This window comes from Mustela nivalis, assembly GCF_964662115.1.
Source record: "Mustela nivalis genome assembly, chromosome: 6".
Classification (NCBI taxonomy): Eukaryota; Metazoa; Chordata; class Mammalia; order Carnivora; family Mustelidae; genus Mustela; species Mustela nivalis.
Window position 1 is genome coordinate 20727366 of NC_139025.1, and position 447180 is coordinate 21174545.

The 447180-nt window shown below is 36.5% G+C and overlaps 1 protein-coding gene and 4 long non-coding RNA genes across 47 annotated transcripts; 4 read left to right on the forward strand and 1 right to left on the reverse strand.

Annotated features, from left to right (window-relative positions):
- The first annotated feature begins 10009 nt into the window (after positions 1–10009).
- On the forward strand, positions 10010–21653 carry LOC309867492. The gene is made up of 3 exons (XR_014313203.1): positions 10010–10107; positions 12084–12252; positions 20972–21653. It is a non-coding gene; the product is annotated as an uncharacterized lncRNA (long non-coding RNA).
- Positions 21654–24072: 2419 nt separating this feature from the next.
- Positions 24073–36912, forward strand: LOC309867494. Its single transcript, XR_014313205.1, has 3 exons — positions 24073–24171; positions 28232–28322; positions 36849–36912. It is a non-coding gene; the product is annotated as an uncharacterized lncRNA (long non-coding RNA).
- A 115-nt stretch (positions 36913–37027) lies between these two features.
- On the reverse strand, positions 37028–444816 carry CEP128 (centrosomal protein 128). Of its 41 annotated transcripts, none has more exons than XM_082736385.1 (29): positions 444645–444811; positions 442108–442268; positions 435302–435450; positions 429277–429424; positions 424164–424324; positions 422168–422254; positions 406359–406485; positions 405227–405345; positions 402549–402640; positions 400448–400520; positions 381362–381478; positions 357938–358024; positions 355309–355383; positions 353623–353755; positions 345675–345826; positions 316973–317323; positions 309006–309656; positions 303826–303990; positions 287926–288102; positions 283287–283346; positions 269558–269750; positions 110330–110379; positions 97863–97952; positions 89835–89858; positions 67737–67829; positions 60739–60816; positions 57101–57211; positions 45216–45324; positions 37028–38153 (listed from the first exon to the last, which is right to left on the reverse strand). In XM_082736385.1, the coding sequence occupies exons 5-29, from the start codon at positions 424308–424310 to the stop codon at positions 38026–38028; spliced, it is 3489 nt and encodes a 1162-aa protein (XP_082592511.1). In that variant the 5' UTR covers positions 424311–424324; positions 429277–429424; positions 435302–435450; positions 442108–442268; positions 444645–444811; the 3' UTR covers positions 37028–38025. The 41 variants fall into 41 exon arrangements, 40 of the variants coding, with proteins under 40 accessions (XP_082592511.1, XP_082592496.1, XP_082592507.1 ...); XM_082736370.1 differs by having other exon boundaries at positions 444548–444811; XM_082736381.1 differs by having other exon boundaries at positions 442104–442268; positions 444548–444811.
- Positions 38146–57105, forward strand: LOC309867491. 3 transcript variants are annotated; one of them, XR_014313200.1, is made up of 7 exons: positions 38146–38218; positions 40971–41086; positions 41824–42382; positions 53006–53116; positions 53774–53929; positions 54111–54376; positions 57028–57105. It is a non-coding gene; the product is annotated as an uncharacterized lncRNA (long non-coding RNA). The 3 variants fall into 3 exon arrangements; XR_014313201.1 differs by having other exon boundaries at positions 53777–53929; XR_014313202.1 differs by having other exon boundaries at positions 38165–38218; positions 40998–41086; positions 53777–53929.
- On the forward strand, positions 59493–65287 carry LOC309867493. The gene is made up of 3 exons (XR_014313204.1): positions 59493–59576; positions 61828–61914; positions 65201–65287. It is a non-coding gene; the product is annotated as an uncharacterized lncRNA (long non-coding RNA).
- Positions 444817–447180: the final 2364 nt, after the last annotated feature.

Consider the following 447180-nt stretch of genomic DNA (forward strand, 5'->3'; position numbering starts at 1 on the left):
TCTTGGATAAACAGATAATATGGAAAAAGGAATTAAAGGAAATAGAGAAAAACATTCAAAATAAATCTTTATAGGGACATTAAAATGAAAAAAAGTACAAAAAGTAACATGCAATGCAAAACAAATGTCTTTGAATACTAAAGGCTAGAGATCTAACTCTGAGAGAAGAAAAATCAATGGATGTTGCTCTTGTATGACAATAAATCTGAAGATGAAGAGGAAGACATGGTGCCTAGATCCCAAAAGAGGTAAGCCTCACCAGCCCAGGAAGTCAAAAGGACCCAAAAGCTAAATTAGAAGACCTCTCAGATATAAATTTAATTGTGGCTGGTCAAAACAAGAAGTTTGGAATTGTATATTCCCTTCCTTCTGGGGAAAAACTATGAAAAATTGGAAAGAGATATGAGCTTTGTCTCTAGGAAACTGCTAAAAATTTGGAGAAGTATGAAAACATAGGAGGGGTCCAACCTTTTAAAAGTACCTCTTTAAATAGTATTAGGATGACATGCTTTTTGGAATACACATAGAAAAAGTTAGTGGATCAGGAAAATGAAGGATATACAAGGAAAGAGGTGGAGCTTTCAAAAAGCTTTCTTTTCTGTTCACACAACCAAGAGGCTGAACTCATGTCTTCCAAACCTTAGCAATTAGTTTAAAAGAGTGAAAAAAAAAAATGTCAGCTACACTAGCAAGAAGTCAAAAAAGGCTGGAAGGAAAGAGTAAGACAGGAGCACTTTGTAACATATATTTAAAATATGTATGAAGAAGGTGTCAGTGAAGAGGTAAGTTTAAGAGCTTTAAAACAGAGATTTCCATCCACATAAGCCATTGGAAAGAGAGAAGAAAAGAAGTTAAAATTTTCATGAACTTAAAGTAATACAGAAAAAGTAAAGTGGTTTTAAAAAATTCATAATAGTCTTTTTGAAAAGTTGAGTCCCTGACCAGTTTATGAGCTATGACTCCATTGTTATGTAAAAGCTTACCATTAAGTGAAAGACAGCAGTGTGATTATAAACGAATTGAGGAAAAAGTGTATTAACAAGAGTAGTCTTCAAAAACAAACTGAGGGGGGCACCTGGGTGACTCAGTGGGTTGCCTTCAGCTCAGCTCATGATCTCAGGGTCCTGGGATCAAGTCCTGCATCGGGCTCTCTGCTCAGCAGGGAGCCTGCTTCCCTCTCACTCTCTCTGCCTACTTGTGATCTCTTTCTGTCAAATAAATAAATAAAATCTTAAAAAAAAAAAAAAAAAAAAACAGAGGGGAGAAACAAGATGGCAGAGGAGAAGGAGACCTACATATCATCAGGTCCCAGGAGTTCAGTTAGATAGTTATCAAGCCTTTCTGAATACCTAAAAACTCAACAGGAGATGGAAGAGAAGAAGAGCAGCAATTCTAGTGACCACTGACCGCTTTCTGGAGGGTAGGATGGGTGGAGAGGTTAATCTGAGGCACTATATGGAAAGACAGACCTCAGGGGAAGGAGCCAGCTCCCGGCAAAACCAAGCTGATTGCTGAGCCTGAGCCTGGCCCCTGGCAAGGGTGGTGCAATTCTGCCTCAGGCAAAGACATCTGAAAATCACGGCAACAGTCCCCTCCCCCAGAATATTAGCAAGAACATCCAGCCAAGACCAAGTTCACAAATCAGTGAGAACTATGGAATTCCAGAGCTAGGGGGAAAGAAACACACAGAATTCATGGCTTTTCCCCCCATGATTCTTTAGTCTTTCAAAGTTAAATTTTTAAGTTTTATTTTTTTCTTATTCTATTTTTTAATTTTTCCTTTTTCCTACTTTAAAGTTTAATAATTTTATTTTATCAATTCCTTTTTTAAAAACTCTTTTAATTTTCATTGTTATATTCTATCTCTTCATTATATTTAACCTTATTTTTTGTATATATATATACATTTTTCTTTCTTTAAAATTTTGGGATAGTTTCTTCTAACAGATCAAAATACACCATAAATCTAGCACATGGTTTTGTTCCAGTCTCCAGCCTGATCACATTCTAACCTCTTTTATTTCTTTTTTCAACCAACTTCTTATCAATTCCTTTTTTAGAAACTTTTTAAAATTTTCATCTTTATAATAATTTTCCATCCCTTCATCATGTTTACCCTCATTTTGTGTGTGTGTATATGTATGTGTGTGTGTGTGTGTGTGTGTGTGTGTATAGATCTATATAGATAGAGATCTCTATAGATATATCTATCTATATATATATTTCTTTAAAATTCTGGAAGGCAGTTTCTTCTAATAGACAAAATACACCCCAAATCAAGTGTGTAGCTCTGTTCTATTTACCAGTCCAATACATATAATATATATATTATATATTATATAAATATATTATATATATATATATATATATATATATATATATATATATATTTTTTTTTTTCTATTTTCTCCCCCTGATTTCAGTTCTCATCCAATTTGGTTAGTGTATGCTTCTGGGATCATTGCTACCTTTTAGTATTTTGTTCTCTTATTCATCTATTCTTATCAGGATAAAATGACAAGGCAGAAAACTCACTTCAAAAAAAAAAAAAGAACAAGAGGGAGTATCAGTGGCTAGGGACCTCATCAATATGGACATTAGTAACATGTCAGAACTAGAGTTCAGAATGATGATTATCAAGGTGCTAGCTGAGCTTGAAAAAGGCATGGAAGATACCAGAGAATCCCTTTCTGAAGAAATAAAGTCCCTTTCTAGAGAAAAAAGAACTAAAATCTAATCAAGTTGAAATCAAAAGAGCTATTAATTAGGTACAGTAAAAAAACAGAGGCTCTTACTGCTAGGATTAATGAGGAAGAAGAGAGAATTAGTGATATAGAAGATCAAATGACGGAGAATAAAGAAGCTGAGAAAAAGAGAGATAAACAAGTACTAGACCATGAGGGGACAATTTGAGAGATAAGTGATATCATAAGATGAAACAATATTGGAATAATTTGGAGTCCAGAAGAAGACAGAGAGAGAGGGGCAGAAGGTACATTGGCGCAAATTATAGCACAGAATTTCCCTAATTTGGCCAAGAGAACAAGCATCAGAATCCAGGAGACACAGAGATTCCCACCTCAAAATCAAACAAAAACTTAAAAGAATTTGCAAACACCAAACCAGCCCTCTAGGAAGTATTGGAAAGGGTCCTCTAGCAAAGAGAGAGCCTAAAAGTAACAGAACAGAAAGAAACAGAGACAATATACAATAATAGTCACCTTACAGGCTATACAATGGCACTAAATTCATATCTTTCAATAGTTTCCCTGAATTGTAAATGGGCTAAATGCCCCAATCAAAAGAAGCAGGGTATCAGAATGGATTAAAAAAGAAGATACACTGATATGCTGTCTGCAAGAAATTTATTTTAGACCCAAAGACACCTCCAGATTTAAAGTGAGGGAGTGGAAAACCAGTTATCATGCTAATAGACATAAAATTATATAAGTTTATATATAAGGTATATAAAAGATATATAAGCTTATATAAGTATATATAAAAGAATCCTTATAACAAATAAATTAGATTTCAAGACAAAGACTATAGTAAGAGATGAAGAATGACACTATATCATATTTAAAAGGTCTGTCCAACAAGAAAATCTAACAGTTTTAAATATCTATGCCCCTAACATGGGAGCAGCCCATTAAATAAGCCAATTAATAACAAAATTAAAGAAACACATTGACAAGAATACAACAATAGTAGGGGACTTTAATACCCCCTCACTGAAATGGACAGGTCATCTAAGCAAAATATCAACAAGGAAATAAAAGCTTTAAATGACACACTGGATGAGGTGGACATCACAGATAAATTCAGGACATTCCATCCCAAAGCAACAGAATACACATTCTTCTCTAGTGCACATGGAACATTCTCCAGAATAGATCACATCCTGGGTCACAAATCAAGTCTCAACTGGTACCAAAAGACTGGGGTCATTCCCTGCATATTTGCAGAGCACTATGCTTCGAAGCTAGAACTCAGTCACAAGAGGAAAATTGGAAAGAACTCAAATAGATGGAGGTTAAAAAGCATCCTACTGAAGAATGAATGGATCAACCAGAAAACTAAAGAAGAATTTTAAAAATTAATAGAAACAAATGAAAATGAAAACCTAACCTTTCAAAATCTTTGGGATGCAGCAAAGGTGGTCCTGAGAGGAAGTTATGTAACAATATAAACCTTTCTCAAGAAACAAGAAAGGTCTCAAGTACACAACCTAACCCCACACTTAAAGGAGCTGGAGAAAGAACAGCAAAAAAAAAAAAAAAAAAAAAAAAAAAGCCTAAACCCAGCAGGAGAAGAGAAATAATAACAATCAGAGCAGAAATTAGTGAAATAGAAACCAAAAAGACAATACAATCAATCAATGAAACTAGGAGCCAGATCTTTGAAAGAATTATTAAGATTGATAAACTCCTGGCCAGACTTATCAAAAAGAAAAGAGAAAGGACCCAAATTAATAAAATCATAAATGAAAGAGGAGAGATCACAACCAACACCAAAGAAATACAAGCAATTATAAGAACATATTGTAAGCAACTATACACCAGCAAGTTTGATAATCTGGAAGAAATGGATGCATTCCTAGAGACATGTAAACTACCAAAACGTAACCAGGAAGAAATAGATAACTTGAACAGACCCATAACGAGTAAAGTGATTGAAGCAGTCACCAAAAATCTCCCAACAAACAAGAGCCCAGGGCCAGACGGCTTCCCAGGGAAATTCTACCAAACATTTTTTTTTAAGATTTTATTTATTTATTTGACAGACAGAGATCACAAGTAGGCAGAGAGGTAGGCAGAGAGAGAGGAGGAAGCAGGCTCCCTGCTGAGCAGAGAGCCCGACATGGGGTTCAATCCCAGGACCCTGAGATCATGACCTGAGCCGAAGGCAGAGGAACATGGATGCAAAAATTCTCACCAAAATACTCACCAATAGGATCCAACAGTGCATTTAAAGGATTATTCACCATGACCAAGTGGGATTTATTCCTGGGCTGCAAGGTTGGTTCCACATCTTCAAATCAATCAATGTGATATAATTAATTAATAAAAGAAGCAACAAGAACCCTATGATACTCTCAATAGATGCTAAAAAAGAATTTGACAAAGTACAGCATCCTTTCTTGATCAAAACTCTTCAAAGTGTAGGGCTTAGGGTACATACCTCAACATCGTCAAAGCCAGCTATGAAAAACCCACAGCGTATGTTATTCTCAGGGTGGAAAACTGAGAGGTTTTTCCCTAAGGTCAGGAACACAGCAGAGCTCTCCAATATGACCACTGCTATTCAACATAGTACTAGAAGTCCTAGCCTCAGCAATCAGACAACAAAAAGAAATAAAATGTATCTGAATAGGCAAAGAAGAAGTCAAACTCTCACTCTTTGCAAATGATATGATATTTTATGCAGAAAACCCAAAAGACTCAACTCCCAAACTGCTAGAACTCATACAGGAATTCAGTAAAATGTCAGGATATAAAATCAATGCACAGAAATCAGTCGCATTTTTATATACCGACAGCAAGAGAGAAGAAAGAGAAATTAAGGAGTAAATGCCATTTACAATTGCACCCCAAAGCCATATGATACCTAGGAATAAACCCAACCAACGAGGCAAAGAATCTGTACTCAGAAAACTATAAAGTACTCATCAAAGAAATTGAGGAAGAAAAAAAAAAAGGAAGAAGAAATTGAGGAAGACACAAAGAAATGGAAAAATATTCCATGTTCACAGATTGAATGAACAAATATTGTGAAAATGTCTATGCTACTTAGAACAATCTACAGATTTAATGCAATCCCTATCAAAATACTATCAACTCTTTTCAAAGAAATGGAACTCGTAATGCTAAGAATCATATGGAACCAGAAAAGACCCCGAATAGCCAGAGGAATGTTGAAAAGGAAAAGCAAATTTGATGGCATCACAATTCCAGACTTCAAGCTCTATTACAAAGCTGTAATCATCAGGACAGTATGGTACTGGCACATAAACAGACACATAGATCAATGGAACAGAATAGAGAGCCCCAAAATGGACCCTCAGCTCTATAGTCAACTAAGCTTTGCCAAAGCAGGAATGTCCAATAGAAAAAAGATAGTCTCTTCAACAAATGGTGTTGGGAAAATTGGACAGCCACATGCAGAAGAATGAAACTGGACCATTTCCTTATACCACAGACAAAAATAGATTCAAAATGGATGAAAGACCTCAGTGTGAGACAGGAATCCATCAATATCCTTGAGGAGAATATAGGCATCAACCTCTTCGACCTCAGTCACAGCAACTTCTTCCTAGAAACATCACCAAAGATGAGGGAATCAAGGGCAAAAATGAACTACTGGATTTCATCAAGCTCAAAAGCTTTTGCACAGCAAAAGAAACAGTCAACAAAACCAAAAGACAACTGGAGGAATGGGAGAAGATATTTGCAAATGACATATGAGATACAGGGCTAGTATCCAAAATGTCTAAAGAACTTATCAAACTGAACACCCAAAGAAGAAATAATCCAATCAAGAAGTGGGCAGAGGACATGAACAGACACTTCTGCAAGGATGATATCCAGATAGCCAACAGACACATGAAAAAGTACTCCACATCACTTGGCATTAGGGAAATACAAATCAAAACCACAACGAGATACCACCTCACACCAGTCAGAATGGCTAAAATTAACAAGTCAGGAAATGACAGATGCTGGTGGGGATGTGGAGAAAGGGTAAGCCTCTTACACTGTTGGTGGGAATGCAAGCTGGTGCAACCACTCTGGGAAACAGCATGGAGGTCCCTCAAAAAACTGAAAATAGAGCTACCCTATGACCCAGCAATTGCACTACTGGGTATTTACCCTAACGATACAAATGTAGGGATCCAAAGGGGCACATGCAACTGAATTTTTATAGTAGCAATGTTCACAATAGCCAAACTATGGAAAGAGCTTAGATGTCCATCAACAGATGAATGGATAAAGCGATGTGGTTTATATTTACAATGGAATACTATGCAATCAAAAAAAAACCCTGAAATCTTGGCATTTGCAACAACGTGGATGGAACTAGAGGGTATTACACTAAGTGAAATAAGTCAGTCAGAGAAAGACCATTATCATATGATCTCTCTGATATGAGGAATTTGAGAGGCAGGGCAGGGGGTCGTGGGGGAAAGGAAGGGAAAAAATGAAACTAGATGGGACCTGGGAGAGAGACAAACCATAAGAAGTTCTTAATCTAGGGAAACAAACTCAAGTTTACTGGGGGTTGGAGAGGGAGGATAGGGTGGCTGGGTGATGGACACTGGGAAGGGTATGTGCTATGGTGAGTGCTGTGAATTGCGTAAGACTGATGATTCACTGACCTGTACCCCTGAAGCCAATAATACATTATATGTTAACAAACAAAAGAAAAGAAAAGAAAAACAAATACAAAAACCCTTAGAGAAGTAATGTTTACCTGGTAGACATAAGAAAAGAAGAAAATAAAAAAGTCATCTGTGCGGACCAAAGGACCCTTAACTCAATCGCTTTAAGCAGGGGTTCTGGTTACTGCAGTGCACTACAGGGCTGAGACTGAATTGTAAAAGAAGGATAAGGTGAGCACTGCTAAAGATTGTGCAGTCTTGAAAAATTCAAATCTCTTTCTACCACGTAAGATGCCTGATGTTATTTTTAATAAAATAGTAGTAATAGCTAACATTTTAAAAATATTTGCTGACTACTCGATACTCGTTCTAAGCATTTTATACATAGGATCTCATCTCTCATAACAGCACTACAAACTAGGTTCTCCTCCTCTCCATTTTATGAAGAGGAAAAGAACTCATCTCTGACATCACAGTGTCTGGAAAATGATAAACCCCAAAATAGACATTGAAACCATAAATTAGGGAATGAGTGAAAAGGATTGGAAGGAAGAAAAGAAAGGAGGAATCAGAGATAGCCGCAGAGCAAGAGAGAGAAAAGATTCTGGAAAAACTGGCAATAACAAAGATCAAACAACATTAAGACAAACCAAAAGACCACAAACAGTAGAGGAAGATGAAGGACTGAAATGATCTTCAGTATAATAACAAAATTAGAGCAGGAATAATTGCATAAAATGCATCAGAAATTCAAGTGGCTGTAAAAACATCAAACACACCAGACAGGATGTAAAAACACACATGTCTCACCATTTGGGGCCATGCTGCATGTACCTTGGGCATAGTTTAGACAAACAAGAGAAGTAGTCTTACCAGAGAAGATGGACATTGTTTCCTCCAAGGTACAAGAAATACAAAAAAAAAAAAAAAAAAAAAAAAAAAAAAAAAATGGGAGAGAGAGAGAAAGAAAGGGAAGGAAAAAAGGAGAATGGTAGGAAGAGAAGAAGGAACAGAGGAAGAAAGACTAACATCCTCATTGTATTTATGCTGATTCTTGGCACCCAGATATTACACACTATAAAATTCTTCCCCGAAGAAAGTGTCAAAAATAAACATACAGTTCAACATTCTGAGGCATGCCTTTCTCTACCCCCCAAATTTGTATGAAAATCAACAAGAAATATAGTCCATTGCATGATGCTTGTTCTGGAAGAAAAGACCACCATCCTTAATAGGACCTTAGTCTAAAGAAGCAACTCTATTGCAAGAGCAGGAAGGCTAAAATGCAGGATATGCCCCAGTGGTACATAGGAAGATAGCACAAAAAGTGAAATAAGCTCCTAATCTGGACAAAAAGGTACAGAAGAATAGCCTGGGACAGACCCTGGGAACTTAGTAATGTGTTGAAAAAGACAGTTTTTAAGGCCATGAAGAAAGAGTTTAGAGTAGTACAGAGACTACAAGATACATCAAGAAAGTTGTCAGAGATGGATGAATTGATGCTTGCCACTCCGTGCACTGGCTTCACCCACTTGAAACCAGGATTGGCCTGAATGTCACACAGCAGGGAAAAATACCACTCACCTTTGACATGCCTATTGTCTAATACCATTTCTACTACCAACTAGTTGGGCAACTTACACCACCTCTCTGGGATTCTGCTTTCTCATTTGTAGGAAGCAAAAATTTATATTGATCAGAGAGATTGTTTCTAATTTAGTAAGCAATTCTCTGGAGGCCTCCAGTAAGAACGGAAACAGGGACCACTGTAAGGAGGATCATGCAACAGCAAATAGGGAAAGTCTTCGTTAAAAAAAAAAAGTCACCTGCTGTTGGAAGAAAATGGACAACTTCAATGTAGGAATCTCTGCATTACATGGTACTCCTTTGCAAAAGTGACAATTTCAGAAATTTCTAAACTCTTACAATATGAAAATCATGGTCGTCTTTTGAATGTCTGTGAATTTTAAGTTTTTAATGGTTTTAAGAGTTATCCTTCCACCTGACCCTTGGAATCATTTTCCCTCAAAAACTTCCTCTGTCTCAGATTGACCCAAGTCTTTCTTCAGTGCCTGTAGTTCCATCTCATCTTCAAAAGCACCTATCAAGAGTATGATATTTCCTTTGTCTCTAGATATTGTCATGCTATTTATTTTTGAAAACTATTAATTCTTCTTTCAACAAAGATTTTTTTTGAACACCTACCATGTGAACAATGATAGGAGCAAGGAATAACAGTGATGAAAACAGAAGCCATCTTCAAGGACGTTATGGTCTGATGGAAACAACATAGTAACAATTAAGAGGGGACAGGAATGCTCTAATTTCTAAAACATCAATCTTAGATATGTAATTAAATTTTACAGTAGGGCAAAGAGTGAAGGGCAAGGATTATTTTTTATTTCTTCATTCCATTAGAGTACCAAGCTACAGAGCTTTTGTAGAGTAAGTCTTCAATAAACACTTGATTGTTTTGTTGTTACATGGCCACTGTGTCATAACTGCCTTTGTGCTCTGTGTAGCAACGGAGTCTTTCACCCACTGTTCCCAATTAAACATTTGCTGAATGGCTATTATGTGCCAGTCAGTGTGCAATGCCCAGGTGGTCCTGGCTGTTAAGGAGAAAGTAGTCTGGATTAGGAGGCATGTTTACACATAATTAGAGTACCACTGAAGATACACCAGAGTACTATGGGAGCAAAGAAGTGTAACCAACTTCATTTGGGGAAGTAACTATAATTTTATATTCTAATAGGATCCTTAAAGTGCAAAAGTTTTACAGGCAAAGGAAAGTGGGAGAGGCTATTCTAGGTCATAAGAACATCATGTACAGAGGCATGAAAAAGCAGATGGGTTTGGAGATTAGCAAAGCATTAAGTATGGATAGAATTGAGGTGGGTGGGAGCTGACCGATGAGAGATGAGGCCACAGCTGAACTGAGAAGAGCTTTGTATGCCAAAGTGATGAACCAAGATATTATTCTATGGAGATCAAAGAACAAATGGAACATTTTAAGAATCGAAGAATTGTGATTTGATGCCTTTATTTATTTGGGAGGGATCACACCATGACAATGTGGAGACCAGTATATGTAAGGATAGCTTGTAGAGAGATAGAAGGGTGGTTAGGAGGGGGTACCGGGTGGCTCAGTGTGTTAAGTGACCGACTCTTGATTTTGGCTCAGGTCAAGATCTTAGGACTGTGAGATTCAGTCCCGCTATGGGCTCCACACTGGGTATGCAGCCTGCTTAAGATTCCATCTTTCCTTCTTCCTCTGCTCCTCTCTTTTTCTCCCTCTTAAAAAAAAAAAAAAAAAAAAATTAAATTAAATTTAAAGAAGGCTGGTTAGGAAAGAGTTCCAAGCCCAAAATGATAAAGTCCCAGCTAGGCTGGAGGGTGTATTGGAGATGTATCCACAACAGGATATGCTGAGTCAGTGGATGGGAAATACAGAGTGGGAGGTAAATCAAGTCTGCATTGTCTCTAAATTGGGAGCCCAGTGGGAGCTGTGATGTCATAAAATGGGAATAAAGGCAAAGTCTGAGTAAACAGGCCACTACTGTAGATTTAAATCCTGTCTGTTGTACTTATTGTTCTGCAATTCAGGTAAGGCAATTCACTTTGCTGAGCCACAGCTGCATCATCTACAAAATGGAAAAATATTATCTACTTCATGGGATCATTAAAGTTAAACATGTAGCTTACTGCCTGGACAGAGAAGTTGCTTGATAAATATTTGTTGAATGAAGAAAACTGTCAGAAATAGAATAAACAGCAGAGACTATGTATGGATATGGATATAAAACTAGGCTTTGTTGTGTGACCTTGAGCATGTTACCTAACCTCCTTCACATGTGAAATAGGGAAAATCTATCCTATCTCACTGGCTAGTTGGGAGGATTGAATTGGAAACCCTATGCAGTGCCTGAGCTGGCACATAATTAGGGTTAAATAAATATGCATTGAATAAAAGTATAGATTAGCTCAACTGTGGTCAGTACATCTTTTTTACAGAGGTAGAAAATGACCTCAGTTTACTAAATATTACATACACGCTCACATACTCACAAAAGAGAACACTGAGTCTGTTTCACGTTAGAATTTAAAATTGTAAGATTCTATTGTTTGAAAAGTTAACTTGCGTAGAAAAGTTTATTTTTCAATGTCAAGAAAAGTCACGCCTATTTGTGTTTTATAAAAATTAGAAAATACCTTCATATCGTCCCATTAAAAAACAAAACAAAATAGCTAAATCTTTGTGCAGAGTATAGATGACCTGCATAACTTTTGTTCTATAGAAAGGATACTGAGAAAACAATTATTTTTAAATAACCCAAGTACAACCAGCATTATTACTTCATTTTTTATTTGTTTGAATGCCTTTGATGATTTATTTGGATTCCTGCTTGGATAAATGCATTTCACTTTGTGTATTGTGGCTGTGACAGATAATGCTCAATACACCTCAACTTTCTTCTAATAGAGTAACTAACCCCTCCAACCTCTGACCTTTCTCCACCCCATTTTTTAGAAAGATGGCCTCCCAACTGTGGACTACATTTCCCAGCATCTCTAGAAGCTAGATAAGTTCGTGTAAAACTTCCGGGCAATAGAAGAGGAGTGAAATCGATATCTTTAATTTCTGGGTCATCTCCTTAAACATTTGTCCTGTACTCTCTCCTGTCCCTTCTTCTGTGGGCCATAGGACAGATGTGGTAGAGACCAAGGTCCTGTAACACTGAAGAACATGACCTCAGGGAATGGTAATGCAGCATAAAGGAAGGCACTTGTGTCCTCTAATGACCTAGAGGAGTCAGTCTACTTCACCACCTGGACCCGCGGGACTGTAATGTGAGAAATGCATTTCTATCTATGTAAGCCACTACATTTTTTTTAAATCGTTGTTATTATAGCATCTCAATGTTTATCCCATGTATTCCAGGGTTTGACCTTATTTTTCAAGAAAAAAATGATTTCAATTGTGAAAGTTGCCTCTAGGACCTTATGGGACAAATAGATTTTTAAAGAGAAAGGTCTGATGTGTCAGGCTGAACTCTGAATATTCATTACCACACTAAGGTTATTACCAAGGGTTTTCTATCACTCCTTATCTAATAACAGTATTTTGAGTTTTAATGGAGAATGCTTAATTGTCAATTTAGTTGGTTTTGATTATGCTTATGCTGTTGTCATGAAGTAATATTTTTTTTATTTCTTTTACCATCTTCTGCCAGTCAATATTATTTGAATAAACTACAGACCTTTCAATTAGACATAACCACAAATTAGATTAAAAACTGGGGGTCTCAAAAGAGAATGTCCAAAAAAATGGTTCACTAAATTTTAACCATGAAATAATAGTGTCATTTTGTATGATACAACCACTAACTTCCTTTAAGACATTTTTTCTTTAAACTAATGACCAGTCAGCATCAGAAATAGAATTCTATTATATTGTTTTACCACTCTTGTGGCAAATGAGGTAAAATATGATTCAAGATTCTAGTTTTGCATACCTTCAGCATAGGGTATTTGCATCAGTATTTTTATTACTAGTGTAATGAATAGCTATGCAATGGCTTAGTTGTCAAAAAGTTAAGTCATAAAAAAGATAGGTAAGAAAATAATTAGAGCATCAGGTGATGGTGGAATGTAGCATAATATAGACAGAACATATTACAGTTATCATATATGGTCACCTATACAACCTAACCAATCACACATAGGATTGTCTTGGATCAACTGATTTGGAAAACAACTGTACTGATACTTCAGTCACTTTCAGTAATTCTCAACTTCAAAAAAGCCAAATCAGTTTCTTCCCCTCGTCTTCCAAGTAACCAGTGACAGCTGCTGTAAGTGGAAAGAACTCTTGGCTAGGAATCAGGAAACTTCATTGCTACGCTTGGCTTTCCCGCTTAGGAAGTGTGAATTTGGGCAGGTCATTTAACCTTTGTGCAGGGTGATTATGAAGCTCAGAATAGGATCATCTATAAGAAGTGTTTCGGAAAATAAAAAGCTTTATACAAATATGAAATAGTATGTGTGTGTATATGTGTGTGTGTGCATGTAAGGAAAACTAACATCATCAATAGTAGAAAGCCACCTATAAATGTATTTGTTCATATATATGTATGAACACACATACATAGATATATACATGTGTATACATAAAGAAACACACACACGTATTTACTAAATTAAAAACATTTACTACCTAGGATTTATGTCCTGGTTACTTCTGAAATGAATCAAGGTAGTTACAGATTAACACACAATGCCAAGGTGCAATGAAAAGCTTTAAAAAAAATATAAAGTCCATGTAGATGACATTTAAAAAGTATTCTCCGGTGGAGTCCCTTGGCTCTTCATTGATGGTTGACAGCAAAGAAGAAGAGGGGATAATAAAGACAGGTTACCAATAATTTACTGAACACCTGTGAATTATTCCACCCCAAAGGAAAGTTAGAATCTTAACGATGACCTACATCTAATGAAAAGGTTTCACCCATATCCTATTCCTTTGTCTCCCCTCTCTGGGTGATAAAGTTAATAGATCACCTCTGCCAGAGTTTTCAGGAAGTAACATCTGGGAAGTGTCAAGTTCCCATAGTGAATACAAGGCAAACATTAAGCTTGTACCCTAAAGTCAGTAGGACTACTACTATAACCATCTTTTAAATTTTTCTCTTCGTGATCATCTAAGATTAAGGAACAAAATGGCAATCCTGAGAACAACTAATCTTTACCTATTCCCACACCACCTGATAATTGTTGAAGACCCAATAATCTCTTCTTCTAAAATAATTTTAAGTGAGCTACATTCCTTTTTATATAAATATAAATAAATTAGGGATGAATTTCATTGTGAGGCAGAGAATAATACAAACACCTTTGATTTGTGAGCTCAGACAATGCTATTCTATTTTGAAACCATCCATCAGTACCCTTTGATCTTTATTTTAAAACAACTAAGAGGAAAGCACTGGATTTTATGGTCTCAGTCCTCATTGTGAACTACAAATATATTATACTGTATTTTTATTGGACAGAGTAACATTGATGGTCATCTACCTCAATTGAAACTCACAGATTAAGCACCAGATTAATGAGGATAGGCCAAAAAAATGGCATTGGATGTTTTTCCCCACCTCTCCCACTCCCAGCCTTTAAAAAAAAATGATAATATGTAAAATGGCTTCGAAATCTCTGCATAGAAGGCAAGAAAAGAGAGAGCAAGAGCTGATCATTACCAAACATTCTGTACTTTGTTCTACTGCAGTGGTTAGATTGCCTTATCACCAACCAAAGGAATCACTTCAGGAGCATCTCAAGGCATTAAAAAAGTTCACAACTATGACATTTGTCTTTCAGAAGTTGGAATTTCTTCTCCAGATTAATATTTCTATTTTCTGATACTCACAAAAAACAGTTCCTAAGGAAGAATTCTGCAGCAATATAGTCAAAACTTGTCACCTTAGAGCCATAATGTGCCTTTTTTTTAAAGGAGACCACCAAAAGCAGTGTCTCATTTAGTATTACAGTGTCCTTGCCAAAGAGGCTGCAGAGAACACCAGCTCTGTTTTACAAATGGAGGCCTGAGTGTCATCCTAGCCTCTCTTCATACAGAGAGAATGAGAGGAAGCAGTGACAGCCACATATTCTACTCATTTCTTGAATGTGCATTTGTGAACTCACATGGCAATGACAGACTCCTTAAGCAGGTGCAGAATAAACAAACAGAATACATCGGGAATGCTGGTCCTTGTGATTAGAATTTAATCTGTCTCAGGAAGCAACTGCAAAGGGACAAAATGTATACAAGTAAACATAGTTTAAGTGATTCAGGACTCACCTGACCCCTCTTGTCCTCTTGGAGCTGTAAATATCTGCCCAGATTGGCAGAGTCAGCTAGAACAGACAGTGGAGAGAGAGAGAGAGAGAGAGAGAGAGACCCCGAGACCTTAGTCTTTATAGGCAACCCCCTCTCTCTTCAAACATCTTCTTCATTCTGATTGGCTTCTGGTTCTTTCACTGCTCCTTGCCTTTGAATTGTTCTCCACTCAGCAGCTTGCAGGGTTAATATCTCCAACTTCCCCCAAAGCATCTACGCATGTCCTGGGCACGTATGTGTATTTCCAGTGACCCAAAGTGACAGTCAGTGGGAGGTATCTTCTTGTAACTCCTTTTCCTGGAGACTTGTCTCTCCCTTGCATGGCTTGTCTTGGCTCTTCTAAAAGGCTAAAGGAGGTTATCCACTCTCTTCACCCACAGGTTGCAAACCATAATGTGGCTCTGTTTTAGAAGGATGGCGTGCATGACTTGCATATCACTGCCAGAAAGAAAACTCAGGTTCTATATTTGAACCCCTACCTTGTCCAAATCAAGCACCTCCAAAAATTATGAGCTTATTATTGCCTTTCTATTTGATATCTTCCTACCCAGGTTAACAGTATTTCTGTTCTTAATCTGATTTTCAGCCCTTTTTTCTTCTTTATAAAGTTTTCTTTATAAAGTTTCTTCTGACACAGGTGAAGTTATGGGTTGTTTTCTGAAGAAAAAGAAAGAAAGAAAGAAAGAAAGAAAGAAAGAAAGAAAGAAAGAAAGAAAGAAAGAAAAGAAAAAAGTTCTTTTGTTCCTAGCTTCCCATACCATCTTACAGAATGAACATATGTGATTTTCAAGGAATAATAACTGGAATAATTTTGTCATTTTATCTTAATTTCCTGATTACACAAATGAAAGTTCAGGTCAAATTCTGCCATAAGACAAGGGAGTTTCCAAGTTCCTTTCTTGGGGTAAAACATGATTATACACATTATTGAGTGAAAGCAAAAGAGAAGCTTAAGAATAATTCAGCTCAGGGCACCTGGGTGGCTCAGTTGGTTAAGTGTTTCTGACTCTTGATTTCAGCTCAAGTCGTGATTTCAGTTTCATGAGATAGAGTGACAGGCTGGGTTCCGCACTGAGCATGGAGCCTGTTTAAGATTCTCTCTCTCTCTTTCTGCTCCCTGACACCTCTCTCTCTTTAAAAAAAAAAAAAAAAAAACAGATATGCATAGACTTTTTATATTATAATGATATTTGTTGAATTGGCAAATATCCAATATACTGTTTTTGAATTTTACCATGACTAGTTCTGATAACCAGAATGTAATAACATGATTACCTACAAGAAACTTGAATTTTACAGCCCTAGTCTATACAGAGACTGGAAAAATATCTTCTTAAAATCATGTTCAATTGAATTTAACTGATTTCTGCCAAAGAGATAAATGTCATCTTTCCCTACAGTCTTTTATTCCAGTGAAATTCAAATAGTAATGAGATTCAGCATTTTCAACAACATGTTTAATCTAAGTTTAGTCTTTTGAAGTCTTGAAACAGATAATGTACCCCCTTCTTCCCAATATTCTCTGGGATGGAGATGTACTGAATGTCCTTTCAGAATTCTCGAATGTTGAGTTATTTTTGATTCAGAACATTTCCACTGGTTGTCCTTGGGTAGACATGCCATATTATCACATTACCTTTGGAATCTTTTTAAACTGTGACCCACATTCTTAGTAAGGCAACGAGATATGAACACCTTCCTTCCCACCAACTTTTTTTTTTTTAATGACATCTCCCTTGAGTACCTGGTCACCTTGCAGGGTCTCAATTCATTAAGCTGAGTACACATGATACATATTCCTATGAATTATAGGGGCTTTTTGTTTTCCTTAACTTGGAAGCACCAAGAACTTTAATATTGTCCCACATATTTGAATTGTACTGTTTAGAATATTGTCATAGAGAATTTTATTCCTCAGTTTTTCTCATACTTTCTTTACACCCTGTACACCAATTACACATGTGTGTACACTCATATATTCACAGTTAAAAACTTAAGTTTTAGGTTAAGTCCCACCTATCTAATTCACAATTCAGAACTTTAGGTAAAAGAAAATTGTCATTACTCTTTTAACATTCATTATTGCTTTCTGTGGATACTGATCAGGGTATGCTATCTTTCACAATAATCTTTTCACATGGTCTGTTTGAAAAAATCTTGTGAAGTTCTTGTCTCCTTGTCTTCACCTCTCCACTCCAGGAGCCCAATCCAGTCTTCAGAAGTGTGTTTAGCTAACACAGGCTTCTCTCTACTCCCCAGATATCTTGATTTTAATTAAGAATGAATTTTAGGAACTCCTGGGTGGCTCAGTCGTTAAGCGGCTGCCTTCGACTCAGGTCATGATCCCAGCGTCCTGGGATCGAGTCCCACATCGGGCTCCTTGCTCAGCAGGTAGCCTGCTTCTCCCTCTGCCTCTGCCTGCCACTCTGTCTGCCTGTGCTCACTCTCTCTGACAAATAAATTTTTAAAAATCTTTAAAAAAGTGAGTTTTAATGAATTTCTAAATTGCATGTTTTCAGATACCCTTAAAGGGGGATAAGGGAACTGGGAGTAGAAACATTGCCAGTGCTTTGAAAGGAAGATACCAAAAAGAAAAGTGGCAAAATCCATAGCTTGCAATTTTAATGAACGAAGTTGTACCAATTGATCATTGTATTTCCTCTAACATTTACCCTGCAGAGTAAGTATTATTCTTATTAACCCCATGTTTGCAAATAAAAAAGCTGAAGGTCCCAGTTGTTTTGTGATTTGCCCAGGGTTAGAGAGCAGTGAAGTGGCCCAGCCAGGATTTAAATCAGTTCTATGGATGCCTGTGCCCACTTACCTAGACTTTGGGGAAGGGAAAGAGCTCAAAATATCCAACTGTCAGCTCCAAGTAATTTGGAATTTGTTCAGACCAAAAGATACATATGGAGAATCTAAAATTGCTCTTCCTTCCATCTCTTTAAATCCAAGGAAGGTATAAGAGTAAAACATAAAACATGGACTTAGAAGTCAGAAAACACCAGGTCAAATTCTGTTTCTGACAGTTATTATACTGGTTCTTACCCTGGGTGAAGTTAGTTGTTTGGAGCCAGGTTCTTCTATATAACAATGAATGTAACAATACCAACTCCACTGGTCTACTGTGAGGATGCAATGAACATAACTTACATGAAAATTTCAATGTGAGTGCCCCACTACTAGTAGGATCTCAATGGTTTTTTTTTTTTAAGATTTTATTTATTTATTTGACAGAAAGATAGAGAGGACAAGTAGTCAGAGTGGCAGGCAGAGGGAGATGCAGGCTCTCCACGGAGCAGGAAGCCTGATGCGGGGCTTGATCCCAGGACCCTGGGATCATGACCTGAGCCAATGACAGATGCTTAACCCACTGAGTCACTCAGGCACCCCTTATTTATAACCTTTAAATAGTTGCAAAGGAAGTTGTTTCTCAAGTCTGTGACAACTTATTCTTAAATGATCAACAGGCAGTAGCTACATCACCGTGGCTAAGAGTATAAATTCTAACTCCTAACTGCCGGTTTAAATCCTGGCTCTACTCTTAAAAAGCTGTCTGTCTTACTATATTTGCTCAATGCTTCTGGCCCTCAGTTTCCTTATCTATAAAATAGGAATAATAATAATAATAGCACTTACCTGGTGAGGTTTTGTAAGATTTAAATTCATTAATATAAGTGATTAGTACAGTGACTGGCACTTGGTAAGTGCTTTATACATGTTTGCTATTGGGGTGCCTGGTAGCTCAGTGGATTGGGCATCTGCCTTCAGCTCAGGTCATGGTTCTGGGGTCCTGGGATCGAGTCCCATATAGGGCTCCTTGCTCAGTGGGGAGCCTGCTTCTCCCTCTCACTCTGCTCCTTCCACCCTACTCGCTCATACCCTCTCTCCCTCTCTCTCAAATAAATAAAATCTTTTTTAAAAAAATGCTAGCTATTATTACTAACCAAGCAAAGAATATAGCTAGAATAGTAATTCTCAGCCAGGGGTGATTGGGCCCCCCAGGGGACATTTAGCAATGTCTAGAGACATTTTTGATTGATACAACTCAGTGAGGGGATGACATTTAGAGGGCAAAGACCAGGGATGCTATTAAACATTCTAAAATGCATAAGATAGCACCTACAACAAAGAAATATCTAGTCCAAATGTCAATAGTGCCAAAGTTTAGAAATACTGAGCTGAGAAAAACCATTGCTGGTCAACAGAGATCCTGAGCTACTTTCCCAGGGGGTATAAGAATTCACTAACCAAATATTGCTGGAAAATCAAATAGGTGTATAGAAACTGTACCTTATTCAATGTCAAGTAAGCTAATATTAGAAAAAGTCAAATGGTTATTGGATATATGGGACTATAACATTTCAGTATGTCTTAGATTTATGTTAAAATGTTCCTTTAAAAGAGTAATATTTATTTCTTGTAAGATCGTTATTCTAAAATCCATTGAGTAAGAATTTGGAGAGTGGATAAGCAAGGATATGCAAGGGCTTAAGAGCCTGCAGGCCCCACAAAAGCTAATGCTTGCCAATTTATTCGGATTTCTTCCCCCAGACCAGAGAAGATGGTCTGCGTATCATGGACACTGTGTAGGAAAGAAAGTGGGCATGAATTTTCATGCTCCTTTATATCTTCGCCCTCCTCAACCTTACTTACTTTGTGGGCAGTGGGATTATTTAAAGAAAGCTAGATATGAAATGATCAAAGTATCTCTTTTCTCACAGTCTCGAGGTCTCACGTGATTTTAGCAGGGTCTTGTACTGGGAGGACACCTTATCAATCCTGTGACTTTCTCTAGATGTCCTCTAGCTTGGGTTGAAGAGGACATGTTGGCACCTCTAATCAAAATTAAGTAAGCCCAGGGGAAGGCCTTTCCTTAAGGCCTTTCCTTATGAATAGGCTTCCAACTCTTAGGAGGAAAGTAGGAAGCTGTCTATCAGGAGCACACTAGGTCTTAACTTTTGTTATCTGGGACCTGATGGTTGATACTCAGGGAATTAGAAAGATAAAGTGAGGCCTCTTCTTTCCCAGTCCTTGGCAGGGAGATACTTCTCAAACACAAAACACTGTTCCAATGAACAGAAGAAACATGAAGAGGTAGGACTCCTATTTAATGTTTGCAGGTAAGATCCACCAGACAGGTTCGTATGAGTTGAGGATGGACTCAGTATTGTCTGCCATATAAAAAGAGGACTCTGTGTCATTCTGATTGCAGTGGGTTGAATAATAGTCCATAAATATATCAGATCCTGATCCCCAGAACCTGGGGATGTTGCCTTATTTGGAAAAAAGCTTTCTGGAGATCTGACTAAACTAAGACTCTTGAGATATGGAGATTATCTTGGATTATCTGGATAGGCCTTAAAGGTAATCAGGAGTATTCTTGTGAAAGGGAGGTGGAGAAAGACCCAACACACAGAGAAGAGGAAGCCATGTGACCATGGAGGCAGAGACTAGAGGGACACAGTCACCAGAAGTTGGAAGGCGCAAGGAATGGACTCTCCCCTACAGCCTCTGAAATAAGTGCAGCTCTGCCAATACTTTGATTTCTGTCCAGTGAACATCATTTTGGACTTTTGGCCTCCAGACTTGTGAGAAAATACATTTCTACTGTTTTAAGTCACCAGGTTGTGGTGATTTGTTTTAGCAGCTACAGGACACTGATACAGTTGTCATGACTGTGGCTTCTCTTCTCACAGGCATCCATAACCTGAACTTAAGTGGGAAAAAGGAAGTGGAGGAAGAGGAAGAAGAATGGGAAAACAAGCAAACAAACAAACAAACAAACAAAAAACAACACCTAAAGGCAGGCAGGAGGTAGAAGATTGAACAGGAGCAGGAAGAAAAGAAGAAGAAACAGAAAAAAGTGGTAGAGAAGAAATAATTCACTGAATGGTACAGGTCACGTGTGAATCATGTTGGGGAGAAGTACAGAGAGTCCCTAAATTCCCCTCTTATCTACAGAGCAGACACTGAGGTTATGTCTTAGGCTTGAGTCACAAGACTTTAAAACATCTTTAAAACATCTTCATGATTCATCCAATGGTTATATGTAGCACACTAAAGGTTTTCTCATCAAGGTTACCAATGACCTCCCTTCAGGCAAAAGACAGTAACCTTTTAGTCATCAACCTCTTTAACTTGACTTGCCAACACTAAACATCGGTCAAGATTCTGCTCATAACCCACTTCTTCCATAAAATTTCCCTTGATCTTTGTTTCTATTTTCTGATTTCCTATGACACTCTTAGGAAATGTGGCTTTTCTTTCTACTCTTCTAAAAAGAGGCCAGGGAGGCTGCTAAGCATCTTAAAACGCACAACACAACTCCCTACAACAAAGAATTATATTTTTATACCCCTCCAGCACTTGGCACAGGGCTGGTGTGGAATAGAGTCCTGTGGTGACTGACTACCTATTACTCTGTTCAGCAATACAGATGGTCTCATCTCCTTCATTTTCTACCTATTTATCATATTTTACAATGATGATTGATAATGAGAATTATGTCCCTGAGGCATGCTAGGCCTAAATCATAAAAAATAAACTGACAAAATTCATTCACTCTCTTGCTGGTTAAAAAGAAAAAAAAAAAATTTACTCGTACATTTTAGAAAGATTTCCAACTGGGAGAGTTGTGGCCAGAAAGCATTACTCATTCAACCTAATTTAACTCCAAGATGCAATTAACAGCAACTCCTCAAGTCCCAAATATTCACAGCATCTGAAGATTTACTTATGACCGGGAGAGTTACAGGTCTGTCCTAAAATATACCTGAAGGTATCAGCTTTCTGTTATTTATTTCCCAATACATAGCAACTCTTAGTATAAAAGTAAGTTTATTTTAAAATTGATTATATGTCCTGGCTTAAAATTTCCCAAAGGACATTCTGCATTTGGGTGGGCTGTTCCTATGTTTCAAAGTGCTCATTTGCATCCAGTATAATTGAAATTTAAGTCCAGGTCAACAAATAGTTCCACAATAAGTGATCAGATAACTGCTCACATGCAAACCATTATGGGCAAACATAGCCGAAGAATCTAGTCAAGGACGTAACAAGTGTTTGTGAGCATCCCTAGGATTTCACGTTTTAATGTTTATTATTTTTTGGTTTTGAAGCATAAAAAGACCTAAGGGATATTGTGGCATTCCCATCATGTAAGAGCAGTTTATAAAAAACACATTACAAATTAAGAATCACAAACACACGGAGAATGGAATAAGTTAAATAAAACAAGGGAACTAATTAACACACTTCCAAAACAGAAAACCAAGACTTAAAATATTGCACACCTTAATGAAATAGCAGCTGCTCTTATTAAAGACCATATATTCCATTTATATAGTATTTTGTAATTTATTGCCTTTCCCACCTTGGGAAAATTATGTTAGTTATATGGCCCCATATTAACAGTTTTTTGGCCTTTTATAAGTAACAGCTTTGAAACTGGACATTTAGCTATCCATTAAGTCAGTTGCTTGAGAAAAGCTTTCCTTTTTTTTTTTTTTTTTTTCTGGCTCTTTAGAATGCTTTAAAAGAATGATTCAGGGAAATCATAAAAGGATTAATTCAAAATGATGAACTGATGAAATTATAAAATGGAAATGCACCCCTCCACACACACACCCACTCTGTTATCTATGTCTCTAAAGCATGGTGCCCTCACATTACTCATATATGCCACAGATTTCTATTTTGATGACATTAATTAGTCCAGAATAATGACTGAGGTCAAAAGTCCTACACACCATGAAAAGCCGGGTTTTATGTAGAGAAAAGGGTACTTGATGAGGCTACTATTACCAGGCTTCTTTTCTCCACTTTCCAAAGAGAATCCGATGGGTTGTAGCCTGTTTTCCTATCTGTTAATGATAAAATGCCTCATATTCTACTAGCACTTTCTGAAACTCAAACTTCACTGTCTTCCTGAGACGAGTCTGCCCTGAAGGGAAAAATAGTTTTCTTCACCCAGCGCCTTTTCCCTTGTATTAATATTAATATCCCATGAGAATATTAGCTCTGGAGGAAAGAATTTGGTGGCAAAATTTTATATTTACTCATGAAATCCACCCCCAACTTCCACTCACAGATTTTAACAGGACGGTCAAAGGAAAAGCTCCCATGCTTACCGCCCTCTCTTCATGCTTCCCTCAGCTTCTTATGACACCCACTCTGGGTTTATTTTCTGTTGATTTTTTTTTTTTTTTTTTTTTGGAGTTCTTCCTGCTGAACCAAAAGCCACTTTTACTAGCAGAGGCTCTTTTTTAGAGAATACTTTGTATTTATTAGGGCAGAAAAGTATTAGAAAAGTATTTAAGTTAAAAAAAAAAATGACTTCCTTGGCCCTGGCTGAGGGTGAAGACAGAAAATGGTGTGCATTCAGTCCTCTGGCTCTATCCCTGCCCACCTATTCTCCCCGTGCCTGGCCCTGCCTCACGGGTTGCAAGAAGTATGTATCGAAGCCTCATGCATCAAATCTCAGTAAGATTTAAGCAATGCAGTGGGGTTGACAGAAATTGCCTGTCCTTCTTTTCCTAGGAATGCTGTTCAGAATTCTTGCTGAAGGAAACTCCTTGGTGCTACTTAATCTTTAAAATGATTTTTAGGGGCGCCTGGGTGGCTCAGTGGATTAAGCCGCTGCCTTCGGCTCAGGTCATGATCTCAGGGTCCTGGGATCGGGTCCCGCATCGAGCTCTCTGCTCAGCGGGGAGCTTGCTTCCCTCTCTCTCTCTCTGGCTGCCTCTCTGTCTACTTGTGATTTCTCTCTGTCAAATAAATCTTTAAAAAAAAAAAAATGATTTTTAAATGGCTATTTACATATGTGACTGAGTGACAAAGCGCGTGAACTGTGGAGTGGCTCTCTGCATTTACATGTGGGCTCCATACTCGGCCTTGAGTAAGTTACTCTACCTCTCTGTGCCTCAATTTCCTGGTTTGAGGTACAAGTTGTTGTGAGGATTAAATAAGTTAAAATAAGCAAAGTGCTTCAGAATAGTGTTGCCATGTGGTACACAGTCTGTTACAGATGAAGTATCTATGTCTGTTTCTCAAACATGAAGATTTGAAGACATGCTTGTATGTCAATAGAGTATTTTAAACTCTGAACAACAGTTGACCTTGGAACAATGTGGGGGTTCAGGGCCCTGACCTTAAGCTCAGTCAAAAATCTTCATGTAACTATTGACTTCTCCAAAACTCAAATACTAATAGCCTACTGTTGTCCATAAGCCTGATAATATGAATAGTCGATTAACACATGCTTTGTATGTTACATAATTTATTAAAAATATTCTTAGTGTCTTCTTACAGTAAGGTAAGCTGGAAGAAAGAAAATGTTATTAAAAAAATCATAAAGAAGAAAAAAAATACATTAGTACCGTACTATATTTGTTTTAAAAATCCAAGGTAAGTAGATCTGTGTGTTCAAAGTCGTGTTGTTCAAGGGTCAACTGTGTCATGTATGTGTATATATATATGTATACTGTATACTGTATACATAATATATATAAAATATATACTTACAAACTTATGTATATAATGTATTTTATATACATATACATATACATATATATATATATATAAAATTTGGGACTTGGCAAATAGTTGGTGAATTAATACCATCTAACAGAATAAATGTTTATCTAGAGTATAATTAGCTTTGTCACTGTTCAATATTTGAGGTGATCCATTGCTGCTAACCAATAGAGACAAGCATCACAGGGTTCAAAGTAGACTTATATGGATGAAGGGGCTCAGGCCTAGATAATAAAGAAAGAAACATGTACAGGGAACCACCACGAGTCATGTTCTGAGCTTGGCACTTTTCATGTGCCATTTCTTGTAAGTCTTAACAGCTCTTTTAAAGTAAATGTACTAAGTTGTATTGTGCAGATGAGGTCAATGAGCTCAGAACTGTTCAGTAAATTACTCCAAATCACACAGCTAGTAAGGTCATGGTGGAGGTCGGATTCTAATTCTATACCACTTTTTAGCACAAAACATAACATGAGAAAAGGACCAAGATAGGTTATGCAAAGGAAGTGATTTTACGAAGGGGTCATTATGAATAGATCATTGACAAACAAGGTTTATAATTCAAAGGTGGTTTGGTCTATCTTAGACTCAGCCTTGAGGTAGATATTCAAACCACATACAATCCACTTTTAATCCTGTGAACAAAGCCATTATACATTTCAACTGTAGACTCAAACATGGTCAGGAATGGAAAGTCTTAGAAGACCGTTTAGTTCAACTTCCTCAGTCAACAGCTAAGACTTCCGAGGTGAGATGAGCGCTTCAGTGTCACACAGGCAGTTAGCAGCAGAAGCAGCCAGGCTTCTCCCAGACCCAATACTCCTACCCTCACAGCATGTAGCAGAGCCAACCGGGACACCCCAGTTTTATATCCATCTGTTTAGATGCATGTACATCCTGGTTCATTTTAAATATTCCAATTTCTACTTTAGCATCTAAACCTAAAAAGAATATTAAGGAGATTCTAAAAGTTCTTTGGGAAGATGTAACAAATAATAATATTTTCTGGTAGAAAATAGAATTTATCTCTAGGAGCTTCTATTTTTAAAACTTGGCCAAAATTCTGGTATTGCTATATGGTGTCCGATGAGAGCAAAATCTACCCAGTGTCTGGGGAGGGGGGAAAACAGCCTTTTAAAAAGAAGGTGGTGCTTTTCTTCATGCAGAGAGGAATTAAAGGGATTTTTAACTTTTTTTGTGTGTGTTAGATTACATTCATTCAACAAATATTTAGAGTACCAAATAACAATAACAGCAGGACTCCTACTCTCCTTGCATATTTTGTAGCACTCATTAGTGAGCTGGGTTTTTGATAGTCATTGATTGTGCTTTCCTGTGTTCAGTATAGTAGATGGCTCCAGGACAAGAATCAGTGAGATTATGTCAGCTACCACTGATGGCCTTCTGTGGTGGTAGAAGGCGATGGCTCTCGACTATTCCAATGTTTGTGTTGTTTAGAACCAGGCCACATAATATGCACTTTCTTAGTTATATCAACATCAGTAATATGAAGTCTAAAGGCTTACAATTTCTTGCATTGTGTGTGCACCAGAAATTTATCATTAATAGCAGTAATTCTTATCGGGCTGCCAAGTTTGAGGTAGTATTAAAAAAAAAAAAAAAAAAAAAAAGAAAGAAAAAAAGGAAAGAAAGAAAAAGCTGTACCATCTAGCTATACCATAGTACGATCCTATATCATGGAGCCTAGGAGGCTTTATTAATGTGAGTTATAAAAGACAGTTATAAGGTGAAAAAGCATATTATCTACTGCTTCAGAAATACTGCATTATTTTTATAAAAGATTTTATTTATTTGAGAGAGAGAGGGAAGGAGAGAGCACAAGCAGGGGGGAGAGGAAAAGGAAGAGGGGGAATCAGACTGCCTACTGAGCAGGGAACCCAACTCTGAGCTTGATCCCAGGAGCCAGAGATCATGACCCGGGCTGAAGGCAGACACTTAACTGACTGAACCATCCATGCTCCCCAGAAATATTGCATTATTATAAACAGAACAGCTAAAGATGCTAGATCTTGGGAATCTCAAACTTTTCTACCTAATCTTCAAAATGTGCCAAACATCATCTTGGTAGAAAGGGTTGCGATGGTAATGTGGAAAGGAAGGAGGTAACAGCGTAAAGATAAAGACAAAGAAGGAGGGAAGTACACAATTCTAAGTGATTTTTATAGCAGACACTTAGTCTAAGTCAGCAAATAAATTGCCAACTGACAAGAAACTGGCATACGAACTAAGCAAGTTTCTCAGGCCAAACGTCCAGAAATAAAGGAACGCTGGTGGGACTGAATAGGAAGGGAAACCACAATAAGCCACAAGTTAGTTGGATATTGTCAGACCGAAAAGGTCCAGCAAAGATTTCCTTGCCATATAGTATAGGGGGTAAAGCCCCACTTCCTGAAGACGATATTGAAAGTCAACAATGATGGAGCGACTGATGTTCATTCATCATATGGGTCTATTTCCATAAAATTCTATGTTATAAAATCAATTTGGGGTTTAAGGGACCAGCATCACAATCTTAGGGATTTTTGTTCCTTATAAACCATCTGGTGGAAAAGTCCTGGTGAACTATGTGGTGATGACAGGAATCTCTATAAAAATCCACAAATATGATGGCCAACACATACTCAGTCCTCAACAGTATGCTTACACAAACACAAGGGAGATGGTGCACACAATGATAACATGGATACTTTACTGATATCCATTATGGAAAATCAGCACATTTCATGCTCAGTAAATTGGTCACTAATATTGGTGACATACAGATGTTATCTGATCAGTGTGGTTTTCATGCCATTCAAAGCACTGAAGGCAGGGTTGAAACCCTTAGGCAGAAATTCCAAGAACAACACTGCGATTTGAATTTTCATGAATACAATCAGGCAACTGGTCTGTTAAGTGCTGAAAGACATTGCAAATCTGGCTATGGAGATGTTAATAAACACCTTTTGCTTAGTATAGAGAGATGATGGAGAGTGTAGTGTGGTTAGTTCAGTTAGTGAATACATTTTGAACCCTTACACTATGTTTAGCTCCTGTGGTAGGCAAAACACAGTGCCTTTTTCCAAAGAGCTTACTATCTAGTAAGGCATCTTGCAATTCAGAAATATAATTATATTGATAGCATTTATAAATACTACCTAAAATACAGATGCTTTCTCATATCACTGGTTGGTCAGACCATTTTCTATGTAGCTTTCGAAGAATCTTATTCTGGATCCATATTGATTTAAAGAATCAGGAAGATGTTCAATCTATGATGATATCAAAATAACATGAAACTAAATCTTGAATCCAACCACATACATATTTTTTTTTGTATTCTAGACAGACCTTTGGTTAATAATTAGAAAAATGAACTGCCAATATTAAATTGGTGACTTATTTTGGTCTGACCTTCCCAGATCCTACCTGGATTCCAAACATTTCCCAATGGCTCTTCCCGCAAATGGTGGGTAACTTGGGAATTCACTCTCCTTCTGGCACCAGCAAAAGGTAAGTAATTATTCTCTTGGTAGAAGACAATGTTGCTTTTGTAAAATCGATCAAACATTTGTATAAATTTGTGGTGTTGAGATGAGTATCAAAATAGCATGGATTTCATTCGGGTAGTTGCCACTTTGATGAGTTTCAGTTAAGGTAATGTTAGGAAAGTTGGTAAGTTTCAGATGTGTTGACTGCACATGCAGAAGGACAAAACAAGATTCCTTTTGCAACCACTCTTTCAACCTATAACTCGGGGTCAGCGGGGAGGGCAGGGCAGCCATTAGAGACTCTGGGAGATATAACTTACTCTCCTGTATGTGACTATTTTGTTTACAGTTCACTTGTAATCACTTTCTGAGAAGAGCAGTAAACACTAAATATTTAAGGGTAATGAAAATTTAGGCTGAATATCTACTTGTATCATGGGAAAGTTTTTCTCTAGCTGCTCTGTGGTACCAGTGTCTGTGACTGTACGTCCCACTGAGAAATATAAAGAGTTCCAAAGGGTAAAATTAAGGGTAGAGAACATCTGACCTCAATCATGGGCGTCAGGATAAGAAATGCATAACACATGCTCATAGCTCAAAAGCAGTGATCTCGAGGTTACTGGAGACAGATGGCAGCTGTTCAGTTGGACATCTGGATCTCAGTGGCTCCAGAATGGGATTGTTCTCACATGAGATCTGTCTAGGAGAAGCTCAGCCCATCTTCAGTAACGGCTGTGAGAATCTGATTTCATCTTCACGTAGCACCCAACAAATAGTAAATTTTTACATATACACAAGATCCTTGTTTCTGGAAAGTAAAGGTTGCCCCAAAGCAAAATATTAAAACAAGAAGGATCATTCTGGGGTTGTATGGCTCTGTCCAAATTCAGGCTTCATCATTAGTGCCTACACTCAAAAGCAATGAAGGGTACTGTTAAGGGTCTTGGCTGTCTTCCAGTATTATTTGACATCATCTAAATACATATAACATTTTACCTACTTTTTAAAAGTTCAGTTTCGTTCCCTCTTCTGAGAAGAGTATAAACAGCAAAATGCTGATGGGTAATAAAGTTCAGCATATGCAAGGTTGGGTTAGTATATAAGTTTAGTTGTCATTAATTTCAAATGGTATTATATAACTATTATAATTGGTAACTAGGAATTATGAAGTATTTATATATTTAAATATATACATTCAGCTAATCAAATTTATCAGTGTACCAAATAAAGGAATTATATTTAAATTCTTAAAAATTACAAGGTTAAGACTGGTAAAACATAGATAAGACTTTGGGATAGACATTTGAATGAATGGAAACAACTTCTTGGATGCAGGCCACCAGTGCAAAGTAACTTATGAATGTAAGTATGTTGTTGGCATAGTCCTTGTTCAACAGTGGAAATTTTTCCTATAGCAGATCATAAAAGGTGTCATAAACTACATTTGTATACTTATGTAGACTGTTTTGTTTTGTTTTGTTTGTTTCTAAACTTTTATATAACTACTTGGTACAAATCCCAAACCATAAAATAACTGAGGTTATTTTAAAAACAGTTTGAAGGGATAAGTTTTTGCTCAATTTACTTGTTATTGCTATTTATGTAAGAATTGTACATTTTAATTGCTGTAATTGGCTGCAATTGGCTGGGACAGGGGCTTAGCAAAGACTCTGGAGTCTATCTCATTACTGCATTTGCTCAATAAATAAGCACCTTTCTAGAAAATACACTTTCTTTAATGTGTGACATAGTGTAATATTTCAATCAACTCTTCAGAAATTGAGAGAAGTTCTTGAAAAGACTGAGTTAAGATTCTTTAGAAATGGAATTCGGTGTAGATTTCAATTTAGTCCATTCTTAAACAAATGAGAAGGTGAAACAACTTAATTTCAAAGTATCAGTCATATGTAATGGGGGGAGAGGTACAACACGTAAGATAAAAGGCCAAGACCAATTATATATGTCCATTAATCATCATTCTTCCAAGGACAAAGAGACGGAATGATCCCATAAATCCTTGATCGCAGTTGGAGACAGTGAGGGAAAGTTGGGTGCAACTTAACTGTTCAGGGGTCATCAAACCAAAATCTTTTTTTAAGCCGACAATGTTAGAGTCTGGAGATGTTACTCTGAAGCAGAGTGTGGATGACTGTGGGCTGCTGGTACAGACAGAACAAAATGAAACTACATGTGAAATGATCACATAGAACCAATGTCCCAAATCTGGCTGCTTCCAAGCACGTGGGAGGAAGGAAAAACAGGATGGGAACTCAGTCCTAAAGAAGTTCATATCATTTTTGGGGCACCTGGGTGGATCAGTGGGTTAAGCCTCTGCTTTCGGCTCAGGTCATGATCTCAAGGTCCTGGGATCGAGCCCCACATCGGGCTCTCTGCCCAGTGGGGAGCCTGCTTCCTCCTCTCTCTCTGCCTGCCTCTCTGCCTGCTTGTGATCTTTGTCAAATAAATAAATAAAATCTTTAAAAAGAAAAAAAAAAGAAGTTCATATCATTTTGATAATAAAATACCTGTTATACACTCCAAACCAGACAGAGGAGTACACCTACAGGTCCTGATGATCCTGATAAATGGGGAAGAGTTCTGGTTAATAGAAATAAGCCAGGCAGAGCTGGTGGGGAAGTAACCTTGAGGGGTAAATCAAGCATCTTTGGAAGCTGCTTTTAAGTCTTCCACCTGTGACCAAGGGGACTGGAGTCATAGCTTGGACATCTGGGAGGATATATAATACTGGAAACCAAATTTTAAAGGGGTACCCTTGTACCTCCAGTGGAAAGGAAACCACATTCTCGTTTTGTTTGGGGATAGGACATAAAGCTCAAAGACAGATAATCAAATGAATCTTTAAGGCATGGCTCTTGAACTTGAGCATTCATCAGAATCCCCTGGAAGACTTTTTACAACACATAGCTGGTCCTGCCCCCAGAGTTTCTGAATCAGTAGATCTAGGGGTGACCTGAGAATTTGTAGTTAACCAGCTCTCAGGTGCTGCTACTGCTGCTGGTTTGGGAACCACATTTTGAGCACCGGGAGTTTAAGGAATACTGGACAAAAGGATATGTACCTTACAGAAAATTAGGATTTGTTCTCAGTGTCTCAGTGGAATCTAATCAGTAAGTTTACATGCAGTTAAAATTAAAAAATGAGCAATGACCACCACTACTAATTTGCAACAGTCAACCTAACCTCACAAAAGACTCCTCCAATGGAAAAAATGGGAAACTCTTTCCACGGTACACATTGGCTTTATTGGCTGTGGTCTTAGTCAAAGCACAGAATGAACCTTGGCCAGCAGCATGAGGTCTCTCAAGCTTGCAGCTGTTGGGAGGAGGCTGCTCTGCCAGTGACTCTGGGCAGGAAGTGCCTCATTAGAACCGGTGCATCTATTTTATTCAACTCAGAATAAAGTTAAAAAAAAAAAAAAAAAAGGGCAAAACTCCCTAGGTTTCTCCAAACTTCTCCTATACAGCCCAACCTCCCCAAAGCCACCATATCAGATAGCTTTACTGCGATGACTGCCTGACTTCTGGTAACTGGCAGCTTGAGGTTCAGAATGATGGGAAGTTTTCAAAATGCAAAGCCATAAATCAAGCCTGTATCTTCACTCACGGTGGGCTTAATGATAGCATAAATAAAATGGAAATCCAAAATGACAGACAAGCACAGGGCATTCAGACTGAAAACCTATCTGAAAGGAGGCCACTTTCCACCCAGATCCAGACTGCCAGGAAGCAGTCCACAGAGAACATTAAAGACCAGTGCGACGTGCATCAGTGCGCAAGTTCACGGCACTTCTCACCGCGCCGCTTTCCAGGACCCTACATCAGATAAAGGGCGTAGTGCTACCGCGGTTTTGTTTTGTTTTTCTTTCAAGTAAACAGTTTAAAATGTGTGTTGTTGAAGGCAACCCAGCTTCCTCTGTGCTCAGATCATTTTACAGAACTCCTGCCATTCTTCATTGCCTTCTCCAGCTAAGTGCTCAGCAATAATGGACAAACAAAATCTAAACTAGCATTACCACTACCCTAGGGATAACACGGAATACGAGTTATGCAGTATGATCTGATAATAGCTGGCTTCAAGAGCTGGGGAAAAAGAAAAAAAACCAACCACCTTGTACAGGGGATATATTCGAAACTTAGAGTTTAAATCCTATGTGCAACGTGACACACGTTTTGGGAATTGCTCTTTCGGCTTTCAGGTAAAAAAGATGACATAAATAGGTTCTCCTGATAGATGAAGTACGTGTAAATATGCTCTAAAAAAGAGCTATGCATCATCCCACCAGGGTGAAGAGAAGCAATTTTGTTTTACCAAAAGGAGCATTTCACCCCTGGTGAACAGACCAGCCTACGTCACTAGAAAAAAATATATATATATCAGTTAATTACTAATATCACTAGCTCTTTATTTTTTTTTTTAAAGATTTTATTTATTTGACAGACAGAGATCACAAGTAGGCAGAGAGGCAGGCAGAGAGAGAGGAGGAAGCAGGCTCCCCGCTGAGCAGAGAGCCCAATGCGGGGCTCAATCCCAGGACCCTGGGATCATGACCTGAAGGCAGAGGCTTTAACCCACTGAGCCACCCAGGGGCCCCCTCACTAGCTCTTTATGGTTGCCATTTATTCTGATGTCTTGAAATGTAGGCACAGTGCAAGCAGGCATGACTCTAGTCCCTGGGCCGGCCCAAGTAAAGGGCATAAATGTGCTTCCAAAGATCCTTGAGGAAATGACTATGAAACCTAGAGAAAGAAATGAGAGAGAGAGATAGACAAACATACATTTGGAGGAAATATTTCCAATTGGAATAGAGTATTTCAAGAACAAAGGGAGATGCACTATCTCAAAGCACATATTTTCACCTTGTTGGCCAAGTGTTTTAAAAGCCATTTGAACCTCCTGGTAGCTTCAAAAATACACCTGACTCTAAATTAAAAATTTGTAAGAAAAACAAAAACAAAATGAAACTGTAATTTGATAGAAAACCTGATACTACAACATTTAGACTTGTCCCTTAAAAAAAAAAAACCTATTAAGAAAATATTAAATCAGAATAAAAGGGAACCGTCAATTAGTGACTAATGAGCATATAATATAATCCTCCCTTCCCTCAAAATAAGATCTTTTCTTACTTTTAAATGTAAACTGTTTAATATCCATCAATTTTGTTTTAAAAAAATATTGCTTCAAACCATTATTCTGATCTTTTACTTCCCATCAAGTATCAGCTAAAATGACACAGAGCTCTAATACTTAAGTGTAAATTGTACCTTTTTAAAAAAATTAAATAATGCCAGTCAAAATGCTTTACGAAAGAATACTGTAGGAGAGGAAGTCAAGTCGTGGTGATGTACGGAGTGATGACAGAAGACAGTGTGGGCATGAATGTCCAACACCTGCCAGTCTGAGAAAGACACGGCATTCATTCTGGAATAGCAACTGTGTGACTTCAGTGCCTTAAAACATAGCAAGTTATTGTTAGAATTACAGGCAAGGAGTGTGGTATGGCACTTTTTTGAGTATGGTAGCCTTTTTGTTTTTTCATGTTCCCACCTCTGTGCTCCCTGGTACAAGACTCTACCTTTTGAAAGGTGGAGGTCATTGGATTATATATTGTTTTGACTATCCTCCTGAAAGGAAACTAACATGGTGCTATGTTTAGAAATCTAGTATTTTCCTGCAGAAAGCGAGGCAACAAGTTCTCATCCACAACTGGTCACATGGCTTTGTACCATGTCAGAGTCAAGCTGTGTTACGGAAGATACCCAGCCACAGAAATACTCCTCGGCTTTCAGCCAGGGGCACTCAGACTCACTGGTCATTTAGATCCTTTTGCAATTGGCTGGTCCTGAAAGACAGGCAGGTGCTACAAACCTCTGACAGTCTGCCCCCTCATTGTGGGTCGCAGTTATGAGACTTCAGAGGTCAACAGTGGGGGCTGATCTGGTGGGACTCTTTTCGTGACCTGAGTGGGGTTTGGATCTAGGGAGGATGTGGGCCTAGATGTAGATACAGCAGGAGAGGCTAAGCTGGGGGCAGATGAGGTTAGAACTTGAAGGTCTGCCTGGTCTCACCAGAGCAGAAAAATTGGTTTACTTTGTTACTAATCAAAAGCAAGGAGACTTCTCTGAAATCTGTTTGGGGGCTTGGACTCTGAAGTCCTGTTTCTAGATGTAAGCATTTCTCCTAGCCTTAAATTAGATGTGTCGTGTTTTGTACGGAAATGGAACTAAATGGAATCTTTCATGGTTTAAATTTCTTTTCTCAAATAGGGATAAGCTGATGTTTTTATTGCTAAACATTTGAGAACTTAAAAGTTGAAAGATGTAACTATTTTTATATCATACTTTGGTACATGAAATGCCTTTAATATACAAACTTTCCCAAATTTACTTTCCAGCTTACGGTTCATGGTTTAGTTTTGATCCAAGAAAACCAGATGCCTTCGAGAGGGCAGCTTCCTCATTTGAAGGCCATGAAAATCACAGATTTTCTTTCTTTCTTCTTAAAATTAAATTGAGAGGAAATACTGGGATAGTTTGAGGAGAGGGTGTAAGAATCTTAGAAAAGGAATAATTTACTCAATGATCATTCCTATTCTTAGCTATTATATGATGTAGAGTTGGGTTTATAGTACAAATCCTGAGGAGAACAATTTGAGATTCCTAACTCCTTGCTAAAAAAAGTTTTGCTAAGTAAATATACCATCTAATTATATGTAAGAATCTGGTCCCATTAAAAAAAAATTGCTATTTAACTATAAGATTAAATATAGATTAAAGAAAATATAACAATTACTGTGACTTGAAATACAATTTACATACCATTGACCAGAGCCTCAAAATGGAAAATGCATTTACCTCACTTGAAGGGATAAAAATGAAAAAAAAAAAAAATTGGCTTGTTTTCTTAGCTAAGTAGGTAGGCACTTTTAACCCACATAACCTTTAAGTCCAAATGCCTTATGTGTATTGTTTTGTTAAGCTATAGATCTTATCTCTTTTATTAGTGCAAATATGTAAACTATAAGAAAAGCTGGTGATTCTGGGAAACTGTATGCATAAGCTGTTATATAACCAACTGGTTTTCAACCTTTAAATCAGACACTAGTAAAGGAAGTAATAATAACGTTAGCCAATGGGAAAAACATCCAGCCAGATTTCTCCCAGCTGTGTTTCTCCCCTCTGTGGCCTTCAGTAACTTCAGTGGAAGTTCAGTGTGTTTAGGGAGAAAGATGGCCAGAAGAATCAAAATTATTAAACCAAAAAGGTCAATCTTCAAATTAAGTCTTGGACCAGGCTCAGTGCAAGAATAAGGTTAATCCCTTCCAGTGTCCCAGTATTGTAAGCAATATGGCTGATCGGCCACAACTCAAATGGGGCTGATATCAGGAGTTATCCTGCCCAAGGGGTGAATGAAGGAAAAATAGTTGTTGGCTTTGAAATGTACAAATCAAGCTATTAGTGTTTCCTTAGCATTCCTTTTGATTTCCAACTCGAGCTTACGGTGACTGCAAGAGATAGGAAAAATCCTCAGAAAAGACAGGTCCTTGGATTGAATTCCATATAAACAGAGGGCCAAGGAATTTTGACAAAATTGTTGCTCACAAAAAGTTGACTTTGCCTTTGAAGTTCTTGTGTGTTCCATATTTACCGTCAGACACCTTCATTCATCCAACAGTAGCACAGGGTGTTCAATAATATGATATAATAGCTTTATTTTTTTTCAGATTAAAAAAGGTCTTTCATAAGATCCTTCTCCATTCTGTTATAAAATCATCAGCTAATATGTTTTCAAGGATTTGCCAGCTAAATAATCTGTGCTACCTTCAACTTTCAGGTCTAACTGGCCTGATGTAATTTTTTTCCTTTTTTTAATGGCCACAGATGTGTGAATAGTGGTTTAAACCAGTTCCTACTAAAAAGAATGGACTGCCTGGAGTTCCTCCTGACACATTAAGGGAAAAGCTATTTAACTTAAATCCACAGGACTTTTTAATTAAATCCATAGAATTTAAATAAAACGTGTTCATATTCTCCCTTATTTTCTCCCCAGTAAGTCATTTCGATCCAAGGAGAGAAAATATTATAGTGTTGTTCAAAACATCAATGAAAATACTGACATAATTTCTCTCTACCCCCAATATTGCTCTGGTGTGATATAGGTTCTGAGAAGCACCAGGACTGAGAGCCACTCTTTCCAAAAGGGCTACTCCCACCGAACCTTACTGTGCTCATCAGCCCATTAACAGCTGGAAGTCCTGAGGTTAGAGAAAACAAAACAAAACCTGTTCAATTTTGTCTAATGCAGAATTTCTCCAGCTAGTCTGAACACATCACTCCTTTTTTCATGGAATCCCTAATGCCAAACAAACTGTACATCATGCACAGCTGGTTTTGTGTTTCCGTTTTCCTTCCTAGCACAATGACTGGCCCCTACTAGGAGCTCAACAGATTTCCGTAATGGATAAATAATAAAATGCATGGCTGTCCTTCCCGAGGTCATGTAGATTGCATTATGTAATTTTTTTCAGATCAAAGATCTCTGTCTTCTGCAGTAACCACTGGTACTCAAGTTCAGAGACGAAGAGTACCGTTTCTTCTGGACATTTAACTATAGTAAGTTTGTAAAACATAGGGTCGTGGAAATAGAAGCATCTTTACAACATGTGAGAAACTTAACAAGCAAGTATACTTTAACAACCACAAAAGGTTATTAGGAAGGTATTGCTTTATTGCCCTTGTCCCTCTGAAGAACATTCCATCATGGCCCAGTGGGATTCAGTTCGTGGATGTTTTACTCTTGGTTAGCATTTAATCTTTCTCCACTGGTAGATTAGCACATAGAGAGCAGAAGTTCTTAAAAACACTTTGATGTTGAGAAAGGCTGAGATGCTGAAAGTATATAGCGCCAGATTATAAGAGAACTCTCGCAGAGCAAATCTCATGACAAGGAGTCTGGCAATGGTGCATTTGGTCAGAGTAAACTGAAAGACAGTCCAGAATATGACTGAAGTGATCGCAGGGAGATATTTGGCCACAAAAAGATAAATAAATAAATTGTGCTATGAATTCTTTACAGTGTTCTACAATTCAGGTATCACTTGTAAATTCTTTATTGCTATTAAAAATGGATGATTGGAAATAAAATTTTAAGGGACTGCATGTAGTAACAGACTGCTGAGATGATGGATGTAACAATCCTGAGCGTTTATAAAACGGACTGTCTAATATTATATATGCATATCTCCATGACATGTCATAACACGTGAAAATTTATTAGGGAGAAAGCATTTTTTTAAAAAATCAATTGTATATAAACACTCCCTGAATCTAAAGTGCTGGCCACTTCTGCCTCAAGAGGAACTTGTTTCCCTGCTTTTTAGCCAGTCATTTAAAAAAAAAAAATCCCAATTATAAATCCAAATTTTGTTTGGAAAAATGTGACTGACCACACCTGAAGAATGAAAATGCAATTTCTCTGCTGGTATCAAGTTGCCAGTAAGTTAGCTGTACGTCATTCATGACCTGCTATTACTTGGATTGATTTAACTTCTATCCTTCCCAAAGACCAAATGTATTGTTGTTTCAGTCAGTGCTTGGCAATGCTGAAGAGCAGAAGCTGCGGATATGTCTGCTAGACAATCTGGGCCAAACTGCGACAGGGACAGATACGCTGTCATTGGTCAAATACTCATGTAAAGCAACGAATTACATTTTGCTTTTTTTGCTTTCATAGTCCTCCTTCTTAGACTGTGGACTTGTTCCATCCATTGGTAAACTTGTGGCATCTTCCTTGATTGAAGGTGAATCTGGAGTAACTGTTCTTTTGGTAAACGCTGGCAAGGTGAGAGAAAAGACAAAAATAAACCCAGATGAAGAGAACCCCCGGGCTGACAAAATTGTAAGTAATAACTGTGCCTGACCTAGTTTCCTGTAAACTTTACATGGTATAGACCTTAACAGACCTCCCATGTAGGAATAAATGTAGGGCAGTTACTGTATTTTGGAAAACATCTATTCATAGGATTTAATTTTGGCGGGATTTGAAGAGTATCTCAGAACAAGAGATGTGCATTTGGTCAATATACACTGATACAAATCACACACACAATTTGGAGGGAGGAACCTTCACTGCCTTCTTTTCATGGAATCTTCCGTGTGCCACAAACTGAGACTAGATCTGGAATCTAGGCTTACTATCTTTCTACAACCACTTACCTCTCTTCTGAGCTCTAGATGGGCAAGTCACACCACCTACAGGAAGTCCGCCTGTCTGATACCAATCTCTGATGCTTGCCCACCCCTTACTTTCTCCATCTTAGAAAGTGACACACTCATCACCCCAGCCCGGGTTTCTCAAACTTTTGTTCCCTCCTCCTTTTGTCCTGTCTGCTCCACTCATCCTATTTAAGAGTAAATTCTGAAGATTTTACCTCCCAAATTCACCCCAGGCCTCGGGCTCCCTACCTTCTCCATTTTTATTGCCTCAGCCCAAGCACCATTTTCTTTCTATTTTCACTAGTCCCCTTCTCTAAACCACAACCAGGATTATCTTTCCAAAAGGTACATATCATTATGTCACTTTCCTCCAGTGGCCTCCCAGGAAACTCCGAATAAAATCCAAACATCTGACTGTGGTTGAAAAGGCTCCTGTGGATCTTCACCCCTGCTCTCCCTCTCTCTCTCTCTCTCATCCCTCCTTTCCCGCTCAATCAGAGCTCCATCTCTCTGGAAGACCATATCCAATTATTTTTTGTAGCCTTTATACTTACTGTTCCCTCTTTCAGGAGAACTCTTCCCACTCAATTTTAACTCAGCTGATTCTTGCCCTTCAGGCTTCAGTTCGTTGTAACCTCCTCAGAAAGGAATCTCCTGATCACTAATCTAAAGTAGTCTATTCCACGTGCTTTCTACTATTTTATCTTCAAGCACCAAACACCATTTAAAATGATCTATTACTGTTTACTGCCTCATTCTTCTATGGGATGAGGTGATGTTTTCTGTCTTGTTCTCTTACTGTACCCTCCCTGAGGTCAGAGAGCCTCCTGCATAACCTTTTAGTAAATATTGTTTGAAGAAGTGAATATACTTATGGGATTTTTAAGAGATAGTGAATTGGGGATTTTCAGGCTGCCTTCTAGACAGTATCTGCAGAGTACCTTGTGAATCGAAATAATCAGAACTCAGTTATTTAAAAATATCTGACACCTAACTGGTCAGTGAAAAGATTGTCACATACACAAAAGTCACTCTCACAAGAACTGAACCTATAAAATGGAGAGACAAATGTTGTGTTTCCATGAAATAAATAAATCCTTAATGGACAAGAAACATTTTTTTTTAACCTTTATCATTACCCCTAACATTTTGATTGCCATAAATCTTTGGCATTTTATTCTGCAAGTCTGAGGACAGACTACCTATGAAGCAGTTCAGTTAGCCAGTGGATCCTGAGGTACAGCATAGAAAAGAGTCTATACTGTTCTTGCTGCAGAGAAATTATTTTTCATCAGAGAGACTTAAACATTCCACTTTTAAAAAAAATTTTATTTATTTATTTGACAGACAGAGATCACAAGTAGGCAGAGAGGCAGGCAGAAAGAGAGGAGGAAGCAGGCTCCCTGCTGAGCAGAGACCCCGATGTGGGTCTCGATCCCAGGACCCTGGGATCAGGACCTGAGCCAGAGGCAGAGGCTTTAACCCACTGAGCCACCCAGGTGCACCTTAAACACCCCACTTAAAGGCACCTCAAAATACACACTGAGAACAATAACTTTTCTTTTCATAGCAAGTAAACAGAGGTAAGAAAGCAAAAGAAAGTTCCTTTTAGTAACTTTCATTGACTTGCTTTTTAAAGAATATCAAGTTAAATTCATATGTAAGATTCACAATATGTAAGATTCATTAATATGTAAGATTCACATAATAATCTGAAGATAAAATCCCCCCCCTTGAAAAAAATCATAGTCCTTTATTTTGGGGTTTATTTTAATAAACATTACTGAATAGTTTTAGAACCACAGAAAGTTTGAAATCTGCATTTATTTTAAAAATTTAGCTTAGAGATACCAACTCCATAGATATTAGGCATTTTAATCTTAAAGGACTCAAGATTTGGAGAAGTCATCAGATTACTACAGCCCTCTCTCAAATCCAGTCTGCTCCTGGCCCCAAGAGTGAGGGCCCTGTCCTAGGAGTCATGTTCCTTTAGCCTAAAAGAAGCTATACATGGAGACTAGTGGTCAGTCACTACTTATAAAAAGTAAAAATGACAGTTTCAAAAGCTGGCATTATAAGTCTCTCCTTGTAAGCCCCCACTGTCTAGAGGCTGAAGGTAATGGAATCCAAGCCTTCTAAAAGAGTATCCTGAATCACGGCCATCACTTCTAGCCAGCCAGGATAAATTTGGTAGTAATCATGGCTCTAAATAATGGATTTCTGTGTTCCTATTTCCAGTGGTAATATAAACTTACAATTTATACATTTCTTCCCTTCTTCCTGGCAGAAGGAATCTACCTTTTCTTGAATTGACCTGAACTACACAAAGCTGACATAAATTACTACTTAAAACAAACTTTCATTAATGCTGGATCATTTCAGAGACCACAAATTATGCAGTATTTTCCCATTTCCTTTGTTTTTTCCATGGTCAGTGATTCTACGCTTTCGTTTGGTCACAGTTTGACAGGGCGCCTACGTCAGCAGAATGAAAGCCTTAGCATCTACGGCACAGACAGAAGGGCCTCGTCCTGTACAAATCCCAACTTGAGTGAGTAGGAGCCTGTTCTGTGGGCTCATAAACTTGCGTCTGCCTCAGCACCTATGGTTATGCACTCCTCACACCTCCGTACAGGTCTAAACTGCTCTAAACTCCAACCCTCAGCTTTCATGTTCCATTCACAAGGCAATGAGAAAATCGAATACTTGCTAGTCAGACATAAAAGCAGGGGTGTTCTTAATAGTATTTTATTTTTACAAAATGCCTTTCCACCCAAAGTGTACATACAACCTGTCAAAGAGCAACAAAGGGCTACATAGAAAGGCAGTAGCTTCTTACCTCATCCCACCCAGTCCCCCAATCCTGCACCCCAGGGTCAACCACAATCAACCCTTTTAACTTTCTTGTCTGCATTTATTTCAATTTTGTAAGAAAAAAAGCTTATATGTCTATTTTCTGACTTATCATTTATAAATGTATTCATACCCATCCATCTCCCCTCATTCCATCCTCCTTATATAGTTACATTTGAACTAGTTGTGTTGGTAGTGAATATTTATAATATTATGTAAATATAGCTCACATAAACCTAGTAAGTATACTATGACAACGTTTCTTTTCTTACCAATTTTTCCCTTAGAGTTATTAATTGACCCATGTTTTTATTTTTGTTTTTTTATTTGCTCTTACTCTGTGACTATCCTTAATTATTTTAATAGCTCAATGAGATCTGCCAGATTCTAAGTGCTCACCTGAATCAAATAACCTAACATCGTTATTTTCTAAAGATTTTCCTAATGGAATCTTCACTTTCTTCTATCAAGTTGAGAGAACTAAACACGGAGTCTCCAGATTTTTAAAGTGCCCGCCCATCAGATGGTTAGAAAAGCAAATAAAGTAAGGCCTCCAGGGAGGTAAATCATCACAAAATTTGCTGGAGTTCAAGAGAAGATCCTAAAAGGTCCCAGCACTGGGGGTTGAGGCATTATGTGGTGGAGAAGATCACTTCAAAGGAGTGGAGGTCAACACAAAACGACATAAGGTTTTTCAATAGCAACATTAGATTTTGGAAGAGAATAGTGCAATGACTGCAGAAGCAAAGTCACTTTCAACATAGATTTTTATAGCCAGCCAAAGTCTCGTCAAGTGTGAGTGGTGGAAGAAATCTATTTTCGGAAATACAATGACTGAAAGCATTTACCTCCTTTTTTTGATGTGCTCCCACAAAAGAAAGAACTGAGACAACAAAGGAAGGGAGGAACAAAGGAAGGCATGTGTTCTGAGAAACTTGGGCACCAGCACAGGATGGGGGTGAAGGAAAATCTCAGGATATCAGCCATGCTATAGGTACGGGTTGGGGGGGGGCCCTTCTAACCTGCCCACTCCTGGCTTTTGTTCTCTCCTCTCAAGACTCACTAATCAGGTACTGTTCCTCTTGAAGGGATTTTCTAAATATCTTTTCTCTCCTATTATCCCATTCTTTTTCTTCTAGTTTCTTTATGGTTTTTGCAACTTTGCCTCCCACCTTTCTAGTTTTTCATATTTTAAATTTCTGAGACCTCTTATACTGTGGTCCTTTTTCATAGTGTCTTGTCCTTATTTTTAATGGGTAAAATGTTTTCTACCTCTGAGGACATTAATGATATTTAAAAAGACATATTCTGTTCCCTGTGTGATCCCTTTACTGTAGCTTGGTTTTTCTCTTTGTTGGCTTTAACATTTCTCCTTAATTTTGGATATTTAAAAGGAGGTTAGAGAAAAATTACAGGATAGTTTCTGTAACTAAGCTCAAATTTTTTATGCTACAAAAATGAAGCAGTATTCAGGGTGATCCTGATCCACTTTTAAAATACTATATTATGAAAAAAACATATAGAAAATTCAAGGATTGGGCACCTGGGTGGCTCGGTCATTAAGCATCTGCCTTCAGCTCAGGTCATGATCCCAGGGTCCTGGGATCCAGCCCCGCATCGGCTCCCTGCTCAGTGGGAAGCCTGCTTCTCCCTCTCCCTCTGCTTGTGTTCCCTCTCTCTCTGTCAAATAAATAAAATCTTAAAAAGAAATTCAAGGTTTATCAGAAAAGTAAATAAGAATAACTATGATCTCTAAAAATAAGTTTAATTCAATCACTTAAAATGACTAACAATAAGGTACCAATGATTAAATTTTTAAAAGTATCCTTGAAAGCATGGAAGTAGGTATGGAGGAAAATCATTAAACAGACTTATCAAAAGAGGAACAGTAAAATGTAAAGCTATGAATTAATAAATTAATTAATAATTTAATAAAACGTTAATGAGGAGGTTTAGTCTTTATGCTGAATTTTTCAGTCAGATTTTACAATGTAGACTATAATAGGTACTTTCATATCCAAGTTATGTTCTCAATATTTTTTCCTATTCTTACTTAACTTTGCTTCCTTTTGAGCCAGTATTTATATAGAAACCAATGGCTTCCTGTGAGGAACACATCTTAGAGAGATGACCACAGGTGGTCATGAAATGCTACTGAGTGTAAAGCTGGATGTCCTTTCTTTCACTGCCTGTTATAATAGTAATAATAATAATAATAAATTCTAAAAACCCTGGTGTTTTCCCTCTAATGTCTCCTAACCACTACTTCCTAGGTGCCTTTAATAGCATAATAGCAAAAGGAAATAGCAGGAGAACAATGACATCTATGTCCATATCATGGTGCTATTTATACCTCAGGCTCCTGAATGTCTTATTAGGTAGGATACTATGATGTTTGATGGTGTTTTATCCTTACCCTCTGCCTACATGTTCACATGCATCCAACAGACCTGAGGAAAATTTTCCATTTCTTCATATGAAACACAAAACATTTGTGTATGTGTATATCAGATTCTGAGGTACCATAATCTATCTATTTGAGATACAATTTACATTGAAGGGCAGCTGCCAGATTAGAATAGCAGGGGTTTTATGCAGACATATAAAATCACTTAGTAAAATGGTTACGACAGGAAAGAGAAAATGCTCAGCTTTTGGAGTAAAATAATCATGATATAATGAAAACCAAACCATTTTATCAGAAACTGATAAATATTTATTCAATGAATCCATGAATATAAATCAGCAAAAATGAGAGTTATCACTTTTGGATCTGACCTACTTGTTTGTGGCTTATTTTGATATTTTATTTTATAGTAACCTACATTTTTTAAATGACAGAATTGTCAGATTTAATATATAAACTCTATGTCCATGGTAAATTGAGGAGTTAAATGATTACTTCAATAAGAATCCATTAAATAACATTTAAGATCCAATGATTTGGATAAAAGTGGACTTAAACTCATATTCTCATTCATCTAATATTAATTGAGCATTTACTACATTCCAAGTACTATGTGGGATGCTGAGGAAACAATCGTGAACAAAACAGACATTGCTCCTTTCATCACAAAGTTCACTCTTTAGTGAAGAGTATAATCACTAAACAAAAAGTCCATCAAATAAAAAAATAACTCCGTAATTTTTCTAAGAAGGGTTTTAAAGGAAAATTATAATGTGTTATGGGGACTCATAACAGACACCATATTTAAAACCATAGGTTTCAAAGACTTCTTTAAGGATTTTACATACAAACTGAGACTTGAAATACAGTAAGGAAGAAAAGAGGTGAATGGTGGGGAAGGGTAGCCTAGGTCAACAAACTCACACCTTGTTCACACTGGTAACATTTTATCAACATTTAAAGTACATTCACAGGATGAAATCTAGCCACTAACAGTATTGGTGACCTTATTCTTTGCACAAGATGATATATAGAAATATATATATCACAGTTCTGTGAAAAGATTTGCTACTTTTTGATGACTTAAATTGTATAATATCCTCTAACTGCCTTTACCCACTCATCCACAATTACCAGCAACCTCCATACAAAAAATTTGCTTAATTAAGATTATTACCTTGAGTAATTCCTTTTGTTTTTCTGAGAAGTGTAAGGTCTACAAAGAAGGGATCCCATACACTTTTTAGTAAATTGGGTAACATAAATGAATCTGGGAGGCGTTATCTGTAGGATTCATAATAACAATTTCTTCAAACTCCTAACACAACTATTACTACCAGGCACTTTACGTTTTAATCCATCTATGAGTTGCAGTTCCTTAAATCCAATTTAAAAACTGGTACAGGGCTTCATTACTTACGATTCAAGTGTGACAATCGTGGACTAGACAGGAAGCGACTGCGATCATGCCAAGAGAATGAGTTCTCTAACCCATGAGCAAGGGAACTTTCTGGAAAGATTCTGTCATCCTAAAACAAAGAATACAGCACTTCAGTGATTACAAAATGGAAGGACCAGGACTCATTTAAATGTGCTGAAAATGAAATTGAACCTCAAATATATGAGTCATGTTATACAACAATTTAATTATTTAAAAAATACATGCATGCTAAAATAAATAAAAAAAAAATATATATATATATATATAATACAATATAAAAGGGAGAGAGAGAAGGATACACCCATGGCCACAACAGCATGACATATTTCTTTCTAGTCTTTTTTTCCCCGTGGATTGGTTTTGTAAATGTTGTTATAAAACTGTGTTCTTCATTTATTTATACTAATACTCTGAACACTTTTGAAGTCACTATATTATCTTAACCTTTAGTTTATGTGTTACTCACATACTATCTAGTGGATAAACTATGCTTTCCTCAGTTATTACTTTATTGGGCGTTTAGGTGGTTTTCAATGTTTTTCTCCTATAAATAACACTGTGAAAATATCTTTAAACATATAACCTTTTCTATATTTAGGACTATTCCTTATGACAAATTCTTAGGTGGAAATACTGGGTCAAAAAAACCCAATTTGATATTTTTAAATACACTTAGCTATACTACATTCCATAATGATTACACCAATCCTCTTACTCATTCAACAAATATTTAATACATAAACAAAAATGAACACAGAAAAAGGCCCTCTCCTCATGGACTGTATGAATGTGTTCTTGTACCCAAATCTTAGCCAAAAATGGGAATTTTAACTACAAATAACTTATTACATTAAAAACAAATGCTTTAATATATTTTTCTATAATAGTGAAATTGCAGTTTTTTTTCTCTTAGATATGTTCTAGTTATTTACACTACCCTTTATTTTTTTGTTTCAATTCATGCAATAATAATTTATTGGGCACTAAGTATGTGCTGGTTGAAGAGCAAACAAAACATTGAGGCCTACAGAAGAGAAAGAAAACAAAACTTTCAGGCCTACAGAAGAGAAAGATAAATAAATTATGCAACATATAATGAAAAATTACAATGAGTGCTATAAGAAGAATAGGAAATAGTTAAATTTAGATGAGAGGTCCAGAAGAGGCCCCTTAGGGACATGATATTTAAAGCAATATTTGAATGTTGAGTACGAATCAGCCAGGCAGAAGCTTATAGGTGGAGGATGAGGAGGTGGGAGCAAGGGGGAGCAGGAGATGGTGGCTGGGCAATGATGTTCCAGATGTGTGTGAGGGACTGAGGTGAGAAAGTCTGGTGTGTTTGAAGAACTGAAGGAAGGCCCCTTGGCTGTGGCACACTAAACTAGGGAAAGTGGTTACAGTGAGATCCAGGGGCGAGATAGGGATTAGGGATTTTTTTTTCTTAAGTACCATCGGAAGGCAATCAAAGGTTTAAAGAAGATTTCTATTTAAACTTTAAGGAGATTTAGGGGCCCCTGGGTGGCTCAGTCAGTTAAGCGTCTGCCTTTGGCTGAGGTCATCATCCCAGGGTCCTGGGATCGAGTTCCGCATCAGGCTCCCTGCTCGGTGGGGAGCCTGCTTCTCTCTCTCCCACTCCCCCTGCTGGTGTTCTCCTGTCCTCTCTGTCGAATGAATGAATAAATCTTTGGAAAAAACACATAAACTTTAAGGAGATTTAAATTTATATTTCTCAAAGATACTCTGGTCGTTATGTGGAGACCAGACAGAAATAGCATAAGTGCTGAAGTGGGAACACCAATTTAAAAACTGTAATTTGAGGATGGCCGTGGGGTCAAGGGAGAGGAGGGATCAAGAATGCTACCAGAGTCTTGATAAGACACCTGCAGTTGGGTGGACCCATGGATCCCTGCAAATGTCACCCCACAGAACAGGGCCTCATGGCACAGGACCATTTGCTGAATTAATCGTCATTCTCTGTATCAAGTACATTTTAATTGTCTGTCACATAAGTATGTATGCAAATGCAAAAGAAAGGCCAAAAAGACCAAGTTGATGTATAATGGTAAAAGGCCCATTTATTCTGAGCTAAAAGCATGGACATAATCTTCAGATCACTCAAGGTCATTAGCCTTCCTGTACCAAAAGGGCGTTCAGGTGAAGATCGTTTAAAATGAAGGCCCTGAGATTTTTAACCATATGATTTACAGTTTTTACTAATTATGGGGATTTCATAAGAAACTAGAGGTCATTCACTGTAGGATCTCTGGAAAGAAAAGGATATACATTGTGTCCCCAGTGCAATCCAGTAATTACTTCAAATAAGCTGACATGGGGCAGCTGGAGGCAGGGGCAACAGAGCTAGCTTACCAAAGTTAAGGCCAGGATGGAGTTGGAAGTTGCACAAATGCAAAAGAGAGTTATGTCTTCCCACAGTGCTAAAGATCTCCATTTAAGTGTGGTTTCACGAAGCATGAAAGAGAAAAGTATAGTAATGGCTCCGCACTACCAGATGCTTCAATCATTATGCGCCAATAAGAAAAAGAAAACACAAGGGATGCAAACACACACACTTTTTGCCCGTTGACAGCTGGATTGAAAAGACAGGGGGAGAACAGGAGGGAAGCTGGAGGTCCGAGCATCTCGCTGAATGAAAGACGGTACAAAGACAGACTCGAAATGGGCCTACCAGAGGAAGGATAAAGTACCGGAAGACATCCAAATCCTATTCATCCTTCCCAAAAGGCATGGTTTTAAATTTTCAAAACAAAATCAACTGGCATCAAGACACGAGTTATATGTTTTCTGTTTACAGAAAAAGAGTAATTTATATTTTCAATGACAAAACCACCTTATTGGCATATGACAATTAAAATATGGCCCTGACATATTTCACTCTTAGCAAATCTGGAAAATACAGAAGAAACTGAGAAGAAAATAATGTGATAAATTAAAAAGTAGTCTATTAGCCTAATTGAAGGGTATGTTTTCTGATTCTTCTTTACAAATATCTTTTTGTATTGAGTTTACCATTTGTTGACATTGTTATTTCTTACTTTTTCATGCAGGGTTATACATGGGAATTTATTTTTCCATCATCATGATCATCAGTATGTTTATAAGATAGTTTATTCGACTAATCTGCCATTGTTAGAAATGCATTTCAGGTTTTTTTCCTATTATAATTTGATAAATATCTTGGTATGCAGAGCTTGGTCAATATTTTAAATTTATTAACAGATTTTTAGAAGTAGAATTATGAGGTAACACATTTTAAGGGTGCTTTTTAATATCCATTTCATCTAAATTGTCAAATTTGTTGCCAGTATGCTGATACTCACAACATTTCCTAAATATCCTTTTAGTGTCTATGAGAGTTCTAGAAATATTCGTCTTTCATTCTTAATATTGGCAATTTGTATGTTCTCTCCTTTTTCCTAATCAATGTGGGTAGGCTTTTAAAAAATTTATTGATCTTTTCTTTCTTTTTTTTTTTTTGTGCAAGCCTCTTATTGATCTTTTCAAAAAACTCAGTTTTGTTTCCATTCCCCTTCCCCATTTTCCTGCTTTCTATTTCATTGATTTCTACTCTTATCTTTATTATTATCTTCCTTTTACTTAATTTAGGTCTGTTATTCATTTTTTTTTCAAGCTATGATTATCTATTATCAACTTTTCTTCTTTCATAATATACACATTTAATGTTATAATTTTCTCTCCAAGCACAATCTTAATTGAGTCCCACAAATTCTGATAAATTGTACTTTTATTTTTATGCACTTAAAATATTTTCTAATTTTCCTTTTGAACCCCCAATGGGTTATTTAGAAATATGTTGCTTGTTTTCCATCTAGGAATCTTCCAAATATCTGTTATTGATTTCTAGCTTCATTCCATTGTGGTTAGATGACATACTTCACATAGTTTCAATCATCTTAAATTTACTGAGATTTGTTTTATTGCCCAGAGTATAGTCTATTTTGGAGAATGTTAGATGTGCACTTGAAAATTACATGTAGTCAGCTGTTGTTAGGTGGAGTATCCTATAAATGTCAGTTAGGTCTTGTTGGCTGATAGTGTTGCTCAAGCTTTCTGTATCTTTACTGATTTCTGCCTACTGTTTCATCAATTACTGAGAGAGGGATGTTGAAATCTTCAACACTAATTATAGTTTGTCTATTTTTTCCTTATGATTCTATCACGTTTTGCTTCATGTATTTTGACACTCTGTTAATAGGTACATACCATTTAGGAATGTTTTCCTTTCCCTTTAAAACAGTTGACTTTTTCAAACCACTCATGTCTGTTTTTCATGTATAGAAATGAGGAAGCTTAACTCCAAACAGGTTTAAGTTGCAACATTTTATAGGTCTTCAAAAGACTGTCAGACTCCTTCATATTACCCTGAAATATAACTAATGAAATGAATAAAAGAATATCCCCAAAGAAAAATACCTCACAATCCCTTTGGATAATCAACATACAAGAATTAGGAAAAACCAACCAACCAACCCTCCATTTTCCCCAATTTTATATTGATATTTAATTTGTGGAATTTCCAAAGAACTAAATTTTACAAGGTAACCTTAAGATGAATGTTTCTTTAGAATTCTTATCCATCTTTCAATCAAATACTTAAATATTTAAATGGAAATACTGGTTGAAAAAGGAAGATTCGGTGCAATTTTAGGAATTCTACCTTTTGCCTTTTACCAATTCTTAAATCCTTAGCACAAGGACTTATTTTTATTGCTGTCTTAAGTCTCAACAAGCTAGTTAGCCAGAATTCCCTGCAAAAATTCCACTGGGTGAAGGGACTTGCATTTTCTAATATTTTCCCTGGGTTTCTTCCACTTCTCTTTCATAACCCACATTGTAATTGGTTTCTTAAAAGCTGTTCCAACCTGACTAAATCTCTTTGCTAAACTGATCTCTAATGATTAATATTTAATGACGCCCACCAAGTATTTTTCTCTCAGGAATATTATAAGTTCAAAGTTTAGAAGACAGATGATACATGTGATTTTTTTTTTTTAAATTTTAATTTATACAACCCTTACCCTGGAGAGAAGGAAAAAAACACTTATGTGTTTCTGAATCTGTGGCAGCAATGTTTTCCTGAATCTGTCTCTTGCCTCACAATGTACCATACCTCCATCTCTTCCCCACTCTTAATTCCCAATTCTCCATCAGTGCTCAAAAAAGCTTAACCTCTTCTTCAGTAAATTTTATTCCTATTTGGAAGTTCGACCAGGCAGATAGTTTACTTAAAGCCTGTCTTCTCCATCTCAATCTGCGTGGCTGCAATTTTAATTTATTTTTTTAAATATTTTATTTATTTATTTATTTGTTTGTTAGAGAGAGAGAGTGAGCACAGGCAGACAGAGTGGTAGGCAGGGGAAGAGGGAGAAGCAGGCTCCCAGCCAAGCAAGGAGCCCGATATGGGACTTGATCCCAGGACCCTGAGCCGAAGATCAGCCACTTAACCAACTGAGCCACCCAGGCATCCCTGCAATTTTAGCTTTAACCTCAATGAGGGTGAGGCTTTCCCTGTCTCGATCCTTCCATCTACCCATCCCAATAGTCCAGAATTTAGCACAGTGCCATTTGTGTTAAGGAACTCAAACATAGTAATATATGCTCACTTCTTGGCCAAAGTGAAGAAATTCAAGTTTGCTATGGCTGAAGCTGGGAAACAGGAGACTGCCACTTTCACATTCTAGTTTCCTCATGTCCAAAAATGAAGACCCTGGAACAGATCATGTTTAAGTCCTCTGGGCACTAACACTTGAGGATGCTAATCCATCTGAACAGAACCATTGAAGAACCAGTACTCTAACTATGCAAATGATCTTTATCACAGAAAATGCAAATTTATATAACAGTACCATAAACCCAAAGCCACACTTGTCCACAGACTGAAGAGACTCACAAAAATACTGTGCCAGATCAGGCCATTTGATTAATTTACCTTTAGTCAATTGATATTTTATTATGTATCATTTAATATTCCTGGTGACTCAAAAATAAAAAAGATTGCACTTATTTTCTTTAACATACTTTAGATTTGGACCCATATGACTTTCATTCATTTTCAGAAACCAAATCTATTCACTGTGGATAAAAATTTGCCATAAATACAGATACTCAAGAGAATATGCCACTGACTTATAAAACAAGGGAAGGAATCAAAGATGTTTTAATCACGGTGTTTCATTGCAATCAGTGCTGCTTCTCTTAATGTAACTGTTGTAAAGGAAACAATGATTGTTTGGATAAATATGTTATAACATTTTTAATTAATTAATTTAATTTAATTTAATCAGTATTCCTTGTGTTTTTTAGCATCTAGAATTTTGGATATTTAAGGTGCTTAAAAGTGAATTTCTCCACAATCTTCTTAATGTTCTTGTTGATAAATTATTCGGAAAGGTGAAAATATGGTGCTTATCAAGGAAACTAAGTATAGTAGGGGAGGGCTCTAGTAGGTTAAGAAATTAATATGCTCATCTAAGTACCCATGTCGATTCCTCAATAAGCATCTTTAACTCATTGCTATTTTCAAATTTTACAACAAAGAAAAACTCCAATTCATTAGGCAATCTTTTGTTTAGCTTTTAAAGAGCTAGATGAAATCAACTAGTTAAATATTATGGCTGGCAAGTTAGTATTAATCACTTCAAAAGAATGAAAATCTCTTTAGACTTAAGCATGATTTGTTTGCCTACAGAGTTTCAGACTTGCCATCTAAGCATTCCTGAAAAAACAGCATTTAACATTTTTGTTAGAATTCCAGAAAAGCTGAAGAAGAAAAAAACAAAAAACAAAAACAAAAAAACAACAACCTCATCACCAATTTAGCATGTATAGGATGCTCATTGTGTACTCTGGAGTTAAAGATGAGGCAGACAGTATCCTCAAAAGTCATATAATCCAGTAGGACGGCATTTCCTAAACTTCAGTAATCACCTATCGTTTTACTAATTTTTTTTAGTGTTAACCTAAAGATTAGCCTTGAACCCTAAATCGCTATATAGGAGAGGCTTAAAGGTTGGGAGACTGGTTAAAGCTCCTCAAATTCTCCCATAGTTGCTGCTATTGTTTCTAAGGAACATCTGTAAAATTACCTCAATAATAATGGTGATATATTTTAATAGTTATTCAATAAACGTCACCTCTAATCTTGAATTGCACCAGGAGTTATGCATAGCATGCAGCAGCTACTATTGGAGAGGTTTTAAGCTATGTCCAGAAAAAGCTGACCTGAGAGGAAGTGCTAACAGCCATTAACTGCTATGAGCAAAGTATAAACAAATCATCAAGAGATTCGAGGAGGAAGAAACAGCTTCCAGGAGTAAAGCATGTACTTATATCATACACACGCTTACATTGAACAAATAGGACAAAGGGCTTTGGCAGACTCTGCCTGCATAAACTGTGCCGAAAACCATTGTCAACACTTCCTCACCTACCTCATCTTATCCTGCAAAACATCTGCTTCTTTAAAAGACGTTATGTACTAAGTCTTCAGCTAGAAATGGAAAATCATGATTTTCCTTCCAGGAGAAGGAAGGAAAGGGGGCAGGGAATCATGCCTTCTGTGATTTTACTATAAAATCCTCTGCTACTTAAAACTATATATTTAGTATGGGTAGAGAGCACAAAAGGGCAGGCAGCAAATGGGGATTTTTTGGGACAAAACCATGCTCCTCTGTGAATTCAGATTAGGAATGCTATGTTGACTTTCGAACATTCTGTTCTATTCGAAACAGCTGGGATGGCAAGGAAGACTGTATGTTCGACAGAAACCCAGTTTGATGAAAGAGAGGCCATGAAATGCTTCTGTTGTCTACACACAGAGAGAAATGTCATGTCAGATTCAGGTCTGAATTGCATTCTAAACATAAACTTTTAGATCCGGTTTTGTCCAGTTAACTTGGACAGCTTAGTACAATATGATTATGCTTAGTACAATATGATTATGCTCTCAGAAACTGTGGACATTGAAAATCTTGAAAGGTTTGTAGAAATCTGATTTTTGTTCTGTTTTGTTTTAATTTGAATTCCAGTTAGTTAGCATACAGTATAACATTAGTTTCGGGGGTAAACTACAGTGGTTCAACACCCCCATATGTCACCCCATGGGGATCCTGGCAAGTGCCCTTCTTAAACCCCAGTCACCAGAGAAGGAAGCAGCAGGAGGTTGCTATAGCCTAGACAGAAAGAGCCCCTGGCTTGTCCCCTTCCTGCTCACGGCTCTCTCCACCAGCAGCAGTGTGGTTAGGCTGCATGTCTCACTGCCTTCCTACAACATTAACAAATTGAGAGAAACCTGTGGCCAATACCGTTCTGCTATTCCAACAGCTTGTCGTCTGTCAAGAGTAACACAGGGTTCTGTACGTGTAATGCTAATAGCGATCCTCTTCCAAACAAACGTGCATCAAACACTTTGTCTTTTGTGCTACAGATTGTGTGAAGGCTTTGCATTCCTAAGGGTTGGTGATGATTTTTCTTCTTCTGCCATTCTCTCCCGCCCCCAGCAGAGTGCCTATATGTTGCAGAAACTCAAGTTCTCGTTGAATGTTGTACTTAAACAAAAACAAGCACCTGTGTTGCAGCAATTAGAACGGAAGCTCCAGAGAGGCAGCGGGCTTCTTCTGTTTTGTTGACGGATGTGAGTGGCAAGCACCTCCCTAGTAAGTTCCTGGCACATAACGGACACTGAGTGACTATTTGTTGGATGCATGGATAAGGACGGTGACTTTCCAAAGAGCCTGGGAAGTACTTATTTGATTGGTAAATCAAGCAGAGGACACACTGTCTGAATGTGCACAGAAAGAAAGACGAGGTTGGTAATTTTTCCTTTCTTCCAACCAGGGGCTGGCAAATGCTTTTCTTTCGAGGGCCAGATCCTACAGAGCGTAGGCTTTTGGAGCCATTCACTCTCTGCCCTACCTACTCGACTCTTGCTGCTGTGTGTGAAGGTTGCCACAGATGATATGTGAATAAATGCGTGGCTGAACCTCAATAAAATGTTACTGAAAGAAGCAGTCAGCAGGCAGCACTTACCTCACGGGAGGTAGTGTGTGGACTCCTGCTCTAACCTAACAGGCGAGAACGAAGCTATTCAAGAAGACAAACAGGTAACTATTCCCTCCACGAGGACCACACCTTGGGCATCCCTCACCTGGGTTAGGTCATACAGGGCTTTGCAGGGTGGTGGCAGCTCAGTATGTTTGTCGAATTTTAAACTGAATCCTACTATAACTGATTTCCCGGAACCACAGGTGTCGGGAGAACCAACAAATTCAAGTCACTGCAAAGTGCCTTTTCTTTGAAGTCTCCTAGCAAAACATGTGGGCAGTTAATAGCTATGGAAATAATATCAAATAAAACTAGGGCAGCACCTTCTCTCTTGATAGAGGACCAATGCCTCTTACTTGAAGCCTAGCCTTCAGGATGTCAACAATTAACCGGAGGTAGCTCTTCTGATTATCTGTGAGGCTAAGAAACAATGAACAAATGTCTCATTGCTCATCTGAGCTCCTGCTTCTTTTGAAATATTTTCAGTGAATTGTTTTCATAAAGGGTACAGAAGCAAATCATTGTTGGTATCACAACTGGCCAAACTGTGCTTCCACATTTTCTTCTCCAAAATATGATGTACTCATGGGCGCTGAGTTAGATTATGCATTATTTCAGGCCAGACATCTGTTACAAATGGTGAGAGTCTACATATTCATTACTGGAATGGATCAATGTTTTAAAATGTTTAAGTAATATTAATGTGGAACAAATGACATCTTAAAATGTGCTTTGTGGCCTTTCCTAATACTCACACTACTTATTTGCAAAATTTTCAACTTATTTCTTGTTTTACTAAGTGTTGGCCTCCCTTACAAACCAGGCCTGATTTCTTCTTCAGCTGCAAATGTAATTTTAAAGAGAACTCCAACAAGATTACTTGCTGAACACGTTAAACATTCATAGCTTTGCCATATGCTGTTATGGAAATTACACTGATTTAAAGCAATCTGGGTGTCACTAGGTAGTACTGATTCACCTGATACCAAATCTAACCACAGTGAGAAATAATGTTTTAAAGGTGGCATTTGCATCTGGATCTCTGTTGAACTAAGAGGCATGTACTGGGTTTATTTTTGGAGGCAATGGATTTTCATATTAAAAATATGGTTCTACATCTGGTGATTTCTAGAAAAATTAAGGTTATAGGAGGCCCAAATTTACACTATTATAGCTTAGCAGTCAAGGATATAGATTCGTGAAGCCAGGCAGATCTGTCTTAATCCTGGCTCAACCATTTAATAGTTCTATAACCTTCAATGGTAAGAGATGGCAAATAATGGTGCCGACCTGCCAGGTTTGCTGCAAGGATTAAACGAGCTAATGCATGTAAAGCATGTGACAGCTGTGAACAGAGCACCTTCATGTGGTTGGCTCAACAATGAGTCAGTAGTATTATGGGCTATGGCCGCCTAACCTTTGTACTTCTGTTGAAGGTTAGCAGCATCCCATATTAAGTGGTGGAGAAATGCTTGAGTATATGGGGTCTGATGGGGATGTTGGAAGATGATTTAGTGAAATTAGGATCTGCTATACAAGACAATGAGGTCATTGTTACAGTCAATAATCTCCAACTATAAAAAACCAAAGGGAAAAAGGCATAGTCGTAGGACACCCTTTGCACAGTTACAGCATCAATAGTGTGGCATAACTATGTTGTTTTTATTTGGGATGAGGAAAGCGGAGAGCTCATTTTAAGCATGCTAGGGAAAGACTTATGGAAATGAACACTGTCTTTAGATCCACTGAGCATCTATCCAATTACATTCAGAAGACAGAAGAAGGTTCTTAGAAATAATTACATTTGGCTGTAATAAGTGGATATATACGGTGTAATGAATATTCATACATATTGAAGTCTGTGAGAATATAAAAAAGATAGAAGAATCTTTAATTTTTGTTTGTATGTTTCCCTAAATTGACTTGGGCATGTACATTTGAAAATAGATGGATTCTCTCTAGGTCAGTATTCTGAATGGGGGACGGTTTTGCTCTCTATGGGGTGTTTAGCAAGTAAGTGTCTAGAGACATGTTTTGATGCCACAACTTGCGATGGAGGACGCCACTGGCATCTGGTGAGTAGAACCTCAGGCTACTGCTGAATGTTCTATAATATGTAAGGTAGCCTTCACAACAAAGAATTATCTGGTCCAAATGTTAATCCCAAGGCTAAGAAATGCTGCTCTAAGCTAGTAACTGTTCAGGGCCCAACAGGTTTAAAACCACCCACATCCCAGGTGGATCTTGGGGAGACTCTAGAGGATGGTAGGCTTTTTTGTCAATATGGTCAACTTCCCAGTCTCCTGTGTTGATTCCACACTAATGAACCATAAGCTGAAGTCATTGTATGGAGTTCATATCCTCAGGAAAATAATGATTATAAACACCAAGATTAGAGTTCACAAAGTACTATGTGTTACTTGACCTTCTGGAGACTTCAGCTCTGAGAGTAGCTGGACTTACTATGCTCAGAGGAGGGCTACCACCTATGCGGAGCCTCTGACTGACCAAGAGACCAAGGGCCTCCTGGCATATGATTTCTTAAACAACATCAATACCAAGAGATAAATAACAGGTTAAGCAACAATGGCATAAAATGAAAGATAATTCCCAAGTAAAAAGTTATAGGTACAATCTCTGGAAATTTTATTTTCTAGTCCCCCAAAACTGAAGATTAAGGAGTATCTTTTCTTTTACGTGAACCCTGCAGGGGCAGCTTAGAAGGCTGTAGCCACAAACATGGATAATGCTCAAAGACTGAAAATGTATATAAAGGACATTACTTTGAAGCCTCTGACTCTGTACTTGGTGTCATCACAGCGCTGAAGAGACTCTCTGTGAACGCCGTATCTAGAATATCTCCCATCAATTCTTTCAGAAAAACTGCGGGAATCCTGAAAAAAAAAAAAACAACAATGTCAAAACGGGCAGATGAAAGGAAAGTCGGTATTTGAAATAAGAAAAAGAAAGTCCTGATAGGTGTTTAGAAAGATATGGGGGAAACAGAGGTCACACCAAGGAGAAAGAAGGAAAGGGTTGCTTTGGATGCTATCTTAAAAATAAAAACAGAGTCCCACTTTGGTTACGTGTATTCTTTTCACAACTAGTCCTTCGTCAGTCTGAAATGACTGACACTTTTAGTTGAAGGGAACAAGGTTCCAGTAAAAGTGAGTTGTCTAAAGATTAATGACATTAATGACACCATGTCACTTTTGAATGCTGCATTTTCTCTCTTGGAGTAGGACCTGACATCAGAATATTCTGTGTTTAAAAAAAAAAAAAATGTTACTGGGGTGCCTGGGTGGCTCAGTCACTAAAGCAACTAACTCTTGGTTTCAGCTCAGGTCATGATCTTATGGTCGTGGGATTGAGCCCGGTGTGGGGCAGGCTCTGTGCTCAGTGTGGAGTCTGCTCTACTCCCTCCCTCTCCCTCTGCCCATCCCCCTCTCCCAACACATGCATGCTCTCTCTCCCTCAAATAAATACATAAAATCTTTAAAAAAATGTTACCTTTAAAACTAGAGTCCTCTTTCATCATTAATTCTTTAACATTCTACCCTGTCAACCAATATATCACATAGATTTTTAAATTGAAGGATACTTCATTTGCTCTCAAAAGCATAGAGATTCAGGTAGTAAAGAAATTAAGAAAGAAAAATGTCAGAGTCATTCAATCATTCATTCATTCTTCTCTTCCCCTTCTCTCCTCCCCTTCTTCCCTTCCTCCATTGTTTGGAGAGAGGATGGAACATAGTGGTCATGATACCTAGTTATTTAGACATTTCTATTATGAATTAGGAAGAAATTAGAATAAAAGAAGAGCAACAGATTTGCATATTTAAGAAAAATTATCTACAGGATTTAGTTCCCCAAAGAGTCCCAAGGAACTTACTGAGTGTTCAAGCTGGAAGGGGTATTAAAATTACAATTTTTTTTTTTATTATAGATAAAATGTTATACCCTAGTGGAAGTTAAAAATGATTTGCCCAAGACTAGGCAATTTGTGACAGATTGGGCTTGGAGCCCAAAGCTATTTCTTTTCTACCATACCAAGTATATAAGGTTTAAATGTGGAATTGTAGAGCTGAACCACTTCTTTCAAAACAAGGTTAAAGAAAATAAGAGGGCCTATGACATGTTTAAAGGAAAAGAAAAGACTAAATAGGATGAGATTTGCATTTACTATAGCTTATACTTACGTAGCCATAGACTGTAGTATTACCAAGAAATACATATGTGAAATATATCTTACAGAGATGCTAGCAACGCCAGCGTGAGTAGGAACTAGAGATAATGCTGCTCAAGCCCCTCATTCTAGGGATGAGGAAATGCCAAATTTACTAAGTAGTTTTGTAACTACTTAGTAAAAGCTCAGATTGGAGCTTACGTCTTTGGGCTCTTGTTGATAGCATCTTGATTTTTAGAAAGTTTTAGAAGTTTGAAAAACATAATCTCATAATCTAAAGGCTTTATTCATTTTTATTTAAGGGCAGGTCTAGTTGTTTTCATTAAGTTGACTAAATAAGCTCTTTTTATTATAAAGGGGACTTTAGAGTACATAGAGAGTAGGTTTCAAGCTAGAGGCAGTAAAGGCAAAGAAAATGGGCTTGTAGTTAATACCTAGAACTAGATCCCAGTTCCAAACACTTTACATACTCTAAGCTTCCGTTTCTTTGGCTTTAACAATGGGAAAAATAGTGCCCATGAGTAGGGGGTCAGAGGATTTGAAAATAAATAATACAGGTTAGAACGTAGCTACTGCCCGCTGCATGCTAGTGCGGAACACTTGCTGATGGACTCCTTTCCTTATAAGCTAAAGGTTTCAATGTTAATGACTAATATTGGAAAGCACGATTATGAACTTTGAAAACTACTCTCCCTAAAAACACCACTAAACAGGCATCTTCATATGTGTGTATATATAAGCTAGACTTGTAGGCAATCACTTAGCCCATATGATAAAAAAAAAAAAGTAAAACTTTTGGTAATAGCAGAGAACTTATAAATTGCACTTATGAATATTCTGTTCAGTGTAGACCCCTGGAGAAAAAAAGTGATCTGTCACTGGAGGTTAAATTTTTTTCTGTTTTATGCTGGTATAAGAGAGACATCTGTTTTTCAGTAGCAAATACCACCTGTTTCCAACACCTTCTCTTATCTGCCCTTCCTTCCCTTAGATGACTTGTTAGCTACAGAGAAAAATGTGGAAGGGATATGGGAGTAACATACTGCCTGCTATCCACATTGGGAAATAGAAGGGTGAGTTAAAATCACATCTCTTTGGACACTGGTTTCATAATCCTTTGATAGGGATTTAGACTGCAAATATGTAATCAAATCTTGAGAAAGAATCGAAACTTTAGCAAAATGTACTAGAAACACTTTGTTTATTCCATCTGCGATAGCCTCGATTTCTGGATGTGTCAGCTCCACCCTGGATCCTGTTCAATAATGTTTAGTAACCGAACTATCAAAATATGCTTAGTGGGAGGTGACTTTAAGATAGCATAGATCTTGAGAGCCACATTCTGTCAGTGCCTCTAATAAGCAATATGGCATAATCAGGCTATATTTCCAACTCATTAGATTCTCAAATAATATGTTAGACTTAAACAAAACCTAAATGTAACACAAGTTATATTTTAAAGCCAATATGAAATAAGGGGTTCATGATTTTCAAAGTATACTCTCACCATTGCTAGGTTCAGCCACAGGGGACCAAGGTGTAATAAATCACTACAACTGCCCATTATCTATGCATCCCTAAAGGGATATGCAAGGTATTCTCTGGCCTGAACCTTGTCTGGCAGGACTGGAGGCAGAATTATTTGTTTTATATGTCTCTTCTACGAGAACTTCAAGAAGTTACAGTAGTTATGTCCACACATGTAATTAATTTCCTTCATAATGAAATGATTTGTGGATTCGGTTCTATCGATAAATGGCATGGGATATAAAATCTAAAACTCTGTGGATTTGAATTCAAATATCATAGTATAGAGATAACCTGTGTACTATCATATCTCTAAAACAGTACTCTGAAAGTTTGCAATTAAAGAAAAAAGACAGCCCATAAATTAAAATTGCTTGTCAAAAAAGTTATCTACTGTCAATATAATGTGTAACTTCTTTTAAATCTAAGGTGTTTCTAAATTAAAGTTAAAGCTTTAGGAAGCCAAATGAGCTTCTAGTGGGAGGATAAAAGTCTCCAATTTCCTCTATTGTGGTAATACGTAAGTTCCAGTATTTTCAATCCTGACTTAACAAAGGTCAATAAACTCTGATAAGATAGAATATTAAGAACCTCCAATATTTTTTTAGTTCTTCCTCCCTCCCTACAACCTTCTTTGCACATCAGGAAGATGTCAAGTGTTCTCACTCAAATAGGAATACTGAAAGAGACAAGCCAACTTTTTCTCACTCTCAGGTCTTTGAAATCTTCTAGTAAGCTCAGTTTCTCAGGCACAGACTCCAGATGGTCCAAGGCCACGCGGGTACTCTGAAAAAGAAAACATACGGCAGCCAAACATTATAAAAAATTGATCAATACTCTCAGAATCCAAGTACTAAAAATCACTTGTACCATGGTTAGAAGCAGTTCAATCTATAGACAGTAAAATAAGAACAGATATCATAGTATTTCTGAGATAAATACATATTTTTTAAATCAGGAGAATTATTTCCTTTCATAGAGCTTCTGAGATGCATTTGTAAAACTGCCTCAGATATAAAAACTCTTCCTGGATAATTACTTTCAATTGATATGCTATGAAAGTTTCTATAGAGCATTTCATATTAATATTAATTTACAAACCTGCTTCAGTGAATATCAGAAATAAAGCACAAATATATTGAGAAACAGATGAATTTGAAGTTACTTCTCTATGGAATATATTAGAGATCTTCCCAAGTTGCCATTATACAGAATAAAAGAGTTCCCAACCATTATTTTACTTTAAAAAGAAGAGGTTCTCATAAAATTTGGGAGAAACATCTGAAATTAAATATTTATAAGAGGGACACAAAATCCTATTGATTGTAAATAAAAAATTTAGTCTTTAATTAGCTTTGATTATACCCACCAATATAAACCTTAACAGGGAATGATCTAAACATTATTTTAAAGGCAATATGAACCCAGAAGTGGTAGAATAGCCTTGAGACCAGAGAATATATCCTAGGCATCTCCGTATTCTTAGTCCTGTCACAGGCCCAGCACATCAATGTATTCTTAGTCAAAAGATATTAGCTTTAAAATTTAAAACAAATTGCAATTATTCAATGAAATAAACCACAACCCCTGTGGGAAGAAAGTGAAGTGTCTTGTGATAACTCGGACCTATGTTTGCACAGTGTTGCTGAGAAGTTAGTGGCCACCCAATAGTCCATATGCTGCTCCCCTACATCCCCCATGTGAATGGTTCTGAACAACACCTAATGAGTACAAGTGATAGGTCTCACTTATAAGCTTAGTCAGTTAAGACCCTATGTGTTCCCACTTCCATCCCAGCCCCTGCTATGAGGACCTTGGAGACCACGTGCTTCAGATGGCAGAGCTACAAGAGAGAGGAGAGCTGTCGGCCATATTGCGCTTCATGTGAGTGAGACATCAAACCTGTATTGTGTTTAGCCATGAGATCTCAGGGTTTATTAGTTATTACACAGAATAAATGCCTTAATTATTAAAAATAATGCCAGAGAATTACACAAATTATAGGTTAATCTTTTTTTTTTTTTTTTTTTTGGTGGGAGGAGACTCCAAATTATGAGTACATGAGCATTTTTTTCTCAGAGGAAGTTCAGTTTTTCTGGAACCAGACAGGGTTAGGAACTGATGTTACCTCATTTGGTATGTCCACTTACACTTAATCTTCCTATTTTAAATCCTCTGTCTCACTCTAGTGTTGTGGTCTACCTTCACTTCCAATCCAGAACTTCTCCAGAACACACATGTATGTCTCTGCAGGGTTTGTGTTGGGGTGGGGACGGAGACAGAGAGTTGAGGGTCTAACTCCTCCTTGCAGACATTTTCAATATACTCATTTCCGCCCTCTCCTTCTGGAGTAAATGGTACATCCAATTCAAAAACCTCTCTCAAAGTCTGCAGGGTGAAAGATATTTGCTCTCCGTTGGTATCCCTTTGACAGATGCTTGCGTTTTTCCTTCTCTGCTTTGAATCATTTTACCATTTCTCTAACAGGATTCTCCAACATGGGAGTTATACATGTCTTCTAGTTGTCAATGCATAAATCAGTGTTTCTCTTTCTTCATATTCTTTTCTAATGTGATTTTTAAGAAAGCAGAAACACTCTAACTTCACCATTTTGAAACTGGAAGTCATATGTCCTATTTCTTCAAGTTCATAAAAATCTTCCTTTTCTAGTTCCATTTAAAGGCTTTAGTATTTTCTTCCTTCTGTTTAACATTTATATGCTTGTTAGTTTTTTCTTTTTGCCGCATGTGCTCACTTAAACACCCATGCATTTTAAATGGCTTCATTTAATTTTTTCATGTGTAGGAAAGATTTATCAAAATGACAAGTTTCTTAATATAGGCTCCAACATGTAGGTTTAGGAGAGCAAGTAATTTTAGCCACCATGTGTGCTATATTCATCAATAGTAAAATTAATAGATCTCCTCAATAATTATATTGGCCCTTTAACAATAAAATACAAATCCATGCTGTGGTGATTTTAAAGCAAATTTTTTTTTGTATCAAAAAATACCCTCATAAACAATGATTCAAATAGACTTGCAATTTGGAAACTATTTCCCTTTTTTTAGTCCCATAAATTTTCTCATTCAGAAGTGACCCTCTGAACTAGGGAGAGGTATGTTAAACTCATTTTGTTCTTAAAATAAGCACATGATTTCTTTCCCTACTATAAAATTCAGCATGTTATGCAAATATTTTTGTTTAAAATTTTCAATCAACCAGGTGACTGCATGAAGAAATTTTTTTCTTGCATATTTTCACATACTAGTTTATTTTGACTATTTGATAGTTTTTGGATGCATATTCAAAATGGCTATATATATATTTTTTGCGTGAACCTTAAGAAACTCCTTGGCTCTTTCTTAAGTACAGCTATTTTTCCTACTCTCCGCTCCCACCCCCTACGTCTCCATTAATATCTTTAAACTTTTTCATCATCTATTTTGGTTGTGGCTTACTTTGTATTCCTTTTATGTGTTGTTTCTAAGCATCTTCCTTAATATCAGAAATAGTTTCTGGTTCACATGACTTTCCTTTCATCCTTACAGTCTTGTCAATCAGGTAACACCAAATGTATATCTAGATACCACAGAACGATCCACAAGACAGAGATGGCACAGTTCCTGTTCTTCAGGAGCTTTTAACTGATGGGGGAGAGGGATGAGGGAGAAGTATGCATATGCAAAAGATGTAAGAATTACAGAAAGAAAAAATTTACTGCATTTATTTTAAGGAAATTATGTATACAGATGCTGAGATTTTTAAGGCCTCTGCAACAGTAAGATATGAAATAATGAAAATAATGAGTCCAGCAGGCCTGCAGGCATCTCACATCTCATAATTTCATGAGTAAGTGATATTTGGGGGAGCATATTTATTTTCTGATTGTCGTGGTCTCTCTGTATGCATGTGAGTGTGCTTAAAACCATCACTTCTGCATATAGACTTAAGAGTATGCATATACATGTTCTTTTTTTTTTTTTTTTTTTTTTTTTTTAAATAATGTGAGCTGCTCTGAGGTTCTATGATTAGAGTCTGGTCACATTACATGTCACTTCAAGTTCACTTTTCCCCAAAAGCTAACAGTGCTAGAAAAAACGGAACCATTAGCAGATGGATAATCTGAATAAGGAACTTACTGGTTTTCCAGTGCCATAAGGACCCATATAGTATGTTAGTTCCTAGGGCAAAATACCTCATGCAAAGTCAGGGAAACTTTCTATTTTTTAAGTTGGTTAATTTTTTCTGCCTCACCCAGTTCAATGCTTTAAAGGGCACAGACAAGACCCTACTACTAGAATTAAGGGAATAATCTCTCCAGTTATTCAGTAATGGCACCAAATGACAGGTGCTTAACCTGTCTTTAATTTTCTTGGGTGAATTTTCTAGAAGAATTAAATAAGACATTCACAAAAGGATTTAAAGATGGTTTCTCTTTTGAAAATATTATAAGATACTAAATTTCATATCAAAATTAAAAACAAAGAAAAATTCACAATTAAGAACCCACTTAATAAAAAACTAATACTTTGTGTAGTAACACTTGGTTTATCTCAGAGGCTTAAGGAGCTGGACTCCCACTGAGCTAAGGGCAGTGACAAAGCAAATGATCAACTGCTCCTAGCACTATAATGAAAGACCGAACAATAAAAATGTAACTCAATTTTGAATATACTTCTTAATCCTCACACCATGATATGCTGTTATATGTGTTATTCCCCATGACACAGATGAAGCAACTGAGAACCAAAGTGTAACGTCAGTCTGGTGGTGGCAAATTTGGAGTACGAATCCAAGCAGTTAGAATGCAGAAGTGGCAGTGTTCTTACCACAGTAATACTCTGATGGTAAATCCCCAGAAGCTGTAACACTGTTTGATATAAATTCCTAATCTTCCCTCACTATCAACTTTTGGCATCTAGAACTTTGGAGATATGTCCCTGATGGGCATATTTATGGAAGAGGAGTTTCAAGATGGACGCAGGAAGCGGTCCATCTGGCCAGTGCTGAAAAGTGTGTGCTCGAGACCATGCATCCAAGCACATACGAGCTCAGGAGGGCTCAGGATTTTCCATCTTTTGATTTGAGGAAGTTAGGTATGAGATTCAGTTTTATGATGCTCACTAATGCACCCTTTTCTTTTTTGTAACATTTTGCAATAATGTAGCACACTATCTGGCCACAAGAGGTGCTTCGGTCGTTGCTGGCTGTAAAGACAAAGGCAGAGTTACCACTCTCTGATCCATCCACCAAATCTTGGCTTCTTTATTAAAAACTGAGAAATGAAAATTCTGTGGTTTCATTTATTTTCTCTAGATGAAGGCAAGATCAAATGGTAGAAACAAAAGTGAAATTCAGAAATCATGTCCATTCGCCTCTGTGGCTCTTGCACCTAGAGGCGGGTTTTGCTATCCATCTGTCTGAGAGGGCAAAGAATAAGCTGGCAATTTTCCTATTCCAAAATCTTCAACACACACCAAACTGCCATGTAGTCGAGCACTTTGTACTAGTCGGCAGTACATTTTTCCTTAGTTGTTCCTTTGTTTCAGACTACAGGGAAATTGAATAATGAATGTAGTATGACAACATATATAGCAGTGATTCGGAACTAGAAAGGGGCTTCTTTGCAGTTGTTAGTTTCCTGTCTCCTGCAGAGAGAGCTTAGCTTAAGAAACAGATTTAACCAAGGGTATACTTTGCTAAATATCCTTCTCTCTGTAAAAATGCACATGTGTTTATTTTCCTCGGAATGTATAACAACTAGCATTTTCTGAGAGTGCTGTTGCAATCATACATTTTGAGGGTTAGATGATAAATGAAATAAGGAGATGCTATATTTTTATTTTAAAAATAAGCATGTGCATTTTTGGCACTATACAGATGTTAAATAAACAAGGTTATGAAGCAGTTTATTTGGGTTCAAAAATGCAATTCTATTTCATTTGGAAAGAGATCCACTGCAGAACTTTCTTGACAAATGGCTAAAAGGTGGTAAGAGGACCTGAGTAAACAAATTTCAAGGGGAGGAAGGGTGAAATCATAAAAAGGATAGACTGTCTGCCTTTTTACTTGTGGGGACTTGATCCAGCACAGCTGTATCGACTTCATAGGGCCCTCTTTTCATCCAGATTGTATCAGGAGCTCATTGAAACCAAACCGAACAGTAGCAGAGAATAGGCTGGCAAGTCATTCTGTGGCTGTACATCCTTCAAAGGGCCTCAGTGCTCAGAGCTGTGTGGATTTCTCAGAATACCAGAAGAGTCCTCTATTTCTAGATTGTGTACTTTAAGAGAGTTCTAAAAATCAGACACCCACTTAGATTCAAGTGTTTATATGTATCTTGGAGTAAGAGGGTAAATAAGGGTGTGACCTAAAAATACCAGTTCACGTTGCAATATGACATCAGTGACTGTGTTTGAGCTAAAATCCAGAAGAATTTTTGTCGGCAACAAATTCTATGTCTTCATATAACAGCATTCTAGTCACAAAAAGAAGAGCTCCTTTAAAAAGCACCCATCTATGAAATTTGAGAACAGGTGGCATATCTTCATTGAAAAACTTGAATAAAAAAGGTTTTCTAGATCTTTTCCAACTCTCATTCACAATAATATTTTTAAGTGAAAAACTATATGAAGCCTACAGAATTTGCCATTCCAGATTACTGCTTTCTTATTTTTAGACATGACCAAATTATAAGTCACAGTCAACCCATGATCTTATTTTTTTAGATTAATTGGGGGAGTTTTTTTCAATAATACCTCAAATGAGTTGAAGGGAAGACAGAAGGAATACACAAATGTATCTCTTCCCCTTGAGGTCCCTGAGATTTCCTTCCCATCCTTCCCTTGCCACTTCCTGATGTGAGGGAAAATCACATACGAAAAAAAATGAAGACTAGGCTGATGTTCTCTGCATGCCCTTACCACACTCGTCTATAGGCAGGAAGGTCTTGAGACCCACAATCTAATTTCTGTGACACCATTTTCTTTCTTACAATTGAACATAAAATGTATTCCCAAGGCAAAGAATTTTAAGAACATTTGCCTCCAAGATACGACTGCATGTTAATAAGGGGCAAACAGCATATGCAAAGACTTCCTGGAAGTGATGGAGTTTAGCCATTTCCACTATGGTGGCAGGGAAAGAGACCATGCTTCTGATTCATTGGTCCCAGACACATATTTCACACTGGCAGATGAAGAATAGGTGAGGGGGAAGGCAGGCTGAACAGGAACTCAGCATTCCTGATTTGCGGATCTGCATAGTTCTAGTAATGTTACTTGTGTTTGTGGTTTCTGGAATATCACTCTTCCCTGCCCCTTTTAAGCTTCCGTCTTTAATTTGCAAAATGGGGATAAACACTGGTGATCTTTGTTATCTCATACCCACAGGGTAGCTGTTATTATTAAGTAAGAGAGTGAATGTGAAAGCCTCAGATACTTTCCAAACAGCAGGTATTTTAAAAAGGCTGATTCTGTGAGGTACTGTCAACTCTGGTAATTCTCAAATGCAGAAGAGGAGGTCAGTGACACTCTAAAATTTGTGACACTAATAAAAATCTGTCACAGAATTCGATGCAGAAACAAGGCAAACTTAATTAAAACTATATCCAATATTTAGAAATACATTTGCTGTTCTGTAGATATTATCCAAAACACAAAAGTAATAGGAGTGTAGTGGCACATAAATACTTTTATACATACTGTGCCCTCAGTGGAGAATGTTCCCTCCTGTTTCCTGAGCTGGTTAAAACTTTTCCCCCCAATACTACGAGCACTTTCAAGCATACTGGAAATCTGAAAGAAATTTACAAAGATCACCCATACACTTATCATCTAGATTCTACTATTAATATTTCATTATATTTGCTTTACACATATTAACTCATCTATCTATCCCTATGCGTATCCACTAACCCAACTTATTTTTTGCATGCCTTACAAAGTAAATTATATACATCAGTACACTTTCCCCTATAGACTTTATCATGCATACCATTAGCTCCACTTGGATTTTTAATTTTTAAGTACAAAATTTATGTTCAATGAATCTTAAGTAAATCTTAAGTAATATGGTTAAATTCTATTACCCTTTATCATTTCCTTAGGGAATGCTCTCTCCCGCCTTTACTGAACCCATCAAAAAGCTCTCTACTGTACCCTGAGCCTTTCCTCTGCAACACTTACCAGAAATAAATCACATTTATTTTGTGATTACCTGATTAATGGTCATGTTGACTCTGGGAAATAAGCATCAGAAGGGTAGGGCATAGTTGTCTTTACTCGCCACCGTGCCCCTAGCACTCCACCCAGTACTTCCATAAAGGTGATACTCAATAACTATTTCCTGAATGAATAAATGAATGAATGGGCTTTACTTAATGACGGAAAGGTTCTCATTCATTTATTCAATCTGCAAACATTTAGTGAATGCCTCCTCTATATTAGACACTCTTCTAGAGTGAGTTGAGGGAGCTCACAACAAGATGAGGCCAAAGATGCCTCCCTCTGGGACAAGATCTTAAGAAGCGCTTTTTGGCAGTCAAGTTTTTGATACTTAATTCCAAGTGAGATTGAAGGTCTTCTGAGAACCTTGGGCAGAGGAAGGATATGCTCTTATTTACAGCCTAAAGTAAATCCTTTGATGTTGTTCTCGGATCACTAGTCCCTCACCCCCAAGCAGGAGCATTCCTGGTCTGGGGGGACTGTGACAAGTTGGGATAGGCATCTCATTTTCAGGTTAGAGTCCTGCAGAGCAGCAAAAACTCTGAGACGCACCTCACGGGAACCGTCCGTTTGGCACTCCATGAGAAATTTACTGACAGAATGTACCGTATCCCTAGAAAGTGACTGCTGTATCATATCAAAAGCCCTTGATTGATCCAAAAACATACTTTGTGACTGTAAGCACTTGGAACTGTCCTAAATGTCCATAAAATAGATTCTCTAATAATGTTGGATTATTTAGATTAATCAGATAACATTCTTATTGTGGTAGTCTTCTGTCTGAGGTGAGGCAGCAAGATACAGTGAAAAAAAAATCACTGATTGGAAATCAGGAGACAAAAAGTTCTATCTCAGCTTTGCCATAACCAATTGCATGAACTGGAAAAATCACAGCCCATGGGCTTCAGTTTCCCAATCAGGAAAAGGGGAAAATTTGATCTAAAAGTCTCTAGGAGACCTTCTGGCTGTAGCAGCAGTCACTGTGGCTTTAACGTCTTTTCCACAGTAGGTTGGGGGTCTGATTTTTAAGCTTAAAAGGTTGGAAATAATGTAAAAAATAGTTTCAGAAAGAGAAAGTAAAATAAGGAGAAAATCACATATGGGATTTTAGGAGTTAATACATACCCAAGAACACCTGTGGGATGGAAAAACCTTCACTCCTTTATAGCAGAAAGCAAAGCTAATGATTACATTAAAAAAACAGGAAGAAAGACATCTTGATCTTCTTGGGTGTTTGCTCCATCAAAAAACTCCAGATATTTACCATTTTGTGTTTTTAGAACAGATACTTCCAAAAGCAGGCAAAGAGTCGCTTTTCATTTTTTTCCCCACTTTTTAACTGGCATGCGCATGTGTGCGTGTGTGTGTACACATACATATTCATCTAAATACTGCTAATCAGCTTCCAGTTCTATTATCATGAATGTTACTCCATACTTTTGCTTTTGTCTGAAAACCTTCTGTGCAATCATGACTTTGCACATGAAGTACATCCGTCTGAATGTTCTCCACACACTGCTTAAACTAGTTCACAGATTCTCGTTCTACAAGACTTGGCTTGGTCGCCACCTTCTCTAAGATGGCAGTTAAAAGCATGGGCTCTTGAGCTGGTCCACCACCTGACCTGAAATCCTGCTTTAGTCACCTGCTAGCTTTATGTATCTAGGGAAGTTCTCAGATCCCTCTTCCCTGGGACTCAGTATCTTCATTTATAAAAGGAATGATAGTAATACTCATAGTGTAGAATTATTGTAAGGACCAAATATCTTGGCGGATGTAAAGTACTTAGAGCAGGGAGGGACACTAGTAAGCACTCAGTAAATACTAGCTATTGTTACAAGGGAGATCCTAGCCTATTCTGTGAAAGGCTCCCCTGAAGTCTAGGTTAGGTCCATTCTCAGTGGTTCCTGTGCACACATGTCTCATGTCCTGTGTCTAATACTTCCTAACAATGTGCTTGTCTCTTTAAGTAGGCAGCAAATGCCTTAAAGGCAGGACTGTATTTTTCCCTATATTTCTAGTACTAAGTACTTGGCATCACACACAATAGATCTTAGTTTTATGGGAAGAAAAAAAAAACCCTCAACACAAAGATCCATAAAAGCACAATTAGAACTCAGAAGTGTCGTGGAATGAAAATACACTACAGGTTATTTTTAAAGGTAGAATTTAAAAAGCAACTGTTTTTGAGGCATAGAGAATGTTTCCAGACAGACTCAAAAGTAAAGAAATAACAACAAAACACAGAACCGGAAAAAAATGAGGGACTGTAAAGTTGAGTTAAAAGGAATAGACAAGAGTTAGAGACAGAATGATGAGGAATAAGATCCCCTTGTGGACTGAAGAAGCTGAAGCCGGAAGCCTGTGATGCGGAGAGCACCCTCTTCCTGTGGATGAACCGGCAGGGGCTTAGCCACACAGGCTGTGACGGGGACACTGACACAGATAACAGAAAAATGCTAATCATTTCCCTGAATATTGCAAAGCCCTCGTCCCAGGGCCTCCAGACATGCTAATACAGGCAATCAGGGTTGTCCCTCCTGTATTTAACATGCAACAGAGGATCCTGACATGGAACACTGATAAGGAATGATAATTGTTCTGGTTGAGGTAAGGTCCAGGCTAATTTACTTAAAAGCACCTTGGTGAGGTGAATATAATTAATCCTCTCTGTTCTCAAAATAAAGGGTTATTTTCTTTTTAAGAGATGTCTTGTGTTCTCAAAGAGAATGACAAAACAAATTAATCAGTTTCCATTACTCCACACACAGCACTTGGGTTTTGAAAGAGCATGTGAACAGTTAATCCCCTATATGGATGAGTTTCTGGTGACAGGCAGATCAGATCTAAATAGAAATCAGGCAAGGTATTTTATTTTTATCATGGTGGCTTTGAGACTTAATTCAAAAATAACTGAGACCAACCCTGCCTATACTTATAAAGTTTGCTTTCATAATTAATCCTTTTTTGAACACTTAGAAACACTCTTTTGGATCTTGTACAAAGCATTCCCCTGGCCGACTGCTGCCAAAGCAGACAGAAGCAGAGCCTATCTAGAATATTTTAAAACAATTGAAAATTCAACTGAACTATCTCTTAAGGAATCCCAACTGGCAGGCCATACTTAGTTGAAAGTAGCAATAATTTGACATTAGAGCAATACATTCTGGCAGATAGCTTACCTAAATAACTAATGTTGAAGGTGAGCTTTAAATAATTGAGATGCTCTGTTAAGCTATGTCTTGAATGGTAAACAGAGGGTAAGAGGGCCCTGATGGACTATATGTGAACAAAAGTATATATTTTTAACTAAAGCCAGTCCAGGGAGCAGGAGGGACACTAGTAAGCACTCAGTAAATACTAATTTCTAAATTTTCTGCCATTGGCTGAGAAAGATGGACTACGAAAGCCAGTGGGCATAAATCAGCTGACGATATGATTTGGTGAGCGAATTCATCTGACATTTGCCACAATCAATTGTTTTCCTGAAACTTAAATTGCTAGAAAGTTTTTTTTTTTTTTCTTTTTCCAAATGAAAGCCATGCATTCATTTAACTGGACAACAATGAAGCTTTGTGGCCTCGTGGTTAGTATGAAAAGGAGTTGGTCCTGCCAAAACAATTTGAAATTTTGAACTGAGACTCCCTCCCCCCACTTCATTTTAATATACTCAACTAAAAGGAATAAGTTCTGCAGCTTCTACTGGATACATTTTAAAAAACTAAAAATCAGAAGTGGCCAAAACCACATGACTTTGGACATTTAAAGGATGTTATGAAAACTCTAGAGGACATGCAAGACTCTGGGAATTACACAGGAATTTGCAGCATTTACTATACAGAAACTGGGTGAAACATCAGTCAGTCTTCCCTTTATGCAACAAGAATTATTAAGCACTTCCTATGTGCAGATCAAACTATAAAACAAACATCACTACATCAGACTTCATTCTGCTAAAGCTGCCCAGATTGAGGTCAATCATATTCTTTTGGTTCCTGAATGAAAGTAAGTTATCAGGGCAATAGAGAGAAATATGTATTTGATTGCACTGTAATGTTTCATTAACTGACTTTTTTTTTTTTTTACCATTAAACTGGGAAATTTTAGGTATAGTGATTAAACTTCAGTATTCTTTGGATCTCTGTTGTTAATACATAACAGCTACTCGATAAATACTTATTGAAGTTGGTACTATAGTTGATTCTCAGCCATCCGGTAACTACACACATGCAATGATAGTTTTAAAATACGCTAATGAAAAAGATGATTTATATTCAATTTGGGAATGATCTCATATGCTCTTGAGTGAAAATGGGTGTGACAGGAGTTCTGGGATATACTCTAAAAGAAATAGTAAAGTTGCAACAATAAACCATATTATGTGAGACAAGTACTCAACTTTTTCTTTGAGGATTCTTGCTCTATCTACATTTTTGTGGGATATACTAGGACAGGATACCCTTGAGAAGTACCAGTCAGAAAGGCCAAATCTGAAGTACTTTATAGTGTTTTATACTGCCATTACTTTGGTTGGAGGCCAAATCATCAACTTTGGTTGGAGGTCAAAGGGAGACCTTTGTTCTATTTCTAAAAAGGTGCAGCCACGGATACTTATCACAAAATCATGCGGAACACTACTTTAAATATAAATATGTTCTCTCTCGCTCAAGCTTAGAGGGAATCCACTGATTTAAAGGAACTTTCTGGAGATGCAAACAGGATACCTATTGATAATGAATCAAATGGATCAAATACTGTAATATCATTTAAATTCAGCTGCAATTTGCACACTGTGGGAACCACAGAAGATTCATTTGTAACAAAAACAAACAAACAAACAAAAATAAGGGAATACAAAATGGCACTTTACTCCCAGATCCTGGAATACAACAACGGACTTCTGCTTAATCTTTAGTGCATTAGAAAACTTAGTCAAGTCATTGCCATTTACTCTGGTCCAATGGGTGAAGTTTAAAAAAAAAATCTTTTGGTTATATGATAAATAATTTAGAGAATGACAGTAAGGAAAACTTTATTAGAAATTTTAGTAAGAATTTAAGTATATTATATATTTTCTAGTTTTAAGGTATGAATGCAACTGAATTCTGATGCACTATCATTCATAAGTCTGGAAAATACCCATCTTATAAGTATTGATTTCATATTTCAAATATATTTCTTTTTATTTTTTTAAGAATTAATGAATTAATTAATTAATTTATTTATTTATTTGATAGACAGAGATCACAAGTAGGCAGAGAGGCAGGCAGAGAGGAGAGGAAGAAGCAGGCTCCCTGCTGAGCAGAGAGCCCGATTTGGGGCTCGATCCCAGGACCCTCGGATCATGACCTGAGCTGAAGGCAGAGGCTTTAAACCACTGAGCCATCCAGGTACCCCTTCAAAGATATTTCTAATGAGTCTAAGTTTACCATTACTTCTGGCTCATTATTCTTGCATTTGCATCTTCAAAACACAATACTTCTAAAAATACAATAGCTCTTAACTGTCTTAAATTGATGAAGCTGTCTTTTCACTATGTAATTGTAAATTTTTCATATTTTAGATTTATAAGCATCAATTAGTATGGTAAGTCCATCAGAAGTTTTCTTATTTGTATCATCTTCTCCCTCTAATCGCATTTTTATATAACTTGCTTTCAACATTTGCCCACTTATGAACCATATAAAGTAAATTTTGGTGAACAAACATACGTTGAAAGAGTAATGAATATATTCTTTCAGCAAAATGGGGTGGTTCAGGTTCTTACTGCAAAATACTGCATAATAAAGTCCTTCTTGTTGAATAACTAACTAGATGAGACTATCCTATTTCCTTTTTGCCCTTAGAAATATATTGCTCATTCATCGATTCTTCAGTTTGCAAAATTCATCTAGTATATTATCATTTGAAGACTCATAATCTGACTTTTTGCTTATATAATCAATTTCACCATCTTCATTAGTTTCTAGAGTGCTGCTGTCTGTCTCTTTATATTCATCTTCTGATTCATCTAATAACTGTGAAATGTCTTCCTCTGTCAGTTTCCTTCTCTTTTGTCATTATGCGAGAAAATGAGAAATTCTGAATTCTCAACCTCCATTCAATAAAAGTAATAATAATAATGAAAAACACTACAAAGCTTCTTCTTGAAAAGCAATAGAACACTTAGGAGGTACTTCTCCATGACGCTGCTACATGTCTTGGGTAGCTGTATTCCTAGAATAGCTTTTCAAGGATGTTTGTATAGCAAACAGAGATAGTGTCTCCCTCTGGTACAAAGGTTGCGTGAGATTTCTTGTAGCTCTCTTTATAAGACTGGGGGCTGCATAACCTCAGGGTTCCTCAGTTATAACACAAATTCACTTCATGTGCAACAACCACCTAGACCCATGCCCATTGCCCCTATGGGACTTGAGAAGCAAAGGAAAGATGCGAACATATATGTAAGTCATGGGGCCTGCTGTGCCATGAGTAATAAAGTCTTTTGTCTTGTGTCCTCTTACAGTATCCATCAAATATGGTAACATAAATATGGTAACATGGTAAAGTGTAGATAGGGTAAAATCTTTTCATTTCTTGATAGACTTTGGACAACACAGTAAGAAAACTGAAACATTATATAATAGTAAGGATTTAGTTCTACTTATTGCAAATCCTGTATGATTCCCCTTTTCCTCCACTTTCATACTATTTTAGTTTTTCCTAGCATAGTTGGGAATAACTGATGAATGACAATAAAATAATTCCTAGGATGCTGAAACAGGAAAACATTTCAAGAAAATAAGCTCACCAAGATCCATTATGTATCTTAGATTTACAACATGGTACAACAGACCCATGTGGTATCTGCAGGACAGAATCCGTTTTTTCTCTGTTAAAAGTTAGGAAAATTTCTCTTTATTCTTTGGAAGATATTTTTAAAAAAAGTAACGGTAAAAACAATGACAAAAAATCAATCCTTACCAAAAGGAATGGAAAGACAAGACTGGGTCCAATTGTTATAGTGAAGGTTAAATCACCATTTTAAAGCTCTCTACTTTTTATCATCACCTCTCAGAATACCCTTTATCCATTTAGTGCCAAATTTCTCCTCCTTTAGTCTTCCTAAACTGCTCTGGAGTCGGGGAGATGGGTACTGATAGGAAGTCTGACAATTCATGAAGCATGTGTATAGCGTTGCTTTGTGAGAAGGCTTGCTTCCCACTCAGTTCGGCACATGGAGCAGATGTTAAATGGAAAAGTGGCTTAAAGGTAATGAGTATGATGCTACCAAGGGGACTGACACAAAGGTATTATGAGGAGAAAGAAGAAGAAATGAGGAAGGCAGGTAACCGATATAACCTTAGTTGCTATGACAAAAGCAACTTGATTAAACAGCCATTTTCCCCAACATACTGAGGTACAAAACAACTTACTTGTTTTGTAACCGTTTGTAGAGTTTCCAAAAGTATTGTTTTTGTAAACTGCTTGGTTTGTTAAAATTTGTTAAAATCAGAGAGTAAGTCATTTGGCAAATTCACGAATAGATAAATTTGCCCTTGAAGTTAGGTCTGGCAAATATACATTTTAGTAAGATGCTTGAAAAATAAAGTAAGACAGTGTCTGAGAAGGAATCTTACAACTGTTTTGGTAGATTAGAAAGAAGAAATACTAGAGACAGAATACATAATACGAACAGTCAAAAAGGCATGAAATTAATTCAGTAGAAATGAATAGGACTAAATCCAATAGACACAAAGGCAGAGTAGCACTGGGCCCTAGACAATGTAACCATAAGGTATATTCTTAAAAGGGATGCTGACGATGGCCAAAATCAGTGATTCTCAACCATAATGCACATTAGAATCATCTGGGTGGGGGGGCTTTTAAAAAGAGGGTCTTACTGCAGGTCAACCAAATCTGGGGACTGAACTAAAGTTATTAGGATTATTAGTAGATTTGTAAATCTGTATGTCTCAGAGCCAACATTTCAAACAAGCGAATTAAATTTTGGAAGTAAACTTCATATAACACAGTGTCTAGACACATAACCTGTACAGTGAAACTCAGATCAAAATTCAAATGTCCTGATTAAAGAGCTCAGCCTTTCTAATCCATATACTGCTTCTTTGACTGGTAAAGGTAACGCACACCTAAGGGAGGAGTATTTTTAAAAATAAAAAAATAAAAAAAATCAGAAATATCCATTATCTCATTTGCTCTTCTCTGCAAAACTCTGAGACAAGCAGGATAAGCACTGTGCTCATTTTATAGAAAACAGAAAAATTAAGCTCAGAGAAGTTCAGGGAGTTGCCATTGTCAAAGAACCAGGGTTCACAACTAGATCTTCTAACTCTCAGTCCACCAAATCCTAATGAGAAATTTGGAGGTCATTTACCTTTTGTCTTTCCCTCTCACTCAAATGCAAACAAATACACTCTTCTCCAAGACTAAATGGATGTCTAATGAGGAGCTTTGAGGTATTAGAGAGCAAAACAAGTTCTGAGTTAGAAATGACAGAGAAATGCAAATGATGAAGACAGGAAGTTCTCTGAAAAAAATGTAAAGGGAGTCCTTCAGAGACTCTAGATCTTTTGTCAGTGAGTCTATACTTAATGTGCTGTAGAGAATCTCGTGAAAGTCTGATGACAATGAAACAGAATGTCAAGGATGTGTTTCACTGGCCTTTATTATGGATAGGTAGAGAGGGAGATGATAGTGAAAAACACTGAAAAAGCTCCATAAAACCATTTATGAAACACCCGTTATGCAAAATAATTAGGAACAGAGCCTGAAGAGAATAATGAGGGAAGGGCTATTTTGATGGTTTGGCCTTTTAGTGTTTGATGTTCAAATATAATGTAATTGGGGGCAATGATAGGTTGAAATCATTCACTAATGTTCAATAATTAACATAAGACCACTTTGGATATTTATATTAATAGTGCTAATAGTGACAATTTATGCTCTCTCTAGCCTTTCATCTGAGATCAAAGTTTATTAAAAGTCCTAAACAAACTTTATAAACACTTGCGTAAGGAGAATTAGAGTTGGTATGCAGATGCCTAAAGTAAAACAGATCAACAGAGGCATTTAGTATCACTGAGCAAGTCCAAGACAAGACTAATAATATACCAACTCTTCCTACAAAAGTCAAAAAGCAGAAAATTAGTTCAAAGTTGCTTTATAAAACTTCATTGACCAATACGTTGAGGGCATATTCTGACAACCCTTCCTATGGTCCATGAATGTCATTGTCCTATTTATAAGTCCACTTCTGGCCCTGCTTAAGGTAAATATAGGATCTGGCTGCTGATTTCCTTCCTCTTCACTTTGCACATTCACCAGACCCTTGTCAAGTGTTCCTTACTCATGTCTTCGTTGCTCTTACCAGTCACAAGAGGAGTATGTGGAATGGAAAGAACACTGTGTCACTAATCAGAACACTTGAATTCTAGCCCTAGTTTTGCCACACGTGGCAATGCATTAACTCCTTTGGCCTCCACACTTCTTATCTGTAGGGTGAAGGGTTTTGAAAAGGATCTCTAAGACCCCTTCCAGTTGCTATGTTATTTAAAATATGAGACTCATGGCAGCAGGGTCCTAATCTTCTATATACCCTGAGGAATGTAACAATGATAGAAATTCAACAAGTACCTATTATAGACTATTATATGATTAAATTAAGTACACTGATAGCAATTATTGGTAAGTCAGAAATTCTGAAGACCAGAATTTTTAATTCCTTCTAGACCAGACCAGAGCCTATTAGGGAGGGGAATGTTCAGAAATCACCCAGCCCAGCCCAATCATTAAAAAAAATAAGAAAACTGAAATTTAGAGAGCTTAAACAACTTGCCCAGGATCGTGTGTTTGGCCAAGAAGAGAGATATGGTCAGAACCTAGCTTTTCTGACTCTGAACCAGATACTATTTTTACCTTATCATCATCACTTAAACTAGGCATGTAATAATTTTCAGCTGAAACTTGTAATTGGTTAAAACTAGATGCACAAAATGAAAATCTCCCAAACAGCTTTCTATTTAAGGGCCACTTCAAAAATGTAATACCTACTACTCCCACCAACCATATTATTAAGGGTACAATACCAACATTTTGTTTTATAGTTAAGTTAAAATTAAAAAAGTTAAAGTTAAGTGGTAGTTAAAAAAGACTGCATACACTGTTACTCTGAGATTTCACCCATATATGTTCTCTTAGGGTAAACAGAAAGCATTTCTTCTATGTATTATATTTTTCACAAAGACCCTTCCATTGTATTTTGGAATATACACTCATATGATCTCCACAATATAAAGCAAGAGCTTCTTACGGAGAGAATGCCCTCTTACTGATAGCATTTAGAGCAGGGCTGTGAAACACATTGTCTAGCAAAGCAGTTAGGCGGGCGGTGTGTCTACTTATCAGCATCAAATATGAAGCTGTAAGTCTGACCTCCAAACATGGAGCAATTCGGTAATATTAAATTCATCTGCTGGTGAAGCTGTATTCATTATGTAATTTCTCGGTGACACTTTCCCTATGTGACCGTGTTTATGAGAAATTTGACAGGGCTGTAAGAAACCATTTTTTGCAGGCTGAAGGAAGTCTTACATTTTTAAACTGGTCATCACCTTCTGCAATAAGGAAGCAACTCTGAACACACAGCCTATTTGTCTGAGTAGCATTTTCTTCACTTGACCTTAAATACAGTCATGTTTTAGAACTTTAACCCTTTGAAGAAGACCCCATTATTGGAAAACATACATACTTTAATACTGACGAATGCAGAAAACAGGCTCTGTATTTTGGGACAAGGTGGCAAAAGGAGAATGTCTAGATTGTTTCCACCAAGATCCCTCATGAGAGATTCATGAGGATATTTCCGCTTGCCCTCAATGTGAATATACAGAAGGTAGACTAACATTAGAGCAGTGGGAAACTTGGCAGAACGGGCTAGGACAGGGTTTGTGCAAAAACTTTTTCCGGTTTCAGTTTGAATGGGTTCCCAGGAAGTGTCAAGTTCGAACAAATCCAAAATTTTACAATGTAGCTCAGCCAAAACTGCTGAGATTCACCTGATTCTGGGTCAAAACTGTACAGAGCACACTGCGTTTTATTTGGTGTCAAGCCAATTTGACTGAACCTTTCAGGCAACTTCAATGAGAGGCTCATAGCCTTGGCAAAACCAAAAATGAACCTAGCTTGATCTTTGGTTTTGAAACAGCAAGTTCTGGTTTTATAAAGAGATAAAGGCAAGTTTTCCTTAGTTTTAAGATTCTTACAAATACTCAGAAGAACCATTGCAAATAATTAACAGTGATTTGGCCAGATTTACATTCTCAAGTCAGTTATTTCCTGAGCTTAACCAGGACACTTCAGTGACTACGTTAACTCTATTGGCACCATATACTCCTAAGTGCCGTAAAGCAGAATCTGCTGCTCTAACAAGGAGTAATGATCCTTCCTCAACAACTTATGCGTCTGAAGAGTGGATCACATGCGTAGTAAGATGAAGCATGACTAGTGCTGGCTCCAGGGTGGGAAGAAGAGAATTAAAAATAAAAACTCCAGCAGCAATTGTGTACTGTAATGGCAGACACGTGAGGGAAGAGTATATAGTGTTACTTGGTGATTTCCACAGAGACTCATTGGCATTCTCCTGAACTCTTGGACACTGAAGTCTTGAAGATCTACCGGTGAGCACAGTTCAAATCTGTTACCACTAATATTAGCTGAATGAAACATTTAGAGGTATGCCAACGGCTCCAAGAGCTTGTTGTTTTGTTTTTTTTTTTAAATAAAAGCCATATTTCTAAAAATTTCAGTGTTTTGTAATTTTTCTCAATATACGTAGATTTATGTATATATTTCTCCATATTGTTACAGGTTAGGACTTATCTTGTATGTTATACTATCTCTATGAGTACACATTGAAAACAAGGAAAACTAGATTGTTTCAGGTCACTTGGATTTGAGAAGATGATTAAATATTGATGAATTATAGCTATATGATTATACATTTGTTCCAAGTCAATGATTTTCAAAATTTGGGGTAGATATTCCCCTAAGATAATTTTTTAAACTATATATCTCCCTTTCCTTTCACCCTCCCCACACACATTTTAAGATTTTTAAACATTTCGTCAGAGATTTAGGTAGTTGCAAAGGATGAAATTTCTGGACTGTTGTAAATACTGACATTTTCAGATAAAACTCTTGTATTACTCATATAAACTTACCCAGCAAACTTTAAGTACTTCAGTCATTTGTTATTACCATTTGTCCTCTGACAAAATAACTAAATAAGATCCTCCTTAAAAGACAGAAGTTTTATATTGTTCTTTTGTCCTTTGAATTTATTTCCCGTCTATTTCCCCAACATACTTTTGTCCTAATATAAAAAAATATTTATTCTTGGAAGTCTTTTTATTGGTTATCTTACCATACTTCATCTTCTCTGTAAGACAAATGTATATATACAGAGAGAACAACTGATTTTTAAAATGCCCCGTGACCATAATGTTTCAAGTGTTATATATTTTTATAGATTGAATTGTCATTACAATATTAGGTGTACTAAAATTTTTTTAAAATATTTTATTTATTATTTGACAGAAATCACAAGTAGGCAGAGGCAGGCAGAGAGGCGGTGGGGGGCAGGCTCCCTGATGAGCAGAGAGCCCAATGTGGGGCTCGATCCCAGGACCCTGAGATCAAAGGCAGAGGCTTAACCCACTGAGCCACCCAGGCACCCCAGGTCTACTAAATTTTTTGAGAAAAATTATTAAATGTAAGCTGTATAAAGATGCCCAAACTTCTAAAAATATATCCCTTAATGGGATGGATTTTTGTCTCTAATACTTAACTGGCTCATGCATCCATGGGTAAGTACTAGCTTTTGTTTGAGTGAGACAGTGTTCCATTTAATTTCTAGTTCTATTTTTTTTGTTGTTGTTGTTTCTATAGATTTAATCACTGAGAAATCTTGTTCACATAAAAAAGTACATGACAATGAAAGTAGTTTGGTTATAACAATGTCACTCAGTTTCTTGAATGCCTTCCTAGTTTTATGGCAAAGATTACATAGTGATCTGTCATCAAAAATTAATTTTAATGATCTATCAGCTCGATTAAGTCCTCTTTCAATTTTGTTGAAAGCAAAAAATTAGAAACCACTTGACTTGCCAAAGGACTGTAATGAAGTTATTAAAGCACTCACTTTCTGTTTTGGAAGGTATACGAAAGAGGTTTTATTTACCAAGATTTGTCTAATGACTACAACAGTTCTTCCTTCACTTAGAGGCATTTCAGTAAGTTCTACATATGCAAAAAGTATTGAGAAAAGTTAAAATCTTATTAATGTTAATGCCATTCTATCAGTATAAATTTTTAATCCTTTTATTTTATATTAGCATTAAATAGATTTTCACTAAAACCTTAGACCTGCAGATTGGCAAAGTTAGTCCTTATTGTCAAACCAATCAGCTAAATCAGGCTTACTTTCTGGCAGGAAAAAATAAGTCTGACTTCATGTGCCCCGTGACAATGGCCTTTTGAATTATAATCCTAAAACAGATAAAAAAAAATAAGGCATGGAGCCCAGGCCAAAGTTTGTCACCTGGATGGAGTAAGACACTTTCGATGATTTCTTTCCAAGACTCAGTTTTGTTTTCCGGAGCTATATGTTCCCTGATCATAGTAGGGTGGTAAAAAGAGGTGAGGTTATCAAATAAAATTGTCATCCTCCCCCCCATCACCAATCCACAATATATGTTGATTTCAGAATGCCCCCTTCTGAATACTTCATCTAGCTAATAAAACTCTTTGTCTTATCAATCATATATGTATGACTAACAGGGACAAAGAGGCTTACATTAGTGACTTGATTAAAGAGGATATGAAAGCATCAAAATCAAAAGTGCCCCTCGTTTAGCAACCTGAAGTGTCTGGAGGAATCTGCCATCATGTAATCCAGGATGGGTGGAAGGTAGGCCTCTCTCTCATTAAGTGGGAGGAGGTTGAATAGGAAAAGTAAGATGGCCTCCTCACTCAAAGGCACTTCAAGGCCTCTGCTGGAAGAGCCTGTAGAGGCCGAGGATATACAGATCAGTTCTCTTAAAGCTATTTGTGTCTGAAGACCTTTGGAAAATCTTTGCATATTCCTAGGGGGTGTACTACTCCAGTCTGAAGACTCTAACTCACCAGCTATCTTTGAACATTACCCCCAGGGATAGCATTAATCATTTCATCATAAAATTAGGGGGAAAAAAAGAAGTTCTGCTACCATGTTCCCATTCCTTCTGTTTTTTTGGGAAGAGCATGTCACAGGTACAAAAAAATACATAAAATATATATACAGGCATTTTGAAGAAAATGACAATTTGTAATGTTTTTTTTTTTTTTTAAGATATTATTTATTTATTTGACAGAGAGAGAGATCACAAGTAGGCGGAGAGTCAGGCAGAGAGAGAGAGAGAAGCAGGCTCCTGCTGAGCAAAGAGCCCGATGCGGGGCTCGATCCCAGGACACTGAGATCATGACCTGAGCCAAAGGCAGCGGCTTAATCCACTGAGCCACCCAGGTGCCCCATCTTCATGGTTTTAATTAGCATTTCCCTGTTTACTAATGAACCTGAATATGTGCACATATATTTTTCAACTAAAGTGCTTGCTCATGTCTTTTACCCTCTTTTCTTTCTTTCTTTTGGAGGGGGGGAATTTGGGTTGTTTATCTTTTTCTAATTGATTGTTGGCAGTAAGATCTGGATACAAACTGATTTGGATACAAAGCGCTACTTAGCTATATATTTTGCCACCAGTATATCCTAGGTGTGCTTTTCTTTATACCCTTTTTATGTTGTCTTTTGACTTACAGAGGCTCTCAACTTTAAAGTGGTCACATCACCTCCATCCTTTTGGATCTATGTTTTCAGTGTCTTTTTTCTCCCAGAAATCCTTCAAAATCCTAAGATCATGAGGATATTTAACTACACTTTGTTTTCAAGTTTTGTGGTTTGCCATTCACCTGGAGGCTTTCATCCATCTTTGCATCTGATAGGGGTTCAATTTTATTTTTTTGTTTTTAAATACTGCCTATTGAAAAGTCCCTCCTTATTCCCTCAATAGGTGATGCCAGTTGTATCAGAGACATCAAGTTTCCATGCACAAGTATTTCTGTTTTGGGGTAGTCTATTTGATTACATTGGCCTATTTTTATATTCTTGTGCCAGGACTACACTATCTTAATTTTCACAGCTTTAATAAGGTTTGATACATAGTCCGAAAACCACCCCCAACTTGTTCATCTTCAGAAGTGTCTTGACTATTCATGAGGGTCCTCTCTACGAAGAACTTGTATTTTTATTGCTGTTTGGTAGATCCCCCCACCGCCCATGTGTTTTGTATTTTTTTGTTACTTTTGTACTGGTATACTTTACATTTTCTCTGTACTTGTTGCTGGAGTTAGAAGGAAAATGGACTTTTGCAAACTGGCTTTTGTAGACTAAATTTACTAAACTCCTTTTCTTAACTATGAATTCCTAGGGCTTTCTATATAGACAGTAACACTATTTAGAAAATAACATTAGTTTCACTGCTCTGGCCAGGACCGCATGCACAGTATCTAACAGAAGCTGTGGAAAGGGGCATCCTTTCCTTGTTCCTGGCCTCAAAGGAGGACTTTCAAAACGCTAAGGTAATGTTTGCTATTGGGTTTTTTCACATGACTTAGTAAGTCAATTCCCTTCTATTCTTAGTTTGCTAAAAGGTTTTTGATGATGATAATGATATCATGGGAATAAATGCTTCTTATTCATCTACTGAGATGACCTTATTAAATTTATTTCTCCTTAATCTGTCACATGGTAAATTACATTGATTGATTTTCTAATATTAAACCAACTCTGAATTCCTGGAATAAATGCAGCTTGTTCATGATGAATTATCCTTTTAATACATTCCTGGATTTATTTTGCTAATATTTTGTGTATAATATTTTTGCATCCATGTTAATGCATGAAAAGTCCCTTAATTTCCCTTATTTATACTTTCTATGCCTGGTTTTGTCTCGAAGGTTATGCCAACTCATAATGAGTTTGGCGTGTTCCCTCTCTTCTAGTTTCTGTAAGAGTTTTTATAAAATTAAAATCATCTGTTCCCGTAACATTTGGTAGAAGTTATCTGTAAAATTTATTTGGGCTTGGTGGCCCTTTCTGGAGAAAACTGTAATTGACTAAAAATTGTTGATGAAACTTTTTGTGATTTTAAAAATTTACTCACAGTATGTTATTTCTTCTTTGTTCTGGAAAATTATATTTTTCTAGGAATTTAGCTATTTCTCCTAATTTCCAAATGTATAGTTACAAAATTATTCACAATACCCTGTACGTGATTAAATTCTAAAATAGCTACAGTGCTATCTACTTTTTCATTCTTCTGTGATTCATTTGTATCTTTTTTTTTCTTCATCAGCCATGCTGGATATTGATTTTTATTCATTTTAAACAACCAGATTTACTTTATTGGCCCTATATGCTGCATGCTTGTTTTCTATTCATTATATTCTTTTTTCTATGTTTTCCTTTCTTTTGTTCTTAAGGTGTTTATACCATGCTTTTAATTTCTTATGTTGTGTGATAAGTTCATTATTTTTTATCTTTCTTTTCTAATGTAAGCATGTAAGCCAGTAAGTTTCCCATAAACACTATTTTTGCTGTATCATTCACATTTTATAACACAGTGTTGCTGTTATTCAATTCTATTTATTTCATGATTTCTACTAGAATTAATTTTCTAAACTTGAGTTGTTTAGACGTTTACTTTGAAACTTCCAAAAGCCTATGGCTTATCTGGTTCTCTTTTTGAATCCCAGAGTTATAATCATGTCACTGAATTCTGGCCCATGGAAATGGACAGAAATAATATGTGCAAATTCTAGTTTCTACTAAAGGAAAGTTAAGTGTTCTCCCTTCTCGTTACAATGCAAATATAAGGGCTGGAGGTGGTACAGGCATCTTGGATCAGGAACGGGAAGCAGTATTTTGAGGACAGTGGAGCGAAAAGACAGAAGGCAGCCTGGGTTTCTGACACTGTATCTGCCACAGACACCATATATTTGGATTGTTACACAAGAGAGAAACTAATTTCTATCTTGCTTAACCCACTGTTACTTTTGGATTTCTTTGTCAGGCCTAACTCTAATATGAAGGTATGCAAATATCATGGTATTAATGGAAATCAAACTAAAGACAGATTTGAGAGTTGACATGAATTTATATCTCCAAGCTGAACTGTCTTACATTCCTTTTAAACTTCCTCAAATGACTCTTACTGTTCTGTTTCTATCTCTGCTTTACCCTTGACCTCCCACTTCCTAAGTTCACTAGTTCCCATCTCTAAACAAGGGCATCCATTTACCCCTGCCTTTTTGGTACCAAGTGCCCAACCCCTGATTTTTCAACCACATTTCTAAAGTTGGATTATTTCCAACATGCACTTCCCCATTCCTACATGCAGTCTTTCACCATTTTACTCTACCCCTGCACGGAACTACAGCATTTGGATTCCTACACACCACATTTACCAGCAAAAGCCCTGATTAAAAACCATTAATAGGGGGTTCCTGGGTTGCTCAGTGGGTTAGGCCTCTGCCTTTGGCTCCAGTTGTGGTCTTGGGGGTCCTGGGATGGAGCCCCAAACAGGGCTCTCTCCTCAGCGGGGAGCCTGCTTCCCCCTCTCCTTCTGCCTGCCTCTCTGCCTACTTGTGATCTTTCCCTCAGTCAAATAAATAAATAAAAGTCTTAAAGAAAAACCAAAAACAAAAAACCATTAAAGACTCCCTATTGGCTCTAAGGCAGGGCTACCACTTTAACCCTCTGAGTTGTAGGTAACTGATAGCAATGCAAATGATTCTTGTCCATAGACATGCAAATAAATGTTGTCCGAGGGAGGTTCAATTGATTTCCTTCCACCACCTTAGAAGAAGCCAGTTTTACATCTATTTTAAATTCACTTCAGTACCTACCTATGTGGTTCTTTGCTCCTTTAAGTCAACTTTAACATCTTACTAATTCTCTCATTAATGAGTTAAATAAACTCATTGTCATGACTTCACTTCATATTTGTGTAAGAGTCATGATTTCATAGTTTTACTTTTTTTGAAAAATATTCTTTTAACAACCCCTTTTTGTTCCTTATTATCTTCAAAGTTCCATCATAGCCCCAACATGGGATGTCTTCTCTGGCTCTTTCCACTGACACTATTGATGCTTCGCATTTCAGAGATGAATCTATCTCCTCCATCATGTCCCCCAAACTACAAGATCCATGGTTGTCCTAGCACCTAGACCATGATGATGTCTTATTTTACAATTTTTTTTCTTTATAAGAGTTCCTATAAAATGCATTGTGTTTCATTCATGTGGTGTAGACAGTGTGTTTTTATCTTACATCATTAATTTATTTACATGGAAGTAGCTTTTCTCCTCAATTAAAGTACAGGTTCCTTGAGAAAACTAATCAGTTCTTCCTCTTCCTCTTCCTCTTCAGTGTCAACAGAGTGCCTTATATAGTAGCCAATAAGTATCCACTGCTATGTCTCATCCATAGCCCATCAACTGGGGCTATCAATCTAGATTTTTTCAGATAATCACTTAGATTTATTTGGAGAATCAACATGCCATATTTTGGCAGAAAGTTGGTGCCTTCCTAAAAATTTCACATTAAACTTAAATGAAAATCATAACCGCTTTCGTGAAACATCAAGTAAAGTGCAATACTAATCAGAAAGGCTAGGGAAAAAAAATAAATTGATGTGCTTCTGGGGAATTTTTTCCCTTTAACTATTGAACTGGTTCTGTGTATACCTATAGTCATAAAAACAGTCTATGTGAGGGTCATATATGGACAGTTTGACCTTCGTTCTTTCCTTCTACAAATGTTTATGGATTGTCCAATATATAGCAGGAGTTTTTGACAGGCTCTGGGATGCATTTACACCCCAAATTAAAATGTAATTTCTAATCCAAGAAGCTCACCTGCTAGTGAAGGAGAGAGAAACGCTGAGGAAGAGGGGGATACATGGACACATGATAATGACCTAAGCATTGCATCACTAGTGACAGGCCATATCAAGGTGCTCATTATGATGAAAAGACCATCTTATTTTCATGTATTGTAACTACTGAACCTTTCAAATCTCCTAACGAAACAATGAAATTTCAAACTTTTGCAGACTTGTATCACCATAACATATATCCTACATTCAACACTTTCTACGTTAATACCAACCCAACCAAATGTAGACCACACCACTTCTTACAGTTTAAGTGCTGAGTTAGTGAGAGAATAATAAATGATCCTGAGATTACTTTCAGCATATTTGATTTTATGAACTATAAAACACTTTACCAGTTGAATAGTCTACCAAGTGTATTAAATCTGCTGCTTATAATGCCATATGAAGTCAAAGAACTTCATAATATTTGAGCATTAACATTATTACTAAGCATTTTCATTTTTATGGTTTTACTTATGATAATTATTTCAAATTAAAACCATCTTGAGAAAACCGCCACTGTAAAAAGCCTCATCCATTTAATCAATTTTATTTTTCTCATGATGACTTTTTATTTTTACCTTTATTCCTAAAGGAACCCTTAGAATAAGGCATTACTTAAGATCATACTCCATAGTACTTCTAGTAAAGAGATTAGATAAACACAAAAGACTAACAAATACTAAAAAGAGTTATAGGATTTTGATTGTTGTTTGTATAATTTTCAATTCTGTATGGTATATTGGCATAATTAAAACCAAGTAAGAAATAATAAACAATCATATAATGATAACCTAACATTTGTCTGGCCTTAAATATTTTCACATATATTCTGTCTCTTAATTCTCACAACAACCTGACAAAGTTTAATTACTATTATTATTATCATTTTTACAGATGAGGGAATCAAGAAACAAGTAACTTGCTGAATGTTGTGTAAGTGGCATTTTGTATGTTGAACCTAAGTCCTCAGACTCAAAATTTCTGTTTTTGTTCATACTCTTAAAAAGAGCATTTAATTCACAAGCCAAATCCTGTTGGCAAGACACTTCCTAAGAGTAAGTGAAATATATGTGGAAGAACACTAAACATTTTATCCACCTACAATGTCATCATACTGAAACTGAGAAGGTCAGTGTAATTTCCAAATGGCCCAGTTAAATCTAAGGAATAGATTATTTACCCACGAGGGTCTGGACACCGTCAGTCAAAAATCACTTGCTTACATAGGACTAAAATGAGCTCCATTAGCATCTTTCCATTTCTCACACTCACAAAATAAATATTTTATTCTTTATTTGCCACATTGTTTAAAGGTTTCTTATTTTTTTTCCTGTTCATTAAAACATATAAAGAAAAAATAAAAATCACCACTAGACCCAAGCCACTCTTAATATTTGTGTGCTTGTTTTCTGAAAGTCTTTTTTAACACAAAATATTCAATATTTGCATCATACTCTCCATATGCTTGTGTATTCTACTCCCCCTCCCCCTGTATAACAGCACAGCAATATTTACTTTTGAAAAAAATGACTTTTTAGGACTAAATAATCTTTTGTCGTAAGGTGGTATCATAAATTATTTTACCATTCTTCCAATTCACATGGTTTTTACTCCAAAAAGGTTTATTTATAAAAGGAATATAACATTTTATAAAACTTGAAAAAATAGAGAAAGGAATGAAATCACAGTCCTCTCATCTAACAAGTCATTTTTATGAGTTTTTCTCAAGTCTCTTCTATTCTTTATTCATACGTCTATCATTACCTTGTTATCACTGAAGTACACATGATTTTATTTGTCTTTTCAGCTTGTTTTCTATTATAAGCCTTTTCCGTAACAGCAGTGGTATGCTGGACGGAAAAGTCCACACTTTTATCCAATCATTCAGTACTATATTGTCCAACAATTAAGTTGTCCCCCCTTCTCCCTAAAATCATTTAAAATAAATCATTTTACCATAAAATATTGCAAACACGTCGTCTTTACATTCACTCACCTTAAAAAATTCATTCCCTAATGCTAGATTCCTACAGGCAAAATTATTGAGAAAAAGGCTGACCAGGTTTTAACATTATTTGAGTATTCGTGAAAACCATGTACAAAAATATTAAGGTTGAATATCTGTACTTCGAAGTATAAACAGTTTCCCAATCTCAGCTTCTGATCAACCAGTCCTTTTAGTGATTGGGCAATAAAGATACAAGCATATAGGATACTGAGTATACTTAAGCTATTTATGCTTTAAGCTATTTATACTTAAGCTAATTATGCTTTCCATGGATTAGTACATCTTGGTATCCTCAGTCTTGAGAGAGCAGTGACTAGTGAAATAGGCACATTTTTGTTTTTCTCTTTTTTCACTTAAAAAAAATCTGTATCCATATACTTTTCAGGTATAGTTTAGCTTATCCTCCCTTTGAATTCTAGATTAGTTTTAGAAATGGTTTCTCGAACTGCTTCTTTCGAGGAGTGCTCTGAAATCCACCTCAGGACAAGCAGTAACTCTGACAGAAGGAGAAAGAAAACGCCTCAACTTACCATTTCTAATGCATTTACACGGTCCTGCAAAAAAAGCATAATGCACAATTATAAAAACAAAGCTATTAAAATCATTTCAATTTACTTATTTTTCAGATTTTCAACTTATTCTCTATTAGTAATAATGTTTTGAAAATCTCAAAAAATAAAAACTCCTACTCAGGATGATTTCTACAATAGAAAGAGTCAGGGGAGAATCACTGTACTTCTGGGGCACCTGGGTGGCTCAGTGGGTTAGGGCCTCTGCCTTCAGCTCAGGTCATGATCCTAGGGTCCTGGATCAAGCCCCACATCGGGCTCTCTGCTCTGCAGGGGGCCTGCTTCTCTTCCTCTCTCTCTGCCTGCCTCTTTGCCTACTTGTGATCTCTCTGTCAAATAAATAAATAAAATATTAAAAAAAAAAACTTTAAAAAAAAGCATCACTGTACTTCTCATCTCAGTTGTGTTTGGTTTAACGACAGATATCAGAAACTCATAAAGTGACTAAATGGAATAAACATTACCACTTTTGCACTGGTAAAATGATTTATCTACGTAAGGATTTATAAGTATTACACACATACATTTGAATATATGAACAATTAGATGATTAGTAGTAATATAAAAAAGGACTTTAGCATAATACCAGTGCTCAGTTAGGTACACAGTACAAAGTGTGACTTGGAAAGTAAAGTTCAGACATAAAAATAACTTCATCAATTAAGATTAAGAAGTAATTTGTTAACTGAAACAAGGCAGGAAATATAAACAAGAAAGATGTCACATGCAGTCAATCTTGAATTCAGATGGACCCTCTCTACCTACAATACCTGTGAAGGTTCTACAGAAAAACCTGTTTTCTTTTTTTCAAGATTTTATTTATTTGTTTGACATAGAGAGACACTGTGAGAAAGGGAACACAGGCAGGGGGAGTAGGAGAGGAGAGTAGGCTGAGCAGGGAGCCCAATGCAGGAATGATCGCAGGATTCCAGGATCTGAGCCAAAGGCAGATGCTTAATAACTGAGCCACCCAGGCGCCCCAGAAAATCTAGTTCTTAAAAGGGGTCATTGACAACAATATTGATACAAAGCTAAATGATTAGGTAAATGGGTGCATTTTCAAAGCAACAATTATATTCTCAACTTTTTTCAGAGCTGACAGCTACACAGAGGAAATCTTTGTCAATGAAAAGAGGCTGAATTTGAGAGAGGAGAGTCTGAAGATTTAACGAAATAGAAAGCCATCTTTTGGGGGAAGATCAAGGCCACTCTTCCTTCTTTTCTCTCATTGGAAGCAATGGGAGATGTGCGACACCTGGATTTCCTTTTTGTTTAATCAAATTAATTTTGCCCAAGACGTAAGGGGGAAGTGGTACAGAGAGCCACTCAGCTCAGATCTCTCAGTGGTCCTACAGGGACTGAAGTGGACACAGGACACTTAGAAGCAGCAAGAACTTGGTGCTCACAGCCACACTCCTAGCCTTACCTAACACGTACAGGCCTTTCCTTTGAGGATTTCCACAAAGAGTTGAACATTCCTACCCTTTAAACATTTGGCTATGTGGGTACAAGTGAAATGAATATATTATGCAAAATCAGCCCAAAGCAGACTGTTCTTGGCAATATAATCTGTTTAATTGCATTTTGTTGGCATACTTGAGAGAACTTCACCCTCGCCCCCATAATTTTCATGAAATAACTGCCGTTTGGTTGGTGACTTGTGTACTGTCACTTTTGAATGCTTCATAATAAATGCATATAATAATGCCTCAAGGGGGCTTTGATCTGTTGTTACCAGGCATCTTATTCACAGTCCATCTGGGACAAAACCATTCAGCAATGCTTTATCATCCTTTGCAGATTGAACAGAAGAACCTCATTAGATATCTTACGGAGACAGAAACAGCCTTTGGGCAGTATCACATTTATATGAACCATCTTGGAAGCCTCAAAATATTTACAGCCACTGTTTGGGCCTTAAGTTTTCCTTATACCATGTATTTATGGGCTCTTATTATTTAGGATTAGCACATTTTAAAGGCAAACATACAACTAGTTTTAAAAAGCACGCATAAAGCTAGTTGGAAATCAGAGTTTTCATAAGAGATCAAAATAGTAGAATTTAGGGGCGCCTGGGTGGCTCAGTGGGTTAAAGCCTCTGCTTTCAGTTTAGGTCATGATCCCAGGGTCCTGGGATGGAGCCCCGCATCGGGCTCTCTGCTCAGCAGGGAGCCTGCTTTCTTTCCTCTCTCTCTGCCTGCCTCTCTGCCTACTTGTGATCTCTGTCTGTCAAATAAATTTAAAATAAAAATAAAAAAATAGTAGAATTTAAATTTTGTCTGTCTTAATTCAGATCTCTGTGTTTGGCAAAGATAAACTGATATAATTTATGTATTAGTGTCTTCATTTTACTTAAATATTTGTTACAAGATTTTTAAAAGAAATACACACGGTCATGGACTGCGTGTTCTTATTCTCATAAAATTCATGGATTGAAACCCTAATCCCCAATGCAATGGCAGTTAGAGATGGGACATTTGGGAGGTAGTTAGGTCATGAGGACAGAGTCCCCATGATGGGATCAGTGTCCTTATAAGAAGAGACAGAATGCTTCTCTTTCTGCTCTCTGTCATGGAAGGCAATAACAGGAAAAGATGGTCATCCACAAGCCAGGAAGAAAGTCCTCGCAAGGACGGAATCTGCCAGCCCTTCGATCTTGGACTCCTGAGAAATGTTTGTTGTTTAAGTCCGCCAGTCTGTGGTAAATTGTTGTAGCGGTTCAAGCTGGCCAAGACATGTGCCCAGTCTTTAAGACTATGAACAAAAACGGTCCAAGAAAACTCCATTTTGTTAAAATATAAAGATGAAGAAATGATTTACTTCAGTGCAATTTACTTACATCTTTTCTTTTTTTTTTCTTTAAAGATTTTATTTATTCATTTGACAGAGAGAGATCACAAGTAGGCAGAGAGGCAGGCAGAGAGAGAGGAAGGAGAAGCAGGCTCCCTGCTGAGCAGAGAGCCCAATGTGGGGCTTGATCCCAGGACCCTGAAATCATGACCTGAGCCAAAGGCAGAGGCTTAACCCACTGAGCCACCCAGGCACCCCTACTTATGTCTCTTCATCTATAACCTACTTCATTCCAAATTGGTACTGAGTTTTCTACAAAAAATGTAATATGTTACCAAAATGAGAAAATTGGGGCAATAGACAATTCAGTTCATTAATCTGAATTTCAATAATTTCATTTGCCAATCAACAGCAGCTAATCGAATACCAGCCATCACTGCCAATTAGTGAGGTTTGTCTAAACTGTACAGTTGTTTGGTCTTAATTGTAGGCTATCAATAAAAGAAACTACTCCTAGTCTTTATGGACTTACTGACTTGCTTTTAAAAATTAAGAAATGCTTTGAAAATGGAGATGGATGACTTGTTTTATGGCAGATACAATTATAATTCTATATATAAAAGAATTAAGCTACTGCAAATATTTTTTCTCAAACAAAATACAGCCACACTTCCTTTCTGGTTCTTCTTATTAAAACAAAGGTAACTTAAGCCAATGCTGTGGCATTGATACAGCCCACAAAACAAACGTCAGTGTATGTCCTAGAATGAACATCTAAGTACAGCACATTAAATTCTGTTCTTTTTCACCTCTTCTACTCTAACCAGAAGTACACAGTGTTTTGTTGTTTAATCTCCAATTTTCATTTTATACATCAGTCATTCTTATTTTGTAGTCAAGGACTTTGAGAGTCTGATGAAACTTGATCTTCTCCCCAGGAAAATGTACCTTATCCACAACATACACATAACTCTGCATACACTTAGAGGAGAACTGTAGACTCTCAGAGGTCTTCACATCATTTGACCCCCAACAAAAACACTTGAAATAAGATGTAAGAGCATTATACAAATAAATTATTTTATTAAGCTGAATCTACTGATTTCTCCTATATGAAGTATTTCTGGATAAATGACCAATAGAAAGAAAGAAAGAATTGGGAGCGGAAGGTTAAAACAATAATCAAAGGAAAAATGTCTTCAATGTTTTGAAGAAGAAAGGTCTTGGGGGGGGAACCATTTTTTGGTGACTATTCTTTCATTCTACCTAAAGAGGGGAACAATCTAAGACACACCTAAAATGGCAAAAATTATTTAAAGTTTACTCTAAAAATTATCCATGTAGTTACTGCATAGCCATTGAGTTCCAATGTAAAGTGCTATCTACTCTTCATAATGTGAGCATTACATACAATTTCTGAGTGTCAATAAAACTGCTAGACAACACACTGTAATTCATTCTGGGCCTGGCAGAGCAAGAAGGGAGAGGTATATTTTGGAAGAGGTCTACAGCGTATGTACTATAGAAAGATGTATTATAACTTTCTATGATCATGTTAGCAATCTGCTTTGAGCTGTATATAGGCCTTTTCCACCTGGTTGTACATTGGAATTTATGAATGAACCGAGACAAATTCATTAGCATCACTAGAGATGGGCAAATATTTGTAGGCTAAGGTAGGAAATGAGTGCTATATGGATCACTGGCATCTGAGTCCCTGATTATTAACAGTTTGACTTAGCCACGCCAATCAATAAAACATATTGATTCATCCATCCCATCCAAGAGATGAATTAGAGGCCTTGTAGTTCTAAATAATCAGAGTTTTGCCTCTGGTCAAGTGTAGTTGAACTGGCCTACAGACTGTAGCACAATAATGCAGCATTTTCCAGGAATGCTTTACATATATCCATTGACATATGAAAATGCACAATACTGGAAGAATGTAACCGAAGTCTCTCACTCTTCTAAGTCTAAGGATCTTTAGGAGTATAGAATAATTCTGAAAGCTTCTCTGGAACTGAAAGACCACAACGGACCAATAATTTTCAAAAACAAAGACCCACAATGGGGACTCCTTCCACTACTGTTCCAAAAGCGAAAGGCCTCTCTTCTGAAAGAAAAATCCCCTCGGTTTCATCCAGACATAACCACTGTGTGGCATTTTTCCGTTCAGTGTTAACACTGCTTAACCAATATTCACACTTTACTACTTCTATATAAATGACATAAAACAAAATACAAATATGTGCATTTTTTTCTCTATGAATTTCCACATGACAATCTGTCACATTTAACACACTGTCCGCCATCTTTTAATAACTAAAAGAACTCAAAATAATTCCAAATATATTCTTTTCCAAAATTCAAGATATTAAAATGAAAGAAAAGGAAATGGCCTTTATTAGTCATCACCAAAAAATGAGTGTTTCACATAGTGATTTAAAATAAATTAAAACAAAGAGCTAAAAACTGCAAACAACCTTAATGTTGCAACACCAAAAATGTTTTAGAATATAGCCTCAGTTGACTTTGAATACATCACATGAGTCAATGATCTATATGTAAAACTGTACGTTGTCTATTTTAAGTGAAACAAAATTACTCTCAAGACAAACTTCAGAACAAGTGATATGTAGCAGCCCACAGTGGTTTCCCAACCAACCAGAGTTTGCTTTACCCATCACTGGATTCCTATACTCTGTCCTTGTTCATTCATTTCACTAGCTGCTTAAGTGTCCTTTTCTAATAAGCTACTCCAGGATCCAAAATAACAGCACAGAAATACCGAAAAGAAAACCGCAGCAAGGCATCAAGATTTTGTCTAGAACGTTGTTAATAACAAAACTGAATGGGAAGAAATCGGAGAGGGAGATAAACCATGTGAGACTCTGGACTCGGGGAAACAAACTGAGGGTTACAGAACATAGAGGGGTGGGGAGATGGGGTGACCGGGAGATGGGGGTGACCAGGAGATGGGGGTGACCAGATGATGGGTATTAAGGAGGGCAAGTGTTGGGATGAGCACTGGGTGTTATATGCAACTGATGAACTGTTGAACACTACAACAAAAACTTATGATGTACTACATGCTGGCTAACTGAACATAATAATAATAAAAAAAAAAAACCAAACCAACAAAGTCATTAATATCCCTCCCTGCCCCTACCACTTCCCAACCTCACCACTGCCCAACACTTTGACTTATCAAAAAAACCCAGTTTAAAGGAATGTATCATTTCCTAGCGTAGGGGGAATACCCAGTAACACTCATATTACCTGCTTTTCACTCAGGGTGTGGCAAATACCTGATAGAATCAGAAGCAGGATTTAAGAAGGGAATCAAGATATGTGCTCCACATTTCTGATCTGTTCTTTTATCCACTACCACTGTCATGATCAGACTTCAGACAGCCCGCTGTTCTTCTGTAGGGTTCCTCAGCAACACTGGCAGGTGGCATTTTGGGTTTGCTGTCTTCTTATGAGGCGATCACCATCCCTTCCACTCTGATAATGCTTGTGTCACTATTTGACCTTGTTCAGAGAAGTTTGAGATTGTACTTGTCCCAAATTGGGAAAGGGATGTGTGCATGTGTTTGTTGGGGTGGGGGTGGGGCAGGGAAGATGAAGAGAAAGATAGGGAAATGGGGCTCCGTTGCTTTGTTCCAATGGATTTCACACTGGAAAATGCAGCCCGAGAGGAGAAGTTGGGTTTTGCTTGAAATTCCTACAAATGCTTCCAGTCAACTGCACAAAATTAAAATCAAAGAAGTCTCACATCTACCCTTTACGTTTCAGATCATGGAAGAAAGCAATGAGGTGTCTTTTTTTTTTCCTTTAAAATGAAGAATCACATTAGGATTCTTCGTTAATGCACAAACGTAATGTGGTGCACAGGTACCTAAAGGATAAGACTACAAACAAATGAAGGGCAAAAGATAGAGAACATTCTTTCCCCCAGACTGCACAATTCCACAGAAAACCTGTTGGTAACAGGTAGTAAGAGTTCAGTGAATGACATCTGGACTGGGGAACAACTGAAAATTATTTGCAGATACATAAATGTTATGATGGTAGTTAGGGGCCACGCAAATGACAACCAATGTAATTGCAAAGACTGATGGTCCCCCAAAAGAGAAGTAGGCACAGTAGCTGAATAGTAGGGGGAGAAAGCCAGCAACCCAGAAGCCAACACACTGTATTTCTCCCCCAAGGATTCACATTTAAAAAAATAAAGTATATGTCTCCAGTGGTGAGGTAGTCATATATCAGCTGAATATGCTCTGAACTCATATGCAAATTACAGTGCAGTAGTGATTATGGCATAATTTATGAGGAGGTTTGTGTCATGAAGAACTTGTGGAAAACAATTGGGTATGTTTGCTTTGAGGGTGTGTATCTGAGTGTCACCAGACACAGCTGGCCTAATGAGACTCCCTGAGGCTGACATCTCCTCTGAATCCCTCAAGGACACACATCTTCCAGACTCCAGGTGGAGAGTGTTCACAGAGAAACCCACTGTCCCAATCTCCTTCTTCCTGAATACATGAATCGCAGCACTGCTGACTATCAGGCATATCACAAGCTAAGTCATTACATGGTATGAGCAAACGGTCCACTTTGGGAATTAAATTGCTTACCGTTGAGCAATTCCAATAACTCACATCTCGATTTACGTGCAGTTATTTTACTCAAGTGTTCTCAGGAATTAAAGGACAAGGAGCAAGTCTGAGGGGCTCTCTCATCCTCATTCCTATATTCCTTCTGTGGGCTTCTGTAGAGTTACCTCCCACTGTTCTATACTAAAGAGATAGACTGTAGATAGGGGTATCCAGACATAAGCAGAGGGCCTTAAAATAATATATTTGGCTGACACAAGTTAGGTTTTTCTTGCCTCCTCTTCAGTTTGACTAAGATTAAAACTATTATTAATCTCCACTTCCCGACATACAAGCACAAGTTACATAAGGGATAGATAGTTCAAGGATTTAAAACTAACCTCAGATTATTGGTACTTAGACCATCAATGGTACACTATTCTTAGTATCCAAGAAAAACAAGGACAACATAGTTTCTACTTACACTGCTGAGATACATACCTGAAGGGTGACTTATCCTACACGTCCTATAATAAAGTAGATGTGTTTTGACTATTCAGTTTCAAATATCCTAAATAGTCCTTCCTATGAAATACTTAACTGCTTTTTCTTCAAAGTGAGCTTCATTCTGAATTTTCATTGCAGTCTGACTAGCATCTTCCCAACGTGGAGTTTTAAACAGTTGCTTTGGCTGTTTAAGAGAGATGTGAGTAAAGAAAAGAGTTGGAAAGCTCTATTATCTTAAAATATTTGAAAGCACTATAAATAGCCAGAGCTATAAAAATAATACTAATAGGACTATCATAATTTCTACTAAATTTTTAATTTCTGCATTTAGAAAATGATATCACACTGTGCTCTTAAAATGTTCTCCCCAAATAATTCCTTACCCAACTTAAATACATAGATTTTAGGGAAATCATTACTTGAAATTTAAAGCATTTGATTCTTTAGGATTATAGAGCTAAAATTTTTCAGGATTATAGAACTAAAGTATCCTCAAACTTCTTATTTTCCAATATCCTTAGAAGAACCTAATCATAAATTCCAAAGTCTATGATATGAAGGAATAAATAAGGTGAGAGCTTGCTAATGGATGCACCTGGGCGGTTTTAGCCAGTCATGAAAGCTTCTTTTAACACTCACAACCCTACTTGTGGATAATGGAGCACTGATGTAATGTGCTTTTAGGAGTTCAGGAAGGTCTGATTAGTCAAAATTATGTTTCCTTCCATTTGCAAAATTATTAAAAATCCTACCAATAGAAATGTATTCTTTGCCTCCCCCCACTCTAGTTCATCTTTTCAAAGGCAAACAATCGTGGGATGGAAAACCATTGAACTAGTTCATTCTAAGGCAGGGGTCAGCAAAGTAGGACATGAAGCCATTCGAACCTGCCCCCTGTTTTTATAGGCTCATGAGCTAAAAATGGTTTTTACACTTTTATTTGGATAAAGAAAAATCAAAGTAAGAATAATATTTTATGACATGTGAAAATTACATGGAATTCAAATTTCAGTTTCCCTAAACAATTTTTATTGGAACACAGCTCACTCATTTCCTTACTTATTGTCTATGGCTGCTTTCATTCTGTAATGGCAGAGGTGAGTCGTTGGGAGACAGCATAGAGCCTGTAAAATTGAAAATATTTAGACTCCTGGCCCTTTACAGAAAGCTTGGCAACCCTCTGTTCTAAAGTGTTGATGTCCTATAGGAATTACTTCCTGCCTCACAGCGGGAGGTCACCCTATAGCAAAACAACCCCTGTCAGATTGTGGAAGGAGAAGATAATGTGAAACACACTGACCAGGGGCAAGAAAAGATAATAGGAACAGGAAAATTTTTACTTAACTTTTAAACTTTAAAATAACATCAAAAAGCTGTATATGCATAAATACCTATGTCCTGAATATAAATCATTCCTCAGACCATAAAAGTTTCTTCTTTTTGTCCTTTATTCCTTTTATCTATTATTTCTTTTTCTTTCCTTCCAATGTCTTTCCTCTCTCCCTCTCTTCCACTGACTTATTCATTTAATTAATTCATTCATTCATTCACATTTATTGAGGCAGACACTTTGCTGAGTGTTGTGTACACAGTTATCAACAAGAAGATAAGGTCTCTCTGCCTTTACGGACTTTACATACCAAAGGAGAAGACAAAGGAGAAGACTCAAAAACTGTGATGGGGGACTGAGGGCAGAGATTTACTTTAAACAGGTTGGTGAGGTTAAGTTTCCACAAAGAGGTGACATTTGAGCTGAAACTCAAAGGATGAAAATGAGCCATCACGGAAAGAGCTAAGGGAAAAGCATTACGGAGAGAGGAAGTACCAAATGCAACCGTCCTGGGACAGGAAAAGGGTTTGCTTAATTTCAGGAGTAAAAGGAACAATGGTAGGTGTGCTGTGCCTGTTAACAAAAACATCCTTTTAAAGCTCCAGTACCATAAACTCAACACTATTTATTAAAAGCTTATTATTTGCTGAAAATATGTTTTCATTTAATGCTCTCCCAAACTCTCAATAGGTGAATATCATTAATTTCATTCATTTTATAGTCCGAGAAATAGACTCAAAGATAGTAAACGTATTGAATTCCACATTGTGATTGAGCTTAGACTATAATCCAGGTCCATGTGATTTAATGGAGTCTATTCTCTCAAAAATCAAAATCTACGTTAAAAAAATACAAACCATAAGTGACTCTTAATCTCACAAAACAAACTGAGGGTTGCTGAGGGGAGGGGGGTTGGGAGGGAGGGTGGGGTTCTGGACATTGGGGAGGGTATGTGCTATGGCGAGTGCTGTGAAGTGTGTAAACCTGGAGATTCACAGACCTGTACCCCTGGGGATAAAAATACATTATATGTTTATTTTAAAAATAAATAAATAAATAAATAAATAAATTTTTTGAAAACCCCACAAACCCCATGTATGTATTTATATATTTATCTATATAGATGATACCTTTTTTATTACCACTTGGGCTATATTTTGTGTGCGACAGAAGTTAGGGCTTACCCTGGAAAACCAATTCAGAGCGTCTTTCTCAAAACTACACATGCCAGAATAGCATTCCAAAACCTTATTTTAACAGATGCCAGGTGACGGTGTAACAAAACGCATACTATATCACAATAAAATTTCATGTTCCGATAAAAACCATTATTTGTACCCATTTTTATAGTTATTTACCATATAATCAAAGGGATTATATTTTTGCCATATGCCTTTCTTAAGTAAGCTGTGACTGCTTCTGACTTCTGAGTCTCACGTTTGGCCAGCTGAAGCACACAGAGCCAATACCACTGGGAAAATCTCAAAGAAAAGGATAAAGAAAAGCAAAGATCTAAACTTAATTAGCTGTGATGCTATACAGCAAACTGGCACCTCTATTGTGCTGGTCTCCCAAGTCTTTCAGGTCTGGCTTTGCGAGTTAGATTCATTACTGAGCTCATAAATGGCCCCTCTCCCCCACACTCCTGTTTTACTGGTGACACATTTATTAGTTCTTTTCTAACAGTGAAATGAGAACTAGGGATTTCAAATACACCCAGAATGTAGTAAAGGCATGGAATCTCTTGTAAGTAATATTTTTCTATTCCATTTTAAGAGCAAATATAGAAGTACTGTTAATAGACATTAAATGTTATTTATTAGCATGCTAATAAGCCTGCGCACTTTTAAAAAGTAAACATTAAACTTCTAACAAATTATATTTAGAAGACTAAGTGGAATGCAGATACTCTGGAAAGGGAATGCACTTCAGAATCAATTTTTAAAAACCCGTATCATCACTGATTATGATAAAAAGACAAAGATATGAGGAGATGCTTATTACTCATTCCTTCAGCTCATTTTAGGTTTATCGCTTTTTGCACAATTTAAAATTTATGCAAACGTTTTCAATGTTGCCTTTAATTTTTGCCAGAATATTTTGAACCTGGTTTAAAACTGAAATTGAAGAAGCCCAAGGAGGGCTTTAATAACAAATTTCTTTGGTCTGTTTATTTAAAACATGATGAATAAGCAAAAAGAAAAGGTGTAGAACGGAAAAAGGAAAATAAGCCCTTCTCCTTCCTAGAAGTATTTGAGATTACTGGATTGTTCATAATCTTGCACCAAAATTTAAAATCTTCCCCACATGCCAACAGCTAAGAACACACATGTACTCTCTCTCTCTCTCTCGCACAAACACACACACACACACACCCACACACGCACACACACACCAGTTGCCATGTACATGAAAGCCTAGAGCCTATGGGTTTGTAATAGTTTTAAAGTTAATAGAAAAGCAGTGAGGACTTTCACTAATATTAATCCCCAGGATTGCCTGATTTATTTAGTACTTTCAACAAATCATTTAGCTTCTTATAGTCTTATAGTCTTTTTCTTGGGAAGATAAGGGGTGAGTTAGTATTTTACCACACTAAATACTGTGGAAGTTCTTTTCTCCATGACTTCTGGAGACATTTAAGTACAAGAGTACAGAAGACAGGGAGATTCTAGTCTACGTACTAGCCCACCCAGCTGCTGGCTGAACCAGCTACGAATGTTTGTGTCCCTCCCTCCAAAACTCACAGGTTGAAATCCTAATCCCCAAAGTGACATCAGGATATGGGGCCTTCAGTAGGTGACTGGTCATGAGGGTAGATCTGTCGTGAATGGGATGGTGCCCTTAGAAAAGATTCAAGAATGTCCCATCTGCTCTTCTCCTGTTATGACCCAGGAAGTGGGCCAGATACTAAAGGCAGGTACCAAATCTGCCTTGATCTTAAGACTTCGTGACCTCCAGAACTAGGAGAAATACATGTTTCTCATTTAAGCTACTCAGTCAATGGTAGTGTTGTTACAGCAGCTCAAATGGAAGACACATGATTCTTTATCCAAAGTCTGAGGCCTATCCAGTGGTGTGACTGAGAAGAATAAGCAGATACACATAAAGGAGAGTGGTCTTGAAGTGATTATTTAAGTTGCGACCCAAAGGAAACTACCCCAAATTGTGAGGTGACAGTTGACTCTTGAAACGTGGCAAAAACTCCCAGACAAGCTCAACACTGCAAAACATCATAACATGCTTAGGTGGTTTCCATTTTTCCTGAGAAAACATAAGCTGTTCTTTCATCAGCGCCAGTGCTCATGAAGCCCAGAATTCAGACTCTGACAAAGGCACTAAGGGTTATTTTCTGGAAGTGTTGTTTTCACGGAGTCAACTCCAAAGGGTTTGGTATATAGAGACACATGAAATAAATCCCCCCCTTGTGGGAAAATTTACGAAATTTGTAACACACACTTGGCTCATTTAACTTTACCAAGTTTTTAGAAAACTTTGTCACAAAGTAAAAATTTGGGCACTTGAACTCAAAAATCACACTTTATATTTGTGTTTTAAAAATGTTTTCAAAGGGTGTCTTTTTTTTTTTTTTTTTTTTTTTTTTTTTTTTTTTAAGAGGCTCTTGTAGACCCTTGACTCAAAGGAGACTCCTGAATCCTGAAGACTCATGCTTTGCATCTCTTTGGATAAACAGAACCAGACACATTTTCCTATTTCTCTTATTCTCCAAAGAAAATGATGTAGTCACTCAACGTCCATACATTCGGACATAGACTACTTACTTCACTTTCAGGGACTCTTACTTTCCAGTTTTATTGCCATAAATTTGGAACTAAAATTAAGTTACCAATTTTAGGTAAAACAGAGTGATAAAATTTAATGGCCATTAAAATTTCAAGTGGAATCGATTTTACTGAGCTTGGTTCCCTGTTCTCCTGAGGCTCCTTGACATAGTAAATGGAAGTGTGCAAATCTAATTGGCTAAGACCCGGCTTGACCCTAATACAGACTGTTAACATTTTATCTCTGTGGAGACCTCATACCGAATTTAAGCTTGGTAAGCTTCTTTACTTTTTGAGAAAATAAGAGATTTTAATGCGCCATTAAGTCAGTTAGTCCTCAAAGTGGCAGTGTTGCCCAATCCTCCATGCCCCAAGACACACCCATGTTTTGCTTGGTTTATGTCATTGCTTATAACAGTTTTTTTTTTTTTATATCATATATCAGAAAAAGAAAGAGAGACAAAGTGATGTGCCTACATCCCTGCATCTTGGGAAGAATATGTACCTCCGTACGTTTGATTTCTAGAGCTATGGAAGTTGTATTTTAACTCTCATGGGTCACCATAAGGAGAAGCATTATACTGCATTTTATCTTCTAGTTTAATAAACAATCAACCATAAGTTCTCAACTTATTCAAATTGGGATTTCTAAAAATGTACTTTAGTACCTCCCAAGCAAATCAGAATTTCTGGGGCAATTTAAGAATTGCTTAAATGAATCCTTCAGTTCTTCTAGAGAACCAGTGCGAGCACACAGCATCCGACTTCCCCCTTACTTTCCTTTCTAAATTAACTCAGGGATTCTTCACAGCCCCATCTCTGCATCTGTACCCATAATCTCTAAAATCCCCAAATCACTGGGTGGTTTGAAAATACAGGCTCTGGGCACTGTACATTCAGAAGAAGAAGAAATGACTGACGGCAAAATTACAGAAATTATCCAGTTGGTCTGTCATTAGCTCAGCTTACCACATGGTTGTAGAGCCAGAGGACTGGTCATCTACGGGGACTACTGAGATGCTGATGCATGATCCTGCTAGCCTCAACCAGGGCAATTTTTTTACCCACATCAGCTTTTTGTCTTTGGTGTTCTTCTTGCTGAGTTTATTTCCAACAATGGATCTGCCAAGTCTACACTGGAAATCTTTTTCATAGTATAATACCCTTATATTAATATTTATTAGATTTCCACAAGAACTAAGAAATTTCTGTTATATTTTCCCCTCAAACACCATGCTGTCATAGTTTACTCCACAAGTAGCTGAAATGAAGTAATGGCTGAGGAAAAGATTATCTTCTCCTTCTGCTCATTTCAAATGCTTTTGCCTGAGCACTACTAAGGTGACAAAAACAAAATCAAACACCTATCCCTCCTCTCCCAAAACATTTCTAAAAAATAAATCAAGTCCTTCAAATGGAAGGTTCCAGGTTATTTTTAAAACTACCTTGGAGAGAAATTAAATATAATTATGGGTCATCTGAAAAACAGCATGTCAGTGATGCCACTTTAATATCCTTCAAGGGCATATGTAGCTTCTGGAATGTCTCAAAAAAAATGTACATTACTTAAAAAAAATCCATAAACCTAATGTTTTTAATTAAATGAAGAATTCAATTCATTTCTAATGAAAATACTGATACAAAAGAAAGTGTCCAGAAATACTGGTGACATTTACAAATCCTACAACTAAAACGTTTCCTTTTCCCTCTTAAATAATGAGATTGATGTTCAAATTCAATCATATAGTCAATTTCATTATTGCCACAACGTAACTTTTTTCACTGTTTCATTATATTTAGTAGCTATCCAAAGATGTAACACTTCCATTAGCATAATCTAACTAAAATCTGAATTTAAAATTATGGTTGCCCATGGAAAGAGCAAGGAGGGTCAGACAGAGGGAGAGGATGATTCTGGGAGGGCACAGGGACATTTACCACTTTGTCCCAGTATGCAGTGCCACGACTGGTATGCAGGAGATGCAAACACATAGTGTGTGGAATTAATATTTATGGAAGACCTGCCAGGCACCAAGGTTTGTTTATGCATTTCTTATCCCAATTAATCCTCTTAATAGTCCTATGAAGTATTATTACTGTCTCCAACTTACAGATACGGATGTTGCTTTAAGATGACCTGAATATGGGGGCTCTTGGGTGGCTCAGTGGGTTAAATCTCTGCCTTTAGCTCAGGTCATGATCTCAGGGTCCTGGGATCAAGCCCTGAATCTGGCGCTCTGCTCAGCAGGGAGCCTGCTTCCCCCTTTCTCTCTGCCTGCCTTTCTGCTTACCTGTGATTTCTGTCTTTCAAATAAATAAAATCTTTAAAAAAAATAAAGGACCTGAATATGACTTAGTAAAACAGGAAAGTGAATAGAAAAATCATGTTCATAATCATCTATTTTTATCTTATTTGAAATAAAATGAAGTGAGATGACTGTAAGTCAACAAAGCGGGGAGGGGCTTAAGTGTTTTCCAGATAGTCCGCTTAGTGACTGTCGTAGGTAGTGATTTGCAGCTTTTTGTGACTAGGCATGATACTCTTGTGGTGTGATTTGCATTCTGGGGTTTGCAAAGCAAGAAACTGATGGAAGGTGAACCAGATAGGTTGGTACTTTAAAAAATGAAAACAAAAAGCAATAGTAGCACCTACCATTAATAGTCATCACAAGAAAGATGACAGCCTCTGAATGTCATCAGTCAGTGAGGAAATGGATTATCTTTTGTGTCTATTTAAAATGTTTCAGGTGATCTCAGAGCAGCTTAATAGAGAAGGGATTTGTTTGTTTCAATGTACCTCAAACCCTTATACAAACAGGACTCTGGTGTGGTACCACACATTTAGAGTCAAAGACAATAAATACTCTGTTTTTAAGAACAGTGCACAATGTAGCTGCAAATGAATGTCTTACACACACACACACACACACAGACACACACACAGAAAATATTAACCTCCAGTGAAGAATTTTGGTAATTACCAATTGTATTATAGAAATCACTGTCAAATATGTTTCTCTCCACTGTTTGTGAGCCCTTTTATGATTAAAAATATTCTCCTCGCTGCTGCCTGCCTCCCTCATCATTATATCCTCTTCCTTTGCCACTGATTACTACAACCTGTGCCAAATTACTCACTTATTGACCTTTTGGTTCAATACTACCTTTAAAGAAGGAGGGGGAATAGAGCAGGATAGAGTAAAGGAGGGAGTGTGAAAGCGGGTGTGTGCGTATGTGCATACACAGGAATGCTAGAGCCTAGGAGCCCTCTTCTCCCAATGTTTTTAACAGAAAATGACCTGTAGGACAAGGATGGTTTTTGTTTTTTAATGGGCAGAACTTCTGAAGACCAGAAACAGGTGCTAAATCAGAGTCCGGTAGGTAGTATTCATTTGTTCATTTGATCAACAAAAATATACTGAGTCCCTAACTATGGGAAGGCACTGTGCTAAATAGTAGGTATTTGGGAATATGAAAGAAAGACAAGAGTGACTGCATAGGTATGATAGGAAATTGCCACTTACTATATGGTAAATTTTAATTTTAAAACTTAAGCCCCTTAGCTAGGGGGATTCAAGGATTTATTTACTCAATTTTATTGTTTTTCCTTTGAAATATGCTTTGCTACACTTTAGTATGCCCTCCTGAAGTTTTTTTCTTTATGTCTTAGACTGCTTTGCAAGATATTCATCCTTAGCTTAAAACTTAAATGTGAGTGTTCCCTATGGTTCTGGCCTGTTTTCTTCTCTTTATTTTACATATTCCCCCTGGGGCATCCTCACTGCTCCTATGACTTTTTTTTTTCCCCCAAGGTAAGCTATCCACCCAACGTGTACCCAACGTGAGTTGGATGTAAGTTATACATCCAACTCATGACCTCAGGATCAAAAGTTGCACTCTCTCTCCATCTACCGAGTCAGCCAGGCATCTCACTCCTATGACTTTTAGTATCACCTATAAGATATGGAGACTAATCAGCTGACAACAAAATCTGCATGTCCAACTCGCACACCTTCTGAGCTCCAGACTCATGTGGGAACGCTCTCCTGACACTGCCAGCTGGATGTTTCAAGGACCCAAACTGAAAATATTAAAAGTTGAACTAATCAGCTTCCTTTTCTCTCACTGACTAGCACAACCATCCATGAAGCGGCCCCGTCAAGAAATCCAGGAGTCATTCTTAGCCCCTTCCATTTTACTTCCTAACAACCAATCTCAAGGTCCTGTGGAATTTTAGATCTTAAAATACATTAAGAAACTACCCACTCCTCTTCGTGCTCTCTCTACCACCCAATCCAGGTCACCATCATCTCTTGTCGAAACTCCCACAAACATCTGCTTAAATGGTCTCTCTGGTTTTAATCTTACCTTCCCCCAGTTATATTGGACTTTATAGCCAGTTAGTTATCCACTTAAAAAAAAATGAAGATTTGAGGCAGCTGGGTGGCTCAGTCAGTTAAGCTTCTGTGTCAGGCTCCCTGCTCAGTGGGGAGTCCGCTACTCCCTCTCCCTCTACCCCTCCCCACCGCACTCTCTCCAATAAATAAATAAAACCTTTTTTAAAAAATGAAGATGTGATCATATTGTTCTCTTGCTTCAAATTCTTAATTCTTCAAACTCTTGCTTCAAACTCTTAACTGGTTTCCCACATACTAAGAGTAAGGGTCTTCCTATCTCCTTCACACTGCCTACAACTTATTTTTACTCCAAACTTACCAGGGTTAACTCCGAGTTATCATTTCAATATTGGCTTCCTTTGGGAAATCTCGGTTGGTCATTCTACTCCATCTTACCCAACCCACCACCTTCAACCTCCTACGCTTCCACCCAACTTATCTTATATGTCCACCAAATAAAGGCAGGTGTTCTTATTATATGTTCCCACAGTGACTTGCACATCCCCTCTATTATCTAATCCCCTCTAATAATATTTATTATTATATAACAGATACCTTCCCAGGGCAGGAAGGCATCAGTAGAAACAGCTTGCCTTTGTATCCCTAGCACTCAGTATAGTTAGTGCCTTGCCCAGAAATGGTGCTCAACAAGTATTTGTTCAATGAGTATATGAAACATCTTTTATTTGAAGAAAGCTGGTAAGGGTATAGAGATAAACACCCCCGATCCTCAAGGAAGATGACATTAAATACAGAATGTCTGTTATACATAATTATATGATGATAATGAGTAAATAAAACTGACTCCAATTTGGATACACGGGGATTTGTTAACATTGTAAATTGGAATTAAATATTTAGCTCTCCCTCCTAGGATAATGTAATCCACACTAAACACTTCTGGAAGACAGTTTTATGATTTTATATTAAGATGAGAAAATGGGCACAGCAAAGTTAATTGAGGTACTCAAAGTTGCCCAGAAGCAGAGCCAGTATTAAAATTCAAAGTCATCAATTTCCAATCTTTTGCTATCATTTTTTTAAACTGTTTTGTCTTTCACTCCTTGAAGTTCTACTGTGTGATTATAGGACTTCAACCTAAATACCTCTTTTTTTTTTTTTTTTTGTTAAGATTTTATTTATTTGACAGAGGGAAAGAGAGACAGCACAAGCAGGGGGAGCAGCAGGCAGAGGGAGAGGGAGAAGCAGTCCCCCCGCTGAGTAGGGAGCCTGATGCGGGGCTTGATGCCAGGACCCCGAGATCATCACCTGAGCTGAAGGCAAATTCCTAATGACTAAGTCACCCAGAAGCCCCTCAACTTAAATACTTTGATAGTCTTCTCAAAACTATCACCTGCGATATTTATAATACGAATACAGAAATTCAGGAATATAGGTCTTTTCAATGAATTTTTCTCTAGTGTTAAAATGAAAGGTTTTCTGTGCTGTGTCTCTGCACTCTTGTGTACTCTCAGAGGTGTCAGTTTCTTTGTTCTTAATAGACTATTAGGCACTAATTGTCACTACAAAGTGCCAGCATTGAACTTTCCTGCTGTTGGACATCATACTGGATACTCTACATCTATCAGTGCCCACAGTTAGTTGGCTGGTGCATTCTATTGCACTCGCTGGACATTTTGGTAGGAAATGCTGCCAGTTCTTAATAAATATTTGAGAAGCAAGAGAGGCTATTAAATTTAACAGGATTACTGGTTCCAACATTTGTATTGTGAGAGAAGTAAACTCAAAAAGGTTGGTGCTGTCATTTTAAAAGGCCATATATGTACTATCTACTCAGTAAATTCGTTTACATGTGTTATTCTGGCAAATATAATGCATAATCAAAGTGCTTCTGAAAGACTTTATAACCTTTTCAATATATACATTTGGTATACATGGAAGCTTTGCTTTTCCTGATTCTGATATTAATTTCTCAGACATAGACACAGTGACTTGCACTTGAGATTTTTCCTAGCCCCAGAGAGGACCAACGAGGGCTTTCTTTTTAACCTGACTATAGCTCGAGCTATTAAATAAATCCAATCTGTACAGAACTGTGGCCAAGACATGCCACTTTTACTAGGGATATGGAACTATCTTCTTCTTCATTTTTAGATCAATAATAGAATTTTCTTTTAACAAATACACCATTAAGTAGAAGAATCCCCAATTATAGAACATTTCTCTCATTCTTTGGGCTTCGCTTGACCCGTCCTTCATTTGCCAGAAGCAAAAACCTCTACCTCTAAAGCATTCAAGGCAGCTCATTTTATCACTCTCCAGTCCTGCCTTCCAGCTTCCATGCCCAGGAAGAACTCTAAATGTCCAAAGTATTTACTGTTCTTAATCCCCAGCGTGACGTTAAGTGAATTGGTTCTGTCATGTGAGTATAACTGATTATGTTTCCCCTAATAAAGACAGACACTTGAGTTACCCATCTGCAAGTGAGCCCAATGTAAAAGGAAGAGAGAACTACCACTGTCAGATGCCAAGTTAACATCACTTGCTCATACCATGGAACTGTCAATTAAAATTCTAGAGTAATCTTTCAAACACAATTTTCTAGTCCAAGAACTATGTGTAAATCCACAGTGCATTAAGAGGCATACAAGGTAAAGTCTTAAGCTTCATGTAGGTGTTAATATTCTTGGTTGGTCATCGGTAGATGACATTCACGGAGCCAGAATTCTCTTGACTTTCACTTGAAATGCAGATTCCATGAATTCATCCTCATAGATCAGCCCTGTTTTTGAGGGAAATGACTTTGCAAAGATGTTGCTTTCCTTTCTTAACTCTGCGGTTCCTATTAAGCTATACCATGGAATAAAGATTCCTTTCAAGAGTAGCAGGGGGGCTGACTTGGCCTCCTGCTTTAGGAGATTATAAATATTCTCACACACTTCTAAAAGGAAGCAAATTCTAACTTGGGCTTTAACATTCTGACATGTTTTTCACTCTATTTGTCAGTGGTTTGAATGTGGTAACAATAAAGGCTAACAGGGTAAAAACAAATGCTTTTATCCCAAGGATAAAATTCTGTTAGAGAATTTACCTGCAGAGATTCCATTTCTTCATCTTTTCTGTGGGTCTCCTCCAGGAGATCTATAAGAAGAAAGCAAAATGCCCATCAAGATAACATTGCCTCTTAGTATCAAACTCAATTTAGTCAGGAGTGTGTAAAAACTGTTGCCTGGAAAGAGAATTTAATGTTTAAGTGTGAAAAGGAATGTCAAAGAAATGCCCTCTGATCCTAACAGAGGAGATGGGACAGAGATCTGGACTCTGCCAATCCTGAGCTAGCTGAGAAGCCCTGGGAGGTCTGGACTCTGGTGGAGGTACCAGAGAAGAAGGCCAACTAATTTACAAATCCAAAACCATATCAATATTTTAGGAATTTGGCCCACTGTTTATATAACTCTGAAGTAACACAAAATTTTCTTTAAAAAAAAAAACAACTTCCTTTTCTCTTTAATGAAAAATTAGAAACAAACCATTTGCTCCTAAAATAAGCTCCCAAGCCAAACTCCGCCTCCAGAGTCCATTTTTATAATCAGATTAAAACATCCTGGAATAATGGGTGTTATTAATGGAAGTAGAACACCACCTTCACTGTAAAGGCATATTAATTATCATTTCACGCTGAGAAGGTGGGAAGCACTAAAGCTACATCTGACCAAGAGCTTAGCATCATCTCAGGGAAATTAGCAGCTAGAAGCGAAGGTAGTCAACTGAAGAGAGTTCTGTCTATATGCATGCATATAGCCATGGTATCTTGGTGCCCTACATTAATTTACAAACTTGCTATAAAGGAAAATATATTTGGCAAGCACAATTTTCTGCCTGCAGCTATACCACCCTGTGCTATGATCTTATTAGATCTCACAAACCTAAAGAGGGCTGGGCTGAGTCAGAAGTTGGATGAAAACAGGCAAGAAACACCTACAGCAGTGCACATTAATATGAGCATTTGCCTTGCTCTGTGATTGATGGAGCTCACCAAGAGGCTGTGCTGCATAAAAGGAAAATATAACTTACAGAAATTCAATATATATCTCAGAAAGGCAAATGCAAATGTTTTTAGCAAGTGCTATACTACATACAGCAGGAAGCAATACTATGTGAGTAGCCAAGGCACGCGGCTATAGGTCATAAGTGAACAGGCAATACGCTGGAACTTAGGAGAGCTGGCAGATGGTAGGACTGATGGCGAGTCTGCATGGCTCATTCAGCTACAGAAGGGTCACATAAAATCCCATCAAAACACGATATACTGGGATTCAGGAGAACAGGTGATTTTTGCTCCATATCCCATAGAAGGGTGGACTTCGGCTCCCAAACCTCCCCTAATGAGGGTTAGGTCTATAAAGTTGAGAGGAGAAAGTCAAAGCATTAGGCTGCATTTTAGAAGGGGTCTTTGGTTGGCATAGCAGATTCTTTAGCTACACAGAAACCAACTTGGGGGTGGCAGATTGTTTCAGTGCCTTCAAAAATTCCTCACCCTGAAACCTTACTCATATGCATTGTGACACTGCAGCTGCCGCCTTGAGGAGGTCACACTCATCTACTTTCTACATGTCACCTCTGGCCCAGCCTCCTGACTTGACTGGCTAAACAGACTACAGCAGAATCTGTGCCCAACTGCACTGAGAGTTCAAGAGGCCTTGTGCATTTCACTTCCCCACTTGGAACTCTCTCATCACCAAAGAACAAGGCCAGGACAACCTGTTGGATGACAAGGGACTCTTCCCACCTATGACACCCTGCAGTTTGTCTTAACTGGCAGCTAGCCAATGCCCAGAAGCACAGCTGTTAACTGGCTTGAAGATGATTATGGATGACTCAGAAGGGGAGCTCAAGAGATACCAAACTGCCCAGTGAGCCCAGGGCCAATCCCAACTCACAGAATCAGGACCTGTATACATGGAATTGGGGATGCTTTGGTACCCAGCACTTGCTAACTTACAGCAACCATTTGTTAACTGTACATGAAGCATTCAGAATTTATTAGAGGGACGTAAGAGTAACTAACAGATGCATGGGAAAAGAGGAGCCAGTTGTTACTCTATAGAGAGTAACAACTGATCTTGGATGGTAGGAATGTAAGTATCATGTAAGTATCATGAACTAATAAGCGTTTTATCCTGGTTGCCTCTAGTGTTTGTGTCACTCCACTCTGGGTGAAATTCCAGAAAGAGAAGTGCTCATGAGCTTAGCTTAGATCTCTTGCCTACTGACTGGCTAGGGGAAAGGATGGAGCACTTCCACTGATAACCCCAAAAGGATTAGATGAAGAATAGAAAGGATAGTTTCTAAATGAAAGACCAGGGAACTGTTAAAAGAAGAAGGAATAGGCACCAGACAGGCTAAAAACAACAGTTTCAGTAAATTGTGCCTTTGGCACAACTCTCTTGAATAGTCACAAGATGTAAGATCACTACTGTGTCCCTATGTGAACATGGCCATTTTGATTCACTACTTCTGGATATTAGAAGGTTCTCTGAGCCAGGCCCCCTGTACTGAATTACATCGTTTAATTGTACACTGGACTTGGAGTGATGGATAGTAGGGTCCACTAACCATCAAAGAAAACTGATCTTGTTCCTCCAAACTTCACTTGGTACATCAAATACCAAACACATTTGCTAAAACATAGCAGATAAATAATGGGTACTGCATCTCTTGTACAATCAAACTCAACTCACAGACTCAATAAGATTATAAATGTAAAGATATATGAAGGTAAAGATGTTCAGTTACCCTCAGAATTTCATAGAATTACTGCAATTTAAAAATTATGTTCTCAATTTCTCTAAATATATAGAGGTTATGCTGTTTTTCCAAAAAGGCTAGTACCAATTGGAATGCTTAATTTTCAACAACTGAACAAAAAAACAAAAATAAAAACAAACTATAACTGGCATTTTAAATATAGAACTTCTAGACTTTTGGGAAGGATGGTAGAGTAGGAGAACTCTAAGCTCACCTCATCCCACGGCTACCACTGGATAAGGCCCACATCAGTGTAAATAACCCAGAAGATGATACAAAGACTGGTAGACTAGATGTTTCACAGCTAAATGTAGAGAAGAGGCCACGTGGAAGAGGATAAGAAGCACAGAGATGCTGTTGGGAGCTAAATAGACCCTCAGACTGTCCTCAGGAGGGAGGGACTACTTGGGCACAAAGAGGGGAAGGAAACAGACCATCACAGCAGGCACTGCAGGCATAGGGAGCCCACACAGGGGAGAAGAAACCCCTGTGACATTTGACTTCAAAAACTAGAGGCGCACAATTTCAGAAGTTCTTACAATCAGTGTTACTTAACACCTGGAACTTTAAAAATAATCACCCTAAGCTCTGGGAGAGCCAGGAAGGTGAGAGGAAACTGAGTCTCTACCCTTAAAGAGACAGCACAACAAAGGGCCTTGTGGAACTACAGCCCAGAAGCACCAGTCGGAAAAATTCCTGGATATATGGGAAAGAGATCTGTTTACTAATGTCAGCGAGTGAGCTGGAGAGGCAGGGATCATTGGGCAGCTTCTCTAAGAAGAAAAGAGTTGATGGGCATCATTTCCCTTCCCACAGCCTCCAGCCTACACACACAGACACCTGTGTGAACCACGAGGTGCCAATGCTTACTACCTAACTTGCTAGCAGCATGCCCTGCAGACAGGAGCTGCCCCTTCCAGCTAGGCCTCAACTCAAGCCCAGAGTAGGTCCAGACTGTCCTGCTAACAACACAGGGACTAAACCCTGTACACACAGGCAAAAATTGGTAGAATTCTCTTCTGAAGCCACAAGCTTATATTAGCCTGGTTCTTTCTAGGCTGTATTTTCTACTATGCCAAAGGAACGTGTACAACAGCAAAGCTGGTGAAGAAGAAAGCAGAGCCAAGAGACAGAGTAGGCTGAGGACAAGACTGACCTTTGCCTGAAACCCGCATAACTTGAATTTTGAACTCTCTTCTTTCCCTCCCTCCATCTCTTCTTCTCTCCCTATTTTCCTTCCTTTCTTTTTTCCTTTCCATCTTTCTCTTCCTTTCCTCCTTGCTTGTACTTAAATTAGGTTTAGTTGGATTGCTGTCAGTTTTAAAAATCGCTGGTAGTCCAGCTGTATGGAGCTTTCTTATCTTTATTTGGAAACTTGGAGAGCTCAGAATTGACAAGAATGTTCTATTTTACAGTGAGCGCTTCATTCTACAATAAATGAAGACATGAGGCTCAAAGAAGGCAAATGATTTGCTTGAGATTCCCTAGTTAGTCTAAAGCCCTAGCTAGAGCTTTGCTCTCCTTGCAATCCTAGGGCAATCTTCCTGCCATATATATCACATCCTGCTCTCATTTTTAACTCCCTTAATTGTACCTTCCTTAATACTATTGTTTTTAAAAATGCACGTTTGTATTCCTCTGATTTCCTTCAGGAGTTCTCTGATGTCAACGATCGGGGCTCCAATGTCTTCATATCCATATCCTTCCTAACTACTACCTCTCTACCTTTGCTGCTTAACCTGGATCCCCCAAATTGACTCCTCCTCTACATCACTGCTCTATGCAATTGTTCACTTGTTAGGTCCCTTGTTTGAATGCATGCATTTGGGATGATGAACAGGGTTATTAAGCTGTGCTGGTAAAATATGGCCACCGGGCTTTGCTGAGAAGCAACTACTTCGCTGCAACCACAAGAGCAGAGAATATAGGTGAGGCCTCTGGACAGCTGCAGTGGCCAGGACCACAAAGTGTAATTAGTGCATCTCGTTATAATGAGCAATCTTGTTTGTTGTTTGGTCTTACTGGCTTTAGAACGAATGATCAGCACGGAAAAAGTGGAAGGGCTGCCCTGTTCCCTTGCTCACCACTGGCATGTTCCTGTTTTGCTTTATTATTCTCTGGTTTGCTGTTCAATACAAACAGCAATTCAACTGCCTTGCAAATTGCTGTGGCTAAATGTGCTTCCATCAACATGAGTTAATGAAAGATTTTTCTTTTTTTTTTCTTTTTTTTTTTTTTTGGTGAAAAGGGCAGCAGTCCTGCCTATTTTCCTTGGACTGGCTCCAACTCTTTAAATAAGCTGATACTAACTCATTAGGACATAGAGCTATTAGAGTAAAAAAATACCATTTAAAAAAAAAACAGGCTATTATGGATGAGAATGGGAAAATCCAGTTGTGTTGTTTTGTTTTGTTCCACTTTGCATTTCTCTGGCACATTCAGGGTAATATATCTTGACCATGTTTTTGGCTAAGATGGTCTTGTACTACTTTCTTCACAGTTTTTGCAACTAGTGGTCTGGCTGTTTAAAAAGGTTTGACACTTTTTTTATGTTGATTCTGGTTCCTGGTAGCCCAGAAACAGATAGATTGTTTGTTTATTTGCTTTTAAAAGGAGAATCATGTCAGGCTGTACATGAGCAACCCATCTCTCTAGCAACTTGACCCTTGACAGAAAGGTTGGAGATCAAGTTTAGAAATGAGTAGATTTTCTCCCTTAACCTTTACTATAAAATATCTTCACCCGGCTGGTCATGGACAGAAAGTTATAGAAACAAGGGTTTCAGACACAGCAACACGTATAATTGCAGCACTGGACAGAGGAGCATTGACAGCAGAATATGGCAAATTAATGATTACAGAGAAAAGCATTTAACTCCTGGCTCCTATACCTCACTTAGTAATCAGTGCTCATATTCAGTATTACTCTGTGTCCTGCCATTTACTTAAAACAATAGGTAGTGTACATTCTCAAAAGAAAGTAAGCTTTTTAAAAAGTAAGTCTGTGGCCCCCTGGGTGGCTGCATAGGTTAAAGCCTCTGCCTTCAGCTCAGGTCATGATCTCAGGGTCCTGGGATTGAGCTCTGCATCGGGCTCTCTGCTTGGTGGGGAGCCTGTTTCTCCCTCTCTCTCTGCCTGTCTCTCTGCCTACTTGTGATCTCTGTCTATCAAATAAATAAATAAAATCTTAAAAAAAAATTACATCTGTGTCATTCGTCTTTGTGGGGTGCAGTTGTGGTATAATAAAGTTAATCAAATAAAAGAGTACCTTACAACCCTTCAGAGGTCATAAATGATGGACCTAGCCTCCCATAGTTGTATACTAGAGACATTGGCTACATGCTAAGAACCAGGACCAATTTATCTTTTTTTCTTTTTTGGCTTCCTAGTTATTAGAATCATTAATATTTTAGGGACAGAAGGGACCACTGAAATAACCTCATCCAAGGGTTTTCAATCTTTTTTTTTAAAACAAGTAGAATTTTTTCTTATGAATAAATCATATACACTTTCAAGTGTATACGGTATATAAATAAATACTGTAATTTAAATAGCTGAAAGAAAGCTTCTCAGTTGAAAGCAGAAGGAAGGACCTGGGAGCCTGCCTGCTGGGGCTCTATACCTAACCTGGCATCACCCCCTGTGGTGCCGCAGTGGAGCTATAAAGCTCCAAATTATGCTGATGGGAAACCACTGATCTAATCCAACTTCATCACAGTTTATAGATGAGGAGTTCCTGAAGGGCCAAAGCCTCTGTCAGTGTCACACAGCTAGTGAACATATGGGAATGAACCCAAACCCAGGGCTTCTAAACTGAATCAGGATCCAGCACTTTTTCTCCTGAAAAATTGACTCTCCTCCTTTGCTTTTCAAGATGTATTGAAATGACATATTATTCCAAACTCTATCATAAATGCTTACACATCGTCCAATGCCTCCCCAAACTGAAAGAAAACTTTCCTAAAGCAATTTGCGTACCAATAATCTGTGAGAAGACCTATAGTTAGTTGCTCTGCAAAATGAAATTCCTCAAACCTGAGAGAAGACATCAAAAGATGTGGCTTTGATGGAAAGCAAATACGAAGAACATTTGAAAAGGCAGTTGTTTTTGGCAAAGTGTATGCATCACACAATGTACAGTATATCTCACAAAATAAAACAACAAAAATCTGTGAAGAAGATGCCAGATGGCTGGCAGCTGAATAGTTCCTTTGCTTAATATAATATTTATTAGCAAGCTTCTTTTTCTGTTCTGCTATACTAGTATAGGTAAATATTTTAAGTGAATAATAATATAATTGCATATTGGCCAAAATACCTTAAAAATAATCAAATGTGTTATTTTAAAATATATGTAAAACACTTAAAATTGTGTCTGATACATAGTAAAAATAATATATACATTAGGTGTTATAATTATTTTAAAAATTACCCTTTAGCAGTATGCCTGCTAAAGTCAGAAAAATGTGTGAAAAATGATCAGTTACATTTAAAAAAAAATAAGCAAAAAAAAAAAAAAAAGCCCTCAAGTATACTACTTTAAGACTCCATCTATGATTGGTAGCTACATTATTTAGAACTCTTCCATATCTACTGCCACCCACTGGTACATATCTGGATATACCACAATGAGTTAAGAGTTTTCTCATGGAATGACCACAGAAAACACACAGATTAAAATGAAGAACAACATTCAAAAAGTATGGCTATCCTCTGTGGTTTGTCTCAGACACTGAAACAACATACTGGTCTATGGATGGAGCCCAAACAGTCCAATAAATGAAAGGTTTACAATCCACTGTCTGTCTTGGGTATGTGGTAAAACATCCAAATACAGGTACTCATGTTTTATTTGATGTCCATTCATTTCTGGGGAAACTTTCCATCTTGACCACTACAGAGATTTAAAACCTCTTCTTCATAAAACTGATACCCTATAGAAAACAACACAATCATCTACCCAATTCCATCTCATTCTTGGTGCTGACTTGGAGAAACCCCAAGATGTAGAACAAAACGTTCTGACTCAGCCACCTATTAAGACTATTATCTTTTGTATTAGCAACACAAGCAGAGAAAGTAAGAACATATTCTTTAATAAATAAATCACTGTTCTAAATTGTTTTGCTCAGTGGGACTATATGTCACAATTAGCAAAATAAGAAAGAGAAGTTTATAATGAATTGTAAACACCACTCCAAGAATAAGTTTCATATGTTCATATCTAGCCATAAAATCATGCTTCTTTCTGCATATACTACCTCTAAATTGTGTTCACTTATATAAAAGCTTGGCTTCTATATAAATTCCTTAGGTTGGAAGGCAGTTTATCTTAGACCCCATTTTGGTTCTAGACTCATATGGTGCAAGTAAGTATGTAATTTTGGGCTTACAGAAATCCTAGGTTTATGACTTGTTCTTCAAGCATCTCCTGTTTATGGAAGTTACAAAAGTTTGTGCTGGATTCTTGATGCACCTACTACTCAGCTGGGCATTTCAGACTCCTAGGTCTACTCTACATCTACTCTAAATATGACAGACAAAGTTTTAGAAACCAAATTATTGAGAGTAAATCTTGAAAACAGTGAGAGAGAAAAAGTACTTTAGTTATGGGGGAAAACAATTAGAATGTTAGTGAATTTCTCATTAAAAACCATACAGGTCATAACACATTTTTTAAATGCTGGAAGAAAAGAACCAACAACTTAGAATCCCACAAGCAGTGAAAATATCCTTCAAGATTGAAGGTGAAATTGAGACATTCTCAGGAAGAAAAATTAAAGTAAGTTGTTATCAGACCTATGTTAAAACAGTGACTACGATAGTTATCAAAAAAAAAAAAAAGAGAGAGAGAGAGAGAAGAACTAATTAACAAAAAGGGAATCTTAAGAAATGAAGAAAGAACACAGTAATAGAAAATACACATAAATCAAACAATTTCCCTCTCCTATTGATTTTTAAATTATGTTTGATGTTGAAACAAAAAATTGAACACTATCTGACATGGTTCTAAATGCATCTAGAGGAAATATTTATATTATATATTTTTAGATTTATTTATTTTTTTAAGTAGGCTGCCTGTCCAACATGAGGCTTTAACCTCCGACCCTGAAATCAAGAGTTGCATGCTATGCCAACTAAGCCAGTCAGAGCAAAAGAATATGAAGAAAGAAATTTGTTATACTTTAAACTGGTAAAATGACAATGCCAGTAGACTTTGATGGCTATATATGTACAATGTAATGAGTAGAGCAACCACTAAAAGAACTACACAAAGAGATGCACTAAAAACACAGTTGATAAAGTGGGATTCTAAAAATATAACAAACAAACAAACAAACAAAAACCCACCTGCTAAATAACCAACAGTAAGGGTGAGGAGAAAAAGCAGAGAAATAAAAAATACAGAAATAAGCAAAGATGGAAGACTTAAGTCCTAACATATCAATAATTACCTTATATGAAAATAGTCTAAATACACCAATTCAGAGATAGAAATTGCCAGATTTGAATGACATCTCTGCCATTAATCTATGACATGATCTATGGATGATATGCTATCTATAAGAAACTCATTTCAAATATACTAATTTAGAAGGATGAGAGTAAAAAATGAGAAAGATTATGCCATGCAAGCATTAATGAAAAAAATCAGGAATGATATATCAATATGAGACAAAGTAGACTTCAGACCAAAGAAAATTAATGGAAACAGAAAAGGACATTATATAATGGTAATAAGAGCTAATTTACATAACAATCCTATATGTGTATATACTAAATAACAAATTTGCAAAAAAAAGATGACGAAAAAACTGATAAAACAGAAAGAGAAAACAGAAAAATTCAAAATTAGAGAATTCAACATCCTTCTCTCAGCAAGTGATTATACAACTAGACAGAAAATCATCAAGAATATATAGAAGCACATATCAAAGCTATATTTAAGCATAAGTATAACAGGAAAATCTCTAAACATTGGCAACTAAACAATATTAAATAATCTATGGGACAAAGAGAATGTCTCAAGGAAGATTAAAAAAATATATATCATGAACTGAATAAAATGATTATAGGATACAGCCAAAGCAGTACTGAGAGGTAAATCTATAGCACTTAATGCATGCATTAGAAAAAAGGTCTTAGGAATACTCTATACCTCAAGAACCTAAAAAAAAAAAAAAAAAAAAGTAATAAATCTCAAGCAGCAGAAGGAAGGAAATAGGAAATAACAGAAATCAATGAAGTTAAGAACAGAAAAGCAATAGGAAAAAAAAAAAAAACTAATGAACTATAGAGCTGGTTCCTTACATAGTTCAAGAAAACTGACAAATCTGTAGCAAGATTGACCAAAAAGGGAAAGAAATATTGAGACAGAAAGTGGTGGGGGAAATTACCAATATCAGGAATGAAACAGGGGAAATCACTATAAATCCTATAGATATCAAAAGGATAATAAGGGAAGACTATGAGAAACTCTTCATAGATAAATGTGAGAACATGGATGAAATGAACCACTTCTTTAAAAAGCATAACTTATGCAATATAAAATACATAATTTGAATAACCTGTAAGTATTAAAGAGATTGGATTTGTAAGTATAAAACTCCCAGAAGAGAAATATCCACAGCAGAAATTTCACTGGTGAATTATGCCAAATGTTTAAAAAAGAATCAACACCAATTTTACACAATCTCTTCAGAAAACAGAAAAAGAAGGAATACTTCCCAATTTTATCAAGCCAGTATCATGCTCACTACCAAAAATATACAGTTAAAAAAAAGATTAAAAAAATTCTAGCTCCCTCCTAAATAAAGATGCAGAAATCCATAAGAAATATTAGCAAACAGAATTTAACAACATAAAGAAAGAATTATATTTCATGACTAAGTTGAGTTTATTCTCAGGATTGGCTCAATGTTCAAAAATCAGTTAATATAATCCATCCTTTTAACAGAGTAAAGAAGAAAAATCACATGATCATATCAACTGATGCATAAAAATCTACCTGACAAAATTCATAACACATTCAAGATTAAAAAAAAAAAAAGAAAGAAACTCAGAAAAAAAAAATACAAGGGAATTTTCCTCAACCTAATAAAGAGCACCTACAAAAACCCTACAACTAACATTATACTTAATGTTAAAGAAAGATGAAAGAGGGGATGTTTTCCCTTTATTATCAGAAATACGGTAAGAATGCTCTTTCTCACAATTCTTATTCATCTTTTGGGAAGACCTTTCTAATGCAACAAAACAAAGAAATAAAAGGTATACAAATCAGAAATTCTTTACGAAAAGAAAATGCAACTACAGTAGCTAAAAGAGTTTTTAAAAAGACGAGTAAACTGGGAAAAATCAGTCTATTCAATTTCTAGGTTTATTATACAGTTATAGTAATCAAGACTGTGTAGTCTTTGTGGAGGTATATATACAGAGATTAATCAAACAGATAGAGAGCCCAATTACAGAAAATGGAAAACAGATTAATGGTTGCCAGGAGTTAAGGATGGAGTCAGGGAGAAAGGGAAGTCAGTTTGGCTACAACAGGCAACATAAGGGATCTTCATGTGGATGAAAATGTTCTGTATCTTGACTATCAATGTCAATACCCTGGTTGTGCTGTTATACAACATTTTTGCAAGATATTTCTATTGGGAGAAAATGGGTAAGGGGACCTTTACATATTATAGGATCTCTCTCTCTTTTTTAAAAAAATTTTTATTTATTTATTTGACAGAGAGAGATCACAAATTGGCAGACAGAGAGGGGGAGGCAGGCTCCCCATTAAGCAGAGAGCTGGATGCAGGGCTTGATCCCAGGTCCCTGAGATCATGACCTGAGCTGAAGGCAGAGGCTTAACCCACTGAGCTACCCAGGCACCCCTATAGGATTTTTAGATAGTCTCACAACTCCATGTGAATAGGAAATTATCCTCAAAATAAAAATTTCAATGAAACTACTGTTATTTAGCATAGTACTGAAAGTCAAAGTCATAGTTATCAGACAACATAAAGAAATAAAAGTCATACAAATTAGCAAGGAAGTAAAATTTTCACTCTTAGCAGATGACATAATACTCTATTTAGAAAACTCGAAAGAGTCCACCATAAAACTGCTAAAACTGATAAACAAATTCAGTGAAGTCACAGGATAAAAAATCAACATACAGAAATTACATCAGTATTGAATCAGTGGAATGAGAAATTAAGGAATCAATCCTATTTAAAATTGCCCCCAAAACAATTAAGATACCTATGAATACACTTACCCAAAGAAGTAAAAGACCCATACTCTGAAAACTATAAAACACTGATGAAAGAAATGGTATATGAAATGAAGACATGGAACATTCCATGTTCCTGGACTGGGAGAACAAATATTTTAAAATGTCCAAATTACGGGCACCTGGGTGACTCAGTCAGCTAAGCAACTGTCTTTCGCTCAGGCCATGATCTTGGTCTCCCAGGATGGAGTCCTGCATAGGGCTCCCTGCTCAGTGGGGAGCTTGCTTCTTCCTCTGGTCCTCCCCCTCTCGTGCTCTCTCTTTCTCTCTCTCAAATAAAGAAATTTTTTTTTTAATATATTTTTTTATTTTTTATAAACATATATTTTTATCCCCAGGGGTACAGGTCTGTGAATCACCAGGTTTACACACTTCACAGCACTCACCAAAACACATACCCTCCCCAATGTCCATAATACCACCCCCTTCTCCCAAACCCCCTCCCCCCAGCAACCCTCAGTTTGTTTTTTATTGCATTGAATATATAGATTGTTTTGGGTAATATAGACATTTTTTTTAAAAAATTTCTTTATTCGGAGACAAATCAAATAAAGAAATTTTTTTAAAAAATGTCTATATTACCCAAAACAATCTATATATTCAATGCAATCCCTACCAAAGTACCCACAGCATTTTTCACAGAGCTAGAACAAACAATTCTAAAATTTGTATGGACCACAAAGACCCCAAATAGTCAAAGTAACCTTGAAAAAGAAAAGCAAAGCTGGAGGCATAACAGCTCCAGACTTCAAGTTATATTACAAAGCTGTAGTAATCAACACAGTATGGTGCTGGCACAAAAGTACACACAGATCAATGGACCAGAATAGAAAACCCAAAAATGAACTCACAATTATATGGTCAATTAATCCTCAACAAAGCAGGTAAGACTATCTAATGAGAAAAAGGCAGTCTCTTTAACAAATGATGTTGGGAATACTGGACAGCAAAATACAAAAGAATGAAACTGGGACACTTTCTTATACCATACACAAAAATAAATTCAAAATGGATTAAAGATGTAGCTGTGAGACTTGACACCATAAATTCCTAAAAGAGACCAAAGGCAGTAATTTCTTTAATATTGGCTATAGCAACTTCTTTCTAAATATGTCCCTGGAGGCAAGGGAAAGAAAGCAAAAATAAAGTGTTTGAGCTTCATCAAAATAAAAAGCTCCTGTACAGTGTAGGAAACAAAAAAACTAAGAAACAACTTAGGGAATAGGAGAAGATATCTGCAAATTACATAACTGATAAAGGGTTAGTATACAAAATAAAAAGAACTTATATATAAATATATAAAGAACACCCAAAAACAAATAACCCAATTAAAAGATGGATGGAAGATATGAAGAGACATGTCTTCCAAAGAAGACAACCAGATGGCCAATAGACACATGAAAAGATGCTCAACATGACTGATCATCAGGGAAATACATATCAAAACCACAATGATGTATCTTACATAAAAAATAAAATAAACACACATACACACACAAGAAACAACAAGGGCTGATAAGGATGTAGAGAAAAAGGAACCCTTAGGCACTGTTGGTGAGAATATAAACTGGGGCAGCCATGGCGAGAAGTAGTATGGAGGTCCCTCAAAAAATTAAAAATGGAACTACCACATGATCCAGAAATTCTATTATTGGGTATTTACACAACAAATATGAAAATGCTAATTCAAAAAGATAGTATGGACCCCATGTTTACTGCAGCATTATTATTATTTACAATAGCCAAATTTATGGAAGCTGCCCAAGTGTACACTGATAGATGAATGGATAAAGATCTAGAGAGAGAGAGAGAGAGTGTGTGTGTGTGTGCATACATACACATAATGGAATATTACTCAGCCATAGAAAAGAATGAAATTTTGTCCTTTGCAACGATATGGTTGGAGCTAAGAGAGTACTATGCTAAACAAAATAAGTCAGACATAGAAAGACAAATACCATATGATTTTCACTCCTATGTGGAATTTAAGAAACAAAACAAACAAGCAAAGGGGGAAAAAAGAGAGAGAAGCAAACCAAGAAGCATATTCTTAACTCCAGAGAATAAACTGATGGTTCCCAGAAGGGAGGTGCACGGGGGAGTGGGTGAAATAAGTAATGGGGATTAAGGAGTACCCTTGTGATGAGCGCTAGGTCATCTATGGAAGTGCTGAATCACTATATTGTCCATTTGAAACTATTACATTGTAAGCTAACTGGAATTTCAATTTAAAAATCATAATGGCTTTAGACAAAATAAGAAATAATAGATATTAGAGATAATGAATTAATTATAACTTTTTGAGATCAGTACCTCAAAATCTGCCCTTTCCTGTCCAACCTCACTGCAACTGCCCTAATCAACATACCCATCTCTTTCCTATATTTCTACTGTACTACTATACTAAAATGAAAGAAAGAAAAAATAAAAATAAAACATTGGACATGCTGAGGAATACAGAGCATGAGCTTCAGTGTCAGAGTCACTTGGATATATAATCTTACCCATCTACTCTTCTTTCCTTCACTCTAAAATGGGGACAAAAATGCCAACATTACATAACTGTTGAAAGATATGAAATAATGCACATGACTTCTTCAATTATTAGTAATTATCATTATTTCATCACACTGTTACAAAGATATCACAATAATAATTATTAACTATGAATATAAATTGTGTTGATGATTAGAGAGTCCTGCTTCTGCAAGAGAGAAAATAATTAGGCAAACGGCACATTGATAGGATAAAGACCATCAGTATTTTCCTGGATACTGTATTCTATTCTGAAGACAGAGACTCTACAATATTATTCCCTCCCTTCTCATATCTTGTAAACTAGAAATTAAGTCCTTTGTTGATCTGAATTTATAGGAATCTATATAGTAGAATGCTGTGAAATAAACTATATAGTTTTTACTCAATCCCAAATAGATGTTAAGGTGGGGGGGAGTTGTTACTAAAACTTTGAGAAAATCAGTGATACCTTCAAGTTCCATAAATTCCACTTCAAAAACATGTTCTAAAACTCTCATCTGAAATACTACAATAGTGTCGGCTGTGTTCTCTACTCCCAGTGTTGTATAATTCAATCTTTCCCCTTGACTGCCTTGAGTAATGATTCTAAAACAGATATGCTTATGTTACTCTTTGCTCAAAGGTGTTCTAGGGCTGTAAACTACTTACAGTGTTGGATTCTATCTGTGCTGCCATAAGTGACTGATTGGTCATGACTTCCTAGAGTGTATATGGTCAAGTATTCTAGGGTATGCCTGAGCTCAGTGAAAGAAGCTCTTAAATTCAGTTTTGATGTCTTCCATGGATATACAACTATAGGGGAATAGTAAAATGTAGAGTTCTAGTATTTTCCATGCTGAGATAAAGTTCAAACTCCTTAGTACATTATTTATAAAGGATCCCTCCACAGTTTACTTCCAAGACCATGATCTTTTGTCATCCCTTTAATATCTCTTTACATTATCTATAATGTCCTTCCTGAACTTCACAAATTAGAAAACATGTAACCATTTTCAAATCCCAACTTAACAAATATCCTCTGTTGACTTTCACAAGCCATCCAATGACCAAACACCACTCATATTCCTAGAAATACTGCTTCGGCTTCCATGTTCCCAGAGTACTTTCTTTTATTATTTATTCTACTGTAGTTAATTGTTATAAATTTGGATATGTCATCAAAATCAAACTCTTTGATAAGTACCATGTTCAGGAGCTTAAGCTCAGAATATTGTATAAGCTAAAGAAACATTTACTGAGTAAACGCATTTTTAAGATAATAATAAAAACTGATGTTCTTACAAACATTCATAGAGTAAGAAGGGGAAAGAGAAGAAATATTTACTCCTACTTTGCTGTACTCTGGTCTTCACATCTATATACCATGATATATCATATACTATATATCATGTATATAACATATACTATATACCATGACATCTGGAAAGCTGGAGAAGTCAAGAGCTCACTATCTTGAGTTGATATAGAAATATCACAGAGTTACTATCTACGCCTCAAGACAGAAACATCAGGGGCGCCTGGGTGGCTCAGTGGGTTAAGCTGCTGCCTTCGGCTCAGGTCATAATCTCAGGGTCCTGGGATCGAGTCCCGCATTGGACCTCTCTGCTCAGCAGGGATCCTGCTTCCCTCTCTCTCTCTTTCTCTGGCTGCCTCTCTGTCTACTTGTGATTTCTCTCTGTCAAATTAATAAATAAAATCTTTAAGAAAAATAAAAAAAAATTAAAAAAAAAAAAAGACAGAAACATCAGATGACAAACCAGACGATATAAAATAGGGAAGTACAATCAGCATTTCAAAATAACTATTCTTTAGTTATAGCTGTTTTTAAGTGATAACTGTTTACTTCATTACAGTTTATATTATTATTCTATATTTTATCCCCTTCTAATAATTCTGAAACAGTTGGGATTTCCTATCCCAAAAGTAGTTTATCCTCTGGCAAAAGTCAGAAGAATCTGGTCATATCTGTAATTGGGATAGCTTGACAATCAAAATAATAATGGCAAAACCCATTATAAGCCAATCAGCAATGTTCAAGTTCACAGCCAAGTTTCTACAAGCCCATTCAAAAAAGGTATGGTTTAGGCACTATGGTGGCAAATACGAGAATGACAATCAGGAGATCTGGGTCCTAGTTCTTCCCCTGCTATTAGTTAGCAGAGTTAAAAGAATGACCACTTAATCTTCCTTGGCCACAGTGATTACATCAGTAAAATAAAGGGAGTAACCTAGGTTATTGCAAAGATCCCCCCAGCACTGAGACTCTAAGTACTTTGGTAAATTGCTTCATGGTCTCTACATATTAGTTGTTGTTTCTTAGTTGAGTGGCTTGATCTGTATGAGTAATAATTATTCATAATTAATATGGATGACAATCATCTCCCCAAAACTTTTTAGAAACCCAAACAGATTCTTCACTTAGTTTAAGCAATTATTCATACTGTTAGGACTGTGTACAGATAATGAACATGTGATAAATTCATTCTCATTTACCTCTAATATCTATCTGTTTTCTTTTATGCCCAGGGTAAATACACTTTAGATAATTACAAATCTTCCCTTTTTGTTCTTCAAATCCTCACAATTACAATAATTCTTCTATATATTCTTATTCAGAGTCTTTTTTTAAATTCCAAAAAAACAAATTAAATCAACTGTTTCAGCTGGAAGTAGAAAAAGAGCACAAAGTGGATTTTTACAAAAATGAAGATTATATAACACAAATATTTTCATTTGCCAGATCAGTTTCTTTCCTTGTCAGTGTCAAGACAAATAAAACAAAAAGCAAAAAGACCAAGAATGTCTTCAAAGGCATTTGATAGGCATTAGACCTTCTACAGGGCACTTGAGCACCTCAAACCCAGTTCATGAATGGGTAGGATTGGGATGTTAGTGGTTTTAGTCCTCTACTGTTAATGAGAATTTAAAATATGTGTCTCATTTAAATAGAAGGGATTTAAAAATACTCAACTGGTAATAAAAAAGATAAAGAGTAAACCAAAAGAGTCCCCAACGTAAGTTTATACCATGAAAAGAAAAATCTTAAGCGAGTGTTTTCTTTTGATGCTATGTTCAGATGGCAAACAGTTTTCATGGATAATCTCACATACAGGTCACTGCTTCCTTTAATTGGTAACTTTTGTTCATCATAAAAAAAGCTTCAGGTTATTTTAAAACTGATTACAACTGCCTAGTCCATTAACAAATTGTCATATTACGTTGGCCACATTGTACTGCCTATTTTTAAAGGTTACTCGATTCATTTTCATAGATTTTAATTAACTTTTCTTTTCCCATTAGGGCTGATCATGAAACAGTGACAGAAGCATTTTGTCTTTTTTGCTTCTAGATCTACAGCATTTTGACTGAAAAACAGGACCAGAAAATGCAAAAGATGTGGATCTCAAATTAGTCGGTGGTGACTTGTAGATATATTCAAAGAATCCAGGCTCTGTGAACTCCACCAGCAAACTGACTGAATCAATTTCATGTTGCTACCATACTTCTGGAAGTCTCTTTAAAATTCTGACTTCCATCAGCAGCTTCTCTTATTTGCATTAGCTGGGAACTGCACATATAATCATAACTGACAGGCTAGAGGGAGTTTAGGCTTACAAAACAGGGAAACGAAAGGAAAATGCTCATTGTTTAGATTCCCTGAAGTAGAAACTGTTACCTTTGTTTCAGAAATAGATTTACTATACTTGCTGTCCAATCCATAAGGTTTAGGCAAGTCTACCAGTTGGTAACAGATTCGAGTTCTATTCTCACACAATGACCTCTTTTCTCAGCACTTTCATATGTGAATACGTATAGAGACCAGAAGAACCTGGCTCTTGAACACGTTATTATGTATATATATTTATGTAATACACAGACATACACACATATATACATATACACATATGTGTGTGTATGTTCTCTCCTCAAATGCCATCTTATCAGAGAGGATTCTCTTGATCTAAAAAGATCTAAAACAGTACTTATATTTGTCTTTATCATTACTCCCTACACTCTTACCTTGTTTTGATACCGATATATGTATTTATTAACATCAAAGGCTATATCTAAATATGAACACATGTAGCTCATTTTCAAATAAATAGGTGCTATAAAGAAAACTATATATTAAGAAAAGACTGAAATTGCATAATAAATATGACCAGTTACAGGATAAGCAAAACAGTACAAAATTAGAGAAAGAGGAGGAGGAAGGAGATTGAGAGGCAACAGCAAAAGACACATGGGAAGGACTGCTCTTCCTGGAACATTTCCCCCTTCTCCGAAAGTAGATCTCATTTTTTAAGTCCTGTCCTCACATATGCAACCATTCTTGCAATATGTCCACAGGCGCCCTCTCTGCTCTCCAACAGCTCTCCTCCCTACAGTCTCAGGGCCAGTTCGACTTGCTTCTCTGCTCTTGAATATGCCATTTATTCTGCCTTAGGGTCTTCGCCAAGACCAATTCTTCCGCCTAGAACAAACTTTCTATTCAGGTCTCTGCTCATATTGGAAAGGACTTCCCTGATCTAAAAAGATCTACAGGGGCGCCTGGGTGGCTCAGTGGGTTAAGCTGCTGCCTTCAGCTCAGGTCATGATCTCAGGGTCCTGGGATCGAGCCCCGCATCGGGCTCTCTGCTCAGCAAGGAGCCTGCTTCCCTCTCTCTCTCTGCCTGCCTCTCCATCTACTTGTGATTTCTCTCTGTCAAATAAATGAATAAAATCTTTAAAAAATAAAATAAAATAAAGTAAAAATAATAAAAATAAATAAATAAAAAGATCTACAACAGTATACACCTCCATCCCTTCCAACTTACCCTGCTTTGATTTCTTCTTAGTCCTTTCTAACATAGAGAATAGTATATGTATATCTCTTTAACTGTTAACTATCTTTCCCCCTCCACCCTCCACCAGAATATTAGTGCTGTAAAAACATGGAGTTTGTTTGTTCAGGTCAATAAGTATCTTAGTGCAGTTTAGAGCAGTGCCAGGCACGAAAAGGGTACTCAGCAAATACCTGGTTGAATGAATGACTCTAATCCTAGCCTTCCTACCAACGCAAAATTGAATTTTACAAACACAAATTACATCTCACTTCACATCTTCATTTTCCTCCAACACCAACCTAACATTGCTTAAAATATCTTAGTCACTTCCCTATGCTTTCAGACTATCATCCACATCCCCTTTATGAATTGAAGCTGTTTAATTTTCCAGTCTTATTTTTCACCATCCCTTTCCATATTCTGAATTCTAATCATACTAAACTCTTTGCAGATCTAAAATGTAGTATGATCCCTTCAACTTCTAAGTCTAAGTTTGTTTTTTCTGCATAGACTGTCTTATCTACCCCATTTATCCTGGCTAACTCTTACTTGTCCATTTGGGATTGGATATGCTTTGTAATTGCTCTCACAGTCACTACTCTGTGCTTTGATTTCACACACCAGTTTCACACTCTTTTTTAAAAAATGATAATGGTCTCCTTATTTATCTGCACCTCCTCCCTCATTGCATGAGGGGCTCTTTGGGGACTGCAAAGTATCTCTTTGCATTTATTCAACATAGTACCTGGAACCTAGTCAATACTTAACGAGTATTGACTAATGGAGATACCTTATAAGTTTGTGTTAAAAACTAAAGTATTCTGGTTTTTGAGATTTGAGAGTTTGCTGAACCATGACCTGAGAATATTGGAGATATACTATGATACTGCATAGACTAAGATCACAAATTTCTACATTAGAGTCTTCATTTTCAGCAAACTACATAATCAAATATTTGTTATATGTAATTTCAAATATACAGCTGAGATATTTTAAACTTGGTAAAGCATTTGGATAAGTAAATATTATGTAATTGGAAAGGGCTAGGCATGATTCATTTTTTTTTTTTTTTTCAAAATGAAACCTTGGTTAATATTTCAAGATTTGCCTATAAACTAAACTTCCTTGCTTGTACTTGACTTTTAAAACCAAAACGTTAAATCACATATCTTGAACTTGACAGTGTAAATAATACATATTTAAGGTGTGAACTTAGAGACTGCACTATGATAGTACCCCTCAGTCATTGCCCTTCCCCCATCAGCTGGGTGAGCACTTAGCTGTCCATTTTCCCACATGGTGATGGATTTGCACTTTGCTTCATCAGGTCTCCCTTGGGCCAAGAACACATTTTAGACATAATTATGGGAGCATTCTGTGGTAGTGGAAAACCAAAGTTAACTGAACCACATGGAAATAAAACCCATGTCATTGGTGTCATTACCAGTACACTCTAACCAACAGAGTTAACCTCAATGTAAATACCAGGCAAAAATAGCACAACACTCCATCCTTTGGAGAAATCAGTCCCTTTGGAAAGAATGCAATAAGTAGGAAACACCTGGACTCATATTTTTTTGGACCAAAAGAGGGCACAAGTATTGATCTTTTTTTTTTTCCTCAAGTTTACATGTATGCAAAAAAAAAAAAAAAAAAAAAGTAAAACAGCTGAAAAAAAAGTTTACAGTGAGAAGTTTGATGACCTACCTAGAGAAAAAGGACTGAAGAAGGTATAAGTGACTGTAAAATAGAAATCTTTATTTTTTTACCCTAAAATAATCTAAAAGATAACGGTTTGGTCAAAATGATACTAGCAACAATGTATTAAATTACATATGGTTATGTATCTTATGTGTGTATGAATATGCATGTACATATATCTATGTTCATGAATGCTTACAAATACATGAAATACATGATAATAATGACATAAAAGATGTGAAGGGGAAAATTAGGATTATTTTGTGATTATAAGTACTTATACTATCAGTGAGATAGTATAGTGTTATTTGAAAGTGAACTTGTGTTAGTTGTAAATATACATTACAAACTCTAGGGCAAACACTATAAAAAAGAAAAAAGATATAAGTATAACTAATATACTGAGGAAGAGAGAAAATGGAATAATATAAAATACTAAAAACTACAAAAGGCAGAAAAAGAGTGGAAGAAAAACTAGGAACAAAAAACAGGAGCAAAAAAATAGAAAACATAACAAATATGGTAGGTTTAATCTGATTATATCAAGTCAGTTTGAATGTGAATAGTCTTAACACATGCAGAGATTTTTAGAGCACATCAAAAAACACAGTGACCCAACTATATGCTATTTACAAGGAATCTACTTCAAATACAAAGACACATACATATTCCAAGTAATGGATGGACAAAAATAAACCATGCTAACAGTAATCAAAAGACTTAGGAATAGGGACACCTGGGTGGCTCAGTGGGGTAAGCCTCTGCCTTCGGCTCGGGTCATGATCAGGGTCCTGGGATGGAGCCCAGAGGCTGCTTCCCCCCCCTCTGCCTGCCTCTCTGCCTACTTGTAATTTCTCTCTCTGTCAAACAAATAAATAGAATCTTGAAAAAAAAAAAAAAGACTTAGGAATAGTTATATTAATTTCAGATGGAGTAGACTTCAAAGCTAAGAAAGTTATTGGGAATAAAGAATGATATTATATAATGATGAAGATATTTTCCAAGAAGATATAATAATCATTTTCCAAGAAGATATGATAATCATTGTAGACAATATAATAATCATTAACATGTATGTACCCAACAGCAGAGCATCAAAGTACATGAAGCAAATACTGATAGAACTACAAAGATAAAAAGATGTTACATCCACTATAACAGCTGAAGACCTCAAAAAACCCTCTATAAGAAGTGGACAGATCCAGCAGGCAGAAAATCAGAAAAGAATGTAGTTGACTTCAACACCACCAAAGAACTGGATACAATCAACACCTATAGACTACTTTGTCTAACAAGAGAATACATAATCTTCTCAAGCTAACACAGAACATATACCAAGATAGACCATATCTAGGCCAAAAAAGATATCTTAGCAAGTTTAAAAGACTAGAACATCACTGATATGTGGAATTTAAGAAACAAGGCAGAGAATCAAAAGAGAAGAGAGCAAAAAAAAATGAAACAAGATGAAACCTGAGAGGGAGACAAACCATAGGAGAGTCTTAATCTTAGGAAACAAACTGAGGGTTGCTAGAGGGGAGGGGAAGATGAAGTGACTGGGTGATGGACATTGGGGAGGGTATGTGTTGTGGTGAGTGCTGGGTGTTGCATAAGACTGATGAATCACAGACCTGTACCCCTTAAACAAATAGTACATTATATTTTAATTAAAAAAAAAAAAGAATAGAACACACAGTGTTTGCTCTCAGACCACAATGCAATTAAACTAGAAATCAGAAACAGAAAAATAACTTGAAAATCCCCAATATGTAGGTATAAAACAACACACTTCTAAATAACACATGGGTCAAGGGAGAAATGAAGAGAAATTAAGAAATATTTCGAACTAAGTGAAAATAAAAATAGCACTTATCAAAATTTCTGGGATGTTATGAAAGTCTCGCTTATAGGGAAATTTATGGTATTGAATGCATGTATTAAGAAAAAAGAACAATAAAAAAATCAATAACCTAACTTTCCACTTTAGAAATCTAGAAAAAGAAAATATAAATCCAAAGAAAAGAAATACTAGAAAATAGAGCAGATATCAATGAAAGTGAAAACAGGGACTCAATAGAGAAAATTAAAACCTAAAGCTGATTCTCAATAAAGATCAATTAAATTGATAAGCCTCTAGGCAGGTTAACTAAGAAAAAAAAGAGAGGGCACAAATTACTAATATTGGAAATGAAAAAGGGGGCATCACAACAGATCCCATGAAAATTAAAAGAATAATAGAGAAATACCAGGAATAGTTCTATGCCCAACAAATTTGAGAACCTAGGTGAAACAGACCAATTCCTTAAAAGACACAATCTGCCCAAACTCACACAAGAATAGACAATATGAATGTCTATATCTATTAAAGAAATTGAACTAATAATGAATACTCCCCCTCCTGCCCTGCGCCATACAGAAAGCACAAGGCCCAGATGAGTTCACAGGTAAACTTATATTTACCTGTTTTTTATAATTATAAAGAAGAATTATAAATAAGAAATACCAACTTCCTACAATCTCTTTCAGAGGATAAAAACAGAGGGAGTACTTCTAACACATAATATGAGACCACAATTGCCCAAATGCCCAGGGTAGGCAAATATATTTCAAGAAAACTATAGACCAATATCTCTTATGAACATAGATGCAAAAACTCCCAACAAAGTATTCAGAAAACAAATCCAACAATGTCTAAAAATATTTATACTCCATAACCAAGTGGGATTCATACCAGATAAGTAAGGCTAGTTTAACATTTAACTATTTAACTTTTAATGTTAACATTTAACATTTAGCTATTTTAACATTTAAAATCAACTAATGTAAGCCATCACATCAACAGATTAAAAAAGAATCATATGACCATATCAATAGCTTTAAAAAGCACTTGACAAAATCTAATACCTATTCATGATAAAATTCTCAGTAAACTAGGAATAGAGGGGAAACTTTCCAACCCAACTCACAAAAAAATTATAGCTAATGTCATACTTAATGCTGAGAAACCTGAAGCTTTCGCACTCAGGATGTCCCTTCTCTATTCCTTTTCAACATTGTTCTGGAATCTTGCAAATGCAAGAATGCAAGAAAAAGAAATAAAAGGTATGCAGATTTGGAAAGAAGGAATAAAACTGTCTTTGTTCACAGATGACAAGATGGTATATATAGAAAATCTGAAAGAAGAGACAAGAAAAACAAAACCAAAAACTACATCCTGGAACTAATAACTATAGCTAAGTTTGTAGGATACAAGATTATTATACAAAGGTCATCAATGAACAAGTAGAATTTGAAATTTAAAACATAATGCTATTTACATTAGCCTCCCCAAAATGAAATACTTAGTTATAAATCTAATGAAAGATATACAAGATCCATTTGAGGAAAAGAATAAAACTCTGACAAATAAACTCAAAGGAAAACTGGATAAATGGAGAAATACTCCATGTTCACAGATAGGAAGACTCAAATGGTCAAGAGGTCAATTCTTCACAACCTGATCTACAGATTCACTGAAATCCTAATCGAAATCCAAGCATTAGGATTTACTTTGTGGGTTTTGACAAACTGATTCTATGAAGAAACAAAAGATCCAGAATAGCCAACAGAATATTGAAGGAAAAGAACAACATAGGAAGACTGATGCTACCTGACTTTGAGATTTACTATAGAGCTATAGTAATTAAGACAGAGTGGACTGGTACAAGAATAGATCAGTAAAATATTAAGCTGAGAAATAACCCTCATAAATATAGTCAACTCATTTTTGACAAAGGAACAATGACAATAAAATGGAGAAAAGATAGTTTCTTCAGCAATAGTGCTTGAACAACTGGGCTTCCTTATGCAAAAAAAGTAGAATCTAGACACAGACCTTACATCCTTCACAAAAGTTAACTCAAAATGGATCAAAGATCTATATGTAAAATGCAAAACTATGAAATTCCTATCAGATAAAATAGAAAATCTAGATGATCTTAGGCAAGGTGATGGTTTTTTAGATAAAATACCAAAGACAGGACCCATGAGAAAGCAATGATAAGACAGACTTCATTAAAGTTAAAAACTTCTTCTCTGTGACAGACATCAAGACAAGCCAAAGACTGGGGGAAAATACCTGTCAAAGACACATCTGATAGAGGACTGTTACCCAAAATATACTAAGAATTCTTAAAACTCACAATGAGAAAACAAACGTGATTCAGAAATGGGCCCAAGACCTTATGAGATATCTCACCAAAGAATATATAGAACACATACACAGATGATTCATATAAAATACCATCAAGGAAACACAAATTAAAACAACAATGATGTTCTACTGCATACGTACTAGAATGACCAACATCTGGAACACTGAGAACAGCAAATGCTGGAGAGGGGGTGGAGAAACAGCAATGGTAATGAAGGGCAACTTTTGACAACAAAGTTGGTACAGCAACTTTTGACAACAGTTGGGCAGTTTCTTACAAAACTAAACATACTCTTGCCATACATACCAGCAGTAGCACTCCTTGGTACTGACCCAAAGGAGTTGAGAACTTATAGCCACACAAAAATATATGCATGGGTGTTTAACAGTAGCTTTACAGAGTACTGCCAAATTGGAAGCAACCAAAATGCCCTTCAGGAGGTGAATAGACAAACTGTGGTCCATCTGGACAATGGAATATAATTCAGCACTAAAAAGAAATGAGCTATCAAGCCAAAGAAAGACATGGAAGAACCTTAAATGCATTTACAAAAGTGGAAAAAAGCCAATCTGAAAAGATGGCACACTGTATGGTTCCAATGATATGACATTCTGGAAAAGGCAAAACTATAGAGACAGTGAAAAGATTGGTGGTGCTAGCAGATTGGGGATGAGGATTTTTTTTAAAAAAGGCAAAACAGAGAATTTTTAGGGCAGCAAAAATACTCTGTATGGTATTATAGTAATCAAAAGATGTTATTATACATTTGTCCAAACTTACAGAAGGTACATTTCATAGAGGGAACCCTAATATAAACTATGGACTTTAGGCAATTATGATGTGTCAAGGTAGGTTCCTCAAATTCAACACATGTACAACTGTGGTGGAGGAGGTTGACAATGCAGGCGGCTCGTGTGGGACAGAAGGGACACAGAAAATCCCTGCACCTTTCTGCCACTTCTGCTGTGAACTTAAAACTGCCCTAATTTTTTCTTTCAAAAATATTTTTCTTTCAAAATATTCTTCATTCCCCAATATTCCAACACTGACGCTTCATCTCCTAGGTAACCACAAGTCAACTTCTATTACTACTTTCTCAATTTCATCGCCAGCTCCTTGTATTGGTATGTGGATATGTGATGTGTGTGTATGTACACAGTCCTCTCCCTTTGTTTTTTAAACAAAAATGTTGCAAGTTATATACCTATTGGGTTTTTTTAAATGTAAATCTCTGCTCCATCTGGCTTTAATTTTGTTGAAAGGTATTTGGTATGGATCATACTTTATCTTTTTTTTTCTTACATAAATGGCTAGTTGACATAAAACCATTTATAAATTTACCAAAATTTTACCCACTTGTTTGAAATGAGATCTTACCGGGAACAAAATTCTGCATGTATTGGAGCATGTATCCAGAAATACTACTGTTCTTAACATTTGTTTGCACAGTTATTTGCTACTACCATTAATTTAATGTTGCTTTATGTTTTAATAACACAGAAGAGATATAAGAATCTAACAACATATCATGTAGTGACAAAAAATGGTAGATGTGGTATTACGATATGAAAGTTCAGAACTATAATTCATGGGGTACTCTCATCAATCCTGAGTCACAAATATTTACATATAAAATAGGGATAAAATCTTTGGTTTTACAATAAAGTACAAAGTACGAACACATTATTGTTATATGAATGAGGATATACATATTTTCACTCAATCCTAGCGGGAGTGGAAATTGGTATAACCCTATGGAAAGAAATTGTACAAACATTACCACAATGGTCAATCCACATACTCTTTGACTTAAAAATTTTACTTCTGGAAATTTATTCCATAGCCATACTTTTATTTGTGTGAATGACATATATTATATTTTTATTCATTGAGGCATTACAGCAAAAGCTGAGAATATATTAAATTCATATCAGCAGGGAAACTTGTTAAATGAAGTATGGAATATTTACCCAATAGAATTTCTACACAGTTGCTAAAAAGAATGAAGTTCATCATATATTAATATGGAAAGCTCTCCAAAGCATATTAAGTGAAAAGCATGATGTTGAACAGTGTGTAGCATGTCACCAGCTGGGTAAAAATTAATAGAAAAATAGTATGTATTTTTATTTGTTTTTATATGCATAAATTATTCCTGGCAGGATACATAACAAAATAGGATGTGCAAATGTGTGGCAAAGGAACAGAACAAATGGTAAGATTTTTAAATAAATTTTCTAATGTATCATTTTAGTTTTAAACCTCACAAATCAATGGCAAATATAAAATATTTAATGAAAACCTATTATGTTACAAGAATCTTAAGGAATCTTCACTTTCGTTATTACATTTTTTCAATGCATCTTTATTAAATATTAAAAGACTAAAGAGAAAATATTAAGAAACTTTATGCTGCTATGCATTATTGAGGGGGGAAAAAAAAGAACTGGATACCAGCATCAAGTAACCAAAAAAAAAAGAGAGGTAATTCTATCTAAAGTAACTTATAGTTTGGAATGAGAGAGTTCATTATTAATTATGGTTAAGTAAATCAACAGTGAAATCTAGTGAAAAGTACCTCAATAAAACATATGGATAATTCAATTTAACACTAATGTCATAGCATCTTAGATTATGGTTCTTTTAAGGTATAAGATTTTGATAAAATTACAGCTTAATTGCAAATATTCCTCAAAGTTAAGTGATAAAATACTAAATACTTAAAATATAAGAAAAATCAGTAAATAATGCTCTTAAAAACTTAGATATAAAGGTACCCGCTAGCATAATAATGGCTGCAATCTTGTTGTTTTGTGCAGTATAAGCCACAAAAGTGGTCTGACTTTTAACTATTCTTTAAACAACAGTAAGCATTTCTTGTCCAATATGGTTGATAGATTTCAGAGTTGTTTTACTGGCTTCTATGAAATTATGTTACTATGTTAAAATAGTTATGTTAAATAAATAAAATAAGTTATGTTAAAATAATCTCAAAAATCTCACAATGACTTGGTGAAAATCAAAGAGTAAACAGAGAAAATGTAGTTATGTATACACACAGTGAAAGACTGAAAAGGAAAAATGTTAAATTCTAAGACTAGGAATAGCATGGACAAAGAGAATAATCATATTAATTTGATCAATGTATGTCTCTTGTTATGTACAGTGTTCTTGATGATTAGATTAGATCTTACTAGATCAGAACATTATGATTCTTATCTACTGAAAAAAGTACCATGAATTTTCATTTGAGATTTAACCAGAATTCGAATTTCAAAAATATCAAAGGAAAATCATATTCTTTGAGAGTCTGCGAATTGCTTGATAACACTATTTCTTGGAAACTGAAAGCAAAATGGTGTATCAAAACACTAGTAATCAAAATCATTTTTCCAGAAGAGGAAAAATGGACCTAGTAAAATTTAGTTTCCTTAATAATAGTAGTGAAAATTAAAATAGTATATCCAGAGTTACTGCTGACAATACTGAATTCAACTAAAATCAGGAAAGCTTAATAGATCCAATCACATTTTGAAAGTAATTTCTAAAATCCTAAAACATCAGACAAACCAGAAATACTGTTCTTATAGGCTTAGAAATAAAAATAACTACTAGGTAATGATGGCTGTGATCTTACAGTTATGCGCAGCACAAACTACATGTGGGAATTTCCATTTGCTTCAAAACTATTCTGAAACAGTGGAAAGCATTTTTAAAAAGTATTTTCCAAAACCATTATCCAAATGACCCTTTATAAGAGATGATCTGTTGTCGCTTTCTATGTATATGCTATGTATATGCGTATATGCATGAATGTAATATATAACATACTTCTAAATATAATTTCTACATACTTCTAAATATAATTTCTATATGATTTCATTCCATTTTTATTAAAAGTCATTATGAATTAAGATAGCATACATACCCAGGAACAGGACTAGAGTAGAATACTGGGCAGAAGACAGTAAAAAAACCTTTCAGGAAACAGAGTTCTTTATGATGGGAAGGTTGAGACATGTGTAAATACAAATGTGCCTCTTTATCATCATCACAAGTACAATGGAAACTGTTCAATTGTTTGCATAATAGGCTAATAGCATTTAATAAAGAAAAAGTGGTTACAGAAAAGATTTTATATATAATTTTCCATGATAAAGCAATCTCTCTCATATTTAACAAGGTAAGTTTTCTAAATAATAGAGGGAAGGAGTTACAGATAAAGAGAAAGAGTAAAAGAATTAAAGAGTAAGATACACAAAATATAAATAAAATGGAAAGGAAAACATTGAGGGAGTTAAAAAAGAGAGAACAAATAACAAAAGGACTTACTCAGAGGCAATACATTTTATTTTGTTCTATATGGTTATATAGAAGCAGCATTACATCATCTCTATATATTGCTGAAACCAATGGATACCTTTCTATTCCTACCTTATTTGGGATCTTTGCTGCAATTGATACTCCTGATCACATTCCCATCCTGGAGACTCACCTTTCTTTGGCTGAGGTGACACTGCTCTCCAAAAGTCTCTCCTTTTGTCACGCACTCTCAGTGTCTTTTGAGAATTCTCCTTCCCATGATTAACCTTAATTATTACTATTTAATCGTCCTACCCTTAAACTCTTCAGGTTAATATCCAGGGTCTCTGCAGATCTTGTTCAGTATAAGTAGCCTAATTTCAGCTACCATGACCCACCTCCAACCATACAGCACTCTGTCCCATCCAGGTAGGCTGTTCCATGAGGTCTTGTTTTCATAATGCTGCTCCTTCTCTTCTGAATGCCTTTCTTTGCATGGATAACTACTACTTAACCTTTACAACTCTGGTATAGTGTCATCCCTTCTAAGAATTTTCTCATAAATCTCTAGTATAGCTGACTTTTCTCTGTGCTTCCAAAGAAATCTGCTCATATAATAGCATTCAATGCTACTTAAAAATCACTAATTTAACATGTCTGCTTTCCTATCAGACTATAAATTCCTTGAGTTCAGACCACATCTTTTTTTTTTTTAACTTTTTTACTAAGAAGTACAAAGTGCACAAGAAAAGGTTATCAAATGTACAGTTAAGTGGATTACCACCAAGTGTACAACTGTGTAAATAATCCTAGAAAGAGCATACATCTTACTTGGATTTGCATCCTCAGTGATTAGTGCATAATAAACAATAAATATATGATAAGTAGAAATAAATGACATTAATTAGGTTTGAAGTAAATTTAGAAGAAATTTGCAAGAAATAACCCCAGCACTATGATCCAAAAATCAGATTTTAGGTACAATAATTAAATATCATTTCTAATGGAGAACCTCCGTAGTCACATAAACTAGCAATAGCATAGAACTAAAACTTGCAATTCAATAATATGAGGTCAGATAATAACTCTGCCAGGAAACTAAAAATGTAGGGAGTTTGGCATCAAAATCCAAGAGCTGATCAGGGTCCATCAAATATTGTTTTTGTCAGCATTCGCTATTTTGGGCTAGCCAGTTACAGGAGAGAGCCATAGAAGATCTCTAAGAATAAAACCCAGAGATATGCAATCAGCCAACAGCCAAACAACTTGGCTTCTTAGCACTGAACATGTCAAAAGGATTGATGAAAATGGAACAGCTACCCATCTGCCCCATGGTGAGTAGATGTGGGAAACTGAGAAAAGTGGCCAGGAGAAATGCTATTTGGACACAAAAGCACAACTCCAAGACAGCAGCAGATAGGTCCACTGGTATATAGGACTGAGAGACGGATTGTCTTAATTTCTGTAAGAACACTCCACAGCCTGGGCGGCTAAACAGCACGAGTTTAAATATAGAAAGGCTATACACAGTTGACCTCTGAATGACACCAGGGTAAGGGGCACTAACCACTGAACGTTGACCTCTGAACACCTGGGTTAGGAGCACTGACCTCCTGAAGAGTGAAAAACCCACATATAACTTCTGACTCTCCCAAAACATAAAGGCTGCTGTTGACCAGAAGCCCAACAGATAACATAAACAGCCGATTAACACCAATTTTGTGCAATATACTATATTCTTATAATGAAGTAAGCTAAAGAAAGCATTATTTAAAAAGTCATAAGGAAGAGAAAATATATTTCACAGTACTGTACTGATAAAACAAAAGCCATATAAGTGACCTGTGTTGTTCAAGGGGCAACTAGACAAGCAGCAGCAGCAGCAGCTGCTAACCACTGAGACTGACGACAAATGCACTTCACTTAGAGTGGGTTCCTGTGTCCTGCTCAACTTGACTCTTGCTGATGAGAAAAGCGCAAGAAAGAGGCTCAAAAAATTATTTAATGTAACTAAAAAAACTGCATCAATTTCAGTATTACATTTTTACTTCCCTGAGAGTTCATTCAGTGGGGGCTATAATATAAAGGAAAGATGCTTAATAGGGATCATCATGGTGACAATAGGAAGAGCTAAAATTTATGAGTGCTGGCTTATGCTCCAGACATTGCACTGAAGGTGTTCATATATTTGCTCATTTAATCCTCACCCAGTTATGTACAGACTATTATTTTCCCCATTTTGCAGAGGAGAAAACAGGCTGGGAAAGAAACTCACAAAAGAAATTTATGACTGGGAATCAGCAAAGCTGAACCTCTAATCCAAGATGGACTTAGAATCTGTAGTTTTCAGGGATGCCTGGGTGGCTCAGTGGGTTAAGCCTCTGCCTTCAGCTCAGGTCATGATCCCAGGGTCCTGGGATTGAGCCCCACATTAGGCTCTCTGCTCAGGAGGGAGCCTGCTTCTCCCTCCCTCTCTGCCTACTTCTATCTACTTATGATTTCTCTCTCTCTGTCAAATAAATAAATAAATAAAATCTTTTAAAAAATTTGCACTTTTCTCTAATATGCTAAATCACCCAAATTCAATGATTTGTTTCTGTGATACAAGTATTTTAACAATCAAGTGCTTGCATTTCCAGTTATGACTGATCATGATTTTTTTTTTTTTTTAAGATTTTATTTATTTGACTGAGAGATCACAAGTAGGCAGAGAGGCAGGCAGAGAAAGGGGGGGGAAGCACGCTCCCTGCTGAGCAGAGAGCCCGATGCAGGGCTCAATCCTAGGACCTTGGGATCATGACCTGAGTCGAAGGCAGAGGCTTAACCCATTGAGCCACCCAGGTGCCCCTACTAATGAAATTCTTAAGAAGCAAAGAGCCAGAGGTCATCATGTGAAATGATCAAGTTTAGTTCGCCTGACATCAGCTACAAATGTTTCAAATTCACAGCATTATACATCACGAAATACTAGATGGAGTCTTGCTGATGAAGGAAGAGCAAGGTAAGATTGAATCATTAAGATTTAACTGGCTGTAGTTGAAAAAACTAAATTATTATAAACTACTGATATTGAATGAGAATATCAGAGCTAAAAAACATCTAGATAGGATGTAGTTTAAAAACAAACTAGGGCAAACTGAAACCCAGGAATAGGTGACATAAAAATAGCCCTAACAGCCTAGTCAATAAAACAAAGACGATTTTGTTTTAGACTACTCAGTCCAATGAGAATCTCTGTTAACCACAGGGCTCCGGTGGATATTACTCCATCCTCTAAACATTTCTAATAGTTGGGTTGTTAATTTTGCAATCAATAAACTGTATTATAACCATGGCAGAACAAATTTTGAACTAAGTAAGCCAGCCTTCTTACCATAGGAAGGATGCTTTGGCAGCCAATAGACTTAGGGTCAAATGCAACTCTGATTCACTCAGGCAAAATACTTAACTTATGTGAGCTCCATGTCTTAAAAACCATGAAAGTACAGGATGACTGGTAGTAACTACTTATAAGACCTGTTGTAAGCATTAAATAGGAAATGGGTGAAAGGGCTTAGCATGATGCACAAACCATGTTTGTTCAAAGTGCTGTTTTTCTTTCCTAAAAGTATGGTATATTGGTTAAAGCATCAGCTCTCTAGTTGGGCTGCATGGCTTCAAATCCCACTACAGTTAATAGCCATGTGATCTGAGCCAGATACCTACACTCTCCATGCTTTCTGACCTATAAAATGGGAATGGACTATTTCTAAGGACTTTATTAGATGACACATGTAAAGCACTTAGCTTACATTCCAAGACATGTTTTTTTGTTTTTTGTTTTTTTAAGATTCCATCTATGGGGTGCCTGGGTGGTTCAGTGGGTTAACCCTCTGCCTTTGGCTCACGCCATGATCTCGGGGTCCTGGGATTGAGTCCCTCATCAGGCTCTGCTCAGCGGGGAGCCTGCTTCCCCCTCTCTCTCTGCCTGCCTCTCTGCCTACTTATGATCTCTGTCTGTCAAATAAATAAATAAAATCTTTAAAAAAAAAAAGATTCCATCTATTTATTTGTCAGAGAGAGAGAGAGAGAGAGCGCGCGCACAAGCAGGCAGAGTGGCAGAGAAGCAGGCTCCCCGCTGAGCAAGGAGCCCTATTCGGGATTTGATCCCAGAATCCTGGGATCATAACCTGAGCTGAAGGCAATGGCTTACCGACTGAGTCACCCAGGTGTCCCCCAAGACATATTCTTGAGAGCAACTCTCTTGATTCTATTTTACAACATGCAAGACCTTTAAGTATTCAACACTCCTATTTTTACTCTATAAAAGACACCGTGTCAATACCTTTGCTTCAGTTTTTATTGCCATATCTTTTGTGTGTGTCTGTGTGAAGACTTAAAGAACCAGGGATCATTGGGTAATTATATAAGGAATACATCTATTCTCAGTACCCAAATTTAAAACAAATCACAATGTATATTCACATTCAAGGTAACATCAGTATACACCATGAACAATTTAGCTGTCTTCTGGTGGTAAGAGGACTCTAGCTACAGTCCTCTTATTCCACACACCTTGAATTTCTAAATAAAATACAGTTGAGTTCATAAGAAAAACAAGATGTCCCTGAATGCACAAAGAGTAAAATGACAACCTGAGACGGACAAACAAGTTATTGTAGCAGCAGACCTTGAGGTGGGGATAGGACTGGGGGGAGGTCTATCAAATCTGAGGATAGACCCTAACAGCTAGAGTTTTGGATTTTAATGCCCATTAACTGATAGGAAACAAGGTCTTGATGCCTGCCTAAATGAGAAAGCAAGCTGGAACTGAGATTCTTGCATGAAGTTGGAGTCCTCTCTAAATCTATACTTTCTGAACTTTGGCATTTATAAGAATCACCTAGATGGCTGATTAAAACCTAGATTCCTCAATCTACTTCCAGAGAGTCTGACTCAGCAGGTACGGGAATATGCATCCCTAACAAGCTCCCACGTAACTGATGCTGCTGGTCTTTCACAGACCAAATCCGAATACCTCTGCTCTATGGGCTGCACCATTAGTGAAAAGGATCTTTAAAATGATCTTTCCTAAGGCACCTGGGTGGTTCAGTTGGTTAAGCATCAGACTCTTGATTTCAGCACAGGACATAATCTCAGGGTTGTGAGATCGAGTCCCGTGACCAGCTCCAGGCTGGGTGTGGAACCTGCTTACGATTCTCATTTTCCCTCTTCCTCCACCACCCACCCACCATCACCACCACCACCACCACCCACCATTGTTGGCACATTAGCTCTTTAAAAAAAAAAATAATTCCTGACTCAAAGCGATGATAAGAAAGCTTATCTCTGACCTGGGCTCCTATGTTGTATACTGGTTTGGAAGAGAAGTGTATACTACCTGCATAGTATAGGAGTGCTACATGTAAGAATTAACACTAAAGGGGAGCCTGGGTGGCTCAGTGGGTTAAAGCCTCTACCTTTGGCTCAGGTCATGATCCCAGAGTCTTGGGATGGAGCCCTGCATCGGGCTCTCTGCTCAGCAGGGAACCTGCTTCTCCCTCTCTCTCTCTGCCTGCCTCTCTGCCTACTTGTGATCTCTGTCTGTCAAATAAATAAATAAAATCTTAAAAAAAAATTAACACTTAAAAACTGGTCTTGGTTTGGGGATTCCTCTAAGGCATATGAAGAAGTAAACATAAGACTGCTTTATAGGAAGACTTTCACAGGCCAGATTATGTAAAATTTCCATTTAGTAACTCTCAAGCAATAATTACAAAACACACAAGGAAATATTCAACGTGAAAAGAGTCTACCAAAACAACAACAACAAACAAACAAACCCAGAAGATTGGCACGCCCACAATTTAAGGTAACAGAATAACTGAAAGAATCTATGAGATAAGTTTTCAATTATTTAACACACACACACACACACACACACACACACAGAGGAATATAAAACAAACAAAAGAACTTGTAGAAATGAAAAATAATAGTCATTACTACTAACATTTCAATAGGTAGGTTTTAGATCAGAGACTGTGAAAGAAAGAACTGGTAAACTGGAGGAACTGTCCAAAGAAATTACACAAAATGCAGTATGGGATAAAAAGATAAAATATACTAAAGAATAGTGAAGGTATATTAAGGTTAGGATGAAAAATTCCAAAGTGTGGCTAATGGACGTTTTATTAATCGGCTAAAAATAGAGAGAAGGAACTTTAAAAGATATGGTGGTTAAAAATCGTTTAGAACTGGAATTCCAGGATTAAAGAATCATAGAGAGAACTAAGCAGAATAAATAAAAATAAGTCTATACCAAATATGTAAAAATAGTAAAATTGCAGAATATGTTGGCTAAAAGATCTTACAGGGATGAAAAAGTTAAGCCTCTTCATTTGTAAAGAAAGTACAATTTGGCTGACAGAAGATAGTAGCAAAACAGAGACTGGAAGAGAATACAGTATCTTTCAAATGTTGAGAGGACATAACTGTCCACCTACAATTCTCTACTCAAGTAAAGAACCATTTAATAATTAAGACAAAATAAAAGACATTTCAAAGACAAAGAATCTACCATTCATTAAAAATAATGCCAAACAATGCTTTTCAGTAAGAAAAAAACTGAGACGGTGGGGGGAATAAAAGGTAAAAGAAAAAGACTGGGCCACAGTGACAATGATGAGCAATGAAAATGATAAATATGTGGGTAAACCTAAATAAGCATCATGATTAACAACAATAATTAGCTTAAGAATGTTTAAAGAACAATATGTAACTAAAGCTAGATAACTTCTAAGAGACAAAATGGGGTGAGTAGAGTGAGATTTTAATGTCTCAGGAGAGATACTAGTGCTAATGCTTTAAGTAGACATTATGATTTCAAAGTATGTACCCAAATAACAGACATGGAATGCGCACTTCCAAACATGTAGCGATGAAAAAATGGAAAGAATACTGAAACAAGTTATGGATGCATACATAAATAGTATATACATAAATAGTAAAAGTATAAATATGCCCACAAGAGACATACAGGACAGTGATCACAAATAAAGGCTGTGAGGAGGAAAGGGAGATGCTTAGGATTCTAACAATATACAACAATTTCAGTAAAATACGGCAAAAATGTTACCATCCGCTAAGTCTAGGTTGTGGGTACAGGCACATCCACCATTTTTATTTCTGTATACTACAGGTTGAAATATTTTGTGATGAATTTTTTAATTTAAGAAAGCAAATAAGCTTAGCTAATCCAACTCAATAAGAAAGGCTTAATTAACTAGAAAGTAAAAAACCTACCACAGATTTATTTTCCAAAAGAAGTCAAACTGGACTAAAAAAATTAGGTAGCAGGCCCATGAAAACCAGGTTAAGAAAATGTGTAATACATAGTCTCTTTCCTTGGGAATTTCTTCCGATTTGGTTTGCATAAGACACTCTGATTGTAAAAGAATTTATATGGAAAAAATACATACACCAAAATGTGGTGTTCTTATTCCACTGATGGTCCCGTCCATGGTTAGCAGAGGAGATACACGGATAAGAAATGGAATCCGGGGCACCTGGGTGGCTCAGTGGGTTAAGCCTCTGCCTTCGGCTCAGGTCATGATCCCAGGGTCCTGGGATCGAGCCCCACATCGGGCTTTCTGCTCTGCAGGTAGCCTGCTTCCTCCTCTCTCTCTGCCTGCCTCTCTGCCTACTTGTGATCTCTGTCAGATAAATAAAGAAAAAATCTTAAAAAAAAAAAAAAAGAAATGGAATCCAATGGGATTTAAAGCGAATTCTACAGATGAACCAAAAATCTTATAAAACCACTTAGAGGGTAACAGTGCTATTTTAACCAGATTAAAACATACACATAAGGAAATCAGAAAAACTAAAAACAGGCTGCATTCTAGGTTAGTGTTTGAGATTCATTCGTTTTACTGTTTCTCAAAAGTCAAGCTCCAAATCTGCTGTGATATATTTTTTTACTTTGGCTTCAAAAGACTCTAACCTCAGCATTTTTCACTGATAACTCAATCCTTCTGCTATTTCCACTCAACATCATATGAAAATCATGCTTTTTTTTTAATGACTCATACCTTACAGTATGTTGTTTATTAATTCCAAAACAATTCCTGTTAGTGACTGTTAGGCTATTCCCAAGAGAATAGAGGCTAAAATTAGACCTTTTGGCTTCCACTTTGTTCCTGGGCAGGTATGTGAGTGCTTTGACCTTTCCCCCCGCCAGCTGCTCGTTTCTTATAAGGCAGCAGCATAAGGGCAGAAGTCAGAGAAACGGAATTGGCTTGCCTCACTTTTGAAATTAAAGCTGACAGGTACAATGGGGTAAAAGAAAAACATGTATACACAGATGTGGCCAAAGACTTCACCAAGCCCCTTATGGCATTATTTATGCAGCTAAAAATAGGTACATATAATGGGAGTGATTTTTTTGTTTGTCTTGTCATCTGTTTTTGCCTGTAGACAAAAATGGCATCTTTTCAAAATACTTGTTTTTCATTGAAATGGACCTCTAAGCTGCCCTACCCTCTTGCCAATATCATTTCTTAAGATCTAAAGCACTGTCTCTTTGAGATTTTATCAGGTCTCGTCAGAAATATAGAATGTTACAACTGACATTCATATTTTATACAATAAAAACAAACTACATTTGCTAATGTCATGAAGCAGAACAGAGAACTAGAATGTCACACTCAGCACACAGCAGGCACCAAACATTTGGTGAATTCAGGGATGAACTAGAGGAGAGGTCAACAAACTTTTCCCATAAATGATCAGATAAGTATTTTACGTTCGTAGACCATAGGTATCTTTTTCAAACACTCAACTCTGCCATTGTAGTGGGAAAGCAGCTTTAGATGATAAAACAATGTGACTGTATTCCAGGAAAACTTTATGAAGACTGAAATCTGAATTTTATATAATTTTCATGTGCCACGAAATATTATTCTTCTTTGGATTTTTTTTTTTTTGACTTTTAAGAATGTAAAAACTTCTCTGAGTCACTAGTCACATGGAAACAGGCAGAGAGCCAGAGATGGCCTGTGGGTCGTAATTTGCCGACCCCTAAGAGAGTTTAGTGATTTCATAGGCCAGCTGATCTTAATCTTTACAATCACATGTGGAAGGTAAAGGCTTAAATTGAAGAAAACAGTCAGAAATGTGAATAGCAACTGAAAGGATGAGCAAAGTAGTTTGAAGTGTATATGCAATTACACATGTCTTTTTCTTTTTGAGTAGTTTCACGAAAGACTAGTAACCTTTGACTCATGTATCTGCAGTCTGAAAGCAACATACATCTTAAATACGGAGACAAATTGCTTTGAGTTGAATTTATATAATGCAAACCTAAGGATACATCCAAAGGAGGAATTCTTAATCTGAGATCTATACATCTATATGTGGAATTAATGGCTAGTCTTCAGGGGTCCCTTGAATTTTTTTATTCTTGCAGTTGTAAATATTTGTTATATGTACATATTTAATGTAGAGCCAGTGAATCTTTCATCAGTTTTCAAGGGGCCAGTGGTTCCAACACCAATGATCTAGCAGATTGGAATTGATTAGCTAATAGGCCCAATTACTATTCCTTTGAATCTTCAATATCCAAAAGCAGTATCATTAAAAAAGCAAATACCTAAAAGCTTGATAGTCAAGCTAGTATTAAATGGAACACATACTTTTAAAAAGCATTTCCTTCTAGAATGCCTTTTTAAGGTACAGAATTAGTTTTCTCATTTGTGCCAAAATCAAAAGGGCCTGTGTTACTCTTAAAAGCCACAAAATACTAAAAAATAGGAACTGTGGTAGGTTGAATAATAGCCCCCAAAGATATTCAGGTTCTATTTCTTGAAGCTGTGAATATGTGACTTATATGGTAAAAAAGACTGTAGATTTTAAGGATCCTGAAATGAAGATATTATCTTGGATTATCCAGCTGGATCTGAAATGTAATTACAACTGTCCTAATGAAGAAGGAGGCAGAGGAAGATCTGACTGCAGGAGAGGAGAGGCCTATGTGACAATGGAGCAGGGGTTGGAGCAATGCAGTCTGACGATGGAAAAAGGGGCAAAAGCCAAGCTCCCAGCAACCAGGAGAAGCTGAAAAGGGCCAGGAAATGAACAGTCAAAACAGATGCCCCAGAACAGATGCATCCAAAACATCATACATTTTATTCACAGGTAAAACTCTCAATGTTCTCCTGGGACCATAAGGACTTTTATATTCCACAAAATCCTGACCAGGTATTTTTTAGACCAATGGGTGTTTAAAGAAGACAGTCATACTTGGGCACATGGAGAATCTGGGGAACTGACAGAATGTACTCTTGACTGTTGGAAGAAGCAACAACTCAGAATATGGAAGGAAAGAGACATGGGCAAGGTTAGAGCATGGTGCAAGAAGAGCAAGTAGGGCTCTACCCTTGGTTGATGCTGAGGATAATTATTTTGTTAGAGTACAATTATCAAGTTGGGAACAACTGCCCCAAGTCATTAAATAAATGCTTGCCATATTCTGCTTAAGAAGGTTAAGGGAAAACAAGGAGCTGTAAAGCCCTTATTGAAAGCCTCACATGCAATTAAAACAAATATTCATGCTTAAGGAAGTAAGTGTCAATTGCCTAAAAACATTTATCTATTTACAGCACCACTAATGGGGCTGCAGCACTTTGTAGATAGTCTACTGCCTTTTCATGGGTAAATTCATGAATAGTAACCTAAATGAAAATCACTTATTGTAGATATGCTTATATAAGTGTTTAGGTTGCATTTAAGAGAAATATTTAGAAATTATCTAGTTCAAGATCAGTTTTGGAAAAAGAAGAAAATAAGAGGAATGAAGATACTTAGAAAAATAACTTGCCGTTTATTTTTTAAGAGCTTGAATAAAGTCAAGACCAGTGCCTGCTCACTCAAGATTTTTGGTGTTAGACATAACAGAACTAGAGCAATAAGCCCACCAGGCTATAAAATGGAAGTTCCATATCAGAGATTGCATTCGATTTCCCTTAAGAGTTTTTCAAGTAACCTAACGCATTTACCTCACTCAGGCTGTGTGTGTGTTTAAGTTATGTTCAAAATCTCCTCAGCAGTGCTCAATTTGAGGCAGTTTATTCTCAGGAGTAAGAATACCAGTGAAAAAGCTTGGGTTGCAAGGACAGAAAATTCAGAGAGCTTTATGCTGCTATAGATCCATATGGTAGTTTGACAGATCAAACTAACCGCCAAAGGGAACTTTCCATCTGAATAGTAAGTAGATGGTTACAGACATGTGCTGGAGGTTTTATTTAGAAACATAGATTAATGCACCTGCTATCCTAAATTGTGAATGTTGGCAATAAAGATTTTCCTTTCTTACACTTGGGATCACTATAGATATCTGCTTATTGGTATTCTCTTGCCTTTTGAATATAATGCACATTTCCTTTAGCTTGACTGAATGTCTTAAGACATAGTATCAAGTATCAAATTAGGAAAAGCACTTTGCAAAATTGGTTATAAGCAGTAGGAGCTAGAGAAGTAGTTCAACCTATTTGAACTAATTTCAAAATATGAACCAACATGGCTTTATTTAACAGGCTCAATTCTTGACATATAGCTACAGTGGATGTCTACTGGTTTTGCCTATCCAGTGTCTGTCTTCCCCTTTTCCCTAAAAAGAGTGCCCAGATTTTGCTATGGAAACAACCCTTCTCCACATTCATACTACAAAGTTCTAGTAGGACTAACCCCCCTATCTGGTTTTAGCTTTGGACAAGTGACTGAAACCTGGTCAATGAGAGAGCTATAACTGGGATTGGTTTAAGGGTAGAATACATGATTAGGTCAATCAAAGTCAAGGAGCATCAGTCCCAAGACTTTTACTGGAACTACTGAAAATTAAGCCTTTGTTTGCTATTATTGCTTGTTAAGATGATAGAATGTCAGGCTACAGCTAACTAGGACCATGTTGTCACTACTTAAGAGCCTTAAAAGTTTACATAAAAGGAAGCTTTAAACATAAAAGGGCTTATTGGTCAACAGAGTAAAATTTTTGGACGACACAAATGAATTTTCTTGTGCCACAGTTAGACTACATTTGTATTTTGAGTTTCTAAATCAAGAAATAACCTAAATAACTCCCAACTCCTTTTTTTTTCTCTTAAGCCATTTTTTTTTCTTTTAACCAGGTTTAATGCCATTTCAACAAAGATTACTAATACAATAGCTCCTACCATTCACTATTTCTTTCCAAATGACTTTGACATTTTGTTATCTAACAACAATCAAAAGAACCCGGGCTTTGACTACCCAGTGAGGCTTGGGTTCTAATCCTGGAATCAGTAATGTGCACTGTATGCACTTTGATGAGCTATGTCTTCTGAGGCTGTTTCTTTTTCTTTTTAAACTATTTATATACATGTATTGATATGTATTTTGTAAGGCTGTGTTGAAGATTAAATGCACAGTTTGTGAAATGTCCAGCAGATTGGACACTTGGTAAACTGCATTTCCTTTTCCTTTTTTGAGCAACAGAAGGGTTTTTATTTATTTTTATATTTTTTATATTACATGGTGAAATGACAAAACAGTTCCTCTGAGATAGGGCTCTGAAATTCAATAGACAAAGGTAATCCTTAACACATATTAGAAGAGAGAGCGAGAGAGAGAGCGCGCGTGTTTAAGGTACAGACAACCCTGTTTTGGGTAACTAAGAAAAAAAGTCTAGAAATAGGAAAAAATAAAGGATCTACTAAAATTTTACACATAAGCCAAAGTCTTATTAATGTACATCAACATGAGGTATATAGTCTAGACAGACCTATGGTTTGCACAGAGTTTTTCTATGTGGTTTTATTGTTTGTTGATTTTAATTGGCTTGAGGCTTTTTGGCTTGTTTTGCTTTTCTTTTCCATCAGTGACTGACTCAGGCATAGTGTCTGTAACTTTGAGTCACATATTCCCAAGATACTATAGTTCTAGAACAACATGAGAATTAGGTGTCCTGGTAAAAAAACATTTGAAACTGGTTTTTAGGCAGACAAATCTATTTAAGAGTAAATTTCATATGTTTTAATCATGTGGTTTGCTATTCACTAACCCAATCATGAAAATCTGTAATGAATTTAACAAACTTAAAATTTCTATAGCCATGTAAGTTTAGGACATTTTAATATTTCTTTTATCCTGGAAACCCAGCCTAGATGATATGTTCATATAACTAATACCCACAAAAGAAAAAGCAATCTGTAGTATTAGACACAGAAGTGTTCTGTCCACTCTGTTTAACATTGCTCTAGAAGTGCTCAACATAAATATACTAATAAATCAGTGGTTTAAAAGCTCTTAAACACGTATTTTTATAAATTATGGTGGAGAATTATCTTACATAGCACTAAGTTACAAACAAAAATTCAATTCTATAAGCTTGAAGCAATTCATTGTAATTATCTAACCTGTGATTTTGGAGAAATCATAGAATTCTATAAGCAACTAGAATTGAACACCTAAAATTACCAGTATGGAAAAGTGACATGATATTTAATATTTAAATTTTCTATAGGCTTTTGAGTTTAAACTTAGATGTAAGATGAATTCATTAGGATAGTAGTTTATGAGTAGTCAATTTAATAATTCATGTTATGAAAGATTCTTTAGCATATGAAAATGAAACTCTAAAATAAAGTACCCCCAAACCTACCTTTGTAAAAAAAATTGAGTCATATGGCAAAAACACAAGTTACAATAGAGGCTGCCTCGTTATAAGCAATACACACATTACTTCTGAATTATACAGATAATGAAAACCTCCAGAGTCCTAGACTAATAAACAAATATTTCTATTAAATTCACATGATTTGTTTCCATGGAAGGATGTAGTCACGTTTTTATTTTGTAAGGACTGATCAGTATAAAGAAAGTAAGTTATTCAATCTGGATGCAGAAAGACAAAGAAATAAGTCTGTAATATCTAGAATCACAAAATTTTACTGTCAGGGAACACTCTAATATTATGTGAGTAGAAGGTAATAGTAAGGCTACAAGAGACATAATCTTACAGGGTCAAATAATTTTCCATAAGATGTTTTATTTGGGCTTCTGTTTTTTAACCGAAGGACCAATATAAAAGAAAATCTGCAATGCCAACTTACTAGGGGGTAATTTTTATCTTTGTGCCAAGAGACTTAAAAATACTCATACATTTTTGATCCAGCAATTCCACTTCAAAGAATAATCAGACATGTGCAAAATTACATATATGTAAAAATTATCATTCTCTTGTTACTTATAACAACCCCGTTTTCTAGACAACCTAGTATCTGGCGACAGATTAGTTATTACCTCCTCTGAGAATCTGATGAACACTAAGGATTCTTTACTCCACAAATAGACACATTTGCTTTACTTCTACAACACACACGCTCACGCGCGTGCACATACACACACAAACACACACACACTCTGAACATAATATAAAAACTTCACTGTCATCTGACTTTAAAAACTATGAAAGGAGTCAATAACGTTTTCAAGAATTGAAAAATGCAGTTCATTTGGTATTGAAATAAAATGACTGGTCTAAAGAAATGAGAGAGATAGCAGATAAAATTCATATTAGAGACTACAAAGGTGCGCATATACTCTTAAAGTTTTTTCATCTCTATTTTAGTATTTAAAGACAACACCTACTGATACATACTGTATATGATTCAGAGGCTGCTAAAATCAGTGAGTGAAGCTTCAGAAAGCTGATCTTTGATGTGAGATTGCAACTGTGATGGACAAAGCTTGGAAGAATTTGTATTTCTCTTGTTCCATAGAAGTAGAAAGTACAATGTCCACTTATTCATGCAGTTCAGTTCAATTCTATAAATATGTTCATTAACTCAATTCCATAAACATACCTACATGTGCCAGATTTAGATGTTGGAGACACTTAGATGAATAAAACACAGAGCCTATATTCCAGGGAGCTCACTACTTTAAAAACCATTCACAAACATTTATTTCCAACAGCAAAAGGGTAACCTGCATGAAGATAGAGATTTTTGTTGTACTCAGTGGTATATCTTGAGTACCTAGAACAATTTCACAGTTACTAAAAGAGAGAGGCAGAATTTGGAACATGGTTTGCCTTACTCCAAGGTTCATATTCTTAGTTAATACATTATTCAGCTCTCTGGTATTCCGACTCCTCACCAAACTACAGATTAAAAATTGCCTTATTCTAAAACATATAAAATCCTATATCTGAAATGCAACAGCAAGGACATTATATAATAATAAACACAGAAAATTCAGAAAAACAGCCAAAACAGATACTATGACCACTATTATTCAGAATTGTTCTTTATAGTTTTCTATGTGCACATAACTCTAAATAATATGTTTCATTTTACTGTCTTTTGACATTACATAATTATACTGGATGTGTTTTTTTGTGACTTGCTATTCTCAACTTCATAATTTTGAGACTGCTGTGGTGGTGAGTTGATATATTTAATACATTTGTTTAAACTGTTTTTCAGCATCCTCTTGTATAAATATGTCACAGGTTTTTTTCATTCTTCTATGGGTGGGCACGTAGTATATTTTCAATTTTTTTGCAGTTACAAGTGTGAATATTTATGTGCATAATCTGGTTCAGGTGCACAAAGAGTTTCTCTTGGGTGGATGCCTAGGAGTGGAATTGCTGACTCACGTGGCAAGCATACATTCAACTTTACAAAATAACGCTGAGCTATTTTCCAATGTTCATAAGTACACCCTAAGAATGAATGAAAGTTCCATTGTGGCCGTCTGCACCATGTTTGGTTACTATAATCATTTTTTTTTTTCAAGTTTGCTCCTCTAAAAATAAAAAAATAAAGTCTTCCTTTTATGACTTTCCTCCAGAGGGATAATACGTGTTGGCACAAGAAGACTGCTATGTTAGTACTTTTCATTTTAAATGTTTCATCATAAAGTCTTATATGGGTATTAGGATACAAATCTACTTCTACCACTCTTCTGCTAACAGCGTCTCTGCTCTTCTATGTTGGAGAAGCAGGACTTCCCAAGATGTGCTCCCATCCACCAGCTCGACTCCGGGTTTTGTGAAGCTGGCGACGAGCTCTACCTCATATCCCACTCTATCTTCTCTGCTTCAAGGAAGTCCTTGATGATTAAATGGATGATTAAAAGTTGCTAGTTAAAATAGGTCTTCTCTTTAGGAAAGGCATCTGCTTTTGGTGTAAAAAAAAAAATCTGCACCCTTAAGTGTCAGATGTTAGACCATGATGAACTGATCAAGGTTAAGGGCGACTGACAGAGCCCTCCAGAGAAGAGATTTTTGGGGTGTGCATGTCTAGAACAAGAAGCACTGGGACCACATGAATCTTCCTTGATATTTGAACTATCAAAAATGTCCATGGCTGGAGGTTCACAGGGGTCAGGAGATGAGGCTAGAACACTGGGTCACTAAGGGTCCTGCATGTTGCATTACTGAGTTCAGATTCTGTTCTACAAGATTAAAGCTTGGGCAAGTTATGACTAATGTAGGATTTCAGATAAACTTCTCAGGGTGCTTTATGAAGAAAAAAACTGTTGAGAAACATGCCTTCTTGCTGGAAGTCCATGATGCCAACTTAATTTTATGTTGACTATATTCTCATAGATGAATGAATCCTTAATATTTTCCTCTTGGGAGCACTTTTTGGATTTTGATATCAGAGATTCCTGAAGGTATGCCTGGGTGGAAATTTTAAAGCAATGAAAATGATCTCTGAGGACCTTTATGACTATTTTAAAAGATCTGAAAGTGGCACTAACATCAATAAAGAAGTTTTATGAAGACACAAATGGTAAAGAAATGGAAAGCAGTCATTTGTGCAACTTTTCAGTATTTTATATCTTCTCAATTGGTGAGTTAAGCTTGGTAGGTATTTTCCTCGGAATGTATCGAGTAGAAGATAGAACTAACATTGTTATTCTCCCTTTACCCTAGCCATCATTTATTGTGAACTTCTGGTTCAGAGAAGCCAGCCTCATACTCTCAGTGATCTCGTATTTCTTTCTTTTTTCTCTCTTCCACCTTCTACAAAGTCACTCGTATGTCTTTTCTTTCCCCTACCCCCATTTCCACAACTACCACTTTGGTCCATCTCCTGATGCTTGGATTAAAGCAGAAGCCTTCAAACAGTCTGTCTATATTTTCTCTCTAATCCGGTGTATTTTCAACACAGTCAAGATGGATTATCTCCAATTTTCATAAGATTGAAACTTCACAACTTTCATAAGATTTTTCCCTCTACAGCCTGGTTTATCAGTCTGCATTTGCCTTCATGGTGAGCCATTAACATATGACCCTGCTCCAAAGCACCAGCCCTTCAAATTCATAACTCAGTATTTTCTAAGTATCTCCTCCCCTCCTCGAAGCTGATTCCCTCTGATAAGTCCTATAATCTGTCTTCCTCATTCCAGCTACTTGTAATACACCTTCCTTTCGATAGCCTTAAAGAACTGTTCCTGGCTTTATTTCTAACAACTCTGATCACTCACTGAGTCTGTCAATGAAAATTCGTTACAATATTCTCCCTGGAGCCCATACTCAATTATAGATGAGACACCTGCTAATTGAATTTCTCTTTGATTTGGACCTAGACTAGATATGACACACTGAATAAAATGCACAATACATTATAGGACGATCTGACATCATCACTGTCTCTGTAATTCCCTCTTCCTTCTCCAGAATTTCAGCTCCAAATTCAGCCTTTCCACCATCATCCACAGCACCTAAATGTGACTCTCTTACTGCACGTATTGTTAGTCCCTAAGACTACAATTTTAGATTTTGAAGGCAAGAACAATATCCCGTCATTACATTAAGAGAACATAGTGTTACTAGGTTTCAATAAGTTAATCAATCTATCCATTTACAGAGTACCTACTGTGTGTCAGAGATTGGTTCAGGTAATACAGATTTTTCAGTGGGCAAAGCAACTTAATCCTAAGGCATCCTGAATGAATAAAAGTGCATCTTCATATTCCTATGACTTATTGCTACTTAATTGTCCTCTTGTTTTCTGAAATATTCTATTTATGTATCTATGTCTTCTATCTTTATTCCACAGTATGGGAGCTGTGTCTACTTCTTGTTCACTATTGTATCACAAGCTCCCAACCCAGAGGCTACAGAAAGTAGTTTAGAAGACCAAATAAATATTTGTTGAATCAATGCAGCCCAGCATATATGTACTGTCAGACTCTTGACTATCACCCTAGAGTGGACTATGAGTGGACTACTGCTCCAGTATTTCTATTCTAATGTATCCTACACATGAATCCTGGATCCGGTCTTCTAAACTACCATGCACATGATTCCTCAATTTAAGAGTTGACCATATCTCAGGAAACCGATCGTGGATCAAGGTCAGTTAGAGAGATGAACATCAGTGAAGCAAATCGCAGTTCCCCTTTCATCACTGCTTGCTAGATACATGCATGAAGAAAGAAAGATATCGTTACTAATACTCATATAAGAATGCTATCTCCCATTACAACACTCATCCCACCCCTACTACCCAACACTATCGTTCTCCAGAAACACAGGTTACGTTTTATAGTACAAAGCTATAGTTCCACTCTTTCTAATTTTTTCATATGCAGTTCTCAACTCTTGCCAATCCTCATCCCAAAAGTCTATTTTCATGCTTCTCCCCCCCTTCTCCTACTATTTCCTCCAGGCTACACAGAAAAAGAACATGTTTTTCTTTCCCCAAAAGCTGTTCCTCTTCTAGTATTCTCTCTCCCAGGGAATAGTACCACATAGTTGTTTGGCTCTTCATGTCCCAAATGCACCTCTAATCGCTAATCTATTATAGGTCTCTGATTTAAAATCTCTCTCAAGGCCAGCTGCACCTCACCATTTCCATTACCACTCCATTTTTTTCCGGAACTGGAATGGCTTCTTTGGTAGCCTCTCTAGCTCTTCTCCACCTTTAGCCAGGATAACATTTTAAAATACAAATCTGACCCTATGTCCCAGCTTGCTTAAAACCCAGCAAGGGACTAACATTTAGGATAGGATAGCTTTAGGATAAAGCTAAAATGCTTAACATGACCTGCACTATCTGTGGTAGACAAAATAACAGCCTCCAAAGATGCCCCCATCCCAATCCCGGGAACCTAGGAATATATTAGATTACATGGCAAAGGAGAACCAGGTTTGCAGATAGAATAAGGTCGTAATCAGATGACATAAAATAAGGACAACTTTCTGGATTGCCAGAAGGATTCTTAAACATAAAAATGGGAAGCAGAAGAGTGAGAGGGTTAGATGTAAGGAGAGAGAGGTCGGAAGCAAGATTGTCAGAGTGATGTAATGCAAAGAGGACTCAGTCTACTCTTAGGCCTACGGGTCAAGGAAAGTGGGAAACTTCAGGTTCTCCCCTCAAGCATCCAGAAAGCCCTGCTGACACCTTGACTTTAGCCCATTTTGGACTTCTGACCTACAGAACTGAAATTCATAGAAATAAGTTTGTATTATTTGAGCATCTAAGTTTGTGTTAGTTTGAGATAGTATCAGTAGGAAACTACTGTACCACCTAACATACCCCTCAGCTGCTCTTTCCAGGAGCCATGCTGTCTGCTGCCACAGGGTCTGCAAAGAGTTGTTACACCTATTTGCAAAATCATTGGATTAATAAAACCATGACCCTAACTAGATGGAAAACTTCATGTCAGTGGACAGTGTCTCCTTCTTGTTCACTATTGTATCACAAGCTCCCAACCCAGAGGCTACAGAAAGTAGACCAAATAAATATTTGTTGAATCAATGCAGCCCAACATATATGTACCGTCAGACTCTTGACTATCACCCTAGAGTGGACTATGAGTGGACTACTGCTCCAGTATTTCTATTCTAATGTATCCTACACATGAATCCTGGATCCAGTCTTCTAAACTACCATGATGCACATGATTCCTCAATTTAAGAGTTGACCATATCTCAGGAACCGATCGTGGATCAAGGTCAGTTAGAGAGATGAACATCAGTGAAGCAAATCGCAGTTCCCCTTTCATCACTTCTTTGCTGAGTTAAGTGTCTTTAGACAATTTAGTTAACCCCTCTGGTCTTCAGGTTCTTCACTCTTAAATCACAATAATCTCACAGAAATTAGGTATCTGGACAGGAGATATAGGATTCTGTCATTCCTAAGCCCGGTATTAAAGGTTCTGTTTTGTGTCTCTACTTTACCCTCACTTTCACCTCTATAAGGTCTATAAATTCTATAAGGTTAAGGTACGTCTGTGTTTGCTTCCATGTCTACAACTGTGTCCTACACAGTGTCCCTTGAAGACATTTGGTATATATTTTCTACATACATGAACACATTCATTAAATATTTGCTAAGTACATTAAGGAAATATTCCTGATAGGAACTCTTACAGTTTTGTTAGATTGGGCTCTGTATTGTTAAACATGCTCATCTTTTCTATAGTGGGTTGAATAGAGGCATTCCAAAAATAACAAGACCTCATCTCTGGCACCTGTGAATGTTATATTATAAGGTAACATTTTTTACAAACATAATAAGTTAAAGATATTGAGATAAGGATATTATACTCAATTATCTAGATGTGATTGAATTAAGGATCCTGGGATAAGGAAATTATCCTAGATTACTCACGTGGGTCCTAAATGTTACCACAAATGACTTTATAAAAGAAAGGCAGAGAAAGATGAGATCTACACATAAGAGGAGACAATGTAACAACAGTGGTAAAGACTGGAAGGATGTAGCCACAAGCCAGGCAATGCCAGCAGCCACCAGAACTGATGAGGCAAAAAACGGGTTCTCCCTCAGAGGCTCCAGAGGGACTGAGGCCCTGTTGACAGCTTGATTTTGGCTCAGTAATATTAGATTTCTGACTTCCAGTATTGTGAAAGAATACAATTCTGTTGTTTTAAGCCAACAAATTTGTAGTAATTTGCTACAGCAGTCATAAGAACAAAAACACTTGAGGGGCGCCTGGGTGGCTCAGTCCATATGGCGTCTGCCTACAGCTCAAGTCTTGATCTTGGGGGTCTTGGGATCAAGCCTCAAGTCAGGCGGTCTGCTCAGTGGGGAGTCTGCTTCTCCCTCTCTGCCATTGCCCCTCCCTTCCGGTTTGTGCTTTTGCTGTTTCTCAAATAAATAAATAAAATCTTAAAAAGAACTAATACCCTCTCTTTTGAACTTCTTTTTTTTTTTAATTTCACAAGGTAACTTTTTTCCAAAATGCATTATTTATATATCCACCAGATCTTTTAAAAATTGAGGTATAATTCACATACCATAAAATCTACTCTTTTAAAAGTGTACAGTTCAGTCATTCATAGTCTATCCAAAAAGTCACATAAACCATCACCATTGTCTAACTGTAGAGCATTATCACCACCTCAAAAAGAAACCTAGGTTCAGGGCATATAGTGTGTAACATGGTGAGCACAGTTAACAATACTGTTAGTACTGTATACCAGCAAACTGCTGTGAGAGTAATATTCTCACCATAATGACAACAATGAAATGGTAATTATGTGAAATAAAAGATGCCTTGACTAGCCTTATGGTGATAAACATTTTATAATATATGAACATATCAAATCATTACATTGTACACATTACACTATACAATGTTATATGTCAACCATATTTCAGCAAAAACCCACCACTGATTAAAAGGTCTTTCTTTTCTACCCTCCTCCCAGCCCCTGGCAACCACCAATCTGTCTTTCTTCTCTCTATGGATTTGCCTGTTATGAATACCTTAAGCAAATGTAACAACAAAATATGTGACCATGTATGTCTATCTTCTTATGCATAGTATCATGTTTCTGAGGCTCACCCATGTTTGTATTTTTCTTTTATTTTTTTAATTTATTTTTTTCAAGTGTTCCAAGATTCATTGTTTATATACCACACCCAGTGCTTGAGCTTCTGATCAGATTCCTATCCTTTCTGAAATGCCCTTATTTTCATGTGTTAATAAATGTTCATCAAATAAGTAACAATAAATAGCTAAATGCTATAGTTGCTTCAAGTGTTACTTCTTCCATAAAGCAGTCTCTGGATATTTAAGGCCTTGTAAATCTCTTCCATCTGTGCATAGAGCTGATAAATTCTATAGAATCTAGGCCTCATGGACCCACTGGTATATTTTTCTAATTAACCCACAGAAGCAATTCAATGCTTAATTTTTCCTGGTGTCCCTGAGGCTATGCACAAAGCCCAATTATGGCATGTAGGCCTGAAATGTTTTCTTCCCAGATGCCCACAGGGTTTCATACTTATCTACACTCAGATGCTTCCTTGTCACCTGATCAAAAAGGCCTAATCTGACTCCCCAATCTAAAAATAACATCCCTCCCCCATCTTACTCTTACTTCCTTACTCTATTCTTCTTTATAATACTTTTCATATACCCTGACATGCTTTTTGTTTATGATGGTTCTTCCCCATCCACAATGAGACAGTGAACCACAAGAGCATAGGGACAGTGACTAGCACATAGTAGGAACTCAGTAAATATTAACTGAATGAATGAAAAAATGTAAATAAATGTCTAATATTAATTTTCTTATAGCCTTATGAAACTAAGTAATCTGGACATAGGTGATTGAAGTAATAGCTCCTAATATTTGAAATACCATCTCTGAATTCATCTAAGGCCCAAATTTCAAATCCAGTAACTCCTTTATTTAGTTTCTTCTCAATGTCTGAGAGTCAATGATCCATTGCAAAACTACTTAAAGGTTAGAAAAATACAGTCCATCTTTTCTCTTCTTTTTATTCTATTACACAGAAACTCAAAAGGTTGAGATGTGAAGAAAAAATTATGGAATGCAGTATCTAACTCTTTAATGTGTGGATGGTTGATTATATCCCATATGCAATGTCCAGGTGATATGGGAAACAAAAGCAAAAGAAAAAGTAAATTTCCTTACTATCTACAACCCACTGACAAGTCCCTGAAACAGGCAGAGTGACATTCCTCTAGGAACTCAGCTGCCTCGAAGTTAATACTTTGCTAAGGGCAAAAGGTAATCTTAGCCTGATCCCAAGGATCCTGTAAGTCTACTTTAACATTTAAAAATTCCTTTGGAAACTTCCTTTATCTCTAGCCCCTAATATACATGTTGGCAATCATCCCCTAAGCATACAACCCACCGATATATATCTGAAGAGTCTCATGACTAAGGTTTTACTATACAGTAAAAAATGGTCTTTTCCTAACAATATCTAGCCCCCTCAAGGTCCTATAAATCTTTCTTCCAAACTTCCTTAGAGACTTACGCTATCCCTAACCTTCTCCCACCCTGAAAGTATGTCCTGGGTCACTCTTCATGACCCCCAGGCAGCTCTTCCTGCCCATAGTTCTATCCCTGTGATTCAATAAAACCACCTTTTTGCACCAAAGATGTCTAAAGAATTCCTTCTTGGCCATCAACTTCAAACCCTAACATCTTTCCTACATCAAAGCAAGGACAAATTGACCATTGGTCAATGAACTATGTTAGAAAACGGTATTAAAATAAAAAAACGAATCAATATTGAAATTAAACTCCTTTACCTATTTCCACAGATAAAATTTGTGGTAATGAAAAAAAACATTTTTACCTTCAAATAACTGAAATGTTTCTGATTACAAAGTTAACTGTACAAAAATAACTTGAACAATCTTCATTTTGGCAGCTACATACAAGATATGGTTCAGAAGCTGAGTTCAGACAAAACAGTTTTATGCAAAGGCTAACAAACATATGGGAAAAGTTACCAAAAAAGAATTGCTGAAGCAAAAAAAACACCAGTGTGTTCCACTGAGAGCAAGAAGGGTATTTACATACAATTCAAATGAAGAATGTGGGAGAAGAGTAAAATACAAGAGAACTGGAACTGTCCCCAGAAATGTGTGCCTGAAGTAAATTCATTGTATTATTATAATTGAAAGACAATAAAGTATTGTATGCCCTTCTTAAATGTGTTTATTGTTGATATTTGTTAGATCCCTTACAATGAAAATATGTGGACCACCCAAATCCTTTTATTCTACTACGATTTATCTAAATTAACACATTACTGGACATTCTTAGTTTGCAAGTCTTATAAACAGCTGACTGCCACCTTTCAATAATGACTAGTGTATCTGGTGGGGTAAAAAGGAGGAGTTGAAGAGATAATGCAAACTTCCCTGCTCCTTTGAGTAGAATTAAAATCTCATGGTGAGCCATGGTTTGTTTTGATGGAGAACTATATTCATAGATTGGAATAAGCCAGAAAAGCTGATAGCAATCATTCCATGCTGTCAGGACCAAAGAACAAACAACAAAGTTTAACTCAGACTCTCTGACTTTGTACAAAATGAAGTAATACATAATCAAATTATTTCTTATAGATAGTGACTTTTGCATGGACCAAGACCAACAAAAAGCACTCCCTGTAGGACATTTACAGTAACTCAATAACAACGCATTGTTTCTAACCATCTTTTGGAATACAGAAACATCTTTTGCTATTTTACTTTGAATGGATTTTTATTTCAAATGGGGTAGGTCTCTCTGTGATTAGTCAGTTCAACAGCTAGATTACAGTACAAATAAACCTAAGTCTAATTCAGGTATACAAGAGGTACCCTCTTTTTTCTTTTCCAGATCATAAAGTATGTCTTTAGTGGTATGTGGGATCAAATCAGATATGGAGGATAAAATTTATTATCCACTATCCTTACTGCTAAAAAACAAAAATAAAAAAAAAAATTTCATGGGACACCTAGGTGGCTCAGTTGGTTGAGCATCACATTCTGGATTTTGGCTCAGGTCATGATCTCGGGGTCCTGCTTCAGGCTCCACGCTGGGTGGGAAATTCACTTGGGGATTTTCTCTCCCTCCCTCTATCCTGCACCCCACACAAGGCTTATGCCCTCTCCCCACTCTCTAAAATAAACAAAACTTCAAAAAATCTTTTGTGACTTTTTTTAGTAATGGGTTAAGACTGCTAGTTCCATAAATGGAGGACAGTGCATCCATCTTATTTTCATTACCTCATCTATTACTTTCTCAAACTATTATAAAGGGACTCTCACCTCTTCTTAAAACCACTATCAATTCTCTCCCAGTGTTTAGTCCAACAGACATTTTTTTTTAAGATTTTTTTTTTTTTATTTGACAGACAGAGATCACAAGTAGGCAGAGAGGCAGGCAGAGAGAGGAGGAAGCAAGCTCCCTGCTGAGCTGAGAGCTCAACGTGGGGCTCAATCCCAGGACGCTGGGATCATGACTTGAGCCAAAGGCAGAGGCTTTAAACCACTGAGCCACCCAGGCGCATTTTAAATGACAAACCTAATCTGACTTATCTGTGCCCTGAATGCTATGGACATTTCCTCAAATTTTTCTTTTTACTCCCCACTACAACGTTCTCTCCTTTTCTCTCTCTGAACCCCACTTATCTGTAAGCTTCCCAGGTTCTGCTTCTTTTACCACGTTCCTTAAATGTTGATGTTCTCCAGAATTCCATCGAAAGCTCTCTTCTCACTCCGGACTCTGCCTCTGGACTATCACAAATATGGATGTGGCTTTGACAAGTACCCATTATTTAAATAACTCTCAATTTGGCCCTCCCAAAAGAGCCATCATTTTTCTGAGCTGAAGTTCCGAATCCCAATGGTCTCTTCGAAGACTTACGCTAGATATTTTAAGGGTACCTTGAACACAACACTTAAACCTATACTTGTTATCCCCTACCTGTCCTCCTAAAAATTTAAGAGCATGAGTTTTGCAGCTAGAGGGAAAACAAACAAACAAACAAAAAAACCAAAAAAACAAAACAAACAAACAAAAAAACCCAGCTATCACTGCTTGAGTTAAACTTATTTGTATTAACTCCTTGACACTCCTTGAGAATTGTTCCCTAGCTACTTTTAAGGGCTATTATAATAAGAATTAATTTATACTATACAATGGCCTTCCAAAAACACGTTTCCAAGGTTAGTTCTATTCCCTTATAGTCTGTATCTCAGTTGAAGGTACAACAACCACTCAGGCAGTCTAGGTAGAAACCTGAGAATCATTCCGGACTTCTCCCCTTATCCCTACATCCATTACTAATTCGTAATAGACTATGAACTGTCTATCATCTGCGAATCTCCAGCATTTGCCCCCTTCTGTATAACTACACACATTTTAAATTAAATCCTCATCATTCCATATTGCAATTGTCCATTGACATCCACGTTTCTAACTGAACCATTACACTACATCTCTAAACATAAAATGTGCTATGGCTCCCTATTGTACGAAAGCTAATATTTTATATGCTCCGCCTGGGGTTCAAGTGCCTTTTCCACTTGGATTCCACTTGTCTTTCAGTTTTATCAAGTGCCAATTTCCCCAGTACCTTAAGCTTCAACCACAAACTATAGAGGTTGTGCTGTCATTATTTCATTATTGCTCCAGCTTTTGATTGTGGGCCTTTTTACCTTTTTCTTAGATACAATAGCTGGCATGAAGTGTGCATGGATAAAATACCTGTTGAGTTTAAAACCAAATTTTAAACTATTTATGGCTTCTGAAGAGTGCTTCCTTGGTCTAACAGTAATGGCTATTAAAAGGTCAAAAAAGGATATTTTCTTCCTACTCAACAGTATTTATCTTAGTAGTAAAAGAAAACTCTTCTGTAAATAATTAAAATAGCCATGTCAGAACAACTCGGCAAATTAATTCACCTCAAATCAGTACTACATGTGTGGGATGGGGGAAATATGAAAACATAGGGAGCTGGTCCTACCTTAAATTTAAGCTGCAAACTACTAGAATTCCTATCAGCCCAGAGATATTTGAACAGTAGGGAGAGAGGAGCCTGACAGGGACCAGTTTGCTTGAAAAAGAGAAGATTCTCCTGGAAAGACCTCATATTTTAAAAAAAGAAGGGGTGAAGCTTTGTCCAGTAATAAAGCTTTAGCATTAATGAAAACAAGTAATTCTTAATACAACATGGGATATGTAACTAGGATTTATTGCTTTAGAATGTACTTTATATAAACTCAAAAGAATGCTGTGAGGTTCCATGAGTTTCCCAGGCACCAGCAAGCTGCCACAGGCAAGTACAGGGCCCAGCAGGAGACGGTGGTCTTGCCCATCAGTAATGGAGGCCGGAGGCACCACAGCAATTAGCAAGTACAGCTGGGAGGCCTCGCCAATGTGGCACATACCCTAGTTCAGGCAACAGGGCTGAACAATGATGGCAGTATGTGCAATACACAGAAATATGCGGCCAATGGAGCATTGGTATCCAACAGAGACAGCAAAGCCTGGCAGAGGCAACAGCATGTGATAGAAGTAAACATATTCCCAGCAAAGGGGCAGAGTGCTTGGCTCAAACCAAGTATCGTGGGTGAATGATGACCTCCCCAAAATTCAGGTCCACCTGCAGCAGCAAACTCAGAATGTGACCTTATTTGGAAATAGGGTTAGTCAAGGATCTCAAGAAATCATTCTAGATTTAGAGTGGGTCCTAAATCCAGAGAAGCGTACCTTTCTAAGAGAAAAGAGAGGAGATATAGATGCAGCAACGTAAGAAAGAAGGCCATGAGGTGTGCAGACAGAGAGTGGAGTTCTCGCTCTACAGGCCAAGGAACACCAAAGACTGCCAGTCACCAGGGGAGGCTGGAAGAGGTGAGGGAAGATTCTTTCCCAGAGCCTGCATAGGGAGCAGGGCCCTGCTGACATCTTGATTTCTGACTTCTAGTCTCCAGCACAGTGAGAGAATAGACTTTTTTTTTCTAATTTATATTTTATTTATTTTCAGCATAACAGTATTCATTATTTTTGCACCACACCCAGTGCTCCATGCAATCCGTGCCCTCTCTAATACCCACCCCTGACTTCTGTTTTTTTAAGCCACCTGGTTTGTGATACTTGCTACAGAAGTCCAGGAAAATGAATATAACACAGGTTACTAATTAGATAGGGGTATATACACATCAGAGCCGAACACTTAGAACTCCTCAAAATACTTGCAGCAATAAGAGAGAAGACTTTACCGAGGGAGTGGGACTTGCAAAACCACGTAAGGATAAAAGCTAGTAAAAAAGGGGTGTTACACTGTCAAGAGAAATACAGTTCTACTTTGTTGTCTACATTTCCTTATCACTACTTGTTTCTGTTGTTTCAAGAAGATATTGTTTACTTTCTCAGAAATCTCAATGAAACAAAGTAATGAGAATCAAGACTCAAAAATCAGAGCAGCAATTAGTAGTGACCATTATTCATATTAGCCTCATTTGTAAATATTCAACTTAGTGAAACAACACGTTATAGTATTAACATAAACCCTTCTTCTATTAAACACTACTTCTATAGAATTAAGCTCATCTGAAAGCAAAAGGATGTGAGTCATGACAACTGGCCTTTGTAAATGTCTCATATGTATGAATGGCTTAATTAAATTCTAAAGGTACAAAAAAGAGGCACAGTAACATATATATTCACATTGCTATTTTAATGAAATAGGACACTTTCAATAATATGCTCTTAAATCACAAATTTGTATTTTCTAGGAATAGAACCCATTTTCACAGAACAAAACTAATCCTATCTGACTCAGTAAAAACAGGAGCAATAGCACAGTTTTGAGGAAAGACTACAAAAGGTGATAAATGAGACACAATTCTACCTCTCTGATGCAGACTGGGTTATCACAACACAGCATCCTGGCTGCCTCAGAAATTAGTTAAAAAGTTAACTAGGTTAGGGGCACCTGGGAGGCTCAGTCGAATCTTGATTTTGACTCAGGTCATGATCTCAGAGTCCTGTTGGGTACCACAAGTCCCGAGTTTGTTTGAGTTTCTCTCCCCACACCCCCCCCCTTCCCTGCTGCACACACTCTCCCCTTCTCTCTAAAATAAACAAATCTTTAGTAAAAAAGATAACTAGTTTACTTTCCACTGTAATGAGCTATGATCTATGAACTACATATAAAACTAACACTATTTTAACCACTTCTCAACAAAAATGAAGCAAGTGAGATATACTATGGGTACATTTCTAAATGGTTTTATTTTATTTTTTAAAAATATTTTATTTATTTATTTGACAGACAGAGATCACAAGTAGGCAGAGAGGCAGGCTCCATGTTGAGCAGAGAGCCCAATGCGGGGCTTGATCCTAGGGCCCTGAGATCATGACCTGAGCTGAAGGCAGAGGCTTAACTACTGAGCCACCCAGGCATCCCTAAATGGTTTTATTTTTTAAACAATTTTTACCTGAGAAATATAACCCCAGTTCTTCTATTCAAGAAATGTTAATGTTTACATTTTACAGAAATGTATTAAGCACTGCATCTTATGTAAAAAAATGGCTGTTTGTCATCAAAGAGTTAATATTCCGATAGGAGAAATGAGAAAAGAAATGAGCAGCATGTAGTGAGTCTAAAGGAGTAGTAAAAATGAAGATAGGGGCACCTGGGTGGCTCAGCCATTAACTGGCTGCCTTCAGCTTGGGTCATGATCCCAGGATCCTGGGATGGAGCCCAGCAACAGGCTCCTTGCTCAGCGGGAAGCCAGCTTCTCCCTCGCCCACTCTCCCTGCTTGCGTTCCCTCTCTGCAAATATATAAATAAATAAAATCTTTAAAAAAAATAAAGATAATTATAGTATGGAGTGGGGAGATACTTAATGGGTTGGTGAAGGCAGTATTATGGAACTTGTAGCATTTGAATTGAGCAAGGAATTAAAATAAGAAAAGAACACTGACAACACCAAATGCTAGCAAGGATGTGAAGCAACAGGAATTCTCATTTGCTGCTGATGGAAATGCAAAATTCTGCAGACATTTAGGAAGACAGTTTGGCAGTTTCTTACAAAACTAAACACATCTCTTTCCATGTGATCCTGTGACTGTCCTCTTTGGTATTTACCCAAATGAACCAAAAACTTATATCCCTATAAAAACCTACATAAAGATGTTTCTAGGAGTTTCATTTATAATTGCCAAAACCTGGAAGCAACATTAGGTGAAGAGATCAACTGTGACAAATCCAGACAATGGGATATCTTTCGGCACTAAAAAGAAATGAGCTATCAAGCCACGAAAGACAGAGAAACCTTAAATCCATATTACAAAGTGAAAGAAGTCAACCTGAAAAGACTACATCCTCTCTGATTCCAACTATATGACACTCTAGAAAAGGCATACCATGGAGGCAGTAAGGAAATCAGTGATTTCTAGTTCTGAGAGAGGGGTTGTTAAATAGGTAGAGCACAGGGGCCTTTTAGGGCAGTGAAAATACTCTGTATAACACTAAACTGGTAGTTACCTGTCGATAATACACCTTTAATACCTAAAGAATGTACAGCAAGAGCAAACCCTGATGTAAACTATGGGGGTGATTAGGACATGTCCATGTAGATGCATCAACTTTTAACAAATGTAGCTCTCTGGTGGGGGATGTGTGGGAGCAGGAGGTGTTGGGCTGGCAGGAAGGGCTACCAAAGATGGCGAAAGTTCCCGCCACAAGACCTGAGCTCGGACAGGAGAACAAAGGCCCAAGCAGGAACCTGAGACCCCCGCCCCGGGCTCCTGTGGACCAATGGGATCCCGATGAGCAGGCGGGATATCCAAATAAGGGAAACTTGCCCAAAGACCCCTGAGCTTTCCCCAAGACCCCTTAAAAGCCCCCTCCTCCCTGCCTTGGGCGCGACTTCCGCCACTCTGCTTTCCAGAGTGGCGGAACCTCGCCCGAGGGTGCCCACCTCCTCCCAGCGCAACTTTCCTGGCTCCCCTTCTCCTGAGCTCTGAAACTTCGCTGGAGAGCGTTTTTAATAAATCTTGCCTTGCACCCACTTTGCCTGGTGTTGTGTTTATCTCGCCGGAAAAAACTTTACATTTGGTGCCGAAACCCGGGAAGGAGATTGAGCCCCCACACAGTGGGGAGGCTCTCTCCTTTCCCTGGCTGAACTGGACCTGCCCTTCCGAACGCCACTTCCGAAGCTGTGGTGAGTTTCCCCGATTCCGCGCCTCCTTCCGGAAAGCCCTGCCCTAATCGCGGCCGCGTCAGGGTGGACCCCTCCGGTCACCAGGTGACCTCCGTGACTCCGAGAGGCTGGGAGACGTCCTAACCTCTATGGCAGTCGACACAGTTTTTCCGCAACCCAGTGGTGGACGAGGGGACGCCTTCCTCCAGCCCTCGGGTTGCCCGGCAACGAATCGTGGGGACCTCCCAATCCAAATTCGACCCTAAAACATCCCGGGGGTGTTTTAGGCCTGCTGGCCAATCTTAAAACCCTGGAACTGGACCAGGACCTGCGAAAACGACGTTACTGTACTGTCGCTTGGCCACAATACCGATTAGACAATCAGTCCCAATGGCCTCCGGAAGGCACGTTTAACTATCAGACTTTCATGGACCTAAATAACCTCGGCAGACACCAAGGCAGATGGGCCAAGGTCCCTTATGTCCAGCTTTCTGGACTCTGCACTCTCGCCCCTTCCTCTGCTCTCACTGCTCCATCTCTCAGGTCCTCTTGGCCCGCTCCCCTCCCCCTCCCCTGCCACCCACTGCTCCCAAAGACTTGGACCTCTCCTCCCCGTCTCCTCTCTCTGAACCCCCAGAGAGCTTCACCCACCCACTGACGAGAGGGCCTCTGGTTTCTCCTCCTCCTCCTCTTTACCACGATCCTTCACCCCAAGGTCCCTTAAATTCCTAGAATTTCTGAACCGGCGCTCTCATCTACCCCTCCTTCTCCCCCTCCCCACTCCTATCCGAACTCCTGACAAATTTATCCGCAGTAAACGGGAAACTCCAATCAAAGTTTACTGAAGGTCAAATAGGCTCTTGTTATTTGTTAAAGTCTGCTGGCAAAGAGATGACTAGAACTGCTGGTTAATTGTGTGTCTCGGAGTTTTAATGGGTCATTCTTAAGGTAGCATTCAAAGTCTTTGGTAACCTTTAACAGAATGGGATAAAATACCCGAGCGCTGGTCGCCAGAACTAGGTTTACGCTTTTGAAATCTGTTGGTAAACACCTTTTGTGTTTAATTGAATTCTGTTGTAACAGCCGCAGGGCTACTGTTTGAGCTAGATCCTTTCGTAAAGAATGGAAGGGGAGACTGATCACCATCCATTAGCCAGGGATACCCAAAGGGGAGGGTGTCCAATCTGTTTCAATCTGAAGAGTGCCTGACGGCGTGAATGTGTCTGTGTGGCTCCAGCCGCACTAGGGCTCGAAAGCCCCCCCCCCCAGCGCTGAGTTAGTCTGCCCCCCAAGGGAGGTTGCTGGAGTTGAGGAAGTTTGAGTTCATGCGCCCTTCTCTCTACAGGACCTTTCCCAAATTGAGAAACGTTTGGGCTCCTTTTTGGCCAGTCCTGATAACTATATTAAAGAATTCCAATATCTAGCCCAAGCCTATGACCTCACCTGGCATGATTTACATGTGGTCCAGACCACCACCCTCACCATAGAGGAGAGGGAACGCATCCAGGCTGCTGCCCGGGAGCACGCGGATCAGGTCCAGCTCACTGATGCTGGAGCCCGGGTGGTCCCAGCTGTAGAACCAGGTTGGGATTATCAGGATGGCCAAGATGGCCACTGGCGCCGCGACCGCATGGTCCAGTGTCTCATAGCAGGCATGTGGCCAGCCTCTAATAAGGCCGTTAATTACGACAAGATTAGGGATATTGTCCAGGCCCCTACGACAACCCCACCATGTTTCTTAACCAGTTGACCTAACCTTTAACCCAGTACACTCGCTTGGACCCTGCCTCTCCTGCGGGGGCCACGGTACTGGCTACTCATTTTATCTCTCAATTGGCACCAGATATACAGGGAAAGTTAAAGAAGGCTGAGGAGGACCCTCAGACCCCCATTTCTGACTTGGTGAAAATGGCATTTAAGGTCTTTAATTCCCGTGAGGAGGCGGCTGAGCTTAAACGACAAGCCAGACTCCAGCAAAAGGTTCAGTTGCAGACCCAAGCTTTGGTAGCAGCCCTGCGGCCGGCCGGCTCCGGGAGCCAGCAGAGAGGGGCAACCAATTGCACCCCGCCGGGGGGCCTGTTTCAAATGCAGGGCCGAGGGACATTGGGCTCGCCAGTGCCCCAATCCAAAGCCGCCAACTTGGCCTTGCCCTCAATGCCATTTGATGGGCCACTGGAAATCCAACTGCCCTAACCTCGGGGTATCTTCGGCGCCTCAACGTGGGGGACCCCCCGAGATAGTAAGTCTGGCCTTTCAACTGCTTGGATTGGAGGACGACTGACGAAGCCCAGACTCAGCCACCCCTCTCACCCAGGCCGAGCCCAGGGTTATGCTCCAGGTAATGGGTAAGTCCATCTCTTTTTTGCTGGACACGGGGGCTACCTACTCTGTTCTGCCTTCCTACTCCGGACTTACTCGAACCTCACCAATTACTGTTATGGGGATCGATGGGACCTCCTCCAATCCTAGGGTGACCCTTCCCCTTACCTGTAGCCTGGATGGGTTTCCCTTCCCCCACTCGTTCCTATGATTCCTTCCTGCCTGGTCCCTCCACTGGGTAGGGACATTCTCCAAAAACTAAGGGCAACTATCTGCCTCTCCCCTTCCTCCCCTCTATCCACCTCAACCCGTCTCATCCTACACCTCTCCACTCCCTCGACCCTCACTCCAGATGACCTACCTACTGTAGACCCTCAGGTGTGGGACACCTCGAAACCCATCATTGCTTCCCACCTTACCCTGGTTAAAGTACAGCTTAAGGATAACTCTAAGTTTCCCTCAAGCTCAGTTCCCTATTTCCTTAGCCCACCGCCAGGGCCTGAAACTATCATAGAATGGCTTTAACGTCAGGGACTCCTGATTCCCATCATTTCCCCCTGTAACACTCCATCCTCCAAGTACGCAAGCCCTCAGGGGCTTATCGACTGGTACAAGACCTTAGGCTTATCAACGAGGTCATGGTCCCCCTCCACCCAGTCGTTCCTAACCCTACTGTCTCGCGTTCCCCCAAACACCTCTCACTTTACTGTACTGGAGCTAAAGGATGCTTTTTTCACCGTCCCCTTGCACCCTGATTCCTATTTTCTTTTTGCCTTCACCTGGGAGGATCCTGACACGCATGCTTCTGGACAATTAACTTCTTGGACTGTTCTACCCCAGGGGTTCAGGGACAGCCCTCACATTTTCGGCGAGGCCTACAGACTTAACAGCAGTGTGTCCTTAAGGCCAGTACTCTACTACATATGTGGATGACCTCCTCCTCTGTAGCCCCTCCCTCTCGGTCTCCCAAGACGACACCTCCACCCTACTTAGTTTTCTGGGGGCCAAGGGATATCAAGTACCCCCCTCTAAGGCCCTCAACATGACCTTAGGGCAGCCCATCACGGTCTACTCTCCTCCTGACTCACAGATCTCCTTAGCCACCGATACCTGGCCCATCTGACCCTCGTCTCCAGCTATTCCATCTGCTATTCCTAGAAAACCCGCATCTCTCTCTCTCTCTACCTCCCCCTGCTTAAACCCTGCAACTTTACTGCCTATACCCTTGCCAGATAAGGGGTGGATCTACATCCAGGACAGGATTGCCCTGCCAGGCAATCTGGTGCACACCTTGATTACTGACATCCACCAATCCCTCCATAGTGGCCCATAGGCTCTCCACTAATTTCTTCAGCCATTGTTCTATCATCCTTCCTTATCTAAGGTAATCGAAGTTGTCCACAGGGCTTGCAAAACCTGTTCCGCTGTGAATTCACAAGGAGGAATCCGCAGACCAGGGCCTAACCAACAGCTCTGAGGGCATCAGCTGGGGGAAGACTGACAACTGGACTTCACTCCCATGCCTCGCCATAAAATACATTCACAGGCTGGATCGAAGCATACCTCATGGCCTGGGAAACAGCGGACATAGTGGCTACAATACTCATCGAGCGCATCATCCCGAGGTTGGGATTGCCCCGGACCCTCCAGTCAGACAACAGACCTGCCTTCATCTCCAGTGTAACCCAACAGGTAGCTGAGAGCCTCAACATAACCCGGAAACTTCACATCCCATACCACCCACAGTCATCGGTAAGGTAGAAAAGGCCAACAGGCTGCTCAAAGCCCAACTCACCAAACCTACCCTAGAAACCCGTCTTTCCTGGCCTACACTTCTGCCTATGGCTCTCACCAGACTCCTGGCTACGCCCCGCAGGTCTTCAGGCTTAAGCCCATTTGAATTACTATATGGCCGCCCTTTCTTAGAAATCATAGCCCTCCAGCCATTTCCCCGCCTCTTTTATCCTATCTACCTTACCTCACTCTACCTTCCTGGGGATACCCCTCCCTATTGACTGGCCACTCCCCAACTTCAGGGCCACAAATAATACGGTCCATATGGGCCCCATGGGGGGAAACATACATATTATTAATGTGTCCTCCCTTACCACCACCGCAGCTGCCATATCACTAATTCCTCCCTCCTGTACTGTACTCCCTCGGGAATATTTCTCTTGTGCCCTCAGGGATTCCATCGCTGCCTGACCACTAACGACTCCCTGGGCTGTATATTCATCCTACTATCTCCTTCTACCACCATCTACTCTGAATCCCAGCTGCTGTCCATCCTATTTCCCCAACACCATGGAGGAAGGGCTGCCTTCCTCCCATTCATAACAGGGGCAGGAATAGCCACAGGGGTGGCAACTGGAACAGCGGGGATAGGAACCTCCATAGACTTTTTTCTTACAAACTCTCCCAAGCCCTGAATGATGACACAGAGCGGGTTGCTGACTCCCTCACAGCCCTACAGACGCAAGTCACCAGCCTGGCAGCCTTAGCTCTACAGAACCAAAGGGCCTTAGACCTTCTGACCGCGGAAAAGGGGGGGACCTGCCTATTATTAAATGAAGAATGTTGTTACTTTGTTAACCAATCATATAGTTACCTCCAGGATCAAAGAGCTCAGGGATCGGATCCAAGCACCGTGGCGAGACACGTCCTCCTGGGGCCTGGACCCCTACAACTGGGTAACCTGGCTGCTCCCTCTGGCGGGACCTGTATGCATAATCCTCCTTCTAATCTCAGTTGCTCCCTGTCTTTTCCAGTACTTGAAGGGTCGCCTATAAGAACTTGCCTGAGTATCTGTCAATCAACTCCTCCTCCAGCCCTACTCTCGCCTGCCCACTTCCAACGACGCCTATGATGACGCCCCCTGTCAGCAGGAAGTAGCCAGAACCGAGTCGACGCCCCTGACACCATTATATTAAGCAAAAGGTCGGAATGTTGGGCTGGCAGGAAGGGCTACCAAAGATGGCGAAAGTTCCCGCCACAAGACCTGAGCTCGGACAGGAGAACAAAGGCCCAAGCAGGAACCTGAGACCCCCGCCCCAGGCTCCTGTGGACCAATGGGATCCCGATGAGCAGGCGGGATATCCAAATAAGGGAAACTTGCCCAAAGACCCCTGAGCTTTCCCCAAGACCCCTTAAAAGCCCCCTCCTCCCTGCCTTGGGCGCGACTTCCGCCACTCTGCTTTCCAGAGTGGCGGAACCTCGCCCGAGGGTGCCCACCTCCTCCCGGCGCAACTTTCCTGGCTCCCCTTCTCCTGAGCTCTGAAACTTCACTGGAGAGCGTTTTTAATAAATCTTGCCTTGCACCCACTTTGCCTGGTGTTGTGTTTATCTCGCCGGAAAAAACTTTACAGGAGGTATATGGGAACACTCTGTACTTTCCATGACCAACCTTTTGCTGCGAACCTAAAACTGCTCTAAAAAATAAGGTCAATTTTATTTATTTTTAAATATTTTACTTATTTATTTGAGAAAGAGAGAAAACAAGAGAGAGCATGAGCGGCGGGGAGCAGCAGAGGGAGAAGAAGCAGAGGACTCCCCCCTGAGCAGGGAACCCAAAATGGGGCTTGTTCCTAGGATCCCCTGGATCATGACCTAAGCCAAAGGCAGATACTTAACTGACTGAACCACCCAAGCACCCCTAAAAACAGTTGATTTTTTAAAAAATCAAAAGTTGGTGGAAAGACTTGGAAAATAATATATTCTAAGCAAAACCAAAACTCGAAACAGCAGTATGGGGTTAGAAAGCCACAATGGCTATTAAGTGTTTCGGGGGTGTTCAGACTGGTCAAAACAGACTGTTCTTCTGAATCGCTAATAGAATTTATCTTTAATGAATTTATGTTTAATGAATAATTCCTCTTTAATGAATACATCTTTAACATATAAATCCATATGTCATTATATATATATACATATACATATGATCACATATATTGATATATATATATATACACATATCTATCAATGTCATCATTGAAAATGTATGTATAATATTCCATTAAACACATTCATGAAGGTAATCAACAAATATTACTGAGTGCCTACTGTGTCCTGTCACTATTTAGATATACTAGAATTTATTCAACGTTCTCTACTTTGGCCAATTATGTTGATTTTACTTACTATCATAACACTTAGATGAAAATACGTGTATATAAATCTTGCACACTTTTTTTTTTTTCTAAGAGCAATTTATTAGAATACTGGGCCAAAGAACACTTAGATTTATAAGGCTTTAAATATATGTATATACATATATATGTATACACACACATATACACACACACAGACACACACATATATGTAAACAAAAAGTAGAAAAGCTTAATTATAAGGTTAACATGAACTTGTGGAAAAAGAGGTCTGGCAAACAGATAAGATGCTACAGCTACCTCCTGAAAATGTACAAGAGAGGGTGATGGGAAGGGGGTGGCTGAGTGAGGTGGGTGTGTTCCAAAGGCTAACCTTAAGGACTAGGGCTCAGACTGCATTTCCTACCCTCTTTCTAATCTCCCCTCCCCTGCAACTAACAGGTTCACAAAGGGCAGGTACTACCTCTGTCTTCTAAGGTCACCCGTAATGTGACTCGTTCTACTTGCTACTAGTCTCTCTCATGGGGGTAAAAAGCAGGGGGTGAAGGCCTAAAGAGCATGTCTCTAATTTCTGACTCATGAAAAAGATGTCATATGCAGAGAGCATAAAGAATGAAATAATGAAAAAAAAAAAAAAAGAAATGTAAACAAAATAAAGATGCTAGTGTCGTGGAGAAAATGTGAGTCTAGCCAAAAGAATGATCAGATGAACAAGACAAAGAGATGAAGGGGAAGCAGCAGGACCTCTGAGCCTCTACAACCTCAGAAGAAAAGATTCCAAAGCCTTTCAAAGTGGGGTCTCCAGGCCAGTTGTATGGAGCTTATTTGGGGAAACTGTTAAACAATCTATTCTAGGGCTCTACCTTGTAATTTCAAAATCAGACTCTTTGGGGGGTAGGTCTCCAAAACCCACTTAAAAAAAAAAAAAAGTTTCACTATGGTGAGTGCTGTGAAGTGTGTAAACTTGGCAATTCACAGACCTGTACCCCTGGGGCTAATAATACATTATATGTTAATAAAAAATTTAAAAAAAAACCCACATTATCTTCTGGAAATCACTGAAATAGAAAGTAAATCTAGTCCTGATTTAAAAAAGCAATCTTCCAAATCTTCTCTGAAGTGTTTCACATTGTAAGATGTGCCCTATTAGTGGATCATTCTATCAATGTGTAAGTTTTTTCACTTTGTAATGACAAAGAATGCATAGCACAGTACCAAAAATAAAATCATATACTGGCATAAGGAGAGTATTGTTTCAAGAAACTTTTGTTTCACTTTCATAAATATGGGTGCAGTCACGTGTGCATCTCCACGGCTACTCATATGTAGTGGGTAGTGACACTGAACGCATTTCTTAGGGGAGCGTCAGGGTCAAAGAAATAGGAAAGACATCCTGTTACCAAACAATAAGGAACATTCAGTCAGTAGCTGGCATTCAGTTCTTGACCTCGGGAAGAAGAGATGAGCATTTGTGGTGGTGATTTCCTGCTGTGTGCTATATAGGCCTGACATGAAAAATTAGAAAGTATGCTATTTTCTTACAGCAAATATCAGATATATGACCTGACAAGGTTTATCAAATCCACTGCTGCTATTTATTATTTTTGATTCACCTGGTCATGAATAATATACTTGGGGGAAAATGGAGTATATGTATAGTGACTCTAAAGCCCAAGATAGGAAGCTGAAGCATTCGGGAGATAGTTTTCATTTCTTCTTTTAGTTGAAGGTCAGGACATTAAAATAGAAAGGAGAATATGGGAAGTGAAGAACTAACTGTATAAATTATATAGGACAAAATGAAGTTAGTTTTCTGAGTGAAGGATATAAGGCCCAAAATTGGCTTCTGGTAGGGAAAGAAATTTATCACATCACTACAAGAAAAAAAATTATAGGATTATCAAAATGCCAAAGACTTTGACCTGAAAATGTGGACAAGTCAGAAAAAAAGTTGAAAATCAGATACTACACGAATCCTTATTCAAGGTGAACTATGTATTTTATAGGAGAAAGTAATCCAGGGAAAGTGAAGGACTGTACAAATATCCATGGACAGCCACACATCATTAGGAGAAAATGGGTGATAGTCATCTTGAACTTAGTGTTGAACACAAGGAGAGAAAGTCAATGTTGTAAATATCATCAATGAGGCCCACTTGTTCAACAGATACTCATTCAGTCTTTTCCCTTATTTAGATAGGAAAGAAAGGGGTATCCCCCCTGAGGAAGTTCTACTTTATGAAAACTTACACATAAAATTATGTTAATTAGAACATGATAAATATCAGAAAATATGCAGATAAGCTACAGTGCAGAAAAAAAACAGAGGAAGGAGAAAAGACTCAGCATGGAAATTAGGGAAAGCAAGAGGTAGCCTGCTTGCTTATGTGTTTATTTGGCTGTATATTCTCTATCCAGATTTCAATGAGTATAACAATGATAATCTTATAAAAAGCAGACATCTCAAACAAAAATTTCTCTCAATCAATAGTTTGATTGCCTTCATCTCATAGACTGTGAAAAGAAAAAGACAGTTTTGATGCAAATTAAAGAAATAATTATCACTGATTTTTATGTCATTTTTATAGAAGAGGTAGCTTATTTTAAAGTAAGTCTCACAAGAGGAGTCACACTAAAAATATATATACAGAGATCAATTGGTCTGGAAATGGAATAGTACACCTTGTTTTAGAAACCCAATCCAATGAAGTGATCTACAACTAGTGATATGTCCCATTATATTTGTATTTTCATATGTGTATATTATAATAAATGCATATATAAATATATGACTAAAATGGGAGGTATAGTGAGCAGCTTTTTTTTTTTTTTTGAAATAAAGAAAAGAGAAATAAATTGAATTTCTGGGGAGTATATTATATCCTGACCTCTTAAACAGAAAACACAGAAGATGCCTTCTCAAAACCTACTGTAAAGCCAGACTACAGAGCAAGATATAGTAGTGAAGGAAGAACACGCATGTTAACACAAGGTCTCAACTAGTCAAAGACTGCTTTTATTTATCTTTGCATTTCCTATATCCATTTATTCCCTTTCCTACCTTGGATACTGTGCATTTACCATTTAAGTGTCAGTTGTACAAATGACTAAGAGAATAAAAAAAAAATGACTGAACATTTCTAAGAAGAGAGCACTTAAAAATTCTAGACTGGCTGGATCAGAATGCATAGGACAGGATCAGGGAACAGCATGACTTTCAGTTTGGCTGGAACACGGGGAGCATGTAGAAGAACATCATGATCAGTCATGGGATCGATGAGAGATTTAACATTTGAAAGGAAGGTTGGCTCTGGTAGGGTGACTGGAAACTTAAAATTGCACTCAGGCTTTGTACATTAGTAATGGGGAGCCATGGAGGATTCCTAAGAAAAAAGTGATGTGATCTAAAAGAACTCTAAGAAAATTAAGTTAGCAATAGGTAATAGGTTGGACTTGGAGAGACTCTGAGCTACAGTGAAGTATTTGGAAATCATTATTGTGGTAGAAAGGACCCCCTGGGAGATGAATGTGAAACAGCTTTGGAGATTACCTCTCACTAGAAAACTCTCTTGAAAGAAAAGACACCACTAAATGTCTCCCCCATCTTAACACCTTTTCAACTCTTGTAATTTGACTTGAAATGGTGTCTCAAGGATCAATAGTGACCTATCTGCCAAATGCCATGTTCTTTCCTTTTCCTCAATCTTCAACTTTCTTGAGGTATTTTATGTAACTATTTTCTTTCCTTCTCGAAACATCTTTTTCATGTAGACTTCTTATTTTCCTGGTTCACCCATCTCTCTGATTAATCTTTTCCTGTCTCTTTTGGCCTCCCCCAACCCCCCACTTCACTCTATCCCTACTTGTTTTTAAAGATCTTATTCTTGACCTTTTTTCTTTTCTTTTCATCTCTTTTCCCCTTTTTCTTTCGGCATTTTCATTGTGTGAACTACATCTCTACATGCATGATCTAAGTCCTCATGGGCTTTACCAATACAGCTATCAGCAGCAACTGCTCCTCCAAAGTTCTATTTCACAGTGTTAGCTATGGTTCTAATTGTCCTGAGAATGCAGTTTGTGTAAATAATCATCCATCTGAAACCAAAATCATTTTCTCTAAACATCACCATAATTCTCATAGTCTCAGTTGAAATAAATATCTCATCCCTCTCCTACGTCTTCAGGGAGTTGGCAATTCCTTTTGGCTCTTTGTTCATATTTACTCACATCGAATCCCTTAACCTATATGTATTGTTTCTACACCTGTTTAAGACCTTATTATTTCATATTTTATAGCTAGGCCCTAATTGCTAAATCCAGGTAGACTGGTGGGAGATACACAAGATTTTGGAATAAAATATTGTATCTCTATTCCTATTTAGCCACCCATCCATTCATCCTATTCATATTACCACCGGAGTGATCTTACTAGAGTATAAATCTGATAATATCATATTCCTTGTACATCCTTCAATTAGTACAAAATCCTTAGCTAACACATAAGATTGTTCACAACGTGGCTACTGTTCTCCATTCTAGCCTAGTCACCCACCATATGTCTTTCCCTCCACTCATCTCTGTCTTTTGTAATTCCCCTACTCTCCCCCACCCATCCGCCTTGTTTGTCTGCAGCATCCTTCTAAAGGGCTCCAGGGTAAACATATGACCCAGGCCTGGCCATTCGGGAAATAACATCTTCTGGCCACAATGAATTGGTTTCCAAGAAGATAGCTGATTGGAGATGAATTAAGGCAATGTCCCTAGGGGACTTCTATCATAACTTTCAGCAAAGAGGTACATAACCACCCTGGTTGCTTGGCTGGTAGAAAGACAAATGGGGAATACTGGTGGTCATCTTTGCCACGACTTGGGAAAAACACAGAGGACAAGGGAAAAGAGATGAAGGCAGATTCCTAACTATCCTAGGCTTTTGGGTCACATGAACCAATGGAAGTCTTTTTATTCCCCCCCACCTTTTAAGCCAGTTTTGTGTCTTCTTTTTGTTGCATCTGAAAGTATGCTACTTATAAGAGTTACTTTAAGGAATATTTGCTAATATAATTTGTTTTATTCATCCCTCTTCTCTGTCACATGCTGCTATTTCTCCATACTTAAGTATCATGCATCTAGCCATAGAGTTAGATAAAAACTGGAGCCTATAAAATACTTCAAAAAAAATTTCTTTTACATCTTTGGGAAAGTCCAAAGTTAATTTTCTACAATAAAGCTCTCCAATGAGATTTAATGAGTAAGGGGGTGGGGATAGGGAAGTCAATATTAATGTGAAGGATCCTCAAATATTTTTGAATAATCCAAGTTTATAAAAAGAAACTCATTCAGGAAAATAGCTCCCCTGCTTTCAAAATTCTCCTTCTCATAGCTGAAGATATAGACTGCACTTAGTCAACTTCACTGACAGCAAGGGAATGCCACAAGATAGAATATTAGAGTACTGGCTAAAAATAAATAGGACTGAAAAGATGGAATTCTTTTTTCTTACCCTTCTTAATCATGGAGTTATTTAGAAACTAAGTATGACAAGTTCTAAGTTGCCTCAGAAGACCTTTAAATCTGGTTCTATTCTACCTAAATCTAATGGGAAATTTGTGAATAAGCATTCTTAAAAGAAAACCAAATCTAAATTTAATCTTTTTGGTGACCAAGAAAGAGACCAGAATTAATATTTATAGTGTGTTACTAAATTCCCCTCCTCTAGTCATCACCTAATATCCAGGTTCCCTTTTCATTTTACTGGTCCTGGGTCCACCTAAGCTCATTCATACAGACCTTTCCTGTTCTGAGCTATCCCGGCCTAACCCTAATGCAGTGTAAATAACTTAACCAGACAGACAAACAGAATACCCAGTCAGCTTTGACTAGTTGGAAGTTCATTCATTTTCTGAGAATACATTGATTTTTTTTTTTTTTTAATGGTGGCATTGCATTTCCTCAAAAAGGCAAAAATCTATTTTGGCCTTATATATATGTGGTCTCTAAATGGATATTAAGATTCTTCAAGGGAAATGACATAAAGTAGTAGCTCTACTTACTGTGTATTTTATATATGCAATTCCCATTAACACTAGAGAAAAACACATAAAAAATTTATGAAGGAAGGGAGGGGAAAAGGGAAATCTGAAATTCTTCTTAGTAAGGTAGAGAAGGGTCAATTTTGAGCAAGAAAACTTTTGTAACCCAAAGACTAACAGGTGATGTGTACTAATGTTAAACAGGACAATAAAACGTACTTCTAAAAACTCTTTTTGAAGATAAAGACCCTTGAGGAAATAAAATTTAAGTTGAAAGTCCCACCGAACACCCTGTCTCCTCTTATTGTGTATACTTTAAGTTTTTAAAAGCTATCACCAAAGCAGAGTACTTTAGATTGATAATTTAGACCTTCCAAGAACATGGGGGAAAATTAAGTTAATTGGTTTTTAATTCACCTAGTACAAGTTTTAAAAAGGTAATTTGTCATTTTTGATCTGACATTGCTTATGGGCATGGCAACTATAGAAGAATTATGGCAAGGGATATAGAAAATGATAGAGAGAGGAAATTGGTTTTGAGTCTTCTTAGGTTTTGCATCAACATTCTTTTGTTGTTGTTGTTGCTTGCAAGCTTTATTGCCCTATTCATATCTATGCCTGTCAGCAAATTTCCCTGGGCTACATTCAAAACTAGCTGTTCCTCCACAGTCCCCAGTGACTAAAGGATATATCAAAGCCAATTCTGGGCCCGGTGACATGATCTGATTTTTAGAAGAGTTGCAAGCTGTCTCCTTTTAAGATACTCACAATGTATCCAATGCCTTGGACCAGGGCAACCTACATATTTATTTATTTTTCAATGAACTATTACTGTATTCCAACAATACTGTAAAAGTAGTATAATCACTGCTGAAATCTGAAGGTTCCAAGCTTTCAAATAGTAATTCCATTGTTTAAACATCTCTATGGATATAGACTGCCTCTAACACCTTAAAAAAGAATGATGATGATTTCTCTTTAAAAGGCTGTAGCAGGTACAAAAGATGTGGTACCCTTGCAAGAAGAGGTATGGCTGACCAAGAATTAGAACAGGCACAAGTAACTGAGAGAACCTGGTATGTCAAGAGCTATTTTGATTAGGGAACACCATGGGCAAAATCATATTAGCTATAAAGATGTTCTACCACTCTAGATGAGGACTCAGATCCCACAGTAATGCTTACAGTTCCATAATGAGACTGCTGATGGGGGACAGGAACAACCAGGCTACACAACAAAACTTTGGTTTTCGTGTTAACTGACCTACATGAACATAAAATGTAAATGTGGCCTGTGAATACTTGAGAAAATGAATTGAGAGACATTTTTAGAAAGACAGTGGACAGCGAATTGTGACAAGTGTAAACATGATTTCAAAGCACAAAGTTATTGAGGAACTTTGTTCTCTTCAAGGAAATGGCAGACCTTTTCAATGAAAATAAGCTTTGCTCATAAAGATAGAAGTGATAAAGTACAAATAGGGCACAGTTAGGTTTCTTGGAGAAGACGTTCTAGAGAGAAAGCAGCCAGATTTGGTAATAATTTTGCCCCCCAGAAGGAAAGCAGTCAAGAAATACCGAGAGAGTCCCAAATGCCCCCTCTGTATCAAACTAATGTATCTTAACATGGGTTATAATTTATCATTACTACCTGCTTTGGGGTCTGTCTGCTCCATTGGATGGTATGCTTCCTGAGGTCATGATACATAACAGGGACACCATAAATATTTGTTCAGTGAGAGAGGATACACATGCATTCATACACAAGTAGAAAATCACAGCGGTACTATCACTTCCAGCTTTCCTGCACATCACAAGCCTTAGTGATATCTACAATTCCCCAGTTTACTCAGTTGAAAGTTCTACCACCTTAATTTTTTTTTAATTATTAGACTAAGTATAATAAAATGTACTTGCTGATTTAAGTAATTATGGTTTCTTATTGAAACATGATGGTGACATTTCTATTTTAACTAACAGAACAGGCCAGTACCAACTGGAAATGACTGAATCAGGTATTTCATTAGTGGCACTTGCTTTTTAAAAATTCCTGTGAAACTATTATAAATAATGATGATACCCATTTTTCCAAGTCAGATGTGTAATTACATGACAAATCGGCAGTACTTATGATTCCTCAATTATTATGATGGATTCTGAGAAGCGCTGTACTAAAGTATAACCCTAAACTTTCCCAGAACCAAGGCTCCCTTAACTGTAATTCTCATGGCAAGAGAGTGTGTGCTCCAAGTTGTGTTTCTCAGAGATAGAAGATGTGGGTAGGTGGCAAATGCTTATAAATGGATGGGTGGGTCTTTTAAGTACACTAAAGATACTGTGAATTATCAAGATTACAGCATTTTCAATCTCTTCTTTACCCACATAATCTAAGTCTTCAAAGACAGAAGAGGATCTGGCTTTGAGATATGGAAGATGTTTAAATAACAGGGTGGGTCTCAGAGCACTTTAGATACATCGTCTATATTTTGTTTTCATAAAATTAAAAAGTCTTCAGTTTGGACATACTACCTGAATTAATATGTCATCTTACCATATGTTAAAACATTCTTTGTTCATTGGCCATATCAATCAATGAGTTCGGAGATACAAACATGGTAACTGAATCCCGCATGATAAGTGTCACACCTGAGTGAGTTATGTGCCTTATTTCCACATTAGACATGCTTGCCAATTACACAGACCATAAAGTTAGTTCTTCTATCAGATTGTATGATTGCAGTGATAAATCTGGAAGCATCCGTAACTCACATAAATTTAGCCTGCATCCCATGTAGGTGTAGACAGACACACACTAAAGAGCAACCTGAAAGCATTCACAGATCATTGCCATGTTGACTACAGCATTCAATAACATTCACTGAACGTTTGATATTTTTAGGAACTATGCTAATAAGTACAGTTATCTTCACAACAATCTTATGAGGTATTTAGTATTACTTTTATTCATGTTTTATGCATGAGAAGAAATGGAGGGTCAGAAATGTTATAGGACATTCCCAATTTTGCACGGAAAGTAGGAAAGCTGAGCTGATGTTTTTATAGCCCTCTGGCTCTTATTCTGTGCCCCTAGCACATTTTCCTTATACATAGACCCTGAAACATTACAGAGATGGTTCATATAAATGATCTCCTAAAAAAAAGCCCTACCCAACATCTATAGCTGAGTTATATCATCGCTTAGAAAAAAATAAAATCTGTGGCTCCTGGGTGACTCAGTGGGTTAAATACTCTGCCTTCGGCTCAGGTCATGATCCCAGAGTCCTGGGATCGAGCCCCACATTGGGCTCTCTGCTCAGCGGGGAGCCTGCTTCCCTTCCACTCTCTCTACCTACTTGTGATTTCTGTCAGATAAATAAATAAAATCTTTTAAAAAGAAAAAAGAAAAAAGAAAATTCATATCCTTACCTACTAATGTACCCATGTCCTTCTACAGACCATGTAATGTGTGTACTAGGAATCCCATAAAAACCAGAGACATGCTGAACACCAAGCAAGGTTCAATGAAGGCTTAATTATTGAAAGAAAGTTCATTTGCCTGAATGTAGGCTTGACCACCCAGTGAAATCAAAATATGAGATTAAGAAATGGAACCAGTAAATACTATTAAAAAAAAAAAGATTAAATAATAAGTGCTCCCCCACCAAATAAAGCAATGTCATCAGTCTTTCCTCCTTCATTTTTAACAGTGCTGTGCCATTATTTCCATGAGTTTAAAACTAAAGAGTCTACTGGCCTGTTGTGCTAGTATGTGTTATTACTAGGACTACCCGAAGATCTTAGGGTCACCATTAATATGCTTCAAAGATATGAGGGGCCCTGGACAAGCAGGAAGCTGTTCTGCTTAATGGTCTGAAATCACGAATCTTTTAATTGGAGATAGGTCTCTGCTAGTGATAGGTCCCTGCTAGTGATAGGTCTCTGCTAGTGAGAGAAACTAAATTAAAGTCTCCCTCTTAATAATAAGAACAACAAAAATAGTACAAATGGTTGTCAAGGGGAATATTTGTATAATTGAGAGACCAAACTGCATGCAAGAACTTCAGATGCACTTGTTACTTAGATACATATAAATAAACTGTAAATACAGGCAAACATTGTTCCTTAAAATGATATTGTGAAATTATAATTGTTATCTTTTCATTAAAGAAGGCTTTTTCTGGGTGATTTGACTTCAAATAACTATATATATTGAGGAATTTAAGTACTTTTTTCTACAATGCCTTAAGCTTTATAATTCAAATTTTTCGCTAATGTTGCTTCTTAACTCTAATTAATGAGATTTAAAAATGATCAGAACAACCAACAAAAATGAATTCAAAGTAGTTTTGGGGAGGGCAGATGAAATTGCTTAATGGACTAAAGAACATCAATTGCTTAATTATACAGAATACATTGGGCTGAAACAATATCACTCAGTTTCTATCAAATCTTCCATCAGCAGAGACAGAAGTTTTCTGGCTGCTTAGATAAATGCTCTTCCCAGTTTGGGTAGAACTACAGGATATTTATATATGGGCAACTTGATGTGAATTGAATGCATGATAAACAGCGTGACAATATTTCAAGTGACCCCAATATCAAAGGACAAAATATGCTGAAACATCCCATAACTAATTAATGAAGAATGTGTATGTGCATCATTTGTGGGCCTTAAAACGTTTAGGATGTCAGTCTGAACAGTTCATGCCATGGACAGTGGCTGCTTATTTGTGCCACAGCAGTGACTGATTATTTCTTTTTAGAATAGAAAATATTAAGCACACTTTCAAACATTAAATCTGAAACTGTAAACTTACACCTAGGTAATATATAATACTCCTATCTCTAGATATCTATAGATACTTTGCCACATTTTTAAGTAATGACTAATTATAAAAAATTTTTAAATCAATTATCTTTAAGTAATTGTTATTCATTCTGACCTTAGTCTTCAGAATAACAGAGATGGACTATCAAGAAAAATTTCTACATTGTCTACCCACCAATATAAAGCCGTTCATCCAGGCTTAATTTGACAGCATGCAGTTAAATGGAGGATTTGCAACATTGTAAAAAAAGAAAAATGGAAAAACGAAAGGGTAGTCTGTGTAATTATATTCTGTAACTTACAATGTTCCTGTGATTTTCCCATATATAGTAACCAGACGACACGTAATGGGATAATATATTTTTTAAAAACTGAGAGAGGAAAAATTAGACAAGAAACATTAGAAACTAGAAACATTAGACATGTCCCTTGAGCTAATCTCAGATAGGTCTAAGGGACCACACTGATATTTATTCCACTACTGTTCAATAGAACATTCTGTGATGAAAGAAATCCTCTGGATTTCTTACATCAATAGAGAAGCCACTAGCCACTGGAACTGTGGCCAGGGCAACTAAGAAACTAAAATTTTAAGTTTATGTAGTTTTACATAGCCTCATGTGGCTAGTGGCTTCTGTACTGGACAGTATAGTTCTATATGTCTCTTTGTTACCGTCCTTGACCATGACACTCTCATGTCTGAAATACAAAATATGAGAACTCTATCACTATTATCAGGCTTTGTTGCAGAAACAAAAAACTCAATACTATGGGTGAGTAAAGATTATTTTTTGTTGTGTTCTGTGCTATTTTCACTCTATGCTTCAGGCTTAGGGGGCAGTCCCAGGACAGAAGGGAAGAAAAGTGAGACTGCTGACTGCAATCTGGCTTTTAAGTTTCCGTTTAAAAGGAATTCATGTCTCCCATCCAAGTACTAACCAGGCCCGACCCTGCTTAGCTTCCAAGATCAGACGAGACATGTCATTTCCACCTGCATTATTGGCCAAAACTAGCAACGGCCTCTCCCGATTTCAATAGGATGGAGCCTGGTCTCACATGCCAGAGCCAATATCAATGGGTCCAGGCAATAGAATCCTCCTCCAGGGAGCAGTAGCAAAAATCTTCAACAATGTTATAATCTACCACAAGAATAAAATTTTTATTTCAGTCGGTGAACTTATACAAGTTATAGGACATTTTTGTTTCCACCATTTGTCAGGCAGTCAGGATATAAAGTGCCCTAGATCTTGGAAAGGGCTCTTCTCCAGTCACCTTCCAGTAACAATAGAAACAACAACAACAATCACAGTAAAAATGGCAGCAACACCACCACCACTTCCTGAGTCCGTCTCCGTGCTGGTGGGTACTGTCACATGTGCTTTACATACATGATTTCACTGTATTCTCTCACCAGTTCCAGGATGCTGCTGTCATTTCCATCAGCTCCCTTATGATACAGGAGGCTCAGGCTCCAAGCCAAAGAGCTAAGAAACTGCATCACTCAATTACATCACAAATGCCTCTGACAGAACTGACTTCACATCGTATTCTTGGGCTATCCCTATTCCTGGTATGAAAGTTAATCTTTATTAACTGTAATGTCAGTATTCAGAGGCAGCTCCAATTCAAAATTTACCTGGAAACTCCCTACCTTGCACTCCTCATCCACTCTACCTCTTTACACATCCAAGATTCTAACCAGCTACCAGTATAACCATCACTCCTACGTACCCCTGGTAAGAAAATACTAAAGTAATCTTCTTATCACCTTCCTTGGAAAATGCATATTTCTAGGACCTATTTAATACCTTTCATTAGCTGCTCAATCCAGAATATGGGCTGTTTCACATACATAGAGCCATGTATATGGTACCTAACATTTGAAAATTGGAGGTGCCCTCCAGTCTAGATGTTCTGGAAAAATGGTGAAGGGATGACCCCAAGGCCTTGTAACAGAAGGGACAGACAAGAGTTCAGGTCAAAATCACCCTTCATAAGGCTTGCAAATAACTGAACTAAGATTCTGAGAAAATGAGAGCATCAGAAAATTCACCAAGTTAGGCAACTTAAACAATGAGCAAGCGGAGAAAGAGCCATCAGAGGGAAGGAGCCAGCAATGCTGATGCTCTGTCTACATGACGAGTTAGAAAGCAGAATAAGGAAATGAGGCAGTAAAAATACTACATTAATTATTGAGCCCATCAGACAATGTGCTAAACAACTGCTTACCACAGCTTTTGGATATGGGCCTTATTTATCTTCATTTTACAAATGAGGAAACCAAGGCCACGAGAGAATAAATTCATTACCCCCATCACAAAGTGGAAGTGATGCAATTCAAACCCAGTTCTGTCTGACTTTGAGGAGAGGTTCTTAACTTCTAATGTCAGTATAATCTTTAGAAAGAAAAAAAAAAATAATGCCAAGTTAGGCATGCCTAAAATCACGACCAAAGGGTGGTCAGCCGACTGGATGCTAAGAAATTGTTTCTTAGCGCAAACTTACCCTCTCAGATGTTGGAATTGAATGGAAAGATGAATGGATTCCCTGCATTTTCAACTTTCCCTCCATAAATGCAGGTGATGGAGCTCTGACTGCAGTATGATTTCTGTGTTATTTCATTAATCAGTGACTCAGCCAAACCTTAGAGCAGTCTAAGAAGTGGAAACCAATGAACTAAAGCCTCTACCAGCAATAAAGGCTCAAAACCAGAGAAATGGTGTAAGTAAGAACCTATAATCTTAGATTGGATTTTCTATAACAGCACACAAAAAAGTCAACTCCAAGTGTCAATGAAATATACCTAAACTGTGTAGGTAGGTCAGGGGCAGTGTGCTTTAATTAGTTGGATGTCAGCTAGGTATCTGGTGCAGCACTGAAACCTTACCATATTTTAAAACAAATAAATGAGCAATTCCTGGTAGCACCAACAGTCAAAACTAAGAATGGAAGACTAAGAATTAGAGAGGGCAGTCTAATTAATTGGTGGTGGCCTGGAGACATGGAAGTTAATTAACTTGGAAGAAAGGCAAAAGGCAGAGACTGAAAGGGGAACAGAGGGGACTTTAGATAAAACAGACTCTTTGGCCCTGACCTCTCATTCCTTTATTGTAAGGTCCTGTGGGCTTATGATAGGGGTAAAATCAAACTCATGCTATCATCTTAAACTGTATGTAGCAAGTGGAAAAGTGACAGTTTCAAAACCCAGGTATACCTGGGTGGCTGTTTGGCTCAGGTCATTATCTCAGGATCCTGAGATTGAGTTCCAAGTCTAGCCCCATGCTCAGCAGGGAGTCTGCTTGAGATCCTTTCCCACCGCCCTCACCCTTCCCCTTTGCCCCTACTCTCTCTCTCTCTTCCATTCTCTTTCAAATAAATAAATAAATTTTTTTAAAGTTTCAAAGTTCTCCATGAAAAGTAGATAATCCATAGCTTAAGCACGAAGAAAACATGATAGGGTATAAGGAATTCCCCTGTCTTCCTAATAACCAGAATCACTATCTGAATGATTATTCATTGTTCCCTAATCTCTCCTCAGAAAAAATAAACAAATGCAGGTAACTTATTCTAGATATAGAAAGATACTTTTCTTAAACAAATAAAAAAAATAGAAAATTGAATCAATGGCTGAGAAAATGCACATTTCTCCACTCTAGGCCCCAAATCAGAAAATGATAGTTATGAAATTAAATAAATAAAGAATACAGCTATGCCAGTACTAAAAGCAGAAAGTATGTCACAGGCTGACTAGAACATGAGAAATTATTTTAAAGTAGCTGGAAATGGAATACCAGAGAAAGAAGAGAGGAGGAAATATTACCATCCAGGAGAAGAACAAGAGAAAATCATCTTTGGTGTAGGAGCAATTCCAGGGCTTTTCTAACATCAGGGTAAAACTTATTGAGGAATTAAGAGAGGACCACCAGGTTAGTTAATTTCACAACTCCATCAAACTGATTCAAATCAACTTTGCTTAAAATGAGCATCAGGGGAAACTGACATGTGCCCTAAGGAGAAAACCCTAAGTAATCCTCTTAAATAGATCAATGACAATTCTCAGAAAGAAAAAAAAAAGAAAGCCGGGGGCATCAAGCTCCCTGCTTGTAGACTCTATTATAAAGTTACAGTAATTAGAACTACATGGTACTGCCATAAAAATAGGCACATAGATTATCAGAACAGAATAGAAACCCCGGAAATAACCCACAAATATAAGGCCAATTAATTTAAAACAAAGGAAACAGAGAGGGTAAGCTCCTTCACACTGATCTTGGCAATAATTTTTTGAGTCTGAAACCAAAAGCAAAAGCAACAAAAGCAAAAATAAACAAGGGGGAGTACTTTAAATTAAAAAGCTTTGCACAACAAAATGAAAGGGCAACCTAATGAATGGGAGAAAATATCTGCAAATTATATATCTGATAAGGAGCAACTATTCAAAATACATAATGAACTCCTATAACTCAACAACAACAACAAAAAGAACCAGCCTAATTAAAAAATGGGCAGAAGATCTGAATAGACATTTTTCCAAAGACACAGAGATGGCCAACAGATACAGGAAAAGACGCTCACCATCATTAATCATTAGGGACATCCTAATCAAAACCACAATGAGATATCACTTCCCACCTGTCAGACTGGCTACTATCAAAAAGATAAGAAAAAACAAGCGTTGGCCAGGGTGTGGAGAAAAGGGAACATTTGTGCCCTGTTGGTGGGAATGTAAATTGGTGTAGCCACTATGGGAAAACACTGTGCCCATTCCTCAAAAAATTAGAAATAGAACTATCATATGATCCAGCAAATCCACTTGTGGGTATTTATCTAAAGTAAATAAAAAGTCTAATTCAAAAAGATACACATCCCCTTGTTCAATGAACCACTATTTACCATAGCTAAGATATGGAAACAACCTATGTGTCCATCGATGGATACACACACACACACACACACCCATTACAATTTATTTCTGACATGGGTGTCACAGATATGATTGTGAGGCAGGCTCTTTAAAACAGGTCTTGATAATTTATGTCCCCCAGGAAGCAGGAAAGATTTAATCTCCAGGAAATCAGCAATACTTACAATCCTCTGGTCATATGGCCTGTCCCTCTCCCAATCAGAACCACTATTCTCTGAGAAATCAACAGAGCTCTAATACACATTAAACAGAAATCCATTAATGATGAAACATTTCAAGAAAAAACACCAACTTTTACTCACTGATTCTACAAATATTTAAGTACCTACTACATAAGTAATGGGAATTTCTTAAGAGCATAGGAATACAGTAGGGAAGAAAACAAAGTACTGTCCTCATGGAATATATGTTCTGGGGGAGAGAATAAAAATATCCAAATAAACATATAAATGCAATACAGTATGAGTTCCAAGAGAATTAAAGTAGGGTAGAGAAACAGGAAGTAATAACTGACCAATAATAAAGTTAATTTCACAAACGATAGAAGAAGTAATATAGATAAAAGTAGACACTAAAAAGCTTCCAATCAGAATTACACAGTAACTCCTGCAACCCTTTGCTCCAAAAACATGCCAGTGATGAGTAATAGATAAAAACAAGAAATCAGTAAGCCATTTCCAGAACCCAAAGGGAGGCAAATATCTCCAGGAACATGAGGCCTCACAGGTCAATAATGAAGATGGCTGAAGACACACACCTGCTTGGCTCCAGATGAAGAATGCAGATGGTAGATGGGGAATTCAGCTCCTACAGGATAAGGGTAACCCAAGATGCTCATTGAAGGAATGGGCCCAAGATCTCTGCCTGAAGCCTTAAGCTTGGGATTGGGCTACAGACCCTAGAAAGGAGGTTGATGGAAAATGCTGCCTGATGCTTTAACAGCTACTGAAGCAACACACAGACACACATTCACACCTTGCAAATGGGAACAATGGAGTGACTGAGGGGCTCAATAATCAGGTGTAGATTCACCCATATGTTCCTAGTGCAGGAACTCCGAATCAATTATCAGCAGGATTTTGGAATGTGGGATAGGGTAAGTATAAAACTGTTAGACAGGGAGTGGGAAATCTAGAGAAGGGGAGACAACAGTAGTGAAAATCAACAAATCAACATGAGTTTTCAAACCCAAATTTTAAAATATTTGAAAAAAAAAAAACTATAGCTATAGAGCAGGCCAACAAAATCAACACTCAGAATATGAATTTCTTGGGGTGCCTGGGTGGCTCAGTGGGTTAAAGCCTCTGCCTTCAGCTCAGGTCATGATCCCAGGGTCCTGGGATCGAGCCCCACACATCAGCAGGGAGCCTGCTTCCTCCTCTCTCTGACTGCCTCTCTGCCTACTGTGATATCTGTCTGTCAAATAAGTAAATAAAATCATTAAAAAAAAAGAATATGAATTTCTTTCAGATTAATTGAGTTTTATATTGCATCATTACAAAGACTTTAAAGTAACATTTATCATACTCAAAGAACTAATGATACTCATCATGAAAATGATGTTGATGATGATTATTATGATGGTGGTAGTGGATGATGATGTCACCAGCAATAATTAGCTAACAGTAATTGAAAATGTACTATGTGCTAGGCATTGTTCTAAACATTTTATGTAAAGTAACTCTTAAATTCCGTAACTCAAAATAACTTATGTATTAATATTAGCCTAATTCTACTGACGGGGAAACGGAGGCATGATCTAGTTAAGTAACTAATTTGCCTGCTATGTGAAGAGCTGGAATTCAAACCAAGCAGGCTGCTTCTAGAACCTATGAATTTAACTAAACCAGTTTTCCTGAAGGAATAAAAAGCATTGAAATCCCTTTTAAAAGAACAAGAGATTATGAAACACAATGAAGCAGAAATGAAACAAGAATTTTTGGATATAAAGAATTACCAAAGTGAAATATTAAGAAATGAACACATAGTGATTCAAATAAAAATTAATTACATGTGATAAATTCTGGACCACACAAAGTAAATTAGAGAGTTGGAAAATGAAAACTGCTGGGGAATTCATTCAGAATACAGCACAGAGACAAGAATGCAGACAAGAGATCATTAAAAATAATATGAAAGAGCAATTATGTCTTATGAAGGATAGATTGAGAGGTTCCAATGATTGGTTATTAGGTGTTCCTGAGGGAGATAAAAGGGATGTTAGAGAGATAAAATGTGAAAAAAAAAATACTGGCTGACAGTCATAAGAACTGAAGGAAGATATGAGTTCTCAGAAATACAAGGTGGGCTTATCACTGTGAAATCATGAAACATTAACAAAAAGTGACAATCTGAAAGGTTTGACAAAGAAGAGAAAAATGATGTGAAGAAGAAAGAAAAAAAAAGACAACTAGACTGATAGCAAATTTCTCTTTGGCAACATATGCTTTTGCTGTTATAAACTACAACAAAAAGGCAAAATGAAGACATTTCCTGATATACACAGACTAAGATTCTTACTAAAAAGAACAAAAAAAAAGAATTAATAAAGTGTCATTTCAGGACATAGAAAAAGAAAAGGGAAAAGTGATATAGAAATAGATGTAGCTTAAAATTTAAAAAGAGTTAGAATTTACTGAGTCTTGAAAACACAAAACAAACCAAAAAGAAAACAAAAAAACCCAACCTTTTGTGTGATTCTTCTTCAAAGATAAAACTAGAATAAAATTTATACCTTCTAAAGCAACAAAGAGGGGAAAAGGTCAATATAGAAAATGTTACCAGTTTCATTCAGGTCAAAAACAAAAGAAAGAAAAGTAAAGAGTGATAAACAAATATCACACCCAACAAGGGCAGAAGTCCCAATATATTTTTAATCACAATACATACAGATGGACTCAACATACCTATTAAAGAAATATTTAAAAACAAAAATAAAAACTGCTGCTTATAAAAACCTCACCTAAGGCAACACAGAGGAGTGAAATTAAATTGGTAAGAAAAAATACAGCAGACAACAATGAACCACAAAAAAGCCACTGTGGCATTTGTATATCAAACTAAATTGCACTGCGGGCACCTAGGTGGCTTAGTTGGTTAAGTGTTCGACTCTTAGCTTCAGCTCAGGTCATGATCTCAGGATCCTGGGACTGAGCCCTGTGTTAGGCTCTGTGCTCAGTGGGGAGTTTGCCTCTCCCTCTCCCTCCCCTACTCATACTTGCTGTCTCTCCCTCTCTCTCAAATAAATAAATCTTTAAAAAACAAAACCAAAGGGGTGCCTGGGTGGCTCAGTCACTTAAGTGTCCGACCCTCTATTTCAGCTCAGGACATGATCTCAGGGTGGTGAGATGGAGCCCAGGTTGGGCTCTGCATTGGGCATGGAGCCTGCTTAAGATTCTCTCTCTCTCTCTCCCTCTCCCTCTACCCCTCCCCCCTCCCCCCAATTCACATGCACTCTTTCCCTTTTTCTCTCTCAAAAAAAAAAAGAAGGAAAATAAAATATAAACACACACACACACACACACACATACACACACGTCACAAAGAAGATACAACATTAATAACCTTATATGCACCTAGCAACAAAAAGTCAAAATACTAAAAGCAAAATTTTTAGAGCTACAGTAAGAAACACACCCATTCACAATCTTATCAAATGTTTTAACATACCTCTGTCATAAATAAATAGATGGATCAAATAAAAATATAGAAAGGATTCTAACAAAAGTAGTAAGCTAAATCTATTACATATACAAATCCTTAATTCTACCGACAGAAATAATATGTGCATATACTTTAAATATGCATGAAATATTTTAAAAAGCAACCTTTAAAGATCACCAAAATGGAAAATTATTTGGCAGACATTTACTTCACAGCATATAAATATATAATCTTGAAGAAATAAACAATAATGTGAGAAGCAAAAGTTTTACAGTGTTATTAGAAAATATAAAGGACTATCATTATGAACTCAGAGCCAAATTTTTAAAATCATCTATTAAATAATAGAAGCCATAATTAAAATTGAATACTGTGTCCCAATATGTTATATAGACACAAAATATATAGTTTTTCAAAATGTGCAAAAGAAAGACAAACAGCCCATATACACAAAAATGTGGTTTCACTGGTAATCAGTAAAATATAAGATAAAAGCAATAATCAGGTACCATTACCAGCCATCTGATTTCCTGGAAGTAAAAAGTCTGCAAATGTCATTATTGTATAAAAATATAAATCAAGAGAATGGTAGAAATATATACCAAACAACCACTTTGGACAGCAATTTGATAATAAGTTGGATTGTGCCTAGAGCTTAGCTTTGATCCAAGAACTCCACTCCTAGGTATTGAAGAAATTATCCCACATGTGTACAGGGAGATATATGCAAGGATGCTCAGTACAGAAAATGCTTTAAAATTAAGAAACTGGAAGGAACCTAAATGTTTATGACTGAAAACTGGAATAACGAATTATAGCATAGCTACAATTAAAATGAATTGAAACAAAACTGTACTATATGGTCAACAGTAAAAATTAAAAATGAGATTATTATAGGAAAAAAGTCATCTGTATAAAGCTTGGAAACCTACAATCAATAGTATATATATTTTATTGATAAATAATATGTAGTAATAAAAGTACATAATATGCTTAGTAACAAGAAATACCAGATCAAGATAGTTGTTACTTCTGGGTTACTCTCTTCTCAGAAAAAATAATGGAATTAGGAAGGAGCAGTAATTGGTTACAAAGGCATTAAATGACTTCTTTAAAAATAATAGTAGAGGAAATCAATAAAACCCAAAGCTGTTTTATTTTTCTAAAGCCCAACAAAATGGAAAGACATTTGCCAAAACTAATTAAGGAAAAAATAAAGAGGACAAACTGAAGAGCATAACAGAGACCTACATTTTTGTGTATGTCCAATACTTTGTTATGAGCTAAACTGTATTCCCTCAAAATTGATATGATGAAATCCCAACCTGCAGTACCTCAGAATATAACTGCATTTGAATCTCCGTGATGGCTAATGATTTTTCAGGTGTCTGTTAGCCATTTGTATGTCTTCTTTGGAGAAGTGTCTGTTCATGATTTCTGCCCATTTTTTGACATGATTATCTGTTTGTGTGTGTTGAGTTTGAGGAGTTCCTTCTAGATCTTGGATATCAGCACTTTATCTGTACTGTCTTTTGTGAAAATCTTCTCCCATTCTGTGGGTTGCCTCTTTGTTTAGCTGTTTCCTATGCTGTGCAGAAGCTTTTGATCTTGATGAAGTCCCAAAAGTTTATTTTTGCTTTTGTTTCCTTTCCCTTTGGAGACATATCTTGAAAGAAGTTGCCGTGGCCAATGTTGAAGAGATTACTGCGTATGTTCTCCTCTAGTATTTTGATTCCTGCCTCACATTGAGGTCTTTTATCCATTTCGAGTTTATCTTTGTGTATGGTGTAAGAGAATGGTCAAGTTTCATTCTTCTACATCTAGCTGTCCAATTTTCCAAGCAGCATTTATTGAAGAGACTTTTTTCCACTGTATATTTTTTCCTGCTTTGTCTAAGATTATTTAACCATAGAGTTGAGGGTCCATATCTGGGCTCTCTACTCTGTTCCACTGGTCTGTGTCTGTTTTTATGCCAATACCATTCTGTCTTGGTGATCACAGCTTTGTAGTCAAGTTTGAAATCAGACAACATGATGCCCCCAGTTTCATTTTTCTGTTTCAACATTTCCTTAGCAATGCAGGGTCTCTTCTGGTTCCATATGAATTTTAGGATTGTTTGTTTCAGCTCTTTGAAAAATGCCAATGGAATTTTGATCTGGATGGCAAAGAAAGTATAGATTGCTCCAGGCAGTATAGACATTTTAACAATGTTTATTGTTCGACCCATGAGCATGGAATGGCCTTCCATCTTTTTGTGTCTTCTTCAGTTTTTTCATGAGTGTTCTGTAGTTTCCTCAAGTACAGATGCTTTACCTCTTTAGTTAGGTTTATTTCCAGGTATTTTATGGTTCGTGGTGCTATAGTAAGTGGAATGGATTCTCTCATTTCCCTTTCTATATTTTCATTGTCAGTGTATAAAAAAAGCAACTGATTTCTGTACATTGATTTTGTATCCTGCCACATTACTGAATTGCTGTATGAGCTCTAGTAGTTTGCGGGTGGAGTCTTTTGGGTTTTCCATATGAAGTATCATGTCATCTGCGAAGAGAGTTTGACTTCTTTGCCCATCTGAATACATTTTATTCCTTTTTGTTGTCTGATTGCTGCTGCTAGGACTTCTAGTACTATGCTGAACAAGAGTGGCAAGAGTGGGCATCCTTGTCGTGTTCCTGATCTCAAAGGGAAGGCTGTCAGCTTTTCCCCATTGACGATGATATTTGCTGTGGGGTTTTTATGGACAGATTTTATAAAGTTGAGGAATATTCACTCTATTCCTATACTTTGAATCATTTTAATCAGGAACAAATGCTGTATCTTGTCAAATGTTTTTCAACATCAATTGAGAGGATCATATGGTTTATCTCTCTTCTCTTATTGATTTGTTCTATCACAGAGTTTGATTTGTGAATGTTGAACTACCAATGCATCCCATGGATAAATCCCATCTATTCATGGTGGATAATCTTTTTAATGTACTGTTGGATCCTATTAGATAGGATCTTTTTTTTTTTTTAAGGATTTTATTTATTTATTTAACAGATGGAGATTACAAGTAGGTAGAGAGGCAAGCAGAGAGAAAGGGGGAAGCAGATTCCCTGCTGAGCAGAGAGCCAGATGCGGGGCTCGATCCCAGGACCCCGGGATGATGACCTGAGCTGAAGGCAGAGGCTTTAACCCACTGAGCCCCCCAGGTACCCCAGATAGGATCTTGTTGATAATCTTGGCATCCATATTCATCAGGGATATTGGTTTGAAATTCTCTTTTTTGGTGGAGCCTTTGCCTGGTTTGGGGATAGAGGTAATACTGGCTAAATCAAAACCACATTCAGATACCACCTTACTTCAGATAGAATGGCCAAAATTAACAAGACAGTAAACAACAGGTGTTGGAGAGGATGTGAAGAAAGGGGAACCCTCTTACACTGTTGGTGGGAATGCAAGTTGGTGCAGCCACTTTGGAAAACAGTGTGGAGATTCCTTAAAACATTAAAAATAGAGCTTCCCTATGACCCTGCAATTGCACCATTGGGTATTTACCCCAAAGATACTGATGTAGTGAAAAGAAGGGCCATCTGTACCCCAATGTTCATAGCAGTAATGGCCAAGGTTGCCAAATTGTGGAAAGAACCAAGATGCCCTTCAATGGCTGAATGGATAAAGAAGATATGGTCCATAGATACAATGGAGTATTATGCCTCCATCAGAAAGGATGCCAACTTTTGTATCAACATGCATGGGACTGGAAGAGATTATGCTGAGTGAAATTAGTCAAGCAGAGAGAGACAAGTATCATATGGTTTCACTTACTTATGGAGCATAAGGAATAACACAGAGGACATTGGGAGATGGAGTGGAGAAGTGAGTTGGGGGATATTGGAGGGGGAGACAAATCATGAGAGACTGTGGACTCTGAGAAACAAACTGAGGGTTTTGGAGGGGAGGGGGGTAGGGATTTGGGTGAGAGTGGTGGTGGGTATTATGGAGGACACATACTGCATGGAGCACTGGGTGTGGTGCATAAAAACAATGAATGCTGGAACACTGAAAAAAAATTTAAAAAAATGAAAAAAATATATATATAATTGCATTTGGAGACAGGTCCTATAAAGAATTAAGGTAAAATGAGGTCACTCGGGTGAACCTTAATCCAATATAACTGGTGTCCTTAATAGAAGAGATTAGGATGTTCACATGCATGCACTTGAACATGTATACACAGGGAACACTACGTGAAGGCAAAGGGAGAACACGGCCTCTACAAGCCAAGGAGAGAGAATATAACCAAGCCTACTGATACCTTACTAGCCTCCAGAATCTTGATCAAACAAATTTCTGTTGTTTAAGCCACACAAGCTGTGGTATTTTGTTATGGCAACCCAAGAAAACTAATACACACAGGTTAAGAGAGTCCCCTTATTAAAATAAGACAGTGTGCCTTAGGTTTTCTGTCACGTCACAACACTAACAAATCCTAATACATCCAGTCATTTTACCTTGGTACACCCTTTTTTTTGAAATGTCTTGAAACGGCATTTAATTTACTGCAAATACATTTTAATTTCCAAAATTTATACAGTTTCAGAAAAGTACAGAAAAACTTTCTCAGAGGCTCAAGTATTTACATATAAAGAAAATGCTGAAGTGCACATAATTATTTCAAATCTCTCCTTCTCTAAAGAATTGCAACCATGGCTTGACCAATATGTTTGGTAGGATATCATTTATTGATAATTTAAAAGCTGGTGCTTTTTGAAGATTTATTTTGTAAAGACTGTGATGGTAAATGGAATCGAATTCATTTATGGATTTGTTCCAATATTATTATAATACAAATCTAAGCATTAAAGCTTTACTAGCTCCAACATAAAAACATCCAAATCCAGAAAAAAATAATTCAGCTGCTCACTGTGTCTTACATAAATTAAAAACAAATTATCACAACAAGTTATTATAATTTCTAAGAACTCTAGGTTGCAAATAGGTAAGAGCGACAAAAACAACTTATCTTCAAAATGGCAGCTAGGTATTTAAGAGAAGATGAACATGCACTTTCTAGATATCTGTTAAAAGTCCGAGAGTTTCTGGAGGGAAGGGGAGTGGGAAGATGGGGTAAGTGGGGGATGGGCATTAAGGAAGGCACGTGATGGGCACCTGGGTGGCTCAGTGGGTTAAGCCGCTGCCTTCCGCTCAGGTCATGATCTCAGGGTCCTGGGATCGAGTCCCGCGTCGGGCTCTCTGCTCGGCAGGGAGCCTGCTTCCCTATCTCTCTCTCTCTGCCTGCCTCTCCATCTACTTGTGATTTCTCTCTGTCAAATTAATAAATAAAAAATCTTTAAAAAAAAAAAAAAGGAGGGCACATGATGCAATGAACATTGGGTGTTATATACAACTAATAAATCACTGAACTCTACCTCTGAAACTAATATTACACTACATGTTAATTAATTTAATTTAAATAAAATTAAAATTTTTAAAAAGTCTGAGGGACTCGGAAAAATTTAAAAGAAAAGAATTTAGAAATAATCAATTGTTAATGAATGTATATCTAATTAATGTGGTCAGTTCTCTTCACTCCAGCGAAACTGGAAACTATACTATTCTATGCTATTCTATGACTATTGTATCATATTATTGGACGTTTTGCTTTTGAGAAAAAAAAAAATCATCTTGATGTTGCTCTTAAATAGAACATAACATTGGTCTTCTCTCTCCCCAGGGTCTTCTTGCTTTGATTGCTTTGTGGTACTCTGATTATTATCAATAAAAAGTACTTTTTCTTAAGATCTTAATTTTATTTTTTTAGTGTTTCAAGATTCATTGTTTATGCACCACATCCAGTGCTCTGTGCAATACATGCCTCCTTAATACCCACCACTAGGCTCAGCCACCCCTCCACTTTAAAATAGAAGATTTGGAAGAACATGGCTATAGCACATGATTATCCAATTTCACCAATAAATTAATAAAAGGGCACAGGATTAAATGTTTTAGTCTAGCCTACAAATGAGAGATGAAACCAAAATCCCAGATAGTATTATAACATACCAATATTTTGAAAAACTAAAGTCATCATAGTTTATTCATCATTCACTGGTATATACACTCACCTCCAACTTTCAGTTCACTTTTACAAAGATCTATCACACCATTAAAAAAAATAATATAAACCTGAAATTTGTTATTGAAAAGGATTTTTATCAATGAGAAAAATTCTATACTTGACTTTTTAATGTACTTTTGATTCAGTGACAGCCATCTTGAGCCATAAGAGAACTATCATATTCAGCTATTTTTTTTTTTTTTTACTCTCTTACCTTTAACTTCTACTAAGTGAGAGAATCCTTACTTAGTTCAATAGGTCATCAGAGGAATGACTAGAAGCTTAAGGTACTTTTTTACTTTTTTAGATGTTGTACAGAATCAGATCAAACACAGATCTAGAAAGAATACAGGAGTTTGTCAAAGACAATAAATTCCAGCATTTTGTCAAATAGGAAGCTATCAGATACAGCACACTGAAAAGTTAGAAGGCTAAATATTTCCACTAGGGCTATAAAAGCAAATAGATTCATGAAAGGTAGTCTATTAAACTGATTGTCTTCTTGAATTAAAAATAAGGAATGAGAACTATAAACCACAGCTCTTAGTTAAACAGCCTTGGATCGCAGGTAAGGTAGTGATGGCACCACACAATCTTTGACAAATGCCAAGTTCTTTGACAGACTTCTCTATTAGTTTAGTAAGATATGGCATGGCTCATCAATAGTAAAAATAATCACAAGGAAGACTTCTGGAGAAGAGTATCAAAACTAAATCTAAGATCAATTCAGTCATTCTCAAACTTTGTGTCACATCAAACCAGCATACTACATAATCATTGTGCCTACAATGAAAATAGAACCCAAGACATTTTCTATACCTTATAAATAATTAAAAGATAAAAACCCCCCTTCTGTACCAAAGACAAGCTATGGTAAATGAACAAAACTGAGCAGGCAATCGACTGATAACAGACCAAAAAGAGTCTGGGTATGTGAACAGCTCAAACTGAAATTCACCACTCTTTTTGCAAGCTGGGCAAGTTAGAAGCTTTATTTTAATGAGCCATGGAGAAGGACTGATTGATTATAGTGGATGTTGCTTTATGGTTTACTGTTCACAAATCACTGATCTCCTTATTGTATTGTCTATATATAGTAATCTGTTTTCTCCTTCTTGCTTTTTGGGGGAAAGAACAAAGGGGAGAGGTTGGGGAGAATTTTACATCTTCAAAATTATCCTCACATATCAAAACTGACAGGCCCTTGAAGTTTAAAAGCACCTTTCACAATTCCAATTTAGTAAAAGCAAAAAAAAAAGAGATTTATACCAAACAGATGACACATATAAATTGACCTTGAATCCTGGTGGCCTGTTAATTATAAGTTTCTTATATCTCTAAGCTTATTTTTCTGGCAATACCAATAGAACACATAAGCTAGTTACTGAATGTAAAATAAACAAGTGTATGACATTTATTAAAGATTTAAAAAATACAAACTACAAAGAAATATTGTTTAAAATAATCTTTGTAAAAAGCATGGAAGTCTTCTCTTGTTCTTCTCTGAAATTTACTTGACATTAGCATTAAACAAATTGTGAGATATTTATTAGGCAACAAAAGAAAGTGTACTGAAAATAAACAGAAAAGTGTTTTTAAAACAAATAATATCACAAAATTTATAATACTATTGTCAGCATATTAAAATACTTGTTGGATTAAAGTTCTACGAAAAGGAACTACAAAGATAACCAATAATTCAAACTAACAGATCCAACATGGCTAAGATTTTTAGGTAAAATATTCACCTACAAAATGTCAGGGGTGGGGGCTGGCAGGAGCCATACATAACATTTCTGAACTAAGTTCCAATGTTCTTAACACTTTACTTAGCTCCTCATTTTTCACTGCCAATTACAGATGTTTGTGTCCATTAAAGGCACATCTGTAGTACGGTTTATTTTTACATTTCTTCTAAAATTTTATTAACCCTTAAATCAATTGATTAGATTCATTTCACAAGAAGAGTATACACTTTCTAATTCAAAAATACATTTTTTTTTCCTAATTTAAAAGCACTATAGGACCTGGAGAAAATATTACATATCACCTGGAAATTAAGCAAAGTCAAAAGATAATACTGTTCTGTATAATAATTCCACTGAAATTTGTGAAATAAGTAAAAACTATGAGTGGCAATTTAATTATCTGTCTTCTTCCTCTCCAAAGAATCTGTTCTCAAGCCCAAAGTTCCAAACTTTGTCTCTAAAATATTTGAGGTTTAAAAAAAAGAAAAGTGTGGTATGCCTGGGTGGGTCAGTCTGTTAAAGCATCTGCCTTTGGCTCAGGTCATGATCCCAGGGTCCTGGGATCTAAGCCCACATCCAGCTCCTTGATCTGCAGGGAGCCTGCTTCTCCTTCTGCCTGCAGCTCCCCCTGCCTGTGTTCTACTCTCTCTCTGACAAATAAATGAATAAAACCTTTAAAAAAATTAAAAATAAATAAATAAAAGTGAAATGGTTAGAAATATTTTTAGAAAATAGAAGTAAACATCTATTTAGAGTATGACCTATATAATAGCACTTCCCATATAGAAGGTATTTTTCCCCCTGAAATCTATTTTAGGGTCAGGATTAATAATAAAAGGGAAAGTTACAGTCTGAGCAAAAATTTAAAGTTACATTCTACTATAAATTTTACATAATTATAAACCATTTTAAAACAACACCATCCTGAAATCATAAAGGAGCTCTTTGTTGTATTTGTGTGCACAATTAAAGGAAGCGAGAATATTCATTAAAAGAAATATATTATCATTTCTTACTTCTTTAAAACTATTGTTTCACTAATATGCTGATAAGCATTTTTTTAAATGCATCAAAGCAAAGGAATATATGTAAAATTGCTTACAACCTATAATCCTGGCCTACCTTTAGTTTTCCTGATGGACATATGTACGCCTTTACTTTTCTTTTAAGCATCAGAACTCTAGGAAAGATAAGCTTCCATAAACTACTGGATATTAATTAATAAATCCAAGAATGTGCTATCTTTACAACAAATACAATACATAAAGGATTTTGAATCACTGTTCCTTTATAGGAAATTGACAGTGCTTTTGATTGGCAAATTTGGAAACAATTCAGCAGAAAAAAATAAAATAAATAGTTGCATAAATAGGATTATGAAAAAAGGTTCATTTACTCTTCCTACACAAAAGAATCTTTTAAACAGTTTCTTGGATACTCATTCTATTTTTTTTTTCACTTTGAAAAATGTATACATTTTTGGTGTAGAGAACTGGTAAAGAGCTAAAAGATTTTAATCCAGATACCTGGGTTCCAAGCCTAGTTTTAGACTTATCAACTGTGTGACCACTGAACCTATGAAGATAACAATATCTAAATCAAAAGACAATTCAAATGATTATCAAAAGCAATCAACACTATGCTTAGCATTCAATAAGCTGCCCATGAGTGATGTTATTATAGTAACTGTTCCTGCAATTATTCACTATCAGCTTCATCCTTACAGATATTTTGGAAATCACATCATGATAAAAATTTTTCACCATCAAGTGATCCTACAATTTTCAAAGTCTGTGACATATCCCATGATTTACATAAAATGGAGTGCTAGATTCTGAATATATTCAAAGATAAATGCAAAACACATTTTAAGACACATAAAAAATGTTTGAGGGCTTATTTTTCTGCTCTTAATAAGATATTTCATTATTGAGTTTTAGGAAAGCTCTACAGTTTTAAATGAAGGAAAAATGTCTCAAAAATGTGTGTGTATGTATACCTGTACACCAGTATTATGTGTAAATGAGATAGAAAATAGAGCTACATTTCATATGAACTCGCTTTATTTTATTCCACCACTGCCTCTGACCTAGCTCTATTTCAGAGAACAGAAGATATTAAGGTAAAACAGTCACAGCTGGCTTAACCACAAGAAAACTTATTTCATATTTTCCCCTTTAAAGTAACCCAAACACCTTATTCCACTGTATGAGATTAAGATAGAGATACAATTCCCTATTAATCCATAAGTATACTATTCATATAGCACATTACTTCTTCTTGCTTAAAGTATAGAGCTGTTCTCAAGCTCAAATGGAAACCACATTCGGCTTTAATGAAACCATTAATTACAGCCATTTTGCTTTAATCTCACAGTCTCGCACTCCTTTTCACTCTCACGGTCCCTTACGTGATCATTTTTATTTAAATTATTCATTCATTCCTTCTAATTTATGGAAAATTTCAAACATATACAAAAGTAGAGAGTATATTTATAATGTCTAGATATTCAAGGTGTGATGATGAACATCTGAGTTCTTTTTGCTATTTTAAACAATGATTCTATGAACTGATTTTTCTGTTCTAAACAGTGATTCTAAAAACATTCTTCAACATATCACATCTTAGAGGCAAGAGATTTTCTTGGGCAAACTCTTATGAGTAATATTATTGGAACAGATGATATATGAGTATTCAACTTTGGAGTACATTTTTTTTTCAAGAGAGGTTATACCAATTCATACTACACCAACAATCATAAGACCCTGGTGATCCATACCCCCAACAACACCTGAAGTTGCTAGAATTAAATTTATGCTAAACGAGTAAAAGTGGGATTTTACTGAATTAGCAACCTGCACTTATCTCATTTCTTCATGGTTACTGGAACCATAGAACTTTCTCCTATTAAATATTTGTTCATGTCTTTTGCCCATTTTTTGTTGAGATGATGCCTTTTCTTACTGATTTGTAGGAGTTCATTTATTCTTGATATTAATCCTAAGTAGGTTAAAGTTTATGACTAACATATATTTTTTAATCTGTAGTTCACTGCATTATTTTTTAAATGTTTTTTGATGAGAAGTATTTCATTTAAAGGCAGTCAGAACTATTAATGAATAAGAAATTCTAATTTTTTTCTACATAGATTAACCATTTTCTCCTGCCACTTTTACTGAATGTCCTCCATTTCCCTTAATATGCCATGTAAACTGTGTCATACTGTGAAGTTTTTATACATATATTCTATGTATTAAAATAGAATTATAATTAATTCAAATTGAATTGGAATTAATATCACTAAATCTATAGGTTAATTTGGAAAAGACTGCACATTATTATGATACAAAGTTTTCCTTTTCATAAACATGAGATAGTTTATCATTTTAGTAAAGTTTTACAATATGCATGTGTACATTTTATACTTCTTCTCATAGATATATTCCAAGTATATTGTATTATTTTTGTATATGGAATCTTAAAAACTATGTTTTCTGATTGTTTGTTAATAAGTAGGAATTAATAGCTTTTATATATTGAATTTTATATCCAGACACTTGTTAACTACTTAATGTCATTTCTAATAATTTGTCTACAGATTCTTTTTCTTTTAATAATCATATTTATCTATAGATTATGTCAGTTTTACTTTCTCCTTTCCCACCTTTATACCATAAATTTATTTTTCTTATTTTATTGCACTGGCTAGCATCTCGCGCTAGTATAACATTGGAAAAAAAGTAGTAAAAATGAGTATAGATTTTTATACCTATTTTTTTAAAATAGTATCTTTCTACTTAAAATGATGTTTTTAAAGGATTTCTTTTGGTAAATATTTTGTTTTAAATCAGGTTTAAAATGCCCTTAATTTGTTAAAAAAAATTTGTAATATGTATTTTTGTAGAAATTAAACAAATATATTTTTTCTGTAACTATATAATAATGTGTTTTCCATCTAATCCTTAATTTCATAAATAATATTTACAGATTTTCTAATATTAAATTATGTTTGCAGGGTCCCTGGGTGGCTCAGTGGGTTAAAGCCTCAGCCTTCAGCTCAGGTCATGGTATCAGGGTCCTGGGTTTGAGCCCCATGTCAGGCTCTCTGCTCAGCAGGAAGCCTGCTTCCTCTCTCTCTGCCTGCCTCTCTGCCTACTTGTGATTGCTGTCTGTCTAATAAATAAATAAAATCTTAAAAAAAAAACAACACTATGTTTGCAGTTCTGGGACAGAATCAACTTGACCATTATATATTAACTTATTTATAATTAAATATTTGCATTTAAATGAGTGAAATGCCAAAAACACTTTTCTTATACTGCTTTTCTGGACTGAATATCAAAATGCATACATCTAAAGTATAGATTTGCATGTAAAGTGATTCTATCATTAAATTACCTATAAAGAGTTTATTTTAATATTTCTTCAAACCTTGGAGTATGTACACATTTGTCTGTGAATGCATCTGTCTGCTTCTCTATTGATAACCTGTTTCTTATCTATAGATATATTAGCCATAACAAGAGATAGAAAGCAATTCTCTGATCCAGTGGTTTTAATCCAAAGAAGGCAAGCTTAACCAAAAATATGCAATGAGGAGTAAAAGAAATTAATGTTATTTAGGTCAAGAAAATAACAATTTAAGGAAGTTGCTTTAGTTATACAAAAACTAGTATCTTCTGCATATTCAAAAGAAAGTATTCTTCTTCAAGTAACAATCTAGAAGTGAAACACCTAACGCCCAAATGTGTTGAGCTCCATTAAGAGATAAAGATATTAAAAGATACATATCTAGGGGCACCTGACTGGCTCTGAAGGCAGAGCATACAACTCTTGATCTCAGGGTTGTGAGTCCAAGCCACACACTGGGTATAGAAATTACTTAAAAATAACATCTTAAAAGAATAAAAGATACATATCTAAAGAAAGACAATATTATTTATCTCACAATATATTAGAGTCACAAAACTTTCACTGGAATTAGGATTTTAGATTGGTATTAAAACAACATATAATTTAGCAGCTTTCTTTATACCAAGAAAAATGTCTGGATGCTCAAAAATGTTTGAGACATCATTCATATGTTTTAGAATTACATACTAGAGTCCTTAATATAAAAAGCTAGGATAAACTAATCTATACTTTTCAGATTTTCTTGGCTTAAGAAAGGGCTGTTTGTCGATTGCTATCCACCCTCTATTTTCAACATAGACAGTTACTGTTTAGGAGATATATATGCTCAAGGGAAAATTACACAGCAGCTGAAGTCATGAAGAACTGCCCATCAGTTAAGCACAGAATCCCGCAGGTGATCTGAGAGCCCCAATTCAATTAAAATGAAATGGAACAGCATGTATACAGTAGATCAAGACTTTCCATCACTTTTTTCTTATATACAATCATTGGGGATAATCTGTAATCCTGCTGTGAAAGAAAATAAACACAAAAGCTACGTTCACATAGAAGATCATCTATCAAAAATATCAAAAATGCTTTTACATTGCTTATTCCAAAATATTCTATCTCCATTCCTTAAATAAAAGAATGAAAATAGCAATCTCTAAGTATGTATGAGGTCAACCAGTTAGAATCTGAAAAAGTAAGAGTGAATTCTCACCCTAAATGAGATTCTACTCATGCTTGAAAATAAACATTTGACCATTGGATACTTGCTATTACATGATGATATGCCCTATTCTTCAAAAAATATACATACATATTAGACTTTTTTCCATGTGACAGGTAAAAAAATTATATAATCTAGGAATTAACAAGAAATTTTTAGACCTCTATGAAAAGTCTTAAATCATTTATCTTTTCCTCTGAGCGTTGCTTTATCTTATTCTAGCTTCATTTTTAATAGAGTCTCTGATTATCTATGTCTATTTCTTCAATCAGTTCTTTTATAAAACACAGACTTGTCATTGTTTCAATTTAAATTTATCACTAAATATTTACCCTCTATCAAAATGCATGCCTCCCTAAACTCTGGGCGGGTAAGAACAAGTGTTAAATATACTAATTTTACTTAAAACAACAACAAAAATAAATGTTTCTAGGTTATCAGTAACTCCTTCATGATGTCTTCAGAATTTCTTCTAATCCTTATGCTCATTGGCTTCAATTGTCTAGTCCAGAATCCATAAGACCATAACTGTTGGCTCTCTGCTACTTTGTCCTCATCGTAAAAACAGCCTTCCCAAACAACAAGTATGAAGAATGTATAAATTCAGTTATTCACTAGCTTGTTCTGTATCTTTGTAACAAAAATAAATGAAATCAATTATTTACTAACTTAATAGCAACGGCTTTAGCAAGAAGCTCATTGCAATAGTTCTTAAACTTATAATAACAAATGTTTTTATATTAAGAACTCTTTCATATTTGTTTCATGTTTCCCCAGTTGTAAGATTAGATTAAGGCATCACATAGGAAGTTCATGGGAGCCCTCCATTCTTATTAGTTGATAAAAAGAAACAGAAAGGATCAAAAAAGGCTCAGGGTCAATATGGCTGAAGAGTAGCAGACTGAGATGACATCTGGTCACAGGAGTTCAGCTAGATAGTTATCAAACCATTCCAAACACCTACAAACCCAATAGGATATTGAAGAAAAGAAGAGCAGCAATTCTAGAAACAGAAAATTGACCACTTTCTGAAAAGTAGGACATGTGGAGAAGTGAATCCAAAGTGATGGGAAGATAGACCGTGGAGGAAGGGGCTGGCTGCCGGCAAGTGGTGGAGCAATGGAGCACAAAATCTGAACTTTTAGAAGTCTGCTCCACTGAGGGACATTGCTCCAGAAGCTAAGCAGGGGTGGAGCCCTCACAGGGACAGTGTGGTCTCGGGTTCCAGAGGGTCACAGAAGGATCAGGGTATCTGAGTATAGCAGAGCTCAAAGGTATAAGAGCCGGGAAGCCGGCTCCAGAGATGGAGTGGAGGAGTGAGCTCTCAGCTCTGGGTTACCTTAAACTGTGACACAGTTGGGCACTGCTCATTGAACAGGGACCCCACAAGTGGCAGATCTGGGGAGACCTACCTTCTACTGGAAGAGCACAGCAACAGGAATCTGCTGGGTTTAAAGACTCCAAACAGGATTACATGCCAGAGACACATTTTTCTCCAACGGCACACTGAGGAGTGGGGCCCTGAGCTCTAGGCTTCTCTGGAACAGAGATTGGGAGGCCGCCATTTTCATTCCCAGCGTCCATACCTCTACAGAAAGCATTCAGGGAAAAAAAGGTCCAGAGCGAACCTAGGCAGATTAATAAGCCCTGACCCTGGCAAGGGTGGCACAATTCCATCTCTACAAAGACATTTGAGAATCACTGCAACAGGCCCCTCGCCAAGAAGATCAGCAAGAACATACAGCCAAGACCAAGCTCACTGATCAAGGAGAACAGCGGAATTCCAGAGAAGGCAAAAGCAAAGCATGGAATTCATGATTCTTTAGTCTTGCAAAGTTACTTAAATATTTTTAACTTTATTTTTCTTATTCTAATTTTTTTAACTTTTCCACTTTCTTCTTTTAATGTTTTTTTAACTAGACTATCTTAACAATACCTTTGTAAAAAATTTTTTTTGAACTTTCATTATTATAGTCATATTTTATCCTTCATTGTATCTAATTTTCGTTTTTGTATACATACAGGGTTTTTTCTTCTAAAAAATTTTTGAGATACAATTTCTTCTGATAGATCAAAATATACCCTAATATAGTACAGGGCTTTGTTCTAGTCTCCAGCCTGAGCAAATTCTCTCTACTTTCTTTTTCTTTCCTTTTCTAACCAACTTATTAATTCCCATTTTTAGAAATTTTTTAAAATTTTCATCTTTACACTCATATTCCATCCCTTCATCATATTTTTATATATATACAAGTTTTTCTTGTATTTTTATATATATACAAGTTTTTCTTTCTTTAAAATTTTGGGAGATAGTTATTTCTAAGAGACCAAAATACCCAAAATCAAGTGGGTGGCTCTGTTCTATTCACCAGTCTAATATATATATGTATAATTTTTAAATTAAAAAAAATTTTTTAACTTTTTACCCCCTTTTTCTCCCCCCAATTTGGGGTCTCTTCTGATTTGGTTAGCATACATTTTCTGGGGTAGATGGCACCCTTATAGTATTTTATTCTCTCGTTCATACACTCTTATCTAGATAAAATGACAAGGCGTAAAAACTCACCACAAAAAAAAGAACAAGAGGCAATACTGAAGCTCAGGGACCTAATCAATACAGACATTGGTAATATGTCAGAACTAGAGTTCAGAATGATGATTCTCAAGGTGTTAGCTGGGCTCAAAAAAGGCAGGGAAGACATAAGAGAAAGCCTGTCTGGAGAAATAAAAGCTCTCTCTGGAGAAATAAAAGAACTAAAATCTAACCAACCTAAAATCAAAAAAGCTATTAATGAGGTGCAATAAAAAATGGAGGCTCTTACTTGTAGGGTAAATGAGCCAGAAGAGAAAATTAGTGATATAGAAGACCAAATGACAGAGAATAAAGAAGCTGAGTGAAAAAGAGACAAACAACTACTGGACAAGAGGGGAGAATTTGAGAGATAAATGATACCATTTGACAAAACTATTAGAATAATTAGGATTCCAGAAGAAGAAGAAAGAGAGAGGGGGGCAAAAGGTATATTGGAATGAATTATTGTACAGAATTTCCCTGATATGGTAAAGGGAACAAGCATCAATATCCAAAAGGCACAGAGAACCCCCTATAAAAATAGGGTTCACACCCCAACATCTAATAGTAAAACTTACAAGTCTTGGCGACAAAGAGAAAATCCTAAAAGCAACCTGGGACAAGAAGTCTGTAACATACAATGGTACAAATATTACACTGGCAACAGACTTATCCACAGAGACCTGGCAGGCCAGAGATAACAGACATGATATATTCAGAGCACTAAATGAGAAAAGCATACAGCCAAGAAAACAATATCCACCTAGGCTATCATTGAAAAGAGGAGAGATTAAAAAGCTTCCAAGACAAACAAAAACTAAAAGAATTTGTAAACACCAAACCAGCCATACAGGAAATATTGAAAGGGGTCCTCTAAGTGAAGAAGAGCCTAAAAGTAGTAGACCAGAAAAAAACAGAGACAATATACAGTAACAGTCACCTTACAGGCAATACAATGGCACTAAATTCATATCTTTCAATAGTTACCCTAAATGTAAATGGGCTGAATGCCCCAATCAAAAGACACAGGGCATCAGAATGTATAAAAAAACAAAACCCACCAACATGCTGTCTATAAGAAATCATTTTAGACCCAAAGACACCTCCAGATATTAAGTGAGGGGGTGGAAAATAATTTATCATGGTAATTGACATCAAAAGAAAGCTGGGATGGCAATCCTTATATCAGATTAATTATATTTTAAGCCAAAGACTACAGGAAGAGATGAGAAGGACACTATATCATACTCAGAGAATCTGTCCAACACTAAGATCTAACAATTTTAAATATCTACCCCCTTAACATGGGAGCAGCCAACTATATAAACCAATTAATAACAAAATCAAAGAAACACATTGACAATAATATAATAATAGTAGGGGATTTTAACACCGCCTCCCCCCACTGGACAGATCATCCAAGCAAAAAATCAACAAGGAAATAAAGGCCTTAAATGACACACTGGCCCAGAGGGACATCACAGATATATTCAGAACATTTCATCCCAAAGCAACAGAATACACATTCTTCTCTAGAGCACATCGAACATCCTCCAGAATAGATAACATCCTGGGTCACAAATTAGGTATCAACCAGTACCAAAAATTGTGACCATTCCCTGCATATTGTCAGACCACAATGCTCTGAAGCTAGAACTCAATCACAAGAGGAAAGTTAGAAATAACCCAAACACATGGAGGCTAAGGAGCATCCTACTAAAGAATGAATGGGTCAACCAGAAACTTAAAGAAGAACTGAAAAAATTCATGGAAACAAAGGATAATGAAAACACAACTGTTCAAAATCTGTGGGACACAGTGAAGGCAGTCCTGAGAGGAAAATTTATAGTGATACAAGCCTTTCTCAAGAAACAAAAAGGGCCTCAAATATACAACCTAGCCATACACCTAAAGGAGCTGGAGAAAGAACATCAAAGAAAGCCCAAAGCCAGCTGTAGAAGAGAAATAATAAAGATAAGGGCAGAAATCAATAAAATGAAACCAAAAAAACTGTAGAACAAATCAACGAAACTTGGAGCTGGTTCTTTGAAAGAATTAATAAGATTGATAAACCCCTTGCCAAACTAATCGAAAAGAAAAGAGAAAGGACCCAAATTAATAAAATTATGAATGAAAGAGGACAGATCACAACCAACACCAAAGAAATACAAACATTTGTAAGAACATATTATGAGCAACTCTACGCCAGCAAATGTGACAATCCTGAAGGAATGGATGAATTTCTAGAGACGTATAAACTACCAAAACTGAACCAGGAAGAAATAGAAAACCTGAACAGACCTATAACCGGTAAGGAGATTGAAGCAGTCATCAAAAATCTCCCAACAAACAAGAGCCCAGGGCCAGATGGCTTCCCAGGGGAATTCTACCAAACATTTAAAGAAGAATTAATACCTATTCTCCTGAAACTGTTCCAAAAAATAAAAATGGAAGGAAAACTTCCAAACCTTATTTTATGAGGCCAGCATTACCTTGATCTTAAAACCAGACAAAGACCCCATCAGAAAGGAGAATTACAGACCAATATCCTTGATGAACACAGATACAAAAATTCTCACCAAAATACTAGCCAATAAGATCCAACAGTACATTAAAGGGATTATATACCACAACCAAGTGGGATTTATTCCTGGGTTGAAAGGTTGGTTCAACATCTGTAAATCAATCAATGTGATAAATACATTAATAAAAGAAAGAACAAGAACCATATGATACTCTTGATAGATGGTGAAAAAGCACTTCACAAAGTACAGCATCCATTCTTGATCAAAACTCTTCAAAGTATAGGCATAGAGGGTATATACCTCAATATCATCAAAGCCATCTATGAAAAACCAATAGCAAATATCATTCTCAATGGAGAAAAACTGAGAGTTTTTCCTGACTAAGGTCAGGAACATGGTAGGGATGTCCATTATCACCACTGTTAATCAACATAGTACTAGAAGTCCTACCCTCCACAATCAGACAACAACAACAAAAAAGTAAAGACATTCAGATTGGCATGAAGAAGTCAAACTCTCACTCTTTGCAGATGATATGATACTTTATGTGGAAAACCCAAAAGACTCCCCTCCAAATCTTCTAGAACTTATACAGGAATTCAGTAAAGTGTCAGGATATAAAATCAATGCACAGAAATCAGTTCCATTTCTATCCACCAACAGCAAGACAGAGGAAAGAGAAATTAAGGCATCAATCCCATTTACAATTGCACCTCAAACCATAAGACACCTAGGAACAAACCTAAAGAAAGAGACAAGAAATCTTTACTCGAAGAACTATAAAGTACTCATGAAAGAAATTGAGGAAGACACAAAGAAATGGAAAAACGTTCCATGTTCATGGATTGGAAGAACAATCTTGGGAAAATATCTATGCTACCTAAAGCAATCTACAAGTTTAATGCAATCCCTATCAATATACCATCACTTTTTTTTTAATGAAATGGAACAAATAATCCTAAAATTTATATGGAACCAGAAAAGACCTTAAATAGCCAGAGGAATGTTGAAAAAGAAAACCAAAGTTGGTGGCATCACAATTCCGGACTTCAAGCTGTCATCATCAAGACAGTATGGTACTGGTATAAAAACAGACATATAGATCAATGGAACAGAATAGAAAGCCCAGAAATAGACCCTCAACTCTATGGTCAAGTAATCTTCGACAAAGCAGGAAAGAATGTCCAATGGAAAAAAGACAGTCTCTTCAACAAATGGTGTTGGGAAAATTGGATAGCCCCATGCAAAAAATGAAACTGAACAATTTCCTTACACCACACACAAAAATAGACTAAAAAATGGACGAAAGATCTCAATGTGAGAAAGGAATCCATCAAAATCCTTGAGGAGAACACAGCAACCTCTTCGACCTCAGCCGCAGCAACTTCTTCCTAGAAACACTGCCAAAGGCAAGGGAAGCGAGGGCAAAAACGAACTACTGGGACTTCATCAAGATCAAAAGCTTTTGCACAGCAAAGGTAACAGTCAACAAAACCAAAAGAATGGGATAAGATATTCACAAATGATATATCAGATACAGAGTTAATATTCAAAATCTCTAAAGAACTTATCAAACTCCACACCCAAAGAACAAATAATCCAATCGAGAAATGGGCAAAGGATATGAACAGACACTTATGTAAAGAAGATATCCAGATGGCCAACAGACACATGAAAAAGTGCCTCACATCACTCAGCATCAGGGAAATACAAATCAAAACCACAATAAGATACCACTTAGACCAGTCGGAATGGCTAAAATGAACAAGATAGGAAATGACAGATGCTGGCAAGGATGGGGAGAAAGCAGAACCCTCCTTCACTGTTGGTGGGAATGCAAGCTAGTGCAGCCACTCTGGAAAACAGTATGGAGGTTCCTCAAAAAGTTGAAAGTAGAGCTATCCTATGACCGAGAAATTGTACTACTATTTAACCTATAGATACAAATGTAGTGATCCGAAGGAACACGTGCACCCAAATGTTTATAGCATCAATGTCCACAGCAGCCAAACTATGGAAAGAACCTAGATGTCCATCAACAGATGAATGGCTAAAGAAGTTGTGGGATATATATATAATGGAATACTATGCAGCCATCAAAAGAAATGAAATCTTGTCATTTGCAACAATGTAGATGGAACTACAGGGTATTACGCAGAGCAAAATAAGTCAATCAGAAAAAGACAATTATCATATGATCTCCCTGATAGGAGGAATTTTAGAGGCAAAGTGGGGGGTTAGGGAAGGAAAAAATAAAACAAGATGGGACTGGGAGGGAGACAAACCATAAGAGACTCTTAATCTCACAAAATAAACTGAGGGTTACCAGGGGGAGGGGGATAGAGAGAGGGGATTAAGGACACTGGGGAGGTTATGTGCTATGGTAAGTGCTGTGAAGTGTGTAAGCCTGACGATTCACAGACCTGTACTCCTGGGGCTAATAATACATTATATGTTAATAAAACAAACAAACAAAAATACTGGAAATATTTCCCAAAGTGGGTCTGGAAATAATAACAAAATGATCATTCTGTCTATATCTTGTTATACATAAATAAACACATGCATACATAATAACTGAAAGAAGACCTTGCTTTATAAAGCTTAGGAATACCTAAATCAGATAGCCTTAATAAATTTATTGGAACTCTCTGTTACTGCATTATAATTTCATCTATACATCTCCTCACCATCAAGGCTGAACTATATATCAAATCCTTTGAGAGCAGACATTAGATGGGTCCAAGTAAGAAAGACCAAGAATTAAAGAAAAAGGAGTGATAAGGTAGAGATCTTCTCAGCAAACATAATTATCCCAAAATATTCATCAAGAAACTGCTATTAAACCTCACAAGGCCTAGATATACAATGATGGATAACAAATGCTTCTTACCCTCAAGTTATTCACAGTCCAAGCAGGAGAGACTAAACTACATTAAGCTACCAGTTGGAGACATCACTGAAATGAAATGGGCACGTGAATTTACAGTGATCTTAAGTAGAAGAGGACAGAATGGGAGTTAAAGAGGTTCAGGAAAGTGGCAAGATTTCTAGGTTATTCAAACTGCTACATATTTAAGCATTATTCCAAATTTCAGTCGTCTGTATAGCAGAAACAACTATATTTAAATAACACAACTGCTCAAAACTATACTGAAAAAATGTTAGATTCTTAGAATATATACATTAAAAACTTCAGGTTTTGAGCAGTTTAAACAATACTAGGGTACTATGGAGGTTTTGTGTGCACATATATATACTTTATGTATATAATATAACAGACATATTAGAGGCCAAGGAAGTTCTTTTCTAAAATGGATAATATATTAAAGCATTTTAAAGTGGAAGCATTCTTAACTTATGCATTCATAATTAAAATTTATATAATGATAGAGTCAAAAGATCATAAATTGATTTTAGTGACTTCCTCAATATATATATCCCTTTTTGAAAAAGTCATATAACTTAAGGGAAAGGACAAGAGGAAGAAACATACCAAAGTAACAAAGCAAGCAAATGATACTTGACAATCTTGAAAATATCAACCATCCATTCTGTTCTAACTCCTTCTACCTGCTGTTGCATTAGCAAATTAGGTTCATTGTTTTATACTGTTTTATACTGATGATTGATAGAACACAGTTTAGCAGACATATTCTCAGTTAAGTTAGGAAGAGAGTTGAACGCTAAGTAGCTTCAGTCTTCAGGAAATTAAATTTCTCACATTAGTTGGCTCAGGTATACATAAAAATCATTGCAAACACACCTTATCTAAGGTATTAAAGTAAAATGTAACAAAAAGCTCTACATCATGACATACATCTGGATAACAAAAAAATTATTTTTATTTTTATGTGTGTGTAATTTCAAAACAATGCAATTCTAAAACCCAACTATCAGTATTTAATACCTTACTATGTAACTACTACTTTGTGACTTTTCTGCACCCTGTTATGGTACTACTGCAATCTCTTTACCATGAATCCACTTTGAAGCTCAAAATAATTTTATGATATAGTATCCTATATCATTCTTATTAAATGAAAGATGTTAAATATGATAAATTCCTGGGTCAGAATTTTTTTCTTGTATTTTTCTTGTATTTTTTTATTCACCGAAAATAAATTACCAGGAGGCACCTGGTGGCTCAGCCTCTGCCTTTGGCTTGGGTCATAATCTCAGGGTCCTAAGATCGAGCCCCACACCAGGCTCTCTGCTCGGCAGGGAGCCTGCTTCCTCCCTTCTCTCTGCCTGCCTCTGCCTACTTGTGATCCCTCTCTGTCAAATAAATAAAATCTTTAAAAATAAATAAATAAATGAATAAATAAACAACCAATGTTAGGAATGTCAATTCAGTTTAAATATTTGCCACAGAATTTTAAAACACAGACATATTTTTAATAGATATGAAAAATATTATTTCCATTAAGGTAATAATGTGAAGAAATGATAATGCAATGTTTTTCCTATTTCTCTGTCACAGCACAAATCTATCCTAACAGAAGAGTAATGAATAATCCCATAACTTTTGTATGTTCAATTAGAACAAGTACTATGACTTACAATTACAAGTAGTATCATCTCATTTTAAAACCATTAACACAGAAATTTTGTATTAAACTACACAGACCAATAAATACAGATACAAACTTATCTTAAACTCTTGGCCTTTCCAATAACTGAAGAATATTTGTTTTTTCCCTCCTTCTTCCTTAAATGGGGCAAAATTTATGTTAAGACTTACTCCAAGCTGACAAAGACAAATGATACTAACCAGTGGTGTCAATTCTTTCTGGTTAGTGAAAAATAACAGCAGTCATGCAGGTGCCCGGAGAAGAGAGAATGTCATAGGAAATCCCAAATCACCAGTTAACCACAATCTTCTGCTCCTTATCTGAGGTTAGACTCTCGGGAAGATTAGCCATGTCCAAAGTGACAGAAGAACCTAGAACCTGCTCAGCTTATCCATAAGCCTCAGGAGGCCTGACTGCCTGGCAGGAAGAGAAGAGAGCAACCTGTTTAATTCTCTCACAAATGATCTAGACCTTCTTAGATTTATAGAATTTCAACCTAAAAAATATTATCCAAAAAAAGAGGAACAAAAAAGTTACTCACTAAATCATCACAAATAAAGGCTAAATGGACTGTGTATCTCTAGCACTGAACCAGATGAGCTGTAGTTTTATAGGTCAAAATGGCTCAATCTAAGTGCTAAAAACATTAAAAATTGGGAAATGATAATTATAACTAAATGAAAACCCTAATATCTTGTCTTTATTGCTGAGATACAATAATTTAAAAACACTCCACATCCAGAAATATTTAATAAATTTCATTAACTGTAGTGAGTCAAGGAGATCGATCAAAAAATATATAAAAATCTCAACAGGAATAAAGGCAAATAAAATCTGAAACATAAATAGTGTCATCTCCTCATGGACACAGAGGTGGACACAAAAGAATCCCCAAAGATAAACTGTTTTAATTGATCACCCACAGAGGGATTTTTGGAGAGAAGGTGAAAATTGAACTTAGGGGTTTGACAGTGTCCTGAATAGGATAGATTTTAACTAGTTATCAGGAAGGTCAGGCTGCAGGACCCAGCGAGGAGACATCAACCTGTTAGGAAATGCAAAGAAATACTATAATACGGGCACAAGGTGACAGAGGGTGCCAAGCAGTAGACAGAGAAGTTTGGTCTGCTAAGAAATTTTGAAAGAGTTAAGGATCACAGTTCTGAATCATATCCAAAAATCAATTTCCATCAGTCATCTTTATATTAAGAAATGTCAAGAAAACTCTGCTTAAAAAGTAAAATTAATCAACTGAGCTCGGTCATTGAAAGCAGTGGCTCTCATGTTGATAACCAAAGAAAGGATGTGTACTCTGAGTGTTAAAAGTATAAACAGGTACAACACACATGAAAATAAGAGATTAAGGAGAATGTCCCCATGACAGGGTGAAGAGTTAGTTCACTGAATTTGGGGGAAAGAAACTTCATGGGTAAAATTAAATCACAAAGTATGGGATGTACTTCTCCTCTATATCTAGTCAGTCATTAAGTGGTATAAATTATTCTAGACTATACTAAGTGGATGATGATCTCAGGCAACAATAAATTTTATTCAATGAATATTTAACTTTTCTTTTGGGAGAATTAGATTTCTTTTTTTTTATATAATTTTTTATTTTTTTATAAACATATATTTTTATCCCCAGGGGTACAGGTCTGTGAATCACCAGGTTTACACACTTCACAGCACTCACCAAAGCACATACCCTCCCCAATGTCCATAATCCCACCCCCTTCTCCCAAACCCCTCCCCCCAGCAACCCTCAGTTTGTTTTGTGAGATTAAGGGTCACTTATGGTTTGTCTCCCTCCCAATCCCATCTTCTTTCATTTATTCTTCTCGTACCCACTTAAGCCCCCATGTTGCATCACCACTTCCTCATATCAGGGAGATCATATGATAGTTGTCTTTCTCTGCTTGACTTATTTCGCTAAGCATGATACGCTCTAGTTCCATCCATGTTGTCGCAAATGGCAAGATTTCATTTCTTTTGATGGCTGCATAGTATTCCATTGTGTATATATACCACATCTTCTTGATCCATTCATCTGTTGATGGACATCTAGGTTCTTTCCATAGTTTGGCTATTGTGGACATTGCTGCTATAAACATTCGGGTACACGTGCCCCTTTGGATCACTACGTTTGTATCTTTAGGGTAAATACCCAATAGTGCAATTGCTGGGTCATAGGGCAGTTCTATTTTCAACAATTTGAGGAACCTCCATGCTGTTTTCCAGAGAGGTTGTACCAGCTTGCATTCCCACCAACAATGGAGGAGGGTTCCTCTTTCTCTGCATCCTCGCCAGCATCTGTCATTTCCTGACTTGTTTATTTTAACCATTCTAACTGGTGTGGGGTGATATCGCATTGTGGTTTTGATTTGTATTTCCCTGATGCCGAGTGATATGGAGCACTTTTTCATGTGTCTGTTGGCCATCTGGATGTCTTTGCAGAAATGTCTGTTCATGTCCTCTGCCCATTTCTTGATTGGATTATTTGTTCTTTGGGTGTTGAGTTTGCTAAGTTCTTTATAGATTCTGGACACTAGTCCTTTATCTGGTATGTCGTTTGCAAATATCTTCTCCCATTCTGTCAGTTGTCTTTTGATTTTGTTAACTGTTTCCTTTGCTGTGCAAAACCTTTTGATCTTGATGAAATCCCAATAGTTCATTTTTTCCCTTGCTTCCCTTGCCTTTGGCGTTGTTCCCAGGAAGATGTTGCTGTGGCTGAGGTCGAAGAAGCTGCTGCCTGTGTTCTCCTCAAGGATTTTGATGGATTCCTTTTGCACATTGAGGTCCTTCATCCATTTTGAGTCTATTTTTGTGTGTGGTGTAAGGAAATGGTCCAATTTCATTTTTCTGCATGTGGCTGTCCAATTTTCCCAGCACCATTTATTGAAGAGGCTGTCTTTTTTCCATTAAACATTCTTTCCTGCTTTGTCGAAGATTAGTTGACCATAGAGTTGAGGGTCTATTTCTGGGCTCTCTATTCTGTTCCATTGATCTATGTGTCTGTTTTTGTGCCAGTACCATGCTGTCTTGATGATGACAGCTTTGTAATAGAGCTTGAAGTCCGGAATTGTGATGCCACCAACGTTGGCTTTCTTTTTCAATATCCCTTTGGCTATTCGAGGTCTTTTCTGGTTCCATATAAATTTTAGAATTATTTGTTCCATTTCTTTGAAAAAGATGGATGGTACTTTGATAGGAATTGCATTAAATGTGTAGATTGCTTTAGGTAGCATAGACATTTTCACAATATTTATTCTTCCAATCCAGGAGCATGAAACATTTTTCCATTTCTTTGTGTCTTCCTCAATTTCTTTCATGAGTACTTTATAGTTTTCTGAGTATAGATTCTGTGTCTCTTTGGTTAGGTTTATTCCTGGGTATCTTATGGTTTTGGGTGCAATTGTAAATGGGATTGACTCCTTAATTTCCCTTTCTTCTGTCTTGCTGTTGGTGTAGAGAAATGCAACTGATTTCTGTGCATTGATTTTATATCCTGACATTGTACTGAATTCCTGTATAAGTTCTAGCAGTTTTGGAGTGGAGTCTTTTGGGTTTTCCACATATAGTATCATATCATCTGCGAAGAGTGATAATTTGACTTCTTCTTTGCCAATTTGGATGCCTTTAATTTCCTTTTGTTGTCTGATTGCTGAAGCTAGGACCTCTAGTACTATGTTGAATAGCAGTGGTGATAATGGACATCCCTGCCGTGTTCCTGACCTTAGTGGAAAAGCTTTCAGTTTTTCTCCATTGAGAATGATATTTGCAGTGGGTTTTTCATAGATGGCTTTGATGATATTGAGGTATGTGCCCTCTATCCCTACACTTTGAAGAGTTTTGATCAGGAAGGGATGCTGTACTTTGTCAAATGCTTTTTCAGCATCTATTGAGAGTATCATATGGTTCTTGTTCTTTCTTTTATTGATGTGTTGTATCACATTGACTGATTTGCGGATGTTGAACCAACCTTGCAGCCCTGGAATAAATCCCACTTGGTCGTGGTGAATAATCTTTTTAATGTACTGTTGAATCCTATTGGCTAGGATTTTGTTGAGTATTTTCGCATCTGTGTTCATCAAGGATATTGGTCTCTTTTTTGGTGGGATCCTTGTCTGGTTTTGGGATCAAGGTGATGCTGGCCTCATAAAATGAGTTTGGAAGTTTTCTTTCCATTTCTATTTTTTGGAACAGTTTCAGGAGAATAGGAATTCGTTCTTCTTTAAATGTTTGGTAGAATTCCCCCGGGAAGCCATCTGGCCCTGGGCTTTTGTTTGTTTGGAGATTTTTAATGACTGTTTCAATCTCCTTACTGGTTATGGGTCTGTTCAGGCTTTCTATTTCTTCCTGGTTCAGTTGTGGTAGTTTATATGTTTCTAGGAATGCATCCATTTCTTCCAGATTGTCAAATTTATTGCCGTAGAGTTGCTCATAGTATGTTCTTATAATAGTTTGTATTTCTTTGGTGTTAGTTGTGATCTCTCCTCTTTCATTCATGATTTTATTTATTTGGGTCCTTTCTCTTTTCGTTTTGATAAGTCGGGCCAGGGGTTTATCAATTTTATTGATTCTTTCAAAGAACCAGCTCCTAGTTTCGTTGATTTGTTCTATTGTTTTTTTGGTTTCTATTTCATTGATTTCTGCTCTGATCTTTATGATTTCTCTTCTCTTGCTGGGCTTAGGGTTTCTTTCTTGTTCTTTCTCCAGCTCCTTTAGGTGTAGTGTTAGGTTGTGTACCTGAGACCTTTCTTGTTTCTTGAGAAAGGCTTGTACCACTATATATTTTCCTCTCAGGACTGCCTTTGTTGTGTCCCACAGATTTTGAACCGTTTTATTTTCATTATCATTTGTTTCCATGATTTTTTTCAATTCTTCTTTAATTTCCCAGTTGACCCATTCATTCTTTAGGAGGATGCTGTTTAGTCTCCATGTATTTTGGTTCTTTTCAAACTTCCTTTTGTGGTTGAGTTCTAGCTTTAGAGCATTGTGGTCTGAAAATATGCAGGGAAGGATTCCAATCTTTTGATACCGGTTGAGTCCTGATTTAGGACCGAGGATGTGATCTATTCTGGAGAATGTTCCATGTGCACTAGAGAAGAATGTGTATTCTGTTGCTTTGGGATGAAATGTTCTGAATATATCTGTGATGTCCATCTTGTCCAGTGTGTCATTTAAGGCCTTTATTTCCTTACTGATCTTTTGCTTGGATGATCTGTCCATTTCAGTGAGGGGAGTGTTAAAGTCCCCTACTATTATTGTATTATTGTTGATGTGTTTCTTTGATTTTGTTATTAATTGGTTTATATAGTTGGCTGCTCCCACGTTGGGGGCATAGATATTTAAAATTGTTAAATCTTCTTGTTGGACACACCCTTTGAGTATGATATAGTGTCCTTTCTCATCTCTTATTATAGTCTTTGGCTTAAAATCTAATTGATCTGATATAAGGATTGCCACTCCTGCTTTCTTCTGATGTCCATTAGCATGGTAAATTCTTTTCCACCCCCTCACTTTAAATCTGCAGGTGTCTTCGGGCTTAAAATGAGTTTCTTGGAGGCAACATATAGATGGGGGGAGAATTAGATTTCTAATTGTAAAAAGATAAGGTGGGACTAGATCATCTCCTGAGGATCCTTCCAGATTTAAAAACAACATAATTCTGAGTGGGTCTACCTTGTTTTTGCATCAGAAAGTTGTTCATATGGTGCTGTGAAACTCGCCCAAACCATTTTTACAAGGAGGCTTCCCATCCTTTTCCAGTGAGGAAGCATAATACTCCACTAGCCTCAGACAGTTCATCTCATACTTTAATGTATATGTGAATCACTTGGGAGATCTTGAAATGTAGATTTGAATTCAGGAGATGTGATGAGGAATGAGATCCTACCTGTCTAACAAAACCTCAGATAACGTAAATGCTGCTGGTCCATGAACCATACTGTGAGTAGCAAAGGTCTGAGATACTCTGGAGGTATCAATGGTTTTGGGGGGTGAGGGGAATCTCATCTCCAAAAGAGTAACTATAAACCGCCAGAAACGATCTGGGGATTTCAGAGGGCACGAGGATGGGAGGAGGGGGTAATAGGAAGATGGGTATTGAGGAGGGCGCGTGTTGTGAGGAGCTCTGGGTATTATACTTGACTAATGAATCACTGAACACTGCATCAAGGACTAATTGTGTACTATACAGTGGCTAACTGAACATAATAAACAAAAATAAAGAAAAAAGAAAAGAAAATCAGCAGTAGCCTACACCAGGTTTCTTGGAAGTCTGCAGAACAATAGCTCAACAAGATATTTATACTCTAGATCAAATCTAAAACACACTTACCAGTTAGAGTTATTTTCAAGTCCCCTGTTAACAAAGCCACAATTTCTATTCCACTGCTAATATTTCATTTTAGGTCTGTAATTTAATAGTGTCAGTTAGAAAGGAACCTATGTGTCAGAAAATACAAGTTGTAAACAGCTATGTTCTATGTCAGAAGCAATAGTATTGCCTCAAAGTTTATTCACAAAAATTCAATTTATCCCTTAAGACCTAAAGTACTCTCAAAACTCAATTGAAATCCAAATTATTCTATATGAAATTTATTTTTGATCATTGAAAATTAACTTCATTACTTCTGTTTGGGAAAAAACCCATTAAATATTTTAAAGATGAAACAAAAACTAGCAGCTGGCCATATGTGTTGTTTAAAAGAAAAAAAAAAAGAGTGTGTCTAATACTAAATTATGAGATCTAATAATCAAAAAAATTACAAAAAGGCAGCTCCATACTTACTAATATGTTTAATGGTATCTATAAATCAGTTGTATGAAATTTAGACCATAATTTCCCATTAAAAATGGTGTTGTCCCTCGGATAGACCACAATACATACTTAAAGTAATAATTTGGTTGATATATTGGGTTTGCATTGCCAAAATAAATATACATTTGAAAAACTTAACAGTAAAAGAAAAAATATTGCAAATGAATAAGAAAACATTTTCAATTTACCTTAGATGCTAGTGTTTCAGAAAGGATGTTTAATTTGAGGATGAGGATGGATACAGCAGAGACTCCTATATTTCTCCCACAAATGCTTCAGACTCTTCCTGATATGAGACTTGACTTTCTTCCTTAAGACAGAAGATTTCACTTGCATGGTTTCTGTACATCAATCACAACTAAGGATTGCTTGTTTTTGGAACAATTAAGCTAATCATATTATTTTCAGTTTTGAAAAAGGAGGTAAAAGGAATGGAAGTAGAGATGTTTCTAAAGGCAAACCTTGGAACAGAAAGAGAAGAAGAAAATTTGTTACATCTGTGCCTGTGAGAGAGAAAGGTGAAATGTAAGATAGGAGAAGTGGAGAGCACATGAATACATGACCTCATAAAGGAGAAAAGAGAATTTGGGAAACACTGGGTCAGAATTGTCTTCATTGGTCTAGACAGAAGTTGGAAAAAGGCCAGGCAATATTTCAGAGAGTAGGTGACATGTAAGTTGAGCTTTAAGAAATAATTAGTTCACCAGTAGTTGAAGATGGAATTCTAAACGGGGGGGGGGGGGGGGGCATTTCCAAAGGGTCAAGATATGAAATGTAAGGATGTGCTCAAATAATGTCAAATGATATCACTGGAGGGCAAGGGAGAGTAAGAGTAGTAATAGATTTAACGGGTCCAAAAAAACTTTAAGGGTCATATGATGTACCCTTTATACAACAAAATACTATGCAAAGGGTTAGGCAGAGGTAAACATCTTCAGATTTCTTTATAGATCAAACACTGGTATTACAGAGACTAGACTGGATGGTGGAAAGACTTAGAGACAGGGAACGTGCCATACACAGAAATGGAAAGGCTAAACCATGGTTCAGTAGTAACTGGGAAAACACAGTAACAACAAAATGTGATGGTGGAGGGGGTACATTGTATGGATTTTCAAAATATGAGAAAGGTAAATGAGGACCACTTCGTGATAGCTTGGTTACTGGAATGAGAGGAGTACTGGGAGCACACTGGAAAGTCCTAGTGGTTTCTAGACTGGCTGAGTGGGTAGACAGGCAAAAAAAGAAGACAAGAAGTATATAAAAGAAAAGAATTGGTTAATACTCAGACATAATGCATTTGAGCTACTTGTAGGACATCCAAGCAAATATATATTTGAAAGATATTAAGATAGCCAAGTATGAATACTGAGGAAGAGGCTGTGGCTAGAAGTCATCAGCATTTGGATATTTAAACCATAAGAGTGGGCTAAATCTTCCCAAGAGCACATAGGGATGAAAAGATAAGAGGGTCTGGAATATTTAGGAAACACCCAAATTTAAGGAATGAAGAGTAAAAGGAACTCATAGAGGAGCTTGGAAAGTGTTTAGAAATGCACTTAGTTGGGCCACCTGGGTGGCTCAGTCGTAATGCATCCAACTCTTGACTTCGGCTCCGGTCATGATCTCAGCGTCCTGGGATCAAGCCCCAAGCTGGGCTCCATGCTCAGTGTGGGGTCTGCCTGTCCTTGTCTTCTGTTCCTACCCTGCTCATATGTGTGGTCTCTCTCAAATAAATAAATACAATCTTAAAAAAAATAATAAAGCTAATACACTTGCTAAAGTAGAGAAGAGTGGTGTCAAGAGTTCACTTAGGAGAGAGAGGCCATCAGTGTCAAGTTCTACAAAGAGATGAAATGCCAAGCCCACTGAAAAGCTGCCTTTGGATTTTACAATTAGGATACCACCACTGATCTTAGTGAGAGTGGTAAAAATCACTAGGGTGAGATCGTAAAATCAATAGGATGAGAAATCAGATTTTAGCAGTTTGATGAAAGAATGCAGAAGCTGAAAAAAGCAATGAGCAAGATGGTTCCTCAACAGACCTTTGAACAAGAGCAAAATTAAGTTGGGGCATAAAATTCAGAGAGCGTTTTTTGTTTGGACAGAGCAGACTTTAGCACATTAATATACCGGAGGAAAGGAAACATTACAAAAAATGGGTACAAAATACAAAAAGGAGTGAAGATAACTGATATAGCAGATAATGACTCAGGGCAGAGATAAAAGATTGGTTTTCAAGTGGAACTCTGTCAAAAGACTGTGTATATTACACCTGGATTAAACCTAAGACAGCACTCCTTAAAATTAGCTGTTTATTTGAATTGAGGTCAGATCAAATTACCAAATGCCAGTGACTGAAATTTAAGAAATAAGAAAGTTTTCCAAACATCAAAAGTAAGGAACTCTGTAAATCAATTTAACCTTTCAGGGATACAAGATTTCCTTCTCTATTTTTAGTTTTACTATAAAACAGATCTTATTGATGAACCAGAAGTATAATGGTTATCCTTCTTACACAATAAAAAGAATTTAGAGGTACTAAAGGGTAGGCAATGGATTTTCTACTTTCATGCCATAATTATATTTCCCAAAATGCATCTAAGAGTCATTCAATTGAATGTCTTTAAACACATCTTTTGAAACATCTGAGATTAGGGGATTCTAATGAAATACTCTCTAAATTATCTATTTTTCCCTCTCTAAACTTATTACTATTAAAATCACATTTGAAAAACCTTATTTAATTGATTTTATTCTTAAAATAAGACAGCACAGCCATTTTCTTTTTTGTCTGTGCTTGCATTTTGTTTTTAATAACTTGGGCTAACTTGGAAAATGCTGAATAGAAAATAGGCTAACATTTTTAAATAGAAATATAGAGGAAGTCATGCTGTAACATCTGTTCTATCTCCTTACCTCAAAATGTGAAGATATGTTAAGTCACATTTTAAATATGTTTTGTTTTAGTTTATTAAACAAGAGTTTAGTGAATATCCCAAGAAGACTCATTGAACTAAGAGGAGTTAAGGCAAAAGATGAAAATCAGACACACATCAACATTTGGGGAAATATCATTATGTCATCAGATAAAACTAAGCTATTTCACAGGACTGTGTACTTGCCTTTACAAAAAGAAAATATATATATTTTGGAGACCGTATATATCCTAGCTATAGATTTTTCTAAGTTACTGGGTTTTAGAAATACCTGGGTGGTTAAGTCTGTTAAGCTTCTATCTTCAGTTCAGGTCATGATCCTGGGATCCTAGGATCGAGCCCCACGTCAGGGTCCCTGCTCAGTGAGGAGTCTGTTTCTCCCTCTCCTTCTGCTCCCCCTTACCCCCAGGCTTGTGTGCTCTTTCTCTCTCAAATAAATAAATAAAATCTTTAAAAATATATATTAGTTTTTTAACTTGTCTGAGTAATATGGGCTTTGTCCTCCTGGTCATTCCAAAGCATCTATCTGAGTAGAGGTTACAATTAGTAACTAAGCATTTTATTTTGAATTAGTAATTTAGGATTTTGTGGCACGAGGGATTCAAAGAGAAAGAACAATGTAATATTCATTTTCCTTCACGCAAAATGGGATTTTTGGAGCCAGATACCAACTTAAGAGAAAATACTGTCTCCCAGTCTAGCGAACCAACAGACTAGCTTGTTTAGCCGACCATAGAGCTTTAATGTAAGGGATATTCGGAAGGAATAGGATATGATAAATAAGAGAGTGTTCCTTTTGTCTCAAAGGAAGGCAGGGAAGAGAGAGGAAAACAAAGACTGTCTCATGTATGAATTGATTTTGCCTTCTCTACTCTGTGTCTAGAGAGGAAGAAGCTTATTAGATCAGCAAGGATAAAACTGAAGGGAGGGCAGGGCTCGAGTTTCTTGGTTCTTGTTTGAGACTGTGAAAAGTGACTGCCTCACAAGCTTCCCCAGACAGCAAAGCCACATCGCCTTAGCAGGAGAGCACTGTCAGGTAGAAAGGGGACCCAAGCCTTAATCTGCTGATTAGCCTTTGGCTCTTGTGTTGTCTAAAAGGAAGCTGAAGCCACTGACAGTCTGGCATAGAGCCACTGACAGCCTCTATGCAAGGCTGCCATAATGAAGGGAGGCTGCAAGGCAGAGGGTTTCTGTGGAATCAAAGCGGACACATATCCAGGTCTCAGAGGAACTGAGGGCAGTGGCGAGAGGAGAGAGGAGGTCAGGCTGGCCAGCGCTACAGGAAACACTGCCCGAGGTGACAAGCTACACCAGCGACAGACTCCAGCCATCAGATCAACGCCAGTGGGGGAGTAACACCAAATGGATGAAGAACTTCACTCAGGGCCAGAGGAGTCAGGGCAGTTGAGTCTTCTCTTCTGTCTCAGAGATGCCCTCTCCTGGGATGTGGAGGGAGTTATCTAAGGGACTTAGCTTTCCTGGTCTCCGACAGACTGAAAAGCCTTGTTTAAAATTTTAAACTACATTTAGTTCGCTCTTTCCCGCTCAACCATCAACCTCCTCACCCCAGAACTGGACAGTTTAACACCTCAGCTGTCCAGGCTAAAATCCTCATTACCATTTTTGACCCTTTTCTTTTTCTCAAATTCCCCAACTACACTCACCGCCCCACCCCTACCCCTGCCCACTCCACTCCAGCCATATTGGCTTGTTTGTGGTCTCTCAAATAAGCTAGATATACTGCTGTCTCTGGGGCTCTGTACTGCTGCTTCCCTTCACCCGGGATGCTCTTCTCCCAGATAAACACATGAACTTTCTTTCATTCTTCGTTCTAACAGCACTTTCTCAGTGAAGCCTACTGTGATGATCTTATTTAAAATTACATTTTGCCTTTAGTAGCATTCCTTAGCCCTTGAAGCCTCCTTTCTGTGCCTTTTCCCGTGGCCATTATTATCTTCTAAGGTACTCCATAATTTACTTGTTTTTGTCCATCCCCTGTCTCCTGCCAGTAAAATGAAACCGATACAACTGCTGGGATTTTGTGTGTGTTACTCACTGCTGTATCTCCAGTTCCAAGAACAATGACTGGCATTAAAAGGAAGCACTCAATAAACATTTATTGAATGGTTGATTTAACTGAACGTATGAGATTCAAGAGGAAAACCAGATTATGGGCTGAATTAAGAAAATCAACTTTGTCTCACAAATCAATTTGCCCTTGACATTACAGATGCTCAAAGGTGATTTATTGGCTCCTCGTGTATACACACCTGATCATATTCTTATTGGCACCCTTCCCCCATTCCCCAGTGTAGATCCTGGACTAAGTGATGTCTAGTAAGAGTAAAATCAAAACTATGAGCCATGCTTAAAAATAGCAGTTAATAGTTATTGAATGCTTCCTAGTCACTAGGTAATATTTCAATCAATTTTTTATATATCAGTGCATTTGATACAACATTCCTATCATTTAGACAATATTATTAATGCAATTTAACAAACGAGGCAATTAAGGAACGGAGAGGTTGGGAAAGTTTCCCAAGGTCACAAAGTGGTAGAGCAGTGAGACTTCAGAGCCCATGTTCTTAACTTCCCCCCACAGCTCATACATGTTTGTAGGTTGTTTCAATATCCTGCAGCAACCACCTGCTTATTTTTTGCACTATATTATAGTAAGAGTGACTTCTTTAAAATCAAGCAAAAAAATTCTAAGAGAGACAAAATAATACAAATACATAAAGCAAAACACTAACCAAAATACCCACACACAGCAGGGTGTTTTCATCACAGATACGTCACCGCCTAAAAATATACACTGTAAAAAGATTATTTTGTTTGTTCACTTGTCTTTATTATTCTTATGGCAACTTGGAGAGAAGAGAACTAAAGGAAAAGCTATTGAAATGGATGGTATAAATACACAGATTGACAGGTGCAGTAAGAAAAAGAAGGTCAGTGATAAAAAGGTAGGCCAAGTCACTCACTCAATCACTCACTACTGTGTTTAAACAGCAGAACCTTGGGAAAAATTACTTAACCTTTCTGGGTCCAGTTTTTTATTTGTAATAAAGACACTTATAAGCAATAAGGTATAAAGGGACCCTCCCAGTTCTCAAAACCATGATGATCTGTAATTCCAAATTAAGTTTGTACATAAATTTTCCAGCACTTACCAGGAGACTACATTCTCTATAGTATCCCAACTGTGAGCAGGCCCTCAGTTACTAAAGACTTCCACAGGACTTTGTGTTTGTCATGGCATGTCTAAAAATGTTTTTGCTGCACAATATCAGTTCTTAAGAACTTACTCAGGGGGCGCCTGAGTGGCTCAGTGGGTTAAGCCTCTGCCTTTGGCTCAGGTCATGATCCCAAGGTCCTGGGATCAAGCCCCATATTGGGCTCTCTGCTCAGCAGGGCGCCTGCTTCTTCCTCTCTCTCTGCCTGCCTCTCTGCCTACTTGTGATCTCTATCTGTCAAATAAATAAGATTAAAAAAAAAAAAAAATAGAACTTACTCAGAAGGTGCCTGGGTGACTCAGGTCACGGTCTCAGGGTTCTGGGACAGAGTCCTGCATCGGGCTCTCTGCTCAGCAGGGAATCTGCTTCCCCCTTTCTCTGCCCGCCTCTCTGCCTACTTGTGATCTCTGTCTGTCAAATAAATAAATAAAATCTTTAAAAAAAAAAAAAAACCCTACTCAAGTCCTTTTCTAACTTAAAATTTTAAAAATCAAAAGCTAAAAAAAATCCAAATCTAAAAACTAAAAAATTAGAAATGACTGTGTTTACTATTTTAAACTAGACTTGATGTCTGATTTTCTAGGAACATTAATTTCTCACTGAAAAATATTAAAATCAATGTAATCTATTTTTTCAACTTTTATTGTGAGATAATTATAGACACACATAGTTGTAAGAAATTACAGCACCAACAGTTTCCTCCAATGCTACCATTTTGCATAATTGGCATTCAATATCACCACCAGGAAGCTGACCTTGGATATAACCCACAAACTTTATCCAGATTTCACCAGTTTTTAACCTATACTGTGTGTGTCTGGGTGTGTTTGGGATGTATTTAATTTCATGCAATTTTATCATTTTATCATATGTGCAGATTTGTGTGAACACCAACATAGTCAACACACAGGACAGTTTCCTGTAGAAAGATCCCTCATCCAACCTTCTTATAGATACAGTTACCGCCCTCTCTATTTTCTTTTTAAAATAAAAGAAAACTCAAGAAAATTGTTTGGGCAAAAGCATCTTAATTTAGATTCAACCCACAAAATGATTACTGATAAAACTTTAAGCTACAGAATTAAGAAACTATATTTAGATTACCAAGACAGAGGCCTCTGTAATGTGAAAAACACACTAAAAATAACACCTTCATTTCTTACCACACAATTAAATTCAGAATGACAGTATCTCTGGGAAATAATTTCGATATGTTGTCCTGGATCATTAGAAGATTTTACAAAGATTAAATTGGGATTTAAGAAGCCAGTATTCATTTGAAGAATAAAGAAATCCATAGAGAAAACATCCCAACCAAAATTAATATTTTAGCCAAAGAATATTCAAACTAAATTTTCTAAGAGGTAACATAAATAAAATTTAGGATTTAGTTATTTGAAAATAAAATTATGCTTAACTTTTGAAGATAACTGCCACACTACTATCACACTAAAAATTAATATTTAATAGTATATTCAAATATTATTAGGGAGTTGGTGCTTATATTTCCCTGACTTTTTTTCATGTTTGTTTGAAGTAGGATCATGCAATGCAATTTCACTCATTGCACTGACAGATGGGCCTCTTCAGTCGCTTTTAATCTACAGATTCTCCCTCTAGCTCTTTTACTCTCTTTGTAATTTTTGTGAAGAAAACAGATCTTTTGTCCTGTAAAGCTCCAACACTCTGAATTCTGCTGATTGAAATGATTCCTGTGTATATACTATAAATTGGTAATTGGATCTAGAACCTTGATCACATTCAGTTCTGTATGTGAGAGAGAGAGGCAATACTTCCTGAAGAGTAAAGAGCATTGTGGTTCTAAAAACATCTGAAAATCTTTAACACTTCCCCCACTGAGATGTAGGAGGGGTAGGGATGGGGGTATGGAGGAGGAAAGCCCCCCCCCCCCCCCCCAGTATAGACAGGCTTATGACTAGCATATAACCAACGGAATGCAGGGAAGTGATACTGTGTCACTTCCAAGGCTAGGTTAAATGCAGCTTCTGCACAATTCCCTGGGATCCAAGCAAGGAGCCCTGAGGCTGCCTTGCTGTGAAGAAATGGGAGCCCTGTGGAGATTCTCTCATAGCCAATTACAGTCTTTAAAATGGCCCAGCCCACTTATCAGACAATGAAGAGATATTTCTCTTTAGCATTTCTCTTCATTGATGTATATTACCACCTTCTGAATTCACCACACTTTCTCCAATTGACTCCTTCCTGATGGACACAGCATTATTTCCAGTCTTTTGCAATGAGCAGTGTAATGCAATTGGCCTTTTGTATTGCTGCCATTGCAACTTTCTTTCTTTCCTTCTTTCTTTCTTTCTTTCTTTCTTTCTTTCTTTCTTTCTTTCTTTCTTTCTTATCTTTCTTAGGACGAGGACTCGGGAATCAAAAGTAAATAAATGCCTAAGAAAATTAACTAGATTCAAAGTCACCTTCAAAGGAGTCCTGACATTTTGTATTCCCACAGCCATGTGTGAAAGAGCCTGTTGCTTCACAGTTCCCAGACTCACAGACATTCTCACACATTTGGACTTTTTAATAAGTTGTTTATATATTAGGGATATCACCACTTGTCTGTTACAAGACTTGAAAATGGTTTTCTAAGTCTGCAACTTGTCTTTTTCTTTTGCTTATGGTCAGGGTTTTCAGCCATTTAAAAAACATTATGCAACCAAATTAACCAATCGTTTTATTCCTTCTTGCTTCTGCATGTTAGCTAGTAGTTAGGTAACTTTTGTCCACTGTCAGACTCTAGAGGCATTTGCCCATGCTTTTTCTAGTATTTGCACACTTCCATTCTTTACACTGAAATCTCTGATGCATTTTACATGTTATCTGGTAGATGGTGTCAGGAATGGATCTAACTTTATCTTTTTTCCATATAGATATCTTGTTATTCTGGCACACTTATTAAAAAGATTATCCACTCCACTGGTTTAAATTCCAGCTTTTTTTAGACTAAACTTATTGAAGATTTTGGGTCTATTCCTGAGTCTTCTATTCTGTTCCACTAAATTTTTTTTTTTTATTTATTATAAAAAAGTTTACAACTACTCTTTAACCATGCTCTTCTTTTTCAGGATTTTGCTAGATATTGTTTTTTTTTTTTTTTTTAATTCTTCCAAATGAATTTTATAATCAGCTTTCAAAGATCTTGTTTGGAAAAACAAAAAACAAAACAAAAAAAAAAAACGAAAAACAAAGCAACGAGCCCAATGTGGGGCCTGATCTCACAATCCCGAGATCATGACCTGAGTTAAAACCAAGAGATGGACTCTCAACCAACTGAGCCACCCAGACACCCCTGAATGGTTCTTTCTCTTCCTATCAACAATTCTGATAGTCTGCAAATGAAATGTCACAAGAAACATCTGCCTTGCTTAGAGATGATACCTGATCTATGGAGTATCTTCTAACTGTAGACAATCCATTAAGAAATAAAGCATAATCTAGAGCTATAAGAAGTTTGTAATGGGATTGATATGTATTTCATACTTCCTTCTATAATCAAGTCACAAAAACCACAATAAGATTATCATCTTTCTATCACATACTACAGAGTGATATGGCAAATCTAAAAAACTTGGTAACCAACTAAGAATAAGAGAATCGCTGAAATAGGAATGCTCTGGGGGACGGGGGGTGGGGAGTAGCCAGCACAACAATTAATTCTATGCTAATAATTATTTTTTAATCCCAACCTTTGGGTCTAAGAAACAGATATTCTGTACCGATAGCTACTTACAAAACCCAGCCATTTGTTAGGAACAGGTATGGACAATCTCGGAATGAAATCATTTTATGAAATGGTACACACATAATCTCCATCACCTAAGAGTTTTAAAACACAGGCTGAACAGTTTTTGTGTTCTTCTTACCAGCCTTAATTGATAATTAGTTACTAGACAATAGAGCTTATTGGCTTTATTTTCTCATTTGAGATCCCACAAATGTAGCATGAAATCAGTATATCCTATTAGTTTAGGATAGAAAAAAGGTTAAATTCTGATTAAATACTCAGAAAAGAAATAAGATAAACCTACTCCCATTTAGTTCAGAGCCTACTGGATTCATACATATCTCTGTAAACCTATAAAAATAATAATAGTAAAAAATATTGTTGTAAAAGGTAACAATAACTTGTTCATATCATAAAACCTCATTTCTTGGACTTCTCCACAAGTTATTTTGGAATGTATATATGGAATAGATATCTTTATTTATATACTTTTATTAAGTAGTATAAAAGTAAATATAAAGTAAAGAAATTCACTTCTAATTAAAGTTCTCTTAGATTAGATTATCTAATTAACCCCTTTTTGTTTGGTGTACACATCAACCTGCCTGAATTCCCCATAACTACTTAGGAATTTTATATCACGTACAATTCATGGATTTTAATTGGATATTTTCTTGAATGTAATTTAAAAAATCTAAAGTGATTTAGAATAACTAGAACTGACATGTGCGAACTACAAAACATTTACACAGAACAATTTTAATACCATAATATCATTCTGGAAATAAATCACCTGATGTCCAAATTATCTAATAGTTTTCTTCTTTAAAATTATACAGAATAATTATAGGCTAAAATCATTAACTTGGATACTCTGGAGCATTAAAGTAAATCATGATAACTCGCCAAATATAACAAACAGCCATCTTCCTCAGAACACAAAGTATGACACCCAAAACCAAAACAGTCCTTTAGGCTTATGTGAAAAGCTATCTAATTTTGTTTTTCTGATCTCCAGAAACGTTTTTCGCTGTTTCTGTAGATTGATTTAAATGTTGTATTGAGGCAAGCTAAAGCCAAAAAATTCACATAGGACACCTTTCCTATTCTAAGTCACTCCCTTTTTACTTCTGTAGTGTAGTCTAACGTGTGGTCTGAAGACTGACATTCGAGACTAGGCCATACATGTGCACACAAATACAGTATGTATGTGTGTTTGTACATTGTGTATGTGTGTGTGCTACATATATATTGTTTTGCTACTCAAATATGATTCTTACAGAACATCAAATAAAACTTTCTTCTCAAACAAACATAAGCAATAAGCTAGCAGTAAAAAAAAAAAAAAAAAAAAAATTGTAGTAATAGTATTTTTTTTAATGGAGTGAGAATAATTCCATAGCCCTAACTGCATTTACTTAATTTAAGTATTTTCATGTCAGTTTACTTTTGATTATCTTCTTTTACTACAAACATAAGTACATGAAATGAATTTGTTCATTCTATTCTAAGTCCAGTGACTATACTTGGCCGTCCTAAAGAATTAGTGCGTAAGAGCATAATGCAATAATCCTCTTTCAAAAGAAACTTAATTTACAACTTAAAAAACAATGACTATAAGAGGGTAGAAAACTTTGAAAATGCAAATGCTAATGTTAAGAGCTGTTTCCAACACACTGAAGAGTTTGAGATAATTTTATGAGTAGTGTCTATCTTCTCTAAGGAGCTCAGTTGACATGTCTCAATTCTATATTGGAGCCTCTTGATCATTTTAACTTCCACATTCCCAGCTGATCTTATTAGATCCAAGCAGTCTGTCCTTAATATTTTCAGGGATGTAAAAGGAGGTCCACTAGCCTGTGGTCTTCCTGTTCCACCCCAGACTCCATCTAGCACTGCGGGGACTCGGCCAAGAACGTGGAAACCACTGCACACACCAGCCCCTATTGTTACCTCAGACAGCTTTTCAACGACCTCTTGGGCCTAGAGTTATTCACACTGCCCTTGAAAAGATAAATCCAAGAAATGGGCCTGAACTGTTCCTCTACACAGGCTCTGGCAGTTGGAACAGGGAAATCTGGAGTCTATCTAGTAGCCAACGTATGTTCTAGACAAGGGAGATGCTACGGCTATGAGTGGTTAGTCATGTTTCCATGACCCCATATGCTCCTCATCACACAGAATGGTGATCAAAGGCCCAACACAGGTACTCAGATGTACCCTCAAAGGGCAGCTCCAGAACACAATAATCATCAAGACTTACATACTGGCTCAATTAGAAACCTTCTTAAAGCTCTGCCAATCAGCCTATCTCAGTGAGAAACACATCAGCTATCCCATCATTAATATTCTAAAATGACAACCAAGTCAGTGGCCAGGCTGCACTTTCCCTGAGCTTTACATTCCCGATTAGATCCAGCTCCAACCGCACCAGCGGACCACTTCTAAATGCCATATAACCTACAAAGGAAACAATGAAAACACAAAAGGTTGAACTAACCCTATCTTTTGACAGATACTGCCCTGACCTACCTGGAAAGAATCCAAAAGTTAAATTCAACCATATCACAGGGTAGCTCAGAGAGACACAGGCATATTAGCAAGTTGAATAATACTGTAGCTACTTATTAGTACTAATAATAGAGCAACTATTAAGAACAGCACTTTATGTAGGAGGCATCATAGGCAAAAAGCAGTTTCCCCATTGCTCCGAGCATTAGCCTACAAATAAGCAAAAGGAATCATCACACTCACTCACTAGACATCTGGTCATTAATGAAAAATGCTCTACATAATCTAGTATCAAACACATTTTATCTTATTTTATTCTTCCTGTCCCACTATATCCATCTGCTAAAATTTTCTTTTGCTTCTCCTCTAAGGAAGCTGTTTTCTATTTGTGCCTTCCTGAATTTTGTCCTATTTCCTGGGCAAACATGGCCTTTTCAGAATTCTAAGACTTTGTGTAGGCTGTTTCCTTTGGCTACTTCTTCACCTGGCAAATTCCTGTTTAAGCTTCAGAATCCAGATGAAATACTTCTCAGTTCCCTAACCCTCTCAGATAGAGCTAGTGCCTTCACTAACGCATGTATATAGCCCCTTATTAATACCTACAGCAATATATCCAATGGTGCATTGACTGAATATCTAGACCACTGGGGCATAACCTCCTCTGGCGGAGGGACACGGTCTTGCCATTCTTTGAATCTTCCCAGTCATGCACATAGTAGGTTTACTTCTGTGTATGTATTCAAAGCATAAAATGTCTTTAAATACAGTAACTTCTGTTCAGCATCTTTGTAAGTACTGGATAAAAGAAAAGGCTGAAAGTAACATTAGTGATTTTGTTTCTAATTTTATGTAGATTATACTCATCCTCTTACAAGTAGCCTATTTGCACAAAGAATCAAGAGTCAGCTATGTGGAAAATCTTAGTTATTAGAAACGATGTAAAAGAAACTGGAGCCTGGCCATTCAGTGCTGCAGTTCCCTATTTTGCTTTTCAGCACCTAGTGTTTACCTCCCTTGCTCTGCTGAGTAGTTAAAAAAAACAGAGAACTCAATTCAGTGAATATTACTTATGCACATAGGATCCAATTTTAATGTTCTGTAAAAATAAAGTGACTTGTAACAATACCGCATATCATTTTCTTTCTCAATACAGCAGAGGCCAGCAAAATACCAAAGTGTAAATCTCAGACATTTAATTGTATAATATACTCCTTCCTAAACAAGCCCACGTTTTCTTTGGGATTTATGTATAAAACTGGAATTTTAAAAATTCCCTGTAAGTCTATATGGCTTGCATCACCCATATCACACACACACACACACACACATACACACACACACACACACGGTTATTTCTCTCATTGGGAATAGAAACACCACCATTCTGGGATGGGAAAGGCAATACAAAAACAAGAGAAGGAGGCCTATTGCTGAAAAGCCATTATGTAAATGGAGCATTAAGATGTGTTTCTGTGCATATGTGAATGCACACATGAGTATATATATGTGTGTTGGTCCAACAAAAAGATAGAACGTAAGACTGATACAGCAGGTTTTCTCAGTGGTAACTTGGAATCAACTAAGAACAGATCTAGAAAATTACCCAAGCTCTTTCATGTTTTCTCTATGCTGACTGTAGCTATATCACTTCAAGGTCCCTGTAAAACCAACAGCCAAGAACTATTCTCCCCATTCTTCACACTCTACCCACACCTGAGAATAAATTCACAATGTAGAAGCACATCAACACCCTAAAAAACATGGAACGTTTAAAGAAGAGCAATATTGTCTAATCAGCCAAATGTATTATCAAAAGGCCAACTCCCACCTTAAAACATGAGTCATTATGGCATAAAAAGAGTCTTCCCACATGCACTTTATCCTCTGGAAATTGGCCTCAACCATAATTTAGAAAATACATAAAATCCTACCCTCCAGTAAGTAAGTCAGTAGGCCAAAAAACAAATTGTTTTTGAGCTCCTATTATCTGTCAGGCATTGTTCTACTAGGCAGGGGCAACGCATATTATAATTAAAAAATAAAAAGAAGTTAATTTCAAACACTGATAAAGGCAATGAGAAAAATATATGAGCATGTAAGAGCAAGTTGCAATTACTGAAGATGGCTTCTCTGTGGAGGTGAAACTGAAGTCAAGAATGATGACAAGGAAAAAGACTAGAGGAGGAGCATTCCAAATACCAGGACCGAGTACAAATGGACCAAGACAAGAATGAGCCTGGTGGACTAGAAATTAGTTTAAAAAAAAAAAAAGAAAAGAGGAGCCAAGGAGACTATGTCATTAGAGGATGTTAAGCCAAGGGGTTCCTTGATCTACTTTACATAACAGCCATTTACTTGCTGTATTACCTTGGGAAAATTACTTCTCTGTACCTGAGTTTTCGCATCTATACAACGGGGACAGTAACATCCCTTACCACATACTGTTGTGGTAAAGATAAAATGAGTTAACATTGCAGTACTTAGAATAACGCTTGGCAGTGTGAATTGAGCTAACCACTATTTTATTAGCATTAAATTACCTATATTACCAATAATTCAAAAATAATCGCTCTGGGGGTGCCTGGGTGGCTCAGTGGGTTAAGCCTCTGCCTTCGGCTCAGGTCATGATCCCAGGGTCCTGGGATTGAGCCCTGCATCGGACTCTCTGCTCAGCGGGGAGCCTGCTTCCTCTTCTCTCTCTGCCTGCCTCTCTGCCTACTTGTGATCTCTATCAAATAAATAAAAAGTAAAAAATTTTTAAAAATAATCGCTCTGACTGATAGATGAAACAAAGAAGTATGTGAGTAGAAGACTGCAGGCAGATAAACCAGCTAGGAGGTCACTAATGTCCAAGCAAGAGTTGATTCTGAGCCAAGATTACAGAATGGGACAGATTTGGAGTGTAGTCTACAAGTAAAGCTGATAAGACCATTTAATAAATCAAATATACATAGTGCAGGAGAAAATAGAAATGAGACTCCTAAGCTATTAACAACTTAAGATATAACTCATTCACCATACAATTAATCTATTTCATGTGTACAATTTAATGGCTTTAGATATATTCACAGAGTTGTATGACCATCAACAATACTAGAACATTTTTCATTACCCCAGAGAAACCCTACGCCCCTTAGTTATCATCTTCCTGTCTATCCCTCCTGCTCAGCTCTAGGTAACCACTCAGCTACTTTCTGTCTCTAGACATTTGCCTACAGGGACATCTGATATAAATGGAATGATATGTGGTTCTCTGTGTTTTCTTTCACTTCGCATAATATTTTCAAGGTTCATCCCTGTTTTAAAATTTATCAGTACTTCACTTCTTCATATTGGTAAATAATATGCCATTGTATAGCTATCTGACACTTTATTTATACAATCACCAGTACAGGGACATTTGGATTGTTTCACTTTTGCCTACTATGAACATTTGGCTACTATGAATATTCGTGTACAAGTTTTTGATGAATATGTTTTCCTTTCTCTTTGGTACACATATCTAGGAGTAAAAATGCTGGGTATTATGGCTTAATTTTTAAGTAACTGCCAAACTATTTTCCAAAGTGGCTGCATTATTTTATTACATTCTTACCAGCAATACATAAAGGTTCCAATGTCTCCACATCCTCTCCAACAGTTATCATCTGTCCTTTTGATTATAGCTGTCCTGGCGGGTGTGACATGGTATCACATTGTGGTTTTGATTTGCATTTCCCTGATGGCTAATGATGTTGAGCATCTTTTCATGTGTTCATTAACCATTTTTATATCTTCTTTGGAGAATTGTCTATTAAGACCTTTGCCCATTTTTTAATTGAGTTATTAGTCATTTCATTATTGAGTTGTAGGAGCAAAGCAAAATACTTTAAGCAAAGCAAAGGTTAATTGAGAAAGAAATAATGGTCAAATCTTGTATGTCATGTTAGTTCACAAAATTTGTAGGCTTAAAGGCAAAGACTCTGCCGTAACTCACTTTGAAGGATGCTTGTCCCTTAGAGTGACTAGCAGCATCAGATATAAAGTATTTTCAAGAATAAATGAAAATACTAGAAATAGAGCCTGTGAAATAAGAAGGAATGCCATTATCTTCAGTTCAGATGGAAGACTGAAACATTTAGAACTCATTCTCTACAGATATTAACAACTACGTTTCACTCTTAGGAGCAATTTAAATCAGCTGGCAGTGACTCCCTCGAGCAGTGTTTTAGGAGAGATACTGAAGTTGTGGCTAACTCAGAGGAAACTAAGTTTACTAGGTCTGTTAAAAGCACCAGAAAATGAGAATGATGGTAGTATGTTGTAGGGCCCCATCCCTAAGAAAGTTTATATATCTTGAAAATATAAAAGCAATGCAAGATTTTTTTAAGGCATAAAGGTTAATTTTTATTTATAGTATACTTTTAATATTTGAAAATGACCAAATAAAATGTAAGGATTGAGCTTCTAACAAAATACCACTTTGTGCCTTTGTCAGAACCAGAATATGAAATGGATCATAGATCTAAATTAGTATGTCTTTTTTTTTTTTTTTTTTAAGATTTTATTTGAGAGAGAGAGAAACTAAGAGCAGGGGTAGCAGCATGCAGAGGGAGAAGCAGGCTCTGAGGATCTGAGCAGGGAACCCAATGTGGGGTTTGATTCCAGAACCCTGGGATCACGACCAGAGCCAAAGGCAGATGCTTAACCAGGGAGCCACCCAGGCGCGCCTTGTAATCATTTCATACGCATCTTTCTCAGAGCCTGAATCACCTAATCCTCATTTTCACATGACTTAGTCAAACCCAAATTATTTTCCTGTGTAGCTGAATATGTGAATCACACTAGAAAGATACCTACAAGTCTTATACAATTCAGTAGCAATGATTTTACTGACATAAGAGATAGTTTGTATAAATTATTGGCAATTCACTAATTTTAGTATAGGGATAATTTCACATTAGTATTTATGTTGCATCCATCATTTCAACAAAGTCTCACAGTCTTACCTCTAAATTCTAGTTTAAAAAAGTGCTGGTTTAAAAAAAAAAATGAAACTAGGTTCAACAGATCCAAAATTTATTTGGCATAAAAATACAATAATTTTAGCAATATAATCATATAGTCTGTAAGTTATAATCATTGAGTAATATATATATCATTAATATATGTATATTGCTATATATTCATCAGTATATAATTCATATATTCAATATATATAATCATTGTGTAATTTTATATATATATAATATTAACGATAAATGTATATACACATATCATATCACACAGATACTTTACCTAAACGAAACTAAATAAAATTAGTTCAACTAAACCTTGTAGTGATATTGGGAAGTACTATTTAGCATAAGAAAACAAAATGGATACTGGCAGTGGTTAGAGGTAGGACTGGGGACATTAATCTCTCAAGGCTCTGTTTGTAAGGGAGGGAGAGACAAGTTTACCTAATTTAAGTCAAAAAGGAAAGAATGGAATGCAGCGTCTGATCAAGAAGGACACAGGTATAAATGAGGACAAATGGGGACAAGGGCTGGACCCCAGCAAGCCTATCATTTGCCCTGCAGCCATCTCTACTTCTTTTCTGAGTGTTGGCTTATTTATCTGCTATTACAGTTTTTTTTTTCCCCTCCTTGAATGAAATATAATCTCTGACAGAGGTTTATAACCCATCAATACCATGTCCGAAGTATAAAAAGAGGGCTGGCTCTCCTATTTTGAGTTTGAAATTTTCAATCAAGGAAGGACTCAAATGGCCAGGACTGGAGCACATCTCTTGCAAAAATCCCTGTGGTGAGGGGCCAGGGAGCCACCAGGCCCGGGCAGCCTGGTTATATTACCATCCACGTGCGTCCGCAAATACGGTCCATGAGGCTGGAAAGTCAACCAATTAGTATTTATTACAGTTTGGCAACATTAGCAGATGAAACAGAGAAGTGAGAAAATAAACTCAGGACGAACACTTCAGGACGCAGTTATGGCAAGCCAGATCCCAAAAGGCACATATTTATTCCCAGCACATATTAACTGTGCACCCACCATAGCAAGGGCAACAAATCTGGTCACTGGCCTTATGGAGTGTGTGTGTGTGTGTGTGTGTGTTTGTATACATATATATACGCACACACATATATATATATACATATATATATATATATGTATATATATATATGACAGATGACATCAAATAAATACATGAGCATATCCAAATAAAATTACAATTTTACATGCTCTTTAAAGTAAATGAACAGGCTGCAATGACAGAAATAAAGGAAGGGAACTACTCTGGGCGGCAGAGTAAAGTCCACCTGAAGAGAGAACATCCAAGTGAGCTAAGACCTAACACAGCTGGGGAGCAAAGCCATATGTGCAGCAGAAGGGTTGGGAAGCAGGAGTACAATACCAGAGGGGAAACAACAGGTGTGAAAATTGTGAGGCCCCCTTGGGCTCAGCAAGTAAGAGGAACAAAAATAAGGGCAGGATAAAATGTTAGTCTAGAACTTCGTGCTCAAGTTGAGACAAGAAATGGATGAAGCTGGAGCACAGGGAGGAACCAACTCCAGAGGGATGTTGCGAATCATGGTCAAGAACTTGGATTGTTCTGCCTGCCCTCCACCTCCCCATGTCACTAAAGGGTTGAGATAGGGTATGATATAATTTATGCTGCAAAGTAATTACTCTAGGCTGCTGAGTGGTAGAGGATAGTGTAATGGGATAAGAAGAAATAGTAATTTCCTGCACTTCTAGTCAAGCCACATTTTACAAAGGAACCTCTTGTACATTATCCATGGATCTAAAAGCTTGTAAGTTAACATCTCATAGTTTTAATTTTCTCATCAACAAATCAGTTATGAAACTACCTACCTTAAATAAAAGATTTTCTGAGAAGTTATATAACGCAGAGCTTGTGGTAGTTACTTAGAAAACATTAGGTCCCTTTTCATTTACTTCCTGTGTAGCTAATAAAAACCTTTGTTAATTCATTAGCAGGTGCTTAATTTTAAAAAACAAAACACTAGAGCCAAACAACTTGGTCTAGACAGTCGAAGCAGTGCCTAAGCAATTCAGACGCTATAGTCTGAATGGAAAAAACCTTGACCAGAGCAAAATATTTACGAAGTGCTAGAGTCAAAATCAAAGACAACATGACCTGGGTGTTCCAAAGAATAAACTCTGTTTTTAATACATTTTATCCAAATTATTTACTGCAAACTACACAACATAGAAAAATGTAGGTAAAGAAGGCAAATAAATCCTGAAGTGTCCTTCCTTCTAATTTGTTAAAATGATCTTTACTACTCAGCTGCAAAAATAACTGTGCTATTCTCTACCATATGTTTTTAAACAGAAGTAGAGAAAATGGAAAAATTCAAAGAATCTAGCCTATTCAAATTATTTCTACATATCTTTAATTTCCCTTCTGAGAGTTTGGTATTGTGGCTATAGTATTTATCATAAGATGCCTTAAATCATTTTTTAGATATAAACATTTGTTTCATAAATAGAATATTAGAGTGTACAAGCTTCTATTTATAGTCATCATCTTCTGCTTCCTAAAGATGCCCAACAAGCCTGGCAATCCTACTGAAGATGAATGTCTCATTGCATGCATGATGAAACAAACTAACAGACAACAGAGAGGGTCTTCCAGGGCTGTACTGTCCCGTACACCAGCCGTGAGCCGCACATACGCTACTGAGCATGTGAAATACAGCTGGTTGGAACTGAAATGAGCAATATGGGTAAGATAGCTGCCAGACTTCAAAAGATCGATATGAAAAAGAGCTCAGTGATTTTTCACATTGATTACATGCTGAAATGATCATATTTAAGATATGGTGGGTTATATAAGACACATTATTAAAATTAACTTCACAGTTTCTTTTTCCCTTTCTCCATGTGGTTATAAGATCATTTTAAATTACATATGTAGCTCACATTTCTCATTTCTTTTGGACAGGACTGCTCTATAATGAAGTACATTTTACAACAGCTCTGTCTAAATCGGTTGCATAAGTCAAGATATAAACAAACAGATGAATAATTAGACAGATAAATAAAGCTCTTATATGATATCTCTGGTTAATTTCACAACATGGCTTAATAATTGTTTGAGGGAAATGTTAAGTTTAAGTAATTAGGTAAATACTAAAGTTAGTATTACAGTTTATCTGATAAACATGTATTAAATGAAATGCTTATGGGTTACACGCTGTTATATGTCATGGAATACCAATTTACGACAAGGATTTTGTTCTTATATGGTTCATTGATTTATGGAAGGATATAAATAAGAAAGTAAGTAAATGCAATAAAACGTTTCTGGTGTTGTGAGAAAAGAATCTAGTAGTTCTCTTAAAGAATTTGCATGGAGGTGTGGGGAAGAGCATTTTTCTTCTTTCAGAGAATAGATAGTGCTACTGGTATTTAGGGTTTGGAAACCAGGATAATTGGATGCCTTTCAATGTGTGAGAGCATCCTGTACCACAAAGAACTATCCCCTTCAAACTATTCCTAGTGCTCCTACTGAGAAACATTCAGTGTCATGTCACGCTGTAGACATGATCCCAAGTACAAAAACACGACACAAATATGGCAATTATGTTTTGAGGCTAGTTCCTGAACACTCAGAGACCCCATTCTAAGAGTACAATCAATATAAGATTACACAAAACCTCCCCTGGTCTTTGGTATATAAATATATAAACACATATACACATAAACATAACATATATACTTATAGATATGGTATGTGTCTATAATAACATATTTTGCCTTTCTCAGTCCAAGAAAAAAGATAAGTTACTTGAAGCATTTCATAGCTATAAAACAAAATTTCCATATATGAGCAAATAGCTTCTTTTAAAAAAATTTTCACCGTTTACAAATATTTTGTTACTGAAACAGGAACACCAACCTTGCCATTCTTATCAGACTCCCAAGTGGAAAATAAGCAAAGAGAGAGAGAACTTCTCTCATTTGTCAACAGAGCAATCACTATTCCTTTTAACCATTAGAGAGGATATTGCCAATCTAGAATGATACAGTAAGCAAAAGATAATAACCACTCATTACAAAAATGCCAGAATCTTTAAAGGAAAAATGAGTCAAACTATGATAATTACAAAATAAAACATTCATTATCTGAAAATATAAACTTATATATATAAGAAATCCATAAAAAATGTCATAGCTCAATGTCAAGCATCTCATCTCTCCCACCCAAGTCAAAGAAAGATCCTTTGAAGAACTTACATTCTAGAATCTTATTCAGGCTTGAAGCAACAGGAATGTTTTAATCCAGGCTTAAATCTAGGGTAGCAAAACTATTTGCCTCAAAAATAAGGGTGTAGTACCCTTTTCCAAATGCCTTACTACATAATTATCTCTATAAGAAGCGCAAAACTTTGAACCATAAATTATGGAGGGAAATCTAGCATAATGGTGGAATAGTGTCCAAAAACTGATACCCTTATTGCATTAAAATATTCAGGGCTAATTGTGATTTTAGCACTTGTTTTTATCCTCGCTTTGTTCATTGGCCAAACTTAAACACTTCTCATCTCCTTCAATGAAAAGTGGTGCTATTATGTGTCTGGAAGCATGAGCACGGTTCCTCAAAGCCTAATTTTAAGGTCTTAATTGGCTGAGGCAATGGGAGACCATACAAAGCCCACTTCAGAGAGAAGGGCAAGACTGCCAGGTCACTTGAGAACAGATGAAGAGCTAAACTAGAAGCTATTGCTGAAATCTTACAGTGTTCTGGGAAGTTTTACCAAATAGTATCTTACACAGAATGGAACATAATCATCCATCATAACACAGAACCCAGAAAGTTTGAAGATGGGCTTATAGAAACAGAACAATTAAAACAGAAAGAGTTATCTTCACGTAATAACTGGGGACCCTAACAAGGCAAGCAAGTTTTATAGAAACAGAGTACTGTGATTTGTTCTGTGGTGTGTTGTGGATATCAAATAATTGGCTATATCTCCTCCTAACCTCTAAGTCTCAGGAACCATGTACTTATAATTCAAGAGGGTACTACTTAGTAACACTGTTGCTTGCTTGGTACTACTGGACCTGCAGTCAACTTCTACCTTTGCGAAAGATGACCGATCATTCATCTATCCACCCAACATTTGTGGTGTGTTATGTGATAAAAGACATGACATCGAATAAAATTATCTTGGCCCTCGAGTAGTTCATTATCATTTAAAACATAATACTTAATAATTCATCAACATACATATATTATAAAAACACCAATTTGGAATAATTTCAAGTAAATTAATTCAATTATCATCAACTCTTACTACTGATAAGTTCTCAAAACAAACACAGAGAAGACAAGATCTTATTTGTGAAATTCAAAACTATAAAAAAAGAAAAGTTAGAAGTCTGGGAATTACCCTAAAGAAGTCTTTAAATTATTTTATTTTCACATTAATAATAAAGATGCATAATAAAAAAGATATTAAATGATAGGCACTTTCAGGTCTGAGGACAGTAAAAACTTACTACCAATTTCCATATGTCATCAGACACAGCTGAATTTTAATAAGATGCTTATAAAAGTTTGTTTCAACCCTTTCTGTTAGAAAAAGATCCAATGAGAGGCTTAATTCTTTTTTTGGTTCCCATGCAATTAATACTTTCTGATTATTTACTCTAGACTAGACACTCTAGTTGTTTGCTCCACTGTTCGTTCACCCATTACTTCACTCAACAAATATTTACTATATGTTGCCATGAAGAACAAGAAAAACCAAGCTGTCTATTATTAAGTTCTACCTCTAAATGCTTCTCTTGGACACCAAAGGTGCTTTCTTTATTTATTCTTTTTTTTTTTTTTTTCCTATCAACTACTGGAATCTAATTCTTAATTTCTGGTATGCTCTATTTCATTCTAATTTTCCCAAGGCCTTTTATGCAGAAAATTTGCTCCTTTATTTCTACTAGTACCTATTCCAGAACACAAGTTCTCTCTTATTCAAATTACCCCAAAATGAATGACCCACAATTGACAAAAACTGAATATACAGGAGGAAAATTTCTATAAATCCAAGAATTATAACATGCTGGAATTTTTCTTAAAAATGTTTGTATTTATCTATGAGAGAGAGAGAGAGAACATGCACCAGGATGGGGGAGGGGAGTGGTGAGGCCAAGGGAAAGGGAGAAGCAGGCTCCCTGGGAACCCAGCACAAGGCTCCATCCCAGGACCCTGGGATCACGACCTGAGCTGACGGTGGACACTTAATTGACTGAGCCACCTAGGTGCCCCCATATGCTGGAATTTTGTATGAGAGAAAGTTCATATTGACCAGTAGATATTATAATTCACAAACAAAATAAAAATCAAAAGATGAGGAAAGCCTCCTTTTGGAAAAAATATGCATCATTTTAAAAAATGGAAATCTTAAATGGTATTAATTCCAGTTAATTAAGTTACATGGAATAATCAGACACTGGTATTTTTCAGCTACGTTAGAGATCTTCAAAAATTACAAATGAGGGAGATGAGATCTAAAAAAACTATTATCCCCCCCAAATAACTCTTTTCCAATAAATGCCCTAATCATTTTATTCTGTTCCTTCACCAGGAATAAGAAAAGGGAAGAAGTAGTATAAGGTACTATGCATAACAATAAAAACCTGTAAGAACATTTTTGTATGTAAATTGGCACATGTCTCCCCTTTTCCTTCCCAATCTCCAGATCTTCCAAAGCCTTACTTGTCTCAAAGAAGCCAACAGATATATATTCTTCAAAGAGCTGGAGCAAATAATCCAAAAATTTGTATGGAACCAGAAGAAACCCCGAATCGATAAGGAAATGTTGAAAAACAAAAATAAAATGGGGGGTATCACATTACCTGATTTCAAGCTTTACTACAAAGCTGTGATCACCAAGACAGCATGATACTGGCATAAAAACAGACACATAGACCAGCGGAACAGAGGAGAGAGCCCAGATATGGATCCTCAACTCTATGGTCATATAATCTTCGACAAAACAGGAAAAACTATACAGTGGAAAAAAGACAGTCTCTTCAATAAATGGTGCTGGGAAAACTGGGCAGCTATATGTAGAAGAATGAAACTGGACCATTCTCTTATACCGTACACAAAGATAAACTCAAAATGGATAAAAGACCTCAATGTGAGACAGGAATCCATCAGAATCCTAGAGTAGAACATAGGCAGTAATCTCTTCGATATCAGTCACAGCAACTTCTTTCAAGATCTGTCTCCAAAGGCAAAGGAAACAAAAGCGAAAATGAACTTTTGGGACTTCATCAAAAACAAAAGCTTCTGCACAGCAAAGGAAACAGTTAAGAAAACAAAAAGGCAACCCACGCAATGGGAGAAGATATTTGCAAATGACAGTACAGACAAAAGGTTGATATTCAGGATCTCTAATGAACTCCTCAAACTCAACACCCACAAAACAGATAATCATGTCCAAAAATGGGCAGAAGATATGAACAGACACTTCTCCAATGAAGACATACAAATGGCTATCAGACACATGAAAAAATGTTCATCATCACTAGCCATCAGGGAGATTCAAATTAAAACCACATTGAGATATCACCTTACACCAGTTAGAATGGCCAAAATTAGCAAGGCAGGAAACAACATGTGTTGGAGGGGATGTGGAGAAAGGGGAACCCTCTTCCACTGTTGGTGGGAATGCAAGTTGGTGCAGCCTCTTTGGAGAACAGTGTGGAGATTCCTCAAGAAATTAAAAATAGAACTTCCCTATGACCCTGCCATTGCACTCCTGGGTATTTACCCCAAAGCTACAGATGTAGTGAAAAGAAGGGCCATCTGTACCCCAATGTTTATAGCAGCAATGGCCACGGTCGCCAAACTGTGGAAGCAACCAAGATGCCCTTCAACAGATGAATGGATAAGGAAGATGTGGTCCATATACACTATGGAGTATTATGCCTCCATCAGAAAGGACGAATACCCAACTTTTGTAGCAACATGGATGGGACTGGAAGAGATTATGCTGAGTGAAATAAGTCAAGCAGAGGGAGTCAATTATCATATGGTTTCACTTATTTGTGGAGCATAACAAATAGCATGGAGGACAAGGGGAGATGGAGAGGAGAAGGGAGTTGAGGGAAACTGGAAGGGGAGATGAACCATGAGAGACTATGGACTCTGAAAAACAATCTGAGGGTTTTGAAGGGGCGGGGGGTGGGAGGTCGGGGTACCAGGTGGTGGGTATTATAGAGGGCACGGATTGCATGGAGCACTGGGTGTGGAGCAAAAATAATGAATACTGTTATGCTGAAAATAAATAAAAAATAAATTAAAAAAAAAAGAAGCCAACAGATAGGTCTCTATTACCATAACAGCTATGATATGTCTGATTTAGCCAAGCAACAAGTACTAAAAACATCTGACTAGCAGGGAAACTTCCTAGTAACAAAAATTGCAGAGACAAACTTCTTTATGAATGTTACAGTAATCTACAGTTTATATTTCCTCAGGGCATTTATAGCATTTCATGGTTAGAGAAGACAGAAAGAATCATCCTTTCAGTGGCTGCTTCCTTGGAAGCAACAAACCTACGTGGAAAAAAAAAAAACACACAAATAATTTTAGAACCAACCAGAGTCACTCCATCAACAACTTCTCTTTCTTGTAGACCATACACCCACAACTATATAATCCTTTTCATAGCTTTCTATATAAATGTTTGTGTAAATCCTCATCTGAATTAGAATTTTAAATTCTGTGAAAGTAAAGAGTATGTCTCTGTCACATATGGAACACAATGGAACACTACATACTCCAAAGACACTAATAGGCAGTCACTGAAAATAAGGCACTTTTGCTTTCTTATGGCTTGCCTGAGCAAGACAAGTACTTCCATTTGCATGAATTGAAGGAGAAAAATATGAACTATACAGCCAAATGTGCATTATACAGCAATGAATCTCATTTAATACTTCTACCCAGGTAATAAAAAGAATAAATGGATATTTCAAAGAGAAGGAGAAAAAAATGTAAGCATAGTTAGTGACTAAATTCCAATTTCTTACAAAATGGACTGCAGAATTGAGATGCTGAAAAGGTGAGTAAAATATTCAAGAACCAGAAATGTAAAAGGAGGGAGGCCTTTCAAGATGCTCCTGGAGGAAAACTGATCTTAAGGAAGATGGAAAAAAAAAATTGCAAATGAAAAATAAACTAGAACTTTAGATGGAACTAGAACTGTGGAAGAGTAATAAGATGCTTTGTCACCTGGACAGGGTTATGGAGGTGTGGAGACTGAAGGACCGTTACGATTCCATGACAGAGGACAGAGTGGTTTACACGGCGTTGTGCAGCTGAGGCCCAGCAACATTTAAGTCTTGGCTAACACTGACCTTACAGCAAGACTTACACAAAAATAAGTTTCTAATGTGATGTGGGGGTGGGAGATGGTCAAGAACTTAAAGAGTAGGGTATATCAGTTTAATATGGAATAAAGATCCATTTATAGTAAAGTTAAAAAAAATCAATCAATAAAAAATCTCTGCATGCTGAAGCCTTGGGAAGAAATACACATCCCCTTGCAGATGTCTGAGCCAGCGACACAAAGTCAGAGAGAACAAATCCTAAAGCAACCCTCTGCCAGGAAGTACATTTGAAAAGTTTGTTCCGCAGATTTAAAAAAAAGAAGAAGAAGAAGAGGAAAAAGAGTACAGGTCTACATGTCTACTAAACTTTGTAAAAAGGACAAGAACTGAAATCAAACCAAGGAAGACTTTTCAAATTCTTATTAACTCTTTTTAGGGTATTTAAATCAAAGCTTTTTTATTCTCTCTTAATAGTTGATTAGAATTTTTCTATGCCTGGATTTAAAGAACAAAAAAGTGATAATTCTTAGACTGAAATAGAAAATTAGAATAAACATATATGCAGATATGAATACTGCAGAACAATATACAAGTACAGTAGGCTAGAATTTTTACTTTGATTTCTAAATAATGTAATCAAATACTAACTAGTTATAGTTTCCCTCTTTTAGCCATTTGTCAGAACTTTTACCTAAAAAACGTTTGTCTGGAAATCGGGCATTTCATTGAACTTGCATTTGCCTCTTTTCCCTTCATGAACCCCATTCTAACTAATATAATATATTTAATATTTTTAAATATTTTAAATAATGTATTTTATTATTAATAGATATTAATAAATATATATATTTTAAATAATAATATATTTAATAATTATAAGAATTTATGTGTTTAGAGAGTACTTCCAAAGTTGTATTACACATAACAGCCATTTTCTCTTCCTTGTGCTGTCCTAAAAACCTTTCTAAGCTCACCATGAGCAAAGATACAAATACTTAAGAAAACCCATCAGAGACTTCATTGATGTGGAGGTACAAGATAACGTGTTACTTAGATACATACCTCTGCAGAGTGTTCATATTAAATAACTAGAGCCAAAAAGTGCTTGGAAAGCAAGAGCAGTCCCTTCTTTGAAAGAGTTCACAATTTCAGTTAAAGTAGAGTAAGAAAATTAACTCCTATATTTGCTCATAATCATTAGCATTTCATTGCAACTAAGTCATACTACACAGATGTCTTCTCCCTCTGAAGATCTTTGAAGAAAGGACTCCTTCCAACTGCCACAGATATTTTAGTTCTAGGAACTTCCTAGTTTCAAAGTATTCTTACATCTTAGCTAAATCTTTCCAGCTGAAGTTTATATCTCTTTTCTCAAGATGAAAGTGTTCCTTTGTTAAGCTATGTTGAGTCATTCTCCATTCAGAACAGAGAAGGTAGAGAGAGCTGTGAACCTGAGGGCAACTGCTAAAACACTGCCAGACTCAGCTGAGGTTCTAGTGGCGGGCTAATAGGACTGCATTATAAGGCGGTGGGGGGTGGGGGAGGTAGGGAGTAAGAAACTGTAGATCATGGACTGCATATACACCTGTCCTGACTCCAGTGAACTCTAACAGCTTTGAAGGGAGCCAAATTTCTCCTGACCGTAAAAGCAGAAGTCAGAGGAGTTCTTGGAAACACTTGTCCCATGGAATGAAAGTACATGGAGATGAAAACTAACTGGTTGTTCTGAAAACTATCGTGCCCTTTAATCACTCTGAATTTTAAGACCACAACAGAAAGATGTGGTCTTAGGTAACTGATTAGGAAGTAGGTATCACATTCATGGTAGTGGCACACATAAGAAAATGTTTGATATAGTGTCTTATTTATGGAAGAGAAAGGTTCGGTACCATAAAATTAGAATTAGCTTCATTAATTAACAATTAAACTAGTAGCCAAAAAGACTTGGAGATTTTGACAGAGCAATTTTATTTCTAACAGTCTTAACAAAAACTTGATCTCTTTACAACTTTATAGGAAAGAGCCCAACACAATGGGGAAGGATGGGTTGTTTCCAATTTACAAGGCCTCCTGAGCTTGACTGAGTGGCACTGGTTCATTCCGATATATGATATGGTAGTAGAAACACGTAATAGAGTTTCACAAAGACCTTTCCCATCTATAATTCACTGTTCCACCTTGTGAGAAGAAAACCTACACTTCTTTGCATCCCAGACTCAGCTGCCTGACTCTAAAATGAGATCCATAATCTCACAGGGTCATTTTAAGGGTTAAATGAGGAAATACATATAAAAACCTGAATAGAGCAAGCCCTTGAAAAATAGTTTCCTTCATTCCCCTAAAGGTGATCTCAACTATGTTGAGAGTGAACAGTTGAACAAAAAGATCTAACGTCACCTGCAGGAAAGAGACAATGATGAGGAATCTTTTCAAAGTGTGACATCATTAAGAAATGGATTTTAAATACTAGAGTATAGTTCAGTAGTCTCAATAGGAAATCAAATCTGCAATTGCTCATGGCTGATGTGAACTGTCATTAAATTTATAAAGGAGAACATGTATATCACAGTCTTTCCAAATACTATTAAGGAGATGGGAGGAGGATTCTCTTATTGCCAATTATCCCAATTTCAAAAGATTCAGTGAAGACAGCTAAGCTAATAAAGGACATCATTAGCATAGTTTGGGGGCAATTCTGAGTTATTGTCTAATGCCTCATGTTTGTTCCTGTATCCTGAAGCAGATGTAAGAATAAATCAATATTGATGTTTGTTTCCTTTCTGATAGGTAAACCAGACCTAAGTATCTATAGTATATATTGTTGGGGGGTATGATTTCTGATGATGATGCCAAAATAAATGGGATGAAGAGGTAGGAGGCTAGATCTGTGCTATCCATTTATATGTCCATCCATCATCCATCCAGCCATCTGCACACCTACCCAAATGTCCAATAACTATGTTTATTTCCTGTTTAAATATAAAAACTGGTACAAGATGCAGTGGAAAGACAAGGGTCTATAAATGAGATCAAAACTTAATATAAAAAAATACACCTGTAGATACCCAGAATAAAAAGCTGTAAGTGTCAAATGTCAAATGTCATGGAATGGTATGCAAAAGTTTTAATAGTAATGGAGTGGCAAGAGGAAAAATGTTTGTTATCAAGGTAATAACATGAGCAGGGTATTCACAGGAAGAGGGTAAAATGGTAGACTTCTGTAAGAGTTCGAACCTTATTTGTTCAGTTTTTGAGAAAGCCACTGATGGTTTCTGAGCTGAGGAGCTCGTGCTCAAAGCTGTGTTCAGTGAGGATTTATCTGGCAGAACTGGTTAGAAGAGGAGTTGTATGTGCACGCACATGCGTGTGTTTTCTCCAATCAAACACTATTGAATGGAGGTCAATAGTAGGGTGTGTTGCAAGTAATTTATTATAAAAACAAAAAACCAAAGCTTGAGAATGATTTACTTTTTTGTATTCCTCTGAGCACATTCAAGGTTATTTCTAAACGATGTCATCCTTACCAAATGCTTTATTAAATAGAGAAATGGATGAAGGATGGCTTGGGCCCAGGGAATGGTGTGAACTTGAACACAGCCACTGGAGTGTGTCTGCTTGGGAAAGTCATCAGTCTTGGGAGCACTGGCAGGCTCATAGGTGAAGACCAGTGAAGTAGACTAAAGTTTAAGAAGATCTTGCAAATAAGAAGCTTCTGCAATCCTTGAAGATGAAGTAATACAGAGCTAAATATGATAGAGGTCATCTAAATGGAGAGGAGTAGATTGACAAGACACAACCAAGAAAAACTATGTAAAGTCACTAGTTACCGAGTTCAAGGAAATGGGAGAAAGTAAACTTTCTTTCAGATCATAAATGTCATAATGGGTTTTCAATGCTCTCAGGAAATCTTTCAAATTAATAAAATAAGAAAATTTTCCTTGGAGTTTCAAATTTCAGAGCTATAAGGCAATACAGGCTTTATATACAATATGTTGGCAGCCTCTATTTAAAAATATTTCCATTTTAAGTTCCATGACATGCATAGGTTTATTCTGTGTAACCCATCTAGCACCTAAAGCATTGTGGATCCCAACATACCTAACAATAAAGAATAATCAAACTTCAAATACATAGTCAAGAATTCAAGGATAAATTGAAGTTTTATCCCAAAGTGTATCAGTCATCTGAACACTGAGTCCACTGTCGGGACAGAGGTAATTTCATTAAGTCTACTATGTGCAAAGCAGTAGGTCAGTGCCTGCACTTCGAACTCCTTATGTTCGAAGGAGATCGAACTCCTTCCCACTTCGGCCCTTCACAAACACTGTTCCCTTTGCTGGGACAACACGGCCAACTGTTCTGGACCTGACTAATGCTTGTTCAGACTTAGGATCCCCATATATGTCACATTCTAAGGAAATCCTGCCCTCACTCTCTACTCCATAAAGTATGGAGTATGTAGCATAGCCTGTATTCTTCTACCTGAGGCCAACTTCTCCACTAGGCACAGTAAGCACAGTGTCTTTGGCCAGTGAAAATGTATTCATGATAAAACTAGAAGAAAGCATGAATATAATGATTAATATATAATAATAAATCCAGCCTGGATTATAGTCAATCATCTTCATATCACCATAACCAAATATTTCATTATTTCATGGAGGACAGGGTCTGAAAGTTAAGTGCCTGGGGACTGCAAAAATCATAACATGTCCCTAGTCATTTTGTAGAATTTCTACAAAGAAGTGAATCCCCATTTGTTGTTTTTTGAAATCTGAGTGATAATACTACTTGGGGTTAATGAAATAATAAACTGCCTATAGCACTTAGTATATTTCACACAACAATTCATGTTAGCTCTTATTACTATCTAAACAATAACTGGAGACATTGTTAAATTGCTTAGAGAAAGATGAATATCATATAGTCCTCTTGAATTCAGTTTCCAGGATAAATTTGCTTCTCATAGCAGTTTCCATGTCCCCTTTAACTAGGATGATAAGAACCTTGTGACCCAATAAGTATCCCTCTTAGATGTTAGAAAACTCAGAAGTAAGTTAAGTAATAAAGTACAATAACTCCATCAGGTACCAGGGACATGGTTTCTCTGCTCCCTATTTTTGCATTATGATTTTATTTTTTAATTTCCTTCTATGTACATGTTACACTATACTTTAACCCAAAGTGGAAGAACAATAAAATGTAAAGGTGGGAAGGCCTATAAATGAACAATGTCCGCAAAGCCAATAAATATCTATATTTCATGTTCATCCATAACCTAATGTAATTTCTTTGAATTTTCTTGCTATATTTAAGTGAAGAGGACCAATATGTATAGACAGGTATAAGGAAATTATATTCATCTTGAAAATGTCACATTTCACACATTTTAAGAACTGCATCAGTGCATTTCAAAGTTAATTTTAGTATACTGAAATATATGTATATTCCTAACTTTTTGACAAACATCCAAAGATGGACACATGTACCCCAAGAGGTTCAAGCAGACTTGAGAATTACTTGATATGCCATGAATCAAGTGTCAGAGAAACTATCACAAATCTCTAATTTCATAGTTTTATCGATGTATTAGTTTACCATGTATCCTGTAAAAAATTAAAATAAATTTAGGGCCTTAAAACAATGCAAATCCATTCTGTTATACTGTAGGTGAGGAAACCGATATGGGTCATAGTGGGTTAAAATCCTGTCAGCAAAGGGGCATTCCTTTGCAGTGGCTTCGGTGGATTCTCCAAGACAATCCATTTCCTTGCCTTTTCCAGCTTCTTAGAAGCCACCTTATAGTCCTCCTCCTTCATCTTTAAGGCCATCAACAGTAAACTGAGTCTTCCTACCATTGAATAATACTGACTTCCTCTTCTGCTTCCTCTTTCACTCTCAAGAACTCTTATGATTACATGGAGCCCAACAGAAAATCTGGGATACTCTTCCCTTCTCAAAACCCTTAATTTACCACAACCACAAAATCTCTTTTGTTATAGAATGTAAGATATTGACAGGTTCTGGGAATTAGGAGGTGGACATCCTTGAAAGAGGTGCACTTTTATTATTCTGCCTGCCACAATTGATAACTATTATGTATGCAATAAAATACAAAAGATATAATACTTAGAAGAACACACAGTAAGGATATGCTTTGAATTTAATAAAGCTATTTACTGACTTAAGAACTCATTCAAATTTATTTATCACATGTAGCTCTATCTTACTCTTCTCCCTGAGTCTGCTCATGATTCAAACTCAAGTAGACCATCTTTGTTGTACTATGAAACAGTAGAAAATAATGTAGATAATCCATTAGAGGATTAAACAAGAAAATCTAAGTCCATATCATACATTTAACATCTATGGATTTTCCAAAATATACTCCAGAACACACACACACACACACAATAATTTAGAAGGGGAAAAATGTAAACTTTAAATATCTGAACTCCCCCTCTAGTCAATACTTAACTATTATCAACTAAGCATATTACTGGAGATAATGAAAATGTTTGTCTCTAAAATTAAGTTTAGTCAATAAGAGTATAAGAATTAGGCTCATCATGTACAGAGGCAGGTGGGCAGATGTATTTATGGCTAACTAAAGAATAATTAGCCAAACTTTCTGTTGCCAATTTACTAACAATGTGAATGTTGATTTCATACTCAATTGCAGTTGAAGCCTGCACAAATCTGTGGATATTATTTAATTCTGGTCCTAGAAACACTCAACAAACAATTTTAATCCCCCTTGACCTACCTGGATTTCAAATCACAACATAAAACACAAAAAACATATGAGAAATAAAATTATTTTAAAAAAGAAATAAAATTATCTTAATGAAACACAGGCAAAAACAGAGATGGAGATTAAAACAAAATTCGAGTTTGACTCAAATAGTGGACATAATTTTTTTTAAAAATTGTTATTTCTTAAATGGTTTTTGAAAATAACTATGAAGAAAGCCTGAAAATAAGAGAGAGAAGATGTAATTTCATATCAAACAAAATGATAGTTTAATGGGTTCAAATAATTTCCTCAATCAATCAAATAGTATTTCATTATCTCTAATAATCAACATCACTGAACTTCTGAACTGGTGACAATGTAAAATAAAGTCCTAAACAGCAAATAAATAAATTATATTATACTTTGAGATAACCCCCTAAATTAACTTAAAACATTTAATTATACTTCAATATGAAATAGAAAAAAAAATGGTTCTCCTTGTTGTTAAGACTAGACAACAATAACTAGTATTTATATAAATGCCATGATTGTCAAATACCCTTTCAAATAGAAAAAAAAAGGGGGGGGGCTTGAAATGATGTGGAAATAAGTAATAGATGAATGTGTGAGGGATGGGAAAACGAAACCAATAAATAAAAAATGTCACATACAAAATATAAACCTTGCAACCCCATGTCTAGCAAAGGAAAGATGCTTCAGTCTCCAAGTCCCTCCTTTATTTCTGTCTCACAACGAATTCTAAGAAATTATCTTTTGTCCACCCATCCACCGACTGCAGAACTGGTACAGAGATTCAGACAAAGAACAAGGAATAAAACACAGATATCAGCTGAAAGGACTTTCTCAGAACTCTAGGAACAGTGAAACCAAAGGAAATACTTTTTAAAAGTTGAGAGCACCGTGGGTAGAGACAAACCAGGTAAATGAGAACCTATGAAAATGCAGAGTGTATTTAGAGTCAGTGCCTTGAATAGCACAGCAATTTTAAGAACAATGAAAAAAACTGAGTCATATCTCTATCATAGAGTAAAATACTCATCTTCAGAGACATTCTATAAAGCCAGAACAATGAGGGTATAGTATACAAGCTTCATCACTAAGTTGGCTCTATGCCTTGGATATCCTTCACATGACAAGTGTTAACCTTGGGAAGCAGCTTAAAAAAAAACATAGTCACGAGAAACACTTAATAATCTGGCTTAAAATGCACAAAGCTTCTACTAAAACAGGTCTCTCAGACTTCATGGCAAATCAAGTAGCTACCTCTCATTCCGTCCGTCCTCTTCCCCAAGCAGGTATTAAGCATATACAAGACAAAGATAATTAAAGCCAATCACAGATGTTGAGAAACAGTCAAAATAAAGGAATCACTACATAAATTATTGTGGTAAGTGAAACTGCCAAAAACAGTAGTGTATTCAAAGAGCTAAAAAGGTAAGGAGGATGGGACGCCTGGGTGGCTCAGTTGGTTAAGCAGCTGCCTTTGGCTCAGGTCATGATCCCAGCGTCCTGGGATCGAGTCCCACATCGGGCTCCTTGCTCTGCAGGGAGCCTGCTTCTCCCTCTGCCTCCCATTCTGTCTGCCTGTGCTCACTCTCTCCCTCTCTCTCTGATAAATAAATAAAATCTTAAAAAAAAAAATTAGAATTAAAAAAAAAAAAAAAAAGGTAAGGAGGAAAAGCCAAAACTTTTTGCCTTATTCTGACCAAGATTCACTTTTCCACTGTTACTTTTGACCCCATCCATTCTCCTCCCTCCTGGGATCGTGCTATACCAAGTAACCCTTCTTTCACCTGTTCCACCTCTCCCATTCTTGGATCCTTCTACTCAACATTGATAATAATGTTTGTTTATCATCAATAGCAAATAGGAAGTTATCATCTAAAAGCCAAATTTGTTTTACTATTAAGAACTGAAACTATTTTAGATATACACATAGTTTTAATACTGTATTCTTTTGGTATTCAGTTATTCTTAAATTTTTTTCCAGATTATACTAGAGAGCTAACTCAAATCATAGCACAAAAGAGGCTAGAATTACTATTAACAATGTTATAGCACCCCTAAGTGAATCGGGAGGCTCTTAGAAAATATTATCACGAAATGAATAAAAATATAAATGGTTTAAATACCTCTACTGTAAAATGTAATACATAAATGAAATATTAGGAAAGACAAATACTGTTACCTAATCCCAGAGTGCCATAAACAAAATGTAAACCACTCTGATTAAATTCTTTAACTTCTGCCAAACATTTGCTGATTTGCCTTTTGGTTATGCAGAGTTTATTCCAGTTACATAGAGTACATTGTTTTGGGGTTTTTTTTGTTTGGTTGGGTTTTTTTTGATGCACCTTTTCTCTACTGCCTACTTCTTGGCGAAGGCATAGTTCCTAACAAAAAACAATGAAACCATCTGAGCAATTACTCTTCTGCTGCAGAAAATATTACCTTCTAAAGTGGCTGAAGAACTATTTCCCTTTTCCATATCCTTTTAGTATTTTCCCTTTTATTCAGAAAAGGTAACTCCCTAACAAAGAGGCCCTGACAATGGCCTATTTCATCCTTGCATGTACATTCCCAGTAAGTGATATGACAGGAAGAGAGAGATTAGAGAAACCTGAATCTAGAGTGTATGTTCCTGAGAATTACTATCTTTCTAGGCATTATACCTATCGCATTATTCTAGGCATTATACCTATCACAGTATCAGTATCAGGGTAGTAGGGTTTGGGGAGTAGCCCACCTAATCTAAAAAAGGCAAATGAATTTACACTTACTCAAAACTAGAAACTGGGTAAGAAAAATTAATTTTCATCTTTAAGGGAAATGAATTTCAGAGACCATGTCAATTTCTAATTACTCAAAGAAGAGAAACTACGCACACTAAATAGTAACAGCCACAATCACAGAGTGCCTGGAAAGTAAGATAAGTACCTTAACTAAAACTTCATAATTTCAGCTTAAGAAAAACTATATTAAGAAAATTATTGTGGAGAAAGGAGAATCCTCCTACACTGTTGGTGGGAATGCAAGCTAGTGCAGCCACTCTGAAAAACAGCATAGAGTTCCTCAAAAAGTTGAAATAGAGCTACCCTACAACCCAACAATCACATTACTGGGTATTTACCTTAAAGATACAAATGCAGTGATCTGAAGGGGCACATGCACCGGAATGTTTCTAGCAGCAATGTCCACAGTAGCCAAACTATGGAAAGAACCTAGATGTCCAACAACAGATGAATGGATAAAGAAGATGTGGTACATATATACAATGGAATACTATGCAGCCGTCAAAAGAAATGAAATCTTGCCATTTGCAATGACATGGACAGAACTAGAGGGTATTATGCTGAGCGAAAGAAGTCAATCAGAGAAAGACAATTATCATATGCTCTCCCTGATATGAGGAATTTGAGAGGCAATGTGGGGGGCTTGGGGAGTAGGGAACGAAAAAAATGAAACAAGATGTGATTGGGAAGGAGACAAACCATAATAGACTCTTAATCTCACAAAACAAACTGAGGGTTGCTGGGGGAAGGGAGGATAGGGAGAGGGTGGTTGGGCTATGGACATTGGGGAGGGTATGTGCTATGGTGAGTGCTGTGAAGTGTGTAAGCCTGACGATTCACAGACCTGTATCCCTGGGGCTAATAATACATTAAATGTTAATTTTTTAAAAAATTTAAAAAAAAGAAAATTGTCTGCTATATTTGTCCATCATTAACATTTCATATAGCAAAAATGAATTGACATCGTCCTATACAAACGTTCCTCCTTCTGAAGCTCTTTGAAAAAAAGGAATCCTTTCAACTTCCACATGAATGTTAGTTTTTAGTAAATCTCATAGTTTCAAAGTATTTTTACAGAGAAATACGGGCACATACAGGAGCAGTGGCTTACCAGAATATTAAAAAGGTAAACAGCAGTTAGTTTCTTAAGAAATTATTAAAAATAACTACCTACACAAGTAAAAATATTCCTAATGACTCCCAACTGCAGTTTACATCTCTCTACTCTGATATTTGTTACCATTCATAAGATTAATGAATTTTTAGTCAATAATTACTGAACTTCTAGGGGGGCCATGACATTAACTTCTCATTAGAGTTCCTCTCCTTTTTGAACACTCCAGGCCAAACCTACAGGCCTAAAGAAGCCCAGGAAGCATAGAAAATTCAGATAAATCTGGCAGCACTCACCAATAAACTTCTTGTACATGCGTTTCAGTTAACATGGCACATGTTAGTCAATATGACATTAAATCAAACTAAAAATATTAATGCAGAGAATGGCAACTGCAATGAATACAAAGTTTCTCTGTACTACTTCTCTTATAAGTAGGTTTACCTTGTTCTATCTAACAGGTAAGTTCCTAAGACATTAAAGGGAACCAAATATAAATTTCTATCATTGATTTTGATGTTTCAGAAATACCTAAATTTAATCATCAAATCACCTACATATATACTATTATAAACAAATGCTAAAGTACCCAAGAAGAGATCACTATGCAGCTAAATCCTGCAAAGAATCTTTCGTCCTCCTCTGTTTCTTATAGAAATCCTGCTACATTCCTCAAGATCTAAATCAAAGGACATGCCCTAACAAAAAACTTCCCCATATGGGCCTCTACCAAAGTAATCAGTACTCCCATTTTCACCAGAACATGCTGCTTGTATTTCTAGTAACATATGTATTTCACCCTACCTCCTAATAAATATGTTTATATGTCTCCAACTGCAACAGCCTTTGCTTAAACTTCATTATTTATATTAAGTCCACATAATTTCTGAATCACAAACAGCACTTATTACATTTTATATACATAGGCAAGAGAGTACCATATGATTTCTTTGTTAACAATAGTTTGATACTTTCTAAAACTTTTTTCATTTATGACTTTAAGGGATAGGTGTAAAAAATAAGATCCCTCTTTCTCTGTCACCAAAATCAGCCCCTACTTCCCAACTTTCTTATTTCTCCCAATGGCAAAACCACTGAGACCTTACAGTCTCCTATATGGGTTCTATCACCTACACTGCTCCATCTTACACCAATTCCTCCATCATACCTTCTGCATTTGTTGACGCTACTAACACCTCTCTTCCTTTGCTTTTATTGAGACTATTAAAATAGGCAATTGATTACACAATCAATACTAACTAAAATGGATCTAATAACAGCCTCGAAATACATGAAGCAAAAAAAAAAAAAAATGACACACATATATACAATTAAAGTAAATAGCTGGATATTTTAGCCATTCTCTATCAGTTATTGATAGAGGTAGACAAAATCAGTAGGGATACAGAAATCACCAGGGATAGAGAACATTATGAAACAGTTTGACACGACTGATAATTATAAGATATTTCACAATAAATATAGAACATAACTTTCTTTTAAGTACACTTGGAAAATTGACCAGGACAGACCACATTTGGGGACATAAAACAAGTCCTGGAAGATTTCAAAGAATCAAAATTATGGAGGGCATATTCTAAGACCACAAGGGTATTAAGTTAGAAATCAGTAATAAAATATGCAGAAAACTCTTCACATAATTGGAAACTAAGTAGTATACTTCTAAAAAAAAAACAAAAAACTCATAGGTCACAGAAGAAATCACAGGGAAAATATTTTCTAGTTTAAACTAAATGATAATGAAAACATGACATTGAAACATTTGTTTCAATACATTTCAAGTATCACTAAGATGGAAATTTAGAACTTTAATGACAACATTAAGAAAAAAAGGTATTAAAATAAGGCTTGTGACTTAAGAATCCAGAGAAAAAAGCAAATGATACATAAACTAAGTAAAAGATGGGAAATTAAAAATAAAAGCAGAGGTCAACATTAAAAAGATAAATAGAAAAAAATTAAATTCAAAGTTGCTTCTTTGAAAATATTAATAAAATTAAAACCCTCAGCAATACTTACAAAGGATAAAAGAAAATTACCAATATCAGGAATATAATAGTAAGCATCAGTACAGATCTTACAGAAATTAAAAGAATTTAAAAGGTGATAGCATAAGAAATTTTAAGCCAACAAACTTGACAACTTAGATAAAATGAGCAAATATGATGAAAGGTACACATTAATAAAACTGACTCAAGAAGAAAAAATTCTGGGGACGCCTGGGTGGCTCAGTTGGTTAAGCAGCTGCCTTCGGCTCAGGTCATGATCCCAGCGTCCTGGGATCGAGTCCCACATCGGGCTCCTTGCTCCACAGGGAGCCTGCTTCTTCCTCTGACTCTGCCTTCCACTCTGTCTGCCTGTGCTTGCTCTCTCGCTTGCTCTCTCTCTGACAAGTAAGTAAATAAAATCTTTAAAAAAAAAAAAAAAGAAGAAGAAGAAATTCTGAATAGCCATATAGCTATTAAAGAATTTGAGTTTGAAATTTAAAGCCTTACCCAAATGAAAACTGCGGGCACAGGAGGCTTCATTAATGAATTCTATCATGCTTTTTTCAAAAATAATAATATATAATATATACAAAGGTTTCTAAATGTAAAAGGGAAACACAACTTATTTTAAGAGGTCACTGTTATATTAACATTCAAATCAGATAAAGACATTACGAGAAAAGAAGCTACAGAACAATATTTCTCATGAACACAGATGCAAAAAAATCTTAGCTGTTAATAAATCAAATCCAGCCATATATAAATGGGAAAATACAATTTGACAAAGTAGAGTTGATCCCAGGAATATAAGGTTAGTTTAATATGTACTGGACATCCCATTCAGTGAAAAGGAAAAGAAAAGAGAGGAGAAAAAAGAAAGGAAAGGAAAGGAAAGGAAAGGAAAGGAAAGGAAAGGAAAGGAAAGGAAAGGAAAGGAGAGGAGAAAGGAGAGGAGAAGGGATAGGAGAAAGGAAAGGACAGGAGAAAGGACAGGACAGGGAAAGGAAGAGAAAGAAGGGAAGAGAAAAGGAAAAGGAAAGGAAAGAAAACGAAAGGAAAAAGAAAAAAACTCACCAGGAGAAGCAAAAACTGTCCTTATTTATAGGTGATGATTATGTACAAAGAAAACCCTAAGTGTTAAGAAATCAAAAACAATGATAACAAAACAACTGCTACAACTAATAAATGAGCTACCACAATTAAAGAACATTAGGTTAATGCACACACACACAAAAATCAATTGTATTTCTATATACTAGAAAAGAATGTTGGAAATTCAAGTTTTAAAATGTCATTTAATGTAACATCATAAATCAGAAAAAATTAGGAATAAATCTGAAAAAATGTCCAAGACCTATATGTTGAAAAGTACAAAATATCCATGAGAAAAGTTAAAAACTTAAATATGTGTATAGACATACTATGTTCATGGATAGGAATACTCAATATCAAGAAAGTCCATTCTTAAATGTGTACATTTAACAGTCTTATTAAAAAAACTAGCAAATTCCTTTTAAAACACCTGACAGGCTGATTTTAAGATGCATAAAGGAATTCAAGAGCTCTATGAATACAAAACAAGCAATAAATGTTTATTAAATTTACATAATAGAAATAAAGGAATCATATTGAGAAGTTATAATATTTATAACTTTTTTTCTAAGGCTTTTATGAAAAAAAGCTGGGCATTTAAACATAATTATTTCAGTGTATAAATATTTGGTTCTTTCCTTTTGGATTTGTCCACCTAAAAGCTATAGGTATTTATAATATAAAAAATAATTTACTGGGTGATAATATTGATAATACTTACTAAAAGAAAAGCCAGTTGCAATCTAGTATTTGTAAATAGTCTATTAACATGTACAGAGCATACAATGTTTTATCTATAAAGTCTGTAATTAGATTCTATTGTACTATCCTTAAAAAAATCATATATATATATATATACATATACATATATATATACGTATATGTATATTTAAGGGCATCCTCTGGCTTTTACTACTAGCACAGTTAACATCTTTCAATTGCACTATAGCAGCAGTTTGCAACGGATGGTTTGGGGGTCATCCAAGACCCCTTATTAATACTACTAAGATATTACTTGCCTTTTTCACACTCAAGTTCTCATAAACACAGTTCAGTTTTTCCAGAGGTTACACAACATGGAATATAACAATGGAATACAGAAGCAAATACAAAATTGCAACTGTATTCATTTAAGACAGCAATGAAAGATATTTATAAAAGTGCAAAACAAAGCCATCATCAATATTTTTGTATTGGAACTAGTTAAATGTCATTAATTTTTATGTTAACAATATAATAGGTTTATAATTATTATTTCAAAGGAATTAATATTTTTAAATGCTCCGTTTTAGTTTTTAACATGGTAGATATTAATGCATATGATATACCTTGATTAAAGCTCTATGAGTTCTCAAATATGTAAATGAATGCAAAGTGGTCCTGATACCCAAAAACTCTGAATCACTGCATACAGCAGTAATTTTTAACTGGTACCTATAGAAGGAATAGTCCTGATAAATAAAATGAAAAACCAAAAAAAAAAAAAATTTAGAGGGCTATTACATATTAATGTTTTATTTTTCTTAGTGGGACACTATATTAAGTCTCTTTCTAGTTCTTAAATTAATAAAGTTCACCAATATCAAAAAGGCCTAGGCCAACGCAAGAAACACATAGGATTTCCATACATAATGTTGTTTTCCTTCTTCCCATCATGATGTATCCCTAGTAGAACCAAAAAGAAAAGCAGTTTTTCCAAACTTCTTATCAAACTTTTAAAGTACTGCCTACATATTAAACATATTACAACCCTGCCCCCTGCTCTTGCAAACTCTTCTTCCCTTACTCTATTGTTTTCACCATTGTGCTTATAAACTTCTAATACATTAACAATTTATCTATGCTTTATGTTTATTTTCTGTCACTCCACTCCATACAATGTAAGCTAAATAAGAGGATGTTTTTGGTTTTATCCATGATGTATCCTCAGCACTTTTATGGTGCCCAAGACAAAATAGGCACAGAGTAAATATTTATTGAATAAATTAATGAATATTCTCCTGAAGTAAAATATAAACTTCAGCATTCTATCAGGGAAGAACAAATGTCTGACCACATTAATACTTGGAAATGGCAACAAAGTGCTATCTATACAGGAGAGAAGCACTAGCTGAAGGAAAAGTTCTCAGGGTGAACAATCTTCTCTTCTGGAGCCAGAAATGAAGAAAGATAGGGAGACAAAAGACAGGAAAGGAAAGGGATTTGGAAATAATCCAAAGTTGAGACAAGGGAAATAGGCTTTTCTTTCAAATCCTAGGATTCCACAAACACAAACAAAGAAAAATAAGAGTAGGAACAACTAACACACCTCTTTTCTCCTGGTGTATTTCTTCCAGAAGCTGCTCTTGTCTTTCTATCTGTTCAAAGAGACACTGGAGCTCAGATTCCTTGTTTTCCGTCATATTCCTCAGCTGTTGTCTGCACAGTATCAGCTGGTGCCGCAGATTTTTTTCTCGGTTTTCTCTCTCTTTTAGTTCCTCACAGAGCCACTGAAGTTTTGTCTAAAAAAATGATATTTATATATCTCATTTTTAAAAAATCTAGAAAACACTAACATTTCAGAATAGGAGGCAAAAGTCATGATAATCTGGACAAATATAAGCGATAACAAATTTAAGCAAAACAAAAAAGTACCCATAATATTTTGACTTGATAATAATTTATATTAGTTAAAAGTTGGTATAGCAACTAAGCCATGATTATCTTGGATTTTTATAAAATATTTTATAATCCCTATCATCTTTGGAAAAGCAATACCATGGAAAAATCTGGCCTACTGAACTTGCAATCATAATACAATTAGCTCCCTAAAGGAATATATAAGGCAGTCTTATTTTTAAAGTAAAAAGTACCTCAGAATAGAATGCTACAGACTCGTCACAAAAGGGAGCTTGAATTTAGAGATTTTTTTCTTCAAAAAAAGACATCAAAAAGAATGAAATCTTGCCATTTGCAATGACGTGGATGGAACTAAAGGGTATTATGCTAAGCAAAGTAAGTCAGTCAGAGAAAGACAAATACCACATGATTTCACCCATTTGTGGAATTTAAGGAATGAAACATATGAACATAAGGGAAGGGAAGGAAAAATCAAATAAGATAACGAAAGAGGGAGTTAAACCATAAGTGATGCTGAACTCCACGAAACAAACAGGGTCATTGGAGGGGAAATGGGTGGAAGGAGGATTGGGTAACTGGGTGATGTTAACTCCACTGAATTTAGATAAATAATTTTGATATAAATAATAATACTTTTTTTTAAAAAAGATAAAATTTCTAGGTTTGATTTCTAAAAATTCATATCCCAGGGGTCCAGCTAATCATGTAGAGATGTTCCATATGGTATAAGGGACATAAAATCAGTTTATGCCCTCATTTAGAAGACTAGGAAATATAACTGAAGCAACTGTTTTTCATAGACTCTAAACTCACGATCTTTATTATTTAAATACTTAAGCTAGGGATGAGGAAAAAAAAATTTTTTTCACCTTCACTAGAACAGGATTTTAGTCAGCTCTTAGGACCTTCACAAGTGAGGGTGCCCTTTTAGTTAAATAATCTGTTAAATAATCTATAACAGTCTTTATTTTAGTAAGAAGCAAAATAAAGGAAGCAATGGGTCAAACAGAAAAATTAGGTTAAGCTAAAGGGTAACTTCCCTGAATAGCATTCGTCAGTAAGCAAGAAAGTTCTAGGCCTCCAGAAATCTAGGAGGTTCTCAGGATATGCCACAGTATAAAACAGTATATTTAGGCAAACAATGAATAGAATGTGAATGTGTTAAGTGAAGGGAAATCATGCTTGTAAAAGCAAAACCTAGATCACATTTGTTATAACTGCTCATCAAAAACAAGGGAAGTTCCAATTCCAGAATGAGGACAAGAGTTCTGCAAAGCTGCTCTTAAATGAAAATGTTCGGTAGAAGCTAGATAATTATGAACAATGGAAGGCACACACCCTGTGTGACAAAAGCTCCACTCCACATTTCATAAAGTTATTGCCTAGAAGACGGTTCCCTCTTTCCCCAGTTCACAGTCAAGTTATATGGTATTGTAGCATAATAAGAAAGATACTTGGTCCTTGTCCCTAATTCTTGGCACAGAGCTCCTAAAGTCCCTCGAACTTCCAGAGTAAGAATGTCCTTTGTTATTCATAACAAGCCTGCGGATCCAATCAGAGTGTTTAGGGTGGGGTCACTGGACAGCCTCAAGATGGAACTGGTGATTACGGATTTAGAACTTTCGCCCTACCCTTCAACTTCTAGGAAGTTGGAATTCAGGAGGCCACTGGATATTAAGTTCTATAAAAACTCTTGGACAATGAGATTTAATTAGCTTCCACATCAGTGAACAAATCACTGGAGTGCCAGGAGTGTGAAATACCCCCAGACTCTATGCAGACTCTTTGAGACTTTACCTTATATAACCTCTTCATCTGGCTGGTTATTTCTATTCTTCATAAATAAACTGGTAATAGTAAGCAAAGTATTTCCCTTAGATCAGTGACCCATTACAGCAAATTAAACCTGAGGAGAGAGCAATGGGAATCCCTAATTTGTAGCCAAGTCAGATGGAAGTGTAAGTCACCTAGGGATCCATTATTTATGATTGGCATCTGAATTGGGTGCAGATGGGATGGAGCCCTTCATCTGTAGTATCTGCTAACTCTAGGTAGTTTGTGTCAGAGCTGAATTAAATTGTAGGACACCCAGTTGGTGTTTGCAGAGAACTGCATCATCTCATGTGGAAAACTCACAAAGTTGGAGTAAGAAATGCTGTGAGTAGAAACAGAACATAATAGTAGGTATTGCGTTGGAAGGGCAGACCACTAGGATTTTTCATTTTCATAGCTCTAATCTGGGTAGGCTAAAGTCCTGGCAAGTCAGTGGAGATAGTAGGGACTCCCTCCTCCACTGTACCCTCGCTGAAAGGGTGGCCACTCTACCACAAACACAGAAGTGTGAGAACACTGGGTTCCAAAATGCCATTTACAATTAGAGCAAAAGCCATGTGATTATATCAAAAGGTTCAGAAAAAGTATATGATGAAATTCATCACCTATTCACAATAAAGTCATTCAACAAACTACGAACAGAGGGAACTTTCTCAACCTGAAAAACGTATCTATGAACAACTCCTATTATTACACGTAATGGTTAAAGACTGAATGCTTTCTCCCTAAGATCACGAAAAAGAAAAGAATGCTCTCTCCACTTCTAACATTGTATTAGAAAGCTGTCTGGCCCTGGGCTCTTATTTGTGGGAGATTTATGATGACTGCTTCGATCTCCTTACTGATTACAAGTCTCTTTAGGTTCTCTATTTCTTCCTGGTTCAGTTGTGGCAGTTTATACGTCTCTAGGAATGCATCCATTTCTTCCAGATTGTCAAATTTGCTGGCGTAGAGTTGCTCATAATATGTTCTTATAATTGTTGTATTAGTTTGGTGTTGGGTTGTGATCTCTCCTCTTTCATTCATGGTTTTACTAATTTGGGTACTTTCTCCTTTCTTTTTGATAAGTCTGGCCAGGGGTTTATCAATCTTATTAATTCCTTCAAAGAACCAGCCTCTTGCTCTACCGTTCTTTTGGTTTCTATTTCATTGATTTCTGCTCTGATCTTTATTATTTCTCTTCTACTGCTGGGTTTAGGTTTACTTTGCTGTTCTTTCTCCAGCTCCTTTAGGTATAGGGTTTGGTTGTGTATTTGAGACCTTTCTTATTTCTTGAGAAAGGCTTGTATTGCTATATACTTTCCTCTCAGGAATGCCTTTGCTGTGTCCCAATGATTTTGAACAGTTGGGTTTTCATTTTCATTTGTTTCCATGAATTTTTTTCAATTCTTCTTTAGTTTCCTGGTTGACCCACTCATTCTTCAGTAGGATGCTTTTAGCCTCCATGTATTTGAGTTCTTTTCAACTTTCCTCTTGTGACTTAGTTCTAGTTTCAGAGTATTGTGGTCTGAAAATATGCAGGGAGTGATCCCAAACTTTTGGTACCAGTTGAGACCTGATTTGTGACCCAGGATGTGATCTGTTCTGGAGAATGTTCCATGTGCACTAGAGAAGAATGTGTATTCTGTTACTTTGGGATGGAATGTTCTGAATATATCTGGGATGTCCATCTGGTCCAGTGTGTCATTTAAGATCTTTATTTCCTTGTTGATTTTTTGCTTAGATGATCTATCCATTTGAGTGAGGGAGTGTTAAAGTCCCCTACTATTATTGCATTATTGTCTATGTGTTCTTTGGTTTTGTTATTGAATGACTTGTTTAATGGGCTGCTTCCATGTTAGAGGCATAGATATCTAACATTCTTAGATCTTCTTGCTGGACAGACCCTTTAAGTATGATGTAGTGTCCTTCCTCATCTCTTACTATCGTCTTTGGCTTAAAATCTAATTTATCTGTCAGCTTTCTTTTGATGTCCATTAGCATAATAAATGGTTTTCTACCCCCTCACTTTAAATTTAGACCCAAATAGTCTTTGGGTCTAAAATGAGTTTCTTGCAGAGAGCATATCGATCGGGTTAGTTTTGTTTGTTTGTTTTACCCATCCTGATACCCTGTGTCTTTTGGTTGGGGCATTTAGCTCATTTACATTCAGGGTAAGTATTGAAAAACACAAATTTAGTGCCATTGTACTGTCTGTAAGGTGACTGTTACTGAATATTGTCTCTGTTCCTTTCTGGTCTATTACAGCAATTCTACTTTTAAGTATATATTTATGAGAAATGAAAACATATGTTCATGAAAAACTTAAACTCAAATGTTCATATCAGCATTTTTCATGATATCTAAGAAATGAAAATAACCCAAAGGAACTTCAAGTGATTAATAGATGAATAAAATGGTAAACCCATATAGTGGACTATTATTTAGCAAGGAAGTGAAGTACTGATATATGCTACAATACAGATGAACCTTAAAAACATTCTGCTAAATGAAAAGAGTCATTTATAAAGGACCACATATTGAATGATTCCATTTATAAGAAATGTTCAGAACTGGCAAATCTATAGCTATAGAAAGCAAATTAGGTGTTGACTAGGGCTGGGGGTGGTGGGTAAGTGGAATGGACAGATTTAGGAACTGATGGCTAAAGGTCCACATTTTCTTTTTGGGGTGATAAAATGTTCTAAAATTCATTGTGGTGGTGGCATCACACTTCTGTGAATATACTAAAAACTACTGAATGGTACACTCTAAATAGGTGAATTATATGTTACATGAATTCGATCTCAATTCAGCTGGTATTTAACAAGAAAGAATGAAAGAAAGAAATCAAGCAACAAAGCTAAAATTAAACCTCCTTGCAGAGAGGAGACCTGGCTTTAGTACATATTACATAATTTATAGGCCTCTATCTTATCTGAATGTCATTGGTAAATACAGGAAGTCCCCAACTTAAGTTGAGCTGTGGAGTTCTGATTAAGATTGCAAAAACTTAATGAAGGCTGCTTCATTTCCCAACATCAGTTTGAAATACTCATGCAAATATAAAGAGATAAAAAGCTCCCACAGGACAGGAAACGAGGAAATGTAGTCAACTCTTTGCCAGATAAAAGAAGCACACTCTACTACAACTTTTGTCTCGATAAAACACTGAAGCAGAATACAGGGTGGCTGGTGAGGGTGAGTGATATAGTACCACCCCATCTAACCACAGAATGAGAAACAAGAAAGTGAACTGGACCATTCTTTAGAAAGCTTGCTCTTTGTATAGAGTGAAGCCCAATACTGAAGGCTAGAACTCAAGAGACTGCTACCAATAATTGAAACAAGAGAGAATAATGAGGAATGGACGTGTGTGTGTGTGTGTGTGTGTGTGTGTGTGTGTGTGTGTGTGTGTGTGTCTGAGATTTAAATGTTAGGGATAAAGGAGAGAAAGAAATCCGTATCAATGTTCAAGCTTCTAGCTTAAGAAACCTAGAAGCAAAGATTTAAGGGTTAAACAGTCAACATCAGATTGTGATAAGCTGAAGTTGTTAGGACTAAGACACAGAAGTGTGAATGACTATTCAGATATATAGATCTAAAGCTCGAGAGATACAGACTGAAGAATCAACAGTATGAGGACATCCAAGGCATAGGAACAAATAAAACAGCCTACAAAGTGTCTATAGAAGAAAGAAGGAGAATGTCAAAGAGAGGAACAGAGGAGAAAACTAAAAATAAAGTTGAGAAGAAGAAATTGGAAGGGCACAAGGAAAATCTAAGAGTCTGGGGTGACAGAACCCCTAAGGAAGACAATAAAAATACTACAAGAATATGGATATACTTAAAGTGTCAAAAACTGCCAAGAGAAAGTGGCCAGTATATTTGGCAATTAAAAAAATACATATCTATGTTCAAAACAACTTCAATTCAGCCCACTAAACCAGAACAGGACTGAAAATATGAACGCCAAACTGTTTATGGTGACTATGCCTATTAAAGAGAGAGGTACAAACAGAGAAATGAGGGTAAATACTCTACTTTCCACACTTCTATATTGTTAAAATCTTGAAAGTTAGAATATGTTCAGTGTATTAGATACAAGTCATTAGGAAACTGATTCTAAAACATTACTACTTAAGTCATTCTTTAATTGATAGTAACCAGGCAAGAAATAAGTGGAGGTCCATGCTATTGCTGCCTGCTTCTGTGTTAAAACAACAGTCTCAATCTACAGATTGTACCTTTTGTTCACCTCAAACTTTACCAATCACTGAAGAAATATAAATAAACCAAAAAGCCCTAGTAATTATCATATTGTTATTATTGGCATGATAAAAGGGAAAGGTTAGATATATAGTTTCTGGAAAAGATATATTTTCAACCAAGTCTTTTTTGCTGCTTATTTGGCACCTTAAACACGTACACATCTTTATCCTGTATATTAAAGAATTTGCTGTACTAAATCCTCAAGATTGTTTTTTAGGAATTTTAAATTATTCTTCAATTTAAAGCAACTTGGGAATGGATGTGTGTTCATGTTTGTATGTGAGCACACACACTACAATTAATACAACATTCCGCACACAGAGAGGACACGACACATGCAATTAAATGAAAAATTAGATGCTGTTAAGTTCTTATAAAGAGGTAGAACCTTGCATTTAAGTAATAATATGGAAAAATAAAATATCTTGAAAACAAAAATATCCAAGATTCTTTTAGTATCATTATATTAAGAAAGTTTAATGAACATTCTAAAATAACACATTTAGGACCTGAATAAACTACTGATCTGGATTATAAAAAGACAACTGTGCTAATTTTGGCCATTTAAACTGGTGTAAGGTGGTATGTCAATGTGGTTTTGATTAGAAGGAAAGGAGAAGTGAATTATGGTAAATCAGAGGGGAGATGAACCATGAGAAACTGTGACTCTGAGAAACAAACTGAGGGTTTCGGAGGGGAGGGAAGTGGGGGGATTGGCGAACCCGGTGGTGGGTATTAAGGAGGACACGTATTGCATGGAGCACTGAGTGTGATGGATAAACAATGAATCTTGGAACATGAAAAAAATTAAATTAAATTTTTTAAAAAAGACAACCATGAAGAAAGGCTGGAAGGATCTTCCTTCTAATGTGATCATATCCATGGTTCTTCTCAGCCCCAACAGTTCCCTATCACATAAGAATGAAACCCTAATGTTATCAGGTCTTCTGATACCTCAAAAGGCAAACATATTCCATGCTGTAATTATGCATGTAATTGAATAATTTTTTAAATGTTCACTACTAATTCTATTTTTTAAAACCAATGTAGTACAAACAAAGTGAGTCCCTGGGAATCATCGGTTTCAATCCAGTTTAATCTGTTCTTGCCCAATGACTTAAATGCAAATTTAGGAAATAACCACATATTTCCCTTTTCTCAAAGATTCTTACTTACTCCATCCCAATCTTTGGCCCATGCTCAGTACCATTGTGAAGGGCTGATAATGGAGGAACAACAAATCTGTTTTGTCATAACAATAATCCTACTGGTTCTGGTAAAAGCAAAAGAATAACACACCAAAAAAATCTCTAAAACAAAGCATTCATCAGGTATGATAATGTGCTATGGACTAATTGTGTCCCCCCTCAAGTATGTATGTTGAAGTTTTAATCCTCAGTGTGATTGGATTTGGAGATAGTGCCTTTAGGAAGGTAGGCAATAAAAGTTCAATGAGGTTATACCAAAAAGAGGCCCTATTCCTATAGAACTGGAGTCCTTATAAGAGGAAGAGACACTGTGTCTTCTGACTCTCCCAATTCTCCCAGTAATACTCCCAGCCCTCCCAAATGTCCCACCCCCCACAGGAAAGTGGTCATCTACAAGCCAGGAAGAGGCCTCACCAAAAACTCACCCTGTCACCTAGATCTTGGACATCTAGGCTCCAGAACTGTGAGGAAAAAAGTATCTGTTGTTAAAGCCACCCAGTTTCTGGTCTTTTATTATAGTGGACTGAGCAGACTAATATAGTATGACCTATGGCTTCAGTTTATTCCTATAAAGCCTTTATTCCATCACCAAACAAAATTTAAAAATGGGTTATAGTTAGATGCTTATTATGAACTGAATATGTAAGCAGAATATATTATTAATCCTACAAAACAAAATATCAACTTATGGAAATTTAATCAACCAATAGTCAATTATAAGAATCAGTGTTTGTTAGAGAAACACCCAACATCTTCATTAAGTGTCTTAGAGAAACAGCTTGGAACACAGTATAGGAATAACTTTACCAATTCCAAATAATAATTAGCTGACAAGGCTATTAATCACAGTGCAAACACCGTTCTATTAACCACTCACAAGAGCATCTTCAAGATTACATAATAGGCTCATTTATTTAACTACATCAACTACTGCTAAATAAACTAAAATATGAAAGAATTTCTAAATGAGGCATTTTGCTACCTTCATAGTTGACAGCTTACAATTAGGTGAGAGTAAGTATCTAGTAAAACAATCAAAATGATCTTTTTAATGTGTAAGAATTCCCTAGTGAGATTTAGTGTAATAATATACTAAAGCCATTAAGGAATGACTCAAAGCTAAAACCTAGGGAAACAGAAAATTAGAATAAAACAATTATGGCTGATAGAGTTAGCAATTATATTAAAGCCCATAATTTTGCTGCTTTTAACTACTATACTTCCTTTGCCAAAACTCAAGAAACAATTTTGAGAGGAAGTGTTTATAGAAAAACCAAAGGTAAAGGAAGAGAATGGCAATTCCTAAGAGTGTGCCAGGCCACCAAAACAAGAATTAAACCAGAATTACAAAATTCAAACCCAAAGCAATCTCAAAATACAATCCTTTTAGTAATACTCTCCACTTTTCTACTGTTATGAATGCAACTCATGAAGGAAAAAATATCTCCATAATAAGAGTACATATTTAAAAATACAAAATACTTTTTTTTTCAATTAAACTGAATGTTTAATTGAATGTGTTCCTTGCATACAATCTAAAGTATCTTTCCTACAAATGAATCAAGATACATGAGTTCTGCATCTCATTTTGAAGTCCACACTGGAAGGATAAGTTAGTAGGCGATTATTTACATCCTTCAACCAGAATTAAATACACTGGGTCTAATACTTCTCATATAATAACTTGTAAAAAAAAAAAATCTATACCATTAAAAAGACAATACGCATAAATTTAAGGTTTATATTCAAATGTAGATTACACAACCAATGGAAGAAACACTGGCATAGAATTCAGACACCCAGGTTCTAAACACTTCTCAGTAACTAATTAGCTTTAGGTCCTCAGGTAAATCTCAGAATTCCCAGAGTTGTCTTCTCAAAGTTAAACTACATGATCTCCAAAGCTACTTCAGTTACAATATTCCAAAAATGGCAAGGAAAGGCAACATCTAGAACACATTATACCACTAAAAGTATGACTCTTTGGCATGATACCAAATGGAGGAATAAAGGAAATTTTAGAAGTGTGTTTATCCATATAATCTTTGAATTTTACAGTTCCAATCAAATGAAACAATATTTTAAAGTTAACAAATTACTGAAATCTAATCTGCTTGCTATTTATTCTTTGGTGATATTCAAACTAAGGAAGTAATTTTAGTAGAAAACTGCAGTATTCCTAATATAATTACTCTTTTTATGAAATGTTTTACTGAGCATTTAGGTAGGTATTGGGGTAAATGTTCAAGATGCAATGAGGAACAGGTTGGACATGGGTCTTCCCTCATGGAGCTTGCAGACTAAAGAAAGAGGAAGACAATAAAACGGATGAAGGCAAAAAGGAAGAGATCTTTACAGCCAAAGAAGCAAATACATTTACCTTTTTTGCCTCTTGAGGAAATACTTAGCACTGGACTCCCCAAATTAAATGTGCTCTTCTGTAAATAACAGAGCACTCATGAACCTGCCTTGTGCTAAAGAGCTATTTGACAGCAGCTTTTCTTTTCTCCGCTATCATAAAATGATACCTTAAGATCTGGACCAACTGTGGATACTCTCTAGTATGATTGTTCCATCCTAAGAGTGCCTGCCTGCTCCAGATTTGAAATTGGTCCACATTTTCTGGGAATGTCATTGCTACTTCACATTTCTTTCCATGATTTCAACCTATACTCTGATCCCTGCCTCTGGCCCTGCTTCTCTTTGGGGCTTTCTGTCCAAATGGGACTTTCCAGATATCAATTCCAGTCCTGGAAACTCTTCCAATACTTCTATCTTGCCTAACTAGGACTTTGTGTGCCTCTCTATTCAGAAACCAAACTTTGAGAAAGTATCTTCTAACTTGTCTTGAAAATCCTAGACATCTCCTTCTCTATCACTCCATCTGATATAGTATTAAACATCTCCTGCGTATTGTCACCAAAACATTTCTTCAGTCTGTCCCTTCCTCTGAATCTCTACAATGTCCTTAGTTTGTGGATTTTTACCCCCAGAAACATTGGTCTCATCCAAACACCTCTTGACTCATCTCCCTGCCTTTTATCTTCCCAGTTCTAACCCATCCTTTACATTACTATCAGAGTAATGCTTCTGAAATATGAATATGAGTAAATCAGTATCCTGTTCAAATCTCCTTTGGGGTTCCCCCCTAAGTGCAGAAGTGAACTTAACCTTTTAAATGGCATACAGTGCTCTTCTTTGTGGACCTATTCTCTAGTTCCTTCTAGAGCCTTATCCCTGCCACTTTCATACTGTAGTACTGCCAGATCACTTGGGTTTCTTGGTATTTATCATGCTGTTTCTCTTCCATACCATTCCTACAGTTGTTTACTCTGCATACATAGTATTTCCTCTTTATCTGGCCAGCTTTAAGATTCATCCCAGGGATCAGTCACCATGACAGTTTCTGCATAGCTGTATCACAGCTTTTATAGATAATACTGTAATTATCTATGTATCAGCTTTTCTAGAGAAAACAATGTTCCTCAAGAGCACAGATCACCCCAAATTCATTATTATGCCCACAGGACATAATATAGCATCTGGGACACAGTAGCTACTCAGTAAATTCTCTGTTAAACTGAATAAATTTGGCCTCTAAATACCTTGTTGGGATTTTTGACAAAAACAAATCCCTGATGTATGGGAACTGCTTGTCTCATATTCGTTAATGACTATCTCAATCCTCTTCCTCCCTGTAATGTATTGTTCTTACCATTTTTGGCTTATCTTATCTGTGAGCCTGGCCCAACTCCTAGCTGGCCTTCATATTTATATTAGGCAACCAATCGCAACAAAGCAACGGTGACACTATCCTCACCCAATCCTCTACTTCTTCCAGGATTAACACTAACAGAAGAAATTCATTTGGCAGATTTATGAAAACAATTATGAAACACCCTGAGAGGTCCTTCTAATACTGCAAAATAAAAGCATGGACTAGCAGAATAGCAATTCTACTTTCCATATAGTTTTTGTCCTCTGATTTCAGATCTTATCTTCAATACTTATAGAGCTGTCCAGTCATAGTTCATGGGAATTCCAGTATTGCAGCCCATCAATAACCTAAACCATCTTTCTAGTAAATAGATTCAATTCCTCCTTAGTCAGTTGGTCAGTGTGGTATTGCTTATCATGACCCTTTTACACTGTAGAGGAACACTTGTCTCATGCACTATTAAAACTCGTCTGATCAGAAGTTCAATCCCATTAAATGATAAGGGAAAACTGCTCACTGGCTCCCAAATTAAAGAGCTATGATTAAGAGTCATCTCTGCCTCTCATAATTTAACTGAACAACAGCAGTGAAAGCTTTCTGTTCAGAAATGATAAAGATTTTAACTTAAAAGAAAATTCCAAGTACATTGCTCTTGTTGTCACAATGGAGGAGTCGGGAAAAAGAAAAAAAAGAGAAATGCTTTTTTAATGCACAACAAAAGTTTCTAGACCCAAATTTCTGAGACAGCAAAACATGTATTTCTAAATTTCTATGCAGGTGGCATAAATACAAGTTTGCATTTGGTTTTATCAAGATGGTTAGGAATGAACAGCATCACTGTACTTAATGTAGGAGGAAAATTTTACAAGGTTGGGTAAATTTCAATGGTCAGTCATAATGCTGCTAGTTTCTTATTAAGAATTTTTTTTTTAAGAGGTTTCTTTAATGCACAGCAGGCCTTCAAAGGTGAACCCTGTCTTTCCCCACCACCTCCCACCTGTACCTTACTCATCAAGCTCAGGGCATTATCTGTGTTCACTCAGATATTCTCAACTTCTTGGCATTATTGTACCTATAATTAGCTAACTAGAAAACTTCTGCATATTTTTTGTATGATCAAGTTTAAATATTGCATTTTTGCAGAAACCTTCTGTAACACACTGGTAGCATCACACCCCCTTAATCTCCTAGCACAGATGTCATACTCAGTTCTTCCTCTTTTGTGTCTCCTTGTCAATGTTTATATATTTCTATAACAATATAACACATCCTAAAGATTTTTAAAAATGTGTATACATTTCCATTTTCCTTATTAATTTCCATGGCTTCCTAACACTTATACCACTCATGTCTATACACAAAAAAGTACCCAGTCAATAAATCTTGGCTGAATGAAAATTTTAGACAGTAACACACACAATGGTAAGAATATTAACTGTGAGTCTAACATCCAATCCATTTTCCCATTCTTTACATGGCACTGGAAAAGTCACAAACCTTTTCTAAAACCTCACTTTCCTCATATTTTTAAATTAGGATATGGGAAAAACTTAAAAGTTTCCTAAGTTGGAACACAATTGTTCAGGTTTACAGTACAGCTGGTTTTCTTACAGAATTTAAATTGGGATCAAAGACTTTTCACTTTAGCATCTTAAAGCTGAAAAACTAATTTAAGTGCCAATACTTAGACAAACAAACATCTACATTATATATAGTTGTGATTTTCTATATATTTTAGTGAAGGAATATCCAAGTTGATGTGATATATGAGAATAGCTGGTAACTATCCCATAATGCAGAAGAATCTTCTTGCTAAAATTAGCAAATTGTTTGATTTTATTTACATTTGCTCACCTGCCATTTAAATTTAAATCATCAAGCTAAAGAACCATAGAGCAAGAAAGTTATCTTGAGAACATAAAGTTTACCCTTCCCATTTTGTAATTGACAAAACAAGATATCCAGAGAAATGAAGGGATTTGTTTGAGCTACAGGGAGATTTGGCAGGCTTTGAGCTTACCTCCAGGAACTAAAATATATTAAGTATCTAAGTGTATGGAAATAAAGGTTTATATTTTTTATATCTGCCCTGACCTTTATATACTTCCAAGACATTGCCTAGCCCAAGGAAAAGGCAGAAGAATTTGTCTGACAATCTAGTTTTGATATTTCAACAGTTTTTTCCTTCCTTTATTCTCTCATTCTGTGAACTATATTCTTATACAGTTAAACTAATTTTTAAATGTTAAGCTAAAGGAATATGGAAATTTCTTAAATGCATGATGATGATATCTTCCCCAAAACAGCTCTGTATGTTCTGTTCTATAACAAAATGTATGACTGGCCCAAATAGGACAACTTGAAAGTCATAAATATTATGATAACTTTAGGACTTAAAGATAAATTACCTTGCTTTCTGCTAACCAGCGATGTGGATCATAGTTAATATCAGGACTAGACGAAAAAACCTACAAAAAAAAAAAAAAAAAAAGGAAATTGTCTATTAGAAGTAGAATTTTTTTCTGAACTGAACTTACATAAGTGAAATTCTTCACCATACCATCCAAAAGTTTAGTTCCTAAATTTAAAGGTTTAAAAAGAAAAAAGTTCAAGTACCCAACCAATTCCAAACCACTATTTATCTAGTATGTCAATGTATGTACACATGTATGTGTACACATATATATGCACTGACAGTAAATATTTACTTCAAATACAGACATGAATCAGCTCTCAAGTGTTCTCATTGCTAGAATCTCTGAAGGCTGATTCCACAGAGGTCTGGCAAGCAGCCTCAATTAAACCAGTGTACTTCATTTTTATTTACTTCTTTGCCTCAGTCTTGTTCCACGTAATATATTTCACAGTGGGTTAGATTTAATTACATGGAAACTTAATTCTTTGTCTCATTTATCCTTCTTTAATTTCATACTATGAAGGCCATTTTGTCTCATTAATGGTTGTATAGAACTTACAGAAACTAATCAACATGACTTTGTGCAAACAGTGCTTTATATTTCATAATGGTAACAAAATCCTACAATAAATAGGTTGTCTATACCAGCTAGCTGCCTTGGTTTCCTTCAGACCAACTCATTTGTAAAATCCCTTGCCATCTGGTTCTGCCCTATTACTAATGAAATGGTACTCAAAGGTTTTCAGTGACTTTATGATTGTAAACACAGAATTTTTTCAGTTCCTACTTTCTTTGAAACAGGTGCTACCTGTGATATTTTTACAGTCTCCTCTGTAGAAATTTTCTGCTTAAAAATACCCTATCCCTTTGCAAGAGACATTTATTCTTCTTCTTAAGTATTTCTATACATCCTGACGTGTGTGCTGATGCCTCCCCTAAGGAATATCATTAGGTAATTCATTCAGACAGATGATGAATACGTAATGATGCCGACAATATGCCATAAACAAGAATGCTCATATCCAACTTTTCTTTCCTCCACTTTTCTCACCATCCAAATCTCACCCCCAACTCTCATGTCTCCCTGACTTCAGTGAAATCCTGCCTCTAGTTCATAGTGTTTTCTTCCTTTTCAAACTCTGCTATTTGTAAGCATGTACTTGTCAATGACTGTCACTGATTATATGTTTTATTGTTCTTTTTCATTCACCTGTATCCTGGTTTCAATTAAAACATCAGTGACCAAAGATCAAGTGTTCAAGATTAAAGTCTAAAATAATTTGATAGGAGTATAAGTAATATTCATATTTTGTGATTTTTTAAATAAATTTATATATAGTTTAGTGTTTAAGAGAACAGCCTTGTCCACTTATAAGTAATGTGACTTAATTTCTCTAAGCTATAAAATAGGCAAACTGCCTCATAAGGCCAAAGTATAAATTAAATAAAATGAGGGTTAGCACAGCGTCTGGAACATAGAACACCATTATTATTACTTACTGCATATAAAGGAAGTCATCATCAGGAAATAGACTTCAACGTCTATTGCGACAAGAGAACTAAAACAACAATTTGTCATAAAAAGTTAAAAGAAACAGGGGATCCTGGGTGGCTTAGTCAGTTAAGCTCAGGTCATGATCCAAGAGTCCTGGGGATGGAGCCCCAAGTTCAGCTCCTTGCCCAGCAGGGAGTCTACTTCCCCCTCCGCCCTGCCCCTACCATTCATTCTTGCTCTCCCTCCCTCTCTTTCTCTCTCTCCCTAGAATAAACAAAATCTTTTTAAAAAGTTGAAAGAAAATCTATATATACATAAATATATAAATATATATGTATATATGACCAAAAAAAAGATACTACATAATAATGATACCTAGCATTAGCTGAGTATTCACTAAGTGCAATATATTTCACTCCATAATATGCACCCTATATATCTTATTCTACTTTATCCTCAAAATAAGCGAACTTATAAATGGGACATGAATTCTTAGAAGATAAATTGCATAACTTGCCCAAGGTCATACATTAGCAGTATGGAGATGCAATTTCAGCCAACATCTGTCTTGAGCCAGACTACCCTATTTATACTCTACAAATGGGTGAATACTCAGACCAAGTGCTATGAGAAAAGCTCTTCAATTTTCAAAATTGGTCTGTGAAATGATATAACTTTAATTCAGACACTTTCCTAATTGCTTTATAATAGTGATGGCTTATTAAGTGTCTGTCCTTAAGTTTTCAAACCCTACTTGCATTTACTAAAGTGGAATAAATAATAAATATGGTGGCTGGAGAAAGAAAAAGTAATCAGAAATAATATCAATACTCCCAAGGACTTTTCTCAGGCTCATTTGTTACATATCTGTTATCCAATTCCTATCATAGCTGTCACTCTCTACATAAAATGACTAAAAATTTCATCAGTAATATACCAACAAAATCAACAAATGACAAGGAATAACTGGAATTATTCTATTTTTTTAAAACACTTTATAAGGACCACCACTCTCCCTTAAATTTCTGAACTATAAAGCACAGAATCAATTTTATTTTAACAACCCCTTGGGTTGTTTATTTGAGGTGAGAGCAAATGTTATATTCTTCAGTATTCATTTTTTTCCCCCAAGTTCATAGGAAGGTAATAACAGAAGTTATTTATTAATAGAAAGAGACCCACAACAAAAAAGGTGTACTCTAAACAAAACAACAACAACAAAAAAACTTAATAGAATTTCCATTCTTTTAGATTTACTTTCCACCCATTAGTTGGATTGAATTAGTCTTTCTCTAGGAGAAGAGGTATAAAGAAAGACCCATTACCAAAATCACTGCATTCTTGAAAGCCTATTAAAAAATTGGGTGTTTTTTGGAATACAGTGGAAGGATAATTTGTGCCTCAAAAAGAAAATACTTAAGCAATCTGCAATCTACCCACTACGTTTTAGCCTGTAATTGCCCATAACAAGGTTTATATATCTTATAGCATGATCTAAATGATATCATTTCTATGTCTCTATCTGACTGAAAATAAGCCATCCTGATACAAATACTTAGATACAGAGTAAATATTTCATTGTTAGTATGTGCTTCTTTTAGATGAAATCAGGATCTTAAGGTCACACATCCTTTAAATATAGGTAAATATGACAAGTCAAATAAAAAAAGCAGCAGCAGACAGGAAAAATAAGCCTTCATAATAATAAGCTCTACAACAAAACTGAAAGTTTTCCTCTAAAGCCAATGACTCCTCATATTTGGCTCATAATCCTCTCAAAATGACATCTGAGCATTTTAAAAAATGTAGATAGGGGGCACCTGGGTGGCTCAGTGGGTTAAGCCTCTACCTTCGGCTCTGGTCATGATCCCAGGGTCCTGGGATCGAGCCCCACATTGGGCTCTCTGCTCAGTGGGGATCCTGCTTCCCCCCCACCTCTCCCTGCCTCTCTGCCTACTTGTGATCTCTGTCTGCCAAGTAAGTAAATAAAATCTTTAAAAAAATAAAAATGTAGATAGGAATTCATATTGCAGAAACTCCATCAACTCTACCAAATTCTACCTGTTGAGATATTTCTATTAAAGGTGAATCCTAAGACACCTTCCACTGCAAGTGTGGAAATATAGTTCTACTTTCTTTAAAACACCACATAAGGAGGGGAAAAAAAAAAAAAAAAGAAAAAGGATATGAAGGAAGATTAGGAAAAAAGAGGAGAAAGAAGCCAAAAAACAAACAAACAAACAAAAAATGACAAAATGAAGAAACACCCAGAAAGTATTAAAAACTAAGAAGTCCTTATAATTTAAGTTCTGCCATCTCATCATATGAAATAAATACAGGGTAAATAATGGCTAAAGGCTAAGGGCTATGGTCCCACTGTGTTGAAGCAGTGCAATGCAACATAGCAGTACTATGACCTAGACTGACGGAGGGGCTCGCCTTCAAGGAATTAAAAACGTTCATGATCAATTCTGTTTTTATTTCAATTCATTAGAATTGAATAGCAACATTCCATTTTAAAGATAGAAAAACTCACTTGAGTATATTTGTCTAAACAGGGAAGGTAAATAGCACAGCGTTCATGTGTTTAAGCTCAGGGAGTTAGATCCCCAAGGTCTAAAGTCTTGCTTCTAGCATTTAACTAGATACATGGCCAGGGCCAAGTTACTTAACCTCTCCAAGCCTTGCTGTCCCTTGTCTTAATGAATTTAATCAGCGTACCTAAAGGACAGTAGTTTTAGAGATTAAGGAGAGAATCCTACAGTACCTGTAATATAACTAGTACTCAATAGATGTTTGCCATTAATACACGAAAAACAACAAAAATGGCCTGTGATAATGAAAATCCAGGCCGCTTGACTCCAAGGATTTTTTTTTCATCAGAACTGCTGCCTCTCTAAGACATTTTCTTTTACAGAATGTGATAGAGGCAATTCCATGAATTAACAGTACACTTTCTCTCCCAGGACCATGCAGTAGATACATAGTATCGCATTCTAAACAGTACAAGATGTTATTTTGTTTCATAAAACTTTCCAGAATAAAAATGTGACTACTATGTAACTATGCATTAAAATCTTCTTATAATTATATATTAAGAAACTAACTGAAAGGCACAATGAGAACTCATAATTACTTTCAATTTCTCCATCGAGTCCCCGGAGAAGGTTTTACAAGCTGCATCAATTTCCCTTCCTATGACACCAAGAATGGATTCCTGTTCAGTCTCCAGGCAAAGAAGTTGATCCTTGAGCTGCAATCTGGCCTCTTCCATCCTTCTTAAGTGCTCTTCTTCATTGCTTATATGCTTTTCCTAAAAAATCAGTAAGAAAAACAGAAGTTAATTATTTAGTAGAGGCAAGAAACTCTTGTAATATTTGTACAACTAACTCAAAGGAGTGCAGTACAAAACGGATCTCTCAGTCTCCTTACTTCACTAAAATAAAATGTTTTGCCTACTCATCAACTGAGGTCAAGTTACAGAGAATTCCGAAAAAGGACACTGAGGGCACTGAGTGAGTAGATACTTGGCAAAGAAAATTAAAGTAATTATGTAACCAAAAGAAAATGAAGTTAAAAAAATCCTTTACATTTTAATAACATAATGCCATTAATGGACTGGAGAGTAAAAGCTGATGCCATGAACTGGCTTTGAGTTTTCAATAAATATTAGTGAAACAATAGAAAATAAAAGTAAAATAAGATTATGTTAGTTTCATTTCAGAAAAAAAATACCTATTACTATCTTATTTCATCAAAACATAGTTTTAGGGGCACCTGGGTGGCTCAGTGGGTTAATGCCTCTGCCTTCAGCTCAGGTCACGATGCCAGGGTCCTCTGATCGAGCCCCGCATCAGGCTGTCTGCTCAGCCAGGAGTCTGCTTCCTCCTCTCTCTCTGCCTGCCTCTCTGCCTACTTGTGATCTCTGTCTGTCAAATAAATAAATAAAATCTTAAAAAAAAAAAAAAAACATAGTTTTTACAAAGTCCAAGTTTTCAAATGCCAGTCATAGTGCATAAATGTTTTGAGTCATGTAAATTTGATAGCAGAAAGATGGAAGTACTTCTCAAGTAAGCAAATACATTTAATGGAAAAAAAAAAAAAGGTTTCTAAGAATCCTTTAAGAGCTTACAAGGACTTGGGGACCCATTCTAGGCAAAGTAAGTCTCAGTCATGATTGCACAATTTCATTACTAGAGAAATTCTAGCTGAGCAGCACAGACCTGGAAGAGAGTAACAGAATCACCAGAATTATAAGTATAAACAATGGCGCCAAAAGTCATGGCGGCTGGCTAGCTTTGTTTTCACTCATTACACAGTAACCTGATCATTCTTTACCTACCCTAGTAAATATAATACAAGCAGGAAAATAATGTGGTCAAAAACTCCAGCTTTAAGTTAAAATAATAAGAGATCCATCCGCTCAATTAAAAGTTACTTATGAAAGGAAAGATAGCATTTTACCTTCCCTCTAGCTTCATACCTCCCTCCTTCCCACTCTCTCATATATCAACTACTTGTAGCTTCTCAAATAAGCCTTCATATGTCTCTCCAACCACTTCTGATGTACACAACACTGCCTGGAACTGTACTATTTGAAAATGGGCCTGGTAGCTACAAGACAGCCTTTATCTTGATGACTACATCCTAGCAGTCTGTAGCTCAGCTTTGTAAACTTGGGAATTGGATCTTCTTTCCCTTTTGGTACCCTGAGTGGAATCATCTTTCAGCAAAAGAGTAACATTAAGCTCACGAGAGACTAAAGTACAAACTAGAATGCCACTCAATTAACGACATCAGTTTACAATAAGAACCATAACCGCCATATAGATCAGAATGTTCCTGTCAGCATACCCAGTACATTTTCTCCCTGCAGACCAATCTGGATGGGAAGGCAAATTATAATCACAATGTTGCTTAATGAATAGGGAACTGGAGAGAGAGGAGTTTGTTTTATGAAACAATGCATATATGGCCTCACGCTAATGGCAGTCTGGTGCGTCCACTGGCACATCAGGGATATACAAGCCACAGGAACAAGTGCTCCATTCTCTTGGGTGGTGTTTTGATGGAGACTGAAGTACATCTCCCTAACTTTCTCCTCTGTTCACATTCAGTTTCTGTCCAAACTCTCCCTGCTGACTGATAAGGCATCGCTTTAGAGATATTGATATCGTCACAGAATCTTCCTCTCATCTAGGAGCCTTTCTGAAAAAAATTAACATCCTGGCTCTGAACAACATTTGAAGACTTTTTGAAGCTTACTTACTAGAAAGCAACCTTTCCGTCAAGTCCCCCAAGAGGTGAGGCTACTCGGCCCTGTACTGTTTGGCTACCACCACCTACACTTCCTAGCCTTCAAAATTTAGCCTTCGAGACTTAGTCTCCTTCCTTTACAGATTTCCCAAAGCAAAATGTTCCTAGAGCATATTATGTATATCAGTTTTAAATAAATAAATAAACACACACACACACACACACACACACACACACATATATATAGCTGTAATATAATCACTCTTCCACCAGCCTCCCTCAATAAACTGCCAATTTCGGGAGACTGCAAAACATGCTTATAACTACCTTTAAACTCCACAACTTTGTTGAATAAGTGATTTAAAGTTTTTCAAAGACTCAAATTCAATACTGGAAAATCATTTCATCAATGACGATGTAGACCTATAGACCCTCTGAAGCTACTGATGTGTGCTTGGAGGTTCCTTCTATGCATACATAGACCTCCAGAATGCGGCTGTATTCTCACCGGTGTGATATTAATAAAGAACCCTATCAGGGTTACTGAAGCATTTAGAGGACAACTGAAATCCAGGGAATTCACAATGATGTTCTAACTGTTCTTCCTTTTTTCATTTCCTTCAGAGCCAGCTTTCTTCCATCAACTATCCACTATTTCTATATTTTGATATTCCTAAAAATGTTGATATTATCAGAAAAGGCACTATAAATTCAATCTCTTTAGCAAAGACTGAGAACTTCATTACCCACTTCACTATCTTTTGAGAGACAGTCAGCAGGCTAGGTCCAACTGACCTCCCTTTGAAGTAAAACTCACAGAGAGTAACAGAATCACCAGAACTATGAACTCACATGGACCTTTGAGATCAATTGTTTTAACTACCTATTATTCTTTCAAGAATCTTTTATTTGGCATTTCTGGCAAATGGTCATCTGACCCTCTACATGAACAGCTCTAGTTTCAATGAATAAAACCCTTGACAAAACCATAACGTCCTTTCATTTGCCTAAGTGCTGTACTCAAGAATTAAAGTGAATAGATGAATCCCCTACCCTCACTTAATCATATTCCAGGTAAATCCATGTTCTTTTATTTAACTGGGTTTCAGACACTGCACCACACTGGTTCTCCATCTGCGTGTGCTCCAAAACCTAAATCTAGGAGTTAAGTAAGCTCTTCCAGACTTCTGTGCCACTCTGTATTGACTTATTCATTCATTCAACAATTTTTATAGAAAGCCTACTATGGTAAGACATTCTCCTGAGTACTAGGGACAGAGTGAATAATTAAGGCTCCTGTCCTTATATAGCCAACAACTATCTCCATGAAATATCATCCCTTTCATTTTGCCTCATTCTTCTGGCTTGAGAATATTTATCTGAATACTAAATTGTTCCCAATAAATTAGCTTTTTCTCCCAGTTTCATGTTTCAGAAACAGCTCTACAAATGGAACTAGCACAGCTCATTCTGAGGGAGAAGTGGAAAACTGGCTGGCTGACATCAATCCAATCATCCTGTCTGATTTGAGGATACATGGATTAATAAGGGGAGATGATAATATTTAGGCACTATTATGAATAGTTATTGGTTTTCTAGAGAATTCAGAAGTAATTCTACAACAAGACTAATCAAAAGCCATCTTTTCCTATAGAATTAGAGGTAACTCAAAGTATTTTAGAGACTGTTTAGGAATTTGGAAGAAAAAGTGGCTTTGGGGCACAATGAATAGGGCAGTGCAACTTCAATGTTTCAGCATGAATGGACATGTATGTCAAGGTCATGGCACCACAAAAGGAGCTTCTCTGTGGGGGAGAAGATGGAATTAAATAGACAGTTACAGATGAAGCTGACTATAGCAGTCTGTATGCTCCAAAAAGAAAGATATCCTATACCATGGCTGAGTTTGAGAAAGAACCTTAGAGAATAAACTCAACCCTAAATTACACAAATGAGGAAACCAAAGTTCAGATAGAATAAATAACTGAACCAAAGTTAAAGAGGTCATAACCCATAACTTGAGTCTCCTGGCTCCTGACTATGTGCTCACTATTAAAATACCAGATAAGTTGAGTTTTTAAAATTGGAATTTAGAAACCCAATGCGAAAAATTCAGGAAAGTTAACAGCCAGTTATGAGGGGACTAATACAGCCATAAAGTAGAAAGAATAACAAAAAATACTTCTGAATAAATATAGTTATAAATGAAATACGTGACGTAGTGGGAAATTCAGAACAGAACACACACACACACACAAAAGAGAGAGAGAGAGAGAGAGAGAGAGAGAGAGGAACATCAAGCATGCGTAAAAAGCCTAAGCTTTTAGGGGCTATCTATCTAAACTAGAGATGTACCCTATGTACACATAAAATCTGCTGTTGGCATTTTTAATCAAAAAGTATACTAATCACACAGTAAGCAAGTTATAGTTCCATTGTCAAGAGAGCAAAGACTTTATGAAGCTTCCATTTCAGGAAAGGAAAGGATTACACTGTTGACATTTGTGTCTAAAGCAAATTTAAAAAAAAAAATACTGTTCACAATCTCTTCAAACACACATATGTGCACACATACAATGTTGACTGGCTTCATCAATGGATCTGCAATTCGAAGGATGAGAAATTCCTCTACTTATATATTTATGTTGCAGCACACTCTTTACAACTCAGAACATTCACTTTCCCAAAGGCTGTAAAGATTGTAAGGAGACAAAATCTTAAAGGAAATAGAACTTCAATAAACTAGAGCATGTCCCAAATATTATCTCCTTGGCAAAAGTTTGTGAGATCCCTTCAATGTCCTAAGAGGCCCAGAAGAGCCACTTTATTTCCAATACAGCTGGCTACAGGACATGAAAACAGGTCTTCACATACCTAACAATAAAAAAGCTTAGCAAATAAAGCACATTCACATGACTAAATAAATCATTAAGTACAAAGCTACTGTTAAAAAAAAAAAAAAGCTACTGTTATTCCTTTATTGAAAACTAACTTGAATAAGCAAGTATGACAATATTTCAGCCCCAAGGTCATCTTTAACACATCAGCAGTGGGTGAGGGAGAGACAGGATGAGAGGCTTAGATTAAAGGCTAGAATTAAAACAAACAATGTAATGCAAAGTTATTGGAAGCATGGCATGTTGAAACTATAGACCAGCACATATCACCTAAAAAGTTTTGAGAAGGAATATTTCTGTAACTCAAGATAACTGCTATGCCTAAGCCTTAAATCCAGGACACTAGCATTACAAGGCAAATTATGAAACTATCCTGAACAAAAATTGGATCTGTCCGGAAGCCATTTATCTAACTCTCTAAAGAAAGCTCACATTACTTACACCAACAGAGTTTACTCAACTACAAGGAAGTTAAGTTACAATGAAATGCCAACCAAGGCAGAAACTGCAGAACAACTAAAAGAAGGATCTACTGTGGGTATTACAGGGTATCTGAAAAGAGTTTCATCTAGAAAATTACCACACTGTAGTTCAAACTGTCTTACAAAACAAGAAGCAAATAAATAAACAAATAAAACATTAAATCTTGGCCACACCATAACTACTTTTTGCAAACTTGTTTCTTAAAAATACAAGTTTTTATGTGACTGTGCACTTTTTAAATTCAAAGTATGGCTGTACATTAAATGTTGAGATTGGTATTTAAAAATAAATAAAACAAAACAAAAAACCAAAGCAGCACTTCCAAAATCAACAGTTCAGATCAGTTTGAAAAAGTCTCCATGGATCCAACCTATGTATATCCTGTGCCCTTAGTGAACCCAACACTACTTAGGAACAAAGAGGACAAGGGAAGGTCATAAACTGAATTTTTCACCCATTATAAAAGTGCAATAACATGCATTTTCTTCCCCACCCATGCAGATATTGTAACAACAGATAAGTTGAGCTCTAAGAATGATAGGAATACCTGCCCCTTCTCTTGCCCCCAGGCACTTTATAGGAGCTCCCTCTAGGGTTCCTACTACTTTGTATGTCTTTTATGTCTGTCTCTTTAGCAGACTGTGAATTCCTATTGGGCAGAGATCTTATTTTTTATTTAAACATCCCAGTACCTAGTAGAGTGTCTCAGATAGCAGTCAATCGATAAATTTTTCTGAAATATACATGTCCTTGTATGTTCCATTCATTCTGTGAGCATTTTGTGTGTGCGTGCTCTATGGGCCCAACAGAATAGACCCCAACAATACGACAATGAAGAAAACAAAATCTCTGAACTCAAATGACTTCTTATGTTTCTGAAAGTTTGCTTTTGCAATAAATCAATCAATGAAATCATTGAGGGCAATCATCTTGTCAGTAACAGGTTACTGTAAATGGCAAGGCCAGTTGATGTCACAAAAGCGAGGGCACTGCCAGGAGTAAGGAGTAAAGAGATGCAAAATAAGCTTTAAGGATAGAACTAGTAAGATCTATTAATGAATTAAGTACAGATTCATGTGTGAATGAATGAAATGCTTCTTTATATGTATTTAATAAGCAAAAGAACACTGTAATTCCTACTAGAATATTGGTTTCTTAAAAGTGCTACTATTTTGTGGGTTAGATATTCTTTTTTCTCCTCTGTAAGTAGATGCTTTACACTATTTCCTTCAAAGAAGGGAAAGAAGTTACAATTAATAGTATGGTAAGAATAAGAGCTGAAAGCATCAGTAAAACAGAAGCACTAATAGAAAAAAAGTAAGGCATAATTAGAACATTGGATATATGATTTGGTACATATTAAAATTGGGATATGAAAGAGTTTCCAATCCATAACCTAGTCTTAGGCAGGCATAGAAAATTTATCCATAAGACAGAAACCAAAAAAACACAAATTCAGATTTAAACTCCTAACCCCACTTAAGGAAATTATTCTTGCCTCAGGCTTTTTAGTATCTTTTTCTAGAAGAATATTGAGCAATACAAAAATCATTGGCAGCATAATCAGAAAGGTGTCAGGACATGTATTGGATACATTCCTAGAAATTAATATTCAAAGTCAGAAACAAAAATACCACTGAAGGGTATTTTATGCATTCATTAAATTTTAGGACCATTTTGCAATTATTATGTATTTCTCTTAAGTCCAATGCTAGGAAACAGAAGTAACATTAGTTATTTAAAATCAGCCACTTTTGATGCATTTCTTTTTCTGAAACAAAATACGGACAAGGAAACAAACAACCAGAGTTTCAAATTATGCATTTGGAATGAACACTGTTTAATTTTCAAAAGATAAAAATGTATCATTCAGCACCAGAGAAATGTTTATAAGCTTACCGTGTCTTTAAAAACCATCGGGATTTATTCTCTTTTTTTCTTAAAATATACTTAAGCATTCATTTATTCTTAATGAAAGAATATGGGGGGAAAAGTTAAGAACAAATTTCCAAATAATATAACTTATGTTAACAATGACCACCTCCTGTTGTTTTCCTAAAATTTACAGACTATTGCTCACTTGACATTAAATGACAAGTGGATAGAGTCACTTTAAACTGTGATTTAAAAACAAAAACAAAACACTCAACCTCACTTAAAACAAACCTGGACATTCATTTTATGTTCTCTTTTAGGGTCTAACCAAAGCAAGCAAGCTAGGACCGCTTACCTCTCAACAAAGCACTGAAACAGATAAAATACAGGACACTTCATGCAGCCTATTCCCCTTGGCTTTCCACATCACAACCAACTGCATGTACCATTATTTAGCTTAACTCCTACACTATGGCGATCACTCACAATCTCAAAATTAAATGAAATCAAACTAATAGTACAAGATTTTAAAGGTAAGTGTCCAACAAGACTGCACTCCTCTAAAGCCTTTGTAATTTTTTCAGGGGCTCAATGAATTAAGGATTAAATGACAGTCCTCTTAAATCGAGTCCAAATCAGGGATGAAAAATTTGCAAACTTTGACTTCACTCATTATATTCATTTAAATTCAACCTCTTTGATTGCAAATGTTGGTAGAAAAGTCACTGCCAATGGAATAGAGTTTGAAAATGCGTCTCCACACTTACCTTCCATTTTGGAAAGTAGAGACCACATGTACTTCTATACAGCCTTTATTTCTTACCCCGGCCTCTGCCACAGCTGTATGTATAACTGCCCCCTCCCCCAATCACTGCATAGTCACTTCACCTTTGCATTTTAAAACTGTTTCTTAAAACCTGGCATAGATTTTCATATACGGTAAGGACTCTGATGTTTTAGCCAACTCTGTGAAAGTCAAGGACTACTCTGGATTTAATGACTACAAGTGGTTCAATTAAAAGCACTTTATAAGTAACAAATACAAAACAAAGCATATAATTCTACCTTTAATTTGACCATCTTATCTTCATTTTTTTAATATTTTTAAAGATTTTTTAAGAATTAATTTCATATGGGACGCCTGGGTGGCTCAATGGGTTAAGCTGCTGCCTTCGGCTCAGGTCATGATCCCAGCGTCCTGGGATCGAGTCCCACATCGGGCTCCTTGCTTGGCGGGGAGCCTGCTTCTCCCTCTGCCTCTGTCTGCCATTGTGTCCGCCTGTGCTCGCTCTCTCTCCCTCTCTCTCTGACAAATAAATAAATAAAATATTAAAAAAAAAAAAGAATTAATTTCATAGGAAATTACTCATAACAAGTCAGTCAGTGTTTATATTTAGAGTATCTAGTTTAAATTTCCCTCCAAATTAATACAGGGTAGCTACAACTTTATTCTCTCTATTCTACTCACACAATTTAAAATAGATGCTGCACTAAAGAAAGAGTAAGTCCTGCCTAAAAATGTCCGAAAGTATAAACACTAAACACTAAAGTAAATGAAAGAAGTCAGCAGCTCATTTGCTTCTATTTCTTTCTTGCTATTCTGAAAACAAAAAAAAAAATAAAATCAGAGAATTCTGCCTTCCACAAAGAGTTCTTAGTAAAAAAATACAGAACTGTGACTCTATATAGTAGTGAATACTTTATAGACAGCTGACAATCGTATATATTTTTCCATATGATGAAAAATACCAATCCTGAACAGATGAGAACTGAATTAGAACTGAAAATTGATTCATTTTTTCCTGCCACAGATATATTTTTTCCTGCCACAGATATATTTTATGTGGCAATATCAGGTTTTAATTTGATTTTTCTAACAAAGTCACTGATGACTTCTTTTCTAAAACTGGTGTCAAGCTAAAAAAATTAAAGAGTATATGGTAATCTGTTGAATATAATAACCCTAAATTTAAATTCAACACTATGAGTTCAATGAAAAGATACAAATGTGAGTCATTTTGCTGGCAGTAAATAAAGGGAAAAAAATAAAAGGAATTTGTGCTCATATCCTGTTTCCACCACAAACTATGCAATGTTGGACAAGTCACCATTATACTCGCAACCTCAGTTTCCACCATCTGTAAAAATGGGCATCATAATTACACAGAAGAATTACCATTTTTCAAAGATCATTATATAGTATTAAAAAAATCCCTTAAGTGTTTTTATCCAATATAATAATAGCTTTAAAATATCTGCTACATAGGGTGCCTGAGTGGTTCAGTGGGTTAAAGCCTCTGCCTTCGGCTAAGGTCATGGCCCCTCATTGCGATAAGGGGGGAGCCTGCTTCCCTTCCTTTCTTCCTGCCTGCCTCTCTGCCTACTTGTGATCTCTGTCTGTCAAATAAATAAATAAAATCTTAAAAAAAATTTTTTTTAAATCTGCTAGGTGTCACTTCATAAATAATTTGAATAAAGCATTTCAAGGGAAGGAACAAAAATATATGTTTATGAATTCTGATCTATTCAATACTTAGACTCCTATAACCACTATAGCCTTGGATGTCACAAAATCTGTGGCCTTAAGGTATTCCCTAATTGTGTAATCACAGTTTCTCTCTCCTGAAAAAATAATAGAAAAGAAGCCTCTTGAGAGAATTCAGAATACTACATAAATTAGCAATAATTATACAAGCTAGGTAAGAATCCCAGATAACCTATATAATCTATATACTGGTTCTTATAGGTGCTGGTACAACAGGAAAAAAAAAAAAATAGAATTTGTAAGCCTGATTCCTATTTCCATTTCTACCAATGGACCGCTGGAGCACTTGGGCAAGTCTCAATTAACTCTTTGGGCCAGACCTGCCTCATCTATAAAAGAAGATGGTGGAGGGCTAATATTGTTAAAGGTTCTTTTATACTTCAGAATTACACTGATGCTAAATGTTCTGGGAAACACCACCTCTGCACAATATTCCAGTACAATCTTGTAAACGCTGAGACCCTGCTTATTAAAAATAAAAGCTAATACGTAGATTTTTTTTGTGGGGCAGAGAAACAACCTACTAAAGAATCTTCCAACACTGCCAGGGCACCTGGGTGGCTCAGTGGGTTAAGCCTCTGCATTCGGCTCAGGTCATGATCTTGGGGTCCTGGGATTGAGCCCCGCATCAGGCTCTCTGCTCAGCAGAGAGCCTGCTTCTCCTCCTCTCTCTCTGCCTGCCTCTGTGCCTACTTGTGATCTCTCTCTGTCAAATAAATAAATAAAATCTTTAAAAAAAAAAAAAAAAAGATTATCTTCCAACACTGCCATGGCTAGTTATAACCACAAGGCATGTGTACCCATGTGACAGCATCTCTCATAATGGGGGAAGTTCTACATATGGTTGTGATTATGGGTGGAATAAAGGAGAAAAGCAAAATGAGGAGAGTGGATACCTCTGGCTTTCTCCAGGTTTGGGTATCTAGTAGCAAGAAGCCTGTCTGCATGATTTTCCTTAGAATTAAATCAGTAACAAATACAAATGAAAGCTCTAAATATGGAAAGCACTGGATCATATAGGAGAGAAATTACTTGATCTGTAATTTTAAAATAGAAAACACACAGTAATGTAATCAACAAGAGAATGCCATATTCACCAGATAAAATATTGGGTGTCAAATAAACTTGATTTTGAAAAATGTTCAAGGACACAGGCAAATTCAGAACACAAAGCTGTGCACGGCAAATAATCCCAAATGGGATCTGTGTATCTGAGTGTGTAGAAAAGAACCCCAAAAAGAATTTTACCAGAACTTGAATGAAAGAAAGTTAGGTGGTAAGATCACAGGTGAGTTTTTAAACCTTCCTTATTACCTAGGGGCGCCTGGGTGGCTCAGTGGGTTAAGCTGCTGCCTTTGGCTCAGGTCATGATCTCAGGGTCCTGGGATTGAGCCCTGCATCAGGCTCTCTGCTCAGCAGGGAGCCTGCCTCCTCCTTTCTCTCTCTGCCTGCCTCTCTGCCTACTTGTGATCTCTGTCTGTCAAATAAAATAAATAAAATCTTTTAAAAAAATCTATTTTATAATTTTTAATGTTCCCTTTTAAAGAACAAAATATTTTTCTAAACATAATTTCAGAATTTATTAAAATGAATATAATAAAATAATAAAATTACTCTTTCTCCAACATCTGAAAATTAATGTCTCCATTAGTCTACATTGGATATAGGAAAACAATCTCAGAACATTACTATCATTTTTTATGCTATTTTTATCACTAATTATGAAAATACCTGCAAAAATAGTGTATTTTTTTTTCATAAAACAGCCATGCTTCCAAAACATAGGGTTCAAAGAACAGACACAGTATAAACAGAATAATCTACAAAATAATATTCTCTTAATTTTAGACACCATATTTATGTCTAAAATATCATATAAATATGTTTGAAAATTAAAAACATTTAATACTTAACACTACAAAATTACTTGGAAAGTTCCACAAGGATGACCAGTATCATTAGTAAACTCACACCTACTTTAATAAAATGTTTTTTAAGTTGGATCAGATACAGGTCTGTATATATAAAAGACATATAAAATTTTCACTATGTGAACTTTGATGTTGACTTGCTAAGCAAAAATGGCTTAATCATATGCTCTTTTGATGATTCAGATTCCAGTGAAACCAATAAAAATATATTTCTGATAAAACAAACAGCATTATGAGTTTCCAGGTAAATGCCAGAAGAACTAAAAGATTAATATTAATAAGATCCTTTTAGAACAAAAGAAGAAATCAAATATTTTCCTTTAAAATTTTAAGCAAAAGGAATATTAAATTTCAATGACACTACAAAGTTCTATCTAACATTTCATGAGAGCTTTTTCCCTAGTAAAAAGTTCATAATAGCTTTAAATGCATATGTAAATATTCTGTGGGTTGTATAATACTTGTTCTCTTTGTCATGTAAAATTGAAAAATAACATTTGATATTAAACCAAAATCAGATGTTGGAAAAATGCATCTTATTATCTACATATCTACATATCACCACTAAATACATAAGGAAAATATGTTACATTAGTTATTCTGTACACATATACCTAACAGCAATCTTTTACTACTGATTCATGTTGCTGATGGTAATGGTTTTATATGAATTTTGATGCAATTTTAACATTTATTAGCTTACCAAATAATAACATGACAAGAAACAAAGACCTAAAGTAAGCAGTCAAAATAGTAGCATGACATTTAAAAAAAGAGGGGAAGTGCCACTTACACCACTAAGATGAACATGTGAGAATAATGCTATGTTAGGTAAACAAGAAAGGCTTCCCTTTTGAATCACATTTGAAATCCCCTCAATCCATAAGGCCCCATTTATCAAGTTCAATGTATTGCTTACATAGTAATCTTTGGGTTACAAGTCATAGGGCTTTTTTTTTTCCACTGAAAATATATTTTCATCTTGTTTCCCTGTTTTTATTTTCCACAGTCTGCTGTAACGCCCCTCCCACACACACACACATACACAATGTACATATACCCACAGGTTATCCATATTTTTTATCCTCATATGTTTTTGCAAGTATGTATATATGCGCGCACATGTGCGTTTACACACACACACACACACACACGCACACATCCTCTTTATCCACAATTTACTTACAAATTATCTACTGTGTATCTGGCTCTGTGCCTGATCTTGGAGATGGAAAAACAATCAAAATTTGGTTCCTGTCCTCAAATAGAAAACATAATTATAAAACTATCTACTTGTTTGGTTTGCTTGACACACATGCCTTCAATATCACTTGCTAATAGAAATGCCAGTTCTTTTCACAAGGGAGCCTCCTCTGGGGGCCATCTGTCTCAAGTGATTCAACACAGTCTGGTTCTAAACTTCCAGTCTGCATAGTTCATCAGTAATTCTTACTCCCAGTTCCCTGGCCCTTCACTACCTAACATTATTCGACAGGACCACAGGCAATCAATACTGGCTGATTTGTTGATTGCTTGGTTGAACCACTAATCAGTATTTATTTGGAAACATAACAATAACAAAATAATGGCATTTACTAATTGATAGCTTATTATATATCAGTTACTCTGCCAGGCACTTTATATATTTTTTTCACATTTAATTCTGTAACAGAGGAATCATCATACCTTTTTAAAGATGATAAAACTGAGATTTTGAGTTTTAAAAAACATATAGCTAGAAAATTACGTACACTCTAATGTTTTGCCCATAGCCACTAACGCTATGCCACCTCTCAGAGAGAAGAGCGCTATCTATAGATGGGGAGCCCAACCATATTTTGATTCATATGCAACCACATAGTAAGGCACAGGTCAACATAAACAGCTAAGTGAATCCGAAGTACTTAATCATGTACACAAAAAACAGATCTTAAAGGAAAGCAGCCATATAAGCTATATATATTTATTTATACATGTATCTTTATATCTATATGTATCAATATCGATATCAATATATCTTTAAGATTATTCAGCAGTTTAGATTCCAGAAACATCTTTTGTCTGCATTAGCACACACTGTCAAGACTCTACTCTACAGTTGTAACAACTGAAAGTGATTTGTTTTTCATGATCTGGCTAGGAGCATTCAGTTGCAGATCTGTGTCTTATCTGCAACTGAATGCTCCTAGCACCCAGTCTGAGGCCTGCCACATACTGGATGCTCAACACAGAGCAATGGAATACAATCCTTAACTCCTGAAACTTTTTTGTAAGGTGAATGTTCCACATATACGAATATGTGATAACATGTATATATTTAGAACATCACAAATAGAATCAGTGAGGAAACATATATTTTAAGCAGAACAAGGTAAACTCACATCCCAACATAAGAAATTTTCACCATTATTTCTTAAATGCAAATGCGTAAGTATAGAACACATTAAAACAATCTTCTGGTTAGAATTTTAATTATGGAAAAGCTGGAAAATTTAGCATTGTCTCCACAGCAACTACACCCTGATAGCCGATCCACTGGACACATTCAAAACCAAACAGGATGGGGCGCCTGGGTGGCTCAGTGGATTAAGCTGCTGCCTTCGGCTCAGGTCATGATCTCAGGGTCCTGGGATCAAGCCCCGCATCAGGCTCTCTGCTCAGTCTCTCTGCCTGACTCTCTGCCTACTTGTGATCTCTCTCTCGGTCAAATAAATAAATAAAATCTTTAAAAAACAAAACAAACAAAACATAAGAACTAAATTGCAGCAGTTGTCAAGACTGTAGGCCTTAATTTAGCAACTTAATTTAGCACATTTAATCATAAACACCAAACTTATATCTTACTTCCTTGATTTTAACAACTACTAGAAAAGGAAAAAAATATACCTATAAAATATAATGAATTTTACAAAAACATAAAGAGGAAAAGATCAGTAAAGCAGTTAAGGAAGTTTCTTCCTAGAGGTCTGTGAAGCATTTTATGATACCTTACCCAGTGGTGGCACCTTACTCACACATGTAACCTTATCAGCTACCGATCTATGTTGTCTTATCCTCCTACCAGTAAGTTCTTTAATGGTCATCTTTACATGTGACTTCGATCATACTCAACTACAAATCCTTTTGGAAGTTGGTGGAAGAGAGATATTCTTCTACTCCTAATTGACTTTTGCCATAAAAGCAGTGACTCTCTGAGAGTCCCTAGTTTTCTACACAATGCCTGACAGCAGATACTCAAATTCACACATCTACTGAAAGGAAAGCAGTAAATCTGCCAGGAATGTTCCAAGGTTACCAACCTTCTTAAGCTTCGGTCTCTGCAACTGCAAAAATGAATTTAATAAAGTATCGACTTCATAAAATTTCATAAAATTACCATCAGTACTGAAAGTGCCTCACACATGGTGAGTACTTAACTATTACAGGTTTTATTTTGAGCCTCAGTTTCCTCATAGGTTAAAAGGGATCAATGAAATCTACCCCAGAGAGTTGTGAGATCTAAAAAAGCACACATACATCAATCAACTGGCATAAATGCCTTACATATAACAGGTCCTCAATAAACCAGAATTCCTTTCTTTGCTACCTTGCCTCTAAACTCCTATTTTAAGATCCAGAAGAAATTTAAAAATCAAATGTAGTAGAAGGTTAACCGTTTGGTTGAAAGACTCAAATCCAGCATTCTAACAAACTATCACTCTTTTTGTGGCACCAATATAACTTTCCCATGAAAGACAACAATTAGCATTTATTAATACATAAAATAGGGGCAGCACCTGGGTGGCTCAGTCGGAGAAGCGACCGATTCTTGATTTTGGTTCTCTGATCTCAGAGTTCTGAGACTGAGCCCCACATCGGGCTCTGTGATAAGCCTGTAGGCTGCTTGAGATTCTCTTTCTCTTCCTCTCCCTCTGCAACCCCCCCGACCCCCATCCGCGGGCCTGCTCTCTCTCTCTTAAAAAAAGAAAACTGCATAAAATATATTCTATAAGAAATACCAGAAGAAATCTGAATAAGTCTTTAAAATTAGAATTCATTCATATTTTTACCTTTTCTTCTAGCTGGTCCTTCAAAGCCTGATATTTTAGCTTCAGTTTTCTATTCTCATTTTCATTCTGGGTTAATTCATCTGTCAGCCTATCACACTGTGACTTCACCTTCTCTAGCTGACAACGATGGACTTTGGCTGTATTCTTATCTTCTAGGCTTTCTGCCTGAGAAAAAAAAGGAGAAAAGAGAAAGTCCACTGGCCACAGCCAAACTGTACCACAAAAAATTACACGTTATCAGTGGGCAAAAATGTCAAGAGTTTGCTCTAAGCATCTGTACATAACATACACACCATACAAACACAAAAAAGGAAATGCTCCTAACATTTATTCAATCCCTCCTTAGCGCTTACTGAGCACTTACTCAGTGAAAAGTGCTGTACTAAGTGCTGAGATAGCAAATATGAACAGTAAGTAGCCAGATGCATTTATCAATTCTACAACAATGAAGAAGTGTTTAATGAAGGCAGAAGCAAATACTGTGGTGCCTGCTTCCAAACCAAAGCAGGCACCCCAATTCTACTGACAGGGAAAGAGGCTGTGAGAGGTGTCCCAAAAGGGAAATATTATGACCCATTACTGACTGATCGCTTTCCTCCTCTATAAAAGGAGCTTTACAACATTCCTGCTCAACCTCTCTCCTGGGTTTTGTGAAAGAACTGTGTACTTTCAGGATAACAAAATACTGATGCCACCTTGTGAGGCCGAAAGGATTATGAATTGTAGCAGCCAAGAAACTATAAGTAACTGAACTTGAAAAGGAGTTTTTAATCAAAATTTTTTTATCAAAAATAACCAGTGATTATTTATTTCAGTGCCAACAGTGTAATAAAGTACCTGGTTTTTTAACTTTTTCTCAAATATAACCAGAATCAACTTTAAGAAAAAATTAGGAATAATCTATTCAGTGTATAAAATTCAAAAAAGATTTGCCAGGTATGTGAATTTTAAAACTTTTAAGATGACAACAATGCAAACACTTCCTATAGGTCAGGCACTGCTCTCAGATCTCTTTGCACAGTTTTTCCTCATTGTGTCCTTGCAACAACCTGCCCAGGGAGGTACTATTACCACTGCCTCCTTTTTTGCAGCTGAAGTCCAGAGACACTAATAACTTATCCCAGCATATGTAATGAGGAACGACAGGGTCAGGATTTGAACCCAGGAATTCTAATGTGCAGACTTTCAACTATTCTGCCACACTGCTTTTAGGAAGGTACACTTATCATTTTTAAAAACCAGCTGTGTACAACTTGACAATGTTAACTGGTCACACCTACCAGTTACTAACAGCTTGAAAGCAACTACCTATGATCTGTTTAAAACAAGTGTTTTAATTTCTAAGATACATTTTTTTTTTCTTTTTACAAGTATATTGTATGTGTGTAATCAGGTACGTAGGAATTCAACCACTGGAATCAATTTCCTGAGAGGAAGTTTTGTCAGCTTCACACAAAATCTGTATTATAGTCACCTCACAAAAATTCACCTAAGACTGGATGCCATTTCAAATTAACACAGGAATTGATTTTTAATAAGGAATCCTGTTTTCACAACCTAAAAACAAAATTACAAAATAAAGCCTCTCATCAGGAAAATTGCTCAATTATGATTTTAAGTTTCAATAGAATGCTTTGCCTTTTCTTCATGGCTAATGAAACTCTTGGGTACAGAAGGTTCCCCTAAAGCCAGTGGAGAACTGGAGTTAGCTCAGGGAGCCTTAAAAACCAGCGATGCTCATCTCTTTCCAAAACTGTCCCTCTCTGGTGATAACGTTCTTTGATAGCCTGAAGTCAAGTGGGGTATATATACAATATATATACAACACTAAACTGGGCAAATGCTACAAATCAGGGTTTCCTCCTTGACTCCCCCCCCCCAGTTTTAAAACATTTGCCCACACGCCAACGCCTAAATTTGACTAAGACCTTACTTCTTATGGTTTTATTAGTACATTTACATTGCACTCTAAGGTTCACAAAGTGATGTACTCATGAAAACCCTGTGATAAAGACATTACTAGTCCCATTTTATTGATGAGGTGAAAAAAGGTTAAGTAACTTGACGAAGATCATATAGCCAGCAAGAAGCAAAAGTATAAAAGTAGAGATCAAACCCTTAGTCTGTGATCCCTCCCCACCAAAAAGGCTCCACCACATGATTTCTATTGAAATCATAATGAGGTGATAACCCAATATCCTTCAAATATGAATAGGAGCCAGAATATTTCATTAAAATATTTTACATTTAAATTTAAAAATAGGCATAAGTAGACCTAGATGGGGAAAATATATAAATCGTGCAGAGAAAAAATATGAGTAATGTATCAGCATTTATTGGACTCAGAAAAATAAAAGTGAAGCCAAAAGACAAAGAAATAGAACATTTAAAGAGCTACTTGTCTCAAGTCCTCTTATACATAATTCAGTACACTAAGTCATCTGTGGTGACCATTATTATCAACTCCTTTTAATTAATATAAATAAGCAAAAGTATAGGATCATGTTAGTGAAATAGCATGAAGTAGGGGTTTTTCCTTATGGGCAAGTTATTCAGTTTACAATGAAAGTGCTTACAATCTCTGGTTCTCCTTTTAAGCTCTTATGTTGCTTTTATACCACATTAAAGAGTGGCTGAAACACCCCTCCTCTGTCTTCCAAATTTAAAAAAAAAATGCCTAAAAGTTTCAAAATATCTACAGAGTACTTCTAAGTTATATACTCTTTACATACAGAGAATTTCTCAAAGCTTTACCGTCATTTCACTATACATGAATACAAAGCACTTCCTAATGAAGGGATGGGGGAAAATGCCTGTTAAATACTATCTACTCTGTTTTGATCCAACCCCCTCACATTTCCTCATGGACCTTCCCTAGCCATCTCTGACAAATGGGGTAAACACATTTTGAGTTCTTCTTTTAATCTGCCACATTTGACACATTTTTTTTTCCTTAAGATTTTATTTATTGATTTGTCAGAGAGGGGGGGGGGCATAAGTAGGGGGGAAGAACAGGCAGAGGGAAAAGCAGGCTCTCCGCCAAGCAAGGGGCTCAATGTGGGACTCAATGCCAGAACCCTGGCATCATGACCCGAGCTGAAGGCAGACACTCCACTAATTAAGCCACTCAGGCATCCCACATTTTGAACACTCTTGACTATACCTTTCTTAAAATGTCCTGCCTAGGTTTCCAAGATACTATCCCTTTCTGGTTCCCTCCTGCCTCTCATATAGTCCTTTATTCTTATCTGCTAGAACCTTTTTCTCAATACTTCCCTTAAACATTGATGTTCTAGAGTTTCAGCCTCTTCTTTCTCCCTACATGATCTCATTAAAATTCTATGATTTCAACTACCACCAATGGGTCACTGGATCCCAAAGAGTCAATTTTAATCTCATTTTCCTCCTCAATGTCTAATCCATTATGAACTAAAAACTGTTTTGCCTAGATTTTCATGGTTAGCCTTCTGTTCTTTTTCACCTAACATGCATTAAAAACAAACAAACAAACTGGATTTGCCACTCTTCTCTCCAAATCTGCTCTTCTATCTGCATTATCTACCTTGACAAACAGCCTCATTATCCACCTAGTCCCCCAGTGTAGTTAAGAACACAGGCACTTGACTACCTAGGTCCAAACCCTGTCTCTGCTACTTTCCAGCTCTAAGACCTTCGGCAGTTGGGTTTCCACACCTCAATTTTCTCATTAGAGAAAAAATACCATACAATCTGCACGGATTGTGTGAGGATTAAATGGTTAATGCATGTAAAGTGCTTATAGTAATGATTGACATGAACTAAGTGCTGGGAAAAAATGTCTCCTACTATTATTATTATTATTATTATTATTATTATTATTGTCACAGCCAATCAATCAACATATGACATATATTTTATCTTCTTTAAGATTAGCTCCTCTCTATATTTCTGATTCTTCTTTTGTTTATGTCCTCATCAACTCTGACAGACTACTATGCAATATTTCATCAATATTAAGACATATTTTTCCACATTTTACCACCTCTGTCTTGGGATGTTGTCTTGCAGTTGACAGTATGTTATGCTTTCAGAAGGAGGTTTTTTTTTTTCCTTAGTAGCACATAATGATGAGTCTTATAACTGATGGTATCTTAGGTTGAATAAAATATGGTAAGGGCCTTCTACCTATTCCCCCAGCCTCCATTCTGCTCTGCCCACCCCAATTAATAACCCCAAATCCACTACTGTCAGCAGGCTGCATGAAACTGGGGGAGAATTCATAAAAAGCTGAAAGCATTCTACGTATGTCAGCTATTTCATTATAACTTCATCTTTTATCAAAGCATTTTTATGGCAGTTGTATTTCAAGGAACTTTGAAAAAAATTGTAATTAACCTTTGAAGACTTATCTATGTATTCACCTATTCAGCAGATATCTACAATGTTCCAGGAACTGTTCTAGGCACTGGAGATATAGCTGTAAACAAAAAACAGACTCCAATCCCAGTCCTCATGGACTTTTCATTCTAATAAAGGGAAACTAAACAATAAATAATATGGAATATATATCATATGACGAGAAGTACTATGGAAAAAAGCAAAAGCAGGAAGGAGGGACAGATTTATCACACTCCTGACAATCATGTTATAAAATAATTCCCCCGTATGGAGATAATGCTAATACCTTTAGACCCTAGAAATATTTCCCCAATGCAAGATCTCAATTATGCATTTACCCAGGCTAACTTTGATTTGGAAAAGAAAGGGTAAATCTCAAAAGCCTTGGGTTTACACAGCTTATAAGCTGATCCACTTTAGTTACCATACTAATAAGGATGGTGGTTTAAACTTCTATGGCCTTGACAAGTCTTTGCCTTTTATGTTTTAGGAGGTCACAGATGTTGAATGAGGGCACGTTTCAGGTCCACGACTTACTGCCACCTCTGCCTTTCCTGAACTCCCAAAATAGCTAAACGTTCTTTTTAAAGGGCTTCAGTGCTCTGAAATAGGTGCTCCCAGGTGGCTGCTATAACTCATTTCAACCTGGCCGAACAGGCATGAATAAGCCTCTTTACTGTTAGTTTTATCTTCCCTTCAGTGCTTAGGAATACAGAATGATCTCTAAAAGTTTACGCTTTATTAACTTCATGAGCCACCAGAAAAATTCCTTCAGTATCATCAGGATAATTCAGCGCAGGTACCTTCAGTGTCCTAATATGATTCTCAGCCTCACTCTTTTCTTTCTTGAAGTGCTTCATCAGCTCCTGGATGTTCTGTTCGTGTTTCGTTTTCACACTCTGCAACGACGATGTAAGATCTTCCAGCTCCCTCTGGTGAACATCTCGTTCTAGCTTTAACTGTGTAATGATTGTAGCTGTTTCTTCATCTCTGGATTTCACCTGTATCTTGAGGTCAGCAAGGTTCTTAAGTACATCTTTCCTGGCTCGCTGTTCCTCGGCCAATTTATTAGCAAGATCCGCCCGGATGGCGCTCAAGTTCTTGATGGCTTCTTGCATCTCGAGAAGTTGGGCTTTGTCCCTAGCCTGACTCTTCTTTAGCTCTGTGATTTCTTCTTCCAGGTGAGCTTTCTCAACTTTCATCTGGCTTTGAATCTTATTCTGATGCTTCAATTCACTCTCTAGCCTTTGGATAGTGTCCAGGGAATCCTTGACTTCTAGTTCAAGGTCAACTTGATGAGCCTTAACATCACTTAGTTTCTGCTCCTTACGGTGAAGCTCCTCCTCTTGAAGGGCACGCTTGGTTAAGACATCATTCAATTCCTTTCGAAGATTCTCTATTTGTTGTAACGCTGTATAAAGCTGGCCTTTCAGTTCATCCTTTTCTTTTAGAATCTATCAGGTTAAGAAAAAAAAAAAAATCACTGTAAAATTCACCAGAGAGACTGTCAGAAAATAAAGTTTAATACACAAGGAGAAGAAAAATCCATAAAATAGGATTTTGTATTTTTTCCATTTTTTAATGAAAAATTGCTTTTAGGCTAGAAAAAGAAAAATACAATTACCCTGACGTAGCACCACACTGATATAATATGTTGCAGATTTTCAACACCAACACATATCAATCCTTGATTATAAATAATCATTTAAATGTAGGATAAAATTTAGCAAAAGAATGGGGAAAGAAAAAGATTCCTCCTATAATTTACCAGAGGTTGAAATAATTAATGTTACTTAAAATAACAGTTCTTTGCATTTCAAATGCACCCGTTTAAAAAGGAGAAACCTCAAAACAGACAAGGAAGACAATATAGGGAACGATGCAGATACAATCTAAGAAAGGTTATGGTACAATCAGTCATTACTTAATAAATAAAGTCGGTAGGGAGAAGAAATACACTATATGTAACTGGGAGTCTCAAAGCCCCAAAAAGATAGAAATAGGATTAAGACTAGGATAGGTGGGGAAGGGACACAGGAGACAGGTCAAGGGATCAGATGTCCATCACCCTCTGCCAGCCTCTGTGCAGGGTGAAGGTGGCCACTGACAGACGGAGGGAGGCCAAGAACTACCCCTCTCGTCCTCACTGCCTCCCAAAGCAATAAAATAAGTCAGCAGCTGAGGAAGCTGGAATCACCACCCCTTTCCCCCAACACTGGCACCAAGAACAATCTCCGTCTCTGCTTACAGATGCCTGCCGTGGCTTTCACCCAGAAAAAAAAGAAAATCACGATTCTCATTTCAGAATTAGAAATAACAAGTAAAAAGGCAAATACTTACAAGGCAGTTTTACACTTCATATTTTATACTTTAGTATGAAACAATTCAAGATAAACTACAATGAGTCAATCACTCCAAAGAAACAGTTCCCTCAAAACCCTGTCAGTTTTAGCAGGGAAGAACAGCATGAGGCCAGCATGAGAGATAATAAAAGGAAGTGGTTAGGCAGCTGAGCTCTGACCATAGAAAACTGTGATTCTCAGTCCAGTCTAAGTCACCCTAGGGCCTCAAGGAAATTATTTATCTTTATAAAGACAATAATAGCACCTATATCATAGGGTTGTGATGAAGACTAGTGGCAAAGAAGAAAAAAAAAAAAGGGCAGAGGATTCAAGTTCAAGGAGAAGCCAGGATCCCAGGGAGATATCCGTGTAAGATAGTAATCAGATCCGTGAAGAGCAGGTATAATTGATAAAGCAATGCTCCTGGACTGAAAAGACTCGGGGCCAGAGAAGGAAAGAGATTACTTTGAAAGGCAGTTAAAATGGCTAAAAATATAGGGAAGTCTAAGAGTAGATGTATTACTTTTCTATTGTAGTTTAACAAATTCCAACAAATAGCAAAAAATATACCATTTATTACCTCCCTGTTTCCACAGATGCCAAGTCCAAGGAAGGTATTGTACCCAGGGTTTCCTAAAGTTAAGTTAAGGTATCAGCTGACCTGGGCTCTTACTTGGAGGCTAACAGGAAGAATCCACTTCCAAGTTCATCCACGTTGTTGGCAAAATTTAGTTCCATGCACTTAACACCCTGGTCCCTATTTCCTTGCTAGCTTTGGGCCAGGGATTGCTCTGAGCTTCTAAGGCCACCCACACTCCTTGCGTCATGGACCCCTCAGACGCTGAAGCCAGAAACACCACAATGAATCTTTCCTGTGTTTCAAATCCCTCAACTTTCCCCTCTCTCAACAGCCAGAAAAATTTCTATGCTTTTACGAATTCCTGTGATTAGAGTAGGCCCACCCGGATAATCTCCTTATCTTAAGGTCAACTCTGCCATATAACAGAACCACGAGAGTGATATCTCATCATGTTCACAGGCTCCAGGAATTAGGGTGAGTCATCTTTGGGAGGTCCACTTACCATACCAGACAGAAACTGGCAGAATCGAGTCTTGGCTGTAAGGAATATGCAAACAGGGCCTGAGAACAAGAGAAGTGCTTCAAGACCATGCTTAATGTTTGGAACAGATAACATAGGCCCTGGCTAGGAGTTAAGAGACTTCCCTGCTGCCCAGAAGATAAAGATTTTATTTTCAAGATGGAGATCTAGCAGGTAAAACATCTGTGATTGTAAAATACTGTATTATCTTCCTAAAGTTGGTTTAAACAGCGATATTTATTTTTCTCACATAACATGAACACCAGAGATGGAGCACTTCAAGAAGAGTCCTTCAAAAACTCAGGCACTGCTACTCTACAGTTCTCTAGATTTTGCCCTTGGTTTCAGCATTCCACGTATCATATCAATTCATGACAAAGGTGGCACCCTTAGAGTGGACAGTCACAGACTACATTAGTCAAGTTTGCAAATTCTTTGGCAATAAAGATACTAAAAACTAAGTTCTATTTGCTTTTTGTTAATTGCTTGGCTAGTAGCCACAGCCCAAGATTTTGTCTAGACATTGTCTCCAAATCCGAAAATGACAGTGTCTTAACTGCCACCTCAATATCCTGGACATTCCTCAGTTGAATAGGCTTTATCTTGAGGAACTCAAAACAATAGACTTGGATCCCTCTTGGCCAGGAATGCTGAAGTAGAAGCACTTGAAAGAGGCCTGAGAAATCAGGCTTGTTTTTCACCTCATTTTTACTTCAGCTAAGTTTCCTAGTTCCCTCTCTTGCTTGGACTAACTTCAGCAAGGACAGGTCATTTGGCTAATCCATCACTGAAAACCTCCAAATTATCAGACTATGTATATTTGGATTACAGACTGCAGATTTTCAGTCTCTCTACCCCCCCCCCCCAAAAAATCTTGCTCTCTGCTTTTACTATTTCTTTTTCTCCACTTTTAGACAGGCAGACTTCAACCTATATTTGTCTTTCTCTTGTAGATCTGTTCTGAAGTCTATAGTAAGATCACAACACATGCCAACATCCTAAAGTTTTCCCAAAAGTCACTTAATACCCCACTCTGAGGCACAGCATCACTGCCCCGAAAGTAGGATTTCTGATGATTCAACTAACAACTACTTCCAGTAGCACAGTTTGCCAACTTCCCCTTTAAAAAAGTATGACGCTCCTGTCCCTACTTCAGTTCTCCGTTTAGTCAATCCTACATTTTAGGCTCTTTTACTTAAAGCTCCTTACTCCGAGAACTGATGTGTCCTGTCAGCTTGAATATCTTCTGCTGAGAGTAAGAGAAAACTCCAATTCCAGCTGACTTAAACTACAAGGTAATTTAATATCATTCCAGGCAGAACTGTTCCAGACATGGTGTCAAAGCTCTACGTCTGCCTCTCTGCACTTCTCTCGGCAATACCTTCTGGTGTGTGAGACTTCGTTCTCAGGACCACAGTAAGACGGCCAACTTCGGCTACTGCAGGCATCACAGCCGAATAGAACAAAACCAGAGAAGGGAAAAAATCTCTCTTATGTGTCTTCTTCAGGGGTGAGTAAATGTTTACCAGAAGCTCCCCCCAACAGACTTCATAACTCATTTTCCATGGCTCAAAAGAGGGTTATATGCTTGGTAACTGGCCTACATTAATTTTTGAATGGAATGGAATGGATTGAATGAATGGGGGAGGGAGTAGATGGGGATAATCAAGACCACTATGGAAGCCAACTGATGTTTCTAGTAAGTATTGCCTGTATATTCAGGAGCAGAAGAGCTGGGTTGATTCCAGATTGAAGGTAAGTTAAGATCTGTGAAGTAGAAGAAAGAAATCAAAGATGCTGGTGAGCAGGTCGTCAGAGCAGCTCTTCATGAAGTTCAATTTGACAGGAAAAAACAGATTGCAGGAAATGACTGGTCAACCGGAGGAACGTAGAAAGATCAAAATCATACGGTAATCACTAAAAAAGGAAAAGGAAATAAAAGAAATGTGTAAGATCAGAGACTAAAATTTTGGAAGTAAAGATTTGGACATGGAGAAATTACAGATGAGGACAATTTTTAGTCACAGAAATTAGCTGCTGAGTGACTTGGAGGTCACCGTAAAATGGGAAATTAGTGAAGTTTAAGGATGCTGAAGTTTAAGGTTGCTGAGATGAACTTTGTAATCACTAAAGATGATGATAAGAATTACATGTAATGAAACAGGGTGAGGGGAAGCCAGGTGCAAAAATCCTTGAGAAATATGGAGGCATAATGGAAAAATATGTAGCAGTCAGGAACAATGAGAAGAGAATGTTCTAACCACACAAACCCAGCTTCCAAAGAAGAAAAGCTCTAAGAGAAGATTACGAAGGAACGATTGAAAATGGCTGTTGAAGCCAGAAGAAAGATATTGTCTAAAACCATCATAAGAATAGAAACGAACTTTTCAAAGCCTGACCACAAAATACACACAGAATTTTGTTTCCTAATGAACTAAAAGGTAGACAAAATCTTTAAAAAGGAAGAAAAGTTATGTTTCTGCATATGAAGGTATATGCAGATGGACTCTGGGTTATTCTAATATATCCATACTTTAGCCTTTCTAAAATTGCCTATGGTAGAACCATATATACATTTAAAATGTATTTAGCACTGATCCTTCTTTTCAACTTTAAAATTAAAAAATCCAGCTGTTAAAAGACAGTATATATTACATACACTCCTTTTTTCCTCAGTATGAAGGCAATACAAAAAAGGAAAAGATGTCAATTTAAGATTCTTGAAGTCAAATATTATCAAGCAAAATGCTCAATACAGGGCAAACCAATTCTTCTGCCAACTCAGCAAGAAAAACAAGCAACCTAAGAAGCATTCCTATTATCCATATTAAAATATACATCTATGTATTTGGAAATATTCAGGAAGTATATCCTACCAAATTTCCAAAAATGTAAAAAACAGGAAAAAAGTAAATTAGAGCAATTTTTAAGAGAATACAACCCTTTAGCCTTCTACTACATTTTTAAGTGGCAAATCTTAAAGCAGAAAATAAATTACACTGGAAAAAAGAGAAATGGTAGTAGAGAAACACAAAAACTGTATTGTTTGAGCATAGAAAATGTCTTAACAAGGTTACTTATTAAACAATTTACTCTGTAAAACAATGTGTTTTATTTGGAATTTAGTATTATTTTTATTTTAATATATACTTCCAAATATACCCTCGAGTAACTTTTTGAAAATAATTAGCTCAAAACAACAAAAAACAAAAAACAAAAACAAAACAAAAAAACCATATGCTGTATTCCTAAATGCCTTGGGGCGGTTTTGTGATTTTATTAAAAATTAAATACTCCTTAGAGGTATTACTCAGTAAGACATAAACATATAGACGCTTTTTTCCGAAATTATTTACAACGTACTTCCATATCATGGATTTACTGGACGCTTACATGTGCAATGAAATAGCTGTTACCCTTTCTTCCTTGATTAACCGCTGCTCTAACTCCAACACGCGGCATTCATTTTTAAGGCTTTTAAAGTGGAAATTACAATGCCTGCTGTGATAATTGTGATACTATCCTAACTGTGGCAATCACTTTAAAACTACTTCTTTGCTTATCATTAGCAATGCTAAGTGATAAAAATAATTATATCAAGAGCATTCTGGGAAATAATTGTTTAACAATTTTGAGTATCTAAAAAAACTCCATCTAGAAAACTCTGCACCATGGATTAGGATACTGTCTGATGACATGGACCCTTCTACATTTCCTCTAATTAAGTAAAATCCCCAGACAGTTTTCAATCAGTCAGTCCCTCGCACCCACCTTCTTTCTAGCTACCTCCCCTACCGTCATGCTCATTGAACCAGTTGCCAGACCAGACTGACAACAGGATAATCAAGGTAGAGCAATTTCCTGGGATCAGATCAGTTCAGCTTCAAGTCTGAAAGCTTTAGAGCTGCTTTACCTCAGGGCAACTAGTCACCCAGTATGTGTCAGATGGGTTAAACTGAAAAAAGCACTCCACAATGAGTGCAAGGTGATCACTTCCCCCAGCCTCTAGATGTCCACGAAATTCATATCTAAATGGTAAAGCATCTTTTCTGGGACAGCTCATCTGAAATAAGCATCTGTCACTCCTAAGTGCTGACAACTGATTTTATAAACATAATGGCCTTACATTGTGCTTTCCTTTGAAAGAAAGTCAACTTATCCAAATGATTATTCTTTTGGAATGTTCAGAATTCTGGACAAGTGACAAATGACAAAGCAGAAATGATAAACCAAGACTATACATGGATAAAAATCAACCCTGACTTTGCTGTTTATTATCTTACAAACATCTAGGCTTAATTCAACCCAAAGATATAGTTGAGAATCAACACAGGAGCACAAAATTCATTTAAAGTAACTGATGATACACGGGAAAGACGATGTGAAATGCATACATGGTTCAGTGAAATGCTTTTTGTTGCAATCAAAAAGGCACAAAAGCAGAGTCTTAAAGAGGCTTGTGACCTGATAATACTGCTCAGGCAGTGAGATTATGAACGTCATTCATTTAACAAAAGTCATTATAGTTGCTGCCAGAAAATGGTCCCGTAGTAACTACTACATATTTAAATGTTCCTTTCCAACCAATACTTAAGTTGAAATTTACTAAAAAATTAGATTTTAAAATACATGCACTGGGGGAAAAGTCAGGTGATATTATGGAAGACTTTGTGATTTTTTTTTTCCATTTGAAAATCAAAGAATAATTTCAGCTTCGGGAACTAAAAGCCAAACTGAGGGAGGGGACGGGACCTCTCTTTTTTTTTTTTTTTTTAAATAAACATATAATGTAGTATTAGCCCCAGGGGTACAGGTCTGCAAATTGCCAGGTTTACACACTTCACAGCACTTCACCATACATAGCCCATACCCTCCCCAATGTCCATAATCCCATCCCCCTCTCCCTACCCCGCTCCCCTCCCCGGCAAGCCTCAGGTTGTTTTGTGAGGTTAAGAGTCTCTTATGGTTTGTCTCCCTCCCTTCCTACTCCCAAACCCCCCCACGTTGCATCTCCACTTTCTCATATCAGGGAGATCAGATGATAGTTGTCTTTCTCCGATTGACTTACTTCGCTAAGCACAATAGAGGGATTTCTTTCTAAGGGCCAACTCTAAAAACTCACAGAATGTTCAACTGTGGAGAAGACTTTAAAAACTTAAAAAATTAAATTACTTTTTACCTTGAAAAAGCCAAGACATAAAGACTCTTCTATCAAGGACATCATGATAGGGTACATGCACAGTATGGCACTCAAGTGTTTGTTCAAAGGATGGATGAATGAATGGTCGGTCACAGCAAAAGCACTCCTTAGGAATTTGGATTTTATACCTGATTATTCTTGTCTGTCAGTTGATCAAGAGTTTCAGACTGTTTCTCCAGCGCTCGCTCTAACTTCTTGTGCTTAAGCTTCCACTGCCTGATGGACTCCTGAGCTTTCAGTTTCAGCTCTTCTCTCCTCTTCTCTGCCTCCTGCCTCAGGGCCTCTGACTGCTGGAACTCGAGGAGGTACTGCTCCGCCTGCTTGGTCGCATCCTCCGCATGGTGGGTCAGCTCTGATATCTGAAGGTCAGCACGCTTGTGTTTAGCCTCACAAGTTTCAAAGTGATTCTGGATCTCCTTAAGCTGATCCAACATCTGTAGCTGCTCCTTTTCTTTGTGCTCCAATTGATGTGTTAAATTCTGGGAATAAAGCATGACAAATATTAGGAACATGTTCTTGTCAAAACTGGATGTCTAACATAGCATCAAACAAGAATCTCTAATGTCTGAGAATGACTGAAATGGGAACCACCTGTACCAAATTTCATTAGTAGTCTAGAAGACATGAGTCCCTCTCTGTGTATTTTATGGGCACCTAAGTTGGGAATAATTCGTTATAGAAATAGTTCCTCTTTTTTAGACTACTTCATTATCCAAATAGGGAAAACACATATTTTCTAGTTGACAGTCACCAAAGTAGAAGGACTTTTTTTTTTTTTTAAGATTTTATTTATTTATTTGACAGATAGAGATCACAAGTAGGCAGAGAGGCAGGTAGAGAGAGAGGAGGGGGGAAGAAGGCTCCCTGCTGAGCAGAGAGCCTGATGCAGGGCTCAATCTCAGGACCCTGAGATCACGACCTGAGCAGAAGGCAGAGGCTTTAACCCACTGAGCCATCCCGGCGCCCCATAGAAGGACTTTTGATGAGAAAAACAACGTGCATCACTTTAGTAAGAATCTAGCACTTGGTCCAACTGAAAAAAATGTCAGTTTTAAAAACTGTCAGATTATCACAGCAGTCATATGTAATATTTCACTTTCTGGCAACACATAAATTTTGTTACAATAGAATAAAAATACCTAATAAAATATGCACATTGATGATAGAAAGATCAATATAGATAATATTTTAAAGTTCATTTAAAAGACTCTCAATAAAGTGTTTATAGGCACATTAATACCAGCTAAATCTAATGTTATAAATTTGCTAAACTTAGCTCAAGCTTACAAAAATCAGGGTAGGATAGATTTTTAAACAAACAAATTTATTTGAACTACATAATAATTAAGAAAAGCAAACCTGAACTCTTAAAATCCAGCTTCCCAGAATGGGTCAACAATACGTTTGGAAATTGCACTAACTCATCATGCTTCATACATATTTTCAATTTGAAAAGACCTAGTAAGGATCTATTTTTAACTTAAAAATGAGAGGACACTTTTATATAACATTTTAAACAAATAAAAGAATATTGTAATCATTAACATTAAGCCACTATTATAGAGCTTTGGAAGGGAGTGACAAATTAAGAAATAATGTACCCCGTGTGCTGCCCCTCCTGAGCCTTACTTTCCAATGCTCAGGTGACAAAGGTAACATGAAAAGGCCATGTTCAGGGGACTAAGATGATACCGGAGCTGGACAAACAATAAATATCATCTACATTGCTGTAAGGCTCCTACAAATGCAGGCTGGAAACATTTACCAACTTCCCCTGATTCTCACAGCAGAACGTCCAGTTCCAGATTCCATTATCCCCGCACCATGGCTCAAATAAGTGAAATACAATTTCTTTCATGGTTAAAGTCATTGTTTGACATCATGGCAAAAAATACAATAAAAATAATGCCTTGAAAACAAGTTTCATTTTCAGAGCAACAGGTTTGTATTTGCTCAGTTTGCTAAATTCAATGCAGCATGGAAGAGATGAGTCACTCCTTTATCTACCCAAACAAAATAGTAAATTGAGAACTGTGCACTTGTTTGTGCGGAAAGTTCTAAAATGAAATCAGAAAGCCATAGTGGTAGTGGTTTGCCCTTTTGCCCTTATCTAAAAGTTTTATCACTAAGATAGAAATCAACTTTACTAACCCGTCGTATTCGCATGATTTCTCCATCAGCAGAGAGATGCCAATATTTTTTTTTTCTAACAAACACTTCGGAGAGTGGGTACCCTTCCTACATGTTAAGCACATAGCTTACAAAATGGTTAATAAGACCTGGCTTTGATACCAAAAAACTAAATAATATAAACTGGGGAGATACTCACACTATCAGCTAGATTACAACTGCAAATGATGCTAGATGCTAAAATGAGGGACAATTACCTGAAGGGGACTAAATTCTACAGTGTGGCTGGGGAGGGTTTCTCTTGGGAGATGACATATGAGCTGAGATCTAAATGAGAAGGAGCTAGCAATAATAATTATTATTACTACTAAAGTTTACTGAGCACTTGAGTTGTACAAAGGATTAAGCAGATACTTTATAAGAATGACCACACTTGGTCCCACTATTACTATCTTAATTTTACTGATCCGTAACCAACTCTTGGAACCTGCCCAAGATCACACACCTAATATGTGAGCAAATGGGATTTAGACCCAGATTGTCTGGCTGGAGAGCCCATGTTTTCAACTCTTTGCTAAGTGGCCAGATTCTCAGATGAGCCTAACTCCTTGTCTGTCTGTCACCTACTCTCACAGTCCTATCTTAGTGGTTCTGTTCAGAAGGGCCATCTATGAAACAAGAGTCCCAGTACTCCCTTCTCCCCACTACTCCTCCTCTCATCACTTTTCCCCATTCCTCAGGCCTTTGGCTTTATCTCCCCATCTGCCCAGTTCCCTCACTCCTTTTCTTCTCATGCATCTGCTCTTCATTGTCAGGAAGATGACCATGCCCTGACATTTCTTTTGCTGGCTTTAAATCCAAGTTTTTTTGACCTAACTTCTTTAATTTTCATTTTAACCACTCCCTTGTTCACATTTCAAACTCCTTTTTAAAGCTGAAATTAAATGGTAAAACTACCAGCTCTGGGGGAATTAACACATATCCTGTTTCCTATATCAGGTTCCTGAATCCTCCAAGGAAAACCAAACAGGAGTATCAGTTGATGTGATGGCATGCAGAGGCAAGCCCTTGGTGCAGAAATTCTACTGCATGCCTCTTCCCAATCCACACAGTGGCCCTTCCAAAATGGCCTGCCTCAGACCCACCATCTTTTCTCTCACTTCTAGTGTGTAACATAGCTCCTTAAAAAATGAAATTGAAGCTATTATGCAGGACATCCCTTAAATTTCCTTAATGTACCATTTTGAAACTTAACCAATGAATAGTCTGTCCTCCTGTCTAGTCTCTGAGGAAAGGGGATCTTCCCTAGACAAATTAGCCTATCTTTGTAATTTCCTTCCATATACATCAAGGGTTTCATACATCAATTATATCTTCTCTTCCTTGTACTGAACCTCTCTTTTCCTACTGGATCATTCTTCTCTACTATTTACATCTTTAAAAAAAAAAAAAATCACAGGATGCCTGGATGGTTCAGTTGGTTAAGCGGCTGCCCTCGGCTCAGGTCATGATCCCAGTGTCCTGGGATCAAGTCCCACATTGGGCTCCTCACTCAGCAGGGAGCCTGTTTCTCCCTCTGCCTCTGCCTGCCACTCTGCCTGTGCTCATGCGCTCTCTCTCTCTTTCTCTCTCTCTGACAAATAAATAAAATCTTAAAAAAATAATAAATCACAGTAATAATTTTTTCTTAATGAAACAAATTGAAGAGGATACAAACAGAAAGATAGTTCATGTTCATGAATTGGAGGAATCAGTATTGTTAAAATGTTTATATTACCCAAAGCAATCTGCAGTTTTCATGCAATCCCTATCAAAATACCAAAAGCATTTTTCACATAACTAGATCAAATAATCCTAAAACTTGTATGGAACCACAAAAGACCCTAATAGTCAAAGCAATCTGAAAAAGAACAAAGCTAGAGGTATCATGATCCCAGATTTCAAGATATACTACAAAGCTAATATAATCATAACAGTACATACTGGCACAGAAATAGGCACACAGATCAACAGAATAGAATAGAGAGTCCAGCAAGAAGCCCACACTTTCATGGTCAATTAATCAATGAAAAACGAGGCAGAAACATGCAACAGGAAGATTCTCTTTAATGGTGTTGGGAAAACAGCACAGCTACATGCAAAAGAATGAAACTGGACCACTTTCTTACACCATAGACAAAAATAAACTCAAAAAGACCTAAGTATGAGATCTGAAACCATAAAATTCCTAAAGAAAATATAAGCAGTAATTTCTTTGACATCAGCCATAAAAACAATTTTTCCAAATACATCTACTTTGGCAAGGAAAACAAAAAGCAAAATTAAACCATTGGGCCTACACCGAAATAAAAAGCTTTTGTACAGTGAAGGAAACCATCAACAAAACAAAAAGGCAACCTACCTAGTGGTAGAATATATTTGCAAATGAGATATCCAATAAGGAATTAATATCCAAAATATATGAAGAACTTAGACAACTCAACATCAAAAACCAATAATCCATAAAAAATGGACAGAAAACCTGAACAAACCTTTTTGCAAAGAAGACATACAAATGGCCAACAGACCATGAAAAAAATGCTCAACATCATTAATCAGCAGGGAAATGCAAATTAAAACCACAATGAGATACCACTTTATACTTGTCAGAATGGCTAAAAAAAACAAACAAACAAAACACACACACACACACAAGAAATTACAAGGTGTTGGTGAAGATGTGGAAGAAAAGGGACATTCATTCACTATTGGAGGGAATGCAAATTGGTGCACCACTGTGAGAAATGGTATGGAGGTTCCTCAAAAATTACAACTAGAATTATCATATTACCCAATAATTCCACAACTTTTTTTTTTTTAGTGAAAACACTAATTCAAAGGGATACATGGACCCCTATGTTTATTGCAGCATTATTTACAATTGCCAAGATACAGAAGCAACCCAAATGTCATTCACAGATAAATAAAGATGTAACACACATGCGCACATGTACACACACAATGGAATATTATTCAGCCATTAAAAAAAGAATGAAATCTTGCTGTTTGCAACAACATGGGTGGACCTACAGGGTATAATGCTAAGTGAAATAAGTCAGTCACAGAAACACAAATACTGCATGATTTCACTCATATGTGGAATTTAAGAAACAGAACAAAGAAAAAAAGAGACAAAAAAAAAGACTTTTTTCCCCAGCTTTTTTTTTTAATTATGTTCAATTAGCCAACATATAGTACATCATTAGTTTTTGGTATACTGTTTAACGATGCATTAGCTGCATATAACACCCAGTGCTCATCACCACACGTGCCCTCCTTAATACTCATCACTCAGTTATCTCATTCGCCCAACCTACTCCCCTTTCTGCAACCCTTAGTTTGGTTCCAGGAGTCTGGAATCTCTCATAGTTGTCTCCCTCGCTGATTTCTTCCTATTCAGTCTTCCCTCCTCCTTCCCCTATGGTCCTCTGTGCTATTCCTTATGTTCCACATAGGAGTGAAACTATACAATAATTGTCTTTCTCTGCTTGACTTATTCCACTTAGCATAATTCTCTTCAGTTCTACCCATGTCAATGCAAATAACAGGTATTCATCCTCACTGATGGCTGAGTAATATCCCATTGTATATAAGAACCACATCATCTTTATCCATTCATCTATTGAAGAGCATCTCACATCTCAGCTCCTTCCATAGTTTGGCTACTGTGGACATTGTGTGCCCCTTCTTTTCACTACATCTGTATCTTTCAGGTAAATAATAGTGCAATTGCTGGGCTGTTGGGTAGCTCTATTTTTAATGTCTTGAGGAACCTCCATACTGTTTTCCAGAGTGTCTGTACCAGCTTGCATTCCCACCAACAGTGTAAGAGGGTTCCCCTTTCTCCACATCCTCACCAACACTTGTTTTTTTCCTATCTTTTTATTTTTCGCCACTAACTGGTGTAAGGTGGTATCTTATTGAGGTTTTGATTTGTATTTCTCTGATGGCTAGTGATGTTGAACATTTTTTCATGTGTCTGTTAGCTATTAGTGTGTCTTCTTTAGAGAAGTGTCTGTTCATGTCTTCTGCCCAGTTACTGACTGGGTTATTTGAAAAAACAGACTCTTAAACACAGAGAATGAACTAGCTATTTTCGGAGAAGGGGGTGAAAGGATGATGAGGGAAATAGATAAAGGGGATTAATAGAACATTTATCTTGATGAGCAATGAGAAATGTATGAAACTACTGAGTAATTGTGTTCACCTGAAACTATTGCAGCACGATGTATTATCTATACTTGAATTTAAAAAAAAAATCACAGAAATAATTTTTTTTAATGAAACAGACAAACAAAAAAAAACCTTATCAATCTGACATGATCGAACCAGTACTCTATACTCTGCTTCCTATTAAGTCAGACTCCTGGAAAGAGAAGTCTACACCTGGTACCCCACAATTTTATTCCTAATTCATTTCCCCATTCATTGGATTTGGTTTTCACACCTATTATACAATTAAAATAGCTCTCATCAAGATATTCAAAGATCCTCTTTAGCCAAATACAATGGACTCTTTAAAAATCTACCCTAGTTTCTTTGTAGCATGTGGCACTGTTGATGGCTCCTTCTGTTTTATAAGTCTTTCTTCTTCCCTGACTTTCATAATACCCCTCTCTTCACTAGTTCTCCTTTTATTCCTGCTCTTTAATCTCCTTTCCTTGGTCTCTCCCACCATTTAGCTTTTAAATACAGATAACAGTCCAAAATTCTAGAATTACACATCATTCTATCTATAAAATATCTTCAGTAGGTAAGAAAGCATGTAGGTAGACAACGATACAAGTAATTTTCAATTCAGAAGCCAGGATGATTTTCTAAACTCCAGACCTTTAAACATTGAATTATATAATGAAGTCCTACATCTGGGAATTCCACAGCTTCTTAATTTTAGCATGTCAAAAAATTGAATTTATCTGATGCCCAACTCCTAACAATTAAGGTAGTTCTACTAATAAAATGGCAGTAATGGCTTTCTCTTCTGAGAACGTATAGAAACGGGAATGGAATTGTATATTTAAATAGCGAGCCAAGTTTGAAGTAACTGCTGTAGGAAAAGAGAAAATGAACAAGAGATAAATGTTTAAAAGCTAACAAACAGAAAAAAGGTCACAGTTAGATAGTCTCAAATTTATAATAGACTCAAACATACAAAATTCTCTGAATATCCCTAACAAGCTCTTGAACCCAGGAGGAAAATAAGTTCAGCATTATTTATTCTTCTATAATTACAGAACAACAAGAATAGGCACATGATTAACATATGCAAGCCCCAGAGCTTAAGCACATAAATTTCATTGTTCTCACATTTTAAAAATTACAAACTTTCATATTAACATATTTCATACAATAACTCACTTAGAAGAATACTTGAAAACATCATGGCATTAATTGGGTATGTAAGTATAAATGAATAGAAAAGGATGTGGTTCTAATTGTAAATAATTGTGGTTCTTACTACTGATGGGAAAATAGGATTGAATTTGAACTGGATGAACCCTGCCTCTAACTACTCTGAATCTGGAAACCGCTGCCACTGATTTGCTCCCATCAGTCTGTCTGCATTATGCTTCAGGTAAAACCTGTCATAGAACTCCTGTCTATATTCATTCCTTGGCAGGTCCTGTTCAGCCACAGTTTTGATGTTGTCTTTAATCCATCTTCCTCAAATAACAAATCAGAATAATCTAATTGTAACAAACATTTCTGCCCCATCAATCAAGAGAGTATTTTACAGAACCCTCACAACAATCCTTCACATACGCACACATCTATAGAGAGCACACAAGTAAACAAACACATCATTAATCCATGGATAAATGCTTTTAGGGTGGGCAGATATACCAAATACTAGTATCTTCCTATGTACTACATGAAATGTAAATAAAAGGCAATTTTCTTATTTATTCCATTAGGATGATTTCCAATTCTGTTATTACTACCATACATTCCTGGCAGCCTCTTCTACCCTAAAGAACATTTTATAGTTAAACTGTGTGAAATTATTTCAGCCACTAGAGCAGAGTTGTTAAATTTCATATCGTTTAATCAAGTCTATTACTTATTTCTCACTATGTAAGTACTGTCAAAGACAGGAACTATCCAAAAACACAGAATTTTTTTTTTTTTTCCCCACTAAGAATTGTTTCCAGTTATATGGGAGAAAAAACTTTGGTTCCTACTGGGAACATTTTATATTCTATAGCTGGGCCTGAGAATTAAACCAACACAAGACAGATTAACAGGGAAAAAGCACGCAGATTTTATTTAATATTTTTACATAGACATAGGAGCCTTTGTTCGGAAAATGAAGACCCTACAAAGTGGTTGGGATCAAGAGCTTCTACGCTTTTTTAAACATAGAATTTGTGGGGAAATGACAAGAAAAAGGAAAAGGGATCTAATAAGCTTCGAGGGGTAATAAACTGTGGGAAAGTGGCTAGGAATTATATGGGGGGAATCTAACTGAAGATTGGGGTTATTTTAGGTTCCTTTGTACATATCCACTTTGGAATCAACTCCCAATCTCCAGAGATTAAAAAAGGTTTTATTCCTGGTAGAGGGAGTGTACCTTCCTCATGGGAAATATTATGACCTTCTTTAGGTAGGAAAAGAGGTCAGAGTACCTTTTCTGCATCTACTATTTCTCAAGTGCCTTCAGCTCACAATAATCAATATGCCAAAGTAGAACATTTGGGGATGCTACGTTCTGATCCCTTTCACAGCACCTTACCAAAGATTTATAAACACTCCAACTCAATCTAAAACTATATACATTTCTCTTTCATCTCTTTCTCCTTATTTAGGTGGGAAAAAAATGTTAATAAGCAGTTGTGTCAAGGGTCTCAGGTTTGCTGATAACTAGAAGGATTCCCCGGATTCAGCATATAGTCATACTTATGTTGAGATTTATTAGCCTGAGAAGATACAAGGCAAAATCAGCAAAGGGATGAGAACATGGGGTGGAGTCCAGTGGAACCGGGGCACAAGCTTCCAGGAGTTCTCTCCCTGCAGTCAGAGGGTACACTCAATTCTTCCAGCACTGAATTCTGACAACGTGTGTGAGGTACTTGCTACCAGGGAAACTCATTAGAAACTCAGTGCTCAAAGTTTTCATTAGAAGCTAGTCACTTAGCTACTGTCTGCCTAGTATGGGCCAAAATCCAGACCACCAGAAGGAAAGCAGTTGTTCAGCACAAACCACACTCTTTGTAAAAAAGGTCTAAGCACCGTGAGCTACACCTTATCATTTAAGGAAAGTTTCTTACTTGATTATTATTAAAGTTCCCAGATGCCAAACAAGGGCCTATTTTGGAAGCTGACCTAAGGAAAGAGTCTCTCTACTTTGTTAACTCCCTTCTTTCCAGTAGTAAAATGGCCAAGGAACAGACAGAAAGAAAAAGAATCTATTAAAGAATGCATTATAGCTGCATTTAGAAGATGATAGAACTTTCTTCCTTTAAAATTGATTGGCCTTGGCTACCAATGGCTTCCTTTTTAATTACTGCAGTGTTTGCATTCAAATTATAACTACAGACAGCCCACTCACATGAATAAGGCATTAAAATGAAAATAGAAAATGAAAAAGAGATACTCTATTTTAAAAATTAGTATGGATAGGAACCATCATAAATTCTAGCTTTAACTGTTCAAACATCTAAGATCATAATTTCACATATGTGGATTACAAAATAAATATTTACCAACTTGAAATTACCAAAGTGGAAAAACTGGACTAGCTAGGAGAATAATGGAATAAATTTATAGAAGTAAGAAACCAGTTCCATCTAGTATATGAGGATCTTCCTACCTGCCTTCTTTTTATTTCTCATATTCTTGAAGAATTACTAAACCTACTTTGAAACAATTTCCATTAAAAGACAAAAAGCAGACTACTATGTAGGTAACAACAATGATTATTTGTTCACTGATATCACTAACATACAGTGTAGCACAATTTTTCCAGTACTCTTATTTGATAGTCAATGCATACAAAGGATTGGGCACCTTAGGGAATATTTAAAAATGAAAACTTCATCCCAAATAAGGGTCTCAGAATATTTATTTTAAATAAACATTTTCATCTAGTATTATGTACTTTGTGTGAGACCTTTAAGGGTAATGAGAAAAGAGCCACACTTTAATGACTCAAAAACAACATCCTAGGGAAATAGTAGCATATCTGGGAAAGAACACGAATCACAGACTTGAGATCAAATCCCAGCTCTGTCACTCTATGACCTTAGGAGAAGTGTTTACCATCTGTGAGCCAAGGCAACTAAATTTATAAAGAGGACTCAATAACATCTACATATCAGAAGAATGATCACCTACACAAAATCAGTTGGATAAACATCTGGAAGACTCATTGATTGGCATACTTTACAAACTCAACAATGCAAACTCAAAGGTTTATTGCTAACTAGAAACAACATTAAAATTAGAGAGGTAGGCACCTTGGCCGCCCAGCCAGTTAAGTGGTTGTGTCTGCCTTCAGCTCAGGTCTTCCTCCCAGGGTCCTGGGATCAAGCCCTGCGTTGGCTCCCCACTCAGTAGGAATCTGCTTCTCTGTCTCCCTCTCCCCTCAGTACTACTTGTGCATGTTTTCTTTCTCTCAAATAAATAAATAAATCTTTCCAAAAAAATTAGAGAGTTAATCCAAGACCTGTATTATAAATATGAGGAAATTGAGGGACAAGGAGATAATCAATCCAAGTTAAGGGAAGTAGTTTACAGCAGAGAGCCACAGATCCCCAATAGTCAAACTAATATTCATTCCACTTCACTGTATTACTGACTTGGATACTAGCCAAACAACCTCTTAAATAATTAAGTAAGCTACCATGTTCTTTCCTGAGATAGGAGGAAATCCTAAATAGGAATTACACAATCTCTGAGGCATGGATGTTTCTGCAACATTTTTTAAACTGAGAGGAAAAAAAAAAAATCACAGAATAGAAGTGACTTGGTTAAACAAAATCAGGCATAGAATAGTTTTCCCCTTCTATATTTAAGACACTGGCTAGGCACTGAGGAAAGTATTAGATGAGAAACACTGGTTAGGACAAATATGATCAAGCAGGAGGGAAGAGACATCACCGTTAGATAGCAAAGCAGAAACAGAATTTAAGTTAGTAAATTTAAGAGAAACTACTCTGATCATCAAGAACTCATAAAGAAAGGCACATAAAATAAGGAGACAATGAGCAAACTCACGTGTGAAGAAGAGAAAAGATTGGGTCACTGATAAAGGACAGGCATTTAAGACCAACAGTAGCACTGACTAGAGCCACAGACTGGGCCATCAGGGCTATTCAAGAAGAGTAAAAGTTCAAGAGGGCCAAAAAGAGATTAAAAAGGAAGGTCAGAAACCAGGTTGGGAGAATGCTGAAATCCAGTTTAAGCTTTCAAAAGTTTCTCAGCAAGGGAATAACGTGATCAGATATGTGCTCGAGAAAGATTAATCACCAAAGGACATTATACTAACACTAGGATATTAAAATATTATAGCAACATTAAAAATAATTGAAGATCATCTTTTTAAAAGCAGGAATGGACTTTTAGAACCAATTTTTTCTCATCTGAATTCAATCTCAGCAATCAAATTCAATCGAGCTTGCTTATAATAGATAAGAACCATCTATAGCATTCAAGAGAATAGGGGGAGAAAAAGAAAAAGAAAAACACCACTTGTCAGTCTCATTCTTTCTGAGGAAAATACAGGTATGTTTCCATTTAATCAAATAAATATTTACCGCACTCAGCAACAACCAAGCTGCTAGAGACACAAAAAGATGAGTAAGAAAGCATGGTTCTACATTCTACTGCTACAGAGAACCATATAGTGTGGTTAGGCAGACACCTAACAGTTATTTTAAATAAATGTGATACATATGAGCAATTTTTCTCTCCTGTATTTCAAATTCTGCCTCTTTTCCCAATTTATGCTACCTAATCTATACTTAGATTTCATTCTTCGGTGTCTTCATCTGTCCTTATCTTTATATAACATTTTCTAACAACGATTCTTTGTCAAAAAGAAAAGAGCCCTGAGCTAACACCATTAGGTGATGGCTAAGGGAACAAAAAGAAGATAATTCACAGTTGCTAGTGAAAGTAATAAAGACAAAGAGCAAACATGGGGGGGTGGGCAGGAGGGGAGAGGCAAAAACATAGCTAGAGAGAAAATGAATGCCTATGCCAGCCAATCTCAGAACTCAAACAACAGCCAACACCAATAAAGCAAGAGTATGCACAGCACTCTTGTCCTCTGTTTCCCTTTGGTGCCTTCTTTCATGATGAAAGCGCTCATAACATTGGTGTTGTCGGGGGAAATGTGGTTGAGAGGAGAATGGGGAAGAAGGAAAAGATTAACTAGAGAATCTGATCAAATAGACAGCTCTCCCAAAAAGTCTTTTGGTGAGAATTTCAAATAACTTGATTCTGCAATATTTGAAAAAGAATTATCCCAAATTAGGGGCAAGCCAAATGGAAGTAAAGTCATTTGTACATTTCTTTTAATTTTTATAATTGCTAGTCTTTGAGTTTTAGATACATCAAATATATGGTATAACAGAAATATGAAGACGCACACATCACACAATTTTTGGTGTGATGTTTACTCACACTAGAGTAAACATATATATCGTAAAATTATGTGTTTGTATTATACTCATTTTATCAAAAATTAAAAAACAAGTTTAAATATTAATTATTATGAAGATTAAGAGTTTTTATAGCTTGCAATGATGACAAGTTTATTTTAAGAACAAATGTTCTAATTCCCAAGTCTCCTGGGTTGGAAATACCATGCTTAATTATAAAGTTTCTCATATGAACACATACAAACTACAATAGAATGATGTGTTTTACAACATAGTTTCTAGAAACCCAGCACAGTGAAAGTAGCAACTACCCTATCAAAATGATACACTGAAACAAAAAAGATATTTAAAGTATAGGCAAATATAAAGCTCAATTCTTTATAAGGACAAAAATGGTGACATTAAAGTTAATAATTAACAAACACGCCTCAAGGAGAACACCCTTCAAAACAGAATTCAATTAATTATCTTAACACTGACTCTGAACAAAGATAAGACTAATTCCAGCCCAAAATATGACTTCCTTAAAGCAGACACAAGATGCAAACACTAACTGAACAAGGATATTATATCCAAAATGAGATGCAAATATCGCAGCAAGAGGATTGATTCAAGAGCAAAAAAAAAAAAAAATTAAAATTTTATTTATACTTTTTGTATTTATTAAAATTAAACTCTTTTCCAGCATGCTGGAACATTTTAGGTTCCATGTGACAAGTTAATTGACGTGTATAGATGATTTACTTTTAAGTAAGCTAAAATGGACAGGAAGCTTTAAAAACAAAAACCTGTAAATAAACTACACATTGAGGGGTACCTGAGTGGTGCAGTTGTTTAAGTGTCTGATGCTTAGTTTCAGCTCAGGTTGCAATCTCAGGGTCATGAGATGGAGCCCCATATTGAGCTCTGTGCTCAGTGCAGTCTACTTAAGATGCTTTCTCCCTCTGCCCCTCCTCCCCATGCTCACTCTCTCAAGTAAATCTTAAAAAAACAAAAACAAAAAACAAACAAACAAAGAAACTACACATTGAATATAACATTACCAGTGTATGGATAGGTATTTGTAAATGTGACATGAGGATTAACGTGAATTCAACTAGCATTCACAGAGTGCCAACTATGGACACAAGGCTAGGCTCAAGGGCTATGAAAAATACAAGGCAAGGTCATGTTTCTCAGCTAAAAGAAAACCTGATTACTGCCACTGTGGTTTATGACGTGACTAACAGCAGTCAGCCCCCATCCCTACAATATACTCTCCTATTCCATAGAGGCTACAAAACTCAATGTTTAGCACTCACTTAAGCTAGGTTGGGGATGGGGGATGGCAAATTAGACTCAATACAGAAAGAATTAGAATGTAGAAATGAGGTAGAGACAACATAACTGCTAATGTGGCTCTTTGCTACTGGCCAGCAAGGTCTTAGAGACAAGATTTATTTTGTTCCACAGTGAATATTCCCTTATGAATATCCCCCTTTGTGCTATCCCTTTTTGGAAGCCTAAGCAAGGCCACATCCACCAGTATTATTATAAACAACTATTACATAAAACACCTAGAGCAGTTCTCTTTCCCACACTAACCCTAATTGATGTTATAAAGTTTTGCTTGTACTGTGTAAACAAAAGAACAGATTTAATAGGATTTCACCTGAAATTCTCAGCCTCTCAATTAAGCCATGCCCCATTCACCTCTATTGGGACATTAGCCTGACATATTCTTGCATGTTTTGATAGACTCATTCATTTCTGTATAATTTAGGTGTTTTATGAACTGATAGTGAGAGGACAACTAATCAATTTTCCACAGTCAGGAGAATTAAGGGAAGTCTCTGAATAAAAGAACTCAAACCAAGCAAAACAAGCATGGTAGATAATACAGGCACAGGAAGCTAGACTGGGTCAACACTCGTTGGGATTTCACTATTTAAAACTTTTTAAAGTCATGATTGGTGGACAGTAGAATATACACTTAAAATCTGGGAATCAATTTTTCTTAACTCAAGCAAAATATCTATTAATAATCTTTAAAAACTGATTCAAACCCTTTTATGAGTTAGGGACCAGCCACAAAATATCAGGGGCTACTGTAGTAGTCATGTCACAAATAATTCTTCCTTTACAAAAAGAATCTTCTGTCTTTTCTAGACTTCTAATTTGACTACGTACACTATTATCATTTTCTCTTTGCCAAATGAAGCAGGGACACATAAAAAGACATTAATCCCAAATAACAGGTTGCTCGGTCTTTCTCAGTGATTAAAAATAATTATTTCTCCACAAATCCTAGGAGAACATATCTGCTTCATACAACTAGAGTTTCCTTGTACTTTTTAATGAAACATGATACTAAGCTTAAGCAAAGTACAGAAAATAATGTTCAATTAATTAAATACATTCATCTCTTTGTGAAGAAATAAAATATTAACTTCTGTTTCATTAACCATGATGTTCACTACATGAAACATTTTAAATACACATTTCTTCAGAGTGTTCAACTTATTACACAGGGGACACATAATTAAAATCTAGGCCCCAGCAATACACTGGGGAAATTCTGACCCCGGCATACATCTCTCAAGTACATTTGTGTCTTCTTCATTTTTCTCACACTCTATTAGACCAATAATTTTAACTCTGCAACTCTAATGTTTAAACTAAAGTAGGCACTTTGGGAGAAGAAAATTTGAATATAGATAGGATAAAACCATTCTTCTTTCAGAAGGTTGGTATTTGGAACTGCTTTTGATTGAGGTGCAACAACCTCTGATTAACACATTTGCTATGAAATGCAATAGGACAAAGCAGTTATCAATAAAAGACAGACACCTGTGTCTTACCGGTATTGATTTGACCCCTGAGAGGACCAAGATAAAGTACACAGTTCAACTAAAGAAATATGTCATCTCTAATTACATTACATATAGTGAAAAGAACTTAAATGTAATCTAACACTTAATATTATTGCTCTACATCATTAGAGAGTATTACAGTTTACTGGAAACAGATCAGACACATTATTGTACATGATACAATAGCACTGTGTACCTGAGAGAAATCAACTTTTCTTGATTTCTCAATTTTGATTTCTTGAGAGAAATCGAAGCTAAGGAAGCCTAAATGAGATAAAAGAGTCCTATTTTCTTTTTTTTTTTTTTTAAGTAAATACAGTTTCAAACAAAAATAACAATCCCCTGAGATTCCAACCCCACATCCATTAGGATGGCTACCATTAAAAAAACCAAAAGCCAAGTAACAACAACAAAAGCAACACAAGTATTGATGAGGATGTGGAGAACCTGGAACCCTTGCACATCGTTGGTAGGAATATAAAATGGTATAGCCACTGTGGAAAAAAGTATGGTGGTCCCTCACAAGATTACACACAGAATTACCTCATGATCTACTAATTCTATTTTGGGATATGTACCCTCAAAAATTGGAAGCAGAGTCTCAAAGAGATATTTATATATTCATGTTCATAACAGTATTATTCACTGTGGAAGCTAAAATGTGGAAACAACCCAAGTCTCCATCAACTGATGCATGGATAAGCAAAATGTGGTATATACATAGAATGGAATATTATTCAGCCTTGAAAAAAAGGAAATTCTGTAATATACTGCAGAACAGATGAACTTGGAGGACATGATTTTAAGCGAAGTAAGCCAAGCACAAAAAGACAAATACTGTATGATTCCACTTATATGAGGTACTCAGAGTAATCAAACTCATAAAGACGAAGTCTAATAGTTATAACGCTAGTTGCCAGAAATGGGGAGGGAGTTATTAACTGATACGGAGTTTCAGTGGGTATAAGATTGGATGATTATACAATGTAAATTTATTTACTACCACCAAACTGTACATTTAAAAATGGTTAAGATGGTAATTTTTTTGATTTGTATATTTTACTGCAATTTTAAAAAAAAAAGAAAAATAATATACCCTTTTTTGACTCCAGTGGATTTCCTAGGAAGGACTGGCTATGACAGATGTTTCTTTAATCAGTTCTTGACAGAATCCAAGACTACCACACTCCCACCATACAGTCTGTCGCACTCAGACCAAGTAAGATCAGCGTACTTTCCATACCAACAGGAATTCAAGACATGGCTCCTAATCCAATTTCATAGCGTCCAATCACATTCCCACCTGTTAAGTTTCACCTGTATTTAAGTAAAATTAAAAAGTCACACTGACCTCATTTCAAGTGCTCTAGGACTACAGATGGCTAATATGTTGAACAGCACGGATATAAAACATCTCTATCGTTGTTGAAAGTGCTACTGGACAATGCTAATCTAAGGCAACCATTGATTCATATCAACATGACTTGATATTCTTTACAATTTTTCTTCCCCTTTGTATAGGTAGAGCTCCTTTCTTGTTCTTAATGTTGATTATATAATCTTTCAAAAAAATAAATTGCATGAATTTTACCTAAGAGTGAAAAAATTCTATTTTTTCTCAAATATCAATACTTAGGACATATATTTTGTGGATACAATATCACTGAACATGATTCAATGGCTTGGTTTTAGTTTAGATCTAATCAAAGTTCATTTTATTTTGATATTTGGTTTCAATTATTATCTTAGCTGAATCACACCTGGCCTGTTAATGTTAATAATTTACCTAGAGATTGTGTGGATTTTTTAAAATATCAATTGGAAATAAAGACAACATTATTAATTCCCTTCCAAACAGATACTTTTCCTTTTCCTTGAATTACTGCCTAGACAATTACCCCTATTACATTGTTGAATAGAAGGGAAGTGTCTGCTGCATTTCCAATCAGTACTTGACTATTAAGTACAGCGTGTACTATAGGTTTTTAGTAGATACTCTTCGGTATCAGGAAATTTCCCTCTCTTCCTTTTTACTAAAAGTTTAACTCTTTTTACTAAAAGAATTTTAGTAAATTTTTAATTACTAATTAACGGATGTTGAACTTTCATAAATACATTATCTCTATGCATTGAGACACTAATATAATTTTCTGTTATACTGACTACAAGTGTTAAAACAACCGGGCACTGCTATAATGAACTGAATATATAGGAATAATACATAACCACGATATCAGTCTTCTGTTCCATATATAATCTGTGAATATCTTCCCCCAGTGTAGCTTGTTCTTTTAATTTTCCTAATGCAGCCAAATGCAAGAAAAAAATTTTTAATTTTTTTCAAGTCTGATTTATAATAGTTTCATTTATGATTCATGCTTTTGGTGTCCTAGGAGGAATCTTTGTTTACCCAGTGTTGTAAGTCATAATACAGTCATAGTAAGTACACAGTAAGTCAAGTAAGACTTCTTTTGGAAGGTTCTGCTGTTGTTGTTGTTGTTGAGTAAGCTCTACACCAAACGTGGGGCTTGAACTCAAAACCCTGAGATCAAGAGTTCTATGCTCTATTGACTGAGCCAACCAGGTGCCCCTGGTAGTAATTCTTTTAACTGTTTCACTTTCTTCCTCAGTATTAGTTATATACCTATTACTCTTCTTCTAGTAGTTACCATAGAGATTACTATATGCATCCTTCACTTACTAGTATATGAAGTAGATTACTAATTTTACAGCACCCTTCAATGAGAATCAAAGACCCATTAGAGGGGCCATCATCCCCCAGATGAGTGGATGGAAGCTCTATTCCAAATAGACACAGTCAAAGTCAAAGGACTGAGGCTCCCTTTTCCCAACCAGTCCCCCCCCCCACTGGGCAGAAGGGATCACAGACTTAGATTGCTCCTGTCCCAGTTATCTCATACAATGAAGATTCCACATAGAAGGGGCTAGCTGAGAGATCATGATTACCAACCCACTCAGCATCACACCTGAAGAGCTGGGGTATCACCCCAGAGGGAAGCAAGCTATAGTCCCTCAATCCAGCTCCAGTACAGTGACACAGAGGGTCTATTAAGAGGAAGGGGGACAGGTGCCTGGGTGGATCAGTGGGTTGGGGCCTCTGCATTCGGCTCAGGTCATGATCCCAGGATTCTGGGATCAAACCCCACATCAGACTCTCAGCTCAGCGGGGAGCCTGCTTCCTTCTCTCTCTCTTTGCCTGCCTCGCTGCCTGCTTGTAATCTCTGTCTGTCAAATAAATAAATAAAATCTTAAAAAAAAAAAAAAAACAGAGGAAGACATAAGTTATATAAACAGAGAACCGACAGTTTTGACTAAGGGGACTGACTTTATTTGTAACAGAACATAAAAAAATTACAGTCTAAGGATGATATCAAAAAATAATAATAAAGACAGCTCAGAAGAACATTCTTGGAGTCAGAAAATGCTCCCAAACACTGGCAACATCATACTCTTACAAAGAAGCCCATCTTGAACTGCATCGGACTGTGGTACAATTTATATCCCAGTGAACATAAGGAAGGAAGGAAGGAAGGAAGGAAGGAAGGAAGGAAGGAAGGAAGGAGCAAGCACTCAGCAATTAATGGAGAGGATAAAATCTATGTGGGATATCAACAGAGTCAGACTAGACAGAAGTTTAATCGGGAGATCAGGGAACTAGAGAGTGAAAGAGAGCCCAGCTAAAACCACAATCATCCCTGCTGGTCATGGAGACTCTGCACATACTCAAGGCTGCACCCTCTGAGAAACAACATCAGAAAATGCACACTGCAGGGAAAATAAGTTCCACTGAGCTACTCCAGTCAATTTGCTAAACTAACAGAAAAGCAAATAATAACAGCAAACCACAGAAGGTATAGAGTTCGTATCCAGACTAAATACATTACATAAAATTCAAATTCAACAAAACCCAGTAGACACGAAAAGAAATTTTAAAAGTGTGACCTATTCAAAGAAAAAAAAAGAAAAAAAGACAATCGAAACTCCCTTTGAGGGGGACCAGATTCTGAACTTAAAATTTTGTTAAAAGTTACTGCAAGTGTGCTCAAAGAGCTAAAGGAAACCATTTTTTTAAATGAAAGGTATCTATGATGACAATATCATAAAGACAGCAATAAAAAGACAAAATTTTTTAAAAATGGAAATTATGAAATTGAAAAGTCCGGTAAGTTTAATGAAAAATTCACTTGAAAGGCTCAATAGATTTGAGCTGGCAAAAATAATAATAAAAATAATGAATTTTTTTTAAAAAACCAAAAACATTTTTTTAAAGATTTATTATATGAGAGAGAGGGCATGTGAGGGAGAGGGGTAAAGGGAGAGAGAGAATCTCAAGCAGACTCCCTGCTGAGCAAGGACCCCCCCCCCAACACACACACACCAACCACACACACACACACACACACACACACACACACACACAAACAGGGATAGACCTCATAACTCTGAGATCATGACCTGAGCTGAAATCAAGAGTTGGACGCTTAACCAACTGAGTCACCCAAGTGCCCCCCCCAAATGCAAAAACATAAAGATAAATCAGTGGTGATTATGCCATCTGAAAAAGAGAGAGAAAAAAGAATACAAATGAACAGAGCCTCAAAGAAATGTGGAATGCTAACATACCTGCAGTAGAAATACTAGTTGTAATGGAGAGAAAGAAACAAAAAATACAGGAAAAAAATGATGGCTAAAAGTTTCCAAATTTGAAAAAAACATTAAGCTATATTGATGAACTACAAGTAGGATAAATACAAAAACCTTCACCCAAATATATCGGAGTCTAACCTGAAGGCAAAAACAATAAGAAAATCTGGAAAGCAGCAAAAGAAAAGTGGCCCATCATGAATGAAGAATCCAACAGGATCAAAAATTGACTTCTCATGAGAAACAAGGAAGAACAAAACCAGTAGGATGGCATAATCAAAGTGTGAAGAAAATCAACTAAAATCTTATATCCAGCAAAATTATCTTTTTTTTTTTTTTAATGAGGTGCAATAAAGACATTTCAGGCCAACTTTTTTGTAGAATGTATTGCTAGCAAACCAGCCTTACAAGAAATATTCAAGAAGTTTTTCAGGTTGAAAGCAATTGATATTCAATAGTAATTCAAATCAACACATATAAAGAAAGAGTGCCAGGAGAGTCAAGTGATTCCACCCCCATGGTCACAGATGACCGTACCAATGATTTGATACTGAACCCAAAATAGCGATGGCTCAAGTTTTCTTATCTTTGTGATCTAAAGAGTCTCAATGACCGCATCAGTTTGGTAACAGGTATGGAATCTGTTTTGTCCATGAAACCCAAAGGGCAGCTGTCAAGATAGTTTCTCGCCTCCCTACATTAAACCACCCATTTGAGTGTGTTCCAGTTTCTTGTAACCTAGAAGGAACAAACAATTATAACTGGACAATGTGATGTAGTAAGTCTATAAAAGTATAAAACCATTGTTTGGATTTTCAATCACCAAATACCAATTTCTATTTAAAGGTATTTCTGCTGCTTTTTGTCTTTTGATGACTCTTTGTCCTCAGAGGATGGGGGCCATCTTGGTACAGTAGGGATGGGTGCTCCTCATGCCCACTTCCTAAGGTTCGGACTCCCCATACCCCTGTTCCCCATTTTAAGTCTCACTATGATTCATGCCCATCCTGGCTTTTCTTTTCTTTCTTTTTTTTTTTTTTAATTTCTTTTCAGTGTTCCAGAATTCACTGTTTATGCACCATACCCAGTGCTCCATGCAATACGTGCTTGAAGTGAAACTTCAGTGCTAAATGTGAGTTCAATGATTATGACTTCACTGCGGGCAATGAATATTGCTTTCATTTGTGTACCCCTGGATTCCAGCACCAGACTCAATACCTAATAGACTCTTAATCAAACTTTATTGAATGAAAGACTAAATAAATTGGGTTTTTCTTGCCAATTAGAAGATAGAAAAACAGATCATTAGACCAGAAACCAAAACCAAACCACATATTAAGTTATATAACCTAAGCATACATATGGATGGAAGTCTCATAAAATCCTTCGAGGAATAAGCAAAAAAATGTATCTAATTTTTTATTAAACCCTACCTACCTATCCAGCTCTTAATAAAAGTTACTATATATTTTGGTTCTCAGATTTCTATTCTGTTTATAATGTCCTGTTCTCTGCTAGAATTAACTATCTTATTATCTTATTTCTTAACATATTAATGATCCATGGTTTTTTTTATTTTTTTATTTTTTATAAACATATATTTTTATCCCCAGGGGTACAGGTCTGTGAATTGCCAGGTTTACACACTTCACAGCACTCACCAAAACACATACCCTCCCCAATGTCCATAACCCCACACCCCTTCGCCCAACCCCCCTCTCCCCAGCAACCCTCAGTTTGTTTTGTGAGATTAAGAGTCACTTATGCTTTGTCTCCCTCCCAATCCCATCTTGTTTCATTTATTCTTCTCCTACCCACTTAAGCCCCCATGTTGCATCACTCCATATCACTCAGCATCAGGGAAATACAAATCAAAACCACAATGAGATATCACCTCACACCAGTCACAATGGCTAAAATCAACAAGTCAGGAAATGACGATGCTAGCGAGGATGCGGAGAAAGGGGAACCCTCCTACACTGTTGGTAGGAATGCAAGCTGGTGCGACCACTCTGGAAAACAGCATGGAGGTTCCTCAGAATGTTGAAAATAGAACTGCCCTATGACCCAGCAATTGCACTACTGGGTATTTACCCTAAAGATACAAACGTAGTGATCCAAAGGGGCACGTGCACCCGAATGTTTATAACAGCAATGTCCACAATAGCCAAACTATGGAAAGAACCTAGATGTCCATCAACAGATGAATGGATAAAGAATATGTGGTATATATACACAATGGAATACTATGCAGCCATCAAAAGAAATGAAATCTTGCCATTTACGACAACATGGACGGAACTAGAGAGTATCATGCTTAGTGAAATAAGTCAAGCAGAGAAAGACAACTATCATATGATCTCCCTGATATAAGGAAGTAATGATCCATGTTTTAAAGGTGATTTCTGTTGACGCCAACATCTGAAGAGTCTATATGCCTATTTCTATTTCTCGCTTGGATCTTGTATTTTAGTAATGGGTTTTCTTGATAGGACTGCTAAGTTTTAATCAAATGCTAAACACTGTATGACAAATTACAGAAATAATGAGGGCTCTGGAGGATAATGCCATCCTCCAGATGGGCAGTTAGGGTAGGGACGAATAATGTCACAGCAGATTCCAAACTATGTTACAGGTTTTGTGACTGTTGGTACATTTCTAGCTTACCCAGACTCCTAAGGATTAGCCCTTCGGGTATCCCAACTGGAAGTATGTGATGATTAGCACGGCCCTTCTTCTTAAATACATGACTCCTCCTGTCCTTATACCCTGGTAACTCTCTGGTAACGCCAAACATATTTTTAAAAATATATGTCTTACCCAGGTTTTTCTAGTTTTTCTCAGTAGAAAGTTTATTCTGCAACAAGCTAATCCACCATTAATAAAGACAGAAACTGTTCACTAATCAGAATTGCCAAAGTTTACCTAATTTGTTAATCTTCACTAAGGGAGAGCAAACTATAGCCTAACAACATCATAGGTTCCCCCCAAATAAGTACTGTATCACATAAACTCACACTTCACACAAGGAAAGTAATAGAAATTAAATGTGTTTAATACATATGAAAAAAATTGCCAACACTGACCTTTGCTTATGTTAGCCATATGTTACTTACTAAAACCTTTTTTTTGCAAAGATAATTTATACCATTTGAACATTTAAGAGTATAACAGGCGCACTGTTTTCATTAATGCTGAATATAATCTTATAGAAAGCTGCCTGAAAACAAAAATCTAAAACACAATTTAAAACTTCACTTAAAATGATAAGGCTATCAAATTAAAATCACTGTAAAAGTAACTATAAAGGCTATAGAAATAATGCATGAACAATTAAAATGTGTATTACAAAGTCTACTTTATATCCATTTAACAGCATTTGTAGTGGTCAAGAAATGAACAACTATGAATTATTAAGATTCTACAAAAAATATTACCTCATTTGTTACATATCACCTATTTTTCCATAGCAAGTCCTTGAATAGTTATTCCCAAAGGCATGTTATCTTTATTATTGCTTTTAACATCAAATCTATCTATAATTAACATAAGTTATCAGCACTTCATTGTTCTGTGAAGAAGGTAGTTTCTCCCTCTTCCCCACCCCAACTTCATGCACGTGAAAATGGACACGTGCACACACATACCACAGAGATACACAAACGCCTACATGCTCAATTTACACATAAAACACGAGGCAAAAATTATCATGACTTCAGAAAATAAAGAATTTGAAAATTTACACTTTTATTCCTGAATTATTTCCTTAATGACCCTACTAAATAGTAAATCTTGGTGATGTCTTAAAGGAAAATTTAAAATATTTGGTCCACTTCTACTTTCTGGTTTGATGAAAATACTCATGCAACTCTCAGTTACAAAAAATAGAAGAGCTGCCTTTCTTCACAACTCCAATATTTCCATATAGATGAATGATTTGAGAACTAAATCATCTTCAAAGTGTAAAAGTTTACCTCGTTTTACATGTAAGGCATGTCTGCCAGTAGTCATCTTCATGAAGAACTTGGAGCATAGAGCCTCTGTGTGTCTGTTAATTTGATTGGTAACAGAGGCAGACCTCATCTCCCTAGGTTCAACAGTTTTAGCCTGCCTATACGGTTTTGCTGCCAATATTATTTTTCTTTATAATCTGTGTATTAAAAATTACTTAGTACTCAGTACATTATTTTACAACAAGAACTTGAATAAGAAATAAATTATCAAGATAAAAAAGAACAACAGAAAATTACAAACAGGGCAATTAAGGTCTCTAAGAAGGACTTTAAAATAGTATTGAAGGGGGCATTATTACAGAGCAAAGCATCCAGCTTTATATAAGAAATGCAAGAATCAAGAGTTTATCTTAAAAGCATGTTAAAAGGAACAACCTTCCTTCTGTTCCTGAAGCACTAATCATCAAGAAGAAAAGTTATTATTGATTATCATTTCTGTTTTCCACTACCCTCTTTTTGAAAGTAAATTATGGCATTACAGTTCCAAGTTTCTGCTAATGAATAATCATGTCAGTTGTCACTCAATTATCACTTTCAACATTTAATCTAAATTATGTACAGCACCTTGTTTTTTTTTCTTTCTTTGAAGTTCCTCATTGAATTTAAAAGTCAAATTTTTTTCTTCAAGAAAAGTAAGTTGATGGAAGATGGAGGCTGAGATTAAATCAGGGGGAATCATTGATCAAGGATACTTGGAATTCTTATGAATACAAATAGCCTATCAAGGTTAATGAGGTTCAACTCAAGTTTAGAAAAAGAAAAAAACTGTACTTAGTATTTCCTATGCATATACAGATTTAGGGTTTTAGGTACAATTTGAAAGGTAAATTATGCAAACCCAAACTCAGCTTTCATTCTGCTTTTTTACAAGCTCTTTTCACTGTTTTTCTCCAGTGTAAAACAACTGCTTAAAATATATAGTCTGGATCAACAAAAACTAAGGCAATTAGTGAGAAAGAGCAAAGGTCCCCTTGAATGCTGACAGACAAGTCTTCCAGAAATTAATGTGCTTTAAAGAATGGCCAGACAACAAAAGTTAGCTTTGAAAAATAACCATAAAAAGTGTTCTACAATCTACTACTTCAGTCAACAAATACTAATTGAGTCCTAATATGGGTAAGACACTGTCAATGGACACAAAGAAATACAGAGATAAGACCTGGTTCTTAACACATACTCATTTATGACCTGAAAAAGGATATATGTATTTAATTCATAAGTGGCTTCCAGAATGCCACAAGTCTGAATTACAACATCAGTGCATACTGGTAAAGGGCCCAGAGCAAAATCTGTGCACAGCAACGTATCAAAAGAAAATGCAAACAGAAGGATGAGCATCAGAGTGAAGGCAGAGGAGAATGTTAGAAAGACAAAAGAAATCAGTTCAACATGCTCCAGAAATAAAAACAAGATCTGGTGAAATAAACAGATCCCTGGTTACAAGAACCCTGTTAAAGAGAGATAGAGGGTGGGAGAGCCTTACCGTAGCCAGGAACAAACAGTCCCTTATACATCATTATGCTCTGATTGTGTCTACCAAGCAACTTTTGATTACTAATTTATAAAACCCAGGAATAGAAAATTGGGAGACTGGTGCCCTGTATAGAAGTGTTCAAATATCCATATTGAGCCCCCACAGGGTATATCAATGAGCTGGCACTCTTTTATACACTGTCTTCTAATGGGTTTGTTAGTATGAACCAGTCTCCTGGGCCACATTATTTCTAGGACACAGAAAATTCAAGTGCCCAGATGTAAGAACAAGACCTTGAAACATGAGGTCTTCGCCAAGGTAAGGATATTGAGGTCATATTTGTCTTAGTGACAGGGTAGCCTCTTCTGCAGTCCCCTATCTCCTTCATTTCAACTCATTTTGAAATTTTAAAGACATATACCTAGATACTTTAAGGCAGTGTGAAAAATGTGCAGTAAGAATATTAGTGATGTGAGTAAGAGGACGGGTACAGAAGGAAGGACTTTCACTTATAGCTGCTATAGTAGAAGGCGGCTTCAGGAAGGAAAAGGCTTAGGATTTCCACAAAAAGAGGACATTACAGAAACAGTGAACTATGGGAACAAAGAAAAAAGAAAATGGAAATGAGTAGTAAAGTTTAAGAGAAAAAGACTGTGTATAAGGTTTTGGAGGAAAGGTCTTAGGAAGTTGAGATTAAAGAGAAAGAGACTAGTGATTGAACAAACCACAGGGAAGAGGATTGCAGCAAATGTTTTGAGGTCTGACCAATAGTCACATTTTATGTATGTTTTCTTATTTATATTCAGTTTTTAAAAAGAAACTAAAGAAGATTAATATTCATTATAGACTGCATAAGGCAACACCAATTGTTTTTCCAAAGAGAGAGAGTGAGCACAAGTAGGACAGAGGGAGACAATCTTAAGGAGGCTCCAAGACCAGCACTCAACCAAATGTAGGGCTTGATCTAATGACCCTGAGATCATGACTCAAGCCAAAACCAAGAGTCAACACTTAACCAACAGCCACCCAGAGGCCCCCAACAACAAATATTTTTGAAAAATAAAGCAGAAACCAAATGCTTTTCAATTAAATTTCAATCAAATACCCAACAGAAGTCACCTTGAGTGACCCATGACTATTATCTTCACAGAGTCTACTCAAGACATCATTTTGAAAACAGCTTGGAGATATTCAAAGGGCCTTCACTAGGTATGAAAAGCTATAATCAGAAGCATCACAAAATCTGAAAGAATGGATATAAAATTTAGGTAATTATTTTATTGTTAAAAATAAAGAAAGGGGGGAAAATGAAACTGGTTAATGGGAATTTCTTCCAGAATAAACAATGTCTTTTTGTAATTCCTTTTTGATGGCAACTGGGAGAAAAAATATTTAATCCTCCAAAAGGAATTTGAATCAGATTTGAGACAAACTCAAAGAACTTTATGCATCAATTTAGAAGGTCACACACACAGACAAGGAAATTTTCCAGCTTTTGTTCCTTGCCATGTCACCACCAACTAGAACAGTGCCTGGCATGTAATAAACAGTCATTAAGTATGTAGTATGTGAGTCAATTTTCGATCTCTCTGCCCAACTGTCTTTCACATCCAAACCCGTAAAACCAATCCAAACTAACCCAAGAGAATGCCAACTCTTTCCCTAACCCAGGTGAAAATGTTAAAAGAGCCATTGTTAGGACAAGGGGAAAGCAGGCTCTTTGAACAGGAGCATTATTAGATTATTATAATATTTTAAATGCCTATGAATGTGAAATTTTTTTTATATGATTCTGCAAGTGGTAAATGAAATGAAACAATGGAAAGGAAGGGAGGGAAGAGGGACAGAACAATACGTGGTTATAAACAGCTTACCAAAGTGATTTCTCTACCTTTGATACTTACTAGCATAGTATTTTTTTTTAAGATTTTGTATTTATTTATTTGACAGACAGAGATGACAAGTAGGCAGAGAGGCAGGCAGAGAGAGAGAGGGAAGCAGGCTCCCTGCTGAGCAGAGAGCCCGATGCGGGGCTCGATCCCAGGACCCTGGGATCATGACCTAAGCCGAAGGCAGCGGCTTAACTCACTGAGCCACCCAGGCGCCCCTAGCATAGTATATTTTTAATTTTTAATATTTAACTTTGGAAAAATAAGATTTTAGCACTTTTGTCATCAGGATCAAAAGCTAAAATAATTAATACCCATGAAACAAACTTTAGAAGTCCTACAATTACAGTTGTTCTGATAATATTTCTGATAAATATTTATTATGCATGTAGAGGGCTTTGTAAAAAGTATGCCAATATTTCATTATCTTCATAATATGAATCTTGATCCAAATCTAAAATACATTTTCCACTGATGCACTGACAAGATGAAAGAGAAACTCAAACTGCAGTAACATTAAATACTTCCTTTGGATTATATAAAGTTAGGTATCTTTAACACCAATTTTCTACCTTTCACTATAATTTAGAAAATTCTTCAAATGTGGTATCTTATTACAACTAGTATGCAACCCCACTAATAAAAACAGATACAGAGGAGGACTGCTACATATCTATTTCCAAATGTGTCATCCAAGTTTGATATAATATACATAATTATATTAGAATTAAGACATTTCCTTTTAATAAAGTTCTTTCTTCTGATTTTTAATAGTTTTGAATAATTATCCCAATTCTGCCTCATGTAGAGCTGTGGGAGATTTAAAAGCCTTTATGGTACCCTTTTTGCTATGCCAGTTTCACCCCCCAAAATAAATGATAATCCACCATTCCTTCAAGAAAGACCCCTTCTATCTGAAGGAAGGGCTCGATTGCCACGACCAAAAAATATTTTCATGTTTGATAGGTTCCGGGCATTAAGGTCCAAATGAAAGAGAAATGAATCCATAGACATATCTATGTATAATTAAGGTAGTCATCTACATAACTTTACATTATGCTAGAGTTCATAAAATACCACAGACTTTCTATTAAAACTTCATTAAGCAATTCTATGAAACAAAACTAAAGTCCTTTGACTACAACTTAAAAATAGCAAAGTCACCTCAATTTGTGCTGCAAACTGTGCTTTCTCCTTGTCTCTTCGCTCCACGCACCGCTTCGCTTCCTCTAACTCAGATGCCATTGCGCTGAAGTTCAGCTGCACTCTCAAATCTGACATCTGCTTCTCCAGATTCTCTTTTTCCTGCTCAACCCCTTGAAAGAGAAAAATGTAAAGCTTGATTGTTGTTCTTTATTCACAGGAGAATGTACTTTCAAATGGTACAAAGCATTGATGTTCTAATATTCCAGCTAACATAACCCACTTATTAACACTGTCACTCAACAGACTTTTCAGAATTTGCCAGCCTATTGTTTCAAGTCTCACTCAGTATTCTAAAATATATACACTGATGTGTTATCCAATATTATTCTATTTTGATACTAAAACTTGAAATGATATAGGATTTCTAGTACAATTGAGCTCAGGAAAATCCTACATATTTTTCCTTTGGTTTTCATTAAATCTCTACCTCCAAATTCTAACACACAAATACTAAAAGAATGTTCACTTAAGTTATACATTAGCTGAAAGTTACTGAAGTTGACACACAAAATAATTCTTTCTTGCAAAGGAAACAAATGTTACTGTTAAATCTCTGTGTATGATCACTAACTAACTTACTAATTCTGGAGACTACCACCTGAAATTATATCACTGAACAATACAGACAGACTTAGTATTTAATTCAACATACTTGGTCTGTGATGCAAAGGACACTGTACTACCATCTTCTTCAAACATAAATTACACAAAAACCTTTTCTTAATAACCTTATATTCTAAGAATAGAAATAAGATATATAAACCACATCCTTAAGTCTTAGATGACAAAAATTGGAACATGTATTATCAATTTAACTGTTTTTCTAGTAGTTTCCTTTCCAGGAAAGGAAAAGAAGGAAACACTAGCAAATTGAATTTATACATCATTCATAAGACACATGTGAACTTAAGAGATACCAAAGTGTTCAAAATTGTATATCAAGGACATACATGGGTGGAAAATACATAGGCATTTTAATAGCATGATAAAAGCAATGACAGATACTATACAGATATTTTACAGATACAGTTATCATACAGAAATATTACAAAGGATAGAGTTATTAACTCTATCTTGATGAAAAACTCAGGTAGAAAGACATAGAAAGTAAGTTAGATTTAAAGAATAAATAAAGAATGTCACCAAGCAAAGGAGATGAGGAGTTGGGGTGATAATTCAGGGAAAGGAAGTGGCATAAAGCACAGAGGTCCAGTACTGGATTTAATTTTCAGATAAATGCACTCAGCACTTCCACATAGCTACCACATATGAGGGAAGGAAGAAGGACAGTGGGCAAGGTGTTTACACATTGCTAGGGAGCTTAGAAATTATCTTATAGACCAGGAGTTAGCACACATTTTCAGTGAGTGGTCAGATGGTAAATATTTTAGCCTTATGATCTCTGTCACAACTGCTCAACTCTGCCATTGCATTGCACAAGCAGCCTGGACAGTGAATAAATGAATGGGAACAGCTGTATTCCAATAAAGCTTATTTACAAAGTCTGGATTTGCCCCTTGGGCCATACTCTACAAAGCCCTGCTCAGGCATATTTGTTTATGTGTAAAAGTATTTATTCATTTTACAAACACATACTTTAAATTTTTTATTTAGATAGGTATAAATAGGCATATATATGTGCATATAATATATACCTTTAGAGTGTCTATCTTAATATATAGACATATATTTCAAGATATATGTTAGAATATATACAAAGTAACAGGAAGATATATTATAAAAAATATGGAGATATTAACACATATGAATACATGTATAAATACATATACATAATTTGTGAAACATATATTTAATGTGGAAACATAGTAATTTGTTAAGTTTCATAATCTAGATGCACATAAAATAGTATGGATATATATAAATATATACTTAGGCACACATACATACATATATAATGAAACATTTAGCAAAATTAAAATACTCAAAATGTAAGATATAAAATAAAAATTGTGTTACAAACACTCTCCTCTCACACCCAGGAGATTGTCTCACACACTTCACTTTGAAGAACACTTGCTACAAACATGATGGGTCGGAGGGTGCCTGGGTGGCTCAGTGGGTTACGCCTCTGCCTTCGGCTTAGGTCATGACCTCAGGGGCTTGGGATCAAGCCCCGCATCGGGCTCTCCACTTGATAGGAAGCCTGCTCCCCCCTTTCTCTGCCTGTTTCTCTACCTACTTGTGATCTCTCTCTCTGTCAAATAAATAAATAAAATCTTTAAAAAACAAAACAAAACATGATGGGTCAGTACAGCATAGCAGTTCAGAATTCAAGTTTGGGGAGAAAGAGATTCAGGTCTGTTACTTCCCAAAACTATGACCTTGGGCAACCTCTTTGTTCTTCAGTTGTGGTTTTTTTTTTTTTTTTTCCCTAACTCATTCAAATGAGAATAAGACTAGTACCCTTCTTATAGTGTAGTTCTTAGAACTTAAGACTGAAGTTCTAAGAACTAATGAATAGCAAAATGCTGCATATATAGTAAGAGCTCAATAACCTAGAACAAAAGGTTTTAAGCAAGAGTAACATGAATGGATCAGAGAAAGACAACTATCATATGATATCCCTGATATGAGGAAGTGGAGATGCAACGTGGGGGGTCTAGGGGGTAGGAAAAGAATAAATGAAACAAGATGGGATTGGTTGGGAGACAAACCATAAGAGACTCTTAACGTCACAAAACAAACTGAGGGGGGCCAGGGGGAGGGGGGTACGAAGAGGGTGGTGGGGTCATGGACGTTGGGGAGGGTATATGCTATGGTGAGTGCTATGAAATGTGTAAACCTGGAGATTCACAGACCTACCCCTGGGCCTAATAATACATTATATTTTTTTAAAAAATATTTTTAATAAAAAGAGTGACATGAATGGTTTGTGGCTTAGAAAGCATCCCTTTAGTAGCAGCAGTATCGAAGACAGATCACAGAGGAACTAGAATAAGTTAAGAGGGTAATACAAATGAGACAAAGCATGCCTAAACTGGGACAGTGAGAATAAAAAAGAAGATGGGCCAAATTCAAGAAATACCAAGATCTATAAATAGGCAAGGACAAAGCAGACGGAGGAGAGAAGGAATAATTTCTGATGTTCTTTGTAATCAAGTCTCGGCTATTTGGATAAAGGATGGTGGCACAGACTGAAACAGGAAATAAAAATAGTTGACTGGTGCATTCTGTGGAATAGCAGATAGAGATGTCCAATGAGAGACTCCAACTGGGTGGCTAAAGATTAGTGGACTCAAGATTTCATTACAGGTGACAGCGAAAGCATAAGATTTAAAGAACAACCTCTAGGGAGAAATATTAAGTGAGAAACCCCATAAGGATGATTCTAAGCAACACCCAGCATTTAAAAGACAAGCTGTAAACAAACAGAAAAGATTCAAACAAAAAGAATGAAAACAAGGAACTCAGAAGAACCAAGAAAGAGTAGAAACATGGAAGTCAGTTAAAGAGATCCCAGAAGCAAGAGGAAAAAACTGGGATCAAGTTAAGAAAAGTAATAGCATGATTCCTTTGACTTTGACTCAGAAGACTACTAGTGAAGTAAGGTCAATTTCATTTTTTGTTTTTTCAAAGACTTATTTATTTGAGAGAGAGAGAGGGAGAGAGAGAGAACAAGCAGGGGGAGTGGCAGTGGGAGAAGCAAACTCCCCATAGAGCAGGCAGCCCAATGCAGGGCTAGATCCTAGGACCCTGGGACCATGAACTGAGCCAAAGGAAGACTTAACTGACTGAGTTACCCAGCTGCCCCAGCAAAGTCAATTTTAAAAACAGATGTGGGGGGCACCTAGGTGGCTCAATGGGTTGGAACCTCTGCCTTTGGATCAGGGTCCTGGGATCAAGCTCTGCAGAGAGCCTGCCTCCTCCTCTATCTCTGCCTGCCTCGCTGCCTACTTGTGATCTCTGTCTGTCAAGTAAATAAATAAATTCTTTAAAAAATAATAATAATAAATAAATAAATAAATGAAAACAGATGTGGGGGGTGCCTGGGTGGCTCAGTGGGTTAAAGCCTCTGTCTTCAGCTCAGGTCATGATCTCAGGGTCCTGAGATCATGCCCTGCACTGCTTCCTCCTCCCTCTCTCTCTGCCTACCACTCTGCCTACTTGTGATCTCTGTCTGTCAAATAAAGAAATAAAATCTTTAAATAATAATAATAATAATAAATAAATGAAAACAGATGTGGAAGTTACTTTGCAACCAGTGGAGAAACAAACAGCAACCAGAGTGACTATGAGTGGTATCTTATGCAGATTCAAAAAAAAAAAAAAAAAATACAAGTATTCATAAAGATTAAAATTTTAGAACATTAAGAGAAGGTGAAGAAGTTCATTATCATATTGATATGAGACCTTCCAGATATTTTTAAACCTTGTAAGTAGTTAAGGAAAGTGACATTCTTCTAGTCTTCAAAGACTTACACCAAGAATAACTAGATTTTTTAGAAGGAAAGAAAACATGTAACAAACGTACCAGAGTCTTTTTCCAAACAAAATAAGTGTTAAGTGTTACATAAGTCTTATGTGCATCTTTATGAAAATCTGATGAATAATCAAAAACCTTGGGATTTTACTTTTAAAAATAAATTTTAAAATATTTGATGTCAAAATATATTTCAGTTATAACACATGAAACTTAAGTGAACTTAATGGCATGCAATTATGTTAGGATAGGTATGCCAGAATTTGCCTAGTGAATATTTTCTGGCAATGTGGAAATTCTAACTTAGGCAACATACTGAGTTATGTGTGGGGAATCTGGGAAAATATTTATCTTTCCTAATTTTGATAGTACACCAAATGCTCACAAGAGTTTCTCCAATAATTCAGATATTTGAGTAGGAAGCTTCCTTATGGAAATAATTTATAAGCTGAGCAATCTGGACTAGTCTATTAGGAACCATTATAAAATTTCAATATTACTATATCTGTTACAAGTAAACTTCCAAAAAGAAATACATCTAGACTCATTAAATTCCACAACCTAAATCAATACCACCACTTAAAAGGTATTCTAATATTTCTCAAACATAAAATATTCTTAATCTACATAAGAAAAAGCTGGTCATAAAGTTCATGACCACTTTTGCCAGATGATTCATTTCTGTCACGCATCTTGATCACAAAAAAGACAGGATCTCAATTTTAATTGTACATATTTCAAATTGGGATAAAAGAAAATGAAAACATAGGTAGGGGTACTTCCAATTTAAGTACAAGGAGAAGTACACACACACATTTAGGCATGGAAATAAGAAGCTAGAAAAAAATTCCACTACTTAGCTTTGCTGGCTCTTTCTAGGAGAAAGCCCCCCATGAGATAAATATGTCTGAAATGTGTTTAAAAATAAAGCAGAAGAGAGATTAAAATTGGATGTTAATATCAGCAATGAACAAGTTAAATCTGAAATTAAAAACATAAAACCATTTACATTTGCATCCAAAGAAAATACTTAAATGTAAATCTAACAAAATCTGTATGACAAAAACTATAAAACTCTGAAGAAAGAAATCATAGTTGAAGGAAATAAGTAGAGAGACAGTTTATGTTCATGTATAGGAAGACACAATGATGCCAAATGTCAGTTCTTCCCAACCTGATCTACATATTCAATGCAATCCCAATCAAAATCCCAGCAAGTTATTTTGTAAGTATCAACAAACTAATCCTAAAAATATATGGAGAGGTGAAGGATCCAGAACAGCCAATGCAATATGAAGGAGAAGGACAAAGCTGGAAGACTAACACTATCCAACTTCAAGACATACCATAACGCTACAATAATCAAGAGTGTGGTAAGAACAACAACAACAAAAAATAGACAAATACATCAATGAAACAGAACAGAGGCCCAGAAATAAACCAACATCAAAGCAGTCAATTGATCTCTGACAAAGTAGCAAAGACAATACAGTAGAGAAAATGTTGTTTTCAACAAATACTGTAGGGCGGAACAACTGGACATCCACATGCAAAAAAAAAAAAAAAATCTAGATACAGACTTCTAGGTATGGAAATAAGAATTCCTTTTACAGCAATTAATTCAAAATGGATCACTGACCCAAATATAAAACACAAAATTACAAAATTTTTAGAAGACAGGCAAAGTTGTGGATGACCTTGAGTTTGATGATGACTTTTCAGGTAGAAGAGCAGAATTATCACCTATGAAAGAAATAACTGATAACCTGAACTTCACTAAAATTAAAACTTCTCAGTTCTGCAAAAGACACGGTCAAGAGAATGAAAAGACAAGCTATAGACTGAGAAATTATTTGCAAAGACATAGGGTGTTATCTAAAATATCAAGAGGACTCTTAAAATTCAACAAGATGTCAACCAACCTGCCTAAAAAATGAGCCAAAGACCTTAATGAATATCTCATTAAAGAAGATATACAAGCTGGGGCTCCTGGGTGGCTAAGTGGGTTAAGCCTCTCCCTTTGGCTCGGGTCATGATCCCAGGATCCTGGGATCAAGCCCCGCATCAGGCTCTCTGCTCAGCAGGGAGCCTGCTTCCTCCTCTCTCTCTCTCTGCCTGCCTCTCTGCCTACTTGTGATCTCTGTCAAATAAATAAATAAAAGCTTAAAAAAAAAAAAAGAAGATATGCAGGTGAAAATATGCATAATAAAATGTGCTCCACATCATATGTTATCAGGGAAATGTAAATTAAAACAAGATACCAGGGGCGCCTGGGTGGCTTAGTCCTTAAGCATCAGCCTTCAGCTCGGATCATGATCTCAGGGTCCTGGGATCGAGCCCCACATCGGGCTCCCTTCTCAGAGAGAAGCCTGCTTCTTCTTCTCCCACTCCCTCTCCCTCTCCTACTCCCACTGCTCCCACTCCTCACTGTGTCTCTGTCAAATAAATAAAATTAAAAAAGAAAAAAGATACTATTACAACTGCAAATACTTACAAAAATGTGGAACAACAGGAACTCTCATTCATTGCTGGTGAGAATGAAGAAATGATACAGCCACTTTGAAAGACAGTTTGAAGGATTCTTACAAAACTAAATATACTCTGACCATACAATCCAGCAATTATTTCTTTGGTATTTACTCAAAGTAAATGAGAACTTCTGTCCATACAAAAACCTATATACAGATGTTTGGTTTATAGCAGCTTTACTCATAATTGCCAAAATTTGGAAGCAACCAAGTGGTCTTCAGTAGTGAATAGATAGATAAACTGTGGTACATTCAGACAATGCCAAAAAGAATTAAAAAAAAAAGGGGTGGGTAGGAGATACAGAACTACCAAGCCATGAAAAGACATGGAGGAAACTTAAAGGTATATTATAAATGAAAGAAGCCAATCTGAAACACTGTATGATTCAACTATATTAGATTCTGGAAAAGACAAAACTATGGTAACGGTAAAAAGATCTGCTTGCCAGTGGTTAGAGGGGAGAGAGGGATGAAAAGGTGGAGCACAAGGGATTTTTAAGACAGGGAAATTACTCTATGATACTGTAATGGTGCCTAACTTTCATTTATACATAGTCCAATCCTACAGAATACACAACACCAAGAATGAATCCTAATGGAAACAATGGACTTCAAATGACAATGATATATCAAGGGTACGTACACATCAGTTATAACAAACATACTTCCAGTGAGAGGAATTTGATCATAGGGAAGACTATGCATGTGTGGGAACAGGGGGCAAAGAGAATAATCTCAGTACCTTCTGCTCAATACTGCTATAAACACAAATCTAAAAGATAAGGTCTGAAAAAATATCAATGCTAAATTATGATTAGCTTACTGAATAACTTTGTTTTAGATCAAGAAATAAAATGATGAGAGCACACTGAAAATGGGAAGTATTAAAGAAAGATTAAAAAAAGAAACACCACACATTTACAAATCAGAATTATACCTCTCCTAAACCTCCAGTCATCTCCTTGTTCATCCTGAAGGTTCAACTGCTGCTTGGACATCTGAGATACTTGATGTTGTAAACCTTTTCGATCACCTTCTGCTTTCATAAGTTGTGTACGGAGCTCTTCCACCTAAATACATACAGTCAAAAATGACATTTCTATCAGTTTTAAATGCAGGAAAAGAATAACTGAACTTACAAATTATTTCAAATTATTCTTCTAGGGAAAAATATTACTTCTAACGGGCTATTGTCAGCACAAGTTGAAGCCAAGTTAATCTCCTTGTTATGCCAAGCACACTGGAATAGTCTCTTGCTCTATTTCTTTATTCCTCCCATTCCTTCCACAAAGAATGAATGTCTTTTCCCCTTCTCTGTGTCTACTGAGACAAAGAATTTGACACCAAAGGGGAAAAAAAATCCTTTATTGTGAACTTAGTCCACTCTACTACTATTAACCCAAGCACCCCCATAACTCTTTTTCTACTTTTCACTCCTTTTCTATGAATATGGTCTATCTATTGATAAACTCAAGTGAAAAGATCACAATTTAGCATATTTTACTATCAAAGTACTGTTCAAAATAAGAAATAAATGCTGCTGAATAAACTATAAACTCCTTGAGGTCAGTGACTATGTTATTCATCTCTGTTTCTAAAAACTAGCAAATTGCCTAGCACACTTCAGATATGTCCCCAGGAACCATTAAACAAATTAGGAGTCTCAAAAAGACTCAGTTAAAGTCACAATGACAACCTGTACAGAGTAAACTTTTATTTCAAAAGATGAGATCAGAAATCACCACAAGTCAAAGCTCGGGGAAAAAAAATTAGAGTAGAAGGGACTACAAATATAAACTTTCAAAAATGAAAGTTCAGACTTTGAATGGCTGCAGAACAAAGCCAGTGAACATTTTTAAAGGTTTTGCAAAAAAGGTATTATGGTGTATTTTCAGCACTAATTGTCAAAATGTTTAAGCATCTATGATGCCTGACATCTTTGCATACCTAGCAGACTACATAGCGAGTTACGTAAGCCACACCTCAGAACAGAGAAAGGTATGAGTGCGGTTTATATTAAACACAGGCAGAGAGGCAGTTAGAAACCTATATGCCCTTATCCAATGTATGTATGTAAGTTACTGAGGTTTAAATAGCAGAAGCACCAAACTCTCATTATAGGCTAATGGGTTACAAAAATGTTATGTTTTAAAATTAAGCTTTATCTTTGGTTAAAAGGGACAGGTAGCATCTTGAAAACATAAATATAAGATAGTGCAAAGTAACTTGAATATGTAAAGGTCTGTTTCATGCATTTTATTTCTTCCTTCACTCTCCAATGCCTCCTTGAATAAAATTAAGCCTCTGGGAAAATTTTATCTTACACATCCACTCTCATTTTTACACTGGTTAGGCCAAGAGAGATAAATCCTAAATTGGAGCAGCAATCAGCAAGACACACTAGCACAGTGGGAACTTGGTCCGTGTTTTGTACCAGCTTGTTCTGACTCATCCTGAAAGGATTTCATCCTCTGCTTATGTGTTTTAATATACATTCCTTAGGAGAAAAAAAATTCTAGACCTTCGTGGGTTTTTTCTACCTTTCACAAAGACATTTAACAGAAAAGGAGACTCAACCTTGATTTAATTTAAAAGCAGATTATCATAGCTTGCATAGACTTACCTGATGCAGAAGTGTTTCTCTGCTGCCTTCTGACTGATTCAATAACCTTCGGGATACCTCTAATTCCTGTTCAAGCTAAAGTTTCAACAAAGGATAAAGAAAAATATCCAGTGGAGCAGAAAATAACTAAATTATTATGGGCATAGTTTAAGAGGAGAAAACTGGAGAATTTTTCAGAAGATATTTACAGCTAATATGAAAAAATAACTTGCTATCAAAACATCAATGTCTCCATGAAAATGTTATTTGCATAACAAAAAGTGAACCAGACGAGACCTCAGGGGGTCAGTTTCATCTCAACTATGACACTCTCTTCCTTAGGTCTCCTTTCTATCATCTCTATGATAAGGGCTTTATATTAGACAGTCTCTGAGATTCTTTCCAGTTCTAAATCATTGTAATCTAAATTCCAAAGCAATTTTGTCCTTCGGTATACGTAATGTCATATGAACTGAATTAGAATACAACTTGAAGGACCCCATATGACTAAAGTATATTTCATCCAACTGGGGATTTTGTATATTCTTAATATTCCAACATTCCTAATATTTCCCATTATTCACGACATTCCTAAAAGTAAACACATTTAAGATTTCCTTAATAATATAATCATAAGATAAATATTCACAGAAAATGTGCTAGTTCGATGACCAAACACCTGAAAAGTGTGAATGTGCCTAGCTTACTACAAGTTGAAAATATAATGATGTGAAGGGGAGAGGAATATGCCACCACCTCTCTGTCCTGCCCCAAACATGCCTCTTTGGTGTAAGGATTTTTTTGAGCTGAAGAGAATCAAGACCCAAAAGACTCAGGAAAAGCTTTTTACTTATCCCTTAATTGCATTAAAGAATTTAGAGAGAGAGTCTGTACTAGAAAGAGTGCTATTACCAAAGATAAGTTTTTATATATGAAAGACTTATCTGTGAAACAAGGCAAACATTTGTTGACCAAACATTTGCTCTTCTCCCCTTCCTGTGATTTTTGTCCTTCTCCCCTTTGAAGCCCAAGACCCTCTGTCCCATTTCCTCAACTCAAAATGGTATATAAGCCTCAACTGCCTGTCTGCCTTTGAGCTCATATTTTTATGCAGCTCCTATAAATACAAAATCAGATTTTTTTCTCTTGTTAATCTATTTTATATCAACTTAATTATGAGACCAGCCAAAGAACCTGGAAGAGTAAAGGGAAATTAATTACTTTTCACCCCTATAGACTGGACATACATTTGTTAAAATTCCTGAGATTACATATGCTAGACATGCTTGCATCTTTTAACAGTAAGCTCTTTTGTGAAGCCACAAATTTATATTAAGATGTTATTAAGCGCTTAGATTTGTGATAATCATCCTAAGTTATCATTTCATTTGACCAAACTACTACCCATGTATTAGTCCTTTAAATATTGTCCATGGGGTAGGTACAGCAATTGAAGAGTAGCACAGAGGGGCACTGTAGTTCTGGATCTTCACTGTACAGACGGTAATATGAATCTATGCACGATACAACTTCATAGAAACATGAACGAGTGCACAAAAAGTTGGTGCAATCTGCATAAATTCTGTGGATTATACCAAAATCAATTTCTCAGTTTGGATATGGAAGGACAGTTATGCAAAATGTTATCACTGAGGGAAAGTGGTTGAAGGGCACATGTGCCCTCTCTCTACATTTTGTCTTGCAACACCTTATGAATCTATATAATTACTTCAAAATTTGGTTATATAGGTTTTTAAAAAAAATTATACATGTGGCCAATAAAATATCATAATCTAAAAAAAGTAATGTATATATAGAATCACAGAAACCACACAAAATACTATCTCACTTGTCTTCTAGTTTCCCTGGAGAAATAAAGAGGGAAGGAATCAGACTTCAGTTAAAATATTTTCAAAATCTGCCAAAGCCCACACTGGTCATGCTCCCTGGATAGTATCAGCAGCCTCAACTCCTTAAGGGCAAGCATGATGGCCTGACATGACTATCTAACCATAATGGGAGCATGGAAGCATCATTTAACTAGACATAGGTTGGTGAAATAAAAATCGAGGAGGTAAGGTCGATTTATAGAGTGATACAAAGCAAAGAACATTACATCAGGGGCAATTTTTATTTTATCATACGTTACCTTGGGCTCATTCTTAAATCTATTCATTTGCAAACTGAGAAGAGTTGGCTGTCCTCTAAATGCTTAACTCTAACTTAGTAGGCTCTATAGATTCACAGACATGATTATATATGTCAAAAGTTCTTAATATTTAATGCACCTATTTTCTATGATGAAAATGAATATATTCAAAATACCCACCCTTTAAACAACAGATCTTTCCTAAATAACCCTGCAACAAAGTCAAGCTCCCTAAATGTTTCCTGGTAAGGAGTGATAAAGTTAAGTTGCCCTCTTAGAAAGGGAGTGGCCAACTGAAAAGGTAGCAAATGACCTATACATGTTTCCCAAAGCAACAGCAGAGGACAGCGAGCCATCAAACCAAGCAACTTCATATCAAAACATAAAGCCTTCACTGTTCTAACAAATGTTCTCAGGGACAATTTTCAAGACACTCAACAAGTATCACTGGCCCCATTTCAAAGAGCATTACTTTTTGAAAGATAACTTTCAAAATCTTACTTGACTCTTCTCAGTTTCAGTCTGTTTTATCTTGTTTTTCATGACTCCCTCATTTTCATCTGCTTTAGCTTCTTGTTTCTTCAATGCCTAGAAGGAAAGATATGAAAAAATATGTATTATTCCAAAATACACATAAAACTGAAAGACACTATTAGGATTTATTAAGAAAAGGGGGGAAGAACATGATTATGAGTTGTACAACATATTCAAAGGAATTACAACTCTCTCATACACTGAAGTCATAAGAACACTTCAGCAGTGATATTTATTTTTTATATATCAAATATAAACTACTTCTTGATCTTTCTAATCAATTTCCACTTAGTTTCACTTTGTCCCATCTTTGGGTATTTTGTTACACATTTAGGGAGTAGAGACAGCTAACAATTCTCTTGGAAACAAAGCTAACTTCCAGGTGAGATAATGTATAAACATCATATTATCTGTTCAACTATTTAGACATAATAAAAATTAGCTCACTAGTTTTTCAAATTCTGAAAAAAAATCTTTAGAAACATGCTTGTTGCACATGTATTACATATATGATATTTTATTGCTACAAAGAACTGGCTCTTCAAACCATTCCTCACAAAGAGAAAACAGAGCATTCTTTTTCTACATTTGTCTCTCTTTAATAAAATGGAAAAAGGAACTTCAAGAAAATTCTAATTTCAAAGGGTAACCAGAAAAATGGGTGTTTGGGTTTCCTATACATTAAAACAAAATTAAACTTGAGGAAAAATATATATGTACTTGCAGCAAAACTTCATGACATTTAAAAGACATTCTCTTTGTTTAAGAAAAAATTTTGATAATTCTAACATTTAGACTTAGCAAGGTGTATGTTCAGAGGACACCCAAATTGAGAAAAGCCAAATGCCAGAGGTCTCCCAACAAGATCTATGGTGCCCAACAGGAAAACGATTTTTAGACAAACAGCAAATGTGTTAAAAACCATTTTGATGCAGAGGCAACTAGGTGGCTTAGTCAGTTAAGCATCTGAATCTTGATTTTTGCTCAAGTCATGACCTCAGGGTGGTGAGATCCAGCTCTGCGTTGGATCTCTGTGCTCAGCAGGGAGTCTGCTAGAAATTCTCTCTCCCCCTCTTTCTCTGCCTGCCTCCCACCCTCATGTGTGCTCTATTGAATAAATAAATCTTTTAAAAAACTTTTTTTGATGTAAATATAATCAGTCATATTCAACTTCCTTATCTTACATATTCAACAAATAACACCTAAATGCATTTACTATATGTCAGGCACAATGCTGAAGCTACTAATATACATGCATATGAAATAACCATGGCCTCCTGTCAGGAAATTACAGCTCCCCCTCCCATGGCTCCAACTCTAATAAAAAGGAATTGAGTAAAAAAATCAGAGAGGCATCATCAAAATGAAAAATAATTTTGGTTTGAGTATAGTAATAATATTATAACACTTACAGTATTCACTATGTCCAAGCATTCTTCTACTTATATATTAAATACATCATATACATTGAACATATACATTTAATCTTTATGATGTGGGAAACAAACACAAAAGAAAAACTTAGATTTGCTTACTATCTACAGCCCACTGACAAGTTCTTGCAAAAGGCAGAGTGCCATTCCTTTAGGAACCCAGCTGCCTCAATGTTAATGCTTTGATAAGAGCAAAAGGCAGTCTTTGCTTAAGATTACCCTCACCCCCAGGATCCTAGAAGTCTACTTTAACATATAAAAATTCCTTTGAAAAATTCCTTTATCTCTAGCCCCCAAGATATACATTAGCAATCGTCTTCCAAGCATAGGAGCCACTGATACACATCTGAAGGGTCTCATGACTAAGTTTTAACTAAATAGTAATAAATGACCTCTTCCTAACAATAGCTAGCCTCCTCTAGGCCCTGAAAACCTGCCTCCAAAATACCTTGGAGGCTTGTGCCATCCTTAACCTCCTCCCAATTTGAAAGTATATCGGCCACTCCTCATAACCCTGGTACAGCTCTTTCTACCATGAGTTCTGTCCCTCTACTTTAATAAAACCACCCTTTTGGGGTGCGTGGGTGGCTCAGTTGGTTGGGTGACTGCCTTCAGCTCCGGTCATGATCCCAAGGTCCTGGAGTCAGGCCCTCATCAGGCTCCTTGCTCAGCGGGGAGCCTGCTTCTTCCTCTCCCTCTCCCTCTACCTGCTACTCACCTGCTTATGCTCTGCCGAATAAATAAACAAAATCTTTAAAAAAACAAACAAAGGAAAAACACCCTTTTGCACCAAAGATGTCTCAAGAATTCTTTTTTAGGCATCAGCTCTGAACCCCAACATTTCAAACCACATCATTTATAAATCTACAAGTTACCACTAAGCCAATTTTATTAAGAGGGAAAGTGAGGTACAAATAGTTGAATTTTACTGCTTTTCAAGTAGTTATCAAATGACTTTGATGTCTGATATTTGTCCTTTCTTGTAAGGTCAGTGGAATATGTAATAATATTTAACTCTATATGCTGTAATCTATTCATAGCAGAATGTGTTTATAAATTTTACCTGCACGAGAGTACCCTAGAAACCTGAAACTGACTGCAAGCTTATAAAGAGCCTGCAGGTTGACATTATATGGTGTCAGAACTGGGACCTGAAGGTGATGAACCCAGATGAACTAACAACCCCGGGCATTGTGTATGGTAGTCACTTCAGCCTCTTGCACCCTCTCTGAGTCATCTTTTTCCTTTTGGCATGACTGTTCCTAAATCTCTGTGAAAGGAACTATACTGGGTTCTCCTCATTACCCAAATGACAGCCAGATTTCAGGGGTTTGAGTCTTGGACATACATCTCACAACTAAAGATGGCTGTACCTGACATCTGGTCTTATACAAACCCTGGAGATTTTTCAATCAAATGGAAAAGAAGTAGCAGACATCAAGGCAGACTACTTCCACCCAATGCAAGTGAATTTCCATGCTGCTTTCCTCAGTCAATGGGCATGTGTAAGAGAATAAAAAGATACAAAGATGTTGTTGCCACACTTTTTAATCACTTCATAAAGTTTGAACTATTTCACTCCTCAACATCATCATTTCAGCCTAGCCCCATTTTGTTTTAAATAAGTTAAACAATTTGGTTATCTTTTTAATATTTGTTCATTGAGCTATAAACCAGCCTGGGCTTTTCCATGGTGGGGGTGAGGGGATTGTTACAGGGAAGAGGTCCTCTGGCAGCTGGTAAGTTTCATCAAACTATAAATAGCCTGATTCTGGATTCAAACTCCTGAGCAGAAGCCACTTCAACTCAAAAGGAGAATTAAGCTCCATTTCCCAGAGGGAAAAGATCAAAAAGTGTGTGATGTTATGTTAAAAACCACTAAAGTAATTAACACTTATTTTGGTAGATACTTTGAGACTACACAAATATCCTTAATGTTTCACCTACCAATTTTAACTCAAAGCCAGAGCAGAAATAACACTATCGGGTCTTTTTTAGCCTACAAAATTCCCCCCTCCCCCCACCAAACCTTATACTCTGATGCCACCAGATTCCTAGTACGTTAACTCAGAGTTCAGTGCTCACCAGTATGTAGAACACTAAAACTCTTTGCATTTACCCCCAAGATAACTTGCTTACCCCCCAAAACACTAATAAGTGAGCTGGAATTTATATAAAACTATTATAGATCAATGGAGTACACTCATCAAAGCTACACCAAACACTGGTTATCCTTACATCTTCTCCATCCTCATTGTTTACTTTCTTTGCACCTTCGGGACCTCCCCCACAGCCTTCTAAATCTCCCTCTCCAGGTTATGCAGAGCATCTTGCCTCTACTCCAGTACTCAATTTTGAACAGTTATACCTGTAACCACACCCAACACTCCTACTTCCCCAACCCTGTGAAGGCTTATCAGTTACCAGAACTCATTCCCCTGAAAGGGCAATGTGAGAAATTATTATTTTCATGCTCATACTAATAGATATTCAATCTTTATTTCTTATAATTAGTATAAATATTAATAATTTTACTTGATATTAAAGAAAAATCAATAAGCTGAACTTTAATTAAACAAATTGTGTTTTATAACATGGAATTATACCTTATAAAGCATAATTCTTCTGAAAGTCAACTTTTTAAAAAAGCCTAATTTCCATATATGAGCTAGTTGAATAAAAGAACCTCTAATTCTTTTGGATACCTCGGAATCTGCAAAATAAACTTCCCTTCCTCCTCAGTTTCTACCTTCAACATCTGAACTGTTGTTCATAATATCCCTTTTCCAAATATACACTTTTCAATTATAGTTGTACTTTGATACCCAAAATGTTATTTAATACCTCCCTTTTTTACTTCTCCTTTTACTCTAAGGATGTATGTCTTAGAAAAATTTAGTCAATGAGAACTTAAATCCTATTGTTTTCAGTAGAGGAGCCAAATGAGGTCCTAAGGAGCAACCTAAAGCAAATTACTGTATTTCCACCATTTCATCTCAAAATGTCATTAAGTTTGAACATCATCTCTGCTTCCTACAGATCATCGGTCAGTAAACAAGTAAACACACATGCAATATTCTAGCCCAGAATATTGAACATATTTTCTACATTACCTAGTTTAAAATAAAAGACAAAGAAAATCTAATTCTTCAGACCTAGTAAATACATATTAATGCACTTTTACCTTCTAAAAACACAAATAAAATGAAGGAGAAGACTTTAAAAACTAACTGAATCAAAATTACAAGCTTTCTTTAAACCTTAACAATAAACTTTAACTCATATACTATCTTTTTAAGTATATAAGGCTGTACTAGATTTCTTTCCCATTTGATTTAGATCAAGCAATGAGAATTATATTAAAACTGACCCAGTAAAAGCAGTTATAAAAGGAGAAAAAAAATCACATGCCAATGAATTTCCATTATTATGTTATTTTGCTTTTTAAAGCTTGTTTTTTTTTTTTTTTTCCTTAAAAGCAGTTTAGCTATAAAGCTATCATGTGTCCTGCTCCAGGATTCAGACTGTCTTTTACACGTTTAAGATTACAGCAACAATGCTAAGCCTTAATAGTGCATCCCTGGAGCACATTTAAATCTTTAATAACAATAATTTTTCTTCTTTCCCTTAAGTGTGACTATTTCCATTAAAAAGACTAAAACATTGAGTATCATACTACTGCATTTCTTTAGAGGTAGAGTATTCTGAATTCTCATGGTTAAATGTTTTTTTTTTTTTTTTAAAGCAGCCTTTTCTTCTAGAAAGTAAAGGAGAAAAAGGAAGATGTTTGAAGACATCTCATCGGACCATAAAAACTCCAACTTTGGCAATAGGCATGTTTATCAAAAGGATCTAAAAACACACTCAAAAATAAAGAATAGAGGCACCAGGGTGGCTCAGTGGGTTAAAACCTCTGCCTTTTGCACAGGTCATGGCCTCAAGGTCCTGGGATTGAGTCCCGCATCAGGCTCTCTGCTCAGTGGGAAGCCTGTTTCCCCCTCTCTCTCTGCCTGCCTATTTACTTACGATCTCTCTCTCTGTCAAATAAATAAATAAAATCTTTTAAAAAATAAAATAAAATAAAGAAAAAATAGGGAATTAAAGGCCCTTTGTTGACTGTAAAGGGACCAGCCAGCTTGGGTAAGAATCATGGAGCTGGAATGAAATAGAGGTAGGTCTATTTTAACTCCCACACAGGCCACTGAAATTTGGGAAAAAAAAAAAAAAAAAGATGAACATAAACTATCCTGTCTCATTCTAATCATTGAGCAGTGCTCCAAGTGCATGCCTTTGGTCACAAGGGCAAGAACATGCAGATGACTCACTGGTAAACCAACAAGACTATAGAAAAACAAGTCTGTTCACATGGAACAATAGGTCAGTAACATTACCCTTTAAAAGGTACAAACTTCCAAGTCAGATTTTTTTTCCCAGTAACAAAGAATAAAGTCATGTCACTGAGAATTAGAAAAGTATTGCTCTTACTATATATTATTAAAGACTTGATTTTTTTTTTTTTTTGAGCAGTTTTATGTTCATAGCAAAACTGAGAGGGAAGTGGAGTTCCCATATACACCAGTGTCCTCATACCTGTATAACTTCCCCATTATCAACATCCTTCAACAAAGTAGTACACATTTGCTACAACTGATGAACCTACACTGACACAATATAATCACTCATAATGTACATCAGGGTTCATTTTCGGTGCTGTGTACTCTATGGGTTTGAACCAATCTATAATGACAGGTATCTATCATTACAGTATAATAATATATTTTCATAGTGTATTTTCACTAAAAATCCTGTGCTCTACCTATTCATCCCCTACCTCCCAAATTCTGGCAACTACTAATCTCTTTATTGTCTCCATGGTTTTTCTCTCCCAGAATGTCATATAGTTGGAATCCTACAGTATGTAGTCTTTTCAGATTATTCTTTCACTTAATAATATGCCTGTAAAGTTCCTCTATGCTTTTTCATTGCTTCATAGCTCATTGGACTATATTTTTATAATTAAATTCTTCATTTGAATAAGTCAGCAAGTATTTTAAGTTTTGCAATATAATGCAATTCTGATTGGAATTAGACCACATGAACTATAAAGCTAAAAGTTTATATTTATGGATATTAAAAATTTTTAATAGCTTTAAGAACAATTGTCATATTTCAAATCAAGAAAAAAACATTATTAAGTACTTAATATGTATACTTAATACTGTAATAAGAAACATATTTGAGATTTTTTTTTAAAAGACAGAAATCTGGTGTCTATTTCCAAAATTATCTTTTGAAAACCTAAATCACAACTCTAAAACCATCAAATATCAATAGAATAATACATATTTTGAAAAGGAATATATAAGCATATTGCAGCAGGATTTTATTGTTCACAACTAATACTACTCACTTAAATTAACATAGATTTTATTTCTGTCAAGCTCTGTGAATTTCTAAATTTTGTTTTTTCCTAAATCTAGTTAGAGATTCCTCCCACATGAGAACTAGCTAAAGTCATGGAAAATTTTAGCCTTTAAGTTCATCCAGTTGGGGATTATCTGTGCCAACAAAAACCAAACCAAACAAAACAAAACAAAAAAAGTTTCTTTTCAAGGCAGAAAACAATGCATTCATATTCTAAATCCCTGAACCAATATCTAACTCAAAAATAGTTAGATTTTACTCAAATTATTCAAAGAAATTTATTTTTCGGCCATAACCAAGGAACAAAAATTCTATACAAACTACCACAAAAAAAAAAAAAAAAAAAAAAAATTAGTAAGTTAAAGTAGAATTACATGATAAAGGCCAAAGAGAATCCAAATGTGATCATTACCTTTATAACACCATACAGATTTTTAGGCTATCAAAGGGAGAAAATTCTAAAAACCTGCTGTCAGTTGAATTATGTATTTCCAGATGGAAGTGGTAAGCATATTGTGTGTGGAGTCACAAGATACAACCATTCCTGTTTTTCAAAAGGCAGAGTAATATCAAGTATCATGTAGTTAAGTAAGATTTATCAGTAATTTAAGTACAATGGTATTACTTCTGATGGCAATTGTAATCCTTAATGATGTTCTTTAAAGATACCTGAGGTTTTGAAACATAAAACTCAAAGTTTCTCTTTGAGAATGGCCCAGATGTCTATTTTTTTTCTTTTTTGTCTTATGATAAGGTGTTAGTTTTTTCAGGAATCCAAAAAGCTTTTATAGAAACCACTGTGATAGGGTAGAGGGTCACATATTACTGACCTATTTTCCCCAATAAATAGGAAACTTACTGTTTCTATTATGTCCATATTTATGGAGTCTGTGACTGGCTGGGGCACCCTTTGCCAACAAAGCCAACCAAGGTCATGGGTTCAATCACCATGAGAGCCAATTCCCTTTGCTCTGTTCCATGGTCATAGTCTTTACCCTAAACCTTAGCCAAAGGCCACATGGAAGACTAACCAGGCCAGAGACCCTGGATGAATCAGCAAGATCTACCAGGGCTATAAAAATAACACAAAAGGAAAAGCCCTATTGACTACTGTCAGGATTTCATTCTTTAAATGTTATTAAATTTGCCAATCTGCAAACAAAACCTTAATTACTGTCTACAAAGTTGGTTTGCTAAAAAGATATTCAAGTCTTTTGCCTTCTTTAATTCAAAAGCAACAATGGTAATGAGTATTATTCCCTAAAATGCCACTGCTTTTACTGGAACAGACTTTATTTTTATGCAATCTTTTACTTAAGAAAAATCTTGCAAGTAAAGTTAAATGTGAGCCCAACAAGTGCACTTTCCAGGATTTCCTTCAAAATCAAAAAGCAAAGGCTCTTAGTGGAGGGTCTGTTTTTATCTGAGTAGTTTCCTCTTTGAAAAAGGACACTCAGAGTTTTATTAGAAACCCCAAAGTAATATGATACTTCATTTGACTTTCTAAATACAGGACCACTGAGTTAGAATTGTTGACAAACAGAAGATCATAGGTAATTACAAAAATTTTATTTAAAATTTCTCAAGTTTAAAAAAAATAAGTAAAATAAAATTTCTCAAGTTTTATATGTATTTGAGTAGCATGCCCTTAAATATACAACACCTTTCACTGTTTTAGAGTTAGAGTATGTTATTTTATGCCTTTGGATTTTTTTTTTTTTCACTATTTTCTAATCAAAATAAAACCGTACCAAGTCGATGAATAAGTCTATCTGGAGCAGAGTGGTCTCTGTTTACACAACATTACTATGCACTCAGTAGTTGCCCAATAAATATTAATTGATAATGATGGAAAAGGGCTTTATAAACAGATGGTCTAGGATAAATTCACTGGAAATGTAGATAGAAACATTACACTCTTCAAGAAAAGCACAAAGTAGAAATTAAACAAGTCCTACACTCAGAAAATCTCAGGCTATTGTCAGGCAGCTGTTCAGTCAACAAGAGCACAGACATTTTTCATCATCATCATAGCATTAGCTGCATTAAATGTCTATTTGCATACACTGTTACACAAAGGGAATCACACAGATTCATGCTAGCCTTATTTGTTATAGTTTACAATGATAATATTAGCAAGAACAAGTAAGTACACACAGCAAAATAAATGTGCTTAAACAATACTTTAAGATCTAGGCATATATGGTATGAACATAAAATGTATCAAGACTTAAATGCAACTCACAGCAGCAGTAAGAGTATTTATTCCTAATGCAAACCTCAACTATTTCCAAGGAGATTCTGAGGTGCTTTACAAGAACATCTACACACATGCTTCAAGAATAGGTGAAATAAAGAAAGGAGTCAGAGGCCACAATGGCCATTTTGGAGAAAATAAGAAAGGACTGTTCAAGAACCTAGAGAGCAAATATCAGGGAGGAAAAAAGTAGAACAAAAAAAAAAAATCCTACAAGGACTAACATCAGTGAGGTAGGAACTAAGAAGCTACAATCAAACTGATCAACCCAGGAAGGTATTTTGAAAAATACACCTTATTCAAAAACATTTGAATAATAAAAAATACGTTACATACATTGGAGGATTTTGGAGAAAGGTCGTTGAAATGAAAAGGTGAAAGGGGATAGAAAGTGCACTGTAAACACTTAATAATTAATATCCTTAGGTAATATGTTTTAATAAAGTAAAAAGCCTAAGAAGAGATAACATAAGTATTACGCAGAAATGAGATTTTAAGAATCTCAGGACAACTGACATCTACACACCATCTCATAAAACTGCAACCCTCAAAGGAACCCCAAAACCTTCCCTAGCATGCTAACACTTGGCATCTTACTTGTCTTACGATGTAGGATACAGTTCTAGATTTTCAACTTTTATTTTGTCAATATTGAAGAGCAGGCTCCTGAAATATATGATCTGGAATATTCTTTAATCCAGCCATTAATTACTATCAATATTTCCCAATAAAGGAAAGAGAACATGGCTTGTGGAAACTGTCTATATGATATGCATGAACCACATGGGAAGTTTGCTCTGTGAATGGAAATTCAGGTACTCAGTGAGGACAAGGTTGAAAGAGACAACATATAATATCTCTTCCAGCTTCTCTTTTACAAGGAATTTTGGGGGAAAAAATATTTTCCACAAAAAAAAATACTAAAAGGATTTTAGTGTCATCTGAAATGATCAAAGCCTAATAAAACAGACTTACCGGTTAAAGCAGCAGGGGTGGGGTGCAGGATGCAAAGAGGTAAATCAAGAAAAAGACTAAGGAAGAAGATTGAAGAACATGAAAGGTCTTGGACCTGCGCATTTCAAGCTGTGCCAAATAGTGTTCAATCGGCTTTTAAAGACAAATCCCATAATAGACAATCATTCTCCTCCATCTATTTCCTTTTTATCAGCATGGTAACATTAATAGTTCTTTCACAACCTTACAGAAAAGTGTTTAACTTTAGCCCTGCAAAAAAATAAGTAATCCATAGGTAATAAACTTAAAGGAGAGATGAAAATAATCAACATGGTATAAAATAGTAAGAGAACAATACTATAAATCAAAACTATAGTGAGTAGGAATTTAAATATCTATTTCGGGCATGGATTGGTAAAGTGCTTATCATGCAGCAATAAGCAATGGGGTAGAATCACACTCATTAAAAGAAATGCCCAAAATGATTTTAAAACACAAACTCTCAGCAAAATACCACTTCTTCCACCCAAATTTTCCCAAATGGTCAAGAAGAGATAACTATTTTCCCTCTGGGCTGCTGTAAAGCCTATTTCAAAACTGAAATAACACCCTTAGTGAATTACAGAGATTGTTAACATTTCTTTCTCAGCTAAACTGGGAGTCCCTCAAAGTCAAGACCATGTTTTAAGTACCATTAAATCTCCAGTCCCCAGCACATTAACTGTCATACACTAAGTACACGAAGGTATCGGCTGCATATTTTACTATGTATAGTTCTGACTAGACATTGAGTAGACAATATTTATTCACCCTTTCCTCCAAGAAACACTTCTTGGGCCCCTATTTCATGCCTGCCATAGCTCTAGGTACTGGAGACACAGCAGTGAGCAATGTGCCTGCCTGAATTCTGATCAGGGGCAGACAGATGACCGGTAATGAAAAGTGCTAATAAAAAAGTAAAAATTAAAAAAGAGCGTGAGGCAGTGTGGGGAGCACAGGAGTGAAGAAAGGGTTTACCAAGGATAGTTAATAAGGCCTTGCTGAAGAAGAGCTCTGAAACCCCTACTGAAAGATCTGAAAGATTTGAGGGTAAACAGCAAAGCAACTGTTTCCAGAGTTGAAAATTCCTGGCTCTGGAAATGGAAAGTGTAAATGTCCAAAAGCAGGAGGGTGCCTGACATGTCTGTGGAAAAGCAAGAAGGCAAGCCTAGTTGGCCTAGAGTAGACAAGAATGACAGAGAATTAAGGGAGTGGGTATGCAGGAACCATAAGTGAGGAGGCTTGTAGGCTGAGGACTTTACATTTTATTCTGAATATGATAAAGAAACCACTGAAGGGTTCTGAAGAATGATGTGGCACTATCTGATTCTGTGGGGAAAGACTGAAGGAAGGTAAGATTGGGAGCAAGGGGGCTGGCTACTGCACCAGCCCAAGCAGGAGAAAATAGAGACAAGAAGATAGATGAGAATAGTAGCAATAGAAGGGGTGAGGAGTGATCAATTCAGAAAACATTTCTTTTTTTTTTTTAAGATTTTTATTTTATTTTATTTGACAGAGAGAAATCACAAGTAGATGGAGAGGCAGGCAGAGAGAGAGAGAGAGGGAAGCAGGCTCCCTGCTGAGCAGAGAGCCAGATGCGGGACTCGATCCCAGGACCCTGAGATCATGACCTGAGCCGAAGGCAGCAGCTTAACCCACTGAGCCACCCAGGCGGCCCAGAAAACATTTCTTTAATTTCTTTTTTTTATTGCTGATGCAGTGCCTGGACGGCTTAGTTGATTAAGCACCCAAGTCTTAATTTTGGCTCAGATTATGATGTCAAAGTCATGGGACCAGGCCCCGTATCCACTTAGCATGGAGTCTGCTTGCCCCACTTCCCCTGCTCTTCCTCTTTGCTCTCTTTCTCTCTCTCCATCTAAAGTGAATAAATAAAATCTTTAAAAAATAAATAAATAGAACTGACAGAATTTAATGATGTGAAGGATGAGAGAAATGGTAAAGGGGAGAACATAAAGGAACCACATAAAATTTTTTAAATATAAAGTTAACATTCCTTTTGTCATCAAGATGAGCATCCATCCTCTTAGAAGAAATAAATCATAGGAGCTTACTAGACTGAACCACACAAAAAGACATAATTTAGCACCTTCTTTACAAGTTCCCAGGTCAGGAGGAGAAAGAACAGGAAATGGAGCTTCAGCAACCCAAGTCTGCCCAGGCTTTGCAGCTTTAAATCACAGTACCACTCTAACTTGATTCCCATCCAAGTCTGATACTAGCTAACAGTGCTTCAGGATCTCAATCCCAGATGAAAAATAGGAAACTGAACAACTTTTTCTCCTTGCCAAATAAGCCCATGGAATGATGACATAAGATTACACGTGTAAATAGTGTTTTAACTTGACTGTAAGTGATGTTAGAAAAACCTAAGCAACTTCTTATTTCTTGAGTAATAAGTAATAACCACAGCTTCAGGTTTAAAAAAAAAGAGAGAGAGAGAGAGAGAGAGATCGATCTAGGGTACTAAACACAAATGTAAATCAACCAGAAATGCAAGGAATCATACAGCTACAAAAAAATACTTTGTATCAGGTGAAAGAGACACAAACAAGACCACACAAAGAGAAATCAACATAGAATGCCAGTTGAAAATGACTGTTCCTGGATTGGGTGGACAACAAGGTACAAAGGCAGTGATGATTAAGGAAAAGAAAATGATAACTGGAAAAAGTTTGCATCTATATAAAATAAAAATGTAGAGAAAGTATCTTTGGGACATTGCCGCATAGATTAGATACATGAACCACGGACAAGGGCATGGGAATACATGATTCTAGTGACAGAAACTCTCAAATCAAATTAGAGTCTCTAACTGTTTTACTATATGTAAAAAGATCTTTTCCACAGAAGGAGGAGAGAGGAAAGAAGGAAGAATTGTAACCCTAAATATGAAGAATGAAAGAAACTCCAACAAAAAGGCATAAAAATGACAGCTTTAGTGTTAAATATAACAGATGTCTTATTACATAGTACTCAGTGTGTCATATTTTATTTTTCAACTGTAGAAAGCAACACTGTTTCAAATTTAAATTTCCAAATAGCAATAGCTAGATAATTATATTCTTTTTCAGTTGCAATGCTTATGCCAAGTACACTTTCAGGGAGTCCTAATAGTTGAGATATATATATGTTATCATCATTTTCCAAGATAGTTTAGCAACTTTAATGAAGGATGCCTGCTGGGTCACAATTGATAGTTCAACACTGACGACTAGTGGCCAAAAATATGTAGTAATTCCCTATTTCTAAGTACTCTCCTAAGACTTTTATCTAAATTTGAAACATGTAAGTATAAATTATGAAACATATTAAAAGAATTTTCAAACATTCCAAAAATTACAAAGGAAAAACCTGTATCTCTTAAGTCTTTTCTGTCCATTATTTGCTATGTCTCCAAATCAAATTCAATCAGCCTTTGATATTGACCCATAATGGGAACAACACCATAAGGTGTTGGTTCATTCATATCCTCACAGTTGAATTAACACTTTCAGAAATCCATAACTAATATTTTAAAGAGATATTACTTTTAGAATTCATGTATCTGAGCAGTTCTAGTCTAATTTTTTTTTCTAACTTCGTCTGTTAGGCACTAAGAAATCAGAAATCTAGCTGTCCTAAATTCCCAAAATAATGTGAAAAACAGTAAAGTACCATATCAAAATACTCTTTTTAAAAGTTAAAATTTAATTGTGGTTGCCTTAATTCTTGAAGAATGCTTGTAGGATTTCAGTTAAATCATTTAAACTGCTGCCTATTCAACTTCAAAGAGGTTAAAATTTGTTAACATTCACTTTCTTAGAAGAAATAAGAGCAGTAGGATAATACAACACAGACAAATCTTTGAGAGAGAAAAAAAATTTGTTTTTTTAACCAAGTGTGTAACAACATTCAACCAAGTGGTCACTTACATGTGAAAACAATGGGAATTTCTTCAACAACTATTAACAGACTCTCTGCAGTGGGATAAACACTGAATTACATGCCCCAGAAAACAGGTGAGATGGACAAAGTTCTTGCCAACAGCAGTCCCATTTTGGTGGGAAAGTCATACAATAACATAAACAAATATACAGTTATAGGTGGTGTTAAGTGCTATGAAAAGATAAAGTAATATGATCTGATAGAAAACAATGGGACAGAAAAGAGCTATTTTTTTTTTAGTTGTTTGTATTTATTTTGGTGGGGAGGGGCAGAGGGAGAAAATTTCAAACAGACTCCCTGCTAAGCACAGAACTCCTCTCAGGGCTTGATCTCAGGACTTTTTTTTTTTTTCTTTTCTTTTCTTTTTTTTTTTTTTTTTTTTTTTATCTCAGGACTTTGAGATCATGACCTGGGCCAAAATCGAGAGTCTAGGTTTTTTATTTAGTTTGGCTCAACCAAATAAGCCACCCAGGCATTTCAGAAAAGAGCTATTTTAGAAAAGGGAGGGGCAGGGCAGTTCTCTCTGAAGAGATGGCAACAATTAAACCCAAAGGATGAGAAAGATGTAAGTTTGCTGAGGGTCTAAAGAAAGTGTTCATGTGAGACATGAGAGGAAATCACTGTGCTTAGAGCACAGATTTCTTAGAACGATTTGTAGTTATAGATGCAATTTTTAAATTTGAGAATAACCATTTAAAAAATGGAAATATAACCAAAGCCAGAAGTATAAAAATGAATATATAACACATTTCAATCCAGTAGAAAACAAAAAAAAAGGGGGGGAGGACAACAAAAAAAGAAAAGATGTTAAAAAAACAAATAAAAGGATAAAAACATTTCCAAATGCATCAATAATTTTAAGAAAAAGTGACTAACCCAGCCATTAAAAAAGTCATAATTTATCAAATGATAGTTTTAAAGTCCAACTGTAAGGTGTTTATAAGAAAAAGAAACATAAAAAAATAAGTTACAAAGTAAGGATTAAAATATAGCTGAAAAATCATATGCCAAGACAGTAACTCAAAAGAATGCTAATATCAAGAGGAACACTACAGATTAAAAAATACTTGACCAAGAAGTAATTAATTCATATCCATGAAACAGACACAAAATAGAACAAAATTAAAAATAAAAAAAACTAGTAAAAAAAAATCACAGAGAGAAATTAACAATCCTTATACTGAGAGGCTGTAGACGGACATATTTAATAGAACACAAAAGAACAGAACAACAAAATTTACTAACTTGACTTACTAAATTATAGGAGTGTTCATGTATGTCTGCCATATGCTAAACTGAAAATGTGTTAAATTTTTGTACTCATAATATCTGCCCAAAAAACTGATCATGGTACCAGGTGTCAAAATGGAAGTTTCAACAAACTTCAAAGGAATTAAAAATTAATAATAAAAAGAGTTAAGTAAGAATACACACATTTGGATTTTTCAAAAGGCATTCCTAAGTAAGTCTTAAGTTACAGAGAAAGTCATAGAAGAAACTATAAAAGATTTAGAAATAAACCACCATAAAAGAAGAGCATATCAAAATATATGGTAATTTAGTGATAAACTCACAGTAATTTTTAAAAGAAAAATCAGCTAATGTTTTAACTTGTAAATCTAAAAACTGAAACAGAGCAATCCTAAAAACAAAAAAGGAAGAAAAAATAGAGTTAAAAACAGAAGTTGATGGACTGATAAGGCTAATCAAAATGAAACTAATAAACACATGTCTAGCAAAATTAGTAGAGAAAAAGGAATAGCTAATATTTAAGCAAGAAAGTATATAGCTTCAAAACAAGATTTAAAAATAATAAATCAGGGCTATGATTGCTTTTAAAATTAACTTCAAAATACAGGCAAAATGGATAACAAAAAATCATCAATTACCAAACTGACTTTTTTAAAAAATAAAAAGCTATACAGACCAAAACAAACAAACAAAAAAGAAAAAAACTGAAAACCTCAGCTACTAAAAGGATAACAGGTACAAATGGTTTTATAGGTGAGTTTTAATAAACAATCAAGAATGAGACAGTACCTCTCTTAAACAGAGCTAGAAAAGAGAAAAAGAATCTACCTAATTCATTTTATGCGGTTATAACCTTGCTTCTAAAACCAAAAAGAGCAGTACAAAGACAATTATAAGCCTTCAATCATTAATAGAAATATAAAAGTCCTAAGAAAACACTAGCAAATTAACTCAGCAATGTATAAAAAATAATACATTATAACCAAATAAATGCTGGGAGGGGTCAATATTGATTAATAAAGTCAACCATATTTCAATATCAAAAAAGAAATATAGCAAGCACCAAGAGTATTTGATAAATTCTACAACACATTGTGATTTTTTTTTAAAGAAACAAACACAACTCTTCAAAATCTAGGAATAGAAGGCAATGTTCTTAATCTGGTAGAGAACAGCATTGAAAAAACCAGGAGCAAACACATGCAACAAGATTAACAGTTTAGAAGCATCCCTATAAAAACAGGAAAAAAGCAAGAATTCTTGCTCTTTATTTCTAGTCGACATTGCACTTAAGTTTCTAGCCAATGCAATAAAGCAACGACAAAGAATTATAAAGTTAATGAATAAATTGCCTTCCATTTCATATATTATTATCTACACAATATATATAGTACATGATAGTAATACATGAAAGCTGCTAACAAATTATAAAATAAGATCACTAAGCAAAATTGTTGCATACAAGAGCCATGCATAAAATGAATTACACTCCTATATACTATAACTAACCAATCAGAGATGTAATAAAAGAAAATATTCCATTCACAATAGAAAGATACTTAGGAATAAGTCCAACAAAAGATGAATAAGACCTTTATATATAATTATAAAACATTATTGAAGAACACTAGAAAACACCTCTCTTCAAATTAATCTATGTAGTCAGTATAATTACAATCAAAATGCCAGCAGGATTTTTCAAGAAACATGACAAGAGATTTTCATTATCATTTTCCAAAGTATAATGAAAGCTATAATAATGGAGATAAAATGATATCAGTTCAGGGGTAGACAAACAGATCAATAGAAAAGCATATAGAACCAGAGAGCTACCATGGGAAACTAGATATATAACAGAAGTGGCATTTAAATCAGAGGGGAAAGACAAATTATTCAAAAATGATGCTGAGGCAACTCATTAGTCACATAAAAAAATAACAGATTCCTTCCTCGTGCCACTAAAAAAATAAAATTCCTGAGGGAAAACACAGTAATCTAATATTTTCAAATGAGCAAATGATAAACAAGCTATCTGCACAGGCACAAATGCAAACTGCCAAAAAAAATATGTGAAAAGATATTCAAATTCACTAATAGAGAAATGCAAATAAACATAAAAATGAGTTAACACTTGATACCCATAAGCCTGGCAAAAATTAAAGATAATGTAGGGAAAAGTGCCATTTTCAACCATTTTACTAACAGAAATGTAAAAGGTTAGAACCTTTTGGAAAAAATAATCTGATAGCCTCTATTATAATAAAAATTCATCTCTGGTAATAAAAGATTAAGTTAGAACCACATAAGCTAGTTCAAGGAATTTCCAGAAAGTACTGATGAGAGGTAAAAGCAAAAAGCAGAATTGTGTGTGCATGTGTGTGTATAAAATGTGATCTCATTTTATTAAAATGAAACATACCAAAAAAGTCCTATATATGCAAAGGCATAAATGGCCCATATACACCTGTCTAGGATAATTAAGAGTAACGATTAAGGAAAATATAAAGGGATCAATCTACCAGGCTGTTCACACTGGTTCCTTTTTCTTAGGGAATAGGGTTAATGGTTGATGATCAGAGAATACATAAGAGTTGGGGTGGGGGGGGGGGGGAATAAGCCAAGCAAATAAAACAAAAGCTGCATTAAAAAGAGAATGTATGAGCATTTATGATATGATCATATTTAGTTATACATTTAAATTATGTATGAATAAATACTTTTCATATTAAATTACCTAATAAAATGTTAAAAGAATTATGTAATAAATAAAACTAAAACAGTGGATCAAAACAATGTATGAACATGGTCACTACTTAATGCATTTGACAAATATTTATTAAGTACATGCTATGTGAAATGTTAAAAATGCAAAGTGTTCAAAAAGAATACAATTAAATATCAAGAAATAGTAATTTGTAATAACCTGGGGGGGAAAAAAAAAACTCATGTTAAATAGATCACTAGAGGGGCACCTGGGTGGCTCAGTGGGTTAAAGCCTCTGCCTTCAGCTCAGTTCATGGTCTCAGGGTCCTGGGATCCAGCACCACATCAGGCTCTCTGCTCAGCGGGGAGCCTGCTTCCCATCATTGCAAAAAGAGCAAACTAGTTAATGGGATTAGAGTTTATTAAAAGAATAAAAACCAGGGCTTAAATTAAGGCTCAGACTTAACCTACACATAGAGCTCCACCCTATAAAGAATAAACAATAGAGGAAGAGTTCTAGAATTTTCCCTAGCTACATACATTTTCCTACAGAATAGCACATGTGTAGTTGTCCTGTTGTGATACTCTACTTTCATGCTGTTGGTAGTCTGAATGTCCTTGCATGTCCCCCCAACTGTGTTACTCACTGCTTACTACATCCCATCTGGTCACCCAAGCCTCAAAAGGACCACATTCTAGAACTCATGTCCCAAGGACTAGGAAAATAATGTGCATTTTCTGGGCCTCCGTCATGCTTTCCACGGAGCTTGTACTTTAAACTCCAATTGAATTGTATGGTCTAATGGTCTTTCTCAAAGCCCAGGGAGGCTTATTGGGCTGGTCAATGTCAGAGTGATTTAAGGGGCATTTATTTAAAAGGCATCAAGTAACATCAGTGGGGAAGGGGATACTTGTATGTGAAAATATCGGGGCACTGACTATGGAAACAGAAGGGTAAAGTGCCAAGGAAAGTTATACAATTCAGCCTTGGGAAGATAAGTGAAGTCCAAAATCTACCAGCCTCAGAAAGGTCTCCTGGTCAATCCAAGCCAAGCAGGGGAGTCTCTAAAGGAAGGGGTTAATAAGGGCACCTTAGAACATATGCCTGACTAGATTCTCCTCTGAAATGACACAGAGGTCTCAAGGGAAATGCTAAAGCTATTAAGAGGACATTAGGAATACATTCTTGGCTTCCTTAGAAGCTTCTCCCTTAATGAGTTCAAACTAAATACATTTATAAACTGTTCCCAAAGTTTTTCTTAGGTGAAGTATCCATATTACTCAGCATCTCTGGAGCCACAGTGACACTTCTGGGAAGGAACAAATAGCATTTCTTCATTAGGCTTTTCACAATTGGTATAGATGCCAAAAGATGAAGAAAAATATCGGGAAAAAAATCTATTGTTTTAACTTTTCTGTACAAGGCTTTAACATTATTGATGAGGCTCACATAATCTGTTTTCTCATAGATGTACAGACTGAAAACCACTGAGCTGAGCACCCATCTTACACGTACCAATCCCCTACTAATCTTCACCATCTTCAATTAAGATTCCATTCTTCAACTTCCCCATAGACTTCTCCATGAAGTACCTACCACCTTGAGGCACCTGATTTACCCTAAATCACTAGCAAGCATGGCATATTACTGGTGGGAGTAAGTGGGAGAACTAGCACTTTAATATCCTATGAAATGTTCTGAAAGGCATATACAAATATGCACCCACCATTTATCTCGTGTACTTCATTTTAAGTCATTCAAATGAAGACAAAAATAAAATATTCAATTTAGTCTGAAGGCCAGTTGAAGATCCTTACCAAGTTAAGAAAATCTGACATTCATGTGACATCATAAGCACGTGACTAGTTAGTTGAGACTCAAGGAAGCAGTTTACAGAGTGTCCATAGCCTTCCTGCTTAGACCACGAAAGGGAAAAAACACAGATCAACTCATTAAAGAGTGCAAAATTCCTTAAGACCACTAAATAGGAAGAGGAGAGTGGCTGTTCCTCAACCAATTTCCAATGATTAATACTGTACTTTTCATTAAATGGGAACAGATAAAGCTCCAAGGACCTAAGGACCTCATTAGATCACTAAAAGGAAGCAAGTTTTAGCCAAAAGTACACACTGCCTCCCCATAATACGACATTATACCTAGAAATCGCTGATATCCTGGAATTTTTAATGAATACTTCTAATCTCTTAACAATTTTTAAATGTCCTAATTTTCACTAACATTGAATTATATATAGCTTTAAGGGAAGCAGAAGAACACAGTGGCTAAAAGTCCAGATCTCCTTACTCATCTAAAAATTCATTTTTCTCACCATAGCCAGAAACAAAATATATCAATTACTATCATCATACAGTATAAGTATTTGCAAAAGTATTTTTTAATATTGAAAAGAAAGCAAAGTGTTTCCTCTCCTTAAACATGACCTTTCCAGATCAGCCTAAGCCACTTAACTTGGGAAAAGGAAAACATATCAGCCTATATTAATCCTTTCCAGCTTCCACTGCACTGTTTAATCCAAAAACCACCTTTTAAAAGCATATGGGTCACCACTTATATTAAAGTGACAAAATATGAAATTAAACATTTCTTATCAATAGCGATCCTCTACTGTATTGTCAGAGATGGAATTCTAAATCACAGCTCAAGCTTTTAGTCAAACTGACAATTACAATGCAAATATTCAGGCTCTGGTTTCTCAAGAACAGGGATGAGAAGCAATCTTCCTCTCCCTCTTTGTAATTTTATGCATTCTGCAAAGAAAGAAGAAAATAAGTATGGAAAATTTCTCTAATTTTCTCTTGCAAAAAAGAACAATTGTCTATTCTTATGCTCACCAGATGCAATTTACTTTGAGAACAAATGTATAAAAATCAAGGTTTAAAAAAGAAGGCTACCCACATACTGTATCTAATTATTCAACAAAGTATCCTCCTCAAAGTAATTACCTACTAACAAGGGTATGCCTCCTTTTGTGAAATAGAGGAAAATGGAATTTTAGAAAACAAAAGTAGATTTTCTATTGCTTACATTATAATTTCAGGGTTGCCATTTTTGCACCTAGTTTTCAATTGGCAGTATCTCCTAATAATTAAAAAAAATTTTTTTAATCCTCCAATTTATAAGGGTCAATGATCTTCAAGCACATATGCATGCATTTATAGAACACCACTTTTAGAGAAAATCATTTTGTAAAAGAAAAAGAAATCCTTTTTAAAATCTTTTGTTTTGTCTCAATTTTTTATACTTTATGTATAGATCTAAGACACATTTAAAGGAAATTCAGGGCGCTTGGGTGGCTCAGTGGGTTAAGCCTCTGCCTTCAGTTCAGATCATGATCCCAGGATCCTGGGATGGAGCCCCACATTGGACTCTCTGCTCAGCAGGGAGCCTGCTTCCCCCTATCTCTCTGGCTGCCTCTCTGTCTACTTGTAATCTCTCTCTCTGTGTCAAATAAATAAATAAAATCTTTTAAAAAAAATAAAAAATAAAGGAATTTCAACAAATCAATTTTCTATAATGATAGTAATAAAACATAACCAACATAATACAATGAAATTTACAAATCTACACCATTAATTAATAAAAGGAAAAAGCAAAGCCTTGCCTCACAGTATGAATCCAATTAATAAATGCAGAAAAAGCAATAGAATGTGTTAAAAAAAAGAAACACTATTTAGCATCACTTATAGTAATAACTGTTTCATGAAAGAATATTAACAGATGTTAAAATCTATGGGTGAAAATAGGATAATAAGCTATTTTCAAGTTTCAAAGAATATCCACATAAAGTAAATACTTAAAAAGGCATACTATTAAGATTTACAGTGGAGAAATTTGGCAGACAACACTTTAACCAAATGTTCAGCTTTCACCAGTAATGGGATGCCTTATATGCCTTCTTTTTTTTTTTTTTTAAAGATTTTATTTATTTATTTGACAGAGAGAAATCACAAGTAGATGGAGAGGCAGGCAGAGAGAGAGAGGGAAGCAGGCTCTCTGCTGAGCAGAGAGCCTGATGCGGGACTTGATCCCAGGACCCTGAGATCACGACCTGAGCCAAAGGCAGCAGCTTAACCCACTGAACCACCCAGGCGCCCACCTTCTAATAAGATACCCTGGGAAGAATGCAACACCAATTCTCTGCATTTCCTGCCAAAAATCCGTCACCTGAATCTGGATTTAGTCATGAGACAGCATCAACAAACCAAAATGCAAGATTTCTACAAACTGACTGGCCAGTACTCTGCAAAGTTGTCAAGGTCATAAATGACAAAGAAAAACTGAAAAAACTGTTCCAGATCAAAGGAGACTAAAGAGAAACAATGGTCAAATGCAGTATGTGACCCTGTAGTAAATAGCCTGGACCAGAAAAGGATGTTAGTGGCTAAATGTGAATAAAAACTATAGATTATATCATAGTATTAATCCAGTATTAAATTCCTATGATTATGGAAGAGAATGTACATACAATATTATTTAGGTGTAGAAGTATTTACATCACATCTGCAACTAGCTCAGAAAATTATGTATATGTAATATGCAACCTATACATTATTATTATTATTATTATTATAACATACATATAAAATGTGAATATTGGAGCGATCTAAGTAAAGGGTATACAGAAATCCTTTGTTCTAATTTTTCAACTTCCTCCTAAATCTGAAATTTCAAAATAAAAAAAGTACCTAAAAGGTAAGCGATCTCAGTTTTGGAATGGTATGACTATAGTCTAGTCCAGGGGTTGGCAAACTTTCTATAAAAGGACCAGAAAGTCAATACGTTAGCCTTTGTGGGATATATGGTCTCTTTTAACAACTCCTCAGTGCTGCCACAGTGTCAAAAGACCACCTACAAACAGTAAATGAATGAAGGGCTGTGTTCCAATAAAACTTTATTTACAAAAACTAGGCAATGGGCCACATTTGGCCCAGTGGCCATAGTTCGCTGACCCCTGAGGTCTAGTTCACGGCAAGGAAAATTGATCAGAGTAATCATACTTTCAGTTAACATTTCTGAGCACATGCCAGATATTAAGTGCTTTACAAGCATTAACTCATTTATCCTCACACCAACATGATTAGGTAAATACTATTACTATTTCCATTTTCCACAGAGGAAATGGCCTAGAAAAGCGAAGGAATTTGCCCAAGGTCACCACAGCCAGCAAGCAGTAGACTTTGGGTTTGAACCAGATAGGGCTATCTTCACACACTGAACTAGATAATGTACATGCTATACTTCTCAGATGCACTGAAATATACATGCAAAGACCAAGGAACTCTAACAATTTTAACAATGGCTAAATAAGTATCCAAACTATCCGAACTCAAGATTTACATTCTGAGAAAGTTTTTTTCACAAACCTCCTGTAGCTGCAAAGAAATAACTCCCAGCTGATCCTGACGTTTTTCCACCAGCTCTCGTTCTGTGCGCATCTCTCTTTCTATCTCCTGAAGCCGTCGTTCCACCCGATCTGAAACCTTAACATGAAGAGACAAAAAACAGTGACATTACAGAGCTGTTAGGCAAAAAGAGAATATACTGAAGAGATATTTTATGCCAGATACACTACCACCTAAGCATTTAAAAATGTCTTGTTTATAGTGTTCTTTTTAATGCTATTATAAAACAGCTCACCAAAAAAATGGACTGAAAGTTACAAAAGAAAACAATCATTAGCCTCTAAATAATGCAAACCTGGATCCCAATAAAAGACTTAAATCTTTCAAAGTAAAATAATTCAATAGATCAGAATTAAAATATACTAGAAAAGAGTGCCCTCTGGTGAAGTAGAAGGGAAATACCAAGTTTGCCAAGACAGCATTTTTTATTCTATTAATGATAAACTGTTCTATTTAGTTCTTTTTCATTTTAATTTTCTATAACATGACCTGCCTAGAAAAGTTTTGATGTCTATGGGCAGCAAATAATTAAATGTGTTTTTCATTAGCTTGTCAATCTTTTCTACTGTGATCTACAGAAAATAAACCAGCTGTAAAAGATCAAAAACTAAAGTCAAACAGAAAAATGTTTAATTGGGACTCTCTAAAATAAACATAAAAGAATGTTTTCTCTGATGCAAGATCTTCCTTGCTAAAAGTTGTACAAATTCAAATGCATTTCATGCATATCATCATACAGTCCCCTAAATAAAATTTACCTATTTGATAATGTGCATATTTCATGCAGGAAGCTACGGGAGGATAAAAGACATTTGGGTTCATTTAAGAGAAGCAATAAACATAGCCCTGTAATAAGAAATATTTTGCTAACAATTCTATACAGCCAGAAGGGTCCTGGTCACAAGGAGTCTTACCAGGGCAACAGAAATGTTCTAAACTGGACCATGGTGATGATTACACAACTCAGTACATTTGCTAAAAAGCACTGAATTGTGCACATAAAGCAGGTTAACTTTATGATAAATTATACATCAAATCAATTTTTTAAAATGATGCTGGTAAACATAAGTTTAATTAATTAAAAAACCTGAAAATCAAAATATTAAAAAATCCGAAAATCAAAAAAACAAAAATATTTTTTGATATTCTATCAAAAAAATTAGCAGCTAATATTCACTAAGAATGAAAATTCTTGGTTTTCTACCTTTTATTGCTTAAAAACAATTAAGATATTTACTCTGATAGTGTTTTACTAAAAACTCAAAATACTGTTCAGCATCAAGCTTCTGATTTATCATAGTAATCAACTTTAATACCCCAATAAATAATTTACAACTGCATCTGAAATAAATGTAGTACCTGCTGTATAAGTAAATAATATTGGAGAAATACTAAAAAATAAAAGGTTGTTAATTTATGCAATTTTTACGAAATGGAAATAAATAGCTTTATAGTTCACTCTGAATATAAAAAGTAATTAATAGCGAATGGAGAGGGTGGTTGGGTTATAAACATTGGGGAGGATATGTGATATGGTGAGTGCCGTGATGTATGTAAGCCTGACGATACACAGACCTATACCCCAGGGGCAAGTAACACTTCCTATGTTAATAAAAATAATTAATTTTTAAAAAGTAATTAATAGCAAAACTTATCAGAAAAAAAAATACAGAATCATCTCAAACTCATTAGGGTGGCTGCTACCAAAAACAAACAAAACCAAAAAAACAGGAAATAAGTGTTGGAGAGAAAGTGGAACCCTGGTACACTGTTAGTTTGGTAGGAATATAAAATTGTACAGATCATATGGAAAACAATGTTGATTCCTTTAAAAAATTGAAAATAGAGTTATAAGCAATTCCATCTCTAGGCATATACCCAAAAGAATTGAAAGAGGGTCTTGAAGAGATATTTGTAGACGCATGTTTACAGCAGCATTATTCACAAGAGCCAAAAGATGGGAGCAACCCAAGTGTCCGCTGACAGATAAATGGATCAACCAAATGTGGTTACACATACAATGGAGTATTATCCAGTCTCAAAAAGGAACAAACTTCTTACCCATGCTACAAATGGATAAACTTTGGAGACACTATGCTAAGTGAAATAAGCCAATGCACAAATAAACAAATATACTGTATCATTCCACTTAAATGAGATACCTGGAGCAGTCAAAGTTATAGAGACAGAAAGTTGAAAGGTGATGTCCAGGAACTGGAAAAAGGGTATCACGGAAAGCTGTTGCTTAATGGGTGTAGTTTCAGTTTTGCAAGGTAAAAAGTGTTCTGAAACAGTGAATGTGCACAACACTACTTAACATTTAAAAGTGATACAGTGATAGGGTCGCCTAGCCAGTGCCACAGTTGTTTCAGCATCAGACGCTTAGTCTTTGCTCATGTTTGGATCTCATGGGTTGTGAGATCAAGCCTGACATTGGGCCTTGCGCTCAGCGAGGAATCTGCTTAAGACTCACTCTCCTCTCTCATCCCCCACAACTCAGGTGCTCTCTCTCTCCCTCCCTCTCTCTCAACTTAAACTAAGGCTTAAAAATAAATCTTTAAAAAAAAAAATGAGGAGTACCGGGATGGCTTAGTCGGTTAGGCATCTGCCTTAGGTCCAGGTCAGGATCCCAGAGTCCTGCGATCAAGCCCTGGGGTCTGGCTCCCTGCTCAGTGGGAAGTCTGCTTCTCCTTCTCCCTCTGTGCCTCTCCACCCCAACTCTTTCTTTCTCTCAAATAAGTCAATAAAATCTTTTAAAAAGTGATATGATGGTAAATTTTACCACAGTTAAAAATAAGTAATAAAGAATGATAAAAAGAAATAAATACAACCTGCTAATACCACCCATGAGGAGAAAAACACTGATAGTATATATATAAATATATATATATAAATATAGTATATTTTTCTCTGCATATGTGCATGACTAGTCAAACACATATCCAGTTCACTTCTTTAAATAAAAATGAGGTGTTATACATAATATTTTATAAGTTTTTGGCAATGGACATATCATGGGTAACTTTCTATGACAACAAATAAATCCACATCCTTTTTTGTAACAAATGCATAGTTTTCCCTAATTGATTACAATAATTCCTACTATAAGTACCCTACTGATAATGGGATAACATTTATTTTTACTAATAGATGCTATGGCAAATACTCCAATATAGGATGATTTTTATAAATTCAAGAAACAATCTTTTTTTTTTTTTTAAAGATTTTATTTATTTATTTGACAGAGATCACAAGTAGGCAGAGAGGCAGGCAGAGAGAGAGGCCCAGGAGATAGCCCGACGCGGGGCTCGATCCCAGGACCCCGGAATCATGACCTGAGCCAAAGGCAGACGGGTTAACCCACTGAGCCACCCAGGAGCCCCTCAAGAAACAATCTTTAAGTGGCACTGTTGAATCAAAAGGAATGAATCACTTATTAGAAAAAAAACACAAAATAAAATAAAAACTTTGGAGGTATTTTGGATTTTTATCCAAATCCTTTACTCTAAAAAGAAGACTCACGAGATGGTCATTAACCAGTGGTCACACAACTGATCAGTGAGAAAAATAAGCCTAATGCAAGTCTCCCTTTCCAGCAGCATCTTATAAGCCCCAGGTCCATTTTCATGCATTCATTCAATAAACATGCGTGGACATTCATTTGTGCCAGTTGTTGTGGTAGGTAGGTATCTGGTTTAAAATCTACTTCAATAAATATTTGTTGTCTATTCTGTTGTTGTAATCTATGCAATAACCATGTTATCCTAAATGCAGTGTTGACAGAATTCTGAGCTCAATTAATGACCAACTCTTCCAGAAACAGCTAGATCCATGTTTAGATTTTTAATTTAAATAGTGACCCTACTATAGAAAACAAATAAAATTGACTTTTCCTCCATGAATAATCAAACTTAATAAGTATTCATATCACACTCAAATGGGTAGAATCTAGACAACTAATGAACTGAAATTTCCCCTGTGGTATGAGGCCCATGCAATATTGATTGTTACCAAAATTAAATCTTAATGGAAAATATTTTCCATAATATGTTATAAATAATAACTATGCCCTTCTAATGGGAAGTATAAAAGAAACTAAACAAACAAAAGTCTATAAATCATAAAGCATTAACAAATCAAATCTTGGCATGTCTGATAGGAACCAACACTTTTTGCCTCTTAAAGAAAACTGTGTCCTATAAACTTTCAAGACATATTTTAGTTATTGAGAAAATGTATGATAAACAGCTGTAGCCTCAGAGTAATGCACAATAAAAGTGAATAACAGTATGTACCAAAGAAACTGAAATTGGTGAGAGATAGTGGCAGTTGTTCATTTTTCTTTATGTATTTGTACAATATTTTAAAGTTTTCCACAGTGAACGTGCATCACTTTGGTAATTTTAATTCAAGCTTAAATGTGGAGGGGGGAAACAGCTGCAGCCTCTGAGAAGTTTAACATTCAAATAACAAAACTAAATGTTCTCTGACAGCATGCTATCATGAATTCACAAATACAACACAATATGTCAAAGTTATAAAATGTAAATGTCGACTTCAATTGGAATAAGTGAATTAGAAAATCTATATTAAGCCTTGTATAAATTGGAAAAAAACATCATGTGGCCTTCAGAAGACCTTCCAAAATTCAACAATATTATTTTTAAGTTTGGCATTAGACAATTTTCTCAATCAGGACTATATTCACACATATGAGGTATGAGATGCCCTCAATTAGGAGATACCCCTACTTTGAAAGCAAATTACAGAAAACACAAAACAAGCTATAGCAACACAACTTGATGGGAGGAACTAACAGTTGAACAATTCAACTGAATAATATTTAAGTGTGTATAATTTTCCAGGTGTAGACACTATAAAAGAATACATCCTGATGATCGAGGAGTCAAGATGGCGGAGAAGTAGCAAGCTGAGACTGCTTCAGCTAGCCGGAGATCAGCTAGGTAGCTTATCTAAAGATTGCAAACACCTGAAAATCCATCGGCAGATCGAAGAGAAGAACAGCAATTCTGGAAACAGAAAAACAACCACTTTCTGAAAGGTAGGACCGGCGGAGAAGTGAATCCAAAGCGACGGGAAGATAGACCCCGGGGGGAGGGGCCGGCTCCCGGCAAGCGGCGGAGCAACCGCACACAAAATCAGGACTTTTAAAAGTCTGTTCCGCTGAGGGACATCGCTCCAGAGGCTAAACCGGGGCGAAGCCCACGCGGGGTCAGCGTGGCCTCAGGTCCCGCAGGGTCACAGAAGGATCGGGGGTGTCTGAGTGTCACAGAGCTTGCGGGTATTGGAACGGGAAAGCCGGCTGCAGAGACAGAGCCGACAGTAAGCTCGCAGCTCGGGGTGACCTTGAACCGGTCGCAGGCTCGGTGAGCTCGGAGCGCGGCCGGAGGTCAGGCAGACGGGAATAACTGGGCGCTGTTCTCTGAGGACGCACTGAGGAGTGGGGCCCTGGGCTCTCGGCTCCTCCGGGCCGGAGACCAGGAGGCCGCCATTTGTGTTCCCGTCCTCCGGAACTCTACGGAAAGCGCTCAGGGAACAAAAGCTCCTGAAAGCAAACCCGAGCGGATTACTCACCCCGGCCCGGGTAAGGGAGGTGTAATTCCGCCTGGGGCAAAGACACTTGAGAATCACTACAACAGGCCCCTCCCCCAGAAGATCAACAAGAAATCCAGCCGAGACCAAGTTCACCTACCAAGGAGTGCGGTTTCAATACCAAGGAGAGCAGCAGAATTCCAGAGGAGGAGAAAGCCAAGCACGGAACTCATGGCTTTTTTCCTGTGATTTTTTTTTTAGTCTTGCAGTTAATTTAATTTTTTCTTTTTCATTTTTTTTTTTCTTTTTCTTCTCGCCTTCGGGTAAAATTTTTTTTTTTTAACTGTTACCTTTTCTTTTTTAACGATTTTTTACTAGTTTATCTAATATATATATTTTTTCTTTTTTACATTTTTCTCAGGTGTTTTCTTTTTTAAAAAAAATTTTTTTTTTCTTTTCTTTTTTTTTCTTTCTTTCTTTTTGAACCTCTTTTTATCCCCTTTCTCGCCACTCACGATTTTGGATCTCTTCTAATTTGGTTAAAGCATATTTTCCTGGGGTTGTTGCCACCCTTTTAGTATTTTACTTGCCCCTTCATTTACTCTTATCTGGACAAAATGACAAGACGTAAAAATTCAACACAAAAAAAAGAACAAGAGGCAGTACCGAAGGCTAGGGACCTAATCAATACAGACATCGGTAATATGTCAGATCTAGAGTTCAGAATGACAATTCTCAAGGTTCTAGCCGGGCTCGAAAAAGGCATGGAAGATATTAGAGAAACCCTCTCGAGAGATATAAAAGCCCTTTCTGGAGAAATAAAAGAACTAAAATCTAACCAAGTTGAAATAAAAAAAGCTATTAATGAGGTGCAATCAAAAATGGAGGCTCTAACTGCTAGGATAAATGAGGCAGAAGAAAGAATTAGTGATATAGAAGACCAAATGACAGAGAATAAAGAAGCTGAGCAAAAGAGGGACAAACAGCTACTGGACCACGAGGGGAGAATTCGAGAGATAAGTGACACCATTAGACGAAACAACATTAGAATAATTGGGATTCCAGAAGAAGAAGAAAGAGAGAGGGGAGCAGAAGGTATACTGGAGAGAATTATTGGGGAGAATTTCCCCAATATGGCAAAGGGAACAAGCATCAAAATTCAGGAGGTTCAGAGAACGCCCCTCAAAATCAATAAGAATAGGCCCACACCCCGTCACCTAATAGTAAAATTTACAAGTCTTAGTGACAAAGAGAAAATCCTGAAAGCAGCCCGGGAAAAGAAGTCTGTAACATACAATGGTAAAAATATTAGATTGGCAGCTGACTTATCCACAGAGACCTGGCAGGCCAGAAAGAGCTGGCATGATATTTTTAGAGCACTAAACGAGAAAAAAATGCAGCCCAGAATACTATATCCAGCTAGGCTATCATTGAAAATAGAAGGAAAGATTAAAAGCTTCCAGGACAAACAACAACTGAAAGAATTTGCAAATACCAAACCAGCTCTACAGGAAATATTGAAAGGGGTCCTCTAAGCAAAGAGAGAGCCTACAAGTGGTAGATCAGAAAGGAACAGAGACCATATACAGTAACAGTCATCTTACAGGCAATACAATGGCACTAAATTCATATCTCTCAATAGTTACCCTGAATGTGAATGGGCTAAATGCCCCTGTCAAAAGACACAGGGTATCAGAATGGATAAAAAAACAAAACCCATCTATATGTTGCCTCCAAGAAACTCATTTTAAGCCCGAAGACACCTCCAGATTTAAAGTGAGGGGGTGGAAAAGAATTTACCATGCTAATGGACATCAGAAGAAAGCAGGAGTGGCAATCCTTATATCAGATCAATTAGATTTTAAGCCAAAGACTATAATAAGAGATGAGGAAGGACACTATACCATACTCAAAGGGTGTGCCCAACAAGAAGATTTAACAATTTTAAATATCTATGCCCCCAACGTGGGAGCAGCCAACTATATAAACCAATTAATAACAAAATCAAAGAAACACATCAACAATAATACAATAATAGTAGGGGACTTTAACACTCCCCTCACTGAAATGGACAGGTCATCCAAGCAAAAGATCAGCAAGGAAATAAAGGCCTTAAACGACACACTGGACCAGATGGACATCACAGATATATTCAGAATATTTCATCCCAAAGCAACAGAATACACATTCTTCTCTAGTGCACATGGAACATTCTCCAGAATAGATCACATCCTCGGTCCTAAATCAGAACTCAACCGGTATCAAAAGATTGGGATCATTCCCTGCATATTTTCAGACCACAATGCTCTAAAGCTAGAACTCAACCACAAGAGGAAATTTGGAAAGAACCCAAATACATGGAGACTAAACAGTATCCTTCTAAAGAATGAATGGGTCAACCGGGAAATTAAAGAAGAATTGAAAAAAATCATGGAAACAAATGATAATGAAAATACAACGGTTCAAAATCTGTGGGACACAACAAAGGCAGTCCTGAGAGGAAAATATATAGCGGTACAAGCCTTTCTCAAGAAACAAGAAAGGTCTCAGGTACACAACCTAACCCTACACCTAAAGGAGCTGGAGAAAGAACAAGAAAGAAACCCTAAGCCCAGCAGGAGAAGAGAAATCATAAAGATCAGAGCAGAAATCAATGAAATAGAAACCAAAAAAACAATAGAACAAATCAACGAAACTAGGAGCTGGTTCTTTGAAAGAATTAATAAAATTGATAAACCCCTGGCCCAACTTATCAAAAAGAAAAGAGAAAGGACCCAAATAAATAAAATCATGAATGAAAGAGGAGAGATCACAACTAACACCAAAGAAATACAAACTATTATAAGAACATACTATGAGCAACTCTACGCCAATAAATTTGACAATCTGGAAGAAATGGATGCATTCCTAGAAACATATAAACTACCACAACTGACCCAGGAAGAAATAGAAAGCCTGAACAGACCCATAACCAGTAAGGAGATTGAAACAGTCATTAAAAATCTCCAAACAAACAAAAGCCCAGGGCCAGACGGCTTCCCGGGGGAATTCTACCAAACATTTAAAGAAGAACTAATTCCTATTCTCCTGAAACTGTTCCAAAAAATAGAAATGGAAGGAAAACTTCCAAACTCATTTTATGAGGCCAGCATCACCTTGATCCCAAAACCAGACAAGGATCCCACCAAAAAAGAGAGCTATAGACCGATATCCTTGATGAACACAGATGCGAAAATACTCAACAAAATACTAGCCAATAGGATTCAACAGTACATTAAAAAGATTATTCACCACGACCAAGTGGGATTTATTCCAGGGCTGCAAGGTTGGTTCAACATCCGCAAATCAGTCAATGTGATAGAACACATCAATAAAAGAAAGAACAAGAACCATATGATACTCTCAATAGATGCTGAAAAAGCATTTGACAAAGTACAGCATCCCTTCCTGATCAAAACTCTTCAAAGTGTAGGGATAGAGGGCACATACCTCAATATCATCAAAGCCATCTATGAAAAACCCACCGCAAATATCATTCTCAATGGAGAAAAACTGAAAGCTTTTCCACTAAGGTCAGGAACACGGCAGGGATGTCCATTATCACCACTGCTATTCAACATAGTACTAGAGGTCCTAGCCTCAGCAATCAGACAACAAAAGGAAATTAAAGGCATCCAAATCGGCAAAGAAGAAGTCAAATTATCACTCTTCGCAGATGATATGATACTATATGTGGAAAACCCAAAAGACTCCACTCCAAAACTGCTAGAACTTATACAGAAATTCAGTAAAGTGTCAGGATATAAAATCAATGCACAGAAATCAGTTGCATTTCTCTACACCAACAGCAAGACAGAAGAAAGAGATATTAAGGAGTCAATCCCATTTACAATTGCATCCAAAACCATAAGATACCTAGGAATAAACCTAACCAAAGAGACACAGAATCTATACTCAGAAAACTATAAAGTACTCATGAAAGAAATTGAGGAAGACACAAAGAAATGGAAAAATGTTCCATGCTCCTGGATTGGAAGAATAAATATTGTGAAAATGTCTATGCTACCTAAAGCAATCTACACATTTAATGCAATTCCTATCAAAGTACCATCCATCTTTTTCAAAGAAATGGAACAAATAATGCTAAAATTTATATGGAACCAGAAAAGACCTCGAATAGCCAAAGGAATATTGAAAAAGAAAGCCAACGTTGGTGGCATCACAATTCCGGACTTCAAGCTCTATTACAAAGCTGTCATCATCAAGACAGCATGGTACTGGCACAAAAACAGACACATAGATCAATGGAACAGAATAGAGAGCCCAGAAATAGACCCTCAAATCTATGGTCAACTCATCTTCGACAAAGCAGGAAAGAATGTCCAATGGAAAAAAGACAGCCTCTTCAATAAATGGTGCTGGGAAAACTGGACAGCCACATGTAGAAAAATGAAATTGGACCATTTCCTTACACCACACACAAAAATAGACTCAAAATGGATGAAGGACCTCAATGTGCGAAAGGAATCCATCAAAATCCTTGAGGAGAACACAGGCAGCAACCTCTTCGACCTCTGCCGCAGCAACATCTTCCTAGGAACAACGCAAAAGGCAAGGGAAGCAAGGGCAAAAATGAACTATTGGGATTTCATCAAGATCAAAAGCTTTTGCACAGCAAAGGAAACAGTTAACAAAATCAAAAGACAACTGACAGAATGGGAGAAGATATTTGCAAACGACATATCAGATAAAGGACTAGTGTCCAGAATCTATAAAGAACTTAGCAAACTCAACACCCAAAGAACAAATAATCCAATCAGGAAATGGGCAGAGGACATGAACAGACATTTCTGCAAAGAAGACATCCAGATGGCCAACAGACACATGAAAAAGTGCTCCATATCACTCGGCATCAGGGAAATACAAATCAAAACCACAATGAGATATCACCTCACACCAGTCAGAATGGCTAAAATCAACAAGTCAGAAAATGACAGATGCTGGCGAGGATGTGGAGAAAGGGGAACCCTTCTACACTGTTGGTGGGAATGCAAGCTGGTGCAGCCACTCTGGAAAACAGCATGGAGGTTCCTCAGAATGTTGAAAATAGAACTGCCCTATGACCCAGCAATTGCACTATTGGGTATTTACCCTAACGATACAAATGTAGTGATCCAAAGGGGCACATGCACCCGAATGTTTATAGCAGCAATGTCCACAATAGCCAAACTATGGAAAGAACCTAGATGTCCATCAACAGATGAATGGATCAAGAAGATGTGGTATATATACACAATGGAATACTATGCAGCCATCAAAAGAAATGAAATCTTGCCATTTGCGACAACATGGATGGAACTAGAGCGAATCATGCTTAGCGAAATAAGTCAAGCAGAGAAAGACAACTATCATATGATCTCCCTGATATGAGGAAGTGGTGATGCAACATGGAGGCTTAAGTGGGTAGGAGAAGAATAAATGAAACAAGATGGGATTGGGAGGGAGACAAACCATAAGTGACTCTTAATCTCACAAAACAAACTGAGGGTTGCTGGGGGGAGGGGGTTTGGGAGAAGAGGGTAGGATTATGGACATTGGGGAGGGTATGTGCTTTGGTGAGTGCTGTGAAGTGTGTAAACCTGGTGATTCACAGACCTGTACCCCTGGTGATAAAAATATATGTTTATAAAAAATAAAAATTAAAAAAAAAAATAAAATACAAAAAAAAAAAAAAAAAAAAAAAAGAATACATCCTGATGAGCTGGGCACACTGCACAGTTACGTAAACTGGGGAACTGTATACATCAATTACACCAATGAGCTGAGCACTAGTGAGGTGTGACATCCAGTTGTTCAATCATAGCTCTATCTGATATATAGTAATTCTTAATACATGGTAATAAGGATAAAAGAAGTGAACATTCTGTGAATTCAGCTGTTAACTTTTAGCTCAGTAATTACATTTCCCCCCATCACACTCTTGACTGCAGACATCAGTTACTAGTTTTATTTGCTATATAAAAGAAATAAAAAGGAAGTAACTCTTCATTATGGGTTCTTTGTAAGCGGTGAAAGGTAAAACATTAACAAATGTAATGTGCACCATGCGACTTAGTATTTTCAAACTCCAAACTCAAACTATCCTGACTAATAACATCAAAAAACAGCATGACAGTAAAACTGTCCATACCTTACTCATAACTACAAAAATCTCAGTAGAACATTGAGGATATTTGAGTTTGGAGCAAAGTCTGTGTTATAAGCATACTCACAAGTTGTAAACCTATGTACCAAGTTAAAGGAGCCTCATAAAATGGCTGCAAAACAGCAAAATCCTGATAGAGCATTAGAAATACCAAATATAGTAACAGAACCATATATATGCAAGACATTCATGGAGTTTCATTTCCAAAAATGACAGCCGAGATAATTCAGACCAAACCTTCCACTAAAAATAATTCAAAAAACTAGAAAATTTAAATAAAAAACAGTTTTAAGGCATTGGAAAGATATATGAGACCAAAATGAATGAGAAGGAAAAAGAAAACCTCAGAGGTTAGTCCATCTTTTCTCCCTGAAATATCAGCCCACGTCAGAAAAAAACAGTTGTAATACTGAGAATCTAAACAGAGTTTTTAACAGATGTGTGGGGCTACAGAGGAAAAACTAGAGGTTAGAGATTTTCCAAGGAGGGGGGTGCCTAGTTAAACTTCCCCAACCCCACCCCCAGATTTTGGACTAAATTCCTGAATGGTCATCCCCCAGAAATAAGGTGAACTAGAAATAGTTGAAACTCATCATTGAAGTTTTAACATTGAAATAGCACAAAAAAATAAGGTAATCCATGACTGCTATGGCCCTTATTCTATAGCAAAAAATAAATACATATTCTCACACATAATAATTATCAAATTAATTATCTTCAATAAGAATGAAATACATTTTCTATCAAACAAAAGTAACAAGATAATCAAAAATAAACAAAACAATGTAGGCAAAAACAATGTAATCAAAATCCAAGAAAAATAAGAGATAACAAATAGAAACAGAGCTCTAGAAGATCATGACAATGAAGTTATGACACAGAGATATACAGATTGAGGATTTTGCCAAAGAACTACAAAGTTAAAAACAATAAGATCAAAATTCTAGAAGTGAAATATGTGGTAAATGATAATACAAAATCAGTGGGTGGGTTAACAGAGCTGATTCAGCTGAAGAAAGAACAAGTAAATAAAAGGACCAAAGAAAATATTCAAATTAAGTAATGAAAAAACAATATATTTATAAAAATAAACATAAGAGACAAAGGGAATAGGCACAACTCAAAGGAACAAAACTAAGCTCATCACAGTAAAACTGCAGAAAACCAAACAGTAAGAAGAAAGACTCAAAAGCAAATTAGAGAAAAATATATATTATCATACAAAAAGCACCAACAAGAATAACAGCTGACTTCTCAACAGAAACAATGGAACTGAGAAAATGATGAAATATCTTCAAAATACAGACTGGAGGGAAAGAGGGATTATTTAGACCTTCATAACCAGTGAAAATCTCTTCTAACAAAAAAAAGTGAAATAAAGATATTTTCACACAAATACAAAGAGGATCTGTCACAAAAGAACCTACTCCAAATGAAATTGTAAATGGAATTCACTCAGGCATATGCAGATACACTCTGAAGAAAATTTCAAAGTATGTTTTTAAGAAGATAAGGAATCTCAGGATGCAAAAAGGAATGAGACACAGAAAGAAATGAAGAAAGCTGAAGATGGGGCACCTGGGTGGCTCAGTCAGTTAAGCATCCAACTCTTGATTTCGGCTCAGATTGTTATCTCAGGGTCATGAGATCAGACTCCTTAAGATTCTCTTTCCCTCTCACCCTTTGCCCCTCTTCACCCCCCAAATTTTAAAAATTAAAAAGAGACAAAGATTATTAATTTTTTAATGTTAAGTGATACTCTCTAAAATGGCATAAAAATATCAAAGTCAAAAAATAAATGTTAAAATTAATATATAACATATAAGACCTCCAGATTTTTAAAAAAACTGTACAATATTAATGAAAGAATTTGCTCTGTTCATAAATTGGAAAACTCAACATTATAAAAATGTCAATTCCCTCCACCTTGTCCTATAGATACAATGTAATCCAGATCCTAGGTTTTTAATGATTTCACATGCTAATTCTAAAATGTATACAGAAATTCAGAGAAAGAATACACAGGATAAACCTTATAAACAACGTGGAAGGACTTACTATACCATATCACAACTTCTCATAAAACAACAGTAATCAAGACAATGCAATATGAACACTGGAATAGACAAACGAACCAGAAGATTGAATAAGTCCAGAAGAGAAGTCTGCACATCTGAACCTTTGATTTACAACTAAGACAGGACTGTAAAGTAATAACAGGGGGTGGTTCTCTCAATAAATGAAACCAAATCAATTAGATGTCATATAAAATGTAGGTTCATACCTTGAACATCAATTCCAAGTAGATATTAGATCTTAATGTAAAAGGTAAAATAATAAGCTTCTAGAATATTATATAAGAAAATATTTTCATGATCTGAGGAAAGGGAACAATTTCTTAAATAGGTCATAAAAGCAAATAACCACAAAAGAAGAGATAGAAAACTAAACTAGATTAAATTCAACAGAAGACCTCATTAAAAGAATTTTTAAGAATGAGATGAAACAGCTCTGGATAATTGGAGACAACAATGCAATACATATAACTGACAGAGTGCTCATATATAAAAGAAAGACCTCCCACAAATCAATAATGAAAAAACACCCAATTTAAAAAAAAAAGTGGACAAAAAGAAGCAAACTGGCATCTCAAAAAAGTAAATAGCCAATAGCCAACAGGAATGGAGTGAATTTCTGTTCTTAAAGAGAAAACCAAAGCTGGTAGCATCACAATTCCAGACTTCAGGCTATATTACAAAGCTGCAATCACCAAGAGAGCATGGTACTGACACAAAAACAGACACATAGTTCAGTGGAACAAAATAGAGAACCCTGAAATGGACACTCAACTCTATGGTTAACTAATCTTCAGCAAAGCAGGGAAGAATATCCAATAGAAAGAAAAAAAGTCTCTTCAATAAATGGTATTAGGAAAATTGGACAGTCACATGCAAAAGAATGAAAGTGGACCACTTCCTTATACCGAACACAAAACTAGACTAAAAATGGATGAAAGACTTCAATGTGAGACAGGAATCCATCAAAATCCTGGAGAAGAACAGAGGCAGCAACCTCTTTGTGACTTCGGCTGCAGGAACTTCTTACTAGACACATCTCCAAAGGTAAGGGAAACAAAGCAAAAGTAAACTTGGGATTTCATCAAGATAAAAAGCTTTTGCACAGCAAAGGAAACAGTTCTATTGACTCACAGAAAAGACAACTGACAGAATGGGAGAAGATATTTGCAAATGTCTTATCAAACACAACACCCAAAGAACCAACAATCCAATCAAGAAATTGGCAGAAGACATGAATAGGCATTTATCTAAAGATAACATATAAATGGCCAACAGACACATGAAAAAATACTCAGCATCAGGGAAATAGAAATCAAAATCACAATGAGATACCACCTCATACCAGTCAGAATGGCTAAAGTTAGTAAGTCGGGAAACAACAGATGTTGATGAGATTGCAGAGGAAGGAGAACCTCTTACACTGTTGGGAATGCAAGCTGGTACAGCCACTGTGGAAAACAGTATGGAGTTTCCTCAAAAAGTTAAAAATAGAGCTACCCTACGATCCAGAAATTGCACCACTAGGGATTTACCCAAAGATATAAACGTAGTGATTCAAAGGGGTACCTGCAACCCAATATTTATAGCAGCAATGTCCACAACAGATACATTATGAAAAGTGCCTGATGTCCACTGACAGATGAATGGATAAAGAAGATGTGGTATATTATATACAATAGAATATGACTCAGCCAACAACAAAAAAATGAAATCTTGCCATTTGCAATGACATGGATGGAACTAAAGGGTATGATGCTATGTGAAATAAGTCAATCAGAGAAAGACAATCATATGATCTCATTCATAGATGGAATTTAAGAGACAAAACAGAGTATCATTGGGAAAGGAGAGAAAAATAAAATAAGGTGAAATCAGAGAGGGAGAAAACCATAAGAGACTCTTAATTATAGGAAACAAACTGAGGGTTGCTAGAGGGGAGAGGGGTGGGGGAAAGGGGTAACTCGGTGATGGACATTAAGGAGGGCACATGATGTAATGAGCACTGGGTATTATATAAGACTGATGAATCACTGAACTCTACCTCTGAAACTAATAATACACTATATGAAGTGAGATGGGGGAAATCGGAGGGAGAGGCAAACCATGAGAGACTGTGGACTCTGAGAAACAAATGGAGGGTTTTGGAGGGGAGGGGGTTGGGGGTTCGGTGAGCCTAGTGGTGGGTATTACGGAGGGCACATAGTGCATGGAGCACTGGGTGTGGTGCACAAACAAGGAATTTTGGAACACTGAAAAGAAAATAAAATGGAAAAAAATACACTATATGTTAATTAAAAGAATTAAAAAAAAAAAAAAGGAGTGTATTCCTAACAGACAATTCAGTAGGAAATTGGAGAAAAATATCAATGACGTGATAAATAAGGTCCAAATCAGGCCGAAAGATGAGAAACTCTAGAAAAGACAAAATGTGAAAAATGCTCATCATCTAGTAATAATGAAGATGCAAATTACACCATGATGAGAGACTATAAACACCTAACACAAGGGCTATAATTGAAAGACTAATAATACTGTAAGGACCTATTTAGAAATTGTCCCTGGTCCCCTTCCCCCAGGGGATTTACAGGTAACCAAGACCTATTTAGAAATTGTCCCTGGTCCCCTTCCCCCAGGGGATTTACAGGTAACCAAGCCCAGATACATAAGGGTGGGTCAGGCCAGGTTGGGGGGGATGCATACTGTCTCCCTGGTTACCAAGGAGTATGGGCCCCGCCCTTTGGCGCCAATCCCAATCAAGGTGTAATAGGCTGGTTCAAATCTCTACTAGGGTAAATTGTAACTCAATTGGTCACCTAGCATTACTGTGGAGTTTCCTGTGTGTGTTAACAATCTCATTGGCCACCTGTGCGTTGCCAGGCCCAACCGCATGGCCTTTACCCTTAAAAGCTAGCCTGTGAAACAGAGAAGGGTCGCCCTCTCTTGTAAGAGGTGCGGCCCCGAACGTTCGGTTAGATTCTTGATGCTTGGCACGAAATAAAGCTTTGCTTGACCTTCACTTTGTATCAGTCTCGCTCCTTTAATCACCGACCCAACAAATACCAAGTACTGGAAATGATGAAAAGCAACATGAATTCTTCTGCACTGTCAGTGGGAATGTAAATTAATGCAATCACCTTGGAAACCTGTTCATCAGTATCGGCCAGATGTGAAGGCATGTAGGAATCACACTATATGTTACATACCAACAGACATGCATTTACATACGCACTAAAATCATGAATAAGATTACTCGCAGCAGTCTTATTTGTAATAGCCCAAAACTTGAAATAATTCAAATATCATAACGTGTTAAAATACACTGCAGTAAATCCACACAATGGTATACTAAAGAGCAATAAAAATGAACAAGCTGGAAGTACTTGACATAACACCTAGAAATATCATAACCTTAAGGATTAGCAAAGAACAGACACACAAAACCATGCCCTATAAGATTCCACTTCCGTAAAAAATTCAAAGCGGTCAAAATTAATTTATGGGGTAAAAAGTCAAAATATTCATCTTCGAAAAAGGAGGAGTAGTGATTAGGACAGGGAATGAGGAGGTTTCTTGGGCACTGGTAATGTTCTATTTCTAGATTTGGGTGGTGGTTACATGGGCCTGTTCACCTTGTATTAATTCACTGACTTACATGCAAGTACTTTGCTGTAAGTTAACTACACCTTCAAATTAAGAAAATTAAGAATTTTTTTAAAAAAAGATAAAGCTCCAGCAGGTTCTGCTGCCAGGTGACAGGTTCCACTCTAGATTATGTGAGAAGAGCCAGAAGATCATTTAGTAAGTTATAAAGGATCTGGGAGCTACATTCTTCAAAGTATGTGTTCAGTTCCTATTTAGATAGTATGTAAATCAGACAATGGCATAGACTTTTTGCGGTGTGAACCACTGCAATAAACTAAAAAAGGTTCCAATGTGTTAACCTCAGAAAATACTTTTTCTTTGAAGTATGATGAAGTATTTCAGATTGGCACAACTTAAACTGATGTAAGGTCTTAGTATGCTTGGAAATATCTAGGACTTCATGTAAAAAAAAGAAGTATCCCATTTCCTGATCACATAATAGCATCAGTTGACCTATCATCAGATACTGACTGCAAAGATTCTTTTCTATTTCAACAGAAGACAGTACATTATATCTTCATCTTTCTGGGCGCTTCACAAAGAAATCAGCACCAAAAGCACAAGAGGAATATGCTTTTATGTGGCCAGATGTTTATTCAAATTTCTAAAACAGGCAAATTTCACTGCAAGTAGAGTAACTAAGTTGATCTCTTTGAAAACAGAGGATATCCATTTCTTAGCGTATATGTCCAATGAATTCAAACTCCAAATAAACTCAACATATCTATGTAAGGAACTATAAACACAATAAAAACTGCAGGAAAAAAAATCAGTTTGAATAAAACATGTTAAGAAAAATATTCTGTCTGCTACCATTCCTGGTCTTGAAAAAAAAACAAAAGTTACTCTGGGATAAATAAATACACATTGCTCCTGAAGTTGGTAAATTTCCAAGTTTAGTTAACAATTGCTATTGATTTTTCTTTCCTCCTAAAAAAGCAAACAGAGGTGCAACTGATGATGCAAAGAAACAGACATTGCATGTACTTCATTTTTCACTTTAATTCCATCAAGAATAGTGATTAAAAAAACAAAAAACACTGAATAATGACTGTCAACAATCTGGGTTTAAGATAAATAAAACTTGAGAATTAGGGGTATTTTCAATTGGCATCATGTCAAACAACAACAGACAGCAAGGTCTTTGCAGCAATTATGATTACACATGCTTGTGAAATGAAAATACTAAAAATACTTAAAAAATGTAGAGTGCTACAGAGTCACTACCAAGAAATTCCGTATTTCAAACATCATTTAACAAAAGCCATGGAATTGCTGGGTCTCTTTTGAATATTCATAAGGAAATTCTAAAAATTAAGCAAATAATAATTCTATCTCTAATATATTATCACTGTAAACATTTAAAAACTATAATACCCAAATTCATGAATATGTTATAAGAAGTACAAGAATAGATTTTAGACAAAATGACATATATCGTCCAAAAAGTTAAAATCCAAGAAACTTCACTATGATTATGACAAGCCCAGTCACACTACCATCTGCATATGAAATCGCTTACTTTTTTTTTTTTTTTTTTACTTATTTATTTTAACCAAGAGTTCTTACCACATCTTGTTTTTGGGCTTCATTAAATTTTTCCGTCAATTCTTCCAAGGCTCTTTTTGTTTCAGCATCCGACCTAGGGAAAGAAAAATATTTTAAGCTGGCCGTTTGAGAAAGTATATACAATTAGTTAAATTTACAACATAATAATGTTACTACATAATACTCTACTGCAGTGGTTCTTAAACATTAGCCAACATATGAAATATCTGGAGGACTTAGGATAGACTGCTGAACCAACAGATCTGCAATGGTCCCCAAGAAGGTGCATTTCTGCAAATCCCTAGTTGATGTTAATGGTACTGATTTGGGAATTACATTTGCGGTACAAGTAAAGCAGAATAGGATCCTAAAATCTTAATTCACAACATTAAGTCACAAGGTTTCACAAGAAATTTGACTCCTAATTTGGCTTAGGTCAAGTTTCTCTGCCTCACTCGCACATGCGTCTGAGTCATACAAACTATTACTAGACCGTACCAGCCCAGAGATAGAAGATTCCCAGTCCACCACTGCACAGCCAAATGATCATTTAAACTAAATAAGTAGATCATCTCTACAACTTCCGTTTTGTCTTCTTACAGGACAAATACCTAAAAATTCATGTTCCTAGTGCTTAATTTATACCCTTTCTCCAAATATGTAAAATCCACAGAATAAAGCAATCTAAGAACATACTTTACTACGATGTTGACACCATTCTGCTCGTTTTATCAACTGTCAAAACTAAATACCTAGTTTTAAATTAACTAACCCTTACTGGCTTAAAAGAGTAACAATAAATATAGCTCAACAATACATCTCGGACATCAGGAGCTCAATCTCTTTATTCATACCAGTTATATATGAAAATAATCTTGAACCACAGGGTACTATAAGTGGTAAAGTGCAAATACTCTGAGGCCATATACCTACATCTGAATTCTGACTAGACCATATCCTCCATTTAAACTTCAGCAAATTGAGTTACTTCATCTCTCTGTGCCCCTTTCCACATCCAAAAATTGGAAAAAATAATAATGACTACCTCAGTAGGGTTGTTGTAAAATTTAAACCTAAATCTATCTAGCATGAAGTAATTGTTCAATAATATTAACTATTAGTAGTAGGAACAATAGTAAGGTATTTAATTCTTACTACTAAATTCCCTGCCTTCCTCATTTAAAAGCAGGTGAATTATACAGACTATAGTTGATCACAGATTTACAACTATAGCTTTCATCCTTTTTGCTATAGCAACACAAAACATCTATGGAATGATTCTATTAGATGGAATGGGAGTCAGCAAGTAGACTTGGTAAAGAAACTTCCACTCAGCTTTGTTGTTCCCTCATCACTGCTGTATATAGAGTATGACTCTTGAGAAGGGATAGAAAGTTTGGTTTCTTCTAAAAATAAGCCTCCAAATGAAAACCAACAGTCAGTGCTGATGATGAAAATGAAAAGACAGTGAAGAAATTTCAAATAAAGTGATACTTGTTGGGGATGACCCAGAATTGATAAAACTGCAAAGACCTTTCAGATATAAACCACTCACTTTTGAGGATTTCAACTGAAAGCTAAAATATCAGATTAGACTCTGCCTGTCTCTCACCCCCTCCAATGTATTTGCAAATCGACCTCTTTACTAAGAACTCACAATGTATCTCCCTGTAATGGCAATGCTCAGTAGAGTAACTAAAATGTTTTTAAAAATATGAAATTAGGGGCATCTAGGTGGCTCAGTCTGTTAAGCATCCACCTTCGGTTCAGGTCATGATCTCAGAGTCCTGGGATTAAGCCCTGAATCGTTGGGGTCCCCCGCTTATGAGGGAGTCTGCTTGTCCCTCTCCCACTTCTCTCTCTGCTCACACCTGAAAGCATGCGCTGTCTCTAATAAATAAGTAAAAATCTCTAAAAAAAAAATATGAAATTAATTTTTCTAATAAGGAGTCATGGTACATTCTAAAATTAAAGGATTTTTAAACTGTTCTATTAATAAATTCTGAAATACTGCTATAAAAACAGCACTGTTTTTTAAATTCATGTAAACATGTCAATTACAGAACTTAATGTGTTCTTCTAATAACTCATGCCTCCAACAAAAACCATATTCTGCTTTTACCGGCTTCTTCTGGCAAGCTCCCGATTGAAATCATCTCCAAGCCGAACTTGTTCACTGCTGAGGTCTCGGAGGGACTGATGAAAAGCATGAAGCTGGTAAAGGCAAAACATAGTCATCCATTTAGGATTCTGTTTAATTCTTCCATGAAGATTCACTGAGGTTGGTAAGAACTTATTTTTTGCACTAATGCCCAAATTTTATAATGTTATTAACACATAATAAAACACGTCTATTCTGAAAGAAATATTTCTCCAAAGAAAAACATTTCTTAAAAGTTATATAAAACTTCTTATATATAAACCGTCACATCCTTTATAGGACAGTAATTCTGATCCTTTAGATACCCCAGTAAAAAAGAAGTCAGCAAACTCTGTAAATAATACAACAGCAAATATTTCAGGCTTTCAGACTATGTGATCTCTGTCAAAATTACTCAATGCTGCCACTTTTGGCACAGAAGTAGCCATAAACAAATGAGCATAACTGTGTTATACAAGGACTCTATTCCATGCCATGGTATGTCAATCCATGCTACAGAGAAACTCTTGCCAACGTGCACCAGGAACCACATACAAGAATGTTTGAAGCAACACTGTTCATAATGGAAACACCAAATATAACCCAAAAGTCCATTAAGAACAGAATGGATATAAATAAATCGTGATATATTCTCCCAGTGGATATAATACAGCAGTAAAAATGAAATGTTGAAACCTACGTACACACTAGTAAGGCTGAATGTCAAAAACATAACATCAATTGAAAAATAGCAAAAGACAAAGTATTATTCCACTTATATAAATTTTAAACACAGGTAATACTAAACAAGATATAAGTAGTGCAAATGTTTTGTTTTTAAAGCAAGAGAATGATTTATATAAAAGTTAGGATAGTTGATAGCCCTTGTATTGATAATACTCTAATTCCTAGCCTGGGTAGTGGTTACATGGATTTTTCATTAAATTATTGTACTATTAACTGTAAATATGTATACTATATATGTATGTGTATACTATAATTTATTTTTAAAAATGTAAATCATAGAGATTTGCAGAAACAACAAATTGATTCATTTCAACAAATGCGCATCAGTGCCACCAATTATGGTAGGAAAAAGGGGCTCAGAATCTAACATAGGAGATAGACATGCAAACAAAATCACAAATGATGAGCAGGGCAGTACACTGATAATGTGGAGTTACGGGTCATCTTAAGAGACTTAAAATCAGGAAGAACAGTTAAAAAGAAATTGGGTGTGGCCATTATTTTCCAGTTTTGCAAATCAGAATCCTAGGTTCTGATTCTGATGCCTCCTTTTCAATCATTCTCACCCTCCCCAAATGGTCATCTGATCTTCAAAACCTTTCATTTTACCCACCAAATAGCTTTTAAGTCTACTGCCCCACCTCGTTCTCTCCAACTCCATTTATCCTAATCCAAGTAACTAGCATCTCACATCCACAATACAGCAATATCCTCTTAATTGGTGTGCCTACATGGATTCCATTTTTCCACACTAGAGGTGGAGTGATCTTTTCAAAATAAATGTCACCTCTATGCAAAGCTGTGCACAGTCTCAGCCCTTCATACATCTCCGGCCACATGGTCTTCTTAAAGGTGCTCAGAGGTGCGAACTTCCCTCCTGCCAAAGTATTTGTTTTACCAAAAATGACTCACTCAACCTTTAGGTTTCAGCTCCATCAGCCTTTCCTCAGGAAACCTTCCCTGACTGGGAAAGTCCCTCTACCACACACTCCCATGGCCCTATTCTTTCAGCTCACAATTAAGGGAGTATTTGTGTACTTATTTTATTAATAACTAGTCCCCCCGCCACAGGCAGATTACAAGCTCCATGAAAAGGCAAGGTTTTTACTTATTCCTGTTTCCAGGCACAAGCGCTGTCTCAGAACACTAGCAATAAATAAACAGAATGAAAGAGTAAATGAATCAGAGTAGGATATTGTTCTCAGCTCCAGGTTTCACCATATAATTCACTCTAAAGTTGCACCTACTAAAAAAAAAAAATCACACAATGAAGGAGAAGGTCCTACAAGGTGTCTTCTTGTACACTTGGATCTGTTACTTCTCTTATGCTATAACAAGTAAAAGTTACAGATGAGTATCCTGACAAACTTTGAGCCCACAACTCCGAAACCACCAAAACATACATGTCAAAGTCGGCAACATCCTCTAGCCCTTACCTAATTAATTTAGCTACCCAAGGCAACAAGAAACATCTTTTTCAGCTCTTGTAGGGACGTTTAAAGAAGCAAAAAAAGAAAATATATCTGTAAAACCAATACACCCAAAATCTTTAGTGAATACATGAAATATATGAAAAAAGTATAAAAGTTCTTGCTTCTATTAATTAGCTCCATCAGTGATTTAACAATCAGAAAAACACTAACAAAAAAAATCAACAGGTTAACCACAGAGACTAACTTGTTTATATGAAACAAAGTGGCTGATTAAACAGGGCTTGCAAAAGAATGAGACACCCTGCAAAGAAACAAAAACATGACCAGCTAAACTCACCTTTAAATGTTCCATGAAACATCCTCCTCCATTACAAAATTCAAAGTAAATGATAATTATTTATTGAAAATAAAAGTTTATTTGGTTTCAAAAAAAAAAAAAAAAAACAGATCAAACACAAATTACAGAATAATATAAAGTACCTGGCCCATGTCATCAGGCTCCCGAACAAATCGGACACCAGTTCTGGACCTAATTCGCTTAGTACCCTGTTGATCCCCATAGTCTTTGAGGGGTGAGGTAGGTGGAAACCGGGAGCTCTCTTTAGAGATGAAAGGAAAAAAAGAGAATAAAACATACAGGAGAAGAAACAATCTAAAATTTTGTTCAGAAAATATATACATAGGACCTAACCCAAACTATTTCCCAACTATCTTGCTAGGGCCACAAAAGTGGCACAAATCTTCCTCTTAAAAGCAGATAAAATGAGCAATAGAAATAACTTGGAGATAGAAAACATCAAAAGTTTTAACTTGCTATGCTTTTCAAAGATGTAATATGGTATTTCCCTTATTTATAAATAATAAATTGGCAAATAAAAATAACTTTTGTCTTTCTAAAATATAACTTTATACCAATAAAGCAATTGTCAAACAACAAAGTAATCTAAAACACTGTTTAAAAATCAGTACATTAAAAATAGCTAATTGTATCCAATTTTTAATCCATATCATGATCAACAGCAGTATTAACAATGTGGGCTACTAATGTTCACTTCTACGTAAATCACCTCTCTTCACTGCAAACTTTTCTGTTCTTCTCTACTCTAAGTCCTTTTCATTCAAATGTGATCTCAGTGTTGTAGGAAAGTATTAAGACTAACCACAGGCCAACCAAGAGTTACATCTTTAATCTAGCCGTTGAATTCCAGCTGCACACCAAAGATAAAATTCACCTGTTCTTAACAAGCATCATAGGCTATTTCTTAACCAGACTTTGAAAAACTATGAAGCTGGGAAGAGATTTCTCATCTAGAAAGTAAATCCTATTTGGGTATTCATTTTGATTAGAGGCAGAAAATTAAATTCAAGGTTTGTCAAGTAAAACTCTATGTAGTCTATGGAGTCTCAGAACAAATGTAATAGAATAACAAAGTCCCACTGAACATATTTCAAAATATTCACCATAAAATCACTGACAACTGCATCTTCTTAACTTCATTTGTATGATATTGTGTACGGGTCCTATTTCTTCAAAGATTAAATGTATTCAATATGGACCTCAGGAATACTTGTAAAACAAAAAGAGAGTTTTCAAGACATCTGAAGAGTTCACCTGTCACAGTGCCACCATCAAGGTCACTCGCAGTCAGACTTGTAACAGAAATACTTCTCCCTCCTGAGTTTCTCAATAAACGTTGACTCCGCAGCTGGCCTATTGATTGTTCCAAGCTTTCTTTTAACTGAAGAATATAATGAAGGAAAAGTTATTCTCTCTAAACAATTCCAAATACAAACAGACAAGAGATTTTTAAGCTACTTCTGAAATAATCGGAGTTCCCAAGGAGAATTGTATCAGAAAAAAATTTGGAGTAAGGTAAGAACTATAAACATAGATGGTACCCAGGTGGCTCAGTCTTTAAGCATTTGGCTTCAGCTGAGGTCATGATCCCAGACCCTGGGAACAAGCCCCGTGTCAGGCTCCCTGCTCTACAGGAATAAAGGGAATAAAGATTCTCCCTCCCCCACTCTCCCTGCTTGTGTTCCCTCTCTCATGGTTTCTCTCTGTCAAATAAATAAATAAAATCTTAAAAAAAAAAAAAACTATAAACATATAAACATAAATATTCTCAGAACCAATTCTAACATCTGGTTTTAAGTAGCATCTGTTGCTACCTATTCCATCTTTCTATTAGTAGAATGTGAAAAACAGATCTACTACCTAAGGGCTTACAAAACCAGATTAAATGTTTAATTGATGTGCCAACCATACTTGGCCATATATCTGAGAGAAGAAAGAGAGTCTTCCTCCCCTCTAAATATTCCTTCAGAAGCCCCAGGTCTATAACAAACAGGAAACTGACCAGCTATCACAGTAACTGCTGCTATTAAAATAATGTGCATTGTCCAATTGCATATCAGAACATCTTTTTCATTCATTCAAAGACTTCAAATTCCAGAAAACTATGTGGGCAGATGTCAGTCTGTTAATACATACTAGGGAATAGAATTGTCCAAATGCCCTCTTCACATTATTAAGGAGTCAGCCAGCAGGGGATATGAGACAACTTTTAGACCTAAAGAGCTAAATTAAGTAAAAAGACACTGGATTGGGAGGGAGACAAACCATAAGTGACTCTTAATCTCACAAAACGAACTGAGGGTTGCTGGGGGGAGGGGGTTTGGGAGAAGGGGGTGGGATTATGGACATTGGGGAGGGTATGTGCTTTGGTGAGTGCTGTGAAGTGTGTAAACCTGGTGATTCACAGACCTGTACCCCTGGGGATAAAAATATATGTTTATAAAAAATAAAAAATTAAAAAAAAAAAAGACACTAACTACAAAGAATAAACATCCAGAGCTGTATACAGCTACAGACCTGAGAAGAGGATACAACTGAAACCCAAAGTGACAAGAGACTAAAGCTGAGGGAAATCCATATAATCTGAACTGCTGGGCAACTTCAGATCTAGAGATCTTATCCAAAGATAAATAAAGTATAATAAAAATAATGCAAAGATCCATAGAACAAGTTACCCATAACTCTTTAAAGAGAATGTCAAAACAAATGATTGAAAGGACAGGGTTTCCTAAATTCAGCCAGAAATAAATAGTACAACACCACTCATGGAGAGAACAATTTGGTTTCCTTAGGGAACTGTGCAGAAAAAAGTAGCCTCAGTAGAAGAGAAAGCACAAATGAAACAGAATATGAATGACAAATGAGCAAATCCTTTCCGATTTCAGTTATTTGGATTTAGCTCTTCTGCAGAACCAAGGATAACACAGTCTGGATTAAAAGAAATAAAATTTCAGGAATGCACCTCTAAGGTTGTTCTCATTTCTGGGGGGTGGGGGGAGGCTAATATTTCTACACTCTCTGTCCCCTGCTTCCCTAAGCTGGGATATACAAGAACGCATCCTGCCTGAGCATTCACTAGCTACAGGACCCAGCCTATTAAAACTACACAGAGAAGGCCCAGGAAAACAAGGTCTACCCTGAGCATCATTTTACGTAAGTAAAATAAAACTAAATCTAATATGGAACTGGACCAAAAATTTCATACAATGAACACCTATGATAAGCTCTGAATACAATTAAATTATATTAAGAAACTCAAATCTAAACTGTAACATGAAAAAAGGACTAGAAATATAAAATGACTTTAGATAACACAAATTAGTGACAGAACCAGCTCTATTAACCTTTTCTGTGTTTGTTCTTTATTATTCACATCTTTCAAGTGAAGCCTGATGTCAGTATCCCTTTAGAAATAAAGTAAGCTGTCACTTCTTTTTGTTGCTTTTTTTGAGGGTAGTCTGCTTTTTTTAGTTCTAATTATTTTTTTTAATATTTTATTTATTTATTTGACAGAGATCACAAGTAGGCAGAGAGGCAGGCAGAGAGAGGGGAGGAAGCAGGCTCCCCGGTAAGCAGAAAACCCAATGCGGGGCTCGATCCCAGGACCCTGAGATCATGACCTGAGCCGAAGGCAGAGGCTTTAACCCGCTGAGCCACCCAGGAGCCCCTAGTTCTAATTATTAAGGCTTTGTTTGACCCTGATTGTCAATGATTTTACTGTGATAAAACAATGTGAAGTTTTATTTGTAGTTATCCCATTTTTTATCCATAGAGATCATGGAATCTGTACCTTAATATCTTTCCTGTGTTATAAATTCTCAGCCATCATCTCTTCAAACACTGCTTCTGCCCCTTTCTCTCCACTCCTCTTTCTGAAAACCTGGTTATATTCAAGTTATCTTTTTACCAAATCCTATATGTCAATCATACTCTTTTCTACATTATTCGTCCTTTCATTTGTCCATTTTCTGGGGGGGTATCTTATGTTGGCCAAATTCATTAATTCTCTCTTCAATGTAATACCAACTGTTATTTAATCCATACTTTAACAGGATTGGTTTTAATTTATTTATTTGCATATTTTCGTTACATTACTCAGTTTCTATAACTTTCATTTGGTTCATTTTTGGAGTTTCCAATTCTTTGTCGAAATTCTCAACCTCGTTTTTTAATTTCTTGACTAGGTTAATCACATTTTCTTATATTATTAAGTATGTTTCTACTGTCTGTTCTTTTCCATTGATTTTCATTCATCTCTTACATTTTCTTATGTGTGATTATCATGCAATAGACATTATATTTGAAAAACTTTGGTGATTATTTAAAGCTCTGATGATGAGATCTTCCTCCAGAAGGGATTTGGTCTTGCTTCTAGCAGGAAGCCAGGCTACAGTCACTAGGAAACCCAAATAACCTTAATCTAGTCAGGAACCAAGATGATTCAAATCTGGCCTTCTGCCCCATCAGAACAGGTCCATTTTTGGTTCATTACTTCTCATTTTCACCTCATCATTTTTCCTAAGCTATCATTCTTTGGGGTCTCCAGTGAAAACTTGAAGATTCCTTGACTCCAGTTTTGCTCTCCCTGGCCTCTCCAGTCTACTGATAGCTTTGATACTATCCTCTCTGCTTCTAAGCCATCTCTTTTGAAATCAGCTACTGCCTTAAGGGAAGAAGAGTCACAAAGCACAACTCATCCTTCTGGACTTCCATTTTTGACAGATCTTTACAAGATCCAGACTATAATATTCTTTACTTGCTTGGTTGTTCTCTGATAGATTCATAATTTTATTTATTTATTGCCTTTCTAGTTATTCTGAATAGGATAGGTTATCCAAAATAATCTTCCTTACCAATGCCAGAAGCAGAACTTACCATCATCCTTTTCATGTGGGCTTACTGCTAACAAATCCTAAGCTATAGCTAAAAGCTGATGAATAAAATGAATTCACACACACATATACACACACATACACACACACACACACTCCCTACTAATAACAACAGTAACAAAGAACCATCATGGAACCAGATGGAAAATATTACATAATAACAGAAATAATCCATTAACCCAAAATCTAGAAGTAATAACAGATATTGAAATTTTATTATTTCATAAATAAGATAAAAAGTTAGACAAACTATTTGGCAACCTCATTTTAAAATTCTAAAAAGATCTATCATACACCATTGAATAGATGAACAGGTTGATATATAAATACCAAAAACTATAATGTAAAAGGTAAACGAGATAAATAATCACTCCTGCAAATATCATGATAAAACCAGGTCCTCCACCTAAAATACAAAACTGAAAATATAACTGAATTAAAATCTACACTTAATGGGACATCTGGGTGGCTCAGTTGCTTAAGCATCTGTCTTGGGCTCAGGTTATGATCTTGAGTCCTGGAATCAAGCCCAGTGTCCAGCTCCCAGCTCGATGGGTGTCTGCTTTTGCCTCTCCCTCTGACACTCCCTCCCACCACTTGTGCTCTCTCTCTCTCACTCTACCTCAAATAAATAAATAAAATCTTTTTTTTTTAATCTACACTTAGAGTAGCAATAACACAAGAGATACTACACAAAATCTAATTGTGGTGTATGAAACTGATCTGATAACTCCTAAAACATAAAAACAAACAGATAAAGAAAAAATAAAATTATAAAAATTGTTTTAGATTCTTTAGGATTTTAACCCCTAACTAGGTCCTAAAGCAAACCAAACTTGAAATGAAATTTAAAAAAAAAAACTAATAAAACTCAATTTAAGATTAATTTACTTTACTATGATGGATGATGTTATTTTGCTGAATGCTAAACCAATGCTCCACACAAGACTGTGGTACTGACTCCAATGGTACAGGTTCTAAGAGTTTAGTGTGGCTCCCTGTGCAGGTACCAAATGATGATTCAATTTTCCACCTATTTCCCTTATCTGAAAGTCTGTAAAAGCAGCATCATAGAACATATTATGCCATATTTTTCACCTCAACTTGAGATGAAAGTATTATTTACGTATTAGGTCTATTCATTTACATGCATTCATTTGATATTAGACTACAATAACTGAAACATTATTACTATGTACTAGTACAAATACAAATAAAACTTGGGCACTGAAATTGAATGGCAATTATAAGGTAGTTTATCCAAATTGTCAAAACATGTTCTTAAACTTAGAAGACCAGAAGTCTCCCTCTAGGCAATGATGAAATAACTTGAGCATCAATGGTAATATTAACTACAATGAATTCAAACACTTCAAATATGCATAAATTTGTGAGTTAATGATCCCCACGTTGAAAAAAACCACTGGTCACTACTAGAGCATGCTAGCAAATAAACTTATTATTTTGGAAACTAGTAGATAAATGAAATTGTGTAAAACCACCAAAGCTTTTAGATAAACATTAAAATAAAAATATCCAGGTGTTGGGTGGCTCAGTCAGTTAAGTGTCTGCCTTCAGCTCAGGTCATAAGGCCAGGGTCCTGAAATCGAGCCCCACATCAGGTTCCCTGCTCCCTCTCCCTCTGCTGCTCCCCATCTTTGTGCTCTCTCAATCTGTCAAATAAATTCTTTAAAAATAAATGAATGAATAAACAAATAAATAAAAATATAAAACTTTCACATTCTCATAGAGCTCTGAAATTTCTGTGATGGCTCTATGTCAAAGACTCTAACTAGAAACAAAGCAGAAGTTTAATGAACTGAAACAATATGTAACTCAAAAAAACTGACTACGATGCAAAGCAAATCTCTGAAAGGAAATCATTCAGTCATCAATGGGTACTCCAAATAAGAGCTATGGTCATTGAAAACATCGTGATTCAGAAAGACCGGGGGAAGTCTGGCAGTGATTTCCTCATCTGTGCTCCTTGTGCTTCTGCTTCAGTTCCTATCCACATATTTCATGCCATGTGAGCTAAAGTCTCACATTTTTTGTGTGTGTGTGTGGGAACAATAAGACTGCATGTAAAATAATTAAAACAAAGCCTGGGGAGGACTAGTTTGCTCAATATATAGTAGTTTTTACTCTGAGGATTGTAGACAATGCATAGAAGATCAAAAAATAAATGGAATGAAACAATGGGATGCCTTAATCTGGAGAAACTCTTTAGAAGAACTGTCATTCCTTAAAAATGATTTCACTAAATTCCTCTGGCTGGCTGTATGTCTAGGGATTCTTGAAGAGCAGCAGTATCAATATTCCCACTAACAGCAGCTACTTCTTTATGACCCCACATAGAACTCCGTCATAATATGATTCACATTTCAATTCCAGAATTATCACTTTTCACTTTATTGTTGCACTGTTAGCCAACCCTTTATTAATTTTTATAAAGTAGCACACTACAGGTTTATCATCAGAAGGCAAGGAAGTAACACAACTGTATGTTTTGCTATCTGCGACCAAACAACAACAGACTTCAATGATCTCTTATTTAGATAGTAATGCGTGAACTGAAGAGCTAGTAGCTGTGCTTTTTGCAGTTACTCCTCGTTAATAAACTTTGTTAACAGAAATTTCAAATTGTGTTGTTTGGGGGGCTGATGTTATTTGACCAAACTGGGAAGTGAAACACATGCACAACAAAACCAGGCAACAAGGACTGCCTGTATTTACTTTACAGAGTTCTCAAACAGCTGCTCTGTGCATTTAGTACCCAGGGAAAATATAAGCTAACTCTACCTACCTGGCCCTAGAACTCTGGTTTGTTTAAGCTAAAAACACCGACTTTCGGGGCACCAGGGTGACTCAGTGGGTTAAAGCCTCTGCCTTCGGTTCAGGTCATGATCCCAGGGTCCTGGGATCAAGTCCTGCATCGGGCTCTCTGCTCAGTGGGGAGCCTGTTTCCCCCTCTCTCTCTGCCTGCCTCTCTACCTACTTGTGATCTCTATCAAATAAATAAACAAAATCTTTTAAAAACAAAAAATAAATTTAAGAAAATTATGACTTTCCAAGATTCTTTTTTTTAAAGATTTTATTTATTTATTTGAGAGAGAGAGAGCAAGAGAGAGAACATGAGAGGTGTAGGGTCAGAGGGAAAAGCAGGCTCCCCACTGAGGAGGGAGCCTGATGAAGGGCTGGATCCTGGAACTCCAGGATCGACCTAAGCCAAAGACAGTCACTTAACCAACTGAGCCACACAGGGGCCCTACTTTCCAAAATTCTTACTAGCAAACTTCTTGACCAGTTCCTAGGAAAGTAAGGTTTCCAAGCAACAGCAAACAGTAGGAAACTAGGCACCAACTCCACAAATAGTATCAGAAATTCCTAAGATAAATCATTCAATAAAATTCGGCTTCAATAAGAAAAAATGAAAAAAATGTGGCGAAGAACCACATGTATAAACTTTCTTGGTAAATACATAGCAACAGTAAGTGCTTCACTAATAATCATTGTAATCATTGTATCTCACAAATTCACAACTAATTCCATCTTTGACTAGTTCATTGTGAGAGAGAAAAAAAATCACAGGAAAAAATAGTTACTAGAAAATTCTTAAAAAAATATTAACCATTATTTCATAGAGACCATAATAGAAACAAACTAGTAGTCATTATTCACCCACACATATAGCAGCTATCAAATAATTAGCTTCCACACAAATGAAAAACACAACTTAAAAAAAAAAAAAGCCAGCAATAACCTTGGCAAAAATTATAATTGCTGTACTTTAAAGTAGGCTTTTGGGTGCCTGGGCAGCTCAGTCAGCCGTGGCCAACTCTTGGTTTTGGCTCAGGTTGTGATCTCAGGGTCTCTGGATCAAGCCCCATGTAGAGCTCTACACTCAGCACAGTCTGCTCAAGGATTCTCTCTCCCTCTCTTGCTCTGACCCTCCCCGTTTGTGTGCAAATGTGCATGCATGCACCTTCTCTTTCTCTCTCTCTCTCAAATACATAAATCTTTAAAGTAGACTTAAATTTTGGAAACCATGTAAAGATCCCATTTAGTTTCTTCAGATGCTTTTCTTACTCTAAATTGTCTAATTTGCATACCAAGAAGAAAACATACCCTAACATAGATTCTACAGAAATGCATGCAAATTTGCTCATGTAAGAGAACTACACTCACTTAGCTGCAGAGTTAAGCAGAAATTGGAAAATATTATGCCTAAAGATTGAGTTTTGTTTTCACCTAACAGTAACGAGTCAATATTTAACAAATATTCACAATATACATAGCACCAGTGACTACAGAAAGTTTGTGTTATAAGTTTAGATGTACCTACAATAATGACATAGAAAAACTGAAGTACTTAGATTTACAAATGTTAGAGGTCAGCTTGACAAAATCCAGGGCAAAAGTGTAGGCAGAAATTTTAAAAATTTAAAAATTTTAAAAATTTTAAAAATTCTGTCTAGGATAATGATGTCATCCACAGGCACTTTGATTAAGTGCTTTTACGCCTAGCTTCCTTCACTGTCTATTTCTTTAAAGATGCCAAAGTTTATCTGACAACAGACTGCAAAATACCTTGCTTATAGAGCAGTTAATTGTATCAGCTCTATTTTGGTTCCTTTCAGTCTATTTGTGTTCTACCATTAAAAACAAGGAAGAGGAGGAGAAGGAGTCTTAAAAAATTAAATAAGATGAACCAGGAAGAAATAGAAAGCCTGAACAGACCCATAACCAGTAAGGAGATTGAAACAGTCATTAAAAATCTCCAAACAAACAAAAGCCCAGGGCAAGACAGCTTCCCGGGGGAATTCTACCAAACATTTAAAGAAGAACTAATTCCTATTCTCCTGAAACTGTTCCGAAAAATAGAAATGGAAGGAAAACTTCCAAACTCATTTTATGAGGCCAGCATCACCTTGATCCCAAAACCAGACAAGGATCCCACCAAAAAAGAGACCAATATCCTTGATGAACACAGATGCGAAAATACTCAACAAAATACTAGCCAATAGGATTCAACAGTACATTAAAAGGATTATTCACCACGACCAAGTGGGATTTATTCCAGGGCTGCAAGGTTGGTTCAACATCCGCAAATCAGTCAATGTGATACAAAACATCAGTAAAAGAAAGAACAAGAACCATATGATACTCTCAATAGATGCTGAAAAAGCATTTGACAAAGTACAGCATCCCTTCCTGATCAAAACTCTTCAAAGTGTAGGGATAGAGGGCACATACCTCAATATCATCAAAGCCATCTATGAAAAACCCACCGCAAATATCATTCTCAATGGAGAAAAACTGAAAGCTTTTCCGCTAAGGTCAGGAACACGGCAGGGATGTCCATTATCACCACTGTTATTCAACATAGTACTAGAGGTCCTAGCCTCAGCAATCAGACAACAAAAGGAAATTAAAGGCATCCAAATCGGCAAAGAAGAAGTCAAATTATCACTCTTCGCAGATGATATGATACTATATGTGGAAAACCCAAAAGACTCCACTCCAAAACTGCTAGAACTTATACAGGAATTCAGTAAAGTGTCAGGATATAAAATCAATGCACAGAAATCAGTTGCATTTCTCTACACCAACAGCAAGACAGAAGAAAGAGAAATTAAGGAGTCAATCCCATTTACAATTGCACCCAAAACCATAAGATACCTAGGAATAAACCTAACCAAAGAGACACAGAATCTATACTCAGAAAACTATAAAGTACTCATGAAAGAAATTGAGGAAGACACAAAGAAATGGAAAAATGTTCCATGCTCCTGGATTGGAAGAATAAATACTGTGAAAATGTCTATGCTACCTAAAGCAATCTACACATTTAATGCAATTCCTATCAAAGTACCATCCATCTTTTTCAAAGAAATGGAACAAATAATTCTAAAATTTATATGGAACCAGAAAAGACCTCGAATAGCCAAAGGGATATTGAAAAAGAAAGCCAACGTTGGTGGCATCACAATTCCGGACTTCAAGCTCTATTACAAAGCTGTCATCATCAAGACAGCATGGTACTGGCACAAAAACAGACACATAGATCAATGGAACAGAATAGAGAGCCCAGAAATAGACCCTCAACTCTACAGTCAACTAATCTTCGACAAAGCAGGAAACAATGTCCAATGGAAAAAAGACAGCCTCTTCAATAAATGGTGCTGGGAAAATTGGACAGCCACATGCAGAAAAATGAAATTGGACCATTTCCTTACACCACACACAAAAATAGACTCAAAATGGATGAAGGACCTCAATGTGTGAAAGGAATCCATCAAAATCCTTGAGGAGAACATAGGCAGCAACCTCTTCGACCTCAGCCGCAGCAACATCTTCCTAGGAACAACGCCAAAGGCAAGGGAAGCAAGGGCAAAAATGAACTATTGGGATTTCATCAAGATCAAAAGCTTTTGCACAGCAAAGGAAACAGTTAACAAAATCAAAAGACAACTGACAGAATGGGAGAAGATATTTGCAAACGACATATCAGATAAAGGACTAGTGTCCAGAATCTATAAAGAACTTAGCAAACTCAACACCCAAAGAACAAATAATCCAATCAAGAAATGGGCAGAGGACATGAACAGACATTTCTGCAAAGAAGACATCCAGATGGCCAACAGACACATGAAAAAGTGCTCCATATCACTCGGCATCAGGGAAATACAAATCAAAACCACAATGAGAGATCACCTCACACCAGTCAGAATGGCTAAAATCAACAAGTCACGAAATGACAGATGCTGGCGAGGATGCGGAGAAAGGGGAACCCTCCTACACTGTTGGTGGGAATGCAAGCTGGTGCAGCCACTCTGGAAAACAGCATGGAGGTTCCTCAAAATGTTGAAAATAGAACTGCCCTATGACCCAGCAATTGCACTATTGGGTATTTACCCTAAAGATACAAACGTAGTGATCCAAAGGGGCACGTGTACCCGAATGTTTATAGCAGCAATGTCCACAATAGCCAAACTATGGAAAGAACCTAGATGTCCATCAACAGATGAATGGATCAAGAAGATGTGGTATATATACACAATGGAATACTATGCAGCCATCAAAAGAAATGAAATCTTGCCATTTGCGACAACATGGATGGAACTAGAGCATATCATGCTTAGCGAAATAAGTCAAGCAGAGAAAGACAACTATCATATGATCTCCCTGATATGAGGAAGTGGTGATGCAACATGGGGGCTTAAGTGGGTAGGAGAAGAATCAATGAAACAAGATGGGATTGGGAGGGAGACAAACCATAAGTGATTCTTAATCTCACAAGATTAAGGGGGGAGGGGGTTTGGGAGAAGGGGATGGGATTATGGACATTGGGGAGGGTATGTGCTTTGGTGAGTGCTGTGAAGTGTGTAAACCTGGTGATTCACAGACCTGTACCCCTGGGGATAAAAATATATGTTTATAAAAAATAAAAAATTTAAATAAAAAAAAATTAAATAAGAGTGGAAATTTACGGTTTGCACATTTTTCTGGTACCACCATCTGTTACTGAAATGTATTTTTGAAATGGTTGCAACTATTTTATTTTTTATTTACCAAAAGATTATTAGCTCCAGCTGCTTTGCCTAACCTCTCTCCATATGCTGATTTATGGAAATAAAAGCCAATAATAGTATTCCCAAAATGGAGAAATTCCCTTTCAAATGATACATTTTTATTTACATAACTATTTTGTTTTTAAAATGAAATCTATATATTCAAAGCTCATATATCACACACATTCTAATCATAATTTTGAGGTATTCTTAAAATATTTGTAAGTAATATTTTAAGTATCAGTAAATGAGCACTCATGAAACTGGAATGTGTTCTTAATGAACAGAAGACAGACAAAAAGCATTATTATCTGTGTTGTCTAACTTAGCATATACTTTGAAGTCAAAATAATTAGATAATAATAATACTTATCCCTGTGAGTATTGCAACACGCTATGTTGTTTATTGTCACAATGACACACAAATGAAACTGGGTTTAGGCCCACCTGTTTTGAGTGGCTAGAATATACCAAGTACTACATTAAGAACATAGCAAAGGCTTGAAGGTAGGGATTATTGAATGAATTAAAGAAACAACAAAGAAATGAATGTTTAGCAAGTGTCTAAACAGTGTGACCACATTAATAAATGTTAGTTATAATGAGGGATATAGGACTATGTTCATTTTTCAAATGACGAAACTCAAGTTTAGAAAAGTTTAATACCTTGTCCAAAGTCACTAAAGTGTTCTAGTAGAAAAAATCAGGATTAAATTTCAAATCTGACTCCAGAGTCCACATTTTCCACTAGCCTCAAAGCAAAGTTCTATAAAAATTACTCTCCTGTCCAGCAATTTCATGAAGGACTTGGTAATATAACTTTAAATATAAGACTCTAAGAACCTAACTCCTAAGATCAAAATAGATTTACAAAAAGAAAGTCGCTGCAGGATTTAACTGCTTGATTATAATTTCTTAATAGATTCTTACTACTTAACGTTAAACTGAACTCTTCTCACCCTCAGGACAATTAGTAAAATTCAGCCAGAAAAAAAGGGGTAGGTACCTTCCACTTTGAGATATTACAAGTGGTTTGTGCCTGGCCCTAAACCATTACCATCATCCTTCTGGGATATCACTAATCATATCTGAGAACTGAAACCCACTGAATATAAGAAAAAACCTGCACTTTAGTATTTAACATTCAAATTCTTTCAAAGTCCATATGCCAGATGGCAAGATCCTATCACTCCCAAAGGGAAATTTTAATCAGAGTACTTAATTAGAAGAAAAATTACCTATTAATGCAAGTCTCTAAGTCCTAACTTGATATTACTATATTCTCATCAATCGTTACCTTAAAAATGAACTTAACCAGTCTGCTGATTTGAATGAAGACAACTCTATTTTTCTCATATAACCAATATTAACGGGTGTAGTTGCAGCTGTAGTCCAAATTTCCACTGCAAAGGTATTAACTTTTTATGTTGAATATTTTTTTTAAGATTCTTCCTTGAGGGCATTCCATTTTTATAACATTAAACAAAAAACAGAACCTGTTCTCTCATGAATAGGAACACACAGTTCTAGAAATACTTTAAGCACTAAGCTTATCTATTGCACTATTTAATATGGGATTACAATAAGTTCCAAATCTTCATAATAAGCTTCCAAATAAAACCTTCCCCACAGGTCCTCTTTTGTCCAAATGTTCACAGACCTCCCAAGAAATTTGCAGCATGAGAAATAATGCAAAATGACACTTCCATAAAGTCGAAGTTCATTGCACCCAAACATCCTAAGACAGACTATCCAACTAAATATGGCTCATTGGCTGGAACTGCTGCAGAAAATGATAGTGAAAAATCAATGGCTGTTATTTAGAAGGAAGGGCAAAACTGATGCTGATGTAGGCAACTTGCAGAACCTTCCACATCACCTAAGTGGCAGCTAGAACTACCAACTTTGACAATCTGTCAATGCCAATCCTAGCTCAGTGCCATATTTCTTCCCCATTGTGTTTCTGGATTTGTTTCATCTAAAACGCATTCTGGACATTGTAGCAGCTATAATATTAATGACTTGTGTGACAGTTGGCTTCTGTTTTTCTATCAAGTAATATGATCTCTAAAATCCAGATTGTCAACGTAAAGTATATAAGCCTTCAAACTCCAAATCAAAAATCCCAATTTTCAGAAATATGAACTCACAGCATCACACAAATGTGAGCAACGATGACTCGGAGAAGTAAATGAATCCTGATGCTAAGCTTCAGGGGAACATCCCATCCATGGCTGTGTCACTAACTAGCCTTGGGACCCTGGGCAAGTTAGCAACCATTCTGTGCCCCAATTTTTTCAGCATGTAGGTGAGGATAATAATAGCATCTATCTAATAGGATTGTTGAGAGAACTAAATAGGCTAATATAGAAGTGCCTGGCATATACTAATAAGCATATGGAGACATTACCAAAGAGCCTATGAAAAGGGAGGTACTGCTTCTCTATGAGACCCCATGGACTGCATCACTGATGCTTTAACACTGCTCAACTCCTCATAGAGAGGCCTTCACATATAATAAGCAAAGAAGTGGGGTGCCTGGGTGGCTCAGTGGGTTAAGCCTCTGCCTTTGGCTCAGGTCATGATCCCAGGTTCCTGGGATCGAGCCCTACATCGGGCTCTCTGCTCAGCAGGGAGCCTGCTCCCCACCCCATCCTTTCTCTGCCTGCCTCTCTGCCTACTTGTGATTTTTGTCAAAAAAAAAAAAAGTTTAAAAAAAAAATTCTCTCTGGCCACACCCCACCCCAACTCAAATGCTTTCTTTCTCACTCTTTAAAAAAAAAAAAAAGCAAAGAAGGAAATTTAGGATTGTACAAGGTAAAATTACGTATAGTTCAAGAAGTCATCAAAAAAGTAACCCAACATGACTCTTAACCTTGAGGCCTTACAAATCAACAGGAGTAATTCTCCCAGTTCTCTTGTTGAGGGAGATCATTCCTGAAGGGAAATGCTACATCAAATATTTGTATTTCCCCTCACCCACTGCAAATTAGGTTTACAAAGTTAAATCCCCATAAAACAGATACTAAATGTGTATATGTATGCACACACACTTCACCCATTTCCTGAAGTTTAGCAACAGAATCATTTACAAAATCTTAGTTAATAAAAATCTTTGTCTTCCCTACAGCAAAAGAATTGGTCTCATTTTCTAGGAAATCTCTTCTATTGTAAAAAAAGAAATGTTAATTTCAACAAGGCAATGTGTATTTAGAATGGAGAAATTTTTTAACATTGGACAGTGGTTAAATACTGGATTAACCTGTTTTAGGATGTTTAGGAGAAAAAAAAACACCCCAGCAGATTCTATAGCAAGACTGGTATGAGTTCCAGCATAGCCACCAAAAGATTAAGGAAACAAAAAAAGAAATCACTCTCCAGGGTCCTTCCCTAAACATACACAGATTTAAAAAAATAAACAAAAAAATAACAAAAACCCTCATTTTTGTGTAGGATAAATTCCATAGCAGTTTAATGTTAAGAAAGCAATTTTCATTGAAGAGCCCATCAGAATCATTTATGAGAAATATTCTTTCCAATTTATATATAATCCCATAGATTATGGCAGACATCACCCCAGGTAATTTACAGGTGGCAGGGTAAAAATCATTGCTCTAATGAGTAAGTATAACATAAGGCAATGAATGACATACCCTTCTAGTATGCTGCAGGGAAAAATAATGGAGAATCAACTGTTTTAAAAGGACAAAAATTTGGGGAAACGAAGGAATAGACTGTAGACCAGACTAAGGAATGGACCTAAAGCGAAAGGAAAGACTCTTGCTTCCTGTGTCTTATTTTTAATGAATAGCTTTGTATTCTATGTACTTTAAACTCAGAAGGAAATAAAACACCTGTTGATTTTATTTAGTTTCCATATATAAAATCACATCCCAAGAGTGGTTTTGACTTTAGGCATACCACAGAGGCTGAATGCCACAGACTACATTTCGTTTTTAAATGTTTATCTATACAGAAGTTTACCTAATACATAATTTCCCAATTCCTCCATTCAAAGGAAATCTGCTGCCACAATTAAGCATCTAATATTGAGCATGAGAGAGTAAGTTTGTGCCTGATATTAGTTAATGCTGCTTAAGTTCTCACTAATAAATTAAAAAGCAAATAATTAATTCTCATTATTAATATGGTAGTTACATGTATACGTGCATAGAAAATGCTAGGAAAGATATACAAGAAACTGTCAAATTGCTACATCCTTGGAGTGGAACTCAAGGGCTAAGAGAGTTTTTAAAATTTATATAATCAATGAACATGTATTACTTTAAAATAAACCATCCATAAAATTCTTAACTCCCAGGAGGGTATCAGCGGCCCAAATTTAGTAAGTCTCAATATAACTAATGTCCTAAATTCTTCTTTCTCTGACTTTAAACTTTCAAATTCAACAGAATCTAATCTATATAAGCTAACTGGCAATCCATTTGACAAGCTAATTACTAAAAAATAGTAAAGCAATCTAAAAGCTAAAGGTGTTCACAATGGTTCCATTCTTAAACTCACCTCCCTACTTCTCAACAACTGCTTTCCAAAAAGATATGTAAGAAAAAAGGAAAACATATGTAAACATTCTCACGTGTTCTATAGCACCCGCCTGTCCATTACTATATTCTCGATACTGTCCAAGCATCTGGTCTACTTGTCTCAGGTTCCGACTGGTGTCCTTAAAAAAGAAAATGGATTTTATTAATTGTTCCAGTGTTTTTCTTGGCCTTTGTAGTACACCAAATAGCTAAGTTAACCATTTATAAAAGATAGAATTCATATCATACTTAAGTTAGATATTAATATACTTTACAAATCAAATAAGTATTTAAAAAAAAAACTGAGAAACCCAAATCCATCTACAATTGACTGAAGCACACAATTTAAATCCTTATCCAAGTTTCCATAATCAGTTGGCAACTGTAAGGCTCTTCATTATTAATTTGTGCACCTAATTCACACCTTTTTATTTTTTAAAGATTTTATTTATTTATTTGACAGATCACAAGTAAGCAGAGAGGCAGGCAGAGAGAGAGGAGGAAGCAGGCCCCCTGCTGAGCAGAGAGCCCAATGCGGGGCTCGATCCCAGGACCCTGGGACCATGACCTGAGCAGAAAGCAGAGGCTTTAACCCACTGAGCCACCCAGGTGCCCCTAATTCACACCTTTTTTAAAGAAAAGGAATCCTGAGAGAATAAACCTAACAGACTATGTACAGAGAAGCAAATCATTAGGATCAATGTTATTTCAATTATAACTTCACCTCAGAACTTGATTAGGAAAAAAGAAAAAAAAAGTATCCTTAAACTTTTAGCTATAAACAAATTTAGTTCTAATCACAACAAAAAGTGTTTCCACCCAAATGAGCCAGGTTTTAACGGAGAGATTAATGAAGGTATCTCTCTCAAAAATATATACTTACTAATGTGTCTCATTGGTGGGAGAGAACAAGGATTTGTACTCTAAAAATCCAATGGCATGCTAGTTTACATAAGCTTAAAAAGAAAGCCTTTGAGTTTTAAGTCAAATTATGGCCTCTCCAACAGAAATTAGCCTCCTCTTATCTAAGCATACTAACCCAAAGCAATTAAAAGTCAAAATCCTTGCTTATGCAGGCAAGCAAAAATAAGAGATTAACAGGTAGGGAAAAAAAACTCTTTTTCTTTTGCCCAGCTTGGTTGTGTTACCCTTCCCCCACCTCGTTTCCCAAGTCCTTTCTATGGAGAGGATATAAACTGCCACCATTCAAAATTCCAAACACAGTCAAAAGTTAGCCTCTGCATAAAAAAGGCATCTCAGTATTGTTCATTCATGAATAATCTGCCTGGCTAAAATATGAACAATTTATCTAAAAGCATATGTCCACAATAAGATAAACTGTGGTAGTTCATACTCGTTTTACTCCCACACATTTTATTTGGACATGTTGCCTTATCCCAAAACACTTCCACAACCTATCATATATTTCAAATATCTTTACTGACTGTGTTTGGCAGAATAATGGCCCCCAAATATGCCCAAATCCTAATCCTTAACTTGTGTATATGTAACCTTACATGGCAAAAGGGATTTTGCAAATTTGATACATATCTTAAATTAAGAACCTTGAGAAGGGGGTTGGGGGGGCGGGGATTGTCGTGGATTACTGGGTGAACCCAAGGTAATCACAAGTGTCCTTAAAAGTAGAAGAGGGAAACAGAAGAGTACTCAAGAGTGATGTGATGTGATAAAGACTCAACCTGTCCTTGCTAGCTTTGAAGAGGAAGGAAGAGAGCCTCAAGAAATGTGGGCAGTCTCTGAAATCTGGGAAAGGCAAAGGAACAGATACTCCCTTAGTGTCTCCAGAAAGGAATGTAGCCCTACTAAACCCTGATTTGGGTCCAATAAGACCAGTGTCAGGTTTGATGTACAGAACTATTAAAAAAAATAACCTTGTTATTTTAATTATTAATTAATTATAAATAATTACTTAATTATACAATTAGTTTTACAGTAATATGTTATAGCAGCAAAAAAACTAATAGGCTGACCAAAACTACTTCTCAAAACTATTTAAAACCTATTACAAGCAACCATAGTTTAACTAACCTGTAGAGTACTTGTTATAGTGTTGATCTTCTTGGTGACGCCTACCGTAGGACGACTTAGAGATTCCCTGTATGTTGACCTGGCAGTCCATCGACTCAATCGATCACGAGTGCGAAAGTGGTCTGAATCGCTGGAGGATTCTGCCATTGATGTACACAATCCTTAAAACAAAGCCAGGTCAAGGTCAATCAAATAGTAAAGAGCATGGAAATATGAGATTAAATTAATTATTTGCATTTTGATCTTTTTAAGTATTGCATCGGTCCTTTGGCATATCATAATTTCTAAATATGTAGCTTGAAAACACAAGTCACTTCCCCATGTAGTTCTCTCTCCTTCATTTTTTCTGCCTTAAGAGAGTAATTCCTCAGATATGACTTGAGTCATGGTTACAAATAACAATAATCCCTTGGTTTGGGGCAATGCTCTAAAATTTTAAAAGCACTTTCACAAATAGTATCTCACCTAATCTTACTAACAACACTGCTGATAGAAGGGACAGGTAGGGTTAAATTGGCATCACTACAATTGAAAAAAAAGTCATTCTCCAAGGTAGGACCTGCAGGTCTCAATATTGGTCTTAAGTCCATTCCACCAGGCTGTAAGAATGTGGGTGTCTTTAAACAAAAATACAACACTCGCAGAATGACCTAAAATAAGAGAACCCCATTCAGTGTATAGTGAACACTTTCATGCACTTTAACTAATTTTTTTTCCAGATTTTATTTATTTATTTGAGTGAGAGAGAACATGAGTGAGGAGAAGGTCAGAGGGAGAAGCAGACTCCCCATGGAGCTGGGAGCCTGATGTGGGACTCGATCCTGGGACTCCAGGATCATGACCTGAGCCAAAGGCAGTCATCCAACCAACTGAGCCACCCAGGCGCCCAAACTAATTTTTTTTTTTTTAAGATTTTAGTTTTCAGTAATCTCCACATCCAATGTGGGGCCTGAACTCACAACCCTGAGATCAAGAGTCCCATGCCCTACCACCTGAGCCAGCCAGGCCCTACCCATGCACCCTAATTTAAAAATACAGAATTAAACAAATGCTATAACAGAGGTACAAACTCCATAAAAACAACTATGTGAGAAGATGGCATCTTGATTCACCAAAACAGAAAGCCAAACATCCTGAGTATAGTTTCATCAGTAGAAAATTCTCTAAATACGCTTTCTTTCCATCCTTACCTCAATATTTGATTTAACGCAAAAGAAAATTATTTCATGAGAAAACATCAGAAGTTTCAGAAAATCTTTTATGGAATTTTAAGAAAAAAATATATTTGGAACAGGAAAAGCATCAGAGAACACTCATTGATCAAAAGTGGAAGTTTACGGAGTATTCCAATTTCATTTTTTGCTTAATGGAGGCTTAACAATCTTTAACACTGTTATAATCTTCCTAAAATCTATAAATCTATATGGCCATTTTTTTCGGGCTTATTACATATAGTGTGATGAAAACTTTCATTACTGATGTAGAATGCTCTGAACTTTTTGAATCTTTATTCTGAATGCATCTGGGTAGTACATTACCATACATCTAAAACAAACATAAAGGGAATTTATTAAGTATAAATAGATCCTAGAGCAATTCATGAAAGCATTTATGTTTTTAAATGTTAGATTAAATAAAACTAAATAAAAAGATAAACAGCAAGGACCTTTGTTGTAAGTTTAGGGGTTTTTGGTTTTGTTTTTTTTTTTTTTTGAGTGAAATACAGTCTGTCTTTGCAGTATCAGAAAAAGAATCAATGGAACATCCAACTTCTAACAGCAGAGAGAGGGCTAGAGATTATGCTGTCAGACTCCTGTCTGTCCCCTGTGCAGGTCTCTCAACCACCTGCTGCATTGATCGCCTCTGCTTTGTGCCTCCCATCTCCTGCCCACAAGTCCAAAGGTACACTGCCCAGAGTGTAGTTCCCTCCCACATCAGTAAACATGAACAGAATTATTTAGCTTTGCTTTTCCTAGATCACAACTGTTTACGTCCAAAAGAATGTATTTGAGGAGAAATATTAAATATAAAGTTCAGCTTTTATACGGAGGAAATCACTTCCTATGTGTATGTCTTATAAATTGATACCACATGACCTAAAATTGTTTATTCTAAGTTAAAATACTTTCCAGCATTCTCCATTAGTGAAAGCAGAAGAACCAGCATTTTCTGATAAAAACTCTCTGCAGTGTAGGGGTAGAAGGAACATACCTCAACATCATAAAAGTCACATACAAAAAAAAACACAGTCACTATCATTCTCAACAGGGAAAAACTGAAAGCTTTTCCCCTATACGTCAGGAACATGACAGTGATGTCCACTCTCACCAATTTTATTCAACATAGAACTGCAAGTCCTACCCGCAGCAATCAGACAACAACAACAAAGGCATACAAATTGGTAAAGAAGAAGTCAAACTCTCACTCTTCACAGATGACATGATACTACATGTAGAAAACCCAAAAGACTCCCCCCCAAAACTGCTAGAACTGATACAGGAATTCAGCAAAGTCACAGGATATAAAATCAATGCACAGAAGTCAGTTGCATTTCTATACCCTAATAATGAAGTAGAAGAAAGAGACATTAAAGAGTCTACAATTGTACTAAAACCATAAGATACCGAGGAATAAACCTGACCAAAGAAGTAAAAGGATCTATACTCTTAAAACTCTAAAGCGTCTGCCTTCAGCTGGGGTCATGATCCCAGGGTCCTGGGATCGAGTCCTGCATCAGGCTCCTTCCTAAGCAAGGAGCCTGCTTCTCTCTCTGTCTACTCCTCCCCCTGTTGTGCTCTTCTCTGACAAATAAAATCTTAAACAAAACAAAAAACTACAGAACACTTAAGAAAGAAACAACACAAAGAAATGTAAAAAACCTTCCATGCTCATGTACTGGAAGAACATATATGGTTAAAATGTCTATGCTACCCAAAGTAACCTACACACTGAATGCAATCCCTATCAAAATACCATCAGCATTTTTAATACAGCTGGAACAAACAATCCTAAAACTTGTATGGAACCAGAAAAAAAACCAAATAGCCAAAGTAAAAAAATACTGAAAAAGAAAACCAAAGCTGGAAGCATCACAATCAGAACTTCAAAATATATTACAAAGCTGGGAATACCAAGATAGTATGGTACTGGCTCAAAAATAGACACATAGATCAATAGACTAGAATAGAAAACCCAGAAATGGACCCTCAACTCTACGATCAACTAATCTTCAACAGAGCAGGAAAGAATTTCCAATGGAAAAAAAGACAGTCTCCAACAAATGGTGTTGGGAAAATTGGACAGCCACATGCAGAAGAATGAAACTGAACCAATTTATTACACCATACACAAAAATAAACTCAAAATGGATGAAGGACCTCAATGTAAGACAGAAATCCATCAGAATCCTAGAGGAGAACACAGGCAGACACCTTTGACCTCAACTGCAGGAACTTCTTACTAGGGAAACAAAGGCAAAAATGAACTACTGGGATTTCATCAAGAAAAAAAGCTTTTGCACAGCAAAGAAAACAGTCAACAAAACAAAAGATTACTGACAGAATGGGAGAAGATATTTGCACATGTCTTATCAAACTCAACACCCAAAGAACACTCAAGAAATAATCCACTCAAGAAATGGGCAGAAGACATGAACGGCATTTCTCCAAAGATAACATACAAATGGCCAACAGACACATGAAAAAATACTCAGCATCAGGGAAAGACAATCAAAACCACAATGAGATACCACCCCACACCAGTCAGAATGGCTAAACTTAACAAGTCAGGAAACAACAGATGTTGGCAAGAATGCAGAAGAGGAACCCTCTCCCTCTTACTACTGCTGGTAGGAATGCAAACTGGTGCAGCCACTCTGGAAAACAGTATGGAGGTTGCTCAAAAAGTTGAAAATAGAGCTACCCTATGACCCAAAAACTGCTCTACCAGGTATTTATCTAAAGGATATATAAACATGGTGATTCAAAGGGGCACCTGCACTGCAGTGTTTATAGCAGCAATGTCCACAACAGCTACACTATGGAAAGAGCCCAGATGTCTATGATCAGATGAATAGATAAAGAAGATGTGGTATGTGTGTGATTATCATTTGTATGTGTATACACACGCACACAAACACACACTGGAATATTACTCAGACATTAAAAAGACTGAAATCTTGCCATTTGCAACAACATGGATGGAACTAGAGGGTATTATGATAAGCGAAGTAAGTCACAGAAAGGCAAATGCTGTATGATTTCACTTATATGTGGAACTTACCAAAACAGATGAACATAGAGGAAGGGAAGGAAAAATAAAACAAGATGAAAATTGACAGGGAGGCAAACCGTAAGGGACACTGAAGGTTAGGAAACAAACTAAGGGTTGCTGGAGCGGAGGTGGGTCCTGGAAGGTATAATTGTGTGATGGACATTAAGGAGGGCACCTGATGTAATGAGCACTGGGTGTTATATGCAACTCGTGAATCACTAAATTCTACCACTGGAACTAATTTTTAAAAGAAGAAGAGGAAGAAGCCATAAGTGACTCTTAACAATAAAGAACTGAAATTGAAGGTTGATGGAAGGAGATGGATGGGGGATGGGCTAGAGAGATGATGGGTATCAAAGAGGACACCTGTTGTGCTGAGCAATGGGTGTTGTATATAACTGATCAATCACTGAACTCTACTCCAGAAACCAATATTGCACCGTATGTCACGTAACAAAATTTAAAATATATATAGTTATCATTTCTGCTTCTGACATGTATCCTTCTAATATTTTTAATAAAATATTTAGAACATTATAAATAAAGTCTTAGTACCTTTTCACCCCACCCTCCACCCAGTAGTATTCCTGCCTCACATCAGGGACAACCACTAGCATGATTTTGTGTTTAACTCTCCAATATATACTTTTACTGCGGGTGAATGTGCCTCACAGTCTTTCTTAAGGAACACACTTTATAATCAGTTGGTAGCTATTAACAAGTGAAAACATGAGGTATCTGAATTTAAATTGGAAACAGTAAAACGTAGCAGCATTAACTAAAAAACTGAACTAAATTATGTGTAATTGTCAGACAATACAAAAAGAAAGACCTCACTTACCCCTACTAGGGATTACATATTTTTAATAAGATAAAATCACACTTTCCAGCATGAATTTCACTGGTACACACACACAAAGTCTTCGGCTATTACTTTCAATTACTCTGAGCAACAAAAGATGTTCAAACTCCTGCATCTGATGGAACTCCTGTAAAGATATCAAGATGTAAGATGAAAATGACCTGAGAATTGTGATGGCTTTTTTTAATACAAAATATGAAACATTCAGCAACCATACAACCATATAATTAAGTACCTTAATTATACATAAGTGTCATAAATGTTGAAGAAACATTAAAAAATCCATTTAAAAAACAGAAATTAGATCATTTTCATTGTTGATAAAAATTGAGCACTTATTCCAACTGCTATTGACAACCCACAAGGTCAAATGTGACCCTCAAAGCTGGGAGAGCACCCACCCTAAGTGTCATAATACAGAAGGCAGCTGTGGTGGCAGAGATCCAACCTTATCAAAAGATGCCATGTCTCATCAGCCAGCACCACCACTCCCCAGACACAGAGCTGAAGGAGGGAGAGATAAACAAAAGAGAAAAGAGCAGCTACTAGAATTGGCAAGAGGCTAATGCCAGCCACATAATCAGAACCTGGAATAAATATATGGAGAGCCATTAAAGTAGTTCCGAAGAGCCCCTTAATATAACTGACTTAAAAAAAAAAAAAAAAAGCACAATGCAGTAAGTGCCAATAACATACACTTCATCCCATTAAGACTGTTTTATTTTAGATTACAATTTTTAAAAATGATTTAAAAAATATTGAATATCCTACTATCAGTGGCATTAATAAAAATTGACCAGGCTTCTGAAAATCTTCTCCCAAGTGAAATTGTACCCAGAGCACTAGATTTATTCCATGTTGATAAAAGTTTATTTAGAGTGGTCACATAAGTAAACACTATGCATGGCTACAAAAAAAAAAACTGTTCTACCTAATTAACCTAAAATGTAAATTAAACAATGAGATGCTTTTCTAACCTATTAAGTTGTTTCCTGTTAAATAATAATATCTATGGTTAGCCAGGTTGTCAGGGAAAGAGCACTCCTCTACTGTCCTACTGGGAATGTGTAAATTGACATAAACTTGTCTGATATAAGCAGGCAGTATGAATCAAGGGTAGTTTGTATGTATCACCTAACTAACTAAACTTCCAGAAATTTCATTTCCCCTAACAAAATCATCTGAATACATACAGAATTTATATGCGAGGATATTTACTGAGAAGTTATAATAGAGGTAAAATAAAAACTTAAAATTTCAAATTATAAAAGAATGGTTAAAATAGAGTAACTCTAATGCAATGAAACAGCATACAGATACTAAAAAGTCTGTTTCTGGAGACATTTTATAGCAACACAAAGACAAAAGTATGAGTTTTGTAATAAACATCATATACAGGCTATACATGAATATAAATTATCGGTAAAAAAATTTAAAGGAGCAGGAAACAACAAAAGGGTAAGAAAATAAACCAAAAGTATATTTACTATCTAGCATTTATAGTCAATTTCTATATTTTAAACATTCCTATCTTTCCTGATTTTTCACCTTTCCTGAATTTTCCACAATGACTGTATAATCAGAAAGAAAAATCTAATATATACTTAAAAGAAAAAAATATATAAACATAACCTGTAGAGATAAGAGATTAATAACAGGATGACAGCCTGGAAAATGTGTTTAAATAAAAGCTGTATTCAGAACTCCCTTTTTGTTGATAATTGTTTCCTTCTCCCAAGTAACTTTCTTGATCAACTACTGAGTCTCCTGACACCTACCTAAGTGGGGTCACGTCGTTAGTCCTAATCAACTGATGAGCTAAAGAAATGGGATCACAATGTCAGTGTCTGCTGTTCCATGATGAAAGAAACCATGTATCATGAGTTTATGAGCTAAAAAAATATATTGTTTAGGGCGCCTGGGTGGCTCAGTGGATTAAGCCACTGCCTTCGGCTCAGGTCATGATCTCAGGGTCCTGGGATTGAGTCCCACATCGGGCTCTCTGCTCAGCAGGAAGCCTGCTTCCTCCTCTCTGCCTGCCTCTCTGCCTACTTGTGATCTCTCTCTGTCAAATAAATAAATAAAATCTTTAAAAAAAATATTGTTTAATCATGTATGATTCTATCTTTGCAATTTTGCTGAAGGACAGTCATTAGATTCAAAAACTGACTTTCTTAAACATTCTAAATACTGGAACAAACTTAAAAGTTGAAGGACTCTGTGAAAGTATACTAATGGGCACTGACATAGCTTATGCAATCAAATTCTGCTTTGAATAACAAATTAAAAATGGGTTGAGAATGATATTTAATCACAATTACAATTTGAAGCCCAAAGAGAAATTACTGAGATGAGTAGAAAAACATCGCTGTATGCTCAAGAAAAACCCATCACTATGGTTAAAGATTTAAAAGAAGAAAGTTCAGTTGGATTAGAACTCTGTTCTCACCTTCATGAATTTGAGTATGACATATGTTGCCAGAAAAAAAGGAAAAAAGGAGTTGCTAAAATTGAAGACTGCCTGAAGAACTCTTTCAAGAACTGTTTATTTATTTAAGAACAATTTAAACGAGCGGAATCATCTAAATCCTGGTTAAAGGTGAGAAAGGCATTTCCTCCAACTGAAGAAAAAGCAGTAAATGTTCTCTGCAGCTTACTACCACCTACTGGTACAATCAAATTTCTCTTTGATGAGATGATGATAACATTCACGCTGTCTGCTTTTCAAATGTTGAGGTTTTTCAAAGACTCTGGAAAGAACTAAGATGGGTGACCTTGGGTGAAAGTCTCTGGAGTCTTAGAGAAAGCGGTTGGTCTGAAACCAGATGGTACAATTCTTAGAGTAGTTTATTTAGCTGTTCCCAACACATCAGTATTTAAAGGCATAAATATTGTTGCTTCTGTCTTAATGAACATTATAAAGAAGACAGACAGGCAGCAGAGCAAGTAATGAACCCTCATCAATTCACTGCCACTGAGGATCTATCAAAAACAAATGTCCATATGCAAACCTGAACAGACCAGAGAGTGCAACTACGTTCAACCCCTAGGAGGACTGGTGGGGAGTCTTTACAAACTCAAGTCCACTTCTTTTGTTATTTGACCTCAAGAACCCTCAGACTGTCTTCATTATAATGATGCACATTTGTATGTATGAGAGCTATAATTTATTGATTCTCAAGTCTCTTTTCCTCAGAGCCAGTTTAAAACAATTAGGATTTGCAAGCTGTTCCATAAAAGATAAGCACCCAGCATCAGGGGTGATATTTCACAAAGGCTGACTACTGCATGTTAAGTAGGTGATTGCTTCTGTGGCCTTCAAGTGCCTCAGCTGTCCCTGTCCAAGGCAACTGTCCCCCATGTTCAAGGTGATGATGGGGGAAGATGGGAAGTGGATTTTAAGCTTATTCGTTAACCAAGTTCAAATTTTAGAAAGCATTTCTCACTGTTTCAATAGCTGTAGGACTTGAGAGCTTTATTCTCTCCTTCAAGAGAAAAAATTAATAAGCCAGCCAAGGTTACCAAGTACAATTATCAATTGTACCTGTCTTCTTTACACCAGTGCTCCTCTGTAACTTCAAACTCTCAAAAGTTTTCGGTAAGTTAATTTAAGATCAAAATTAACAGTCTAGTCCATCAGCCAGTTCTCTATTAAGTCAATAGATAATGTAAGACACAAGAAACAGAATGAAAGAGATGCAATAGATTCAAGTATTCATCATTTACTCAATTGTCACCACATTAGAAATGGAAGATGAAAGTAAATTTAAAAAACCACAGTCCTTGATGGGATAAAAAGGCTTATGAAAGTACTATACGTGGTGAGCTAAGTAATATAACAAAATGCCAGGGGAGTTGGGTCAGGATCCTTTCACTCATCTAGAAGGATGAATAAAACTTTGACAGATGAGAAGGAAACTGGATCCAGTTAAAAACCATCTGTCTCAAAGGAACTATGGGGTGCCTGGGTGGCTCAGTGGGTTAAGCATCTGCCTCTGGCTCAGGTCATGATCCTAGGGTTCTGGGATGGAGCCCCTTAATGGACTCCCTGCTAAGTGGGGAGTCTGCTTCTACCTCTCCCTCTTTCCCTCCCCACAGTCATGCTCTCTTACTCACTCTGCTGTCAATTAAATAAACAAAAAATATTAAAAAAAAAAATTTTTAGGGGCACCTGGGTGGCTCAGTGGGTTAAAACCTCTGCCTTTGGCTCTGGTCATGATCCCAGGGTCCCGGGATCAAGCCTCGCATCAGGCTCTCTGCTCAGCGGGGAGCCTGCCTCCCCCATCTTACTCTGCCTGCCTCTCTGCCTGCTTGTGATCTCTCTCTGTCAAATAAATAAATAAAATCTTTAAATATATATATATATATATATATATATATATATATATATTTTTTTTTTTTTTTTAAAGGAACTAAAGAAGGTACAAATAAACAAAGCTCTCACATCCTTTCACCAGTGTGTAAATTTAACTGTCTCCAGATATTCATAAATGTCCCAGGGGCAGGAGTAAGGAGGGGCTGGGTTGTTTAAATCATCCCCAGTTAAGAACTTTTTAGAAAATTAACACTTACACTTACACATACACACACACACACACACGGTCTGATTCTTTATTGTATATTCCACTTATTCCCGTTGCTGTCATGCTTTTCCTCTCTCTCACACACACACACTTCTACACTCTTCTACTCCATGGGTGAAGCCAGGCAGGCTTAGCCCCACCGGCTACATTTTGCTCCCTTTACTCCAATATCTCTGAGTTCAAGGACAGAGTCACAGGAACCAGTGCCCAGCCAGCAGGGAGCAGGGGTGTTTTGGCAAACAGCAATGCAGCATACAAACTGACTGCTTATTTAGACATGGAGAAAAAAACTAGTAGCTGCTCAGATAATTATGTATGTGCCAGTTGATAAAAAATCAGTGCTGTTTTAAAAGAAAATAAAGTTACTTAATAACCCCCTCCTTGTCTCACAATCAGAATGCTACAGATATTTTAGATTTTTAAATAGAAAGTAAAACATGTCAATATAAAAAACAACAAATGAACACTGAAGAAAAAAAATTACAGAAAAAAGGATGCTAACAAACCCAAGATGGATTTATTACTTTCAACTAAACCCTAGATTTGCACTCCTACATTTATTTGCCAACCAAAAAAAAAAAAAAAAAAAATTACAATATTCCCAAAATAGCAGATAAGAATGAAGTTCTCTGGGGGTACAGATGACCTCTACTAATTGTCCAAACTGCTTCAGACTGGACAAGTTAACAGCATGAACAAAGATGGCACTAGCATACCCAAGTTTCTGCACCATTGTATTTACATTGGAGGATGAAAACTGGAAGACTAATACGAAATCTAGGCAACCAACATGCACTTAAAAATAACACTCACTATGTAACTTTGAAGCCTTAATTTTTTCTTTGAAGATTTAATTTGAAAACAAAGAGATTTCACATAAGAATTCCAATTTCCAGCTTCTCTTAAAAAAATTCAGAGCAACACTGGGGGGTAACTTCCCATGGCAACATGGACTTAGTACCTGCTCTAGAGTCAGGAACCCACCTTCCTGTTTTCCCCAGTCCCCATTGGACCAGCTTCATACGGTGCACTATGTGACTGGCCCCACTTAGCAGCTGAGCTTTCAACTTTATTTTAGGTAGAGAACCAAGACAAAGGAAGTTTACCAGTCTTCCCCAGTTAAAAATGAGCAATCTGATCATTAAGAATGAATCAAGGTTAAATGCTCAAAAGATAATGCTTTCCTCTACAGACAAGAAGAAAAAATGGATAATAGAATTTTGATATTAGCCATCCCTGTAGACTATAAAACCAGAAGGATATACTACTACTGAGCAGAAGGATTAAAACTACTTAGAATGTTTCCCTATTGTATAGATCAGAAAGTACTTGCAGAACAAAAGTGTACTACAGTGCACAATTTGGCTCTCACTCTTCAACCATCCCTGTACACACTGCCTTCCTACAACAGATGGAGTTACATGCCCATGGAGTTACCAGCCTCCTGCCATTCTCCCATCACCATGAGGATGTGCCCAGGCTATGCTGTTGGAAGGTATGGGATCCACGGTTGCCCAGTGGCTTCCAGCTTAAACCAACAGATCAGCCAGTCGAACACAAATTAGTGAGTCTAGGGATGATAAGCAGACAGCTTAGCTAACCCAATACACAAGCAACAAACATGTATTGTTGTATGCCTCCAAGGTTTGATCTGTTATGCAGTAAAAGCTAACTGAAAAATACAGTTTACAAATAAATCATTGGATTTGGTTCAGAAGATGGCTAATTTCCTGAAGTTTCCTCTTAAGCCTACTCTCCATGAGAAAACAGGTTGGTTTCAGGCTGTCTTCTAATGGTAGAAGAAAGAAAGGACAGATTCAAATTAGGATTCAGAAAGTAAACATAAGCAATTGATAAAACAAGTAGTAACTGATAAAAACAAGCTAGTAATTTTTGAGAAAAAATTCTAAACTACCATAAATAGCAGTTGGAGATATTTGTTCTCTGTAAAACATTAAAAAGAAACAAGCAATTTCTTAAGTATATTATGAAGTACACTTGTTCTCTTCCTCCTTGTTTTTAAAGTATAGAAAGAGGGACGCCTCAGACCTTCAGCTGAGGTCTCAGGGTACCATAAAGTGCTCCTTGCTCAGGGGGGAGCCTGCTTCTGCCTCTGCCTGTTTCTTTTTTTTTTTTCTTTTTTTTTTTTTTTTAAGATTTTATTTATTCATTTGTCAGAGAGAGAGAGAGAGACAGTGCTCACAAGCAGCAGAGTGGCAGGCAGCTGCCTCTGCCTGTTTCTGCCTACCGCTCCCCCTGCTTACGCTCTCTGACAAATAAATACATTAAAATCTTTAAAACAAAATATAAAAAGAAACTCCTCTTGACTTTCCTAGTGAACAAAACAACACTAAAAATTTTAAGAAAATATTTTATTGCTATTTATACCTTAGATTTGCATATTGCTCTCTGGCTTACAAAGCCTTTTCATTAGCCTTTTCTCTCTTGATCTCCATTTCAATCGAGTAAAGTTGGTACAATTACAACCCACTGCTTTTGCTGCCTTTAGAAAAACAAAGCTTTGAGTAAAATACTTGTCTGTGAGGACTCTGCTAAAAGGCTACAATAACAGAAATGGAATCCACATGTTCTGTCTGTAAGCTAGTGCTTTTTGCACTGCATTCTATATATTAAAAAACTATGTAAATTCCAAATACACTGCCCAATCACTGAAATGTTTTGTCTTCCCCTACCATATTTCTTATGACCCACCCTCTCGCTCCAAGAAATGCATCTAGGGCCAGAATATTCCATACGTACTTGTTTAAAGGTTTATATGATGAATATAAGATAATAAAGTACTAAAAAGGTGCTGTAAACCCAACTTACTACTGCTATTTTAAGATGTCTTTCAAATAATCCTTCCTCTTGTTAAGAATATTTACAACACATTTCAGGAAGAGAAGTACACCTATTTTTTTAGAAACCATACCCTAAAACCTTAAACTTTAAAAAAATATTCTCTTCATAGTGTATACATATTTTCTGTTTCTCTTTTTCTGCCACTCTCAATACCCAGACTTCCCTCTTGTCCCATTACTCTTTTACTTTGCATCTTTAGATGCATCTTTTATGATAAAAAAAAATGGAATATATTTTTATTGTACTTCTGGATATGTTTACTCTAGAGTTTGGCACGTATTCTTATTTTTAGAAATGGATAAATAGAATGATTTGTATATTCTTTCCAAAATATTAAAAAAACACACACTTACAAAATTTATTTTAAAAGGTCTGGAGTTCTTAAGTTTGACTTGAACCATGAACTGTTTCTGGGAATGCTTTTTAAAAGCATGAATAAAAATGTTAAAACCTATAGGGTTAGAAAGGAATCCAATTATAATGAAATGCACTACAGTATCACTGAAAACCAATTACATTTAAAAGTTAAATTACTGGGAGTACATAGAAGTAGACCCTGGTTAAAAACCTCAATTTCAAAACCCTTCAGGAAAACAAAAAACAAACCAAAAAAAAAAAGTTGAAATATTAATGCTGAATAACTAAGGCTTTCACATCACAGCTTATCACATGACAATAACCCTACAAAGTACTATTGTCATCACAATTTATACATAAGAGGCGTAAAGAAGCTAAGTATGAGTCTCCAAGTTTATATACAGCTCCCGTGACAAGGCTGAGTCTTGAACCTTTCTCCAAAGCCCACATTCCTATTTATCCCTTCTCATTGCCACTGGAACCAATAATCATTTGGACTTTTCTCAACTCAGTCCTAGCCACCAAAATAGTTTCTCTAACTGAGTCTTTTTCTAGCCTTTCCAGCTCTCAAGGACACTTCACTGCCCATGGAAGATTGAGTCTAAGTTCTTGAATCAGGAATTCAAGACCCTCAGCTAGCCACTCTCCTCTCCAACAAAAGAACCATAGAAAACGTAAGGTCTGCATTCAGCTCTCGATCCCAACTATTCTCCTATCACTTCCCTCCCTCCCTAATATTGTGAGTTCTGTCTAGAACACCTTCTGCTGTGTACTATTGCCACTTAATGAAATTTCACTCATCTTTCCAGGCATAGCACAAATAATACAATCTCAGTGAAGCCTTCCATCTCCAGCTAGAAGGGATCTTTCCAACCTCAACATTCTTATAGCTCTATAATGATAGCAAGACATTTATTAAAATGTCCTTAATGTAACTGTTTGTGTCATGGAATTTTTCTTCAATTCCTCAAATATAACAAATATGGCATACTCATTTCCCTGCTGGATTCATAGCCTAGAACCTTCTTTTCACTCCTTTCCCTTACTAACTCTTAATTTCTCCTTCAAATCTCAGTTTACAGGAAACTTTCCTTAAAAAGCTTTCCTTCACTGCCCCCACCCAACTCTGGGCAAAGTGCCCACAGTGAATACAACTTCATCTCAGCCCATGGACTGCTAACTGGCTGTTTACTGGTCTGTTCCCTCAGTAGACTCTAAATTTCATCAGAGACTCCATTTACTTTGTTCATGGTTGTGTTTCAATACCTTGCATAGTGCTGGGCATGTAGTTGGAACATTTTTAAATGGATTTACAATTAAATTTTCTTTATTACCCTGTCTAATTAATCCAGAGACAAATTTCAAAGAACAGGACTTCACAAATAGCATGTACTAATTAAATAACAGCTGCATGAAATAATTCTAGTGGTAAATGGCCTAAATTATCTTAAGCCTTCAAACAATATGTATTGAACTGAAAAAAAGTGTAAAAATGAATACTTGATAATGTGTCTGTTTAGGGTAAACAAGGACAAACATTTCAAATTGACTTGAATACATGTATTAAAACTTATAACTGAATCAAATTTGGAGAGTTTCCTTGACTTACTACAAATCACTTTAGTTTATCATTGTCGTTTGCAGCTACCTGCATTCCTCAATTTTTATTTATCTGTACTATGGAGCTCTAAACTCCCAATTACTTAGGCTCTTTATCATCTGGGTCCATTCTCAGTACTGCTTCAACATACCAATCACTGCTCACAGGTAAACCTATTTTGCCATTTTAAGGCCTTCACTCTCCCACCATCAAGCTTTTTCTTTCTTTCTATGATCTACAAAATTTGCATATCTCTTCTTCCTTTAAAACACTATCATAGGGCTTTTAGTGATTGGGTCAGAGGAGGCCAAGGTGCAACTGCCTTCAGTCCTCCTAAATCCAAGTTCTTCCAACACTAGCCATTTCCGCCATGCCACCTAGGTTCAACTCCAACCAAATCAAACACATGTACCTGATGTGCACTGGTGTGGAAGTCAGTACCATGTCTGCCCTGGCCCCGGAAGATGGGCCCTTGGGATCTGAATCAAGTAGGACCTCCTGTCTCCGCCCCGATTATCAAAACCCTCAAGGAATCACCAAGAGAAAGAAACAGGAAAACATTAAGCACAGTGGACATATTACTTTTGATGAGACTGTCAACATTGTCTAAAAAATGTGTCACAGATCTTTAGTCAGAGAATTCTCTGGAACCATTAAAGAGATCCTGGGGATTGTCCAATCTGTGAGCTGCAATGATGATGGCTGGCACCCTCATGACATCATAGATGACATCAACAGGCAGTGCAGTGGAATGCCCAACTACTTAAAAACTACAGAGGAGGGGCGCCTGGGTAGCTCAGTGGGTTAAGCCTCTGCCTTTGGTTCAGGTCATGATCTCAGGTTCCTGGGATCAAGACCCACATTGGGCTCTCTGCTTAGCGAGGAGCCTGCTTCCCCCTCTCTCTCTGTCTGCCCCTCTGCCTACTTGTGATCTCTCTCTGTGTCAAATACATAAATAAGATCTTAAAAAAAAAAAAAGAACTAGAAAAAAAAAAAAGAACTAGAAAGGGAAATATTTCAATAATGAATCATTTGACAACCAAATAAATAAATAAATACTAATCATAGGTCACTTCTTCAATGACATCTCTCTTCATTGAGAAAAGCCTAGTTCAGGGCTTACTTACTTTAATTCACCCCTGCATTCATCTCTAAGCGCATTTGTCCAGGAGCATTCACTCATTCATTCATGAGCACTTACATGGCAAATTTGATGCACAGGGTAGACTCTAAATGTTCATCAGCTAACTGGATTCGTGTAACCACAAATACTCCCCTCTCCCAAACACTCCAAGCACCAGCATTGTACAGATCTATGTTAAGAGTTGTAAGAATTTCAGGGAGGTGTGCATTATCTGAGAAAGGCCAGATCAGTCTCTTAGGATCATTGGTAACAATTAATAACAAGACACCAGAAACAAGGTTAAAAATCTAAAGGACAAACACAGAAAAATATTTGCAATATATGAGAATGAAGGGATTAATCATCTCTTTTAAAAAATGGGGGGAAAAAAAAAAACAGTGCAATAGTAAAGGATACGAAAGGATATGTAAACAGGCTATTCATAGAACATACACAGCCCTAATATATAACGTACTTTACTTCCCTAACAATTGCAAATTAAAATGATAAAATCAAATTCTTGTTTCTCGGTTTTGTGCAGATGAAAAAAAGCTTTGGCATGGGTACACCTTGCTTTAAGAGTATTAACTAGAATAATTTATCAGGGTGCCTGAGTGGCTCAGTTGTTTAAGCATCTGCCTTCAGCTTGGGTCATGATCTCAGAGTCCTGGGATCCAGCCCTGCATGGGCTCCCTGTTCAGTTGGGAGTCTGCTTCTCCCTCTCCCCCTGCCCCTCCCTGTCCCTCCTCTGTGTGTGTGTGTGTGTGTGTGTGTGTGTGTGTGTGTGCACGCGCACACGCTCGCTCTCAAATAAATAAAATCTTTTTGTGTGTGTGCTTTTAATTTCTATTTGGGATTCACTTGATGAGGACTAATGCGTGGGTTGGTCACTTCACTACTGATATATAAAATCTTTTATAAATAAATAACATATACTAACTTTTCTGGAAAACAACTGGCAAGACAAAAATAAGTAATATGTATGTTTTGACTCAGAGATTTTATAATAAATATTATTCCAAAAAAATAAAAGCAGATGAATGTAGGTGTGTGTATAATTTCACTGCAGAATTAGAAAAGAGAATAAATAAACAAGAAAAAACATTACATTAAATGGATCCAGTCATTGAGATACTGGTAGCAGTTAAAACAGACAAGATAGAAACTTATGTGCTAACATGTATTGCATTAATAAGAAAGAAAAACACACTATAAAATAGTATGAATAGACTGGAAACATTTCATAAGAGAATCAACCTAGTGACAATATTAGACAGATAACAATGAACCCTAGATTATTTTCATATTACTCCCAGATGTATCAAGACAGTATTTCAGAACTTCAGGGCTAGATTATTCTAATCAGGCCCCTCCATCTCTAAAATTCCTTAATTCTAAGAATTTTGTACAACATAGAATTTTTGTACATCTAAGAATTTTATACATGGTGCTATTGCAAGGTCCTAATGCATCTCCCCTCTATTTTGAAGGGCCCTTTATCAAAATGCAATATGAAAATATTAGGGCTCCTGGGTGGCTCAGAAGATTGAGCATCCCACTGTTGGTTTCAGCTCAGGTTATGATCTCAAGGTTGTGGGATCGAGCCCCGCATCAGGCTCCATGGCTAATAAAGAGTGTGCTTAAGATTCTCTCTGTTCCTCTCCCTTAGCCCCACCCCCCCAAATAATAAATAAATCTTTAAAAAAAAAAAAAAGCTAATAGACCCCTTTGAACATATAAAGAGATAAGTAACAGTAAACACAGCTTATATAGTATATCTAATCTAAAAATGCTAACTGTAAATCAAATCTGATTAGAGAACAGCCATAAACACCAATGCAGCCTCTTTGCAGTGGGCAGGGCTGGGATTTGTCAAAAGATCTGGGGACAAAGACCACTGTTTTGGCTCCAGATAGCAAGCAAGTCAAAAAAATCTATCTGAACCTCGACTGCCTCAATTGCAAAATGAAAATAAGAATTAAAGTATTATATCAGTAACAGGTAAAAGGTGCTTAAAACATGGCTTGGGACAAAATGAGTTCTCAAATACTTGTCTAACAGAAACAGTTACATCATTGTTGCTTTTAAGTTATCTAGTTTGTTGCCCTGAATTTTTGTAACATCAAATCTGTTTGTTCATCTGAACTTTTGTTCACCCGTTTCACAACCATCCTATCTTTATACTGCAGGTTAGAAAGGAGTTTCTTGCCCCCCAAAAGTCTATCTCTTACCCGCCCTGTGTAAAAATCTGTTAACTCGGAAACTTAGGGAGAAAGCCTACTTACAAAGCACACCCCCAAAACTCCGTGTTGTTCTCCTCTGTGTTCTCCTCAGTGCTCTTCTTAGGCACATATGTCTGCCTCCTATCATTTCTTCATGAGGTTCAAGGCAAAAGGCCTCGTCAAGTAGATGATCTTTGGTCGCCCCTACACTTTCCCCAAACCACCTACAGATAAATGAAACAAGGGGTAAGACACAACTACAAACTTAATTTTTTATATATATAATAAAGGATGAAAATAAGCTCACCCTCACCATGCACAATTTATAGCATAACAGACAACAAAGAAAATGCTCCTTGTGTCATGCAAAAGCCCCAGTGAATTCATAGGAATTCTTCACATCCAAGTATCCAGCCAGCATACTCTTCACTGGTCACTTCCACTCATGCCTGGTCACCTCTTGGGCTGGCCTAAGTGTGAACTGTAGCCCAAGTCTGGCTAAAAATAGTGTCCCTGAGCAGGTCTATCTGTGAGTGAACTCACTAAGGCAGGCAATGAAGTTAACATGTTACTTTTGAATTTAAAAGCCCAATTCTAGTGGCGCCTGGGTGGCTCAGTGGGTTAAGCCGCTGCCTTCGGCTCAGGTCATGATCCCAAGGTCCTGGGATTGAGCCCTACATCAGGGCTCTCTGCTCAGCAGGGAGCCTACTTCCTCCTCTCTCTATCTGCCTGACTCTCTGCCTACTTGTGAGCTCTCTGTCAAATAAATTAATTAATTAAATCTTAAAAAAAAAAAAAGAGCCCAATTCTATTTCTAAGCCAATAATGAACTATCTACTAGCACTTGTCAAGGAAATATTTTATAAGCTGCCCAACTGTTCCCACATTTAGTACTGCAAAACAATAAGTAAAAGTAAAATGTCTTTGGTGGTAAGAGAGAGCTCTGGACAGAAATATTTTCAATTCTTTGTAACTGCTTTCAAAGCAGTCAGGAAGAATCCACAGAAAGCTCTTCTAAGAACTGGTCATTGTCTACACAAAAAGTAGTTCTGGAGGGGCACCTGGGTGGCTCAGTGAGTTAAACCTCTGACTTCTGCTCAGGTCATGACCTCAGGGTCCTGGGATTGAGCCCTGCATCGAGCCCTGCATCGGGCTCTTTGCTCAGTGGGGATCCTGCTTACCCCTTTCTCTGTGCCTGCTGCTCTGCCTACTTGTGATAACGCTCTCTCTCTGTTAAACAGATTTAAAAAAAAATTTTTTTAAGAAGTAGTTCTGGGAATACATATATAAACAACTGAAGAAAAATGCACTCTGCAAAAATTAAATCAAGATAAACTGTCAGAGGGTTCAAAGGGATCCATGTCATGCAATGACAGAGAAGACGCAGGTAACATACACACACACACTGCGCTCATCTAACAAAGAGGCAAACTTCCCAAGGTAAGTCATACAAACAACCAAATTTTTCTGTACCAGTGTGAAATGGCTGAAGTTTTAATCTTCTCTCTATGCTGCCAATACAATAGTCACTCGCCACATGTGGCTACTGAGCTCTTAAAATCTGGGGGGTTCGAAATGACATGTGCTGTAAATGTAAAACATGTAACAGATTGTGAAGACTTAGTGCCATTGAAAAATTTGTTTTAAAAATGTAAAATATCTCAAAAAGGTTCATCTGGCTACATGTTAAAATGGAAGCATTCTGGATATCCTGTGCTAAACAAATTCTTAAAATTAATTTCACCAGTTTCTTTTTACTTCTTTAACGTGAGTCCTAGAAAATGTAAAACCTGTGTGTGTGGCTCATCTTCTGTTTCTATAACCGAGCACATGCCTGCAGAATTAAAATAAATAAATAACAAATACTGAGCCCTTCCACTGTGTCAGGCCGTGTGTGAAATACCCTACACCCCGCTCAGAACAAGGCTGCAAAGTGGTTGGACAAGACATCTGCCTAAGTGACCGAGCTTCGTCAAACCAGTAAGAGATGCAGCTGGCATTCAATGTGAGGCGTTCCTACGGAGTCACTTAAGTAAGGGACTGTTAACACCCAACTTCCACGACGGCCTAGGAAAGCCAGGTGGCTAATACAGCGTTCCCGAAAGCAGCACTTTTGTAACCAAGGAACAGGTACAAAACGTCGTTATATCCCAGGCAAGTTCACACCATTATGAGCCCAATATCCTTGACAGCTCAGGCTTCGCGGCTGCGGGCACCCAGACCACCTGCCCCCCCCCCCCCCAAAAGGCCTGTGGAGTTCAAATTCCCCGGATAACCTAACCACGACCGGACCGTAGACACTCATGCTGAGGCAGGGGCGTCGGGACACTTGGCACGCTGTCTCCCCCCACGCCGACGCACTCCACCCGTCCACCGCCACCCCCCAGATTGCCGCAGCTTCGGCGTCCCCACCTCTGGGACTAGTGGAAGAAGGACCTAAAACTTCTAAGACAGAATAGGGAAGTAGTAAAGAAAGGGTGAGGAGGCGGTTGGGGGCAGGTACCTGAGATAGAAGAGGACCCCAGGTCCTTAAAGCCGGATCATCGCCGAGGCCTCTCCCGGCTCCCACGGCCGCCAGCGACCCAGAAGGTGCAACTGACCTGACGCTGCGGCGCAACCGACTATGCTCTCCCCAGACTCGCAGCTATGGCAACTTGAACTAGCCGCCTAGCCCCAGCGAGAGAACAAGACCCCGCTGCTGCCGCTTGGCCCTCTGGGACTTGTAGTCCATCTTGTCCTCAAAAGTAAGGAGCCATCAAGAGAGTTGCCCGAAGAGAAACTTCAAATCCCAGGATGCCATATGACAGGCTTTAGGGCAACTTTCCCGGAAGAAGCCGGATTAGCTGGCACCTGAGTCCCTAGGCCGCGCCCTCTTGCCCTGTTCTTTTTTCTTAAAGGGCCGGTAGATTTTATAGGCAAGAAACACCTGATGGTGAGTTAGCTGCCTTGCCCCCGACCGTAATTTATTCAGAAAAGTCTAAAACATTTACTTTTTAAAAAATAAGAAAAATTCAAGGTAGTTGCAATAATAACTGACTCCGTTTCTTTTACTCCTTTCAGAATAGGGAAGAGTACTTTCCAGAAGTGAAATGTACAAATCCCCTTAATACCAGAGCCCAGGATCTTTTTCCGAAGGCTCACAAATTCTTAGAACTGGAAGGGAACAGAAATGATCTAGTCAAACCCTTTAGGTCTGGAAGGCGTGAGTTACCCAAGATCACATAACTCATCAATAGCAAACCAAACAGGGGTGTTTGGCCTAGGTGCCCCTCCTCTGTAGTTTTTAAGTAGTTGGGCATTCCCCTGCACTGCCTGTTGATGTCATCTATGATGTCATATTTCTCAATATGTCCATTCAGTCTAGGATGTCATCTCCTCAGTCATTCTAGAAGATGAGAGAGACATATTCCACCAAGTAGAAGTTGGTTTCAGTCGGGGCGGGGACGGGGGTGGGGAGGGGTGGTGGCTATAAAAACCTCAGCAAAGAATTCAACTTTGGAAAAGCTATGAAGAAGTGAAAATCAATTAGTCATGTAGAGCCTCATTTCCTCATGTTCTGCCAAAAAGATCATTGATCACTTCCTCCTCAACGCTAAAATCAAAATTTGCTTTATCTGTGAAATCTTTCCTGGCTACTTCAAGAAAACCTAGATCGCATTCGATGCAGTTTCCCTATTTTGTGCTGTAATTATCCATTTCCCATTATATCAAACTCAGCCCTTCAAAGGCAGGGGCCAGATCTTTTCAAATCAGTATCTCTTTTCTCAGTCTTCCTCACTTCACCTCTTCCTCTCTCTCTCCACCTCCCCCCACCACACATACACAAAATCATCAATAATTAGCATACAAATTTGATATATTCAAATAATTCAATTATTTTCTCTGGCCAGCATTGAGGGGTAAAGTTTATTTCATAACCAGTTTTAATTCTTCTAAAATTACCTATGTATTTTCATGTCTTCAAGCTGCTTGTTCATAGTTTTATTCAAGAATATATTCCACCTTATACAGAGATTAAGATAATTCAAAAGAGCCATAAAATTTTCCCATATGCATGCAGAAACATAATAACTCTGCATTTTAATTTTTCAAAACAATCATATTCATTCATGTAATTCAACAAATGTATGTCATATCTTTCTAGCAACCAGACACCTGTATAACACACTAAAAATGCAATAATCATGAAGAGATGAACAACAACTTCTTTGCGTTCATGTTGTTGAGTCAAGTGAAGAAACATTTGTTAAACAAATTTCTACAAATCTGGATGATAAAGTACTGTGTAGGTTTCCATGGAGAGACGTGAAAGAGAAACTTTTTAGGCAAGTGATATCTGATCAAATGCAAGATCTACCAAAAAAGCTAATGTCATTTTGGGCTGCATTAATAAAAAGCAACTGTCCACAACCTCTCTTCACTGGTCCAACCCTATTCAGAGAAAAGATTAAATTCTGGAGACCCCATTCTTAAAGTGATATTAACAAAATAAAGCAAAATCAGAGGACGCGACTGGGACGAATGGGTGGAGAATAAGATTTGAATTCATTATGACCAAGGTATTTTAAAATACACTATTAAATTAAAGCAGTTTTTTTTTTTGTCAAATGATGTGCTCTCAATCCCCATATATGACTTCAGAAAAAATCTAGTGAAGTCAGATCATAGAATCGTTCTCCTCCTTAACAAAACAGACAAAATAAGAAAGCCAACAAAAAACGTTTTACATAAAATGTGTGTTATAAATCCCAAAAACATTTACTGCCTTTAATCAATATGACAGACCCATATTATCCAACCCCAAAACCACACTCAAGTAGAATCACCTGATTTTAGAGTTGGAAAAACCCACAAAGATTATCACCTGCAGAACCCTTCTTTTGCAAACAATGTAAATAGAAACAGAGAGAGATTACATTGTTAGTAAATAGAAACAGAGAGAGATTACATTGCTAGTGTTGTTATAATAAAATACCTGATTTAAGAGTTGGAAAAACCCACAAAGATTATCACCTGCAGAACCCTTCTTTTGCAAACACTGTAAATAGAAACAGAGAGAGAGTACACTGCTAGTGCTGTTATAATAAAATACCACAGAATGGGCTGCATAAAAAAAAAAAAAAAAAAAAACAGGGA

Bases quoted from the DNA above. Each gene is read 5' to 3' on its own strand.
- CEP128 (XM_082736384.1), bottom strand. From the start codon at position 424,310: ATGGCAGAATCCTCCAGCGATTCAGACCACTTTCGCACTCGTGATCGA. The intron at 400,521-402,548 runs GTAAAAGCAGAA...TTCTTTCCCTAG, and splicing joins GAGCTTGCCAGAAGAAGCCG to GTCGGATGCTGAAACAAAAA. The intron at 45,325-57,100 runs GTAATGTCCTTT...TCTTTGTTTTAG, and splicing joins ACAGAGTCAGAGGCTTCAAA to GATGACAGAATCTTTCCAGA.